This window comes from Acartia tonsa, chromosome 7, assembly GCF_053477335.1.
Source record: "Acartia tonsa isolate MP-2025a chromosome 7, ASM5347733v1, whole genome shotgun sequence".
NCBI classification, from domain to species: domain Eukaryota; kingdom Metazoa; phylum Arthropoda; class Copepoda; order Calanoida; family Acartiidae; genus Acartia; species Acartia tonsa.
Window position 1 is genome coordinate 25,333,612 of NC_137266.1, and position 576,716 is coordinate 25,910,327.

Here is a 576,716-nt window from a genome sequence, read left to right on the forward strand (position 1 = left end):
AATTTCGCGATAACACTTGGTCCAATCCAAAAAATCCAAAAAAAAACCAAAGAAAAGTCCAAAAAAGGACAAGAATACCCTAATAATAATCATATCGTGTACTTAAGTGAACAAGGTGTAATGGTTGGTTTCGATTCCTACGGAATCTGATTTTTATTTTTGAGAATGGATATAAAAAATCCTAAGAATAGGTCATATGCGATTCCTACGGAATCTGATTTTGGTATTTTGATAATGGGAGTGTGTCCCTAAATATGTATGGTTCGATTCCTCCGGAATCTGATTTTTGTGTTTTGAGAACTGGTCACAGCATGGCTGTGAATGGGGCAACAAAATGGGAGAGGAAGAGGGGGGGGGGGAGGGGGTTTTAAGGGAAGGCGAAAACGTATCATTAATCCATTGATTCCACCCCTTTTTGAAGGTAAAAGGGTGAAAGTGGGTCATGTTAAAAAAGACTGTGGCGTGCTATTGCGCGCGTAATTTGGTTATAGCTTTGCTTTAGTGAGGTTTAAATCTTACTATTGTTTAGACACGAAATGTTCGGAGAGGAAGAATACCAACAAATGTGGCAGCCGCTACGCAATAGATTGACAATAACATATGAACGACTTCTCAATATAGTTAATGGTGACAATGTCAGTGACGAAGTACGTCGTGAGGTAGCCCGTCTTCTATACCAACAGGGTTATTTAGAAACCGAGTTGGCCCTCACACTATACAACCCAAACAAGGACATGGAGTTTCATGAAGCTAAATTGGGTGAAGTTGCTGAGCGGATAACTGCTCAAGAGGGGGCCTGTCTCCAGCTATAGTTCCAGAAGTTGGCCATTTCCGGTTTGAACCAGTTACGGTCAAGTTCTCTACGACTTTATATACAAGATATCCGCAAAAATATCCGCAAAAACACCCGCGGAAATGTCCACATGATGTTCACAAAAATCAACAAAAATCAACAATGAATCAACAGAAAAAAACTGCAAAAAGTTACTGATATGGCTATTGAAATATAAAATTGTTTTTGAAGAATAATACAGTTTAGTTTTATCCAAAAAAGTAAAAGTATTAAAATATCATAAATTATCATAAATTCATTGATTTGTTTAATAAATCCTAGATATCTTGCTATGAACTTTTATTTTTTATGAAGGATGTATAGAGTAATAGGATGTCTGTTAATATTTCGCTATGGATTAATTTTCATTAGCATAAAAAAAAGTGAAGTGAGAAACTGGTTAAAATAAGGGAGATGGGTCAGGGAATTCAACAGGTTAGGGGGAGGAGGGGGGGAAAAAACTAGAAGGGGAGTGGTGGGTGGTTTGTGCGCGGCCGTGACTTCCAGCTAGACAGACGGAGCGGCGCCTATCGTTTGGTATATACTGGGGGGGAGAAAAATAGGGGAGGGGGGAAGAGTGGTTTTCCGGTAAAGCACGGCAGAATAAAGCAAAAGAATAAAGCAAAAGAGGGGGCGGGGGGGAGACAATTGGTTGTAAAGCATAGGGGGAATACGCGGGAAATCGGAAGTAGGGAAAGTTATTTATTAATTAATAAGTTAAATTAAGATTGAATAATGTATGGTATTAAGACACAAGGGGGGTATAAATATGGGGGTGGGTAGGGTCAAAGTTCAATTGTCTCAGAAATGTCAGATCAAGAAGAGGAAGTTGGACAAGGCCAAGGTGCTTTACCGGATGGGGCGCCGGAAGTTCCGGAGGAGGCTGGAGGAGAAGAAGATGTTCCCCTCCAAGACCAGGTGCAGGAGCTCATCGCCATGTTGAACTCAAGCGATGAAATCGATGATCCTGCACCCGTGCACGGCGTCCAGCAGCTGCTGAACCTCGCGGCAGTGCCTGATCTACTCCCATTTCCGGGGGTAGACAGGCGCTGTCTGGACCTCTGGTTTATGGTCAAGAGGAGGTTAATGGGCGTCGTGTACGAGGGCGACAGACTTATGTGGAGGAGATTCCGCCAAGATGCCATCGATGAGGAGATCCTCCGCATGATGTACTCCAACTATGGGTTAGTCGTGAGGCTAATTTCAGTAATGCCCACGTACGCCCGCTCCTTCCAGGCCAACATGGATTCCATCGCCACCATGGACCGCTTGGTCACCGTCCAGCAGGACCTTGTGGAGGAGCTCCTCCAACAGGAACCCGACGACGTCGATGACTCCAGCGACTACGACGAGTAGATGGCTATGCCCACTACATGAGCTTAACCAGTCCAGTCAGCGATAGTCATATATTAAACAAAATTTTCGATATCTAAATTTGAATAAATAAATATATTTTTGGTCAAAATTATGAAAAAACTTTGTTATTTTTTTATTAGATAAAATAGAGGTAGAGGTTGCGCGATTCGTTAGTTGCTTGATAAAAAATATATAATATAATAGAAGAAGTCAAAGTCAAAATATAAAATGTAAAATGAATAAAGTGGATAAGAAACAAACTATGCTAAACTATGCTAAAGCTACTCTATACATAGGTATGTATGTCGGTTCCTACGGAACCTACTCGTTGAGATTTGAGGTTAAAGAATATATTAGGCATTGGATAGATATGATTATATGTTAAAGAATTTTTAACATTGACCAGACCAAACTTTTTTTATTTGACAATATCAAAAAAAGTTAAAGAGATTTGCCACATAAATTACATGAGAATGGTCTATTTTTTTACAAATATGTATAGCCAAAACACCAATTTTAGATAATCTTTTTCCACATATTTCACAAGAGTTATAAAAAAATTGAACAGGGGTTCCCCTTGGGACGAGTTACTTAAAAAACATAAAATATAACGTCCGGTTCACTATAGGACAGGTTTTCTATAGATTCTTTTTAAAAAAATAAAGAAAACCGTCCGGTTTACTTACAATATACACATTATCTCACGCGGAAATACCAACTAACCATACAACATATATATATATATATAAAAAGACCATTCTCATGTAATTTATGTTGCAAATCACTAACTCTTTTAGATATTGTCAAATAAAAAAAGTTTGGTCAGGTCAATGATAAAATTCTTTATCACAATCATATCTATCAAATGCCTAATATATTCTACTAAGACATATAAAAAGATCACTACTCTAAGTACCATACTGAATATTTTATTAGTCATTCTTTGTTCTTATGTGTATTTTGTTGTATAAAAAGTTTAAAGTTCTATTAACTAGTAAATGCTATCTAAAGTTGTATTTATGACAAAAAAGTTTTTGCCATATATAACACGCAACGAAGTTGAAAATAAAAATGAAAAACTCATTTTTTAAGAAAAATCCCTGGTAAAATCTCTTAATTTTAATCAATAACTTTATATTATGCACTACTACGTTATTTAAAATAGAAAAAACTTACAATTCACTATTTTTTTTTTTAAATGCACTTCGTGAAACTATCCCTTTGCTTTAAAATGTTATTAGATCCTAGTCTTTGAGTAAATAGAGGTTTAATTTGTAAATTTTAACGTGAAATTTCAATGTTTTTTCAAAAACCCAAAAAACCTTGGGTTTTTTTTCAATGGGTTTTTTAAAAAACCCTGGGTGGGTTTTTTTGGGTGGGTTTTTTGTATGCCCACCCTGCTTGTCATTGATGATAGTTTGGAGGCATGTTAAGTAAAAGCAATGGGTAAATTGTATAGAAGCTTAGAGCTACAGAGAAGAACATTAAACATGTCTGAAGTATCCTGAAGAGTCAACAATTGCATTGCAAATTTATTTGCATTAATGTCTAATTTTTCATGCTTAGAAAATTGTTTAATGGACCCCTCATGACAACTTTAGCGACTGTCTTATTGCAATTTTAAATTTAGGGCTCGACAGCCGCGCCTTATCCGCGCATAAGCCTAAAATTTAAATATGCTTGTGTGAATAATAAAAAAATCCGAAAAATGGATTGTCTGTTTGGGATTAGGTTTAGACATTTAGCTATCGCATTTTAAAGTCATAACATGGTGATTTCACTTAGGCTTACACGTGGTTGAAGCGCGGCTGCCGATAAAATTTTCCAATGCAACTACAGTCGTCCTTAATTTTTTCTGTAACTGAAAGTAGGGAAGGCGGTGTCAAATTGCAATGAAAGGTTTTGTCTTAGAAGAGGTTTCAAGTTTAACTGAATATCTTAATTAAAAATGCCCCTCATTTACATAATGAGTAATCAAAAATACTAAAGTACAAAAAGGGGCTCTGATATAGTACCTTGTATTTTTTACAGCTGATTTTTACATTGCTTCTTTGTTTTATAATGAATTTTCTATCATGTTGAAATAAACTTATGTCAAGAAAGAAAATTGGTAATACATACAGGGTGGGTGGGGAAATTAGGCTGTTTATTATTCAAGTCCCCAAAGTTAAATAATTACGTTTTCTTTAGGGACATTTATTGAATTTTGATTGGTTGGTTCATTAAGTTAAGTGTCCAAACTTTTCAACTACTAATTTTCATCTACAAAAGGAGAAATGTTTTGTATCATCTTCAAGGATGTACATTAATTAATACAACTCTCCTGTAAATAGTGGAGTCCAGCCGTCTAAGAGATGTTAAAAGACATTCATATATATCATTGCTGCTTGTGAATTCGAATTGTATAACAAAACAAAAACTGCTTGTACATTAGGGATTCAAATATCATTAAGTACCTTGCAAATGAATATTAGACCTGTTCAATGTCCTAACTTTTCGTGTGTATAATTATATGTCCTACGGGCTCAAAAGTAGGATTGTAAAAAAAGTACTGGCCTATAATTTTCTTTAATTCAGACATAAAACTTATTAAACATAAGGGGGGGGGGGGGGGGGTAATGCAACCATCTCGTAATTAATGTATAAATGGCACTTAGAATTCGAATTTCGATCTGAAATTTTGCATGAGTAAGTCTTGGTGGGTCTATTTTCCCTAAATCGAACAAAAAGTTGGAAAAGTAACGGCTAATGGCTGGCGGCTTAGCCGTTTAGGAATTTTTTGGCTATTTTCAATGCAAATCCATCACGAAACCTATCTCCACATAATACTCTTTTTTGCTCCAAAACGTTTTCAAACGATTCTAGCCGGTAGTTGCTGGTACTAGAAATCTAAAATAAATGTTTTTTTTATTACATCACATGATTTAAAGCAAAAATATGTTTTAAAAAGTTGATTTCTATGTAATTTATGACAGATTTGCCCTAAAAATAGCCCCCCAAAAAAACGTCTAAACGCCTGAGCCGTTAGCCGTTACTTTTTCAACTTTTTGTTTGATTTAGGGAAAATAGAACTACCAAGGATTACTCATGCAAAATTTCAGATCGAAATTCAAATTCTAAGTGCCATTTATACATTGATTACGAGATGGTTGTATTACCCCCCCCCCCCTTAGTTAAAAAGCATCAAATATCCAACTTTGGTACATTTTTCTAAACTCTTTTAGTAACTATTCTGCCTGTTTGACATAAAAATCAAAAGTCAAAATAATGAACAGATCTAAAGCCAAAATTATGTTTTAAATGCACACTTAAAAAAACTCTTCAGTTATTTCTTGGGTGTAATTCCTAATAGATCTAAAAACTAAAATATTTCAAGTAGAAAATATTCAAAATCTTATGAAATAACTATCTACTCCTCTTTGATAAAGTGACAACAACAGTATACAATTTTATATTTTTACTTAAAACAATTTTTATGAAAATTAAGATAAAGGATGAAAATTATTATGTAAAACTACCTAAATTACGTTTTCTTATCATGTATATGTAAACATTGACTTCTTAGTTGCTTATTTAATTTAAGATTATAAGCATATTGTTTGTACATTTTTTTTATAAATTGCAAAATTTTCAAAGTTGAAGTGATTATTTCAGAATGGAACCTTATATTGGCAAGTCAATGATTATTCTTTTTGCAAAATGTGTTTTAGAAAGCTTTGATTCCCTCTCGATCCTTAGATCTACCTATTATTATATAGCATTGAGTGTTGTTTAAGATCCGTCTAATGTTAAGGGCAGTTTTGTGTGTTTATCTAAATATTAAGTTAAAATAAATATGATAGTCATGGTCCAACAAAACTGGAGCATTTTTTTAGTTGCTTTTATCCTGCTTAAGTGTGTTATGGCCGTTTTAAACTTAATCTTAAAATTTGATAGAACTTTTTTATCCCAAATTATGATAAAATTTGGCACCATTAGTTTCTACCAACCAATTAAGATTTAATAAAAAGTATACCCAACATTTTAAAAAGCGAAGATTTTCTATAATTAGGGTCGGTCCGTCCGTACGTCCGAGACGGATAGCTTTTTTTGTTAATTTAGGCATGTTAGAATTGTCCTATCGATTTCAAACTTTGCCTGGTGATTCAAGTAGTAGTTAAGTACTATTTATTGTATTGCTCTGATTTTTTGTATACTGATTCTTGGGACAATAAAGTACATTATTATAAGCAATGCAAATCTATAATCAAGTCCTAAAAACGAAAGTATGTCCATAAACATTATCCTTTATCAAGAAGTTTTTCAACAAATTTACTCACAATTTTGCTTTGTCTCTCATTCATTTATAATCTTATTATTCAGTTCTGACACTATACAAGTGTTAATGTCCGTTTGTCCTATCGTTTCAGAGCTTCGCTTTTATGGATGTTGTAATCCTTGTTAAGCTAAAAACATAGGGAAAGTGTAGTTAAAAATTGGCCAACATTTGAACATTTTGAAGCCATAAAATAGGTAATGATAGTTTAATATGCATTTTTCAGGAACTTGGAGCTTTGTTGAAAGTGACAATTTTGATGCTTATTTAAAAGGTAAGATAGTAATCATTTAAATATTTATTATATTTTAATTTTAAGTTTTTCTGTCTTTGTTAAAGTCATAAGCCTAATTGTTCTACATATAAGATTTCATAAGTGTTAGAAAAGTTGTATTTTCCATTTTATTTATTTGTATTTCATAGATATACAAGATTAAAATTACATTCCATTGCAAAAAACGCGATATCGGTCCATCATTTATTCCCTCGGGTAAGAAATATTCATTCCTAAACAAAAAACTGGACAGGAATACCCCATTTAATTAGTTTTTTTTCAAGAATTTCATGCGTGTGAAAATTTTTCAAACGTGTGAACCATTTATTTTGATTTAAATGGTACATATGATTTTCATTTAATTTCATTTTTTGGACCCGTGGGAACTTTTTTTTTTAACGTGAGAACCATTTAATTTCATTTTTTTTACTGTTGGAAAAAAATGAGAAAAAATATGTTTTAGCATAAAGAAATGTTCTATCAGTTTCAAACCTTTCCATTCAATAGATCACACCGACTTTGGAAAAACTGTCAGACCAATTTTTGAAATTCAATCTGTGAAAAAAGATATATATCGCTCGATCATTTATTACCTTGGGATTTAAATATTCATTTATGCTAAATTTTGTTTGATTAAATAACTCATTTTTTTCATCTTTTTGTATGTATGATATTGTAGTTTTATAAAACATTATTTAATTTCAGCAATGGCAATCCCTTTACCTCTGAGAAAGCTAGGCAATATTCTTTTTTAGATTTAGTTTTTTTCCCAGATTTTTAAAAACGAGATTTCGAGTTCATATTGAGTTTACTAGGTTTCTAATAATTGAAAATTGGAACGACAACATTTATTAGTAGCGAAGCTCTTGAATTGGGTGTTTGCAATATCAACATAAAAAATAGAAACTACAAAGCGAATTAAAAAGAAATGAAATGCAGGGAATCAATGTCCACCAGAGCATTACAGACAGACGGCCGGACCAAGTAAGCTGCAGATGCTTATCGATCAGAAAAATCTTTACCTGAAAAATCAGCCATGTATCTATAATAACAGCCGAGTAAATAAAAATTTTCAAATGATCGCCAGAGCATAACCTATAAACTGACGGTCCTAGTAAATTGAAAATTTGATGCTCATTGGTATAAGAAATATTCACAAAAATTTCAGCTTTCTATCTTAAATAGGAGCTTAGAAATTTACGTTTCCCTCATACCGATTCTAACAGACGGATAGAGTAGCTCGATTGTAAAAAAAAAATATTGGTTAATTAGCAAATCTAACATCTCCTACTGTCACCATTACTAAAGAAGACTCAGGTAAATATATTTAATTCATAGTTTTTAGACAACTTTCCGCTGATACAAAAAAAATTATCCTCGAGGGCAAAGCCCTTTGAGGTAAAGTGGGGATTACCCCAATATTTTGTTTCGAAGGAGAAGACCTTCTCTTGGAAGGAACCCTTCCCCTAAATAGTTATACACATTTCTTGGGCCTATAAGATCTTTACTGTTAATCTGAGACACTGTGGGCTAGAAATGAATCAAGACAAAAGTAAGTGCCGAGCCCTGGGACCTATGTATGGTGAAAATAGACATAAAACCATGATGATTCCAGGTAAAACCAAAATATTTCAGCGGGGTCTTTTTGTTTTATTTCAATTTTAAGTTCTGAAAAAAAAATTGAAAAAAATATGAAAATCTTTAATAAAAAACAAACAAAAACTGTTTTTTAAAATTTTTTTTCACTAAAAGATACAAACAACTTATATACATACTATAAGCTTTAAAAAAATCAAAATTTTCAAATTTAGGACTGCCTTTCCAAGGTTAGAAGAAAAATCCTAACAACGAATTCTAACATATTTCTGATCAACATAGCAATAAAACGTCTTTTGCTAAATCTTTAACATCAAAATTAAATAGCACTTACTAAAGACTTTTTTTCATTTAAATTTATACTTTTTACATTATTTAACTTTTAAAATTGTGTTTTTTTTAAAGAAAGGTTGCGTGATTTTTTTCTTATAATTAATTTATCTTAATATGCTGCATTATAAGTGACTGACATTGTATGCTGTGATGGCTTAGAAAACTCAATACCAGTTTTGTTAGCCCAGGCCATCGGCCCCTCGGGGCCTACAAAACTAGTTTTAATCTTTTTATTTTTATTTTACTATCTGCTAAAAGCTGTCTATAATCCCATACAATAAATAACTATTAAACATACCAATTAAAGTGAAACAGGGATCTTAAGGGATAAGACAAAGGATGATAAATTGATTACTCCTTCTGTAGATTAATATTATTGGTTAAAAAGTTTGGACTTTGCATGTTTGAACCATCAAATCATTAATCAATACCAAGACTAATAGTATAAACCAAACAATCAAGATGAAAAATAAAGTTCCCAAAGTTTTTGAACCAATGAATGAGAAAATATTTATAAAGAACTTTGGGTACCAGCAAATTTTACATTCCAATGTCCCCTTGATCCATATTAAATATACCATTTCATAAATTGAAGGATTTATTTATCAGTATAATGTAATTGTAAACAACAAAACAACAGGGAAGAAGGGGACATAAGAACTGTAAAGATTCTTAGAAATAGGAAAAGTTTTGAACCATCCAATTAAGATTTGATAAAAGACCAGTTAACTAATTAGATAACGTGTCTATAAAAACTTTTGGTACCAGTATAATTTATAGTCACATGCCATACTCGGCGAGGGTGAGGTAATAAATAGTAGCTCACTTGTGATAGCGGGTCAAGGTATAATATACTTGAGCGTGGAGCTTAATAGCCCTAGTGGCTAAACAAAAGTGTTTCATCCTTCTTCATTACTACTTAGGTCCAAACACTAAGAAACAATGGCTACACAAACAAATAAACAGTCACATTTTTCCTCCCTTCTTGCCGATTTGCATGTATTTATCATGTATAAAATCAATTATTTATCTTACATTGGGAGGTAGGGGGCTTTGGACTGTTTATAACACTAGTCTAAAAAGTTCTATAATAATAATTTATTATTCGTTGGCTTATATTTTAGTAAAAATATTTTGTTTTGTTTATTCTAGGTTTTTTTTAAATGAAACTTATATGGAATGTGTCCCAGAAATAGAGAGGACAATTGACTGTTTAATACACTAGTCTCCAAACTTTATAAAGACATTTCTTATTCTTTGACTTAACAACTATGGGTACTTTTGAATAGTTTTGTTTTTGTCTGTTTTCAGGGGAAATTTAATTTGTATAGCAGCTATTCAAGACAGACGGCTGCATTTTTTGTGAAGATTCCCTAAACAATTTACTTTGTATATCAGTCAAGGTCTATAAATATTAAAATTATAAAATACGCAAGAAAGGTTTCAGGATTTAAAATTTTTTTTTTTAAAACTGCTTGTCCATATTCCCACCTCATCCATGTTATTGATGTTGTCATCCTTGGTTCTTTCTTTCAGGGATCTTAAGGGATAAGACAAAGGACAATAAAGTGATACATGTAGATTTCCACAAATTATGACAAGGAAACTAACCATTTCTTATGTAAAATTATTGTTTGATTATATGTTTGTAAAATATTAGTTTGAAACCATTCCATTAATTTTAGTAAAAGTACACAATTTTTTTGAGCTGACGTGGGTACTGGTGTGATTTACATCCCAATGTCCCCTCCCTCTTATAATTAGCAAAATAAATTTTAAAACGGCATTCTGCTTTTCAAAACAGGATATTTAAATAATTTGTATGATAGAACAAAATATCCTAAAACTCTAGACAAAAAGTAACAGGATGTCTTTCTGTCTATATATAAGTGTATATATGTTTAACGAAGGAGGGAGGGAGTGAACTGGACATAGAATTGTAAATCATATCCAAAGTTTTATAAACACATTTTCTTATCCTTTTGATAATTTATGAATTGATTAATGATTTGATGGTTCAAACATGCAAAGTCCAAACTTTTTAACCAATAATATTAATCTACAGAAGGAGTAATCAATTTATCATCCTTTGTCTTATCCCTTAAGATCCCTGTTTCACTTTAACTGGTATGTTTAATAGTTATTTATTGTATGGGATTATAGACAGCTTTTAGCAGATAGTAAAATAAAAATAAAAAGATTAAAACTAGTTTTGTAGGCCCCGAGGGGCCGATGGCCTGGGCTAACAAAACTGGTATTGAGTTTTCTAAGCCATCACAGCATACAATGTCAGTCACTTATAATGCAGCATATTAAGATAAATTAATTATAAGAAAAAAATCACGCAACCTTTCTTTAAAAAAAACACAATCTTAAAAGTTAAATAATGTAAAAAGTATAAATTTAAATGAAAAAAAGTCTTTAGTAAGTGCTATTTAATTTTGATGTTAAAGATTTAGCAAAAGACGTTTTATTGCTATGTTGATCAGAAATATGTTAGAATTCGTTGTTAGGATTTTTCTTCTAACCTTGGAAAGGCAGTCCTAAATTTGAAAATTTTGATTTTTTTAAAGCTTATAGTATGTATACAAGTTGTTTGTATCTTTTAGTGAAAAAAAATTTTTAAAAACAGTTTTTGTTTGTTTTTTATTAAAGATTTTCATATTTTTTTCTATTTTTTTTCAGAACTTAAAATTGAAATAAAACAAAAAGACCCCGCTGAAATATTTTGGTTTTACCTGGAATCATCATGGTTTTATGTCTATTTTCACCATACATAGGTCCCAGGGCTCGGCACTTACTTTTGTCTTGATTCAATTCTAGCCCACAGTGGAGAACCTTATAGAACCAGCGGTTAGCAAGATCTTAAGCTACACAGACTGCAAGGCATTCTGGTACTTCAATACATAGATGTATGGACAAACGTTTTTAAATGCCTAACCTTTGCTGGGGGCTTATCTGTTCATTTATATCTTAACCTAACCTAATCTGTATAGAAATACTTAATAAAATTTACATTTTAACACTCCTGCGTTTGTCCACTCCGACGTTTGGGACTCCTGCGTTTGTCCTGGAACCCTTTATCTTAATTTTAGGAAAATTCAGTTTAAGAACAGATGCTGTTGTACGATCAGTAACTGTTGTATTTAAACTTGGAGAACAAATTGATGATGAAACTACTGTAGGTTAGATGATTTACAAGTAAACTCTAAAAACAATTTTGGTTGCTTTACCTCAAAGTGCATTTCCTTGATTATTCTTCTTTTTGACTGTCATGATATTTAAGAAACCCATTGGTGATTTATTTAATTGTTTTCTTTTCAGCCTTTTTTAGCAGTAAAGATCCTTTATAATTCGAAATGTCCGTCAGTCTGCCTGTAATAAATGAATTGGGAGAAACGTGCATTTCTCAGCTGCCACAGTTATGGAATCTCGACCACAAAGAAATTTTTATCCAATCTTGACAAGTGAGGTATTTTTGGAAAGAGGAATATACATAGAAAACGCCTGTGTAAATTAGAAAATCTGCAGAAATCATATTTGCAAGTTATTTGCAAAAATCTGCATTGTTAATTTGCAAAATTAATTTCATGCCCTAAATGACTGATTTAGAAAAAATCTTTTTATGAAATGTGTTTATCTATAAGTTTAGAACATACTTAAGGCAAAAAAAAAATCTTTAGTGTTACTTTTTTCACCTTATATATGAAAAAAGTAGTTTCTCACATTTTATGATAAAAAAAGGTATAGGAACAAAAAATATGTTTTTTCTTGATGTAAACACAATAATTAGCATAAAATATATCATCCTAAATGTAAAAATCAGATATAGAATCCTTTTTAGAGTCAATATAGTGCAAAAAGTAACCAAGACATTTTTGCAAAGTATGAAAATCTAAAGAAAATAGTTCTTTTTGCTTTTGAAATACATATCAGATAAATGTATATAAAATTAGTGATCAAAAACTATAAAACATGTTATCAGTTTTTTCAACTCTGTCATTGATTAAATTGCACTTTTAGGTTTAAGAATTACTGAAGCAGTGCATAAAAACTCTTTTTATGAAGTAATTAAACAAAATAAATGCCAAAAAAACAACTACAAAATTGTCTACTGCATTATAAAAAACGCCTAATTGTTGATTTGAATTTATTTTGTTTAATAACTTAATAAAAAGAGTTTTTATGTGCAACTTTGGTAATGAGTAAACCTAAAAGTGCATTTTAATCAATGATAGGGTTGAAAAAAGTTATTACTTGTTTTATAGTTTTTGATCACTAATTTTATATACATTTATCTGATATGTATATCAAAATCAAAAAGAACTATTTTCTTTAGATTTTCATACTTTGCAAAAATGTCTTGATTACTTTTTGCACTATATTTGCTCTAAAAAGGAGTCTATATCTGATTTTTACATTTAGGATGATAGATTTTATGCCAATTATTGTGTTTACATCAAGAAAAAAAATACCTTTTGTTCCTTTACCTTTTTTTATCATAAATTGTGAGAAAATGCTTTTTTCATATATAAGGTGAAAAAAGTAACACTAAAGAAATTTTTTTTGCCTTAAGTATGTTCTAAACTTATAGATAAACACATTTCATAAAAAGATTTTTTTCTAAATCAGTCATTTAGGGCATGAAATTAATTTTGCAAATTAACATTGCAGATTTTTGCAAATAACTTGCAAATATGATTTCTGCGGATTTTCTAATTTACATAGGCGTTTTCTATGTATATTCCTCTTTCCAAAAATACCTCACTTGTCAAGATTGGATAAAAAAATCTTTGTGGTCGAGATTCCTTATCTGTGCTGCTTTAAAAAACAGACAGCTAGTTACAGAACATCTACTCTATAATCCACTTTGTAAGTTTAGGCGATCCATGATTTCTTTTTCTTCGTTTCTTATTGATATTGTCATCCTTGTTTCTCCTACTCTTATATTATTTTTTAAGTGAACACCTCATTAGATATTGATAATTCATTCCATTTTTCAGATTTTAGAAAAGTAAAGAGCACATTCACAATCGACAAAGAAGGACAATTAGTTTGGACATCCTTAGATATAAAGTAAGAAAATTCAAAAGCATTTTACTTTTATTACTAATACTAATTTGTAGGATTAAAGTCTGTCACCTAAGGCGATATGCTGTAAATTTAAAATGATAATTATGCCAAAGTGAACATTTATCAGAGTAAACAATCTTAAAATCAAAATAAAACAAATTGCCCTATTGTGGAATCAAACTGTATATTGTATTGGGGTCATAGAGATATGTTCGAAACCCCACATTTTGAACATCAATAAAAATATAGGTACTTTCCCTGAAAGTGCGTAGGGATCACAGAACTCCCTTGCCATATTTTTATTGTATTCTCCATTGTGCCCAACACCTGTGCAGGGGTCCCTAAACCTACAGGGCATATATAGGCAGTTTCAAAAACCTACGGGGCTACGTATATCGCCTAACTTGGCCAGACTTGAAGAAGCATAAACGCTCATAAAACAAATCTCCTCCTCTTTAATTTGAATTTATTATAAAATAATGGTGAGCGTGTTCTTCTGTACTAGGCCAAAATCTGCCTGAGATCATGAAGTAAAAATTTATTGGCCATGCTCTGTAATACAAAACCTTTTATATATTGAGAAAAAACTTTGTGTTCTTTTTATAATGCACATAAATTTCTCTTATCAAGAAATTTTTTATAAAACGGAAAATTAAATAACCTAAAAAATTATAAAAACAAGAACGTTAATAGGTATCAACAAATTCGCAAAGCTTTGAAAAAAATGTTTTTTTTTGTAAGATGAAGTATAAAATGTGATCATGAAAAATTTGAGCAATAAAGAAAGACATACTGAATATCCACCCCACTTGTAGAGTAGCTTTGATTGTATGATATTAACTTTATATTTAGATCTGGTATAACGACAGTTGTGAAAAGAAGAGTAGACCCGGATGGAATCATGTATGTTACTATGGAGGTTAATATTTTGCTAGTAGCGTAGCTACTCTGTACTTTACTTTGTCTGTCAGTCATTCCGTAACATTATAAGTGTTATTTCTCTGCTTGCCATGAACTTTGAGGGAATGCACCGTACTTTGATAGTACCTTGTCTTACTTTATGCTAAACTAGCAGCTATGCCTCTCTAGAGTCCTCTAGGGGCACTTGCAGTCGCAGATGTCGGAGAGTGTTCATTTTCAATTTTTGTTTGGGTCATTTTTTATAGGAGTGATTACTATAAGGTTATAAACCTTCTCTAGACGTAGATGAGAAGCTACATTGTGTAGGAAAACCATGTGTAGGTTCAACGATTTGCTTTTATATGAGGGTTTATTTTATATGATTTATTTCAGGCAAAAGGAGTCGTAGCTACTGCCAAATTTAAAAGATTATGATCATATATGTATAAACAATTCACAGACTGTTTTTTTTCCAACAATCCTTATTTAAAGATATTAAGTAACATTTTATTATATTTAATCATATGGTTCATTTAATAAAACAATACAATTTTGACAAGTTTAAACTTAGACAGTAAATTTTATATTTAATTAAAATTTTTTTTACATGTTTCAAAATATATTACAAAACAAAATATTATTTTAAAATGACTTTTTTATACATAAACAAAAACATATTTGAAATAAATTTGATAACAACAACTTAAAATCGTTGTTTTTGATCTAGAGAGTATACAATTATTTAGTAAATATTTTAAGTAGCGCAGCTACTCTATAAATACTTTGTATCAAAACGCCTAAGGAAGTATTGTATTTGATTTAATTTTCTTTTTTTATTGGCGGATTAAAAAGTTACCTAACGATCAAATAATATGTATCTGTTAAATTTTTTTCAGCTATCGTAATACTGTTAAACTGTTTTATCATAGTTTTTTGAATGATGTTATTGCTGAGCTACCTAAGTACAAAAATGTCCTTTTAAAGTTTTAATATTTGGAACAGATGAAAACTGCTGTAAAAAATTAAAATATCGGAGAAATCTTGTTTTAAATCAAGTGAACCACTTATAACCTTCTCCCTTCTAACAAAATTTGAATTTCGAAAAGAAATATTTTTGTAATTTTTTTTTATATTTTGGTTTAAGATAAAAAAGGTCTGGAAAAGCTTAGCTAGGTAAAGCTTCCTGTAAAGGCCAGAATTGGTAAGAGAATGTATCAATGGTGTTCCACTGATTATAAAATTAATTCACCCAAACATTTGAATGCATTTTTTCTGAGGTTAGGAGTGTTGTACATGTAAGGTGTTGGTCACCAAACAAAAAAGAATACATAAGGTTAGTTCCATTAGGTATTCAATTAAAAGTTTTGTTCTATAACAGCAAGAAAATTACAAAAAAAACAATTTTTGTTTTTTTGTAAGTTACTGTTACATAAACAATAATATTTTGAAAGTACTGAGTAGAAAATTATGATTATTTAGGATGAATAACATCAGTACAACACTAGTCTTGTTATTAAAAAGCAATTTAATTAAAACCCATGGAACTACCACGTTAAAGATTTAATACCTACATTAATAAAATTAGAAATAATTAAAGCAATTACAAAAAATCGAAGACATACGTAAAGAATTTTAGAGCATTATGTAATATCAATCTATGACACAAAAATAAAGTTTAAATAAAACAAGGATGACAATATTTAAGTAACATTGCATATACTAATTATTGTTAAAAAAATAATATAGGTTAACTTTGATTTCTCTAATAAAAATTTTACACAAATTGTATTTAATCCTTAAAAGTGTAAACTTAACCCTAATTGCCCAAATGTTAATTTAAAAAATTAAGATATTGCACTTTCTTTACTTAAAATGCATTATATAAAATGGTGAAAATTCTACAAAGAATGACAATAATTATAAAGCAGTTGAATGCACGAATGGATTGCTTTGTTTTAGGAGCACTAATGCCTTTTTATCTTTTATAAATCTTAATCTTGTTTAATTATTGTTTTGACTTTAGTAAAGTTTAAATGGAATTTAAATCAACACATCTTTGTAATGTGGAGGCTAAAACCATCTACCACTAGTACTGCTAGCAAGCAAATACCACACACCAACTGAAGTACCTTATCTGTTAAAACCAGGATTCTTAAGGGATAAGACAATGGACGATCATTTACATAAATCCCCAATGATAATTAACAAAATAATCCATCTGTAGATTACAATTATTAGTTATAAAGTTTGGACAAAATATTTAGAATTAACAGCCTTGCTTAAACTAAGATCTATGAAAGATAATAGTTCACTAACTGTCCTAATACACAGCAATCTATTTATTTTCATAACTGTAAAGTGTATAATGTATGAATAATCATGTATATATGATGAGTTCTAATCATTCTCCCTATCAGGAACACCTCCAACACTATTCAACTCTTCCTCGACAGATCTAGAAAAAAAACATTATTAATAACTTACAATATAGACAAAAGGTTAAAAAGAATAAGGCAATAAAAGGGGCAAAAAGTAAAAAATAGTTCTTGCAAAGTGAAGGTTTAAAAAGCGATTTTACTCTCCTTATTTTCAAGTCTTTTTGAAATGTGTTGTAGAGGGGCTCATTGTTTGATGGGCCCTTTGAGGAAAGCACCAAATATAAAATCTAGATAGATAAAAAGAGAAGTGTATTTATGGTCAGATAGGTGATTAGAAAATAGAGAAGAATTTGAGAATAGTTAGGATGGGCATAATAGACCAACTACCAAAGGTAACTTTAAAAAAATTATTCTTGATTTACCAATTCAAAAAATAGAAAAACATATTTACCGTTGTAAATTGAAGGCAGCAGAAAATTTGATGATCTCCTGTTCTATAAGTGCTTTGTCCTAAATACATTTTATTTAATTTTCAACTCATGTTCAAGTTAATACAAAGTTTTAACAATAACGGATATAATTAGTTTTATACAAGTTATTTATCTCATTGTATTCTAGACAGCTTTCTGCGGGTATTAAAATTAAAAATAAAGATTAAAACTAGTTTTTTTTTAGTTTTATATTCTTGGAAAATTTTGTGTATTACGATGCTTCATATGATTTTTCTGTATGATTGAGAACCAGGGATAAGGGATGGGAAACGTAGGAAAATATTATTTCAGGCCTATTTCAAGCCTAGGCCTATTTCTAGCCTAATAAACCAGTTTTGGGATAGCGCAGTGGTTCGTATAAAATGCTAATGAAAAAGCTGTGTGTGTGTGTGTAGATAAAGTATAGAATCAAATTCAGGTAGCTAGTTTAAAGTAAAAAACATAACTTTTTATAAACCTATATATTAATGGCTTTTGTTAAAATGAAGTTTTTTCTCTCCCAAAATTTTTTATCTTTTACTTTGGTAATTTGAACTGTCAGAAAGCTATCGTTGGGTTTCCCTCAGACAGATTTTAGTTTGTATTATTTGCATTTTTATTAATGAGTAAAAATTTTATTTGAAAATTTCATTGCTAATTAAAATTCAAAATAAATAAATAAATATGCACTTGGCACTGCATGATAGACTCGAAATAAAGTATTACCAAACTTTACCAATAAACTGTAAACAAATATGATAAATATACAAGCAAAATAACAAGTTAATGTTGAGATTCAATTCCTTCTCGTTCCTTCTTAAGCATAAAATGAATTTGAAAATTTTTAACATAAACTTTAATATCCTTATCAGGATGTTGATTTTATATGTCGTCTTTATGACAGGTGAAGATGTTATGAATATATTTCTTAAATTATGTATATAAAAAAATATTGTACGGTAATATCAAATTAAATTAAAAATAATTTATTTTTTTTTGTTTTTTTTTGTACCAGAATCATCCCTGCAATGAAAGAAGAAAAAAATTTGTTTTGTTTTACATAGCAGACTAAATGTATTATGATAACATACAACGTCTCTTTGTGAGTTCATATTTATAATATTGATTTTTATAAATGAATTAATGAAAAAATATTTGTTTGAAATTTGACTAAATGTCATATTGTATAATTTACTTAACCCTTAACAGTCGGGCCCCTTGCCGCATCTTTATCGGTCGGGGGTGAGGGGGTGGTGTTCAACGCCCCCTCCCCTATTATCTGAGCCACTATCAGAGCTAGAGGTCTTAAAATTTCTGTGTATGTCCCCTGTTTGATAATAAATTTCCGACTATAAGTGAGTCAAAGTAAATTTTCGCTTTCTTCATCCTTTTATTTAACAACCTTTGTTTTTAGGTCCTTTTTTACTTAAATATTACTAACGGCTGCCTTTATTTTAATTACAATCTTCTTTAAAAGGACTGTTAATGTTTATAATAATTCATATTAGATTTCAGCAATGTGAAGCTGCTTTGTTTAGGAGTGAGTGGGTGTTTGAGCTAATACTATTCAGAATCAAATCTTTAGTGGTGAAGCTACTCTATAATTCACTTTTTCTGTGTGTTAGTTAGTCCGTAACACTAAGGGGAAAATGTAATTTTCTTAGGTCTTATTGGAGACAGCTGAAATATTCAGTGAAGATTCTTTTGACATTTATTTTTCACAATGCCTTTTTGTCTGTCTGTTGGTCATGCTTCAAAAGACATATTACATATTCTCTCCTCTCATTTGTATTTGTTAAGAAAACTTAACATCTGCTCTCACTTTGTGCATTTGACCATTACAAGATTTTTTGTGCTTTGCTACTAATGGTTGTTGTCATAAATGTTTTATTTTGACAATGATCAAAGTATAACCCAATAAATTTTAGCATGTTAGTTTGTTCTGAAATTTTTGCAAGGGGGTACTTTCATGAATAAAAATATATCACAAATTCAGATTGTCAAAAATATTAATAAGAAGAATGTTCATAAAAAAATAATACTAAAATTTTTGTTCTGATCCCACAATATAAGTTTCAAGTTAGTGTGAAACTGCATTTTGATACTCCGTGCATCATTTTACCCACAAACCTGTCGCATAACTCTTTTTTTAATTTGAATCCCAAAAAAGCTTGGGCGTCTTTGATTTTTATCCTTATATAACAGTAACATGATGTCTATTTATCTATTTGTCTCAAAGGATCTCGCTAACTGCTAGACAGATATGGTTTTTCTTTACATTAAAGCTTTATATATGTCCTGGCCATGTTTATAACTATTTCGGGAAAGGATACCTCCACAATATAAAAATTGCTCCTAACAAAAAATAACCCTCTAAAATTTTTGAAAAACTATGATCTTAAGTGTAGTTGCGACTCTCCACCCCCCCCCCCCCCCTCCCTCCCCTTCCTATCGCCAAGTGTCCCTAGAGGATTTAAGGGTACGTAGCCGCTAGTCCTTATATGGAAATAATGGGATGTATGTATATCTGTCTCTAGCAAAGGAACTCGTTATCCGCTGAACAGATGTGGTACTTGTTTTTTTTTGTAAAACTTAAATTAAAAAATAGAGGGGATTAAATTCTAGTGCCCATAATGATTGCTGGGGGCGTAGCGATTTTAGCATGGCAAGCATCGTTTTAGAATTAAAAATAAAATAAATGTTTCAGTTAATAACAACCCAACAAATGATGTCTATAGCAATTTGATCAGCTGATTGGTTTTAATACTAGATGTTTTTTTGAGTAGCGCAGCTACTCTAAATCTAGGAAATAAATCTAATTTTGCTTAGAATTTACTTTTAGGTGTTTTAAACGTTGTAAATTGAAGATTTTATTTTGATAATTAACATTTTACAACAATACCCTCTGTAAACTGTGAGGAAGTTTGATAAAATTATGTTTATTTTGCAAGCTTTTTTAAAAATACTTCATTATTTTTATAATTCTGACAAAATAGAATTTCTGTTTAAGTAAATAACATGGCCACAAAAAGGTTTAAGCAGTTATTGAAATATTTTATTACCATTCTTGCTAATTAAATAGTCGTTAACTATGTTTAATTTGCATTTTTTTAAAAGACAAGAAAAATATCCTACTTAAATGCTACTTTTATGAAGTTATCTTAAACCTTTTCCAAAAGTTTGTTTTATAAAAATATTTTATTTTCCATTGATTTTATTGATTATATAGGTTAAAAATATCAAAAGTATTTTTTAAAGGCTATAGATTAATTTTGATTAATTCCGATTTTTAATTTTTTAAATTTTTTTCAAATTTTTATATAATCTCTTTAAAGAATAGATTATATAAAAAAACTAAATTAAACATATTCAGGCTATCAAAAAGTTAAAAATATTTTTTTTTACTATTAAATCGCTAATTTTTAAAATCATTAGATTTTAAGCTTATTTTGCATGGAAACACACTTTTTCAGTCATTTCTTCTCAACAATGGATCTTAAATGATTATTACTGAAAACTTTTATGAAAATGTTATTAACCAAAACTCCAAATAAAGGAAATAATTGCCGTTTGCGAAAATGTGTGCAAAAAGTTGCCAATATCTCGTTAGAAGGGACTTAATAGATTTTAATTTTTACTGCTTACGACTTAGTGGACTATAAACTATTAGAAAAGTATCACTTCAAGGTGGAATTTTAAGGGTCAACTTTTTTTCTTTTAAAATTCGCAGTGTTGGGTAACATTCTATCAAGTTCTTTGGATACTATACTGGATATAATGTAATGATATATCTGTACTGTGTTGTATTGTACAAAAATTAGGGTGAAGGTGTTGTATCATTTCCGTACTAAATTTTTAAAATTCAAAATACAACATCTAATTTATAAACTACCAAATGAAAATTCGTAGCTACCTTCTTTCCAAAAAAATAATCCCGTTATTTTTGTTTTTTCTATGTGGCCCTTTTTTAATGTTTAACTCTAAGCAGATTTAATAATTAAACTAATGTGATCTAACACCATTTATATTTATTTTTTCGTAGCAGACGAAATCATTATTTTTTCTATAATTGTCTGCTTCTAAAATTTCCGCCATCTGTGATTTGGGCTTGTTTTGTATCAACCAATCACCAATTGGCTCCGCCAATTGGTGATTGGTTGATACAAAACAAGCCCAAATCACGGAACACTATTGGTTTAGAGCGGTAGCCAATATGAGCCGTCCGCCAGTAAGGTCATTAAATTAGGCAAATGGTAAAAGTTGCATGATCCCTTTCAAAACCAGGCCGAGACCTAATTTATGGCCAGGTTTCCTATCCCTTATCCCTGTTGAGAACCGAGTCTAATCCAGCGGATTTTAATCTGTTTCCAATCCATTATGAAAAAAGTTTACGTTTGCCTAAGATGTACGGCTAAAGGATCTAAATTGTAGTTTGTAAGACTGTGATCGTTTAAGTAAATGCATTTTTTTTTTTAGAAGATATACTTGCCTTTTTCCTAATCTTTGTATTTGCTAGTATGCCACGGCTCAAGAATGCTCCTTCTTGTGAATCTCTAAAGTTATTTGAAAAATTAAAAATTAATTAGTAAATTAGAAAAAAAAGCTTTAGTTATTTAGATTTGAAGTCTCCCATAATTCTTGCCGATTAACACGTAGCGAAAAATCATGTTTTTACAAGAGAAAAGGAAGATTTTTCATGATTCTTGATAACCAAGAAAATTAAGCTATAAATATTTACTGCTGGACAAACGGACTCTAAAGAGTAAAGTAAGAATTGAAAATATTTTTAAAAATGAATTAATAATTATTTTACTTTTTGTAAGCATCCATAGGTTTACCCTCCATCTCCGGGAGACCTGTGAATTCTGCTATACGTCTCCAAGATTCCTAAAAACAAGTTTTATTAAAGGAGTTAAAAAAATAGAATTATTACATAGAATTGTTAATCGCGAGGCTTTTCTATATTTATGGTTGGTTCGTGGCTGATTTAGGTAATTAAGGCATGTTAGAAATGTCCTATCAATGTTAAACTTGCCAAGGTAAATCTTTTCTCAAAATCTTTGTACCTGTGGAGAGTTGACCAAAACTTTGTAATCCATATGTAACACATCCAAGCCCTGGTAACAAATTAATAATAATTCAAAAATTTTAAATCAAAGGTTTTAACATATTTTCAAGTATTAAGTACATTCATTTCATAAATCTAAACGGTAGTCGAAATGTAGGTAGGGTTGAAATGACAATCATAGTTAAAAGCAAAAATCAATTGCAATTTATCCCTCTTTGTTCCTTTACTTAACAACAACCATTTCTTAAAATACATTTGTTTAAGTTCAAGAACCTTATCTGCATTTAATTGCACTTTATAATAAACTAGCGACTACCTCCTAAAGGCCTCTAGTGGCACTTTAAATGTTTTGGTTTATATACCTATATATTGCGTTCAAGTCTCTATGATACCTATCTATGTTGCGTTGAAGTTTCTGTGCGTAAAAAAATACGATTTTTTTGTGATTTCTCTTGAGAGGGTGTTGGTATCCTCCCCAAAAATATAATAAAATAATATAAATATAAAAAGCTTTAAGTAGTAAGTCTGGCTTATTATTAAATAAATGAAAAACTAATGTAAAGAAATAAAAATAAAAATGCAACTCACATCGACAATATAAGTTTTGACACACGCCACTGTACTACACCAGTTCAATACTATGGCACCTGGCAGGCTTAGCTCATTCTAGGATAGATAGATGATTAGATATTAAGGTAGATAATTGGATATCGGAAGAGATATCTGGATATCAAGATAGATTATTAGATTTTGAGAGAGATAATAGTTATTTCTCGTATCGTATTATAAACGGCTTTCCGCGGTTATAGAATGTACAATTTTAGCCCCCGAGGTGCCGAAGGCACCGGCTAGAAAAACTGGTTTTAATCTTATGATTGTACATTCTATATCCGCGGAAAGCCGTTTATAATACGATGATGAGAACCGGTTCCTATCCACCGGATTTGAATGAATACGAGAATAGTTATTTCTCGTATCGTATTATAAACGGCTTTCCGCGGATATGGAATGTACAATTATAAGATTAAAACCAGTATTTTAGCACCCGAGGTGCCGAAGGCACTGGCTTAAAAAAAACTGGTTTTAATCTTATGATTGTACATTTTTATATTCGTAGAAAGCTGGATATAATACGATGCTAGACATAGTTTTTTTCGTATGGATGAGAACCGGATTCGAATGAATACGAGAAAAAGATATCAATATACATAGATGGATCAAGATATTTAGACACAAAGAGAAATTGGGGGAATAAAATAAATTTAAATTGATTAAAAAATAACAGCCTAGTAAAAAGAGTATACGTATTTGTGTTTATCTGAACTATGCAAAGCAGTTGACAGAATAATTTGTTTTGAAATTTAATTAGTTTAGGGATAAGACAATGAACGATAAATTGATGTACATCCACATTGATGACTAGAGTTGGCTCGATATAATTATCTCCCTATTGGCTAGTTTTCTATATGCATATCTATTTCTCAATAAATCTATTTTCCTCACCCGGCATTACTATCTAAAAGAAAGTAAATATTTAATAATTTAAATGATTTTAAAAAGATTTTTTAAATTATATTTTTTTCTTTACATTACCATCACCAAAGGGTTAATAATGATGATTACAATTTTAGTTTAATATTTGAACACACAAAATGTCGCCACAATCGAATTCTTTTAAAACAGAGTTTTCTTAAATTTATTATATTATAAATTAAAATTTTCTTTTTTATTATTAGAAATTAAATACATTAATATAAGGTAAATAGCAACATGAAATTAAAAAAAGGAATTTATTTTTAATAAAGTAAAATAATGGGTCTTATCGTTCTGGGCAATGAGAGTTTATTATGGATTATTGGAGCACTATGAGTTTTAAACAAATATTCCTTGGAAAACTTGAGCTCGTTTATAGACATTTAGTTCCTATATAGATCTAACATGGATCTTGAAGCAATTAAGCAGGCCGTTTTGTACATGTTAAAAATTGGAAGATTTCATTAAATAAAAGTTATCGCAAATATACTTAGTAAATAAACAAAATTCTATTATTGGTTGAAACTAACCAATCACAAATGAACAAAAATAGCCAAAGTTTTTGAGTCAAAACGGTTAGGTATAAAACTTTGGGTACAAGTGTAATTTACAGTGCAATGTCCCCTCCCTCCCTGAACAATATGAAATACAATTGCCTCATATGTTGAGAACCTACCAGTAGAGAAGGATTGAGTACCCATCTGTATTTCCCCGGAGGGTTGGGAAGGGGCAGGTCTTGGGTCCAGTACTCCAACATCTCAGATTCACCTATAAAATGTATATTACAGTTTAGGGTAAATTCCTTCAAAAGTGTGGATCACAAAGTATTTTTTATCATTGCTTATTTTAGGTTAGGTTAAATAAGGATTATAAGAGCTCAATCGGGAAAGAGCTCCCCGCAAGGAATTGAAACACATTTGTATAATAACTTGAATATTAGGTAGTCCGTTTGAGGGAAAATACCCTCATAATAATATAAATAATCTAGATTAGCCAAGATCCAACAATGCACGGGGAAAGCTTGACTGATGTAAACACTCGAAAAATAAGTCATTTTGCGCATTTATGTGCAGTGCGATATACTGTGCATTAATGAGAAATGTCAAAGCCATTCCCGATTATTTGTAGGTCTTTTTCTGTTGGTTGACTATTTGTGCGAACATAACATATACATTAAGCCGTTAGGCCGCTAGCAGCCTTTAAAATTCATAGATTTTTGAAATAATCGATCTTTGGAACATTTTACCGTAAGCTCAGGGATAAGGGATGGGAAACGTAGGAAAATATTATTTCAGGCCTATTTCAAGCCTAGGCCTATTTCTAGCCTAATAAACCAGTTTTGGGATAGCGCAGTGGTTCGTATAAAATGCTAATGAAAAAGCTGTGTGTGTGTGTAGATAAAGTATAGAATCAAATTCAGGTAGCTAGTTTAAAGTAAAAAACATAACTTTTTATAAACCTATATATTAATGGCTTTTGTTAAAAAGAAGTTTTTTCTCTCCCAAAATTTTTTATCTTTTACTTTGGTAATTTGAACTGTCAGAAAGCTATCATTGGGTTTCCCTCAGACAGATTTTAGTTTGTATTATTTGCATTTTTATTAATGAGTAAAAATTTTATTTGAAAATATCATTGCTAATTAAAATTCAAAATAAATAAATAAATATGCACTTGGGTTCATTCTATCAAGTTCTTTGGATACTATACTGGATATAATGTAATGATATATCTGTACTGTGTTGTATTGTACAAAAATTAGGGTGAAGGTGTTGTATCAACTCCGTACTAAATTTTTAAAATTCAAAATACAACATCTAATTTATAAACTACCAAATGAAAATTCGTAGCTACCTTCTTTCCAAAAAAATAATCCCGTTATTTTTGTTTTTTCTATGTGGCCCTTTTTTAATGTTTAACTCTAAGCAGATTTAATAATTAAACTAATGTGATCTAACACCATTTATATTTATTTTTTCGTAGCAGACGAAATCATTATTTTTTCCAGAATTGTCTGCTTCTAAAATTTCCGCCATCTGTGATTTGGGCTTGTTTTGTATCAACCAATCACCAATTGGCTCCGCCAATTGGTGATGGTTGATACAAAATAAGCCCAAATCACAGAACACTATTGGTTTAGAGCGGTAGCCAATATGAGCCGTCCGCCAGTAAGGTCATTAAATTAGGCAAATGGTAAAAGTTGCATGATCCCTTTCAAAACTAGGCCGAGACCTAATTTATGGCCAGGTTTCCTATCCCTAATCCCTGCGTAAGCTGCACCTGATTAAAAAACTAAATATTCCGAAGCTGGTAGAAGCCGGTGGATGAATTTACCTGTAAATAGGAAAGACTGCCCCATGAAACTAATCATAACCCGCATAAAAGAATCAACATTTTCCTAAAAATAAAAAAAGGTTTATCAGAGTTTATATATTATTTGACGCTTTAAACTAAATTTCATCTCAGTAAAGCAATTTCATTTTTATCTATTCTTTAAGTCATAAAAATTTTATGTCTTTTTTTATAAAAAAAACTTTTGTAATATTGGAATTAGTCTTTATGGATAACGGAAAAAATGGAGGCCAAATTGTTATTCTTACCTTTATATTTCTATAAAGAAAGATTGTTCTACTTCCAGGGAATCTAAAAAGCATTATTTAGATGATTTTCATTCATGACAACACAATTATGCATAAACAAGGATGATTATATCTTTAAGTATCGCAGCAACAACAAGTTAATATTAATCCATAGGTAACAGGGGTAGAATAACTGTGGGTTAGTCTATATTTTACCTAACCTAAAATAAAGCAAAAAACAAACAAACGTTAGACCCATCTACCTTTTCAATTTATTCGAAAATCAAAGGGGAGGGGAGGGGGTCAGTGTTCGACAAGGCACCTTGAGGGAAATATCCAAAAACCGCACCGATTAGGGTTTTCTTATCAGTGAAGATTCTTATTTGCATAGGAATTGTTTTTATAATTATAGACTTTGTTGTTTAAATGACAATAGTTCAAGAAGTTGAGGCAATGGTAGCGCATTTATTTTGTGTTGTATGGATGCTGTGAGTATTGGTGCAAAAAATATGACGTAACAAAAAAAAATAGCCAATGAGAGGCCACTATAAATTTTACCATTGGTCAATAACGGCCTCTCATTGGCTAATTTTTTTTGTTACGTCATATTTTTTGCACCAATACTCACAGCATCTGTTGTATGTTATAAAGTCTGTGTGAGAAGAGACACATCATAGACTATGAGATTGTATTTATTGATGTACCGTCATTTTGACAGACGTACAGAAGTAATACTTATATAAGTAGCTACGTTACTTGAAATTGCATGTCTGTAACAGCTTTATTTCTTGCTCATTCTGGACATTTTTTTACGGACAAGTGCGTTTTTGCTTTTCATGAATTAAAAATTTGACATGAAATTTAAATCTTACAAAGCTAAATAAGTGCTATTTGAAATTAAAATTTGCCATTTGTTGAGTGTTTTAGTCATACAAAAGAGGTTAAAAATAAGACAGTAAAATAGAAACTATGTACTTATCATTTTAATTTAATGATAGTAGTTTGGATTGTTAGAATAAAGGTCGTGCAATCAAACGAATACTTACTCTTTGTTAAGGAAGTCTATCTGAGGAGTACATTTGAATACAGGCTTGATAACTATGGAATGAACATCAATAGCATCCTGAATAACACATTAATTAAAAAGCCTTTTATGATCAGAATAATTATATTAGTTACAGAAAGCAGCTATAATTATATCTTCCTTTTTTTCGGGAAGCCAAAATTTGTTTTTAGTAATGTTGAATGCCATTCTGTGGTGGGTTTCAAACCCATGAAAAATTAGAACTCTAAAAAGTTAAGGTAGGGGAAATGCCTTGGCCCATTTACAGGCGCAACCCATTACCAGTTTAGACTTCTTAGACAATCAAAGGATTGGTTGTCTGTTGGATGTTACGTAATCAAATATCCTTGGGTGTTCGAGTATTGCATTCCATTACAAACGAATGATGCTCTGGATTCTCTGGATGATCAATTAAAAATTAAAGGAGAATCCCGCCCTTACGAGGTAATTATAACCTGTTTATCAATTCTTAACATAGGATCCCTTTATTTATGGTAAGTCAGATTTACCAATCTATGGAAAGGCATACCCTAAGGTTGCATACCTGGAAAGTTACTAAAATCTTGACAGATGCTTTGAGTAGGGCTTCATACCTTGCTGTAGTTATTGTGCCTCTGAAACAAAGAACATAATTTGATAATCATTTAAAGTTTTCTTGTAAAATTATTCGGAGCGAAGCTAGCCTTCATTTTAGGTCTGTCCTCTACGTTATCACTATTAACTAACCCTTTACTGTTACATATAAACATCTATAAGAAAAGAGAAAACTGATATAATTCTAGCATTCACCAATGACGCAATTATTAATATTTCGTAATTTTTCAAATAATGCAATTTTTAATGTTCGAAATTTCATCATATTTTATAGTATGTCCTCAGGTTTGGACTTAAATAGAAGGAAAAACTCTAAAGACCATGGGACCATTTCTCACTTTTCGCATTATTCTCTAACTCTTTCAATGTCATGCCGTGTATTTTGCATAATGAGCCGAAATAGCTTTGCTTCTAATGGATCTGATTGTTCTTGTTTTCAATTATTTGATATTGTTTGAATATCTTTAAATTATTTTGATTGTTTATTGTTTAAAGTTATATAATCGCTGCTAAATGTTTTCTAGTCTTTTTTTGCAACAATGAGTTGAAGATTTTGTTATTTGCTAAACTATTGAAAGAAAATTTAAATTTGCATTTACCTGTTATACATATTTAGTAGATTTAGAATACTATGCGGCTCTGATAACACTTTCAACCCTGGATTATATAAAACATTTAGATATTTATACAGATTTTTTGTAATCAATATTACATAAAAGTATTTATTTTAGCCCAGACCTTTCATAACTAAATAAAATTGTCCGTCTAAAGGTCTGACTTTAAGTCTGGAGCATTATAAAATGTGTAGTTTTTTCATTTTATTTAAAAAAGATAACAAATAAAGTAATCCTAAAAGCTTTAAAATTATGACTAAAAATTATGTACTAAAAATACATTTACTAATTTTAAAAATTAATTATTATTTCATATTTGTTTCTTATTGCTTCACTACTTATGAACATAATTTCCATATTAAATTTTGTATTTATTCCAGGGCTCGGCAGTCACGCGTCAGCCGCGAAGAAGCCTCAATGTTAAACCTGTTTGGATGCTTTTTAATAAAGTGAGATTGCCATATTTTAGTCCGATTTAGACTTATAGCTGATTTTTAAAAGTGTAAAAGGTATTTTCCCTGAGGCTTACAAGAGGCTGACGCGCGGCTGCTGAGCCCTGATTTAATTATTACCAGAAAGGTTTTCAAACATTTGTGCCAGTAAGGTTGAACCACATCGTCCTAGAAAAAAAAAGTAGTAAAAATATTTCCAGGGATGGAGAGAACCTTGGATTGCAAATTATACTGGTACCCAAATCCAATCTTTCGTTGGCTTTAAAACGTTGGGTTGATCATTGTCAAACAAAAAAAAAATAACTTAATAATTAGTTGGTCTGCAAGACTTTTACAATAGATATCATTCTTTATAATAGGATTTTAGACCCTTCATTATTTTTTTATTTCTCTTTTGCTGTACTAAGGTTTTTTTTCAAATAAAAGACTTATAAAGCATCTTTTTCTACTGTGAAATATAAAATTATATATAAAATATTTTGTCAACTCTACTCTTTGACTAATGTTAACCCAAATGTATTTTTCCTCTATTGATTAACAACAAACATTACTATCAACGTATGTAACACTGTTTATTTTGCAGGGATCGGAAGCCTCACGTAAGCCGCGCATAAGCCTCAGTTTTAAACCTGCTTGTGAGCAGAAAAAAAAATTTAAGAAAGAAGGATTGTCTGCTAAAGAGCCGTTTTATACATACAGCTGAATTTTATAGTGATAAAATCACGATTTCACTGAGGCTTACACGCGGCTTACGTGAGGCTTCCGATCCCTGTTATTTTGACTTAACTTTTTATTTGCTTTTGGTTCCTCTTGTTTTTTTTTATATTACTATGACAAAAAGAAAATTGTGTCATGGCAAATTTTGGTGATATATCCTGTTTCTATGAAATTCACTTAAATGTGTTTATTTAAAAAAAATCTTAGGTAAAAGAATAACAATTTTTGTTGTTTTTTTTGTCTCGCTGTAATGCAGTTGCATGAAATCTTTAAACTACACTCAAAAGTCATAGTTGGAGTAAAAAGCCAGTAAAACAAGATAAAAGGCAATTAAAATCTTTGTGACATTAAGAATTGAAGTTTTGACCATTATAGTCGTTGGTAAATAAGAAAAAAGATAAAAAAGTTGTCAATATTTTACCTGTGTTTGCAACAAATATAATTCTAGCGTCAGGACAGGGGAGACTTTCTGCAAACTAAAAATAAATCTATTAATCTTAGATTGTTAAGAAAAAATTACAGGTTAGGAGGGGACATTGCTCTTGTACTCAAAGTTTTATTATTCGTTGGCTTAAATTTCGTGTACTTTTGATTAAATCTTGATTAGTTTGTTCAAATCACAATTTTAATCTATAGAAGGGGTAAAATTGTTTTTATTATTTGGGATGTACTTCAATTTATCGTGAAATGTTTAGTATCCTTTGATATTCCTATTCTAAGACTTTAACTATAAAAGAGATTTTTGACTAGGCTTGATCCTAGAAGCTTCCTGTGACATTTAATGTATGTATAGATGTATTATTCAGACAACTACCTAGCCTAAGTGGCAGAGACCCGTTTCGTCTAATAGTAAATGCTTTCTGTTCTCGGCTGTGTTAATATTTTCGACACTATTGGCTGATTTAAAAAGAATACAATCGGGACAGGGTCTCCGCCCCATGGACTGATATACATATAGCTCCTGTCCCCTCTATTATTTTAGTTTAATTTCCTGACAACAACATAGAATGCCTACCTTAAGAAAAGCGTCTGTTCTAAGGGTAATGATATGAGTTGCCAGATTATATTGTGATATGTACAGGAAAGGTCCGTGCTTTGAAGAGTATACGTCCTCGTTTTCATCAACCTAAAAGCATAAATAATTAGTAGCTGCGCTCCTGTATAAAAAGTATATTCACTACCACACTTCTTCGTATCTAAGTATATTTGTGGGTTTTCAAAATAAAAAAATCAACCCAAATTATGTAGTGGTTAATTCAAAATAACATAAATTTCTCAATAAGCCCTTTAGATTTTAAAAACATCTAACTGGACAATTTACCCATACTATCCATTGTACTTTTCCCTTTTATTTTTTTAAATTAATTACTTATTGAATAAAAACTACAATTTTTCAATGTCCCTTTGACTTTAACAAAGTATTTAATTTTCAGAGTTTGTTGTCCATAATTGCATATTGACACTTTTTCTATCTCTCTCATTGGAGTTGCGACCTTTGTCTTTAACCCTAACTGTAAATGGAAATAGGCTTATTAAAAGGGAATATCCTCCCTCCCATCCCCTTTATTCCTACTTGTTAAAATTGTCACGCGCCTAACTTAAACAGCAGCTGTGTTCTAAGTAAATATACCTGTACAAAGCTGACTTCATCCCCATTCTTTGAGAATCCAAACAGAGAAACATTGTCCTGTAAAACATATAATCATTAGAAGCGAGGCTTTTCTTCATTTTGTACTTCTGTACTTCTCACTATAGCGCTACTGTAGGACTCTTTCTATTTATTTAAAACTTTGTATGCGGATTCTTTTAACAATTGGGTATTAATTCATTTTTAAAATAAATATTCTATCTATTTTGAAATTGAATTTTGATGTACAATGTTCAAACCATTTTTGAAATGGCGAATTTTAGGACAATAAGACATGATGTAGCATTTTGCTTTATTTATAGATATCAATGTTTTTGCATGAGGCACTAATCTAATATTAAATTTGATTAATACCTTAACATTTTGTGTCAAATATAAGGAAAATGTTATTGTCATTTTAAATGCCAAAATGCCAAATATATAAAATTAGATACCGCGCTAGGGTTATAAAAATTAGGATTGTAAAAAAATATTCTATTTTTAAGATTATAAAAGTAAAAAACACTATTATTTACTTTAAAAAACACTTTAAATTTGTTGTCAAATGTTTATTGATATTTCTGCTTATTTTTTTTTTGCATATTTTAAAATTGACTCTTAGGAGAAATAAACAAAATTTTAAAGGAAAAAAACCGAAAAAGTTTTGGAGATATATAGTTTAATTTATGGCCTAATGTCCCACCCTCCCTGAACTGAGGCACACAGAATTTGGGGGGAAGAATCATTTTTGTTACCTTGAGTAAATAGTCAAGATTCTGATAACTTTCCAGCTTCAACACAAAATTTTTATCCACCTCGGCATCTGAAAAATATATATCTTAATTTTTTATAGTTATGTATCGCATCGTAAAATAGACAGCTTTTCAAGGATAGTAATATGAAAGGCCAACAAAATTGGTATTTTTTATGGTTTTTATTTCATTACGCGTAAAATCGTCCATAAAACGATGCAATTTTTCAGTATGACTCGGTTAATCCAACAAATGTTGATCGGTTTCTATGTCATTCTAGAAATAGTTTTTCTACATAAGAATAACTCCTGGCGTAAATTAAAACTTTTGAAACTTCTTTTGTTGGTCTAGCTGGTGAGCGTGGCAACTTTTTGGTAGTTGTTATGATGTCAGCACGTCCATTTCAAATTTTGTAATAATATGGACATTTAATGATATCATTTGAAGTTGATTTATAAGAATTCTTTTTAAAAGCAATGTGCTGGCAGTTTCTCTCAAAGTGCCCGTGTGGCACTTACCCCCCCCCCCCCCTTAATTTCGAAATAAATTAAAATAACGGAGAATGATCGTTTTGTCTGTTTGTTTTTTTTACTTAAGAGCAATTTAGATTAGATTATATCGGGAACTGGGTTAGGACGCTGCAGGTACAGGCCCCTTCTATATTTTCAATTCATATAAAAAAAATGGGGGTGGGTGTTGTTCCGTGCTCAACAGGCACTTTTATGAAACATACTGTTATATTGCTTTTTTTTAAATTGTTAATGTGAATTGTTCCCTTTAATTAAATTGCTGAGCTTTATTATTAGATAAATGTTTTTAAAATAAAACCTTGAATAAACAAGAGATAACACATTAATTGATTTGACAAAACACGGAAAATTTCTTAATTTAATGGTTAAAAGAGAGCCTACGCCTTCAGTTGCATAAGACAAAGGTTGAGTAACCAAAGTGTTGGTTAACTTCTTCTTGAAGAATTGAATATATCCTATATACTAAGTATGTTAATTTATCTACCAAAAGAGCTCGCTAACCGCTGGTCCTATATGGCTTTCCTTAACAGGGAATGTGTATTTCGACCTTAGATAAAACTATCCTAACACCAAAACTTTTTACCATGGGCCAACCTCCCCCTCTCCTTAAACCGGTTTACTGGTTTCCTAAAGGCCGGTGAGGAAGCAGTCGTTATAATTTCTATTATATCTGCACACATACCTAATGCTTCATGTAGTTTGGCGCGCCATAGGATTCTATCCACTTTTACTTTGTCTGCTGGTAAGGATTTGTCCCTGAAAATAATAGAACAATTGAAATGCGTTCATAATTAAGATGTATCAAAATTGGTCAATACATATCTCTCTGGTTATCTTATAGATTCTTAATAATGTTAGATGATAAAAGTATATATAATTTGTACGGGTTAATCTGGAAACTTTACCAAACTTAACCTAATTTAAAAATGCATCTTGAATTCTTTGAAAAAAAATTAATTCAACAACTAAAAGAGAAGAAGGTTGAAACCTAACATTCGTACACTGTAAGCTGCTTCAAATTTTCGTTGTTGGAAAGTTTGGACAACGTTACTCTTTAACACACTAGCTTCTTCGCCCCTAGCATCTAGGGGCTTTGCCCCAAGAGGTTTGATCAAACCGATTTTCGTATTTTAGATTTAAAAGAAAAATTAAAAAATTTAAAAAAAAATTTTGAGGGGGAATTTTTTTTTGGGGGGGGAGGGGGGGGGGTAATCGACCCCACTATTTTAATTTTAGTTTTAAAAAGAATTTTTTTTTTTGGGGGGGGGGGCGGGGTTGTCCCACCCCCCAAGAAAATAGTTATAACCTTCCCGGGACCTATGAGAAACTACCCTGTAAAGGAGAACCCGATCGGTTCAGCGGTTAGCGAGATCCTTCGCTACAAACATACAGACAGACAAACAAACAGACACACAGACAGGGTTCTACTTTGTATTATAGATAATTAGGATAAGATTCAAGTTTTTAGGACAACGAAAGACAAAGTTAGTTTAAAACCTTGGTGGAGGAGGCGGGGAGGTCTCCCCTTCCTCCCTGAAAAAAAAACAGTTACTTGCCTGCAATGTGAAACTTTCCGGCTGTTTTCAACAGCCCTCAAAATATAATATTCTAACACTTCTACAATTTGTTTACTGAAAAGCATTAGATTGACATTCATTGACAGATCAGACAAAAGGTGTTTAAGAATAGATATGTAATAAGAGAACTAAATAGTCCCAAAAGCATTGACCCTTTTTAAAGCAGACGAGAAAAATAATTAAGAAACAAGAAAAAAATCAGAAAATTATACTCTGTATTATATGTGCAGCGACAATGGAAGATAAATAAATCGTTCCTCCAATTTTGATAAACAAAATTACGATTAAAATTATTCCGGAACAAATATGAAATTTCGATTTTTGGCCTCTACCACCTTCTCTAAAAAATGTTCAACTTTTATATATGTCAAAAAAAAAATTATAAACTATGTTTTTGTGTCATTTGCAGTCAACTGTTCCTTCTTTTATAATTTATAATAAAACTGATTAATTTGTTTGAATTAAATCTAGATTTAACTTGCTTTAATACCAGAATATTACAAAGTTTACAAACTATTTTGTATTTTTTAAACAAACTGTTTTGTGTTATTGCGGTGGTTAAGCATTGATAATTTCACAAAATTGAAAATTCTAAAATGTTGTATGGAGGTATGGATGTATAGAAAAAAAGCTATGAAAAGCAATATTAAGGTTTTAAAATTCATAATCCTTAATTAATAATCCATAATTAACAGAATCTCTGTGTGTCTATTTGTGCGTCCGTCTGTGTTGAAGGATCTCGCTCAACGCTTATCCGATACCGTTCTCCTTTACAATTAGCCTGTCATATGGGAAGGCTTTTAACTATTTAGGAGAAGGGTGCTTCAACTTTCCCGAGAGAAATCATCCAAGAATCCAAATGATCCCCCAAATTTAAAAAAGATTCTATAAACAACGATAAAGGTAATTTTCTGACTATAATTGTACTTAGAAAAATATAAAAATAACCATAATTGATTCTGTATTGATTTTTGTATGAATGTCAATTCCTAAATGCCATTATGAACTGAACTTTATTTTCTTTCTGTTGGCTTTATTTCTGCTTAATATACTCACTTCTTTCCAATATTGTCACAACAATCAAGATTATTAGTCACATTTATATCCATTTTTAGTCATAACAAATCACTTTTTTTGGACATTTTTCACATAACGTAATCCTTTGGCTTATTAACTGTAACTGTCGACACTAGTTAGATCATTGATAAAGAAAACTCTGAAAATAGAAATTGTAATCATTTTAGTTCAGGTGCTATAGAATAATAAACATAATATAAAATAATAGCAAAAAATATTATGTTGAAAAGTTTTATAAGAGTAACGTACCTATGTGAAGCTTGTCTAAATAGAGAACCCAATCTGTTTAGCAGTTATTGAAATCTTAAGCTTTAGACAAAAAACTTTAATACTTTATAGAAAAAGGATTGAATGTATATTTTATATTATAATGATTGTGAATTTCCGAATACTCGACAATAGAGAAAAGAGACAAAAAAATGTTTATTTTGTAACACTCCATGCTATCGTAATTTTAGAGATAAGGTATTTACATACTTTTGTTTGACCTAACCACGTATCTATATATCTTTTATAAGGGCATAGGATGCGTTCTTTTTATGGGGGTTAAAGTCCATATACAAAACTTTACAGGGTGTCGTGGCAACTTTCAACATAAGATAGTTTGAAAACATAACCATGAAAATGGTTCTTTTTCCTTTTGTCAATTTTTGGGCATACCACCATATATCTTTAAAACGACTTTAAAAAGCGTATAGAGTTAATAAAAAAAAGACTATTGGAATATCACCCTTTAAAAAATCTACATTAAAATGAAATAACCATTATAACCCTAACTTACCTAATCTATGCTTACTATTTCATAATTTAATAACCTATTTCATAAAAATGTAAGATTAATCATGAATGACGTTTTAAGGTGAACTTTTTAAAACTACTTTTTTTCACTATCACCTTTCTAATCCGTTAATATTTACACAACACATTTGTAAGTCAAATACATTGATATATTCAATGGAAAATACTATATATGCACCACAGGATTGGACCTTGTTCGAGTTTAGGATCCTGACCTGAAGGTATCCCCCAATGAGATCATTATAGAAACATTATTTACTAAGTATATTTGCGATAACTTTTATTTAATAGATTCTTCCAATTTTTAACATTTACAAAACAGCCTGCTTTATTGCTTCAAGATCCATGACAGATCTATATAGGAAATAAATGTCTATAAATGAGCTCAAGTTTTCTAAGGAACAAATGTTTAAAACTCATAGTGCTCCAATAATCCATAATAATCTCTCATTGGCCAGAACGATGAGACCCATTATTTTACTTTATTAAAAATAAATTCATTTTTTCCGTTTCATGTTGCTATTTACATTAAATTGAAGTATTTAATTTCTAATCATAAAAAAGAAAATTTAAATTTTTAATATAGAAAATTTAAGAAAACTCTGTTTTAAAATAATTCGATTTTGGCGACACTTCCTTTTGTGTGTTCAAATATTTAAACTAAAGTTTTAATCATATTTACCCTTTGGTGATGGTAATGTAAAAAAATATAATTGAAAAAAATCTTTTTGAAATTATTTAAATTATTAAATATTTACTTCTTTCTTTTAGATAGTAATGGCGGGGGAGGAATATTTATTTATTAAGAAATAGATAAATAGATATGTACTCATAGAAAACTAGCCAATAGTGAGATAGTTATATTGAGCCAAATCTAGTCATAAAATATTAAGGACATGTAAATCTAAATCTGCATAATATCTTGAAAATTCAACCAAAAAATGGAAACTTCAAGAGCTTTGGCGGAGGCAGGGTATTGATCTTAAACTTGAAAGAAAAATAAATTCAAAAGTGTCAGGTTTGAAACAAATTAGAAGTATCTGAAAATGCTAGTTCTAAATTCATAACAATTTGGTAATTAGATCTAGACAAAATTTGGCTTTAGGTCAAAACTAAAGCCTTACAAAAATTATATTCTAATTTTTTTCTTCATTTAAAAGGGCATTGCAGAAAGCGCATAATTAGAGTTTGGAAGGATTCATATTGAAAGGTCAGGTTTCTATACTTGTACATGTTCAAATTCCTGGGAACTATAATATAAACACAAATATATTCAATATAATGTACATGTGTATTTCTTTTATATATGATAACCAAATTAGTCATATAGTACTTGTTTTTAGTTGCACAGCTATTATATACATACACATTAACGATTTGTCCGTCTAACGGTCAGTAACAACCTCTTTAGCAGTCTAGACACTATGCGCAGTTTCTGTTCTCCTAACATTACTGTTCTTTTTCTAAATGGGATGCTTTACTCTAACGCTTGCTGGTGGATGGTGAATGGTGGTTAAGTAACATCCAACAGACAACGAACCCTTTAATTTCACGACATCTGTCTGATAAGTCCTTACTTTGCTTGGTAATAAGTTGCGCCTTTTCATGGGCCAAGGCATTCCTCCTAATCTAACTATATACGTCGCGCAAATGACCTAGCAAATGACCTAGTAGGAAAAATTGTCTTTAGTTATGACGCGGTGATGGGCCGAGATACAAACCTATCACCTCCCCGACGACGAGCGGATGGACTACGTGTTAAGCTACGGTTACGGGTTTGCTCTGCTACTTATGGATCAAATAATACTTGTTGTTATTATGATGTACAAGTGTTATTTATAGAAACTATTTATTTGCTTAAATTAAATAATTGATAACAGTTAAATGGCCAATTCAAATATAAAATTATCTCCTTTAACAATGTAAAATAGATAAACGTAATTTTATTTCAGACTATAAAGAATAAAGATTCTTTGAAAAAAGATTAAATGAAATATTTCTAAAAAATTATTTTTAGGTATTGCTGCGAATTTGATTAATTTCTCCTGGATTGAAACTGGTTCTGTACCATATTGAAAGTATTATAGAAATTTTCCGGGTCCAGCAAAACTGGAATTAATCCTATAATTTTTTAAACTTTTAGTCTTACTGATTTTTTAGGTACAAATTGATCATACTCTCTGTCCTTTATTTTTGATTTAGCAATATATTTTTAAAAACGAAGCTTTTCTATAGTTAGGGTCAGTCAGTCCGTCCGTAACGGACAGCTTTTTTCGTTAATTTAGGCATGTTAGAATTGTTCTATCGATTTCAAACTTTGCATAATGATTTCTGTAGTAGTTAGGTACGATTTAGAAAGCGTAGCAACTCTATAATCGTTACTAGAATGTCCGTACGTCCATTTTAAACATGTTCCTTTTTATACTTTTTTAACAACAATTTTTTATGTGATAAAATCATCCGATTGATCTGATTTTTGGATGTCAGTATGTCCTTAAAAAGAATTCTGTATTTAAGAAGTTTTGTAACAAATTTACGTATAATTTTGTCAAAACTTATATAATCAAATTTTGTATATTCAGTTCTGACACTCTACAAGAGTCAATATCCGTCTATCACACCGTTTCAGAGCTTCGCTTTTATGGATGTTGTCATCCTTGTTTTCTTATAAAGATAATAATGTTTATCTATGAAGTTATTAAAAGTGTTCATTATGTTTTCTAGAAATATTTTTTTATGATTAAGTGTCAACTAACAAACTTGTTTTGATTTGCTAACTTTTTAAGTGTAGTATCTCTATAAATATTTCCAGAAAGTCATGAGGTTTTTTTTACCACAATTGCTTATGCAATAAAATGATTTTATTCATCAGATTTATGGATTAATGACTTTTAGAAAGGTTAAGTACTATATTTTGAACGAATCACCTTTATGATCAAGTCTTAAACTGTAAATATGTCCGTAATTATTTTAAATTGCCTCCAAAAAGACGTGTGCCTCTAAGGACCAGCAGGTGAATACACGATTTCTGTCTTTCTAAAATTTAAGGTCTCGGTAATCGTTAAAACGATTGGGTTCTACTTTTCTACTGGCCCTGTGACGAGTTTAAGCATTTTTTGTTGTTGAAAATATAATTTTCGGGGTACTTCCATGACCCCTTGGGGGAAAGCAACTAGAGGCTAGGGGCGAACCCAAGGTAATGCATAATTTCTAAACAAGTCTGATTATCTATATTTTTATTTTTTTTACTTATTAGCATATCTTTGCGTTACTTATGGACATAATTGTACATGAGTTAAATCCTAAAATAGGTAAAATAAAATATATGAGTAATCCTGTACAAAATTCTTTTTAGTAGCAAAGCTACTCTATAATTCACTTTGTCCGTCCGTCCGTCAGCCCGTCAGTCCGTCCGTAACGCTATGGGGGAAACGTGATTTTCTCGGCTCCTATTCAAGAAAGACAGCTGAAATTTTTAGTGAAGATTCCTATGACATATGCCTATCTAATCTATACATTGTTTTGTCCGTCTGTCTGTTAATTGGGGTGCTAGATCGATTCCTAGATTTTTACGTTTTTGTAATTTTCTCGATTCCATTTCAAGATAAATGGCTGGAATTTTCAGGGATTGAATAAATTTAGATTTTACATATTTCGATTAAGTTTTATTTAGATGCCTTTATTGGTTGGGGTTCTAGATCGATTCCTAGATTTTTAAGTTTTTATGATTTTTTCAATCTCTATACAAGATAGGCAGTTGAAATTTTCAGGGATCGAACAGTTGGATTTTTTAGTGATTAATTAAGTCAGCATTCTTAATATTTTGACCAAGTTTTTTAAAGACTTACTATTTTTTGGGGTGCTAAATCGAATTTTGGATTTTAACGTTTTTCTTATTAGCTTAATGCTTCAAAAGATCATTTCCAGTTGTCTATTTATTATTTTTGAGCTTCGCTACTTATGGATGTTGTCATCCTTGTTAAAATCTTACGCCATGAATGACGATGAATTTAAATGGATAAATCTGTCCATAATTAGCGGAGCAACTACAAAAAAAATAAAATTATAGAAAATAATAAATGAACTTTAAGCAGTTGAGAATCTTAAGGTATTTTAAGTAAATGTAATATGTTTTAAGTGTAAATGGGAAAATCGCAAAAATAATTTATTGTATCAGTTAAAAATGATCTATGCTGCAAGCGTTTTTGTGGATAAAGAAATAAGTTATTTTGTGTACAAAAATAGAATCAATGTAGATGCTTTATTCTTAAATACTGGCGGACAGACGGACGGACATACAATAGTCATAGAGAAGCTGCGCAACTACAAAAGATTAGGTCATATTAGATCTAATGTACATTCAACAAAAGTAGGTTTAGGATATTTTAAAATTACAACATCCTTTGTGATAAGATTATCAAGATTAGAGCAATCTCTAATTGATAAGATTCATATATAGATTAAAATACAAGATTGTTTGGGTTTATAACTCAAGGGGACAGTGATAGGCACTTAAATTAATTCTTTTTTACTTCGATTAAAAACATTTATTTCCTTAAAAATGGTCTCATTTTTTCGAACTTTGTTCTTGAAAAAAAAACTCCGTTCGTCATAAAAATGATTTTTGACTGGCTAAAAAGGTTTTAGCATAGTAGCTTTTTCTACAGGTTTGGAACCTAGTAAAAGTGTCTGACACTAATTATGACGTAAAAAAAAATAGCCAATGAGAGGCCAGTATACAGTGTAATTGACCAATGGTAAAATCTATAGTGGCTTCTCATTGGCTAATTTTTTTTACTTCATAATCAATTACTTCAGTCGCTGTCTTATTCAGCAGCTATCCAGCTGCCAAGGCCGTAATAGCCTCCATATTTGGTGTGTTGGGTGGGGGGGGGGGGGATGGTGGGAATTTTGGTTAATAAAAAGTTCAAATTTCACCTGATTATAAACAATTATAAGATACTAAAAGTTATTGTTTCTTGTTTTAATCAGAATTAAAATGAATTTTATTTTATTGTCAAATCACTATCTTTTGATTAAATACATAACTTCAAAGTTGTAAATAATAATGTTCTATAATTTTCTTCGGTTGAAAGATGAAATCCAACTAAAATTCAAGAATATTTCACTCAAGTTTGCAATAGAAATATCAGATTATGTACTATGGTATAATTTCAAGGACGACTAAGCAAAAACTAAAAAGCATATGTTTGAGAAAAAAGGGTTTATTAACCCCTAAAAACTCAAGTAGGAGAAAATATTTGGTTTGGAATATTTTTTTTGTGGGGTTGTTTTTGGTTAGTAACGCATCTACTATACAATTAGGCTTTATCTAAATGACTGAAATATGTAAAATTTCATGTTATATTAACCAAAACCTTGTTGCCGAAATTGAAAATATAAATTGCTTTAAATAAAACTAAATGGTTTCGTACCTAGCATCTCAGGAATCTGAAAGATGGAAGGGTGTAGAAGGATATAGCCAAAAACCATCCAAAGATGTCAGAGGGAAATTATAAATTAAACATGTAGAACTCAATCGGACAGACAGAAAACAAAATTACTGTTTTAACTGTTTTATTTCCCCTGCATAACTTATAAGTTGTTCTCCTGTGCTTCTCATACACATAAATGTCCTTGTTATAATTTATTCTTTAAAAAAAGAAAAATTTGAAGAAAAAAATATTATAAATTTATTATAAATTGTTTAATTGTGAATTATTATTAAGAAAAATAAATTTTTTGAGTATTTAAGAATGATTTGAAATACAATATGATTGTTGATCTATTACGCAATACTTGGTGAACCAAGACACATAAAAATTTTCCATCAATTTTCACGTAAAATACCATTTTACTTAGAAACATGTTGGTTATGGGCTTGGTGACCAGTGTTATATAAATGTATATTTTTACAAATAAAAAGCTCGCAATTATTAAATGAAATATCCCTATTATGCAAAAGCATGAATTATGCAAAGATTCAAACTAATTTGCAGCAAAATACGAAAAATGCTACCGCAAAATTCTAAGGCAGCTGTTATTTTTTTTTTGATTTTCAGCAGCAATTCAAAATTTCTAGCCGTCATTTAGCCAACAATAAACTGCAAAGCTATGTTTTGCTCCAATCCGCAGTTGCTGTTTTATCAAAAGGAAATTTAAATTGGCCAATGTATGAATACTATTTGAGTTACTTATCTATCGTATTCTGTGCTTTACTTGGATAATAATATGAAAATTTATGAGATCATTTTCAGTTTTGTTGGCCCTGAGAGGCTGCAGTCCCGGGCCAACAAAATTAATATTAATTTTATAATTTTTATCTTAGTATTAGTAAAATAATTCTGTAATACGATGCTATACATCATTTTTATGTATTTCTAAGAATTTGTTCTAATCCATCGGATGTCACAGAGACATACTGGAAATTATTTAAAATTGTTACTCAGTATTGACTTATTAAAATGACTATTTCTTGTTAACTTAAAAACGTATTGACGTAAATCCAAAATGAATCACTATTAAAAGTTATACTAAACAATTGTACACTTTTATTGATAATTTGCTTGAGTTTTTGCCTTGTTATTTGACATGGAATGGCCTTAGGGCATTTATTCATTTGCCCAATCAAACTGTTGTGCTATTGTTACATCGATATAGACTACGCCAAAGCGAAAATTGTCTTGTTGTGACGTCATAAATTTCGGGAAAGGAGAATGGAAGGGGGGGGGGGGGAGAAAATCTCTTACAAGGAGATGGGAGAAATGGAGTTTTCCTATTCCTTTCCCTTTCCCTTTCCCGAAATTTCTGAAGTCAAAACAGGACAATATGTCTAGACTACACACATAAATGATTTATCATTAATTGGATCTATCTCCAGGTTATCATGTACTCGAATAAAGAGAAACTTGTAGCAGGCTAAAATTATGATCCCGCCTTTACCCCATCCCCTCCCCTCTTACTAAATAAACAAACTGACCAATAAATGACAGGGAAATAGCAACCTAATTTGACGACAATTATTCCCCTGTCATAATATCCACGTATATTCTACATCCATTGCATGTTATAGCTTTGCTTTTGGTCATGATGTTGACATGATCTTCAAGTAAAATTAGCAGCATGTTGATAATATGTCAGTTATGATCACTTTATTGTGGAATACATAATTGTCGATATAAATCTTGCAACACAACGATTCTAGGTTTAGTTGAGTAGTTATGGGCATATTAACCAGTTTTGCAGCGTAGTTTCACAACAGAAGTCGATGCCAATAAGAAATTTTTCAAATACTTAGAGGCTATAGCTTTCACATAGTATTTTATACATGAAATAGACCATTTAGTACAATTTAATAACTTTTTATGTTTTAAACTTAAACTTAAATAGGTTTCTATAACATTTTAGTCACTATAAAGCTTTACTTTGCTTATTATCAAGATTTGATCAAAGAATAAATTCTTTAACTTTTGCGTTGAACACTAAGCCACTAAGTTGATACTACTGCACCAACCAAAGTTTATAGTATAGTCGTGGTGGGATGCGTATATGAAATAGCCTAAAGCGATTATATAACAGACATATACATACATACATATATATACCATAGTACAATGTGGTACTACACACCCCGTGTATATTAACCATTTCAAATTAACTCTTTAATTAAGGATGCAACTGGCTTTTCAACCGTGATAAAATCAATTTTATATTTTGAATTTAAAGTAAAACCAGCTGAAATTTATTTTCTTTGCAAATATGAATTTGGTAAAATTTTAGAATTACATTGAAAATAAATCAAAAAGTGTCTTGTTTCTGCCAAAAAGTATAATCAATTATAAGCGACTTTTTGTGCTTTAGAATTTTCATTCTTTTATTTTAAGTTTTGTGATATTTTTAATTATATGAAATAAATGTAAAATAAAGAGAAAATTAGTAGAAAAAATTAAAGAAAAAGAATAAAATGAAATAAATGGGAAGAAAGAGAAAAAGTTTCAAAAAATAAGTATTCATAAATTTATTTAATTAATTATATGGATAGCTCTATGACAGGAAAATTAAACTACAAATACCCCAATCGTCCCCTAATGGCTAGATGCAAAGCCAATAGTACTTTTTCTAAAACATGTCTCCCGTCAGCTGTAATATAAAGTAGTAATGTTTTCTTGTCTATTTGTTACTAAATCGACTAAGTTCTCCATTACAGGGTAGTTCTTATAGGTCCCGGGATGGTTTTAGGCTATTTTACTGCCCTTCCTCTCTCCTAGATACTAGGTGCGCAGCCACTAGAATTGTGAAAAAGAAAGCGCGCGCGCGAAAGAGAGATTATAAGAGCGAGAAGTATTTGGTTTGCGTCTAGGCTGCAGTCACACACCACGTTGGAGTATTCCACCCCCCAAATTGTTCCTTCCCCTCACAAATAAAACCATTTAAAATTACTACAAAAAAAACAATATATATCCTTTTTTAAAAAAATCATATAAAATAAGCTAATAATTTCTTATTGTACGGTAATGATATCAAATTTGTCAAAAATTCAATATTTGTTATGTTGGTCTAATGTGCATAAGTCTAAAATATGAATCAAGATTGGACCAGTAAAATTTGCTTTTGCGGCGTTAGAAGCGTAGCAACGTACAATATGTATACAATAAACCATACAATTATCTAAGTACAATTTTGCTATTATTTAGAATATTTCTAAAGGTAAAAATAAACTTTAGACCATTGGATTTAAATTAGATCGCAAACAACTTTGCATTTATATAGAAATAATAGGATGTCTGTCTTTCTGTCTGGTTTGCCAAAAGATTTCACTAACTGCACTGTATCGATTAGGCTTCAAAACTCAAAAGCTACCTATATTTATTAATTATCAAAAGTGAAGCTTTTCTTATGATTAGGGTCGGTTCGTCCGTACATAAGTTCGTCCAGAACTTAACTATTTTATTTAATTTAGACATGTTATAATTGTCCTATCGATATCAAATTTTGCATGATGATTCCTTTAACAGTTAGGTACGCTTTAGGAAGCGTAGCAACTTTATAATTGTTACCCGAAAGTCCGCGCGCCCCTTTAAAACATGTTGCTATTTTACTTTTTGGACAACAATTTTTTATGATATATAACTATCCTATTATATGATTTTTGGAATACCGATTCCTAGGGCAACAAAGTACAATTCTAAAAGCGAAGCATCTCTTCAACCAAGACCTAAAAATGTAAGTGTGTCCTTAAAGAGTGTTCTGTACTTAAGGAAGATGATTAAAGTCCCTCCACAGATTATGACGTCATACGATAGAATAGCCAATGAGAGGCCAGTATACACTGTAATTGACATATGGTAAAATTTATGCTGGCCTCTCATTGGTTATTATATCGTATGACGTCATAATCTGAGGAGGGACTTTAATCATCTTCGTACTTAAACAGTTTTGCAACAAATTTACTTACAAATTTATATGCTGCTTCTTCAGTACTGACACTCTACACGTGTTAATGTTCATTTTTCGTACCTTTTCAGAGCTTCGCTTCCATGGACGTGTTTAATTATTTGCTGCTATAACTTCACTTATGATTCACTTGATTGTTGATAGTTTATTTTCCTGTTTTAATTTAAGTAGTTTTATCGCTTTTCATGGATAAATTGTGCTTGTTGTAGTTTTTAAACATTGGCTTAGTACGTGGGTATACCAAGCGGAACACGACAACAAATAATACTACTTTCAAAGTTATTTTGTCTCTATAATCACAACCAATTTACAGTGTATTCAAATGGGATTTTGTAATGTTATATGGTGAAACTATTACCACCTTAGACCTTCATCTAAAAGTGCATCCTATACATACTCTGGTATAAGCGTACTTTATACCTTTTTCAAATAAGTATTTCTTAAATACTGAAATTTTTATTTCTTTAGGCCAGGCCTTGTAGCTTTATCTACAACTAGAGTATGTCCATTAGTCACTCCGTCGAAAATATGAGTATTTTAGTATTTTACAGTTTTTATAATTCCTATTATTTAATGGTTACACATGTCCTTGATATCGATTTAATTTGCATATACATGTTAAATATGAGTCATGATTTTCCTTTTGCTTGAAAAGGGAAATTAATTGATAAATTTGAAGAAAAATGTTTTGGAACATGGACAAGCTTATCATATGCAAATTTTAACAAGTTAATTTACAATTGAAAATACTAATAAATAAAATTAAAAAAAGCTGTACTATTGGATTTTTTTGCATAATATTTGTTATTGAATGTTACAGTTTACTTTTAAAACCAGCTTTTTTGTTTCCAAACGTTATTTATGTTACTTTGCTACCAGGGGCGTCCAAGCTTTTTATTTTGGGGGGGGGGGGGTAAAATGGCGCGCGAAGCGCGCCGAAATTTTTTTTACCCCCCCCCCCAAATTTTTACCCCCGGGGTAAAATTTTTTGGGGGGGTAAATACCCCCTCCTAAATGGTTGGGGGTGCCTACGGCACCCCCAGGGTAGGGGTAAATTTTGAATGGGGGGGGGGGGATAAAATTTTAGGGGGGGGAATCGCCCCAAAATAAGAATTGACATACATTTTAGTAATGAGTAAAGGAAAGCCTTAGTTTCAAAATTACCCTGAATGTACTTTCAATAAGATAATCAGAACATATGTTATTTGTTTTGTAATGTGTTAAATAGTAGATTTCTATTTTAAGTCACCTGTCATACAATTATTTTGCAAAAAATACACTCGGCAGATGCAACTAAAACAACGTTAAGCTACAGACGTTCATGTCACAGCCGTAGTTTGATTTTAGACAGCAAGCAATTTCGCACCCATAGCCGAGCATTAAACAATCTGCAGTCGAAGCTTAATAAAAAATACTTTTGGTTGCTGCTCAATTAATATCCCTTTTTTACTGAAAATGAACGGCTGACGAGCCATGAGAAAAAAACTGGGAAAATTTATCTTTATTGCAAATCAATAATTAAAAATAGGTGTGGTAGATAGAAAGCCTTTAGATTGACATAAAAAGAAATTAGAGGTATACTTTAATTTATTTTACAATATAACTTCCTGTTATATGTAAATTCGTTAAACAGCTGCTCTATAATCATAGCATTTCCGTCTATCTGTCCATCCGCGAACATGACATGTAATTTTATATAATATTCTCAGGGGGGAAAATTTTAATTGATTCTATAAACACTTCAACTCATTCGTTAGTTACTTTAATTATATTTGGATTGGTTAGTATTAACTAGCTGTGTCCGTCCAAACTTCTTTTTTTACTGATAGTTTCAATAATTCAATCTACATAAGTATTAATTTAGTTTATCATAATTGAGTGTAAATCAACTTATCATCCATTGTCTTATCTCTTAAGTTAATATACTGTGTAAAATATTACTGTTCTTTTTCTGGTAAAATAAAGGTATGTTACTTTTGCTACGCTTTTTATAGACACAATCGTCCTTGTTTAAAAGTACTACAAATATCAAGGCAAATTGTAAATGTAATTAAAGTTTGTAATAATAATATTCTGACATAAATGAGCACAATATAGCTTGTTGCTTTAAAAAGAGTTATGTAAATAATAAAAAAAAATTCAAGCAAAAGTTTTTTTTGCTTATTTAGTCATCTATGATTCTTATGAAATCATGACAAATTTTGTAAGATAACTAGCAAAATAGGACTAGGATTTTTCTTTCTTTTTCAGTATAAAATGTATTATTCTTATATACATACATTTATACATAATACATATATTGTAAAATCTTGCGGCTACCCTCTAGAGGAATCTAGGGGCACTCAATGAAATTGGAGGGGGGAGGGGAGTTAAAAAAATTCTAGTTCTTTTTTAGTAATAATCTCATCACTTTCATCTATAGCTAAATTGCTTAACTTTCTTGAGAACTTGGGACATACGGCCATACCATAGATATGTATAAAAAAGCTGTGCTACTACGGAAAGAACCTCCATTGTTTAACTGGTAAAGATATCTACTAAATGAAAGTTATATTCATATTTCGTGTTTTCATCACTACCCTGCTAGATTGCAAGTTACCAGAGTGTCAGACGGACATAATATAAATATAGAGAAGCTGCGCTTCTAAAGGACAACCTCCATTGTTTAACTTTAACTGGTAAAGCTATCTACTAAATGGTAGTTATATTCATATTTCATGTATTCATCACTGCCATAGTAAATTCTAATTCTTAACATGACTAGGTACTCGAATAACTGACTGAAAGACATTAGTAATTAGTTATAGGGTAGCTGCGCTACTACGGAAAGAACCTCCAATGTTTAAATGGCAAAGATACCTACTAAATGGTAGTTATATTCATATTTCGTGTTTTCATCACTGCCTTAGTAAATGACATTTACACACTAACAACTGTGCACAATGGTACCATAATAGGATAATTGTGTGAAAGTCGTCCGATCTTTTAAGGAGAGGAAATTCAGGGTTATTTCCCATAAAAATTGCCTGGCGAGCACAGAAATTCCTCCCTCTTTGAAATAATTGAGGGATGAAGGGAGGGGGAGGGGGAAGGAGTAGTGTGTTTTACTTATATTGGAAAAGGGTATACCAGCAGAGGTTAGGCATATGAAAAAATTCTCCATTTAATTTTTTGTTAATTAAGAGGGGGGAGGGGGTATTGTGCTCACTTAGCACTTTGAGGGAAAGAACAAAAATGCCTAATTTGCCTGATTTATTTTTTACAAAAATTTATGCTGCCAACTAATTGAAATTTTTTTTTTCAAATTGGTAAGCTGTTTTAATATTGAACCATTATTGGCCTATTGTGCTTATAAAAATAAAATGCATTAATATTTAAGGATGGTAGGAAGATCGAGTTAGATGAAACAGCTGGATATATTTAGGATAGAAAGGATAGACAGAAATATAGATATTCAGATAGAAAATAAGAGAGAGACAGGGTGAATAGAGATAGAGGGATAGAGAGAGAGAGAGAGAGAGAGAGAGAGAGAGAGAGAGAGAGAGAGAGAGAGAGAGAGAGAGAGAGAGAGAGAGAGAGAGAGAGAGAGAGAGAGAGAGAGAGAGAGAGAGAGAGAGAGAGAGAGAGAGAGAGAGAGAGAGAGAGAGAGAGAGACAGAGAGAGACAGAGAGAGAACAAGGGATTAGCTTAGATTCGATTAGTTGCTCCGAGAGAAAAGCGTCGCAGCCGCCAGAATTAAATATGGGAAAATCAAAAGAAAAGGGCAGAACAAGAAAGATAGATAAATAGAGAAGTTTAAGATTAGAAAAAAGGAATATGGATGGCCCTATGCGTGATTTTAAAAAGAGAAATATTTATGTTTTAAACAATGTAAAAGAAATGGATATAGAATGACATTCTATATCTATAATTTAGTAGTATATTTTAAAATGGTAAGGTTTTTTTTGTCTGTTTTTCTTCGATAAATTTAACTACACACTTTTTCCCCAACAATGGGTATAATTTACATTTAATGATTAAGAAATACTTATTGTCCATTTATGTCCTTTCCCTGTATCCCTGAGGTCATATAAAGTTTGGACTGGGAAATACCTTGGATAAACCAGATTTAACTTGAAATTTATCATTACATATCTTTTTATCTACCATACAACATTGTATGTAAAATCAGGGAGTAAGGGGATACTGTCTGTTTATTACACAAGTCCTCAAAGTTTCATAATTGCGTGTTCCCATTCGTTAGCTACTTTCAATAAATTTTGATTGTTTGGTTCATTAAGTTGAGTGTTCAAACGTTTTAACCTCTAATCTACAGAAGGTGTAATTGAGTGTTTCATCATATCAATGGAGATGTATGTACATCAATTTATCGGCCATTGTCTTATCTTTTTAGATCCCTGATGCATAAAGTACATTTAAATTACTAATCAATATATAAAGCCTAGATATTCAACCTTAATTAAACCAATAGGAACAATTTGGATGAAAACCCGACTACATTATTGGTTAGAAAATGTACACATTTTATGTTGAAAGTGCAGGTATTCTTTTTATTTTTTTCCTATAAGAAATCAACTATAAATAGCTTAAGTTGTAAAGATGAAGACATTTGTTGGGGAAATTATATACATAGTTCAAAGATTGTGTCTAAAAATAACAAAAAATATGCCTGCTAGAAATTCCTTTTTAGGTTTAACGGATTATTGTTTCTGATTGGTCATTCTAGGTAATTGAATTACAGTGATAGACTCCTACCCCATTAGACTTGTACTGACTTGAAATTCCATTTTTTTATATCTATAATACAAGTAGAATGAAGCCTGTCCGTCTCTCTGACCGTCTGTCTGAAATTGCAAATTTTAAATGTATAAAAATATCACATTTACTACAGCAACAAGATATTTTAGATATAAGACGACATTATAACATTTGAATTAGAAAAAACCAGCTTTATAAAATATTATGTACTACTTGCTTTGTTCCTAGCCTCTAGTGATTGACAGGTGAAGTCAGGATGACAGTGAAACTATTCCTGGATATTTAACAAGCGTCCTTGAAAAGCACAACTAATTTGCAACGCCAGTTTTAAAGATCTTTAGTTTCATACAAAAAGGTGCAATACTCAATAATCAAATCTAATAAATGTAAGTATGTCCCCAAACAGTAACCTGTATTTAACTATGCATCACATTTATATACTAGCAGTGTCTAAACTTTTTAACCAATAACTTAATTTTACAACTTTATAATTTTGTTTCATTATGAATGTACATAATTGTTTTCGTCCATTGCTCTGAAATTGTCTGCAATATTTATTGTATATAAAATCTTTATTTATTTTAAAAGTAGCAGCTGTAAATTTAAAAGTACGCTACAGAACTATCATTTTGTAACTTCATGTTATTCCATTAAAAACGTCTTATTTCGTTTCCTTATGCTACAATTAATATTTTTTATCGATCGATATTCCATAAATCACTAAAGAATCCGTCGAAAATAAGCTAAAAGAGTTTAAATATTGGGAAAATTCGAAGAATTCGATAAGTATTTAGGAACCAATCGAAATGAAAACGAAGAAATTCGCGAGAATAATCGGATAAATAAAACCAGTTCGAAATCGAAAAAAATTTTATGGTAGGTAGTTATTAAAAAATTCTTTTTTCTTAAAAAAGAAACATTGTAAGTAATCTGAAAAAATACTGAGAAAAGAACTAATATGCAATTTAAAAAATTTCTGTTTTATTTAAGCATTTTAAAATGAAAAGCATAAATAAAAATAATACAAAGTGTATAATAACTTAGTTCGGCAGAGTTACTATGAAGGAAGACTCGATGGCTAGGAGTTCCTCGCCGTTGGCTCTAACCTCCGGAACGTCTTGAGGGAGGGGATAACCTTCGTTGTTGAGAGGGCATCCTTGGGGGTCTAGATAGCCCGAAGCTAACAAAATCTGGAAGATAAGAGCGCGGTTCAGAGGCGCTGAATGGGCTGAGGACCAAGAGGGAGTCGTCCGTGAAGCGATGGAATTGGAGGCTTGGTCTGTAAGGGCTGCTAAAGACCTGGGGACTGCTGTGCTCGAGGATTTTAGCATAATCTTGGAAAAAATTTCAATGAGCGTTGTATCATCAATAGCTCGATAATGTTGAGCTGTAGCTATGGAGCGCCATCTGCCTAAGACTCGGATATGATCATCGCTCATACCTAATCTAAAGGCAGATGACACTCCTAAGCTTTTAGCAGATTTAGATGTAATTTTATGCTTAAGTCCTAAGTTACTATAAATTAAGTTTACATCCTTCATTAAGGTGGAAGCTGAAATGGCGTAACGTCCATCTGCGACTAGGATTCTAAAAAATATAATTACCAATAAAATTTGTGAAAACTTAAAAAAGGAATAAGAAATGTATGAATGTATTATGCTTAAAAACTCGCCTAGAAGATTTCGAAGTGGTACCATTCCCTGTACGGGGCAGCAAATAGCTCGTATCCAAACAGGAAGTATCTGATGAATATAACCGGAGCCTATTGTAATACAGGACCAGCAATGAATAAAGACAATACTCTGATCCATTGAAGATCACGTAACTGGTGGAGCCCTCGAATCTAGAAAAATAATGTTTATGTTTTTGTGTAAAAAACAATGATATTCTAAATGAAATACAGAGTTGAAGAATGTATAAAAAATTTGGAATTTTGAAAAAAAAAAAAAAAAAAAAGGTTTTTCTGGAATTTTCTTTAACAATTTTACGGTAGAGGAAAATAGGTAATAGTTAAGAAATCGTTTGTAATTATAAACATTTCAAACTAAGACATTAAAAAACTTTGAAAAGAATTTGTTTTAAGATAATTAGAAATTATTTTGCAATTATACTGTAATTTCCAATTTAATAGAAAGTAAAAAATAGGTAGAAAAGAATGTTGTATGATATTTGAAAAATTCTGGAAAAAATTTTGGGGAAAAAGAAGAATTTAAGGAAGATTTTCTTGTTAAAATAAATACCTAGGGTCAGTCTTAGAAGATCTGAAGGTTATGCTCATTGCTGGCGTGTCTCCTAGTGTGGTAACCGCTAGATCACAAGCTCTCAATCTCAACAGGTCAGATATGCGCGCGCACAAGCTGTACTGAAGGTGCTGAGCCACGATTGCTCGGAGGGTCACAATTGGAATCTTAAGAAAACAAGGTTTCTATTAGAAAACAATATTAATGGAAAATACAAAAGTGTAGAAAACTCCATATCTTAAAATAGTTGGTCCGAAAAACTAAATTTGAATTTTTAAGAAATAAGATTTCTATTAGAGATCAATATGAATGCTAGACAAAAGAAAGAAAATGTAAAAACTCCGTATATTAAATGTAGTTTGGTCCGAAAACTTAAACATAGCTAAGTAATAAGTATTAATCAAAATTTATTCGAAAAAAGATTTATGATTCATATGAAAACAGATTACCTGATCTGGATTCTTTAGAAAAGGTGTCACGTGCTTATCGATGGCCAAGGTCAGGTATTTTATGGGCAGTTTAGGCGCTTTCTTGGTCAAAGGCTGTTCTGCAGAGGCTCTTCTCGTGATACCCTGATACATTCTTTCTATTTGGGGGGTCCAGGGGGATTTCATATCTAATGCACTGGCGAGAAAATCTATCGCGCCTGCCAAACCGACTACGGCGGATTTTTTAGCTGCGGAGTCCTCTAAGTATTCTATGTAGGCGGCTAAATCCTTTTTTGAAAAATTTAACAGAGTTTTATTTCTGTTTTCGCAAAAAATTTCAAAACGGCGTAAAGTACGGTTGTGGAGTAGTTGCGTGGACTTAGTTCTTGAAGACGCTGTCAATTTTATATGACGTTTCCTTTTTTCTGTAAGGTTGTATTTCTCTAAAACTGACGGAAAATAAAGAGGGCCTCTCTTTTCTAGAGGTCTATTGTCTTTAAAAGTTTGTAACTGAGCATTAAACTTATGATAATTTACAGTTGAATGTTTGAAAGACGTTCTCATTGTAAGGATGCTGAAAAAATTTTGTACAATTCATTAAAAAACATATTGATTAAAATTGTGGTAAAGGAATTGCATAGTCTTTACCGGTATGAATCAATAAGGCGAGAGTTTTAAACGTCTTATGACCGTTGAAAAAATTATTTGGTGTAGAAGCAATGTAGTAAGGATCCCAGAGCAGAAAATTTTTTACAAAAGAATTAAAATAAGATCCTTTAACAATACAATTCCAGAAAGGGTATGTCGGCCATAAGGGCAAAACTACCACTGCTGTTATATCCTCATATAATTTTAATTTATTAAAAACACGAGAAAGGAGAGAAATTGGGGGGTGGATGTAGTAACATTCTGAACTGGTCAGGGAAACTGTGAAAAAATCAATATCGAAACAATTTAGTTGGGGAAAAGGGGAAATGAATTTCTCTACTTTACAATTTTTAGATGTTGCGAAACAGTCAATTGAAAATTTGATAGAAAAATAACTTTGAAGAAATTGAAAATCGTTAGAACTAATCCCAAATTCATTAGAGGATTTAAAAAGTTTAGAGCCTAAATCTGCTAAAGTGATGAGTGAGCTGTCTCGGGGCATCCATTTAGGTATAATACGGATTGCGTATTGGAACTCTAGAATTTTTAATTGAATTAATAATTTTTGAATAACTAAATTACGGCTTCCAATACGCAAAAAAGAGTAAAGGCACATACTATCCGTTATCCAAATAACCAACTGTCCTTTAAGGGTGGCGAAATAATTGCTATAATGTTCAAAAGCTTTAACAATACTTAAAAGTTCTCTATGGCCTGAAGATAATTCAGCCTCTTGTGGAGTAAATAAATAATCAGAAATAATCTTACAGTCTCCAGCTTTGAATGAAAAGGCTGAGTGGTCAGAGGCGTCTGACACAAAAATATTACAATGTTTGTTAAAATCATTAGGATCAATGTTGTCAATTAAAAAAGATGTTTGATGGGGGGAAAAAACTTCTATTGTTTTAGATTCAGTACGAATGGGTTGTCCGTTTAAAGAAACAAAATGTTCTTTACAGAGGGACAACTCTTGAAACATATCTGCATTGACAAACAAAGCTCCTTTCCAGCCATACTGTGAGGTGTAAACACCGAGAGCATGATTAGAGTTTCTAGCCACAACACGAATAAAATCTCCATGACTAAAATATGCATGACATAGTTTGCCTAAAAAGGAGGCTAACATAGTAACATCTACAGGATCATTAGAATCAAAAGCAACTAAAATTTTGTCAAGAAGAAATAAAACTTTCTGAATTTTAACGATGGGCAGGGAAATTATCATTTTACTACTATCAAGAATAAAACCTAAATATTGTATACGACGAACAGGTTCTAGTTGACATTTAGAAAGTTGAAAATGCCAACCTGCACATAGTAAAACTGATAGGACAAAGTGAGTACTAAGAAGACATTTAAAATAATTTAATTCGACAGTCAGGCCGTCATCAATATAGACACCCACGTCTATATTGTGACGGTGACAAAAATGTTTAACTGGGCGTATCAAGGCATCAACTAAAAATACGGCTGAGGCAACCCCGAAGGGAAGCCTTAAATATTTGTAAAAAGAGTAGGAATTATCAGCATTTTTATAACAAAAACCAAAAAGTTCAGTAACGGCAGGATGTAGATGTACTTGATGGTACATGCCCCGCAAATCCCAGGATGTAAAAAATACATCCTGAGAAATGCAAGGCAGCACTGTCTTAATGTCATTTAAAGAGACGTTCTCAGGCTGGAGAAGTAGATTAATGTGGCGGGATAAGTCGATGCACAATCTAAAAGCAGGAAATATTTCGAAAAAATTTAAAAGGGGGGGTAAATATGAAAATTTTTTTTTGAAAAAATGAATTCAAACAAAAATATTTGAGAGGTAGTGAAAAGAATTGAAAAAGAAAAAAAAATATTATATAAAAAGGATAGAAAAAAGAGGGGAATCAAAAAAGAATTGAAGGAAGAATTTGGAATAATATTTATGTGTCGAAAAATTTCCTGAGTTTAGTTGTGTTAGTTAAACTACATGTTCTACTAGCTACCGTAAGAGGTGAACAACAATAAGGCTGATGATCGATTTGAGCAATAATACCTTTGTCTAGCAAAGATTGAATTTCTTGACGAACAAATTCTGGATTGCGGACAGCGCTATTGTTGTTCTTCTCGAAATACGGTAACACTGGAGATGTAAAAACTTAAAAAAGATAGATTATGGAGAATAATTGTAAAAAGAAAAAAGTTTTGTGGAACAAAAATAATATAATAAATAAAATGTGGAAAGAATTATTCTCAATAATCTACCTGGTTGATATCCAAAAGTAAGGGTTTGCAAAACAAAAGATGGTGCATTAAGAATATTTTTATAAAAATTAATTGCTGTAAGTGAATGAATAGAATAAGCTGGAGAATAACTAGATAAAAAATCCGATTGGATGTCATATAAACGTTTATAATGTTCATAATCTTCTGTGAAACAAAAATTTTTTAGAGAAGCGATATGAAAATTTGGAATATCTGAGGTAGGTATCGGTAGGTTTAAATCTTGAATAGCGTAAAGCGGGGTAGAATTATTATTTAGGGTTGGCGGAAGGACAGTCGTCGACTTTATGTCCTTCGCCGTTACATCCGTGACAGCGAAGAGATCCTCGACCTCGTCCTCGGGATCCTCTGCCCCTAGGGTTTGAGCCTCCATTTGAGTTAAACCGGCCGTTAGAGAAGCCGCCACGTGCTCCTCTGCTATAGTCCCCTCGAAAGTCAGGCAGGGAATCCGAGATACGCTGCTGCTGGGTGGTGAGGTAGCGCCTGTTACCTGCTAGAGCCACCCGGTTGGCGTGGCCGATGTTTTTCGAAAAAGCCAGTTCGATGTACCCGATGGAGCTTTCAGCTATCTAGATAAAATGAAAATCTTGATAATTTTGAATAAAATATGTTGATGTCTAGCTCTATGAAAAGAAAGGTGTCGTAGGAATTATCTTTCCTTTACATGACAAAATAATGAAACTTAAATGAAATGAAAAATAATGTAAATGTCACAGAATATATTATAAAAATCTTTTCTGTGGTGCGGAAGCTAATAAAACTGGTGTTAATCAAATATTTGCACGTCTTCTTTTTTTAAAAACAAATTTGAAAAACTAAATAGATTTCATAGACAAGAAACGGTTTCTATTGATCGAATTTGCACTAAAAATAAGAAAACTAAAAAATGGCATAGGTTTAATCATTATAAAACGAAAAAGAAAAAAAAAAAAAAAATTTATGAATTTCTTGCCTTTATTGCTTGATAGCAGGCTTGCAACGACTGCTGTAGGTCATATAACAAGTTCTTGGGGGCCTTCAACGCCACAAGACGCTTCGCAGCATCCTCAACATAATTCTTCGAACGGCAGGTGTCTCTTAAGACGCATTTTAAAAATGTGAGAGAGACGTCATTCTTTTCATCCAAAGACTTAATAGAAAAAACTATTGTGAGATTTCCAAGAAAAGAATTTCAAATTGGAAAAAAGATAAACATGGATAAAGAAATTAACAAAAAAAATTAATATTTGAATAACAAAAAATATTCAGAATGTTGAAAAGAGAAAAAATTTATAAGGAATTTAGAAAAAGAAAATGCCCTTGACCCAAAATAACTGCCCTTTTTTTGTTTAAATAGACTAAATAACCCCTACATATATTAAAAAATATATGTTTGATCAAAAATTTTTGTTAAAATGTTTTTCTTACGTTTAGATGTTCGAAGAGGCGTTCCCGTTCGGCATGTATGTCTGCTGACGTCATACCTATCCAAGCAGGTGGGTCTGACAGTATTTCAGCTGCTCGCCGGAGGCGACGTCTAGCTTTTCGGCCGCCTACTAGTTGGCTGCTACTGTCAGAATCGGAAGAGTGCTTCTTGCTCTTCTTCTTTTTCTTCTTCTTTCCTAAAGAAAGAATGTATGAAGGCATGATAATCCGAAGAATAACGTCAAATATTCAGTCGGTGTTCATAGAAACAAGAAATTTATATTTCAATTAATTGAACCAAAAATAAATTTCTGTAATAAATATCATAAAAAATTTTTAAAAAGTTCATAAATGGGAGAAAGAAAGGATTTTGTCTAAGTATTTAAAAAAGTACCTTTTCTTTTCCTTTTAGGTTCATCTGATTCCGTAGAACTCGACGATGAAGAGAAAGAACTGGAAGAAGAGGAACTACTAGAGTAGCGTTTCTTCTTTTTTGACTTCTTGCGTTTAGGGGAAAAATCGTCTAAAAAAAATAAAAAAGATTTAAAAGAAATTAAAGCGGAAAAAGGTTTATAGCTGTAAAAAAGGAAAGAATAAAAAAGGGGGGGAAAAAAAATTTAAAGTTGAGAAAGGAAAAAATTTTGTAAGGGTAAAAAACTGCCAAGAAGACAAATTTCATATGAACTTCAATTTCTAAATCATTGAATCAAAATCATGAGTACTAAGTATGAATTTTACCTGAAGACACTGAAGCATGTCTGACAGGCATCTTAACTTTCTCAGATTCAATGTGGGGAGCTGCTGACACTGATGGTCGCGCTGGAGCTGCAGACTCTTGAAGTCGCGCTGTCATTTTCGGCGGCTGATTAATTTGTGGCACAAAACCTATCCCCGGCAAATATGAGCCGGCTGGGGGAAGGTTATTTAACCCCAATGGATCTTTAGGATCCTGGGGAATAATCGTTTGTGCGACCGATGACGGACCTGGAGCTACAACCGACGAGGGAGCTGAGGTATTGACTGGAGCCGAATAGGATCTAGACAAATTTGTGGTAGGAACCACTGTGGAAGATGCGGGGGGGGGGGGAATTATCCTCATCTGAGGAGTTGTGCGAATGTCCTGTAGGAACAGGCATTTTTAGGTCTGAAGAGGAAATTTAAATTTAAAAGAAAAATTTAACAAACAAATGTAAAAATTAAAAAACATTCATGAAAAAATTATGCAAAAATATTAACAAATAAGACATGCTGTAATTTAACAATCAGTATTTTTTTTAAGAAAAGAAAATCTAAAGAGGAAGAAATTGAAATTAATTCAAGAAAATTAGTGTCTGAACATTAAATGAAGAAAAATAAGAATTTTTTGGATAAGAAAGAAAAAGAAAAAATTTAGTAAGTTAAATCAATCAAGAAGTGACAAGGTGTTGCGACATTCTGCTTCAAAATCTTTGAAAGACTGGCCAAAATTATCATAAACAGATTTGGCGGATAAAAAACTATCATCTAAAGTATGATTAATTTGTTCTAATTGATCTTTAAAACGAGATGCACGATTAATCAGTTCTCTGACTACTAAATGTTTATCAGTTTTACTTTGATAAACGACAAAATAATGCAGGTTTAAACCTAAAATCTGCTTATAGGCAACTATATTGTGAGCATGGAATGACTTAACATTCCTGAGTTTATAGTATTCGAATGGTGTCATGATCACAAAGGATTTAAAAAACGTTGATCTGAAAAAAATGTGGAGACATGAATAGTTAAATATGTCAAATTAGAAAGAACAATATCAATATAAAAATACAGGAATTAGAAAAGTAAAAAAGTAGAAAATTTCTAATAATAAAATAAAGGGTTAGGGAGGGTGGGTGAAAACGTATTAAAAAGCGATGTAAGAGAGAGTACTAGCTCTATCGGTGGAATGAAAACGAATGAGAATATAAAAAACGTTTTGATTTAAAGTAAGTTTTAGGAGATTTCAACTCGTGTGCCGGCAGGCTATAAAAACGTGTGACGCGCAATTTTCAAGAATGCTCCGTGATGTATTTCAGCAATCGATCAATAAAATAATATCAATATTCCTCTTAATTCAACAAAAAATGGCCATTTTGTAACTTCATGTTATTCCATTAAAAACGTCTTATTTCGTTTCCTTATGCTACAATTAATATTTTTTATCGATCGATATTCCATAAATCACTAAAGAATCCGTCGAAAATAAGCTAAAAGAGTTTAAATATTGGGAAAATTCGAAGAATTCGATAAGTATTTAGGAACCAATCTCCATTTACTATTGAAATTCTCCTGAATAATCCCAAATGCAAATAAAATCCCCAACTGAAAATAGTAAATGAAATAATACGTTGAAAAAACATATATAATACACTAAAAAACTAAAACTTACTGTTGAAAACGTATTAAAAAGCGATGTAAGAGAGAGTACTAGCTCTATCGGTGGAATGAAAACGAATGAGAATATAAAAAACGTTTTGATTTAAAGTAAGTTTTAGGAGATTTCAACTCGTGTGCCGGCAGGCTATAAAAACGTGTGACGCGCAATTTTCAAGAATGCTCCGTGATGTATTTCAGCAATCGATCAATAAAATAATATCAATATTCCTCTTAATTCAACAAAAAATGGCCAATTCAAATAATAACCAACTAAGAAACATTGGCAACAGTTTAAATTTTTTTTTGATTATCAATTTTTAAAAAAATATTTAAAACACAAAAAATAACATTTATATTTTAGACTTTAAATTTGCCTCTTTCATTTAAAAAAATTAAAATTTTAAAATAGATAATGTTTTCTTTAATAGTTCTTAGTACGGAATAACAGCTTAATTCTATCTCTTATTATCTTGTATTTGTTAAGTAATTATTAGCAATTACATGTTTTTAGAAATTATATTTATTTTATGTATGAACTGTATATATTTTATATACCGGAAGCGTGTAGAAGGGGGTTATGTATCCCCTCCTTCACAGGTAAAATTAAGAGGGTTTAGACACACCCTTAGGGGTCTAGCCTCCTAAATTAAAATTAAGGGGGTGTAAAAAATTTTTTCAATCCATTATGTTTATTTTACATTTATTTCATTTTTTTACATCTTTTTTTATGTCTGACCTCTAACACTTACACCCCTTGACAATTATAAAACACCCCTCGTTTTGTCTGTAATACACCCCCTCCCCCCCTACATTTCTCTCGATCTTGGTTTAGGGGAGTGTCAAAAATCGTATGATATGTTTCTCGTATTTATTCGAATCCGGTGGATAGGAACCGGTCCTCATCCATACGAAAAAACTATTTCTAGCATCGTATTATATCCAGCTTTCTACGAATATAAAAATATACAATCATAAGATTAAAACCAGTTTTTTTAGCCGGCGCCTTCGGCACCTCGGGGCTAAAAAACTAGTTTTAATCTCATAATTGTACATTCTATATCCGCGGAAAGCCTTTTATAATACGATGCGAGAAATAATTATTCACAAAATTCTACTGCGCTACATGCAACCTCCTAGCAAACCTCTGTGGCCGCCACTTATTATGTACAGTAATTATGTACATTATGTATATTCAGTAAGATTTTCCTATAAAAAGAGATGACTGAGATGAAAGGGTATAGTCTTATTTTACTATCCTTATCAGCATGTTGAAGCTTGGGCTTTCTGTTCTTCTTTTAGCAGTTGCCGTTCAGGTGATCTTTTTGTGCATTAAAATTCTTTAGGTTTAATGATCTAATTGTTTTAGTAATGATTATTCTGTTTTATAAATTCTATATAAATTTTTAGAAGCGAAGCTACTCAATAATTCAAATTGTCTGCATTTCTGCCTGTGCTGTCTATTTGAAACAATATGAGGAAAACTAATTTTCTGTTTATTTTTTTTAAATATTCCCTATGCATCTAGAGCATCTAGTATATAATTTTCATGACCCGTCAGTATATCAGAAATGCTCTGCGGTTTATTTTATTACTACTAAAAAAAACTTTGATCTACTCTGCTGCTGTTTTGAATAGGCTGTTGTTTTTTTCGGCAAAATATTTTCCTAATTGTTAAAGGGAGTGTGAACGTAAATATTTCTCATCTGATTATCAAATCTTAACATTTTCTAAGCACATTTCACTACACTGATCAACCAAAAGCGTCCTATTAACAAAAATATCCAGAAATAAAGCCTTGATTTTATGGTATTTTGGAAGGGAAAAAGGAAAAAACAGGGAAAATCTGAACGTTTTTGTTTCTTATAATGTTTGTAGGAATATTTAACTTGTCATATATAGTTGAAACAATTTACTTACTGTTAAGGATTTATTTTATGATATAAAATTGCCAATTAGATTTTTTATAACGTAGTAATTAGGTAATAAAGACTTATTTTAAATTTGTATTATTGACAAAAAAATACCTCACTGTCTACAAAGGGTTGAATCTCATAGGTTATTTAAAATAAGAATATCCCTTTTTATTGTGTTGGACAATAAATAACCCACTTTCGAGAATTAGTTTACACTTTTATAAAGAAATATTGCGTCTTTATTATTTACAAAGAAGTTGTATCAACTTTTTTTTTTATAGCTAGCCGGTTCTTTTAGTAAGTAGTAGATGTAAAATTTTTCATAGAATTCAGATATGCAATCGTTTATTTTTGTAGACCTCTTATTTTTTAAGTAATTTAAGTTTTTTTAAAAAATAATTAAGTCGGTTTTAAGGTACTAAAACGCAATAAAATAAAAGAAGAAAATGGCCAGTAAGAACAAAAATAGTAAGATCTTTAATTTGACACCTTACTTTTAAAATTCTGTTGAGTAATTATTGAAAAAATCTATTTTTTTAACCTCAGTATAATAAAAACTTTAGACCTAAATATTTTCTCAAACAGACATAAAAAACATGGGTTCATATATACCTTTAGAATCAGAAAAATATTACGAATCCATTGTAAGCAAAATTGAAAAAAATAAAAAAAATAAAAAAATGGCCAATTATATTTTTTGTTCAGGCAACACTATTGTCTTCCCTTTTTTACCCCCTCTTTACCCACTCTTTACCCCCTTCCCATTTTTATACTCAATTCAATAATCAAGACGTTGCCTGTACAATATAATATGATATTTTCATATAATTCCTTTAAATGTAGTTTATATACTATATTGTAAACTTTTTTTTCAATTTTGCTTACAATGGATTTGTAATAATTTTCTGATTCTGAAGGTATATATGAACCCATATTTTTTTATTTGTGAAATAATAAAATTAAGTTCAAAGTTTTTATTCTCGTGGGTTTAAAAAAATCGATTTTTTCAATAATTACCTGACAGAATTGAAAAAGTAAGGTGTCAAATTAAAGATCTTACTATTTTTGTTCATAATGACCATTTTCTTTCTTTTTTTTTGTTGCATTTTAGTACCTTAAAATCGACTTAATTTTTTTTTTTAAACTTAAATTACTTAAAAAATAAGAGGTCTACAAAAAAACTGATTGCATATCTGAATTCTATGAAAAATTTTACATCTACTACTTACTAAAAGAACCGGCTAGCTATAAAAAAATAGTTGATACACCTTCTTTGTAATTAAAGGTGGGCGAGAGATGGGCCATCTAAAGTTAATTGGATACTAATAAAATAACCTGTTTCTAGCTTTGTTATTGTATTTGGTTTTCAATAAAAAATATTGCTTATTTTATCAATTTCTAAGTAACTATACATTGGTTTAAAGCAAGGATTATGTTAAAAGTCAGCTTAACCGTTAGGAAAAATCCAGAACTATGTGAAAAAGTTTAATTTTAGCTATAATGGGAGAAAAAAGCAATTTAATGCACATTTTATATAATACGGAAAATTTCTTCCTTTCCCTTTACCTTATAAAAATCGTCGGAAAAAGCCGTTTTTTAAGCAAACAAAAGCGCGTTTTGCTCTATCTGTGAGATATTATGAATGTGATAGTGTTAATATTTGATATTAAGATGAGAAAAATTTACGTTCACAGTCCCTTTAAGCAGCTACTCTTACTGTATGTATGTCGTTAATTCACTAACTGTTTTTAGTAGCGAAGCTACTCTATTATTCGAAATGTCCGTCCGTCCGACCGTCTGAGACAGAAAGGGGGAAACGTGATTATCTCGGCTCCTATAAAAGATAGAGAGCTGAAATTTTTAGGGATTAAATATGCTAACAGTCTTCATATTTTCACCAAGTTTCATAAAGATTTGTTAGTTGGTTAGGGTGCTAGATCGATTCCTACATTTTTAAGTTTTCATGGTTTTCTCAACTTCTATTCAACATAGACGGCTAAAATTTTCAGGGATTGAATACTTTTAGATTCTGCATACCTTTATTAAGTTTTATCGAGATTTGCTTATTGGTTGGGGTGCTAGTTCGATTCCTAGATTTTTAGGTTTTCATGATTTTCTTTACTCCTATCTGAGATAGACGGCTGATATTATAAGGGATTAAATAAATTCACAATTTACTTATCCCCACAAAGTTTCATTAAGATTTGCTAATTTGCTGAGGTGCCAGATCGATTCCTAGATTTTCACGTTATAAATCATACATGGTTTCGTGATTTTTTAGTTTAATGTTTTGTTTATGAAACTGCAATAAAGTTTATTTTTTCCAGATTTCAGCCCATAATTTTTGAGCTTCGCTACTTTTGGATGTTGTCATCCTTGTTTTCATTTATATTTGAAAAATTTGGTTTACTCTACTGCTATTCTACATATATAGACGGCTTATTTTTTAAGGTAAAGATCTCTCTGATCGATGAGGATCTATTCTACATTGAAATTGGTCCTCCAGTCTGTCTAATGACCTCTATCTATAGGAAATTGCTTTTCTCTTTACTATTTCATATATAAGGCTTATTTTTGATGGTAATTTTGCTGACCAATGCTCATCTACTTTATAAATCATATTGTTCTTTATTCTAGTTTTACTTTATTAACATTTATATCAAAAATTGGTGCAATCAAATTGTGTCATAGTCACCATTTTGTAAAGATGTTTGATACATTAACTGTGTTTATCTTTTAAGGCAAATTACTATAGCTATGGTGGTTATGGAGATGGATATGGCGGTGGTTATAGCAGCTATTCCCCTAGCTATGGCGGTTATGGTGGATATGGCGGTTATGGAGGCTATGGCGGCTATGGAGGTAACGGAGGCTATGGCATCCCTTTGAGCACTTCCTCTAATGGAGACTATGGTAATGGATATAGCAGCTATGGCGGCTATGGTAACAGCTATGGAAACAGCTATAGCGGCTATGGACATGGGGATGGTTATGGAAAGGGATACAGCAGTAGGTAATATTTTATTTATTAATTATATATAAGACTTCCCAATCAGATCCTTTTTGAGGTTCCTATTTGTACATTGTGTTTCTCGAAGCATTATTAAATCTTTTTTCTTGGTTTAAAAAATCTTTTAGAGCTAGCTCCCATGTAGCAAATCTAATTTACTTTGGCTTTTCTCTTATGTAATTATCTATCTTACCTTTTTGAGAGTAATATTTGTTGGTTTTTTATGGGATTGGACAATAAATCATTGTATCTAGATTTATATTAATGTATGAGTATAAATTGGCAGAATGAACTCTAAATCTTTAGTGTCTATAAAATTCCAGTAGATTTTTCCCTTCTTCCCTGGGTGATATTTTTAATTTTATGATATTACTAGACGTTACAGACGTAGTACTGATGATTACTCTGCTCCTACTCCTACCCCCGTGTACAGCCATGCTGCCCCCGCCTACCAAGCTGGCACCGCCTACATTACAACTCCCGCCTACACTGCTGCCCCCGCATACATTGATGCACCCCCCTACACTGCTGCCCCCAACTACACTGCTGCCCCTGCATACACTGCTGCCCCCGCCTACACTGCTACCCCCGCCTACACAGCTGCCCCAACCTACACTGCTGCCCCAACCTACACTGCTGCCCCCGCCTACACTAATGGCCAAACCTACACTGCTGCCCCTGCCTACACAGCTGCCCCAACCTACACTGCGGCCCCCACCTACACAGCTGCCCCAACCTACACTGCTGCCTCTGCCCCTGTCTACTCTTATGCTCACAACCCTCTGATCACCTCCTCCTATGGAACATCTGTATACGGATCTCCTGTTGATGGAGGCTATGGTGGTGTCTATGGAGGATATGGATACTCTGCTCCTGCCTCTTATGGAGGCTATGATTATACTGCACCTGCCCATGGAGGATATACTGCTCCTGCTTCTTATGGAGGTAATGAATACACTGCTCCAGCCTATGGAGGTTACAGCTCCTCTGTGTATGGAGGTTATGGAGGACAATGGAATGCTCCTAATTCTCCCTATGGAGGATATCTGATGAGTGGAAATTATTATCCTAGTTATGTCTACCAGAATATTGGTTATGGACCAGCTTTACATGGATCTAGCCCCAGCCCTATCCGCAAGGGATATTAAACCTAACTTCTAGTTTTATGGGTAGTAATTATTATACTATTTTATTTTATCAAAAATTTTATAGAATTTTAACAATAAATTTTAAAAATAGTATTTGTATTTGTTTATTGTTGAAATTAGGTTTTATAACTGTCTAGTATACAATACACTATTTTTCAGTATGGCTCAGAACTGGTTCTAATTCATGGGATATTGATCGACTTTGAAGCCAATAGAAATTGTACATAATTGTATTAGGTTAGATAAGTTTAAATTCCTTTATTCATTAGTAAATCTTTTCCGGTTTGTCTTCAAAACCGATTAATATCCGCTGGATTAGAACTGGTCATTTGCCAATCTGAAATATGATGTACTAGTGAAAAATTATATTATATTGTCTTATACCTGAATATTAATCTTTTTTTCTTTCATTGTCTTTTCCCTGAATATAACCTTTTTCTTCCTATGTCATATCCCTGAATATTAATCTTTCTTCCATTGTCTTATCTCTCTCTCTCTCTCTCTCTCTCTCCTTCTCTCTCTTTCTCTCTCTTTCTCTCTCTAAATATTAAGATACTACACATAAAGATTACTATGACTTTAGTTTCGTTTTTTCATCATTTTTTAAAGATTAAATGTCCCACTCTCTCACTTTATTCTGCCTTTTTTTTATTTCATCATTTTATTCAAGACCATATTTAAAATTTTGCCTATCTTTAAAAAAAATATTTTGGGATCCTAATATTTTTTATTTCAAATTATTGCCCTGAAAGGGTTAAAATGTTTAGTTATATCTTAAATTTTAGTTTAATATCTGAACACATTACATACGCATCGCTAGTATCAAATTATGTTCAAAGTAAGTTTTCTTTGATTTACTATTTTGTAAATTCAATTTTTTATTTTATAAATAGAAATTTAATACTTTAATATAATTCAAATTGCAACATGAAATAAAAAAATTAATTTGTTCTTCATAGAGTAAAATAATGGGTTATATCATTCTGGTCAATGAGAGTTTATTATGGATTATTGGAGCACTATGAGTATTAAATACTTTACTACTGGAAGACTCGAGCTAATATATAGACGTTTATTTCCTATGTAGATCTGTCATGGATCTTGATGCAATAAAGCAGGCTGTTTTGTAAATGTTAAAAATTAGAAGATTTCAATTAATAAAAATTATTGCAAATATATGTACTTAGTAAATAAAATTGTTTGGACTTAAAAATAATAATTTACTTATTTAGTTAGAAGTTTTTATGTTTGTTTGTCATACCATCTTATTTAAGAGCTTCACTTTTATAGATGTTGTCATCTTTAATACAAAGATATTTTAAGTGCAATTCTATTATTTTAGAGTATGGGACTTATTAAATCTAAATGTAAAGGACGAGAAAAAATGTCAGAAATTTAAATGGGATTTCAAGGCAATCATGCAATGCTTAGAAGAACAAGACCGAGAACGGTCATAGATTATAAGATGCTTTAATGTATACTAGCGGCTACGCCCCTAGAGGCCTCTAGGGACATGTAAAATTGTTACTTTTTAATCTATTTTAAAATCCGCTATTAAAATCCGTGTGTGTGTTTGTGTGTCTGTACCGAAGGATCTCGCTAACCGCTGAACCGATCGGGTTCTCCTTAACAGAGTACCTTCTCATAGGTCCCGGGAAGTTTATAACTATTTTGGGGGAGGGTACCACCACCCTCCTAAGAGAAATCACAATAAATCGAAATTTTTTTTCTCTCTAATGAGACTCCTTCGAAATATTGCAAGGTATAGTATTTTTTTTTTAAACCAAACATTTAAGGTGCCACTAGAGGCCTCTAGGGGCGTATCCGCTAGTTAATAAATAAAGAAGGAACAATTTATATATAGAATGATATGAAGATTTCAGATTTCAAAGTACGGACGTTCAAATCGAAGGAGGAGGGGTGTTACTGAGGGTATTACCCATGCATATAAAATTTACTCTAAAAATAGTAGGGGGTGGTCCAAAGTATATCACTCTGGAAAAAATCTCAAAAACCAACCACAATAGTTTTAATTGTAAATCTAGAGAACTTTAAAATTTTTCATTTTTTGGTGTTTTATAAATCAAAGGGGAAACAAGGACGACAACATCCACTAAAGCGAAGCACTAAAATCAAAAGGAAGAACAAACGAAAATAATGCTTGTAGAGTGTCAGAACTTAATAAGCAGAAAATTAATTTCTAAGTCTAAACGAATTTTCACTTAAAGTTGTTGCAAATCGCCTAAATATAGGATACAGTAAAAGGACATACTTTCATGTTTAGGATTTGAATATAGAGTTGGCTCGCTTATAACACTTTACCTTGTTGTCCTAAGAATCATTATCCAAAAAAAAAACAGATGAATATGATAATCATACAATAAAAATGTTGTAAAAATTAGTATATTTTAAATGGAATTACGGACTTTCTCGAGAGACAGAGGAACAGACAAGATAGCATCAATGCTTTAGAACTGCTACGCTAAAAAAGCGTCATTTAAGTTGACGAAAATAAATATTATATAATCAATTATCTGATTTAATAAAGCGAGTCAGACGGAAAGTAATTATTATTTATTCTTTCCAAATTTATCTCGAGACTCGCCCATGCTTGAAAAGTTATTGACGTTTCTTTCAACCAGCATATAAATGATTCTATTTATTTTATCGATTTGAAAAAATAATTTTAAAGTGAAGTTTATTAAGGAATGCATTCCATATTTATGTATAAAATTCTCAAGCAAAATTCGAATAGACATTTAGAATACAATAATTTGATAGATTCTTTTTATGTTAGGTTAAATAAGGTTTTTAGAGCCTCGCATCATAGACGCCCGATTGAGAAGTTGACATTTAAAAAAAATAATCAGAGTTTTACCCCGCATGACATGTTCTCTTTAGTGATAGGGCCCTAAAGGTATTTTCATAAACTCTAGCAAGTATTTTAATAAAAGTTGAATAAAGGAGAGAAGTGGGGGGGATTCTTTGTTTCACTTGATGGTAAGGTAGATTATAATTCAAAGAGGGCGACAAATTTATCTCTTTTTTCTTTTCATACTATAATTTTGACGAAATAAAGAAACGCCACTTTTTTTTTTATAGTTTTGAAAGATGGAAACATTGAAGTAGAAATTAACGTCAAAAATCAGAGTACATCCAAAGGGGTGAAACTTTTACTCCATGAAAGAGAGAAAGAAATTAGAAAGAATGAGTGGGGAAGGCATGACATGACAATTTTTAGTTGATAAATCAAATTAATTTTAGGCATTGCTTTAGTTGGTTTCCTGCTTTCTTTTAGCTTAGTTGTTTTATTACAAGAAATTTTAGATTTATCAATAAACGAAGAGCATTAGTCTTTCTCTGAATAGATTATAAATGGCATGTTATTTGGCTAATGATACATGGTCTTTAAACTCAGGCAATTCAATAAAAATATATAAAAATGTTACTTTTAAAAAAAAGTTGTGTTTGGTAAGGAGGTGTCAACACGCCTCTTTAATTTGTTATTTTGAAGGCCCGACTTCTCCTTCGTTTAACCGCACACACCCCTTTGAATACCCCTTGTGCATTGCTGTGTACGCCACAGCTTTTAAATTTTTATTTGGAAATAAACAAAAAATTTAAGTTTCTTTTGCTTATTCTCATTCTTGAAATTTCTTTGCATTACATATTCTGTTGTTAGGTTTCGAAACTTTATATAATCATTTTAATAAACCCAGAGAATATACCTAACTCATAGTAAAGTTTTTTAAAAGCGAAGCTTTTCTATAATTAGGGTCGGTCCGTCCGTCCGTCCGTAACGGATAGCTTTTTTCGTTAATTTAGGCATGTTAGAATTGTCCTATCGATTTCAAATTTTGCATGGTGATTCCTTTAGTAGTTAGGTACTATTTATAAAGCGTAGCAACTCTATAATCATTACCAAAATGTCCGTACGTCCATTTTAAACATGTGGATTTTTTTTACTTTTTTAACAACAAATTTTTATGTGATCTAATCATCCGATTGATCTGATTTTTGGTATATTGATTCCTGGGACAACAAAGTATAATGTTAGAAGCGAAGTAACTCTATAATCAAGTCCTAAATATGTAAGTATGTCCATTAACATTATCCTGTATAAAGCAATTTTTCAACTAATTTACTTACAATTTTGCTTCAACTCTTATACATTTATATTCTGATTATTCAGTTCTGACACTATATAAGTGTTAATGTCCGTTTGTCCTACTGTTTCAGTGCTTCGTTTTTATGGAAGTTGTCATCCTTGTTTTATACAATATTTAGATGAAAATGAAGATTAATAAACTTACAATGTTTGGTGTGTTGTTGTTCATTATCAGCCCAGCCAGTGGCCTTGTTGACTCATCCTGCAATATTCCTGAAAATCCAAGTAAGTTTGTTTTGTTGAAATTTCAAACAAAACTTTGATAAAAATAATAACTTTTTCCCGTTGGTCTGTCGGTACATTAGATTTTAAATTGGTTACTTCAGATTGATGGCTTACCAATGAGCTTTTAGTCTATGATTATGTAAGTCCGCCAGTTCGCAGGGATCTTAAGGGATAAGACAATTGGACTATAAATTGATATACATACTACATACATCCCCAATGATGATAAACAAAATTACCCTTAAAGGTTTGAAATCGTAAAGTTTGGATGTATAGTTAAAATTATCAAAACAATGGGATTGAGAGGTTTCGTGATTTTATCAACATTATTATTTGTTTGTTTTAGGTGGAGAGGATTTATACATGGCCAGTAAATCTGGCAACACTTGTCAGGTATTAATCAAATAAGTACTATTATGTATAAGGAGCACATCAATAACAGACAAACAAGAGTAATGTGTAATAAGTAATTAAATCAGAAATGGATGATTTCTATTGAGAGATAAGATTGTTTTTGGAATAGAATATCTCTTAACAATGTGAGATAGAGTGCAATTCAGTTGTAATTAATCAACAACTCTTTACTCCTCCTATTTTAATCAAAGAAAGAAGGTTAAATCTTTTTTGAATAGCCCTTGTCCCAAAATTTTTTAACCTCTTGGTCTTATTTCTTAGATTAAGAACTTTGGGCACTTTTATGAAACAGTGTTTGGTTGCTTCAATCCTTAAGTGTCCAAAATTTTTAACCAATAATTTTAATATAAAAAGGTGCAATTTTTTAAAAAGTACATTGTCTTATCCCTGCATTACTGTAATAATAATTTCTGTTTCCAGGTGAAGGGAATGCTTCTTGCTGGTGTAGATACCAGCAACATACAAGAATGTGAACCTTGTACATCAATATATCTCACATTGTCCTATCCCTGCATTACTGTAATAATAATTTCTATTCCTAGGTGAAGGGAATGCTTCTTGCTGGTGTAGATACCAGCTTCATACAAGAATGTGAACCTTGTACATCAATATATCATACATTGTCCTATCCCTGCATTATTGTAATAATAATTTCTATTCCTAGGTGAAGGGAATGCTTCTTGCTGGTGTAGATACTAGCTACATACAAGAATGTGAACCTTGTACATCAATATATCATACATTGTCCTATCCCTGCATTATTGTAATAATAATTTCTATTCCTAGGTGAAGGGAATGCTTCTTGCTGGTGTAGATACTAGCTACATACAAGAATGTGAACCTGTCTACTCTTTCTTCAAAGGAAAATTATGCTAAGCATTGTTTTTAGAGCAGATACTATATAAATTGGGTATGTTCTGCCAAATGAAACAAAATCACATCATCTTCTAAGTTTATGACTGACTTTAAAAATTCAAAACCACACTAGCATTAAACAATGATGTCTAAACATTTTAAAACAATTTTATTTACTGTTGTAATAGACATTTTCCAGTTTTGGGTCATTATATTATTACTTATTTTATCATTTGACTTAAGCATGATTAGCTTCTAAACAGATTTGGATCTCCAAGAGTGTAACTTTACAGCTCTCCATGTAGCAGGTAAGTAATGAACCATCTTTGATTTAAATTTTTGTTAAATCCATAAACAGATCTATATAATAGATGTATATACAGACAACTACCTCCCTTCATTTTTAAAAGACCTCTTTTGTCTGCTTCTAAATGATTTTCTGCTACTTAGCTGTGTTAATAAATATAAGCGACACCATTGGTTGATTTTCAATGACCCAAAAGGAAGGTTGCACAAGACAGTTGCGATGGTGAGATACAATTATTTAACCCTTTCTCACTACAGTGTTTCAATCTAATAATCCATTAAAGCAAATAAATTAAGATATTAGACATTATTATATTAGGTCAATTATTGCAAAAATGTAATGCAAGGTTAAAGTGTTAATGAACGAAAAATTTATTGTGATCAGATCAAATTTTCTCAAAGCTAAAAATGCATCTAACTAATTATATTTCTTTAGGAAACAGTGAAATTGTGACCCTTCTGTTGGAGAATGATCCCAGTTTGAGTTCTATTGTTAGTGGTTTTGAATTTACACCTCTCCACACAGGTTCCTTTAATTACAATTATTGGGTTGGTTTACCTATCAAAGCACATTAAATTAAGAGTAAGAATTTGGGTAGTTTTTTGTGTGTTATTGTTTTACATTAAGTTGGAATTATTATAATGAGTAAAGTGTAGCCCCACTGTGCTGTGTTATGGTACCACAGGTTAAAAAGGAGTGGGGACAAAACACCTAATTTAAAAATACCTAATTTAAAAATGCCTAATTTTATAAATGTCTAATGTGACAAAACACCTAATTTAAAAATACCTAATTTAAAAATGTCTAATTTAAAAATACCTAATTTTAAAAATGCCTAATGTGACAAAACACCTAATTTTAAAAATGCCTAATTTTATAAACACCTAACTATAAATACCTAAGTTTAAAAATACCTAATTTTAAAATACCTAATTTAAAAAAACCTAATTTTAAGCATATCTTAAATACATTAAACCAGATACGCTCCCTAGAGCAGGGGCGTCCAAGCTTTTTTTTTGAGGGGGGGGTAAAATTTTTTAAAGGGGGGGGATAATTCATTTTTAGGAGGGGTTAATTTTTATCCCCCCCAAAAATTTTTACCCCAGGGGTAAAATTTGCTTGGGGGGGTAATTACCCCCTTGAAATCTGTTGGCAGGGGTAAATTTTGTTTACCCCCCCCAAAATTTACCCCCGAGGTAAAATTTTTTGGGGGGGTAATTTAAATTATTAAATATTTAGTGTTATAAATGCGCGCAAAGCGAAGAAAAAAAATTTTTGTTAGAGATTTTTATTTTTTTTTGGGGGGGCGGGTATTTACCCCACCAAAATTGTTTAGGGAGGGGGTAAATACCCCCTCCTAAATGGTTTGGGGTTTTAGACCCCCCCCCCTCCAGAATTTCAAAGGTTGAAGGACAAGGAAACAAATGAATTTCAATTTTTATTATTTTCTTCCCTAAGTAGCCATAGCGTCGCTTTTTTTTTCTTGGGGGGTGGTAGTTGATCATCCCCCATTTTCGTTCTAGTTTTATAAAGAAAGATTGAAGAAATATTAAAAAACGGAGGGGGGGATTTTTTAAAGGGCGATTTCTCATTGGAAGGTGTTGGTAACCTTCCAAGACCTTCCCAACCTTATATAAACCATCCCATGACATACTGGAAGCTTCATTGTAAAGATGAACCAAAATTGGTTCATCGACTAGCAAGATCCTTCAGCAAGAACAATCAGCCATTGGATTAATGTTTTCAAAATTTTAAGTATTTTGATATTTTAGAATTAGGCATTTCTAAATTAGGCGTTTAGATAGTTTAGAATTAGGTATTTTTAAATTAGGCATTTTTAAAATTAGACATTTTTAAAATTAGGTTTTTTTTAGTTAGGCATTTTTAGTTAGGCATTTTTAAATTAGGCATTTATAAATTAGGTGTTTTTAAATTAGGTGTTTTTAACGTAGGTGTTTTTAACATTAGGTATTTTTAAACTTAGGTGTTTTTAGTTAGGCATTTTTAGTTAGGCATTTTTAAATTAGGTGTTTTGTCCCCACTCCGGTTAAAAATACTGACTACCATCCCTCTTTATTTAAAAAATATGCTTTAAGTGAAACCCACTTATTAAAGGAAGCCTGCAAGAAATACCACGCTTTAACTGCTGAAAGACTGCCACAAGTAGACCAAATACCCCAAATTTGAAGCCTTCAGCTTCTATAACAAAAAAGTTCTAGGCATTTTAAAATGACATTTTATGTACAATGAAAATTTTGAAAGAATTGCAATGCTCATGTTGAAAACTTTGAAATTAAACTACGTGGCCTAGAAACAAAATTATAAGCTTATTTTTGTCAAAAATTTAGGTTTCCAGTAACTAATTATATTTTTACAATAAAAATACCCATTTTTATAGCCAAATCATTAAAAAAAATTAAGTTTTACTTGCGTTGTACCGAATGTACTGTAGCCAATCAGGAGGCTGAATCAGCTTAACAACCAATCACAGCTAAGCTTGTATTAGTTTACCCCTTTGTTTCCGCTATGATTTTCGTTTAAAAATGCAATTTAAATCGAATTTTTTTCATAGATTTTGACTATGAAATGTGGTGTTTTTATTGTAAAGATATAATTAGTTACATGCAATCTAAGTTTCTGACAAAGATAAGGTTATAATTTTGTGTCTAGGCGACGTAATTTAATATTGTTTTTTTCTTTTATGAGCATTGGAAATCTTTCAACAATTCCATTGTACATAAAATGCTATTTTGAAATGCCTAGAACTTTTTTGTTATTGAAGCTGAAGGCTTTAAATTTGGGGTATTGGGTCTTCTTGTGGCAGTCTTTCAGCAGTTAAAGCGTGTTATTTCTTGCAGGCGTCCTTTAATAAAAAAATAATAACTCAAAGATATGATATCAACAGTGACCTTTATTTACGAATAGCAAAGAATTCATCATTGAAATGTAAAAAAATTTCTATCTTTATTTTATAGTAAATTAAATACATGAAAACTTAAATTGATACAAAAATTTGGGAAAAACTAATATAAAATTTTGTTGGTCTTTTATTTAGCAAGAACAGTGGAAGTTGCTAAAGCCCTCCTTGATCGTGATCCTGAACTTATCAACCAAACTAGTACAAGGTAAAAATTTACATACTTGATAAGAGTAAGTAGGATATAACTTTATCAACCTGATATTTAAATGAATGGATTTATTTTCACTTGGATCTTACACCAGATTATCATGTACTCTAATAAAGTAAAATACAATGCCCCTCATCAACCTGTTTTACTCCAATCAATCCCAGCTCCTACTGTATGAACGAACGGACCAATAAGTGATGCCCACATTAGCAACCTAAATTGATGACATTTTTCCCTTGTAATAATATCCACATATAATCTATATCTATTGTTGTAGGTTTTCTATACATTTTAAGATCAGCCTATATATAATGTTCGGTAGTATGGGCACAGCCCTGAATACAGCTAAATCAGCTGATATTTATTTTTTTATAGTATGGACACAGCCCTGTATACCACCAGATCAGCTGATATTTAATATTTTGTAGTATGGACACAGCCCTGCATACACCCAGATCAGCTGATTTCTAATATTTTATATTATGGACACAGCCATGCATACAGCTAAATCAGCTGATGTATGATTTTTTATAGTATGGACACAGCCCTGTATACCACCAGATCAGCTGATATATAATATTTTGTAGTATGGAAACAGCCCTGCATACAGCCAGATCAGCTGATATATAATATTTTGTAGTATGGACACAGCCCTGCATACACCCAGATCAGCTGATTTCTAATATTTTATATTATGGACACAGCCATGCATACAGCTAAATCAGCTGATGTATGGTTTTTTATAGTATGGACACAGCCCTGTATACCACCAGATCAGCTGATATATAATATTTTGTAGTATGGAAACAGCCCTGCATACAGCCAGATCAGCTGATATATAATATTTTGTAGTATGGACACAGCACTGCATACAGCCAAATCAGCTGATTTATATTTTTTTTCAGTATGGACACAGCTCTGCATACAGCCAGATCAGCTGACATTGCTGAACTCTTATTGGCTACAGAACCAAATCTTATAAACATGAAGAATGATTACATGGGTACTGCTCTACATACAGCCAAGGATGTTGATATTGCCAGAGTTTTGATCAAGCAGGATCCTGATCTTGTCAATATGGTTGATGCTACAGGTTAATATAAAACCACTTATACTTCTATTTATTTATTTATTCTAAAATATTTTAATCTTTATATAATATTTCTTTTTATTTTAGGCTATGTTACCTACTATAATATTTAAAACAAATGATAATTGATTTATGGATTCTAAATTTATTATTTCCTTTTCTAATTTTTAAAAGACCGATTTAATTTGTGACCATAAATACTTCCTATTTTTTATTATTTTAAATAAAAAAGTCAAAATTATATTTTTATGTTTCCTAACCTTTAACCTCTCCTAATATTTCTACTAAACTTGTAGGTTGGTAGGTATTAAACTAAATTTAAATCCTAACCCAAATCCTTTCCTGCAGATTTCAGCAATAATATGTTGTGTAAGTGTAAGAATGTAGGTAAAATAATCCTATAAGGTAACAATTTTTATTTCCTTTTCTACTTTTCCTAATACTATTCCTAATTCCTAGTATCTCCTAATTTCCAAAACTGTATTATCTAATTCAACAACTCATGTCATAAAAAAATACCAAAAATAATTATTTCATGAACTTTAATCTTTATGAAATGCTTAGGAGTCCAAAATTGTAAAAACAAAAATAGATATAACTGTTTTTTCTCTAGGTACTAAGAACTTTTACTAGTATATCAACTTATTATTGATCTTTAAATGCTATTTTAACATTGTTTTGACTAACTTCTTAAAGCATTTGTCAAAGTTTCAACTTCTGATTATCATCCATTGAAGTTCATGACTATGAAAATCATTTTATTCACTACTATTACTTTAAACTTATTATTCAGTCATTAATCTAATATCTTCATAATTTAATTATTTATCTTCAAACTTTGCCATATCAATAAATAACACCCTTGGACTATTATTAGGATTTACCCCTGTCCATACAGCAAGATCAGCTGAGATTGTAGAATTACTCCTCATGAAGAATCCTAACCTGGTATATGCTGTTACAAATGACGGTAAAAATCTGTGTGCCTTTTTCTTATAAATAATTATATTTCTTTAAGTTTTTTTATCGAAGATACTCTATAAGTGTTAAGCTCCAACTGTATTCCGAAATGCTAATACAAACAGTCCATTAAGATATACATACAAAAAATTTACTATCTCTTTTTTCTCTGTCTGTAGCTTTTATTTCTTTCTTCTTTTCCTTTCTCTTCAACTCCTACAATAAACATTTTATAATTTAGGAGATTCAGCACTCAACTATGCAAGAAGCTTACAGATTGCCCAGCTTCTGATGAAATATAACAGGAATAAATTTATTTCTACTTTTTTTTGAAACACTTTTACATTTCTATAGAAAGATTGGGTATAGTCCTTTCCATGACATCGCTCCATATGGGGCGATGATTTTCTATAGCTCCTTCAAGGAGCTATAGCATAGCCTCTTATCATATGGAGCGATGTGATAGCCCCTTTTAAGGAGCGTTCATATCGCCTCTTATGATAAGAGGCTATGCTATAGCTCCTTCATGGCCTCTTAATAGCTCCTTTGAAGGGGCGTTAATATCGCCTCTTATGATAAGAGGCTATACTATAGCCCCATGATGGCTCCTTCATAGCCTCTCCATCGCCCCTCCATAGTCCTTTACCTCCAGTGCCCCTTCATCGCTCCTTCATCGCCCCTACATCGCTCCTTCATCTCTCCTTCTTGAAATTTATATTAAATTGTACTTTGATGGCCCCTACATCGCCCCTACATCGCCCCTACATCGCTCCTTCATCTCTAATTCTTGAATTTTATATTACATTGTACTTTGATGGCCCCTACATCGCTCCTCCATCGCCCCTACATCGCTCATACATCGCCCCTACATCGCTCCTTCATCTCTCCTTCTTGAAATTTATATTACATTGTACTTTGATGGCCCCTACATCGCTCCTCCATCGCCCCTTCATCGCTCCTCCATCGCCCCTACATCGCTCCTTCATCTCTCCTTCTTGAAATTTATATTACATTGTACTTTGATGGCCCCTACATCGCTCCTCCATGGCCCCTTCATCGCTCCTACATCGCCCCTACATCGCTCCTTCATCTCTCCTTCTTGAAATTTATATTACATTGTACTTTGATGGCCCCTACATCGCTCCTCCATCGCCCCTTCATCGCTCCTACATCGCCCCTACATCGCTCCTTCATCTCTCCTTCTTGATATTTATATTACATTGTACTTTGATGGCCCCTACATCGCTCCTCCATCGCCCCTACATCGCTCCTCCATGGCCCCTACATCGCTCCTTCATCTCTCCTTCTTGAAATTTATATTACATTGTACTTACTTTGATGGCCCTTACATCGCTCCTCCATCGCCCCTGCATCGCTCCTCCATCGCCCCTACATCGCTCCTCCATCGCCCCTACATCGCTCCTCCATGGCCCCTACATCGCTCCTCCATCCCCTTACATCGCTCCTTCATCTCTCCTTCTTGATATTTATATTACATTGTACTTTGATGGCTCCTACATCGCCCCTCCATCGCTCCTACATCGCCCCTCCATCGCTCCTACATTGCTCCTTCATCGCTCCTTCTCCAAATTTATATTAAATTGTACTGTGATGGCCCCTACATCGCTCCTACATCGCTCCTACATCGCTCCTACATCGCTCCTTCATCGCTCCTACATCGCCCCTTCATCGCTCCTTCTCTAAATTTATATTACATTGTACTTTGATGGCCCCTACATCGCCCCTCCATCGCTCCTACATCGCCCCTCCATCGCTCCTACAACGCTCCTTCATCGCTCCTTCTCCAAATTTATATTAAATTGTACTGTGATGGCCCCTACATTGCTCCTACATTGCTCCTTCATCGCTCCTACATCGCCCCTTCATCGCTCCTTCTCCAAATTTATATTACATTGCAACTTGATGGCCCCTACATCGCTCCTCCATCGCTCCTTCATCGCTCCTATATCGCCCCTTCATTGCTCCTTCTCCAAATTTATATTACATTGCAACTTGATGGCCCCTACATCGCCCCTTAATAGCCCCTTACCTTAATTTATATAACAAAGCTCCTATATGGCCTCTCTATCGCCCCTTAATAGCCACTTAATTTAATTATATAACATTGCCCCTACATAGCCTCTCCATCGCCCCTTAATAGCCCCTTACCTAAATTTATATAACAAAGCTCCTATATAGCCTCTCCATCGCCCCTTAATAGCCCCTTACCTTAATTATGTAACATAGCCCCTACATAGCCTCTCAATCGCCCCTTAATAGCCTCTTACCTTAATTTATATAACATAGCCCCTATATAGCCTCTCCATCGCCCCTTAATAGCCCCTTACCCTAATCTATATAACATAGCCCCTACAAAGCCTCTCCATCGCCCCTTAATAGCCCCTTACCTTAATCTATATAACAAAGCTCCTACATAGCCTCTCCATCGCCCCATAATAGCCTCTTACCTTAATTATGTAACATAGCCTCTACATAGCCTCTCCATCGCCCCTTAATATCCCCTTACCTTAATTATATAACATAGCTCCTACATAGCCTCCCCATCGCCCCTTAATAGCCCCTTACCCGAATTTATATAACATAGCCCCTAAATAGCCTCTCCATCGCCCCTTAATAGCCCCTTACCTTAATTTATATAACATAGCCCCTACATAGCCTCTCCATCGCCCCTTAATAGTCCTTTACCTTAATTTATATAAAATAGCCCCTAAATAGCCTCTCCATCGCCCCTTAATAGCCCCTTACCTTAATTTATATAACATAGCCCCTACATAGCCTCTCCATCGCCCCTTAATAGTCCTTTACCTTAATTTATATAAAATAGCCGCTACATAGCCTCTCCATCGCCCCTTAATAGCTCCTTACCTTAATTTATATAACATAGCCTCTCCATCGCCCCTTAATAGCCCTCCATCGCCACTTAAAAGCCCCTTACCTTAATTTATATAACATAGCCTCTACATACATACAGACAAAGATCCTGTTACTTTATTATAAGGATTAAAATAAAATAGTTATTAACCTCCCCAGGACCTATGAGAAGCTACCCTATTAAAGAGAACGATCTCAGGACCTATAGGAATCTTCACTGTAAAGGAGAACCATATTGGTTCAGCGGTTAGCAAGATCCTTCGGTACAGACAGACATTCATACATACAGACAAAGATTCTGTTAATTTATTTTAAGAAATACAGATAAAATTGTTATAAACCTTTCCAGGCCTAAAACCATCTCAGGACCTAATTTCTGCCGTTGACAACTCGAGTTAAGTTACTATATTATTTTTACAATGTTTAACTTATCTGTTATTATTGGCTGACGAAAAGTTTGGGCAAAAAAAAAGATTTATCCTTCAATGAAATATCTCTCCAGTATAATTTTGGCAAGTGCTAATTTATTAAGTATAAAGTTTGCCACAAATTTACCAAAAAATCTCATTGTCATTTCGCCAGGGAGGATTAGGATAGTTCCCAAAGTGTTATAAGTTGGCTTATCCAAGAGTGCTGTCTAGTCTCCAAAGTTTTATAATACCGTTTTCTTATTCGTTAGATTAACAACCTTGGGGACTTTTTATTGTTTTGTGATTGTTTAGTTCATTAAGTTGAGTGTCTAAATGTTTTAACCACTAATTCTAAACTAAAGAAGGGGTAATTTTGTGAATCATCAATGGGAATAATTAATATATAAACATACATATATATACAGTGTTTTTTTTTATGAGAGCATTTGTGAAAGCAATTTTACCCTACTTATAGTTATCAGAATTTAATGAGTAATGGCTTATTCTCTTCGTTTTTTATAACCATTAACAGAAAAGCAAAAAAATATTTCAGTTTTTATTTAAAAAGTACAGTAAATTCAAAATTTCAAAACATGGGTGTCAACATCTAAAATAGTTATTTCTCGCATAGTATTATAAACGGCTTTCCGCGGATATAAAAAGTACAATTATGAGATTAAAACTAGTTTTTTTAGGCCCGAGGTGCCGAAGGCACCGGCTAAAAAAACTGGGTTTAATCTTATGATTGTACATCTCTATATTCGTAGAAAGCTGGATATAATACGATGCTAGACATAGTTTTTTCGTATGGATGAGAACCGGTTCCTATCCACCGGATTCAAATGAATACGAGAAATGGTTTTAGCGCATTTTTCTTATGCTCAAATCTTCTACCCTTTCCAAGAATAGAGGGAGTACATTGGGGGGCCAGTATTCCCTCCCTGGTTGAGATATGGCCTTCAAATTTCAAAATGTTCTAGTACATGTCACAAATAGTATCTATTTAAATTTTTAGCTCTATATCTCAACTTTGAAGCGTTTTGCAGCCATTCTTGCAAAGGTAGATTATAAGAAAAATGCACTAAAACCATTTTTAGATGTTGACACCTAAGTTTTAAATTTTTTAATTTACTGTACTTTTTGAATAAAAACTGAAATATTTTTTGCTTTTCTATTAAAGGTTATAAAAAAGAAGAGAATAAGCCATTAATCATTAAATTCTGATAACTATAAGTAAGGTAAAATTGCTTTCAAAAAAGTTCTCATAAAAAACACACTGTATATATGTATATATATCATTTTATCGACAATCGTCTTATCCCTGTAGATCTCTGATTATCAGAGCATTTTTGAAATATTTGCTGCTTATTTTTTGGCTGCCTTTGGCAAAATAATTTTTTTTCATAAAAAATGTATACAAAATTATCGTATTAATTTGGTAAATATATCATTGCACTTGAATTATTTTTAAGTCACTAACGGCTAATCCCATAGATGACCCTAGGAGTACTTTAATGAATAGATGTGGTGGAGAGGGGGGGGAGGGGGAAGGTTAAGAATTTAAGGGAAGTGATACCTTCCGGGGGCTGAAAGTGTTGGTCCCCTCCCCAAAATGAAAACTTTTCCTGCGAGTAAAATAAGCTTCAATGTAAAGGAGAAGCATATCGGTTCAGTTGATACTGATAAACATCCTGTTACGTTAATGTAAATATTAGTTTAAGGATAGTCTGTATAATCTCAGGGAGAAAGGAAACATTAGGCAATTTTTACAATAGTCTCCAAAGTTTTATAATGAAGTTTTCTTATTCGTTGGCTCAAAACTTTGGGGACTTTTGTCATATTTTGGTTGTAGTGTTGCAATTTTGTGTATCGTTATTAGGGATGGATAAAAATTTATCGGCCATTGTCTTATTCCTTTAGATCCTTGGTATAATCAACTGAATAACAGTTCCAACAACAAAAATTAAGATATTGCTTCGCTTTTTATGGACAAATATCCTGTTATTTTATTATAAGGAAAAAAAATAAACTATCTTAAAATCATCTCAGGACTCAGCGGTTAGCAAGATCCTACGGTATAGACAGACAGACATACATCATATCGGTTTAGCAGCAAACGAGATCCTTTGCTACAGACAAAAAAAAACTTTGTATATCGACTAGCGGCTACGCCCCCAGCATCTATTGGCTCTGTATTCAAAGGGGAATGAATTAAAGCCTAAAACCTTCCCAGGACTTAAAATAGAATAGCCTAAAACCATCCCTCGACTTAAAATAAAATAGCCTAAAGCCATTACAAGACAAATATTAAGCTTACCTGAAATAGAAAGCCCAATCTGTTTAGTAGTTATTGAGATCTTAAGTTTCAGAACAGAAAGCCTTATTAACGTGGACAAACGCAGGATGTTTCGGACAAATGTCGGAGTGGACATTATATAAGTAAAACGCAGAAGTGTCTATAATATCTTAAAAATTAGGTTTCAACAACATTTGTTTAGTTATTTCTACACAGGTTAGGTTAGGTTAAGATATAAATATACAAATAAGCCCCCTGCAGGGGTTAGGCATATAAAAAAACATATTTGACAGTTGTAAACAATGTGAGAAAAAAATATGTTTTAGTTTAATGAAATGTTCTATCTGTTTCAAACCTTTGCCTTTCGATAGAACTTACCTACTTTGGAAAACTGTTAGACTGATTTTAAAATTTCAGTCTGTGAGAAAAGATATTCAAGATTTTTTTTTGTTTTGAAAGATTTTTATCTTATAAATAAAATAAAAGGCACTCCTGCGTTTTACATAAGCAATGTCCACTCAGATGATTGTCCCATTCCTAGGTTTGTCCACTCCAACGTTTGTTTATGTTTTACTACTTTATATAATAGGATAATATGTATTCTTCTTTTATATTTCTCTTTTCTTATTCACTTGCAGCTGCGCTCTTTTTAATGTAAGGAGGCAGAAAAATAGCCTAAACCAATTAGGGGCTTAAATCTGAAAATGAAAAAGCAAAAAACCATCCCATGACCTATGTGAAGCTTCCCTTAAATGGAGAATTTAGTCAGTTTATGAAATTTTTAAGCTTCAGACCAAAAAAAATACTTTTTTTTGTTAAAAGACAGACTTTTCTACAATTAGGGTTAGTCCTTTCGTCATTGCTCTTCTCATTAAGTTAAGCATGTGGTTTTCTCTGCTATTGTTAAAGATAGACTGTTGAGATTTTTAGTGAATATTCCCATGACATATGTATATCCAGTCTATAAATTATTTTGTCTGTCTCTCAATTATGCTTCAAAAGACTTAGGTTTCGTGATAATCTTTGAGTAATAGCATATTCTCTTAAAGTCTGCTCTATAACTTACTTTGTCTGTTTGTCCATTATATGATCCTTATTCAATATTCTATTTAACTAAAAAATTTCATTCTCTTAGTTTATTCTTTTTTCTTTATTTCATTATGTTATTATATTATTTATATTTATTTTATTAATTCATTATATTTTCATTATAATTTTCCTTTTTAAATGCGAAACTTTTCTATAGTAAGGATTGGTTTGTCCGTACGTCCAAACGGTTTGACGCCATTTTCTTTAATTTAGACATGTTATAAATATCCTATCGATTTCAAACTTTGCAGAATGATTTCTATAACAGTTGGGTACAATACTATATTCATTACTAGAAAGTATGTACGTCCATTTTTTTGTATAATATCATTGTCCCATTCATCTGGGTTTTGGAGTAATGTTTCTTAGGACAACAAGGTTTAGTATTATAATCAAATACTAAAAATAAAATTATGCCCTTTTACTATATTCTATACTAGCAGATTCGCCCCTAGCCTCTAGGGGCTTTGCCCCAAGAGGTGATAAAAATTTTTTTTGGCGAAATTCGTAATAGGACCAAGAAAATCTTCAGCAAAAAAAAAATGGGGGGGGGATTTTTTTGTTTTTGGGGGGTTGGGGGTATCCCACCCCCAAAGAAAATAGCCTAAAACCACCACAGGACCAGTAGGTATATTCCCTGAATAGTAGAATATAATCGGTCCAGTGGTTACTGAGATCTTAAGGACTGACAGACGGACAGACAGAGGGACAGACAGACAGATTGATGGACAGACATCATTCTACTTTGTATTATAGATTTACGCTAATTTTAACAAAATTTATGTTTGACCTCCTGATTTTAGAGCTTTGCTTTTGTGAATGTTGTTATCCTTGTTATCTTGCTTTTTTTTCCTTTTTCATAACCTATTATATAAAGTAGTAATCTTTTTTTTGTCTGTAGAAAAGCTAACCGCTGAACCTATATGGTTCTCCTTTACAGTGAAGCTTCTTTTAAGTTCATAGAGGGTTTATAATTATTTCGAGGGAGGGTATCTCCACCCTCCCAGAAAATTCAACCCAAGAAAATTATTACCCAATCCCCTCAAAAAATCTTTTTAACTTTTTAAAAGCAAAGCTTTTCTATATTAAGGATCAGTCCGTACGTCTGTAACGGTTAGCTATTTTCGTTAATTTAGGCATGTGATTCCTGTAGTAGAAAGGTACGATTTAGAAAGTCTATAATCATTATCAGAATATCCGTACGTCCATTTTAAGCATACTAATTATTAAATTTTTATGTATCAAAATTATCCGATTAATCTGATTTCTGGGATACTGATTCCTAGGACAACAAAATAGAATGTTATAAGCGAATCATATCTATAATCAAGTCCAAAAAATGTGAGTACGTCCTTAAGCATTTTCCTGCATGTAAGCAATTTCTCAATAAATTTACTTACAATTTTGTTTCGAATTTTAAATTTATGTTCTGACTATTCAGTTCTGACACTCTACATTATTAATGTTCATTAAACTTTTTTCTACCGTTTCAGAGCTTTGCTTTTATAAATGTTGTCATCCTTTTAAAACTTAAATTTAAAACTGTAGAGGGTCACATTCCTTCCTTACCTTAATGCCCTACCTTCTATAATGAAGGGGCAATACAATTACAGAGGCTGTACAGGAGCCATAAAGGGCCTATGTTATATAAATTAAGGTAAGGGGCGATGAAGAGGCTATGAAGGGGCTATGTTATATAAATTAAGGTAAGAGGCTATTAAGGGGCGATGGAGAGGCTATGTAGGGGCTATGTTATATAATTAAGGTAAGGGGCTATTAAGGGGCGATGGAGATGCTTTGTAGGGCCTATGTTATATAAATTAAGGTAAGAGGCTATTAAGGGGCGATGGAGAGGCTATGTAGGGGCTATGTTATATAAATTAGGGTAAGGGGCTATTTAGGGGCGATGGAGAGGCTATGTAGGGGCTATGTTATATATATTAAGGTAAGGATTATATAAATTAAGGTAAGAGGCTATTAAGGGGCGATGGAGAGGCTATGTAGGGGCTATGCTATATAAATTAAGGTAAGGAGCTATTAAGGGGCGATGGAGAGGCTATGTAGGGCTATGTTATGTAAATTAAGGTAAGGGGCTATTAAGGGGCGATGGAGAGGCTATGTAGAGGCTATGTTATATAAATTAAGGTAAGGGGCTATTAAGGGGCGATGGAGAGGCTATGTAGGGGCTGTGTTATATAAATTAAGGTAAGGAGCTATTAAGGGGCGATGGAGAGGCTATGTAGGGGCTATGTTATATAAATTAGGGTAAGGGGCTATTTAGGGGCGATGGAGAGGCTATGTAGGGACTATGTTATATATATTAAGGTAAGGATTATATAAATTAAGGTAAGAGGCTATTAAGGGGCGATGGAGAGGCTATGTAGGGGCTATGCTATATAAATTAAGGTAAGGGGCTATTAAGGGGCGATGGAGAGGCTATGTAGGGCTATGTTATATAAATTAAGGTAAGGGGCTATTAAGGGGCGATGGAGAGGCTATGTAGAGGCTATGTTATATAAATTAAGGTAAGGGGCTATTAAGGGGCGATGGAGAGGCTATGTAGGGGCTATGTTATATAAATTAGGGTAAGGGGCTATTTAGGGGCGATGGAGAGGCTATGTAGGGGCTATGTTATATATATTAAGGTAAGGATTATATAAATTAAGGTAAGAGGCTATTAAGGGGCGATGGAGAGGCTATGTAGGGGCTATGCTATATAAATTAAGGTAAGGGGCTATTAAGGGGCGATGGAGAGGCTATGTAGGGCTATGTTATATAAATTAAGGTAAGGGGCTATTAAGGGGCGATGGAGAGGCTATGTAGGGGCTATGCTATATAAATTAAGGTAAGGGGCTATTAAGGGGCGATGGAGAGGCTATGTAGGGGCTATGTTATATAAATTAGGGTAAGGGGCTATTTAGGGGCGATGGAGAGGCTATGTAGGGACTATGTTATATATATTAAGGTAAGGATTATATAAATTAAGGTAAGAGGCTATTAAGGGGCGATGGAGAGGCTATGTAGGGGCTATGCTATATAAATTAAGGTAAGGGGCTATTAAGGGGCGATGGAGAGGCTATGTAGGGCTATGTTATATAAATTAAGGTAAGGGGCTATTAAGGGGCGATGGAGAGGCTATGTAGAGGCTATGTTATATAAATTAAGGTAAGGGGCTATTAAGGGGCGATGGAGAGGCTATGTAGGGGCTATGTTATATAAATTAGGGTAAGGGGCTATTTAGGGGCGATGGAGAGGCTATGTAGGGGCTATGTTATATATATTAAGGTAAGGATTATATAAATTAAGGTAAGAGGCTATTAAGGGGCGATGGAGAGGCTATGTAGGGGCTATGCTATATAAATTAAGGTAAGGGGCTATTAAGGGGCGATGGAGAGGCTATGTAGGGCTATGTTATATAAATTAAGGTAAGGGGCTATTAAGGGGCGATGGAGAGGCTATGTAGGGGCTATGCTATATAAATTAAGGTAAGGGGCTATTAAGGGGCGATGGAGAGGCTATGTAGGGGCTATGTTATATAAATTAAGGTAAGGGGCGATGGAGAGGCTATGTAGGGGCTATGTTATATAAATTAAGGTAAGGGGCGATGGAGAGGCTATGTAGGGGCTATGTTATATAAATTAGGGTAAGGGGCTATTTAGGGGCGATGGAGAGGCTATGTAGGGGCTATGTTATATATATTAAGGTAAGGATTATATAAATTAAGGTAAGAGGCTATTAAGGGGCGATGGAGAGGCTATGTAGGGGCTATGCTATATAAATTAAGGTAAGGGGCTATTAAGGGGCGATGGAGAGGCTATGTAGGGCTATGTTATATAAATTAAGGTAAGGGGCTAATAAGGGGCGATGGAGAGGCTATGTAGAGGCTATGTTATATAAATTAAGGTAAGGGGCTATTAAGGGGCGATGGAGAGGCTATGTAGGGGCTATGTTATATAAATTAAGGTAAGGAGCTATTAAGGGGCGATGGAGAGGCTATGTAGGGGCTATGTTATATAAATTAAGGTAAGGGGCGATGGAGAGGCTATGTAGGGGCTATGTTATATAAATTAAGGTAATGGGCTTTTAAGGGGCGATTGAGAGGCTATGTAAGAGCTATGTTATATAAATTAAGGTAAGGGACTATTAAGGGGCGATGGAGAGGCTATGTAGGAGCTTTGTTATATAAATAAAGGTAAGGGGCTATTAGGGGCGATTGAGAGGCTATGTAGGGGCTTTGTTATATAAATTAAGATAAGGGGCTATTAAGGGGCGATGGAGAGGCTATGTAGGGGCTATGTTATATAAATTAAGGTAAGGAGCTATTAAGGGGCGATGGAGAGGCTATGTAGGGGCTTTTTTTATATAAATTAAGGTAAGGGGCTATTAAGGGGCGATGGAGGAGCGATGGAGGAGAGATGTAGGGGCCATCAAAGTACAATGTAATATAAATTTGTGGAAGGAGCGATGAAGGGGCGATGTAGGAGCGATGGAGGAGCGATGTAGCAGCGATGTAGGGGCCATCAAGTTGCAATGTTATATAAATTTGGAGAAGGAGCGATGAAGGGGCGATGGAGGAGCGATGTAGGAGCGATGTATGGGCCATCAAGTTGCAATGTAATATAAATTTGGAGAAGGAGCGATGAAGGGGCGATGGAGGAGCGATGTAGGAGCGATGTAGGAGCGATGTAGGGGCCATCAAGTTGCAATGTAATATAAATTTGTAGAAGGAGCGATGAAGGGGCGATGTAGGAGCGATGTAGGGGCCATCACAGTACAATTTAATATAAATTTGGAGAAGGAGCGATGAAGGAGCGATGTAGGAGCGATGAAGGAGCGATGTAGGGGCCATCAAGTTGCAATGTAATATAAATTTGGAGAAGAAGCGATGAAGGGGCGATGTAGGAGAGATGAAGGAGCGATGTAGGAGCGATGTAGGGGCCATCACAGTACAATGTAATATAAATTTGAAGAAGGAGCGATGAAGGGGCGATGTAGGAGCGATGGAGGGGCGATGTAGGAGCGATGGAGGGGCGATGTAGGAGCGATGGAGGGGCGATGTAGGGGCCATCAAAGTACAATGTAATATAAATTTGAAGAAGGAGCGATGAAGGGGCGATGTAGGAGCGATGGAGGGGCGATGTAGGGGCCATCAAAGTACAATGTAATATAAATTTGGAGAAGGAGCGATGGAGGAGCGATGAAGGGGCGATGTAGGAGCGATGTAGGGGCCATCAAGGGACTGAGATATATATAATAGTGAAGGGGCCATGAAGAGGCGATATTTAATTAAATAGCCCCTTGGGATAAGAGGACATATCATCTCCTCTTTAGAAGGGGCGATAAAGGAGCGATAAAGGATCATTTAATCGCCTCTTAGGGCAAGGGGCTATTAAATCGCTCCTTTCAAGGAGTCATAACATCGCCTCTTGTTATAAGGGGCTATTAAATCGCTCCTTTCAAGGAGCCATCACATCGCCCCATGTCATAAGAGGCGATCAATTAAAATCATCGCCCCATATGGAGCGATGTCATGGAAAGGACTATACCCGAAAGATTTTTGTACATTCTTAGAATACTGAATTTCTAAAAAGCATATGCTGAAATTTAGATTGTTATTTCTTGACAATATATGCCAAAATTTTATAATTGTTCAATTATAATTCATTTTGTGGTTTCTTTTTAAAATACTAGTTGTTTCATCTCAAGCCTCTCGGCAAATATGGTGGAGGTGAGAAAAATAGCCATAAACCATCCCAAGACATTTATATAGGTTCCTAAATTTATATATTTTCTGAGATCTTAAGCTTCAGACAAAAACCTTACTACTTTGTACTAAAGGATGTACAATATTATTAATTTATTATTGCAAATTAGTAGAAATAATGTTAATAGAAACCTTGTTGATGTAATCAACGAATATGGTGAAACTGTTCTCCATCACGTGAGAGATGCTGAAGTAGCAAGACTGATTCTTACAGCTAATCCAGATCTAGTCAATATCAAGTCAATGGAAGGTATTAATTACAAGTAACTTAAGTTGTTGACCAATAAGATCTAAAACAAGGATGACAACATCCATAATGAGCAAAGCAAAAAAAACAACCGATAAACGAACAGACAAGTTATGGAACAAATGATTATTTGTTTAAAAAAGAAAACGGTCTCATGAATCTTTACTGAAAATTTTAGCTATCTATCCTAAAAAGCATCCGAGAAAATCACATTTCTCCCATAGGGTTTCGGACTGATTGACAGACCGACACACAGACAAACAAAACATCTTGATTGTTTGGTGGTCTTCAACGTAATTTAATTTTTGTATTAGGAGGGGAGAAATTATTGTAAAATGGTTAAAAATTCAGTTCTTATTTCTCAATATTACTAAAATTTCAGGTGAAACAGCTTTGTATGCTCTGCTGTACAGCTATGAAGAATCCAAGTATGATGATGTCAATGATTTTAACAAGATTATTGCTGTTCTACTTGAGTTTGGAGCTGATCCTGCTGAAACAGGAACACAATTAAATCCCCAATTATGATATAAAAAATTACCCTTTTCCAAATGAAGAATATTTGCTGGAACGTCTGGACTCTCAACATTAGGAGCCTACTAATCAAATTTAATAAAAATTACCAAATATCTCAGCCAATAATTTAGAAAACATTATCATAAAACTTTGGGTTCAAGTGTTATTAACAGTCCAAAGTTCCCTCAATTCCTGATTCTAAACTTTATCCAAATTTTCTTTCCAATATTAAATTGTTGTGTTGAAATCAGATGAATATTATGGAAGAAATTCTCTGCATATTGCCAAGACACCTGAAGTGGTGAACATGATAGTTGAAAAGAACCCAAGTCTTATTAACAGCCAAGATCTAGAAGGTAAGTAAAAGATATTTTCAAAAGTATTTAAGCAGAATTGGTGTCTTTCTGTCTGTCTCAAAAAAAAGATCTTGAAAAGAAAACAAAATAGTCTTTTTTTCTTCTAAAATTCTTTTTATAGATAAATTGATGCTTTCAAATTGCCTGTCGAGCTCTGAAACCTCAATGTTTAAAAACAATTAGAAATAAAGGGGGGGGGGTGGGGTGGGATATTTCTTTTATTCCTAACTTCTGCGGGTGCCCTAATCCTGTGTAGCTACCCAGTACCATATATAACCAAATCTAAATAAAATAAAACCAAAAATCTATTCCACGCCTCATTTTCATTTTTGTTTCAACATTAGGAGAAGGGTTGTTTATATGCCCAATTAATTACCAAGGATTTTAAATTAAGTTTAAATTCATTAAATGTTTGATATGATTTTTTAAAACTTAAATTGCTGTGTTTGAATTTTTCCATTTGTGCTATTTGAAACCTAAAAATGTCTTTTAACACAAAAAAATGATTTTAAAAACTAGACATAGCAAAAATTGTGTTAATAATAACTCAGAACTAACCTACTAATTAAAATCCAGGTTACACAGCTCTTGGCCTAGCTTGTGTTGATAGTGACTCTGTCTCTCTTGTTTCCTCTCTTGTTGGTGCTGGTGCTGATATCAATATTGTCAACAGTGATGCCAGATCTCCCAGTCAGATGTGCTGCGACACGGAGGAGTTCTATTTTACTCAAGAGAAATGTGATTTGATGCTTTAACACAAAATGTGATAATAGTTATTTATCGCATCGTATTATAAACAGCTTTCCGCGGATATAGAATGTACAATTATAAGATTAAATCTCATGATTGAGCATTTTTATATTCGTAAAAAGCTGGATATAATACGATGCTAGACATAGTTTTTTCGTATGGATGAGAACCGGTTCCTATCCACCGGATTCGAATGAATACGAGAAAATGCTTTAATATTATTAAATTCATACAGCTTAATGTTAGACCAAAAACCATGAATATCCAAGCATGAAACATTATTAAAATTAACAGGGATCTTAAAGGATAAGACAATTGAAGATTAATTCTAATGATGATGAACAAAATTACCCCTTCTGTAGATTAAATTTATAGGTTAAATTCATGTTTTCATCATTTCATCAAGAAAAAATCATTTTACCACTTATTATACGCCTTAAAAGAATATTTCTAGAATTTGTATACAAACAAGGATGATAAATAAGTGAAGACGAAGAAAGTCCCTCAATAACGTCATAAAATGAGGGATGAGGAGAGGAGGAGTGGGAAAGAAAACCCCTAAAAAAGATAATCCCTCGTTTTTATGACGTAACATGCTGATTTTTTGAGGGATTTTCTTCGTCTTCTAAATAAGTTCACATTTTGTTTGTGAGTTAAAATCTTTTGCCTTAAATTTTGTATGTATATAAAATATTGCAATCTTATAAGTGATATTGTAGCATTTCTTAACTTAGTAATAATATATTGTAAGAATATAATTTGTAGTTGTTGCTTCTAAAGAAAAAAAATATATTAAAATTTAAACTCGTAAGACGACATTCCAAACCAATGGTTTTAACAAGTAATTTAAGAAAACAAATATTTGCCCCAATGGCATATGATCATATAGTGGGAAAAAAACATTTATGATTCTTTATGTCAATCTATCACCAATCTATCTATTATTTTCTCGGTTGCTTTTAAAGATATTTGGTTGAAAATTGGATGTCACTTTTTTGTCATGAAATGCTTTGATTTTTATGAGAGAAAAAATATTTTAAATTGATTTTTAAAGTGATTAAAAAAAGAGAGTAAAGTGCACTAAGCAATTTATGAGAAAAGGTTATGTTGTCAGTAGAAGTACTCATGGTTACAGGGATAGAACAATGTACCATAAATTAATTGTTCATCTAAGTCTATCTTATGCAATTGTGTTAAGGATATCTTGTAATTAAGGGGTTGAGATATGTGTCAGGATATGCGTCTTAGTGTCGGTCTGTCTGTACCAAAGGACCTTGCTTACCGCTTAACCGATATGGCTCTCCTTTATAGTGTAGCTTTTCATAGGTCCTGGGAGCTACACTCCCAAGATAAATATCCCAATGAAAACAATTAACCCCTACAATTTTTTATTTAAAAAATTATACAATTGAAATATCTCCCCCCCCCCCTAAAAAAAACAACATTGAGTGCTTCTAGAGACTTCTAGGGTCTTAGCCTCATGTTCTTAATTAAAGCACCGCTGTTCTTCTCCTCCTTGGTAAGGATGCTTGATTAATATTCTAATTTTATACAATTTCTAACAAAACTTTTCATGCCTGCCCTGCTAATCTTCTGTGATAGCATTAAACTAACATTGATCATTATTAGAATAGGGTTTTTCGGATAATTGTTGATATAAGATTCTTTTCTTAATTCTTAGCGGAAAATCTGATCTTGAATCATCTATACTTTTTAATTGTCGACATAAGCTATTTAATAAGAATGTCAACCAAAATTCGTTTGGTTTAATAGGATAGAAAAGCAACCATGCACTAGATTACATTTTCTCTAGGTGTAAGTTTGTGCGTGAATGTGTGTGTGTGTAAGCATGTATGTGTGTGTGTGTGTGTGTGTGTGTGTGTGTGTGTTGTGTGTATATGTGTATTAGCCCATGGAAAAGTTTCCCTATATGGAGCACTTTTATGATTGGAAGCCAAATAGGACGAGATACAACCCTGTTAAAAAAAAATGCCTTTTGTTGACATATTTTATAGTTTATGTCGACTATAAAGGACTATACATATCATCGACATGACGCTATTCTTATGACATTATGATTATAGTCTTTTGTCGATATAATAACAGCCAAAAAAAGACATGACAGGGGAGGCTTTGTCTAGATTAGACTGATGAGGGAAATATGATTTGACATCTCTGAACTTTACCAAATAATTCCTCTGATTGATCAGGTCTTATTGGCCCAGCTACTCTAGAATTTGTTCTTGCCTTGTTGTTTGGTTGTATGCTGTCAAGGTTTTATAATTTGCATGGAGAGAAGGGATATTGAACTGTAAAATACACTGATATCCACTTATTCGTTGGGTACTTTAATTGACTTTCATTGGTTGGCTTCAAAAAAATAATATCCTCAATTTTTAATCTACAGATTTTTTTATTGGGAATGTAAATCAATTCATCGTCCATTGTCTTATCTCTTATGATTTATAACGAGAATAATTAGTTCCACAAGTGGCGCAGCAAGAGAAAGCTATTTTTTTGTTAATTAGGTTAAGTAATTAGTTACAATTTGCCATGATATATTATCACTTAGATCTTACACCAGATTTTCATGTTTTCTAACAAAGTAAAACACAGTGGGCAAAAATAACAATTCCTCCTTCCATCCCCTTTACTCCATTCCCTCCCCTGTTACTGTATGAACGAACTTCTTGAATGGGTTCTATTGTATCAAGATCAATTGACGACAATTCTCCCCTGGCATAATATCCAGGTATATTTTACATCCATTTAACCATTTGATGTGCTATATTTTTTTTTGTGTGCTGCATTTTTTGTGTGCTGTCGTCCTTGTTTTCCTTAAAATATCCGTGTAGTTTGTCGTGTTTTACGTGTTTCCATTCGTTTGAGATAAAAATTATTTATCAAAATAGATCAAAATAACATACATTTATTTCTAATCAATATGTTTTAGAAAAAAAGTAATTAGTTGAAACTTATTAGGTAGTATAGAACTTTTTCCTTTTTTTAAAATTAAATTGAAAATAATTGGGAGGGTAGTCTTTTGTTCTTTTGTTTGTTTATTACTTTAGTTCCGATTAGGTTAGGGTATATTGGGAACTGGTTACCCCGCAAGGTTATGGCTCCGTAGGTTTAGTCAGTGTTAGGGCCAATGGCTAGGGTTATACGTAAGAAATACCTACCTTCTTCCCTTATATTTAATTAATTAAAAACATGGAAGTTGGGTTTGACATGAATTTAAAGGAAAGCACTAAACAAACTTTTGAAAAATACATATAAAAACCCGTTACTATACCGGTTGGGATACATTCCAAAATGGAGAACCACAATCGGTTCTGCGGTTTATGATATCTTAATGGACAAACAATATTACTTATTATTACTATGTTATACGAGGATGATGCAATTTTTTGCTTAACTGTTCCTAATTTTTGGTCATGTCAATTGACTTTTAACCTCAGCAATCTGCTCAATCTGTTTTAGTTTTTAAAAATCATTCAAACTGACCCTCATTTTTTAAAGCTTTTGTTTTGTGTTAAATATATATATTTAAAGCCATAAATAAATGAAGATTTAAGTTTGAAATTAGCTGAAAAACTAACTTATGAAAAAGTACAACAAATATTTGACAGACAACTTAAATTATAAAGTGGCTTTGATACTGAAAAAATTGCCTTGATTATTAAGAAATATATACCTGGTTTTGCTTTTCAGCTGCGTATAGCCTACAATTACAGCGGCTCAGTGGCTGCTACATCTGACCATTACCAAACCGCAGCCTTGCTTTGGTTATAGAGTTGCTGGTCTGTAATAATTCTGTTCTTAAATCATCCCTTTATCCCTTTCTGTACACATATACACTATGTATATAATGTGTATCTGTGTTTCACCAGTTTGATTAACATTACACAAAGAGTATTGTTTAAATTGACTCTGGGAGCTAGAAACAAGGAGTCACGGAGGTATAAAGACACCAGGGTTTCCAGCCATTTAATCTTCAAATAATCACAATAGATTTACAAAGCAAGACCTGACAAAGCTGGTGATACGAACATTAACAATTTAAGCTTTTAATCAGAAAATCATTTTAAAGTTTTCATAAAAACTAATTGATCAACTGTTTCAATAATGATAAAATATAATGTAAGATTCCTAATGAAAACATGATTTCCTGTTCGAATCTACCTAATTCTTATAGGAATCACAATTTGAAATATCTTTTTACTGGAGTGATTATATCTGGCTAAATATCGATTTTTTAATAGCCTAAAAATGGTTGTAAATGAAAATGTTTTAGATATTAATATATAGTTTATTATTCAAAAAGAAACATATGTATGGGTTTACCCAAATTAGAAATAAGCCTTGCTTTCCATATGGACGAAACTCCAGCTGTAAATGTTGAAAATAAATAACCCTAGAAACCGCCTAAAGTTTGAAAGCTAAAATGAGTGAGGGTACGTTTAAGACACACATTCCTATATTAAATTCGGAGATGGTAGCGCTTAGAATTCATGATAAGTAGAATAAAGAGTGCCTTTGCTAAACAACCAAAATTTAATATTTCTATTTTATAAAATGGCAAGTTTTTTTTGTCTGCATCTTGAGATCTTGGGAAAGGTTGGTCATTGGAAACTTGTTTGAAATATAACAAGGATGACAACATCCATAAAAGCGAAGCACTGAAACGGTAGGACAAACGGACATTAACACTTGTATAGTATCTGAACTGAATAATCAGAATTTAAAAGTGTAAGAGCCGAAGCAAAATTGTAAGTAAATTTGTTGAAAAACTGCTTGAAGCAGGATAATGTTTATGGACATACTTACATTTTTGGACTTGATTATAGAGTTGCTTCGCTTATAATATTGTTCTTTGTTGTCCCAGGAATCAATATACCAAAAATCAGATCAAACGGATAATTAGAACACTTGAAAATTTGTTGTTAAAAAGTAGAAAAATCAACATGTTTAAAATGGACGTACGGACATTCTGGTAATGATTATAGAGTTGCTACGCTTTCTAAATCGTACCCAACTACTACAGGAATCATCATGCAAAGTTTGAAATCGATAGGACAATTCTAACATGCCTAAATTAACGAATAAAAGCTATCTATCTCGGACGGACGTACGGACGGACCGACCCTAATTATAGAAAAGCTTCGCTTTTAACAATATTAAAAACTAGAATATGGTACAAACAAAGATACTTTTATGAAATATAGAACAAATAAAACGCATAAAAGCAATACGCAAAAATAATATAAAAAATGCATTATAAACTGAGTTAAAAATAGAAAAAAGGAACCTAGTAATAGTGTCTAACTTTTTATCTTTGTGACGTAACAAAAATCCATCTCTTTTTTTAGGGGTTTCCTTTCCCACCTCATCCTTCGATTTTTGTTACGTCACAAAGATAAAAAGTTAGACACTATTACTATGTTCGAAAAAAGGTTGCTATGATTACAAATTTCAGAATTATTTGATTAGTCGTAGATACATGATTTTTCAGTATGGCTCAGATTCATTTATATCAGTTTCTATATAAAAGGTGAAAAGTCACAGGAGTTTATTACTTCATTAGTCTAAGTTACTTAATTGTATTAACACCGAATAGATAAGGGATGGGCTTTGAGAGTTTATGGTTTAACACACTATGAATTCAGCCCACATGGGATTCAACCCACGGAATTCAGCCCAGCGGGATTCAACCCAACGGTATTCAGCCCACACGGGATTCAACCCACGGTATTCAGTCCACACAGGATTCAACCCACAGTATTCAGTACATATGGGATTCAACCCACGGAATTCAGCCCATACGGGACTCAACCCACGGAATTCAGTCCATACGGGACTCAACCCACGGAATTCAGTCCACACGGGATTCAACCCATTATATATGTAAAATTACCAGTTTGAAAAAAAATATTTTTTTTTAAATTTGAGAACAAAATTTTTAATTTTTTTTTTAATCTTATGTAAATTTTTTTATTGTAGAAATTATTTTATAAAATATGCTTTATAAAAAAAATTGAGAAATAAGAATTATTTTCTAAAAATTTGTTTCTCAAATTTGAAAAAAAATTATTTGTTTTTAAAACTGAGAATTTTATATATATATTGGGTTGAATTCCGTGTGGACTGAAACAAAAATATTTTTTTCAAATTTGAGAAACAAATTTTTAGAAAATAATTCTTTTTTTCTCAAATTTTTTTATAAAGCATATTCTATAAAATAATTTCTACAGTAAAAAAATTTATATAAATTTTTTCAAAACTTTTTAAAAAAATTTTCTGAAACTTTAGTTCTCAAATTTAAAAAAAATATTTTTGAAAACTGGTAATTTTATATATATAATGGGTTGAATCCCGTGTGGACTGAATTCCATGGGTTGAGTCCCGTATGGACTGAATTCCGTGGGTTGAGTCCCGTATGGACTGAATTCCGTGGGTTGAGTCCCGTATGGACTGAATTCCGTGGGTTGAGTCCTATGTGGGCTGAATTCCGTGTGGGCTGAATCCCGTTGGTTGAATCCCGTGTGGGCTGAATACCGTTGGGTTAAATCCCGCTGGGCTGAATTCCGTGGGTTGAATCCCGTGTGGACTGAATTCCAATGGAACCGTAGAGAAAGCGAGAAAGAATAGAGATAAAACAAAAGAGAGAGAGAGAGAGAGAGAGAGAGAGAGAGAGAGAGAGAGAGAGAGATAGAGAGAGAGAGAGAGAGAGAGAGAGAGGGAGAAGGAGAGAGGGCCAGTAAGTTTGGGACTAAATTCTGAATTAATAATTTGGTGTAATATGGAAATAGGAATTTATACTTTGCACTCATCATCTATCAACTATCTTTCTATCTGAGCACCATTTATATTTATAAGCGCGTTGCACAAAATTCTGATTCTCCAAAAATACTTTTCTGGTTATATTTTTTTTGTTTTATTCCTCTTAAATTGTGCTTTATACTAGGTGATGGTTATTTGACGGTTGTAATATCTCAAAAACTATTGTTTGTTTTGTTGATTTTTAGGGAATATTTTAATAATCAAAGCAAAGTATAGTGTGGGACATTTTTAGGGATAGTTCACTTAGAAAAGAGAAAAAGAAAAATATACAATCTCCATTAAGTGTGTTATTGAAAGCACTTTTACACTTATATATAAAACTAAAGTTTAGGTTCAAAATGCGTTCTAAAACATTTACATACTAAATAAGGACATTTCATAATAATTTGGCTTCAAAGAGGGCAAACAATGCGATTCTGACATCAAAGTATATATTTGTATATGTTAAATGCAATTTAAATACACTAGAAACTCAAAATTAATTTAGAGTAACTTGTTTTTAAAACTATTTAAACAGAATAGCTTGCATAAGTTAATTAACATATTGATATTTTAATTGAAAGCATTTGAATTATGAAATTAAACAAAGAAAACGAACACCATTAGCATAGCCCAATTACAAATAAAGTAAATTAAAAGTATCTACCCCCTTAGGATAATAGAATTGTCTTGTTTTGTGAAGGAAGGTTACATAATACTGTACGTTACATTGTGGCTATAGGTTTGTGGCAGTAATGCTGAACTTTAAACTTACATGTCAATATAAATATACGGCATATCAGCTTTTAAAGAGAATTGTAGATTTTTTTTTCAGAAATGGCCACATTTTTAGGGTAGGAAAAAAAATAAAAAATGTATTTCAGGGAGGCGGGGGGGGGGGGGTATACCCCCCCCCCTTCAACAGAATATAGAATGAGTAGCTGTAAGACAATCAATTACCTTTATATCTGTAATTATATCAAAATAAACATAAACATTTTATTTATATGGTAAACAATTAAAATATAGATCATCAATATTTCCTTTTTTGGTATTTATAACATAACAAGGACAACAGTGTCTATATGTAGCGTAGATACTTTAATATTGAAACATATATTCACACAAAAAATACACTAGTGAAAGAAAATTTTCAAAAGGAAAACGGACTAAATAGGTAATCAAGAAGTAGTCTGACAGCAATTGGTAAATAATGCATAAATATAAGGAGGAAAATTTTAGCCTTCTATCTTTCACAGCAGCAAAGTAAATCTTAGGTTGGCTAGAGCATGATGGAGTGAAAACTTAAAAAGAGATAGAAGAGCAGAGTACCACAATTATAGAATAGCAGCACCATTTAAACAGCCTTAATGTATAAATGTTCAAAATTAGGCCAAAATCTGCTAGTGTACTCTAAACGTACCCAAGACAAAATTTCTAAAATCATCCACAAATCATCAATATATCTTCTGTTAGTAGAAGCAAAGCTACTCAATAATTGATTGGCCACTAAAAGAGATAAGCAACCAACATTTATTGGGAAAATTCCCGTAATTAACAAGCAAGAACTTTGAATCTAATTTACCCGTCCGTTTTTTTAATCTTACTCATTTTTTTTAAGCTGATTGTTTATTCACTTTTTTATTTTCAACTCAAAATCAAATATATTTTAAAACAATGTCCCCTAAATACGCCCCTGCCACATGTATATGTACTATGTATCGTAGTAGTGCATATATGAAGGAAATCAGGGATGAGACAATAGACGATAAATTTTCATCCTCCCCCCTAAATCTTTATTTGCTTTCAGTATGTTATAAATATTAGATGAAGAAGTGGTTGTTGATTATTTTACTATTGTCCTCTTCCTCTCTGGCATATATGGGGAAGATGAAAAAGTTTGCATTGGCTATATTTTGTTGAATGCCAACACAAGCAGTTAGATACAGAAATAGATTACTGTGTTTTGTGATAGTTATATTCTATAATACTAAATTTTGTTGAATACCAACACACTCAGTTAGATACAGGAATAGATCACTGTGTTTTGTGATAGTTTATGCCTCTTTTACTACAATTTTTTGGATGCCAACACAGTCAGTTAGAAACAGGAATCGATTACTGTGTTTTGTGATAGTTTATGTTCTATTTTACAATATTTTTTGAAAACCAACACAAGCAGTTAGATACATAAATAGATTACTGTGCATTGAGATAGTTAATGTTCAATTTTACTTTATTTTGTTAAATACCAAATAAGCAGTTAGATATAGGAATAGGTTACTGTGTATTGTTATGTTTTAAAATATTTGATTTAAATCCAACACAAAAAGTAAAGTACAGGAATAGATTACTGTGATTTGGAGAAACCAGTAAACATTTTATTAAATATAATTACAACCTATAAGATACACTAATAGAATACTTGATTTAAAGCAAACTAGCTTTACAATAAACGGTAATCCATTGAAGAACCTAACTAGCATGGAGCATGTGGACAGGGGAAGCTGCATTAAAATGGAGGGTTTAGGAGGGACAAAAAAGGGGATGGTCCACAACTGTTTAACTAATTTCTCAAGTCCCTTGGGAGGGGTAGAAATACACAGGACACACTAGAAAGATGCATATATACACCAACCAGGGAGAGGAAAACATTTTAGAAAAATGTACAAGGACAATTACTTACATTAGTAGCAAAGCTTCTGGTGGAATCTTTAAACTATTACAAATTTGAATGCAAACAAAGCTGCAAATAATTTACTAGTAAGCCATTATTCTAATGATCGAATTTGTTGACTTGTAGTAGAGTAGATCCGCTACTAATACAGGTAAAAAATAGGTGAAAAATCATAGACACAATAATGTGCAATAGGTAAATCTTTCATTTATTTCTTTCAAGATATACAGTGTGTTTTTTATGAAAACTTTTTTGAAAGCAATTTTACCCCACTTATAGTTATCAGAATTTAATGATTAATGGCTTATTTTCTTTGTTTTTTAAGGCAATTAATAGAACAACAAAAATATATTTTAGTTTTTATTTAAAAAGTACAGTAAAATCTAAATTTCAAAACTTAGGTGTCATCATATAAAAATGGTTTTAGCGCATTTTTCTTTAAAAAATGGATTTTCTGTAGTCGACTTTGGGGGGCCAGTACTCTCTCCCTGGTTGAGATATGACCTTCAAACTTTGATATGTTCTAGTACATGTTCCTAATAGTATCTGTATACATTTTTAGCTCTATATCTTAACTTTGAAGTGTTTAGCAGCCATTCTTGCAAAAGGTTGATTATTTGAGCATAAGAAAAATGCGCTAAAACTATTTTTAGATGTTGACACCTAAGTTTTGAATTTTAGATTTTACTGTACTTTTTAAATAAAAACTGAAATATTTTTGTTGTTGTTCTATTAATTGCCTTAAAAAACGAAGAAAATAAGCCATTAATCATTAAATTCTGATAACTATAAGTGGGGTAAAATTGCTTTCAAAAAAGTTCTCATAAAAAAAACACACTGTATATTCGGCTGCAGTCGAAGCCACCTGAAATTTAAAATTTAGCAACCAATAATGGTGCTTTCCCTGAAAGCGGGGCTTCACAGTACCCACTATAACCTAACCTAGCCTGACCTGATATAATATAAACTAGAGTTGGGCTCGATATAATTATCTCGCTATTGGCTAGGTTTATTCAATGTTTTATTTACTTTCTTTTGGTTATCTGAATTCTAAATATTAACCCTATTCTTCCATTTTATCTTCTCCCTGACGATTTCTTTCTTTAAACTATTTTAGGGTCTTAATATTTTTTTTCTTCAAATTATCGTCCTGATTATTGGAGCACTATGAGTTTTAAACATTTATCGCTTGGAAAACTTAAGCTCATATATAGACATTTATTTCCTATATAGATCTGTCATGGATCTTGATGCAATAAAGTAGGCTGTTTTGTAAATGTTAAAAATTGGAAGATTTCATTAAACAAAAGTTCCCGCAAATATAAGTATTAAATAATAACATACCAACCTTATTTATCATTTATTTCCAAATATGCGAGAGGGGGGGGGGGGGGACGGGGGGCAGGGGAGTTTTTCTGTTCTCGACCAAAAACCTTGGGCGAAACGTTCCCTTAAATGTTTTTCTTTTCTTGCTGAACATTTCCTACATAACATTACCTATAGATAGAATCCAAAATGTTTGAATGTAAAGAAGTTGACATAATAAAAGTAAAGGAAACTGTATATAAGCAGATTCTGATGTATTTCGCAGTATAAGCATTTTAACAATCCATAAACATGTAAAGCAAAATTATATTATTACAACAGAACAGTAAAACAATATTTCTATATACATAAGTACATATATTTTAAAAGGATGAATTTGTAGGTTAAATGGAACATGAGCGATTTCACAATGAAAAAAATAATATTATAAGCTTTTTTTAATGCAAATTTTAAATAAATTAAATTATGCTATTTTTAAAATAATTGATAACATCCCTTAATTGTCTTTGGACCTAATGTAGACCAAAGTTTCTACCTGAATTTTACAGGGTGGGAGCGGACATTGGACGTTAAATTATGCTGGCACCCAAAATTTTAATGGTAAGCTCTCTCATTTAGTAGCTTACAAATTTTGGGTACCTATATTCAATCTTAATTGGCTGCTTCGTACTATTTGTGTCTACAGCAGGGGTAATTTTGTTTACAATTATTTGGGGTGTTTATTAAATTATCATCCATTGTCTTATCCCTCAAGATCCCTGAAATTTTAGGACTTTACTTGATTAACAACTAAGACAGAATCACAAAAAGTTTCATATTTGATTTTTAACATTTATTTACATTTATCTACATAAGTGCGTTATGATTAAGCTAATTATTTATTACTAACGGCTACGCCTCCTAGAGGCCTCTATGGGCACTTGAGGAGGTGAGAGTCGAATTTGATAACCCAATTTATTATTTTAGATTGGAAAAGAAAAAGTAAAAAAAAATCTTTTGGGAAGGGGTAAATTTTTTTTTTTTTTTTGGGGGGGGGGGGGAGTTGCCCCCCTTTTTTTTGGGTGGGGGGTATTTTTTTCTAGGGGCAATTTTTTTTGGGAGGGTGGTGGTACCCTCCTCCAAAATAGTTATAAACCTTTCCGGGACCTATGAGAAGCTACCCTGTTAAGGAGAACCCGATCGGTTCAGCGGTTAGCGAGATCCTTCGGTACAAATACACAAACACACAGACAATCAGACAAACAGACATCCTGTTACTTTAGTGTAAGGATATTGAATTTAAGTACTTTAAGATTAAGTAGAATAATGTAAATTTTATAGTTTAGGATAGTAACTTTGATTTTGATTGGTTATTGAAAAAATTATTGTTTTTCAAGGGAATAGACACCAAAAGGTTATTGCTAACGTCGACATATCCTGCATAAGTAGGCTTAAAATGATCTAAAATAGCCAAATGATTTACTAGGAGTCCTTAAAGTAAAGACGCGTAAAATATGTCTTTTTGCGCATTACAGGCTACTAAAATAGATCTATGATTTTTTGGTGTACATTCCCTTTAAAGCTATTCTGAATGGACTAAAAACAATTTAATGTATATAATTGTACAATGTACAATGTACATATAAATAATCTGAAGGTACTATAACTTTTAATTAAGACACCGGTACCTAAATTATCACTGGAGTTTTTAAAAAGTTTTTTTTTTCATTAAAATCAAAGTTGACTAAATCTTTGATTTTTAGAGTTTTTTCTTCGATATTCAATTGTTCATAAACAAATCATTGAAACAATCGTCTGATTTAACTTGTGGATGTATTCCTCCTACCACCACTGTCTGCCAGCATAGTAGCTATTCTGACTGTAATACCAGTGTGCGTGTGTGTGCGGGTGGGTGTGGGCGGCGGTAGCTGCAGTTGTGGCCGCGTGATGATGGTCGTAGGCGTGCGGCCAGTAGTTTGGCTGGTAGGTGGGCGAGTAGACGGCCTGCTGGCGGTCATACTCTGCCAGGTAGTTGTTATTCACTGTCTGGATGGATTTGTGCTGGGTGTGCGTGTTCTCTATGTGCTTTCTAAGCAGCAAAACAAAATGAGAAACAGTCCTTATTTTGAATCACTGGAACGTGTCATGTGTGACGTCATGAAAATACGTCTATAAAGAAAGGATGAGAGGAGAAGTGGGAAAGAAAACCCCTAAAAAGAGATCGATTTAGACCTATTTTTCTGACGTCCCACATGACACTTTCCTTATATCCAATTTATTAGACTTACATCATAGAATATTTAAGTAATTTAAACATATAAAATGCTATGTAGAAGTAAAAATATCATTGATATTCAACAATAATTTTCAACCCTGTCCCTCACCCAACTTCCTTGACTTTTCAGGGTTAACAAATAAATTGATTCTCATTTTTATTTTCCTGAGGTTAGAGTTATGGTAGAACGTCATGCCACATTTTTCACACATTACATTCTTAGTCTTGAGATGAACCTTGTGAATATGTTGGCTTAGGTTCGAGTATTTACCCTTACAGTGTGGACATTCAGCCTATAATAGAAGATATCATTAAAAACAGTAATAAACCTTCCCCAGGACCTATATGAGAAGCTATCATGTAAAGGATAACCATATCGGTTTAGCGAATAACAAGATCCTTCAATTTAAACCAAAATTCACCTTGTTATTTAATTAATTTAATAAAAATATATAAATAACGATTAATAGATCAATCGAAAGATTTATTGATATATGGGTTAAAGGATGGATTGATAGATAGATTGACTCAATGGATTAGCTGATTGATCAATAGATGGATAGATTAGTTATAAGATTGATTGATTAAAAGATTGATTAATTAATAGTTCAATTGATAAATAAAGATAATTTTTTGGATATATTGATTAATAAATAATTAGACTTCAAAACAAAAAAGTAGAATTATAGATAAAAAGAATAAGTTATTGATTGATTGATGAACAAATTGAATTACTTTAGCTCCTTCATGAACTATTCTAACATGTTGTCTGAGATCACTGTATTTCTTGCCGCATATAAGACATGGAGATCTATGCTTGTCATGCACATTGCTGATGTGTCTTTCTAGATCAGTCTTCAGATAACAGCTGTACCCACAGTCTCCACACTTGAAGTTCTTCACCTGGACAAAAAACCGGTTTTTATCAATCCTAGTATCCAAAGAGACAGTTATTTTTTTTGATTCACAGCAAATGGTATGGATATACGACTTAAGTCTAAAGATGCCGCAAAAAGGTTTAAATTCCAAGACCACTTTTAACCATCCCTCCGAATTTTTATTACTAAAAACTATTTATCAGTTTTATAAAGCTTGCTTTTAATTTTTATTGCTCTGGTGGCTATGTCCCAAGTATCTAATAGGAAATATTCTGAAGATTTAGCAAATAAGTCAATATGGCTTTAAGCTCTGACCCTATAATGCTTCCCATAGAATAGAATAGAAAGACAGTTTATAATAAGGGTTTTAGTAATTGGGAAGTACATTTTTTTCTTCTCAAAACTCATATGTGTTACGTTCTGTCATTGGTAGTTTGAATTTTTTGAGGGGAAGAAAGTTTGTTGATTAATATTGACGTTGCTGTACCCTGCCCTCCCTGAATTATAGTTGTATACAGGGGGCAGTAAAAAGAATATGCACAATTAAATGCAGTTTATACAATTGTTACATTTTATGTAAACAGTTCATTCAGTTTTTTTTAGTTTGCGCCGCTATTCTTTAAGTAGGTATGTTCGTCCCTCGATAAGTAGCATTCTATAATTTTTTTATAATACTTTAAAGCTTGAAAGTATTTAGCACTAAGAAAAATTTTGATTGGGAAATTTGTTTTTTAAAAATTGACGGTTTCCGTCAAAGTGCCTAATCAAGAACATAAACCCCTTCCCCCTTATTTTAAAATAAATCATAAATTAAGGAGGGGGGTGGGGGTGTAGATTTTTTCGAGTGTTTTACTATGGTTTGGTTCAGAAAATAAAACTAACGCCAAACATAAGTGGGGTAAGAGGTTCTTTGCTCCATACGAGCTTTAGGGGAAAGCACCAAAAAACCGGAAATTACATAGTTTTTCTCACCTGCATATGCTGTTGGTTAATATGATGTCGCAGATTTGTGAATTCCCTGAAAAAAGTTAATACATGTTAATTTTTGAAATAAGAAAACTTATTGAGATTAGAGACAACTGTACTAAAATAACAAACTTTGTTAATTTTTAGCAATTCATATTGTCTTTTATAAATTCACCAATAAATAAAGAAGATAGTAGGATAGAACATAGACAAGACAATATATGTAAATAAGTATAGATGTATAACCCAGACAACTACCTAGCCCCTGTCTTGAGGACCTTTTTTGTCTGCTAGCTAGTTACTATCTGATCTTTTGCAGCAACTTTTGTGTGTTAATCTTTTTGATGCTATTGGCTCATATTCAGAGAACCAATTGAAAGTCCACAGGGTCTACGATGTGGGGACATACATTTATTTAACCCCTTCCCCCTCTTTTTTTACTCTAATGACAAAACAAACATGTTTACCTGTGACAATGTGGGCACTTGCTGGCTTGTGATTTATTCTGAACACTGGGCAGGTCCCCACTCATATCACTGCCCATCTCTGGCGACAGAGTCGGCGGAAACTGGTTCTCTGCATTCTCACCTGGAAAATAGAGTATTTAAATAGAGGGTCAAAGAGTTATATATGTCTCATATCGCAATAAACTTATCCTTCGAATTCAATCTAATTTTTTTTCATTGCTTTCGATGGTAAAAATAGTCAAAGAATAATATTCTGTTGTCAATCATTTTAAGTTAGAAAGACTTTATTATGTGCATGTTTTTCTTTTACAATAAAAGTTATCTTATTTCAATACTACAACTACCTTAGATTTCCCCCTCCCCCGACTTTGCCCCTTGTCAAGTTTCATGGTATAAAACCATCTAAAAACATGCACAAAGCTTCCGTGCATATATATCCTTATACTAAAGTAACAGGATGTTTGTGTGTCTGTGTGTTTGTTTGTACCGAAGGATCTCGCTAACCGCTGAACCGATCGGGTTCTCCGTAACAGTTTAGCTTCTCATAGGTCCCGGGAAGGTTTATAACTATTTTGGGGGAGGGTACCACCACCCTCCCAAGAGAAATAATAATAAATCGAAATTTTTATTTTTAGTATAGAGACTCCTAAGTAACATTGCAAGGTATCGTATAAAGAGACTCTTACGCAACATATCGTAGAAACTTGAACGCAACAAAAAACCAAACATTTAAAGTGCCACTAGAGGCTTCTAAGGCCGTAACCGCTAGTATATATATATTGGAATGATCTATTCTTATACATTATATCTATTACCTGGAAGAATATACTGATCATCCATAGGGTCACTGCTACAGCTGTCCAGGTTTAAAAAGGTATCGTCTCGGGAATCGTCCATTCTAAAAAAATTAAAGTTAGGGTTGTGTTAGTGATGGGGTTAAAAGTGCATTCAGGTTTAGTCTTTCAGCAGAGAATTTTCTGATTATTCAGGGATAAAAAGGGATAAATTTATTTGCATACCCAATGATGCTATATAAAATTACCCCTTCTTTAGATTAGAATTAGGGATTGTTTAGACACTCCACTTAATGAAGCTACCAATCAAAATTCAATGATAGTCCCTAAAGTTGTTTAGCCAACAAATAAGAAAACGTTATTATGGGAATAGTGTAATGAACTGCCCAATGTACCCTTCGTCCATTTGATTAATAAATCTTAATTTATTATCTTTAAAGAAGTAACTCCTATTGAGACTATCTATTGGTTTAAAGCAGCTTATTCCAAAAACAAAATTAATCACGAAATCTATATATGGTTTTCAGTTGTCGTTGGGGGGCTACATATTGTAAAATTGACGTCCTCTCCATTTGTCCCATTTTTTCTATCTCATTTTCTGTGTGTGGAAGATAAAGAGCCCAAACTGAGTGAATTTTTAAGTTTGGGTATGACACATAACTGAGAGTTGGAATTTTTTGAATATCTCCATCCTGGCGGGCACAGGATGCCAGCAAACCTGGCAGGGTCATCCAGGTAAAGAGCAAAAATATTTTTTTTGACTTAAACACAGCATTTTATCTTACCAAAATACTAAAATATCCTCTAGTAGTACATACTCATATGAAATATATGAGTTCAAGTCAATTTCAGGTTCCAGGTATGATCCTGCAGGTCCTGATCCTCCAGGTCGCCCCCCCCAAACTGATTAAGGTGCGGCAAAGGGCCCGACTGTTAAGGGTTAAGATTTATTTCACTTGTTGGTTATACCCTATGCCTAGGTTTAAAGTTTTTTTCCCCTGTCACCCTTAAACTACTTTAGTGATTTCTTGAAGCGTAAACAAAAAAGCGCCTTGCTTAGCGTTGATAGGTTGAAATTAATGAATTTATTCCCATATATTTTAAAATAAATTTTTTTTGTATAATTTTGTGAGTTGAGAGAAGCTAATTCGTGTCATATTAGAATGCAAAACTAAATAAGAAAACAAGATGTTGATGCAAAAAAAGACCTGGGCTCGGCAGCCGCCCACAAGCCAATGATTTTCTTATACAGTTGCCTTGATTGTCATTAATATAAAACATTGTTAGGTTGAGTTAAAAAACATTTGTGTCTGGAATGAAACAAAACCCCCTTTATATAAAAAAATTAATGAAGGGAGGGAAGTTTTTTGTTGATGCTTAACACCTGTGGTGCCATAATCCTATCCAAATATAACCTAACCTAACCTGAACTAAAGATACTTAGAGGGAAAATGAAACCTTTGTATCGGTTAAGGCTTCTTGGTGTTTAGGTATCGGCTGCCGAGCCCAACCAAAAAAATTTTTCCGTCCATCTATGTATCTATCTATTAATCGTATGCAAGAAATAGACAGGGACATACATTATACATAACTATTTTATTTATTTTTCCTTTGTAAATCAGAATCATCATTTATAATCGTGTATAAGTATCTACTCAACATGTTTAAAACTAATACAGTGTCTACACAGTCTACTATCTCCTACACACAAAAAAACTGCCATTATTAAGGTAGATTTTTAAATCATATTTTTTTGTGGTAATTTAACATTGAAATCATTCTTCTTTTATTCCGAATTACTATTCCACTTTTCAAGATATTTATTCTTAGGAATACTAAGTCCAAATTTCTTATTATATGTTATGCATAAATTATATTTGTAAATAAAACTCCTTTTATTCATCAGATTTGTTGACAAACTTATGCCCCGCTCAGAATATATATAGCCAACATTACATGGAGGGAGGGGCTGTTTTTCCCCTAGTCCTCAAAATTTTGTAATAACGTTTTATTGTTTGTTGCTTCAACAACCTAGGAAACTTTTATTTAATTTTGATTTGTTGGTTTATAAAGTTGAGTGTCTCAATATTTCAATCACTAATGGTTATCTACATAAAGGGTATTTTTTTGTATCATCATTGGGTAAATATATAAATTTATTGGCCATTGTCTTATCCCCTTTGATCCCTGACAACATTAACAACTTACAGCTAGCTAATACTATGTTTTTGAGAGAAACCCGTTTCCATATTTTCGACTCTTTAGTCCGTAGGGAGCATGTATGGTTCCTTTTAATATTTCTTTTGTTATTTTTAAAACGATAATGATATTTTATCCTATACAATTAAATAGTAAGGTATTTTTGTCTGTAGTAAATAGAGAAACTCACTCAAAAAAAAGAAATGTGACGTCATAAAAATGAAAAATTATCCATCTCTTTTTTAGGGGGTTTCTTTCCCACTTATCTTCTCATCTCCCTCATTTTTATGACGTCACATTGAACGATTTTCTCCATATACTTGTCTGTAGCTTAAGCTTTCAATAACTACTGAACATTGAGTTTTCCATTTTATAGAAGCTTTACATAGGTCCTGCGAAGCTTTTAGGCTATTCTTGTTTTAGATTTAAGTCTTCGGATGGTTTTATGCTATTTTTCTGCTTGCCATACCCATTTCAACAGAACTCCTAGATGCCAGGAGCGAAGCCGCTAATTTAATATATATATTTTGACAATATTTTTTACATCAGAAAATGATCCTTAAAATCTGATTCAGGGAAGGGTGATTCCATAAATGATAAGGCATGATATTTAATCATTTACCTAAAGCAAGGAGTTATCAAAGAATATCCAAAATTTAATAAGTGCGCAGCTACTATATAATTGTTGTCACAAAGAGCTGTACAGTTACATATAAGTCTTATTAGTTGAGCTACATGAATGTTGTCATCCTTGTTAATTTTCTGTGCATAGCTGCCCTCCATATGGAATGGGCTTAAACTATTTTCAATAGAAGTCAATATAAAGAGAATGCAGTGGTCCTATTTATAGGAATATTTTATTGGAGACTAAATTAGAAATCTATAGCTTTGTTTTGAAATTAGGTTTTCAATTAAGAAAGGAAATAAAATCTAGATATTTTAGCTGTACATGTCATGGCAAGTGCTTGTCAAAATAGTTTTCTGTTGACATAATAACGACATAATTTTTTTACGAAGTGCTGATGAATTGCTTTTCCTACTGGGCTGTTTTTAATGTTATACTAAAAAAGCTATTTAAAATTATTCTGAAATATTCTAATCTAATAATTTAAATTTTTTTAATTAAATTATCAACCTATGGAATAGAATAGATTTGAAGTATAAATGTTCTAAGATCTTAGTCCAACAATTCGATGCATGGTGTCACTAATTGACCATTAAGGGTAATAAGTCTATTTAATATGTAAGTATACTGTATCAGAGAGAGTGAGGCTATTGGGCTACATATTACACTAGTCCTCAAAGTTTAATATTGTCGTTTTCTTATTCGTTGGCTTAACAACTTTGTGGATTATAGTGAATTTTGATTGGTTGGTTAATTTAATTGAGTGTCCAAACGTTTCGACCACCAATTGTAATCTACCGAAGGGAGAATTTTGTGTATCATCATTTGCGATGTATATCAATTCATCGGCCATTGTCTTATCCCTGTAGATCCACGATACTGTATAGTACTTATATCTTATGTGTTTAGAGTTATAATAATCAACTCTTTATTCTAAGTTAGTAGGGAAAGCTTGATTTCTATTTTAACCTAATTATGATCTGTCAGAAAGTTTGTTTATACCATCTCGCCCAGTTCCATGCATATTTATATGTGCCTAACTATGCTTTATGCATAACTATCTTCATATTTTAGTTGCGAAGCTACTCTATAATTCACCCCGTCTGTCAGTACATCTGTAACGATATTGAAGAAATGTGAAGATTCTCTGTACCAATTAGCACCCACTATATAATTCACTTTGTCCGTCGGTCTGTCTGTCATCCTTTTTTTTATAGGTTTCGTGGTTTTTATATAATTCATCGCATATTATCTCTCTTTGACAACTAAACATCTGCTCTACATATAATTCACTTTTTCTTTACATTAATTTTATTAAGTTTGCTTTTATTTCAAGTGATTTGCTTCTTTTTTTTTTACTTACTATGGATATTTTTAAGTTCTGACTTATTTGTAATACGATAAATTACTATTATTACCTAAGGCTTAATGATATATATTTTTTTATTTTCCTAATTGTTTAATGTTAAAATGTTGAAGCAAATTTAAACCTTATTTAATTCCAGTCTATGGTGTAAATAAAGTAGTAAGTTCTATTTTTAATATCTTATAAATGGCTGGTCAGAAAAGTCTCATATAATGATATTTTTGGTTGTTTAGGATATAATTCATAGGCTAGGGGCGCAGCCACTAAGTATAAAATCAATGTTACAAGTTATCTGGACTTCTGCTAAAACATTATTAAATTTAAACTCTTTGAAAATCAAAGAGAAAAGCAACTGCGTGATACAAACATTGTTCTAGAATATATTTAATTTTTGTTTACCTTTTAATTAAAGCTCTGGACGAAATGTACAAAAGCTATCCAAGTCTTTGTGAAATAGTTTTAAGTGTATCCATCTACTTTGGAATGGATGGTAATAAAAGGAATATTTTAAAACAAAATAACTTTTTACTAATTTGCGCTTTTAAAACAATTATTTCATCTATAGTACAGATGTATATACAGACAACTACGTCCCTTCCTTTTTCAAAGACCTCTTTCGTCAGCTTCTAAATTATTTTTAGCAACTTGGCTGTTTTAATTTAAGATTTATTGATTGATTGATTAGCCTCGTCAGAGCTTCGTCAAGTCAGTTTGTTGAATTATCTGTTCATGTTATGCCCTCGTCAAGTTGTAGAAAATCTGCTGCCATTTTAGGTTGGGTCCATAGGGATAAAACATCTAGGTTAGTAGGGCTATTCGGGCATTCAAACAGATGTAAGGTTGTATGTGGTGATTGGTTGCATAAATTGCAACTGTCGTCAGGTTTTTCTCCTATTCTGTGTAGATAGGAGTTAAGGATTCTGCTGTATCCAGATCGTAGTTGTGATAATCTGGATCTTGTTATTCTTGGTAGGTTCAATTCCTCCTTATTTACCTCTGGTGGGTTTCGTTGCAGGATTTTATTTGGAGGGTATTGTGCCAGGGCCTTTTGCACTTCAGTAGTGTAGATGATTTTTATCTTGGCCTTTAAATCATCCTTGTCCACAGGGAGGAGATGAGCAATATCTTCTCTACTGTGTTGTATAGTTGGTTTTAAGCTGCAGGAGGGGAGCGGCTCTGTGGTCAATTTAAAACCTGGGTGGTCAGGCAAATGGTTGGTCAACAAGAATTGGTTAGTAATCATCCTGCAGTGATCAGCAGGGATGTCGAGGAAAAGCCTGTACGAGGTGCATCTACCTGAGCACAACAACACCAGAGCCCCAGCAAAGTCTTCTACCCTACTCCTCCCAGAGAATTTATCAAGTTAGTTAATATAAGCGACACCATTGGTTTATTTTCAATGACCCAATAGAATGGTTGCACAAGGCGGCTGCCTCTAGTGTTTTACTTAATATTTATTTCTATCTTGAGGATAATATTTGACATCTAAGTTAAGATTAAATGCCCAAATATTTTTTTATATGGTATGTCTTAGACTTAAAAATCTACTTTAAGTATTCAATTTTTAGTTGCATATAAAATACCACAATATTCTATTGTAAAACCAAAAAGCTGTTATTAAATTCTATAAAAAATATGGTGTATCCTTTCCGTACCCAGTTCTCAAGGAATTAAACTGGGTATAGATAGATAGATGGATGGATGGATGGATATTTGAGTATAGATAGGGTCGATCTTTGGTCTGAATAAGGTCACAATCTGTCAGTAGATACGGTTAGTGGGATGTATGTCCATACATTTTAACAAAAAATGTTAAAAATAAATTAGACAATAAAATGAGGCCTTTAGACAACTTTTTAAAACATATTTTTTAATCTTGGTATATTTATTACCTTCAAAACAATTTTATTCAGAGTCAAATCATTGTTAGCTGAAAACTTATTTATTAGAAAAAATCCATTATTTTTATACTATTTTGATTGAACGCCATAATAGGAAGATGCGTTAGGGGCATTCCCTATGATTTTAGGCAGCTAGTAATGGAAGGCTATTTTAACATTGGGGATTGATTTGCTGTTTATTTAAAATTACACACAAAAATGATTTAAAATGTTTTATTGACTTTAAATGATTACTAATATAAGAATAAACGGTTTCATTAAAGATGATTATTCTAAACTAAAAACTGTTTATGTGGTTGTGCCCTTAGCATTTATGAGATCTGTATTTCAAGGCGTAAATAATAATAAATAGCATTAAACCATCTCAAGACCTGATTTTAAAAATAATAATAGTCTAAATCCATCCTAGGACCTATATGAGTCTTACGTAAAAAAGAATCTACCGGATCAGTTGTTAGCGAGATCTTAAAGGGCAGACAAGAAAAACTTACTACTTGATATAATGAGATTAAGTAAAAAATAAGAACTAATTTTCAAAATCATGATTAGAATTAGTTTATTCTTGATTAATGACTATACAAATTTAGGACACGATATCGAGGAAAATTATCATATAGAATTTTGCTGTTTTTCGTGAACTCTGATATGGCTTTCAATACGATTTTTTGAGCCCACTTTCCCTCTTATACATAATTCTAAACCATCCCACAAAAATTCTTCAAATATTTGGATTTTTAAAATTTTTTTTGTCCTAGTCTTTGGCTCAGATGGCCTTAAATTTCTTTCTTTTGTTTTATTTAAAAAATGCGGTTTAAGAGTATAAAATTATCATTTTTAAAAGATTTTTTTCATTTTTTAAGAAGATTTTTAAAAAACAGAAAAATCTCAAAACTTTGAAACCTAATAGAATCGCTTAAATTTCTAGTTTGTGTAAAAATGTTAATATTTCCACTATTATCAAAAAAAAAAACATTACCACAATTAATATTTAAGAACATAATTTGTATGCAGAAAAAAAATCCGCAATTTTCGAGATATTACTTTAAGATAAAGTAAGTATAAAAAGTAATATATAATTGAAAATGATTTACTTTTTACATGTCTTAAAGTATCAAAATGTTAAATCTAAATTGAAAACGACGGATTTTTTTCCTCCTCAAAGTATCGATAAACGACCACACATAATGAAAAAGATTATCGGCTATAATCTTTGAATGTTAGCAGATTATCGTCAAGATAAATTTTATAAGTTTGTACAGCTCATATAGTAGTCAATCTATTTTATAAATACGATATAATCATTTTGTATTATAATTGACTGTTGTTTTTCTCTATTTTTTTTATTTTTACCATGGACGAATTGGTGTTCAAATAATTAGTATACAAACATCCTTTTAAAATCCACGTCTGTCTTCATAGGCTTTCAAAACAGGGATCTAATGGGATAAGACAATGGCCGATACATTTGATGTACATACCTAATGATTATACACCCAATTTTATGAGCCAACAAATAAAATGTAATAAAAGTTGTTAAGTCAACGAATAAGAAACTACAAATATCAAACTTTGGGGACTTGTGTAATAAACAGTCCAATTGCCCCTCCCTCACTGCTTCCCAGCTTGAACTTCTTCTAAGACTATTAAATTTAAATCCTAAATTTGCCAAAAAAAAAACAAATATTGAATTCTGAACTACTTTGCAACACAAAAGATAACAATTATGACATATTTAAAGAAAAATTTTAGTAATTCCAAGAACCCGTATATTTAGCAGTTAAAGTATATAATCATATTTAGTAGCACATAAAACCAATTACAACCGTGTAAAATCCAGTTTCTTATGCCAAAAAAATGGTAAAAAACCAACCCCCTTTTCCACCCTGTTGAAGTCTTTGTTTGAGGCCCTATATTTGAACATTTAAACTCATTTAAAAACAATAAAAACTTCTCTTTGGTTTTGTCTGAAACTTGAAGTAAACTTTATTGCAAAATAGAAATTTGGTATAACTTTTAAAAAAAATACTACTTAAATTTTTATTTGAAAATAGACTTTTATAGACTAGCAGCTATGCTCCTAGGGGCTCTTGAGAACTGGAGGGGGGGGGGGGGAAGCGAAGGGGTATGGATCAACCCTCCACTTTCAATATTAGTTATGAAAATTAAAATGAAATTAAATTTTGTTATTTTATTCCAGAGAGGAATTTCTCTAGGGATATTAGAGGTACACTCCCCTAACAAAGTAATAAACCTTCCCTGGAAAGGAGATCCATATCGGTCCAGCGATTGGCAAGATCGTTTGCTACACAGACAGATAGATATCCTGTTACTTAAAGTAAGTAATTGTAATGTGTTATTTTTGCTCATTAAACTGAAATAAAAGAATCATAAACGCCTCTAGCTTAAACTTTTTATTCCTAAAGCAATCTCATTATTTAGATATTTAGCAAATATATGAGAAACCCATAAAAAGCTAAACAATAACCCTCAATAGAGGGTATTTAAATAATCTTTTAAACCCTAGACATTAAGATCCAAAAATAGCGTAGCATTCACAAATTCAAAAAAGGGTCTAAATTGTTTATTTTAAGCAGGTAATTAATCTGTAACTAAGTTTGTAAAATGATTTTGATAAATATGAATACAAAATCTTTAATTTAAACTGAAGATTACTTGGTATTTGCAGAAATCTCCAAAACAATTGGTTGGGTACAGATAAAGTACACTTCATTTCACACACAAGTTAATATCAAATAATATATGTAAAGAGATATTCATTAAAAGTATTTGATGTATCTTTTAAATGGTTTTAATTTTAATTTAGAATACCAAGATTATAAAAAAAAGAAATCATAAATTTCTATCTAAATTTTACATGTTACAAAAATAGTAAATTGTAAATGATTATGTTATATGTGGATAAACTTTAGGCTAAAACTTTAAAATAAATAAAACAAGAAACATTGTATCGGCTTAGACGTACAACGAACGGACGAATGTACTAACAGACCATAGCTTAAGAGTAGCTGCACTACTACAAAAAATAAAAATTGTTATTAATGATTTTTTTCATTAATGAAAATTAATTACAATAATGCATATGAAAATGGTTATGCCTCTGATTTACAATAAAATAAAATATTTCATTTTTCATTGTGTCTTTTCACATATGAGGAAACGTCAGGGATTTCAGGGACAATGTAAGATTAATTTGTATTATTCTTTAAAGCTGCTATCATAATTAAATTTCCATAGGTAGGATTTTGAGATGTGGATATTGATTCATCAGCCAATGTCCTACACCTGTTTCCCTGCCCGAGACAGAAGTTCAAATTTAAAAATAGTTGAAGAAAGGAAATAGAGAAGGGAATGAAAACAAGGGGAAGTGGGTAGAAAGAAAATGATGGGTTTAGTAAGAGTGGGAAGGAAAGAAAAGGAAATGTCAAAATAGTCTCACTAACATATATTTGGTTCATGAGAATTAGAGAAGGGCATAATGGGGGGTGGGGGGGGGGGACAAGACACATCCAATATTGCATTCTAGCTATCAATTTTTAATTTATTTATTGACTGCACTACTTCAACATGATGGGGGTGGGGGAGGGGATTTTTCCCTCCCACCCTAGACTCTTTTTATTTGTATCAAATGTACAGAAAAAAAGACTTTTATAAAGCTTTTATTAAACACTGAAAAAATGAAGAAATATTAAAATATTCCTTACTTTCACACACCCACACAAAAATATATATTGAAAACATTAATTTTCTTCACTTAAAATTTTCTAAGTTTTCTTATATTTTACTGTTCAACAATTTATTGTTCTTATTCTATATAGAACGTCTTATTTTATATGAAACATACAAAGGTCAATTTAGGTCGCCACATATTGATTTTTTTTGTTCATAGGACATTTCTAAAAAATAATAAATAATATTTGATTTTTTCCTAGGGGCAATTGTACTGAAAAAAATTTAGTCTGCGGTTGTTGACGTTTTAAAGGAAAAAATATAAATTTTTGATTGTGTGCCAGAAATCAATCTATTTATATTTAAAACACACATACAAACCCACACACAAGTAATACATACACAGACACACACACACAAACAAGCATTTACACAGACATAAAAAAAACCTTCAGGGGTTTTTCAAATTTTCAAGCTTGGTTGAAATTAATATCTGACAGCCATTCTAAATTTTCCATGGACCCTTGTCAACATAAAATTTCTCCAGGATAAAGTTACAAAAATATCAAAGCATTTTTCTACTAGCGGCTGCCCTCCAGCTTAAAAGAGTTCTTTAAACTTTATGGTAGGTAGGGGAAATAAAAGGCATAAAAACATGCAAAACATTAATCTGAGAATAAAATAACTTAAAACCTTCTAAAGCATAAAAATAATAAAAAGCCTAAAACAATCCAACATTTATGTGAAGTTTCTTAAAAATGCAGAGCTAAATCGGTTCAGTGGTAATTGAGATCTTAAGTCTTAACGGACAAAAAAAAATAGAATATGTTGCATGCGTTTTGATAATGATAATTCTTTTTATCAACAATATATAAAAAGAAAAAGTCAATTAAAACTACTTCAAAATAATTCATTTAACTTAATTTTTGTACTATTTTTGTACCCTATGCATTTGAACTATAAACCTTTAAATCCCAAGAATAGAAAAGCTATATTGTTCATTAGAAAGATATAAGAATAAAGTAGGATAGAAAACAAAACAATATATAATTATATAAATAATATTCATATACATAAAAAAATAGATATAATATAATTTATTTTCAATCCAAAGTTGATTGGAAGCAGGATAGATAAAAAATCAATAAAATATTTATTGCTCCCCGCTTGTGTACCTTTATTGTACCCTAGACAAATTTCTTAATTATTTTACAATTCTCAGCACATGAAAGCTTTCTAAACATTCAATTCCTAATTGCAATATCATAGTATAAACTTCTTATTTGTAAATTTCTAGTTGCTGCGTCCTTAGCTTATAGGAGAAAACCCTAACAGTCTTTAAATAGCCTAAAACCTGCTCAATTAAAGATTCCTTGAAAATCGTGGACCAATTGGTCCAGTGATTACTGCGATTATAATCGATTGACAAACATTCAACTACTTTTAAAAACGTATCAAGCTTTAATATTCAGATTCATTTTTCATGCATTGAAAATATTTCTAAAGGCACAAGACATTTTTATTTATAAAGATATCAAAATTAATAACATGCCTTCAAAAAAGCATTTATAGTTTAGAATTTTTTAATATAATTGAAATTTTAGAAAATCAAAATTGTTGGAGTAAAATTATTGACATTGAAAGTTACTTTCATTTTATATATTGTCACACTTATTTAATGATTAATGAATTTAATATCTGATATAAAAACTGTTTAAAAAAGGTTGTAATCTAGAAAATTAGGCTCATGTAAATATATGTACCAGGATAATTTATCAAAACGCCTTGCCGCCGTTTTTACCATTTTGACCATAATTCTTCATTATTAAAATCCAACTTTTTGTTGCAAAGTGGTTTAGCTTCCAGTTTTGACGGAGAAATTTTTGTGTAGATTCTTGTTTTTTCATGATTAAAGGATGAATTGCCATTAATAATTGGCCTGTTGAACTTAGCAGTGTGTTAAAATAGTTTATGTCTACTAAATTATACTTAATAAAAGTGTTCATGGCTATCTTATTATTGTCTTGGTGCTATGAAATTAAAGATTCATATTGAACATATAAATAGAATCTTAATAGGCCATTTTTGCTAATGTGGTATTTTTTTATATAATGATAGCTCAACAGTTTAACATGGGATAATGTTCCAATGCATAATATGTATAATCTTTTATGCATTAACTTGACTTTATAATTGTTGTCTTTTTGTGACAGCTATAATTACAGATTACCGTTTATCATATTGTTAAAAACTTATTCAAGTATTTATGAAGAAAAAAAACCTTGATGTCAAATGTTTAATTTTGAAAGGTGTAATTATCACAATATATGTCTTTTTTTTTCAAAAAAAGGGGAAAAATTCATTATAAAATAATAATTATAAGGGTAGCTTAAGAAATGAAGAAATCCTTTTTTTCATTAAAATACTTCAACAAGGACAATTATATCCATAATAAGCGTAACAATAAGAAGTAGACAACAAATTTGTCATAAAAACAAATTATGCCCTATTAATTTTAACTTTTTATCATTAATTTAATGGCAAACAAGAAACATTAAATCAATTTTATCAACAACAATGACGAAAAAGCAAACTGTCCGAAGGACATTTGAAAAAAAGGGTATAGAGAAGCTTTATTATACTAAAAAAGTTATTTTAAGAACTATCTAATTTACATTTTGTGTTGTTTCGCTTTTGTTTCCCTACTGACAAATGAATTTTCTTGGATTTCTTTAAAAGAGATTAATGATAAACTTTATGTAATATCATGTATTGTAATATTTTAACAAGGAGAATTATGTACATGAGCTGAAGCATTGTATTAAGCTTCAAACATTTTGAACAGGAAATTTACTTCAAGTAACAGTCATTTTCGTCATTAAAGATAGACTTATTACAGAGTATCTTTCCTACAGAATAAGGAATTCAAACTAAATATTATTCATGAAATTAAATAGTTTAAAACTTATTTAGTCATTAAAACATTCACAGTTTGAAATTAATAAAACTATTCAACTATGAAAGATTCAAAATAATATTGAATTGGCAGCCATTTAAAAAAAATAGAAATAATTTAAGGTTTTGATAATATTATATTGATATAATGATGTAAATTAACCAAATACTAACAATTTAGCAAGGTCATTATCTTCCTTGTTTAGAATAACGGCTGCGTCACAAGCCTATCAAAAGCCTGCAGTTACTTATTTAGAATGGAACTGTTCAGTATGAATCTTCCCTAAATCATATGCTTCTATGTAAAGTAGTAAGATGTTTAAGATACCAAAAACTCCAATATTCAATTATGCTTTTAATAGTTTTGATATCGTCCAAGGGTATTGACTTTCCTTCTTATCATAAAGACCCTAAAGGCTAAGGACGCAGATGCCAATTAAACATAAAACAAATAGGTGCAGGAATAGGTAATTTAAGTAAGTTTAGGTTTTAATTACTCGAAAGAAAGGAACTCATTTCTAAATCCAATTTTATGAAAATTAAACATTTTCTGATATATTTGGAAACAATAGTTCTTGTTAAAAATGTTGTTAAATTCTAGTTCTATATATATCCTAATGTTAAGTTCAATAATTTGTAAAAGCTTAGATTAGAAATTAAACAGTAAACAATATCTTTAATTAGAAGACAGATGGGAGATAATAGAAGAAAAATTCCATCCATTGTTATTGAGTAGCGCAACAACAATATTTCTAATAACAAAAAATATTTGTCATTACATGATAATTAAAAGTGAGTTTAAGTTACAAGAGATGCTTTAAATAAGGTTGTTAAAAAAGTCTTAGTTTATTTTTAACTAGTGGATTCGCACCTTGCATCCAGGCGCCAAGTATTCGAAGGTGGAGGGTAAGTTAAATTAAGAATAAACTATAAACATCATAAAAACTATGTAAAGCTTCCCTACAGTACAGTTTTTTTTCTTTATACAATAAGTATAGAAAAAAGACATATATTAAACCTTCCTAAAAAAGGAGAACTCAATTGGTTCAGTGGTTAGTAAGATTTAAAAGGACAAAAAGATTAAACTTACTACTATATACAATAGCATATTGGGGAAGGTAAAAATGTCATGAAACAATCCCAAGACTAAACTTTAAAAGTAAAATAGATAAAACCATTCCAATACTTCAATTACAAATGAAATATATAATATTATATTGATTTCTTAAAGTCGAGAACTTAACAGATATAAAAGACAAACAATTTTAATAAAGCTTTGAACCCAAAGCCAGTGAACCAAATGCCATTTAAATATCAAGTCAAAATGCTTTTTTAAATACAAGAGCATGATTTTAATAACCCCTAGGCTTTAGTTCCCTGTCATCACATGTAAAACAGTCTGAGACCTTTAAATTAGTTTGTCTACTTTTAATAAGCTTATATCATGAATTAAAGTTCAGTTTTGACACATTTTTTTTACCAAAATACAATTTATATGGGTGATACCTGCCAATTAATTAGGTTAAGCTATAGTAAGTTTTAAGTTATATTAGGTTAAGTTATAGTAAGTTATAAGTTATAACTTATATTCAACGACACAGTAAATAAGGCACATTTCTTATCAATTATATGTTGTAATATATATAATTTTGTCACATTAATGAAAATTTTTCAACATAATAAATATTTTATAGATTTACCTGATTATTTTATTGTTGTGTGTTCTTGATTTGTTTAACTGAAATTACTCTTATCAGGAATAAATTGTAACATTATTCTGGTAATTATTATATGCTCTACCAGTCATACCTGTAAATCATAGTTGAGGATTTTTATATATTTGTAATATTAACTTTAAAAAAACTATTTTGCGCCAAAAATATGAAGACAAACCTAATCGTTTATTATAGTTTTTGTTAACGAAAATTTACACCAATTAAGCCTAACATTGAAGAGATAAAGAAAACAAAAGGTTTTGTCATACTAAGGATTCTATTGGCTGGAGGAATAGTTAGATGCAAAATTGTTTTTCTTCAAATAAAAAATATCCCCAAAGTAGTCATACAAGTCATTATATATGCAGGCAGGAAGGGAGAATACAATGGCAGTTAAATATTTCACAGATAAAAATGAAAAATGTGTGAAAACATGGAGAATATCAATTTATTGTCATTACCATGATCCTGCATCCCATTTATCAGGTGTATAACAAAACATGCAACGACTTTGGCATTTGCCAAGAAAAACAATTAAAAACCCATAAACAGGTGTTTAACAATATTAAATAATCCACAAACTTTCCTTAATTTTTTGTCAGGTATCATAACATTTTTAATAGCTGATAACAATTGAATGCTTTCATGAAATTAATTGTCATGAATAATGTTTAGATAAGTGAACATAAGATATAGCTTTGGTTGGTTATTGTTCTTGTCATTAATAAGCTGGATCTGATGTTATCTGAATGTTTACACAAACTGTGGTGGTGATAGTCGGATGGATGGCGGGAGTTATTCTGCTCCACCCCCTCGGGTTTTTAATACACACATACACATACTCAAACACATTCAAAATTCTATGCACATGCTTGTGAAAAAATGTCATTTTTACTTCAAAAGATAATGAGCAGTTGTTAAAGATAACTTTTTAATTAAAGTTTTTTTTTAAATATAGTTTTTTTTTATTAGAATAATTTCTTTTTTTATGTATTTTTTAATGTTTTCCGTGTTACTAAAATTACCGCACAACGTAAATTTCCTGCGTTGGCGGTTTCTGGAAATTGGGAGGATTTTGGGAATTTTGTCGTAAGGGGGGGGGGGGGGGGAATTCCTTAGAATGTAATTTTGTTGGGGGGCGAAGAATGTGTGGGGGTATAGTTCAGAATCATCCGACGTATGTGCGTGTATCTACGGGGGACTTTTAATTTGAACGTTCAGAAGCCGCCCTTGTCCCTCCAAAAAAATAAATACCCCCCCTCACCCCCACCCCCACACACTCGGTGCAGAGAAAAGCTGTCAATCTGTCAAAAAATCTGAGTTTAGTTTTAAATGGTTTTCAAAGATTTGGAAACATGCCTAGGGGTGGGGCAGAGCGGAGGGGGGGGGGGCATGGAGCAGAGCTTTCTGAAATGATTCCATGGGGGGTGGATTATGAAAAGGGAAGTTTTAAGCGGGGAGAAATGCACACTGAGGCTGTAAAAAGAGGGGGAGAGCGGAGAAGTATGTTTTAGCTGCATGCGAGTGTCAATTTTGAACCAATATACACAACTTTTATAAACATAGAAGGGAGGGTACGAATAGGGTACACTAACAAATTTAATATAATAATAATGTATATTTAGATGTAAGAATTATAAAAACACCATTTTCTTTTTGAAAGCGAAGCTTTCTTGCATTTTGCGTGTGCCTATATGCCCTTTCATTAATTAAAATAGCTTTCATGATAGATTTATCCATTTTATTTTAAATCTATAGTTAATAATATATTCAAAATATTTATTTTAAAAGTGTAGAATCTCTAAAACCCCTAGTTTCTGCTTAAAAAGTCTATATGTCCCTTTTATACCATTTCTAAAATTTTGTTTAATTGTGCTTTGATGTTTTATTTTTGGATTTTTAAAATTTCTTAATTTTTGCATCAAATTGAAAATCGTAAAGATTTAAAATCTTTATCAATCAACTCTAATTATCTTTCTATTTCAAACCACATAAAGTAGTTTTTTTTTATATCAAAAGTTTTTCTATTAACAAAAATATAATAAAATACGTCATGCATACAGAAAATTATTAAATTGTTTGAATTCAAAATATCAAAAAATGGATTTATAACAGCTGATCATTAATAATAATAATTACACATAATATTAAAAAGATTATTTATCAGAGAAAATCTATGAAAAAAAGTACTAAAGCCAATCTAAAATAATTATTTATTTCACATGTCAACTGATGCCATATGCTGATGTTTTCAATAACAAGGATGACAACGTCAATAAAAGCGAAGCTTAACAAATGAAACAAAATAGGATCTAAATGCACATCCAAATATAAAAGTAGTGTGTCTGTCTGTACCAAGGATATCGCTGAACCGACATGGCCCTACTATACATTGGAGCTTCAAATAGGTATTTCTAATCGCCCCAAGAATTACCATTGCTATACTGAATTAAAAAGGAAAGTTATATTACATACAAACTATTTGGTATAAAAATCTAAAAATAATTCTATAATGTAAAGTTGTACGTTTTTTTCTAAAGCATCTATAATACAAAGTAGAACGATGTCTGTCTGTTTGTGTGTTTGTTTGTAGCGAAGGATCTCGCTAACCACTGAACTGATCAGGTTCTCCTTTACAGGGTAGCTTCTCATAGTTCCCGGGAAGGTTTATAACTATTTTCTTGGAGGGGTGGGACACCCCTAACCCCCCCCCCCAAAAATGAAAAATACCCCCCCCAAAAAAATTTTTTTTTTCTTTTTAAAACTAAAATTTAAATAGTGGGGTCGACTATCCCCCCCCCCCAAAAAAAAATTTCTTTTCTTTTAAATTTTAAATCTAAAATACGAAAAATTGGTTTGATCAAACCTCTAGGGGCGAATCCGCTAGTAATAAATAAAGCATTGTGGTTATAAGATACTTTCATGACCTTTCCTAGAGGCTAGTAAGTTTATATGGACAAACTTACGGACTAAAAAACATTATATTTAAGGCAACGCTCCGTTGTTAACTTAATATGTGGTGGAACTATCCATAGGCGTCCAAGGGGGGGGGTAATGGGCCATTTGGCACCCCCAAACGATTTTGGGGGTGCCGTAGGCACTTCCAAAATTTTGTGAACAATACCCCCCCCAAAAAAAGATTACCCCTACCTTGGGGGTGCCGTAGGCACCCCCAACGATTTTGGGGGGGGTATTTACCCCCCCATACCGTTTTGGGGGGGGTAATTACCCCCCCCAAAATAAATGTTCTTTAAAAAAATTTTTTTGGGGGGGGTATTTACCCCCCCCCCCAAATTGAATGTTTTAAAAAAAAAATTTTACTGAAAATTTTTTTTGGGGGGGGAGGGAGTAATCCCCGCCTTCCCCCCCCCTAAAAAAAGTCATAGTGTGACTCGAGCCTTGAGGTGTTAATGAAAAGTATATCCTAAATGGCTTTTGATAGTTTATTTTAGGATAGGTTATATTGGTTTAGGTGATTGCCCCACATGGTTAAGCAATTGGCCCCCCGCAGAATGAGATACTACTATATATTTGAATAGTAGTGGCGTCCTTAGCATCTAAGAACTCGTGTTTTCTAAAGGGTAAAAAGGGAGGAGAAAAATAGCCTAAAACCACTCAAAGGATTGACCTATAATAGTGTGGAACCATCATGGGATCTATGTGAAGCTTTCCTAAAAAGGAGAACTCAGTATTAAAAGTAATGAAATCTGAAGCTATAGTCAAATAAACCTTACTTACTACTTTATGTTATAGGATAGTACTTATTAACTTAATAGATTAGGTAGGTGCTTTTTTTACATAATTAAATTACCCCCCCCAAAAATTTTACCCCCGGGGTAAATTAGTTTGGGGGGGGTAATTACCCCCCCCAACAGATTTGGGGGGAGTATTTACCCCCCCCAACAGACTTTAGGGGGTGTAATTACCCCCCCCAATCAAATTTTACCCCCGGGGTAAAAATTTTGGGGGGGGTAAAAAAAAATTTCGGCGCGCTTCGCGCGCCATTTTACCCCCCCCAAACACGAATTACCCCCCCCCTAAAATTTTTTACCCCCCCCCAAAAAAAAAGCTTGGACGCCCCTGGAACTATCATTCATTTAGTAAAGAAGATTTACATTTATTTTCTCATAAACATGGAAATCTATTTATAGTAGCGCAGATATTCTATTTTAGGCCATGCCCGTCTGTACGTTTGCCAGTTGTATAAAACAGGTGATTCTGACAAGCACACAAAACTAAAATTTACTTTATATGACGCAATAATGTGTTTAACATATAAGTTTAAATAGTTGTCTATCGCATCGTATTATGGTCAGCTTTCCGCGGATATTAGAATGAAAACTTAAAAAAATTATTATAAGTTTTGTTACTACCGAGGGACAGACGGCTTGGGCTAACAATACTGGTATGAATTTTATTATTTCTATTTTAATATTTGTGGAAAATTGTATGTAATTCGATTCTATATATGATTTTTTAATATGGCTGAGAACCGGTTCTAGTCCATCGGATATTAATCGGCTTCGAAGCCATACTGGAAATATGATTATATTATTACATTGATCGAGTTGCAATCCTGATAATGATGCGCTACTTATAGAAACCATTGACCTTGTTTAACTTTTCTTATTACATAACAAAATTATTTTTAAGTCCAAAATGTTTGGATACACAAAAAGTATAAAACAATCATCAATAACAAACAGTAGACTTGAATTGCATGACAGAAAAAGTAATAAAAAAATAAAACAACTTTTGTAAGTAAAGTTTGTTTTAGACACATCTTTTTATAACAAATTCAAGAAATTATAAATTTATAATTATTTCTTTGTAGTGCAGTGGTATTAAAGAAAGGGCTCGCAGCCGTTCATTTTTAGGGCTGCTTGCTGATGGTATATATAGTCTAAGAAGAAGTGTTTGGCGAAAGTTGCATGTAGCTGACAAAATTGCGACAAGAAAGAGGTTGGCAGCTGCAGCGGATTAACTTTAAATAGTAAAGGCAGCTTGAATTTGTAGAACTTTAGGCAGCTTAGCTATGGTGTGTAAATATATTTCGAAAACATTTTCGGCTGCGGCTGCCGAGCCTTGTTAAAAAGAATTGAAGTAAATTGACATTCATGAAATATTCAAGAGTAATTATTGAAAGGTTAAACTCAGTAAAATTGGCAATTATAAACCTTTTCATATTTATCATGTATAAAAAAAAACTAATTAAATAATTATATTTCCAATATGGCTTCAAAACCCATAAATATCCGCTGGACTAAATCCGGTTCTCAGCCATGCTTAAAACAAATCTTGTATAACATCGTATTACAGACACCTAATATAGACGAATCTTAAAAAAAAATTATAAAATTAATACCAGTTTTTTTAGACCAGGCTTTTTCATGTTAAAATCCCTGGAAAGCTGTCTATAATACGATGCGATAAATGACTAATTTGTGTTAACAATAAAATCATAGGTTTGTATCCGGCCCTTGTTATGACAATATAATGGAAGGTGATGGGTTTGAATCTCGGCACAACAACGCGTCAAATCAATAAAAACTTTAGAATTGTTTTCAAAGCTGCTATTTGTGGTCCGCGTCAGATTAAGAGGAATGTCTTGGCACAAAACAGGACACGGTTAGAATCTTCAGAAGGGCCACCAGTTTTTGTCCGTTGGACGTCGGCCGCGTATGATTTTCAATAAGCAAGATTTTGTTCAGAGTTACATCAAGATAAGACCTATTGGTGTCAAGAATCTAAAGGGATAAGACAATGGCTCATAAACTTATGTACATGAAAGTTTAAACACTCAACTAAATGAACCAACAAATCAAAATTCAATAAAAGTACCCAAGGTTGTTATCTTTGGGACTAGTGTAATAAACAGCCCAATGTCCCCGTCCTCCCTGAGTCCCTATATTGGTGTACCTTTTCCTCTAGAGGTTATCCGAATGCTTATAAAGTTGGCTATATTTGCTACTTTGTCGAGTAGCTAAGATGATACTTTTAGAAAATCACTTTAAAAGATACTCTTTTTTAATACCAAATCATTTTTCCAGTATTGCTTCGAAATCTATTTATATTGGCTGGATTTAAACCATTCTGAAAAATCATGTATAACACCATATTACAGACAATTTTCCACGAATTTCAAAGTAAAAATCAGAGAATTAATACCTGTCTTGTTATCCCGGGCCCTCTGGTTTTAATTTTATATTTTTTTTGATATCCGCGGAAAGCTGTCTATAATACGATACAGACGTACCATAGTTTTAGAGTAGCTGCTCGAATAAAAATAAAAGCAGGGGCTATGATGAATTAGGTGTTTTCAAGCATTTGAAGAAACATTAATATCAGTGAGATCCATAATTAGTGGGATATTAACTAAAATTATGTTTCCGTAACAACTTAATGAATTAAAATTTAAAAGAGGTTCTATATATGTAATAGGGTTGTCATGAAATTTAATCATTTTTAAAGCTTTTCTATAATTAGGGTCGGTCAGTCCGTCCGTCTGTAACGGATAGTTTTTTTCGTTAATTTAGGCATGTTAAAATTGTCCTTTCAATTACAAACTTTGCATGGTGATTCCTGTAGTATTTAGGTACAATTTAGAAAGCGTAGCAACTCTATAATCGTTACCAGAATGTCCGTACGTCCATTTTAAACATGTTCATTTTTTAACTTTTTTATTACCAATTTTTCATGCAATAAATTCATCTAATTGATATGATTTTTTGATTACTGATTAATTCCGATTTCAATAAGATACAATATTTTGAGCGAAACATCTCTATAATAAGTCCTAAAAATGTCAGTATGTCCTTAAATATAATTCTGTATTTAAGAAGTTTTGCAACAAATTTACGTATTAATTTGTTAAAACTTCATATATATATTCATATTTGTATATTCAGTTCTGACACTATACAAGTGTTAATGTCCGTTTGTCCTACCGTTTCAGAGCTTCGCTTGTAAGTTACGCAGCTACTCTATAACTATTGAATTCCTCATGTCTGTCCGTAAGTAAGTAATGCGACTGTAAGAAATAAAAAATACAAATTTCTTAACAAAAATGTAAAATGCATTTTTAAAATATTTTATCGATGATTCCTACAGGTAATAAGCTTTTACTTTTGAAAACTTCTTTTTATTTTTACATGTTGATTTTTTTTCTTTGACAAACATTTTCTGAGATATTGATATGCTTCATTCGGACGTGATTGTATAATCTATTTTCAGGGAGAGTTGAAAACTTTCGGTCCTTTCTTGAATTTTGATTGGTTGGTTTCATGTTTATAGTTTTAAACTTTTCAACCAATAATTTTAATCTACAGAATGAGTAATTTAATTTATCATCATTGTAAATTTATCGTTCATTATCTTATCCCTTAAGTTTCTTGGTTATTTTTACTAGGGTTGGACCGGATTCTTGTTTGGCCGGATACCGGATATCCGGCTGATTTCTAATGCCGGATATCCATTATCTGGCGGTGTTCTGGCCAACCCTGGATATCCGGAAAATTACCGGATAACCAAATATCCTGCATTAGAAATCAGCCGGATATCCGGTATCCAGGTAGTTCCAATATCCGGTATTTGGCCAGATATCCGGCCCAACCCTACCCGTTTCTTAACTACTTGAAACCTAAAGCCATACCCTTTTTATAATAGTTAGGTATAGTGTAGTTGCGCCACATAAAAATGCACGAACCCTAGTGCACCTAATTAACAAATATTGTAGTTTTACAAATGAAAGTTAGGTAAAACTCTATCACACATATTGTAGCTAGGCTAGGATAGTCTTTAGTCTGCTTGTGGTTAATTTTATATTTACAACAATCCAATTATGAAAAATTTACTTTTGTTAAGGCTGTTTGAAAATATACATAAAAAAGTATCATTATTCAAAAAAGAAATAAAGAAGTAAGAAAATTATACGTGCCAAAAATGTCCCTAAAACCAATCTATCCTTACTAAAAGCGAAACTTTTCCATACATACGTTAATTTAGGCATGTTAGAATTGTTCTATATATTTCAAACTTCGATTGATGATTCATTTAACAGCTTTACGATTCAGAAATTTTTGTATTATATAATACTTTAATTCATCTAAAGTTTTGGAACAATGATTCCTAGAACAAGGTACAATATTATAAGCGAAACATCTCTATAAAATTAAGTCCTAAAATGTAAGTATGTCCTTAAACATCCTCCTATAATTCAGCTATTTTGCAACAAAATGGAGAGGCGGAAAGTGTCATGTGTGACCTTATAAAAAATCGTCTAAAAAGAAAATATGAGAGGAGAAGTGGGAAAGGAAATCCCTAAAAAAGAGATGAGTTTGGACGTATTTTTATGACGTCACACATGACATTTTCTAGTTCTCCCATTAAATATAAAATTTTACAGTCTGCATATTAAATTCTGACACTCTATAAGGGTTTTATGTTCGTTTGCCCTACCGTCTTAATTATTTCTTCTAAAATATAAACATTTACGCTGAAATCTTTACCTTAAAGTCTAGTATTATGCAGAAATAATTTAAAATAAGAATAGATGAACAAGGATGACATTATTCAGGAAAATTATAGAGGGACCATTATCCAAAAGGGCAATAAAATTGTCAGGGACTATAACCAACTAAACAATAGACGAACGGAAAATTAGATCGACATGTAAGTTCCCATATAATATTCTTAAAACTTCAGTAGCTTTTCTAATATTTCTTTCTTTTAGATTCCCCCCAACACCATTACAATTTATTTGATCAGTGTATCTCTTATAGCAACCGAGAAAAGTACATTAGGTGGATAGTGATTTATAGAGTCCCCTTGCTAGTAAAAATATTATAATGTATTCTACATTATTATATGATGTTAAAGAGATAAATTCTCCTCCATACACCTGTAAAATTATATGCAATACACAATGGTTTCGAAACATTTCTTTAAAATTATAATGAATCATTAAAATTATTGTTGTTTTCCAGAACATGGGGAGAAATATTTGAAATGAATGATCTGCAACTGCAATTTCAATGTATTGTGATTTCAGCTGTTGTATGGTTTGTTGCCATTAGCACGCTTAAAACCTCACAAATCCTCATTAAAAATTTGGGCGCTTTGCGTTTTATTTCAAAGCCCTTAGTTTCAAATCAGGTAAATTTTTCCCCAAATCTTGTCTCTGGTTCAAAATTCTAGGGACGTAAAAGAAAATTTTCATCACACTTTGCGCGAAATTCACCCTTGGCCCCAAAAAGTCGAATTGAGATTTTGTTCACAAGCCCAATTAAAAAGATTGAACATTTACATGTTTAGTTGCTGCAATTGCAGTTGGACCTAAAATATCGACTGCGGCTGTGGATTGCTAATTTAATGCTGCAAAGTTTCAGAAGTACTTAGCAGCAACAGCTGAATGTAAAACTGCGGTTTAATAACCAAACTTCACTAATTAATTATGATTTTGTTTTGTCCAAAATCTATTCAACATACCCATAGTGTAATATTTTGTTTTGTTGCAATGTAAAGACTTTTGTGTAATAAATTTAGTTATTACAAAATCTTAGGTAAAATGCATTCATAACCTATTAAATATTTAAGTTTTGGTGTAAATAAAATCATGCTTCAGCCTGTAAAATAATATTTTAGGACATAAAATGATTTTATGCTTGAGTAAAAGAAAGTTTATGTTTTATATGTAGAGTTAATAGAAAGCAAGGCAAATTATGTTCTCTTATTCGTTGGCTTAAAAACTTTGGGTACTTTTACAGAATATATAAATATTGCTTGATTATTTAAAGTTGAAAAACATAAGAATTATTTAACACAAACAATTCTGTAAATTGTAATGAAAAATATAGCAGAAAAAAATAAAATAAAATCTTAACACGCATGAAGTGAAATATTATTCTGCATATTATCATATTTATTGGGGGCAATTTAATTCAATTCAACTTTTTGTCTCGCACAGGATTTTAATCATAATTGTTCATTAAGATTTCAACACGTTATCATAATAAATATAAAGGGAAGCAAGCATAGCGTGTCAAAGGTTTTGTATTTTATTAGAGTCAAGGATATATCAATAAGAGAGTAGAAAACTATTCTTCAACTTTTGTGCTATAATTTTTTTTTTACATTATGCTAATATATATTTAGTTTTATTTAATTGTCTTACATTTTCAGGAAAATTAATTTCTTTGGTAGTCATAATTCTCCTAGATCTCATGATAGTCTTATGATCATATGTATTCTAAGTGAAATAACCTGACAATGATGGATATATTAGGGTTTAGATCCATCACCAGATTTTATCTTCTCTAATAATCTGAAACTTGCAGTGGGCTAAAATAACGATACACCTTAGCAACCCCCATCCCTCCTACTGGATGAAAGAACTGACCAATAAGCCAGTTCCAAGTTAGCAACCTAAATTACGCCATAATATCCACGTATATTCTATATCCATTCTTACATTACATACAAGAAAAAGAAGCTCTGACCCTATATTTTATCTATGATATTACAACAATACTACTACCTATTCTTTGGAATAAAATTGTTGGTGGAAAAGTTTGGACACTACTAGTACAACCCAATCATGATTAAATAAGGGTTTAAATCTTTTGGTATAAATTCAGAAAATTAGGACTACCAGTATAACATAGAGCCCAATGGCCTTTCCCTCCCTAAAAAAAGCTATAGGTACTATTTAGAAAGCGTAGCAACTCTATAATCGTAGTATAATGTCATCCTTGTTGTACAGAGGATGTTAGATAAATTTCAGGAACAAATCAAATGCAATTTTAGTGGTTTAGGCATCATAATTTTATCAAGCGTTTCTAGACATTAAATATAATATGAAGTATCCGTTAGTTAATAAAAGGAAGAGGTTAAATTTGAATAATCTATGGAAGGAGGAAAATAAGTAAAATAGTATTATCTAGTTTATTCCTTAAACAACTTTTTTCCCAATATGTGTCAAAAAAATCCATTAAATATTTTCATCTTGCTTGTATTTGACATTTTTAATAGTGATTTTCTGCATTAATAATGATGTTCATGTACTCATAAATGCTTGTTTACAATTAATGTTTAGATTTTATACAATTTTCAGCTTCCTCTTCTTAAGAAAAGTGCCATTGCCTTAATCGTGAATCAATTTTTGGTTGCTTGCAGTCATTATTCTTTGATCACTAAAAGGTAAAAGCAAAATTAAGAGACAGGTAAACTTTTTTTTCCCAGGCAATATGCTTCCATAGTGGTCCAAATGGCGGATGGTATAGCAATTTAACATTTATATCTTTGATTTCAATTTAAGTCGTTCTTCAAAGAATCCAGACATTAGGCGCGTTTATACAATCCACATCTGCCTCATAACCACTCTAAAACTGCCTGAACCTGCTAAAGTATAAAAGATACAAATTTAAGTTCGTGATAGCTAGAAATAGGCCCTTTTCTCTTCCTTTGATTGAAGGCAAAGAAAATGTTTGATTGACAATCTATACATAGCCAATATCTACACACACATATTAGAGGTCAAATTTTAAACCTACTATTTTCAAAATATTTAAGATAGGGAGAACAATTAAGTAAAAATATGCAGCCCTCATTAGTTTAGAATACTTACAGCTGCTGTTAGTAATAAGGCACATAATGTAAATCAGGCCAAGAAAAAACACAGAAAAATTAAAAGCATTACTAATTATAAAACCTAATTAAACATATAAGGAAAATTTGAAAATATGTTTTTACATCTAAATCAACAATAAATATCTATTAGGGCTCAGCAGCCGAGCGTCAGCCGAATATAAAAAAAAACTAGAGGAAATAAACCTTTTTTAAAATCAGATGGAAGTCTAAACCTGACCCAAATAGGACAATCCCCATTTTAAAAAAATAAATCTAAGCAACCAAACGGGTTTTAATTTAAGGCTTTGGCGCGACTAACGCGAGGCTGCCGATCCCTTCAATTTGTTTCTAGATTTTTTGTCTCTATATATGAACAATTTTGGATTGGAGGAAGGGAAAGTGAATTGATAATTACAATAGAACCCACACTTTATTTCTCCCAAGAAATTTGAAAAATGTACAGTTTTGTCTTCAAAATGTTTAATATGCCTTGGTTTTTTTCTCTCTCAATGAGATACATATATTTTTGCTTTATAATTCAATGAAATAATTATAACTTCAAAAGTAGCTGTTATTGTACGGACAGGTATTAAAAAATTTACGGAATAAAAGGTGCTTTAGAGATTTTAAACATTATATCTTGTAAATACCTTGTTGTCATAGAAGTTATCTACTACAAATCAATTTAAAAGCTTTATAGTGATTTAATCATGTAAAAATATAAGCGGAATTTCAAGTTGTTTAAATATAAACGTAGACAACTTCTGTGATAATGTTCATAGAGATGTATGTCCTTGCAAGGTTTAAAATTAAAAGGAAGATTCTTACATAATTAATTCAACTTTTCAGGCAAACGTACAGAGTAAACCAAAAAGTGAATCCTGTCTTTGGATGTTATTATGCTTTTCCGTATACTGAAGGCCTTGGTTTTGAAAAGGGATACAAAAAAGACACAAATCTATTTAGAAAATTCAAATTACCGTGGATACAATATTTTTAAGCATTGTGTCTGAGTTTTGATTGAAAAGGAAGATGAATTAATGATAGGCTAGACAAGAATAAAGACAGGAAATCTCTGCTTAAAAAATGAGGAAAATGCCAGAAAAATCAGGCAATATTCTATGATATTAATATAACCTATACAAGGGCGATTATTTCTAAAACTAGCGAACAGTCAAGCAACGTCCAATGGGGGGGCCCGGGGGGGGGGGGGTAATGGATGTATACTCCCTATTGGGATTTTGTCCTTTGTCGTCTATGTACTAAGCTAGCTGCACAATATTCAACTAATCTACAGACTAGGTGGATTAGAGAAAAAGGATAATTTTTAACAGTTATTGTCAATAAAACATTAATTTTTGTCTATAACTTTTGTTAGGTAGATAATCTAACCTTGAAAAGTCTGCTTAAAAGTTTTAAAATACACAAGCTTCAGTCATGTACAAAGATTTTACTAGGACATATTTTTGACATTTTAGAGAAAAAAAAGAGTTATAGAGTAGCCACGCTACATAAATTATTCTCACAAACTGTACAGTTCACATGTGATTATACATCCATAGAAATATTTCAAATTAGGTTGACAATAGCCATATAAGGCTAAATATTTATTTCAAATAATTTCCTTGCCAATAAATATATAATGTTTTCTAAATATATTTTTAATTAAGTGTTTAAAAGTATATGTAGTAAGTCAAAGAAAGGCTATACTTGTATCAAGGCTAGTTTTAACCCAGGAATAGTTTTAACCATAAGTAGCGCAACAATAACAGGCCAAAACTATTTTAAGATAAAATATCAAATTATACTGCAAGAACAATCCTTTCAGAATAGAATTTTATTTGTTTTAATCAATAAACAGAACAATAGGTTGTATCGACTGCTCTTGTTAATGTAGCTGGTCAAACGGAAGAACTATTATAGTTATAGAGTAGCTTCGTTACTCAACAGAATATGGATAACGTCTATGTTGTAAATCGGCATCTATGAATAGCAAGGTTACAGGCATAGGACAATTAAGATAAATCAATCTCCCCATTTTTAATGTGTTAAATTATTTTAATATTTCAGGAAGGACGGGGATAACTGTCTCAACCATGACACTTTGGTTGAGCTTGACTTCCGAATTAGCGGGAAGTTCACGAGATCAGTTGGCGAACATACAAACCCCCAATACCAGGAACCATCAAGTTTCAACAGCAGGTTTGAATATAGATTTATTGATGAAATTATTTCAAAGACCTGAAATTACAAGATCAATTAATATACAGAATAAAATATTATTCGTTATCTTAAAACTTTGAGCACTAAAAAAAATCTTTTTCTTTTCTTATGGTTAAAGAATCTTTGGAAACTTTGGCTTTAAAGGAAAATTATTTGGTTTAATAAATCATTGTTAAATGCAACAATAAGGCACATAAAAATTACTAAAACATATATTAATCATAATTAAATTTCATGCTTAGCTGGCTAAAGCCTTTTTAAAACTACATATAATCGTCCTATACACCATACTTCTTAGTCAAATTAACAAATTCTACCTGAAGCTCTTATGGTTTCAAATCCCTGATATACTAGGGTCGTTCGCACTCAATGAGACCAATGATAGGCCCAATTTTGTTCTCCGCAATCTTCACACTCTCATATCTCATTCAAAAGTAAAGAACGTGCGCATCCAAAATAAACAAACACTCTATGCCGCGCCACATTATGAAAGGAAAGCCCTAAAAGACGACATTTGCGCTTTGGTTTTGGTTTAATGATAAGGAATTTAATTTCGAACTTGATAAACACAAAGCTTCCTCGAAAAGAGGTTAAGACACACCCCCCGTTTGAAAGTCAAATTAACTTCCTTAACGAGATTCAAGGTTTTTTTTTCGCGCTGAGCACTAGCAACATTTCTCACTAAACTCAACTCACCATAATCACATGAGAATGGCCACATCCCGAAAACGTGACAATTTTGCTCCTAACTAAATGAAACCCCGTGAAATGCATACACAATATTATACTCCTCACTAGGACTCATAATACCTCACATTTTAGGATAGAAGGATGGGGATTGGTTTGTACCATACAACATTCCATGCACATGACAATCACAAGATCACATACACAATCCTAAAATGGATAATCCTATTAATCATGATGTTGTAATATAACAACTATACTAAATAATAATCATTTCATAATCAATAGGTAATAAATCATTATTAATAAATCAATAAGTACCTACGAAATCAGGTTGAAATGTAAATGTAAACAATAATGGTAAAAATAAAACGAAATAAATCTTAGACAAGAAAATTAAGATTTATAGGTACTTAAAACTAAATTTGTTAAGCATCAAAAAGAGTAGTAAGAAAAAATTTTTCAAAATCCTTGGGCAGAAAGTTTTTCAAACCTAATGAATAAGAACTGTAATATCTTAATCAACAATAAAACTTTTTAATACTTAAAGAATAGCAAAATAATATCTTCGTTAGAATTTTCATTGAAATTATGAAAAAATACCAATTTTTCTTTGTAAAAAAATATGAGACTTTAAATATGAATTTTCAATCATTCCTTGATCTAATAAAAATGTTTTACTTGATTGAAATTCATATATAATTTTAAAAAATCTGCTAAAAAAATACTTGATTTTTTTTCTTAGAATAAATATCGAATCACGCAACCTCGACACATTTATTCCTTTTTGTTAAACTTTTCAGGTAAGTTTTAAAATGAATTGTACTTTTGAAAAGAAATTAAACTCAATAAAATTAAATTTGAGCATATGAAATAGAAGAATATTTAATCGCATTTCATTTGATTCTTATTTTAGGCATAAAAATAGGCATATGAAAAATGTGGCTTTTTACTAAAAAAAATCTCAATTTCCATAAAATAAGAATCAATTATTAATCATAATTTTTAACAACTGCCTGACTGATACAGCATGTTCTTCTAGGGGAGATTTATCTGTCAGTCTGAACAAGACTCTTGCAGTCTTTCTCCCATCCTCAATTCTCGTCACTCGGCCCATCCTCAAACATCTCATCAGGGGATTGGTACTCGTAACCAGAACTATATCTCCGTCAGCTAGTGGCTCTGCCATCTCATCCTTCCACTTGGACATCCGTAATATCTTCGGTAGGATCTCCTGGCGGTAGGCAGTCCAAAACTGGGCAGACAAGTCTTCCAATAACTTCAACCTGGAGGAAATTTGGTCCTCCGGTTTCATCGCCACATTGCACAACGGCTGGCGGTCAACATTTCCCAGCAGCTGGCCAGGGGTGATCAGCCGCCAATTCTCCACGTCGTTTGCAGCTTCAATCGTCAGTGGTCTGCTATTCATAATTTTGCTGACCTCCGCCAACAGCACCAGGAGCTCGTTGAAATTAACAGAACTATTCACCAACTTCTTGGACAGCAATCTCTTGGTTAATCCCACCATTTTCTCAGCCTGCCCAATATAATGGTGGGCTCGGGCCGGGATCTGAGACCAAGAAAACTCTACCTGGCTGCCCAACTTCTGCTCTAAAACCTTGCGAGCACCGGATAATTGTGTGCCCATGTCGCTTACTATGATCTTCGGCAGACAATGAACAGCTTCCAACTTGCGCAGGGACAACAGGATACTGCTGGTATCATACTTTTCCAAGGCATCTAACCACAACGCCCCTGAGAATCTGCAGACCACCACGAACACCCACACCTTCTTCGTTGCTGTCTGACTCCTCGTTTTGGCGGCAGCTCTCCTCGTAACCAGCGGACCCATCAGGTCGACTTGCACAGCTTCAAAAGGCCTGCTCGGGACCAACTTGTCAGGTAACACCTCCTTCATGGTAGCACGACATTCCTTAGCCCTCTCAACACTGCAGGGCCAACATTTCTTCACTTCCATGATGGCCAACCTCCTTGCCTTCACAATCCAGCACCAACGGCGGCTCTCAGCTAAAGTTCCACGGACACCAGAGTGAAGCTCAACATGCGCTTCTCTCATAAAAACAGCAGCTAACCAATTACCAGGCTCCAAAATTATTAAACCTGGTATGTCTTCAAATATCATTTTACGGCCGCCAGTAATGGCGTCAATGACTGGCTGTCCTCGACCAACCATTTTAAGAATCCTCATCTCCCTGGTCACATAATTTCCACCGGGACCAACGACAGGCCAGGTCAATGATACTTCATGCACTAATGGATTTAATGACGCATAATTGCCTTTAGCATCATTTATCCACTCATCCTCTTGGCTTCGTGACACAATGAAAAGTTCCGCCGCCGCCATAAAATTGTACAAAGACGGCTTGTACACAGAATCTGCGGCTGCTACATGACTACCAGCGGCTGTAGCCTTACCTTCTTGTCTGCTCTTTAGCTTCTTCAACCAGGTGTTCGCAACTTGCAGGACAGCTGCCATAATACGTTCGGCCTGTCCAAATGATCTCCTGTGCTTAAACCTAAAGACATCTTCAGCGGCTTCTCCGGCAACTTTCATTGAACATAACTTAACCATTTTGGTATTCAACTCCTCTGGGGGTAAAACCTGCTTGACTTCTTCGGCAGTTTTCACCGGCCACGCACTTTCATCCTGGCGCAACCATTCTGGGCCCAATCTGTACCTGGAACCTGGTCCCAAATCTGATACTTTGCAGGTGCTTCTGGTGCCCAAATCTGCAACGTTTTGCGTCCCCGGGACCCACCTCCAGTCATCCTTGTTGGTCGCAGATTGAATTTCTCCAATACGATGAGAATTAAATGTGTTCAACATAGCACTGTTGGAAACTATTTGTGATAAAACACACGATGAATCAGTAAAATACATCACTCTGATAATATCAAAGGGCAGGGCATCTCTGACGGACTTTGCCAACCTTGTGGACATCTGGCACCCCATCAACTCAAGGCGTGGAATTGATTCACACTTGACCGGCGCAACTCTTGACTTGGTGGCTAGCAGAAACGTTTCAAAACCTTGTCTAGTTGGCCACCTCAAATATGCATTAGATGCATAAGCCTCTGATGACCCATCCGAAAACATCATCAAGGATGGAAGGCCAGTTGGTTCATCCGGGACCACACAACGGTCAAACTCCAATTTAGCGACCTCAGCTCTGTCCTCCAGCGACTGAACAAGTTCATCCCGTAGACTTTTTGGAATGAAATCTTGCCAGCCCAAATTCAGCAAACATGTTTTCCGCAGGACAAGTTTAATTCTCAACAGAATAGGGCTGCAAAGCCCGATCGGGTCGAAGGTTTGGGCGGCGAACCTGTGGACCATCTTCTTCGTCAGATTCTCGTCCAAGGCGTCCTGGAGGTTGTACAAATCAGCATCCTCTTTCACCTTCCTTCCCTTGACCTTACCATCTTGGTTGACTCTTGTGGCGATGGACAACACATCGGTGGCTGGCTTCCATATCAGCCCGAGAACCTTGGTAGGCTGGCAATCATCTCCAGAATAAATGACTTGTTTGAAAGAAAAACTACCTTTGCCGATAATTCTGTCGGCCTCTTTCATCATCTCCTTGGCTTCTGGCTTCGATCCTGCTCCCGAAATAACGTCATCTATAAAGCTGTGCTTCTCAAGCTTGACTGCAACTGGAATCTGAGGTAACTTAAATTCCTCATCAGGGTAGGTAGGTATTTGTGGCTCCTTCCATAATTCAGGTTTGGCAACAATTTCACTACCGTTTATTTGTCCCTCTCCATACATCTCCTTGACCTCTGCTTCACTCTTTCCGCCGAACAGGCGGGACGTCAACTTCAGGGCTGTAACTGCCAAATTTCCCGCAGCTAACTCGCCGAAATTTACAACTTTGGTCAGGTAAATTTCAAGTGGACCATCTGGCGTCGGGGAAAATAAAACTCTCTTCATCTGGCTGTCGAACTCTGTGGCCAGGATGGAGTTATAAAACTTGGAGATATCCGCGGTTATACCAACCTTGTAACCGCGGAAAAGCATCAAATGACAAAATATCTTCTGCATTGGCGGCGGGCCTCCCAGCATTATGTTATTAAAACTGGTACCCTTGAACGTCAGAGAACTATTTGCACACAATCGCATGGGTGTGGAACTTGAATCCTCCTTGAAAGCAACCACTATTGATGAACAAGACTTAGGTCCTTCATACTGCAATTCTTCAGGCGTGGCTTTTTGAAAAACGCCTCTTCTTATGGCGTCGTTGAATACCTCCACATACATTCCATAGGTACCTTCCTTGACCATTCTGGCACAATCCTTTTCAGCAATTTTGCGGGCTAAACTCTCATTGTAGGGTAAAGTGTGAGGATCTTCAATATAAGCATATTGACCTGTCCACTTGTTGGACTGCAAGTCTAGTGTTAAACCTGCCTCAATTATCCTCTGCCTCTCACGCTGGTCCCAGGTAGTGCCGTCGGCCATAGCCTTGCACTCTTGACAAGCAGTACATCCTGGACAAAGTGCCTGCGGCTGTACGCCAAACGATTCAGACGTCAAAAAGTCTGGCAAAGTGCCTCCACTGACACTGACAGCCTTATAAGCCGACTTTTGATCTCCAGCTCCACCATCAGCACTCGTACAGATAAAACCACTACCAAAAATGGTTCGCCACAACATAGACTGGCCCACTTTCTGGTAGGTTGAAGGAAACACGTCAGGATGTGTATTTCCAATGATGATATCTAAGCCTCCACTAATATATGTAAACCTTTCTGGCGGCATTTTAAATATCTCGGCTGCAGTTTCGGGGTGGACCGAGCGCATCTCGTTGGCCCCGCCGAGGGTAGGCATGACAGCTGCCTCAAACTCCCTCAGATTGCCGTCCCTATCCTTCAGATAAAACACAACATTGCGGCAGGAAGACTCACTGCCATCAGCTACAGAAATAGTTGTATATCTGCCAGTAGATTTCAGCTTCAACTTGTTGGATAACTTCTCAGACACAAGTGGCAAATTTGCCCCGGAGTCAAACATTACCGTGGCGTGGCAGGTGCCGCCGCCAGGTGCTACAACAGGAACTAACTGAAGTAAGAAGGTACAGGGGCTGGGTGCAGAACTTGACTTGTAGACTGTATTCACACCAGCACTAGCCTCATGGAGTAACCTGGAATGGTATCTGTCGCAATTATTGGTACCACAAACACCAAGCTTATCAGATTTATTACACTTGTCAGCAGTATGGCCGTCGCACAAGCAGAGTTCACATAGCTTCTTCTGCTGGACAACTTTCTTTCGGTCAACCACATCATCTTCTTAAACGTGAGGCAACGGAAAATCGGGTGCTTCTCCTTGCAGCTCTCCACAGGACATGCACTGTTCCACTTGGAAGCCTTGTCCTTCCCAGCCTTTCCATTCTTATTGTCGCTGCGGCCAGATACTTGCGCGGCGGCAGCTCTGTCACGATTTCTCTTGCCGGCGCCACTGTCATAGGACATATCACCGGCCAACATGGCACCCCTGGTCCTCTCCAGCAGTTCAACAATCTTCGGGATGTTAGGTTGGTTCATGCTACCTAGCTCCATCATAATTTTGTCTCTCAAATTTTCAGGGCACTTGTCTTTAAAAATATGAATGAGAGTTAGGTGGTTGTAATCCTTAGCTGCAGAACCAACGATGGCTTCTACCTCCTGCATCATGCTCTTGAAGGTAGCAATTGCGCTAACCACGTCCACAGGTTTATCCACAGGTTTCATCTTGTTCAACTTAGTTAAAATCCTCATGAACCGGCGAGTGTTTGATAAAAACATCTGGTCAAGAAACGCCCATTGTTCATTGTGATCTCTAATCGCTGACACTTGCTTGCGTAGTTCCGGGTTGGTTATCACCTTCTCCATACACAACATCAGACTTAACCTCTGGTCAGCAAATCCATAACCAGAGCATAGATCCTTAAAGACCTGTTTAAAGTTTGGGTAATCCGTGTCAGTACCGTCGAACGACGGCAACAAACTGTTGTCCCAGCGCCCATACTGCGGGTTGGAACTCCGAATATCCACAGCAGACATACTTCTGGAGAGCATGGCAGGTGTCCCACTCTCATCCAGATTAGATGAACGACGTTCCATCTCTCTAAGCCTTCGGTACATATCACGTACTTCTTGGCGCAACTCCACGGAAATTTTAAGCACTCCCATGTCCATCTTCACCTTCTCAATGACGTCAAGGTTCCTGGCGACAGTGCTTGACCTCGCGTCATCTGAATCATTGTCAAGCCAGTACAGAATTTTTGTACACTGCTCCAACGACGCATAAACTTTATCTGCAACAGTTTTCTGCTCACTAGCTTCATCCAAATCACGCTTGAACTCGCGCAGCTCACTAGTCTCCACGGCAGGTTTTAGACTTTTTATTAGGTCAGATTGGTCCTTGACCTCACTAAAAATGTCACGAATTGATTTTACAGTCACATTTTCACATGAACTAAAACTTTGGCAGGCTTTTAGATTGTCATAAAACACTTTTAACTGTTCATCAAAAACTTCTAGCCTTTCACTGCCAATAGCGATAGCTCGCTCAATTTTCTGCTTTTTGGTTAGTGGCATATTGATTCACTAGGTACTTATTTCACAGAAAATTTGTCACAGTTTATTGCATCAATAATTCACTGGATGCTATTGATCTCTTGATGAATGCTAACGCCTATTCATCAGATACTTTGAAATTGTCTCAACCATGACACTTTGGTTGAGCTTGACTTCCGAATTAGCGGGAAGTTCACGAGATCAGTTGGCGAACATACAAACCCCCAATACCAGGAACCATCAAGTTTCAACAGCAGGTTTGAATATAGATTTATTGATGAAATTATTTCAAAGACCTGAAATTACAAGATCAATTAATATACAGAATAAAATATTATTCGTTATCTTAAAACTTTGAGCACTAAAAAAAATCTTTTTCTTTTCTTATGGTTAAAGAATCTTTGGAAACTTTGGCTTTAAAGGAAAATTATTTGGTTTAATAAATCATTGTTAAATGCAACAATAAGGCACATAAAAATTACTAAAACATATATTAATCATAATTAAATTTCATGCTTAGCTGGCTAAAGCCTTTTTAAAACTACATATAATCGTCCTATACACCATACTTCTTAGTCAAATTAACAAATTCTACCTGAAGCTCTTATGGTTTCAAATCCCTGATATACTAGGGTCGTTCGCACTCAATGAGACCAATGATAGGCCCAATTTTGTTCTCCGCAATCTTCACACTCTCATATCTCATTCAAAAGTAAAGAACGTGCGCATCCAAAATAAACAAACACTCTATGCCGCGCCACATTATGAAAGGAAAGCCCTAAAAGACGACATTTGCGCTTTGGTTTTGGTTTAATGATAAGGAATTTAATTTCGAACTTGATAAACACAAAGCTTCCTCGAAAAGAGGTTAAGACACATTAATCTTTGCACTCTCTCTCTCTCTCTCTCTCTCTAGCTTTCTCTATCACTCTTTCCCTTCCTCCCTGGCGAATATAAAGGTATAAGGCAATGCTTTAGGCAACTCTCCCATACCAAAATTGGGTATTGTGAATTTTTGTCACAATTTTTTTTTTTTTTTAGAGAAAAAAACCCAAAAATCTTACAATAAGTTAAGAACAGTTATTTCACTGAATTTTCCTTTTAAAATTATATTATTGGTTATGAGAGTCTGAAAGATTCTTGTACAAAAATTTATCTTTAATTTAAGTTGCTGTTCATTGGTTGAGATTTTATAAATTAAACAAGAATACCAGCCTCAAATATTCAAATTCAAATTCAAATATTTCATGTTATTTAAATTACTCCATTTAAAATACAAAAAAAACATCTGATTTAAAATTTATCAATTATCCAAAAATAATTTTACGCTTTCAAATCGATAATGGTCGCTATTGGTCCCAGGGTAGGGGATAGATAAATGGCTAAACAATTCTATATTTATTGCAATGGACAAATCTATTCTGTTGATTCTTTAATGACCTTTTTTTAATTTTTTGAAAAATCTACAAAATTGTGTCTTATGAAGTTTTAAGGCCAATAATTACACTTTTGTTTAGTTGTAGCCTAAATGTTCTAATGGATATTTAATAGTTGCATTTTGTGACTAGGGAATTTTGGTTGCAAGTATAGTTCACTTCACAGATATTGGTCAAGGGGGCTTGGATGGCCATGGGGTAGAGTCATAAGGCAAGGGATTGAGAGTAACGTTATATTAGCCAGCTGGGGCAAACATTTTATCAGGGTATGCGAGAATCAAATTCAAGTATCAACGTATTCTTTATAATTATCCATTAATGCTCTTGATTCATCCATTTTCATTAATTGCTGAAGAGTCCTATCTAATATTAATTTTTTCTATTAATCTATCCCTGCCTGGGGTAGGGCTTGGTCCATGAAACTGTTTGGAAATAAAATTTGCCCTGGGCCAAAATATTGATAAGAATCTTGTTCCAACATTTGGTGACACGAGTTACAAGATAAACAATTAAAACACATTTAGTGGAAAAGAAGTAAATAAAAAATGTTGAAAAAATATGTTTTAAAAGATGCTTTTGTTGTCATTAAAGTTCAAAGAATCCTTTTATTCCGAGTAAATCAATAGAATAACTCTACTTTCTTTTCAAAAGTAGGTTTAGTGGATATATTAATAAAACATTATTAGTAAATTTATTTTCTTGCAGTATATGATCTTTAAGACTATGGACTCAGCCGCTCGCATACTAAAAATAATAACGAAGGAGGTTTAGTGATTAATTAATATCTTGAAGCCATCAGTAATATACTTTTATTGTGTAGGTTTTTTGCACATAAAAAGAAAAGCCACATAAAACAATTTTATCTTCTAATTGGAAGATGTCCCTTTACAGTGTAGGGGAGCGGCGAAGCCATTGAATCAACTCAAATTGTGGAATGATTTAAATTCTATTTCAGATTTGGAATGTTTTAAAATTTAGTTAGGTTTTGAGAAGGTAAGAAATTTATTTTTATTAAAGAAAATTTCATAAAAGCTACCAGAGGCATTATCTCTTTTGACATTGACAACTTAATTTCTTTAATTTATTTAAAAATGTTCAATGATTTACTCCCAAAATTGTTAGTGTACCTAAAACGTATCCACCCGGTGTATTTGTGTGTGTGTGTGTGTGTGTGAGTGTGTGTGTATGTATGTGTGTGTAGTTTTATTATAGTTTCCCTCTCTCACTCCCATCTGCATTTTTTCGGATCTCTCTCTCTCTCTTACTCTTTCTCTCTGTTTCTCTCTCCCTCAATACTACAAACATTTTTCTCTTCCTCTCTCTCTTTCCCCCCTATGTATATCTTTCTCTCTTTTAGAGTCTTTTTAGAAACAAGAGTTTGTACATTACACATAAACTTTTTTGAGAATAAATACTGTTATTTGCCTTACAAATTGGTCAACAAATTTAAGATCATAAAAATCAGAATATAATAAATTTATTTTGATACAAATTATCCTAATGATTTTTAGCAGCAGGTTTTAAGCTTCTTTGTAAACTCTGTTCAAGACTATTTTTCAGTTTTTGTTCTTTCTTTTCAAACAAGTAGATGTTGATGGTATAAGTATAAAAGTAATGCGCACCATAATGGAAAATATGTAAAAAATTCATATTTTAATATAAAATTTTTTTCTCAAATCAAATATGCAATGCAAAAGTTTAGCTTAAATCTCAAAACACCCACACCCCCTACTTTTCTCTCCCTTTCATATATTGTAAAAATGCGTCTTCCCCAGAGAAAAGCATTTTTAGCAGACCAAAACATACATCTCCCTTCCCTTTTAACAATCAATATTCATTTCTCTTTGTCTCCCCTCTTCAAAAATCCCCTCACTCTTTTTCCCTTTATATGCTTTTCTACTAAGCAGATTTTCTTTTTAGAGTGTTCGTGCTTTATTTGTACCCTATTTTTAACTACATTTTTGGCAGGTTTTTGGCTATTTCAGTGATGTAATTTTTTTTTAAAAAGTGATGATAAACATATGGGGAGTAGATTTGTAGTGTTTTCAAAAATGAAAAAGTGTTGTTTTGTCTCCTAACAGTAGAAAAGATAGTCTATAGGCATTTTTAAAAGATTTTCCTTTAAAATTATGTTATTTTTAGCTTTTTATTTATATTTTTAGAAACCTTTTCTAAATGTAAGTTTTGAGCAATTCATAAATAATGTTTAATGGTACAAAACATTTGTTTACTGTATAAAATGACCAAAAACATGATATCTTTTAACATAAACACAAACAGCTGATTTTAAGGAGAAAATAACCTTCTCTTTCTTTTCTTTTTAAGGCTTTGTTATTAGAAACATAATACAATGGTTTACAAAAATATAAAATATTGTTTTTAGTTTGTTTGAATATTTTGGAATTTTAAATTTAAAGTAACCTTTTAAAAAAAGATTATTTTTGAATATCATGTATTTTTTTCAAATGTCACTTTATTTTATTCAGAATTAAAAATGATTTTTAGTGATTTATTATTGATTAACCTCCATACAAAAAATATTTGAGGTTTGAAAAAACAATAATGCCGATTTACAATAATATGTTATTGACTTATGTAAAACATTATGATTATGCCTAAAAGGTAAGCTTAGATTTAATTAATTTTTAAGGCATTTTCCTTAATCTTATGGTGTTTTTTCTTACAGAAACCCACCCTTTTTAAAAATAATTAAAATTTTTTTTTTTTCTTTATATACATTACCCCTGTGGGGTCTATCTTTACCTTAGTTGTTTTAACCCTTTTTGAACTTAACACCTTCGATGGCTGTTTTAGGGGGTGTAGGCCCATAGGGTGTTTTATCTACCCCTCCTAATTTTACCCGAGAGGTTTGTTACATTCCTCTTCTGCATGCTTCTGATTCTAAGTCTCTGAATACTGTATGGTATCTTTTTGTATACTTTTCACTGGCTTTCTCCCTAAACATCTTTTGGGTATAGTCCTTTCCACGACATCCCTCCATAAGGGGCGATTCGTCGTATTTTTAAAATGGCTTTTTATAGGTTATTTTAGGTTAGGTTAGGTTATATTGTGTTAGGTGATTGCCCCACAGGGTTAGGTAATTGGCCCCGCAGGGTTAGAGCCCCCCGCAGGGGCTAGAAATAGGAGCAGAGCTACTGTGAAAAATACGAAGAATCGCCCCTTATGGAGGGATGTCGTGGAAAGGACTATACCCCATCTTTTTAAGTCATTCTGTCTTTTTATCTGTAATTGTTTCTTACTTATGTTTAAAAAAAAAATTCTTCTATATTAATATGTCAGTCTTTCTATCTTTCCAGCTGCAAAGTAAGATCTAATATAGTTTATTTTTTATCTAGTAAGAAGTCCCAAAGATGTCCCCATTGTGAGAGAGATTTTACAAACCTCAAACATCACATAAACCAACAACACTCAGGGGTAAACCTTTTATAAAGCGAGGACAATTTTGTCCATAAATAGTGCAGCAACAATAAGATATTTTTTTTACACATTATATACACAATAAGCGCAGCAATAACCAAGATAGCACCATCGTGTCAGGGATTTTCTAGTATGGCTCCGAAACCGATTAGTATCCACTGGATTAGAACTGGTTCTCACCCATACTGAAAAATCATGTATAGCATTGTATTACAGACAATATTAAAATACAAATCATACAATTAGTCCCAGTTTTGTTAGGCTGGGCCTTCGGCCCTTCGGAGAAAACAAACTTTAAAATCTCATAATTTCTCATTTTAATATCCGCGGAAAGCTGTCTATAGACAAGTTCTCAGAGTGGTCAACGGTAAGACGGACTTATTGATATATCGAGGTTCTACAAATGTAATTAATAAAAATTATTAGCTGGTAGAAACTAATAAAACATAACCTAAACTAAGACGTGTCTTTATATGTTAGTTTGGAAGTTCTGGTACAGGGTTATTCCTGAAACAATGCCATAGAGTAACTATAGTAACTAACAAGATTATTTATTTCAGTTGAAAAATTATGCTTGCGGTGATTGTGGTTATTCTTGTTACCTGAAAACAGACCTGGAACGCCATGTTATGACTGTACATGATAAGGTAATAGTTATTTCTCGCATCGTATTATAAACAGCTTTCCGCAGATATAAAATGTACACTTATAGGATAAAACCAGTTTTTTAGCCACGAGATGCCAAAGATACGGTAAAAAAAACTGGTTTTGATCTTATTGTAATGTAATTAAAATTAATAGTTATTTCTCGTATCGTATTATAAACGGCTTTCCTTGGATATAGAATGTACAATTATAAGATTAAAACTAGTTTTTTTAGCCCCGTGGTGCCGGAGGCACCGGCTAAAAAACTGGTTTTAATCTTATGATTGTACATTTCTATATTCGTAGAAAACTGGATATAATACGATGCTACACATATTTTTTTCGTATGGATGAGAACCGGTTCCTATCCACCGGATTCGAATGAATACGAGAATAGTTATTTCTCGCATCGTATTATAAACGGCTTTCCCCGAGGTGCCGGAGACACTGGCTAAAAAAACTGGTTTAAATCTTATGACTTTACATTTTTATATTCGTAGAAAGCTGGATATAATACGGTGCTAGACATAGTTTTTTCGTATGGATGAGAACCGGTTCCTATCCACCGGATTCGAATGAATACGAGAAAAGATATTCTATGTACTGGTTTCTCTGAAAGTGTTTATTGAGCAAGGAACTCCCTTTCTTAACTATGAAATAAATTGAAAATACAGGAGGGTAAAAGTGTCTGACTGATTATGGATTAAGAAAAAAAAATTAGCCAATAAGAGGCCAGCATACACTGTAATTGACCAATGGTAAAATTTATAGTGGCCTCTCATTGGCTAATTTTTTTTCTTACGTCATAATCAGTCAGGCACTTTTACTGGGTTCAGGAGGGTAGTTTTATTATGTGTTTGTGTTTCATCTTATAACAGGTATGATTCCAATGTTTTGAGTGGCCCGCAAGTTTAAGCACTGCTAAGGTTAGGCAAAAATAAGAGAATTCCCCACCTTAAATTGAATTTATTCCAAAATGAAGAGCGTGGAGTTTCTGAGCTTGCTAGGCACTTTGAAGACAAACACATGGTTATTGTATTTCGTAAATAGGTAAACCTATTCCACACATCGGTACATCTATCTATCATAGAGAAAATACTATCTTGTTAACTAGCCATTTCTAAACTATTTATAATTTAATGCATTAGAGTAAAACACTAGAGGGAGAAATGGTTAAATTGCTGTATCTCCCCATCGCAGCAATCTTGTGCAACCTTTCTATTGGGTCATTCAAAATAAACCAACGGTGTCGCTTATATTAACACAGCCAAGTAGCAGAAAATAATTTAGAGCAGACGAAAAAGGTCATTGAAAAAGAAAGGGAGGTAGTTGTCTATATATACATTTATAATACAGATCTGTTTTTAATCCTGTGAGATTGTTATTAATTATATTATTATTACAGCACCGAACTCCGTGCCAGATATGTGGTAAACAGTACAGTGATCTCAGACAACATGTTAGGCTTGTTCATGAAGCTAGAAAGGTATGTTAAAAAGTATACAAACATACATAGATGGCTACGTTTTTAAAAGCATGAATCTTAAATATTTTTACGATAAATAACATTCGCCCAAGGGCGTTCAAGCTTTTTCATTTTTGGGGGGGGGGGACAAAATTATGGGGGAGTCATTCATTTGGGGGGTGGAGGGGGGGGGAGGGTAACCTTTATATCATTGGGACGGTAAAATTATGTCCAAGCTTTTTTTATTTGGGGGGGGGGGGGGTTATTCAACCATTTACCCCCCCCCCCATTGGCCGTCCCTGCATTCGCCTGTTTAATTGTGGCATGCTCTAGAGAAATTGTATATAATTTACTTCTATCTTTACTGATTTATTGGCAACCCTCTTACCAATCTGAATGTTTTAGTTGATCTGTCCAGAATGTAACAAGGGCTACACAAATCTTAGCCAGCATATTGCTAAGGTAATGTTTTGATAAGATTTGAATATTTAAATTAAAACAAGGAGAACAAATCCATAAGTACTGTAGGAAAGCACAAAAAATAGACTGATAAACGAGTAAAATGAATTAAAAATGTACAGTGGTCACAAAAGAAAGAATAATAATAGAAGATTTAAGAATGATTGAAAATGGCAAAACCTTAGTTTATAAGTCACAAGTAGACAAGGAAATTACATTTACTTATAATGTTGCAGACTAACAGACAGATGGATGGACAAAGTTACAAAGTTAATCGTAGAGTGGCTTTGCTGATAAAAATACAAATTATCATTTTTTTAATATCAATGAATGTAACAATTAAAGCCCATTCACTAACTAAAAGTAACAATGAAAGTCGTCTTTTAGTTCAGAAAAATCATTAGAAAAGCTCATATATCTCATTGAATGTGTAAAATATTTTTCAAGGTATATCTGTTATAGTTAGTAAGAGAAATTTTATCTATTATTTATAAAATTTCGATTTAGAAGTAAACAATCAAAAAAATTGTTAAGGTGCACCGAAAAACGCTGTCAGAAATGTGCGAACAATGTGGGCAGACTTTTCAATCCCCGGCAAAACTGAGGAAACATGAGAAAAAGGAACACGAACCTCAAAATCAAGATGACAATTCTTGATATTCTTAAAGACTGTTGGGGACTTTCATTGAATTTTGATTGGTTTATTCATTAAGTTGAGTTTTCAAATGTTTCAACCATTAATTTCCATTTACACAAGGGGTAATTTTGTGGATCATCATTTGGGATGTACATTAATTTATAGGCCATTGTCTTATCCCTTTAGACCATGAGGTAATATCGTAAATGAGAAAATACTTTGCCTTTAATTGTATTGTATTGCCAGAAAAAATATTATTTTATAAAATGTGTTTTTCCAGTAATTGTTATAAACAAAAGATAAATTCCATTTCAAGTTATTTAAAAAGTTTTTCTTTTACTGAAATAGTTCGCATTACTTAAAAGATTCTTTATTCAAAGATTTGATTGTGATTTCTAATCAAAGCAAATAGCAATACCTTTACAATGAATCAAATCACTTTGTCTCTCCTTTAAAAGTGAAGCTCTTTATTGTGCCTTTAATATAAGGGTATTAATTTTAAAAGTTTTGACCAAAGTAGTTATTCGGGATTTTCAGGTAAAAGTATTAAATTTTATCCCCTTCTTTTATAGGCACTATAAGAGCTTCTTTCAAAGTTTCAATGTCTATTTTTGAATAACATTCCATTTTAAATTTAGGCAGCTTGTCAATTTAATCAAGTTTTTGTTTGGCTTTTATTGTCCTGTGCCATCTACATAATCAACTTAAATTTAATGATTATATAATGTATTATAATTTTAACTTTTTAGTTTTACTATTAAAAATGGATTAGATATGTTTTTCTTGATCAACCTACTGTAAATTATTTTCTGCTTTTTGTATTGTTTTAAATCAATTTTATTCTATGAATTCTTTTCATTGAAAGATTATTTTATTGAAATGTCAGTATTTACAACTTTCTGATTATTTAACATATATTATACCAGTGATTTTGTGATAGAAATTATACTGTTGTACGCTTCTTTACTTCAATATAAATTAAATAATAAAAACTATTTTTGTTTATTAAAATGTCTCGACAACGGCTATTATGGTGGTTAAAACAGTATTGACAGCGGTCTGATTCGCCAGGTATTAAAATAAAAAACAACTGCGGCTATAGGTGATTTAAGATCTATATAGAAATCCAAGAGGCTTCTATAAAAAAAAACTATAGCTTTATCTTCAATGTGTGTGTGTTTATCTTCAATGTGTGTGTGATATAGTTTCTTGGTGTTTGGACCTTTGTTGTATTCCAGCCACCAAGCCCAGCTCAAGCTCCACGCTCAAGTACAAGTACTTGACCCACTGTCTCATGCATGCCATTTGCAATGTGATCATGTATTTATTTATTTACATCAAATGCTAACCAAAAACGGTGTGGCAGTTTGCAGATTATTTATTGTTTAGCGGAAAATGAATATATAAAGACTATTTGCTGCATGTAAATTTAAAGATTGGTTATGACTGTAAAGCTCTTAGTTATAGCATTAATACAAGAAAAAACAAACATTCAAAGGTTTATTGGTTTATTAAAACATTAGTTATTAACATGCAAATTTTATGACAAATTTATTTATAAGGAAACATTCATATATATCAAAAAGCTAAATATCATAATACTTTTTTATGACTGTAATGACACTTTCATTTTTTTTATTTAGAAATTAAGCATTCATTTATTCATCTAAAATATATAGTTACCTTTTTTACATGAACGTTTTTTTCAAGTTTAAATTCACTGGGTAAAAAATTCCATAATGATACTAATTAATACCACCAAGCACCGTAATAATTATTCTGACTATAATACCAGTGATGGTGTGTGTGTGTATGGTTGTATTGTTCATAATGATTCCAATAGTTTGGCTGGTATCCCTGGCAGTACGGATCCTGCCGGTCAAATTCACCTGAAATAGTTTGCAATTTGTCAGTATAAAATCACGCAACATTACCGCCATATGGAAGTTCTGTAATACTTAGTATTGGTCAATTCAATATGGAGCATCTGCCATTGTTTTCATTGGCCAAAGGATATAGTATATACGTGGATATATTGTTCGGAAAATTTGTCGTCAATTCAAATTTCAGATCATGGAAAGAAAACATAGTCGTTCCTAATTAGGACAGAAGTCACTGGAAATTGGTCTAATGAAGGATACTTATGTCCTTCATCTAACAAAATCTAACTTAAGGGAGGTGACTTATGTCCTTTGTCTGACAAATTCTTACATTAGGAAGGCTGCTTATGTCCTTCATCTTGCAAAACTTAGCTTTTCTGTCCTTCACATAGCAAAACCTCACAAAACATAGCATTTCTGTCCTTCACATAGCAAATTCTTGCAAAACATAGCAAATTCTATGTTTTGCAAGAATTTGCTATGTTTTGCAAGAATTTGCTATGTTTTGCAAGAATTTGCTATGTTTTGCAAGAATTTGCTATGTTTTGCAAGAATTTGCTATGTTTTGCAAGAATTTGCTATGTTTTGCAAGAATTTGCTATGTTTTGCAAGAATTTGCTATGTTTTGCAAGAATTTGCTATGCTTTGCAAGAATTTGCTATGTGAAGGACAGAAATGCTTTTTTTGCAAGAATTTGCTATGTGAACGACAGAAATGCTATGTTTTGCAAGAATTTGCTATGTTTTGCAAGAGTTTGCTATGTGAAGGACCAAAAAGCTAGGTTTTGTGTGGTGAAGGGAGGCTACTTATGTCCTCCATCTTGCAAAATCTTTGTTAAGGGAGACAAGTTATGCCCTTCATCTAACAAATTCTCACATAAGGGAAGCTATTTATGTCCTTCCTAGAAAGGTGACTTCTATCCTAATTAAGGAATGACTTTGTTTTCTTTCCAAGATCCCAAATTTCTAATAAAGACCTCATTTATTGGTCAGTACGAGGAGAAGGGATGGAATAAAGAGGGGGCATTGGATGTATCGTTACTTAAATCAGCTGCAAGTACTACTTTATTGGAGTACATGAAAGTCTGATCCGGCATCCAAGAAATAATATATCGATTCTTACATCCAATCTTTAGAAACCCAGTTAGATAATTATGATAATAAAAATTTACCTATATAATTCTTATTTATTGGTTCATTTGAAATGTAACTAGAATATTACTGAACTGAAGACAGGGGCGTCCAAGCTTTTTATTTTGGGGGGGGGGGGGTAAACATTTTTTAGGGGGGGGGGGGGGTAATTCGTTTTTGGGGGGGTAAAATTTTTTTTATTAGAGATTTTTTATTTTGGGGGGGGTATTTACCCCCCCAAAATTATTTTGGGGGGTATTTACCCCAGGGTAGGGGTAAATTTTAAATGGGGGAGGGGGGTAAAATGAAAAAAATTTTGGGGGTGCCTACGGCACCCCTCAAAATCGTTTGGCGGGGGTAATCGCCCCATTACCCCCCCCCCTTGGACGCCTATGCTTGGAGAAAAAGAATAACCAAAGGATTCTCACATCCAATCTCAATGACCATGTGAAATCTTTGACTACAAAATTTACCTATATAATTGTTGTTTATGGTTTGTATAGCTTTGTGCTGGGTGTGTGTGGTTTCTATGTGTTTCCTACATTTAAAAAAAATGATATTTCATTAATGTTTTTTTTGTTTTTTACCAGGACGACAACATCCATAAAAGTGTTACACGATTTAAGGACATATTAGTCCTTTTAATGGCGAAGCTTTTCAATAATTTTGGTCGGTCCGTCCGTCGTCTGGGACAGTTAATATAGACATATTAGAATTGTCTTATCGATTTCAAACTTTGCATGTTAATTCTTATAACAGTTATTATAACAGTAGAGTAGCAACTCTATAATAATTACCAAAAAGTTCGTACGTCCATTAAAAAATGTTACTTTCAAACCCTTTTAATAATAATTTTTAAATTATTGATATAATTATCCTATTCATAGATTTTTGGAATACTGGTTCCCAATTCAACAAGGTACAACATTATAAGCGAAGCACCTCTATAAGAAAAATGTAAGTATGTCCGAAATCAGTAACCTGCATTTAAGCAGTTTTATAACAAATTTTTTACTCGGCTTTTTCAGTTCTGATAATCTACAAGTGTTAATGTTCGTTTGTCCTACCATTTAGGAGATTCGCGTTTTTGGATGTTTTCATCTTCATTACGAATGTTAATTGATGAAATATTATGCCTAAGATTAGAATTATGATAAAAAGTTTGACCACACTTTTCACACATCACATTTCTTGTCTTCAAATGAACTATATAGGGTTAACAATATCAAAACAACCATAAAAAATTTTAATTTAACTTTTAGAAATATATTTTAGAAAGAACTTGGCAGCCGCATTGCAATGCCTTATGTTATCATAAGTCACTGATTTTTATGAATAGGAGTGTCCTCGCCCCTGAGAGTAGGAGGTTCTCCCCCCCCTCACAATGCAAAGTTTTTTGTTTTGTCCCTCCCCTTTAAAGACAGTCTAAAACCTTCAGTGGACCAATGTAAAACTTCTTTAAAAAATTGTAAACTAGATTTTGATATATATACAGACAGACAAAAAGCTATCCTTAAGTTATTTTTTATCTATTCTTATTTGGCAATTTTAGTCTATAACAAATTGAAATAAATCATTTTATAACACTGAAGCCTAGTATATTCAGCAAAAAAAAACAATCTATCAAACGCTTTGTAAAACTCAAATAATTTTGTAAATTCTTTTAGGAAGATGGTCAATTTTGCACCAGAAAGTTTAATTGTTTTTTTTTTATTTTTAGGTCAACCTTATTAACTGAAATTAAACAGAATTTTCTTACTTATATTATGTTTTGATATTATGCCTTTGTGTATATGTTGGCTGAGATTTGAGTATTTTCCCTGACAATGTGGACATTCTGCCTAAAACAAATAATTTTTTCGTTAATTTAGGCATGTTAGAATTGTCCTACCGTTTTCAAACTTTGCATTGTGATTCATGTAGTAGTTGGGTACGATTAAGAAAGCGTAGCAACTCTATAATCGTTACCAGAATGTCCGTATGTTCATTTTAAACATGTTGATTTTTAACTTTTTTAACAAATTTGTATGTGATAAACAAAGAAGATAAAGTATAGAAAAGAATCCAGGTAGAAGATTCTGCCTGGCTAGTCTGAATTAAAATTGGAACATTTGAAAGACTAAAATGGCTATAAGGCTGTTAGTAAATCACACGATTTAAGTAATTATTCTGAAAAAATATTCAAAATAAATTCCTTTTGCAATAATTTACTAAAAGCCATGTAGCCGAGTGTCCAGCTTTCTTTACCCTATTCACAATGGATTAAAATCGAATTTTATGTGCAAACCCTAAAAAATGTTAATTAAGTAAGCAACCTACTTTTTAAAAATGTACCAAAATTATTGTACAAATCACACTGACTAGTTGGACAAGTTGGCATTTATATGATAGGTTTCGCTCCTATGCTGTTTTCAAACAGCTGACTATACATACTAGCAACTACTTCCATACATGAACTTGAGGTAGGGAAGGGGTGGGAGAGGTTGTACCCATTTGGCTGACCCTTAAAAATTATAAACGTGGTCAATCATACTTATCAAAACAAAGTGTACATTAAAAGTAACTTTTCTTTTTTGTCTAAAACGACCAAGCATCTAATGCTGGAATCACCACCACATGAGGTGTGTTATAGTGGTGGATTTCTTAGTATGACACCAATATTTTAAATGGTTGAAGAGTACCCACTATCCTCTGTATATGAGAGCAATTTATTGAAAGACAAATCTTGCAAAACACAGTATAAAACTAAATTTAAAGGCTTAAAACAAATATTTAACAGTATCTATTAGATTTTGAACAAATTAAACGTTTTTTAATTTTGTCCAACTAGTCAGTGTGATTTGTACTTTACCATTATTGTCTTTATTGTGCAAGTCAAAGATTCTTTCAAATTTCCCAGAAATATTTGGAGTTTTAACTTCTATTCCTCCTTATTCTATGGTGATAAAATTATCCGATTGTTTTGATTTTTGGAATATTGATTCCTAGGACAACAAAGTGCAATGTTATAAGCATCCTTATAATCTTCTGTCTCCCTTCCTTTTCCTCCTTGCCATTGACTGGATCATGAAGAACTGTGAAAGTAATGATGGCATTCGCTGGGAGCTATTTGGCAATCCCAAATATTTAGGAGATCTGGACTTTGCTGATGATATCGCTTTGTTAACAAGCAATAGAAGTCAAATGCAAAGAAGAACTAACAGGATAGCTGAAACCTCCAAGAAAATTGGACTAAAAATAAATGTTCCTAAAACCAAAATACTCAGATTAAATGCAAATTCCCAAGAACCAATTACTATTGGAGACCAAATTCTTGAGGATGTAGATTGCTTTGAGTATCTTGGAAGTAAAATTGATGAAGCTGGAGGCACTTTAACAGATGTTAAAGCTAGAATTAACAAATCTAGGACAGCCTTTGCCAGCCTGAACAAAATTTGGAATTCCAACAACATCTCCATAAAGACCAAGTTAAGACTGTTCAAGTCAAATGTTCTCTCTGTTTTGCTGTATGGGGCTGAAACTTGGTTCCTAAACACAGCAGTGCACTGCATGATAGACTCGAAATAAAGTATTACCAAACTTTACCAATAAACTGTAAACAAATATGATAAATATACAAGCAAAATAACAAGTTAATGTTGAATTTCAATTCCTTCTCGTCCCTTCTTAAGCATAAAATGAATTTGAAAATTTTGAAAATAGATTTTAATTTCCTTATAAGGATGTTGTTTTTATATGTCGTCTTTATGACAGGTAAATATTTTATAAATATATTTCTTTAATTATATATAAAAGAAAATATTATACAATAATATCAAATTAAATTAAAAGTATTTCAACTTGTTTTATTTTTTTTGGTACTAAACTCATCCCTGACTTGAATGAGAGAAAAAATTTGTTTTGAATCAGATTGCAGAAAGAACATGATAATAAAATACACAATAGTCTCTTTGTGAGTTTAAATTTATAACATTATTTTTTGTTAATGAATTAATGAAAATTATTTTGTTTAAAATTTGACTAAATGACATCTCGTATAATATACTTTACATTCCATCTTAAAAATAAATCTGTAAGGTGTATATATATGTTTAGATATCTGTAAACCACCAATTTAAGACTATTGATTTTTGATCAGCTGTAGGTTTCAATACTAGATGTTTTTTTAAGTAGCGCAGCTACTCTAAATCTAGAGAATAAATCTAATTTTGCTTAGAATTTACTTTTAGGTGTTTTAAACATTGTAAATTAAAGATTTTATTTTAATAATTAATATTTTACAACAATATCTTCTAAAAACTGTGAGGAAGTTTGATAAAATTACGTTTATTTTGCAAGCTTGTTTGAAAATATTTCATTATTTTTATAATTCTGACAAAATAGATTTTCTGTTTAAATAAATAACATAGCCACAAAAAGGTTTAAGTAGTTATTGAAATATTCTATTACTATTCTTGCTAATTAAATATTCGTTAACTATGTTTAATTTGCATTTTTAAAATAGACAAGAAAAATATCCTACTTAAATGCTAATTTTATGAAGTTATCTTAAACCTTTTCCAAAAGTTTGTTTTATAAAACTTTTTTATTTTTTATTGATTTTATTGATTATATAGGTTAAAAATATCAAAAGTATTTTTCAAAGGCTATAGATAAATTTTGATTAATTTCGATTTTTGATTTTTAAAATTTTTTTTAAAATCTGCAAGAATATGCATGTCTATTCAAAGAATAGATTATATAAAAAACAAAATTAAACATATTCAGGCTATCAAAAAGAAAAAAATATTCTTTTTTACCATTAAATCGCAAATATTTAAAATCATTAGATTTTAAGCTTATTTTGCATGGAAACACATTTTTTCAGTTATTTTTTCTCAACAATGGATCTTAAATGATTATTACTGAAAACTTTTATGAAAATGTTATTATCTAAAACTTCAAATAAAGGAAATAATTGCCGTTTGCAAAAATGTGTGCAAAAAGTTGCCAATATCTCGTTAGAAGGGACTTAATGGATTTGAATTCTTACTGCTTATGAGTTAGTGGACTATAAACTATTAGAAAAGTGTCACTTTAAGGTGAAATTTTGAGGGTCAACTTTTTTTCTTTTAAAATTCGCAGTGAGTGGTCTCCAAGCTACAGACATATGTCAATAAATGTCTAAGGAGAATCCACAAGATCTTTTGGCCAAATAAGATCACAAATGCTGAGCTTCTAGAGCGCAGTGATATGTCAGACATTAAACTGACAATAAAACAGAGAAAATGGAGATGGCTGGGGCACACTCTAAGGAAAGGGCATGATGATATAACCAATCAAGCCTTGACTTGGAACCCCCATGTAGGAAAGAGGAAACCAGGTAGACCTAAAACAACCTGGAAGAGGGAACTCTTAAGTGAACTGAAAGAAAAGAAAATTCCATCTTTCAGCAATGCCTCAAAACGTGCCCAAAATAAGGAAGATTGGAGAACCATTGTGCATGGCCTACGTTCTGCCGAGAACTAAAAGGCAATGATGATGATGATCCTTATAATCAAGTCCTAAAAACGTAAGTATGCCCTTGAACATTATCCTGTATTTAAGCAGTTTTTCAACAAATTTAATTAAAATTTTAATTCGACATTTATAAATTTATGTTCTTATTTTTCAGTTCTGACACACTACAAGTATAAATGTTTGTTATTCCTACCGTTTCAGCGCTTCGCTTGTTCAGGTAAAAAATAGTTAGAAAGCTAAAATGTAGCTATTTTTACGTAGCCAGACAAAACGACAGACGAATAATCATTATAGGACAAACTGGATTTTTAATGGGTCTTTCTTGTGGTGCAGGTGCTTGCATCTCTGAATAACCTAACTGCGTATTGTAATAAGTTGCGCCTGCTGTTTTGTCATGGTATTACATATACTTTTACCGTTTATGTCGCGTAAGGACAAAGCCCAATTTGTAATATTGATTCCTGTGGCGTCATAAAAATGAGGGAGATGAGAGGAGAAGTGGGAAAGAAAATCCCTAAAAATAAGATGGAGAATCCCTCATTTTTATGGCGTCACAGGAACCAAAAGTAGTACAGATTGGGCTTCGTCATGATTTAGCAGCAGTAGGAACCATTTTTACCTTTCGTGATTTTTTGTAGAATTGATTGTTAAAATAGCTACCCCTGATAGGAAATGAAAAAATGAACAAATCGAATCACCTTAGCTCCTTCATGAACTATCCTAACATGTTGTCTGAGATCACTGTAAACAAATAAAATACCTTAGCTCCTTCATGAACTATCCTAACATGTTGTCTGAGATCACTGTAAACAAATAAAATACCTTAGCTCCTTCATGAACTATCCTAACATGTTGTCTGAGATCACTGTATTTCTTGCCGCATATAAGACATGGAGATCTATGCTTGTCATGCACATTGCTGACATGTCGTTCCAAATCTAAAAAAAATCAAAATTGAAAAAGAAATCATATATTTATTTGTATATATGTTATCCCACAAAGTTTAACTTTCTTGTGCCTTAAATACTTTAGTTGAGCTTTGAAAGCTAATAATGCTGGTTGAAAAATTGTAATACGTTGGAAAAAATAAGTTCTTCCACTGTTTCTCAATTGGCTGATTTAGAAAGTAGATGTACATACCCAGTGATTATACACAAAAATCTATCTTCTGTAGATTGGAATTAGTAGTTGAAACGTTTGATCACTCAACGCAAAGTCCCCAAAGTTATTGTGCCAACAAATAAGAAAACGTTATAATAAATCTTTGGGGACTAGTGTAATAAACATCCTATTTTTTAAAAGCGAAGCTTTTTTATAATTAGGGTCGGTCCGTCCGTCCGACCGTCCGTACTTCTGGAACGGATTGCTTTTTTCGTTAATTTATGTATTTTAGAATTGTCCTATCATCAATTGCAAACTTTGCATGGTGATTCCTGTAGTAGTTAGGTACGATTTAGAAAGCGTAGCAATTCTATAATCGTCACCAGAATATCCGTACGTTCATTTTAAACATGTTAATTTTTAACAGCAAATTTATCAGATAAAATTATCTGATTGATCTAATTTTTTTTAATGCTGATTCCTAATATAACAAGGTAAAGTGTTATAAGCGAAGCATCTCTATAATCAAGTCCTAAAAACGTCAGTATGTCCTTAAACAGAAACATGTATTTAATCAGTTTTGCAACAAATTTGCTTACAATTTCGTATAGACAGTTCTGACACTCTTCAAGTGGTAATGTTCGTTTGTCCTCCCATTTCAGAGCTTTGCTTTTATGTATGTCGTTTTCTCTGAAAGTTACCTGTTTTTAAGTAGCAGCTGTAGCCACAATCGTCACATTTGAAATTTTTAACCTGGAAAATATAAATTCTAATTCTAATGTTTTTTGGTATTTAGTAAATTTTGTATTGTATGGAAAAGTACATAGACATAAAACATTAAATTCTACCCTGAAATGCCTGGAATGTTCCCTGCCTTTTTGACATCAATGGTCTGAAATAACAAGTTGTTTTGAACTCATTTTCTTATTCTTGTACTTGCCCAGGATTGATTTTACAAATCTTATGTGTATAAGCTTTCCACTATTAATCTACAGAAGGGATGATTTTGTGTTACACTATTACAGGTGTACATCGATTTATGTTTCATTGTCTTATCCCTTAAGATCCCTGAATATTTCATGAATACAAACTTATTGTATCTATCCCTTGCTGGTGGCTCTCTAAACCTTACCTAACGCAACTTAACCTAACTCAAAATAGCATAAAACATGATATTTAAAAAAGACATTCTCTTGGGATGTTGGAGGTATCCTCCTCAAAAAGTCTAGCACCTTCCTCAGACCTAAAAAGCTTTACTTCAAAAGACAGCCAAGGCGGTTCAGCTTTTAGCGAGATCTTTTAGTACAAACACAAAAACAGTCTCTTATGCAAACAGACACACTTCCTGTTACTTTCAAAAACTTAGTTTTATTGACAATACCTGCATGTGTTGTTGATTAATATGGTGTCTAAGATTTGTAAATTGTCTGTAACAATGGGGACATCGTGATAACTGCACATTTTGGTTAATTTTCAAAAAAAAGTGTCATACAAACAAGGCTAATCTATGAGAAGTGCAGCAATTGTACAAAACATTTTTTATGTGTAATAATAAACAGCTCACTGTTGTATCTTTTGGCAAATTCATGATTTGAAGCATATATTAACATTTTTCATGTAGCATTTGTTTTATACCATATAAATTACACAGCGGTTTCCCTCAGAATGCCTTTAAAATAAATTGAAAATAAAAAAAAGAGGAGGGTTAGTTTTTTGGTTTTTTTTTACTGTAGAAAGTGTTTAGTTAGGTTTAAAACACTGCAGTTATAGGACCCGCAAGTTAGGTATAGAACAAATACTCTGCAAGGTAAAGCACGACATTATCCAATAAAACTGACTTTTAATACTGTCCTTTTTTATGTTTTCTATGCTTTTATGATCTTTGAAATTAACCTTCCTTACTGTTTGGACTTTTGGAGATTCCCCCTCCTTTGATACTCACAGCCATTTTGAACTTATTTTAGGCATAGCACTCTAAATTTTAATTTCGAAGATTTTCTGATTCACCAAAGATTTTTTCGTTCTGCTAATCAAAGGTGTCTTCTTTTTGTATTCTGAAATTAATTGTAGACAGTTTTCTTCAAACAATTTTCACAAGAATGGCAACAATGACTACAGTGAAGCTTAACAAATCAGTCAGTCGAACATACAAAGTCTGAAAGTATGGACTATCTGACAATAAGGTTGCTATAATTTCTACATTTTAAACACGAATATTATAAAAGGTTTGAAAGCGTTAGGATAATACTAACTTGACTAAAGTAATTACAGACAGACCAATCTTAAAAGTAGAAAAGCTTTGGTTTTCAGAAGTTATTTCAATACTAAAAGCCTATTTATTTATTTCTTCTGTGAAAAGGATAATTAACATAAAAGATTGCATTGAAAAACAAGCGTTAGATGTAACTAATTACAGTCAGTCAGACAGTGTTATCCTAATCCGTACAGAAAACAAAAAAGTCATATCAAGTGATTTATTGATAAGACCTTCACCAAATTACTTAAATCAATTTTATTAATACTATATTTGTTTTACTTCAATAAATTGACCTTTTTTATTACATTTAATGGTTCTATTAATAATAGTCAAAATAGAACATTTTATATTAACATTTAACATCTGTGACCAAAAAGTGTCTTCTCTAAAAAGAACTGTGGCAGATGTTATAGGTCGGAGTGAATCTAGATAACTGGCAGAAGAGCAGGGAGGGGGAAAAGTTAGTTTTACTTCAGGTTGAATAATGGTTGGCGAGTACGGAGAGCAGTTACCAGTATAAACACCCTCAAGGAGCACCCCATACAAAAATAATCAAAATTATTTTCTACTATAGCTTCAAAACCGATTGATATCCGCTGGATTGGAACCAGTTCTGAGCAATATTAAAAAATTATCTGCATCGTATTACAGACAATTTTCCACGAATATAAAAAAAATAACAAAATGATACCAGTTTTGTTAACCAGGTCTTTCGGCCCCTCGGGGTAAATTAAACTGGTTTCAATCTTATACTTTTTCATTTCAATATCCGCGGAAAGCTGTCTATAATACGATGCGATAAAAAGCTATTCTTAATATGTAACACAGAAAAATAATTCTCCATTATTCATCTTAATATGATTATAGTGTCATTAGATTTATCAAAAAACATTAGTGTTGATATTTACATAATAATTTAATGTTTTTAATATATTTTATTTGCAGATAAGTTTATATTCTTGTAAATTAAAGTTGGGGTACATTTAAAGTACATAAATTCATATCAACATTTTAAACAGTTTTAACTTTGCTAGTAAACAAATTTTCTTCCTTCTCTCTCTCTCTCTCTCTCTCTCTCTCTCTCTCTCTCTCTCTCTCTCTCTCTCTCTCTCTCTCTCTCTCTCTCTCTCTCTCTCTCTCTCTCTCTCTTTCTTTTTCTTTTTCATTCTTTCCCTTTCTCTTTTCCCCCTCTCTTTCTTGCCCTAGGCCGTGGGGGCAAAAATGTTTTTTAGTGTTGGTTGTAATTTTCAATTTCTAGGAATTAGGCGGATTTCTGCATTTACGTTGGGAAAAAAAGAAGAAAAAGAGGGAAGGGTTGGAAAGTATTATGACAAGGACAATTTAGTCCTAAATCGCCGCAGCAATTACTGATATAACGTGATGATTTGCAACCCAATATATATTTTGATATTGGTGGATGTGGGGAGGGGGAGGGATGGAAAGTTAATTAACTTTCAAGGTCCCAACAATAGAAAATAGCCAAATTGTAAGATTTGGTTCAATATGATTCCAGTAAAGTTTAAATATAATGTTTACTAAGATAATTATAGAGTAGCCCCACTGATAATAAACCTTCTAAGGGGTTGGGAAAAAATGTATGTCAAAAATGTTCATAAACTTTAAACGGTCCTGCACAGGTTAAGCAAGGGCTGTAACTATCATATCCAAATGGAAAAAGTGCATTATGTCTATATTTTTAACCATTTTGCAGAGAATCACTTCATATTAACCATGTTGCAGTAATTTATGCTCTGTGCATCAGACATATCTTTTTTATAGGCGTATAAAGAGATGGCAAAATACGAAAGTTTTTTATCGTATCGCTTCGAAACCGATTCATATCCAATGGATAAGAACCTGTCCTCATCCATACCGAAAAATTATGTCTAACTTCATATTATATCCAGTTTTATACGATTATAAAAATATACAATCAAACCAGGTTTTATTAGCCCCGAAATGCCGAAGGTACATAATTGTACATTTTTATATCCGCGGAAAGCAGTTTTAGAAATAACTATTATAAGATTTTTATTCAATCGGATATTGCTATATTTTAGTTTTATATCAAACAGCCTTAACTATAAGCAATTTTTAGACACCTTTACATCATTTTTTCAGACTTTTAAATAACTTTTTTTACCATTTTACTTTTTGTGGATGTTGTCATCCTTGTTTACATTTTGTTAAACAATAATCAGCAAAAAAAGTAAAAAGACAGATTTCATTACAATATTATGGAACTTTTTATATCTTGGAAAAGTTGTACCTTTGCTTGTTTGTACATACCAATCAAGTATTAAAGAAATGTAATTTCTAACGAAAAGAAAGATGAAAGATCTAATATATAAGACCATAATAATTTACAGTTCAATTTCCCCTCCCTCCCTATTTTTAATTAAACATGCCCTCACTAAAAGTCTAAACCATTTGGCTAGATCCTTTATAATATAGGTCTTATTATAATTATATATTTTACAGGCTTTTTAAGGTTATAATACCCCGACTTTCTGTACGTTAATGCATTCTGCCTTTGCCTGTGAATGTATCCTACTAAACCTAGGAGTAATAAATTGACTTGTAAGTTTAGTTTCAGTCGATTTCTCCATTTTAAATAGTCTACTTAAGCAATTAGTATCGTATGAATCTCAATATGATACAATTTTAAAAGATACTTATAGCTGAAACATTATTAAAAGAACACTGACATTTGTGACCAATATAAAGCTATACTCATAATGCCTGCCTTTATAACTAGTCTTATGTCGATTCAAGAGCAACACTAAAGTCTGATAGGGCCTGTTTGCTGTTGTATATAAGGCATAACTGCTTTAAATGATAATTTTACTATTTCCAGGAAATTCGTAGTTTTTACAGTAAGACCTAAAGTCGTTATAATAATATAATAACAACAGTTTTAAAGATCATTGACTGTTAGTTTCTACTGTAATATTCTAAGAGCTATAGAACAAGCTTCTGTGTAAATTTTTGATAGTTTATGCATTTACATTGTTTGTGTACCCTTTTCGTACCCTACTTTAACTCGCAGACAGCCGCCCAAAGCATGCAATCCGCTGCTTTTGCCGCCGCTGGAATGTCAATAATTCGCAGCTAGGCAGCCACGTCACCTTATATTTAATTATATCCAGCTGCAGCCGTCAAATATATAATCTTCACCCCATCAATAGTTACAAGATTTTTCCTACTGCTTCTGTGTCTGGTGGGCATTATAAATATTAAAATTAGAGGGAATGCCTTAATCCATAACAGGACTTCCAAACAATCAAAGTGTTAAAAATACATAATGACAAAAGAAAATTTATTATTCAAAATATCCTTTGCCTATAATGAAAATGATTGTCCTTGTTTTATGCTTTGCCTAGAAGAATGAATAGGAAGTCAGAGAGGGAAAATGGAATAATTTAGCGGGTCATGGAGATATTACACCCGCCTGGAGAAGGGGGGGGGGGGGGGTTGAGGGGTTAAAGTAATAAAAAAGGCACTAAATCAATTCACAATTATCGATAGATTAAGTTAATAAAACTTAGTTTTACTTGGAATGACGAAGTAGGTTTGGTAAGGGTGTAACATGTAATAAAATAGGGAGAGGGGGGTAAGGAGATAAATTGAATTGAATAAATCAGATCAACAAATATGTAATAAGTGTAAGTGTAAGTGTAGAATTGGTAAATTTCAAAAGTAATGAAAACAAACTGGTATATGAGAACATTTGTGTAAACTACAGCACTAATTATGAATCAGTTTATACTTGAATGACATACATATGTACGTATACGGTATATACTAGAAATATAGTAGCATCGCAACTTATAGAATATTAAAACTACAGACTTCGCCCTTAGCATTTAGGGGCTCTGTAATGTAAGGGAGTGGGCGGTGGTAGAAAAATAGCATAATGCCATTTCAGGAACTATGTGAAGCTCCAAACATAGCCTTGAAGGTCAGACACCAAAACTTACTACTGTATATTAAAGGATATATGTTTTTATTATAGTTATTTCTTCCATTATTTTTTCCTTACCCACCATCTTGAAGTTTGATTATTTTAAATAAAGTTTAAGGGTGAAAGATTTCTTACACGCTTTTTAATTCCACCATATGTAAATTCACTTTCTTTTTTGACACACAAATTTTAGGATAAAATTTGAATTGATTGAAAAAATAGCTTAGAACTGTCGTGAGAATAGAAATAGGAAAGTTTTATGATGCACTTCAAGGTTTTTAATTGGGTGGAAAAAATAAACAATAGGAATGTAAATTATACTTGTCCCCAAAGTTTGATAGATATATTCTTTCATTATTTTGCTTAAAACTTTGGGTACTTTCCGAAACAGCATAAAGTGCCGCCAAAAAATACGTCATACAATATAAGTAACCAATTAGAGGCCAGTATAGATTTCACCATTGGTCAATTACAATTTATACTGGCCTATCATTGGTACTTGGTAGGTATTGTATTATGTAATTCTTTTGGAGGCAGTTTACGCTGTTTCGTAATTTCCTTAAATCTTAACTGGATAGGAAAATATTCCTTTCAATATTTTTTAATCAATAGTTTTGTTTATCAGTATTTGAGATGTTCTGTATATGAACTTATTATCATTCATTGTCTTATCCCTTAACATCCCCAAAATTTTGTACACAATTTATCCAATGCAAAAGGTAAAACGTTTGACCGCCACTCACCCCTTTTACCTTCCTATTTTGTATAACTAACAATTTGTTTTTCAGAAACTCCTCAATTTTAAATAAATTTGTGATCAACATTATATTGTGAGAATTTATTTTATTATTAATGTGTATTGTTATGTAATTAAGGGTTCCATTGGAATTCAGCCCACACAGGATTCAACCCACGGAATTCAGCCCAGCGGGATTCAACCCAACGGTATTCAGCCCACACGGGATTCAACCCACGGTATTCAGTCCACATGGGATTCAACCCACGGTATTCAGTCCATACGGGACTCAACCCACGGAATTCAGTCTATAAGGGACTCAACCCACGGAATTCAGTCCATACGGGACTCAACCCACGGAATTCAGTCCACACGGGATTCAACCCATTATATATGTAAAATTACCAGTTTGAAAAAAAATATTTTTTTTTTAATTTGAGAAATAAATTTTTAAAAAATTTTTTAAAAAAAAGTTTTGAAAAAAAAATTTTATTGTGGAAAGTATTTTATAAAATATGCTTTATAAAAGAAATTGAGAAAAAATAATTATTTTCTAAAAATTTGTTTCTCAATTTGAAAAAAAAATATTTGTTTTTTAAACTGAGAATTTTATATATATATTGGGTTGAATCCCGTGTGGACTGAATTCTCAGTTTTAAAAACTAATAATTTTTTTCTAATTTTAGAAACAAATTTTTGGAAAATAATTCTTTTTTCTAAAATTTTGTTATAAAGCATATTTTATAAAATAACTTCTACAATAAAAAAAATTTACATAAACTTTTTTCAGAACTTTATTTTTTCTCAAATTTAAAAAAAAATATTTTTAAAAACTGGTAATTTTACATAAATAATGGGTTGAATCCCGTGTGGACTGAATTCCATGGGTTGAGTCCCGTTTGGACTGAATTCCGTGGGTTGAGTCCCGTATGGACTGAATTCCGTGGATTGAGTCCCGTATGGACTGAATTCCGTGGGTTGAGTCCCGTATGGACTGAATTCCATGGGTTGAGTCCCGTGTGGGCTGAATTCCGTGTGGGCTGAATACCGTGGGTTGAATCCCGTGTGGGCTGAATACCATTGGGTTGAATCCCGCTGGGCTGAATTCCGTGGGTTGAATCCCGTGTGGACTGAATTCCAATGGAACCGTAATTAAGCTACTTTTTAATTTGAAGTGTCTGTTTTCAAAGATGATTTTATTTTCTAACTTTTGTAAATGTCTTAAACATATTTTCATTTTTGGTTTGCATATAGCTCAATATTTTCTTGTGATTATAGATAGATATTTTTTGAATACTAAAAATGTAAAAGATTCCTTGCCTTTAGAGTTGATATCATAAGTGAGATTTTTAAATGTTGTTTATTTAAAAGCTTAAATACATAGATACTTATCATTGGAAGATTTGGGTGTGTTAATCTATCTTTCATTGCCCTCACTTTCCCTTAGTAAAACTGTACTTATGAAAAGATTTAAAATTATTTAAGTTGATCTGTCATTGCCTCACTACCAAGCTGGAAAGCTGTGTTTAAGAAAATATTAAAAATAATTTAGATACCTTAAATTTATATGCTTGAGGCATACCATTGCATTGGATACAATAAGGGTACACACTACACACACACTTTCATGTCAGATCAATTTCAATCCCCCTCCCCCCCCCTCACCAACAATAAATTCAGGGGGGATCTTTCACCCTCGAGTGTAATTAGGAAAAAAAATGCTGAGGGGGAAATTAAGCGGGGCATGGGGGGAATATTTTACAAGAAAGTGTGAAATCATTGAGTGGGAGGGAGGGTGAGGTGGGGGCAATTTGATTAAAAAACAATCAAGTGATTAACAAAGAGGCCCTAAACTTGAAATACTACCATTCAGGTGTATAATTAGAATGTTTTCATTTATGCAATAAATATTATTTATTAAAAAAGACTTACATGTCAATTTGTACGATAAATAATTCTTTTGTCAAATCTGTATAAATTCTGTATTTTGTAGATCAATTATGGTTTCAAAAAATAAAATCTACACCTTAATTCTTCTCAATTCTGTATTGTTTTTTTTTTAAATCAGCTCATAGCGTCGGAAATATAAACACAGCCGATTCCCTACAAAAAAAAAGAAAGAAATTTGCTAGAGAACGAAAAGGATCTCGACCATTTGGGCCAGGTAGTTGTCATGATTATACATACTTCAACATTTATTTTTTGAACAAACCTTACTACCCCCCAAAGTTTTTATGCTAAGGAATAGCGAATTAGTTATTAAACTTTGGGAGGGAGCATCATTTTCAGTCTACAATCCATTAATCTCTTACAATTGGAAATTGATCTTATAACATACTTGAATTGTATATATTTGAATAAAACAAATAGAATGAAAACTATTTACAGGAAGAGGGATGGATTAGGGACAATCAAGAGGGGGGGGGAGGAGATTGATCTATCTATAGAGTAGCATTGCAATAGGGACAGACCAATGGACAAAAAAAATCTTTGTCCAAATAATAAATGTATAAGTAGAAATAAAGGCCGTCCAAGCTTTTTTTTTTTGGGGGGGGGAGGCTAAAAATAAAAAAAATGTGGGTCCCTACCAGAGATATATATTCCAGATAACTACCTGTCCCAAGTGGTGGAGACCCTTTTTGTCTGCTAGCAAATTGTTCTTTTGTAAGGACAGATTTACATATAGCTTAAGCCCCCTCTATTTTATTACTTTAATATCCAAATTAAAAAAAAGATGAAACTTATTTCTCATTAATAAATTGATTGAACTTCAAAGAAGAAAAGACAAAAGCTATTAATTGTGATAAAAGTGGTGGTGGGGTGGGGGGGGGGGATAGATAGGGAAAATAATACTTTTAAAGAATATTTCATCCTGAAATTACCTATACCTGTATCCCTGCATTACAGCAAGGACATTTGCTAATTTCTTATTCAATTTCAGTCTAATTTCTAAATAACCTTTGCTACTTTTTGTACATCTGGCTATAAACAAAACTTTTTTTTTGACAATACAAATAAGATACACTTAAATTATTACATTGATAATTTTTACAATGTTAGTTTCATTGGGGATGTACATCAATTTATCGTCCATTGTCTTATCTCTCAAGATCCCTGGTTTTAATATTCTTATCATAATACCCATTTTAAAGGTTTGCAACTTGTCATAAAAAATGTAATCCTTGTATATTTTATTATACTTTCATTTATTATAAGTTAAAAGATTTTAATTTGAAAAGAAAAACTACCTGTCAATTTGATTGTCATAATTGTAAAGAATAGCAAGGATGACAACATCCATAAAAGAGATCAATAATTAAAGTACTCATTTTACTATCAATTCAAGTCTTTTAAGTTTTTAATATATATATTGCTTTACAAATAATCAAATAAATACTACACAAACAAAAGACCAAATATGCTGTCCAATTCGGAGTGAATTGCTAACTTTAGAAAAGTTTTGCTCTTAGGATGTTGTCATTCTTTACAAAATTGTATAATATGACGCCTCTATCCTCTTATCTATTTCAAAGTATAAAATTAAACATACATAATATTTTAATGATAAGATAAAGATGTTGATATCCAAAACAGCGAAGCTCAACAGAGAAAATAAAGGTAGGAAACAAAAAAAATATAGAGAATTGATTCTATTAATTTCTTTAACCCTTACAGATCAGAAGTTTTTTCAATCTCATTTTTTTTGTAGGTAAGATGGAGAGCTGTGATTTCATGACTTTTTTAGTTTAGTAATTACACGTCGGCAAGAGTTGATTTTATTAGGATATCTGGTCTGTGTCGGTCGTGGTGTCCGGTCAAAGTCCTAAAACTTTTTTGGTGAATACTTAGATATCAATGACCTTCTGAGAAAAGTGGTGTTATGACCGTTTGACCGCTCCCTGACCGACTTTATGACCGATTTTTTGTCCGGCTTTTACTATAGACATATATCATGAATATCGTGGCTTCTATTACAGCTAGAGACCTATATTTATTTGGTAAATCCTTGAGCAACAATAAACAGATAAAAATATTAATTGGCGCCGCCAACCGCGGTTTTACCGCCGTAACCGCCAAAAATTATTTGCCGTTTTTCGGCGATGATCAGAAAAAGTATTTTTTTGTTATGAAAAATAAAAGTTCGTCCTAAAAATTGGCTATCCTAGCTGCAAAATTGGCCGCTCTACAGCTGTTTTAAAAAGGAGCGGTCTGACCGATATGACTAGAAAAGGTAATTTTCTCTAAAAATACACATGAACCACCAGAAAAAAATTACGTCTTTATCTGTAACAGGAGCCGAAATAAAGGGGGGAGCCCCCCCCCCCCCTCCCCGATCTGATTAGGTGGGAATCGGGGCCCGATCTGTAAGGGTTAAAATAATATTTTCTATAAGTCTCTAACACAAAAAAAATTTCACCCCCTTAAATTTGACCCCTTGTCTGTTAAACCATGGGGTATAGATTATTGTCAAAGGGGGTGTATCCACCCCCCTTACTTTTGCCATTCGGTTAGAAATACCAAGCTTCTTTTTGTTTTTGGATTTAGAAAAAAATTTGAATATCAAACATAAAATTGATGGACTGTACTGAAAATGATTATAAAGTTGCGACGCTACTTATATTGTCCCTATATTTTACAGTAAGTCTATTTTCCATCAGAGCTATACGTTTCAAATAGATAGGCATGCGGACTGACTGTAAATGTAGAAAATCTTGCCATTTGGTAAAGATAGTGAATTTAGATTATAATGTTCATATTTGCAATCATTTAGTTACATTTAAATGATAAGGAAGAAAAAAAAACCTTGTAATAAATTAACAGGATCTGTATGTCCCAAAGGATCTCTCTTACCACTGAACCTATGGTTCGCCTTTGCAGTGTAGTTGATGCTAATTCAACAAAAGTGACAAAAATGTTATTTCAAATATATATAGTATTTTTTTTAAAGTGAAGCTTTTCTATCATTAGGGTCGGTCCGTCCGTCTGTAACGGATAGTTCTTTTTGTTAATTTAGGCATGTTAGAATTGTCCTATCGATTTCAAACTTTGCATGATGATTCCTATAGGAGTTAGGTACGAGTTAGAAAGCGATGCAACTCTATAATCGTTGCCAAAAAGTCCGTACGTCCACTTTAAACATGTTGCATTTTTAACTTTTTTAACAATAATTTTTTAGGTGATAAAATTATCCGATTGTCTAATTTTTGGAATACTGATTCGTAGGACAACAAAGAACATAGTTATAAGCGAAGCATCTCTATAATCAATTCTTAAAAATGTAAGTATGTCCTTAAACATATCCTGTATTTAAGCAGTTTTTCAACATATCTACTAACAATTTTGTTTCGCACGACTTTAATACATTTATATTTTGATTATTGAGTTCTGACACTCTACTCAAGTGTTAATGTTAATTTGTCCTACCTCTTCAGAGCTTTGCTTTTATGGATGTTGTCATCCTTGTTCCTGTTTAAAAGAGGTCATTTCTTAAAGTCATGCTTTCCCCACTTATGTTAGTCTAAAGGCTGTATGTACAGATTAGTTTTAATTGTTATTTTTTAATACTTACTGCTACTCAGTAAGTGTTCGTATCTGTCTGCCATTTTTTTGTCTGTAATGTTAGGATTGAATGATTTTCATTAATAACACTTTAACATATAAACTTTGAGAAAAGGAGAATGTTTTGGTTAAAATATTCTCTCAATTTTTCTTTCTGTTTTTTTCTCTTATTTTTCAATTTCTTCTAATTATATTATTAACTCAATTGTTGATTTAAGATTTTTATTTAACTTAGCGGTCTTATTTTTTATATATGAAAATACATCTCATGACCTATTAAGAATCAACAATGTTAAAATGGAAAAAAGGACCGGATAATAAGGAGGAGAGGAAAATTATGGATTCTAAGGTAAATGCTAGTTATGTTTGTAGCTACTCTACAGGTTTATTGTATATGTTACATGGTAAAGAGATTACAACTTAGATACAAATTGAATATAAACCATGCTATATTGGATAAATACAACAAAATCATTATTTTATTTAAAGTCTACATTTTAAAGTCAATCAACATAACTTTTACTATTTTTTTGTCATCCGACATATGAATCACACTACCCTCTTGTTCTTTAACCTAACTTGGTTAAAGCCACTGTGGGAAGCTCTGACCAAGTCGACCTAGGTAAAGCATCATAAATTGTTTAAACTTTGCGGATTTCTCCCCAATCATCATTTTTGACCTATTTATAGATTCACTCCTTCTAGGGGCTGAAAGCGTGAGAGTAGGGCACCAAATAGCCTAAACCCATCCCTAGGCCTATATCTTAGATTGCCGTAAACCTTCCCGGTACCTATGTGAAGCATCCATGAAATAGAGAACTGAATTAACTCAGTAGTTACTGAAATCTTGAGCTACACATAAAAGGATAATTTTTTTCTCTTCAGGAAGATGAATATTGGATGAGATTAGAAACTTTTGAGCAGAGAAAATCAAGGAACAGATCTTTGTACATTGTTCATGTGGCTATGTTTGTTTTCTCTTTGGGCTTCTCTATAGTTCTAACAGGTGAGCTCTTTGTATGTTGTTTATGTGGCCATGTTTATTTTCTCTTTGGGCTTTTCTATAGTTATAACAGGTGAGCTCTTAGTATATTGTTTATGTGTCCATGTTTCTTTTCTCTTTGGGATTCTCTATATTTCTAACAGGTGAGCTTTTTGTATATTATTCATGTGGCCATGTTTGTTTTCTATTTTGGTTTCTCTTTAGTTTTTACAGGTGAGCTCTTTGTATATTGTAAATGCAGCCATGTTTTTTTTTTCTCTTTAGGCTTCTCTATTATTCTAATAGGAGAGCTCTTTGTATATTATTTATGTGGCCATGTTTTTTTTTCTTGGGTTTATCTATAGTTCTAGCCGGTCAGATCTTTGTATGTTTTTAATGTGGGTATTTTTGTTTTCTCTTAAGGCTTCTCTATAGTTCTTACAGGTGAGCTCTTTTTATGTTTTTAATGTGGCCATGTTTGTTTTTTCTTTGGGTTTCTCTAGGGTTCAAACAGGTGAGCTCTTTGTATGTTGTTCATGTTGCCATGTTTGTATTCTATTTGGGCTACTCTATTGTTCTAACAGGTCAGCTCTTTGTATTTTGTTCTTGTAGTCATGTTTGTTTATCTTTGGGTTTCTCTATAGTTCCAACAGGTGAGCTCTTTGTATGTTGTTCAGGAGGCCATGTTTGTATTCTATTTTGGCTTCTCTATTGTTCTAACAGGTGAGTTCTTTGTATATTGTTATGTAGTTGTTTGTTTCTCTTTGGGTTTCTCTGTAGTTCTAACAGGTGAGCTCTTTGTATGTTGTTCATTTGGCAATGCTTGTTTTCTATTTTGATTTCTCTTTAGTTCTTACAGGTGAGCTATTTGTATGTTGTTCATGTGGCCATGTCTGTTTTCTTTTAAGGTTTTTCTTTAGTTCTCACAGGTTGTTCATTGTTGTTCATTTGTCCTTGTTTGTTTTCTCTTTGATTTCTCTGAAGTTCTTACAGGTGAGCTCTTTGTATGTTGTTCATGAGGACATGTTTGTTTTCTCTTTAGGCTTCTTTATTGTTCTAACAGGTGAGCTCTTTGTATGTTCTTCATGTCGCCATGTTTGTTTTCTCTTTGATTTCTCTATAGTTCTTACAGGTGAGCTCTTTGTATGTTGTTCATGAGGACATGTTTGTTTTCTCTTTAAGCTTCTCTATATTTCTAAGAGGTGAACTCTTTGTATGTTGTTCATGTCGCCATGTTTGTTTCTTTTTTGTGATAGTCTGAATAGAATCTTTGAATCTTTACAGTTTAATAGGTAAACTTTTTGTATTTTTTTAAATTTATCATTCTTATTTTCTTTTTAATTTTCACTCTACTTGTAAAATATCAAATCTTTCATATCTTCCTTTAAATTTTATTTTATTTTGGTAAAAGTAATTATACTTTTTGACATTTAGATATTTTTTTTGCATAAGAATTACAAAATATCTTATCTTATCTTTTAATTTTTGTGCATAATGATTTATAGATTGCAATAATTTTTACTTTCATATCAAATAAAGTAATTTATTAAAGAGTATGAAGAAATGTTTTTATAGAATACATAGAAATATTCACTCATAAAACTCTCATCAAATTATCTTTGATGAAAAAAAAATATGTTTGGGGAAGCTAAGTTTTAAAGAATTTTCTTGTTTAGGAATATTGCCCTATTTGAGAAGATTGACAGCCCTACCAGATGATAAATTATTAAATCTAATGGGATGGATGGTTGCTATCAACCCAATAGGTCAGGTAAAATAATATCTAAACTATTTTTCATAGATTTTTTATTCTATTATCTTGCCTGGTCCTATATCATTGTCAAAACTAAAAAATCTTTTCTTACCGATGCTTTAAGAGCTGTAATCGCATGTATAGGCATTGGTGTACACAGGATTTTGTCAAAGAAGTGTGACACCACTCTAGAATATGAATTGTTATTTAGGATGCTGTGAGTATTGGTTTAAAAAATATGACGCAACAAAAAAAATTAGCCAATGAGAGGCCGTTATTGACCAATGGCGGCATGCGTAGTGGACTCTCATTGGCTAATTTTTTTTGTTACGTCATATTTTTTAAACCAATACTCACAGCATCGTTATTTAGACAACAAGAAGGGTGTTATTTTATTGTCAGGGGTTAGATACACCACCCTAGATGACCGTATCCTACATAATTTACATTTTCCAAATAAAAAAAGAGGACCTTTTCTGTTAAATTTACCCATAAGGCACGACTTTTTTTTTGCCGCCCATTAAATTTAAGAAGGGTATTGATCTTAGTCCTTTGAATAGGTAAACCTATATCAACATGCCTTTCTACTGATTAGGCTTGCCTACTTATATCAATCTATCTTCAAAATATTTTATTTTACATTATTTTCAGTTTGTGTTTGCTCCATTACTTGGCTGGTTGGGTAATAAGTAAGTAGACATTTTTAAGGATGTACTTAGGTAGCTAAACTATAAAGAATGAAAGAGTAATATTACTAGAAAAATTTCTTTAGACTATTTCAAAAAGCAGCCGAGTAAATTACATTTCTCCTGTAGAATTAAAATTTGATGGTTTTTATTGATTTTTCTTGAATTGTTTTTTTTAACTTCTTTTGAAATCCAGATTGATTAATCTTTGACAAGAATTATTTTATGAGTAATAAAGAATCTGTAGAAATATTTTATTAATAAACAATAAATTTTGTTTTAGATTACAATCAATAAGATTGATATGCATTGTTACATGTGTTCTTTATATTGGAGGTAAGGCCTTTCTTTTAATTATTAATTTTCCTCTTCGCAGACAACTGTCTCTAAAACAATAAGTATACAAATCACTGGGATTAAAAGGTTTCAGATTATGGACCACAAATTGACCACATCTCCAATGATAAACAAAATAAAAGTTTTTTACTATTATTTGGTAACCAACCAAGCATAATTCAATAAAATTACTCAATGTTTCTGAGACAATGAACTTTGTGTTCCAGTGTAATTTGCAGTCCAATGCCAACTCCCTCCATGCAATATATTGGCGTTAACTGTGAATAAACCATAGACGACATTGTGTATTTATTTTGCTTTTAGGAGGTTTTAATTTTATTTTAGGAAATGTTTTGTACTCCTCTTTATCCTTATTCTCCAACGACCCCACAGAGGAAGAATCAAAAAGAGGAGTACTGAGGTATTCTATGATGTTGCTTGCTAGACTTCTTGTTGGAATTAGGTAACCTTTTATTCATTTTTGTCCACAGCTATGAATAATTTTTTTTGTCAGATTAGACTGACGGACATGTTCTCTAGTAAATAGAAAATACATTTTTTAGGTTTTTTATTATGGGGGTTGGGTGGATGAGAGGAAGTCGACCTATTTACATTTTGAATTCTAGTTCTCAAAAAATATTAAGGCGTAATTTTTTTCAAGGGTGATAATACCCTTTCCAGAATAGTTATGAGCCTATGATAAACTACATTGTAAGGGAAAACCATATCAGCAAGAACCTATGGTACACACAGATAGACAAAAAGACATTCTATTACTTTTATGTATGGATTAACTGTTTAGTTCAGCGAATATATCCGTGATAAGATCCTATATAGCTGGGGCAACTTGGAAACATGAAAGAAATAAACACATCTCAATACTCAGTCTCTTCCAAGCTCTTGGCTTCATTGTAGGTTAGAAACTTTATTGTATTTAAAGACTTCTATAAGTCATATAATTTTTTATACATTTATTCAGCTTACTTTAATGACAAAACTGAAATTTAAATTAGTTATAAACTTATAAATTATGGTTAAACCTTTGAATTGTGAATTTTTGTAGGTTTATCTATCATCAATATAGGTTTAATAATTTACAAGTACTAATTAGTTGTGTACTAATCTGATATATTTGTTTGCAATGTATGTGGACCAATTAATAAGACGTAGGGAGACAAAGTGACTCAAAAATCAGCCATGTTACGTCATAAATATAAGGAATTATTCATCCCTCATTTTTATGACAAGACGTGGCTGATTTTTTGGACATTTTGTCCCCCTATCATAAGACAGTTTTAAGAATAAGATTTTCATATTATTCTTAATTTAACTTTCAAGTTTGGTCACTACTGGAAATAATTGACCTTGTGTATATTTAGGTCCTGCCATACAATCAGCTCTGACCCCAGTGGGGTGTGCCCAGGATTATCCGAATGGAGAACTCAAATTTGACATGTACACAATTGCTGGCTGGCTTAGCGCTGCTGTTGGATTTGTCAGGTTTATTTAATTTAAGTAAAAACAAGCTTCAGTGTCTGTCCTTATACGAAACAGGAAGACTGTGTGTTTATACCCCATTACATCAGTCCTTTTTTGTGTTTAATTTATGGAAAATAACTCTACTCTTCACAGACAAATACGCCCTAGAGAAATGACCCCACTGAAAAAAAGTAGGTGACAGACTAACTGACTTATGCTATTATCAAGTAACTTTGCCTATAAGGGGAGCTTTGCTCAAAGAAAAGTACAAAAAGTCTTTAAATTTAAAAGTAACAAATTAATAATTTTTTTCAATATATTTTTCAGTCTGATCCTATTTCTCCCCTGTTTCTTTACTGAGCACAATGTTGCAAAGCTGGAGGCTGAGAGACTGCATGGACACGGAGAAGGAAACACTGTGGAACTGGGAAGGTACACAATTTTTAACATGCAACATGCAAGTGTTTTCTTGGAAGGTTTCCTGACTTCAATTTTAACCTCGTGTTGGTGAACTATTTACCCTGCAAAAATTTTTGGGTCAGCATCTATATAAGTTAGCCCCCTATATAAGACTCAGAGTGGTAGGTAAAGTATATAAACAACTTACAATTGATTTCAAATAATGGGTTACGTCTGTATTAGGGCCAGTAAATCCCCTAAACTCGTTTATGTAACAATGGGACAAATCATATAAAATAGGGTTTCCTTCAGGACTATATAAGGTTTAGTAAGCTCTAACTCCTAGTATAGCTGAATGATATATCTCTACATACAGCCCTATGTAAATCTCCATGACAGCATTTTTTTTTATGTTTTACTTCACAATTTCTTTAATTTCAGACCCAACTTGTTGGCTGTAGTATCATGCACAGTATCATTCTTTTTCTTCCTGTTCAACTTTATTCTTCTGGAGACTATTGGTACTCCACTCTGCATGGAACAGTTAGGTTGGGATGAACAGAAGAGGTAATTAACAAGGATGACTACATCCATTAAAGCAAAGCTCTGAAACGGTAGGACAAACGGACATCAACACTTGTATAATGTCAGAACTGAATAATCAGAATGTAAATGTCTAAGAGTCGAAGCAAAATTGAAAGTAAATTTGTTGAAAAACTGCTTGATACAGGATAATGTTTATGGACATGCTTACATATTTAGGACTTAAGTCCATAAGGAAGTCAACTCCATAGAGCAATACTTTAAAGTTTCATATTTGAAAAAAATATACATCTGTCCTAAACTAAACAAATCCCCTGATAATTATAATAACTAATCCGCTTTTATAATAATAATATTATCATAAAAATATTGAAACAATATTTTTTTATTTAGTATTCAAAATCTTGGAATATTGATGTCCATAGGAGCTGTGGTTTCAATGGTTGCTTATGCTTCTGTTGCACCTTTGACTAAAAGAATTGATGAGAGAAAGGTACAAACAATTATTATCTGATTAACGATTTAACCCACAATTTATTAGATTCTATTATACCCTCTAGCAGCTTCGTCCCTAGTCTCTAGGAGCTTTGCCCCAAGAGGTTTAATCAACCTATTTTTGTATTATTTAGATTTAAAAGAATTTTTTGGGGGGGAGGTATTTTACTTAATTTGGGGGGGTTTGGGGTGTCCCACCCCCCCAAGAAAATAGCTTAAAACCATCCCAGGATCAGTAGGTATATTCCCAGAAGAGTAGAGCCCAATCGGTTCAGTGGTTACTGAGATCTTAAGCTTCAGACAGACAGACAGACGGACAGACAGACAGATAGACATCGTACTACTTTGTATTATAGATATAGAAATAACTTTGTATATCTGTATGTGTAGCAAAGGTTCGCAAACCGCCGAACCAACATGGTTCTCATTTACAATGAAGCTTCTTTTTGGGAGTACCTCCTTCCTCCAAAGAGTAATTGAAAAAATATCTTAAAGTACTATTAGAGGCATCTAGGGGCAAAGCAAAATACTTTATGTAATGTGTGTAATGTTAGTTACATCTTGACAAATATTCAATTTTTAGGTGTTTATGATATTTGGTCTAATTCCCATGGTTATTGGTAGAATTGTTATGATACCAATGTGGTGGTATGACCAATATCCAAAACAGAAGACATCCACTTCAGAGGTAAATATTTTTTTTCTTTTCTGTTTTTGTTTTGTTTTTGTCCACTGGTTAAATGGATATAGAATATAAGTGGATAGTATGAAAGGGGAAAAATTGTCAAGGTTGCTGACTTGGGCATCACTTATTGGTAAGTGAGTTCATCCAGTAGAAGGGGAGGGGAAGGGGGTGGACAGATGAGGGGATCGTTATTTTACCCAGCTACAAGTTTCACATTATTTGAGTACATGATAATCTGGTGTAAGATCAAAATAATAATAAATCCATTATTGGTAAATAATCATCATGTAATAATTTCTACTTCTTTAATCTTTAAGGCTATTTTTATAATAGTTTGTATCAATGTTACTACATCTTGGATTAAGTGGATTTAAAGAGACAGATGGCAACTCTTGTTCTCAAGAAGGTGGTGAAGGTGGCTGTGATTATGGTAGGATTTTATCAAATCACCAAAAGTTACATCCGATTCCTCATCCTTATATGTATAAAAGTAAAAGGTTGTCTGTCTGCACCAAAGGATGTTGCTAACCGCTAAACTGATATCTTCTCCTTTACAATGTAACTTCTCATAGGTTCCTGGAAGTTTTTATAACTTTTTTTAAGGGAGGGTTCCACCACCCTCCCATGAGAAATCGCCATTAGAAAAAATGATACCCCAAATAGATTTTTTACTTTTTCTTTTTAAAACTAAAATTGAAAAGTGTGGAGGGTTATTTTCACCTCCATCCCCACATTAAGGACCCCTGGAGGCCTAAAGGGGTGTAGCTGCTAGTATATCTAAAAGAGGCTAGATGTTAATTTGACTATATCTGTGTGTGTTTCACACAAAATATCTCACAAACCGCTGGACCAAAATCACTCTCCTTCACAGCAAAACTCCTTGAATGGTCTAAATAGGTTTTTATTTATTTTGTGTGAGTGAACATTTATCTTTCTAAGAGAGATTGCTCTTTGTCAAATTAAACCTCAACATTAAGTTGTTCTAGAGGCTTAGCAGCTATTATCGTATAAAATTCTCCGATATCAGGATTTCTATCTGTCTGTATGTCCAGTAAAATCCTTTAAATATATTGACCTAAATTTCCAAACTTTACAGGTTTTCCCCATATATATATTACTACAAAGAAAAGAATTGGTCGTCTGCTAAATGTTAATTTATCTTATCTTTAGTCATCTTTATTGCCATTATTTAATTTTCAGATGAGCTTCCTTGGTGTGGAGAAATTCCAGTAATAACCGAGGCACAATTCTACCTGGGTTATGCAATATCTGCTGTCAGTTTTCCATATTGTACAGCCATCTGTCAAGCTGTATTCAGTAAGGTAAATCTGTTTTCTTTATGTATAGTCACACTGTAGGGTAAGTCCGAACATTAGAAGTTTATTTGAAAATGTTTATTGAAATTGATTGTTTAGAAATAAAAAATAAGAATTGTTAAAATGAAATAATTATAAAACAATTAGGATGTAATTGTAGGGATCTAAAGGGATAAGAAATTGGTCGAAAAATTGAAGTTCACTCCCAATGATGATACATAAACTACCTCTTCTGAAGATTGAAATTATTAGTTGAAACTTTTGGACTCTCAACTTAATTAACCAACCAATCAAAATTCAATAAAAGTCCCCAATGTTGTTAAGCCAACAAATAAGAAAGCGTTATTATATCACTTTGGGGATTAGTGTTATATACAGCCGAATGTTCTATCCCACCTTGCATAAATTGATAATACCTTTAAAATTTCAATAACAGAAGAATAATTCATTTCACCAACATGCATGAAATCACAAAATGATAATACATAATTTCTATTTTTCTAATGTTAACTAAAATTGATGTTTAGGTTATTGGTCCAAGACCCCAAGGTCTGTGGATGGCTCTAATCACTTCTGTTGGAAGTTTAGGTAAAAAACTAATATACAAATCTAGAATACCATTGTTCAAAAACAAAATCTTGCAGGCAATTCTTTTAAAAATGAACTAAATTATCTGCTCTTAGTCTATAACCATTAATACAAGTATATATTTGAATTGTCCTTCAAATTAAACTTTTTTGTAAGGAAATTTCTTTTTAGATTACAATATTCTTGTCTGAAAAAAACATACATACATACATCTACTTTAGGATTACCACAAGCATAAAAATTTTTACAGATAACAATTAATTATTTATTTTCCAGCTAGAATATGTGGACCTATATTTGTATCTTTGGTTTATGTAAATCTTGGAACTTATTGGACTTTTGGTATTTGTGCTGCTTCTTTAGGTTTGAAAATTCTACAATTTTAACAGGATAAAAAAGCTTAAACTACAGTTGCCAATTAATAGGCATCTAATAGGCCATAATTAATATTCAACAAAACCAATATTCGCCCTATAGGCATGATATAATAAGGTTAGCATTATAAAGTGTAAATATTTTAAAATAGATTTTATTCCTTTTATAATTTTTACATAATGTAATTAATTAAGCAACAATGAATTTATTGACAATATTCAAATTTCCAATTAATTAGTTTTAATTTTAGTTGCATCATTGGTGATCACGCTGATTTCTTACAAGACCCTGGTACCAATAGAGGATCTAAACCAAGCACCCAACCAAGAAAACAAAGATCCTGATACTCAAACTATTGTTGAATATCAAGTGTCAGAAAATGAAATCTATGTTGAAAAATTGTAATCAAAATATAATATATTATTTCTAATTTGCATTGATTAGTCAAATACATCAACAGACATGTCATAGTTATCTGCATCTTTGTCAATACCTTCACTGGAGGAGTTGGTAAAGTGGAGTTCTGGTAAATATATAGAATTTACATTTCTGCAGTAATGCTTAAATGAAAAGGTAAATAAATAACACAGCATTGACATAGTGTAAGAAATATAATCACACTATGCTTATGAACAGTAAATTGTTATTACTAGATATATATTAAGACAGTTTTTTTTCTATAAAATAATTAGATAATAATCTTTAAAATTATAGGAAATGTTAGTAACATTTCATTAATTTATGGAAAATGTTCTAATCTTAAAATGAATCAATAAGCAAGAGGTGATAAAAGTATGATGAATAATTTTGGCACAGTTACAAAAGGAATTCATTATTAGGATTCAGTAAATTCATGATTTCCTTTGTCCTTATGAACTAAATCATCTCCATTATCAAATGTTGGTGTCCCAATCTATAATAACATACACAAATTTGCTATGACTAAGGAAATTAATATATTAAGTTTAAGTGTATAACTTACATCTCTTCTGTTTCTGTTTGAATAATCTTCTTCATTCCTTTTAGTTTTAGATTGTATAAAGTTAACATTGACACTTAAGTGTGAATTCTTATGTGGATCAATTTTGTCTTTCTTATTTAGTGGTTGTTGTTCATAAGTAATTTCATTTAGAACTGGATATTCATCAAATTGTTCATCATGATTTGGAATGGCCTTATCATAATTCTCTATCTCATTGTCTAGGAATCCTTGTTTGTTTCTGTTTGAGGTTAAACTTGATTTTTCTTTCTTTGATTCTTTCTTATTGTACTTAGTATATTTGGTTTTAGAACTTGATTTACTTGATAAATAGCTGACTTTTTCATCATTTAAGTCATTATTACTTTGATTGTTTGAATCTAAATTTCTGTTAGCATTTTCATATTCTCCTTTCTTGTCAGTTTTGTCATATTTCTCTCTGACAGTTTTACTTTGTTTAACAGAGTCATTATCAGCATATATTTTAGGATTAGTTTTATCATAAGTATCAGAATCATATTTACCAAATCTGTCAGCAATGAGCTTTGTATTTGCTTTATCAAGATCATCATTTTTGTAACCATTTTTAACAGCAACTGTCTTGTAAGATTTCTTTTTAGGAATTGTTTCATCTTCATGATATAATTCAATGGAGGGGATTTCTTTCAGCTCCAAAGCGTGTCTGTTTGTGATGTCATTGAACTTATTTATGTTGGGATTCCTGACTATTTGATGGACAACTGAGTCATCTTCATAATTATTTTCATTCTTTGCATTCTTCTTCTTGTCTATCTTATATTTCAATGCATTAATAACTAACTTCTTCAATCTCTCTTTTTCTAGAATCTTGTCACTTTTAACTTTGTTAAAACTGTTTGAATTCATTCTATTTGACATTACTAAGTTATTTTCATAATTTTCATTGCTCATTTTGTTTTTATATTTATTATATTTAATGCTTTGTTCACCCTTCTTTTTCTTGTATTTTTCTACTATGGCTTCAGCTACTTTTTTCACCCAAGCTTCAGATCTATTATTTGTAAAATCTAAATAATAATTATTTATTTTTTTAATATAACATTTGTTGTTTTAAGAAATTAATGCAGAAGCATTTGCTTGCCAATTATCTTGATAAGATCTCCCTGAGTAGACTGATTTGGTCCTTTTTCACATGGGACGTTTGAAATGGTTCTTGTTCCTACACTATACCATTTGGGAATAGGTGTAGTTTTAGAAAAAGGTACAAATACAACAATGGATCTATTATTACTTGGATCTTATGTGGTAAGCCGAAGCGTTTCAGCTCACCGGTTGCGAGTTCGAATCCAACGAGCCCCTAGCCTTGAAGTATTCTACCAAAACAAACTAGCAGGATTTACTCATACAGAAATTATATTTAACTGAATACATTTACAATGGGTGGTTACTATATATATACAAAATAGATTATAACAATAGGTTAGGTTTGAAGGGGGTGTGGGAGACAAGGGCGTAGCCGCGGCGGTAGACATCTGTGGGGTAAGCTGTAGTAAAAGGGAAGGCACCATCTCCCGGTTGTATAGTTGCCTGAGGGGCGCGGGGTTGCTAAGTGTCCGTGCCCCTCCCCTATTTAGCCAGTCCAATCTGACCGCTGCGCGACGGGGTCATCTGCGGTCATGAGGTGAATGGTGATATAATAGGATTAGTGCAGAAGGCTTGACTTGATAAGCCACTGCGTAGCAACTCTGTAAACTACCCGTCCGTCTGCTGCCGTATTACCACAACCTCCCCTTCAAGGGCTGCGGGGCTCCCGAGCCACCAGGCCTTGAACCTGGGGATACGGCAGCCTCTGTCTGCAAACGACAACATCTTCCTGGGGCACAGCTCGGTGCAGGACAGCCCTGGCTATACAGGCTCCGCAGGACACTCGCTGCTCGGTCTGACTGTGGTTGGATATCAGCATTGTCAACTCCCGGTTGGCTTCCAGCTGCGGGTTGGCGACAGCCAGGCCCCGTCGTTGGAAGTTTGGCCTTGTTTGCAGGACTAGCTCTATCTTGGCTGGTAACTGAACACGGAGGCCTAGGCTCACTCTAGAGGCTCCCAAGGGGGGAACAACGATGGAAGAAGGCGCGTAGAATTCCATGGGGGCGCCTGCCTTGTCCAGGTTGCTCGGCCTCTTAGCTCCCACTCGGATGGGGACGGCTGTCATCTGTAGGGGACACATCGCTTCAGCTTCACCCTCTGGGGCCACCACTTCCATCTTAGTGGCCGCTTCTTCTCCTGTAGGCTCGCTGCTGGCAGGCAGGGGCTCCATGTCAGCATCAGGGTTCCAGACTGCATCCCTAGGCGGTTCTGGGGCTGGCGGCGGCAGCGGTGGTTCGTTGGGTTGGTGCTGCAGGTTCTCTTCTACCGGGTCACGATCCTGGCCGCTAGGCTGTGGGGCGGCGGCTGCCGGCTGGTACACTGGAAACTGTCCTGGTTCACTAGCTGGCAACGCCGCAGCTCCGGCTGGCAGCTCAGTGGCGTCCTCGTTGCCGTCCAGGTCGCCTTGGATGTCTGTTGGAATCTGCTGGGCAGTGACATCTCCTGTGTATTTGCGCAGTCGGCCGACATGCGCGGTGATTTCCGAGATCTTGGCTGTTGGAGAGGCAGGTTTGATGACGTAATGGACGTCCGTGGCTCGTCTCACTACCTTCCAAGGGCCAGTCCACCTCTTGGTAATCTTGGCTGACTTCCCTGGCACCAGGCGGGGGGCCAGATACCAGACCAGGTCTCCAACTTCGTACTTGGCCGTGCCTTCGTAAGCGGCCGCGCTCCTTCGGATGGTTCCCTCCTCTTGCTGCTGGATTGCGTCGTACACGGCGTGGTATCGTTGCAGGAGGGCTTGGACGTTGGCTGGGACTGAGGCATATTCCGTGTCTGGCAGCCGGAGTACCAAGTCCACCGGAAGCTTGGCCTCTCTCCCAAAGTAGGCCAGGAAAGGGGTCACGCCCGTGGATCTGCAGGCCTTGGTATTGTAGGCGAAGGCAATGGCAGGCAAGTGTGGCTCCCAGTTGTTGTCATCTCTATCCAGGAACAGCCGCATGCCTGTGTTGAGCGTCCGATGGAACCTCTCCACCCCGTTGGACTGCGGGTTGTAGGGCGGTGGATGTGTCAGGCCAATCTCAAGCTTGGAGGCCAGTTCCTTGAATACCTGGCCAGTGAACTCCATCCCATTGTCGGAGTGGATCTTCAGGGTACATCCGAACGTGGCCAGGTGGCAGTGCAGTAGGGTTTCAGCCACCGTGAGAGTGTGCTTGTTGGGGATGGCATAGAGGCTGACAAACCGGCTGAACCCATCCTGACAGGTGAGGATGTAGCGGTTCCCGGCTGGGGTCTCTGGTAGGGGCCCCACCAGGTCAATGAACAGGACTTGCTGTGGATACCCCTGTCGGGAGGGCACGTGTATTCCTAACTTCAGCCTCTCCTTGGTGACCTTCTGTACACACTCAGGGCAAGTCTGAACCATCAGGCGGACGTCACGGGACAGGTTGGGCCACCAGAAATGCATGGCGACGCGGGCAATAGTGGCGTCCATCCCAAAGTGCCCAGCCATGGGGGCTCCATGGGCCAGGAAAAACGCGTCCTGCTGGAGGGCTGAAGGCAGCAGGTATCTTGTCCTCTCCCCTGTCAGGGTCTGGTCGGTGGTGGTGAGGCAGCCATGCTCGTCGAGTCCCAGGGCTGCGAAGCGGCTGGCATACTGCTGCTCGTTCCGGTCCTTGCCTCGTAGCTCAGCCTTAGTTGGGGCCTTTCCGTCGGCCACCCACTGGCGGACACGGAGCAGGAGGGGATCCTGGGTCTGTGCTTCTAAGACTCGGGCCGGATCCAGCCGTGCTGCGGAGGGTCTGCCAGCTGCGGGCTCCCCTAGCTGGCAAAGGGTGTGGAGGTATTCAGCCTGTTCTGCTAATTCTTCGGCGGTGGCTGTCGGCATATTATCATCCTCCCGGCGGCTGAGGGCGTCAGCATTGGTGTTCTGGGTGCCAGGACGATGGCAGACAGTGAAATCTAGGGCCGCTAGCTCCTCCTGCCAGCGGGCCACCATCCCTGTGGATGTGTTCAGTGACTTCATCTGTAGCAAGGCTGAGGAATCAGTGTTGATCTGGAAACTACGGTAGGACAAGATGCCGTGAAATTTCCAAATTCCATACATGATGGCGGTCATCTCTCCCTTCCAGGACGGGTAGCGAGTCTTGGGGTCGGTTGTCTTGCGCCCCACGGCGGCAATGAGCCTCTCCTTGCCGTCCTGGCATTGGCTGAGTATGGCAGAGATGGCACGGCTGCTGAAGTCTGTGGTGAGCTGGAACACGGCTGGTAAGTCAAACCTGGGTGGCGCTCGGATGGGGGCTTGGCGAAACTTGTCCTTGAGCTGTACCAGCTGGGCTTCCATCTCGGCTGTCCAGGTCAGTGTCTTGGCCGTTTTCTGCCGATTCATCTCGTAGGTGAGGTTGGCATACTCGGGGATGAACAAGCGGTAGTAGCCAAAGAACCCCAGGAGCGCCAGCAGGTCCTTGGGGGTGATGGGGGCCGGCCAGTCAAGGATGCGGTCAATATAATCCTCTTGCATGGCTATCCCCTCACGGCTGAGGGTGTGGCCCAGATAGTCTACTTTGGCTCGGAACAGCTTGGTCTTGGCTGGCTTGAGGCGGATTCCTCCCCTGCGGTGGGCTTCCAAGACTTCCCGGAGCCTAGCCAGGTGGGCCCAGGTGTCTTGGTGAAAGGTCAGGACGTCATCAAGATATGACTGGAGGTTGGCCGTGCCCAATGGGTTCAGGACCCCTGCAATAAATCTGGAGTAGACAGATGGTGCGGTAGCTAGGCCAAAGGGCATCCTTTTCCATTGGTACAAGCCTCTGGGGGTGGGGAGGCCGGCGTTCAACAGGAGAGGCATCTCCCCCTCATTTACCACCAGCACTCGGAACACGCTGGCGGAGCCAGGCCTGTGCGCATACAGGCCTTCTGGGATGACCAGATACTCCCCAAACTTCTGTTCTGGGGCAGAGAGCTGGATGGCATCCTTGGTGCGGTGTCCCACTAGCTCAACAGGGACAGCCATGACACCACGGCCAGGCAAGACCACCCTCTTGGCTGTCCGGAGTTGGGGTGGTTGGCCATCGGTTGGAGTGACAGCACTTAGCCTGTAAGTGGCTGGCACGGGGTCAGCTTCGGCTCCGGGAGCCACCAGCCGCGATTTGACGGGCTCGGCACCAGGAGGGGCTGAGGTGTCGGAGCCATGCGTGGCTCCGAGGGCGCTCGGCCACGATTTGACGGGCTCGGCGCAAGGAGAGGCTGGGTTGCCGGGGCTAGCGTTGGCTCCGTGGGCGTTTGGCCGCGACTTGACGGGCTCGGCGCCGGGAGAGGCTGAGGCATGGGAGCCATGCGTGGCTCCGAGGGCGTCCGGCCACGACTTGACGGGCACGGCGCCGGGAGAGGCTGATTCCTGGGGGCTGGGCGTGGCTCCGAGTGCATCAGACCGCGACTTGACGGGCCTGGGCTCGGACTTGGCCGGTTGGATTGCTGGGGGCCCCAGGTAGAGGGGGCCAGGTGGACACGGCTGGCCGTTGATAAAGGTGTCGGCGGAGAAGATAGGCTCTGGAGGGCTGGAAATCTCGGGAAACGTCGTTGGCAGGCTCTCCGGAGGCACCTTTGGTACTGGGGGCAATCCCATGGCTAGCAGGTTGGTCCCCCTGTGGGCGTTCAGCGCAGCATCCACCCAGTGCGTGCCTTTCTCGACTACACGCGGCTGCTCTGGCAGTGGGCCTGGCAGAGGCCCTTCGTAACTCAACTCTCTCTCGGCTGTCTCCCGGTCTATGGGGACGCCACGGAGTGGGATAAACTCCCCACGCACCCACAAGCAGGGGGGTTGCATGTCGAAACAGAGCCTAGTTCCGAACTCCTTGAGAAAGTACCCTCCTAGGTTCAGAGGGTGTGAGAGATTCCGTACCACAGTCACGTGGTACAGATGGAGTATAAGAGTGTGTGAGACTGCCATATATAATTCATATAATTTTCCAATTACCTGAAGGGGTTGCCCTTCCTCATTAGCAGTCAGGATTTGGGTTTTGTCTGGAACCAACATCCGCTGCATGCCCATTGCGTGCATGAGGTGTTCAGAAATGACAGCAGACCCTGGTACACGGTTGCCAGAATCTACCATGGCATCAACCTGTACGTGCTGGGCAGGGTCAGGAGTAGGGAACCTCACCCTGATGTGGCAGGGGAAGTGGAGGTCCTGCCCTTGAGACAAGGGGGCCTCCCGCTTGGCTGGGGTCGGCATAAACTTCGGCGGTGGCCGAACCGCAGCTATGGTAGTATCGCTTACCATGGTGTGTGTAGACCGCTGGTGGTTGCTTATACTGTAGCTTCGAATCACTAGAGCTTATCAATTATCTCTGGGTCAACAATTTTATATTTCTTTTTATCACTTGGTTGACATTTATAAACACTTATGTGTAGTTATCACTAGGAGCTCTAGGTGTGATTCTGGAAGCAATGGCAGCAGGGAATGTCCGTCCTGCAAGGGTCAATGGATGGCGGCGGCAGGGAATGTCCCGTCCTGCAGCGCCGCTGGTTCGAATCCCGAAAGATGGCGGCAGGGAATGGCCCTTCCTGCAGCGCCTTGGGTTCGAATCCTGGGAGGTAATGGCAGGGAATGTCCCGTCCTGCCGTGCCTTTGGCTCAAATTCTGCTATCCGTCGCAGTGGTAGGCCTTACTTGTGTGCTGAAGCTTCGTAGCCACACATTGCCTTCTCAGGGAGACCAGCACTTAGCTGTCCGTCTCGTAGGTTTGGCCTGGGTGTCCTGGGGCTTGTCCCAGCTACACTTGCCACTTTAGACTCAGTTCTGTAGCCGTCTGAGCTAAATTATCCGATTACCGTGGCTGCGCACCTAGCGCTACTCCTACACGGTACGGAAAAACGCCGTAAACTGGCGCTTTTAGCAGGCTAGATCTGCTTGCCGTAGGCCAGAGGCCTACATAATGCGTTCAAAATGATGGAAAATCGACCTAAAAAGGCCGTCTCGCGGGTCAGTTGGCTTTTCAGTTGGCAGCTGACTGTCCCCTTACTTGCAAAAGGGTCCAATCAGAGGTAGAATTGGCTAGTTTCTGCAGGGTTCGAATCCAACGAGCCCCTAGCCTTGAAGTATTCTACCAAAACAAACAAGCAGGATTTACTCATACAGAAATTATATTTAACTGAATACATTTACAATGGGTGGTTACTATATATATACAAAATAGATTATAACAATAGGTTAGGTTTGAAGGGGGTGTGGGAGACAAGGGCGTAGCCCGCGGCGGTAGACATCTGTGGGGTAAGCTGTAGTAAAAGGGAAGGCACCATCTCCCGGTTGTATAGTTGCCTGAGGGGCGCGGGGTTGCTAAGTGTCCGTGCCCCTCCCCTATTTAGCCAGTCCAATCTGACCGCTGCGCGACGGGGTCATCTGCGGTCATGAGGTGAATGGTGATATAATAGGATTAGTGCAGAAGGCTTGACTTGATAAGCCACTGCGTAGCAACTCTGTAAACTACCCGTCCGTCTGCTGCCGTATTACCACACTTACACCAGATTATTGTGTACTCTAATAAAGTGAAACTAGAAGCTGACTAAAATAACAATCCCCCAATCCACCCCCTCTACCCCATCCCCTCTTATCCTACTAGATGAACGCACTTCCCAATAATTAATATCCATGTTGGCATCCTAAATTGACGACAATTTTTCCCACAGCACAATATTCAAGTATATTCTACATCCATTATTACAATTATCTTCAATTTTTTAATACAAATCTCAATCCAAAATTTTTTTTACAGGATTGGGTTGAAGTAAATTGTAAGCTCATTAACTTGGATAGATAAACTATTACCAGAGTCATCAGGTTGCTGCATGACAACAACATAACCAGATTCATTCCTTAATCCTGATGCTAGCTTCCCAATTATATCAAAAGCTTTCCTAAACAAGTGTTGTCTGTTAGTCTGATTAAAATTATAAGGACTCTGGAGTAAACCAATAGGGAATGGAAGGGGTTAGATACTGTATGTCCCCAAACCTGAGGACCCTGAGGACCCGACTTTCAATTGGGTTATTGAAAAGCAACCAACAGCATTAGGAATATAAACTTAACATAGTGAAGGCGCTACAAAAGAGCAGAAAGCAATTTGCTAACAGACAAAAAAGGTCCCCAACATAAGGATCAAGGTAGTTTTCGGTTATACACCTATATTTAAAGATTTATTATAATGACTATATGTGTACTACTTTTCCGGAGAGACTCATTTTATGGTTTTTGTCTGTTTTCAAGGAGATTAGAAAAGTCAGGGGGTGCTGCATTTTTATTGATGATGAAATACACTATCCTTATATGGGATAATTCTTTTGTTTTGATCATATAGATTGTATTAAACTATTTTTACCTAATGGATTTTTCAACATCATCTGCTGCAAGTGACTCAGTTATCCTCAATTTCTTTACAAAAATGGAATATTTTAAATAAAACCTTGAAAAAAAGTATCAGCTTGGTGTAGAAAATACAAAACTGGTCTTTTAAATATTTATTTATTAAAAGATTATAATAATATTTTACCTCCATAACTGCTTTAATAGTTCTGTTTACAACTACAGAAAAGAAATACATCAAAAAATAATTTAATTTAAAGTTATAAAAAAATATCTTATGTTATCTAAATGTCTATTAAATCAGAGAGAGAGAGAGAGAGAGGGGACAAAGGGCTTGTATTACTCAAGTCCCCAAAGTTTCATTAAAATGTTTTCTTATTCGTTGGTTAACATCTTCGGGGACTTTTAAATGGTTGATTTATTAAGTTGAGTGTTAAATGTTTCAACCAATACTATAGAAGGGGTAATTTTGTGTACTATCATTGGTGATGTACATCAATTTATTGATCCATGTCTTATTCCTTTAGATCCCTGCTATTCAGCTGCTAAAATTTAGTTTTGAACCATTTTTTTTTTTTTTGGTATACTACACCTGGAGATGAATTCATGATATAAGTGCTGTTAATATACCATGGTGAGGGCTTTTCAATGGCTGTTTTCTAAATAGACAAAGCCTTCATATAAAAAAATGTATACTTTGTAGGATTTTATTTTGTATAAACTTAAATACATCACCATCGTATTGCAAAATAAGTGTAAGTAATGATCTTACATTATCTTATTAGAGCTTCAAAATTTTCTCCTTTTCCGTAATAATATTTACATGTTGCAGTGAAGGGTTAGTGGAGGGAGCGAGAAACATAAGGGGTGGAAAGTAAAGGGGGGTGAAAGAGATCGAAAAGAGACAGCTTTCCAGGGATATTGAAATGTAAAATTATAAAATTATTTCCAGTTTTGTTAGCCCCGAGGATGTTAATATTTTTATTTCTATTTTATGTTATTTTATAATGACATTAAAATTCATGATTTTTCAGAATAGCTCACAGAATCAGTTCTAATCCAATGGATAATAATCGTAATAATAGAACCAATGTAAAAAATACTTGCCAAGCTCAATACAGATCTATTTCCTGGCATCAAAATCATGACAGTATTGTTCAAATAAACACCTATAAAATATTCATTCCATAATTTACGTCATTATTTTTAGGATGTGTGAATGTTCTTACGTCATAGGTATGGACCAGAAAGGCGCCAATAATAAAACATAAAAAACGTAGCTAGTCTAAAAGTATTTTTTGTTGGCAAGTTTTTAAAGCCTAGTTCACAAAAGACATAGGTCGACCTCTGTAAATAATAGGTTGACCTACAGAATAAATCTAAAATTTGTTTGTGAAGGGGATGTACGATTAATTAAACACTTTTTTTTACACCAATGAGTGGGGATACTGCTGAACTTATGAGGTATAAAGGCGAATCTTTATGGAGCTAATGTTACTTAAATATGCTTCCTTCCGCTAAACCTGCCACAAATTTATAATTAAATTGAAGAAAACACAGGTTTGCTTTTCTTTACTGAGAGAAAACATGATTGTTCTTGTTTTTATCAAGTAACTGAATTGTAAAAAAAATGTGTCAATTTTGAGGAAATGAGTAAATGTAATAAAATTACACACAAATACGATTTTTTAAAAAAAGTCTAATCTAAAACTAAAGACCTTGTAACATTTAACTAATTAAAAATAAGAAAAAAAATATATAAAAGTTAAGTAATAGGTTCCATGAAAATTATTGGTTGGTTTTAAAAGCTTAACTAAGATCAGATCAATGTTTGTTTTTTAAACTTAAACCCCAAAAACAATCAAAACAAAAGTTTAACAGCAGCCCAAATAACTGGCCTCTGGCGGCTTTGGACTGACTGAAATTGACTAATCGTCTGCGGCTTGCAAATTAACTCACTAAAATTGAGTATTTCATAATAATAATAACTTACTTTCATTATTTTCTTCAATCTCATGAATTGAATAACAAAATCTTAAGAATAGAAATATAACACATAAATATCTGGTCTGAAATATTATCATTATTTTATTAGATATCATAGCAGATATATTTTATTACTGTCCCAGTGTCCATTGTCTTTTTGTTTTAGTATTTATATTTTTACTATTTCATTGTGTTTGTGCTTGTGCTACATTTTCATGGATATTTTGTTCTATAAAGCTGTATAAACTCGCTTTTGATACTATTTTACTTGAAACAAAACAAATCAACATTTCGATTGAATGTTGGTCTAAAGTCAAACAATCTAATGGTTTTATTCCAAATTTAATTTTATAATAAGGCCGAAATGAAAAGTAATGATTTAAAAAAATTTTCATTGCATTATGTTAATCTAAATTAAAGAAATATTTAAGAATATAGGGAGGGGGGTTCAAACACCCAACACTCCGTTTTTATCTGTCTTATTTCTATGTGTTAATGATATGAGGCAATAGTTAATTATTGATATTTTAGATGTAATCATAAGACAGAATTGGGAATCAGGAATAGAGCAAAACTATTTTTTATGACTTTTTTTTACATTAACGTTGACAAAATATTAAAATTTTACAATCCACTGTATAAAGACTTTATAGAAATATAAATAAGCTAACTTTATATTTCATGTATAATTCAGCCCCCACCCCCTCCCTCTTGTTTTATTAAGGTCTCTTGAGGAGATTTTCTTTTAGGGTTAATTGAAAGCCGTACCTATTAGAAACTATATAAGTGTCTGTTTGTTTGTTTTTTCTGTCTTTTATGTAAAGCACTAAAAAATCTGAATACTGAACATCTTTTTATAATTTAAACTAATGAAATGTAAAAAAATAAATCCAATTACATTTTCAGTAAGACAAAATTTAAATAATTCATATGAATCACAAATAAATATGTTGTTAAGTACAAGAATAAATATATTCATTTAGCATAGCTAGAAATCAACTTGAACAGATAATCAAATAAATATACAAATAGAATGCATCAAATAGAACTAAATAAGAAATAAATGAAATAAGTGACTAAATTGTAGAAATGCTACTGACTTTAAATCATAACATGACTAATTTTTTCTCCGTATTAAAACTATTCACGTTTGATATTAGCGCTATGTATACAAACAAGGATGATAATATTCATAACAGCATAACAAAACATATTAAAAAGCTTTGATTGTAGATGTACATGTTATAGTTCAATACGATGAAAAATTTACTTATGTCAATTTTATAGTAGCTGCGCTAATAAAGAATGTTATTCAAAATTGACGAGCAGACCAACGTGATTTAAATTTAGAGAAGTTTTGCAATAGACAATAAAGTTGTGTCGGATTATCGGGTATAGTCCCTTACATGACAACGCCTCTTAAGGGGCATTTCGTCGAATTTTCACAGTAGCTTTTTAACGGCCTTGCACGGTTAGAAACCCTGCAGGGGCTAGAAAAAGGAAAAAAGCTACTGTGAAAATACGACGAAATGCCCATTAAGTGGCGTGGCGTTGCCACGAAAGGGACTATACCCGGATTATCTATTCATACGTCAAATTTTTTTTAACTATCTTTTACATACTAAAGTTGAGAAACTAATTTTAGAAATGTTTTGCTTCCAATAAATACATAAATGAATAATGTTATATTTTTGTTTATTCGTAAAAAGGTGTCAAAAATCACAAAGTATTAAACTAAAAGTATAACAAATACCTTAAATTTTAAATATAAAAATAAGATGAAAAAATACTAAAAAAACAGCCTTCCAAAATAAATTTCAGAAGCATTGAATAGTAAAAGAATGTAACTTTTTGATCAAAGAACAATAATTATAATACAGAAAACTTTAACACTTATCCTTAGGTTTTAATATTTTTCCTTAAATTTTAACTACATGTCAGTAAATAAGGAATACATATAGAAGGACGACACTGTCTAGTTATAAAGATGTTGCTTAAAATCCTAACAAATTTATAGTGGGTCACATAAAACGAAAAAATTTACAGTCCCTTTATAACATAGACCTATGCCTAAGTAAATAAAATTTACTTTTATTTTTCAGGAAATCGATAAGAGAAAAGGAACCAAATAACTTTCAATTGAAATCAGTTATAGTTTTTTACACAAGGGTAACGGACGAAAAAAGTTTCTTTTTATTTGATTTGATTTATTTCTGGGATTTTCATACATAAGTCAGGAAAAAAGATAATGCCCTGGATGTTTTTTTGCCAAAAAAAAAAACAATGCTCAGAGTTTAAAATTTTTTATTTGAGGTTAGGTTAGGTTAAGAAAAGAAAAGAGCCGGGGATCCCTCAAATTGCTAGTGTCTACAGGAGCTATAAATACTCATTTTTAGACATTAATAGAGGAAGGGAGTTAGATTGTCACCAATTCCATTGTCAAGGATTGAGTGGTGTACTTTGTAAAAAACTCATTCTAAAACAAAAACAACTAAGTTCTATATTGCTTAGATTTCCAAAGAATGATGAAAAAGATTTTTGGCAAGAAGAAGCGAGATTCTTCAACTGATTCTAGGATCGTTTTTTTTCAGCTAAAAACTTTATATAAAAGTAACAAGAGATCTGTCTGACTGTTTGTCTATTTGTATGTCTGTCTGTAGCTAAAGATGTTGCTAACTACATAACCAATATGGTTCACTTTTACAGTGAAGCTTCTTATAGGTTCAGGAAGGACAAAAACTATTTTGTGAAGGGTACCTTAGGGTCTTTTAATCCAATTCAAGTAGATTATATGACTAAACATCCTTTTGATTGCCCTTCTTAAAATATTCATATAAAATGTTGAAAGAACTTTTGTTTAAAAAAAAAGCTTTAGCATAAACAAGAACGATAAATATTAGTAGTAGCAGCAGCAGTTCATCTTCTTCCAGCTCTGATGATGAACATGTTAAAGTTAAACCAGTAAGTTCTTCAAATGAGTTTGAAATTTGATGAAAAATAAATTGTGATACATTTAAAAAAAACTTGATTGTAGATACTATTTATATGGTCATAGTATAAATTAAAAAAAAATATACACTTTCTCAATTATTATTTTACCTATAGAAACTTTAATGGTAAATGATTTTTCATAAAATTATTTTTTTCATAAACTGGTGTGATATAATATCTTTTTAGTCAAAGTTTACAAACAAGTTTGATTATTCACACAAAAAATAATCATTTCTTAAGATAACAAACTTCTAAGGTCTGTGATATGTCATGATAATATCTGTAACCCTCTGTTTTTGATTGTCTTTACTATCCTGAACAAGTTTAGGCTTATTTTATTGTTTAAATTACCCACATAAATTTATTTTAGAACAAGGAGAAGAAGAGTTCCTTGGCAGCTCTGAAGCATAAGCTGGGTGGTTCTCCAAAACAAGTAAACTATTTATTTACCCGCAATCGTGGCTCAACGCGTAGAGCATCCAGGAAGGTGTTAGGTTCGAATCCGGGGCCGACACCACGTCATAACTAAAGACGTTAAAAATGGTTCTTACTGCTGCTATGTCAGGTGCGCGACTTAAACAGTAAGAGTAGGGGGAATGCCTTGACCCATAAACAGGCGCAACTAACTACCATGCACGGTTAGGACTTCTCAGACAAAGGTTGGTTGTCAGATGGATATTACTTTACATAATTTCCTTGGGTGTTAGAATATAGCATCCCATTACACGTGGATGATGCTCTGGATTCTTTAGATGTACACTTAAACGAAGGAGAATCCCTACCTTACGGGGTAATGGTATAACTATTTTTTTATTCTGTTTAAACCTATCTGATATTTCAATATATCCAAAATAATTGTATTAACAAAATTTGATGCAGCTACAAACCTTTGCTGTAATTCCAAGTAAAATAAATTGAAGGTTAAAGATTCCTGATTTGAAAATAGAAAATTGAATTTTCACAAAATTGTTTGAAAATTATCTGTTGATTTCCCTCAAAGTGCCTATCAAGCAGTGAAACTCCGCCTCCTAGTTTTTTCCTTTGCAAAATAAACCAAACTTACCTGACCTAAAGTAAAAAACAAACAAACAACAAAAAATACTCATCCAAAACATTATGCCTAGGAAATTGAGATAAAGTCAGTGAAAGAAAGAAGGGGAAGTAGCAGTGATGATGAGAAGAGAAGTGGAAGGTAAACATTATATTTCTCGTATTCATTTGAATCTGGTGGATAGGAACCGGTTCTCATCCATACAAAAAAAAAAACTATGTCTAGCATCGTATAATATCCAGGTTTCTACAAATATAAAAATGTACAATCATAAGATTAAAATCAGTTTTTTTCCCGTGCCTTCGGCACCTCGGGGCTAAAAACTGGTTTTAATCTTATAATTGTACATTCTATATCCGCGGAAAACTGTTTATAATACGATTGAGAAATAACTATTACAAAACAAAAATAAATTTTCTGTTTATTCATCATGATTACTTTGTAGGACCAATTTCAAGGGAATAAAATTGTTTCTCGTATTAATTCGAACCCGGTGGATAGGAACCGGTTTTCATCCATACAAAAAAACTATGTCTAGCACATAAGGAAAAGGTCTAGCATCGTATTATATCCAGCTTTCTACGAATATAAAAACTGGTTTTAATCTTATAATTGAACATTCTATATCCGCGGAAAGCTGTTTATAATACAATGCGAGAAATAACTATTACTCTTTTATTAGTATTTAATTAGTAAGAATGTTTTAATAATCAGATAAGGTTCAGGCATTACAGTAGGGCCTGTCGGGTTGAATATTGTCAATTTTTATTAGTTTTCTTCAATGAAATATAATATATTGATTATCAAATATTTTGTTTATAGGAAATCTGGCTCATCTGTCAGGAAAAACAGTCCAGCCTAACTTTTACCTAAATTATTATTTTCATATTTCATTTTAGTACTTACCTTAGAACTAGATGCAGCAATATAAAATACTTTAGAAAAAAATCGAGATTAAAGTTGTATTATATTTATACCTATTTGTTATAACAAGTTAGAACTAATTTATGAAATTACTATACAATAATCAAGATACTAACACAAAATTTACAAAACTAACCAAATCAATTTGCGCAGACTGAAGTAACTTTAGTTGGCATTCTTCTGTTGAAGCCGACCTTCGCATTCATGGATACAGGTCGTGCCTATAGAAATAGTCTCCAATCATTATAAAAACCTTTTAATATGATTTTTAAAAATCGTAAAAAGTTGATTTTCTATAAGATTTGATAGTGTAAGTAATTAGCCAAAAAAAAGACCCTGTTAAACATAAAACAATTTATTGATTTTCAAGTTGAATGTTTGTGTCTATCAACTTCTATATTGAAAAAATGGTTTGGCAAACTATGCAAAGATTGGAGCTTGTCTATCAGACATTAAATACTCCACAATCATGACTAACTTTAAATATCATAAATAGAATCCTATAATTACCAATTATTCTGTTATAAAATTGACAGTTTAAATAATATTTAGATACAGTAATTTCAAAATAAGAGCTAACAAATACTAACAAGATAACCTTTTTAAAGATAATTTACTTAGCATATTCTAAAAAGGGTCTTAAACTATAAAATGCATGACCTTTTAACTTGAAACAAAACCCCCCTAAAGATTTGTCATGTCTGGGAGCGGGGATGGAACTGTTTGGATTTGCAACAGTCTGGACAGCAAGAAGGATGCCTCCATTGGTAACATCAACAGGATCATATCTGGGTCCCATGAGTCTCTCCATGACAGAGCTTCCTATGGGTCACACAAGTCTGCTAGTGACAGGTATTTATAATCTTAAAAACAACCCTTAGTCTTTAATGATATCATTATAGATAATTTATATAAGGGCAAAGGAGAAAGGACCAGCAAAACTTTCCATGCTCTTATGTTAGAGAACATCATATTTGTCCATTAAGGTCTGAGACCCTTCCCGAAAGAGGATCTCATGGCTCCAGAAAGTCCCTTGAGGAGAGATTGGAGACCTATCATGATAGGCCTCCAATTAACGGATCCAGAAAATCAAGCGAGGAAAGGCAGATTGTTGGTGAGTAATGTTTATAAATTTTCCGAAAAATGTAAATATCTAAGTTAAGCCCCTAAATGAATTTAGTCTAAGCTACTTCTAAATTATTAAGTGACTGTGACAGATTTTGATGCTGTTGATATACCAGGGATTGATTTACTTTTCATTATAAATATGCTTTAGTTTATATATTCTTGATCAATAATTCTTCTACATTTGTGTGTAATTTGATCTTGCAAGTAAATCTTTCACAGTTGAAATTGTGCCAGTGAAGACATCATCAAGAAAATCTTCCAAAGATTCTAAGAAGTCAAAAGATTCCAAGAAGTCTAAATCTTCGTCTAGTTCATCAAGCTCATCAAGTTCAAGCTCTTCTAGCTCTTCCAGTTCAAGCTCTTCTAGCTCCAGCTCTTCTGATGAAGAGGAGTAAGTGATTTATTAAAATACAAACTTTAGAATAAAAAGTTGTCAGTTAATATCTTCTTTCATATATAATTTATGAAAAGTCTTTTTTTATTCCTCATGGAATTCCTTATGAATAATTAAAAATATAATTTTAACTTACTCAGGAAGGGAGATGATATTGCAACATTGAACAAGAGATTTGTCAGCTACATTGACAAGGTGAAGCTTTTTAAAACATGTTAAAACAGGTTTAGATAAATATTTCAAAAGACTACTAAAATTACTAATATTAATCATGTCTAGACATAACTAATCCGACTAGTTTTGACTAACTTAACTAAAACTTTACTCTGAATACCAACACCTCAATTAATTCAGGTAAGGCTCCTTCAACAAGCCAATGATGTCTGGAGTGGAGTTCCTGAATTTGATACAGACAGGTAAACATCATTTTCATAGATTTTTATTTTCAAAGTTTGCAAATAATTTGCAGATTGTACTTGCTGACAGGAGTGATGAGATTGAAGCTATCAAGAGAGAGTATGAGAAAGAGATCAAAAGCTGGAAAGAGCTGGCTGAACTTAAGGTATGGAATTTCATAGGTTTTTACATACTTTATCAAACAGCCCCAACCTTTACCTTTACCTAAATAGGTTAAATTTCTATAGAAGATTAAAAGTTTATCTTTTCAGACATAATTTTTAATTCTATTGCTAATAAAGAACAATACAATGATAGTAAGAGTTGGGAAAATACATCATAAATTTCTTTGACATCTAAATAAAACTCATTCAAGCAAAGGGTTGGTTGTCTGTAGTGTATGAATAAACAAAATTGATTGCTTGTACAAGCTGAAATAAATAGACAAAAATCACAATCTATTTATCATAGATTATTATTTAGTAAAGAAATTCCCAACATAATCTATTCAAATTTTTAGGATAAAGACACTCAACAATTCAGAGTTCAGGCAGAAAAGATGCACAGAGAAAATACTGATATTAGGTCATTATGTTCGAAATATTATTTTTATAGAATATTGTTGAAATATTTATATTTCAAATTTGTGTTTGTTTTGTTATGTTATGAAGTGTCAAAACAAACAATAACATTTTTAACAACCTAATGTCACAATAGAGAATTCACACACTTTATGAGTAATTTTTAATTTCTAAAATTGCGACTGGGCCTCTAGAACAACTTATAAAGACGGTTTGCAGGAATTTACTGAACACCTTATCTAAATAACTGTATAAATATATTATTTAGGGAAGAGTTAGACAAGGTTGATGCTAAGCTCAAGAATAAAGAGCATGATCTACGTGACTTAGAGGAGAAGGTTGAAGAACTTCTGCAGAAGAACAGAAATCTTTTCAATGACTATGAAAAGTCCAAGAATAGAGATGAGGTATTATTCTATTTAATCTTAAAACAAAAAAGCTTTCAATTGTTTTGAGTTAAGCCTAAGATTTCTTCTTTTATTTTGCAAATTATCTTCTCAACAGGAAAGTAAGTAAAGATATCTGGTTTTTATCTTGTTTCTGTATTATAGTTTTCTGTTCTTTAAAACATAATCTATTATTTATTGTAGCTGTGCCGTGTCCTAGTTTTCTTACTTTATACTTATAATTTGATATTAAGGAACTTCTACAAGAGATCAAGCGGCTCAAAGAAAACCTTGAAGACATCAAAGAAGATTTGGACAAAGAAAAGGTATATCTTTTCATTATTATACCTTATACAAAATAAATTTTTCATATATTCAATATTTTCCAATAATTTTAATTTTATTTTAGCTGAACAATGGAAATCTTAAATCCAAGTTGGAACATGACAGAAAAGAACTGGAAAATAAGGTAAGAATGTATTTTTGTGAAAATTATTTTGTGTTATATTATCAGATGTGTTATCAGTCTCAGTTCATTTTATGAGATGAACTAAAAACGTTATAAGAACTTTCTGAAAATAGTCTTACAATTAAAGTGTTGATTGTCAATAGGAATCAGGGCTTAACAGGTTGTTCTATATACTATCTACTATTGTATAGGCAGCTACGCCTCAAGAAGCCTCTAGAACACTTGATTTTTTTAAGGGGCGGGGGTAATTATTATACCCACCCCAAAAACGACCTATAAGAACTTACATTCATGTTCAGCGGTTAGCGAGATCCTATAGAACATACACAAAGACATCCTGTTAGTTTTCATGCAGATTAATCTATAATATTTTGTTCACAGATTCGAGTGCTTGAGCATCAGCTGGATGGTGAGAGAAGAAGAAATAAGTTGGACTTCTCAAATATGGATGATAAGATTAGATCAGAATATGCTAAGAGGTTAGCAAATTTAATTAATCCAGGGTATTTTTTTTACAAAAGCAAATTCTTAAAAGGACTCTCCACAGAAAAATCAACTTTGGATTTTTGAAAATCTAACCTGAAATTATTATCCTCTGTTCAATTTTAAGCATTTTTTGTTTTTGTGGCATCGCGATCGAAGCCCTTTGAAATTTTTGACCTCCTTTAAGTGAATCCTCCCGCCATTCAATTTGTGCTGCTTTAGTGATTTTTAGCTTCTATGTTGCCGCATTCATCGCCCTTCTCCGCCGCTACTCCGCTATTCATTGCTGTATGTCGCGGTTCAATACATGCTCCCCTCTCCCTTGTTCAGAAATTAAATGGAGGCTGGGGGTGTTGTGTATAGCGACGTACGCAATGTATAGCGGAGTAGCGGCAGAGAAGGGCGATGAATGCGGCAACTGCGGCAAAAGATTGTTATATTTGGCGGAGGCGAACACAAAATGGAGGCGGCAGGATTGTCCAGTCAAGGAAGAGGATAAATCGTAGAGCGGCTGGTTGCAATGGAGCAAATGTTCTTTAGCGGCAAACATATATTGAGTGGAGGAAAGTGTAGTATATATTATTATAGCGGCAGTACAAATAGGCGGCGGACAAAATTTTCAAAGGGCTTGGATCGCGATGCCACAAAAACAAAAAATGCCTAAAATTGAACAGAGAATAATAGTTTCAGGTTAGATTTTCAAAAATCCAAAGTTGATTTTTCTGTGGAGAGTCCTTTTAAAGGTAATTTATTGATTAAAAGGATTTATACATCCCAAAATAAAGAGTAGCACTGCCAAGTAAAACTTTAGAAAAAAAACTTTGATTATTATTTCTTACTTCTTTATGTGGTAGAACTTTTTATTTGACATTATCATATGATTTGTAGTTTCAAAATACAAGGGCACCTAAGCTCTATAGAACACAAATTGATACATTTTTTTATTCAGATTGAATGCAGAGTTGAAGAGATTGAAGAAAATCTATCTTCAACAATCAGAGAAAGCAAGGAAGGAGATAACTAATGGTTATGCTAAAAAGGTAAGCTTGATACAGGATTCATTTTAGAAAAATTTAGAACCTGGGTTTTGGTCCTTATTTATCTTTATTGTTTATTTGAATAGTCAGCAAAGTTGAATGTAAGGCTACAGCTGACAATCATGAAATTTACGTATCAAGAGTCAAGTTGTTGTATTGCAGACAAAATTTTTATAAACTATCATATTTAGCTGTTAATAAAGAAACAGCTATAATAGTAGGCATTCCAACAATTCACAGGTAGTTACAGTTCTTTCCTAATAAGGCAACAGCGGACATTTTTTTTAAAATTTAAAATTGTAATATTTTTTCTTGTAGATTGATGAGCTAGAGTATAAGCTTAGAGAAGAAAAGAGAGAAAAGCACGAGCTACTCTCGGAGAAACCTAAACTTAATGAATATAAGGTAATTCAATTATTTGTTTGTTTTTTTCTTAAAAAGTCACCAAAACTTTGTAAACTACTTTTGCATTACCAAGTTATGGGCTTTAAATTCTGAATGGCTTTGTTTGCTACAATATTCTTAAACGTTTTTTTTTACTATATTTATGGAGTATGAGTAATTTCTTAATATAACATATTACTTTACATATATATGCCTCTTTTTATTTCTTATCTTTAAGTAATTTTATTTATTTATGTTTTCATTGAATAAACAAGTAAACTTAAGTTTTTAAAATTTTTCTTAATTTTTTTTTTAATTATTATGAATTTAATTATACAATTGAAGGAGAGGATAGAGCAACTGTCCGACACAAATCATAATCTGAGTAAGAGGCTTGATCAACTCAGAGAGGATTGGGATACAATGGATGCCAGGTTATCAACTTATTTTGCCAGCTCACTTCAAGGACGTCCAAACTTTTTTGAGGGGGTAAATTGAAGTGTTTTCAAGGTTTATAGTGGGTTATCTAATTTATTTTTTTAAAGTTTAAGGGGGACAGGGAACACTCCCCCCCTCCCGGATATCCTTGGATGACTAACCATAACAATTCCCTATACTACACTTTCTTCTAGCGATTGAAGATAGATACTATCTTACGTGTTACAATCTTACAATTTGTTATACCTAAAAGTTTTATTTCTGTCTTTGATTCAATTCATTAGTTTTTGAACCATAGAATAAAAATATGTCAAGAAAAATAAAATAGCAAGGGCTTGCACAGTTATTCATCAAGGGGGTGTTAATCATTAAATGGATAGGGTAGATATTTACAATATTGAAACCCAACTACACCTCCCTTCGGCATACCACAGCCTAAGATCAACATTCAATATGTCAAAATATAATTTTATGTCTACAAAGATCAAAATTATGCATCCAAATAATGTTTTCATGACTATAATTAGTCTTTTGTTGACATAATAATCCTGTATTTATTGATTATGAGAGTATAGATTCGTTAAACAATATAGACAATGACATATGTAGACATATGTATTTATATTTTACAGGTATAAAGGAGAGATTGATATTAGAGAGGAAGAAATCAAGGAGTTAAAGGTATTTTATGAATTAAAAAGGATGATCAACATCCATAAAAGCGTAGCTCTGAAATGGTAGGACAAACGAACATTTATACTTGCAGTGTGTCAGAACTAAAAAATCAGAACATAATTGTATAAATGTCGAATCAAAATTTTAATTGGATTTGTTGAAAAACTGCAGAAATATAGGATAATGTTTAAGAACATACTTACGTTTTTAGGACTTAATTATAGAGATGCTTTGCTTATAACATTGTACATTGTTGTCCTAGGAATCAGTATTCCAAAATCACAACAATCGGATGATTTTATCATTTACAAATTTGTTGTTAAAAAAGTTAAAAATCAATATGTTTAAAATGGACATACAGACATTCTGGTAACGAATATAGAGTTGCTACGCTTTCTAAATCGCACCTAACTACTACAGAAATCACCATGCAAAGTTTGAAATCGATAAGACAATTCTAACATGCACAAATTAACGAAAAAAGCTATCCGCTAAAGACGTGCGGACAGACGGACGTACGGACCAACCTAATTATAGAAAAGCTTAGCTTTTAAAAATGATTTGAAATATATCATTTGAAAGATACACATAGGTCGATCGATGGTTTTAGGCTATTCATTGTTGTATTTCAGTCTTGGAATAATTTTAAACTATTTTCTGGCCCACCCTGCCCCTTCGAATACAGAGCCCCTAGATGCTAGGGGCGCAACTGCTAGTATTATATAAAGTCGTTAGTTTTTTGTTTGTTCTGAATCTGGTTTTAAATCAAAATCAAAGATATGTTTTGCTTTTCTAAAATGCTAATTGTTTCTGGTATTATCAGGTTAGAGCACATGGAGTACAGGAGGACTATGATATGATAATGAAAGAGAAACAGGACTTGAACATGGAGATTGTGGTCTACAAGGGTCTTCTGGAGGCGGAGGAGAGACGTCTTGCTAGGTAGGTTTCTTGCAGAAATAAGGTGTAGCCAACAAAGTGGGGTGAAGATAAAAAAGTCGTCATCCCTACTATGTTTTGCCTCCAACGATAGCTGAAAATCACGTAAATGTTTCATTATTTTTTTCAGAATTATTTTATTTTCATTGTTGGTTTATGCTGGGTTTCTTGACCTTAATACACAAAAAGGAGAAGGATAATTTTTCTAAATATATAACATATTTTTCGATAAGCAGTGCATTAACAACAAGCTTTTGGAACATATTTAAGGAACTACATGTATGCTAATGACTATAAAAAAAGACTTAAATGTAGTAAAGGACAAACAAGCTATACATTCCTAAATACTTTAAAAAACTTAAAACACATTTGAATTGAAAAAAGTATGATTTAAAAACTATATGGTAAAAATTAGGATAACTACTTTTTTCGGATCATGGAAAGAAAACGATGTAGCGGGTTTCGTCGTATTTTCACAATAGCTTTTAATATGTTAATTTAGGTTAGGTTTGGTAAATGTTAACAAGTGTCCCGCAGAGTAAGGAAAAGGGTTCCATGGGAGGTTAGAAATATCAGTAAAGCTGCTGTGAAAATAAAACGAAACCGTTTCTTTCCATGATCCCTTTTTTTCTTTTATGTAGACAAAGTAAGAAGAATGGTATAACCAATGGCAGTAAGCATAGCAGCAAGAAGGGAAGCGACAGCGAGAAAGAAGAGTCAGGATTCTTTGACAAGATCAAAGAAAAGGTAGCTGATGCCATGGACTTTGATTAAAATGTCGTCTTTGCTGTTGAAATATTTTTGTATTTTTCTTTGCCTATTTAGTTTTCACTAATTGAGGTAGAAGTCAACATATAATATTGTATTAATAACAAGATACTATTCTATTTTATAAATAACAAATCACATTTATACATTATTTAATCTATTTAATGTTTAATAGGTATTTATCGCATTGTATTATAAACAGCTTTCTGCGGATATAAAAAGTACACTTGTTAGATTAAAACCAGTTTTGCAAGCCAAGATATGCCAAATATCGTGATTATACATTTTTATATTAGTTGAAAACTGGATATCATACAATGCGATAAATCATTTTTCATCGCCGGTTCTAATCCAGCGGATTTTAATCGGTTTGGAAGCCATACTGGATAATGAATACTGTAACAAATATTGTACTAAAGTCAAGATGTAAAACAATGAGCTCTGTAAATCTAATATATGAAATGAATTGTCTATTATATAAAACTGTTGATTTTATTTTGTAGATTGTCTAATAGAATAATGTAATAAATTAAGTATTGTATTTCTATATTTTCTTCAGTTACAAAAAGGATGAAATTTGTGTTACTAAATTTTCAGGAATTTGTTATTTTTACTCGCAAAAAGTGTTAATTAAATATTAGATTCCTAATTATGGTTTTGTTCTTCTTGAAGTATCAATGCGGACCTTTGTTACCAAAGACGAGATAACATATAATGTGAGGTTCATTTATTTCCTCTCTCATGTAAATAACAAAGGTTAAATATACTTTTAATGATCGGTGTATCTATAACTTTCGTGTTATTTCTTTAAATAACTTAACCCTTTGGGCCCTAAATAGTTATCTAATAACAATAGGTTCCAGCGGCTGAAGACTCTGTCAAAACTGTTCTATTAACATTCAATTTTAATGATTTATACTTTATAACAATAATAAATTAGTCACAGCTGACTTATATTTTGTCGACATATATCGATAGTCTAATGACATTATGACCACAACCTTCTGGTGACATATGAACTGCAAAGTTTTTTTTTGACAGGGAACTACACAAACAAACAGACAGACATTTAGTTTATTCTACAAAAGTAAAACAACAAGAAATGTAACAATTTTGAATGCTTAATAAAAATAACAAATTACTAGACAACCTTGATAATTATTTTTCTGGTGAAATACTTAATCGGATCAACAGTATTTGTTAAAGGTATGTATTCTATTTTACTGTATATAGAAGACGAAACCCAAACTGTACCACTTTTGATTCCTGTAACGTCATATTCTCAATCTCCTTTTTAGGGGTTTTCTTAACCACTTCTCCTCTCATCTCCCTTATTTTATTACGTCACAGGAATTAAAAGTGGTGCAAAAGCGGTACAGTTTGTGCTTCGTCGATAGAATACACGAAAATTATGACAAGGGGAATTTTGTCGTCAGTTTACGTTACTGCAATTGTCCTCATTTAAAGGTCAGATCGTCCCTCTTTTAAAACAGGATATGATTAGGTAAAGAAGATGGATGGAGGTTATCGTAATTTTAGCCAGCTGGAAGTAGCATATTATTATAGTGTGTGAGAAGCTCTCCCACTAAGCGTATTCTATATCCATTGCTATTTTACTACTTGTTTTATTTTTTTGAAAGCTTTGGGGTATATTACATACAGTCATACATACATGAATAAGGGGGAAGCTATGCTGTCAAAGAATGCAAATTAATTGCAGAAAAAAATATAAAGAAATTTTGGTTATATTTTACTGTTAAAGCTTATTAATAAGTATTTGCAAATTTATGTTGCAAAGTCACCAAGGCTCGGCAATTGCATTGTATTGGTTGTCACAGTTTGTTATTGTTGGATTATTTGCGGCATTTATAAAAAATGGTACTTGCTGTTGTTATGTCATGAGCGTTATGTCAATCTGAAGAATGTCTTGGCCCACAAACAGACGCATCTCATTACCGAGAAAGACTAAACGACATAACTTTTGTGTCACTTTTGAGGAAAATGATTCCTGTGACGTCATATACATTTCGGAAAAGAAAAAGGGAAGGGGGGAAGAAAATCTCTTCAAAAGAGATGGGAGAAAAAGGAATCGTCTTCCTCAAAAGTGACACAAAAGTTATGTAGTTTAGTCTTTCTCCTCATTAACGTGCTTCTCAACATAATTCCCATGATATTTGGGCTAAAAAGGATTCATTGTTCCCCCCTAATTATCTTTGGTTGTTGGACCATGATAGTGTCATGGGCAGCAGCCTAGCTAATACAGGGTATAATAGAATGGCTGACAGATACTTAAACTGGATTGTTCACGGTATCGAATGTACCACGACTGATAAGCACTAAAAATGTCTAATATATATGTAATTTGTTGTTGTTTTACTGGTCCTACCCCAAACGTAAGAGTCCCAAACGTCAGAGTGGACAAACGCAAGAGTCCCAAACGCAAGAGTCCCAAACGTCAGAGTGGACAAACGTCAGAGTGGGACAAACGTCGGAGTGGACAAACGTCAGAGTGGACATTGCTTAAGTAAAACATCAGAGTCTATGCTATTTTAATTATATGACAAAAAATCTTCTAATTTTTTGCAAAAAATCTTTCAAATATTTTATAAAAATCTTCCAATTTTGAATGACATCTTATTCGTGTTTTGTCTTTGGTAACAATCAGACGTGAGAGATTTTGTTGTGAGCCAATAGCCATGCAGCCGCCGTACCCTGCCAGGTACTCCCAGGCAAAGCAGGGAGGAAAACACCTCCATGATGCGGATAACTTTCAATACAGGAAACGTGGTGCTACGAAAAACCGAACATTCTACAAATGTGTACTGCATAAAACACATAACTGCAACGCAGCTGCTTCTGTTGATATTAAAACAGATAAGCTTGTGCAACTCAATGGATACCACTCTCATGACAGCGACCTTGCTAAAAAAGAAGTTGACAAAATCGTAAAAGAAGCCATCCAAACTGCGGCAACAACATTGGAAACTCCTAAAAATGTTTTAGGTAGGCAAATTACTTTGTAAATATCAAATTGTTTTGAAGGAAATTCTTATAATTAATAGTTAAATGATCATAATCGTACATATAATATTTTTAAAAGCTTTTCTATAAATAGGGTCTGTCTGTCCACCAGTCCGTCAATCTGTCTGTTAATGTTTGTACTAACGTTTCATGACTTTGGCGTTATAAATAATATCATCCTTGTTCATTTTTTTTAAAGCTATATATATTTTTTTCAGGAAACTTGACCATGAACATTCTTAATAATTTTGGTATGGATGGAATTATGATGATGAAAAAAAGTGCCAACATTAAGAAGAATATAATTCGAGCGAGACATGATAATCTTGCAATACCAAAGGTAATCATAGTTTAACTGTAAACAAAGCAAAATATATCCCCAAGTACATAGCACTGTGTCCTATAAAATTCAATTGTGTGCACTCAAGCGTGAAAGGAGAATTACACAATTTAGGATTTCTTTATTGAATTTTACTTAATAGTCCTAACCATAGTATAAGTATTGACATCAAACCTGTTATGAGCGTGCTCAAATGTGTTTATATCTAACCTAATATACATTAGAAATATGGTTTAAAAGCCTAGATTATTTGTGTATCCTTTTCTTGGCCTAACCTAACTTCTAAAAATAATATTCTATAAAAAGCTTGATTAATATTTTTGTTTTCTAGGAAGCTAAAGATTGGTCTACAATGACTGTACCTGAGATTCAAAAGGAGACAGTGGCTGGAGATAAATTTCTTCAATTAGAAGAGTCTATTGTTGACAAGTATGGAACTGAGAAAAAGATTTTAATCTTTTGTAGCCCAAACCAACTGGAGATGTTAAACAGGGCAGAGTCTTGGATTGGCGATGGAACTTTTGAGGTTGTACGGAAATCTCTTTTCTATCAACTTTTTATTATAACAGCAAAAATGCCAAGTGGGGTGTATTTACCAGCTCTGTTTGCTTTCCTTCCAAACAAGGAGCTGGCAAGTTATGCCAGAGTCTTTTCCTTCCTGATGTCTAAGGGAGTAGCAGCTCCATCCAGCGGATTCCATTGCGATTTTGAGATAAATATCAGAAAAGCCATTAAGATCAGTTACCCAGGAGTTCCAGTGTATGGATGTGACACTCATTTCAAACGTGCACTTAGGGCTCACTGTGTCAATGAGCTTGGTCTTGGCTCTCTGTATCAAAATTGTAAGGAGTTTCAGATACTAATCCGGTACAAATGGGCTCTTTCTCTGGTGCCAATAGATGATATTCATAAGGTAAAGTTATACAGTATTGAATTTATAAACAAAGTACTTTAGGTGTAAACAATTAATTTCAATATATTGACCTCAATTTATTTGAACAAAAGAAAAAAAACAAAAATTTTAATACCACCCTACCCCTCCCCCCCCCCCCAACCTCCTGACAAAACTATGACTCTGGCTGCAGCACTCTAGCCGCAGCGCTCGGCCCCCTAGCCTGCCTAGCCGCGGGCGCTCGGCCCCCTAGCCTATAACCTAACCTAACCTAATCATAAAGAAAATGACTCTGGCTGCAGCACTCAGCACCCTGGCCTACCTAGCCGCAGCGCTCGGCCCCCTAGCCTGCCTAGCCGCGGGCGCTCAGCCCCCTAGCCTATAACCTAACCTAACCTAATCATAAAGAAAATGACTCTGGCTGCAGCACTCAGCACCCTGGCCTACCTAGCCGCAGCGCTCGGCCCCCTAGCCTGCCTAGCCGCGGGCGCTCGGCCCCCTAGCCTATAACCTAACCTAACCTAATTATAAAGAAAATATTGTGCTTGTCCAGAGTCATTGTTATGTTTGGGGGGGGGGGGGGGGCGCAAAACAATGTTAGGCATAACCAATAAGATAGTTTTAAATTTACATTTAATTTTTTTTCTCAAATTTATATTTATTTAGATTCGTGATACTGTTGTAGAGAAGAAGATTAAAGAACTTGAACCAGCTTGGCCAGAAGAAAAAGACGAAGTTGATGAATTTATTGAGTACTTTGACAAGAATTTCGTTGGAGCCATAAATGGGAGGACCGGAATAAGAAACCAACCAAGATTCCCACATACTTTATGGAACAAGCATGATGCTGTCATCAATGATGAGTTTCTTACTACAAATTCTGCTGAAGGATATAACTATGGTTTATCATCAGCATTGCCTGCAAATTCAGGTACTTGGACTGTAGTAGCTCGTTTGCAAGCAGAAGAAGCAACAGCCAATTTAAAGCTCAGGGACGCGCTACTAGGACCTCAAAATAACGAGACAACCAAAAGCAGTGCAAGAAACACCTACACAAATATGCGAAGGAAGGAGCTGGCAAGCATAGTAGAGAAATATGACGAGGATGTCAGCCCTGTCATATTTATGCAAACAATTGTGGGATACTACAACCATGACGTTATTAATGAGTAATATTCCACTGCACAAAAATTATGTTTGTTAAAAATTTGGGTATGCCAATATTTAAACTTTATAATATATATGTGATATATTTGAAAGGGTGTAAAATTTTCGTTCTAACACAGTTGTTAAATAAATATGAAAAAAAGTAAAAATATAAATGTTTTTTTTTATATGGTAATGATTATAAAATCGAGACTCATACGTTTTACTTATAAAATGTCCACTCTGACGTTTGTCCCAAAAATCCTGCGTTTGTCCACTCTGACGTTTGTCCCACTCTGACGTTTGGGACTCTTGCGTTTGTCCATTCTGATGTTTTTCCACTCTGACGTTTGGGACTCTTACGTTTGTCGTGGAACCGTTTTACTTCTATAATTAGAAACAATTTGCAATAAAATATGGTAAAGATAGATGCAGTGAAATTCATTTGCAATAACAAAAGCGTAGATTTTTTATTAATTTTATTCAATTTGTGCTTTGCAAAAACTTATTTGCCTTGATTGCAATTCTGTCTTATAGTAAAATTTTGTTTGTAATTGTACCCATTTACCGGCCAGGACATTTCCCTCTACGCTTACTAGCAATGTCGCTTGTTTGACATAGCAGCATTAGATATTTTCATAACGTCTATTATAGTTTATGTAGTTTAAAATCTAACCTTACAGCTACCTGCTCCAAAAAGTTTTAAAAGCTTACAAGGATCTATAAAATTTAATAATTTATCATATATCATTAGAGCTACAAAAAGAAGAAAAATCTGATGTGAATACTAAAGATCATGGTTCTAAACCTGCAAATGATGTTAACAAAGTAGTTGTGATACCTTTACCTGAACCTGGAGCTTTCTTGAATATGGTAAGCTGCCAATCATGTCATGTAGGTTACGTGGTCCGACACCATGTCAAATGAATGCGCATATAATGTCTATGCAAAATAACTTATTGACATGAAACAGCCTAAACTAAATTTTATCCTACCAAAAACGAAAAAAGGGTGTTTGTCTGTTTATTAAAAAAAATCCTATAACATAAATATATATTGAATTGAAACAAGAAAGTTAAACCTCCAAAAACAGCCACTTTTCATTTGATTGTTTTTAACAGTATAGGCTAGGTGTGAAACCCTTCATTTGACAAAAAAAGAAACTGCAAACAATAGCACAACTTTTGGTGAAAGTTCAAGTTACACTGTTACCATTCATAATAAGAAATAAGTAAATATTAACAGACAGGATTAATTTATAGAACAGCTGCACTGAAATACAATCTTTAATACAGTATATATACCACTTTTTGTTCAGAAATTTGTGTTTATTATTTTTCAGAATATATCTGTGCACCATGAGAAAGGACATGGAGATACCTCCGTTTCTAAAATATTAAATACTCCTCAAGGAACAATCATAAACAAATAAACAATCATAACAAGGATGACAATATCCATGAACTAAACAGATTATTTTTTTTTTAAATCAAACTAACAGACACAGATAAGACAATTCTATAATAATTGTGTGATCTACCTTAGGAATCTATCTTTGATATCAGATGAGAAAATCATACTTCTTAGCTAACTGATCGTAGTGATGTCGGATGAACATTTTGAACTTTTATAAATATCATAAAAAACATTGAGAGGTTTCTTTTGATATTGGTGCTACTCTATTGATTATGTTTGTTCGTCCATGCATAGACGTCCAAGGGGGGGGGGGGTAATGGGGCGATTACCCCCCCCCCCCAAACGAATTAAGGGGGAGTTATTTACCTTGGGGGGGTAAATACCCCTCCAAAATAGAAAATTTCTAACAAAAAAAATTTTTGCGCGCATTTTTAATACTCAATTTTTGATAAAATTTAAATTACCCCCCCTAAAAATTTTACCCCAGGAGTAAATTTTGAGGGGGTAAACAAATTTTACCCCTGCCAACAGATTTCAGGGGGGGTAATTACCCCCCCAAGCAAATTTTACCCCCGGGGTAAAAATTTTGGGGGAGGTAAAAAAAATTTGCGGCGCGCTTCGCGCGCCATTTCCCCCCCCCAAAAATAAAAAGCTTGGACGCCCCTGCGTCCATGCATAATGAATCTTGCTTACAAATATGCTTCTGTAGATCAAAGAACTCATATTAAACACTCACACGATTATTTTTATGTTTAAGTTTATTTTCCAGTATGACTTCTAAACTGATTAATATTTGCTGGATAAGAACTGGTTTCCAGCAAAACTGATCGTGTAAAGCATCGTATTACAGACAATTTTCTACAAATATTAAATAAGAATCTAAAGATTAATACCAGTTTTCTTAGCGCGGGCCTACGGCTCAATAGGTCTAACAAAAATGGTTTAAAATATTACATTTTTTGTTATAATGTTCACGGAAAGCTATAATACGATGCGATAAATCTATATTCTAATTTTCTTATAAATATTAAATCTATTTGACAGGCAATTAATTTTTTTTTCATTAATGCATTACTGTTGATACTTGACGGCTTTAGTTCGGAGAAAAATCATTTCTTTATCCTTTTTCATTAATGTGTAAAATTTCATTATCTGTAACTAATTGCAATGACTTTTTACTTTTCCTTGTGTTAAAAAACCAGCCAATTTTACATGACTTTAGAGTTTTAAAGAACATTGTCAATACAGGTTGCCTAATTACTGTTTGTTGATTTTGCAAAAATATGTGCAAAATTGTAAAGCGTTGTTGATTTGAATTAAAGGTTCAGAAAAATGCTCTCAAACTAGCGACTAATTTACACACCATACTAAGATTGTAAGATATTTGTCTTAAGGTTTTTAGTTGTGCCTAGTAATAATTTTTAAAATCTTATTTTCATTTTCATACAACACTGTAGGACCTATTTCATCGTCATATTTATGACTTCAGCTTATAAACTTTTAGAAAGGCACTAGGGCAATTTAGGTTTTTTATCTAACAATATTATTTTTTTGATAATGTTTTCCCCTAAATAAAATAAATTGAAGATATAGGGAGATGTGTTTTTTCTTTGTACATGAATCCTGCGGGGGACCCAAACCCTGTACCCAAAATAACCTAAAATAAATCTTAAATCGTTATATATGCATCTTATATTCACATACAAATCTATTACAATCTTTTAAATCCTAACCTGTGGTTTCCCTCAAATTACACATAGACCATAATTGAACTTGAGGGAAAACAGAATTTTGATGTTTTGCTGCTTATTTTATGTTAGGTTAGAATAGAATAGAATAGACTACGTTAGGGCATCGGAAAATGGGATACCAAAGCAGAGATAAGATTTAGGTATCTTTAAAAACTAATAATATGGGGAGGGATATATTTGGTCAAGAAGTATGTTTGAAGCACCATCTAACCTAGAGACAAGGACATCCAATAAATTTTGAAAATTGAATTTTTACCTCCCCCCCCCCAAAAAAAAATAAAAAAGTTTGAAAAGCCTAGAGATTTGAAAAGAAGTAATTAATTTTGATGATTTTCTTTATTTGAATTTATCAACCTGTATTTACACCCTTAGCGTTATTAACTTATTATACAGTGTGTTTTTTTATGAGAACTTTTTTGAAAGCAATTTTACCCCACTTATAGTTATCAGAATTTAATGATTAATGGCTTATTTTCTTCGTTTTTTAAGGGAAATTATGAAACAGCCAAAGAAATTACAGTTTTTGTTGAAAAAGTACAGTAAAGTTGTAATTAAAAACTTAGGTGACAACATCTAAAAATGGTTTTAGCGCATTTTTCTTATGCTCAAATCTTCTACCCTTTGCAAGAAAAAAATTGGATTTTCAGTAGTCGACTTTGGGGGGCCAGTACTTTCTCCCTGATTGGGATATGGCCTTCAAACTTTGACCTATTCTAGTACATGTCCCCAATAGTATCTGTATAAATTTATAGCTCTATATCTCAACTTTGAAGCGTTTTGCAGCCATTCTTGCAAAAGGTAGAACATTTGAACATAAGAAAAATGCGCTAAAACCATTTTTAGATGTTGACACCTAAGTTTTTAATTTTCAACTTTACTGTACTTTTTCAACAAAAACTGTAATTTTTTTTGGTTGTTTCATAATTTCCCTTAAAAAACGAAGAAAATAAGCCATTAATCATTAAATTCTGATAACTATAAGTGGGGTAAAATTGCTTTAAAAAAAGTTCTCATAAAAAAAACACACTGTAGAAAAATGTCAAGTATTATAGACTCTTTTAAAGCCAATAAAACCAAGCTATAAATCAAGAAAATATAACATAATCACTTTACTAGTGCAATAATGATCCAATTAGTTTTCAAGTATGGCTCAGAATCCAATATATTTCCGCTGGACTATATTGATAGCCATACTGAAAAATCATGTATGGTATTATTTTATAAAGATTTTTTTACGATAGTAAAATAAAAACAAAAATATATTTCTGGACCTGCTAACCCTCGAGGCCAGCAAAGCTGTAATGAATCCTATATCTTTTTAGTTTAATATCCAAAAAAGTATCTGTAATACGTAATTTTGAAAGTTTGAACGCTTTAGTTATAGGAAAGCTATGCATCCAGATATCTATTAAAAAAATAACAAAGTTTACAATAAAATGTCATTAATAATTTCATTCTTTATGATTTAACTCTTTTTAACAGTTGTAGATCAGCTAATATCATCTGTTGGAAAGGTGAGCTCATTTAATATCGTAAATAAATGTAATTAGTAGAATAGTGCCGACAAAATTATTAAAATTTTGTTTGCAGTGATGCTTTCCCTTAAATAAAACTAACAGGGTGTCATTCGGTGTGTCTGTCTGTGCGTTTGTTTCAAAGTATCACGCTAACCACTGGACCGATATGGCTATATATTTTAATGAATCTTCTTATAAGCCCAGCAAAGGTTTGCAACTAGTTTAGGTGTGAGTATCTCCACTCGCAGTCGAGAACAGACCACCTCGATTTGTTGTTATTTTAAAGTAATCTGAATGTAAATAGGGGGTGGGGCGAGTGTTAGGTTCAGTACAAAGTTAGACATTGGAAAAAAACCGCAGATTGATTTTAATTTGTTTTTTAAAAAGGTGGGGGGGCGGGGAGCTACTTTGCTTAGGGAAATATTTTGAAATTATTTGAATATATTAGGCGTTGAGTATTGAAAATGCAGAAGAAGCTATTGCCGTTGAAACTGCTATTAGGTATAAATTCTTATTTATTCATGATCAAATTCTGTAAAAGCAAGCAAACATATATCTTACTATCATTTTGTATATCACAAACAAGAACATGGTATTTATTGACTCTAGTTTAATTGAATTTATGCTAGCCTAAAAGTTATGGTTTTCCAATTACATATTCCTTTATCAATATGTAAACCTAGCCTAGAAATTTTTATATGATTTGGCTTATTAAAAGCAATGAAAATTACGTAGTGCATTTAATTTTGTGTTTTATGTTCAGATCTGGTTTCTCAGAAATAACAATGAAAAACAAAGAAAACAATGAAAAGAAATTAAATGATTAGACCCAAATATAATCAAAAGAATACTACTAAAATAGGATTTTTACCAAATATTTTTTTATATTTATCTAAAATCACGCAACCTTTACATTCAAATAAATAAATTAATGGTTACAGCTGAGTTCTGACACTCTACAAGTAATTCAAGTTCGTTTGTCCTACTTTTGCTTATGGATTTTCGTTCTTATGTATACTGTCATCCTTGTTTTAATAAGATTAACATAATAGCATAATAAACAATGTTATCAAATTAGTTGAGAAATGATTCATGAATGAAATAATCTCAGGGCTCGGCAGCCGCGCGTTAGCCGCGTATAAACCTCAGTGAAATCGTCGGGAATAGTCCCTTTCGTGGCAACCCCCCTTAAGGAGCGATTCGTCGTATTTCTAAAATGGCTTTTTATAGGTTATTTTAGGTTATGTTGGGTTAGGCAATTGGCCCCGCAGGGGCTATAAATAGGTTAAAATCAACTGTGAAAAATACGAAGAAACGCCCCTAAAGGCCACGAAAAGGACTATACCCAAATCGTCATTTTATAACTATAAAAGTCAGCTGAATGTTTAAAACTATTCTAAAACAGACAATCCTTCTTTTCGGAATTTCTTTCTTTGGTCACAAGTGGATTTAAACTCGAGGCTTATGCGCGGCTAAGGCGCGGCTACCGAGCCCTAAATAACATTTTTTGCGAGAGAAAGGTGTGAATCCATGATCTTTTTGATCTCTACCAAGACCTTCTATAGTCGAGCAGATGAATTAAGATAATAATTAATAATTTCATAATTAAATGACAATCATCTTTATAATCTTTATATAAAAGAAACAGCTTATGTGTCTGTCAGTCTGTTTTTAACAAGTTATCTTGCTACCCGCTGGATCGATATGGTTTTCTTTTACTATGAAGCTTCTTGGGCATTGGGAAGGTTTAAAACTATTTTAAAGAAAGTTGTCTCCACTCACCCAAGAGAAATTACCCTTGAAACCTCCATTTTTACTTTTGTATCTGTTTGTATCTCTGTTTATGTGTTCGTGCTGAAAGACTGATGGTCTAATATTTATCTCCTTTACATAGAATCCTCTTATATATCCCGGGAAATTATTTTAAATCTTTTATGGGAAAGGATACTTTTAGACTTCCTCAATAAACTGCACCTAGTACTTACTAAAGTAGCTTTTTCTAACAATAGATGGATTGAAAGTTTAAAAATTTTCCCTAATCATTTTTCCTGTTCAGACTTCAGGTTCTACATATTCTTGAAAATGAGAATAGGGTAACCAATCAAATTCAACCACTAGCATAACATCTGCACAACTTATTTTAGTCAAAATGTTTAACTTTAATCAAAACAAACGACTTTTTTGATTGAATAATTGCTTTATTGTGTACAAGAAATTTACACCAAAACACAAGAATAACACAGTTGCAAAACTGAGGCACTTTTTTTTTACAAAATTTATTAAATTAATGGCTGTAAGCGTTTTTTGATACTGACATTATATTTCAGTCGTTACAACAGTTTGTCAAATTTGATGCTTTTGAAAAAAAAAATGGCGGCACCACTAGTTTTACATCTTGAGAGCTATGTATTGAAAGGGTAGATAAGGGGCATATAAATAGCCTAAAACAATCCTAAGACCTACGTGAAGGATACTTATAAAGGAAAACTCGATCAGAGTAGCAGTTTTTAAAGTCATAAGCTTCATACACTTAATATAATAGGATATTTAAAAAAACTAAAAAAAATTTGAAAATGATATAATAATGCTATATAATAAACTTCAAAATATGAAATATTGTAAAAAAATGTATTTGACAACTTTTGCATATTCAATTCTCGCACAGAAAGAAAGTTACATCTTTATTGTCCATTGTCAAAATTCAGGTGCCAACACTTTAAGCCACATACGTTTTTGCATTACGAAAAAGGAAAACTGTGTCTCAAAAGACTCCAATTTGTAAACAATAAAAGCCACCAGTTAGTCAACCCTCCCTTAAGCAAATGAGCCCAAGAACGTTCAATTTGGGGGGTGGGGTGGGGGGGGGGGGTAGTAAATGGTTGTTTGAAACCCACCTCCCACAAACAAACAAAAAGTTTGGACGTCTGTTTTGAAGCAGTTACCATCTCATTATATTAAGTAATAGCGGATTCGCCCCTAGCCTAGAGGTTTTTTTTTTGCCCCAAGAGGTAGTTTGAATTTTTTTTTAAAATTAGGTATTTCTGGTGCTGCCATTTTTTGTGAAGTAGTTTCCCCAGAAAACATTTTTTTGGGGGTGTTGGATCCGTCCCACCCCCCAAGAAAATAACTTAAAACCACCACAGGACCAATATGTAAATACCCTGAAGAAAAGAATCCGAGATCTTAAGGGACGGACAGACAGACAGACGGACAGATATCAAGCTACTTTGTGTAATAGATTAAAGATTTTTTAGTCAGTAGCTTAATATTTCGATACTACTGATCCAAATAAGTCTTCAACTTAAGGGAAGCTTCACATGGGTCCTGGGTTAGTTTTAAGCTTTTTTCTAACCCTCTCAGTCCCTTTAAACAAAAGACCTTAGATCCTACAGCCGCAATCGTTTTTTTTTTAAGTACCAGCTCGACTAATATTAATAAATAAACAAATAATATAACTGGCATTTTTGTATGTAATCTAATCATAAATTTTTAATTCAAATCAAATTATCTTTTAATAAATAAATAAAACACTTTTTAACACTATTCTATTTGTATATCACAAAGAAAGATGTAAGTAAATTGAAAAAGAAATCAAACAATTTGACATTTAAGCTTTTCCTTTTATAAACATTTAACAGTATACTGAAAAATTACAAAAAGAATGTGCTTTTATATTAAATAGATACTTATAAATTTTAGAACTTGGCTCTAAATTTGACGCGCTTAAAATATTGTATCCTATTGTCCTGGGAATCACTGTTCCAAAATAAAAAAAAAGGATGAAAATGCCACACATTAATGATGTCAAAAAGTGAAAATGTTTTAAATAAAAGTAACTTACTAATCCGTTTGTTTATGTGTTTGTACCTTGTAGTACTAGGAATCATTGCTCTAAAAATATAATTACTTTTTTTCTGTTATTTACTTATCCGTTTGTCTGTGTATCTGTGTTGTAGACTGTAGTACAGAACACATATGGAATACTTCCTACATATTATCGACACACTGACAACATCACACACATTCAAAATACCATCAGTTGTATTACATACCAGGAGAAGGTCAGTCCATGCAGATATTCAACTGTAATAGCATTGAAATATTTGTTTATAGAAACCACTGTAACTGTAAAAATCTGGCACTATACCATTAATTTCATACTCTTTACAAAGACACTTTATATAATGTTTTTTTTTAAAGCGAGATTTTCATTAATTCGGACATGTCCTTATCACATAAACCTATTTCCATAATTTGTATTAGTGGTACAACAATTTTAGAAGAAAAGCTATTTTACAGTTATAACTCAAATTGTCCTTTCTGAACCTAAAGTTTTTAAACTATAATGACTTAATGAACATTTAGATTGTGAAAAATCAATTCTAGAACTTTAAGATTAACAAACAGTTGATTTTTTGTGAGCTTTTCTATAATGCATATTTTTGTCTTTGTACCGGCTTTACTATACGACTGTCTTAACCTCTTTTCGAGGAAGCTTTGTGTTTATCAAGTTCGAAATTAATTCCTTATCATTATCCTAAAACTAAGCGCAAATGTCGTCTTTTATGGCTTTCCTTTCATAATGTGGCGTGGCATGGATTGTTTGTTTATTTTGATGCGCACGTTCTTTACTTTTGAATGAGATATGAGAGTGTGAAGATTTCGGAGAACAAAATTGGGCCTATCATTGGTCTCATAGTGTGTGAACGACCCTAGTATATCAGGGATTTGAAACCATAAGAGCTTCAGGTAGAATTTGTTAATTTGATTAAGAAGAATGGTGTATAGGACGATTATATGTAGTTTTAAAAAGGCTTTAGCCAGCTAAGCATGAAACTTAATTATGATTAATATATGTTTTAGTAATTTTTATGTGCATTATTGTTGCATTTAACAATGATTTATTAAACCAAATAATTTTCCTTTAAAGCCAAAGTTTCCAAAGATTTTTTACCGTAGAGAAAAATGATTTTTAAAAAGCAAATAAGATTACGTGGTTATAAATAACTGGAATTATGAACTAATTGATATTGTAATTTCAGGTCTTTGAAATAATTTCATCAATAAATCTATATTCAAACCTGCTGTTGAAACTTGATGGTTCCTGGTATTGGGGGTTTGTATGTTCGCCAACTGATCTCGTGAACTTCCCGCTAATTCGGAAGTCAAGCTCAACCAAAGTGTCATGGTTGAGACAATTTCAAAGTATCTGATGAATAGGCGTTAGCATTCATCAAGAGATCAATAGCATCCAGTGAATTATTGATGCAATAAACTGTGACAATTTTTCTGTGAAATAAGTACCTAGTGAATCAATATGCCACTAACCAAAAAGCAGAAAATTGAGCGAGCTATCGCTATTGGCAGTGAAAGGCTAGAAGTTTTTGATGAACAGTTAAAAGTGTTTTATGACAATCTAAAAGCCTGCCAAAGTTTTAGTTCATGTGAAAATGTGAATGTAAAATCAATTCGTGACATTTTTAGTGAGGTCAAGGACCAATCTGACCTAATAAAAAGTCTAAAACCTGCCGTGGAGACTAGTGAGCTGCGTGAGTTCAAGCGTGATTTGGATGAAGCTAGTGAGCAGAAAACTGTTGCAGATAAAGTCTATGCGTCGTTGGAGCAGTGTACAAAAATTCTGTACTGGCTTGACAATGATTCAGACGACGCGAGGTCAAGCACTGTCGCCAGGAACCTCGACGTCATTGAGAAGGTGAAGATGGACATGGGAGTGCTTAAAATTTCCGTGGAGTTGCGCCAAGAAGTACGTGATATGTACCGAAGGCTTAGAGAGATGGAACGTCGTTCATCTAACCTGGATGAGAGTGGGACACCTGCCATGCTCTCCAGAAGTATGTCTGCCGTGGATATTCGGAGTTCCAACCCGCAGTATGGGCGCTGGGACAACAGTTTGTTGCCTCCGTTCGACGGTACTGACACGGATTACCCAAACTTTAAACAGGTCTTTAAGGATCTATGCTCTGGTTATGGATTTGCTGACCAGAGGTTAAGTCTGATGTTGTGTATGGAGAAGGTGATAACCAACCCGGAACTACGCAAGCAAGTGTCAGCGATTAGAGATCATAATGAACAATGGGCGTTTCTTGATCAGATGTTTTTATCAAACACTCGCCGGTTCATGAGGATTTTAACTAAGTTGAACAAGATGAAACCTGTGGATAAACCTGTGGACGTGGTTAGCGCAATTGCTACCTTCAAGAGCATGATGCAGGAGGTAGAAGCCATCGTTGGTTCTGCAGCTAAGGATTACAATCACCTAACTCTTATTCATATTTTTAAAGACAAGTGCCCTGAAAATTTGAGAGACAAAATTATGATGGAGCTAGGTAGCATGAACCAACCAGACATCCCGAAGATTGTAGAACTGCTGGAGAGGACCAGGGGTGCCATGTTGGCCGGCGATATGTCCTATGACACTGGCGCCGGCAAGAGAAATCGTGACAGAGCTGCCGCCGCGCAAGTATCTGGCCGCAGCGACAATAAGAATGGAAAGGCTGGAAAGGACAAGACTTCCAAGTGGAACAGTACATGTCCTGTGGAGAGCTGCAAGGAGAAACACCCGATTTTCCGTTGCCTCACGTTTAAGAAGATGGATGTGGTTGACCGAAAGAAAGTTGTCCAGCAGAAGAAATTATGTGAACTTTGCCTATGTGACGGCCATACTGCTGACAAGTGTAATAAATCGGATAAGCTTGGTGTTTGTGGTACCAATAATTGTGACAGATACCATTCAAGGTTACTCCATGAGGCTAGTGCTGGTGTGAATACAGTCTACAAGTCAAGTTCTGCACCCAGCCCCTGTACCTTCTTACTTCAGTTAGTTCCTGTTGTAGCACCTGGCGGCGGCACCTGCCACGCCACGGTAATGTTTGACTCCGGGGCAAATTTGCCACTTGTGTCTGAGAAGTTATCCAACAAGTTGAAGCTGAAATCTACCGGCAGATATACAACTATTTCTGTAGCTGATGGCAGTGAGTCTTCCTGCCGCAATGTTGTGTTTTATCTGAAGGATAGGGACGGCAATTTAAGGGAGTTTGAGGCAGCTGTCATGCCTACCCTCGGCGGGGCCAACGAGATGCGCTCAGTCCACCCCGAAACTGCCGCCGAGATATTTAAAATGCCGCCAGAAAGGTTTACATATATTAGTGGAGGCTTAGATATCATCATTGGAAATACACATCCTGACGTGTTTCCTTCAACCTACCAGAAAGTGGGCCAGTCTATGTTGTGGCGAACCATTTTTGGTAGTGGTTTTATCTGTACGAGTGCTGATGGTGGAGCTGGAGATCAAAAGTCGGCTTATAAGGCTGTCAGTGTCAGTGGAGGCACTTTGCCAGACTTTCTGACGTCTGAATCGTTTGGCGTACAGCCGCAGGCACTTTGTCCAGGATGTACTGCTTGTCAAGAGTGCAAGGCTATGGCCGACGGCACTACCTGGGACCAGCGTGAGAGGCAGAGGATAATTGAGGCAGGTTTAACACTAGACTTGCAGTCCAACAAGTGGACAGGTCAATATGCTTATATTGAAGAACTTCACACTTTACCCTACAATGAGAGTTTAGCCCGCAAAATTGCTGAAAAGGATCGTGCCAGGATGGTCAAGGAAGGTACCTATGGAATGTATGTGGAGGTATTCAACGACGCCATAAGAAGAGGCGTTTTTCAAAAAGCCACGCCTGAAGAATTGCAGTATGAAGGACCTAAGTCTTGTTCATCAATAGTGGTTGCCTTCAAGGAGGATTCAAGTTCCACACCCATGCGATTGTGTGCAAATAGTTCTCTGACGTTCAAGGGTACCAGTTTTAATAACATAATGCTGGGAGGCCCGCCGCCAATGCAGAAGATTTTTTATCATTTGATGCTTTTCCGCGGTTACAAGGTTGGTATAACTGCGGATATCTCCAAGTTTTATAACTCCATCCTGGCCACAGAGTTCGACAGCCAGATGAAGAGAGTTTTATTTTCCCCGACGCCTGATGGTCCACTTGAAATTTACCTGACCAAAGTTGTGAATTTCGGCGAGTTGGCTGCGGGAAACTTGGCAGTTACAGCCCTGAAGTTGACGTCCCGCCTGTTCGGCGGAAAGAGTGAAGCAGAGGTCAAGGAGATGTATGGAGAGGGGCAGATAAACGGTAGTGAAATTGTTGCTAAACCTGAGTTATGGAAGGAGCCACCAATACCTACCTACCCTGATGAGGAATTCAAGTTACCTCAGATTCCAGTTGCAGTCAAGCTTGAGAAGCACAGCTTCATAGATGACGTTATTTCGGGAGCAGGATCGAAGCCAGAAGCCAAGGAGATGATGAAAGAGGCCGACAGAATTATCGGCAAAGGTAGTTTTTCCTTCAAACAAGTCATTTATTCTGGAGATGATTGCCAGCCTACCAAGGTTCTCGGGCTGATATGGAAGCCAGCCACCGATGTGTTGTCCATCGCCACAAGAGTCAACCAAGATGGTAAGGTCAAGGGAAGGAAGGTGAAAGAGGATGCTGATTTGTACAACCTCCAGGAAGCCTTGGACGAGAATCTGACAAAGAAGATGGTCCACAGGTTCGCCGCCCAAACCTTCGACCCGATCGGGCTTTGCAGCCCTATTCTGTTAAGAATTAAACTTGTCCTGCGGAAAACATGTTTGCTGAATTTGGGTTGGCAAGATTTCATTCCAAAAAGTCTACGGGATGAACTTGTTAAGTCGCTGGAGGATAGAGCTGAGGTCGCTAAACTGGAGTTTGACCGTTGTGTGGTCCCGGATGAACCAACTGGCCTTCCATCCTTGATGATGTTTTCGGATGGGTCATCAGAGGCTTATGCAAGTAATGCATATTTGAGGTGGCCAACTAGACAAGGATTTGAAACGTTTCTGCTAGCCACCAAATCAAGAGTTGCGCCGGTCAAGTGTGAGTCAATTCCACGCCTTGAGTTGATGGGGTGCCAGATGTCCACAAGGTTGGCAAAGTCCGTCAGAGATGCTCTGCCCTTTGATATTATCAGAGTGATGTACTTTACTGATTCATCGTGTGTTTTATCACAAATAGTTTCCAACAGTGCTATGTTGAACACATTTAATTCTCATCGCATTGGAGAAATTCAATCTGCAACCAACAAGGATGACTGGAGGTGGGTCCCGGGGACACACAACGTTGCAGATTTGGGCACCAGAAGCACCTGCAAGGTATCAGATTTGGGACCAGGTTCCAGGTACAGATTGGGCCCAGAATGGCTGCGCCAGGATGAAAGCGCGTGGCCGGTGAAAACTGCCGAAGAAGTCAAGCAGGTTTTACCCCCAGAGGAGTTGAATACCAAAATGGTTAAGTTATGTTCAATGAAAGTTGCCGGAGAAGCCGCTGAAGATGTCTTTAGGTTTAAGCACAGGAGATCATTTGGACAGGCCAAACGTATTATGGCAGCTGTCCTGCAAGTTGTGAACACCTGGTTGAAGAAGCTAAAGAGCAGACAAGAAGGTAAGACTACAGCCGCTGGTAGTCATGTAGCAGCCGCAGATACTGTGTACAAGCCGTCTTTGTACAATTTTATGGCGGCGGCGGAACTTTTCATTGTGTCACGAAGCCAAGAGGATGAGTGGATAAATGACGCTAAAGGCAATTATGCGTCATTAAATCCATTAGTGCATGAAGTATCATTGACCTGGCCTGTCGTTGGTCCCGGAGGAAATTATGTGACCAGGGAGATGAGGATTCTTAAAATGGTTGGTCGTGGACAGCCAGTCATTGACGCCATTACTGGTGGCCGTAAAATGATATTTGAAGACATGCCAGGTTTAATAATTTTGGAGCCTGGTAATTGGTTAGCTGCTGTTTTTATGAGAGAAGCGCATGTTGAGCTTCACTCTGGTGTCCGTGGAACTTTAGCTGAGAGCCGCCGTTGGTGCTGGATTGTGAAGGCAAGGAGGTTGTCCATCATGGAAGTGAAGAAGTGTTGGCCCTGCAGTGTTGAGAGGGCTAAGGAATGTCGTACTACCATGAAGGATGTGTTACCTGACAAGTTGGTCCCGAGCAGGCCTTTTGAAGCTGTGCAAGTCGACCTGATGGGTCCGCTGGTTACGAGGAGAGCTGCCGCCAAAACGAGGAGTCAGACAGCAACGAAGAAGGTGTGGGTGTTCGTGGTGGTCTGCAGATTCTCAGGGGCGTTGTGGTTAGATGCCTTGGAAAAGTATGATACCAGCAGTATCCTGTTGTCCCTGCGCAAGTTGGAAGCTGTTCATTGTCTGCTGAAGATCATAGTAAGCGACATGGGCACACAATTATCCGGTGCTCGCAAGGTTTTAGAGCAGAAGTTGGGCAGCCAGGTAGAGTTTTCTTGGTCTCAGATCCCGGCCCGAGCCCACCATTACATTGGGCAAGCTGAGAAAATGGTGGGATTAACCAAGAGATTGCTGTCCAAGAAGTTGGTGAATAGTTCTGTTAATTTCAACGAGCTCCTGGTGCTGTTGGCGGAGGTTAGCAAGTTGATGAATAGCAGACCATTGACGATTGAAGCTGCGAAGGACGTGGAGAATTGGCGGCTGATTACCCCTGGCCAGCTGCTGGGAAATGTTGACCGCCAGCCGTTGTGCAATGTGGCGATGAAACCGGAGGACCAAATTTCCTCCAGGTTGAAGTTGTTGGAAGATTTGTCTGCCCAGTTTTGGACTGCCTACCGCCAGGAGATCCTACCGAAGATATTACGGATGTCCAAGTGGAAGGATGAGATGGCGGAGCCACTAGCTGACGGAGATATAGTTCTGGTTACGAGTACCAATCCGCTGATGAGATGTTTGAGGATGGGCCGAGTGACGAGAATTGAGGATGGAAGAAAGACTGCAAGAGTCTTGTTCAGACTGACAGATAAATCTCCCCTAGAAGAACATGCTGTATCAGTCAGGCAGTTGTTAAAAATTATGATTAATAATTGATTCTTATTTTATGGAAATTGAGTTTTTTTTTAGTAAAAAGCCACATTTTTCATATGCCTATTTTATGCCTAAAATAAGAATCAAATGAAATGCGATTAAATATTCTTCTATTTCATATGCTCAAATTTAATTTTATTGAGTTTAATTTCTTTTCAAAAGTACAATTCATTTTAAAACTTACCTGAAAAGTTTAACAAAAAGGAATAAATGTGTCGAGGTTGCGTGATTCGATATTTATTCTAAGAAAAAATCAAGTATTTTTTTAGCAGATTTTTTTAAAATTATATATGAATTTCAATCAAGTAAAACATTTTTATTCAGATCAAGGAATGATTGAAAATTCATATTTAAAGTCTCATATTTTTTACAAAGAAAAATTGGTTTTTTTTATAATTCCGATGAAAATTCTAACGAAGATATTATTATTTTGCTATTCTTTAAGTATTAAAAAGTTTTATTGTTGATTAAGATATTACAGTTCTTATTCATTAGGTTTGAAAAACTTTCTGCCCAAGGATTTTGAAAAATTTTTTCTTACTACTCTTTTTGATGCTTAACAAATTTAGTTTTAAGTACCTATAAATCTTAATTTTCTTGTCTAAGATTTATTTCGTTTTATTTTTACCATTATTTGTTTACATTTACATTCAACCTGATTTCGTAGGTACTTATTGATTTATTAATAATGATTTATTACCTATTGATTATGAAATGATTATTATTTAGTATAGTTGTTATATTACAACATCATGATTAATAGGATTATCTATTTTAGGATTTGTGTATGTGATCTTGTGATTGTCATGTGCATGGAATGTTGTATGGTACAAACCAATCCCCATCCTTCTATCCTAAAATGTGAGGTATTATGAGTCCTAGTGAGGAGTATAATATTGTGTATGCATTTCACGGGGTTTCATTTAAGTTAGGAGCAAAAATTGTCACGTTTTCGGGATGTGGCCATTCTCATGTGATTATGGTGAGTTGAGTTTAGTGAGAAATGTTGCTAGTGCTCAGCGCAAAAAAAAAAACCTTGAATCTCGTTAAGGAAGTTAATTTGACTTTCAAACGGGGGGTGTGTCTTAACCTCTTTTCGAGGAAGCTTTGTGTTTATCAAGTTCGAAATTAATTCCTTATCATTATCCTAAAACTAAGCGCAAATGTCGTCTTTTATGGCTTTCCTTTCATAATGTGGCGCGGCATGGATTGTTTGTTTATTTTGATGCGCACGTTCTTTACTTTTGAATGAGATATGAGAGTGTGAAGATTTCGGAGAACAAAATTGGGCCTATCATTGGTCTCATAGTGTGTGAACGACCCTAGTATATCAGGGATTTGAAACCATAAGAGCTTCAGGTAGAATTTGTTAATTTGATTAAGAAGAATGGTGTATAGGACGATTATATGTAGTTTTAAAAAGGCTTTAGCCAGCTAAGCATGAAACTTAATTATGATTAATATATGTTTTAGTAATTTTTATGTGCATTATTGTTGCATTTAACAATGATTTATTAAACCAAATAATTTTCCTTTAAAGCCAAAGTTTCCAAAGATTTTTTACCGTAGAGAAAAATGATTTTTAAAAAGCAAATAAGATTACGTGGTTATAAATAACTGGAATTATGAACTAATTGATATTGTAATTTCAGGTCTTTGAAATAATTTCATCAATAAATCTATATTCAAACCTGCTGTTGAAACTTGATGGTTCCTGGTATTGGGGGTTTGTATGTTCGCCAACTGATCTCGTGAACTTCCCGCTAATTCGGAAGTCAAGCTCAACCAAAGTGTCATGGTTGAGACAACGACAAGCCATATTGATGCTTTGGTAGAAAAAAAACACAGTTTAATTATTTTGTTTAACTATTTATATGATTTATTGGCTTTCAGCTTTTTATTGGACATTGAAGGTTTTTAAAAGCGAAGCTTTTCTATAATTAGGGTCGGTCCGTACGTCTGTCCGTCCGAGATAGACACCTTTTATTCGTAATGTTAGAATTGTCCTATCGATTTCAAACTTTGCATGATGATTTCTGTAGTAGTTAGGTACGATTTAGAAAGCGTAGCAACTCTATAATCATTACCAGAATGTCCGTACGTCCATTTTAAACATGTTGATTTTTCTACTTTTTCAACAACAAACTTTTATGTGATCTAAATATCCGTTTGATCTGATTTTTGGTATATTGATTCCTGGGACAACAAAGAACAATATTATAAGCGAAGCAATTCTATAATCAAGTCCTAAAAATGTAAGTATATCCATGAACATTATCCTGTATCAAGCAGTTTTTAAACAAATTTACTTACAATTTTGCTTCGACTCTTATACTTTTATATTCTGATTATTCAGTTCAGACACTGTGCAAGTGTTAATGTCCGTTTGTCCTACCGTTTCAGTGCTTCGCTTTTATGGATGTTGTCATCCTTGTTTTATATAAAATTCTCATAAATTTCATAAAAAGACTAAAATTTGTGACATATTCATTATAAAAGGACAACTATGGCAATAATTAAATCCTTAAGGATGTCTGTTTGTTTGTCTGTGTACCGAAGGATCTCGCTAACCACTGAACCGGTCGGGTTCTCCTTAACAGTGTAGTTTTTCATAGGTCCGGGAAAGGTTTTTAACTATATTGGGTACCACCCCCCTCCCAAGAGAAATCACAAAAAATCAAATTTTTTACCTAAAGAGACTTGAACGCAACATAGCAGAGTATCGTCGAGACTTGAAAGCAACATAAAAAGGTATTGTATTATTTAAAAACAAAAAACATTTAAAGTTCCACTAAAGGCCTCTAGGGGCGTAGCCGCTAGTTGATAATAAAATATTACCCAAATCTGTAATTAGTTCGTTCATCCAGTAGCAGGGAAGGTGAAGCAGTGGTCGGGGAAATCGTAATTCTAGCCAGCTAGCTGCTAGCATCACTTCATCAGAGTACATGAAAATCTGGTGCAACATCCAAGTAATAATATCTCGATAAAAACAAATAACAATTGCAATCAAGATAAATGTCTTTAACGTTTATAGCCAACAAACTAGAGAACCAGTATAATTTAGGGTCAAAATTACCCCTATTTCCTGGCTATTATAAAATGTTATTTTTTCTTGTGAATATTTGACTAATATACAATTTTACAGCCACTTGAGACCCATAACTTATTATTTTCTTGTAATTTAATTTTATGATGGTTTATTTGTGGTTATTTTTAAACCCAACGTTACCACTGCCCTCCAGCTAAATTCTGCTTTTTTACACACATAGTAATATCTTAAGGTGTCTTTAAAAAACGGTGGAATATTTTTAAAATTTACAGTATAGTTTGAAAACTTTTTAAAATAATTAAAAATATTGATGTTTAAAGTTTTCTTTTCATAAGAAGCAATTTTTTAGACGCTTTTTTTCATTCTGACACAAGACCAAAGTTTTTTTTTGTTTGACACATTTTATTGATAGTTTATTTTTAACTACTGCTTTTTATTCATTTTGCACATTTAATTAGATTTAAAAAAAATATTTATCTTAATTAAATATAATTTTTATGTAAATAAACAATAAAAGAATTAAATTTGATTTGATTAAATCTTTAAACTGGCTAATATGTAACTTTTGCTACATATTATGAATTTAATATATAGTATATTGATCTGTACGTACTGCCCCTTACAAACACACGCACACACACACACACACACACGCACACGCACACACATACTCAAAATTCAGGGTCAATGGTAAGCTTCGCTGCGGGTGTGAGGAAGAAAAAAAGAAAAAGATCGAACCAGAGAGAAAGAGAGAGAGCGAGAGGGGGGGAGGGAGAGAGAGAGAGAGAGAGAGAGAGAGAGATAGAGAGAGAGAGAGAGAGAGAGAAAGAGATGAATATATGGCGATGATTTTGAATGGGGAAATATATCGGCACAAAAAAGGCCAAAAAACAATAATACAGTTAGTCAAACATCTCACATTTTAAATACCCTTTACATTTCACAACATCTGAGCCATATTATTTCCGTAATGTCTAAAAGGATTAAATTTCGCAAGAAAGGAATCACTACAATTTTTTGTATGGGGTTTCATGATATTTTTCCTAAAGCATTAAAAGCTGCTATAGGCTAGACGCTTGAAACTGGTTATCAATGTTTCAAATTTAGAAAATAGATTATCCTATACTCTTTTTATGTTTTTTGATAATGATTTATTTTAGTTTCTTGAAACGTTAATAATATAGAAAAAGGTAATAAATTTTCTTATATAATTTTTTACCTTACAAAAATATATGTAGTAAGTTTTTGTTTGTAGCTCAAAATTTCGATATCTACTAAACCGATTGAATTTTTCATTCTATGTAAACTTCACATAAGTCCCAGTTTGATTTTAGTCTATATATTTTTAGATTTAAGTCATGGGATGGTTTTAGGCTGTTTTTCTATTTTTCCTATTCTTTCGTAAACAAAGTTTCAAACTTAGGAATGCAGCCACTTCTAACTATGAAACAAGGACGATTTTGTACATAAAACTCGAGTTCAACATTATATGAGCAACTTCATGGAGTATAATACTCTAGTTGAATAGTAAGACAGACAAACGTTAAAAATACTCTTTTTCTATAGTAGCTCCGCTGCTAAACACCCTAGAAACATAATCTAATACATATGATTGGAAAAGTACGAATTTGAGTTGTGTAAAACGGAAGAGAATTAAAATGAATTAGGATAGAGATCATTTACGCTCCAAATGGCATAAGGTTTAAATTAAGATGTTTGTTTTTGTTGTGTTTAAAATATACTTATACTAAAGTAACAGGATGTCTGTGTGTTTGTGTGTCTATACCGAAGGATCTCGCTAACCGCTGAACCGATTGAGTTCTCCTTAACAGGATAGATTCTCATGGGTTCTGGGAAGGTTTACAACTATTTTGGGGGAGGGTACAACCACCCTCCCAAGAGAAATGACAAAAAAATCGAATATATGGGAGACTTCATCATAACATAAAGAGGTATCGTAACATAAAGAAGTAACGTAGAGACTTTAACAATCAAAAACATTTAAAGTGCCACTAGAGGCCTCTAGGAGCGTAGCTGCTAGTTATTATGTAGAGTAATAAGATGTTAAGTTTGTCTGTAAAATCTTGATAACAATTATCTTCAATAAAGGTAAGCTTCATATGGGTCTTATTATTGAAGTAAGGTCTTTTATTGGTTTTAAGCTATTTTACTCCGCAATAGCTAGGGGTGCAGCTCCAAGTATTTCTCTAGTATTTGAATATTTAGATACATGTTAGACAAAATTTTATATTGTATTACTAGAAGCTACTTCATAATTAACTTTGTCTGTCCTTCGCTCCAACAGTCTTTACTTGGTCCTGCAGTCTGGCGGTAATGCTTCAAAAGGCAAAGATTCCTAATTTCTTATTTGATTTCTTTCTTTAATATTTATGGCAACTGAACTTTTGCTCTATGAATTACTTTGTCCGTTTCTTAATTTATTATTTTTATGTGATTTGCTAATTATGGATGTTATCATCCTTGATAGTTAGGTAACAAGTAAGGTAGACTTGATAGCGAGGGGTTTGAATCTCAGACAACCCAATAACAACTAAAGACGTTAAATTTAGACCCAATAGTTATTTGTAACATGCGGGACAAACGTGACATCTCATATTCATACACCTTCTGGGACTTCCAGCCGAAGGTCATGCAGTCAAAAGTTTATTTTTATCTGAAATAGTTGGTTTGTTAATGCCTTAGAACCTATCAACAAGTTCCTGATCTACGTTACCATCCCCAAATGTATCAATCACTGGTAGATACCTAGTTTAGGTTAAAAAGAGTAGAAGAAAGACCCGCAAGGTTGAAAACCTTACTGCTTATTCCTGTACTTACTATTATTTATTGTGGTATGCTTTCAAAGTGACTAATTTTACTCTTATCGATGTCACTTTCGTTCTTCTGGTGGAAGCTGGGTAAGAGATAGACCCTTAATCCTCTGTAGTTTTCTCTTTTTTATGTCAACAGCTTTTTTATAGTGACCCACTGTAGTGTAAACCTTTGCTAATTTGTTCGCACTTGTCATGAAATTTTGTTGGCACACACACAAGTTTGACAAAATAAGCATGTTGTACTACTCAGCTGTAGCCACTAAATTTGGCGCCAAAATTTTCCCTCTACGTTTTGCATGCAAAGATGGCCGCCATGGTTTTTCTATGACGCAGTGTCACAACTCGTTGTGTGTCTTCTAAAGTCAACTTTTGTGGTGTGATTAAAAATGAGAATAAGCTTTTTGAACCCGTTGGCATTAAATTATGCACAGTATGAGTGTGTGTACGTCTATTTTACAAATACGTCACGTATACTTAACCTTATAAAGGGTCAATCCCGAAAACAGTGTGAAAATAAGATATTCTGTTTTGGCAAAAAATTACAAAAAATATCTGTTTTCAAAATATTAAGGTAATATAAAATTAATAAAACGCAACAATATTTTGTCTTGTTTATAATAACTAACATATGACAAACAAAATAACAGCAAAGAATAGTGCAGTAAGAATAGAGAAAAAGACGCAATATATTAATAAAATCAATGCATATCAAAAAAATGTCCATTTTTAGAATTTTCCTTTTATACAAGAATCCTCTAGTCATTTACTTTTCTTTTCTACAGTTATGGAGTAATAAGGCAACTCAAACTATGAAAAAGTATGATTAAGAATTATATACAATGGTGCATTATTTGCCAAATGTACCACTTTTCTGCACTACCTCTCCAATTTTGTTAATACTCTATATTTTGGTCCGTTGGGTCATTCAAGGATGCTGGATGGCCAAAAAAAAGTTTCAGAGTCCCTGGATGTCTAGATATCTAGCTATCTATGAAGGTAGGTAACAAAAATGTAAAAAACACCCATTTTTTCACAATTTTAAAAATTAATTTTTTCATCAATCTTACATCCAATCTATACATTTTATACACCAAAATGATCGTTTATTCATGTTAAAAGCGCACATAATGCTATTTTGGCCAAAACTCTAATTTTACAGGGTGTCCAACAAAAAGTGTATTTTGGATATCTAGCGTAATACCCAAAATACCTGTCCGAAAAAAATCATTTTTTTTGGCTTAAATCCTGTGTTTTATCTGTGTGCATATGTGGTATATAACGGTTCGGACCACCCGGGACTATAAGGTTGTCAAATTTCACTTTGGGACACCCTGTAAATGTGATTTTTGCGTCTGTAGAGCTAAAACTTGGTCCAAATTGGCTATTTTTTTCAAATTACTCTAATATGAGTCTTAGTATGTTTGGCCATAGTGTTTTCTGACCAGATCAATATTTTCATATTTTTTGGACACCCTGTATTTTCAAAAAAAGAGAAAAAATTTTTTTGTTTTTTTTTAAATTTTTTTTCTATTTTTAAGTTACTTAAAACTGTCATATAGATACAGATTTTGACTAATAACAATAATATTTGCCTATTTTACAATTTTTTACACTTTTGGGACACCCTGTGCATGTTTTTGAAAAATGATGGTTTTTGCCCATTTTTGGGGGGAAGGAGTCGTTTTAGGGCCATAGACTATTTCTTCATTTTTGTAGAACTTTTCAAGACACATCATTTGTTATTTATGCAAAAACCGCAAAAACCGAACCGTTTTGCCGTTATTCACCGCTAAAGGCGGAATTTTTTTACGTTTTTGCCGTTCCGGAGGTTGTAATGGGCATTTGTGGTAAGAAAACGTTGATTTATCAAAATCCCTTTTAAATACTTTTATTTAGGTAATTTAATTTACAAAATTTCATATTAAGTAAAATTTTTTGTGCAGCTAACCGTTTTTCGTCAAGATGGATTTCAATTGTTAAAACAAGAAAATTAAGTGAATATAACATAAATAATTGCTATAACATAAGTGATTAAAGAAACATAAATCATGTGCATTTGAAATTCCTTTTGACAAAAATCGGTTGGATATACAAAAAAATTTACTTCACATGAAATTTAGTAAATTAAAATGCCTAAATAAAAGTATTTCACAGTTATCTTGATAAATCAACGTCTTCTTACCACAAATGCCCATTACAACCTCGGGAACGGCAAAAAACGTAAAAAATTCTGCCTTTGGCGGTGAATAACGGCAAAACGGTTCGGTTTTTGCGGTTTTTGCATAAATAACAAATGATGTGTCTTGAAAAGTTCTACAAAAATGAAGAAATAGTCTATGGCCCTAAAACGACTCCTTCCCCCCAAAAATGGGCAAAAACCATCATTTTTCAAAAACATGCACAGGGTGTCCCAAAAGTGTAAAAAATTGTAAAATAGGCAAATATTATTGTTATTAGTCAAAATCTGTATCTATATGACAGTTTTAAGTAACTTAAAAATAGAAAAAAAATTTAAAAAAAAACAAAAAAATTTTTTCTCTTTTTTTGAAAATACAGGGTGTCCAAAAAATATGAAAATATTGATCTGGTCAGAAAACACTATGGCCAAACATACTAAGACTCATATTAGAGTAATTTGAAAAAAATAGCCAATTTGGACCAAGTTTTAGCTCTACAGACGCAAAAATCACATTTACAGGGTGTCCCAAAGTGAAATTTGACAACCTTATAGTCCCGGGTGGTCCGAACCGTTATATACCACATATGCACACAGATAAAACACAGGATTTAAGCCAAAAAAAATGATTTTTTTCGGACAGGTATTTTGGGTATTACGCTAGATATCCAAAATACACTTTTTGTTGGACACCCTGTAAAATTAGAGTTTTGGCCAAAATAGCATTATGTGCGCTTTTAACATGAATAAACGATCATTTTGGTGTATAAAATGTATAGATTGGATGTAAGATTGATGAAAAAATTAATTTTTAAAATTGTGAAAAAATGGGTGTTTTTTACATTTTTGTTACCTACCTTCATAGATAGCTAGATATCTAGACATCCAGGGACTCTGAAACTTTTTTTTGGCCATCCAGCATCCTTGAATGACCCAACGGACCAAAATATAGAGTATTAACAAAATCGGAGAGGTAGTGCAGAAAAGTGGTACATTTGGCAAATAATGCACCACATATAAAAATACATCTATGAGTTTCCTTTTATAATGGACAAAAATGTATCCCATAAATACCTGCATAACATTTTTATGAGGGTGGATATTAAAATGCTAATTAAATTACTGGTACAACCGTTGTTAACTAGTTAATTATGATAAAATCATGATCAATTAAGCAAAGATTAATTCATTGTCTATCCCTATCTCCCTGCATTTTATTGCATTATTTCTAAAAAGTATAAAGAATGAATTATACGGCTGTTTTCCTAAAAGTGTCGAGCACAGAAAATGAAATGAGTTGATTTTTGTTTGATTGTTTATTACTTAAGCTCGGGTTAAATTAGAAGATATAAAGTACTTGGTAGGTCCGCAGGGTTAGAGCCTCCCGAAGGATTAGACATAGGAAACTGACCCACCCTCTTGTTTTCAATATAAAAAAAATATTGGGGGGGGGGGGGGCTTTGCTTCTTGAGCACTTTAAGAAAAAACACTAATTTTACATTTATATTAGCACATGTCATACATATATCATATGATATGGCATTTAATACTTATTATTATTTTAGGTTTACTTAGATGAAAAAAATAAACTTTACAAAATAATATTTTATTTAAAATAAATGCATTGGCAAGGTATTGAAGTAAAGAAGTGAGAAAGAGCAATCAGTAAGATAAAGTATACAGAAATAACGTCAGAAATTAGGTAAAAACTAAATCCAATTTTACTATATTTTTTGTTATCCTTAATTTTTATTTTTTAAAATTATTCTACTACTAATGGTTTACAAAAAGAAATTGCCAAATCACCAATCCCTACACCCCTACATTTAAGGAACGGTCAAAACTTATGTTTGCGATGGCATAAAAAGGTTTATACTTTATTTGAATGAAAGATTCAGGGAGAGGCATCGCCATTACTAAGGATTTACTCAATCAAGGACTGACCTTCTTGCTTTTTATAATAGCGAAGCTATTATTTAATTTATTATAGTATGTTTGTAAGTTCATTTGTCCATTCAGAAGGGTTTATTATGCTTGCATTTGATTTATTTTGCTATAATTAGGAGTGTTTTATTGACAACATCTGCCAAAGATTATAGTATTATGATCTTTTAAACAGCTTTCAACAGCTGGGCTATTTTTAAAGCCGTTATCAAGGTCTTCAGTAACAGTTTCATTTAGACAAATCGACGGACAGACAGACTTTGTTCTAAGTTGTATATATTTATATAAAAGTAACAGGATATCTGTCTGTAGCTTCAGATCTAAATTATTGCTTTGTTAAGTACTATAAATCTATTATAGCAAAGAAAATAACTACTGCATAGTTTTATAGTATTTTTTAAAACCCTCTTTCTCTTTGAATCACAAAAAAATTACTGATCCATGCCAAGCAGAAAATTAGCATTTAACCAACTTGTATGATTCAAAATTGCGTGCACATGGTTATAAGTATAAAACACTAGTTATAAAGGTTAGCATGTACACAAGTGTAATATGCTTATAAGCCTAGTCAATATAGACAGTTAAACCCATTTGACCTCTTCCTCGTAACAAATTAACTGCGTTGCATCTAATTTGATTTGTTTTCGCTGCATTTTTCCTCTTATTTGAATTTCTTTGATAAGTTGATATAATCAACAACTGTACTTAAATAGGGTACAGGTGAAGTCCTTTTCTTAATTGAATTTCAGCCCATCACACCAAGTCAGCTGCCAAAAAAATATCATAGAAATTACTGTAGAATTTATAGCTCTAGCCGTCAAAAATACCGAGGTTCTTGGCTGAAAAAGAAACTTAAATTCATCTACAACTTTAACTACCGATACGCCTTATTTAGCCCAAAAAGTTGGGCATTTATCGAAAATTAAATTTTGTTAATTTTGCTAGACAAATTTTGACATTCTTTTCTCATTTACATTCTTTTGTTGTCTAGGGTTCAATTTGTACAGAATTTTCTTTTACACATAAGCAGTATCTCTTTTTCTCTATCTCTTTTTCTTTATCTCTCTGTTGTCCAACTCTTTGAGTCTTTAGCTCTCTCTCTATCTCTCCCTCTCTCTCTCTCTCTCTCTCTCTCTCTCTCTCTCTCTCTCTCTCTCTCTCTCTCTCTCTCTCTCTCTCTATCTCTCTCTCTCTCTCTCTCTCTCTTTATCTCTCTCTCTCTCTCTCTCTCTCTCTCTCTCTCTCTCTCTCTATCTATCTCTCTCTCTTGCCCTTCTTTTTAATGTTTACTTTTTTCTTTCTTTCTTCTTTATCTCTATCTATCGATCATATTGTCTCCTTCCTCTTTTCTTATAAATATTTCATTTTTTCTGTTCTTCCATTCTTTTACTCCTTAATCTCTCATTGATACTATCCATCTATCCTTATATCTCCTTACCACAACTAACTATCTATCTATCCTTGTTGTTTTTTCCCCTCCCCCTTTCCAAAGTGTTGTATATAATATTGGGTGCCAACACCAACAGTTTTGGTGTTGTTGTGCTGTTGCCCTTCCCTGCACTGTCCACTACTCCGCCACAGGCGGTGGCGGTGGGTCAGAGGAGGGGGGTGGGGGTATGGTTGTGAGGGTAACGGGGGAATCCTGCTCGCATGCTAGGTCAGAGGAGGGGGAAGGGGGGATGGTTGTGAGGGTAACGGGGCACTCTTGCTCGCATGCTAGGTCGCTTCTAGAGTCGACCTTTTATTTCAACCCAAGAAGGCATGTTTAGGGTGTTTTACCCAACTTTTCAAGACATTTTTAATATTTTTTTATAATGAAAAAATTATTCTTCTCAATCGACATTAAGAAATACAAACATTATTAGATTTGAAATTAAAATTTCCTAAAAGTCAAATTAATAATAATATTTAAAAACATCCTGCGAAAAAAAAGATTCGCCATCGACTCTCCAAAAAAGCTGTAAGCCCCCACCCATTAGTGAGCTTTAGTTTAGTAGCTGGACATCGTACATTTAACCAACCACATCAACATCCAATATAGTGATTTAGTGAACATATATATGTACATTATTTTGTATGATAATAAAGTGGTTTTTTAATAAGTGTTAAAAATATGTTAAAAACATGAAGTTAAATAGTGAAAATGCTGAGAAAAGTGTTAGTATTATCTACAAAAGGTTATTTTATTTTTTTAGTCTTTAAATAGTGAATAAAACTGTATATTTGTATCTAAAAAATCCACTAAATCTATGCGCATATTATCACATACATGAATGGCTTACTGAGTATGAGAATATGATTGCTTATAGATATTAAAAATTAAATGGTATTTTGTAGTTTGGAAATATTGATTCATAAAAAAGAGATTTGTGTTTATAAAGAGGCATTTTTTTAAATCAATATTTTTTCGTTATTTCTTACAAGTGTCTTCACCCCTAGCCTCTTTGGTTTATGCTTGATACAAATATATTTACGATTTTTTTTTGTCTAAACAGAATAAAACCTGTTTTACTTCTTATATCCTTGCATAATAATTGATATGGCAGTCATTAAATTAAATTCGTGGATAAAGGACCATTTCAATTTAAACTTGTCTTTAAAGCATGAAACATGATATTATACTTTGGTAGCCTGAAATTTTGAAGATATAAAGGATGAGAATTAATTTTAAAAGCCATTGTCCTGTCCTTCCCCGCAATAACACATAGACTATGGCTGTCTTAATTAAAATCTAACCGTCGTTGTGAATTATAATTTCATTCATTCTAATATAAAGGAGCTATGTAATCGAAGGAGAAAGGAAAGCAGGAAAATAGCCTAAAACCAAACTTAGATATAAGAATTAAATAGCCTTTAACCATCCAGGGACTAATTAGAAGTTTCCATAAAATGGAGAACTCAATCGGTTGTCAAAATATTAAGCCAAAAAAACCTTACTACCGTATATGATAGGATAAAGCAGATGTGAAGTAAACTCTTACGGGGCTATCTATAATACAATGTAGTTTAATGTCTATCCGCCCGTCCGTCTGTCTGTCTGTCCGTCCCTTAAAATCTCGGTAACCACTGAATCGATTGGATTCTACTCTTCACTTAATATACCTACTGATCCTGTGGTGGTTTTAGGCTATTTTCATGGGGGGTGGTACAACTAGAACCCCCCCAAAAAACAAAAAAATCCCCCCCCCCATTTTTTAGGCAGTTGATTTAAAATAAGTGGTTGCAGCACCAGAAGTACTTAATTCTTTTTTAAGATTACCTCTTGGGGCGAATCCGCTAGTTAAGAGAAATAGCTGTTAAAAAAATCGTTCTTTTAGTTTTCTTAAAGATAGGTGTGAGCTAACTTATAAAGTACATTAGTCTGACCATAAAAAGAAAACAGTTTTAAAAAGGGGACTGGGGAATTACACCATGAATTGAAGTAACCTTTTCAAACCTTGGGCCTCTTCAAATATATATAAAGTTTAACTCTTATAAAATTATCATTTCAGTTGTCTCAGGTTTTATCACTTGTTAATTTTAAATGTAACAGTTTTTCTAGATTATTTGAAATAATTCAAGTCTTTTAAATGTCATAAATTAACTTATGTTGATACATTTTAAAAGCGCAGCTACTCTAAAAATATATGTCTCGTCAAATTTACTTCCGTCACTAGAGGTTGGTTAATAATACATTCTCAAAGTATCCAATACAATGTTTAAGCAGTTTCACTCCGTACATGTAAAACATAGTTATTTTGAATTCAATGGGCAAAAATTATTAATTTATCCACCACATAATTTTTTTATAATAGTGTCAATTTTTGTAAATATTTAATTCGAATTTATTGATGTACTGGCAACCGCTAAGAGTGGCTGCAGCTGCAGAATTCCTATCCTTTGGTCTTGCTGACAGCGGCTGTTTCAGCGGCATTTTCAAAGTAGAACGGCTGCATCTAACAAGTATCTGTTAGGCCCTGAAAATATATATTTGGAAACCACTAAAAAAAGTATGATTGTTTTTTTCATTATTATCTTACTTTTAGCTATGTTTTTCAGAAACCAATTGTGCAATCTAATTAATAATAGTTGACATTTAAACAAAAAAGCTATTCTCTAAAATATTTACCGTATGGTATTGTAGACAGCTACCGCAGATATGAAAATTATAGAATACATAGCCCAAATTTCAGAACTGTCTGATTGAAATGAATCTAATTCAAGATATTTTTTTGTATTATTTTCTTTTGTGATAACTATAACAATTAACTGGTTTTCCCTAACATTTTTACTGGCAGAAATGTTGGAGAAAATATACCTAGTTTTAGATTTTGTATCCTCATATATTTAAATGTAAAGGCGTCATTTGTGGTAATCAATTATAAAATTACAAATCATAAGGTTTAGAATAGCTGCCATATTAAAAAGTATCAAATAAAGTATTGCTGCACTACTTTTAAAAATAGCATTCTAGTTTTTCTTCAAAACCAGAATACGTGAAAAATTATGGCAGCAATTAATTTCAATTAATCCTTATTGCTACCTTACATCTCTCTAAGAGCATTACAATTATTGTAAACCTTTAGAAAAGCCTGTAAATATTGAGTTGAAAAGCTTGTCAGTAATTTAATACCATGATCATCGATTTTACTACAATGGACAAACAGACAAAAAGCAAATATTAGATCGAAATAATGAGAAAGCGAGTAAGAAAATTTTAGTGTAACAATTAAATATTTGAGATTGCCAAAAAAAATTAAATTGAAGTAATTTGAAGTAGTTTTTTAAATGAATGATTTTTAAATGAACTGTTCTGTACAAAAGAGAAATTTAACACTTTTTATAAAAAAAAAGAAAAAAATTATTAAATAAATAAGCTTGAAATAACCATGACAATTGAGAAGAAATTACAGAGAAGTAAAAACTTAAAAAGATGAAAAGATATAGGAGGAGGGGGAAAAAGATATAAAAATGATTGGGCAGCTGAAAACTTTTCTTCTGAAGTAAACTTTTTTTATCTTGTTTGCAAAGCGGTGGCATGCACACGGTTTTCCAGGGGAGTGCACAAAGCGCATCCGAAAATTTTGAATCCACTTACGATTTTTGACACCCCATTCAAACTAAAAATATTGGGGTATTACTCAGACAACAATTGGATAGGGGTGTAATTTTTTTAAGGGGGGTGGATACACCTAACTAGTATTCTCAAAAGTCCTAAAAGCGTCTTCAGACAGGTAAATGGACGCGCGAAGCGTGCTAATTTTTGTGTGTGACATTATTACATTACAATTCCCTTGGCTGTTTAAGGGGGTGTAGACCCTTGTCAAGTGGGGTGTAGGGTATTTTGTCCTTATTAAAACATTCATCATACATTAGTTAAAAGGATTTTTAAGAAAAACATGAAAAGAGATTTTCCTATCAACCCAACTAAAGAGAATTAGATGACTTGATACTTTTTAAGTATCAGACAAAAACATTTGATTTCTTGTCTAATTTTGGACTTTTTATAGGTTTTAGAAAGGATTATATTTTTGCATTCCTGCGATGTTTTTCAATGTAAATAAATAGCACATTTTTAAAAACGTTATCAAACTATAAATATTTCTTAGATTTTTTATGGTTATAGCTGGCATTTTTCTTTAATTATACTAAAATTATACTATTTGTTGATTCAATTAACAGGCAACATTTGAAGAAACAGCCATTTAGTTGAGCTTAATTTATGGATACAGGAAACAGTAATTGTTTTAAATTCAATTTCTTAGGATTCCATTTTTTTTAAAATCATTGATTGAAATTAAAATAGTTCAGTAATGTTTTTTTTCTTTGTGATATTAAAGTAAAACACTAGAGGGGGAAGGGTTTGAATAACAACTGTATATTCCCACCCCGTGGACCTTGTGCAGACTTTCAATGGGGTCTTTGAATATCAGCCAATAGCATCGTAAATATTAACAAAGCTAAGTTGCTACAAATTGCAGAAATCAATTTGCTAGCAGACGAAAAACCCCAGGTAGTTGTCTGGGCTATACAATATCTATGCTTGATACATTTATTTTTGTGATTAGTATCATTAATTTTTTTGGGGTTGGAGATAAGTTCTCCATCCCTTTAGCTTACAACCATGATGGGAGCTAGAGAGAGATTCTTTGAACAGCAAAAACCTGAAGACAAAAGGTTTCTACGTTATTTGGTTTTAAACAAACTGACTGATATACATCAATTTACTTTTTATTATATTTATGTAACGTCATGCCTAACTTTTATGAATTGAGCCTGAAGATTATAAAATTTACTTTCATTTAAATTTTACAAAAACAAAGTTTGAGAGAGATTTTCTCAATTATTTTTCTTCTTATATTCTTTTTCATTCACACCTGATTTCAATCTATCATGACGTGCACTAAATTTCTATAAAAAAATATATAAAAATTTGTCATGGATGTGATCAATAAAAAAGCCATTGAAATGATAAAAATCCTTGAAATCTAGATGTAACTTGATATAAAAGTGCTGAAGCCTATGATGAGGGCAAATATAACTTATCTATACCAATACTTATCATTTGAATCATTAGAATAGAGAATATAAAACAAAGGCAATTCATCAACAAATAAAGAGATAAATAAAACTCTAGGAAACTTAAAAATCTTCTATGTTTTATGTCTAAAATGTCATTTTTATTTGCTTATTACATTGGTAGAATCCGCAACAAAATCATCTAATATACTTATTTGTATTTGATATATTATCAAAGCACCTTATTACCTAAATTGTCTAAAATCAGATTTTATTGCTGTGTTTTAAATGCACATGAATATTCTTGTTAAATCTTAGATTAAAAAAAGCATCTATAAATCAATAACAAATAATTATTTTAACAAACAAAGAAAAATTTTAAAGTCATTTGTGTATCTCTTGATCTTTAAAATAACAAAACCCCAATCCAACAACATCCTTCCAATATTGTTCTTCGAATTTTAGCTAAAAAATCCTCCAAATATTTAAAATTTTGTGGTGTACTTTTAAGTTGTTTTTCTGTTGCTATAGAAAGTAATTTGTCGGCTATAAAAACATCTTAAATTTTATTTTAATCAAAGATGACAACAATCATGAAGCATAGCTTAAAATTAATTGGAATCTTATCAATTGAAGGAGGATATTGCTTAGCCTATTAGTAGCATGTATGAGTTTCTTAACCTTTTAGTAACATTCCCAAACTTCTTTTTCAAAATTATAAAAAGTATAGAAATATAGTATTTTTAGTATATTTTGGTCAATACCCTTGTTAATAATTTGTTGATTCTGGCCTTTTTTATGACAATCATTCTCATAAAATAGCTTTTTCTCCCGATTTTTTTTCAGTTGTCATCCCATTAGGCCTACTAATACGGAAATGTATTCCAAGAATAAACTTTAAACAAGACAGACAAAATGTTCATGGTATGATATTGTTTCATTTTGTAAAACTAGCGACTGCGCACTTAGCATCTAGGACTAGGCCTGTATTCAAAGGGGTCTGGGAAAATTAGATAAATAGCCTAAAACATTCATAAGACTTAAAGTAAAATATCATGCTAGCTTTCCCAAAATTGGTTCAGCAGTAATTGAAATCTTAATCTACAAACAAAATGTCTTTTATTTAACTTTTAGTTTATTTATTTTTATATAGAAAAACTTTACCAAATCTTTGAAAAAAATATTTTATCTTTCCCCCTACTTAATCTTTTTTGTCCCTCTCTCTCTCTATTAAAATTCTTTTTCCCCTTTTCTTTCTGTCTTTTTTTCTATATTTCATCTTCAATAAAAATAAGATCACGTTTTCTACATTTAGCTTTTTTTAAAACCAAATAATGGTCAAATTGTTATGGTTCATAACAATGGAATGACTTTTTAAAAACATTAAAGAAATATAAATAATTTAAGTACAATTATTTTTTTTAAATTATTGTTTTAAAATGATATATTTAAAAAAATCGCAAAGATATATGAAAACACAATCACATTAGTTTAGAGTTAGATAAATCTCCTACCAGCTTTTTTTCCCACTCCCAATTTTCTCTCCTGTATTTCCCCTGTTAGCTTTTCCCTCCCTTTACTATAGAAAATTCAACATGTGAAATAAGTACTCTAAATGTCCAATGCTAACAACAGAGACAAACCATTTATAACTCTTATTCTCCATCCATCCCTCCCCCCCCCCTTTTTTAACAACAGTAGTAGTTTTATGATACAATTTTTCCGCCTCTTTTCTCCCCCATACCCACTGGACTTGTTCTATGATGCTGTGCCTCCCTTTTTTAGCAGCATCTCTTTTTGGTCACGTCTCTCTCTCAGAGATTCATCAGAGTAACATAATGTTACAAAATTAAATAAATTTAGTTGTTGTTTATATATCGTTGAGTGCATTATAACCTGCTATAATATTAATTAGTGACAGCTTGTGTGATATTTTTGTTGTGTGTTTGTCTATTTGTGATAATTATGAATAGGTGAGTGATATGATTTTTACATTCAAGGCTTTTCTACTTTCAGGCGTCCAGATGAATATCAAAATTCTTCAATCCTTTTTTTGCCTTAGTAGGATGATTACTTGAACAGTTAGGTACAATTCAATAAAACGTACCTTTTAAATCATGATAATATTTTGACAACTATTAATATATGACATAGTTATCATTTTCATTTGCTATTTGCTCTATAATTTTTAATGTTCGTTTGTCAGACCGTCTTCGCTTTGTTGAATGTTATCATCCTTGTAATATTTTTAGAAGTTCGTCACATTGAATCTATTATCGAAAATAATATTAAAAAAAATTGATGTTGTCATAAACAAAATTACACTTCATATTTTTTATGTGCTTATAATTTGATTTACAAATGAACTGGCAATATTTTTATGTGAATCATTACATATTTAGGGAATAGTCTGTTTCGTTGCAACGCCTCTTGGGGGGCGATTCGTCATATCTTTATAATGGCTTTTTATAGGTTATTTTAGGCTAGGTTAGGTTATATTGGGTTAGTTGATTGCCCCACAGGGTTAGGCAACTGACCACGCAGGGTTAGAGCCCGCCGCAGGGGCTAGAAATAGGAGAGAGCTACTGTAAAAAATACGAAGAATCGCCCCTTAAGGTGTGTTGCCACGAAAGGGACTATACCCCATATTTATTACTAAGATTTTAAATAATTTTTTAAAACATTGATCATAGATTTTTATATATGTAAGTTAGTTCAGAAGTTCTTTAATATTCTTTGCTTTTTTATATTATGGCATCCTTGTATATTTTTAAAATTCAACTCTTTGTGATCAGTACAATTTAGCAAAGTTCCAAGAAATGTATTTGAAGTTTGGATTATTACAGATCTGTAATTTTTTCCACCATAATTACTTTTTCAAGGAAGTTTAAAAAGTTCTTTTGAAATTTGCCAATATTTTTCAGAAGTACTCAAAATTAAACAAGGACAATTATGAATTTAAATAGCGCAGCAATAACAAGTTATTAAAATGAGATCAATAACTCTCTATGTAAGTATTTTTCACTTTGAAAATTTTGTCCTTGATTTTAAAAAATCACATTTTTGATAAGATTGAACAATTATGGATTATATATAAAAATTGCATTGCACTTGAAATATTTATAATTATAGGCACATCTTTTATATAACAAGTGTATGTTCGTAAGTCTGACTGATCAAAGTCATTGTTAATATCTTATTGTTAAAATTTTCTACTTTAAATCACATTATAATTATTTATAACAATAGTGAAAGTGTGTTGCTTCCATGGATATATGTATATCAGATTGTTATTGCTATGACGATCATGGATATAATGTCCTTGTTAAAAATAATTTTGTGGTTATAAAGCAATAAGTTGTATTTAGACAAGCTAATAACTTTTGCAACAAAATATATATGTAATTTATATAAAACTGAAAAAATAATGTTTGATTTTGTTTTTGTTTTTATTTTTGATAGTAGTGTGGTATTCACCATCCAAGTTTATGTATCCCCATCCCTGTTCACATTCCTATACTTCTCTGGCTGAGTCAGACCTCCACTTGTAACCGCCACTATACTCCATCCTGCTGTGTTGAGGGCTAGTTGATTGTTGCAGGCCAAAGAGTGAATACGCTTCCTCCCGTCTGCATTCGGTTAGATACAAGCCTATATGTCTAGGCTGGCGGTATCTATATTTCCCACGTGTTCAAGTACGTCGTTTCTTACCTAACTAAGAAACAGGACGTCCAAGCCTTTAATTGATATCATATTAAATATATCCTATAATAATAATCCCATTAATCTGCCTATTTCTAACCAGTTTTAATTGTTTAATAAATGTGTATTTTTTTAGAAATACCTTGTTAGATTATTGATATTTAATTGTATCGAAGCTACTCTATACTCGTATTCCAGTCTGTCTGTACATCCCCTCATACGTCATTTTGGCGCAGTCTTGTCTACCACTCAATTTTTGAGGGGGGAAGGTATAGATAATTAGCGTACAGACAAAATTAAATTGTAAAGTAGCTTCGATTGCAAAGTGAAATTAATATTTTCCTGATAACTAAGTTTATTCACGGAAACAGTTTACAGTAACAATTTGTTACAGAATATTTCTAATAATTATTTCGTGGCAAACTGCCAAATAAAGATAAAAAGGAACCCGCCTTTTATTTTCACACTAGTATTTAATTTCACACATTTTCATATTTTCTCCTTAAAACAGGAAGAAAGGGATATTCCCAAGTTCTTAAATAAAAGTTTCGTGGTAGACAAATCAGTGTTAACGAACACTACACTCCAGCACCATGACCGATAAGAAAGGGGATAATGATAAAACCAAACCGCCGCCTCCGCCGGCTCCGGCCGTCCCTGGTACCTCGCAGCAGCAGCAGCAGGCTGACCCGCTTTCCCCTGAAAAAATCAAAGAACTCATATCGGAAGCGTTAAATGTTAAGTTAAACGAATACTCGTCACATTATAGAGATTTAATAAAACAAGAATCCGAGATTATGCAGCTCGAAATAGAAACAAAATGGGCAGGGTTTAAGGACACGGAATCACATCGCAGATTATTAGCCGACACCGACATCTTAGATCTAAAACGCAGAGTATCAAAACTCCCAGCGGACGGAAATCTTGGCCCATTGTTTGCAGAAAAAACGTTAAACGAAAGTCTTAACATGACTCATTTTAACACCATAGGTGATGATTCAATTAATGCCACTTTTTATGACCGGATATCGGTCCAGCAAAAGATAAACGTGGTTGAATGGGTCGCCAAGGATAGGATGACAGCCCCAGGTTGTATGGCCTATTCCATTGTAGGCTTTATAGGTCCGGCGGATAATGACAATTGGATGAATGTAAGAGAAACTTCTCTAACGGAATATGAAAAAACCTTATTAGAAAGGATTCCCTTTATCCCTGATAGGATTAAGTCGTTAGAACCCCTCCGTAGACCTACAAGGTCTGCACCCAATGTAGCAACAAGACCCTCTACAAGAAATACGCCAAACACAGGCACAGCCGCAACGGCAACAACTAGCGTCGCCGACGATGACTTTATTAAAGAATGCTTTATTAAGGGACAAAAATGGGATTCCGATTTTGCGAGGGATGCCCCTAGGTGGGACGGTAGGGCCGACTTTGATAATTTCTTTTCTAATATGTGGAGGGTTGCAAAGACATACAGAATCTGTGACCCAATTCTTTTTAAGGATATTTTATACCAGCGAATTTATGACTCTAGAGGGGAACGATTAGGAGACTTAATTACGCCTGAAAGAAATCAGGCCTTATCTGCTTTAAGTTATTACCTGATGATTAGGAGGCTGGTCACTCCTTTCTCGGATCCAGAAGTAGCCTCTCAGTACTTCTACAACCTAAAACAGGAGACTAATCAACCCCTTGACACCTATTTTGAAAACAAACTTAGGGTGTTCAAACTCATGAATCCTGGCCTCATACCTAAAAAGAAGTGGAAAGAATTCTATCTTAACGTTAGCAAAAATCTGCTGTATACCAACCTTGCCATGGACATGGCCAATTACGTTGAGAGTATGCAATTTTTGGACGATTACAACGCTTACTTAAATAAACTTATTAATCTCGGACAAAGATACGTTAACTGGGATGGGTCTGGCCATATTAGCAAGGAAAACCTTTCGGCTTGCTATTCTCAAGCCATGGAAATGTTCCTACCTAAAAATTCTGCGGAAACGAAAAAACAACCCATAATCAGCATTATCGAAGATAATATCCCCACTAACACGGCAATGTATAAGGAAAACTTAACCGAAGAACCTGACGAGGTTCCCTCTTGGGTAGATCATGAGGATGATCCTATTGCTTGGGATCAAATCGAGGGCGTTATAGGAGCCTTTAATGGGAGGAGTAAAAATATTAAATGCTGGCATTGTAATATCCCTGGCCATGTAGTGCAGAAATGCAACAAAAAGAAAGCTGGGGAGCCCCCAAATCCTGAGTCCCGCTTTGGTAAAACACGGAGTAAATTCACGCCTAGAAAAGCTCCAAGTAATAGTAATAAAATACCTGAGCAGTATGCGCGTAAAACTATCAACCAAATGGATCAGGAAGCCAGCGAAGAATCTGAAATAGATAAATATGTACAAGCGATTGTTAAAAATCACGTCCACTAGATGTAAAAGTGGATTTATGCGATATTAATTGTCCCTATCCCAGAAAATAAAAATTTGCTGAATGAGTTTCATATTTTGATATGAAAGATAAACAAAATATCCCATGCCAAGCTAAGCTTGCAAATTCCTTAAATATCAAATATCCCTTGCCAAGCAATGCTTTGGCGCGAAAAAATAAAACAAATTATTGTTATTAAGTCTGACTAAGCAACACAAAATAAACTCCTCCCCCTCCTTTCCCTATCCAAATGTAGCTGATACAGGAAATTGGGGGAAATAGGGAAGTAACCTGAGGAGCATTTCACATGCACTTAATATTTCCATTTTTTAAAATCTAATAGTCTTTATCAAGAAGCTAACAAGTGAATACCTATTTTCTATTTAGTAGTATTTATTTTTAATATCGCATGACCTATCTAAAATGTAAATATCGTATATTTTGAATGTATATATATTAGAATCTAAAACATTCTAGTTCAATTTTTAACCGCTAGGGGAACTTAAGCGAATTATCTGTATATAAACAATGATTCTTGAGTTGAACCCTCAGTATCAATTTTATCTGAGAGTTGCTCACTCTTAGCCTCTGATTTTTGTAGCTGAAATATCTCAGCAATTATGTATAATAACTTATCCATATGGATAAATATTATTGCATTTTGTACAGTGACAATAATAGAACTATATTTAATTTATTATGTATCCGAAAGATGTCGCCTAGAATGCTACCGCGGTCCGTATAAGTAAATGATAAGATTAAGAAGGGGGGGGGGGGTCTACTGGAAAATCTGTATAAATACAAGCAAATTTCCAAATCTAATTCAGTTGTCCTTCAGTTCTTTGTTGTTATCATTTACTCATTTTTTGAGCTGCAATCAAGCAGCATTTAAAAATTAAAATCTTTAATCACTTAAGATGTGATTAATAAAATCTTAAAACATTTTGATTAAATTATTTTCCGCTAGGATTACTAGCAGAATGAAATAAAGTTAGTTCTATTAGCTTCCGCTAGGATTACCAGTGGAATAAAAAGTCTATATAAAAGTGAATGCACATTATTAATCGAGGCTAGTTACTATCAAAGCAGTTACTACAAACCACATCCTATTTTTTTTAAGCTGATTTCAGCATTAATTATACTCTGGTAAATATATAAGCTTGTTCTACCCCATAGGTGGAAAAATTAAGTATAAATACTAACAATATCAGAATAATAAACCAGTCATCATTGACCCTCTTTATTATATTAGCCATATCTAATAATTTTTGAGCTATAATTTAGCGCTAACCTTATATTATTTGCATCGTGAATCAGATACTAACTAATGACACTATATTTTGTATAAATACAGATATAAGACAAAAAATAAGTCAGTCTGTTTTTAATGTCTTGTTAGTTGCAAGCTGAACACTTATTTTTAAGCTACTTTGTAGCCCTTCAATCTTTCGAAAACTTTTTAGTTCAGTTTTATTCCGATAGGTTTCTATCATATATCCAAGTATATAAATAAGGACCCGTATTAAAGTTAAGTAGTTTCTTTAGAACTATCAACATTCTCATGCTTATTGAGAAATTTCTGAAGCTGAAAAGCGCTTGATAAAAAAAAAAAAAAACTTAATGAAACCCAGAAAGCTATATAAAATTATTTTAACAATTAACCATATTGTTAAAACATTTCATTATTTAAAAAATTTCGACAGACAACTATACCTGGAACACAGGAAGTCTCTGTGTGAGGATTACCATCGTCTAACCGCTGAGGTGGGGATCTTGGAAAATATGCATCTTAGGCTTCGACTAAAAATATAATTTATTGTATAATGCCTATCTGTGCAAAACTAAAAGTTCTTAATCCCGTGGGGGGGGAATTCCTGCAACACGCTTTAGTGGATACAGGAAACAACTTTAGGTCCCTTATTTCTAAAGAAATCTTAGATGATAACAAAATCACATTCACCCCCGCCACTCTTAGCGCTCTGTCTGTAGATTTAAAACCAGTAAATATCATAGGACACGTGAGTTTAAAATTCAGCTTTGATGGGTCAGATAAAATATTCGAAGAAACGTTTTACATCCCTGAAACAACGTCTAAAATTATAAATCTAGGATATGAATTTCTCAAAGTTAATCGAATTAATTTGTTACTAGATAAGTTCTCCTTTGAGCTCCCCACTGGCGAGCAAATCCCCATAGAAAATTCAACAATTAATATAGTTGAAGAAAGTAAAAACATTCCCTTAATTCCTACAAATAATGTTCATACGGAACAAAACTCCCTTATCCCGGGAATAAATTGGAGTAACCAGGGGGGGACTGGGACATTAAAACAAAATAAAACATGCGTAAAATTAGCAAAGAAAACAACATTCTTGCCGGGGGGGAATACAACGGTGATAACAATTCCTATTCATCAGAAAAATAGGAAGCTGTATATATCCCCAAATAATTCTAAAATGACAAGCCATAATGGCTTAATGCTTATGGAGGGTATTTATAATGTAAATGAGAAGGGAGAATGTTGGGTAAATTTTGTCAATTTAGCAGGAAAAAATATTACCTTATTGGATAACGTTAAAGTTGGATATTGCTTTGAATTCGAATCAGATTCCCCAAATTCCTGCAATAAAAGTATTAATCAAATAAATGAATTGTCAGGAACTACACTTCTTAAACGAATTAAATTCATTAAAGAAAAATTAGACTTAGAAAATAGTGATCTTATCAAAAATAACCCAGGGATGAAGGAAAAGGTAGTAAAATTATGCCTTGATCATTTCGATATATTTTCGGTTGACGATGCCGATATCGGTAACTGCGATCTCTTACAGTATAAAATAGACTTGATCCCCGGGGCTAAACCTATTAAGGCTAGAAACATTCAGTTAAACCCACTATACGAAGCCAAATTAAAAGAACAAATTGAAAATTGGCTAAGGGGGGGCGTCATTGAGGAGGGCTACAGCGAGTGGTCCTCCCCAATCTTTGCGGTAAAGAAAAAACCAACGGCTGGGGGGGAAGGCAAGCTTAGGTTCGTTATCGATTTTCGTGCGCTTAATAGTGTAACACGAAAAATTAATTGGCCCCTTCCCCTGATTTCTAGTAATTTAGAAAAATTAGGCACTGGTAATGTATTTACCACCCTCGACTTGACTAGCGCATTCCATGCGCTAGCCATTTCGAAGGAAAGTAAACACTTGACAGCGTTCACAGCCCTTAACAGGCAGTATCTTTTCAAGAAACTGCCGTTCGGACTGTGTAACGCGCCAAGTGTTTTCTGCCATTTGATGGACAGAGTCCTAACCCTTATCCCTGGCTTATACGAATTTATAATTTCTTACCTTGATGATCTTATTATATTCTCAAAGAATGTTGAGGAACATCTGAAACATCTCAGAAAACTCTTCGGAGTCCTAAAAATAGCAAAACTTAAGTTAAATCTAGCCAAATGTAAATTCTTCACATCCGAATGTACATATTTAGGTCATATAGTCAGTTCCCAAGGACTTAAAATGAACCCCGAATATTTAGAACAAATTAAAAATTGGAGCAGGCCCAGGACAGGCAAGGAACTCCAGCGTTTCCTGGGCTTCTCCAATTATTATAGGGCCTATTTCCCATCCTATGCGAAAAATTCTTGTACCCTAGACGAACACAGAAACGATAAAGTTATCGAATGGACCAATTCCCTATCAAAAGATTGGGAAAATTTCATAAATATGTTCTCAAATTCTATAAGTAAAGGCTACCCCCAGTGGGATAATCCTAACCCCTTTATAGTAGACGTAGATTTTTCTACGAGTTATTTCGCTGGAATTCTCAGCCAAAACCAGGGGGGGGAAGAAAGAATTATTGGAATATGTTCCAAAAAATGTAACGGGGCAGAGAAAAATTATCCAAGTTATAAAGGCGAATTAGCTTGTCTAGTATTTGTTCTTAAAACCTTTCTTCATTATTTAAGATTCAGAAACTTTATTGTGCGTACAGATTCGATTTCCTTAGTTCATTACAAAAAATGGCAAAAAGGAACAATAAATGGTGTAACTCTGAGATGGATTTTCTTTATCCAAAGTTTTGACTTTACAGTAATTCATCGAAAGGGTAGGGACCATTGCAATGCCGACAATCTATCTAGAGGGCAATTTTTATGCAAAGAACATAAGGAAACCGATTGTGAAAAATGTACTAGCTCATTTACCTTGGATCCTTATGAACAGGATTGCCCATACCAAGACCAGATTTTTGAGTTACATTCGGCTTCGGAAGTCGGTGTGAACAATGTTTGGCAATCTGAAACACAAAAAGATCAAGTATTATCTGAAATTCGTAGGTGGATATTCGAAAAAAAGAAGTTGTCGAGTTTTGAAAAAGCTGAACTAACCGGCCGGAAAGAGGTCCTTTTTAAATTAATAGAACATTTATACGTTATGGAAGGACTTCTAATATTTAGACAACCTCTTAGCAATGGAACATTCATTGAAAGACCCGTCATACCCATTGGATTATATAATAAAGTTTTTGAATTGGCACATAATAATAGTATAGGTCACAAGGGGGTTAACGAAACAACACGCAAGATAAATGAAAGATTCTTCCTTATAGGAATTAATAAGTTTGTCGAATCACGCATCAAAAATTGTATTACCTGCCTAAGAAAAATAGGGCAGGTACCTAAACACAAACAACCTATCACCCATTCAGCCATTAGTCACGAGATTTTTGGCCAGGTATCAGTAGACCTTATCGGTCCTTTAACCCCTAACTATTTTCAAGGACAACATGTCCGTTACATATTTATCCTAGTTGACCTATTCTCTAGGTACATTATCGCTCACCCCATCAAGGACGCCACCGTGGAAAGCACGGTGAAGGTCATCCTTGAACAGGTGGTACCCACCTACGGCTTATTTCGGTCATTGAGGAGTGACAGGGGAACAAATTTTACTGGGGAAGTTTTCAAAAAAGTTATGGATGAACTAGGTATCGAAACTAAACTTATTCCCCCAAGAAACCCTAATAGTAACCCATGTGAAAGGCATAATCAAAGCATTTATGCAGGTCTAAGATCCGATGACCGATTCGAAAGTAAAGACTGGGCAAGAAAATTAGCTTTGACCACTTTTGTAATTAACTCTAGTACGTCTAGAAGAACGGGGTATACGCCATATTACCTTATGTTCGGCAGGCAACCAACTCTCAATCTCGATTTCTTTTCTCCAATCTTGCAGAAAAGGCAGGACATTGACTGCAGGTCTTACTTAAACTACCTAAAAAATTTGGAAGAAATTATTGCACAGGTTTCCAAAAAATCTAAGATCTATTTAGAGTTTCAAAATAAATCTAGGAAGGCTTCATCTACCCTTTTCGTTAACGACGTGGTCTTTGCATTTTTTAACCTAGTCAAGATAGGGGTCAGTAAAAAATTGCAATCTTTTTATGGGGGTCCTTTTATTGTAACAAAAAAATTCTCAGAGGCCCTTTTTGAACTCAGTCCCTTTGGATCAAATCCAATAAAAACTAACCAAGTTGTTAGTAGAGATAAAATACGGAAAATAGATTCTAAAATAGAATTATTGGGGGAAACACTTTCCTTTAACGTCTTTCCTATTGAGGAAATCGTCCCGTCTGAGGAAATAACCTTGACAATAGATAATACCGGGCAAACCGAAATAAACGATAATAAAGGTATGGAAAATGACGATTTTACCTACCTAGATAACGATGGTGACGATTTTATAGAAAGAAACCCTGAAACTAGTCAGGACTTACCCCAGGGGGAGGTGGATTGTGATAGGGGAGGGGATATAATGGAAAAAAACTCACCATTTGAGTCACAGCCCAAAGACCAGGAACCCCCTGGCGCAGATCGGTCAGCCGGTCCTCACATCCACGTCGAAAATAGTTTCTTGGAAGAAACCGTCCCGTCCGAGGCTTCTTTCTTCGCACAAAGACCCAAACAATCCAGCCCTGAAAAGGTTATTAATGTTAACAAACAAAGCATAGTACCCAAGTATATATTAGAAGAAGAAAGAAAAACTAGGTCACAAGGGGGGGATAACCGCATACATGTCCAAATCGGACTGCATAACCCAATTAAAAGGAAGAAATAAAATGTATATAAAATGTATAATTATATAAAACCAAGGTGGCAAATGTATATAGCTTAATCTACGTCTGTATAATAACGAAAATAAACAAAAAAAATATATGTTAAAACTAACTAATTAACATATTTCAGAGAAAAACGAGAAGCATAAAAATAAAATGCAGCATCATTTGGCAAAGGCACCAGGAGCTCGAGGTAAATTTATTTTGGGATTCTTGGGGCTTTTTATTATTTTGGCAAAATCAAATGCGTCCGAAATAATACAAATAGATGCAACTCAATGTGTAGCAAACGAAAATCCGCGTTTGAAAATCTCTGAATGCGCTGCGTTTCTTAATATTACCAATATTGAACAAAAACAATTTCACCTGCTGCAAAAGGTTGAAAGAAAAATTATACCTGGAATTCGTTGCCACCTCCGAACCAGTACTCATTACTGGTATTGTGGCAGATATAGCCACATACACCTCGCTGCTCCAGCACTCGTGGAGATACCGAACCTCGTAACTTATGAAGACTGTTACACCATGTCCAAAACTAAAATATTTAACTTTGAAGGGAAATCAGTCTCAGTGTATGAACACCAGATGTCATACACGCGTTTCCTGGTAAACGGGACACTTACTTACCCCAACGACCTCCTTAACGGCATCGACCCCGCCTGCGAGGGAAACGGCGTAAACATTAACGGCATTTTTATCCCTGGGACATTTGAGGAAAAACAAATAGGGGTCCAGGCTGAGCCTGTTGAATTATTACAAACAAAAGCGGGCTGTTACCTGGGCAGTCACTGGGTGGGAAACAATTGTTTAGATCACAATCTGAGAATAGGCTACGACAGAATTATCTCAGATGATAAAACTGATAGCGCACAAAAATTCACTTCTCCTTGGCGAACGGTAGACATCTTTAATATTTCATTGTTTACATTTGAAGGAGAATAGGGTGCCCAAAAATATCTAGTGATCGATCCCCAAATTACTCTAGCGCTAGAACTTAAAGACAAAAAACATTTTGAAATTCTAATTCCCGAGTTATTTTATTACAAAACTAATATTGATAACTTAATGGTATGGTTCACAAATTCTATAAAACCATATTTCCCACTCTTAAACGCTAAAGAAAAAGATGACATGTTACCACTAGAGATTTTCTATTCCTACCAACAATATAATAAATTAATTGTCCCCGAAACTCGCTGTTTACAGAACCATTTTCTGTCTAAAAGCAGTATTCAGACTCATCGTAAAAAACTAGTTAGGGCGCTCGGTGAGCTGGATTTAGTAATACAGTGCGATAGTCTTAAAATCAATGTTTCTTTGGGAGAAAATTTACCCTGTTTTGTGGACCATTTCTCGGTTTCAATCAATAATAAGACTATGGGAATATCACCATTTTCACGCAGATTGGTTAACACCACCCATTTAACCCCGACTAAATGTTCCGAAAATCCAATTTTCTTACATTTGTACCAAGGAAAATTCCTTGGTAATCAAGGGCAGGGTATGCAAATACTAAATGTAAACCAATATCTTATGGATAAACCGATTAGCCTATTTCTATATCATTCTTGGCAAAGCCTAGAAAAAACTAATTTCTCAGAAAGTGCCGAGGAATTATACCTCAGCCAACTTGCCGCAGACTCCAATAATTTTGAAGTAAAAATAACTGACTCCTGGTTTATTCAAACGTATCATAAGGTGGTTGATTTCCTATCCAGTACTTGGTATCATATAGTGCTTGTAGTAGCAGCCATCCTTACAGGAATAGGGTCGTTATTATGCGTCGCTTTTATCATTTACATATTAGCCTGCACCAAAATTCACGCGTACAAAGAAGGAGGTACGAGTGAAACACACGAATTGCGGGATTTTACAAATAATGGGGAAAACTAATCCCCAAAAACGGACGACCTGTATCAAACATATATACCTATAAGATTGTCGTCCCTAAAGGTCGTCTTTGTAAAAATATTTCCTTATTCGGTATAAGGAATTAATGACCCTTAATTTTAAGTTTATTATTTTTGTTTTAGGATATCCCAGGCGGAATTTTTCAAGGGGTTTTCACCACTCCCATGGGGCCGGTCACTCTTCATACCGTCGAGAATATGAAGAGGCACCCTTTTACAATGAAGAGGACTATTATTATGACAGCAATCATGGCTATCCCCAGGGCGGCCCTGAGGAAGCCTACTATGAACCTGATGAAAACAGGTATCAGCCGCGTGTAAAACCGCCGCGCAACCCTGAAAACCTCAGTGAACTGCAATGTGTCTCAAGATCGATCCACGTTTACCGCACCGCGAGAAAAGATGTTCCAAAGGAACTCCTTGACTTGCAAGAAAAATTGCGGCAGGCTAAAAACTTAGAGGCCAACGAATATTCCGATAAAGCCAGGCCTAGGACCAGGCCTCTAATGGAACAAAATAGGGGAGGGGAACCGCAAAAAAATCGGGTGGAATCGCCACCAAAACGTAGTGCCTCACCTGAATTGGAGGTAGTCGCCGTAAAATCTGCCCCAAAAGCGGTAGAAAAACGTCCGCCAACACCAACAGGCAGCGGCGGCCCAGTAGCCAAAAAGGCTAAGGTGGAAATTCAACCGCCTCCATTACCCCCTAAAAGGAAAGAGACATTAGCAGAAAGCAAAAGTGAGCCTAAGGCTTTTTGGGTGACTGCTGAGGAATGGAAAAAAGTCCTATCCTCCACTGTAAAAGAAGCAATGGAGGAAGCTCTTCTCCCCTTCCAGAGAAGTCTGGAATCTAAAATTGCTAGCAATGCTTCATTTGTTGAGAAAGCATATATACAACATGGCAAGCGCCTTATTGAAATTTCCGCAGAATTACTGCGGAACCGCAAAACTTTGCGCGAAAAAATTCGCACTGTCTCTGAGGACTCGACCGTTGAGTTAAAATCACGAATGACCACGGTTATTGAGGCCACTAGTCGACTGTTGGACCAAAATTCTGACAGGGTAATTAAATATATTAATACTCGTTGTAATGTAATGAATGTACCTGGGCAGAATGTGGCGACCATAGAGGCATCTCTTCCCGCTGGGGACGTACCCCGGCCAGATGATGATGGAGTTGAGCTGATCTCTCATTATGGCGGTTCTGAGTGCTCTGATGAGTACAGGCCCACCGATAGAGAAGGCAATCCAGAGGTCCTGGATCCTGCAGAGGAAAACAGTGACACAGAGCTCGATGCTCAAATCAGTGAGCTCTTTCCATCTGGAATTGATCTACCTGTTAATCCGCAGGCTGGCGCTGCCTCCGAAGATCCAGTAGCCATGGCTCCCTGTGAGGGCATGTTGGCCCTTCAGAATGCTGTTGCTCCAGAGCCTCCAGCAGCTCCAGAAAATCCTACTCCCTCAGAACCCAATCCTGTTGATATCGTAGAGAGGGCTATGGCCGCAATCGAAGAACCTGCGAGTACAACATCAACCCGCAGAAGCAGGCGTGCAGGTCAACTGTGAGGGAATATTTCATATTTTTTCCATTGATTTCAAAATGAAAGGATGGGGTTTCTGTGATTGACCAGAAACTTTGAGGGAAACCACAATTTTTGAAATCTAAATGAGAATAATATAGTGATTTATACTTGTAAATAAAGAAACAAAATTCGTCGTGAAATTTATACCTTATTAATTAAAGATAAACCTAAAATTTCCTTTTTTTGCCGTGCTTCTTTGTTACATTGCTGTCCTTGTTTTATTATGTAAATCGATAAGCATTTTACCGTAGTGCAATGTGCTACTCTTCATAACTTGATCTATTCGTTAAAAACTTGTTTTGAATGCAGTTTTAAATGAGAATGCATCAATCTATTTCGCACTAGTTCTTCAATATTTAACAAAATAGTAGATGCAGTAATGGCTAATGAAAGTGCAGCTTGAAACAACTTAAAAAACGGACATGACAGACATACGGACAGTAAATTTTAGAGTAGATCTTCAATATAGTTTTGGTAATGTATCTTTAATAGAAGCCAAGAAAAATGTTTTCATTTTAGATTTAATGAAACCCACATGGACGGATCGCCAAAGTTAGTTGCTAAATGCCATAAGTGTTTTTTTATAAAAGTCAATAAAATCATATTTTAAATAGTTGGGCATACTGACATCCGGTCATGTTTAATAATAAAGAAGCTACGCTATTATGAATATTTATATTTGTTCTAACTCCTATTTTCTCTCTGCGCTATGTTGTCTATTATGCGCGCGAATAATTTGCATATTGCTTTGCTAATTTACCAATCATTGAAATGCAATTTAGAGAGCATTAATAAACTCTGTTTCATGGTGTGTGTGTGTGTATGTATGTGGGTGTTCGTGTGTGTGTGTGATTTGGTCAGTCAGTCGTGAACTCTTTTGTTTGATGCAATTATTTTGTGTATTGATGGTGTTATCTTGCGTTTATAATGCAATCTGCAAGTTAAAACAGTTGTTTAAAGCAAAGCTTCTCAAATAAGCATGCTCTGTTTTTCATTTAATTTTACTCTTTAGAAAGTCCGTTTTTGTTTTTGTTTTAGCTTTTTTAAAAATGTATAGTTTAAGCTTTTTTTGATAATATAAAACTTTATCAAAAAGAAGGACATATTATTTAATTTAAAAAATCATAGTTTTCCTATTTTGACCAATGAATTTGAGGAGTTTTTTTAAAATTGATATTGACAAGAATTAATTGACGAGCATTAGCTTATGATGAATGTAGCCCACGTCTTTGAGTATGTTGTTTATCACAATGTTGAAATGCAAGTTATAAACAGTTACAATTAATTACTAGCGGCTTCGACCCTAGCCTCTAAGTGCTTTGCCCCAAGAAGTGTAATTACATCTTCTTTTACCTACCCAGCGGAAAAAAATGCGGATAAATCGCAAAAAAATGGCAAATTCGTAAAAAAAAAGGGGGGGGGGTTGTTTTTGGGTGGGTTGGAGGTGTCTCACCCCCCTAGTAATTAGCCTAAAACCACCACAGGACCAGTAGGTATATGCTCTGAAGAGTAGAATCCGATCGGTTCAGTAGTTACCAAGATCTTAAGGGACGGACGGACAGACATCATGCTACTTTGTATTATAGATAAAGTTACTACACATACAATAAATACAGTATGCATTAAAATTGGGCACCCCTTTATTGATTAAAGTTCATAGTAAAGATATAGAACTCTATATTTTGGAACATATTAATAGTAATTTGTAGTTTTTAAGAGCATCATAGATAGACAGCCGGAACAGAGTAATTTATGGAGTAGTTGCTTAGTGGTAAGCAAAATGGATAATCTTAAAAAAAATTCTACCGCCTAAAGTTTTATAAAACAAATTAAATTCTAATATAAACCTTTAAAACAACCCTTTTAACATAAAAACTGACTTGGTAGAATTCTATCTCTGATAAAAGTCAAATAAATCTTATATCATCTGTAGAAATCAAATATCTCACTAAGCATGACCGGCGAACCAATGTAACAAGTAAGTTTAGGTTGTATACTTTCGTGGGTTCTTAAAAAACAAGGATGACAACATCCATAAAAGCGAAGCTGTGAAACGATATGACAGACGAACATTAACTTTTGTTGAGTGTCAGAACTGAAATACAAAATATGAAAATATAAGGTTTGACAAATTTAAACGTAAATTTGTTGCAAAACTTCTTAAATACAGAATTCTGTTTAAGGACATACTGACTTTTTTAATACTTGATTATAGAGATGCTTCGCTCATAATATTTACCTTATTGTAATATGAATCAGTAATCAAAAATCAGATCAATCGGATGTTTTTTTCACATAAAAAAATTGTTATTAAAAAAGTATTCTAACATGCCTAAATTAACGAATAAAGGCTAACTCTCGGACGGACGGACGGACGGACGTAAGGACGGACCGACTCTAATTAAAGATTGAGATTTTGAAGGATTTTTACAAAAACAATTTTGGTGATCTTACTACCAAAGCCGGAAACCACCTCTGTTTGTTTATTGGTGAGGGTTATCTTTATAGCAAAGAATATCACATAATCCCCATTAAGTATTAGGAACGAACTTGCAAAGTGAACTATTAAGTACTTTTATTTAATCTTCATATGGACTTAGTGCCATTGTAAATTGTACAGTAGCTTCGCTTCTAAAATTGTCACCATATATGTTTACAAAAAATGTTGCATTGTTAGTTCTATTTTTGGTGCTTGAACATGCTCACAACTTTTTGGATTTCAAGTAAGGAAATTGTCACCCTCTAATTTTCATTGATTCCTACCTTTTTTCAACACTTGCTTCCGTATCAGGGAGGAGGAGGACAATGGTAATAATATCAATTGACACTTCTATATTTTTTTTTCTTATTAAAAGACAAAATAAACATAAAATAATTGATTGATTAATTTTTTTTTTTATTTTCCTATCCCTTGATTCCTTATTTCCTGAACTCATGTTTTGTCTTACATGTTCCATTTGCCTTAATTCAGGGATTTTGGGATATAATATGCTTTAGGATTTCATAAATTCCATTTTAGTTCAAAAAGTAATTCTGTTAAGCGAAAATAATTTTTGAGCAAAAGTGCTTTTAATTTTTATGGGAAATTATTTGTATATATCTTTCTCGTATTTATTCGAATCCGGTGGATAGGAACCGGTTCTCATCCATACGAAAAAACTATGTCTAGCATCGTATTATATCCAGCTTTCTACGAATATAAAAATGTACAATCATAAGATAAAAACTAGTTTTTTTTATATCCGCGGAAAGCCGTTTATAATACGATGAAATAAATAACTATTTTTGATATCATTATGATTAGATTGATGAGTTTCAAAATATTTTTTTCTTTTCTACTCCCCATATTTCTGAAGTTATGCTATAGCAACATTGAAATTTGCATTTCCTGAATTTTTTTGTGTGTTACCCCCACTAACACCACCGCCGCCGACGTCAGAAATTTCCGTTCATGTTTCTATCAACATTTTTGAAAGCAAAGCTTTTCTTTAATTAGGGTAATTCTCTACTTTCGTCTCAAATAACTTTAATTTTAGATTATTTACAAAGAGTAGCAAATCTATAATCTTTAAGTGATAGTCAGTAGGTTTATTTAAAACATGATTAAATTAAATAAGATCTAAAAATGTAACTAAGTCCTAAAACAGTATCCTGTATTTCTACAATTATGTTTTTAGAGTTGCCTTCATTGATGTTGTCATCCTTGTTTAAATTGTGGTTCGTATATGGGTTGCCACTTGGTGGTAGATAGCAGCGCATCTACTATATAATTTGACTTTATTGGTTGGCACTCAAACCTTAAAATTTTAGTCATTGGGGGGGGGGGGATCTTGATCTCAGCTTCTGATAGAGCTAGATGCCTGAAATATTGCTAGTTTGCTATTACTCTGAAACTTCTGTATTATAATAGCCTTGTGCATTTAAGCAGAATGGAATTGGATTGTCAATTTGTAAGAAATAATAAAAAGGGTAATACCTGACATAAATAAATACATTTTTGACAATCTCTTACTTTATGAACGGCAAAATGACAATGCTCATAAATTTATCATGAAAAATTACATTGACCATCTATTTCTACAAAAGAAATAGATAAAAAAAACCTTCGATCTAGATATGTAGACAGTTATAGACAACATTCTGGAAAAAATCAAAACTTCTCTTTAGCTTTTTGATTTTACTCAAAACAGGAACAATAATTTCCCAAATAACAATAAGAAGAAGATAACGAGCAATATACAATGAAAAGTTACAGTCCATTTAACTTTACTGTATACACGAACATACTCTCTAGCAGGAATAGTACAATGGACAATATAGATTTTAACTATTGATTAATATATTTAGTTACCATTATTGTTTGGAACCAACCAATCAAAATTCGATAAAAAAACACAAAGTTTTGAGCCAACGAATAAGATAAAGGGTTTATTAACTTTAGGAACTAGTTTATTTTACAGAACAATGTCATCTCTCAGTCCCTAAGCTTTAGTCACTTAAATCTATGAAATTTGAAGTATAAGTTGATGTTGTTTTTAAGTAAAAATTAACAAATCTTTGGAAGCTGAAGCTTGCATGAGCTTTGATGCTCTCTTCCCCTTCCGTTGCATTCCCAGCTGCGGCAGAATCCCTTTAATGAACTAGTGCACAAGACATCCGCCCCCATCACCAAACCTCATTAAAAAGGAAAAATATTACATACTGGGATCTAAAGGGATAAGACAATGGCCGATAAATAAATGTTGATCCCCAATGATTATACACAAAATTACCCCTTTTGTAAATTAAAATTAGTGGTTGAAACGTTGGAATACTCAACTTAATTAGCCAACCAATCAGAATTTACTGTCAGTCCCTAACGTTGTTAAGCCAACAAATAAGAAAATATTTTTATAAAACTTTTGGGATAGTGTATTAAACAGCCCATTGTCCCCTCTATTCTTAAAACCAATTTTAAGGCGTGGGGGGGGGTCTTAATGTTATCTAGTGGATATAAAATGGATATTTCCTAAGTTTGATAGTGTCACCAAAAAAATCTGTTAAAATTTTGCACTAAAAATCAGGGAAGTGCTTTTTTCTTTCTTTTACCTTTAACTAAACTCTCTTCATTTTCTTATTTTTTTGTTATTTCTTCGTTTTTTTATGTTTTTTTCTATTTTACGAAGCCTTTCTCTTAGTTCGTTAAAGTTAAAATTTATTTTTAAGCAATAATAAACAAATTTTCCTGTTAGTTTAGTAATGTAACCGAAAAAACACGTGTAATTCAAATGTACTTTTTTGTTATGTACATTAAAATCTTTAATTTGATGCATTAAACCAAAATATGTATAAAACAAAATGTATAAAAATTGCAATAAAATCAGCAAAAAATACGATAGTTCATAGTAAAATGATAATTATTAAACTATGGCCCTTTTTATTTACACTTTTGAAATTGTTTATAAATATGCGTAATTAATCTACTTTTAATATACCCTTTTTTTCTTTTAAAATATTTTTTCCATTTAACAAACATTGTTTCATCAATTTGCTAATTTTGTGGTATTTGCATAATTGTAATTTCTCCATGCAAAAAGAAGTTGTAATCATGGATTAATTGTTGCTAATCTCACCTTTATAACCCCTCTATCATTACCCTGGGAAAATAAAGGCTGTGCAATCGTCTCCACAAAAGACATTTTTTATTATTCTCAAGTACTAAATTGTTACTACAACAGCAAAACTCTTTTTAAGTTAACATCCACTCCTAATATAATATGGGTGGTATCCCTCATTTTGTCCAGTCGAGCACAGAAATCTCCCCTCCCTTACTTTAAATAGATTGAAAATAAAGGATGGTAGGGGGAGGGGGGGCGGGCGGTAGTAGTTTTGGTATGTTTGTTGGTACTTTATCTTAGGTTAGGTTAGGCTCTATTGGGTAAATGGTAGCCTTGTCGGTATGTGCTTCACAGATTTTAGGGCTTGCTAGGCATTTTTAGAGAAAGCATTATTATTTGTGCTTTTGGTGGAAATAATTATACACCCAATTATGTTGGCAAGTGCCCCGCTCTAGGCTTACATACTTATTCATGCTTACAGACATAGGCCAATATTCGCAAACTTTAATCATGCAATGTTTGTGCCAAACTACTTAAAATTTCATCTAGTCACTGCGTCACTAGCTTCTAGTGTATTTTCTTTAAGGGGTAGTAATTCCCTTTTTTATTAAAGGACGGCCTAAAAACTTTCCTAGACCAAAGAAACTCTTACCTGAAAATTTTAACAATCGGTTTTACCTTTTTAAAGATATTAGCAGACATATAAGAGTGACACTCTTAGAATAACAGCTTCTATGCAGTTTCTTTATACAAATTGTAATACATTATATTATAATTTGTATTACAAAAAATAAAGCATTCCATTGCAACACAATAATGTATTGATAATCCATGTAATTTATTCCATCGCGTTACCTTTAAATTCAGGTTTCTTAGGGGATGAGAAAATCGACGATAAGTTTTAGGTGTTTCTCAACTCAAGCTGTACATATGGACATACTAGAGTTAGCTCGATATAACTATCTCGCTATTGGCTAGTTACCTATTATGATCTTATAGAACAATTTTGTTGTCACCCTATAGGTTAGAAAATATAGAAAAAAATCTTAAGATAAGATAATTTTGTTGGAAAATACTTGCCCAAATTGGTTTTACATTTCTTAGAATCTTTATAATGAATTGGCATGATTTAATAACCAATTTAAAATTTAATTTACTAACCTTTATAAACTGAAATTTTAATTCATACACTTTATTTCACTCTCTCTTTAGATTTCAAAAAAAAGACAACATCAAATATGTTTTTGAAAACATGTTGTGTTCATCACAACATGTTGTAACATAAACAGAGGTAGGTTCTTATAAAAAGAATGCTGTGTTAATGCAGAGAAGGAAAAGAAAGGTGAAGGCAAGGGGAAATATGTTATTTCAATCTTGTATACTTTGGCATTTAAACTAAGACTGTAAAACATATATATATGTCTTATGATTATATGGCTCTTTTGGTTAAGACATTAGGTTTCAGATATCAAGTTTCAACTGGTGTGGTTCAAGACCTACCACTGAAACAATATTTTGTTCAATTTTATATACTTTGACATTTAAAATAAGACTGTTGAACAAATACATATTTCTCATAGTGAAATAGCTCTTTTGGTTAAGGCGTCAGGTTTCAGATGTCTAGGATGGTGGTTCAAGACCCACCATTGAAACAATATTATTTTCAATCTTATATACATTGGCATTTAAGAGAAGACTGTAAAACATATATATATGTTTCATGCTGATATAGCTCTTTTGGTTAAGATATCAGATTTCAGATGTCAAGGAGGGTGGTTCGAGACCCACCGCTGAAACAATTTTTTTTTCAAGGTTATATACTTTGGCATTTAAATTGAGACTATAAAACATATATTTATGTCTTATACTTTGACATTTAAAATAATACTGTTGAAAACATACATATTCCTCATGATGAAATAGATCTTTTGTTTAAGGCTTCAGGTTTCAGATGTCAAGGAGAGTGGTTCAAGGCCCACCATTGAAACAATATTTTTTTCAATCTTTTATACATTGGCATTTAAAAGAAGACTGTAAAACATACATTAATGTTTCATGCTCTTTTGCTTAAGGCGTCATATTTCAGATGTCAAGGATGGTGGTTCAAGACACACCACTGAAACAATATTTTATCAGTATTATATACTTTGGCATTTAAAATAAGACTGTTGAACACTACATATGTCTCATGCTAAATTAGCTCTTTGGGTTAAGGCGTCAGATTTCAGATGTCAAGGAGGGTGGTTCAAGACCCACCATTGAAACAATATTTTTTTCAATCTTATATGCATTGAAATTTAAAATAAGACTGCAAAACATATAATAATGATTCATGCTGAGATAGCTCTTTTGCTTGAGGCATCAGATTTCAGATGTCAAGGAGGGTGGTTCAAGACACACCTCGGAAACATTTTTTTTTCTCAATATTATATACTTTGGCATTTAAAATAAGACTGTTGAAAATAAACATATGTCTCATGCTGAATTAGCTTTTTTGGTTAAGGCAACAGGTTTCAGATGTCAAGGATGGTGGTTCAAGACACACCACTGAAACAATATTATTTTCAATATTATATACTTTGGCATTGAAAATAAGACTTTTAAACACTCACATATGTCTCATGCTAAATTAGCTCTTTTGGTTAAGGCAACAGGTTTCAGATGTCCAGGATGTTGGTTCAAGACACACCACTGAAACATTATTATTTTCAATATTATATACTTTGGCATTTAAAATAAGACTGTTGAACACTTACTTATGTCTCATGCTAAATTAGCTCTTTTGGTTAAGGCAACAGGTTTCAGATGTCAAGGATGGTGGTTCAAGACACACCACTGAAACAATATTATTTTCAATATTATATACTTTAGCATTTAAAATAAGACTGTTGAACACTCACATATGTCATATAAAATATACATTGGAATGTAAAAGAAGACTGTAAAACATATATTAATGTTTCATGCTGAGATAGCTCTTTTGCTTAAGGCATCAGATTTCAGATGTCAAGGATGGTGGTTCAAGACGCACCACTGATACAAAATTTTTTTCAATATTATATACTTTGGCATTTAAAAGAAGACTGTAAAACATTCACATATGTCTCATGCTAAATTAGCTCTTTTGGTTAAGGCAACAGGTTTCAGATGTCAAGGATGGTGGTTCAAGACACACCACTGAAACTATTATTTTCAATATTATATACTTTGACATTTAAAATAAGACTGTTGAACACTCACATATGTCTCATGCTAAATTAGCTCTTTTGATTAAGGCATCAGATTTCAGATGTCAAGGATGGTGGTTCAAGACACACCACTGAAACAATATTATTTTCAATATTATATACTTTGGCATTTGAAATAAGACTGTTGAACACTCACATATGTCTCATGCTAAATTAGCTCTTTTGATTAAGGCATCAGATTTCAGATGTCAAGGATGGTGGTTCAAGACACACCACTGAAACAATATTTTTTTCAATCTTATATATTTTGGCATTTACAGTAAGACTAAAACAATAAATCTACAAAACATGCCTACCCCAGTAGAGATTTGGAGGTTTGGTGAGAAAATAATTAGTTTTACCACTGATATTTGGTTTAATGGATGCAAGATCGAGTCTTACCAAAAACAAATCAAAAAAATATTTTAATATTTTAAGTGACTGTATAATGCATAATGCAAATGATTAAAAATATTTTAAAATTTTCTATTACTTATTATCTCAGACAGTGAAAATTAAATTTGATGTTTGGGTAGTTTTGAACTGAAAACTCTCTGAATGGAACCTCATCTCTACCCCTGAGCTATGATGACAGACATGGAAGAATGTGAAATTTTAAAGTATACTATAAGAAATAAGTTTTTGTATACATTGTCTATTTTCACAACTGATAATTGGTCTCCAATATAGCTCATTTATAGAATGTTGGTTTCCTTATCCGTTTGTTGCGGGTTCGAGGCTCTCCGAGAGGGGCAGGGATTTTGTTGTTGTTAAAAATTGGGAGTTTCTGTGTAGTAAAAGTTGTTGCAAATATAGGTATTAAATGACAGGAAAGTTTGTACTTACAAAATGAGATTTGACAAAAATTCTCCGAAAACTTTAAGCCAAATGATGGGAGAATATTTTTTATAAACTTTAAGGATAAGAAAAATTCACAGGCCAATGTCTTCTCCCTCCTTGCTTTTAATCATATTCACATATTTTAATAGTAATTACACATTTATTTCTTCGAATATCTGTCCTTGCCAAAGTTGAAACTAAAAACAAGTTAGAAAAACAGAAATAAAAACGGAGAAAATTATACACTTTAAATTTAATTGAATTTAATCTTTCTAGCAATTAGGAAATTGATAATGGTTTCACAAAATTAAATTTAAATCAAAATCAAAACACGAAAATCTATGCAAAGACCAAAGACCAAATTGCTGCAAAATTGTGTCAAAAATTACCCATGTGACGTCATAAAAATGAGATATGAAAGGAGAAGTGGGAAAGAAAACCCATGAAAAGAGATGAATAATTCCTCATTTTTATGACGTCACATGGATGATTTTTGACACAATTTTGCAGCTTTTTGTTTTTTTTCAACTCTGGTTATTACACTGCCCTCAAAAATTTTAACTAGTTCTGATTACAACCTTTGGGGGTGATATTAAATCTTAATTGGGTGGTAAAACGTTTCCACCAATAACATTAATGTAAATAATGGTTAATTCAGTTTATCTTAATTGGGAGAGGGGTGAGGATAGATCTTGACAATAATTTTCATAATTCAAATTTAGCCTTAAGTACTATAATTAATACTTAGGGTTTCTTATCAAATTAACAGCCATTGTCCTGTCACTTCCTATAGATACTATCCAAACATTGATAAATTTGTCAAAACTAAAAAAAAATTTCTGTTTCAGACATAAATGCTTGAGGATGATTCAGAATCTGAGGATTATTTTATTCTGCACAGTTTTATGGTTACCTAGGTAAGATAAAATGCTAGCTTATAAGGACTGTCAGACGGAATAACGGACAGTTAGTTAATTAAAAAAAGAAGGACAGACAGACAAAGTAAAATGTGTAGAGCTCAAATGTTAACCATAAAAGAAATTTTTTATGTAGAGTTTTTAAGTTTCCACGGACGGGTTTAAAAAAAAGGATATATATGAAGTTTCACAAGTTTATTACAAAAATGAATGACCTTTTGCTGCACATTTTTATGGTTAAATAGTAAAGCTAATTAATAAGTGACTCAGACAGACACACGAACGGACGGACCGACATACAGGGAGATAGACGCACGGACGGACGGACGTGTGTTTTTTGGTTTGTAGTTTGTGAAGAAATATATAAATAACGTGACAAGTGCTGTCACTGATATTAAATCCAGTTGAAGGGAAGCATAGATAAAAAATTGTTTTCTAAATTTCTTTCTCGTATTCATTCGAATCCGGTGGATAAGAATCGGTTCTCATCCATACGAAAAAACTATGTCTAGCATCGTATTATATCCAGCTTTCTACGAATATAAAAATGTACACTCATAAGATTAAAACCAATTTTTTTAGTCCGTGCCTTCGGCACCTCGGGGCTAAAAAAACTGGATTTAATCTTATAATTGTACATTCTATATCCGCGGAAAGCGGTTTATAATACGATGAAAGAAATAACTATTACGATTTTGATAAGTAATCTTTTTTCAGCATAGCGAAAGGTGCAAATATATTGATCCTCCATCCTATCTACTCAGGCAGTCATGATCTTGTTTTGAGGTAAGCTTTTTATTTGTCTCTGTATCTATCTATCTTATGCTTTCTCTCAAAGTACCTATCGAGCAAAAAATGTGATTTAAATTAAAAATAAGAAAGATGGGTAGTTTTTCTTCTTTGTACATAATCCCTGTAGGGCTCTAACCCTTCGGGGCTACACTGTTCACAATATAATAACCTAACCTGAGGTAAACACTAAATGGGAAATTTGAAGGAAACAACCATCTAGCTTAATATTTATAAAGTGATTTCGTATACTATTTAATCTAGAGTATCTCTATAATATTTCAATAAAATTATATTTATACTTCTATCTTTTTATATTTCTGCTTTTAAGTCTCTTTTCTGTCTATGTTTATTGTTTGTTTGTCTCTCTGTCTGTCTATACTGTCGCCATGCATCTTTTCGTCTGTCATTGCTGTCATCAAATATCTCTCATTCTGGTTAAGAAATTTTTTGCAATTGCAATCAGATAGGAGGAGAAATTGCATTGTTTAAATTCAATCAGATTTTTGATTGCTAAAATAGAATATGCTAAAAATATACTTTGAATTATTATCTCATTTGACACTTATTGCTTTTTCAAACAAGTTTCTTAAATTTTTATTACAAAGTAATCTTATGGTTGGATTGAAAACTTTGGGTACTTGGATTTTGATTGGTTGGTTTCAAACCAAAGAAATGCGGTGTCTCGTTTTTTTTCCATTGAAGATAATATTTACTAAATATATCATTAAGTTTTATACTTCATTTATATTAAAATTAAATGAACTTCATATTTTTATCAATATTTATGTTGTATTCGCGCTACTTTTATGAAATTTTTCCTTATATTTAAACTTATATGCGTGTCCTTTAATAGTCTAATAGATACTGGTCTGATAAGCATAAAATGTTAATATAATATAAAGGATAATTTATTTCTCTACATCTTTTTACAGCGTGGTTAACGGTAGATATCATATACTACCTCAGTCCTCTAGACATGGGGCTCTAACAACAAGGATGACAATACACATAAAAGCTTTAAGATCATAGCATTATTGAGCCAATCAAATATTAATATATATGACAACTTGAAGTCAGAACAAAAAGTACTTTAATCTGTTTTAAGATAAAAGATACTTCTTTTATTGGAGATATCTGTGTGCCATATCGTCCATAGAATCAAATTTTCTATGCAAAAAGTTTAAAATGAACACGCTAAAACATTTTAAATATTCAAGTTTTAAATTCATAGAACAATTCTAATATGATGTATGACCAGACGAACCTAACTAAATGTAGACAAGACTCGTTTTTGAAAAAGACTCGTAAAAATCTATCAAAGATTAAAATCAAGGAAAAACAAGTATTTTTTGGTTGACAATAAATTCCTAAATATTGACATTTTGATTCTTTAGGAACTAGTATGTACAGTAATATTGTTTTTAGGAATCGAATTGTCCAGACACAGGTCTCCTTAACAAAACCTTAGATTAAAAAAAATCTCCAAAGAAACGGACAATGGGGCCTTCAAATAGGGCACAGTGGTGGTTAGAATCCGTTGGAGATTAAATCTTAGCTGCTCCTTCTTGCCAGATATTGCAATTTGAAGTTTTGTGGTAAAAATGCCTAAAATTGCAAGGATTCCAAGGATATATGCATACATAAACACCTTAATTCATCAAATAAAAAGGGTAATTTTAACATTTGAAGAGTTAAGATATCTCTTCATATGTAAACCACACACTACATCCCTATTCAAAACAATTTCTACTACTTTAAATGATGTTTTTAACTTTAATAAGAGTAATAAATAAGGTACTATAAGCTTAAAGAGGTTTGTCCAATTTACAACTTTATCCTAAAGGCTGTTACCCTGGAACCAGAAGAAAAACCTTCAGTTTAAGTTTACATATGGCCCAAGTTACTTTTAGTAATATTGCTCCCCCCCCCCCCCATACTCTCACAACCTACAAACTTTAGGGTGGAGGGAGGGGGGAAGCATAGTAATGCTATTATGTTTCTCAAAAACTAATTGAAGTATAGTGAAAAATTTTCATGTAAGGTTTTTAGGCCAAAAGTTTGTAGAAATTATGTTGACCACCTTTTCCCCCCCTCCCCTTTGTCCTAACATAATGGAGGGGGTGGGGGGGGGGGTGGCAAAAGATCATTCTAATATGTTTTAAAAAACTATTAGATATATATATAAGCTTTTGGATTTGTATTGTTGTAGGACCCAAAGCACTTTTACATATATTGCTGACCTCTTCCCCTCCCCTCATAAATCAAAAACATAACATTTTGCAAAGAGAGAAAGGGGGGAGGGTTGCAGCTGAAAGAGTACTACTCTGTTGTGTTACTAAGAAACCGCTAGAGCAAAGCAAACCTTTGAGATATGCTTTGGTAGGTCAAAAGCAACTTTTACAAAATTTGCTGAAACCCCCCCTCCAAGCCACCTTCCCTCCGTATTGCTTTACAATCTCCCTCCCCCCCCCCCCTCCAATTAAGTAATAGAAGCAAGTATAGCAATACCCTTTTGGATTTAAACTTTAGTAGGTCCATAAATACTTCATACTTGAACAAATATTGCTGACCTTTCCCCAACTTCAACCAACCCCATCCAGAAAAATTATATTGCTGCACAATTTCCTCCATCCCCATAAAAATAATATTAAATTATTGCTTGCCCTCCCCCTCACTCTTAAGCTACCCTCCATAAAATCTCACCCCCTGTGATTTACTCAGGAACCGCTAAAGCATTAAGGAGCAAACTTTGGAATAAAGCTTTTAGATTTCCAAATTGCTCTATATGTATTACCTATTCAATGTTTGGGGAAGGAGCAATGGGTTGACAATATTTCTTTTATTAGTCCAATAGGTTGGAGGAGATTATGCAGCAAAATAATTGTATTTGGAATAGATATTAGGGTTGTAGTTGGAATAGATATTTAAAAAGTAAATATGGGCCTATATAAGTTAAAATAATAACCCTGAATATCTCTAGAGGTTTCTAAATGGTGCACAATATTATTTACCTATGCCACTAGCCACTATTTCTAACAGATAGAAGGGGTTGGTTGCAGCAATATTTGTAAGAGATTTTGATGCCTACTAAAGTTTAAGTACTAAAGCTTATATATTTCTTTAGTGATATCTAAAGAACTCTGCCCCTTCCCCCCCTTCCTATTAGATTTCATAGGGAGGGGGGGGGGATGGTTGGTAGTCAACAATATTTCCAGAAACTTGGGGCCTAAGAATCTTACATATAAATTTTTCTCACAATACTTCAAGTAGCTTTGAGTAAAACATAATACTATTACTTTGCCCCCCCACCCTCTTCCCCCTTAAATGTATGGGCTGTAAGGGGTGGGGTTAAAGGGGAGGAGGGGGTTGTGAGTATTTTAAAAACTAACTTTAGCTATATGTAAACTTGAACTGAGGTTTTTTCTACTGGTTCCAGGGTAACAGCTTCTAGCTTAAAGTTATAAACTAGACATTGTACCTTTTTCATTACTTTTGTTGAAATGATTTTTTTAAAGTTTAAAAATTTTCTAAATGGGGAGGGACTTTGTAGTTTACATATGCAGAGAACTCACCTTTTTATTTGATGAATTAAGGTGTTCATGTATGCATATATCCTTGGAATTCTTGTAATTTTAGGCATTTTTACCGCAAAACTTCAAATTGCAATATCTGGCAAGAAGGAGCAGCTAAGATTTAATCTCCAACAGATTCTAACCACCACTGTGCCCTATTTGAAGGCCCCATTGTCCGTTTCTTTGGAGATTTTTTTTAATCTAAGGTTTTGTTAAGGAGACCTGTGCAGAATTAACGCAGCAACGACAAGCTAAAAATACCTAAATTTGAAGAAAGTCTAATGAAATAATTAGTAAATGTTTCAAAACACCAAGACCAAAGCTTTTAAAAGATATAATTGCTATATGGGTTGTTTATGTGTGTGAGTTAAATTGTTAAAATATTCGGAACAAAATTTGGGTATAGTCTTATTCATGGCACCGCCTCTTAAGGAGCGATTCGTCGTATTTTCAAAGTAGCTTTTCTCCTATTTCTAGCCCTTGCGGGGAGCTCTAAACCTGCAGGGCCAATTGCCTAACCCTGCGGGGCAATCACCTAACCCAATATAACCTAACCTAAAATAACCTATCAAAAGCCATTTTGAAAATACGACGAATCGCTCCTTAAGGGACTAAACCCCAAAATTGGATTGACGGACTTTTTTCTACTGGATTCAATACCCTTATGATAAAGTAACTGTGTTAAATAGAAATATATATTGAAACATAATTCAATAATTATACCAACTATGATTTTGATGCAACAAAATATAAAAGTAATTTGTAACAACTGTATAATTATCAGGAAGACAGGGAACAATTCTAACTAAATTAATCTATAAATACAATGCTTATGCCTTCAATATTCATGAACTAAATGTAAATGTGTAATGGGAAGGGGGGGGGGGGGATTATTTTCTAGTCAATTATCCCATCCCTGTGTCACTAATAATTATAATTTATGAAGCATGTCCAATATTTTGTAAATCCTTACTTATTGAATCAGGGACAGAGCTATCGCACCGACGGAAAAACTGTCTTGCATGCTTTCCGCTAGCCAAAGTATTAGAATTGATATAATATAACATCAGTCTAATACAAAAAAAACAAGTAATTTGTCTCATTCTTGTTTTTAAGTTTTTCACGAAAAGTATCTTTTAAATTAAATGCATCTCTACCTCTAAAATTGAGGCTTTGAATGCTAATTTTTATGTCGCCTAGGAAATAAAAATCTGTCAAAAATTCAAAATGCATTATTTAAGAGAGATAGAGAGAGACTGTATTTCATATTAATTTAATAGTTTCTGTAAACTTTCTTTAAAAAACCGAATATGCATAAAATATTTAGCAAGTGGGTATATCGTGCATTAGTATGTACCAAACGATCTCTGTAATAGCCAGACCCATAGAGGTTTGCTGTTCAAGAATATCTTTAATTTGGTACTGGGTACTTTTTAATCTGATAGAAATACCAAATAAAACCTAACTTTAGTTAAATTGTTTGTCACTTATGTATATTAGGTGTGTTTTGGGTTATCTTCTCTATTTCTCCCCAAGAAACACTTTTTTTGCTATAACTTTTTTTATCACTATTATTTGCTCAAAAAGTAAACATAATTTACAACAAACAGCTAATTTAACCCCTTTTTTCTGCCTTTCTTTTGCAAAAAAGTAGTCATTCTTCTGCTGCTAAAAGGCATGAAAAATAAAAAATTGCACAAATGACTAGTTTGCACTCCTTTCTTTACAGATTAACAAATGGTTCCCCAGAAGAAAACAGTGGACCATCCACAACACACCCCTAATTTTTTTCATTTTTAAAATTGTATCTGAAATACCTATTTTATATTATGTAAGGATTAAGAGAGCCACAAATCGTAATTTTAAAGCTATTATCCGCGGCTAAAATCTTAAAAAGCACAAATTAAATGGTGAGGATGGTGTTTTTATGGTCCACAAATCACAAAAAGGATGCTACCCAAAATTGCCGCTTCTTTGTGGCAAACCTTTGACCTAAGAAAATGCAAAAATCTGTGCTTTATTGTCAGAGGTACAATGAAATATAAAAAAGAAAAAAAAAACACTTTTAAAATACACATATATCTTTAGCTTTATAGCTTTGGATTTAGAAAATTTTTGAATAAAAAACAACAACAGATTTACAAAATGTTAAATATTGTAGTCATTTTAAACCAAACTAATATATTATTGAATACAAAATTTTTATATTTTTTTACCAGAATTTTCTATTCCCTTTATTTTGCTCTCACATTAGAATGTATGAATAGGCACAGACATCTTAATTTTGTGGTTTTAGGGTTTAATATATGTGTTAGTCATGGTTGTATTCATTCATTTCATTTAGATTACTAGCGGCTACGGCCCTAGAGGCCTCTAGTGGCACTTTAAATGTTTTTTTTTATTTCAAATATCTGATTTGATAAATGATTGTCTATGTTTCGTTCAAATCTCTACGGAAAATAAAAATCCGATTTTTTGTGATTTCTCTTGAGAGGGTGGCGGTACCCTCCCCTTAAATAGTTATAAACCTATGAGAAGCTACCCTGTTAAGGAGAACCCAATCGATTCAGCGGTTAGCGATATTCTTTGGTACAAACATACAAACACACAAACATCCTGCATACTTTATTATAAGGATTTTTCTTCATTCAAAGATTTTTGTAGTTTTTAAATCAACATCAAAAATAGGAATATAACCATAATATCATTATGATATTGGAATTTCAATAATTTTGTCATCCATGACCCCTATTGTAAATGTTTAAAAGGCAATATAACTTTAGCTAAGACCACCATTGTTAAATGCCATCTAATCTTTACATACAGTTGATAGTGCATGTCGAAGGAATATCTTAACTTATGACAGGGGCTTTCTATCTAAAATCTTTAAAACGGCTTAACTTCACATCGTTTTTAAAGATTCTTTATTTCATAATGCGCATTAGACCCTGGAATTAGTAATCTTAAATTTACCAAGATGTTTTATGATATAATAAAAAATTTAAACAATTTCTAAAACATCTTTCTTTGATGCTCTAATCGTAATAATTACAACGAATTTTTAAAAACAAGGATAAAACATCTTTAAAGAGAATCCCACAAATGATCAAATTTAAGGCACAATTTAAAAGTAACAGTATTAAAAAAATTCAAATCTTTTACTGCATTAGATTAATTGTTCCTTTAATCTATCTTCCTTTTTCTCTTAAAAAAAGCTAGAAGCTGTTAAACCCCATTTAGGTTCTTTAGTTCTTTAACAATCAAATAAATTGTCAAATGCTTTCATTGCAATAACATCTAAAAAATCTGATGTTTCTTCAATTCTACCAAATAGTAGCTTTACAAGAACTGTTTAATATTCTAAAATTAAGTACTTTTTACATGAAGTAAAAAAGAAAACCATATACTGGTCAATAGGCAAAGTATGGCCAGTGCAAGTTATACCTGGCAATGGAATTAGAATTTAAACAGCCTATATTTATTATTATTATTTATGGAAGTTTCAACTTTTGAACCCTATGTTACGGAAATGTTATACCGCTTTTTTTTTCATTTATTGTTGTTTTTTTTGGTATTTAATTTTCAAATTTTTGGTTAAAATGCAGGAATACCTTTCAAAAAAATTATCCGCAGAAAAATTTAAGGCATGACTTGCATCTTTTTCCCTCGACTAGATCTCACAAAACGAAGAAAAGTGAACATTTTCAGAGGAGTAATAAAGTGAAGTATTTTATAGATTTTATTATCTCTTCTTAATTGATAAATTTTTAAATATTTACTTTTTTGCCTTTTTACAGAAAAAACAAAAACCATAGTCAACCTTGTATCGACGATTAGAAGATTCCCTAAAAAAAATCCCTTTTCATTGGGGCCAGCAGTTGACAAGATCTTGGGTTTAAAACAAACAAAACTTTGTTCCCTCATACTCAAGACTAGCGGTTGCACTCCTAGCATCTAGTTGCACTTTATTCAAAGGAGGTAAGAATGTGTTGAAAAATAGTCTAAACTATACCAGGTCTTAAATCTGAAAAATGATAGCATAATGATCTACCTAATTTTTCGCATTTTAGATTTAAAAGAAAAATCAAAAAAATAAATTTGGGGGGGGGAAAGCGATTTTTATTTTTTGGGGGGGTCGGGGGGTTTAGTCTACCCCACTATTTTAATTTAATTTTTTGCGGGTGGTATTTTTAATTTTTTTGGGGGGTCGGGGGTGTCCCACCCCCCAAGAAAACAATTATAAACCTTTCCGGGACCCATGAGAAGCTACCCTGTTAAGGAGAACCCAATCGGTTCAGCGGTTAGCGAGATCCTTCGCTACAAACAAACAGACAGACATCGTTTTACTTTGTATTATAGATATGTATTTTTTTCATCAAAAATCCAATTTAAAAAAGCTTTTCTAAATTGAATTACTCTTTGCAATCAATAAATCCTTATCACCTTTTGTGATCGAAAGAAAAAAAATACCAAATTAGCAGCTGGGCCTTGGTGCGTAGTGCCTTAATTAAAACGTCAAGTTTTTTTTTCATGGCTTAGATTTATAATTACAGCACTTTAGACTGTACACTTACATTGAATATTTATACTACATGTATATTGTTAAGTATAAAATTAAATGTCAAAGTTTGTATTTTATTAAATGCTGCCTTGATATAGCTGTTCTTTTTACAATACAAGTGACTTTGCCCCTAAACTTTAGATAAATCTTTTTTTTTTTTTTTTTTGGGGGGGGGAGGGGGCATTTTTCTAAGACAAACAAACCCAAACCTGCACTGGACAATTAATATAAGATCTTAGCGGATACATTCATAAATATTATTTTATAGTATAGGATTGCATAAACGTCCAAGGGGGGGGTAATGGGGCGATTACCCCCCCCCCCAAAACGAATTTGGGGGGGGTAAACAAATTTTACCCCTGCCAACAGATTTCAGGGGAGTAATTACCCCCCCCAAGCAAATTTTACCCCCGGGGTAAAAATTTGGGGGGGGGGGGGGTAAAAAAAATAAAAAGCTTGGAGGCCCCTGTAGGATTGTAATTGTTGCTTTACTTATGCCAACAATTTAAAATTATAAACAGAAATAATAAGTTTTAATTTGCAAGTCATTGCCATTTGAATTTTTCCAGTTATCTTAAATACGTTACTGCATCTGTAATAATAATTATTTTTATTTAAACGTAGATTAAAAACAAGTTAGTTGTATAACAAGGATATTTATGTCCATTAAAGTTGTAAACCTATGTTTGATGTATTTTTTCTAATTTTTGCCAAAAATATCAAAATTCCTTTATGTTTTTTGTCCTTTCAGGGGATACTAACTCAACTGGCTATCCTAACCCTAAGCTAAATTGTACCGATACAATAACTGATAAATTAATGTACATCCCCAATGATGATACACAAAATAACCCCTTCTGCAGATTGAAAATAGTGGTTGAAACATTTGAACACTCAACATATAATGCAACGACCAATCAAAATTTACCCAAGTCCACAAAGTTGGTAAGCCAACCAATAAGAAAACTTTATTTAAAAACTTTGGAGACTAGTGTAAAAAACAGCTCATTGACCCCTCTCACTCTTTGTTAGGGATGGCTACAATAAGTGTCCAACATATAGATTTACACAAAAGTTTAAAGAGTAGCTGTGCTACTAAAAAGGTTAGCTAATATATGATAATCAGAATTACATATACTAGTTTAAATGTAGTTGCATATTCTGATAATACTTATATTTTCATGCATTTTAAACAAATAATAAAAATTCAGAAAAAATACAAAAATGCACTCTTTCTACCCTTTTCATTATAAATAGCCTAAACTCCACCTTTTTAGAATGTTTCGGGGAAAATGTTTTTTAAATCATCAAGTTATAAGTGACTTACTTACAAATTATAGAGTCTCTACGCTCTTTAAATTGTACCTTATTGTTATAGAAACCATCAAGTCAAGTTTAAAATCGATACGACCATTCTAACATGTCTAAACTAGCAGAACTATTGGCCCTAAATATTGATAAGCATTGTTTTAAGAGTAAGATATTACATTTGAAAGAATGATTATGTTTATGATGAACTTGTTCAACCAACCCTAGAAATAAAAATTATATAAAACTTTGGTATTTTACATAATATCGCTTCACTGCATTTTACTAGAAGATGAAAGCATTCTGAATATTATGGAACCCATGGATTTTTCCATGGTACTGTACAAAAACCGTATCATATTATTGTGTTATGATTGATCTTTAAAGGTCACGAAGAAAGCTCTGCATTAAATAATATGTCTACCTCAAAGCCCTTGAAATTGGTATACCATTTAATTTTTGGTTCAATGTAAATTTTAAAATGTGATTTGATGTAAGATTATTTTTTAATATCTCCCTACGTATATGGTCTCGTTTCTTTAGTCAAAACTGGCAAAATACTTGGGTCTATGGAATATATTAAAGAACCGTTAATCATCTACACTCTACAGTACACTTTTTGATAGATTTTAAATGGACAGTTTTGTACTGCGACGTAAAACCCTACCCTTACCTCTTTTGGCATATTATATGATACTAATGTATTTGACTTAGTAACAGGCACTAAAAAGTCCTTGGTTGATTAATTATATTTTCTTTTGAACGAACGCAACTAAAGGAATAGATTTATTACTTTGATCTTGCACAAGATTTTCATGTTCTCTATTAAAGCGAAACTTGAAGCGGTCTAAAATAACTATCCAAACTCCACTCTCGTTACCTCATACCCTGCTTTTTAACTGTATAAACGAACTGGCAATAAGTGAAAGGGAAATAAGGCAACCCAAATTGATGACAATGTTACCCCTGTTATAATGTCCACGTATTTTCTACATCCACGACTAAAAGACTTTTCCGTCCGCAATAATCTAAATATAAGAGCTAAAGTTTTGATAAAAATGACAATTTGCATTCTTTTATTATTGCTTAGTATATTAGAGTAATTACTATTAGAGTGCACATAGAGTTAAAGCTGTTGAAGTTTATTTGTATATATGTTATATTTTATATTCTTATCCCTCTTTCTGATGGTGAAACAATAAGTTTACTATTTTATAATTGTAAACTATGATTTGTTGGCACACTTTTATATTTTAAAAATATTCTCGGCCGGAGGGAGAGGACAACACAAGTGAAATTCAATATAACTTCTTTCTTTCTCAGTATATTCATTTTATGTTAAAACATATAAATTACATTGACATCTACGCATCTATGACCCTTTTTGGTCTTGTTTAAACTGATACATGTCTGTCCATAATGTATGTAGATGAATTCGATAGCAATTACTTTTTTACCAAACTATTTAATACGTCAAGTACAGTTAATTTAATTACTGTTCTATATTTTATCACATTTGGTATTTAAAAACCAAAGGCTTGTTAGGAGCAAAGCTACTCTCTAGTTAGGTTAAGAACGAACGTCCAAAACGATATAAAAAGGAACTTGCGCTGTATAGACTCAACAGTTTCTTAGCAGTTTACCCTTTGCAATAATTACATAGGCCTATTTAGGTTGTAAAATACTATCATATAAAGTAACATGATGTTTGTCTGTCTATTTTCCGTCTGTAAAAAGGATCTTGCTATCTTCTGAACTGATATGTCATGGGAAGGAAGTCGCTAGTCCTCCTATTATATAAAGTAGTAAGGGTTTTTGCTTGTAGCCTATAATTTCGATAACTACTGAAATTTTGGAGTTCTCCATTTTAGTGAAGCTTCACAGAGGTTCCGGAATGGTATTAAGCTATTACATTTTTACTTTAAAGTCTTTGGATGTTTTTAAACTATTTTTCTGCTCTGACATACCTTTTCGAATACAGAGCCCCAAGAAGCTAGAGATGCAACCGTTTGTTATGTATAAAGTAGTAAGTAATTCTACTTGTATTTAACCCTTAACAGTCGGGGCCCTTACCGAAACTTTATCGATCTGGGGAGGGGGGGGGTCAACTGCCCCCCCCCCCCTTTTTATCTCAGTTCCTTTTAGAGCTAGAGGGTTAAGTTGAGTTGCGGGTTTAAAAAGAAAATATAAACCCTTTATTATACAATTTGTACAATTAAAATTATGAAAGAAAATACAGGGGTAATTACTCATGTTAGAAGTAATTGCAAATTTTAATTAAAACTCCTATTGTAAAAGGAGTTTTCTAATAGTAGTTGGTGTTGTTGGAAAATTGCCAAATAATATAGCATATAGAATAAGTATGCTTTTAAAATAACTATTATAGTTATCTATTCTGTAACAATACTTGAAAAAAAGACCCTAAATAATAAATCAACATGATTTATTTGCAGTTGATTTTGCTAACTGGACAAAGTGTCTCAAAAATCAGCCATGTGACGTCGTAAAAATGAGGGATTATCCATCTCTTTTTTATGGGTTTTCATTCCCATATTTCCTCTCATATCCCTCATTTTTATGACGTCACTTGGTTGATTTTTCAGACACTTTGTCCAGTTACCTGATTATGAGAAAAAAAAATAATTTTTATTACCATTTGTCAATCTTATATCCTTTTGAAATGGTGTTGGCTTAAGTGGCAAGCACGTGGGGGTAGTAGATTTTTTACTTGACACCCCCTTTAGCTGCATTAGGGGAGTGTATCATGAGGTTGTAAACCCCTTTCAGGGGGCTAGTAGGGGGGAGTATCTAACCCATCTTCTGCACATCTCTGGTTAGCTTTGATTCTTATGAGCATTATTGTTCTTGTTAAAAACAAAGCATATGGCTAATATATTTTTAGAAAATCTTTGCTAACATGGATGAACATAACCAAAGCATCATAGCGAGCACAGCGTTAAGCAACAGAAGAGCACCAAAACACATTAATCATCATTTTTCATTTAGACTGTTTTGTCTAAGCTGTTTTCATCCAATAGAAAATTTTAAGTGGCGTAGCCCTAACATGTGTAGTTTCTCTATGTGAATTTTTATTTTCTAATGCTGAAAAGTGTTGTTATTTTTGTTGATGATTAAATAATCGATTCCAGAAATATATTACCTGACCCAATAATTTCATCTTTCATTTTTATCTCCCTGCATCCATAATACAGTTTCAAGAGGAACCTAGTAAAAGTGTCTGACTCTGATTATGACGTCGAATAAAATTAGCCAATGAGAGGCCAGTATACACTGTAATTGACCAATGGTAAAATTTACAGTGGCCTCTCATTGGTCAATTTTTTTACTTTCTTTGAAGAGAGAACAGGAAAAGAACTAATGACTATTGATTGAAGTCTCCAATATTTGTCATTTTCTACACTTTGCTTTCGTTCATATTTTGCTAATTAAACAATTCAAGTTTTAGCTTAAAAAAAACTGCTTAATATTAATGAATGTAAGCCAATTAATCAAAACTTAAACCTGTTATCATTTTTTCTCATAATTATAATAAGCCTTTGTATTTTACTAAACATGTTTTTAGCCGTTGTTCTATTACACGTTAAAGTCTCTAGATCTAATTTTTTTTTCATAAATCAATTCAGATGGAAATGAATTTTTATCTATCAATGTTTTAGAACAAAAAGAACAGTAAAATGCACAACAGTAATTGTATATGCAGTAATCCTATGACAGAAAGAAAAATAGTATTAATACTTCTTTAACTTATGTTGTTCAATGACCCGCTAAACCATCGAAAGGGCGATATCTATAATACAAAGTCGAATGATGTCTGTCCGTCCGTCTGTCTGTCTGTCCGTCCCTTAAGATCTCGGTAACCACTAAACCGATTGGATTCTACTCTTCAGGGAATATACCTACTGGTCCTGTGGTGGTTTTAGGCTATTTTCAAAAACAAAAAATCCCCCCCTCCATTTTTTATATTTTTTGCTGAAGATTTCCTTGTTCCTTTTACGAATTTCGCCAAACAAAATTTTTATCACCTCTTGGTTCAAAGCCCCTAGAGGCTAGGGGCGAAGCCGCTAGTATATATATATCAATAATAATTGTTTCAGCTTCTTTCAAATAAGTTTAAAATATGTTAAAATAAGTATATATAACTGTTATAAACGTAAAAAGAAGTTTTACATTTATATTCAGCTACTTTTTACAATTATTGTTACAACCTTGCCAAAATTTACAAATAGTTTTGCAAAACTAATAAATAGATAATTTATGGCCTTAAATTTATATTTTTTGTTTTATGTTATTTTTAGACATATTAAAAAAGCATTTTAGCTTCATTGGTACATAATTAATGCATAAATTTAAGGTCAATTATTCGTTTGAAAAGCATTGATTTTACTCCAATCTCTCTAATATGACATTGACCGAATATGAAACTATATTGCATTAATTCAGACTATTGTTATGATTCTTTAAAAATATTATAGGTTGCGCTTTTTAATAACAAAATCATTTTATTTAGTAAACATATATTTTTTAAGCAAGGAAAGGTATACAGTACTTTAGGTTATACTAGTTATTTAATTCGTTGGCTTTAATACTTCTGGGACTTTCCAACAATAATTAAAATCTAAAGATGGGTAATTTTTTTATCATAATTTGGGGGTGTGCAATTCATTAATTTTATGTCCATTGCCATATCCCTTTAGATCCCTGAATTTTCCCCAGATATATATTTTCTAAATTACTGGAAATCCCAGAAATGTATATCCTCCATGACGATATTAAATTAGAAATATTTTCTTTATTTTTTTTAAAAAGCCTAATTGCAACCCACCCATGCGTAAATACGTAGTTGATTTATAGTTTTAAAAAACAAGGATGAAAATTTCTATAAAAGCGAAGGTTGCAAGTACACCATTACATTGTAAGACCTATAGATTTATATAATTGCTTCGCTATATAAGATTTTGACTCACCATCCATGGTAAACATGTACAGAATGATTATAGAATATAAAATAGGACAGCAAAAAAGCCAAACAATTAACTTTTTTTTTGTAATTGATATAATTTTACTTCACATTTTTAATTCACAGGTATTAAAAGTTTGAAATCGCTCGGACATTACTCACATTTCCTAAATTAACGATAAAAGCTTTATTTATGTTACTGTCTTACGGACAGGTCGACCCCAATAATAGAAAAGCTTATAGAGTTGCTATGGAAGTTTTTTTGTGTAACACTAAAGATCTCGGCAATTTTAAGTCTAATTTTGTGGGTTTTTTTATGGAAGCTTAAGAAATTTTCTTGTGTGGTTTTAAGCTATTAAAAAGATACTCTTCACCTTCCCCTAAAGGCTAGACGTAGAGCAGCTAAATTGTGAACAGAGTATATAGGTGTTAACAAATTCAATGAACGGGATAATGCATTTTATTTTAAGGATAGTCTGCCAGCTCAGGACATGCTTAGTTTGTTTTCATCACTTTGTTTGAGATTATTTCCTTGCAATAGCTGACAGAATTTTATACTGCATGTTATAGTATGACATTTCTTTATCTCCACAAGGTTTTAGTTATTTTTGCCAAAGTTTATAATATAAAGGGGCGCAACCGCTAGTATTCTTTTTAAAAAAACACAAGGTTCTTTATATTCTCTTTTAATGAAAGATTCAAATTTAAATCACAAACTAGCGAATCCATTTCAAAGGGAAGTAATATGCGATTGTAATTTTAGAATGACTTGTACCTTGTTAGGCTTCTTTTTGCATGATTTAACATGTTATGAGAAGTGTATATTTATCCATAAGGGATCAGTAGCCGTTCATGTTCAGGTTTGCTGCTAGAAAAGCTATACTAGTTCGCAGCTGCAAAAAAATACAAATTAAAAAAAAAATACTTTGATTTTTTTCAACTGAAGTAAAGTAAATGCAGCTGGTTTATAAAAAAGTACTGCAGCAATTAAATTTCAGTTATAGTTTATGAATATATTTGCGGATTCCAAGCCCTGGTATCCATAGACAATCAATCAATAAACCCAAACAAAACTGCCGGCTCATTCTTTGGATAAAAGCTGTTTGTGACTTTTTATTAATTAAATATTCAAACAAGGATGACAACAGCCATGAAAGCGAAGCAAGACAGTCAGAGAAATAAAAATCAAGAGAGTATTGCTTAAAAAGCTAAATTGCTATATTGAACCTATCTGTAACCGGAATCGCCATGCTAATCTTGAAATTGATAATTTGATTCTACTATTCCTAAATCAATGTTCAGAGCTATTCGTTACATACATTCATACCGACCTTTAATTATACAAAAGCTTTGCTTTAAATAATAAGGAAGCTACAACCCTGTCAAAACTAAATGCTGTTGATATTGTCAAAAATGACGTCATACAATACTTTAGACCAATGATAGGCCAGTTTACATTTTGCCTTTGGTCAATTAATTTGTATTATTAATCATTTGTATTGTATGACGTCATTTTTCACTAGGCACTATAAGCTGCTTCTTGCATAGGATTAGTTGTAATTATTAGTAATTGTACATGTAAGTATATCAACAACAACAAAATTAGTTTAACAGAGAATATAAACAAATTTAGAATTTAATTAAAATAACAATGAAATTAAAGATAAAAAATAAATACTTTAAAATATATAAAGCTTGCAATAATAAACTAATTTAATTAATTTGACACTTTAAGTGGTTAATGATAAAAACAATACAGCTATCCCATGTATTAAGAGAAGGAGATTATTATTCGATAAAACAATATCTATAAAACTTCTCTTACATATTACTTACATGGTACTAGCGGTTTGGCCCCCAATATATTGGGACCGTTGGGGGTGATCCCCTCACAATTATTCCACACTAAAATACATACTCAAAGTTCACAATGAAAAAAAATGTTAACTAAATATCCTCAATTTTTCTTTAGATAGGTATCCCAACACAAACAAGATAATAGCTCTAAACCATCACAGGACCAATGAGTTAATCCCTAACATCCTGAGATCTTAACCTTCAGACAGACTGACACACATCGTACTACTTTGTATAATAGATTTGTCCCTGCCACCGACCAATGGTTAATTACCTATATCCGGGAATTACATGTACAGAGAGTGCTCTTTTTTTTCTGTCAGGCTTCGTTTCATTTCTGTACACTAATAATGGATATACAATATACGTGGATATATGGACAGGGTAAAACATGGACATTATTTATTGTTCAGTTCGTTCATTCAGTAGTTATGGAGGAAATGGGGTAAAGGGATAGATGGGGGGCGCGCAATTTTAGCCGGCTACAAGTTTCATTTTATTAGAGTAAATGATAATCTGGTGTGAGCTCCAAGTAATAATAGATCCATTACACTAATATTGTTAAAAGCGGAGCTTTGTCTACATTTAGGGTCGGTCCGTCCGTAACGGATAGATCTAATTGTTAACATAGGCATGTCAGAATTGTCCTAGATTTGTCCTACATGTAGACATCCATAGACACACCAAACTTTCTTAATGTGCAATTGCATGTCTAACAGTCTGATTTGTTAAAATTCGCCTTGTTAATGGATGTTACCGTACTTGTTTTTAATAGCAATGCTACTCTGGTAATTTGTTTGATAATTCTCACATCTGACAATAAAAGGCCAAAGAGCTTATGGCAGATTTTAATATTTTCTTTCTGTATTTAAAACTACCCTTGTTTTGGGTTTAATAATTGATAAAATCAATTTACTTTTTTTTATTGACATCTTATCCACATCAAATAAACTAGTTAGGACTAAGTTCATTTCAGTATTTTGTCTCTTTTTCTTTTTCTATCGTCCATTCATCCATCTATTTTTCTCTCATTTTTATAAATATTCAAAATCATAAATTATAACTAGCACTAAATGATTTTCATCTCATCCTTAAATGTTAAATATTATTATTTAATTTATAAAAGTTCAATGAATCTAAATGTTCATATTTTAAATGGTTGCATTAAACCACCACAACCGTAAAACCAAATACCAATGCATTTCAAATTTAAAACACACATGAACAAATTTTTTAATGTCTTTTTTTTGTACATTTTGTTTCCTAATATTTTAGTCTTGTAATAACTATTTTACTAATGCATTCTTAAGTGGTTTTAAACTATTAAGTAGTCAATCAGTAGTCAAAACTATGTAAAAAAAATTTTCAACAACATGTTATTATATATGTTTATATACACAATAACATAACAAATCATTAAAGTAAAAGGATCAAAATCTAAAACGACAAGGACAATTATATCAACAAAAAGCACAGCAATGTACATTATTAAACAAACAATAACAGTGTCTTCATGCATTGTAAAACCAGGGTAAAATTAATGATTTTTTTGTGGAAAAATTAGTTTGATAACAATACAGGCGATCTAAGTTTTGGGTGGTTGTTGTCAATATAATACACACAACTTTGTGAGTCTTTTTATTTTGTCACGGGATTCAACATCTGCTTTTCAGATAGACTCCTTTCAAGTCCTTTGATTGTTATGATATTATGTTTTAAGTAACACAGAATCTCTGATGTCTTTAAATTAAAGTAAAATTATTTGTGGGGGCACCATCAATATGTAACTTTTTAATTTGGTTCTTTGAATATCAGTCTATAGCGTCGGAATTATGAACACAGCTAAGTCATTACAAAAGCAATTTGATAGCAGATTAAATAGGTCCCTTCCACTTGGGCCAAGTAGATGTCTGTGTTATACATCTATAATTAAACATTAACTGTCCTAAACTACAATATAATCAAATAACTTTGAGGAATAGTGCTAATAAATTTCATTTTTCAGGACAATTGGGGAAGCTCTGATATCCCGAGGTCACAACATAACCCAGATAAGGTTCCCACAGAGAAACTCCAGGAAAACCACAGCTGCTGATCTTAACACCAGGTCGGTCAACCTACAATGCGCCAGTTTTACATTATTTTGTATTTTGGAAGAAAAAACGGGAATAGTCCCTTTCGTAACATCACCCCATAAGGGGCGATTCGTCGTATTTTTAAAATGGCTTTTTATAGGTTATTTTAGGTTAGGTTTGGTTATATTTGGCCAGGTGATTGCCCCACAGGGTTAGGTAATTAGCCCTGCAGGGGCTAGAAATAGAAGAAAAGCTACTGTGAAAAATACAAAGAATCGCCCCATAAGGTGCGATGTTACGAAAGGGACTATACCCGAAAAAACATATTATTTTACTTTTTCCACCTATTCAAATTTGTTCTGATACTTTTTCGTCATTTGTATAAAATACTAACTTTTCAAAGGCTAAACAGCTTTCCGCGGATATAGAATGTACAATTATAAGATTAAAACCAGTTTTTTAGCCCCGAGGTGCTGAAAGCTGGATATAATACGATGCTAGACATAGTTTTTTCGTATGGATGAGAACCGGTTCCTATCCACCGGATTCGAATGAATACGAGAAAATAATCTACAGACGTTCTCTGCAACAATTGGTGGATGTCTGCTAAAGTAGATGAATGTATGTGTGTCTGTTTACATTAAATTATAGGTATCTTGACCATTTCTATTAGTTTTTTTTGCTTAGAGTGTCCGACGTACTTTTAGACGTTTTATTTGGGTTTGTATGTATGTCCGTACACGAAAGGCATTTGTTTCCATGAAAACCAATCTTGTTTGTATTTGTTTTTATGTTATTATATCATATTTAATTTATGATACCAATAAAAAGTTAAACTGGTCGAATATACATATTTATAAAATTTATATAGAAAATGTTAGATACTAAAAGAAACCATTTGATTTATTTGTTTTTTTTTGTGCTTATTTTGCCATAGGCATTTTATAGAATTAATTATGTATATTAACCCAAGCTATTTTGTGGTCATAAATTTACTTTAATCTTACTTAAATATTCAAAACATCTTTTTTATTTTATTCACTATTTTGTTTAGTTTATTCCAGTGGCATGTGGTAGGGGAGTTTGAAAATTGGGGTATAGTCCCTTTTGTGGCAACGCCCCTTAAGGGCGATTTGTCGTATTTTTAAAATGCCTTTTGATAATTAGGTTATTTTAGGTTATATTGGGTTGGGTGATTGTCCCGCAGGTTAGGCAATTGGCCCCGAAGGGTTTGAGCCCCCCGCAGGTGCAGGAAATAGGAGAAAAGCTACTGTGAAAATACAAAGAAACGTTGCCACGAAAGGGACTATACCCGAAAATTGTATTCTGTGTAACTTTTTTTACTACCATTTGTGTTTTTGTACTTATACAAAAAATCCTATTAAAATTCTAAGAGAAATCTTTTATTTCAATAACTAGTATGCAAATTTTTAATCATAAATAGTGACTAGTAGCTATTATATTGCTTCTACAAAGTCATTCTTAATAAAAGGTTTAAAAACAAACAAAAAGGTATAAAACAAGGACAACTACATGCATATGTCAGGATAAAAAGTACAACAAAAAAATAAATTTGTAAAGAAATGTTTGCAAAATTTAAAAAAAAATGTTCTTTTTCAAAGGATGAAAATTTTAAACATAAATTTTTTTGTAAGTTTAACTAAAGCTTAATAATTTAGCATAGTACTATCAAAGATATATTCTAGTTATGGAGTAGCTGCCTTAGTATGGTAAGATGCAATCTAAAACAGCGGCACCCTAATTTTTATGCAATTTATGCCGCCAAAATATTAACAGAGAGAAAGCTTACATCAGCGGCAATTATTTATGTGATACATGCAAATAAATTAGGTTTCAGTTTTGCTAAATTATTGCATCATAAAAAAGCCAATGAAATCTTAAATTTGGCTAATAATAGCTTGCTCTAATCACGCAAAAATTAGCTATATATATCTACTTAGATAATATATATTTTTTATGTTTGTTAGATATACCTATTTGAGAGAGAGGTATGTCTATGTAAAGATGGGTATACATTTCACGTGATGACAAATTTAGAAAATAAAGTTGAATTTATTATTGGCAGTTTTAGTCGAACATAAACAAAATATTAACCCTGATTTTTAAACAACTGTAGGGAGTTTTATCCCTGCAGAGTCTTTTCTAAATAATAACTAACCTAATCTGACCAAATTGAACTATTTAAAAACAAGAATGACAACATCCATAAAAGCGAAGCTCGGAAACGGTAGGACAAACAAACATTAACACTTGAGTATAGTGTCAGGACTGATGAATAATCAGAATATTAATGTATCAAAGTCAAACGAAACTAAATATAAAGTAGATCTGTTGAAAAAGTGCTTAAATACAGGATATTGTTTAAGGACATTCTTACATTTTTAAGACTTTATTATAGAGATGTTTCGCTTATAACAATGTACTTTGTTGACATAGGAATCAGTATTCCAACTCTCAGACCAATCGGATAATTTTATCACATAAACAATTATTTGTTAAAAAGTTAAAAAGCAACATGTTTAAAATGGACATACGGACTTTTTGGTAACGATTATAGAGCTGCTTCACTTTCTAACTCGTACCTAACTTCTACAGGAACCATCATGCAGTTTGAAATCAATAGGACAATTCTAACATGCCAAAATTAACGAAAAGAGCTATCCGTTACGGACGGACGGACGGACTGACCCTAATTATAGAATAGCTTAGCTTTTAAAAAGAATTATTTATAAAATTCATAATGTTATAAGGTTTGAGAGATGCAGTTAATAATGGGTATTAGAGCAAATTAAATTGTAGATTATTTAATATAAACATTTTTGCATATTTTTATCCTTGTTTATTTTGTTTAGGGTGAATGTGATAACTCTGCCCATCATCGATGAAGACAATACCTGCTCTAGGAATATAAACATTTCTTAATTACTACATGGTGTAATAAAATAAGCATTTATACTACCACTGCGATACCCAAGTATAGGGGAATAGGTGCAAAAATAGCTTTAAACCATACTAATAAGTTACCCTATAAAACAGACAATTAAATCGATACTGTGGTTTCTAGACCTTAACAAAAAACCAAAGAAATCTTACTACATATTTTATATTAATAAGATGATCTTTCTGTTTTATTGATATGAAATAAAAGTGTACAAGTAAGTTTCAAAGACCAGTTTATACAAATTGATCCAACTTAATTAAATTTCTATTACATTTAGTAAAGTAAAGTTCTTTGAATTTGGTTAATTAAGATATATCGGTTTATTATTTGTCATTTGTTTTATATGACGTCATTTTTATAGAAACTATAAAGAGATTCTTTGTTTTTAAAATTAGCATAAAATAATATCTCATGAGGTATCTCGTTCAAATCTTAAATATTCAATACATAACGCTAGCAATTTCGTAATCTATTTTATGATAATAAATTGATTTTTATAAAAGATGTAGGTATATAGATTCAAGTCTAAAATTTAAAAAAGCAAATTCTTTAATGGTAGTTACAATTCATTATCAATAGACTAACCGACAGACATTACAAAAGCTAAAAAAGTAAATAGGAGTTGCGTTCAATGCAATTATTTTCTTTGATTTTAGCACAAAAAGAATTTTAAATAATTAAAATGTGCTCTTTATATCTCGATATAAAACATTATCATTTATATTTTTTAATGCCTTATCCCTCAGATTTGTTAGTTTAATACCTCATAAATAAGTCATTTCTTAGAATCCTGTTTTTTTTCTTTATGTGTAATAAACAAATATTGAAAAAGATGGTGCTGCCTCATACTTTTCTAAAGAATAAATCATGGAGTAAGAAATAAAGAAAATCTCAAATAGTCAAGTTAATGCGAGAAGTGGCAGCTGAATATTTTGAATGGTGCATGAGCTATAAGTCACACTGCCAACAGTTTGTGGACCCTGTCCTGATTCAGTATTGGGTCTTTCAATCTGCTAATAGCGTCTCAATTGCAAACACAGTCCCTACAAAAGAAAAGAAATTAAATAGCTTACAGACGAAAATGATTTCCGCCACTTAAGGCAGGTAGTTGTGTGAATTGTATATCTATATTTATACATTTATTGTCATTGGAGTTATTAAGCTGCAGCCCGTGGCTGCGAATTATTCAAAAGCGTTGGCCTATTCATTTATTAAAATCAGCATTTATTTTTGTCTGTTTAAAATTCAAGAAATTTTTATCTCGACAATGAATAAATTATTTGAACACCTTTATTGATTAATTGATGAAATAGATTTATTGATTAATTAATGCACATCTTATGACAAGAGGCCAATAGTTCTATGTAGGTATTATTACATTATAAATATAGGTATACATATTTTGATTTTTTTATCATTTCAAATATTTTTATGTTTTATACATTGTTGTCATGTTTTGCGTTTGGCTCTATGTAAATTTTAAAAGTTGTTGATGTTTATCAATGTGCCGTCAGTCAACGACGGCTTACAAGCCGTTGCAATGATTTTAATGATGTATTGTAAGCAGTCGGATTCAACCGCCTAAAACTATACATCTATTGATTCAATGAAAAAAAATTGCTCCTAAGAAAAGCTCGACAGTAATTTGAATTAAAATCGTTGAATCTCTATTTATGTCCATGTAAATAAATCTAAACCCATTAATAAAAAATAATGATAAAAGTACGTTCATAGCTTTAAATGTAGATACATTTATTGATTTTTAATTTCTTTTATGATTTATGAGTCTAAAAGAGTCTTACGTCATTTTTTAAAAATTCAAATCCTGTTAAAAGAAGTAGTAAGGATTTTTATGTAGCTTAAAATTTCGTTAACTATGAAACCGATTGAGTTCTGAACTTTATTGAAGTTTCACATTGGTCCTTGGATGGCTTTGGGCTAGTTTATTTTTATATTTAATATTTTGGATTATTAAAGGTTTTCTGGGTATAGTTCTTTCCACGACATCCCTCCATAAGGAGCGATTAGTCGTATTTTTTAAATGGCTTTTTATAGGTTATTTTAGGTTAGGTTAGGTTATATTGTGTTAGGTGATTGCCCCACAGGGTTAGGTAATTGGCACCGCAGGGTTAGAGCCCCCCGCAGTGGCTAGAAATAGGAGAAAAGCTACTGTGAAAAATACGAAGAATCGCTCCTTATGGAGGGATGTCGTGGAAAGGACTATACCCGGTTTTCTGCTTTCCCTAGACCTTTGAGTACAGAGCTCCTAGATGCTAGAGGGGCAGCCGCTAGTAAAATATAAAGTAGAAAGTCCGTCTGTTTCTGTTTCTTGTTCATCTGCTGTAAAAATTTGTAGTGAATATACCTACCAGTCCTGCTATGGATTCTTGCTATATTTGTTGGGTTAGAACGCAATCCCTTATAAAATAAATAATTTTATATTTTTTATATTCACCCTCCTGATGCGATGTTATAAGAGGCGCTAAAGGTGAATCCTTAATTCAATATTTGGTAAAATAGAGAATTTTTATCACAAATAATTCTAATTTCAGTAGTTATTTGATAGAAAACTTTCCTACACTCTTTTAAACCCGCAACTTTTCTTTAATTAGGGTCCATTCATTTATCTTTAAGATATTTTACATGGGTGACTTTAAACACTTTAATTTTAAGGTTGATCAATGAAGTTCCTGCAAATTATAAATGTGTTCTAGTCAAACTTTTATCATTGATTAATGTCATTTATAGACCAATTGGTTATTAAACATTGTCAGAGCCGCTTTTCTATAGATTTAACACTAATTTAAGTAATCCACAAAGCTTTTATGGATGTCCTTGTTCTTGGTTGGTTAGAATCAAAATAACTATGCGCTATACATGTGAAGAAAATGTATTGTCTAACCTAGGTCGGCCCTTCAGGGATACAGGGATTGAACAATGGAAAATAAAATAATCTCCCCCCCCAAAAAAATGCCTTTTTTAAAAAGAAAATATTTAGAGGTGGTGGGGGTGATGATATTCCCTTGCCTGAGAACGGGCAGATGTATTTTGTATAATTCATTTTTTTATTATTTGCCCTAGAGGAAATTCTTGCCTTTTATTGAGTTAAAATGGGCAGATAACAAAAATGATTTTGTATGGTAGTAGCAAAGGTTTAAAATCGTTATTTATCGCATGGATTAAAGACAGTTTTTCGCGGATATAAAGACAAAATTTAAGATTATAACTACTTTTTTTAGCTCCGACCGGCAATGGACCCGGCTAACAAAACTGTTTTTTTTTTACTTTCTATTGACTTTCTATTTAAATATTCGTGTAAAATTGTTTTTGATATGATGATGCTATACATGATTTTTCGGTTTAAATGAAAAACAATTCTAATCCAGTGGATATTAATTAGTTTAATCTTTTTGCAGGTTAAAATAAAACTCTTTTTGCTAAATAAAAGAAAAACCCATGTCCATTTTAATAAGGTTTGTTTTTGGTTCCCCATTTTATATCTGATAGAATTATGGTCATATTGACCAATTGTATAGAGTAGCTACGATATCGAAATTTTGTAGAATGATTTATTTAAGGCATTTATTCGCAATAAACTTCGTTTTAAATAAAAAACCTCTTAATGATAACTGTAAAAAAATTTTTTTTCCTTTTTTAGATTTTAGTTTAATTATTCTTTATCATTCCGAATAAAAATGCACTAATTATTCATTAGAAAAATACTCCAAATCAAGAATAGATATTTCGCACATCGTATTATAGACAAGCTGATATGAAATGTACAATTATATGGCAAAGCAAGGGCAAAAAAGACTGGTTTTGATATTATGATTGGACATGTTTATACTCGTAAATATATTAGGGTGCTAAACATAATTTTTCAGTGTGGCTGAGAACCGGTCCTAATCCATTTTAGTGTTGTTTTCTTGTTGGATTGTCCCAATTCGTCTAAGGAATCTTAAAATCAACATGTTTTGAAAAACTCTCATTCATTTTTTTTGGGAGTTGTTTCACAAAAATATTCAGGTAAGGTTTGAAAAAAGATAAACAAAATTCTGCCTTCCAAAATCTATTTTCAAAACTACCAATTAAACCAATCAATTTGAAAATCTTCGATTTTAAGGAATTAATTAAGCCTGTCAAATTTTAAATTCTAACTATTTTAATACCAATTTAAAACAATGTATTGCACAATCAGATACAAACTAATAGTTATTTCTCGCATCGTATTATAAACGGCTTTCCGCGGAAGGCACGGGCTAAAAAAACTGGTTTTAATCTTATTATTGTACATTTTTATATTCGTAGAAAGCAGGATATAATACGATGCTAGACATAGTTTTTTTTCGTATGGATGAGAACCGGTTCCTATCCACCGGATTCGAATGAATACAAGACAAGATTTTATTACAAATTTATTTCAGAACTTGCCCATTAAAAAATTTAACAATCCAAAAATTCGCATTCTTTTCTATTTGTGTACTTTTAATTGGATGCGAAGCAACTCTAGAATAAGATTTGTACAACTACAAAGGATTCATTCTTCTTCATGAACTACTAGCGGCTTCGCCCCTAGCCTCTAGGGGCTTTGCCCCAGGAGGTTTGATCAAACCAATTTTTCGTATTTTAGATTTAAAAGAAAATTTTATTTTGGGGGGAGTATTTTTCATTTTTTTGGGGGGTTGTGGGTGTCCCACCCCCCAAGAAAATAGTTATAAACCTTCCCGGGACCTATGAGAAGCTAACCTGTAAAGAAGAACCCGATCGGTTCAGCGGTTAGCGAGATCCTTCGCTACAAACAAACAAACAGACAAACAAACAAAAGACATCGTTCTACTTTGTATTATAGACATGTCTGAATGTTGTGTAATTGAACTTTAACATTTTAGTTTAACATTATCAAAATACAGTGTTCTACTTCTATACTATTATTATCATCAATCTAAAGGGATGAAACAGTGGCCGATAATTTGATGTACATCCCTAATGATGATAGACACAAATACACCTTTTGTATATTAAGATTAGAGATGAAACGTTAAGACACTCACTTAACGAACCAATCAATCAAAATTCAATAAAAGGCCCTTAAAGTCAATTGATATTAAAATAGTATTATAGAACTTTGGGGACTAGTTTAATAAACAGCACAATGTACCCTCCCTTCCTGTATTATTGTACAAGAAGTATAATCTTATTGCTGCTCTACTATTGTTTGTTGTTACGTGAAATAGATTTTTAACATTATTGACTGACGCGTAGTCTAGTAATTCTTTATTAAACATGATGAAGCTCCCAGCATGAGATGGACATTTAACATTGCAAATACATTTAACCCTAATAAAGTCGGGGAAGGGTGCTTTTTTTTAATGACTAAAGCTCCGGATTGTAGAAAAAATGTGGATGATAGACTTTTTGGCAGTTTTTGGGCCGTAATCGGAGGTTAGAAGTTTTTAAAATGGCGGCTGCCCTTGTTGAATTTTGGGTTCCCATTCGGCCACCAGCTGCCAAAGCGGAGTTGTTGCTACATTGAACATAAAAAAACACATCTGACTTCGGCGATGGACTGTCAACAGAAATGAGGAGTGCTTTTTTGTTGTAAAGTGTTGTAGAATCTATAGATGTAACCCCCCCCCCCCCCCGACTGAAAGGGTTAACCTTTACAAGATGGAACTAATTGCTTTTTGTTTCTGTGATGCATATTTAGGTAACTTTTATGCAAGTGCTAAATCAAATCAACAGAGTAAAGGCAAATAATATTTTTAAAGCTACAACGAGATCTTTTACTAGACAAAGAAAACTTTAAGCATTCTATTGAATAAATAAAATAGAGATACTAAAGATTTTAAAGAAAGAAAAGTTAGCTTTTAATGTGTTTTTTTTCATTATGGTTTTGATTAGAACTGGTCCTTAGCCTTATTGAAAAATAATGTAAATCATAATATTTCAGACAATTTTTCTCGAATATTAAAACAAAAATCATAAATCATAAGTATACCTGGCCTTCGACAAAACTGGTATAAATTTTATAATTTTTTATATTTATATCCGCGGAAAGCTGTCTATATTACGATGCGATAAAACACTATTACTAATTTTACTGGCATAAATTGGAGAGGAAGAGGACAGTGATAGATACATTTATCTTAACCTGTTTCTTCATATACATAATAGAACATTGATGACAGCAATGGCAGCCAAACGGCTAAAAACTAATTTTAATTATATGGACAAAGTAATTGATGAAATAAATGTGACTTTGTCAGGGGAATCATCACAGTTAATCACATTTTCCCTCCCAAATAGACAATATTAGTGAGTGCATTTTGAAATGTTTGTTTGAAATCAGATACATCAACGATGATGGAGAATTTGATATACACAGCTTGGTAAGTATTATATACCTTAATTGTAGCAGCTCTGATATTTTTTGTTTCCCTCACTTACTGCTTCCGATAGAAAAATTGTATACAGCTACTATAGAATATGCAATTAGAGTGTTTTTACAGTATATGCTAATAGAGTATTTTAGTGAATTACTAGTAGAGTCGTCCCGTCTATTATAATGGCTTTGTCCTAGGATAAGAGTTTTTAGGGAGGTTAAGAGTTGTTGTTAGCCCACCCCACCCCCCCCCCCAAAAAAAAAAAAGATATTTACTGGAGGGGGGAAGTTAATTCAAAATTCAATGTCTTTTACAAAATTGTGACAAACATTCACATTCGGAACTTTTAACCAATTGCTCATATAGCCTCTACCACACTACAAGAAATCAAATGCACTATTTTCCACTGACATATTTTCCTTTGTTTAGGGATCAGTTATCTGGAATAAACTTGATGCCCCATTTAAACTTCCAACAGATATTTACTGTTCTACACATATTCATTGTAAAATGATACTACAGGTATAAATAATATTTGGTTTTAGAGTTATTTAATTGCCTTCTATGAAAAATGCTGCAATAATGACAAACAAAACTAACCCTTTTTTATGGAGATTAAAATATTTGGTTTAAAATTGTGTACATATATAGACAAATCAACCTTAACTCCACAGTTTATTTGCCAACGAATTGGCGTACGTGTTAATAAACTTTAAAGTCAGTATAATGAACAGTCCAATGCCTCCTTTATCTTATAGAATTTACTGAAATTAAACTAAATGTCTGTACTTTATTGGATGGAATCATTCTTGTTTGTTTTAGGATAAGCGATTATACAAAGCCCTGCAAGCCAGTAAGTTTGACTTGGCCATTGTAGATCTCATAGGTAAACATTTTCAAACTTAATTCGTTAAGGATAAATAAATGGATTGACTGTCTCTTATTGTTGGGTGGTTTGAAATTACAACTTGTTAGAAATTAAACAAATCATAATTACAGAATCGCATTTCCAGTAGGGCAACGAAACAGATTAATATCCGCTAGATTAAAACTGGTTCTTACTGAAAATAATGCATCGTGTTGCATCAAAAAACAATTTTCTACAAATAATAAAATAAAATTCACAAAATTGGAGTATTGTTAATTAAATATTTGGTAAAGATTATAGAGTTGCTACAATTGTTAAATCGTATCTAACTATTACAGAACAATTATAGAATAATTCTAACATGCCTAAGTTACGAACCAACCCTAACTTTAGAAAAGCTTTGCTTTTGAAAATACAATAAACATCAGTAAAACCACAAATTTTATGTTATAAAATTAAACAATTTTATGATTTCAGCGAACGAATGTGGTTTAGCCCTGGCACGTGCCCTTGGTCTGCCTGTTGTCAGCTTCTGGGGCTTCGGCTATCAGGGAGGAGAGGTAATCATCCTTAGTCCTAGTTAAAAACCTAGCCTATTAATAACATAATCAGACAAGGATCATGTTGATAATTCTCAAACATTTGTGGATATTTTGGACAATAATTTTTAGGATTTCTAACACACATGTACCATCTTGATTACTGATAATCCCATAAAAAAATGAAAAAGAAGGGGGGAGGGGGGAATTTTTTTTTTTTTTTTTTTTTTTTTTTTGTTTTTTACTTTAGGTCAGGTTAGGTTAGCTTATATCAGTTAATGGGTAGGGTTATGGGCACTCAGGTAGATGACTTAAAGAGATAGGGGATAGGCATAGAAAAAACAGTGACCTCTCCTTATTTTCAATGTTTCCAAATTTAATTGTATGCTACTGGTTTTTGTGTAACGTCCATTTTTATAAGCAAGTTTTGAAAAATAAAAAAAAGAATAGTAGTTCTTTTAGTGACAATTATCATCAGTTAGATTTTGACCTAAGGTAGCTGGTAAATACTTTAGAAGAAGAAAAGTTTGAAGATTGATTCAGCTATATTTTTGTTGTAGGTGATGTACACTAGTACCTGGAACCCTGCGTCCATAGTGCCAGCTTTCATGACAGGCATGGACAGAAATATGAACTTTCTGCAGAGAAGCGTGTAAGTACTGAGTGATAGATAGATTTGTAATCTATAATACAAAGTAGAATGATGTCTGTCCGTCTGTCCGTCCCTTAAGATCTCGGTAACCACTGAACCGATTGGATTCTACTCTTTAGGGTATATACCTATTGGTCCTGTGGTGGTGTTAAGCTATTTTCTTGGGTGGTGGGACACCCCCAACCACCCAAAAAATGAAAATCCCCCCCCCCCAAAAAAAAACAATTTTTTTAAAAATTACCTCATGGGGCAAGCCCCTAGAGACTAGGGGCGAAGCCGCTAGTTTTTGAATAAACTAGTGGCTGCGCCCCTGGCATATAGGGATACTGTCTATAGGAAAATAGACTAAAACTATGCCGAGACCTTTGTGAAGCTTCTCCAAAAGAGGTGAAGCTCTTTATAGTGCCTATAAAAAAAGTAGATAAATTTTTAAACTGTCCTTAAAACATCATTCGGGATACTTCGACCAAAAGTCATTTAATCCATCCCCATTTTTACAGGCACTATAAAGAGCTTTAAAAGAGAAAACCCAATCAGTTCTCTAACTATCGAAATCTTAAGATTCAGAAAAAAAACTTTATCACTTTAAGCAATTAGAGAAAAATTCTTCCACTTTGAGTATGGTTTAAAATACAAATTTCTAGAAAAATTTTGAGATTGACAAACAGATTGACATACAGTTAGAAAAAGTAGACAAAAATACAAATTTAGATAATCTTATGAAATTTCTAAAGCTTCTTTTATTTTTCTTTGTCCAATCTTCAACTGGGAGTGTTTTTTACTAGTTTCATTTATACATTTTTATAACCAAAAAAGATACTCAAAAATACATATTTTCTTTTGTCTATAATTACGCATTTCGATGTTCTGATTTTTTGATCGATTTTTAATCATGAAATTCACCAAATTTAAAAGCTTTCTAAATTATCAATAAATCTTACAACTTTTTATAAGTAGCAAAGATACTCTACGTTTCTAATATATGTTTTTTTCCTGTTTATTTTTTGCTTGAATGGAAAAATTAATGTATAACATCGAATTACAAACAATTTTCCACGAATATTTAAATAAAAAAGTATGAATTAGTACCAGTTTTGTATGTCCAGGTCTTCTACCTCTCAGGGCTAACAAAACTGCTTTTAACCTTACAATTTTTCATTTTAATGTCCATTGAGAGCTGTCTATAATGCGATGGGATAAATAACTAAATATTAGCTTGTCTTCGAATGATTTGAAAACTTCACCTCAACTAAATTTTGTGATTTTTAGGAACTTGTTGTTTTATTTCACACATGCCGTCCTGGAATATTGGCAAGCTTCCATATCAGATATTTATATAAAGGTAAGTATTATTCTGTGTATCTATTTTTCTATGCTGCATATAACCCGTGACTGTGACTTGACACGTGATAGCACCGCGTCATAATTAAAGACGTCAAAAGTGGTTCCTGCTGCCGCTATGTCAGGTGCACGATATTAATAGTTATAGTAGTAGGAGGTATGCCTTGGCCCAAAACAGTTCCATAAGCGGCACCTCGCCCCTGTGAGGTAATTGTAGATATTTCTTCATCTACTACTATTTACTATTTATACTTATTGTAAAATACCTCGCCCTGATTTCAAAGATTCTGTTTAATTTTCGACCTTTTCGTACTGCTTTTATATAGCTCTTATGCATTAAACACTTAATTTTGTGTGAAGTAAAATCATAATTTAAATTCTTATATTCAGGAGAGCTATCCAGAATTAGGAAGCTCCGCGCAGCTAATACATGGCATTGATCTGGCGCTAGGAAAATAATATGATCACATCAAAATCAGTTTTAGAATTACAATATTTGGTAATATCCTCATAGAATTTATTTTTCAATATTGAAAGTTGAGTAGATGGTAGATGTGAATACTATTTATTGTGCAGTGAATTTGAATTTTTTCGTTGATTATCCACGTTTGTCTGCCCCCAACACAAAATATGTTGGACCCATGCATCTCAAAGAGGCTCAACTTCTACCTCCTAAGTAAGTTGTTTTTCAATGCTAATATTTGGTAATAGTCCCTTTCGTGGCAACGCCCCTTAAGGGGCGATTCGTCGTATTTTTAAAATGGCTTTTTATAGGTTATTTTAGGTTAGGTTAGGTTATATTGGGTTAGGCGATTGCCCCACAGGGTTAGGCAATTGGCCCCGGAGGTTAGAGCCCCTGCAGGGGCTAGAAATAGGAGAAAAGCTACTGTGAAAAAGGCGCGTTGCCACGAAAGGGACTATACCCAAATACTTTTATAGTTATGGCCAGTCTGTCCGTTCTTCCGTAACATATAGAATAAAATATAGGGGACATGGGTTCAATAACTGTATGTTCACGGAGTGGGTACCCTGTGCCGACTTGCTATTGGGTCTTTGAATATTTAAAACAACCAAGTCGCTACAAAAGATTCCTAGGATCATAAAGAAGCTCTATAATCAAGTCTTAAAATAAGGACGTCAATACTAAGCATCCTGATAAATTTTTGTTCAAAAACTTAAAAATAATATTCCTCTATTATTGCTAATGCTTGTTTGTCTATATTCGACTATTGTCATCCTTGTCATGTTGATATTTGGGTAAGCTATGCGAAAGGTATATTTTTACAATTTAGTGCACCGTAAGAAATTTTTAAACCATCTTATGGTTGGAGGGTTGAAAGTATTTCATCCTCTTAAATGATATGCAAAGGTAGATTGCATGGGAAACATAGACGTCCTGGGTTGAGGGGAATCCCCAACAAACATTGAAATCACTCCCTTTAAATAAAAACCTTGGATGTCCCTGATGGGTTTTTCGCTTTCTTTCGTTTTATAGTTTTTAAACCTTACTTGATACCCAATCATATTTAATAAATAAACCCAAGAATTTAGTTGTTTTGTTGCAAAGGTTCAGGCTAACATAACTGGTATTAATACGATACTAAACGTGATTTTTCAGAGTGGCTAATAACCGGTTCTAATTCAGCAGATCTTAAGCAGTTGCCAAGCCATAGTGGAAACAATTTTATATACCATGCTATTTTATGGCAATCTAAATTGGTGTTCTTGTTGTCTCCTCACACAAAAGCATTCCTAAAATTATATTACATTGTATACAAATATTTAAACCAAGTGCACATTTCTTTCGGCTATTTTTAGCATTGCCAAGACATGTCTTTATTTTTTTTTATTTTACATGAACAAATTAAACACAATCAACAAGATATCAAAATAACAATGGATAACAAACAAAAGCAACTAAAAATATTCTAAAGATTAAAAAAAAATTTTGACTCAAAAATATGCCAGCCTTAATGAATTAACAAAAAAAATATTTTAAGATTCAAGTTTTCCAACATGGCTTAGAACTGATTTGAGCTATGCTAAAAATCATATATCAAGGCCAGTTAGTCGCAAATATCTTTATTTTATTTTACTTTTTACAGACTTTAATACGTTGCGATAAATAACTATTATTATTTTTTTTTAGATTCCAGAACTTTGTTGATGGAGCAGAACATGGGGTTATTCTTTTCAGTCTTGGTTTCACAGGTAGAGAGATAGATTGATGGATTGATGGATAGATGGATAGATGGATAGATGGATAGATGGATAGATGGATAGATGGATAGATGGATAGATGGATAGATGGATAGATGGATAGATGGATAGATGGATAGATGGATAGATGGATAGATGGATAGATGGATAGATGGATAGATGGATAGATGGATAGATGGATAGATGGATAGATGGATAGATAGATGGATAGATAGATTGATGGATGGATGGGCAGATAGATTGATTGATAACTGATGGATGGATAGTTGGTTTTAAAAAAGCGAAGCTCTTGAATAAGAAGCAAGGACAAATGAACAATAACCTTGTAGAGTGTTGGAACTAAAAAAGTAGAAGATTAATTTGTAAGTCTAAAGGATTGTTGAATAATTGCATAAATACAGGATACTCTAATTGGACAATCGTACCTAATTGTTATAGAAATTATCATGCAAAGTTTAGAATCTATAGGGAATTTCTAATAGGTCCTAATTAATGGAAAGATCTATCCGTTACGGACGGTCTGACACTAATTATGTAAAAGCTACGCTTTTAATCATTCATGCTCTGCTTATTTTAATAAAGTATACTGTTTCGCAATGAAATTAATAAATATTAAATATCTCGCAGAATTAAACTTGCTAGACTACGTACTATTTAACCTAAGCAGAGAAATTTTAAGATATATCTTTGTAAATTACGTTTTCAAAGATCTAGAAATTTACAAAATCTATCTACATGTCTAATCTAAAGTATTTTCAGTTAGTTTTTGGGAAATCACAAACAAAATAAATATACCTTTTTTAAATAGAATATTAAGGATGATTAAAACTATGCTTTTTTGTATAAAAAATTTTAATGATAATTCTAGTTATTTCTTGTTTACTTGAGTTTCCAAAACCTACACAAAATTTATCAACTTTTGCAATCACAATTATTAGCTAATTGTCATTTTCGTCCGGTTTTATTATAAATGAGGACATTAAATTTAAAATTATTAAATCAAGAAAATCTTTTAATGTGCAAGCAGAATCAGCTTTAAAAACACTCAATACCCAACGACTTACGGACTCAATAATGATATTCAATACACCATAAGGAAAGATAGGCTGATAAACTCAAGCATAATATATAATAGTTATTCATCGCATCGTATTATAGACATTTTTCCTATTGAAATTAAAAATAAAATTTATAAATTTAGAACTAGTTTTGCTAGACTCGAGGGGCCGAAGCCATGGACTAACAAAATTATTTTTAAATCTATGATTTTTATTTTATTCTACGTGGAAAATTGCTGTAATTTTAGAATTGCTGAAGTCCGATACTGATTCAGCGGACATTAATCTGTTTCAAACATAGAATAAGGAGGAATAGAAGTGAAAACCCAAAATATTTCTGGGAAATTTGAAGGAATCTTTGACATGCGCAGTAGAGACAAGAATGCCAAAGTACAAATCACAATGACTAGTTTGACAAAATTAAAAAAGTTTAATTTGTATTAAAATCTAATAGATACTGCTAAAATTTTTTTTAAAGCCTTTAAATTTAGTTTAATATTGTATTTTGTAAGATTTGTCCCTGAATAAATTGTTAATATTTACTGTGGATAGTGGGTACGCTTTAACCCTTTAAATATTAGTGTCATGCTAAGAAAACCAACACTAAATCATACCTCATGTAGAGGTGATTCCAGCATTAGATGCTTGGTTGATTTAGACAAAGATGAAAAGTTACTTTATCCCTTAATGGCAACGACCCCCCATCCGGTTTTTTCTATCTCATTTTCTGTGTGTGAAAGATAAAGAGCCCAAACTGCTTGACTTTTTAAGTGTGGGTATGAGACATAACAGAGAGTTGAAATTTTTTGAATATCTCCATCCTGGCGGGCACAGGATGCCAGCAAACCTGGCAGGGTCATCCAGGTAAAGAGCAAAAATATTTTTTTGACTAAAACAAAGCATTTTATCTTACCAAAATACTAAATTATATCTTCTAGTAGTACATTCTCATATAAAATACAGGTGTTCAAGTTAATTTTAGGTTCCAGGTATGATCCTGCAGGTCCTGATCCTCCAGCTCTCCAGAAATTTTTGACTTAGAGACTTCAAATTTCAAACTTAAGCTTTTCTTATATGTCTACATAACTTAGTAAAATTTCATAAAGATCCGCCGCCGTTTTCCTGCCGACTGCCGACTGCGGCAACTGGCAGCTGCCAAGTACAGCTGTGGCCGCTGAAATTTATATTTTGATATTTCAAATATAAAATTTACATAAAGATAAACATTTTCTGCAAAAAAATTTTATTCTAGCTTCAAAAATAAAAAAATTACAGCCGTTTGAAATTTTTAAGTAAAAAAGGACCTAAAAACAAAGGTTGTTAAATAAAAGGGTGAAGGAAGTGAAAATTGACCTTGACTTACTTTAGGTCGGAAATTTATCATAACACAGGGGACTTGCACAAAAAATATTAGCCCTCTAGCTCTAGTAGGAACTGAGATAATAGGGGGGGGGGCGTTGAACGCCCCCCCCCCCCCAACTGATTAAGGTGTGGCAAGGGGCCCGACTGTAAGGGGTTAAATGTACACCTTGTTTTGATAAGTATAATTGACCACGTTATTAATTTTTAAGGGTCAGCTAAATGGGTACAACCCCTCCCCCCCCCTCCCCTACCTCAAGTTCATGTATGGATGTAGTTGCTAGAATGTATAATCAGCTGTTTGAAAACAGCATAGGAGCGAAACCTATCATAAAAATGCTGAGACCAATAATGTTGGTACATTTTTGAAAAGTAAGTTGCTTACTTAATTAAAATTCTTAAGGCTTTGCACATAAAATTCGATTTTAATCCATTGTGAATAGGGAAGGGAAAGCTGGATTCTTGGCTACATGGCTGTTAGTAAATTATTGCAAAAGGAATTTATTTTGAATATTTTTTCTGAATAATTACTGAAATCATGTTATTTACCACCAGCCTTATAGCCATTTTGGTCTTTCAAAAGTTCCAATTTTACTTCAGGCTAGCCAGGCAGAATCTTCTACCTGGATTCTATTCTATACTTTATCTTCTTTGGTTTCAAAGCCATACTGGAAAAGCCTTTCTTGCCAGCAAGATTTTTTTATTCCAATATTTATTTTATGAAAATTTGTCCATTTTTTATTGTTTGTTTCCTGATAAAACAAACAACTTTTGGCAACATACACTCCTTGCTTTCTTAGAATTCTCGAATTTACTATTAAATATTTTTACATTGTTTATTTATGTAATATTTATTTTTGGAAAGTTATGTCATGGCCAATTTTTAGGATTTCCATCCAGATAAAAAAAAAACATCTTTTGGCTACATCCATTCTTTGCTAAAAATTCTCTAATTCAATATGTTTACATTGTTTATTTATGTAATATTTATTTTTATATTTTAAAGTTAGTATGTTTTTCAACCTATTTTTAAAAAAATTACACTATTCTAAGACATGAAGATATATTTCGATTTTAGCAATCATTTTCAATTCATTTTGTCTAAAAAATATAGGCATGAGACATTAGATAACAGCAAATATGATCAAAGATATTAAACATACATTTATATAGAACAATGTCACAAATTATTTTGAATCTTAGGTATCACCATAAAATACAGATGACTACTGATAAAGTTTGAAATAAAAGATTAAAACATTAGTTTTTTAAAAAGGAGGAGTGGGGAATAATTCTTGGCCTTGTTTGAGTTATGGGGCGGGGCATAGTTTTTATTAGAGGAATTTTTTTGATGGTTAGGAAATAGGCGGAGTTTTGGATGGTGAGTTTGGTTGAAGGCGGAGACAGAAAAAACCTGGGAGGAGACAAAAAGTGGGAGGAGTGGGGGGGTTATGAAAAGGTTGTGGATTTATCTTTGTCCTTGGTTGTCTATGGGTGGAGATTTGGATTTTGAAATCTGTTAAAAAAATGGGTGGAGTTATTCCTGAGATGGGAAAAATTTTAATCTTTATGATATCCTGCTTTGTTTAGGTTTTAGGATGAAGGAAGAATTGGTGTTCTTTTGAATTAACCAAAAAAGTGAAAAAATGTGTACATTTTTTTGATAAAACATGAAATGAAAACTACATGGTATAAAATGTTGACTTATTTGAGAATTTTGGAAGTATAATTTGATGATGCAAACAATTGATTTGAGTTAAAAGATAACCTGAATATCAAAGAAGCTTAATCCTTTGAAATGTTAACTGTGTTTTAAAAGTTTTTTTTATAAAAATTTTCAAATGCACACAGTTAATTTGAGTTTAAAGAAATGTTCAGAAATAGAATATTTTTTACAAACTAAATGATGAGGGTTTTTTAGTAGATCTCTGAAACTGCAAACAAATGTTATGTGTTGAAAAAGAAATTTGTTGGAAAGATGGGTCTTGTTTGAAAACAGGATTTTTTTGTTTGATTGATGATTAAATGTTTGTTGGGTGAAGCAAATTACACAATTTTATTGAGAGCAGAATCAAAAGACCTAATCAAAAGTTTTTCCCTAGCTAGGCGTATCCAGGGGTCTGTGCTTCTTATTTTCTCTATTGGGACAATTTCCAAGTCTTGTAGATTGTGTCCTTGGGCCTTGAAATTTATTTTTGGAAAGTTATGTCATGGCCAATTTTTAGGATTTCCATCCAGATAAAAAAAAAACATCTTTTGGCTACATCTTCTCTTTGCTTTCTTAAAATTCTGTAATTCATCATTTAATATTTAATATTTACATTGTTCGTTTATGTAACACTCAGTTTCTGAAAGGTATGTCTTTGTCAATTTTTAGGATTTCTTTCGAGATAAATCCAACAACTTTTGGCAACAGCATTCTTTTGCTTTCTTAAAATTCTGTAATTCACCATATTCCATATCGGATTGATGAGAAAATACTTTTGCCCAGTTAACAGTGGGCCTGTAATACTCATCCAAATTTTTTTTAAAGCGAAGCTATTCCATTATATTAGTCTTTGAGTGATTTTATTTATAACTATTGGAGATGTATATTATCGTTCATTGACTTATCCCTTTAGATCCCTGATCCTAAAAAAAGGAGAGTTGGATCTTAAACATTTATGGCACTGTTCCATTGCATAACCAATCAGTAGGGGGTAAAATTTTATTTTTTGCTGTAATTCACATCTAACTATTTTTCTTAACCACTCCCTTTAAAATGGTATCAAATTTTCTAATCATAATAAATTATGTTGCTCATTCAAAATCTAGTTTCTTTCTCTTATCTTGGTACCTTTGTTGCAAAATGTAATCAAATTCCTTTAGAAGATTCATCATGTTGTATGATCTTTAAAACTCAAAAAAAAAATCAGCTTTGCAATTATTTTTTGTTTAATGATTTAACTTTTCAATCTTTGTTAATCCTTTTTAATACATCTTAATTTCTTTATAAATTAAGTAAAAACTTCGTAATCTGATTTTTTCGTTTGCTTTAATTAAACATTTTTTCTGTTTAAATTAAAGTTTTTTTCAATAATCTTAGAGTGTTAAAAAATCATGAGCCAAAAATGATTAGAATTAGAAAAAGATTAGATTAAAAATTTGATGAAAGACTCTAAACTGATCATCCTATTTAAAATTAGTACGGATTTTTTTGTTTGTAGATTAAGATTTCGATAACTGCTCAACAGATTGAGTTTTTTTTTATTTTATTGAAGGTTTGGTCACAAGATAGCTTTAGGCTATTTTCTGCTCTTCTTACCCTTTTAATGCTAGGGAAGCAGTTGCTAGTATTTCATGAGGAGGTTTTAGGTTCGATAAACTTTTTTTATAATTTATCCAAAAGTGTTGATTGTATTAAGGTATGGTGTGTGATATAATATATGCAGACTATATGTATGTTATGACACAACTATGTGGCGCGCCCTTTTAAACAAATTTACCTCATCATTTTACCCTTTTTAGGATTTCTGCCCCACGATATTCCCAGACAAACAATGGATGGCTTTCTAGAAGCCTTTTCAAGAATCAAACAAAGGGTCATCATGAAGTAAGTGAACCCTTTTTTTTACAAGCATTGAGAGTTCTCGAAAGCTTAGTAACACTTAAATAAATGCATTTATTTAATTACTTAAAATATGTTTTTTGACTATAAAAATTTTGGGAAATTCCTGATTGGGTAGTACAAACTAGCAGTGTTTTGTATTTTTCACCTAGAATTTTAATCTACACGAGAGGTGATTTTTTTATCACAATTGTGGTCTATATCAATATATCGTCAATTGTGTTATCCTATTATATAATGAAGTTTTGTCTGTAGGTTAAGACTTCGATAACTTATAATTCGATTGATTTCATCCTTTTAGGGAAGCTTCATATAGTTTTCGTGATGGTTTTAGGCTATTTTTCACAAGTTTCCTAACTGTAACCTAAGTCCCTAAACGATAAGCATGTCCTTATCGCAATGACCTTGTCCCGACTCTCAATTGGGTCTTTGAAAATCAACCAATGGTAACGGGAATATTAACACAGCTTAGTAGCAGGAAATAATTTGTTAGCAGACAAAAAAAAAGGGGGGGGGAAGTTATCTGTATATACATCTATACTATAGATCTGTTTCTTTTTAACTAATGATTGATTTTATTTTTTTTTATCTTCACGCTTGGTTTTTTATTAAATGATTAAGTTAGGGTACAATGTTTGGCACTTTCGATATAAGTAAATGATAATAAAAAACCCATAGAATGCGATAATAACTTCAGAAAAATCGAAGAAAATAGTTTTAATACTTAATTAACGTTTTTAAGTTTTTCTTCAAAAAGTTTAGATAAGATGCCTTTAAAAGTCGTCTATGATTTTGTCAGGGATAAAAATGTAACTTTAAAATAAGAATTACAACATATTTTTTTTAATTAGTACAAAGTAAAATTTTGAACATTTTATTGATCAGTATATTTTTTAAAATGTGAAGTAGAAACCTGAATATTTTATCATGAAAATTGTGTTATGATTTGATTGTCTGCTAGATTACAAGAAAAAAGATACTGACAGTACTTGTTGGTTCTTTAAAAATAATTAGGTAGATTACTTTCAGAACCCCTCTTTTTGCAATGTTATTTCAATAGAACAGAGTACTCAATATCTAGACAGCCAACCATTGTTTTAGAATTGTTCAATTTTTTTAACTTCTGATAAAAACAGAATTAATGGTATTTTTGTAAATATTATACCTCCAAGAAATGGCTATACTTCCCAATCATATGTTGTGTGATATTTAAGAGGAATTATTTTGATATAATGTCATTAAAATATTCGTTGAAAAAAGTGCTATTCTAGCTTATACTTTACATTTTAATGTGTATGATAATTCAAATAAAAGATAATGAAGATTTATATTATATTTAATTGTTATAATTATAAAGAAAAACCTGGAAACAGTAAAAAACTGACTTTATTTTATTGACGTAGGGAAAATTTTGTCAAATATTTGAATAAAAAAACAATACAAAACAAAATAAATTATTTTTAATATAGTCACAAAAAGGCTTAATGAGTTTAGGAAATATTTCATTCAATAATCATGTCATTTAAACTCTATCACACAGAATACAGTGTAAAAAGATGTTCTCGTTTTAATTTTAAGTAATTTCAAATGCATTTTAATACCTTTTAATGATTTATTTTTTGAAACATCTTTTTATAAAATGTTATTGATTTTTGAAGTTATATGTTAAAATGTTTTTAAATTTTGTTAACATTTTGTTTTAAATGTAGAAAATTGGTAATTCTAAACATTCAAAAAATGATTTTATTAAATTTTCATCACTTAAATTGCATGTTTGATGAAATTTTCAACTGATAATTCAAGAAAAATCGTTTAAGTTTTATTATATTTTACTTTGAAATGTTAAAAAAATATAATTATTGTCAAAAATGTGGAAGTTATACTTTCCTCAAAAAAAGACCTAAAACATGCAAATTAACACGTGTAATGAGATTTTTTTCTTTCAGGTTTAATTTTAAGTAATTATTGATATTTTTTGTAAAAAGGATTTTATATAAAAAGTTTTAAAACTCGAGTTATGTAGTGGTTCTAAAAAAGGTTGCGAATTTATGCAATTTTCTTGCAAAAAAAATTTTCTAGGATTTTAAAAATAGCAAAGGGTGTTATTAGACGTACTTACAGATACAATTGCAAAGTCATTTTGGCCAAACACTAAAATAAAGTTTTGACATCTGAGGGTCCAACCGTGTCTTGGAATACGACATACTTGTTATTTTATGCAGCGTAGTAAATAAAGTTTATTTAAGAACAACGCAATTGAAGGAATGTTTTCTCAACATTCATTTTTAATACCTAAGGGCGTTATAAAAGGTAATAAAAATAAACTGGTTTCATCTTTTCTTATAGGTCTTCTATACTTCCATTCCTTTATCTATTTTGAAAATTGGATAGAGGATAGGGGGGGGGGGGGAGATTTTCTTTTGGTTTGATTGGCACCATTCTTTGTAAAATAGCCCAAAAAACATTAAATACCATAATAAAACAACCCCTGCCTCTTTAAATTTTTAAAGACATTAAAATTTGTGTTTAAGAATTGGCTCTAAAGCTAATAATTCCATAATTATTAAATAGTCTTTTAAGGTTTGGAGTTTCATTTTTGTGATAATATTTACTTATTTTTAGGTTTGACCCCAAAGTATTATCGTATATACCAAAGAATGTTATGGTTGTGGACTGGTTTCCACAAATTGACCTACTAGGTAAGTCATTTTGTATCTTACATTAATATAAACTCTTCTCCTTTTTCTACCCATTAGATAAATTTGTTCATAGGAAAAACGATAAAAGGGCAATTAAGTCCAAAAGAATCGCAGAAAAAAATAGACTTAATCCAAGAAATCGTTATACAGTAATAATGTAAAAATGATAAGACATATTCTTCAGTAAACATAATCTATTTATAAATGTCAAGTCATTTACCCTACTTGCTCTGACGTTCTGATGGATGAACAGACGAACAGACATGCATTAGTTATAGAGTAGTTGAACTAATATAATTGAATATATATCGCTTTAGTATCATATGTAAAAGTAATAGGATGACTTGTTGTGTGTAGCAAAGGATCTTGCTAACCAATGAACCCTTATGGTTCTCTTATACAATAAAGCTTCTTATTGGTCCAGGGAAGGTTTACATTTGTTTCCATAGAGGGTACCTCCACACTCCTAAGATAAATTACCACAAGAAAAAAATTATCTTTAAAACTGATAATCAAAAGTGTATCGCGAGTCGACTCTCCCCCACTCTCTTCTTTCATGTGCCCCTAGAGGCCTTTTGGGGGGCTGAGCCGCCTGGTAAATATATATAATTTGTTTAGGTCACAATAACACATATTGTTTATATGATATGATTGTGATATGAATGGTGTCTCAGAATGATATTGTTAACCACTGAACCCATATGATTTCCCTAATAATATTTTGTTTAGGTCACAAAAACACATTATTGTTTATATCTCACTGTGGTATGAATGTAGTCTCAGAAGGATCTTGTTAACCACTGAACCCATATGGTTTCCCTAATAATATTTTGTTTAGGTCACAATAACACATTATTGTTTATATCTCACTGTGGTATGAATTTAGTCTCAGAAGGATCTTGTTAACCACTGAACCCATATGGTTTCCCTAATAATATTTTGTTTAGGTCACAATAACACATTATTGTTTATATCTCACTGTGGTATGAATGGAGTCTCAGAAGCTATCTATCACAGGTAAGCTATGGCAGTTTTTCGATCAGTCAAACACCTCTTGACGGCATCAGGTGCTATGATTCAGCCAATTAATTCAATTTGAAATTGCCGAAAATTAAATATTTTGTTAGCGTAGAGTTGGCGTAAAACTTGTTTTTTTATTTAATTAAAGGGAAGTGGGTAAAAGGGGGGAGAAATAAATGAAGAGGAAATTTTGACCTGGAATTGTTTTTCAGATGAGCATTACCTAGTCCCTGGGCTAAATAAAAATTACTTTTGGTTGATAAACCTGGATAACCTATGAGGAAAGGAATACACCATTAGGGTTATTAATAATCCGAAATATCTTGATTTAATTTACATAGACACAGACAACTCTTTGATTGTATGACTTTTTTTCTGTAACCCTTTTAAGAAGTGTACGTACATGTGAGTAACTTGAATAATCAATATCAACAATAAACAGCAATATTTTGTTTCAGAGTACCAATTTTGGGGATGCCAATATTTGCAGATCAAGCAGACAATGCTATCAAACTCAAAGACAGAGGCATCGGTGAGTAAATGTTTATTACTTCATAACAATTTACTGTTCTTTTTCTCTATAAAAAATGTTGCTGTACTATTATTTTATTTATATTTTGTTTAATTAAACTCCTGTTTTAGCTTTGTTCTGTTGCATTTAAAAAAAGACAAATGGCTTGTTACTTCAAATTTTATAATATTAGAGCATTACACCCATTTTTAGGAGCTTAGTTACTCTATAACTATAACTTAATGTCCGCCCGGCCGAATATAAATTCTATAATCAATATCAAAATGGACTTACATTATCCTATAGTGACGCAACATTTTTTCAAGATATAATTATCCCATTAATTTCATTTTGAAAATGTGATTTCTAATACGATGGGACACTGTTTTAAATCTAGCCCCTTAAAAGGACTCTCCACAGAAAAATCAACTTTGGATTTTTGAAAATCTAACCTGAAATTATTATTCTCTGTTCAATTTTAGGCATTTTTTGTTTTTGTGGCATCGCGATCGAAGCCCTTTGAAAATTTTGTCCGCCGCCTATTTGTACTGCCGCTATAATAATATATACTTCACTTTCCTCCACTCAATATATGTTCGCCGCTAAAGAATATTTGCTCCATTGCAACCGGCCGCTCTACGATTTATTCTCTTCCTTGACTGGACAATCCTGCCGCCTCCATTTTGTGTTCGCCTCCGCCAAATATAACCATCTTTTGCCGCAGTTGCCGCATTCATCGCCCTTCTCCGCCGCTACTCCGCTATACATTGCGTACGTAGCTATACACAACACCCCCAGCCTCCATTTAATTTCTGAACAAGGAAGAGTGGAGCATGTATTAAAAAGCGACGTACAGCGGAGTAGCGGCGGAGAAGGGCGATGAATGCGGCAACGGCGGCAAAAATAGAAGCTAAAAATCACTAAAGCAGCACAAATTAAATGGCGGGAGGATTCACTTAAAGGAGGTAAAAAATTTCAAAGGGCTTTGATCGCGATGCCACAAAAACAAAAAATGCCTAAAATTGAACAGAGAATAATAATTTCAGGTTAGATTTTCAAAAATCCAAAGTTGATTTTTCTGTGGAGAGTCCTTTTAATATGTTAAGTTCTTCTTTTAAAATTTTTCCATTCTTGCTATAAGAATTTCCATTCTTTGTCCAAGCCGATGTAAAATTATATAGCCTAAGGTATTATTATCAAAATTGAGGCCTCTTTCTTTGGTAGTGGGCCTAGATAGGCAGGCTTGCGTAATTTTATCAGTTAGGAGATTGAAGTCAAGCTATCTTTCATTATAAAATATTTGTAAAGATTCCTTGTCTTATGAAAATACATTCGTAAATTGGTAGGTATTGTCAATAAAAACTAAATAAAGAGATAAAGATACCTTTATATACTTTTTATATAGGCATCATTTAGAGAACCCAAGAGTATCACCCGCTTGTAACAACCAGACAACCAGCTCTTTGATCACACGACCATTGTTTAGAAGTTCTAAATGTGCATAGTAATTAGTTTCGCATGTTTACCGGCCAAGGCAATCCCCTGACAAAGCCCAAATTTTGTCAAAATAGTGTCAAAAATCTTCCATGAGACGTCATAAAAATGAGGGATTATCCATCTCTTTTTTAGGGGTTTTCTTTCCAACTTCTTCTCTCATCTCCCTCTTTTTTATGACGTTACATGGATCATTTTTGACACAATTTGGGCTTTTTCCAGTCCCTTGTTTTTACTGAACCGCCCAACTATAATAGCTTTCACAAGATTATAATTATATGATAAACAAAAGGATGGAGGAGAATAAAGGTTTAATAATTAGAAAGTTTATTGCTTGTCATTATTCATTTTTTTTAGTAGTGCACCTACTCCAAAATTAGATTTTGTACATTGAGCAAATATTGTGTTTTTAAGTGTTAATAATTGTCTATGTTGCATTCAAGTCTCTGCGCCAAAAAAGAATTTCGACTTTTTTGTACTTTTTCTTGGGATGTTGGCGCACCCTCCCCCTTAATAGTTATAAACCTTCCCGGGACCTAAAAGAAGTAACCCTGGTAACCGATCGGTTCAGTGGTTAGCTAGGTCCTTTGGTACAAACATACAAACACACAAACACATCCTGGTACTTTATCGTAGGGATAAAAGCATCTCTCCTACAATCATAGCTCGAATTATTTAATATACACATGTTAAAAATTAAAAAAACATCAAATGAGCTTGGCTATTAGGAATGTTTTGATCCTTGTTGTAAAAGCAATTTGTAAATATTGTACAGTGACCAGTAGCAAAAATGCAAATTTCATTTCAGTCATTTTGCTTCTGGGTATTAATAGGTATTCCCTTTTAATCATTCTAGTGGCTTTGAAAAGGCCTCTAAGAGTTTTTAAAAGTAATTTTAAGATTTAGTTATCTGAAGATAATCATGAAACTCCTCATAACCAAGTCGAAGCTTGATATAAAATTAATAAGTAACACGTTTTAAATAAATACTCATTTGAAAAGTAAATCAGAAGATAGATAGATTGATATATGATCAATATTTTAAAAGTTACCTGATGAATTTTACTAATTCTTTTATGTTTTTTTTTCTTCTTGTTATTTTGTTATTTAATCAATCATACTTTAAAATAAAGTAATTAGCAATTACTCAAAAAGTAATATTTCAAATGTCTAATAATCTAAGTGTAATTTCTTCAATAATATTGGTGCCTTATCTATGTTTTTAATTAATTATTTTAGATCATAGTTATGTTAACTAAACGCTTATTAGCCATTTACTTTGATATATACAACTTGAATATTTTTGTTACAATTCCCCTGATATTGTAATTCCATTTTTTCTCCCACTAAAGATTCAAAAACTGCTGGATAAAAACCTGAGCACGCCACTGTATATGTTTGTAATTACTATAAATCGCAATTAGTGCAGATTGATAATATGCAAATAAATTAAAATATCCGGGAAAAGAGTGGATATGGGACTGCAAATTACACTGGTACCCACAGTTTCTTAGCCCATTATTTTTTTAGCTTAAAAACTTTAAGTACTTTTATTGAATTTTTATATGTTTATTACACACTTGTAAAATTCAAATTTTTCATCTAATATTCTATAGAATTGGCAATTTTGTTTATAATTATGGGAAATGTATAAAGATTCATCATCCACTTTAATATCTCTGAAAATATCAGATATATTGTGGTATTCGGCAGCTCTGGACCATGCAGAAACCCAGACATTATAGTGATGCTACGCACCTAGTTAAATCCTGTTATCCTACAATTATGAAGCCACCTGAAAAGATGTCAGATAACGGTACTGATTTTATCCCTCAGTTGTCCTGCAAATGGAGGGAGGGGTGTTAACCCTCCCTCTCCCATCTTAAGCACCGGAACCTTCCCCTTCAACCACCAAGTTATCAGCACCACCTCAACCCTGAGGATAAAGGATCTAAACCTGCCCCCACACAGACTGTTGTTGTCACAAGTAATCATCAAACCTACCCTCTTTAGTACCCAGACCTACCACTCAACCCCTCTATGCTTATCTACCTATTGTGCTGCTCCATGGGCTATCCTGCCTGCCCCAGACAGGGATAGCCATCTACCTAACCATTGCAATTATCTATGTTTTACTGTATGATTTATCTTTAACCATCTTTATTCCTAATCCATATGTATTTATATTATGGTTAACTGTATTCTTAATCCCCCCCACCCTTTCCAGGGATGGGGAATCATGATTGCCCAAACTGACTATTGTATATGTATTATAATGCTTGTATGTTATGATCATTTATTCCTATCCATGTAGTTATTGTTTGTTGTATATAACTTTAGTATCTTACAACCCTTCAATAAAGTGACAACTGAAATAGATGTTGATCATTATCTAGTGAAAGCTAGAGAAGCGTAGCTTCTCTATAGTAAGGTGTCCACGTCTGTCACACTGCCGTAGTCTTTATTCGAACTCTGGTGTCTGCCATTTACCCTAGGCGGATACCACAATTTTGGTGACAGCTGTGTGAGATTACGGCGAACCACAAGTGTAGAGCAGACGCGCATCTGAGGCGAAGGTACTCCCAGCAGTGAATCTGGCAAAACTGACGCAAGCAACCTGAATTACCCACCCTGGATAGCAAAGTTTAACTCTGCATCCGGCAGTTGTGGAAGCAAGACAGCGAAATTTGATGAATAACCGCGAGCAGCGCTGATATCTAACGGAGAATTGAGCGCCAAAAGGGCTGAAACAGGCCTGCGGACCGGCTGAAACAAGCCAAAGAAGTGTAAACGGCTGAAAATAGGCCAATTTTACTGCAAGAAATAGCAGGATCCGAACCAGTGGCGCTAGTAGGACGGGACATTCCCTGCCGCCATCAGCTGGATTTGGATAAGCGGCGCTAGCAGGACGGGACATTCCCTGCGGCCGATAGGCTGAAACATGCCACATAGCTGCAAGCTGCGAGCCAACATACGAGTGTAGTGCACCAGAACAGAGAAAAACTACGTCAACTCTAAGTGTCCTGAGAGGCTACAACGCAGCCACCCATCTAGAAAAACAGATATTATATTACAGTGCAAGGATTACCACCCTGGTGTTATGGCCAAACAATAGATTTATGAGCAAAGCTTGGCAAACAAATTGTTGTGTTGTGATAAATCTAAGAATAGAACAAGCTTGGATTATTGGGTATTGTGATAACAACTAAAAATAGGACAGAGTTGGTAAACAAATTTGTTATGCAATTGTGATAAGGACAATAATAAAAGCTAGATGCAATATAAACAAGGACCCTGATACACAATCAAAATATCTCAAGCCCACAGCACAATAACAATACACCCCTTATTCCAAGGGAAGGGGAGAAGCCCCTCTCCATTGAAGGCAAATACAATCAGGGTGATATAATAGATAAACCTAGGATTAAGAAGAAAAGGCAATATTACACCAGCCCACAGTTACCCCCCTCTCTCACAGGGGGAACGGACGGAGTTACCCCCGTCCCCTTACGCGCTTCCCCCCTTCCTACCCACACTAGATTAAGTCCGTCTGTAGTGTGGGGCTAGCGATCGGACACACAGAGCGCCATTCACGGGTAGCGCAACAGAGTGCGGAAAATATCATAAATCCAACGGACGAAGCTGACCAATGAGAGAGCGAGTTGAGGGGTGAGAGCGCGTTTTCCCCGTGTGCGCGGATTTGACAGGAGATTTCACGCACACACACACACACACACACCCACACAGGAGAGGGGCCATTCTATAGCATACATCAGAGATATTTTTTTAGGAGAAAAACTTGCAAGCTCCTCCCTCCCTGTCTACAGTGTGATAAGGAAAACTAAACCAGTTCCTTAAACCCGCTCAGACCCTCAACATCTTCCTAGCCTGCCAACCCTACTTCAAAGCTGAATGGTTAGTGAAACAAATATATGTATATATAAATACCCAAGTGATAAATGAGGTTGTTTTTTTTGTTGTATCATGGGTACAAGTAAGTGAATACTAACCTCACCAAACAACACTGGAAACTGATATGGTAACTGAACGAAAGTACGCCCACCCTGTGGACATAGCCTGACTTGCTGCCCCACACTGGGCAGTGGTGGTGTGTACCTGGACCATCGACCTTCATAGTTGTGAACTATATACAGAGGAAGCGTGATTTTTTTGAAGCAAGGAGGAAAAGCTAGCTAGCTCTGGGGATATTCCTATACACGTGTATATATATATATGGGCGTGTAGCCATGTATATATATAGGTAACCTACCTATCCATATATCCACTAGCGGATACGCTCCTAGAGACATCTGTGATACCTAACATATTCCCTGTTACCTTTAAGCTAAGATCCGCTGGTTACCACAGAAATCAAGAGCTATACTGGAAAGGAGAACAACTCAGGCTCAACAGTTAAACAAGACGCTGGCTCCAACAAACCAACCCCCTACTACTTATCATGGGGGCGCGCCAGCCACAGAAACTCTTGAGCCAGGAGGACCGAGCCTACGGCTACATGGACTACCACCCTAATTACACAGCTATAGTATTTATACTAGGGGTGAGCCGGCTCTAACCTCCTTGCGGTGCGGCTACTCTACTCTGCTCCTATATCTACAAGATACTGCTTCTGTTATTACTTTGGCCTACTGTGTTGAGTACAGTGAACATCAAACACATGCCAGGTCACAGACCCCTGGTCCCTGAGATGCCCTTGTCTGGAAGGGTGACTGAATGTCCGCTGCACAGCTCCTGTTCAGTTGGTGCTCAACGTACGAGAAATAGCAATACTGGACTGGGGGTTGCTGAACCTGTAGGTGTCCTCCTGGGGGTGTTGAACAATGCAACTGAGCCTAATGAGAAGGTGACAAGCTTCAGAGACTTAGTGGCCAGCCCCAAGATGGACACTACTACCAGAACTGAGATTTCAAAGGGGCCCAGCCCTAGGGCCAGTACCACCTGTTTCTGGGGTGGAAAGGTCCTCCCTGGCACTGGCCTCACCAATCTGGAGGATGAGGAGCTGTCCCAGGGGAATAGGCTCTTCACCCAGATGCCCGACGCGTACCTGGGGGTGGGGGAGCCGCCACCCAAGCCTCCCTGGGAGCCCCCAGGCATGGAACGACTGGGGACCGGCCTAAGGATGGGGACTGGTGACCTGCTGCAGTGGAAGACTTTACCCAGCACGGAGGGAGCAGGGTTGACCAGCAGCAGTGAGGCTGTTCCCCCACACTCCAAGACCAGATGCCGCTACTCTGTTGAACCACTGCACATGTCCCAGCCAAGTTCCCCCATGCTGCTGAAGATGGAGGCCCACCAGGATGCAGAGCTCCAACTAGGAAAGTCAATAAGAAGGCCACCCCTTGCCAAGACCAGAACCACCGCAGGGGCTCCCCACCAGCAGCTTACGGAGCCTGGCAGGGACGCAATACTAGCTGGCAACTCTGGCCCAACTCAGGTGGCTACCAACAGTCTGCTGACAGTCCGGAATACAGTTCAGGCTACCATCAGTATGGCATCTTCTGGGCCTTACTGGTCCACCTGTGGGTACCTGTCCACACACTGGCCACAGGCACCCCCCAGAGATCATAGCCCCCTTTCCGACTGGCACCATCAACAGCCTTTGCTACCAACCACCTGGCATGCCCAGAGGCAGGATCCCTCATGTGGAGAAGCACCTGCAGAAGCTAAGGCCGAGGCTGGCCTCGCCACCCAGGGGAGGAGAGCCGCTGTTGGATGGAAGGAACCTGTGTGTATGGGGAGGAGGCTGAATGTAACCAAGGAGCCACCACAAGCAGCCCAGCACCGCCTGTCCCCTAGTAGGGGAGACCCTGTTTGTCAGCTGGTGCCCCAACTGGAGGAGGAGAGACCTGGCAGGTTGATACACCCTGGGGAAGCCGGCCTGATGGGACCCAGCTGGACGAAGGGGCGCTGCCGCTTCAACGGCCACACAGCCGCCAAGTGTAGAACCGGTTGGGACCGGGCAATGAAGAAACACCAGGCCGCCCAACAACCTGCAGGCAACCAGTCTGCCACCCAGGTCCACCTGGAGGGAGATGCCCAGCCGTCACCCCAACTAGCTGCCGCCGCTGGGGCCGCGGCTACCCAGGAGTCTGTGTCTCAGATTGGGACCATGGTGGCCAGGATCAACGTGCTGGGAGGAGCGGCTGAACCCAACCGGGTTGGCCTGGACCTCAGCCGCAACCACAGGGGACCGGTGTCCGTAACCCCTGTCACCCCCAGCAAGAACCGAGGGGCGCTACCCAGCGCCACCGGGACGGTGTACGGGGAGGCCCTGGCGGCCGCCGAGTGGGAGAGGCAAGAGGCGCTAGCCAGCGAGTCTGAGTCGATGTATGGGACGCCAACCGGCGTCGCCACCTGGAAGGAACGAGAGGTGCTTCCCTGCACCACCAAGCTGATGTCTGGGGCGACAACCGTCGCCGCCACCTGTGAAGACTGGGGGGTGCTATCCAGCGCCCCACGCTGGTGCCTGGGGCGACAACCGTCGCCGCCACCGAGAGACCTGGACCCCTGTGAAGACTGGGGGGTGCTATCCAGCGCCCCCACACTGGTGCCTGGGGCGACAACCGTCGCCGCCACCGAGATACCTGGACCCCGGAATGAACCCGCAGCCCCAGAGGAAGGGGTGACACCCGTCACCCCCAGCCAGCCAGAGCCCCCAGCCAGCAGGGAGAGTCCAGCTGTCCCTCACCCTCAACTGCATCCAGCTGTCTACCTCCCTCAACCAAGCCAGGGTAATTGTATTGCACTGGTGTACCAGGACGTTTGGGCTGGGCCAAACTTGCCTGCGCCCCCTGCATCTGCCCCAGGAGCCAGGGTATCAGCCATTACCAGCCAAACTGAAGAAGCTTTGACCGCTGCCTGGGGAGTAACACAACTAGATGCGCCACGTGCCGAGCCTAACCATAGAAGTAGAGGATCCCCAACAATTATGTCTACCCAAGGTGGAGACAATGTGCCTGGACCCCTTCAGGCTAGGGGAGGAAACCCGGAGCCTTGTGCCTCCAGTCCACTAGCAGTAGTGTCCGTGGATGGGCCTGTCTCCCAGCCAACTAGAGCGGAGCCACCCTTGCAGATCCAAGACAGCCTCCGGCATCAAGGGTGGACTGTTACCTTTCCCTACCCCGCAGGTCGGATTGCCATGCACCACCCTGCCAATGTCCAGAATGAGCCTGAAGGAGGCACCGCTCCTACAGTATGGCAACCACCACCTGCCCGCATTGACAGAGACCCTGGAAGCCAAATGAACCTGACCAGCCCCGAGGGCGAAGAAACTGCGCCTGCATCCAGTAGCCAGCCTGCCAGCAGCAAGGTGACCAACACGATGGAGACCACCAGCCCAGTGGAGAAACCTGCAGAGGTGCCTACCAGGCGGCTGTTGGTCCAAGCCCCCTCAGGTGCTGTGCCACCCCTGGAGGTTGCCAGGGTGGCCTCAGAGGTACACATCCAACGGCCAGAAGATCCAACAGGACCAGCTACTCCAGCAGATATAGCCGATTCCGTTAGACCTGGGGAGGGCTGGAGTCCACCACCGTCCAGCAACTGGTATCCTGGCGGACCCATTCCACAAGGACAACAAACTGAAGGCCGCAACCACTGTCGGAAGTCTGGCGGTGCAGACAACCCCTCCAGCCTTCCGAGGGGAGAGTTGTGGTATTCGGCAGCTCTGGACCATGCAGAAACCCAGACATTATAGTGATGCTACGCACCTAGTTAAATCCTGTTATCCTACAATTATGAAGCCACCTGAAAAGATGTCAGATAACGGTACTGATTTTATCCCTCAGTTGTCCTGCAAATGGAGGGAGGGGTGTTAACCCTCCCTCTCCCATCTTAAGCACCGGAACCTTCCCCTTCAACCACCAAGTTATCAGCACCACCTCAACCCTGAGGATAAAGGATCTAAACCTGCCCCCACACAGACTGTTGTTGTCACAAGTAATCATCAAACCTACCCTCTTTAGTACCCAGACCTACCACTCAACCCCTCTATGCTTATCTACCTATTGTGCTGCTCCATGGGCTATCCTGCCTGCCCCAGACAGGGATAGCCATCTACCTAACCATTGCAATTATCTATGTTTTACTGTATGATTTATCTTTAACCATCTTTATTCCTAATCCATATGTATTTATATTATGGTTAACTGTATTCTTAATCCCCCCCACCCTTTCCAGGGATGGGGAATCATGATTGCCCAAACTGACTATTGTATATGTATTATAATGCTTGTATGTTATGATCATTTATTCCTATCCATGTAGTTATTGTTTGTTGTATATAACTTTAGTATCTTACAACCCTTCAATAAAGTGACAACTGAAATAGATGTTGATCATTATCTAGTGAAAGCTAGAGAAGCGTAGCTTCTCTATAGTAAGGTGTCCACGTCTGTCACACTGCCGTAGTCTTTATTCGAACTCTGGTGTCTGCCATTTACCCTAGGCGGATACCACAATATCATGAAATTTAAAAAAAAAATAATTTATACTGTATAGCTTTTTTCCTTAATAGTTTCTTTGTTACTAGCGGCTACGCCCCTAGAGGCCTCTAGGGGGCACTTGAGGAGGGGGGAGTCGAATTTAATAACCCAATTTCTTATTTTAGATTTGTTTCTTTTTTTTTTTGGGGGGGGGGGTATTTTTCATTTTTTGGGCGGGTTGGGGGTGTCCCACCCCCCAAGAAAAAAGTTATAAACCTTCCCGAGACCTATCAGAAGCTACCCAGTTAAGGAGAACCCGATCGGTTCAGCGGTTAGCGAGATCTTTGGGTACAAACAAACACACAGACAAACAAACATCCTGTTACTTTAGTATAAGGATAAGATTTACATCATCTAATATTTGGAATAAATGCTGTAATTTTGTATAGTTATTTTTTAGAATCCTCTACAATATGTTCCTTAAAACTTTTTGTATTTTTTTACTACATAAGAGACAGCATATATGTATGTATATGCTATCTGAAAGCACACATAGACACAAACAAACACACATCCAATAATTTTTACACTTAAAATTATGGAATTTGAACATATGGTCTATAATTTGGCACCCAAAAATCAGTTTGTTGTGGCAGGAATCTTAAGGGATGAGACTATTAGTTGGAACCAACTAATTACTATTCAAACTTTTTAAGGAACAAATAAGAAAACGTAGTTATAAAACTTCGGGTACCAGTGTTATTTACAGTCCAATATTCCCCGTCCTCCCTGCCGTTTGGGTATAAGCTTTCGGTATTAATGGCTTCGGGCGCTTCTTCAAGTTCATCTTAGGTCATACTTGGGTTGCGTGACGCGTGAGAGACACACAGTAATTCGTTATCAGGTTTTTTACGCTGCTTTTTAGGCCCTTAACACACCAACTTACACACACGCACAAACAGACTAACCATCCCTATTATTTTCCATACCCCAATCTCTTCCCCATCTCTTCCCTCTTCAAAGACAAAACTACTGATGCGTTGGGTTGTGACCCAACCAAGGTCAAACCACTTAACAAATGATTTTACAATAATATCTTTTTGTTTTTTTTTGCGATATAATTGCTACCCTATAACATATTTTGACCATTTTTTTTATTTATTGATATCTTTGGTCAAAATATTTTATATTTTTTAAGGAAAAGTATGAAAGTATATGCCTTTGGTACCTACACAAGATGCTAAAAATATAATTTTATTTTTGAACAAAAAAGTTTTAAATCATTAATTATAATTAATTAAAATTGATGACAAGAGTTAATTATTATATATTTCTTTTTTGCAGACACTTAATTAACAATTATCATTAAAATCAATGCACTTTTAAAAATACAAATAAAACATTTTTCAATAGACATACTATATAAGTTTCTCTTATTCATTAAAAACCGATTAATATCCTTTGAAATAGAACCGGTTGTCATCCATACGAAAAAAAATTATGTCTAGCATCGTATTATATCCAATTTTCTACGAATATAAAAATGTACAATCATTAAATTAAAACCATTTTTTAGCCCCGAGATGCTGTAGGCATTTTATAACCGCGGAAAATTATGTCTGCACCGTATTATATCCAATTTTCTACGAATATAAAAATATACAATCATAAGATTAAAATCAGTTTTTTTAGTCCCGAGATGCCGAAGGCATTTTATACCCAAGGGAAGCTGTTTATAGTACGATGCGAGAAATTTTATATATTCTAAGTAGAGTAATGTCTGTCTGTTTGTTCGGTTGTCCGGCTGTTGGAAGATCTCTACAGCCTCTGGACTGTTTGGGTTCTGTTTTGTGGAAAATATTTCTGCTTATTCAATCATGGTTGTAATTTAGTTTCATAAAATTAATAGTTTTTATCACATCGGATTATTAACAGTTTCTTGCGGGTAGAATGAAAAATAATGGCGCCAAAAAAAACTTGATTTTTTTATTTCATTATTCGTAGAAAATTGTCTATAATGCGATCCGGTTCTAATTCATCAGATAATGATCGGTTATGTAAACATACTGGAAATATTTTTTAAAAGGTAAATATTAAAGATATTTCTCGTATTCATTCGAATCCAGTGGATATGAAAAAACTATGTCTAGCATCGTATTTTATCCAGCTTTCTACGAATATAAAAATGTAAAATGCGAGAAATAACTATTATTTCATTTCAGGTTTGGTATTGGATCGTCACAATATTGAAGCAGATGATGTTATTTACAAAATTGATCAGCTTATTAATAATCCAAAGTAAGTGCGAACAATACAAATAACCTACAAATGGGAGAACGTGTTTGTGTACTCCCTAATGTCCCCTCCCTTCCACCCTCGCAAGACGGATGGGATGGTCAAATTAAAAGAAAATCTTTCTCCTAATACATATTTGTTACCACCCAAGTAAAAAAATCTCTGAATTCCGTTGCATTTTTTTGTTACATAAAATGAAACGTAGAATCTGATTTGAGCAAGGGTATAGGGATAGGACATTGGGAGATAAATTTATCTTCCCACAATTTTTTTATGCTATTGGCTTAATTATATTGGGCAGGAAAAGGGGTAAAGATTTTTTGTGCCATTGTCCTCTACTCTTCTGGATATTGGCGGCAGGGGTCCAAGGGGAGAAGGCAATGGTCGAAAAATTGATGCACATCTTCAATGATGATACACAAAATTACCTTTTGTAGATTATGGTTAGTTGTTAAACGTTTAGACACTCAACTTAATGTAACAATCAAAATTCAATAAAAATCCTCAAAGTTGTTAAGCCAACGAAATTAAAACATTGGGGTCTAGTGTATTAAACAAGCCTAATGTCCCCACCTTCCCTGATAAGAGGAGTGTTACTATTAGAGACAGATAAGTAAGAATTGTAAAAAAGTATAAATGATTCCTATTCTTATTGTTTGCTATCTTTAAAATTGATAGCTATTAAAAGAAACTTTTTGATTAATGCTCAACAATTAAAGGGAAATAAGTATAAGTGAATGGAAGATTATTTGCTCTTAAATCTAACTCTAAAAGTATAAAATGTTGCGTGATATACTTAAATATGATATACTTATAGGCATAAGCTTGCAGAAGTGGGTCGTTTTTGGGTGTTTACAGAAAGATATTATAAATAATTACATTCCTCTTTGTTAATGCCATAAAGATTTTATACCCCACCCCCCGGATTAAACCCTGTGCATGCCATTACTTATAGGTGTCAACAACTCCCAAAAAAAGTGTTTTAATTTAAAGGTTCCAAAAATTATATATTTTGTTGGTTTGTTCCCACTACTTCTGAATCCAATCAACAGGCGCGCGAATGAATGAAACTAAAAACTGGTTGCCACGAGAGATAACAGATCAATCAATATTCTAAATATTTTTCGTCTATGCAGGGTGTCTCACAGAAAGTTATCGAATGTTTTATGGTTTCATTGCAGATTAAATATTTTTTTTGCAAAGAAAAAAACAATTTTAAGATCAAAATACATAACTTGCTATAAGAATCTGTAATAGGCGTTTTGTAAAATATTGTATTTAATAATATATACATTATTTTCAATGATATAAAATCAAAAGGTCCTGCCATTAACAGATTTTAATATTCAAATAAATAGTAAATAGTATTTTCCTTGAAGTAGAGGTTTAGTGATTTTTAAAAAGAAAAATATAAATATAGTGGACAAATAAAATATAACTGTGCAACCAGTTTCTAGACAAATATATATACATATCACATAGTATGTGTTTTTTTACAGCTTTTTTGTTGTTGTCCAGGATATTAAGATTGGTAAATAATACATATATCTTATAAAGACCTGTTGAGCATAAATTTTATGACTTAAAATTTCAATTGTTTATATCGACAGTGAATAATGTTATTTTTATATGACCTAGTTATAGTAACATCACCAAAGATTTACAGACTACGTAATTTGATGTAAAACTTAAAAAAAAAATATATATTCCTTAAAGCTTAAGGGGTAACAAAGCTGCTTTTAATCTTTTTATTTTTTATCTATAATACGATGCAATTAAAAACTATTAATGTGTTCTAAGCTTTAAGCCATAAGTATATTGTCACAACGTTAATGAGTTATTATTATGTTGATAAATTGTCGATCATGTAATAAATTGAATAAACTCAACTTAAAGGAAAGCCAAAGGTTTTAAATAATTATATGTTCATATTATGTCAGCGCTCTAGTTGCAATAGATCATTAAAATTGATAATCAATTTCAGTTTCTATTAATTTTTTTTTTTTAAATATAAGATTAAAAGTAGTTTTATAAGCCCCTTAGGGCCTTAAACTTGGGATAACAAAACTTTAATCTTATGATGTTTATTTTATTGAGAAGTTGTCTACAATACGATGCAATACATGATATTTCTATATGACTTGGAACCGGCTCTAATCCAGCGGATGTCAATCTGTTTCGAAGACGTGCTGAAATCGTATTTCTTTTGCAGGTACAAGACCCAGGTGGACAGATTTGCTGATATGTGGAGGGATGAAAGATTTACACCAATTGAGGAGGCCACTTACTGGATTGAACTTTTACATAAGGTAACCCATAATGCTATGAAAAGTTTAAAAACGATAGTCAAAGTAAGTAATAGTTTAAAATTATCAATTGATAGCTGTATTAAATTGATTATTTAAAAAAAAATTCTATGTGTCCTTAAATTTGGTAGATTCATTTAAGACTACAAATATTTTCCTTTGGTTTATCAGGGCTCAGCAGCCGCCCTCAGTCAACCAGCCAATTCGATTTTTTTTCGAAAAGATGATTTTATGTTTAAGAACAGGTTTGACAGCCAGTTATATTTTAAAGCTATCATATGACTTTTATTGTTGCTTACACGTGGCTGCCGAGCCCTGTTTATTAGTTTGCAATCAGAGAGGGAAAGGAATTGGCACTTAAATTAAATACACCTAAAAAAATTCACATTCTTTTCAGTACGGCAATCTTGATCATCTGAGAATCAACGATGGAAACCTGAACTTGATCCAGTACCTGTGCCTGGATGTGGTCATATTCTGGTCAGCACTCTGCCTCTTCCTTATTTATGTCACATTCACAACATGCAGGTCAGTCTGGTGTTTCCTTGTGTAAAGTTTGTTCCTTAAGATCTCACTTCTGCGTTTTATGAGAGCTTGACATAGGACCCGGAATGGTTTCCGGCTATTTTTAAAAAGTTTTGGGGTACTTGTGGGCTGGTTTTATTAACCTTTGTCGCGTACATTTTAAAAGCGCTACCGCTGTTTTTTTTTTATAAATAACTGTTTGTCCGTCAAGACCGTAATAACACTATGATTTCCTTCTGAAATTTATTTTTAGAACTTAAATAATGAGCAGCTACTCTATATCTTAATTCAGATCTAATTGTCCGAGGAAGTTAAAATAGTGAAATTTCTCGTATTCATTCGAATCCGGTGGAAAGGAACCGGTTCTCATCCATACGAAAAAACTATGTCTAGCATCGTATTATATCCAGCTTTCTACGAATATAAAAATGTACAATCATAAGATTAAAACTAGTTTTAATCTCATAATTGTACATTCTATATCCGCGGAAAGCCGTTTATAATACGATGAAAGAAATAACTATTATTGTAAAAATTTTATTAAAAGTATAACCTACTTTGTTTTCCAATACTTAATAACTTACTATTCAATTTTCAGACGGTATTGGTTGCGAAGTTTAGCGGAGCTTCCCCTTGATCCTGATTTTGTGAACAATAACAAGAAAAAACAATAAAATTGTTCAACATAAACAAAAAAAACTCTATCAGAACAATGCAAAGAATGTAATATTGTGAATTTAAAAAAAATCCTCCAAACAAAACGAGAAAAAATACACAAATAATAAAGTGAAGTGTAAAAATAAACCAGTGAGAAAATATTGTAAAACAATGAAAATCAATTCTAAAGTCTTCCTCAAATTAAAGAGCAAAAGCAGATCATATGTGATTATATTTAGATATTGAAATTAAGAGTGAATAATAATAAATATGTTAAAGCGGGGTGTTACTGGTGTATATATCTCTGATATCAAGTTTTTAAGACACACAAAATTCATATTTTACATTTATACAAAATTGAATGTAAAAGAAGACTTTTCCGAATTGAAGACATTTACATTAAAGTTATAATGTTGCTTTAAAGTTACGTTGAAACATATTACGAGATATTTACATAAGTTGAGTGCCCCCTGACATTTCTCTTCTTCCCTTATAATTAGTTAAATCCAATTACTACATTAGTAAAATATTTTTTTATCCCAGAAAAAATACTACAGCATTTTCTAGGGACATGAAACAAAAAGTCCTGATGATTCATTTTTCTTACAGTAGCTTAGAATTTTTAAATTTGCTATTGTTAAAAATCCTCTAAAATCGAAACACTTTTTATTCTGTATCCTCTTCGAACTAAAAAATTAATTGCTAAATTGTAAATCCCTACCATAACCCTGCCTCAACCATTATCACAAGAATCTGCTTTTCCAAGACTGGCTATGTGCAATCAATAATAGTTTTGAATTAAACTAATTCTTGGTAATATTCAAAACAAGGTTTGGCAGCCGCCACTCAGCCAACTAAAACCCTTCATATCAATAGAACAGCAGAAAATTTACTGCTCACTGGTGGCTGCCGAACCCTTGCTTAAAAAATCTTCAATAAGGGCATATTATTCCATTTTACAATGTTTATATTTTTTTGTCTAACCATCTTTTTTTTCTCAAAAAAAACATTGTTAAGATGAAATCATATGCCTAAAAATTTTAAAAATAGTTTAAATCAAACAAAAGTTTCACAAACCTCATTAAAAAAAATAGCATTAAAAATTAAATATAAATTATCATGTAGAAATCATCATATCGGTCATTATAGATATATATTTTAAAAAGGTATATTTTAAAACTATAGATATTGTAGTATTATTTTGGTAATGGTATATGTATGATATGAAAGAAAATTGCTTTTCAGTAAAGCTTCATATTCTTTTCTTAAAATATTTGTATTAAAATTCTGCCAAATGATTTTGACTAGGGCATTTTAACAATGCAATGTATGAATTGACGGGGTTAAAAAAGTCTTTTTTTTTCAATAATTCTTTTTTTGAAACAGCTAATATTGCGTAACAAAATGACGTTTTACCATTCAAATGACCAATGATAGGCCAGAATACATTGTAATTTTATTGGTAAATTGTTTACTGGCCTATCATTGGTAATTTGTATTGTATGACGTCACTTTTTATAAGCTGCTTCTTTATTTTGGATAATTTACTGGTGAAAATATAAAATACCTGGGCATTTAAAACGGAAATGTTTATTTTAATAACAAAGGACAAATATGTGCATAAATAGCGAGCAATAATAACAAGCTTACTTACAACATTCTGGACAAAAATATATCCTTATACTAAAGTAACAGAATGTCTGTTTGTTTGTACCGAAGGATCTTGCTAATCGCTGAACCGATCGGGTTCTCCTTAACAGGGTAGCTTCTCATAGGTCCCGGGGAGGTTTATAACTATTATTTCTTGGGGGGGGGGGGCACCCCCCCCCCATGAATGAAAAATAACCCCCCCCAAAAAAAATTCGACTCCCACCTCCTCAAGTGCCTCTAGAGGCCTCAAGGGGGCGTAGCCGCTTGTCCTATCCTATAAAGGAACTCGCTAACCAATGAACCGATATGGTTCTCCTTTACAGTGAAGTCCAGAAATGGTTTTAGGCTATTTATTTTTATAAATAAGTCTTGATATGGTTTTAGGCTATATTTCTCCCCTTCTGTATTTCTTTGAATATAGATCCCCTAGATGCTAGTGGCGCAACCGCTAGTTGAAAATAAAGAACTAAATAATAAATTTTTATCGATAAATATAGTTTGAACACTTATAAACAACAAAGGGTGTGATTTGCATCTTACGGACGAACGTTTGAACAAGTATTTGTTAAAGAGTAGCTACAATACTAGAAAGAATAATATGTATTAATATGTGCAATCGTTTTATGTTGATATGTAATAAATATGAAAATGAATTATTGTAATATTATTAAAGTGTAAATATAATTGTATTTGTATGTATGTAAAAAGTATTTTTTTATGTATATATATTTTGTTTGAATAATAAGTTTACAAGTAAAAAGAGTTTTTGAATATTTTTAAACGCGAAACCTATATCTTTTTTTTTAAATTGTAAACAATGATGACTACTTCCATAACAGCAAACCTCAAAAAATCAGACTGAAAAACAATGTAACAAGGCATTTGATATTGATATAAAAGTCTAAAAGGATAATCCGGATAATCATGACTATTGTTATTCATTGTTTTCTTGAGAAACCGGTAATTCTAATTGTTAGTGTTCTGTGGCCTGTTGAAAAGAGAAATAAAAATATTTGAAAATGTGGCATGAAAAAAAGAATTTAAACGGCTGAATTAAATTTACATAAGAAAGTAAATAGATAAATATGTTTACATGGAAAGTAGTGCTAGGTTTTAAAAAAATAGGAACTTACCCTCAAATCAAATCTTGACCACTAACACCCCCCCCCCCCCCCTCCTAGATTTTGAAAACTTGATAAATAGTTTGGATAAGGATTAACCCCATTTATTCATTTTTCTAAAAGTAAGGGGAGATGGGTTAAGTGCATTTGAGCAAAATCGCCCAGAAATTTTTATTAAGGGATAATTTTATATATGATGGTAAGTAATTACATTTCTCGTATTCATTCGAATCCGGTAGATAGGAACCGGTTCTCATCCATACGAAAAAACTATGTCTAGCATCGTATTATATCCAGCTTTTACGAATATAAAAATGTACAATCATAAGATTAAAACCAGTTTTCTTAGCCGGTGCCTTCGGCACCTCGGGGCTAAAAAAACTAGTTTTAATTTCATAATTGGACATTCTATATCCGCGGAAAGCCGTTTATAATACGATGCGAGAAATAACTATTAAAATATTTTTTTTACGTCAACCTGTATGTATATCATAGATTTTATACAACTACGAAACCAATATCAGATCTATTTATTTGTGTTACAAATGACAATTCTTAAGCTAATTTGATTTAATAAAATCCTTTTAAAATTCCTACTAATATGATAGAGTAAAAAAATTGTACACTAAGTTGCTCATAATAGTTAAATTTTCTTGTTTTTCCATAATGATCCTTTTTACTTTATTTGTACATTGCATAACATTGAATGTTGCTTCTACTACATAGATATTTCACTTCTAGTGTATGAGTATTTGACATGGGTAGAGAGATAGGTTAGTGGGTTTAAATATAAAGACAATCATTTGTCTTTTATGTCCTATACTTAGATCTAACCGACTTTATTTATATACTTTCTTTTGTACATTGCATAATGTTGCTTCTACTGCATGGATATTTCACTTCTAGTGTATGAGTATTTGACATGGGTAGAGAGACAGGTAATTAGGTTTAAACAAAATTATTTGTCTTTTTTCAGGGGTTACATGAAAGTATATCTATTGTTGCTTAATTCGGGTAAGGTTTGGCTCTTTTACACTGTAAAGAGTATGTCAGGCTAAGATGCAAAATAATAAACAAAATTATGAACTTAATTTTACTTCAGAGCTGTTATTTTATTAACTTTAGAAAACCAATAAAAGAAAATAAATAGTAGCGAAGCTATTTGAAATGAGTAGGCAAAATAAACGTAATATGGAAAGTTAAGAAATAAAGATGTTTGTACATATTCAGCAATAAGTCAAAAATGACCTAACTTTGCTTCATCTCTAAAATTGTTGTTGAGTTATACTTTAAACGATTATATCTAAATCTGCAAATATCTAAAATTATGAAAGTTCATATTTTCTATAATATTTGAATATCCTCCTATCCAAGAAACTGAGTAAGTCAAGGTGTGGTAGTAAATTCTAGAAATATTCGCCTTTCTACTTCAAATTATTGTTCTAGGAAATAGGTTTTATAATATCATTGTGTTATTTATTATCTAAAATTTCGAATATAATACAGCATGACCCTCGAAAAAGTATTTTTAAGCATCTGCAGCCTATATTTCTCAATAAAATATTAAAAGATTCATATGTACTTGTTCTCTATAATTTTCTACATCAAAGGATATCAAAATATTTTTTTTACATCAATTAACAGCCGAGATTTTTAAAGCCAAAGTTTGGAAAAAGTGCTTGAGAAACTGGATATTGCTAAATATTTCTTAGTTTTTTATTAGTATATTACTTTTTATCAACCAGTTAAAAAACAAATAAGAAAGAAGAGCAAGTTTACAATTGATACATTTTTTATTGCATTAAAAAACGTTACTTTTACATATAAAAATTACTTTTCAAATTTTACTGAATACATTTTTCTTATAACCATTTTCCCTCAAATCTTATAATATCTCCCACTTATTAATATGACCTTAAATAAACCCCTCCCCAATTAATGCTTACGACCGGAAAGATTAGTGCTTAAATTCCCGCCCACTCATACAAATTACTAAAACACACATAAAAATCATTTAAATTGTTAAATGTTTAATAAAAGTTTGTAGCTGTAACTTTTATTTTTTTTTAACTTATTTTAATAAAATAAAAAGTGTTTGATTTCTGTTTATGTAAACTTTCAATTTGCTACTATTTTTTATAGGATTTCTTTCTGTAAGGGTGTTTTTGCAATTTACACTAATCTAAAAATGCCTTTTAGAGCAAGTGAAAAAAGTGCTTTCAGCATGAAATAAATTTCTTGGAAACGTCTTTATATAAGTTTTATAAAAAGTATTGAAATTATGAGGAAAACACGTCATTTCACGTTAAAAAAACATTTTTCTTGAAAAGTTACTTTTTCCTCAGCCACTTTTTCAAAACTTTGGCTCTAAAAATCTCAGCTGTTAATTGATGAAAAAAAAATATTTTTATATCTACTTATGTGAAAATCTACAGAGAACAAGGACATATACATTTTTTGATAATTCATTGAGAAATATGGGCTGCAGATGCTTAAAAATACTTTTTCGAGGGTCATGCTGTATATTTCTTAATTTCTATATAATATCTAAAATAAATAATGTTTAAAATTCGGTTTATAAAGAAAAAAAGCAAAAAAATTCAAATTCTAAGAAGTTCAGTAAAACATTTTACAAAAAGAAATTATAGTCTAATTTATTTTAAGTAATATGATAATGATTACTGAATAAGCATTCATTTTGCAAATTTTGAATTATTAAAAAAACAGTAATTCAACTTTGACGGACATACACGTTAATTTTGTGAGGCTACGCTCCTCAAAAGTATATATTTCTAGAGAAAGGATGCGCAGGGGAAAATATGTAGACAACAACAGGTATACAGGGATAGACCAATGGTAATTATGCTAATCGTTTCTCCAATACTTATGTGTAAACTTTTCCTTGATAATCTTTTTACAATGAGGGAGAGAGAAAGGGGCGAAGATTACTAGTTATAACAATGTTCCCTTCCTCCCTGAAACAATATTAAATTGTACTATTCTATTATTATGTTTAGCTAGTATTAGCTTAGGGGTCAACACAAACAGACACTCAAAAACACATTATTTACAATGGTACGTGACTTTTATAAGTTATATATACAAGGAACGGTGTATAATGCAAAATGTATATAATTTCTTAATAGCAGTATTTGATAATTATTTTGAATAATACAAAAAAAACAATATAATGGTTGTTATCATTACTGAAACGGACCAAATAACTTACAACTTATTTAAACTTAGGATTAATCTCAGATACTCTATAATTAGACTATATATGCACGTCCGACCGATGATCCGTAATTCAAAGATTATTTTAAAAATTGCTGTATCTTATTTAAATGTATTTTTTCTACAGAAAATTAGAAAACTTTAATATACAGTTATTTTTATTGACATATTAATATTAGCTATACTGTTTAAGTAAATTTTCTATATTTTCTTAAAACTAAAAGTGCAATTCTAAAATATTGACTATCTAGGAGGTTGAGAGGAAAGAAATCAACGTCGATGCTTTGAAATCCGCCAATCTGCCCATCATTTGGATTCTGGGTAACATTTTAAATAAAATGTTCTCTTTTTTCTACATTTCGGGAAAATTGATTTTAACCATCACAGGACCTGTGAGTTTATATTCGAAAAAACACAACTAAATCGGTTCATATGTTGCCGATGTTTTTTTAAGAACTATCCATAATATTTTCAATTATGAATTACCAAAGCTAATTTACGTGGTAGTTTATAGTTGTTGTAAATTTTAATCAAATGCTAGTTTTAAGTCAACGTATCAATAATAATTTTTCTTCGTTTACTCTCTTAACCAGAAACATGGACAATATAAAAACATTGCAGTAAATCAAAATCTACAATATAATTTCTTTTTCAATAAACAGCATTTCTTATCACATTGTACAACCCCTTACCAAAATGCATTATTAAGAGTAATTATAGCACAAACATTAAATGATTCATTCAAATAATTTTCTCTGTTCCCGCAATTGAAGTTCTCAAATGAAATTTTCTTGACAATTTGAAATTTCTAGAGAAAAAAAACTTTGGACTTTTTATGCAATGTTTGAATTTGCAACAATTAGCTTTCAAGTGTTGCAATTTTTAAATACTTTTTTAGTATTGTTTTAAAAGTCAAAACAAGCTGACAAACATTGAGGAAAAATGACTAATATTTTTAGTCGCGTAGATTCTAAACCAATGTTTTGATTAGAATATCATGTAAAAATGAATTTGAGACATCGGGATTTTCCTTTAAGTGCCTGTTCAGCACTGAAATCCACTTCCTTATTTTGAAACTAGCGACTTCGCCCCTAGCCTCTAGGGGCTTTGCCCCAAGAGGTGAACAAATTTTTTTTTTGGCGAAATTCGTAAAAGGACCAAGAAAATCTTCAGAAAAAAAAAATGGGGGGGGATTTTTTTGTTTTTTTTTGGGGGGGGGGGGTGTCCCACCCCCTAAAAAATATAGCCTAAAACCACCACAAGACCAGGAGGTATATTCCCTGAAGAGTAGAATCCGATCGGTTCAGTGGTTACCGAGATCTTAAGGGACGGACAGACAGACGGACAGACGGACAGACGGACAGACGGACAGACAGACGGACAGACGGACAGACAGACGGACAGACAGACGGACAGACAGACGGACAGACAGACGGACGGACAGACGGACGGACAGACAGACGGACAGACAGACAGACGGACAGACATCATTCTACTTTGTATTATAGATAAACTGAAAATATGAAATACATATTGTAAGGGTAATAACCTATCCTATGCCTAACCTCTTTAGGGGGCCCTAACCCTGCGGGGATAATCATTACCAAATATAACCTTACCCTTAACTGAACTAAAGTCATAAATAGACAAACGAGAAACTAACCCATTCTTAAATTCATTTTATTTTGAAAAATAAGGATGAAGGGGTTGGGTTCAGTGCTCAACATGTACTTACAGGAGTACTTTTGGATTATCTAATCGTGGAACATTCTAATCTTGAATAAAGTATTTATTTTTCAGGTGGTCCCGGTAGTGGTAAGGGAACACAGTGTGATAACATCAGAGTTAAAACTGGGTATTTATACTTCAATATTATTACTAGCAAAGATGTTCTGAAGTTTAAACAAATGGTTAAAACTATGACTATAGATTTAGATTCTTTCAATCAAATTTTAATTAAATAAAATATTTCTATATAGATTTTAGATGTGTTTCCCCTTAAGGTTTCACAACCCTCTTGTAAATTTCTGTGCACGCCACTGAATACATATGCATGATTGCAGCTTTTCTTTTTTCATTTAATTCAAATAATATATATCTCCAGTATTATAAATATTGTTAAAATGATACAGTTTAATTCTTTTCCCCTATAAAATCATTTCTGAACTTACTTTTGCGCTTCGAATGGACATAATTGACCTTGTTTATTAAAATGGAAAGGCGTACATATTAGGGCGGGTTTATATGGGTGTCTCAACCATGACACTTTGGTTGAGTGTGACTTCCGAATTAGCGGGAAGTTCTAGAGATCTTGTTTGACGTACACACAAACCCCCAATACCAGGAACCATCAAGTTTCAACAGCAGGTTTGATTATAGATTTATTGAGGCAAACTATTTCAAAGTCCTGAAATTACAAAATCAATTAATACAAAATTCCAGTTTTTATAACCACGTAATCTTATTTGCTTTTTAAAATCTTTTTTTTCTACGGTTAAGAATCTTTGGAAACTTTGGCTTTAAAGGAAAATTATTTGGTTTAATAAATCATTGTTAAATGCAAAAATAAAGCACATAAAAAATTACTAAAACATAATAATTAAATCATAATAAAGTTTCATGTTTAGCTGGCTAAAGCCTTTTAAACTAAATAAAATCGTCCTATACGCCATTCAATTTAAATAAAATTAACAAATTCTACCTGAAGTTCTTATGGTTTAAAGCCCCTGGTATACTAGGGTCGTTCACGCACTATGAGACCAATGATAGGCCCAACTTTGTTCTCCGAAATCTTCACACACTCACATATCATTCAAAAGTAAAGAACGTGGACGCATCAAAACATAAACAATCCATGCCGCGTCTCTTTAGAAAAGGAAAGTCAAACAAAGACGACATTTGCGCCTAATTTGGGATAATGAATAAGGAATTAATTTCGATCTTGATAAACACAAAGCTTCCTCGAAAAGAGGTTAAGACAATGGGAATTATACAAAGAGGGGATATGCAACAGATAAAATTAACTTTTAAAAAAAATTCTGACGGAAAAATAATTTTGAAAAATTAAGATTTAGAACGACCACTTTAAAATGTATTTCATTACTTAATAATATGCAAAGACAACATTTCAAAAAAATTTTGAATCAAAACTATAGCTTCATGGTGCTCCCAGAAAAGGAGAAGAATCAGGAACTTTTGTCAGTTTCAAAATATCTCGTTCCTAGCCTTAGAAATTAAAAAAACACCATTTTTCCAGGTTTATTAAGAATTGTCCAATTTGTAGAGGTTTTTTGAGATTTCCTCAGGCTAGGAACGAGATTTTTTGAAACGGTCGAAAGTTCCTGATTCTACTACTCAATGCCTTTCCTGAGAGCCATAGTTCTGATTCAATAATTTTTTTACTCCAATTTACAAATAGCTATACAATTGTATATCTGGTCGTCAGCGGTTTTAAGACTTAAGATAAATTTTAAATCGTCCAGAGGTGTATTATAATCATAAGAATCGTTTGCAGATCCCCGCTTAGGTCTCAGAAAAAAAATGTCAAAAATCGACCCAACCTAGTACATATAGATTAAAAAAGCAAAGTTGCTGTTAAAAATATGCAGGGATCGATATGCCGATAAATTGAAGATTACAATTAGTTGTTGAAACGTTTGGGCACTCATTTTAATAATCCAACTAATCAAAATCTATGTAAGTCCCCAAAGCTGTTAAGCAATCGAATAAGAAAACCTCATCATAAAACTTTGGGGACTAGTGTAATAAACAGTCCGATGTCCCCTCCCTCCCTGTAAAATATGTCTAATTTAAAAAGATAATTTACTGCGTTGTTTACGGTAGATTAGGACTTTTGATAAGCAAGGATAAAAAAACACAAGAACACTTTAACTGAAAGTAACGCAGCTAATGAAGCATAAAAAACACGAATCTCTAGTTACTAGTACATAAGATTTACATACGGAAGTTTATGAGGGGAAAGGGTGTATGGGCGGGATTGTCAAAGTTTTACCTGATTTATAAAATCAAAGGGTTTAAATCATGGTGGGACAATGCTTTAGGGTGTAAACGTGTTCAAAACGTATCTAAGTAACAAAAACAATCGAAGGAATACTTTTAGAGCTGCTTCGCTTCTCAAAGCAAATAAAAATATATTAACTATTTCAATAACTAGCTTTCACCAGACATTTTCAGTTAAAAAGCTGTAAAATTATATGTATTTTATTTTCGTTTTTGTTGACAAATTCAAACTTAATTTTTTTGTAAAGCTTTTTGAACAACTGTGTAAGAAATAATTATTTTTTAAAACAAAATAAATATATTTACTTAATTAAATGTTTAAACGACAGCATATTGTGGCAAATAATAGCAGTGCCTATTCGTAGAACCTGTAAAACAAACAGACGAAGCTTTTTATAGTGCCTATAAATAATTAACTGGCCTACCATTGGTAAATTAAAATGTATACTGGCCTGCCCATTGGAAATTTAGTCTGTTTCTTGGCCTCTCATTGGTAATTTTTTATAGGCACTATAAAGAGCTTCCGAACAGACGTACAGACATTCCCTAAAAAGGTGGACATAACCATAGGACAGGTGCGCTTGTATCAACTATTGCTTCAGGTTCTGTCACCTCTCCTCTGGAGATCTGCTCCGTAATGAAGTTGTCTCCGGCTCCAAGAGAGGCCTGCAGCTCTACAAGCTTATGGAGATGGGAGAATTGGTCCCTACAGTAAGTAATCCTTATATAAAAGTTCTTCTTAAAGTGATGCTTCTTCTAGGTGCAGGGGAGCTTTACATTCTTCCTCCCAAGAGCTTCCTTATCAGAAATACCCCCCCCCCCCCTAAAGTTTTTAGTCTACACTAATACATAAAGAAGCATTTTTTTTTCTCTCAGAAAATGCTGACCCGAATGGGTTGTGCAAGAATCTTGGAATTGGTTTTAGGCTATCTTCCTTATTTTCAGCTTAGTTAAGCTTTTTAACTTTAATAAATCTGCTAATGATAAAACAAAGTTTAAAAAGATTTTTAAAATTTTCAAGGAAAATCTTTATATATTAGCCTTTTATTAATAGCTACCTAAGTACAATTTAAAATTTACAGTGGCGGAAGTTGAATCCTTTTTTTATTTACCCTGTATAAAATATTGCATAAAAATGAATTCCTGAAAACCTCAAGATTTCTAGATATCGATTACATTTTGTTTTAGCAAGTTGTTTTGGATCTGATTGCTGAAGCCATGGTGCAAGAAGTTTATGGAGGTATCATTCCATATTATTACTTATTTTTTTGTCAGCAGGGTGAAGAGTTCGATTCTAGGCAAAAGTCAAAGTTTATGTTAATTACAAAATCTCAATGAATAATCTTAAAGCAATTCAAAAAACCAACACGGCCAAATTTCAGATCACATCTGCTAAACACTAGCTGACTCCTATACTTGAAAATCTAAAACTACAAAAGTTTTTGAAAAATTGAATTACATAAAAAATATGTTGTTAAATAATTGTAGGCAAGGCAAAAGGATTTTTGTTGGATGCTTTTCCCTGGAACCTTGACCAGGTAAAACTTATTATTGCATACTAAAAATTATGTATATCATCATATTACAGACAAATTAAATCTTTACAAATAAAATCTCATATGTATTCTAATGGGTTCCAAAGTATACTGAAAATAAAATTATCAATATCGTATATAAGCTTACATATTTCATTTTTCAAGATAGGTACAAATTAGTAAAGGTTTTATATTTTATCTTGATTTAAAGTTATTTTTAGATATTAATCGTAACTTTGCTCTTTGTAGAAAGCTCTATTATTAATTACCTAGCTCCTTGTAGTGTGACAAAAAAATTAAACGGACATGACAATTCAAACACAAATGAAGAATTACAAATATTCTACAACAATGTAAAACATACTACATTTTTTTCTTAAATTAAAATGTAAATTAAATGAAAATCTGTACAAGCGATATTAATTTTTAAAATCCTTTCCACCTCAGGGATAAGACAATGGCTGATAAATTTATGTACATCTCCAATGAAGATTCACAAAATTACCCCCATATAGATTACAAAAGTTCTTGAAACGTTTGGACACTCAACTAATTGAACAAACCGATCAAAATTCAATGAATGACTTTAAGGCCAACGAATAAGAAAACGTTATTATAAGACTGTGGGGACTAAACACTCAATGTCCCCTCCCTCCCTGTATTAAACTTTATTAAACTTTATACATTTTAATATATATATAACCAAGAAGTGATTGTACCCTTTCTATAAAATAGCTGTTAGATAGATAGGTTGGGTAAATAAAAGATCTATAGTACGGATGTATATACAGACAACTACCTCCTTTCCTTTTTCAAATACTTCTTTTGCCTGCTTCTATATTATTTTCTGCTTCTTGGCTGTGTTAATACAAGCGACACCATTGCATTACAATAACCCAATAGAAAGTTTGCACAACTTGTTTGTTATGGGGAGATACAGTTATTTAACCCTTTCTCCCTCTAGTATTTTACTCTAATGGGTACCTTATGTTAGTTACCCAACCAAAAAGAATAACCAACCGATAAAAAAAAAATTGATTTTTTGTAGGCTGATGCTTTTGTTGCCAGAATTGGACAGCCAAAGAAGATTATCTACCTTTCCCTGGAACAGGTTAGTAAGAAGCTTTTTATCAAAAAAATGTAAAGTCATACAGGCCTACCTTTGGTCAATTAAAATGTATATGGCCTGTCATTGGTAATTTGGTCTGTAGATTGGCCTATCATTGGTCATTTGTGTTATATAACGTCATTTTTTAAAAGCACTATAAAGAGATTTGTTAGGTCAGATTGGGATGGAACATTGGACTTTACATTATACTTGTGCCCAAACACATTCTCTTAACCCTTAACGGTCGGGGAGGGGGGCCTTGAACGCCCCCCCCATCCGGTTTTTTCTATCTCATTTTCTGTGTGTGAAAAATAAAGAGCCCAAACTGCTTGACTTTTTAAGTATGGGTATGACACATAACTGAGAGTTGGAATTTTTTGAATATCTCCATCCTGGCGGGCACAGGATGCCAGCAAACCTGGCAGGGTCATCCAGGTAAAGAACAAAAATTTGTTTTTGATTTAAACAAAGCATTTTATCTTACCAAAATACTAAAATATCCTCTAGTAGTACATCCTCATATTAAATACAGGTGTTCAAGTCAATTTCAGGTTCCAGGTATGATCCTGCAGGTCCTGATCCTCCAGGTCTCCAGAAATCTTTAAAATGCTCCTGTGGCCGCAATTTTTGACTTAGAGACTTCAAATTTTAAACTTAAGCTTTTCTTACATGTCTACATAATGTATTAAAATTTCATAAAGATCCGCCGCCGTTTTCCCGCCGACCGCCGACTGCTGCGGCCGCTAAAACTTATGTTTTGATATTTCAAATATAAAATTTAAATAAAATAAACATTTTCTGCAAAAAAAAATTTTCTTCTAGCTTTAAAAATAAAAAAAATTACAGCCGTTTGAAATTTTCAAGTAAAAAAGGACCTAAAAACAAAGGTTGTTAAATAAAAGGGTGAAGGAAGCGGAAATTCACCTTGACTTACTTAAGGTCGGAAATTCACCATAACACAGGGGACTTGCCCAAAATTTTTTAGCCCTCTAGCTCTAATAGGAACTGAGAAAATGAGGGGGGGGGCGTTAAACGCCCCCCCCCCCCGACTGATTAAGGTGCGGCAAGGGGCCCGACTGTTAAGGGTTAATAGTTGCAAAATGTTTGATACTTTTATTAAATTTTGGATGTAGTTTATTGTGACTATATAAAAAAGATAATGTCATCCAATGAAAGACCAGTATTCATTTTACCATTGTATACTGGCCTATCATTGGTCATTTGTATTGTATGACGTAGTAATTCTTTTATTGACACTTTAAGCTGCTTCTGAATTTTGATTCAGTAGTGGTGCAAACTCGCAGTGTCCAAACTTTTCAACCTAAAATTTATAGACGAGTTTTCTCTAATTTTGTTCTAATACTTTTAAGAAAGCTTTATTTATGTCATTAAAATGGTTATATTCCGCAACAAAACCACTTACTGTATACAAGTACATGCTGCAATTGTAATTGATCTAGTAAATAATAATCTAAATTTTAGATTTAATACTTGTAAAAATATGTTAAATACTTTTTTCCTAGCTTAAAAGAAAAGGATATTTGGCTATCTAAAGTTAAATGTAGCAATTCAAAAAGCTAGTAAGATCTTATCTAAAACATTTGTTATAGAGTTTAATGCGACTCTAAAAATAATGTTTTGACCGCTTTAATGTTTAATGTTTTAAGGGGGAGAAATATTTACTGTAGAAATAGTTGAATGAATTAAATATTGTTAGTACTACGTATCGTATTATAAACAGATTTCCGCTGATATCAAAATGAAAAGTTAAAACCAGATTTTTAGCCCAAAGGGTCCAAAGTCCCGTACTAACAAAACTGTTGTTTATGTTATGCTTTCTATTTTAATAATCGTGGAAAATTGTCTTTAATACGATGTATACATGATCTTTTAGTATGACTAAAAACTGGTTCTAATCCAGCGGAAATTAAGAAACCATACTAGAAAAATGATTACAAAATTATTTTATTTTATCTGATTGTGTTCTTCACAAAGTAAAAGGACAACATTCTTAGTACTTGATTAATTAGATGCTTCGCTTATAACATATTACTTCGTTGTCATAGGAATCAGTATTTTGAAAAATCAGATGAATAGGATAATTATATCACATAAAATTATTGACAAAAAAGCTAAAAACATGTTTGAAATGGGGCACGGACAAATCGTACCTAACTATTACACGAATCACCATGCCAAGTTTGAAAACGAAGGACAATTCTAAAATCAGATCTATGGACTATCCGGACGATCGGCCTTCCCTAATTATAGAAAACATTCGCATATAAAATTTCATATATATTTTTTAAGTCAAACAATATCATTTACGCCTGACTTTGCTTTTTTTTGGCTGTATTTCTTTTCACACTTTTTTGCTTTCCTTTTTCAGAAAAAATATTTTAAAATGCATTTGTCAAAACATTTTATTTTAACTTGTACGCAAAAGTATATTTTAGCTTCTTGTTTATTATTCCTTAACAAGTTTTCTAAAACTATAATTTTTGAGAGGTATTATCAATAAATCTTCAATTTTAGGATGTTATGATTGACAGACTTTTGGCCAGAGGAAACTTTGATGACAATAGAGAAACTATTGAAAAGCGTTGCGCTAACTTCCAGGTATGATAGCAATACAATTTCAACAAGGAGGCCTCATACATGAGTAGCGAAGCACAAAAAATAGGATAGAGTTTACATTATTCTAGTTTTTAAAAAGATTATTAATACAATTAAAGAAATATGATTTCCAACAGTCCAATACTTAGACATTTGATTTTTTTCTCTGAGTTCCTAGTCAAGCACAGAAAGCCCCACCTTTTCCTTACTTTGAAATAAAATGAAAATAAGGCAAGAAGTATTTTTTTCGGTGATTTTTGATGTCCTAGGTTAGGTTAAGTTTGATAAAATTGGGTACAGGGTAGCCCTTCCATTATGTTCAATTTATTTCAAACATATAAGTTTGATTTCTGTGCTCGCTGGGGGGAACTTTGAGGTATAACACTAAAGTTTTTACTTGTTTGGTGAAATTGATAAATACTTTTTATCAATCATTTTTGTTGTTGAAAAAAGTGTCTATGTACTTTGCAATTAGAAACAATTAATTTTATACTCTTAATTTACTTTTATTGCAACAGAAAACTAAAAAAGTTTAAATGCTTTAGTATTTTTTAGTCTTGGATTTAAAAGAAGAAAAGTACACACTTTTGTATTAAAAATGCCGGAATCTGTTAACATAAAATTTCTTTTTCACACCAATAAATTAGCATAAAAAAGGTTTAAGCATTAAGACGTTTATTTGGATAAGAAGAGATTAAATGAAAAGAAATTGTAGAATATTTTTTTGCGCCTTTTATTAAAATAATATTAGATTAAATATCATCGTTATTTGGTATAGTTGGTTTAAAAACCAATATAACTTGATTTGAAAGGGTCTTATAAGTCTTAAGAGTATTTCTTACCCCAGCAAAATAGCCTAAAACCTGCACTTGTACAGCACAAAGCTTTTTTAATAATTAACCTACTGGTCTTACTTCCTACTTTTTCCATATAATGAAATATATGTTTATAAACTATAATTATTCGCTACAACTCTAATTTTTTTTGCAAAATAAAATGCAATATCTTAAATTCCAAACTGACTGTTAAGAAAATAAGTCTTTGTAGGGACGGAGGAGAGGTACAAATTAAAAGAGAAAGGGTAATTGCTTAAAGTCATTTAGGGTACGAAGGCGAGGGTAATAATATAAGAAAGGAAATAAAAAGTTGGCGGAAAATAGGTAGGGTAATAGGGAATGTCAAATCGGGTTGACCGGAAGAGTAAACGGAACTTTGTCTTGTTGCAGTTAGATGCACTAATTGATCACTATGTAATTGAGGTTTTATATACTATTTATATTATCATCTTATAATTCTTAAATGATAAAAGTGGCAGAATAAAAATTATTATACTGTATAATAATAACTAGGTGTTTAGCCCCTAGAGGCCTTTAGGAGCTCTTGAGGGAAGTGGATGGGTAGAGAGGGGTACTTTTTTTTAGGATTCTCCCTTCCCTGTACCTTTGAGAAGCTTTGCAAAAAGATTCAAAGACTTTTATATTATGATTAACATTTCGTATATTTGAAAAGGATTTTTATTAGTAAATTTAATGAAATGAAGTTCCCTTGTTCACAGTAATCCGTTCTTGTATGTAACTATAATGCGCCAGGCAGGGCTTGTTGCATTTGTCTTGTGACTTACATACAGGGCTCGGCAGCCTGCGCAACAGCCGCGTATAAGCCTCAAATTTGAATTCACTTGTGTTCAAAAATTTTTCAAAAAATTCTGTAAAGATGGCTTGTCTGTTTAGAAACAGGTTTGGACTTTTTATTTTAAGTTATAACATGTTGATTTCACTGGTGCTTACACGCGGCTGCCGAGCCCTGCTTACAAACATTAAGGATTAATGGATATTTCATTTATCTCAACACGGAATTTGTTAGATATTTTTAACAAAATAGAAATTAACTAATTATAATAGGAAAGGTAATTTAAACTTTTTATTTTTAATAGTACTGGATTCTTCGACCCTAGCCTCTAAGGAGGGGAGGTCAAGAAAGTAGCCTATACCCCCATTAGATATTTATAAAGCTTCCCTGAAAAATAAAATCGATATCCTTTAGCTTCAGAAGAAGAAAATCTACTTCTTTATTTTATAGATTATTAAGCAGACAAATTTATGCAAAAAATGTTTTTTAAAAGTAGGTATATTTTTGTCCAAATTAGTAATTGCGTTTCGAGCACACAGGTTATGGAATTTTTATTAAAGATTGACTAGCTTTATTCAATTCCTTGTAACTCAACAACAAAATGGGAAAATAACCAAAAATATGTAACTTATTTTGCCATTTAGAATCTGGTAAAAAAAATTCTAGATTAATTAAACAATTCAATAAAATTTAAATGAATCTAAAAAAATAATTTCAAATCATGAGATATTAAAAATTACTCTATTGTGTACAAAATGATTCGAAAATTATGTTCAAAATGGGCAATTGTGAATATGTTGCATTCTTAAAATTCCCGGTCTATTATTAACCCTAATTTTACTCAGAGAAGTCATGTAAAGGAAAGAGTACAGATTCTGGGGAAATTTCAATCATTGCATTTAGAAATAAGTAATTTTGTTTTGTTTGTGAATTAGGTAATTTAGAAATCTAAGCTTTTTTTGAAAAAAAAGAGCCCTTGAAGAATCTAAATTTTAGTCTAAAAGTATAAACAAAATAGAATCGAAACTGGCTTAAATAACGGATTCTGTTTAAGGAAGTACTTACATTTTTTGGACGGTTCAAAATCGATAGGACAGTTTTTACATACCTTAATTAACAAAGAGATCTAACCGCTCTTTAAAAAATACTAGCGGCTTCGCCCTTAGCCTCTAGGGGCTTTGCCCCAATAGGTTTGTATCTAAACAATTTGTATACATTACTGCGTAGACACTGTGCAGAAATTATGCGTATACTTAACATTAATTTATCGCCATAGTTTATGTGTAGTGATAATAAAATTGAATTTAAGAATGTAATCTTTAGTGGGACAAAATGTCTCAAAAATCAGCCATGTGACGTCATAAAAATGAGGGAAATGAGAAGAGAAGTGGGAAAGAAAACCTCTAAAACCGAGATGGGTAATCACTCATTGTTATAACGTCACATGGCTGATTTTGAGACAATTTGCTACATGTAATCTTTATACTTTGAAATATCCTACCAAAAATGTCTTCTTGACTTTCATATAACATTTGATGTATTTTTAGAATCAGACAAGACCCGTTCTTGAGAAGTTCAAGGATTTAGTTACCAGGGTAAGTTTGAAATTTTCTACTCTTCACAGACGATTACATCCAACAGTTGCCTTTTTTCCATATCTCAATCTTAAAAACTTAATAAAAGACTTTGAAAATCAAATATTTGGAACTATGCAATCATAATGTATAGTAGTAAGGTTTTATTTGTTCGAAGCTGAAGATCTCGAAAAATATTGGTCCTAATTTGGTTGTACTTAATGAAGCTTTAAAATGTCTTTGGTTGGTTTTAGGCCATTTTCTTCCCTCCCATGCCCTACCAATGAAATATCTAAAATATATAAACAGACAAAGCAATGACTTGTAAAGTTGTGATTTAAAAATAAAAGTTGATATAAACATTATTAATCTATGTAAAGACAACAGCATAAAGCCTATCTCTTTTTTCTTAATAAGTTTTTATATTTTGAAATGGACTTTTCAAATGAAATTCTTATTTTTTAGCTTGATGCTAACCGTCCCGCTGAAGAAGTTACAGCCGACATTCTCCCAGCTTTGGCTTAAATCATTCTTGTTCATAAAAACTGTATAAAATATGATATTTTTTGGAATTGTCATATCTATTACAGTGATTTAAGTCTTAATATGTATGTTTTTTGATTAACTTTGTTATACATATGAAATCGCATAAAAAAAGTATTTTTAACCATCTAAAAAAAGTGTGCTTAATTAATAGAAAGGTATAATTATCTTTAAAAATAAGTTTACCTAACTTTTATGTAAGTTTACTTATAAAAGAAAATTTTACTTTTAGCATAACTCTAAATATATAAGGGGGGGGGGCGTAATGACATTTATTCGTAATCCGTGAGCAAAATGGTCTAAAAATTTAGCTAGACCCTTCAAACTTGGTATATAAGCCTAGTCCTATAGGTATTACATCTAAATGGAAAAAAAATCCAAAATTTTTTATTTTAAGGTTAGGTTAGGTAAGAAAAACCCTGCGGAAATGGGGTTTTTAGGCTTTTTTTGGTCTATTTTGATTTGGAAACTTACCTTAAATTGTTTTTTCTTAGGGTTTTAACTTAAATACACTGTATCTATTCATATGGACATTATTTAAGATGATTCAGCAAGTCGGGGACCGACCCCAGAGGGCTAGGTGGGTGGCCCGCAGGGGTTAAGTGCATTTTTCCCAATACATATGTTGTGATACATCTAATTATAGGTTTTTTAGGTCAAGGAACTCAAATTTAGAGCTAAAATAAGCATTAGACTAATCTGAAGCTAGCCCCAGCGGGCTAGGTTGGTGGCCCGCAGGGGTTAAGTTCATTTTTTCTAATATATATCTTGTTATATATCAAAATATAGGTTTTTTAGGTCAAGAAACTCAATTCTGAGCGAAAATTAGCATTAGACTAACCTGAAGCTAACCCCCCCGGGCTAGGTTGGTTTTCTGCAGGACTTAAGAGCATTTACCTAACCTAACCTAGAAACTTACTTATAATTTTACTTGGATTTTTTTAATAAACTTTGTCTATTAATGAGGACTTTATTTAAGATAATCCAACAAGTCGGGAACCGACCCCAGCGGGCTAGGTTGGTGGCCCGCAGGGGTTAAGTGCATTTTTTCCAATATATATCTTGTAATATATCAAAATATAGGTTTTTTAGGTCAAGAAACTCAAATTCTGAGCGAAAATTAGCATTAGACTAACCTGAAGCTAACCCCCCCCCGGGCTAGGTTGGTTTTCTGCAGGGCTTAAAGGCATTTACCTAACCTAACCTAGAAACTCCTTAAATTTTTACAGGTTTTTTTCTTGTATAAACTGGGTCTATTAATGAGGACTTTATTTAAAATGATCCAGAAAGTTGAGTACCGACTTATCTGAAGCTAGCCCCAGCGGGCTAGGTGGCTGGCCTGCAGGGGTTAAGTGCATTATTTTCCAAAATATTTCTTGTGATATATCAAAATATAGGTTTTTAAGGTCAAGAACTCAAATTCAGAGCTAAAATAAGCATTAGAATAATCTTAAGCAAACCCCAGTGGGCTAGTTGGGTTGCCCACAGGGCTTAAGTGCATTTTACCTAACCTAACCTAGAAACTTACATTTAATATTATTTTTTTTAGGTTTTGTTTCTCAAATAAACTGTCCATTCATGAGGATCTTATTTCAGATGATCCAGCAAGTCGAAGACCGACCCCAGCGGGCTAGTTGGGTAGCCCACAGGGGTTAAATGCATTTTTCAGAAAAAGTATGTGTTATCATACATCAAATTATAGGTTTTTTAGGTCAAGAAACTCAAATTTACAGCTAATAAAAGTATCAGACTAATCTGAAGCTAGCCCCAGCGGGCTAGGTGGGATGCCTGCAAGTCTTAAGTGCATTTTACCTAACCTAACCTGGAATAAACTGTGTCTATTTATTATTTAAGATGATCAAGCAAGTCAGCGACCGACCCTAGCAGGCTAGGTGGGTGGCCTGCCAGGGTTAAGTGCATTTTCAAAAAGTATGTGCTGTCATACATAAAATTAAAGGTTTTTTAGGTCCAGAAATTAAAATTTAGAGCTAATAATAGAATCAGACTAATTTGAAGCTAGCCCCTGCGGGCTAGGTGGGTTGCCTGCAAGGCTTAAATGCATTTTACCAAACCTAACCTAGAATCTTACTTTTTTGAAGGTTATTTAATTGAATAAACTGTTCATGAGAACATTATTTAAGAGGATCCAGCAAGTCAGGGACTGACCCAGGCGGGCTAGGTTTTACATAGATACACAGTGTTTAGTCCTAAAGCCATCATTTAAAAAATTCTTCATACAGGAGGCTGACTCAAGGAGGTCCCCAACTTGCTGGATCATCTAAAATAATGTCCTCATTCATAGACACAGTTCATTCAAGGAAAAAACCAAAAAATAAGTAAGTTTCTAGGTTAGGTTAGGTAATATGCACTTAAGCCCTGCAGAAGATCTACCTAGCCCACAGGGGTTAGCTTCAGGTAAGTCTTATGCTAATTTTAGCTCTGAATTTGAGTTTCTTAACCTTAAAAACCTATATTTTGATATATAACAAGATGTATATTGGAAAATAATGCACTTAACCCCTACGGGCCACCGCCCTAGCCCGCTGGGGCTAGCTTCAGATTAGTCTTATGCTAATTCTAGCTCTGAATTTAAGTTAACTGACCTAAAAAACTTATAATTAGATGTATCACAGCATATATATTGGGAAAAATACACTTAACCCCTGCGGGCCACCAACCTAGCCCGCCAAGGTCGGTCCCCGACTTGCTGGATTATCTTAAATAAATTCCTCAATAATAGACAAAGTTTATTCAAGAAAAAATATGTAAAAATATAAGTAAGTTTCTAGGTTAGGTTAGGTAAATGCTCTTAAGCCCTGCAGAAAACCAACCTAGCCCGGGGGGGTTAGCTTCAGGTTAGTCTAATGCTAATTTTCGTTCAGAATTTGAGTTTCTTGACCTAAAAAACCTATATTTTGATATATTACAAGATATATATTGGAAAAAATGCACTTAACCCCTGCGGGCCACCAACCTAGCCCGCTGGGGTCGGTTCCCGACTTGTTGGATTATCTTAAATAAAGTCCTCATTAATAGACAAAGTTTATTAAAAAAAACCAAGTAAAATTATAAGGAAGTTTCTAGGTTAGGTTAGGTAAATGCTCTTAAGTCCTGCAGAAAACCAACCTAGCCCGGGGGGGTTAGCTTCAGGTTAGTCTAATGCTAATTTTCGCTCAGAATTTGAGTTTCTTGACCTAAAAAACCTATATTTTGATATATAACAAGATATATATTAGAAAAAATGAACTTAACCCCTGCGGGCCACCAACCTAGCCCGCTGGGGCTAGCTTCAGATTAGTCTAATGCTTATTTTAGCTCTAAATTTGAGTTCCTTGACCTAAAAAACTTATAATTAGATGTATCACAACATATGTATTGGGAAAAATGCACTTAACCCCTGCGGGCCACCCACCTAGCCCTCTGGGGTCGGTCCCCGACTTGCTGAATCATCTTAAATAATGTCCATATGAATAGATACAGTGTATTTAAGTTAAAACCCTAAGAAAAAAACAATTTAAGGTAAGTTTCCACATCAAAATAGATCAAAAAAGCCTAAAAACCCCATTTCCGCAGGGTTTTTCTTACCTAACCTAACCTTAAAGTAAAAAATTTTGGATTTTTTTGCCATTTAGATGTAATACCTATAGGACTAGGCTTATATACCAAGTTTGAAGGGTCTAGCTAAATATTTAGACCATTTTGCTCACGGATTACGAATAAATGTCATTACGCCCCCCCCCCTTTATAACAAAAAATAAATCCATCAAAAGCTTAAAAACAGCTTTATTAACCATCCGTACGACATTCCCTTCTAACCTCTTATTAAGTTTTTCTATATTTATTTTTGCTTTTATCAAGTATTCGCTCAAGATAATAAATAATTGTTCAACTTGTAATATTTTATCAACATTTTTTTGAGAATATGTATATCCATTCTTACTGTATTATAATTGATTAAATATATTATTCTTAAAAAGTCTCTTTATTGAACTAGGGATTGGAGTATTGGATTTGGACTTTTTTTCTTCAACTGCCACTAGTTTTTCACCAGAGGTGGATTCTTTAAAAAATTGCTCCACTAATTGTTTAGTGGGGCAAATTGTTTTCGTGAAAAATCCTCCAAAATCACATAAAAAATCTACAAAAATTAAATAAAATCTTATGTTAATAACCCTTCTATGATTTTGTTTAACTTTTGTAGATTTTTAATGTGATTTTGGTGTATTTTTCACGAACACAATTTTGCCCAACTAAGCGATTAGTGGGGCAAATTCTTTTTAAGAATCCACCTCAGGACTCGGCAGCCGTATCAGCCACACGGCGTTCAACAATCCTCAGCCACCAGACACCAAATTAATTTTTTGTTATTGCTATATCTTGATAGAAATTATACTTTAAACATTCAATAAGTTAAAATTGCTATAAGCGTGATTTTTAAACCCACATATTTGAAGACATAAGCAAAACAAACAAAAAGTACAAAATAATAATTTCTCGTAAAAGAAAAGTACTATTAAAATCAGAAATCAAATTTCTTCCAAGAAGATTTTCTTGACAGTGCAGGCAGGCAGGATTTAAAGTAAAAGGAAAACAAAAATGTTAATTTTAAATAGGTATGAGATAGAAAGTATTGTGTTAGATAAGGAAATAAAATATTACAATAGCTATTACAGAAACATTACAGATTTCATAACTAAAGATTTAACAAAATTATACTTTGTTAATTATCTATTTCAAGTAGAATTAACAATTACATATACACATTAAATAGTCATCATGATTTGATAAGATTATTATGTTTTTCTTTGAGCAAAATTTGAAGAGTTCTTTTAGAGATTTCTCTGACAGAATGGTTCGGAACTGCGGGTAGAAACATACCAAAGAATTGATAAGGTCCTGAAAAATTCAAATCACGTGGATTATTGAAAGTTAAACAAAATTGCCAAAATTAAACATCCTTTTTCTTATTTCTTTTTTGATGAAAATTCATAATGGTCTTTGTCGGAGTTTTTAGCCATTTCCCCCTACACTTCTAATGGTCCAAGTCAGGATTTAGGACATTTCCCCACCCGTTCATTCAGACAAAAATATTAGGAAGATTTACTCTCATTTTATAAACGAGTTGAAAAGCTTTGATTGAAATATTTGATTTCTTGTACCTGTTTTTAAAGCATAGCATTTGTGTAACTCCGAGCTGATGAAAGTCTGAAAAAATATCCCATTAAAAGTTATTTACCTTTATATTGCCATTTTCGGACTACAAACAAACTTTAAACTGTATTTTTTATTTTTATTTATGATTAAATTTTGTTTATAGCCCAGAAGATACCCGCAGGGGTAATTCCAAGTTCAAGTGAAAACAGCAAATAAAATTAGATTTGTTTTTAATTGCTAAATATTAAATTTAAAGAAGGTGAATCATTTATCCATTGTCATATCGTCACTGTAATCCCTGTTATTACCTCTGATGCCTGGTGTATCAGGGATGCATGGGATGGGTGATCAGGAACCAAGGAACCAGCAATTTCTGTACAAAAATATAAATATCAAAACCAAACGAACTGTTTGATAGTTATGTTTAATGGAAAATGTTAAATTATTTTTAGTATCTGTAAGAGAAACAAGGCTTATTAATTCCTACAATTCAATGTAAGATTAAAACTTGTAGTGAAATGATCATCTAAAATATAAAATTTTTGTTTATAAATAACTGTATCAATCAAAGGGTTATAAACCAAAAACACAAAAAGTAAAAATTACTTTGATGGACAAACAAACTCGAATTATATGAAACCTGCACTGTTAAAATTGAGTTTACTCCCCTCAAAACTTTTAAAACCCCTCATTTCATCCACCACAAAAAATCTTGGACGTGCTTAGACATGGTCATATTTTTTTGCTAACCTGCTGTATGTGGATTAGGTTCACTGGATGCAGGGAGAATTGAACCAACAACACTGCGGTAGAAACTTCTTAGTACCTCAATCCTCCGCGAGATGGGGACACCACGAGATTCTCTAAAACAAATGAAATAGATTTTTAAGTATCCCAGAAATAATGCAACAAGTTTTAAAGATTAGGTAATTCTTTTGAATCTTTTTATTTCCACTATGGCAAATACATTTATGATGTTTAACATGCTTTGGGGTGCTGCCACTTTTACCACTAGCAAAAGTACAGCCACTGTGTTTTTGACAAATATTGGGTGTGTTTTTGTCAATTTCGTTTTTAGCTGTATTTTTGGCAATATTTTATTATCCACTGTCAAAATTACACCTTTCCGCTGTCATAAACACAGTTTTACTGTCAAGTTCACACCCATGAAATTCAAGTATGCTGTCAAATTCACAGTTTTGATGACAAAAATACACATACTTTTAAATTAACTTTAATTATAAATATTTTGACCAAGTTGTTAAAACTTATAACTATTAATAATAGTTAAATCAATTTACTAATTGTTTAGAACAAAGCCATGTTTAAATGAAAGATTAAATAGGTGAACAACAGGATCTATAATACTTGGCATAGTTTCTTTTAAAAGTTTAGTAGAAATATTGTCAGGTCCACAACTTAGTTTAGGTTCTAGCTTTTTGAGAGTAGAAAAAATTATTTGAGGGGTGATTTTTTGAAAAACTAAATTTTCATTGAATGAAACCCCAAGGTAGTCATTAAAATCATTTTCGCAAAATGGAATTTCATCTGCTAGACTGGGACCAACATTAATAAAAAAATTGTTAAAACCTTCACAAATATCTTGAAAGTTTTCATAAGATCTGTTATCATCAGTAAAAAGATTTGGGATAGAATGCATTTGTTAATTCTTGTTAATAAGTTGATTAATTGTAGACCAAGTTATTTTTTCATGTTAGACGAAAATTCATTGAATTAAAAAAATAGTACTCTTTTTTGGCTTTCCTAGCTGCAGATTTATAAATATTATTTACAATGACAAATTTTCTATTGCTATCAACGGTTTTATCCTTAAATTTTTGTCTTAATAGCATTTCTTTTTTTCTTTCTTAGGTTTAGTAAAGCTGGTGACATCCAGGGATTTTGGGGGATAACACTTTTGTTGGGTTTTAAAGTTTTAAAAGGGATATTTTTTTTTAAAGTTTTCATTGATAACATTAGAAAAGTTTTCAAACGCACTTTCTGGATTAGTTGTAATTAATTCTATATCATCATCAAAGCCCTATAATAACAGATAAGTTTAAATTTTACTGTTAAAAAGTGCCAATTTGGAAAATTAATTTTTTAAGTTATACTATTTAACCCCAAAATAGTAATAGTTATTTCTCGCATCGTATTATAAACAGGTTTCGGCAAATATAGAATGTACAATTATAAGATTAAAACCAGATTTTTCAGTCCCGAGGTGCCGAAGGCACGGGCTAAAAAAACTGGTTTTAATCTTATGATTGTACATTTTATATTCGTAGAAAGCTGGATATAATATGATGCTAGACATAGTTTTTTCGTATGGATAAGAACCGGTTCTTATCCACCGGATTCAAATGAATACAAGAAACTTGTTTAGCATATAGTAAAAGATTATTGACATACAATAGAGATAAAGTGTAGAGTGGTGACGTTAGTTTAAACATATATTAGATTTGATATCAGAGAATGATCTTTAAATTTAAATTCTATTTAATTCTTTTTCACATATTTTGGCTTTGAATCAGATTTAACACCAACATGTTTAGGCAGTTAGCTGTCGATATCACTTATGGTATAAGTAAACGAATTTTCACTTTTAGGATAATAAGTTAACCACACAGGTTTTTCACCTTCCTTGATGGTCATGTTAATGTCACCATTTTTCTATATGTAATAGATGTATTAAATATTATGGATAAATAAGTAGGTATAAATTTAATAGATGTATATTTGTCAATATGTAGGTGTATAATTGACAAATTATAAATTTAATAGATGTATTTTTGTCAATATGTAGGTGTATAATTGACAGCAAAACTGTGAATATGCCAGTGCAATAACTGTATTTTTGTCATACCCCCTAAAAACGCAGGTGTGAATTTGACAGTAAAACTGTGTTTATGACAGCAAATCACTGTGTTTATGACAGTAATATCACTGTATTTTTGCTAGTGGTAAATCTGCCATGTACCCCATGCTTTGCTTCACTGTATATAACAACATTGAGTGTTATTTTATTTAGATTAACTACGCCATAATTACAAGGTTATACATCCAACAAATTTATAATATTATTAAGTCTATGGAAGTGGCGTGCACACCAATTCAAAAGGGAGGTTTGATACAATTAGGGGATGAGAAAGAGAAAACAGACCTTCCAAATTTAGGGGGGTTTGTCACTCCAAAACAGTGCGCTGCTGGTCTACGGTATGTTTTATAACTATCATGAAAATATATTTTATTGCAGACACATTAAGTTCTGCAAGGTGAAAAATCTCAAACTTCAGTGATGCCTCAAGTCTCCAAAGACAATTGGAGAACCATTGTGCGTGGCCTACACTCTACAAAGAAGAGATAATTACCTTTGTAGATCAGATATCTGTGGGCACATACAAGCAAGCACACGCTTCTTCTGACAATTTACAAGCACAAAACCTAAGGTGTATAAAATTATCAATTAAAAGGTTCGAAAAATATCATTTTGTACATAGAGAATGAAACTGATTTTAAGAACTTAAAAAAAACATGGATCCTAAGCATTAAGACAATGAACGATAAATTTCTGTACAAACCTAACGATGATAAACAAAATTACCCTTTAGATAAAATTATTGATTTTAAAAGTTTGGACACTTCTAGTTAATGAACCAACCAATCAGAATTTAACAAAAGTACCTCAAAAGTTTGTAAGCAAACGAAAAAGAAAGGTGATTATACAACTTTGGGTATCAATGTCCCTCCTCACTTGGAAAATAAGTATATTAAAATTATCTAGGTACAGTCAAATATCAAGCCAAACTTTAGAAAAATCTACCAGCAGTTTTAGAGGTCTTAAATCTAAGTATGTAGAGTTAAATTACCTAAAATGCTTGTATCAATGTGTAAACTCGGTGGTATACATCTTGGAATCAAAGCCTATAAATAAGGTTAAATTTATTTCCGTAAATATCGTTTAAAATTATTAACAAATTAGCTCATTTCGTCAATTTATACATTTTGGAATTGTTCTATTGTTTCAAACTTTGCATGGTGATTCCTATAACAGTTAGATACGATTTAGGAAGCGTAGCAACTCTATAATCGTTTCCAGAAAGTCCGCACGTCCATTGAAAACTTGCTGCTTCTTCACTATTGGACAATTTTAATTTTTAAAGATATAATTATCCTATTTATATGATTTTGGAATAATGATTCCTAGAACAACAAGGTACAATATTATAAGCGAGACTTCTCTATCCCTTCATGTTAGATTTGTTTTGCAAATAAAAAAATTTAAGCTTCTTTGTTAATTTTAATACCTGTGAGGTTTGGAGAATGTTTGAAATAGATGACCAATGTGTTCCTATGACAAGTAGACATTTAAAACTTTTCAAATGTATAAAGTATGATTAAATAGGAAGAGTTCCTATTATAGACAACTTTTTGTGGATAGTAAACTCTAAAACAAAGATTAATTACAGTTTTACTGGCCCCAAGGGGATGAAGTCCCAGGCTAACAAAAGTAGTATTAATATCATGATGTTTATTTTTTTTTATTGTAGAAAATTGTCTATAATACGAAACGATACATGATTTTTCATTAAAATTGAATCATGATATTACATAGGTATTAAGTAAGATTACCTATTGAAGTTTGTATTTCTGGTAAAGATGGAAGCGGTCCACATAACACAGCAACCTAAATAATTATTCAGTAATGAGAATTAATTGTTTTTGTTTTTATATAGTAAGAATAAGCATACAATATATTTCTCGGAGCCGGCTCCGAGAGCCAGTCGGCTCCGAAAATTGAAATTCATAATGTATTATAAGTAAACTTATTGACAAAGGCAAAATAATAAAGTTTGAATTAATTCAAAATACTATGGTAATGTGGTATCCGCCGAGGATCAATGGCAGACACCGGAGTTCAATTAGATTACGGCAGTGTGACAGACGTGGACACCTTACTATAGAGAAGCTACGCTTCTCTAGCTTTCACGAGATAATGATCAACATCTACTTTCAGTTGTCACTTTATTGAAGGGTTAAGAGATACTGCAGTTATATACAACAAACAATAATTACATGGATAGGAATAAATAATCATAACATAAAAGCATAAATAATACATATACAATGGTCAGTTTGGGCAATAATGATTCCCCCATCCCTGGAAAGGGTGGGGGAGAATTAAGAATACAGTTAACCATAATAAACATGACAGATTCAAATCATTAATTCTAAGCATAGGGAGGGGGTCACTAGACCCCTTCCCCAGGACTCGGGGGAGGGCCATTGACCCTCCACCGAACCCCAGATCAGGGGTGCCATAGACATGGCTCACGGTTGCCGAATACCACAACTCTCCCCTCGGAAGGCTGGGAGATGGTTTCCCTACCAGACTTCCGACAGTGGTTGAGGCCTTCGGCCCGCTCCTTAGGGCTAAAAATATATACAAACGATAATGATTCAATGGAATCCTAGTGGTGAGTATCTTCTTAGGGTTGATGGGCTCCCAATGTGGGGTAGAAGGCAGAGGCTGCCTTGGGTTGGATACGTTGGTCAGCGCCGGCAGGTATCAGGTTTGGTGGTGGCACATTTGTTGCTGGGACGGTCAGCAGTGGGACCTGCGGGTTGTTGTTGGCAGCGGCTGGGGCACTGGCTGCCAGGTTGAGTGTTTGAGCAGCGGCCTGTCCTCCTGAGGGGCCGCGGGGCCTGCCAGAAGGCGGTCCTGGTCTACCTGGGCGGTCATGCCCGCTGTCCGTTGATTTCATAGACACCATTTCCTCGGCTGCTTCCCTGCCGATGGGAATGGCATCCCAGTCCACTGAAAAGTCCCGGGACTTGGCATGGTTGAGCCTGGCTCTAGCCATCGCCTTCTTATACAAGGCTGGGTGGTACAGGAACACTTGTGATATCGCATTCAGGGCTGCCCGGACTCCTCCTTGTGCTGCTGCCAGAGAAATGATGGTGAGGTCCCCCAGCAGTTTGAGGATCAGCAGCAGCAAGCACAAGATGGCGGCGCCATCTCCCCACTCGTGGATGGCTTGTCTAAATCCTGCCCAGACATCCAGGGCTGCCTCTCCTTCCTCCGCCAGTCGGTCAATGTTGTAGGACACTATCCCATGGTCTCCTGTGGCCGAACAGCTGCCTTGCTGAACGCAGGAGCCATAGGATAGGCCGGTCAGCATGGCACTCTTGTATGCTGGGAACGCCAGCAGTTGTTGCCAGTCGTTCAACTCAGCCTGTGAATACAAACCACCTGAACTGAAGTCATCTAAGGGGTCTGTCAACAACTGCTTAGGCGTATCCAGCGGGGGTGGCCTTTTCTTGGGAGCAGGGGTTAACTCTATCCAGCCTTCCTCTGCGTGCACAGTCAGGGGGTAGGTGGAGGAACAGGGAATCTTGGTGGCGTGCTCACTGTATACCCGCGTCACGGCGTCTACAAAACCTGTAGGCTCCACTGGCACTTTGTCCCAACACTCCTTGTGTTCGCAGACAACATACTTGTGCCTTTGGCAGGTCAGCTGCAGCAGGATGTCTCCCCTCAGTACCGAGAACGTGCTCCCCTGGACACGCACCGGGTGGGCCGGATCTAGTTGCTGGAGCTTCCAGCAGTTGGCCGCTACTTCTTCTGCTGCAGTGCTCCTCATGCGGGTTTCCAGGGTGAATCCAATATAACCTGCATGGATCTGTGCTTGGAGGGGAACGTCAACATCCCTGGCCGACACTCGGGGCAGCGCAGCCGCGGCTGGGTCAGCTGCCACAAACAGCGCTGGATGGTTGGTGGCATGGGCCTCGAAGTCGCAGTTCACAATTGAGGTGGGGCTGGTCATGTTGATGAAAAACTGGGCCTGATGGTCAACCAGATATGCATCCCTCACCAGGCTGGGCTGGAGGCTGCGGATCAGCCTCAAGGGGCAATCTCTTCCCAGGTGGTCCCACACGTAGGTTGCTTCCCCAGTGATACAGGACAGCTCTGAATGGGGACAATCGAGGGTCAGGTGGTCAGACTGGGACTCCACCCGTCCATCCTCCACCACATAGGTCTCCTCCTTGACCAGCAGCCGCCGCTCCTGGAGCACTAATTCATTGCGGTAGAGCTGGCCCTCAAAGTGGACGTCCTCCCCCTCGCAACCCACCCCCTCGGGGCTGTTGACGAGGGCGCCCACTACATCAACGGTGAAGAACAGGGGGTGGTTCAGCTGGAACGTCAGTGGCTGGGTCTTGCCTGGCAACGTGTATACTCGGTTCCTGGCCAGGTCTCGGCACGCTTCTGGGTCTATCTTGGTTGGCCTCATGAGGGTGGGGACCGAGGTCACCTTGAGGTGACCCCATACCCCACACCTGAATGTCCACTGGGACACGGTGAGCTGACAGCTGAACCCAGTGGTTTCCCTCACCTTGACTTGCTGCAGGACGTGGATGTCGTGGCCCAGGGGCACCTCCTGGTGTAGGGGCTCCGTGTCACACATCTTTTCTTTGTTGTAAGACGTGACATGGGTGGGGTTGGCACAGTCCCACCCCACCAGGACGTAGCTGGTTGTAGGCCACACGGCTGCCAGCAGGAGGCCCCACAGGACCATCCACCAATGGGAGAGGCTTCCAGGTAACCATCTTCCTCGTGCACGCGGCTGGGGATCTCCGGCTCTGGTCACGGCTGCTTCTTGGGGCTGGACACGGCTGGGCTGCTCCTGGCTAGACACAAATTTCCATTGAGCGTTATCTGTATGCGGCCGAGGCACCCCGATACCCTCCCCAATGACAGACTGGCAAGCGACTGGCACTTGCCTGGGTGTCGGCTCCCCTAGCCCTAAATGCTCCCTTCCCTGGTCCAAGGCATGCCCAGTGGCATGGGGCTGAAGTGCATGTGGCACAGGCTCGCCCTTACTCAATGCCCTCCCCTGCCCTAGGAACTCAGGTGCATGTGGCACAGGCAAGCCCTTATTTTCCCAATTTTCAATCTCCCCAGCCTCAAGTGCAGGGGGCACAGGCAAGGCTGGGTGTTTACAAGGTTTTGGATTCAATACATTTAACAAATTCAACTTATCCTGATGGTGAGCCGCCGGGTTCCCTTGGCTGGTAGAGAGCTCTGGATGGCATGTAGCTGGACTCTCCCTGCAGGCTGGTGGCGCTGGCTGGCTTGTAGCTGGGCTCTCCCTGCAGGCTGGTGGCGCTGGCTGGCTGGGGGTGACGGGTGTCACCCCTTCCTCTGGGACCGCTGGCTCGTTCCAGGACTCAGGTCTCTCGGTGGCGGCGACGGTTGTCGCCCCAGACATCAGGTTGGAGGCTGGCTCGTTCCAGGATCCAGGTATCTCGGTGGCGGCGACGGTTGTCGCCCCAGGCACACGGTGGGAGGCGCTGGATAGCACCCCCCCATCATCCCAGGTGGCGACGCCGGGTGGCGTCCCATACATCGATGCAGAGGTGCTGGCTAGCACCTCCTGCCTCTCTCGTTCAGCGGCTGCCAGGGCCTCCCCATACACCGTCTCAGGGACGCTGGGCAGCGCCCCTCCACTCTTGCTGGGTAGGCTCAGTCGGGCAGGTTCCATCATGTTGAGGCTGAAAGGCTGGGGCCTCAGCACCTCTGGCTCGGCTATGTTGTTGGGCTGTATCAGCTCTGGCCCCAGATGGTTAAGACTGAAGCCTAGGCCAACCCGGTTGGGTTCAGCCGCGCCGCCCAGTACGTTGATCCTAGCTGGGACAGTTCCGAACTGCGGCATCCCATCGGCTCGGTCCGCAGCTCTGGAGGCGGCTGCTTGCGGTGGTGGTGCTGGGGGCGCGCTCCCTTCCATATGGGCCACTCTGCTGGGCTTCCCTGGAGGGGCACCTTTGTCGGCGGTGCGCCTGCGGCTGGCTACCTGGGCCCAGTCAGCTCTACACTCGGCCGCCGTGTGGCCGTCATAGTGGCAACGCTCACACTTGGCAGAACGGTCACGGCGTGGCTGGGTGCGCCTCTCCTCTAGGCTAACTTCCACAGGCGTTGGACAGTCTCGAGCTCGGTGGCCTCTCCCCTGGCAGCGGTAGCAGCGGCCTGGAACCTTGTCATCTGGAGCGACCTTCCCCATCTGGTGGAGACCCGGAGCCAAGGAGCCAATCTCCATTGGCTCCGACTCATCATATTGGGGCAACTGGATGCAGGCAGATCCAGTCAGCCCGTCGGTCGAGTCCACTAAGCACACACCTTCCTTCAGTTGCTTAGTAACCATGGTCACGGTGAACATGGCCTTGCGAGTGTACTCAGGTACACTCGCAATTTCATGGTTCATCATGAGGCGTTTTACATTGGCGTTACGAATTCCACGGTTTAATTCGTCCACCAACAATTCAAGATCCTCATGATTGTAGGCGTCCCTATACAAGGCGCACTTTGTTGATATGTACGCCTGTATAGGTTCTGTCGAGTGTTGCTTGTAGTCCCTAAACGCTTGTTTAAGCGTTTGGGACTCAAAAGCAGGGCGAAATAACAATTCACACTCGGTCTTGACCTGCTCGTAGGTCAAGGCTTGGCCTGCCTCGCCAAACAGATGGGACGCCATTTCCGCCGCTTGCCCTACCAATGACAGTAGTAGGGCGTTGCGGCGGTTGAGGGAATCATGAGGTGGCACGCGGTAAGCCGCCCATGACATCTCCAGTCGGCGGATATGTGCCGACCAGGACTGCTTGGGCGGCCCTCTATACTCCGGCAGATTGCTCAGCATCAGCTTGCGGTACTCGGCTGGGGCCGGCTGAGGGTCATCCTGGAGCCATCCTGGGGCTTGGTCACCTCCTGGGGCTTGATGCTGGTCCATTAGGTCAACGGTGAAACGGCGGGCACAAAGTTATACAGGACTACAATGAATGGGTTGTCACTTGAGGCTTCCTAGCCTAACAGCCAACACTGTTTGTATCACTAGGTTGGGAGTTTTAGTTGCAAAGGTATAACTTAGCTGTACTTATCAATAGTTAGGTGTTGAGGTAGATAGATGTTGAGGGTCTGAACTGCTGTCAGGAACTGATTGGGTTTTCCCTTATCACACTAGAGCTAGGAGGAAAGAAACTTGCAATTCTTTATTTGCTAAAAATACCCCTGTTAGATGCTATGGAGTAGCTCTGCTCTGGTGTGAAAGTGTGTGTGTGTGTGTGTGTGTGTGTGTGTGTGCGTGGAATCTTCTGTCCTTGTAACGCGCGTTCGCGCCGTCAAATCCGCGCACACGGGGAAAACGCGCTCTCACCCCTCAGCTCGCTCCCTCATTGGTCCGCTTCGTCCGTTGGATTTATGATGTTTTCCGCACTTTGTTGCGCTACCCGTGAATGGCGCTCTGTATATCCGATCGCTAGCTCCACACTACAGACGGACTTAGCCTAGTGTGGGTAGGAAGGGGGAAGCGCGTGAGGGGACGGGGGTAACTCCGTCCGTTCCCACTGTGAGGGAGGGGGTAACTGTGTGCTGGTGTAATGGGGCCTCTGCTTCTTAATCTTAGGCTTATCTGTTATATAACCCTGATTGTATTTGTCTTCAAATGGAGAGGGGCCCCCTCCCCTTCCCTTGGAATAAGGGGTGTATTTGTTATTGTGCTGTGGGCTTGAGATTGTTTTGATTATATTACATCTAACTTTTATTGCTGTCCTTATCACAATTGCATAACAGATTTGTTGACCAACTCTGTTCTATTTTTAGCTGTTATCACAATAAACAGTAATCCAAGCCTGTTCTATTCTTAGATTTATCACAACACAACAATTTGTTTGCCAAGCTTTGCTCATAAATCTATTGTTTGGTCATCACATTAGGGTGGTAATCCCTGCAAATGTGATATAATATCTGTCTTCTAGATGGGTGGCTGCGTTGTAGCTTCTCAGGATACTCGGGGTTGACGTAGTTTTTCTCTGTTCTGGTGCACTACACCCGTATGTTAGCTCGCAGCTTGCAGCTATGTGGCATGTATCAGCCTATCGGCGGCAGGGAATGTCCCGTCCTGCTAGCGCCACTGGTTCGGATCCTGCTATTTCTTGCAGTAAAGTTGGCCTATTTTCAGCCGTCTACACGTATTTGGCTTGTTTCAGCCGGTCCGCAGGCCTGTTTCAGCCCTTTTGGCGCTCAATTCTCCGTTAGATATCAGCGCTGCTCGCGGTTATTCGTCAGATTTCGCTGTTTTGCTTCCACAACTGCCGGATGCAGAGTTAAACTTTGCTGTCCAGGGTGGGTAATTCAGGTTGCTTGCGTCAGTTTTGCCAGATTCACTGCTGGGAGTACCTTAGCCTCAGATGCGCGTCTGCTCTACACTTGTGGTTCGCCGTAATCTCACACAGCTGTCACCAAAGTTGTGGTATCCGCCGAGGATCAATGGCAGACACCGGAGTTCAATTAGATTACGGCAGTGTGACAGACGTGGACACCTTACTATAGAGAAGCTACGCTTCTCTAGCTTTCACGAGATAATGATCAACATCTACTTTCAGTTGTCACTTTATTGAAGGGTTAAGAGATACTGCAGTTATATACAACAAACAATAATTACATGGATAGGAATAAATAATCATAACATAAAAGCATAAATAATACATATACAATGGTCAGTTTGGGCAATAATGATTCCCCCATCCCTGGAAAGGGTGGGGGAGAATTAAGAATACAGTTAACCATAATAAACATGACAGATTCAAATCATTAATTCTAAGCATAGGGAGGGGGTCACTAGACCCCTTCCCCAGGACTCGGGGGAGGGCCATTGACCCTCCACCGAACCCCAGATCAGGGGTGCCATAGACATGGCTCACGGTTGCCGAATACCACAGTAATTCAGAATTCTATACCTGTACAATTGAAGTAAGACGACATATAACAAGTCGAAATGGAACTGTTGGGCTCTAAAAAAGTATTTCAATAATTCAACAATAAGCCAAATGAAGAATACACATTAATTAACATATCACAAGTTCCACTATTCATTTTTACGACCAACAAATAGTTTAATTTTTACCTTTATTGGTAGGAAGACAGGTGTATCTGACATTGTAACACTTGGTTCTGTATACACATACACAGAAAGTATGGATAGCTCGTCACTGTGTAAACTCCACCAGTTATTGGTAGCACAAACTAAAAAAAAAAGATTAGTGTTCATGATAACTGATGCTTTTCTGAAATGAAAAAAAAATTACTGTCCATTCATAAATAGACATTTTCTGAAAATTGCGATCTAAAAATTTAAGAATCCAATGAAAAAAGAAAAAGAATGAAAATTTCACTTATACAGACACACATACAGCTTGCTTCTTTTGCAAATATACTAAAAATTACTGCATAGAATGATTAAAATTTATCCTAAGAAAATTGCCATTTTACAAAAAATACAGGAAAACTTTTGTTCTAGTAACTTGCTAAACAGACATCCAATTACTGTATAGAACGACAGCAAATTAATTGGGAGAAATAAGGACCAAATTGTCCACATGCACAGGTGAATCTTTAAATATAAGAGGCACAGTGAAAGCTTTAAATGTTTAATAATACTTGAAGACAGACATACAATTGCTATTAACATGGACAATCAATTTTAATAAATAACATGCATATTATTTACCTATTCGTCCAGCAACAAAAACTGCTCCATATGTACTGTCAACTGCCTGTAAAATTGGAGAATTAACTTGTGAAAGGAAAATATTGTAAATTGCATAAAAATTATATAAATCTATCTTTCTTTTAAAGTCTATTTAAATGCTTAATAAACTTTAGATAGTTAAACAAAGACCAATAATAAAAATGTTAAAAAATGATAAGTAAACAAATAAAAAACAAGTAAAACCAAAGTCAAATTCAAATAGCTTTTATTTTTTTGTACATTCTTAAAGAATAAAGAAATGTAAGTACCTCTGTAAAATTTTCTAAATGGTTGGAGACTTGTGATTGGTCAGGATATATAGCAATATCTGCTCCACCAATTACATCACAGAACAGCGCAGTATCCTCACTAAAAATAAATAATCTATAAATGGTTGGAGACTTGTGATTGGTCAGGATATATTACATTATCTGCTCCACCAATCACATAACTGAACAGTGCAGTATCCTCACTAAAAACAAATAATCTATACCTAAATGGTTGGAGACTTGTGATTGGTCAAGATATATACCAATATCTACTCCACCAATCACAGAACAGCTATCATATCGACTGCTAAAGTTTAAAAACATTTCAAAATTAACTGCTGAACCAATTTCTAGGTGAATGCTTAAGGTTTGCATTCACTAAAAAGTAGTGAAAAACAGGAAAGCTTTCGAGTGCATAAAAATAAGTATTTAAATGCTGAAAAAAATTGGGAAATAAAGCAGTTAATGTTGAACATTGGCGATTACCTTGGTTGAAGTCCTGATAGAAGAAAGTCGATCATAGGAAAAACTGCCCTCATATCTTTCTTAATTCGATCTAAAATACATCATCATATTAACCAGTTTAAGGTAACGTTTAGAAATTTTAAGCTAGTGCTCATTGAACCTTGTCTACCTATTCAATGAACAAATTATATTTTTACTTAGAATTAAAATTACCTATATGTCTTAATGATACAAGATCATCTATTCCAGAAAGCAGAATCATGCTCTGAAAAACAAACAACAAAATTGGATTTGGGTGAAAGAATTTTGCCGCATTTTTTATTTATTTTTAAAGCTACTATTTCAGAAAAAACGGGCGTTAATTAGGGTCTTGAAATATATAAAAATTAAGTGGTTGGGCTGACTACCCTTTACCAACATACGATAAACTATCCTCCTGTATTTTTAATTTATTTACTTTACTCAACTATGCCCTTTGAAAGAAAAATCTTCAATTTTTAGAGGCGGCTTCCTGGCCTAGTGACATTTAAATTACCTGAAAAATGTTATCAAGCAGTGTGTGGATGTAAAATTCGGATACTGATTCATTTGATAAACAAATTATCAACCTGAATAAATTCACCATTTATCAAGTTCTTATCTCTTCCTTTACCTTTTATTTCCAAGCTACAAAAGGCAGATTTAATCACACTTGTACCAAAAGTTAACCACTTTATCGTTTGCTAAAAAAAACTTCGGGTACTTTTACTGAATTTTTTTATTAAGGTTCTAAACAAGTTGTGTCCAAACATTTCACTACAGAAGGGTGATTTTTTCATTAAATTATCGTTCATTGTCTTATTCCTTTAGATTCCTAGGTAAATTGATACGATTTTTTGTTTAACAACAATGTTTTTTTACCTGATACTGTTATGATAATCTCTCCAATGTATCCGACAATCGCTAAAAAAAATGCATCAATGACATTAAATTTTTAGTAGCAAAATTTGTTATCATGTTTTTGGCCATAAATCTTTCTAAAATCCTTAAAAAAACAGACCTTTTTCGACCTAAGATAATAAAACAGTTTCTGCACAAGCCCAAGTATTTTTATTTTTCTATTTTATGGTTAAATAAACAGATCTATAGTAAAGATGTATATACAGACAACTGCCTTCCTTTCTTTTTCAAAGACCTCTTTCGTCTGCTTCTAAATTATTTTCTGTTACTTGGCTGTGTTAATTTAAGCGACACCATTGCAGTTGATTTTTAATGACCCAATATAGAAAGGTTGCATGCACAAGGCGGTTACGATGAGGAGAAACAGTTATTTGACCCTTTATCCCTCTAGTGTATTACTTTAATATCAAATAGATAATTGAACACATAAAAACTATTTATGAATGAATTTGAATACATTTTCCACTATGGTTTCCAAACCGACTAATATCTGTTGGATTAGAACCGGTTCTCACCCATAAAGAAAAATCACGTATTGCATCGAATTGCAGACAATTAAAATAAATTTCTCAAAATTAATAGGCATCTTTTCCATTATTATAATTTTTCATTTTAATATCCACGGAACAATGTGATTTATAAATAACTTATCTTATTTAATCTTTTCTTGCAGTAAGTGTGGTATCCGCCGAGGATCAATGGCAGACACCGGAGTTCAATTAGATTACGGCAGTGTGACAGACGTGGACACCTTACTATAGAGAAGCTACGCTTCTCTAGCTTTCACGAGATAATGATCAACATCTACTTTCAGTTGTCACTTTATTGAAGGGTTAAGAGATACTGCAGTTATATACAACAAACAATAATTACATGGATAGGAATAAATAATCATAACATAAAAGCATAAATAATACATATACAATGGTCAGTTTGGGCAATAATGATTCCCCCATCCCTGGAAAGGGTGGGGGAGAATTAAGAATACAGTTAACCATAATAAACATGACAGATTCAAATCATTAATTCTAAGCGTAGGGAGGGGGTCACTAGACCCCTTCCCCAGGACTCGGGGGAGGGCCATTGACCCTCCACCGAACCCCAGATCAGGGGTGCCATAGACATGGCTCACGGTTGCCGAATACCACAACTCTCCCCTCGGAAGGCTGGGAGATGGTTTCCCTACCAGACTTCCGACAGTGGTTGAGGCCTTCGGCCCGCTCCTTAGGGCTAAAAATATATACAAACGATAATGATTCAATGGAATCCTAGTGGTGAGTATCTTCTTAGGGTTGATGGGCTCCCAATGTGGGATAGAAGGCAGATGCTGCCTTGGGTTGGATACGTTGGTCAGCGCCGGCAGGTATCAGGTTTGGTGGTGGCACATTTGTTGCTGGGACGGTCAGCAGTGGGACCTGCGGGTTGTTGTTGGCAGCGGCTGGGGCACTGGCTGCCAGGTTGAGTGTCTGAGCAGCGGCCTGTCCTCCTGAGGGGCCGCGGGGCCTGCCAGAAGGCGGTCCTGGTCTACCTGGGCGGTCATGCCCGCTGTCCGTTGATTTCATAGACACCATTTCCTCGGCTGCTTCCCTGCCGATGGGAATGGCATCCCAGTCCACTGAAAAGTCCCGGGACTTGGCATGGTTGAGCCTGGCTCTAGCCATCGCCTTCTTATACAAGGCTGGGTGGTACAGGAACACTTGTGATATCGCATTCAGGGCTGCCCGGACTCCTCCTTGTGCTGCTGCCAGAGAAATGATGGTGAGGTCCCCCAGCAGTTTGAGGATCAGCAGCAGCAAGCACAAGATGGCGGCGCCATCTCCCCACTCGTGGATGGCTTGTCTAAATCCTGCCCAGACATCCAGGGCTGCCTCTCCTTCCTCCGCCAGTCGGTCAATGTTGTAGGACACTATCCCATGGTCTCCTGTGGCTGAACAGCTGCCTTGCTGAACGCAGGAGCCATAGGATAGGCCGGTCAGCATGGCACTCTTGTATGCTGGGAACGCCAGCAGTTGTTGCCAGTCGTTCAACTCAGCCTGTGAATACAAACCACCTGAACTGAAGTCATCTAAGGGGTCTGTCAACAACTGCTTAGGCGTATCCAGCGGGGGTGGCCTTTTCTTGGGAGCAGGGGTTAACTCTATCCAGCCTTCCTCTGCGTGCACAGTCAGGGGGTAGGTGGAGGAACAGGGAATCTTGGTGGCGTGCTCACTGTATACCCGTGTCACGGCGTCTACAAAACCTGTGGGCTCCACTGGCACTTTGTCCCAACACTCCTTGTGTTCGCGGACAACATACTTGTGCCTTTGGCAGGTCAGCTGCAGCAGGATGTCTCCCCTCAGTACCGAGAACGTGCTCCCCTGGACACGCACCGGGTGGGCCGGATCTAGTTGCTGGAGCTTCCAGCAGTTGGCCGCTACTTCTTCTGCTGCAGTGCTCCTCATGCGGGTTTCCAGGGTGAATCCAATATAACCTGCATGGATCTGTGCTTGGAGGGGAACGTCAACATCCCTGGCCGACACTCGGGGCAGCGCAGCTGCGGCTGGGTCAGCTGCCACAAACAGCGCTGGATGGTTGGTGGCATGGGCCTCGAAGTCGCAGTTCACAATTGAGGTGGGGCTGGTCATGTTGATGAAAAACTGGGCCTGATGGTCAACCAGATATGCATCCCTCACCAGGCTGGGCTGGAGGCTGCGGATCAGCCTCAAGGGGCAATCTCTTCCCAGGTGGTCCCACACGTAGGTTGCTTCCCCAGTGATACAGGACAGCTCTGAATGGGGACAATCGAGGGTCAGGTGGTCAGACTGGGACTCCACCCGTCCATCCTCCACCACATAGGTCTCCTCCTTGACCAGCAGCCGCCGCTCCTGGAGCACTAATTCATTGCGGTAGAGCTGGCCCTCAAAGTGGACGTCCTCCCCCTCGCAACCCACCCCCTCGGGGCTGTTGACGAGGGCGCCCACTACATCAACGGTGAAGAACAGGGGGTGGTTCAGCTGGAACGTCAGTGGCTGGGTCTTGCCTGGCAACGTGTATACTCGGTTCCTGGCCAGGTCTCGGCACGCTTCTGGGTCTATCTTGGTTGGCCTCATGAGGGTGGGGACCTAGGTCACCTTGAGGTGACCCCATACCCCACACCTAAATGTCCACTGGGACACGGTGAGCTGACAGCTGAACCCAGTGGTTTCCCTCACCTTGACTTGCTGCAGGACGTGGATGTCGTGGCCCAGGGGCACCTCCTGGTGTAGGGGCTCCGTGTCACACATCTTTTCTTTGTTGTAAGACGTGACATGGGTGGGGTTGGCACAGTCCCACCCCACCAGGACGTAGCTGGTTGTAGGCCACACGGCTGCCAGCAGGAGGCCCCACAGGACCATCCACCAATGGGAGAGGCTTCCAGGTAACCATCTTCCTCGTGCACGCGGCTGGGGATCTCCGGCTCTGGTCACGGCTGCTTCTTGGGGCTGGACACGGCTGGGCTGCTCCTGGCTAGACGCAAATTTCCATTGAGCGTTATCTGTATGCGGCCGAGGCACCCCGATACCCTCCCCAATGACAGACTGGCAAGCGACTGGCACTTGCCTGGGTGTCAGCTCCCCTAGCCCTAAATGCTCCCTTCCCTGGTCCAAGGCATGCCCAGTGGCATGGGGCTGAAGTGCATGTGGCACAGGCTCGCCCTTACTCAATGCCCTCCCCTGCCCTAGGAACTCAGGTGCATGTGGCACAGGCAAGCCCTTATTTTCCCAATTTTCAATCTCCCCAGCCTCAAGTGCAGGGGGCACAGGCAAGGCTGGGTGTTTACAAGGTTTTGGATTCAATACATTTAACAAATTCAACTTATCCTGATGGTGAGCCGCTGGGTTCCCTTGGCTGGTAGAGAGCTCTGGATGGCATGTAGCTGGACTCTCCCTGCAGGCTGGTGGCGCTGGCTGGCTTGTAGCTGGGCTCTCCCTGCAGGCTGGTGGCGCTGGCTGGCTGGGGGTGACGGGTGTCACCCCTTCCTCTGGGACCGCTGGCTCGTTCCAGGACTCAGGTCTCTCGGTGGCGGCGACGGTTGTCGCCCCAGACATCAGGTTGGAGGCTGGCTCGTTCCAGGATCCAGGTATCTCGGTGGCGGCGACGGTTGTCGCCCCAGGCACACGGTGGGAGGCGCTGGATAGCACCCCCCCATCATCCCAGGTGGCGACGCCGGGTGGCGTCCCATACATCGATGCAGAGGTGCTGGCTAGCACCTCCTGCCTCTCTCGTTCAGCGGCTGCCAGGGCCTCCCCATACACCGTCTCAGGGACGCTGGGCAGCGCCCCTCCACTCTTGCTGGGTAGGCTCAGTCGGGCAGGTTCCATCATGTTGAGGCTGAAAGGCTGGGGCCTCAGCACCTCTGGCTCGGCTATGTTGTTGGGCTGTATCAGCTCTGGCCCCAGATGGTTAAGACTGAAGCCTAGGCCAACCCGGTTGGGTTCAGCCGCGCCGCCCAGTACGTTGATCCTAGCTGGGACAGTCCCGAACTGCGGCATCCCATCGGCTCGGTCCGCAGCTCTGGAGGCGGCTGCTTGCGGTGGTGGTGCTGGGGGCGCGCTCCCTTCCATATGGGCCACTCTGCTGGGCTTCCCTGGAGGGGCACCTTTGTCGGCGGTGCGCCTGCGGCTGGCTACCTGGGCCCAGTCAGCTCTACACTCGGCCGCCGTGTGGCCGTCATAGTGGCAACGCTCACACTTGGCAGAACGGTCACGGCGTGGCTGGGTGCGCCTCTCCTCTAGGCTAACTTCCACAGGCGTTGGACAGTCTCGAGCTCGGTGGCCTCTCCCCTGGCAGCGGTAGCAGCGGCCTGGAACCTTGTCATCTGGAGCGACCTTCCCCATCTGGTGGAGACCCGGAGCCAAGGAGCCAATCTCCATTGGCTCCGACTCGTCATATTGGGGCAACTGGATGCAGGCAGATCCAGTCAGCCCGTCGGTCGAGTCCACTAAGCACACACCTTCCTTCAGCTGCTTAGTAACCATGGTCACGGTGAACATGGCCTTGCGAGTGTACTCAGGTACACTCGCAATTTCATGGTTCATCATGAGGCGTTTTACATTGGCGTTACGAATTCCACGGTTTAATTCGTCCACCAACAATTCAAGATCCTCATGATTGTAGGCGTCCCTATACAAGGCGCACTTTGTTGATATGTACGCCTGTATAGGTTCTGTCGAGTGTTGCTTGTAGTCCCTAAACGCTTGTTTAAGCGTTTGGGACTCAAAAGCAGGGCGAAATAACAATTCACACTCGGTCTTGACCTGCTCGTAGGTCAAGGCTTGGCCTGCCTCGCCAAACAGATGGGACGCCATTTCCGCCGCTTGCCCTACCAATGACAGTAGTAGGGCGTTGCGGCGGTTGAGGGAATCATGAGGTGGCACGCGGTAAGCCGCCCATGACATCTCCAGTCGGCGGATATGTGCCGACCAGGACTGCTTGGGCGGCCCTCTATACTCCGGCAGATTGCTCAGCATCAGCTTGCGGTACTCGGCTGGGGCCGGCTGAGGGTCATCCTGGAGCCATCCTGGGGCTTGGTCACCTCCTGGGACTTGATGCTGGTCCATTAGGTCAACGGTGAAACGGCGGGCACAAAGTTATACAGGACTACAATGAATGGGTTGTCACTTGAGGCTTCCTAGCCTAACAGCCAACACTGTTTGTATCACTAGGTTGGGAGTTTTAGTTGCAAAGGTATAACTTAGCTGTACTTATCAATAGTTAGGTGTTGAGGTAGATAGATGTTGAGGGTCTGAATTGCTGTCAGGAACTGATTGGGTTTTCCCTTATCACACTAGAGCTAGGAGGAAAGAAACTTGCAATTCTTTATTTGCTAAAAATACCCCTGTTAGATGCTATGGAGTAGCTCTGCTCTGGTGTGAAAGTGTGTGTGTGTGTGTGTGTGTGTGTGTGCGTGGAATCTTCTGTCCTTGTAACGCGCGTTCGCGCCGTCAAATCCGCGCACACGGGGAAAACGCGCTCTCACCCCTCAGCTCGCTCCCTCATTGGTCCGCTTCGTCCGTTGGATTTATGATGTTTTCCGCACTTTGTTGCGCTACCCGTGAATGGCGCTCTGTATATCCGATCGCTAGCTCCACACTACAGACGGACTTAGCCTAGTGTGGGTAGGAAGGGGGGAGCGCGTGAGGGGACGGGGGTAACTCCGTCCGTTCCCACTGTGAGGGAGGGGGTAACTGTGTGCTGGTGTAATGGGGCCTCTGCTTCTTAATCTTAGGCTTATCTGTTATATAACCCTGATTGTATTTGTCTTCAAATGGAGAGGGGCCCCCTCCCCTTCCCTTGGAATAAGGGGTGTATTTGTTATTGTGCTGTGGGCTTGAGATTGTTTTGATTATATTACATCTAACTTTTATTGCTGTCCTTATCACAATTGCATAACAGATTTGTTGACCAACTCTGTTCTATTTTTAGCTGTTATCACAATAAACAGTAATCCAAGCCTGTTCTATTCTTAGATTTATCACAACACAACAATTTGTTTGCCAAGCTTTGCTCATAAATCTATTGTTTGGTCATCACATTAGGGTGGTAATCCCTGCAAATGTGATATAATATCTGTCTTCTAGATGGGTGGCTGCGTTGTAGCTTCTCAGGATACTCGGGGTTGACGTAGTTTTTCTCTGTTCTGGTGCACTACATCCGTATGTTAGCTCGCAGCTTGCAGCTATGTGGCATGTTTCAGCCTATCGGCGGCAGGGAATGTCCCGTCCTGCTAGCGCCACTGGTTCGGATCCTGCTATTTCTTGCAGTAAAGTTGGCCTATTTTCAGCCGTCTACACGTATTTGGCTTGTTTCAGCCGGTCCGCAGGCCTGTTTCAGCCCTTTTGGCGCTCAATTCTCCGTTAGATATCAGCGCTGCTCGCGGTTATTCGTCAGATTTCGCTGTTTTGCTTCCACAACTGCCGGATGCAGAGTTAAACTTTGCTGTCCAGGGTGGGTAATTCAGGTTGCTTGCGTCAGTTTTGCCAGATTCACTGCTGGGAGTACCTTAGCCTCAGATGCGCGTCTGCTCTACACTTGTGGTTCGCCGTAATCTCACACAGCTGTCACCAAAGTTGTGGTATCCGCCGAGGATCAATGGCAGACACCGGAGTTCAATTAGATTACGGCAGTGTGACAGACGTGGACACCTTACTATAGAGAAGCTACGCTTCTCTAGCTTTCACGAGATAATGATCAACATCTACTTTCAGTTGTCACTTTATTGAAGGGTTAAGAGATACTGCAGTTATATACAACAAACAATAATTACATGGATAGGAATAAATAATCATAACATAAAAGCATAAATAATACATATACAATGGTCAGTTTGGGCAATAATGATTCCCCCATCCCTGGAAAGGGTGGGGGAGAATTAAGAATACAGTTAACCATAATAAACATGACAGATTCAAATCATTAATTCTAAGCGTAGGGAGGGGGTCACTAGACCCCTTCCCCAGGACTCGGGGGAGGGCCATTGACCCTCCACCGAACCCCAGATCAGGGGTGCCATAGACATGGCTCACGGTTGCCGAATACCACATAAGCAATACGGTTACTCATCAAGAATATTCTGCAATACTCCTTTTACTATGCATACCTTGTAATAGTGTTGAGAAGAGTGACATCATGACTGTCTCCAAACATAGAAACTCCATTCAACGAGGCCAGTAAAGCAAATGGAACTAGAAAAAAAACATAATATTAGTTTAGTAGGTAGGTTGAGTAGATTGTATGTATGAATGAATGAGTGTAAAATAAGAACTAGGAAACTGCTAGAAGGTATTTTTCCACTATTAGGGCAGGTTTAAGGCTATTAGATAACTGATATACAGCCTCGAGAAAAATAATACCTGATTTTAGTTCACCATATTTTCTTGTAAACAGTGGTAAACCACCATTTATTGAAAGACAAACTATGTAAGCCGACATTTTAAATCATTATATCTTATAAAATTATTTCTGATTAAATTGTAAAAACTAGAAAAATGAAATATAATTCAGTAATTGCTCAGTAATACTGTTAATTCAAATAAATACATTTCATATATAAATCCATATACAATACTTTTTTAAAAATTTTGGAGTTAAGTTAACATACGTGAATTTATGTGATTTCAGCTATTTTCTTTTGAAAAATGTTTAAGTGTTTTAGCAAAAAATACTTTAAAATTGTTTTTAAAAATCCACCTAGAAGAATATTCTACAGAGTAGCTAATTTTTTATATAAGTTATAATGTTGCTAAACTATTATTTTTTTCTATTTTATGATTTCTACAAAATATTTATGTATATTAACTTGTCTGCTTGAAAAAACCAAAACAACTGATACGGCAACCGCAATTTTTTTTACAATATTATTAACGTCAGCTTTTCAATAGCTTTAAGAATAACAACTTAATAGATTTAAAAATCTTTGAAAATGAAAATTAACAATAATTTTTTTTTTAGGAGAAAGCTGAATTTCAAAACTCGAAAGAAAAAAAGCCCGTCAACTAAAACCACCTGTAACCATATCAGAATGGAAAAGGGGGAATGGTTTTATTGTTGTTTGGGGGAGGGACTTAACTTTATTACAAAGACGACATTTTAACTTGTTGCAATCTTAAAGAAATTGGTGTATTTATTTCCATAAAAAAAATCACTAAACTTATTTAACAAAGTAAAAATTTGATCGGGAGGGAAAAAAGGCTACCTTAATATAGTTAAAAAGCCACTTAATAATGATCTAACATCCCTGAGATCAAGCTGTACATTAACCTTTAATAATGTGGATATTATGACAGGAGAAAAATTGTCGTCAATTTAGGTTGCTAACATGGACATAACTTATTGGTCCAGTCATCCAGAAGGAAAGGAAGAGATGGGGTATAGGTTGTTGATCCCCCCGATCTTTATTTTAGCCAGCTACAAGTTTCACTTTATTAGAGCACATGATGATCTGGTATAAGATTCAAGTAATAATACATCTTTTACAGTTAATGATGGAAAGACAGACAAACGAGCATCTAAAATCATACAGAAACTTTGCTGTAACTTAAAAGGAAATGTAAATAAAAATAATTTATTACTACAACCCTTTCTAATTAGTATACAAAAAAACAGTTGAAAATTCGTTACAATTTCTTTACAAATTATATCTCACCTAATGATATCATAAGTAAAGTAATTTATATAATAGAGTTTTAATAGAGTAGTATCACTTATTTTTCTTCGCCCAAGTCCAAACAAAATATTTCCTAATAAGAGCTTAGATCCGATAATCTGGATTTTTGTACAGCATTCAAAACGGTAACCATCGTACTTTTCATGAAATATGTCTATAGCCAAAATCCGGCCGCTTTGAATAAAATCTGTATAGAAATACTACTAAAGGATCTCAACGGATAATAAGACAATAGACAAAAAAATCTACGTAAACCCAAAGTATGGTGAAGTATTACACTTCTAAAGAACAATTGATTGAAAAGTTTAAACACTACTTGTTTGTACAATTCAATCAATAATTGATGAATATTTTAAAATATTTTTTTGAAAGTATCAAACAAAGCCCAACGTCACAAATAAAATTATATAAAATAATGTTTTTCTTGCCAAAAATGATTATAACTCTTTACTCTAATACTAATTAAGTAGTAGTTAAGGGTGTATATCATAAGTTGGTTACTAAGTAATTAAGCGACTGCCTCTTTTTAACGAAAATTTTATTTTATTGCAGATATTTTACTTAATAAACCTTAATTTTCTAATTCTAAGACAAATAAAAATACGACATCGTTACCATATTATTGAACTGCAAATGTTTTGTTAACAATCTTAATTGTTCTCTTTTATTGTATTGTAATAATACATTATGTATTTTAACCTCTTAAGTAAATACGAGTTCCCTAAAATGCCAACCTATACAGTAAGGTTAAGTTTATGCTAATCAATCAAAATTCAACGGCACGGTGCTTCTATTTTGCAATTACCCCGCCTCCTATCATCAGGCAATTCTTTTTTTTAAGGGGAAGAAGGAAAGAGTTTTATATTATTGGATGAAGGGATAGGTCAACGAAGAAAACATTTGTATAGGAGCTTCACAGAAAGATCAAATGTAAGCGGCCAGAAACTTTCTGTATTAAACAATACTGACGTTTTTTTTAACAAAATTATATCAAAACTTGCATTAATTTTTATCGATATTAAAAATGTATTAGCAGCCGTCGTCTTCACTTTTCAGCCAATTCAGGTTTTAGTAGCAGCCGCCTTAACCAATCTTTCAGCCGTCATATTATAACTATAGATGCTGAAATCTACCTACTTTTTTAAAAATCGCCTCTACTCTAAAAATAGTTGAATGTTTATTATCGCAAATGGGAGTGTTAAATCTAAGGGTTCCCGGTTCAAGCCCCGCCACGTGCAAAATTAACTCTGATGAATTGAGCCATACGATGAGCCCTAAAAGGGCGAAACACTGTGTCTATGGATATTATATAAAGCAGTAAGATTTTTTTGTCTGAAGCTTTTGATTCATTAACTACTGAACCTATTGAGCTCCATGTTTAAAGGAAGCTTAACATAGATTCTGGGATGTTTTTAGGCTATTTTATTATCTAGATTTTTGTTATTTTTCTTTCAATCGTGTTCCCTTTGAATAAAAAAAGACCCTAGATGGTAGTGGCGCAACTGTTAGTATTTTATATTGCTTAAAGTGCTGGTAGACATATATATATTGTTAGAAAACCTTTATTAAACTATCCCTGTTTCCCTGCTTACATTACAAAATCCATATATTATTTATTGCAATTTTACATATTGCATAACAAAGAAGATAAATTATATTTTCAATTTAATCATTTATTATTTTCTTTTTCTATAATTTTATTTGTGACCTTTTAAAAAGTACGCAAAGACGAACAAAGACAATTATATCCAAAGGCATTAAGTATTTATTGGATTTTTTAAAGGTTTTACAGATATAGCGGACAAAACTAAAACACAGGATCATGTAAAATAGTAACCAGTAACTTATATACAAAGATAGCACAACTAAAAAAGGATAAAACAAACAAGGAATTACAATTGAGAAATTTGAAGGCGGTTGATTTATAAATAAAACCTACTTGTTATAAGTAGCCCACATATTATCAGTGGAGTTTTAAAACCCGTCAATAAGCAAGGAACTTGGCGTCAGATTTTTGGTCGTAATACATACGGATGTACGAACATGATTAATTCTGGATACAATAGTCCTTGTTTCTATAAGCTGTACTAAGATAGTCATAATGATAGGTTAGACTTGGTTTCAAATCAGCACCTGCCCTGTCTGTCTAGTGAAGTGTGCTATCAATTCAGCAACTTCTCATATTCGCATAATGTTTTATTTTCGCTAGAAGACGCAATATAAAAAAAACAAATAAAAGAAGCTGTATGACGGGTTTATCAATAGCAGAGTCTTAAAATAACACTATTAATTTATATGTGTTTTGGTGAAAATAAGATGCAACAATTTTTTTCCTGTTTTGATGAAGTAATAAATAAGCTATTAAGAGGGTTAATTTTCGATTTTTTTAGTACAAATTTACATTATGATATTTTTAAACACTCAACTTAATGAAACAATCAAAATATTCTAAAGTCCCCAAAGTATTTAAGCTAACAAATAAGAAAATGTTATTATAAAACTTTGAGGCCATTGCCCCCCCCCCCCTCTCTCTCTCTCTCTCTGGCTAGTATGTTTGTTGTAATAATGTGCGATACTGATAATATGATAAAAGAGCGAAATTGAAAACACACCGTCTCTCACAGAGGGATATCCGGTCTTGTAAACACAAGGGCAACAAATATAGTCAAATTTTAATAAAAATGGTTGCATGAACATAATTGGTAAATAAGATTAAAAAATTGGCTTTTGAAATCCATTCCCAGCTGTTTTAAACCCATTGTTTCTTAATTGTGACCTGAATTTTTTTAACAATTTAAATTTTATATAAGACAAATAAAGTTATGATGATAGTTTTATTTTTATAACATAGCATCATCCATTGCATTGGTAATTTCCGTCTAAAATCCATGTTTGCAATCAAATTTAATAAGCTTATTTAAAATTTGTGTGATATTTCTATAACTTATGTTATAGTTAAGTATTATCATAGTACCGTAGCATATGAACACAGTAAAAGTGTCTGACTGATTATGACGTAACAAAAAAAATAGCCAATGAGAGGCCATTATTGACCAATGGTAAAATTTTTAGTGGCCTCTCATTGGCTATTTTTTTCTGTTACGTCATAATCAGTCAGACACTTTTACTGTGTTCGTAGCATATCTTTAATTATGGTAAATCCCTATTCCAAGTACAAATGTGTCCACAAGCATCATTTGAAGCTAGCAATGAAAGGATATCGCTAAATTAAGAAAAAATATTTAGCAGTATTAAATCAACTCAAACATTGTTAGCTAGAGTAATTTTATTTTATGAAACAAGAAGCGAATTTAATAAGATACGTACGTATCAACATTCCCTAGTTACAGCTACGCTACTAAAATATATTTACTGTAATGGGTTTAGATAATTGTTAGAAATTAAATTTGTAACCTAACGAGACTGTCAAAATTAATAATTTATTAACTATGCATACAAACCCTTTTATTTATGTAATATAGGCATGATTTATATATTATTTTTTACGGATGGACGGACGAACCAAAATTATAGAAAAGCATCGCTATTTAAAATACAGCTAAAAACAGGACACTATACAACAATGGTATCCTATAGATATGATATCTTAATTACAGGAAAGGTTCAATAAAATAATAACATCAACAAGTAAAGATTTCTCTTCTCTATAATAAATCTTATTTATTATAGATTTAACAAAGAAAAATAAGCTTAGAAGATTTTTTTTGACAACAAACTTAATTAATTTTTAATTTCTATAAGATGTTGACATTTTTTATACTTTGCCAAAAATGACGAAATTGTTGAAAATGTCAGATTTAGTGATTTAATGATAGTACCTGTCAAAATGTATACATTTACTAAAAAATAATTAAATATTTGTTTTTATCGAAAATATTGTTTTTAGTCTGATTATGGTATTTCTTTTATTTCTTAGCAGGTATCTAACAAACTTAACTAAACAATTTGAAATCTTCTAGATTTCTAATGGATAATCAAATTATACAGTTTATCTCTGTACACAGCTGTACTGTACTTTCTTAACTATTTTTATTTTTCTATGGGTGGACCTTATTAATTAAAAAAAAACATCTAACTATCTCTAACAAGGATGACAACATCCATAAAAAAATCTGAATGTTTAAAAGGACCCCCCGACTAATTATAGAGCTTTTACGCTTTCTAAATCAAAAGGAATCACCATCCAATGTTTTGAATTAACGGAAAGAGCTAACCGTTACGTACGGACGGACATACAAAAATGAATTCAATAAAAGCTTCGCTTATAAAAAGCGACATACGGTATCTTTTATACAAAATTACTTTATAACACCTAAAACTAGACATATTAGGACAGGTCCTATTTGTTTTATGAGCTTTAATTTGGGCACCTAAAGTCATTAAATGGAAAACAAAAGACATATGTCCCTATTTAGAAGAGCAGCTATTCTTTGAATATGGTTTGTAGGTTTGTCTGTAAAAAGGCACTCTCAGAGCAAGTTTTCCATTTTTATTTTTAAAAGCGAAGCATTTCTATAATTAGGGTCGGTCCGTACGTCCGTCACAGACGGATAGCTTTTTCGTTAATTTAGGCATGTTAGAATTGTCATATCGATTTCAAACTTTGCATGGGGATTCCTTTAGTAGTTAGGTACGACTAAGAAAGCAAAGCAACTCTTTATTCAAATCCTAAAAATGTATGTTTGTCCATAAACATTATCCTGTATCTAGCAGTTTTCAACAAATTTACTTACTATTTTGCTTCGACTCTTATTCATTTATATTCTGATTATTCAGTTCTGACACTATACAAGTGTTAATGTCCGTTTGTCCTACCGTTACAGTGCTTCCCTTTTATGGATGTTGTCATCCTTGTTTCAAAAGAGAATCTATTCTTAGAATATGGTATGTATGTTTGTCTTTAAAAAGGCACTTTCAGAGCAAGTTTCCGACTTTTCCAAATTATTTTGACAGAAAATAATATCTAATAGTAATATTTGTATAAATTTAAAGTCAATAATTACCATAATTTCTTTCCTATACAATAATGACAATCATGTTCACTGTGAGCTAGAATTGAATCAAGACAAAAGTAAGTGCCGAGCCCTGGGACCTATGTATGGTGAAAATAGACATAAAACTATGATGATTCCAGGTAAAACCAAAATATTTCAGCGGGGGCTTTTTGAGAAAATTAGATTTGAAAATTTCAAGTTCAATTTTCACCCCCTAGGAGATGCCGCATAATCATGACAAGAAAAGCAAATATTATTTATTTTAAATTTTGAACAACTTTGCTTTTATAAAGTTCTTCATAAAACCACTCCTGAAGGGAGTTAATAAATGGCCATTTTTATCACTTGCTATGCAAAGGTCACGAAAATTCAGCCTAAAATAAATCATACATAGAGAGGTTTTAAGAAGGACTTCATAAAAGCAAAGTTGTTCAAAATTTAAAATAAATAATATTTGCTTTTTTTGTCATGATTGAACTTGAAATTTTCAAATCTAATTTTCTCAACAATCCCCCGCTGAAATATTTTGGTTTTACCTGGAATCATCATGGTTTTATGTCTTTTTTCACCATACATAGGTCCCAGGGCTCGGCACTTACTTTTGTCTTGATTCAATTCTAGCCCACAGTGTGTTGGCTTTTTACTGCTGCGTTACCTTTGGACATAACTGTCCCTGGTGTCTCATGCTTTACTTTATATGCTAATCTTTATAGCCATTTTAGAAGTGAAACTTTTTCTATATACATAAGTATATGTAATGAAGAATTAATTAAAAGTTTATGATAAAAAAATTGTTGTCTGTTGCTCATAATCTTATTTCTCGTATTCATTCGAATCCGGTGGATAGGAACCGGTTCTCATCCATACGAAAAAACTATGTCTAGCATCGTTTTATATCCAGTTTTCTACGAATATAGAAATGTACAATCATAAGATTAAAACCAGTTTTTTTAGCCGGTGCCTCCGGCACTTCGGGGCTAAAAAAACTAGTTTTAATCTTATAATTGTACATTCTATATCCGCGGAAAGCCGTTTATAATACGATACGAGAAATAACTATTCTCGTATTCATTCGAATCCGGTGGCTAGGAACCGGTTCTCATCCATACGAAAAAACTATGTCTAGCATCGTATTATATTCAGTTTTCTACGAATATAGAAATGTACAATCATAAGATTAAAACTAGTTTTTTTAGCCCGTGCCTTCGGCATCTCGGGGTTAAAAAAACTAGTTTTAATCTTATAATTATACATATCCGCGGAAAGCCGTTTATAATACGATGAAAGAAATAACTATTATTATGATTTACCCAATCAAGATTGACTAATAAATCAAGGTTGAATAATAAACCCCCAAAGATTATAAGCCAACGAAAATCAGAACGAGTTTAAGGCCTAGAATTATTTTCTTTGCAAAATTTCTAGCCTCTAAAGAAGTTCAATGTGACACAAACTGTTTGAGGCTCTAAAAATTGATTTAACTTAACCTAACCTAGACAAAATATGTATTTTTGAATAATACGAGGTGAGGGGTTAGTGTGACACGCTTATAAGAATTAAATATCTAATAATTTGTGTTTCTTACATGACTTACTAAATTTTTACATAATTGGCCATATTAATTATCAAATTTATAATTGGATCCTAAAAATTTCTAATTCATAACATATTATTAATAAAACAAGTACAATGTTTTTATGTGCAGCGTTGAAATAGCAAACAAAGTACAAATTCTTATGAAAAACAATGAGGTTTAAAATATTTTTTTTAGATAAAAATTAATCACAAACATATATATGTATGTGTCTGTCTGTTTGTTGCGATGGATCTCGCCTACAGCAATACCGATATGTTTATAACTATTTGAAAAGGGCACATCCACCATTTTAAGACAATCTTCTCTAGAAAAATTACATATCTTTTATTTTTATAACTAAGATTATAGTCCCTTCTATCAAGTGCTCCTAGAGGCCTCAGGGAGACAGCTTAAAGATGCAACAAAAAATGACGTCATACGATAAAATAACCAATGAGAGGCTAGTATTAATTTTACCATTGGTCAAATAAAGTGTATACTGGCCTCTCATTGGTCACTTTTAATGTATGTCGTCATTTTTGGTGTCACTTCACGCTGTCTCGCCTCAAGGGTATTATAATAAATTACTTAATCCATATGTGTACAATTTTCGTTTTTAAATTAAGTTTTTAAATTAACTCCCTGACAGACCCTAATCATAGAATAGCTAGCTGCGCTACATATAAAATTGCTTTTTAGTGATATGTAAGAGAGGGGAAAACTTTCATGATGACCACATTTTAATTTTCACATAATCTCCTTGTCAAAATATTTCTAAAAGCACTGCTATTCCATAACTAGGATTTGCCTCTTTGGGCTTCTTTAAATTGATCATAACGAGTGATAAATTATCATTTCTTTTGATTACATGCAGGGGCTGCTATTCAGCCATTAGAGTAAAGCACTAGAGGAAGAAAGGTTTAAATAACTGTATCTCACCATCGCAACTGTCTTCTGCAACCTTTCTATTAGGTTATTGAAAATCAACCAATTGTATCGCTTGTATTACATTGCCAAGTAGGCGAAAATAGAAGCAGACGAAAGAGGTCTTTGAAAAATGAAGGGAGTTAGGTGTCTGTATATACATCTATACTATAGATCTGATATTCAGCCAATTAATTCCAATTGAAGATGCCGCAAAATTTAATATTCTGTTGGAGTAAAGTTGGAGTAAAACTGTTTTTTACACTTACTGAAGGGGTGTGGGTAAGAAGGGGGAAAAAGAGAAGGAGGTTGTGGGAAAATTTTCCTTTAGAAATGTTTATCAGAATCACATTCCCTTTTCCATTATTGCATGAAGATTCCTGTTTTGATCAAGTATAATCTTGGAAGCATATTCCTGAATTGATTTTAGAATATCATGGCATCTTTCTTAATTGCTCATCTATTAAATTGAAACTTGTAAAATTTACAAAATTGTCTTTGACTTTGCAATTATGTAAGTTGCCATTCTTGTTGTCATATTTAGTCCCCCTTGTTGAATTTTAAATCATTAGTAATCACAAATTATTTTCATTATTTTTCAAATATTAATGAAGCATATCGATAAAGAATTTTTAAAGTAATCTTTATTTTTGGCAACAAGTTTGGATAAGAAATTTAGGCGTAGCTTTGATACTACATATAAAATTTCAGGAATATAAATTTTGGGATTAGAGGACATTGGGCTTCAAAATTTCATTGGTACCCAAATTTGGCCTAAAAACATTGGGTACTTAAAGTCAATTGATTGGTTTGACAAAGACTAAAGTGTGTTGAAATTCACCGATGTGACGTCATAAAAATGGGGGATTACCATCTATTTTTTAGGGGTTTTCTTTCCCACTTTTCTTCTTATCTCCCTCATTTTTATGACGTCACATGGCTGATTTTTAACACACTTTGGTCTTTGTCATTGGTTTAAACTAGCAGCGACAAAACTTTTCAACAAGCGATTTTAAACTAGAGAAGAGTTAATTTTCTGTATCAACATTGACATTGTTCATAAATCTAAAAGACGAAGAAAGCCGCTAAAAAAATTCTGACGTCATAAAAATGAGGGATGAGGAGAGGAGGAGTGGGAAAGAAAAACCCTAAAAATATGACGAATAATCCCTTATTTTTATGACGTCACATTGAACGACTTTCTTTGCCTTCATCAATTTATCGTCCATTGCCATAGCTCTTACAAGATCCCTAAAATTTTATGTTTGCTAAAATAAAATTTGTCACTAATACTGTAATCTATACTTTGACAAAAATTTATGTTTTATCCCATATTAATATTTAGACAAGAACAATTTTGTACAATAAAGTGTTTCATATTTCACAGAAAACTTTAGCACGGTAAAAATAATTTAAATAATTTAAATACATTCAAGATTTAGAGTAGCTTTTAATATGAAGAATCCTCTTTAAGTTTAAAAATTTTTTTTACAGAATAGTTGTGTAATAAATAACGCATACTTAAAAAGTAACTGCATAGTTATTGTATTTAACGATCGTAGTTTGACAGAAGAGATTTGTGAAGTTTAAGAGTGGTTGTGCTCCCAAAAATTATGTCTTTTAACGTGGGTAAAATAGGTCAAAATGTTACATAATGAACAAAAAATTCCCACCCATATATATTTTAGAACATTTCAGAGTATTATATCCCCCTCCCCTCACAAGCAGGTGCAGATAATGGTTAACCAATTTAAATATAAATTGCCCTAAAATACAATGAACAAGAATGAAAATTTCGATTCAAACATTTCCATACAGGAAACCAGCCATTTGATTGCACGGCATTTGTTTAAAAGGCAGTTTTTGCGCTGAGGCATTAACCATAACTATTCTATTATAGAAAGTTTTTTGTCTGCAGCTTAAGATTTAGTTTTTTTTGTTATAGAGAAGCTTCACATACATCCAAGGGTGGTCTTAGGCTCTTATATTTTTAAGTTTAGGGCTTGGGATGATTTTAGACGATTATTCTGCCCTTCGAATACAGAGCATCTAAAAGCTAGAGGCGAACCCGCTAATTTATATAACAGCTTTGAAGTATTAATATTAATGAATAGAATTTTAATCTCTTTTCTATGACGTTTAGGCCACAATTCGAACCCACCACCTAAACTAAATGGAGTCCTAAATATTTTTTTTTTACTTAAATAAACATTGAAAAGTCTACATATAGTACTTATCTACTCATCACCCTAGATAATTTTATTCAATAATAGTATGTGTCAGAAATAAAGATATAATTTCCAAAATAAAATAAAAATTTAATTTAAAAAGTTGTGGATGAAAAATTAAAAGGGCTCGGCACCTGCTGATGTTTAAGGTTACTGCCTGCAGCAGCAGATTGCCAAAAAGGGTGGCTAGTCTAGAGCTGCAAATTGTTCAATTGCTTGTGATGGAAAATTTAAAAAACTGCTGCTGCTTTAGCAGAATAATAAATTAAAGACGACTGATTATTAATAAATCGCCAATATTTGCAAAATTGTCAGCTGCAGATGTATGGTTGTTTAAAAGCATTATAGCTGCAGTTTTCAAATATTTTGTGTTTAACAATTTATTAAATTGAATCCCTTTTTATCCTGTAGAATGTATGTATTTATATAATTATACACTGCTATTTTTTCCCATGGGGGAATACCTTGTAATTTCATTGTTCATAAAAAAAGAGGGTGGGATGCTTTTCAATTAAGCAAAGATACTCTAAAATTTACTTTAAATTTTCTACAAAAACGAGGGAAATTTAAATAGGAACTTTGTATGTATACATTTTTTTGTAGCGCAACTAATCTATAATGATGGTAATGTTTGTAGCCTTTATAAATGTCAGTCAAAGAATAATGTTGGAAAGAACGCAATTAGTTTTCTAAATAAGAGTGATTTTGTAAAATAAATTTCAACTTTTCTGAAATTGTTTCTGTATTTAAGGCGAATAGCCATAATCTTATGTTATGAAAAGTGCAACTATAACATAAAGGTAAAAGGGTTATTTACTTTGAAGATCTCATAGAGTATAAAGTAAAATTATTTGTAAGCTTTGTAGATTTATTATCAATCAAAAAGCTCTCTATTTACAATTCTTATTTTATTATATTATTAGTTTCTCCCTTGTTAATTTTAATTAATGTAACAGATGGACATTGTTTTTATAGAGCAGCTACGGTACAGTTGAAACAGGACTTTCTTTTTTATTTGACTTTTTTCAGCTCTGCTTCACTATAACTAGGATGCCTGATCGTATGTCCAACAAAAATAAATAAGAAAATGCTATGCATGCCTTTTTTGCTAAAAGATTTATTTTAAAAATAATAAAAGTAATTAAATGAGCAATCCTAAAAAAATGTCCTATTAAGTGATTTATTAACAAAAAATGCCAACATATTTTAGCTGTAATTCTTATGTAAATAATAGTCCTTCATTTTGTTGTAAATAGATAGATATATTTATTTGTTTGTATACAGATTTTTAGAAATGATTTCCTTTTCATTATTCTCAATATTTTACCTTTTGAAAGCTGAATGAGTCATAAAGATAAGTTATCATTTTTTACAGCCGTCACCCCTCTTCCCCCTTCCTTTAGATATATCTGTTTTTAGACCAATGGACAAACTGTAACAAATTTCCCAGCCCCTATGCTAACAAGGATGGTAATATAACCGAGCAAGTAAATCTTGTAAATTGCTGAATGTAATATAGCTTGAACCGAACTATTTAAAGACAAACCTTTAATTTATTTGTGTACAATTAATATTCCTTCCAATAATTATTGCCCGAAATACTTACATTATCCTTTTTATCAACAATGTCGAATACACCTTCCAGCAACTAGGGACCTTGTATTCAAAAGGCTAAGAAAAAATAGACAAATACCATCCCAAGGATTAAATATGAAAATAAAATATCCTAAAACCATCCGGAGTTCTTAGCTTACCTAAACAGAAGATTAAAGTCATTCCAGTATTCAAAATCTTACTTCTTTAATAATAGGATTGAAAATATCATAAACAAACTTATTTATTATAATGTAGTTCCAACACAATGAATATTATATAAAGAAGCTTCACTGCAAAAAAATATACTTTCAGTTTCCCTTACTTCCTTCGTCCGGTATAGACAAAACTTCAACCGTTTTTTTTCACCCTCACCCCACCCATGCTCCGTTTGTTGCTTGCCTCCTGGTCTTTTCTTGGCCAAGTTATTGCTGCGCCTTCTTTGCTGCACGCGTTGGAATCTATTATGTTTTCAAAATAATAGGACCTTAAAATATCCCCTTTCTTAAAAACCCTATATGTTTCAGGTCTTAACAGGGAGGGAGATAACAATTGCATTTAAGTTAATCTACATTACATAGATTTAAACCTAAGACACATTTATATGGTCATGAATTGAAGCCAGCAGGGCAATACAAATTTATCGAACATTGTCCTATCCTTTAATCCCTGCTTATTTCTAATCTCTTTTTTTCAACATTTTACCCCTTAAACTTATCCACATATATATATATATATATATATTTTATAGTAAAACAACGTTTTTTACTTCAATTTTAAATATATATATATATATACAGGTTAGAATTCCTATTTTTTAAGTCCTTTCTTAATTCCATTTACCCCCTTTCTACCCCCAAATCCTCAGGTGGTTTATGTATGATATGGTTTTTGGGAAGGAGATACAAAGGGGAAAACTAAATATGGGGTAAATCAACTTTCCATTAAATAAGGGGAAGGAAAAAGGTAAGCATTAAGAAAGAAAGAGAGTGAGTGAATAAAAGGGGGGAGGTGAAAAAGGAACGGGGGTGAGAGATACGCAAGCGCAGTGCACCAAAATTTTCTCAGCGCTTTTGAATTTTCGAGGCGGTTTTCAGTTTAAACAAAGTTTTGCCAAGGTGTGTATATGTATAAAGTTTTTGTAATAAAATTTTAAATGAAAATAAAGTAAGTGTGATACAATTAAAAATAAAAACAAAACACAATAAATCATGTAAAATATGTACATATAAAGTTATAAACAGTGACAAAAATCATAACAAATGATTAAAAATTAAGTGACAATTTTAACAACAAAAAATCGTAAGAAAATGTCTGATTTGATTCGTATGAGTGGTTGGGTGAGAAAGTTGACGGACAATGGTACAGTTTATTATGTCCATAGAAGTTCTGGAGAATCCAGGTATGTACCCTCGTGTACTTCTTTTGTATTTCTAGTACATTATATTTATTATCAATAACTTTTTTGTAGATGTCAATTTGATTTTATAACGATGTAAAATACCTTTAAGATACAAAGTAATTATTTTCAAGTCCGCAGAAACGCGATGGATAATAGAAAAATAAGTAGTCCTGTTGGTTTGAATTATGATTCTTCTCTGAAACCATATGCAAAACATGATTTTCCTTTACGGTTAATAACTTGTTTCAATGGCATAAAATTAAAATTGTATCAAACATTAAACTTTAACTATCATAAAATATGAAAATATAACAATATGAATTCGGCAGCCGGCTTCAAATCAGCTATTTTTTAGCAGTCGGCTGCTAAAAAACGAAATCTTAAAGTAATCTGTTTTTACGGTGTAGATTTTACATTAAGAATTCGTGTTTTTATAATGCAGCCAGCTTCCAGCCACTTGCTTCAAAAGAAGCCAAATTATTATGAATTCCAACAAAATTCTACTTTAAGAATTCAATAATGCAATTGTTTATGCATTTTAAGGTATTTATGAGAGACATTGTCTAAATTCCTTTTGCATTTTAAGTATTTGTGAGATTTATACATGCTAAAAAATCACCCAACTACTCCAATCTATAATACAAAGTAGAACGATGTCTGTCTGTTTGTCTGTTTGTTTGTCTGTCAGTTTGTCTGTCTCTTTGTTTGTAACAAGGATCTCGCTAACCGCTGAACCAATCGGGTTCTCCTTTACAGGGTAGCTTCTCATAGGTCCCGGAAAGGTTTATAACTATTTTCTTGGGGGTTGGGTCACCCCTACCCCCCCCCCAAAAAAAATACCCCTCCAATTCTTTTTATATTTTCTTTAAAATCTAAAACACGAAAAGTTAGTTGAATCAAACCTCTTGGGGCACAGCCCCTAGAGGCTAGGGGTGAAGCCGCTAGTATAACATAACAAAGTCTGCATATCATCTAAGATCTCTTAAACCGCCGCGCTGAAAAAAACTAATTATACAATTTTCAGGAAAACTTTGATTTAGTCCAGGGTAGTTTTTAGGCTATTTTTATATTTTGCGATATATATATGAAATATTATATAACAAAGTCAGAATGTCAGCTAAGATCTCTTAGACTCCGTCCTTATATTCGCTATCTTTAGGGGAAACATGATTTTCTATTATTAGTAGCTCAGCTACTCTATAATTACAAATATCCGTCTTTAAAGAAACTTTTATTAAATGTCTTCAATGCTTGTTTAGCCTTGCTTTTTCAATTGTTGCCATCCTTGTTTCTTCATTTCCAAAAAATGTTAATATTAGTAGCGAAGCTAGTCTGTGATACCAATTGTCCGTCTGTCCGTATTTTCATATGCCCGTCAGCTACATTCAGGGGAAAACGTGATTTTCTGGGCCATTAGTTAAGATAGAAGCACAAGAATATAGAAACATTTATTTTCAGCTAATTTCTTTTTCATTCGATTTAATAGGTCAATGATTGTTAGCATGAAGATTTCTGTGATATTTAAGTACAATTTACAGAGCTTAGCAACTCTATAATTGTTAGAGAAAATAGGTTGACCTATAATTTGAAAAATATTGATTTTTAAATTTAAATTAAGTTTAGGCATGTTAGAATTGTTATATCGATCTCAAACTTTAAATGATGATTCCTGTAACAGTTTATAACAGTTGAATAAAATTTGTTTTTATAGAGAAGCAACTCCATAATTGTTATCAGAAATTAAATGTTATTTCAGATGGATAGATAGATAGATATATTGTATATTGAATGTCATATATATTGATAGGTATATGATTAGCGCACCTCCCTGGCAAAACCCTGTTCATGCCACTGATTAATGAATTCTACAGAGAGAGAGAAGACAATGGGCTGTTTATTACACAAGTACCCAAAGTTTTATGATAACGTTTTCTTATTTATTGGCTTCGCAACTTTGAGGACTTTTGATAAATTTTGATTGGTTGGTTTATCAAATTAAGTGTAAGTAAGCCTAGAGTAACCATTGCCAAGCGGGAGAAGGTTAGACTACTCTACCCTACCGTCACCCGCTTATAGGCATCCTTTCTCTACTTAAACGTACTTAGACTACTGTAACCCAGCCTAAAGACACTCTTACTTAAGCCAGGAAACCAATACCCAGGTTAGCTGGTACCCAGGTGGGCCAGGGTACCCCTAACATAGCCTTCTCGAAGCTAGAACCAAAGATATTTAACTTTTGTTATAACCATAAGTTAAAAGTTATAACCAACCGTTGTATACTTATAAGCTTCCTTTACTACGCTAAGAGGGCTCTATCTACCCTCTAAAGAGCAGTTGACTAGCTTAATAGACACTTTTGAGTTGTGATATTACACTAAAACCTCTACTGAGTTCATAAAGGGTCCCCGTGGACTTTCGGAGATATATCATAGTTCCCCAAGAAAATACACAAGATTTCAAAATTGCACTTATAAATGTTTAAAAACATTAAATACCAAATTGACAAAATCCATGTTTCTTCGATAACTAGCGAACGGATTGAGCTAGAATCGATGTTAAGGTGTCTAAATGACCGTCTCGACCCCAGGGACTCACACAAAAAATTTGGTGGACTTAGGACAATTTTTAGGGGGGTAGACCAAACGATGTTTGATTTTCTGATGCAAGTTTTGGCGATTTTTTTTATAAATTTTTCTTTATAAATCAGTTTTTCCTAGGAAAACTTTTTTGTTTCTTAACCGATTTTGGACTTCAAGGTGGCAAAATGTTCGTCTCGATGAGATACACACGTGTACAAAATTTGGGGTCAAGATTTCAACTCCTTCCCTGTCGGACCAAACGATGTTTGCTGAAAAAGATACGCCAAAACTTGTATCGATGGACTTACATCTTGTGGTCCAGCCCTCTAAACATTGAGCTATCAACCCCAAATTTTGTGTGTAAATTCTACGCACTGAGACGGTCATTTTGCCGTGTTTAAATCTTCTGTAGCTCTATCCTAGCCCAAATGAGAAAGAAAATTAGATTATTCAGTGTTTGATTTTCTGATGCAAGTTTTGGCGATTTTTTTTTATCAATTTTTCTTTAAAAATCAGTTTTTCCTAGGAAAACTTTTTTGTTTCTCAACCGATTTTGGACTTCAAGGTGGCAAAATGTTCGTCTCGATGAGATACACACGTGTACAAAATTTGGGGTCAAGATTCCAACTCCTTCCCTGTCGGACCAAACGATGTTTGCTGAAAAAGATACGCAAAAACTTGTATCGATGGACTTACATCTTGTGGTCCAGCCCCCTAAACGTTGAGCTATCAACCCCAAATTTTTTGTGTGAATTCTACGCACTGAGACGGTCATTTTGCCGTGTTTAAATCTTCTGTAGCTCTATCCTAGCCTAAATAAGAAAAAAAATGAGATTTTTCAGCGGCACCCTTCTGGGTTCACGCCAAAACTTGTATCGATGGATAAATGACAAATTTTGCCTCACAGCCTCAACAAACTAAAACAAAATCAAAATTAATTTGCTTTGAAATTTAAATTTTTTAGACCGTAATTATACTACGAAAGTACCTAATAGTAAACCATTAGGTACCCAAACAATAATACAGGGTAATTTAGTTATCTTTAAACGAAAAAATCAAAGATAAACTAAGTTAAAAACTACAACTTAAAAACTGCTGGAAAGAAAAAAATGTTTCAAATTAGATAAAATACGATGATAGACATAGTTTTTTCGTATGGATGAGAACCGGTTCCTATCCACCGGATTCGAATGAATACGAGAAAATATCTTAATCATATCAATAAAGAATAATATTTATGTCATTCAATAAGAGCCTCCAAAGTTGTTAAGCCAACGAATACGAAAACGTTAATTTGAGATTTTGGGGACTACCTTAATAAACAACCCAATGTCCCCTCCCTCCCTGACTTGTTTTAAAGGTGGTTGACAGTAGACATAATATACATGGAGAGAGGCTGTTTATTATACTAGTCCCCAAAGTTATATAATGATGTTTTCATATTCGTTGGCTCAACAACTTTGGGAACTACATTAAAGTTTTATTAGTTGGATCATTCATTTGAGTGTTTATACGTTTTAACCACTAATTTTACGCTACAGAAGGGGTAATTTTGTGTAACGTCATTGGGAAATCAATTTATTGTTCATTGTACTATCCCTTTAGATCCCTGCATAATATATCTATGGTTACCAACACCCATCATACAGACTACTAACCCTTTGATTGCATGACCTTTGTCTAAAGAGTTCTAACTGTGCAGGGTAATTAGTGGCGCCTATTTATGTTGCACACCTGACATAGAAGCAGTAGGAACCATTTTTAACGTCTTTAGTTTTAAAGTTATAAGTTTTAGAAACATAACTTTATAAGAAATTCAACTTATAACTGTCATAGGCTTCACTTTATACGAGACAATTCACCCAAGAAAAGCTTTATCCTAAGATATGCGTTAATCTACACAGAGAGAGAGAGGGGACAATGGGCTGTTTATTACACTAGTTCCCAAAGTTTATAATAACGTTTCCTTATTGGTTTGCTCAACAACTTTGTGGATTAAAGTGAATTTTGATTGGTTGGCTTATTAAGTTTTGTGTCCAAACGTTTCAACCACTAATTGTAATCTACAGAAGCTTATAACGTTATACTTTGTTGTCACAGATTATCAGTTCCTTAGATAGATAGATAGACAAAAAGATGGATAGATAGATAGAGATAGATAAAGAGACAGATAGATAAATAGATAGATAAAGGGTGAGCAAAAAAAATGCGTACTTTTTTAAAATTAAAATTGCGCGGTTTGTGTTAATAGTAGAAAAATGTTATAAATATTGTTAGAACTGGTATGAACTCTATTTTTTGGAAATATAAGAACGGATCCTGTGCTACGTATAGTTAGGGAGCTACGTATTAAAATGTCCCAACTGGCTTAAAACTTAACTTGCGAGTAAATTTTGGGACATTTTTCCATCTGGCTCCTAGATTATATGTAGCACAGAAACCGTTCTTACATTTTCAAAAAATACAGTTCATAGTGGTTCTAACGGTATGCGTAACATTTTTCTACTATTAACACAAGCCGCGCAATTTGAAATTAAAAAATGTAGGCATCTCTTTTTGCAAAATATCTTCTCTAATTTCTCTAAGTTATATTTTAAAATTTACTCGTAAGTCAAGTTTTACATCAGTTGGGACATTTTAACACGTAGCTCCGTAACTGTACGTAGCAGAGGAATCGTTCTTATATTTCCAAAAAATAGACTTCTTAGCGGTTCTAACGATATGCATAACATTATACTATTAACACAAGCCGCGCAATTTCAATTTTTAAAAAGTACGCATTTTTTTTGCTAACCCTTTAGATGGATGGATAGATGGATAGATTGAAAGATGGATATATGGATAGATAGACAGATAGATAGATTTAGATAGATTGATAGATAGATAGATAGACAGATAGATAGATAGATAGATAGATAGATAGATAGATAGATAGATAGATAGATAGATAGATAGATAGATAGATAGATAGATAGATAGATAGATAGATAGATAGATAGATAGATAGATAGATAGATAGATAGATAGATAGATAGATAGATAGATAGATAGATAGATAGATAGATAGATAGATAGATAGATAGATAGATAGATAGATAGATAGATAGATAGATAGATAGATAGATAGATAGATAGATAGATAGATAGATAGATAGATAGATAGATAGATAGATAGATAGATAGATAGATAGATAGATAGATAGATAGATAGATAGATAGATAGATAGATAGATAGATAGATAGATAGATAGATAGATAGATAGATAGATAGATAGATAGATAGATAGATAGATAGATAGATAGATAGATAGATAGATAGATAGATAGATAGATAGATAGATAGATAGATAGATAGATAGATAGATAGATAGATAGATAGAAAAATAGATAGATAGAAATAGCCTAAAACCTGTCCATATATCAATACTAAGCTTCCCTGACAATTTAACAATGAATAGTTAAGAAAGCGTCATCTATTAAACCGGTTTTAAACTGATTTTTTAAAATCAAAACATAAAAGCAAAGTTGTTAAGCATGAAAGAAACTCTAGCATATTAAAAAATTAGCCAGATAGCTTTATTTTGCTTGTTTTATGATAAAATTGATTTTTTTCTGTCTAGAGTTAAAAATCATGAAAATTGGTAAACTCAATTAGTTGATCTTTTAAGGGCAGCTTTATACATATCTTACTTGGTGGATTTAAGCTATTTTCATTACATCCCTCGCACAAATATATTATAATCTTATATAGGAAATAACTGCAGAGTGAGAGAGGACAATAGTCCCCAAAGTTTTTTATTCGTTGATTTAATAATTTTATGGCCTATAGGGAATTTTGATTGCTTGGTTTATTGAGTTGTGTGTTCAAACGTCTCACTCACTAATCTTCAGATAAGGTAATTTGTGTATAATTTGGGATGTTTATCAATTTATCGGACATCGTCTAATCCCTTTAGATCTCTGGTTAAATTATAACAATTTGTTATTAAAAAATCCTTAAATGTCATTTTATGTTATATTCTTTTTAGTAGCAAAGGTACTATATAAATAACTTTGTGTGTCTGTCCGTCCATCCATCTGTACGGCTAAGGGGAAATATAAATTTTGTAGAAAGCTGAAATTTTTAGTGTTAACCTAAGAGAGAAAGGGGACAATGGATTGCTTATTACACTAGTCCCCAAATTTTAAAATAAAGTTTACTAATTGTTGGCTTAACAACTTTGGGGATTTTTCTTGACTTTTGATTAGTTGGTCGATAAAGTTGAGTGACTAAATGTTTGAACCACTAATTGTAATCAACAGAAGAGGTTATTTTGTGTATCATCTTTGGGGTTGTACATCAATATATCGGCCTATGTCTTATCCCTTTAGATCCCTGGTTATATTATAACAATATCTTATTTATCTTTATCTTTAAATTGCCATAAAAATTATCCAGTATCAATCAGTTTTTCATCAAAGTTACTTACAATTTTGCTTCGACTCTTATACTTTTATATTCTGATTATTCAGTTCTGACACTATACAAGTATTAATGTCCGTTTGTCCAACCGTTTCAGTGCTTCGCTTTTATGGATGTTGTCATCCTTGTTTTTTATATTTAATGCAAGTATACTTAGAGATGGATTTTATGAAATAATATTAAATAAAGTATAATAGAATAATTTTGTAAAAAATAATACAAATTTGAATATGTTTTGAAAAATATTTGACTGAAAATTTGAAATTGACAAAATCTATGAGATTAAAATCTAGGCTTTAAAAATATTATATCCGTTGGCTTTGAAACATTTTGTTTGATTAAATGTTATTAGCAATACTTATCTAAATTTGAGTGTCTATGTTTTTCTACCAAATAGGTTTACAAATCTATCCCATAGTTTAACTTTTTAGATACATCTATTTTTCTTAATGAAATTTCATTTTTTAAAAGGAGTCTCTATTTAAAAGTATAGATTGACATATCTTAATCGATTCAAATGATCTTTGGCCACAATGATTCTATAGATGCAGAAAGAATAGAAATTGTTTTATTTTTTTCTGATGATGGTGAAATGTGACAGCACCGTTTAAGTAAAATGACACCGGGGGTATAATGGAAGCGAACCGGACACAAACTATCTAACTTGAGGCCCTTTAATTTCAAATAAGATGGGAACAAAACAAGGACGTCAAAGCATTTTTATTTGGGGGGATACAAAATTTAAAAATATATTTTTTTTAGGGGGGGGGGGGAGGGGGCGGGTAATCATTATATCACAGAAACAAGGACGTCCATGTATTTTTTATTTGGAGGGGGGGGGGGGGGTAATCAACCCTTTACACCTTCCCCTTGAACATCCCTGGAACAAAAATAAAACAAAATATTTCCTCAAATACTCTTCAGTGAGGGTTAACTTAACAGGACAGGTTTTAGGCTATATTAGAGGTCCGTGGGAAATATTATACCTTACTTATACAGGAATCTTCAAGTAATGCTACTAGGTTTTAAGATTAAAGGACGATTTTACTATGTCTAACATTTCATTATAAATATGCTGTCAAAAAGAAGGTGAAGGGCTAGAGAGATGGAGTTTTGCTTACTTTCGGAAATAGCCTAAAACCTTTCCAATATATCCCTGTGTCTGTCTGTCTGTACCAAAAAATGCCACCCTCCCTCCTCCCAATTATTTTTCTAAAACTAAAATAAAAATGGGGGTCGAATTTGACATCTTCCCCCTACCTCAAGTTTCCTTAGAAGCCTCTAGGGGCGTAGACGCTTGTATTAAGATAAACAGCTGAGAAAATTCGTTATTAAGCTTAAATATTTTATAGCAGAGCAGCTTTTTAGCTTATTATCATTCTAAATATAATTCTGGTAAATCTATATGTCTATATACATATCTGTGTTTATGTGGAACAAGATCCCTGAAACAGCTTTGTTTGGAAATTTTTTTTCCTAAAATATCTTTAAAAATATTCACTATCTATCTATATACATATATATCAATCAAGCATTCTATCTATCTAACTAACTATTAATCTTATAGCACTTGCTACTCTGTAATTTCTAGTCCTTGTTATGCCTGTTGACTGTTGAAAGTAATATTTATGGCCCATATCCTATTATGTCTCAGCTATAAACTCTCTTCATTGTGCAATTTGTGTTCTATAGATAATTGCTTTTAGTTTAATATTGCTTTCACACAAAGTATCCTGTTGAGCACTGGTACATCCACAAACCCAACAAGTTTTTGAACTAATTTGAAAGTAAAGATTATATGGTGTGGGGAAGTTTTTTGTTTATTGATTCAGGTTAGGTTATACTGGGTAGACCCGCAGGGTTATGGCACTTATACCGCGGGGGTGGGGGGTATTATAGTTCTAAAATGACACTTTGTGTGAAACCTTGAATAAGCTATGTGCATCAATCTAATTTTATTTTCTTTAGTTATGCTATAAATATGTGTTTCCTTGTAAAAATCAAAGTTTACACATCAGAGGGGGTATTTTTGTTTAACGGACATTTTTTAAATTCCGAAATTTGTAGATATTAGTATTACACAATTTCTATTTTTTGTTTTTTTCTCTTTCCAATAGCTAAAATATGAGAAGGATAAACAAACAGCTTGATAGATATTTAGATGATATGATTAAAAGGTAGATAATACATTTTAAAATGCTTAGATTAACAATTAAACAGAAAAAAACTCCCCCCCCCCTACAAAAAAAAATGTTTTTTTTACCTTTGAGACTGGGAGGTCGACTTACCCTCACCTTAAGTGCCTCTAGAGCCCTCTAAGGGCGAAGCCGCTATTATTACAAATGTTTTTTTTTCAAATTAGATATTTAATTGTGCTGGTCTATGGGTTGTACTTTCCAGGTAAGTTAGATAGATAGATAGTAAGTTAGATAGATAGATAGATAGTAAGTTAGTTACATAGATCGATAGATATGTATATAAATAGATAGTTAAATAGGTAGATAGATCATAGATGTCTATTATTAAAATACTTTAGGACCAGCAATTTTTAATAAAAAGATGTTTCAGGGATCTTGTATTACTATAAATTGATAAGTATACTGGCTTCTTAAATTTTAAAATGATCTAACTTTTTAACCAATAATTTTAATCTAAAGAATGAATAAATTTGATAATCATCATTGAAGACGCATAATGACAAAGAAAAACATATACAAAAACGCATACCCTTGATTTATTATATACTAGCGGCTACGACCCTAGAAGCCTCTAGGGGCATTTAAGGTAGGAGGAGGAAAAGTCGACCTAATCCTATTTTAAATTTGAGTAAAAAAAATATTTTTTGGGGGGGAGGGGGGTGAATACAACCTCCCCAAAGATAGTTTAAAACCTTCCCAGGACCTATAAGAAGCTTCATTGTAAAGGAGAACAATATCGGTTCAGCGGTTAGCGAGATCCTTCGGGACAGACAAAAAACGCTTACTACTTTATATAATAGGATATAATTGATTAAATATAAAAGAGAGGCACAATTCAGAAAGCGTAGCAACTCTATAACCCTTACCAGAAAGTCCGTATATATTGTTGAAATATGCAAATTTTTCACAAATTTTTTATGTATGACATGATTATTATAATAGACATGTTACAATTATCCTATCTATTTTATGCTTCGCATGATATCTCTCTCTCTCTCAATCCCTGTCTCATTCTCATATTTTTTCATTTTTACGCTTAGCTCTTTTCGTTAATTTAGGCATGTTATAATTGTAGTAGCGATTTCAAACTGTGCATGACAATTTAGAAAGCGTAGCAACTCTATAATCATTACCAGAAAGTCAATATATACGTTTAAGACATGCTGATTTTTTTTTTACTTTTTAATTAAACAACATTTATTTGTGATAAAATTATAAAAAAAGATATGTTACACTTATTTCATCGATTTAAAACTTTACATGAGGATTCCTATGACAGTTAGGTACAATTCAGAAAGCGTAGCAACTCTATAATCGCTACCAGAAAGTCAATACATACGTTTAAGACATGCTGATTTTTTTTACTTTTTAAACAACATTTTATTCGTGATAAAATTACAAAAAAAAGACATGTTACACTTATTCCATCGATTTAAAACTTTATATGATGATTCCTATGACAGTTAGGTACAATTTAGAAAGCGTTGCAACACTATAATCGTTACCAGAAATTCCGTATATCCATTTAAAACTTGCTGATTTTCTTGACACTTTGACAAAACAATTTTTATATGACATAATTATCTTATTCATCTGATTTTTTAAATAATGATTCTTAGGACAACAAGGTAAAGTATTATAAGCAAGGCAACTCTATAATCAAATCCTAAAATTGAAAGTATATATTAGAGAGAGGGAAGAATGGGCTATTTATATCATATGTCCCCAAAGTTTAAAAAAGCATTTTCTTATTTGTTGGCTTAACAACTTTGAGGACTTTTCCTGAATTTTAGTTGGTTGGTTTAGTAAGTTGAGTGTTCAAACGTTTCAACCACTAATATTAATCTAGAGAATGGATAATTTTGTGTGTCATCATTTGGGATGTACATGAATTTAACAGCCATTGTCTTATCCCTTTAGATCCCTGCCTAACCTAAAAGTATAAAAGTCTGGGGCTATGAATTAATAACTGAAATTTCTTTAAAAGGATGTTTCTAATTTCATACCTATGGATGGGATACAATTTAGCACGGATCAAGTGATCGCCTAAATTACGTGCTCTTTTGTACCCAACCGTAGGCATTTTCGGAAAAGATGTTTTAAAACTGGGATCCTTATTTGCAAATTTTTATGTGATGTAATCATCCGATTGATCTGATTTTTGGAATACTGATTCCTAGGACATCAAAACTACATTGTTATAAGCGAATCATCTCTATAATCAAGACCTAAAAATGTAAGTATGCCCTTAAACATTATCCTGTATGTTAGCAGTTTTTCAACAAATTTACTTAATTTTATTTCGACTTTTATACACATATGTTCTGATTATTCAGTTCTGACACTCTACAAGTGTTATTGTTCGTTTGTCCATCCATTTCAGGGCTTTGCTTTTATGGATGTTGTCATCCTTATTGAATTTAATATCCATGAAAAACTGTTTATACTACTATACGATAAATACCTGCTTTCCCAAATTACCTTAATTTATTAACTGTATAAGGAATTACAGAGAAATTTCGTGATTTTTTAAGCACATAAATATTCAGAACAAAATTTTGAATTCGTAATGTAAATCTGCAGCCACTTGTGCAGCCATTACTTTATGAATCCTGCAGCCATTACTTTATGAATCCAAGATTCTTATCATTCCATCTTTACATTCCAGGTGTCATATTTCATTTACTTTAAGAATTCAATCATTTACTTTAAGAATTCGAAAAAATCGGCTGCAAAATTGCATTTAGAAGCCGGCTGCGGAATTCTTAAAATATACATTATAATATAAATGGGTTATATATTAAACATAGAATATATCCTATTTAAAATTTACAGCATAATAATTTATCCATGTTAAAGATGTAAAAATAGATAAAATAGTGATAGATATATCCGATTATTATTAAACTCTTAGGATCTCATACCATGCACAGTTGGACTACTCATGCAAACTTCAGATATACAATCTTTTAATTATATAAATATCATACTTTTATAAATGATGGGTTTAGATTTACAAAGCTTATTCATAGTAAAATATCAGGCTAAAATAATTTAAAGGGTAAACGATTAGAAATTGTAATAATGTTGGTATAAAAAAAAACGATTAAGAAAATAATCTAAAGGAAAATGTCATATAGTCTCTTATAAATTCAATAATAACAAAACAACAAAAAGTTATAGATTAGCACCAGTTTGAAAAAATATTAGTTGTATTGATTAAGACATGGGCCTTGATTTTAACAAAAAACTAACAATATGATGAAAATATAATTGAATAATTTAACAAAAGAAGATAAGTAAACAAACCTATTGACAGGTGAATTATAAAGCAAATATAATGTACATATGTACTATATGGACAATATGTATTTACTTCACAATTCATGCAATAAAAGATTCATTTTCTTTAGAATTTACTTTGCATTGTATATAACAGATCTATAGTATAGATGTATAAACAGATGACTATCTGTCCCCCTTTTCCAAGGACCTTTTCGTCTGCTAGCAAATTGTTTCTACTACTTGGCTGTGTTAATATTCCTTATAATCAGGAATAGGACTTCTAATAATCTGGAATAGGACAGTGATAAGACATGGACAATGGACGATAAATTGATGTATATACCCAATGATGATAGACAAATAGTCTATTCTGTTTATTACATCAAATAAAAATTTTTAATAGGAGATCTAAAGTTGCTAAGCCAATGAATACGAGAACTTGCCTATAAAACTTTAGGTACAAGTTTGATTTAAAATCCAGCATCCCCACCCTCCATATAATAGAACACATTGTATATATTGACATAGTGAGGGCACGAAAGTTTAACAGATATTTGTTTGTTACTTGTATGTACTAATTGAATTTAAATTTGTTGATGGTTTGAAATATAGACCATACACTCCAGACCTTTATGATGTGATTTCAAAACCTTTTATTGCGCAATATCTCTCAATTGGTCACTGTATACCCCCCCCCCCCACTCCTTTTTCTAAATCAAATTTGTGTTTCCTGTTGATAGTTAAGATCCATTGAAATTTTAAACCTGCGGGACCCCTGAACATAATTTATCCCAAAAACAGACCTAACAAAACGTTATCATATAAAAAATTTAATGGTTTGAAGTTTTCGTCTAGTAGCGATTTGTGGGATATCGTCATTTATTGCTCCAATTAGTACTTCACTAAAGGTTTCAGGATTAAAGGACAAGTCAATCAAGATTTAGCTAGCTTTAGTTTGTTTCTTAGGAACGTTATTTTCTCTAAGGGCTCGACAGCTGCGGTCATGTAAATCTTCTTTTTTCTTTGCAAGCTGCAATTTCATTTTCTTATTAACCCTTTACAGTCGGGCCCCTTGCCGCACCTTAATCGGTCGGGGGGGGGGGGCGTTGAACGCCCCCCCTAATTATCTCAGTTCCTATTAGAGCTAGAGGGCTAATTTTTTTTGTGCAAGTCCCCTGTTTGATAATGAATTTCCGACCTTTTATAAGTCTAAGTCAATTTTCGCCTTCTTCACCCTTTTATTTAACAACCTTTGTGTTTAGGTCTTTTTTTATTTAAAAATTTCAAACGGCTGTAATTTTCTTATTTTTGAAGCTAGAAGAAAAATTTATCCCAGAAAATGTTTATTTTTATGTAAATTTTACATTAGAAATATCAAAATATAAATTTCAGCGGCCGCAGCTGTACTTGGCAGCTGCCAGCCGCCGCAGTCGGCGGTCGGCGGGAAAACGGAGGCGGATCTTCATGAAATTTTGATACGTTATGTAGACATGTAAGAAAAGCTTAAGTTTAAAATTTGAAGTCTCTAAGTCAAAAATTGCGGCCACATGAGCCTTTTAAAGATTTCTGGAGACCTGGAGGATCAGGACCTGCAGGATCATACCTGAAACCTGAAAGTGACTTGAACACCTGTATTTCATATAAGGATGTACTACTAGAGGATTTTTTAGTATTTTGGTATGATAAAATGCTTTGTTTTAGTCAAAAAAATATTTTTGCTCTTTACCTGGATGACCCTGCCAGGTTTGCTGGCATCCTGTGTCCGCCAGGATGGAGATATTCAAAAAATTCCAACTCTCAGTTATGTGTCATACCCATACTTAAAAAGTCAAGCAGTTTGGGCTCTTTATCTTTCACACACAGAAAATGAGATAGAAAAAACCGGATGGGGGGGCGTTCAACGCCCCCCCCCCCGACCGTTAAGGGTTAAGTCACAAATATAGCTGCTAAAGAAGACTATTTAATTAAAGTTATCCATAACCGCAATTTTTATGAACAACTAAATGTTAGCCGCCCAAAAAATAGACACTGCCGAGCCCCGCTGTCTACATATCTACTTAAATGTGACAGAACCGCCCATTTATTAAACATAGTACCATTAAATAACTCAACAACTAGATTTTTATGAAATAAACGTATCAATCTCCGCCCACTTTTGATTCCTAATTATGAACCAACCCTTAAACTTAGGAGGGAGAGGACAATGAAAACAATAATTCAACACACTTAACTTCTAAAATGGATATATTATTAATTGGATGTTGCACCAGATTTTCATGTTCTGATGCTTGCAGTTGGCTAAAAAAAAAAAACACCAAATCCGCTCTCTTTACTCCATCTCCTATCCTTTTTTTTTCATTTTTTTTAGTTCAATCGACAAAAATGTGAGATGATTAAATTATCTTTAATTATTTTGTCCCTACGTCACTGTCTTAACTAGTAAACAACCCTTTTCTTTCTTTAACTCAATTTACGTGAATTAGTTGATATCTGTCCTATATTAAGTTGTTTTTTTAAACCAAGCTAAAGATTTGTTTTAAGCCATTTACAAAAATTTCTTTAGATTTTCTATATTTATTCTATAATGTTGTAAGCTGCAACTTTTTAGTCTTAAATACTATTACCTTGTTATTGCTGCGCTGCCTTATTGGTGTAATCTTATTTATATTGGCTATTTAAATAATATCTTTATTCGATTTTATATAAACGTATTGGTATAGGTAGTAAATAAGGTAAACCATAAGAATTCGGTGTGTATTCGTTTCCGCAAATGAATCAATATTATTTAATTGTCATAATCGCATATTATTACAACAGCAAAAACTTTCCTTTTGATTTACACTCATGATTAACACAATTTATTTATTGGCTATTTGCAGAGAGGGAGGGGACAATGGGCTGTTTATTACATTATTCGCCAGAGTTTCATAATAACCGTTTCTTATTCGTTGGCCTGACAACTTTGGGAACTTCAGTGAATTTTGATTGGTGTGTTTATTAAGTTGAGTGTTCAGACGTTTCAACCACTAATTCTAATCTACATAAGGGGTAATTGCGTGTATCATCAATTTATCGGCCATTGTCTTATCCCTTTAGCTTCCTGGTTTTTTTTGCGAAAATGAAACACTATGCAGATGTATTATAATATACGGAAGTGAATGTACATAAAATGGTTTTTATTGGGAGGGGAAGAGGAACCTTTATGAGTGGTTTTTAATGGTAATTAATGCTATCTTCCATTTTTATCAACCCTGTAAAACTATAACCCTGTTATTATAGAAACAAGGTGATATCGTAACGTCTAAGGTTTGATATAGGCTTTTTTTTAAAGTACTTGCTGCTACGCCGCTATAGAGGCCTTGAATTCGACCCCCCTCCTCCATTCTTTAATTTAGATTCAAAAGGAAAAAATAAAAAGAAATTTTAGGTGGAGGGGGTTGTTTTTTTTTGTGGTGGTTGTACTCTCTCCAAAATAGCTATATACCTTCTGGGGACATAGGAGAAGTAACACTGCAAATTAAAACTGCATTCGTTCAGTGGTTAGCGAGATCCTTTGCTACAAAAAACTATCTAATATTTTACATTATAATATAATTAACAATAATTTTGACTTGTATAACACTTTATATTCCACATAAACCACTACCAATGCATGACAACTATAGGTCTCACGTTCAACAGGGTATTAATTGATTTGTTTGATACAAATCTTAACCACTTCAAAATAGATTAATTATAATTTTAGTTTCTCTATCTCTGATTTTATTTCAAAAATATCATATTTTGATAAATTTTGCATTAATTGTTTTTTTCTGGAAATAATCAATATATATTTTTTTTTAATGATTTAGAGCATGAAATAATCTCATTTTCATTTCAAACTTATTTGTAATATTTAAAGTAAACAAAACGCTTTTAAACTAGGATGGAAACATCTATAAAGGGAAATTAAAATACTATAAATTTCTAGGTTTATTTTTTTAGGGCTATTTAGATTATACCTTATAGTTAGGTTACATAAATCTTTAAACAAAGTTTGTTAATCGTTATATGTCATAATTTTCGAGCATACGATCAAACCATAAACTTAAGAAAGCCCTAGCCTAGCTGTTAAAAAAAACCATTACAAAAAATCATCTAAAATTCGTGATGAAAATCAACCAAAAACTGTTGAAAGTAAACAAAAAAATAATTGGAATCTTAAAAATAAATACACATAGATACATCCATGATAGACAAATATAAATAACCGTCTACCAATCCAAAAATATGAAATGCTTTTAGAATGGTTACTTCTCATAAATGCAAAGCTTTTCTATACAAATTCAGAATGTAAGTTTAAAGAGGCATCGGACTTCTTACTTATTAATCTTTATCAGGGATCTAAAGGGATAAGACAATAGCCGATAAATTTATGAACATTCTCAAATACAATTTCTGTAGATTAAAATTAGTGGTTGAAATGTTTGGATTCTCGACTTATTGAACCAACCAATCAAAATTCAATTAAAGTTCACAAAAGTTGCTAATAAGAATTGTTATTTAAAAACTTTGAGGACTTATTCGTCTCTTAACTATTTTGAATTTATATTATTTTTAAAATAATTTTGTTATATCGTTATTGCTGCGCTACTTATGGTCACAATTGTTTTTGTTTTGTTTGAAAAGTGGGAGGGAGGTGACAGGAAAAGAAATCTAAACTGAAAGTCACCCAACTGATAAAAACGTAAACGTATATGACACCTTTTTAGATTAAGCAGACCAAAAAAAGACTTTAAAACATTATTTAAAGTATTTACTTTTCCAGTAGGAATTCTATCTTATAAAGGAGTAAGATTTTTTTTGTCTGTAGCTTAAGATTTCTTAACTACTGGTTGGTTTTAGGCTATTTATTAGAGTCTTGGTATGATTTTAGGCTATTTTTCTGCCTTTCATATTCTTTCGAATACAGGGCTTCTAGGTGTTAGGAGCGCAGCAGCTAGTCTTATTATAAAAGTTTATAATTTCTAGTAAAATTTTTAAAAAGAAAATACTTTTTAAGCAGTAGTTAAAATTTTGTTCATACTCATAATAAATGTAAGCTTTTAAAAGAAGAAAAGTAATAGCTATTTTTCGCATTGTATTAATGTATTATATACAGCTTTCCAGCCAAGAACCGGTTCTTATCTAGCGGATATTTAACGGGTTTGAAGTCATATTAGAAAATATATTATGTATTTCCATATTGTATTAGCCCCGCTTCAAAAATATTATTTAACATATTCTATAACTGTCAAATGCATGTCAGTACAAAATTGAAATTATTTATTTATTTATCCAAATATGACCTTTTTTATGTTGAAATATGTTTGTGTCAACAGTTTTTCATTGTATCATGATGATGGAACCAATTATCCCCTTTCCTTTTCCAATTTCACCTTTAATTTTGTAAGCGAAACAACTCTATAACGAGTTCTTATTGTTCTACGTATTAATGTGTACCCTAAAATATTGATTTTACTTTTTAAAGGAAACCAATATAAGTTATTTTTTTCTTACTTATACGCCAATCAAAACTAATTATGAGTAAGATTAAATACAATTTTGCTAATCAAAGGCATGATTTAATTTTGAAGTAATAAGTAGATAACACATAATTAAATAATTTTTGTGTTTTTTCTAACCTTCTATTCATTTTATTTTCCTTGTATGTAATACTTTTAACAACCCAAATAATATGAAGGTAGTTTTATTAGCGCAGCTTCTCAATAGCTATTGTATTTCCTTTTATCGCCAATTATTATGGTAAGTTATTTAAAAATTAATATACTAAGAATTACATAAACTTTTTACAAGAAAATTATATTTTAGTGAATTGTTTAAAATTCTGACAAAACATGATTTTACTGTTTTTTTAAATGTTCGATACCTCACTAATTTTCGAATGCAATGTCCTTGTTATAGTCCTATTTATTGAGCTTATTTTATGTGCGTGTCCTTGAATGTCTAGCGACAACCAAAAAAAGGGTCCCCATACTTTGGTCGACACTAGTTTGTTTTTGGTTTCATACATTTTGATCGACTACCCTTTGAAGATTTTGAATGGGATGTAAAAGACTGATGTTGGTGCTGATTTTTTAAATGTTTGGGCTTGGGACCCCCACCCTAGATATACCACACTTTTCTGGGATATTGCTGAGTCAAGTATCAACTGTTGGGAATATCAAAGGATGACTCCATGCAAAATTTGAGCCGGATCCGGCCAAAACCGGCCGTGAATTTTATGAAAAACCGGTTTTTTCCGGTTTTTAGGGGGTATCTGTAAATCGATTCAGCTGGAGCAAAACCGGTTAAAGGTACAAAAAATTTTACTTCACATGAAATTTAGCCAATGCAATTGCCTACAAAAATGTACTTCATCATCAACTTGATTGGACAACTCTTTCCCCTCCTAAATGTCCATTAAAACCTCGGAAACGGCAAAAATCGCCAAAAATCACGCCTTCGGCGGGCAAATAACGGCTAAACGGTCAGCCGGAGGCGAATGAAACATAAATAAAGAAATGTCTGCCTCAAAAAGTTGTTCAACATCAAAGAGATGCTTGAAGTCTCTAAAACGACTCCTTCCCCTCCTTTAAGGGGAAAAACTGAAAAAACGTGATTTTCAAAAGTATGCCCACTTCGTGGGTGTGGGGGGCACTGAACCCGTCACCCCAGGGTCACCAAATATAAAGTCTAGGCGGCCCACAATGCTGAATTTTCACCAAGTGAAAGTCTTGTGTCATTATCTCTTATGAGAAAAAAGTTATTAATTAATTAAAATTTCAAATTGTGATTTTTTGATGAATTTCTTTGATGAAATGACAGGCTGGTCAATTTTTAGGCCATTTTTTGCTGTTTTCGGCCCGCCACGCCCAAACGGTTTGAGATAATCTCACGGGACCTTTTGCCCGACCTAAGCCTGGTTATTTGTAAGGTCTAAGAAAAAAAAATCCTGGATTGGATGAAGCTGCGTGCCGTAAAAAATCGCTGGTCGGCTCATTTTGCCCCCTCAAACCCTCACCTCGTGCCATTTTTCTGTGTAAAGATTATAATTATAATCTTTTGCGTAAGTCTGTTTTTTTTCCTAGACCTCACAAATAACCAGACTTAGGTTGGGCAAAAGGTCCCGTGAGATTATCTCAAACCGTTTGGGCGTGACGGCCCAAAAACCGCAAAAAATGGCCTAAAAATTGACCGGCCTGTCATTTCATCAAAGAAATCCATCAAAAAATCACAATTTGAAATTTTAATTAATTAATAACTTTTTTTTCATAAGAGATAATGACACAAGACTTTCACTTGGTGAAAATTCAGCATTGTGGGCCGCCTAGACTTCATATTTGGTGACCCTGGGGTGACAGGTTCAGTGCCCCCCACACCCACGAAGTGGGCATTTTTTTGAAAATCACGTTTTTTCAGTTTTTCCCCTTAAAGGAGGGGAAGGAGTCGTTTTAGAGACTTCAAGCATCTCTTTGATGTTGAACAACTTTTTGAGGCAGACATTTCTTTATTTATGTTTCATTCGCCTCCGGCTGACCGTTTAGCCGTTATTTGCCCGCCGAAGGCGTGATTTTTGGCGATTTTTGCCGTTTCCGAGGTTTTAATGGACATTTAGGAGGGGAAAGAGTTGTCCAATCAAGTTGATGATGAAGTACATTTTTGTAGGCAATTGCATTGGCTAAATTTCATGTGAAGTAAAATTTTTTGTACCTCTAACCGGTTTTGCTCCAGCTGAATCGATTTACAGATACCCCCTAAAAACCGGAAAAAACCGGTTTTTCATAAAATTCACGGCCGGTTTTGGCCGGATCCGGCTCAAATTTTGCATGGAGTCATCCTTTGATATTCCCAACAGTTGATACTTGACTCAGCAAGATCCCAGAAAAGTGTGGTATATCTACCCCACCCCCCACACTCCATCCTAGAAAAGCATAAGCTTTAGTATTACTAATACAAAGCTTCCCCTCAAATTGAGTACCTTTAGGTTCGATGTAAATAATAATTCATAAAAAGTACTGTATTCAAAGTGTACAAACCTTAAATACAATTGACGTTGATCGTTCTTACATCATAATAAATCATCAAAATGAAACCTAAAACACCCTTTTTCTGCTACGTATAACATTTTAATATAACCTAAAAATAAGTAATATTTCTATACCTAAATTCTTTCATAGATTTTATTTAAACACAAAATACAATTACAGATATTTAGCAGTTCTAGCATCTATGAGATCTGTATTTAAATGGTAAGAAAAGCAGAAATAGTCTAAAGCTACCCCAAGACTTCAATCTTAAAATCAAATAGCCTAAAACCATCACGCGACCTCTACAAAATGGAAAACTCAATCAGTTAAGTACTGCTTTATATAATAGGATATATAATGATTCAAAAGTTTAATACTACAATATACTTTTATTAGTGTATAAAATTTAAATGATATTTGTTATTTTTTTATGTGTATGATAATACATAAATTATACAAAATCTGCTTCTTTTGTTATTCTACACTGTCATCATCATTAGATAAAACAAGAATGACAACAACCATAACAAAACAAACCAAAAAAACACCCACAACTATAACTTGTTCCACATTTTCGTTAATCTTAATTGTTTAAAAATGGATTAAATTAAAGATACATTTTACCTATATACCTTTCACTTAATTTTCCTAGAATTTATCATTTTATTATGTATAACTTCGACGTCAATAAATTTTATTAAAATTAATATTTCAAAAATACTATTATAGCTTTCATTACTTACCTACCGTTATTTGTTAAAAGCTTCGCTCTTAAAACATAATTTTTCAACCAATTTTCCACGACAATTTTGTGCTTTTAGTTATTTTCTCAAATTTCATCACAAAGACTTAATAAATGCGAAGCTTTTCTTTATTAAGGATGCATGTACAAACATTTTTACAGCGTAACTTACATATCTGAATAATTTCAAAAATGATTTCCATCAATTTCAAACACTCTACAAATATTTCAGCGCCAAAATTGAGTATTTATGATTGTCTACAAAAAAAATTAGAAATGACAGTATTTTATAATAGAACCATAAATAGTTTAAATGCTACTTGTAATAATGTCGGTTTGTTTGAGTTGTATTGTTTTGCTTGTTATGAATGTTATTATCCCTTTTCTTGTTTTAACAAGGATGACAACATCCATAAAAGCAAAGCTCTAAAATGGAAGGACAAACGAACATTAACATTTGTATAGTGTCAGAACTGAATAATCAGAATATAAGTGTCAAAAAGAGTTGAAGCAAAATTGTAAGTGTAAATTTGTTGAAAAACTGCTTGATACAGGATAATGTTTATGGACATACTTACATTTTTAGGACTTGATTATAGAGTTGCTTTGCTTGAAACATTATACTTTGTTGTCCCAGGAATAAACATACCAAAAATCAGATCAATCGGAAGATTACATCACAAAAAAAATGTTAAAAAAGTAAAAAAATCAACATGTTTAAAATGGACGTTTGAAATCGATAGGACAATTCTAACATGCCTAAATTAACCAAAAAAGCTATCCGTTTGTGACGGACGTACGGACCGACCCTAATTATAGAAAAGCTTCGCTTTAAAAAAAAGTAGTTTAATGTTTATGTATAGAGATAAAGGAGAGGAAATGCTATAATGAGCTTAGAAATTAGCCTCTTTTTGTGTGTCTATTTCATTGAAATGGACATTTTTACTCAACAATATGACAAATAAAAACTTTGAAAGAAAACTTTTAAAAACTTACTTCTAAAACAAGGGCGACACTAGAAAAGTGTCAAACTTGCAGTGGGTTACTGACACGTTATGTTGCACTGATCTAATTATAGAGGAGCTTCGACTTAAAAAATGTATTTTCTTAAATAAGCTAAGGTTTAAAATTATCTTTATTAATTTTTGCAGATTCCTAATACCGTTCCTTATGGTCTTGGTTTAAGGTTGCTTGATTTTGAATACGCGTCGCGTTGAATTACTTGATTAAAGAATCTTCTTTACACTTTTCAGATGACACTAGATTTTTAAAAGCGAAGCTTTTCTTTTATTGTGTGCGTGTCTGTAAAGAACAATTAAGTCTTTTAAAGGAAAAATAGATTCATTTTAAATCTCAACCTTGTACTTTTTAATTTGCTTCAATTATAACTTGTATTAAAAGTCTGTTAAAAAAGACAATTTACCTTTTTTATATTCTAATTCAATATTGTTTTTGTAACCTAATAAAATTTGATTAAATTTAACTGTACAAAAATTAAATTTATTGGGTGTGATTTTTATAGCACAACAAGTACAATATTGTCCATAAGAAACGCAGCAATGACAAAAGTTAAATAAAGGAATAACACATAAATCAATAGTTTTAAGTAATGATGTAGAAAATATAAAATAAGGCTAAAGCTATTTACTAAATATTGCTTATACATCGCTAAATTGTTTTCTTGTAATTTAAGTTTTTTTTATATTTTAAATCCATGAATATAGTAATTTTACTTGAATTCATTCTTAAAGATAGACGGACATACCTTAATTGTAGAGTAGCTGCGCTGTACAAATTTAGAATTAACACCTTTAATTACTGGTTAGTATTGACTATGGTGCTATGGCGAGGATTTTATGACTTACTTCACGCAATTTTAGAATACACAGACATACAAATTATTTAACAAAGCATAAAGCATAATCAGGGAGGGAAAGGACACTGGTAGCTGAATGATGAATTTACCCCATTTCAAAGCTTAGTTATACTTATAATTCAGATGGACATTGATTTTTCTTTGACAAAATTGCTGAAATTGGAAATATGGAATAATCTGGAAATGTGTTTTTTTTTTGCAGAATATTGACAAAATGAAAAAAAGCTACATAGGATTAGCAGACTGCTTAGATACTGTTGAGTTTTGAATAAAACTAAAGTACATTTCTCGTATTTATTCGAATCCGGTGGATAGGAACCGGTTCTCATCCATACGAAAAAACTATGTCTAGCATCGTATTATATCCAGTACTAGTTTTAATCTTATGATTGTACATTTCTATATCCGCGGAAAGCCGTTTATAATACGATACGAGAAATAACTATTAATCAACCTTCAAGTTATTGACATTTAGACCTAAAGGGGGGTAAAGGGGATTTACCCCCCCCCCCTCAAGCTCCTCTTTTTATACCCCTCAAATTTTATAAAAATTACATTAGATTACCCCCCCCCCCTCAAACCTCTAAAACCCCGTATTATAACCCTCTCAAAATGAAAAGCTCGGGTGTTCCTGATTTAGGAAGATGATTAAAGTCCCTCCACAGATTATGACGTCATATGATAGAATAGCCAATGAAAGGCCAGTATACACTGTAATTGACCAATGGTAAAATTTATGCTGGCCTTTCATTGGTTATTCTATCGCATGACGTCATAATCGGTGGAGGGACTTTAATCATCTTCCTGATTTAGACCTACGAAAAATTTAAGTAGCTTTGCTACTAAAAATGTACCTAATAACATGATCTCTATTGCTTTCTAATAATTATTTTGTACACTATATAAAATACAAATGACATAACAACTTCATGCTGATTTTCTTTTGTCTTCATTTCCCGCAATAATTTCTTGCAAAAAAATAATCGCAAACATTTTTTTAGTAGCACAGCTACTCTATAACTGGACGTGCGACCATTGGACTGTTTTGCCGAGTAACTTAAACCAATTCTTACAAAATAACTACATCTGCCTTTTTTTCAAAGAGTACACCTTTCTCTTAAAGCATTCTTAATTACACATACAGTCTTGTAATCAGTCAAACTCGCACAAATACGTATACGCTTCCAGCAGCTGTCCTATTACTTAAATGAATAAAAGTACAACAATAAAGGCATAATCCAGACAACTACTTGGTAGTGGAGACCCTTTTCGTCTGCTTGCAAATTGCTTTCTGTTATTTAGTAGAGACTAGGCTATATTCATATTTCAAAGACCCAAAGATTATCTACTTTTTATTATTTAATCTTTATTATAGTTAATTGTTCCTTTTTCTTAAAATATTCATGATATTGTTAATGCGCTGCTTCTGGATATAATTACCCTTGTTTTCTCTTAAAGTTCGTTAACATGCACACCTCCATTAATTTTTTTCTCTGATTTTTTCGCATTAAAACAATATTTTGCGAAATATGAGAAATTTGCAAAATTGATAAATGTGTCTTAACTCAGTTCTGGGATCGGGTACATTTTATGTCGTGAATATTAATATTTGAAAAACTTTTAAAATTCAATAGAACAGACGCCCTTCCATCCGAAAACGCTGAGATCTAAAGGGATGAGAGAACGGCTGATAAATTGATGTACTTCTCCAATGATGATACACATAATTACCACTTCTGAAGATATAAATTAGTAAACAATCAACTTAATGAACGGAATTTTAAAAAAAGTCTCCAAAGTTGTTACGCCAACAAATAAGACAATGTTATTATAAATCTTTAGGGCTAGTGCAAAAGACTTACATCTTTCTTTTTCGTTTCATATCTTTCTCTTTCTTACTAAACAGAGATTCTGTTAGCATTTCAAATGTTTAATTTTTCAAGCATGCTTTAAGTTTCTATGAATATTACTGAATAACAGTTTACTTATGATTTTGTTTTCAATTGTTATTAGCTTGTTATTGCAGCAATGTTTTTGGACCTGATCCACCAGAACTGTCTGGCTGTTTAAGACTGGTTAAAAATCACGGCGCGAGAAATCTTTATATTTTTCACAAACAAGCTGGGGATATATTCTTAAATATTTTTAATACATAATATGTTTGAGAATCTGTTCCAACAGGAAAAAATTATTAAAGAAACTCATCGATATTTTTATCACAAACCACTTCCCCCCTATCTTTGAAATTGAAAATTAAGAGGTCATCAGGTCAGGTTATGTTAGATACTGGATAGCCCCGCAGGCTTAGGTTCCCCTGAAGGAGTTAGTCACGAGGAAAAATTATACGAACCTCCTTGTTTTTGCGCCTTTAAAACCTTTTCATAATTTAAAAAAATATATTAAATTTCTTGGACTTCTCTTCTTTATTTTGATTTTCCTCTGAGACGGAACAAAGAATTTTTAAAGCAAAGCTTTTAATAATTTAGTTCTGTACTTAAGATAATTGTATTTAGATTTTTTTTTGTAATTTGGAGTATTTCTCCTTTTTTAACATTTTAATGATTTACATTATAATTAGTTAAAGATATCTTGTTATAAATTTATGTAAATTTAAGCTTTGCTTTTCATGAATGTTGTCATCCTTGTGTTTTTAACAAATTATCAGAATTACAAAAGATAATATTTCTTTTAACGTGTCAGATTTTATTGCCTTTGTAGTCTTATAGCTATAGAATAAAGGAATGCAATATAGAGTAGTTATAGGTTTTTAGGAGTTAGATTTAAATATTCTATGTGTCTATTAGTCTTTTATTATTGCCTTTGCAATTATGAAAGTAAAAAATCTTAACTATAGGATATTGAATCATGCTGGTCAAAGTGTCGCTGTAGATATCAGGCATATATCTACCTTAACTGAAAATATCAACCAAATAATGAACGTATTAATAATAGATGTCTGTTCCAGACAATTACCTGAATTCAGTGATGGGGACATTTTTTGTCTGCTAACAAAATGATTTCTGGTCTATTGTAGTGACTTGGCTGTTTAATTAATTGCGACCCTATTGATTGATATTCAAAGACCCAATTAAAAGTCGGCATGTAGGGTAAGGACATACAGTTATTTAACCTCGTCTTCTTTTATTGTTTTACTCTAATGTCTAAAAAAGTTAATTAATGCTTCATAATAATCACCTTTAAGAATTCTTTTATCCCTGATTCTACGAGATAATTAAGCAACACTTGGTCTAATCATTTTGTTTGTTTATTTTTGCACAATTTTTGTTTTATATAACAATTTTTGATTTAAGTATGATTTATTGCAAATTATTTTTCTGTTGTGCAATTTTTAAATGCTTTACTATAAATGTTTTGCAGTACAAATTAAAAGACAATGCTTCGAATAATTTTTAGGTTAGTTGTATGTATTTAATGTTTTATATATCTTGATGATTACACATGACAACAGCTTTAAAGGGGGGGGGGGGGGAGTTTTGACACATTTGCGTAAACCTGGCACCTAGGCTTTATCTTTGGACTGAGAGGATAGGTTATTAGTGATAAAATCATTTTTATATGATGAATTTCACGAAGTTTTAAGATTTTTTGGACAGGCCTCCAGGTTCCGGAGCTCCAGGCCTCCAGGTGGTCTCTGTACAGGTAAAAATGAAAAAAAAATTTTTTTTTTAAAGTTACAGGTCAACTTACAAAACAAAATATGCATCTTTTTTAATATTATTTACATATTTGAAGAAAAAAGATGCATATTTTGTTTTATAAGTTGATTTGTAACTTTAAAATTTTTTTTCATTTTTACCTGTACAGAGACCACCTGGAGGCCTGGAGCCTTGGAACCTGGAGGCCTATCCAAAAAATCTTAAAACTTCGTGAAATTCATCATATAGGAATGATTTTATCATTAATAACCTATCCTCTCAGTCCAAAGATAAAGCCTAGGTGCCAGGTTTACGCAAATGTGTCAAAACTCCCCCCCCCCTTAATACAAGAATAGGATGTTTGTGTGTGTGTGTGTGTAGCCTTAGTTTCCTAATCCTTAGACCAAAATAGTCATGGAGTAGGATGATAAACTTTTGTATCGTCACTAATGTCAGCTCAAAAATAGGGTTAACTAATAAATGTATAAATATAGATGTATGGCCCCGAGAGCTATCTAGCCTAAGTGGTGGGGACCTTTTTCGTCTGCTAGCAAAATGCTTTTTGCTCTATTATAGCAACTAAGCTGAGTTTATATTTCCAATGCTATTGGCTGCTATTTAAAGACCCAATTGAAAGTCGGTACAATATTTACCACTATAATGCTAATAAATGTATTATATTACTACAACTATATTAAATTTTTCAGGTATGTTTTTACTTTTCACCTTTCATCATGCTGAGTCTCACCTCAAAATATCTCATAGGATATTCTGTTTAACATTTTACTCATTATCTATGTTATCAATTTATGGCTTTTGTTGTTGCGCTACTTATGTTTAAATTTATCCTTGTTTCTATAGAAAAGAAAATTACCCTTTTCCCCATTTCTTTATCTAAATACAGTATATCCGAAGTCCAAAAAAGAATTTGAATACCATTGAATGCAATATTTGGTAATTTAATTTATCAAATTCATTGTAATTCTACAATTTTAACTTTTCTTTCACTTTGACATGCAGTATTTGAAAACATTTAAATAAACAAGAACATTTTAATATATAAGAAGCGCAGTAATGACAAGTTGACAATAATTAAAATAAAAAAGTTATTAGTTACTAAAAAGGCAATGTTTATGGCTCATCTAATTCTATATTATTAATTTTATCTTTCCATCCTATAATATAAAGTAGTAAGGTGTTTTTGTCTGTAGTTAAGGATCTCGCTTACTGCTGAACCGATACAGTTCCTGTAAACAATATGAGACTAAATAATAAGGAAAGATTGATTATATAAAGATTACTTTGATATGAAAAGGGCAATTTATTCATTTTAAATTCTATCAAACAGTGGCCAAACAGATTTCATTGAAATAATATGATTCATATTTCTAATGAATTATGTACAGATGTGACAATTTTTAGCACGATGTTTTGTTGTGTGGGGGTTTCTTTCTTTGTTCTACAATTCTTTCTTGTTTTTTTCTTAGCAGCGCAGCTATATTAGTTCAAGATAGTTCAAATGTATGTCCTTTTGCTAAATTAATAGAAATCACAAAAATGTCAAAAAATTGAAAAAAAAGCTGCATGCTTGTTAATTTTAAAGCTGCCTTATGAATAAAGTTGTCCTTGTGTTGCATTCATTGCAAATAACTTAGTATTGCACCTAAAATATTAGGGTCTTGTAATATAAAGCAAGATAGTACGACAACTATGTCCATTAAAGCAAACATTTCAAATTAAGCTAATCTTTGTCTTGTATTGAAAAGATCTTGTTGGGTTTAAAATGGCATTGTATTATTAATAAGTCCTTTAATATCTTTTAATACATAGAGTAGATTTTGAATCGGTAAGCCTATTCGATTTAAAAATATTTTATTAATCAGATGAAAATGATTTCATGGATTTTTTAGTCATTTGCTTTGCGCATTTTCTTAGTAGCACCAAAAAAAGTTCACCCAAAATGCATAACCATTTCCTTTGCATTTCTTTTAGGGATAGGCCTAACCCCTGCCTTATATGTAACACTGTGTGGGAGTGAAATGCAATTTTTCCTCCCTCTCTTTATTTTCCCTCTATTTAAGGATAAAAAAGAAATAATTCTACCCATATACTTGAATCTAAACTAGCTGCTTCGCCCCTAACTGCTACGGACGGTGAGGGAGACCAAGAACATAAACTAAAACCACACCAAGAGACAGTTAGAGCCATTTTGGGGATCTTTAGTTTCAGACAAAAAAACTTACTTCTTTTATATAAAGTTATAAAAAGAGATAATTTTTAACCTGTTAATTTGTTAAAACTATACTTTTATGAAAAATATAATCAGTCTTACAAAGAAATATGACAGTATAACAATGCTTGAAAAAAATACAATAAAACATTTCAATTTTGGGTATACTACAATTTCAATTGTTATTTTTACCCTTTCTCCCCCCTTTTCAACTTTTTCCTATTCAAATTTGAATTTTGAAGGCCCCTTCAAATATCAATCAAATAAATAATACAATAAAGATAGCCAAAAGAATAATAGTCCTCCAGTTGATTTCATGCCATTATTTCAATAACAAAAAAACTGTTTAATGCCTATTTCAGATTAAATCTAAATTGTATTTAACTATTTGATTCTAACTCACAAAATAAGTAGAAGTTTTGTTTTCAAGAAATTGTTTACTAGGTATAAGAATTGATAATTAGATTCCACCCAAATGTTTTTTTTAAATTCATGATGGTTATTTTTACATTCAATTATTATATTTTTCTTCAGTCCAAACTTGAAAATATATTTTGCTATATAAATACCCTAATTACATAGCTACTTCTTTAAGCAAATCTATTTTAAAACTATAAATTTGTAAGTCTTATTGATGACTAGAATTTAGAATTGTGAAATGAGGTAACTTTTAAGATTGATTGTTGAGAATACACTCAAACATTGTCGTTCTTAAAGTCATTAAATATATTATTGCTGCACTTCTAATGAACATAATTATTCTTGTTTTAAAATTAAACACATGTATAGTTATACAGTATGACTTCACAGAAATGGTAAAAAGTTGTTTTTGAATCTGAATTTGAATAGGAAGATGATTACAATATTATAAGCTCATTCCTACGTTTCTGGCATCATACACATACTAGGATAAATATATAATTAAGAAGCGCAGCAACAATAGACTTAAATAATAGTTTTAATGTTGCTATCGTTAATGTCTAATTAATATTGACTATTGTCATTTTTCATTGGTTATGGCCTTTTTATGGTTTTAGCTTCCTTTATTGATTTTAGAATGTATAAAACTTCCTAGGGAGGTAAAGGGTAAACGTAAAAAGTTATCCTAGTTATAGAGTAGCTTTATAAAAAAAATCTGAAAATGAATTATTTTAATACCTAATAAGGCTTCAAATATAGAAATTCCACCCATATATATTCTAGTAGCGTAGTTACACTATAAAAATGCCTATATGTAAGTTTGTCTGTTTGTTTGTAACTCGGAATATCAAAGTGAATATAGGCCATTTAAAAGATAAACGGCTTTAAATAAGAGATTTGGTGACAATACTTAACAAAAATAGACGTTTTTTTTCTCAAAATTAATCACTTAATTCTAACAGCCACTACATTTATATATTGGCCTTGTTTTAAAAATGTTAAAAGCTTGTTATTCAACTTATGAATATAAGTTTTCTTGTTAAATTATAAAAAAATATGTTATAGAGATAAACTTTAAATATAAGCAATTCTATGTAATAATAAAACCAATTTTAATATATATTTAAAAGACAGATATAATTTATTGAAGTTATTAAGTAATAATTTATAATGTGGCAATACAAACCAAACTAGATTTATTATTCTTCCTGGTGAAAGAACATAAATATACCGGCAACAATTTTGTATTAATTTCAGAGTAAAAGGATAAAAAAATGGTTTTATAATGAGTATATAACATATGCTAAAAAAATAGATAAATGCTAATAATAAAAATCCTTTTTTGTTCCTGTCAAGCACTTAACTCCTCCTATTTTAAATAGTTTGGATAAAAGGGAGTAGGGAGGTTTTTTTCCCCCCATACCTTAACCCTGCGGTGCCATAACTCTAAAGGGCTGCCCAGAACCAAATATAACCTTACCTTACCGTACCTAATGCAATAAACACACAAACTCCTTCTCACCTTTCCTTAATCATAAAATAAGTGGAGTAGGGGTTGCTTTTTTGCCCAACAAGGAACTTTTGTGGGAAACGGCCAAAAAGTGCACAGATTCTAATTTTATCCACCAATCAACTGTCCCTCTTGTCTTTAATCTAATTTTCTTTGGTTTGAATATTCTTGTTCTTGTTCAAATTATTCAAAGACCGAAAAACTTAAAAATCAGTTGAAATATTATTTTTCAGTCCAGGTTCTGATCTCTCCAACACCTGATTCAAATGACATGTTATCAATATTTCTGGGCGGTATTTTTAAGCCTTAAATTTTGCACAATAGTGAGCTCTTTTTCAAGCGAAGCTTTTATATATTTTGGGTCTATTAGTCAGTTTGTACTTCCGTAACAGATAGATATTATCGTTAATTTAAAGTTGTCTTAATCAGCCTATCGTTTTCATGCTGTTTTCATGATGATTCCTGTAATATTTAGGTACAATGTTGAAAGCGTAGCGATTCTATGATTATAATTACAACATAAGATTCCGTTTGTTCGTATTTTAGATATATATTGACTTGTGTTTTTTTAAGAAAAATAATTTAACACTAAGAGATATAAACGTCGAATGTAGAGACAGCTTTTTATGCTACCAATATTCCCCAACTACATAATAAAATATTTAAAAAAAAACATTTTAAAAATTATGTTTTCAAAACAAACATCTCAACCCCAAAAAGCATTAATACCAATACAGCAACATTAAAGCAAACACGCAGACACACATTTTCCACAACAAACGTTGAAAAAAATGGGGAGTAGGCCAAATACCATGAAATTTTTCAAGGACAAGAGAATTTTTGGCTTCAATATCTGACAAAATAATTTGCTATTTTGTTTATTTTCATCAATTTATAATCATTATTAAAAAAATTAAAAAATAATTATATATTTTTTATAAAGATTAGAGGTTGTTGACATTCTATGGTTACCCTTTTCATATTGCCAACGTTAATTCAATAAAAATCTAAACCGTTACAATGAATGATTAAGAAGTTTTAAACACATAACCATTTCTTATACACATAAAAACACTGCTTCGCTTAATTAGCCGCAAAAACACATGTTTTTCTGATAATAATGTGCTTTTATAGCAATGTATGTAAAATAGTGATTGTCGTTTTTTTAAAAATGGTAAGAAAAAGGGTGGGGGTTGGTATAGTTGAGTTCAATGCCACTTTTTGCCCTATTGTCTTACTTATTTACATACACAAATTGAACAATTATGTATAGGTGTCTTTTTACTGTATTTGTTTAAATGTGTTTATTTACTAATTAGGATTTTATTTAACTTCAAGACATGATAAATCCTATAAAATACAAAAAGTTTAATTCTAAGGACATAATAATGTTTTAATTTTAAATTTTATTTATTTAAACTAAAAGTAAAACAACTAAACAAACATAAACAAAAATTAGTATGACAATTTTAGTTTTTTGTTTGTTTGTCATAATAACCTACATTTAAATCCTTTGTTTTAAATAAAGAGTTAAAACAAGGAAATTGTCATCTATATCTAAATATTTTACCGTATACTTGTAAAGTGGTTTATATCGTCTAAAGAGAATTATGAAGATGTTCCTGATTAGCATAAATCATTTTCAAATGTTCTGACGTTGACTAATTTTTCATTATATTGGTATATTAAAAGCAATAATGTAAAATATTTGGTTGAGTGTGTTACGCGTTTTGTACATAGGCCCAAAACACCCTTAGACAACGTACACTTTCATTAAAAAACCTTGATATTGAAGTTAGAAATAGAGTAGCTTCGCTACTAAAAAAGGGTTTATATTCTAGTATGTATATCAAAAAGCGGAAGATATAAGCATGACAAAGCCATTAATTACAACTCTTATTTGATGAACAATATCTCATTAAATCTTTATCTCTTTCTCTACAACCCGGTAATTAATATTAAACTATGCTGAAATGTGGGGCCTTTAGTAGCGCAGCTACTCCAATTGTCTTGATGGCGTTATATAAATGCTTTGAAATAAATTTAACCCCAATAGTTTATTGGTTATATTTTCAAAATAAGTTTGTATTGTCTTTTGTTAAATAGCAGTCTTAAAATTATAAAAATTTTAAATCAATATGTCAATTATAATATGCCAAAATTAACAATTAAAGCCGTCATTAATGACAAACGTACGTTACGTACCAACCCAAATTATAGGAAAGCTTCGCTTTTAAAAATTCATCATTAATTTTATAAGGAAGGTTCTCTTTGATTTGGATTTTACAATCTATAAAATCCGTCAATAAACATTGTTGATAAAAAATCTTAAATCAATTATTTTACATTTTGTATTTTATTTGTATTTCTTTCACTGCATGTTTGTAAAATTAGTTAGCCATGATGGAAAATAAGCTTTGTAATTGCCCTACTTTCAAATCTTAAAGATGCAAAACAAAAGTCAGTCGTCTAAACTATTCTCAAAATGATTGGGAATAACACAGCAAATTCAAAATAGCAAAAATATTGTATTGCTATAATTAGCTTATCTATAATTAAAATATGCCCATTTTTCAATCAAAGATCACAATGTACAATTTACTCAACACACACAAATATCATTTAACTAGCCTTTAAACACAAAAACACGCTTGCAGCAGAGATATTGATTATATTATATTCAAAAAAGTCATTTACTTTACTCATTTGAGTATTTACTGAATATTTTATCATGGGATATAAAATATATGTGGATATAATGACAGGAGAAAAGTTGTAGTCAATTTAAATTGCTAATATATACATAATTTATGATCAGTTAGTTCATCCAGTAGGAATGGAAGGAAGGGACATTAAGGGGAGAGGGTCATTATTTTAGCCAGCTGCCAGTTTCACTTTATTAGAGTAAATAATAATCTGTTATTAGATCCAAGTAATAATAAATATATTATCTAAAGTTCATTTTAAAGTTTATCATTCTTGTTACACAAAATGAAACAGCTTTATAATTGCTGCGCTTTTTACAGGCTTGCTGTCGCATTCCAACTTCTTTAAGAGTAAAAAGTGGTAAAAGTAGTGTAATGTAATTCTTTTTAATTAGACAATTTTGTGTTGTGTTAGTTTTTCCTTGAATTTGGAAGCTAATTTACTACTGAATTTTTTTTACTAATTATCTTAATTTATTATTTGACTAGCTTCTACGCTTTTAAAGGCCTCCCCAAATTTGCTTAAAACACCCCTGGATCTATTTATATGAAGCTTCTCTGTAAAGGATAATCATCTCGGTCCATTGACTTGCGCTATCTTAAATACAGACAGACAAATTAACTATTAACTCATAAAATTATCTTACTCACCTACCTATAGTTTTTTTTCAAATTTTCTTCAATTTTCCAAGATCACGCATTTACCGTAAATATCGTATTCTATTAACTTTAGTTTAGACATAGTAATGACTAAGACACATAAGCTAACTAAGTAGAGATTAATGGTCGACAAGGATAATTATTTGCATAAATAGCGCGGCAAAGTATTATACAGTGATAAAATGCAACTTTTTGCGGATATTCCCAAATTTGTCCTTACTCCTTAGTATTGCATGTTGATAAGCACGGTTTTTTTGTAATCTTAATTCATTTTGTTTCAAATTATCAAAATTTGTCACATCAATCCTATAATATAAAGAAGGAACGCTATTTTCGTAATGGGGTGGACAAAGCAACTAATAATTAAGAAAATTACCCAACTTAATTGGCCGCGGGACGGACGAGCGGGCGGACTCTAGGCATAGAGTAGCTTCGCTACTGAAAACGGACAAACAAGAAAAACCGCAGCTTCACTTTACTTGGTTCATTACACTATTTACTGTGTTTAATATAGGGATAATTTTAGAGAAAAAATATTGTAAAACCGATGAAATTACGAATTTAAATGCAGTAAATTAAAAGTCTTTTAATCGTATAGGTCAAATATCTTAGGTAAAAAGATATTATTTATTAAGGCGTCATCCAAGCAGATAGAAGTTAAACGTGATTTTAACAAATGAACATTTACATACAATATGAGTTGTAGAGTAGATGCTTAAGATTTATATAAATCTTCACACAAAATTAAAAAGTTCTATGTTTAATAAAACTAATTTTTCTTGCAAATCAATATCCCTTCTCCTGAGATTATTCTGCGCCAATTAGACTTTGTGGATAACATTTAATTTAAAATCCAGGCTTCTAATTCATAAAGCATTTTAAAATTTGTGATTTTCGAAGGCAGGTTGAGTCAGGATCTAGAAATCTCCGCAGGGTTAAAATTTTAAACAAGATAAAGCTCTTCATTGAAAAAAATATATTGTTAAAATAATATTTTTTGTAAGCCTATGCAAGTTATAGATTTCCTCTACTGTTCAAATGTATTCTGGCATAAATGAAATAAAATGAAAAATAAGAAACTCATACAAATTTATATCATACTATTTGTTTAACTGCTAATTAAATGCCTGAAATTTGATAAAAGAATGTGTTTACTACTGTAATATGATACTACAAAAATGTTAATAGACAAAATATTACATTTATATAATATAGATTTCAGACAATTATGTCCATACGTTTTGGAGCAGTAACAATCTTTTTCATTATAAAAAAATCATTGTAGGGATTTGTTTTGCAGTATAATAGACGAATGTTAGTTATAGAGTAGCTTTGATATAAAATTACATTACTTAAGTAAACTTTGTATCCAGAAAATAATGTACAAACGTTATATGTTACAAAACTTTATTTTTATTAAACCAAAACTTAATGATTTTTTCTATTTTAGGTAAGTCAGAATAATCATAATGATTTTTAACCGACAAAAATAATATAATATGATATTACCCGAAGGTAGCATAGTAAGAAAACAAATAAATTTCCTTGAGGCCTCTAGGGACACATGAGGAAAAAGGATGGAAGTAAACACTCCATATTTAATTTGAGATTCAAACGGAACAAGTAAAGAGGGGGGAGGGGGTCACAGCAAAGAAGAAACTTATCAGCTCAAGCGATTACTAAGGTCCTTTGCTACAAACACACATCATGTTACTTTTATTTGAGGATAAAAAGAAACCAGTTAAATATAATGAATTACTATTTTGTTAAGCTTGTTCCAAATTAAATAAATAATATTTCCCAGCGATAAAAAAAACCTTTACAACAAATAATTGTGCTTATTTTTTTATTATTGTGGTTGTTTTGCTAAATATGGTGTACAGTCGGAAGTAACCTAACTAAAGAATATCTGTGCTGCAAAATAAAATGCGGCAGATTTCCTGTAAAAATCAATGAAACATATTAAATGAATGTATTTCATGAAATTATGGTAATTACTAACGGTCACAAGATTGGTATAAAAACATAACACCCTTGAATAATTTCCAATTATAGAGCCTTACCACCTTATTACATGCACCCTCTTTCTTGGCAATACAAGTCCAAAATAGAAAATATTGCCATTATTCATTATTTGTTTTACCCCTATACATATTTACCCCCTAAATTAGGGTTTATATTTTAGTACGACAAGTTGCTTTGTCTCGAGTCCCTAGGGAAACCTTCTCAAGACATTTACAAACATACCCTGAAAAGTACAACCCATTCGAAACCTAATTTACGAGGTATTAAGCCTTAAAAAAACTTACTTTTACATATTATAGGATATCAATTTTTTGGGTCCAAACCTTTAAAAATATTTGCAAAATTTGTACTTTGGCCTATACATAAGTAACCTTTTTATGTTTTTCCAATTTGTTTTTCGGAAACACAAAATTGCAAAAGGGGTGGGGTTCGGAAATTTTAGGTGTAGTAAAGTAATAGAAGTAGCATTTTGAAGATTTTTAAAAACATATATTTTCGTAGTGTGACATTGTAAATCGGGTAATTCCTAAGCTGATTATATGCTGTGGTGTTTGTTTTGATAGGTCTTAAAAACCAACTTTAGTAAGGATCACAGGAAATAGAAACGGTTTCCTTTACTCCCCACCCACCTATTTCCCATATAATAATAATCTTCTCCTAAGTACCCCCTTCCTTCCCCCCCCCCCTACACTTTAATTAAAACACCCCTCCTTCCCTTTCTTTTTCCCATACAGCCTTACCTTTTCAAGTGAATATCAGCCATTGATGAATAGGCAATTGATTCTATTAAATTTTCTTAAGCAATCCAAAACTTTGATATATTTTGTCAATCTATAAAAGTAAGATTTTTCTTTATTTTTATAACAAGATAGAATATGATTATTTGTCTTTTTTTATGATTCCCATTATTTTTCCACTTTTCTGATAACTCTGAAAATAATCGTTCTTTTTAAGTTCCTATTTAAACAGAGAAAATTGAATTGTTCATTAATTTTGTATCATTAGCGGCTGCGCCTCTAGCATCTAGTGGTTCTGTACTGAAAGGAAAATTAAGTGGTTAGAAAAATTGCCTTAAACCGCTTGAAAGCTTAAATCTAAAAATAAAATAGCTAAATACATCCGGGACCTATATGAATCTTCCTTAAAAAGAGAACTCGTGGTTAAGTAGTTATCAAAATATTAAGCTACAAAAGAAACTACTTTATTATAAGAGGATAATATTATTCCCCTATCCCTGAAAAATATAAATATAGCCAGTGGTCGCATAATTTTTCATGTTTCACTGATTCTTCTACTTTATTATTATGCCTGTATGTAGACTGGGCCGGGGGACAGAAATAAACAATTTCAACCATTTAAATCATAAAGAAACAAAAAATCAACAAAAAAACAACCATTGAGAAAGGTAATTTAGAACCCTAATTTTACAATCCTTCTATTGCACAACCTTTATCTAGATGTTGTAAGTGTACAAAGTTATCTTTTAATTAATCCTGTTTATGGAGTGAGGCTTTCCCAAGACTGTATTTGAGATTGAGAAGTTGTAGGATCTTTTTATACGTCTTCAGTTATACCATGTATATTATACAAATCCGAGATTCGATCATAGCATCTCTCGGAAACAAAGTAACCTGTTAAATTTCACAATGTAGTCGTGATCCTGGATTTATGAGAATTTAAATTAAAACATTTAAATATGCGAAAAGGTGTCCCCATTCTAGGATATATTTAGTAGGCGCCTTATGAAGATATTTTTAGATCTTCTCTAAGAGAAAAGGAAATGGAAATACAGTTTAGTAAGAGTAATTATGAATTAGCTAATGAGTTGCTTAAACTCGTGGATTTTTTTTTATAAACCTTGGGTAAATTAGCATTTTGTGTTTATTTTGGAACATTAAAAATAGTTATATTTTAAAAGAAAAATATATTGATTAGATAAAAGCTTAATGTTTACTTAACCTTGAAAAGCTCTAATCTGTTTTTTTTTTTAACCAAATGGATCAATTTTATTGATTATAAAATTACAGGATGTGTTGTTAAACAAATTTAATTCCTAATCCTATTTTATCCCCCTTGTTCAATCTTTCACATACAAAACTTTAAGGAAAATCAAAGAATTAAAATGTTGATTTTCATATAATTGAAAATAAGAAACCAATAGCCATTTTTTACATGGCTTTCTTGCCATATTTTTCAAAGATAAAATAATGCATAAATATAAATACGTACATGTATGAGATAAAATAATCAAGTGCATACAAAAATCCTTGCGAAATGGAGCTATCTTTGACTACACCCAAAACAGATTTGAAATTTATCATACCCCGTCTTGTGTAATAAACTTTTCCGTTAAAATGATAGAAAAGGAGTCAAATTGTTATTTCTGTAATATAAAACGTTTTTGTGAAAAGTCAGAATAAATTAATTAATCCGCGAAGCTTTCTGACTGTAGTATGTTATTATTTTCTGTACTTGAGTGCTTAATCCGATTAAAAACGGATTTCCTGTCTGCTCATAAGTATGTGTGTGTGTGCGTTGTTGGGTTTAGTAGCGCAGCTACTATATAGATTGTCTGTCCGTCGCTAGTTGTAATAGTTTTTCTTGTACTTTTATTGACAAAGCTGTTATCCTTCTTGTAAAAGATAGAGAAAACCATAAACAATGTTCTTGGTTTAGTGCCGTTTTAGGTTCTGGCGATTCCCTCAAAGTTCCTTGTTGATCAGATATCCCCCCCCCCCCCCCAACTACCATTTCCTTTTATCATTGAAAAGAAAGGGGAAGGGTGTTTGTTTATAGCATTAGGTCAGAGTATGTTAGGTTACATTGGTTATTGGGTAGCCCCGCAGGTGTTATAACCAAAGATATAAGCCTTGATGGGTTTAGCCCCCTCCCCCTCCTATGAACTGATGAATGAATATGTTATACAATTTTCTCTATTTTAAACTATGCTAAATCAATCTAAATATTGTTAGCTTGTTGTTGCTTCGCTTCTTTGGACAAATGTATTGTATTTATTTGATAAGTTGTCGGATTAAGTAACAAAATAGTTTGTTCAATAAACAAGAATCTTGATACATTTATTATTTACATTCATTATTTAAAAAATTTATAACAAGGACTATTGTTTCCATTAGGGGACAGTATATTACACTAGTTCTAAAAGTTTTATTAAAACGTTCTCATATTCGTTGGCTTAAAATCTGTGGAGACAAAATAAAATCGAGATTGTGCGCACAAACTAACAGTATCAAAACTTTTTCTCAAATAGTCTACAGATGGATGGGGTAATTGTGTAAATCGTGTTTGGGGATGTGCCTAAATTTATCGTCCATAGTCTTTTTGTTAAACTAAATTATTTGTTTATGACAATTACGCAAATTTCAAATTACAATATCGGGAAATAACTTTATCTTTTTACATATTTCAATAGTATTTTTATCAACAGTGTTAAAAACCAAATCTAATTAATTTTTTCATCGACCATCTTCCTTTAAAGTCGTAATAAATCTTTAAATAAATGGAAGCTATTTAATTTTCTATGAGAAATAAAGTTTTTTTTGTGGTTTGTTCAAAATTAATTCTAGTTATCAGCTTTAAGATTTATTTATAGTTATTATATTTTTGTTTAAGCCTTTTTATGGATCAAATTATCTACCTATTAAGCATTATCTTAATTATTGTGTTAACAAAGATTTTTTTGTTCTTAATGATTTTATGTAATAAATCTATCTAATAATTAATAGTATATCTAGCTATTGTTTAAATGATTTATTTTGGCATTAATGGAAATTATGTAATAAAATTGTTATCGATATACTATACTATAACCTAACATAAAATTGGATGCGTGTCTAGTTTCTAGTAGGCCTTAGTAAAAAAAGTAGCCTAAAACCACCTAGGGGCAAATGTGAAGCTTTCCTATAAAGAAGAACTCAATGATTTTTGTAGTTATTGCAATTTTAATCTTCTATTTCATAAGATAGCAAGCTTTTTTCCCAAAAAATACTTATGAGTACACTATGTCTGATAGACCGAAGTCAAACGTGCTAAATCTAAAGGGTAGTTGCGCTTCAAAAAGTTTGCTCAGATGATTATTTAGAACCTAATTACTTTTATTCTTTTACTTGTTGCCGATATCATATATTTCTAGGCAATTATTTTTATGTTTAGTAACCGAGTTGTTTTTATTAATTTATACTTTTTATAGTATACATAATAAACAACAGAAAAGATTTTTCCAAAAAAAGCGCAGTAATTTAGTTTAAATGATTAAAAAACACAATTAATTTAAAACAACAGTAGTACTAAATATGTCACTTTAAAAAATGCGCCAAGACTATTTCTTGGAAATTTTTAAGTTTTATTCTTCAATTGTAGACTGCATAAATACTGTATACGGTTACGTTACTTGAATCTTAAATACTAAACGATCAATGAGTGTCAGTCACACGTACGGACGCTCATGCCCTTTTTATATATATGTTTCGCAACTAATAAATATAAACTAATAAACAATTTAAACCGTTACACTTTTCCCCCTCTAGGTTTCCTTATTGTACTTCCTTCTTACAACCCTTTAAGTTTGTTATACATTTAGATTTATATGAAATGCCTTCGAAAGTTTGCTAAATCGTCACTAAAATCATCATTTCATGGATACTTCCATGAAGAACTTTGCAAACAATGAACATTATAGTTATGAGATAATGGAGAATTTGAATTTTATTTTCTGAACTTATTTATTTTAAAACATTATTAGAATGGGAGCATCTTAACAAATCATTTGTAAGCATCATTTATACCTTAGCTAAACTCAAGGATACAGGGACAGGGCAACGACCAAAAAATAATCTCCTCCCGAATTTATATATTTTGGTTCAAAACTAATTTTTCTACCATTGCCTTTTCCCTCCATGCTGAAACCGAAATGATTTTCTCAAACTGTAGCAAATTTATCTGTATAAATGCGATTTGTATTTAAATTTGTTGTTTAAGCGTAGCATATCTATAACTCTGTTCAGAATGCCTTCAAATTTATAATTATTTTTGTAAGAATATAGGAATAATTATAAAGAATTTGTGAAAAGACCCATCAAGAGTTGTCAGCATCCCAAAAATTAACCTTAAGAAATAATATTTATAATAACAAACAAATAAAAAAAATACTGAAATTTAAAAAAATAACGAAGAATTACAAGCTTTAATGAACAGTTTAAAAATCAAATTATCAAGCTAATCACCAGAAAAGAATCCAAACAAGAGAAATTTTTGCCAGTCTTAAACCAACCACGATCGAGTGAAGGTGAGATAGTGATTTTTATAATCAGTTTAAATATTACTATATGCATGAATTTTGGCAAATTACATATATGTTTTTAGAGAATTTGTTGTAAAACTCTAAATTAAATCATTTTTTCTCTAAAGTCAAGCTTGGTTAAATTAGGCACAAATCTACAGATTTTTTTCTCCCAGCCGTTAATATAAAGAAACAGGACCATTGAAATTAAGTGCAGTATGCTTAAAAATCCATGTATTGTGATTTATTGACAATTCTGTCTAATTAGTGAATTTAATTTAGTTTGGACTCGCTGTAAGAGACCTAAGAATATTGAAACAAGAGGTAAAAATCTTATTTATATCTATTTACACTTATAAAGTAGCTGCGCTCCTTAATTCACTCATAGAGTAGCTACCCCTTAATTCACTAATACAGTACCTACGTTCTTAATTCACTTATAGAGTAGCTACGGTATTAAACAAGCTGTAGAGTAGCTGTGCTATAAACCCCTTATAGAGTTACTACGCTCCTTAAACGTCTAACAATAGGCTGCGCCCCTAAGGAAGCCTTGAAATAACCATATATTAATTTTTTTCTAATCTAGATTTGTTTGTAGAAGGCCGTTCCTTATTTAAACTATTTATGGAGTGGCTGCGCCCCCAAAGAAGGCCTAAAATAACTGAATATTAATGTATTCTAATCTAGATTTATTTGTAGAAAGCCGTTCCTTATTTAAACTATTTACAGAGTGGCTGCGCCCCCAAAGAAGGCCTAAAATAACTGAATATTAATCTATTCTAATCTAGTTTTGTTTGTAGAAGGCCGGGCTTCATTTGAACTATTTATAGAGTGGCTGCGCCCCCCACAGAAGGCTTAAAATAACTGTATATTAATCTATTCTAACCTAGATTTCTTTGTAGAAGGCCGGGCATCATTTAAACTATTTATAGAGTGGCTGCGCCCCCAAAGAAGACTTAAAATAACTGTATTATTTATTTATATATCTAGAATTGTCTATGGAGAGCCGGACCTTGTTTTATTGAGTAGCTGCGCTCTAAGGAAGGACTTAAGAGGCCAAGCATTAATCTTCTTTTTTTATTAAGATATATCTATATGAGAGGCGGACTAAATATCTAAATATCTGTTGAGTAGCTGCGCTCTCAAATACAGGCCTATAAAGAAAAGTATCTAATGAAATTAATAGTTTTTTATGTATCTAGAAATTCGTTGATGATGCACTGTTGTATGGCTTAGGCGGACCTGTTCATCAGACTTCTGGGACAAGACAAGAAGCCTCATATTGGTCCACCCCAACAGAGCTGTCCCTGCAGTGTGCACTGTTTTACTCTACTTATTCTTAGGTAAGAAAAGGTAGCTATAGATACTGATAGAGTAAAGGGGAGCTTCCATGAATAGGGTTTCATCAGTTTAGGTATCTAAATAAACCCGAAGCTATACCTATACCTAAGACAGCCAGTACCTAATTACCCATACAGGGATGTAATGAATAGATAACCCTAACCCAAATAAGAGGTTCCTAGATGGGTTTGTGTTAAAAAAAATCGTCCTAACTTACCTATACATTAAACTCTATAATTCGTTGATAACAACTACAGCTTATGTTACATTAGAGTAATCATCTAAAAGAGTAAACCTTACCCTAAAGGGTCAAGCCAATGAAAGGTATTTAAAGGATTAAACCAGCTTATTTAGTTGTACCAATAAGCCTTCCAGATTTGTCCGGCTATTGGTTTCTCTGACTTATAATAGTTTATTGTTTCAGTATTCAACACAGTTGATGCAACCGTAGAGAGACACTGCTTACATGTAAATTAATTCATAACCAGAGTCCTACAAACAATTATTACCTACAATTTTAACCACCGTTTTATCTACATGTCTAATTTATATGTTACCTATATAATTATGTGCTATTATAAATAAATTGTCGTTTTTAATTCATTGTTAATTACTGGTGGAGAATCTAATATCCATACGTAGCTATGTAGCAGAATTATCAAAACATAAAATGATAAAACTCTGTTATCACTTGGTAATCTTATTATTTCAAAATATAGTTTTCATTAAAAAGTATTTACTAGACTAGTTGTCCATGTAATTTCAATTTTGCTTTTATGAAATTAACACAGACAAGGCATTGCTACGCTGGCTGATAATGAACAAAATTGTCCTAGTTTCTATGAATATTGTTGTCTAAATAATTGTCAGAACGATGTGCAATCCTTACTGCAAAGCTTTTATATATTTTTAAAAGTTTATAGATATAGAATTTTATTACACCGATAACTGTAATTTAAACTTCAAACACCACTTTTTTATTTGCCCTATTGCACTCTTTGCACAAACGTATCACTTTGCTATTATTACATTTTCTGCAGACATGGAAGACCACCATTAGAACCCGCATAGTTATATGCAGCCACTGTTACACCTAGTAAGTTAGACTATCAGAGATCATTTATATAATAAGATTGGAAACTATAAATCAACCTAATATAAAAAATAATCTAAGTTTCTTATAACCTATTACTTTGATTTCATGCTTTTCTGAATTTTTATCTATAATTATTTCTTCATAATACTACAATAATGCTTTGGTTTTTTATTACATATAATACATGGAATCATACAGAAAAGTTTAGGAGTATACACTAAACCTCGTGTTATAAATATCTTTTGTATCATTGGTAAAAAAATAATTAAGGTTTTTAATCTTTGGCTTATACGAAAACTATTTCCTATCAATAAGATTATAAATCTATGTTGCATCGGGGTGGTTGCCTTTCTGATACCATTATGGTTTACAAAACCTCAATGGAGATGCATACTTCATTATGTGTGTGTTAGGGGTCCCATCGATTTTGACATTTTTAAGTTTAATAAAATCTGAAGTTAATTGAAATTACATAAATAGATTTATAGAAAAAGATGTTAAAATACGTAATATTTCTTCTTGGTCTTGGTTCCTCTCAAGATTGATGTAACTTAAAAGGGGGGAAGTAGAAAGTAACCCTTCATCCCCTTTCTAAAATTTTCATGTTCTTCAGTTTTTCAAGTGGTTGGTTTCTATGTTCCAACGTGGCAAAATCTAATGGTCCCCTCCTGTGCGTTTCTGTGTGATCTTTTTTGATTATTTGAAAATAAACAATAGCTTAGAATAAATTTCTCATCATTTGTTTAAACAAATCTGTGTTTAGCCCTTTTTTTGTTTAACTATCCTATATTATAAAGTAATAAGCTTTTTTTGTCTATAGAGAAGAATCTCGCTAACCGCTGAACCGATATGGTTCTTCTTTACAGTGAAGTCCATTATGGGCTCTGAGATGGTTTTAGACTATTTATTTTTTTAAAATAAGCCTGGCTATGGTTTTAGGCTTTTTTTCTGCCCTTCGAATACAGAGCCCCTAGATGCTAGGAGGGCAGCCGCTAGTAGTATATATGACTTTAGTTATTATTTATTCTTAGAATAGCGTCAAATTAAAGATATAGGTTTCTTGTATTTAGATTTAATATTTAGCTAAATATTGTTGAACCAATCAGACATATTAGCAACATTTTCTATTTAGATACTTAAAATAATAGAAGATGTATTCTACATAAACCTTTTTTATTGTTATATTAATACAATTATACCTTTAAAATTATAAATTTAAAACCCATAAAAAATCTTTACTGCGCATTAAACTTAAAGAAGCTTTAGATGTATCTTGTAAAAACTTTGGAAGCTAAATAGTACTTAATGATAACTTATCCAAATGCTTATGGATGTTGTTATCCTTGTTATATAAGATATCTAAAGAAGAATAAGTCACAGTTGAAAGAAGCGTAAAGTATTGATCCTAAGATTATATAAATACTATTACAACTTAGATGAAAGGATATAGAAATTAACCAAAAAAGTAAAAGTCTGATTATTCAACCATCTCTTCAAGTTATATAAAAGTATCAGAGACGTCCAAGCTTTTATTTTGAAGTGGGTAAAATGAGAGGTTTCAAGGGGTTTAGGATGTTATCTAATGTGTTCTTTAAAATTCTTACGGGGGTAAAATAAGGGGTTTTTAAGCTTAAGGGGGATAAAAACTCTATAATACTCTAATCTTAATACTAACAAAAATATAATATCAATAAATGTAATATATCCTTCATATACTTATCCCTAAATCGCAGATTTTTCTCAATTTGAAATAAGATATTCAGATTTATTATAATGCGTCACCTGACTTCTCTAAGAATCCAGGAATTAAAACCTTATATAAACAGTTTAAAAGTATGATTGGATAACCGATTTTAAGGGCTTAGGTTATAGAGATTTTATTCTACAAGTTTCTTGAACTTTATTGCCAGATAAATTGCTACATGTCAAGGGTAGATATATTAATAAGAAGCGCAATAGAAGTAATCCTTTCCTATGAAAATAAGGCAGCTTTTTTTGTTGTACTGGTTTGACAATAAATTATTTTACTTGCAATTTTAGTAAGGTAAACTATAAATACTTGATTTGACGAATTGTCTAGTTAAAGAGTATCTTCAAATCTTAAATGTCACATAAAGTAAGTAGCCTATTATGTAATTATTTTTTTATATTTTTATACATTATATTTTGCAATGCAGTTTTTACTTCCTGCTTTTTCTTAAACTACATACATACTTTTAAACCTTCATAGAAGATTTGTTCTTCTGCAATATTCTATTAATGAAACCTGTATTTAAAACCTTGCATAGACCGGTATAAAAAGCTTTGAGTGATGCTGTAGGCTCGTGTGACTAAACATGCTCACTTTATCTTAATACAACACATACAGACACTTACAGGGTGTAAAGTAGGTTTGCTTTAGTTAAAGTTAATTGCGATTTTTTTTATGAATATTGCTTTTGACTTTATTGCTTTGAAAATTAAATTTAAACTTGCTATTTTTACCCTTAAGAAAGGCAAACATGGGATGTCTCACTAAGGCTTTTTAGGCCAAAATGAATAAGTCCAGCATGAAAATAAATGCCCAGCTTATAATAGATATCTTAGTAAGGGGGATAGAAACTACATTTATAGAAGTAGTTTCTAAGGTTTCATAACAGAAGCAAAAACTCTTTTCCCTGTTTTCCCTTTGTCTTTTTAAATAAACAAGGATGACAACATCCATTAAAGCGAAGCACTGAAACGGTATGACAAACGGAGAACTAACACTTGTAGTGTCAGAACTGAATAATCAGAATATAAATGTATAAATGTTGAAGCAAAATTGTAAGTAAAATTGTTGAAAAACTGCTTGATACAGAATAATGTTTACGGACATACTTACATTTTTAAGACTTGATTGTAGAGTTGCTTCGCTTATGATATTGTACTTTGTTGTCCCAGGAATCAGTATACCAAAAATCAGATCAATTGGATTATTAGATCACATAACAATTTTTTGTTAAAAAAGAAAAAAAATCAACATGTTTAAAATGGACGTACGGACATTCTGGTAATGATTATAGAGTTGCTACGCTTTCTAAATCGTACCTAACTACTACAGGAATCACCATGCAAAGTTTGAAATCAATAGAACAATTCTAACATGCCTAAATTAGCGAAAAAAGCTATCTGTTACGGACGGACGGACGGACGGACGGACGTACAGACGGACCGACCCTAATTATAGAAAAGCTTCACTTTTAAAAAGTTATAAAAATCATAACAGACAAAATATTTTTTGAGTACCCTGTATAATACATACATACAATGCATATAGTTAAGTATTGGGTGTTAAAAATTCAATCATATTTGAAGTTTGAATATTTCTTGAAAAATATTAAATAAATCAAAACTAGGGTGATTTCGTAGTGAAATATTACTGTTTATCAATATTTTGTAAATATTATTTTCCCGTAAATATATTAAAATTTCTTAATATCCCATGTACCCCGGAAGTCCAAACTTCACACCTTTCTGCATATATCCTAACACATAGAAGGGGAATATCTAAATTGAAAATCTGAATATACTAATATATATTAACAGAGGGTAATATCTTGTTACCTTCTCAGATGGTCAACAAATATTAAAAAATATGTTTTAATATTTCAATACCCGCTAAATTAGAATAAGGTTTGGTGAATATATTTTTGATGTATATTCACTAAATCTCGTAAGTACTGAAATAAATATAATCTATTTTTCCTTATTCCGTTCAATTTTGCTTCGACTCTTATACATTTATATTCTGATTATTCAGTTCTGACACTATACAAGTGTTAATGTCTTTTTGTCCTACCGTTTCAGTGCTTTTATGGATGTTGTCATCCTTGTTAATTATGTTTTCGTTGGCTTTAGATCTTAGGGACTTTTATTGAATTTTGATTGGTTTGTTCATTTTGTTCAGTGTCTAAACTTTTCAACCTCTAATTTTATCTTCAGATGGGGCAAGACTGTGTCTCATCATTTATCGGCCATTGTATGTTGTCATGTAAGTGTAACTTTTTTCTTTAATTAAGTGTATTTTTTTTGAATGTTTCTTCCAATGATTTTAAAAGTTAGTCATGACTTGACTTGTTGTTTGCCTTTTATTCAATATGAAAAGCCACAGAGACTATGGCTGCCGAACCCTGAATGAAAGAAAAGCTTTTCTAGTATGGCTTTGAAATCAATTAATATCCGCTGCATTTTCCATAATTTTCCACGGATATTAAAATAAAAAAGTTTGCATCCTTTAATACACCAATTTATCAGCCATTGTCTTATCAAAATTAAACTAGGAAACTCAAACGGCTATACTTTATTTATTCCACTCCTTGGGGGGGGGGGGGGGGGCTATAAACATAGATATCATACGTGTCCTGTGACTTTACAAAGCCGGTCCAGGATATCATATTCTTAATGAATTCCGGCGAGGGGGGGGGGGTTGTTTTACAATGATGCATAAATGATGAATTGAAAATATCCTAAATGCCTACACCAATTTATCAGCCATTGTCTTATCAAAATTAAAATAGGAAATTTATTTTCATAATTCTCCTCCTATTCTATCTATTCTTAATGAATTCCCGCGGCTTGGGGGGGGGGGAGGGTTTACAATGATGCACCAATAATGAAAATTAGCTCTTTATATAATATACCAAATACTCAAGTTTTTAAAATTTTGTCTTATTTTTCTACATAAATAAAAGTAAATCATTGTGTTTTTTGTTATATTTAAACATTGCTATTCAATATGTTTCTTTTTATTTAAACATTTTTGTACGAACACCGTGGCTGACCCAAAGATCAAATAACAATAAATCATATTATATTTAAATACTTGCACGCACACAAGGGAGTCTTTACTCTTTCTTTAGTAATATAAATGAATAAAGACATCCTACTTTTCTTTTCTTGTGACGTCAATGACTGATTCCTATTACAATCTATATTTTGTATATTCAGTTCAGACACTCTACAAGAGTTAATATTCGTCTGTCCTACCGTTTCAGATCTTTATTTTTATGGATGTTGTCATCCTTGTTAGGTCTTGATATTAATTCAAACTTTCATTTTTAGACTTTATCATTCGCTTATAACATTGTGTTTTGTTGTCCTAAGAATCATTATTTCAAAAACATTATTTCAAATGACTTTCTGGTTTGCTTCCATTGGGCTGTTTATTCTACTAGTTTTATAATAAGGTTTTCTTATTCATTGCTTCAACAACTTTTGCAGAATTGTTGAATTTGATTGGTTGGTTCATTAGGTTGAGTGTCCAAACGTTTCAACCACTTATGGTTAACTACAGACTGTAATTTATGTATCAAAAAAAGGTCATTATGTATTAATTAGTAGTGATCTAAAGGGATAAGACAATGGCCAATAAATTAATGTACATCCTCAATGATGATACACAAAATTATCCCTATTGTAGATTACAATTAGTGGTTAAAACGTTTAGACACTTAACTTAAAGAACTAACCAATCAGAATTAACTTAAAATCCCTAAAGTTGTTGGTTTTTTTTTTTTGGGGGGGGGGAGGTCGCCACTCTACCCCCCTTTGAATTAAATTGGTTAAATTAAAGGTTAAAAAAATTCATATTTCAAATTCCAAGATTCAAATAGATTGAATTAAGAAGGTTTCGTGATTCGCAAAATTCACATTTCATTGATCGATTGATTTGCCAAGGTAAACCCATACCAAGGTAATACCATTTAGAGCGCTCACACTAGTGAGATTTATGTGCTAGTTATATGAATAAAATAAGCTTAAATTGTCTTATATAGCTCTTCGAGCTGGAAAATTACTTGAAAAATGCATATTAGTAAAGCATTAATTGTTTTTTGATAAATAATTCCCAAAAATATTATACTTTTGCCCGTTTTTTTACTTGTTTTTTCACATAACGCAAGCGCGTCGTTAGAACCCCTATATAACAACAAAATTTATGGAAAGAGAGGAATTCGTCGGACGAGGGAGAGCCCGTACCGAGTGAAAGACGACGGAGAAACGAGTGCGGGGAAAGCTATAACCATCGCAACCGCGAGTTGACGCGCCATCGCGGTCACGCTTATCACTATATAAGAAAGAATTTTTATTATGGATAAATAAATAAGAAATTAGCTGTACTAAATAAGTTTATTTCATAATATTCATACACAATTGAAAATAGAAATGCATTGCCATTATGATTCTTTAATTATACGTTTATTTTCAATTTTATTTCTTCATAATTTATTGATAATATTATTAAAGTTAAACAATATAGATGTATTAAAAATAAAATATGTACAAGAAGAATGATTGATCTCAAAGCAAACGGCTCATGGCTTAGCAGCTTACAAAAAATCTTTGACGTTTGATTTGGGAACAAGGTTATTGTATCCGAGGAACATCAGTTCCTTAACCATTTGGGCCTTGAGGTTATACCTCCTTTTGCTGAAAAGCAATTTGAGATGGGAAAATATTCTTAAAAACGCTTTGCCGTAAAAATTTTTAGTTTTTTGCAATATATTATTTACTTTCTGACAAATGTATACGCTACTTATGGATTCCTATAACAATTAGGTACGACTTAGGAAAGCGCAGCATCTCTATAATCGTTACCAGAAAGTCCGTACGTCCATGTTGCTTTTTTAAAAGTTATACTTTAGTATAAGGATATATTAATATAACGTATATTTTTAAAAACGCTTTGCCGTAAAAATTAACAAACACACATCCTGTTACTTTAGTATAAAGAAATATTAATATTACGTACGGACCTACCTAGTTTTAAAAACGCTTTGCCGTAAAAATAAATTAAAAATAATTATATTCTAGCACACTATATTAATTTTAAAACAATTAAAGACTTAGACTAGTTACAAATACATGATCAAAATACAACATAAAAATTGAAAATAAATACATTAAACATATCAAAATACATACTATTACTATTAAAATCAATCAAATTAAGGATAATTAACATTAAAGGTAACATTGACATCAGACAACACGACAATTGAATTCGAGCCGACATTAAAATTTACGATCGGCCTTTCGTTCGCTTGTCTACGTTGTTGTTGTGGCTGTGGTGGCGGTGGAGGCGGGTTTTGAGGCGGGTCTTGGGGCGGTGGAGGTGGTGGAGGAGGCGTGCCTGGACGTGGTGGAGGCGGGTTTGGTGGCGGGACTTGGGGAGGTTGAGGTGGCGGAGGTAAAACTGGACGAGGCGGCAGGGGCGGAACGCCATTAATGTTGTTGTTGGAACCAACAATCAACACTAATTGTCCATTATGGTTCTGCTGCAGTAGGTCAGCCAGGTTTCGTTGGTGGTTTCGTTGCACACCTTAATTTTAATAAATTAAATTAATAATTAATATATACGAAAACGAAACGAACGGACTTTATTTAAACTTTACTACAGTAATATTAATTAAAGTAACTATATGTATATACTTAACAAAAGGTAAATTAAAATAGTTATAAACCTTCCAGGGACAAATAAAAAATCTACCCTGTTAAGGAGAACCCAATCAGTTTATCGGTTAGCGAGATCAGACACACACACACACACACAGACAGACATCCTGTTACTTTTAGTATAACTAAAGAATATATTTTATACCTCGTTGTTGTTCAAAAGCTCCAGCAGCAGGGCGGCGGTTGGCGGCGAGTCTCGGCGATCTTCTTGTTGGAGTATCAGACGTACTAGATTTATTATTTTTTTTTCTGGCCATATTAACAACTTGTTTACACAATGAGTTATAAATACCAATTAAATTAGAAAGTTGAAGTAACAATTAATAAATAATATTATTACGCATTATTAAAAACTAAAACTTAAAAGTATGTTACTAAGAGAAACGAAAGGGAAAACAAAAGAAAGGACTGAGAAAATTTAATTTAATCATTATTCATTTTGTCTTTTGATTTAAATTATTAATTATTATTAATTAAATTACCTTAAGTAACTTCTTAATCTTCAAGTTTGCTGGCGGCTGGGCAATCTCCCTACAATTTAAATTACAAATTTGTATTAAATGTAAAAATGGGTTATTAAAATGTAATTTTTACAGGATATAGAAAAGCTTCGCTTTTAATAAGAGACATTGAAATTTTAATTTGAAATATAGAAAAGCTTTGCTTTTAATAAGAGTGGGTTATTAAAATGAAAAAAATTTATATATCACACCCTTTAAAATAAGTGACCTTGAAGTTGAAACTTGAAAGGTTAATGACCTATATTATACCAATATCTATCCTTTTGCAAAAGCTTTTCTTTAATAACGTATCGTCCGTCTGTCACTAATTTTACTTTCATTTACTTACTTTAACTTACACTGCATTTTAAAAGCAAAGCTTTTCTATAATTTTCTATAATTAGGATCGGTTAATTACTGTAACTTACACTGCATTTTAAAAGCAAAGCTTTTCTATAATTTTCTATAATTAGGGTCGGTTAATTAGAGTCTTCCAAAAAAATTAACTTACAATTTTGCCCTGAATCTTTAAGTGTTAATATCCGCTTTTATGGAAGAAGAAGTTATAAAAAATCCTTGTTAGTTCCAAAATGAGGGTGGGGGAAGGGGAAGATAACATGACACCTAGGCTTTATAAGTTAACCCCCCCCCCAAAAAAAAAAAATAAAATCCCCTATATGACGATTGATATATATGATTTTGAGTTTTGACCCATCCCCCCCCCTTCCCTATTTAAGAAGGGTTGACCAAAATGAGGGTGGGGGAAGGGGAAGATAACATGACACCTAGGCTTTATAAGTTAACCCCCCCCCCCCCAAAAAAAAAAATAAATCCCCTATATGACGATTGATATATATGATTTTGAGTTTTGACCTCTCCCCCTCCCCCCCCCCCCAAGAAATAACAAAAACATATGGTAATAGATAAAAGTTCCCCTTCTAACTAAGCGAAGCTTTTCTATAATTTGTATAAAAGGGTAAACCGTAAATGGATTAATTAAAATAAAAGATATATGTTGGCGTCGGCTATGAAGGCTTTTGGCCCGTGTTTTACAGACGGACAGAATACTTACTTATAATTTTGATTTACTAAATATACTTATACGTTTATGTTAATGTTTTGCATTAATGGATATTGTCATCCTTGTTAAAAATTTTCCACTCCACACATCCCAAATAACAAGCCGGAAGGTGATAATAGAAAGTTATAGTTATTAAGGAAGATTAATAATTTTAGCAAAAAAATAACACAAGTTCCCAAAGTTTTATAATAGCGTTTTCTTATTCGTTGGCTTAACAACTTTAGTTAGATTAGTTGTTTCATTAAATTGAGTGTCCAAACGTTTCAACCGCTAAATCTAATCTACAGAAGGGGTAATTTTGTGTATCATCATTGGGGATAGACATCAATTTATCGCTCATTGTCTTATACCTTTAGCTCCTTGAACTATATCTGTTATCACCCTAGTAAAGCTATTAATCAAGATAATAAAACAAAATAATAATAGCAAATTTAGGATTATGTAATTGTAAATTCAATTGTTTAAGTTTTAACGTTTTTCTATTAGCTTAATGCTTCAAAAGACAACCATACATTGTGTTCCAAATGGTCTATTTATTATTCATAATTTTAGAGCTTCGCTACTTCGCCACGGATAAAAATCAAAATGTTTAAAATGGACTCACGGACATTCTGGTAATGGTTATAGAGTTGCTAAGCTTTCTGAATTGTACCTAACTACTACAGAAATCATAATGGAAAGTTTAAAATCGATAGGACAATTCTTCTTCATTAATATTCAGCTTATATCAACAAGGATGACAATTATTTCCTAATTTCCATATGTCTTGTCACCTTGTGTTGTTATTCTTGGGGGGGGGGGGGGTCATAAATCAAGTTCATATATCGGTGACCGGTCAACCTTTCTTAAATATAGAATTTCATATCGGTCAACCCTTCTTAAATAGGGGAGGGGGGGAGTATATTGTCCAAGCTAAAAGAATTTCCATTGTGTTCACTTCACTATTTTTCATTTAAAACTTCTTAAATCTTAATGAATATTACGTAAATTTACGAGATCTTACTGGACAGACATACTTACAAAGCTATGTTCATATATATTTAAGATTTTAGATTTGTTTCCCTTCGCCTTCAGTATTTTATTTTTTTTGGAGCGAAGCTATTTCATAATTAAGTTTTTTTTATAGACATTTTTCCGTGCATTTTAAATTTGTTTCAATTTTCCCATAATTACTAAAATAAAAGAATAATGTCAGTTGTCTATAATATGATAGGAATAGGATAAATATTTATTCCAATATGGCTTCTAAATTACATATACGGCACAATGCGATAAATATCTATTTCAAACCGTTGGGTCAGTAATTATATAAAAATAAAAACTTGACTTAAAAGTACTCGTTAATAAATAGGATAAATATTTATTCCAATATGGCTTCTAAATTACATATACGGCACAATGCGATAAATATCTATTTCAAACCGTTGGGTCAGTAATTATATAAAAATAAAAACTTGACTTAAAAGTACTCGTTAATAAATAGGATAAATATCTATTCCAATATGGCTTCTAAATTACATTTCATTTCGCTTTTATGGATGTTGTGATCCTTGTTGATATGGGTATGAATCATAGATTATTTGTGTGTGTGTCCATTCCATTTTAGAGGCGCTACTACAACGGAAATATTATTACTTGGATGCTGCATCATATTTTCATGTATTCTGATAAAGTGAAACTCATAGCTGGCTAAAATAACCATACCCCCCACCCCCCAATCTACCCACTCCCCTTCTACTAGATGAACTAATGAACAATAAACGAGTTCTGTGTTAGCAAGCTAAATTAACTACAAATTTTCTTTCTCAGTATATCCATGTATATATTTCATATTATTTCATTGTTTGTCCATTTTTAAAAACCCGGAAGGCAAGTAGGGATTGAATGGACTGTAAAGTGTAAATTATACTGGTACCCAACGTTTTATAATCACGTTTTCTCATTCGTTTGCTTGGACTTATAAATGTATTATTTTTGACAAAATCATACGTCATTTTTTTTGTAAAATTGTTAAATACAGAATACTGTTTAAAGGACATACCTAACCGTAATTGACGGACATACCGACTCTAATCATAGAAAAGCTCTGCTTTATTAAAAGTAAGGTTTCAAGTTCGACCCCTTGCTCAAATCAAAACCTCAACCTCAACCACGGATAAAAAACAAATATATAATATCGTAACCAACCTGGTAATGGTATGGTAATAATTGGGATGGGGGGGGGGGGGAGAAACAAGATTAAATTTGGATTTAATACGATGAAATTATAGTAAATAAATTAGCCGTTAGAGGGTAAATATTTCAAATTGTTCTTAAATTTATACTTTCATCATTCATTGGTAAAAAAAGTTAAAAATTATATTTCAAGTTTTAGAAACCTATTTTTAAGAAAAGTTACATTTGAGACGAATTGATTTCACAAAGTATTCGGTAATGTAGAAAACAAACAAAATTGCTTCAAAGTTACATATTGAAAGTTGGAATATATGAATCTTCAGTGATACTATATTCTCTTTATAACACTTTATGAAGGCTTTTTGGCCAATTATATTATAGATAATAAAACAAAATAATATCAATCATATTTATTTTATATAAAAAAGAAGTATTAAAACAATTTTTATCAGAAGCAGTTTTGGGAAATTCGCATATTTTGCAAATGGAGTATTAGTAGAAAATTAGGATCATGGAAAGAAAAACGAAGTTGCGGGCTTCATCGTACGTTCACAGTAGCTTATGAAGATTAGGTTAGGTTAGGTAAAGTAAATTTTAATGATTACCCGACAGGGTTAGAAAATATGCACCGCTTTTTGCTTCTTATAATTTCGGTATTTTTTAATTAACGTTAAGCTACAAAAAAAGCCAAGAAAGTTCTAGAAAATATGCCAAGGTTCCGTGATTCCTAATCATGCAAATCACATGATATTTAGCTAAAAAATATTTTATATTCTGTCCAGAAGGGTAGTGAGATATTACAGAATTTTAATATTTTATATCCCCTATATTTTGGACTATTTCACACCTCTCGGACAAGGGTCAGTATATACTCGTATATGGAAATATAATAATAAACCCCTTACACCCGATATTATCAGACTTTTTCCCACGGACCCCAAATAAAACGAAAATTAGCCGTTTATTGCCCTAACTTGAACATTTACAGAGTCAAAATAATATTTGAAACTTCACATATGACTAACTTAAAATCCTAGGAAATATGAGAATTTATTTTCACTTCAAATGTATGTGTGCGAGTGAGCCACATATGAATGGATTATTGTGATTTAGGATAGATTATGTTCTTCTCATTGTTTACGTGATTTCTATCCAGTGGAATTTAATGAGTCGTGATTGGAAAATGATCATATCTTCGTAGTTTTCAAACTAATTAATTTACATAACAATCTTAGGATATCTGTATCAAAACACAGTATCCCATACGTGCATCTAACTAAGCAATGCTTGTGCGTAACTAATGTATCGACCTTCCTTACGGCACGCTTATCCTTTCATAATCGATAATAACTCTGTTTATAGCAAAGGGCTTTCAAAATTTGACGTCAGGAACAATATTGAAAGCAAATTTAAATTAAGACAATGAGCTCCATAAGAACATTTGTTTGCATCAATTTTACAACTTACTTTGTCTGTCGGTCTTATTACAACAGACATAATATATCCTTTCATAAAAGTGTTGTATTTTTCTACTATAAACAGATCTATAGTATAGATGTATATACAGACAACTACCTCTCTTCCTTTTTCAAAGACCTGTTTCGTCTGCTTCTAAATTATTTTATACTACCTAGCTGTGTTAATATAAGCGACACCATTGGTTGATTTTCAATGACCCAATAGAAAGGTTGCACAAGGTGGGGAGATAAAGTTATTTAAACCTTTCTCCCTTTAGTGATTTACTATATGTCAAATTCTTCTAAATTTTTTTTCTCTCTCTTTCTCTTATGGCCACTGAACATATGCTCTATAACTCACTTTGTCCCTTTGTCCATCCATGATTTGTTATGCTTTGGACGTTCGAATATTTCCAGGGCTATTAAATCCTACATACCTTACTTATAGAGTAGCTGCAAGACTATGATAAAAGATTTAGATTAAACCTTAAAAATCTGAAAGAATTTTTATATGGGTTTATAACAATGAACAATAGAAAGAGGAATTTATTTAAAGCTCTTATTTTACCATTTTTAATGGTAAAATACTATAAAACTATACTTTATAACAAAATTTCAATAAAAACGCACATTTCTTTTTAATATTGGATATTGTTCTAAATGTTTTTTTATAGTTTTTTTTATCAGCTTGCAATCCATTGGATTATCTCTTACTTGTTCTAATAAAGAGAATAACACCTGGTTATAGGATTATGAAGATTTTAGATATATACCATAATACAATTAATATAAAACCATCTTGATACAATTTTAACGCAGCTACATTGTAATTAAGCATATCTGTCATTGATAAAATTTAAATTTTAACTGCATAATATTCAAATGTTCTTCTTTCCATTAAAACTATTATAGACAGCTCTCCCTTGGGTCTAACAAAACTGGTTTTAATTTTTCATATAATATCCACGGAAAATTGTCTGTAATTCGATGCTATAAGTGATTTTTCAGTATGGCTTGAACCGATTCTAATCCACTGGATATTGATTGGTTTTGAAGCCATACTTAAGAATATTTTTTTCTTTACTTACTTTGATGGTTATACACGCACATTTCATATTCAATGAATTGTTTTTGATAAAAAAATCGAAAGGGCCGTTAAAGAAATGTATCGAAGGTATATTCTAAATAAATCCCATAAAACTATTTAAATATTAGTAATTGTTTATTAACAAAGGTGTAAAAGGTGGAGATTTTATTGTTACGGGAGATACGGTTGCTTTTCAAATTAATGTTTATACGATACAGTCAAAATATTGCAAAAAGCTAATTTTATATATTGTAGTACAGCTATAACCTATTATTAAATCGCACATGTCCTTCCGTCTTACAAAAGAAGATTTTTATGATTTTCAAGCTTTCATTGATAAAAAAAAAATTTCTCATGTGATATTCATGGATAAATATATTAGAAATATTTTATTTTTGTGTTTTAAATTATTTCCTTCTATAATTTTAGGTAAGTTTAACAGCTGTGGGATGCAAATTGACATCCAATGAACAAAACAATTATCCTCTTAAAACATTGCTTATAAGTATTGGGATAAGAATGGGGTGTACGGATGTATTCCGAAAGTCCCGTTTCTCTTTGAATGATTGCCGTTTCTTTTTCTAAAATATTTGCTATTTTAAATGAACACTAAAATAATCAGTAAATCCGCGACCATTTTAAATAGAGCTTCCATATTTAAATTAAGGGACAATAGGATGACCATTTATATTATTATATGCCAGTTTGGTTCAAGGGAATTATATTTCGAGTCAGAAAATTATTAAGTTTAAAGAAAATGCCAATATACTAATAAAGAACATATGTCACTAAAGATCTCTATAACAGCCAGAAAGACAGATTTGTTTTGAAGTATAAGGCATGGAGAGGGGCGGCATTGGACTGTTTATGCACTAAACACTTTCTTATTTTTTTTTGACTAATCAACTTTGGGGACTTCTAATGAATTTTTATTTGTTTGTTCATTAAGCTGAGTGTCCAAACGCTTTAATCACTAATTTTAACCTACAGAAAGGCCAAGGGAAAATTTTGTGTATAATCATTGGGGATGTACATCAATTTACCGGCCTTTGTTTTATCCCATAATATCCTTGGGTATTACGTATTTTATTATAGTTTTATTTTTTGAGATTTTTCTTAAGAACATGAAAAAGTTTTATAAATTATGCAATATTATCATTACTCAGACTAAATAAATTAATGGCATCGGAATGGATTGTCCTTCATTTAACCTTTTCCCCACCCCCAAAAAATTTGTGCGCCCTGGGGTGAGAGTGAAAGCAAAATTATTTTATAGGAATTAGATTTGCATATTTAAAATAGAGGTTTTAGTTGTTCATAGAGAAATACTGTTAATTTTTTTTATTTTACATAGGAAATAAAAGGTGGATAATTTTGAAATTTGTCAATTTTGTTCAAAGGAAGCGAAAACTATTTTAAGATGATTAATATTTCTTATTACATGTTAGTTATAAAATCGGCCATTAACCAAGGAAGTCATAATCCTATTTGATAAACTGATATTCCTACAGGGTGTTTCAAGAGAAATGCGTTTTTGAAAAACTTAATTAGGCACAGAAAATAAAACAATTATATAAAATGCTTTATGTATCTGGAAAACCTATTCTTGGACATTTATGTTTCAAATATTTAAAAAATGATTTTTTCGATAAATTTTGCTTTAAAAACCGGTTTTTCCAAATGTCTTAATTTTGAAGATTTACGAATTTAAAGGTTGTGGAAAAAATGCGCCTATTTCTAAAATTCAAATGGTGCGGCTTGTATTAATAGTAGAAAAACTTTATGTATACCGTTACAATCATCATAAACTCTAGTTTATGGAAATATAAGTACCATTTTTGTGCTATTTGTAGTTTAGGAGCTACGTTGAAAAATGTGAGAAAGGTTGAAAAGTTTTAAGTAAGTTTGAACATTTTACAACGTAGCTTCTAAACTATACGTAGCACAGAAATGGTTCTTATATATCCAAAAACTAGAGTTAATGACAATTCTAACAATATGCATAACATTTTTCTACTATTAATACAAGCCGAGCAATTTGAATTTTAAAAATGCAAGCATTTTTTACACAACCTTTAATTCTGCAAATCTTCAAAAACAATGCCTTAGGAAAAAACCGGTTTTAAGGCATAATTTGTTGAAATAATAATTTTTAAATACTTGAAACATAAATGTCTCAGAAAAGTTTTTCCAAAGCTATAAAGCATTTTATATAATTGTTTTATTTTCTATGCATAATTAAGTTTTTAAAAAACGCATTTCTCTTGAAACACCCTGTAGGAATATAAGAGAGAATAATTTTATTAGGGATTTTTTCACTAGTGTTTCTCTAACGATATTTATAAAATCAATTATGTTAACTTAAAGTGTGATTATTTATGAAAACCGTTAAAATTTCATGTTTCTCTTTATATTTACTAAACACTTCGGCTTACTTACATATTTTTAGGGGTTTGGCGGAGTTTTGAAATTTTCTATAATTAATTCCTTATTTTGTGAAAAATAAAATAAAATGGATTTTGATGGTTTAAGATTTAATATTGACTAGCTTCCTAGTTTAAACTTTATATTGCATAGCTACTTATATACAAAATTGTCTTTTAAAATGTTTTGGATCATGGAATGAAAACGAAGTAGAGGGTTTCGTCTTTTTTTTTCACACTAGCTTTTCTCCTATTTCTACCACTGCGGGGATCTCCAACCCTGTAAGAGCAATCATTTACATTAATCTAACCTAAAATAACCCATTAAAAGCTACTGTGAAAATACGACGAAACCCGCTATTTCGTTTTCTTTCCATGACCCATTTTTTTTATTTTGTAGAATTGAAAAAATTATTTTTTTTATAAAATTGATCAAAATTCGCAAGCAGCCTAACTTTAATTTGATGCGCGTTAAATTGAGATTAGTAAATCAATATTATTTTGTCAAGTGTCTTATCGCTTCCTATAAAGTTACATTAAAAACATACAAATAATATTGGGGATTATGAATAGTAATCAAAGTAAAAAAATAATAATAAAGTTCTTTTGCAATGAAGTTTACTATTGCATATATGATAGCTTTAATGATCATAATATCTTTAGCGGTCTTGATTGTACACAATATATAAATTGTTTGTTTATCATTATGTCACAGATTATGGGAATTTAATATTAAAATCAAGAAATTGAAAATAAAAAACTAAATAAGTAAAGGATTAATTATGATTTTGTTAATATGTAACGTACATTTAAAAAATAGAGTAGTAAACTTTAATTTAGCTAAAAATCTAAAAAGTAAGAATAAAGTTGGCAGATTCATTCAAAGTCGTTTTATTATAGAGAAGTTTAAACAAATTTTTAGGGATAAATATAATAGAAGAAATAAAGAGAAAGTAGGCAAAACAGACATACCGATATAAAAAATATATAGAAATTTCGCTAATCAAAAAAAGCACAGCATAGATTTTTCAATGAAGAATATTGATTCAACTAAAAAATTATGAATGATGTAGAACCAAAATACAGATGTGAAATTTGAGATTTTTTTGTCTAATCGATATTAATAAACAATAAACAGGAGGCGTTTGTGTTTACCCTATCTTTTAAATGTTTGTGGTTTGTCTGTAGCGTAGCTATGCTATTCTATAATTTTTTTGCTGTATGTCTGTTTGTCATGCGTCAAAAAGAACCGAGCTGGATATTATATAGATCTGCACACCTTTCCTCCCACCAATATTCACTAAAATACGCAGAGATCTGAAAGGGATAAGACAATAGCCGATAAATTTATGTACATCCCCAATGATGATACACAAAATTACCCCTTCTGTATAATAAATTTAGTGGTTGAAACGTTTAAACTCTTAACTTAATTAAGAATAACAATCAAAATTCACTAAAGTCCCAAAAGTTGTAAAGCTAACGAAAAAGAAAACTTTGTTATAAAACTTTCTAGCTAGTTTAAAAAACAGCCCTTTGTCTCCTCTCTCTCTCTGAAAATACGTCACAATAAACAAAATGATATGAGTGAAAGATTAATTTATGTTCCATCAACTGACTATATCATCTATTAAAATAATACATTCTACGGTGGAAACTAAAATTGTCATCCTTGTTTGACCAACTAAAGTTTTGTGTTTATTTATGATAACCCCTTTATTTGTTCATTATAATCTAACATACGGCAGGATATTTGCTTTAGAACATAAACATTATTAAATGTTGTAAAATTAAGCAAACTTTTAGAAAATTTTAAAATACATGTTTTTCTGAAAAGAATTACATGAATAGTTCAACCAAATTGTATATCAAAAGCAACGAAAACCTTGGATGTAATGTACAGATAAATATACTTTTGAAGACCAACGTTTAAGGTCCTGGTTTTGGAGACCATCGTTTAAGAGGTCCTTGTTTGAATTGGTAGAAAAGGTAAAAACTGAAACCCTTTTTCTCCAAATGCTGAAATAAGGGCATATTTTCCTGGTTTTAAAGAAAGCAACGCTTGTAAACTTCGAGCATGAATAATGAATATCAAAACATAATTTGTTTATTGAGAAATAAAATCTAATGAATTTCTAATAAATTTTCTTCACCAAGGTTAATTATCTTTCTCTTAATCCTTTAATTGTTTATTTATCATAATTCACAAGGATGACATAGTCCATTAATAACGTAGCAAACCAACAAAGATCTTAAACGTGGCTCTTTTAATAGAACTAAAAGCTGCGCCCTTACATTTAGGGGCTCAGTATCTGAAGGAAGAGGGAGAGGAGCAAATTAGCCTAAAACCGTCATAAAAATCTAATTTAAATAAAATAGAGTCAAACCATCCAAGGGCCTAGGACACCTAAACGAAGAACTTAATCTGTTAGCGAGATCTTAACGGGCAAATAAAACACCTTACTACTTTATTTATAATTGTAATAGTTTAAATATGGGACAATCAATAATTAAACCAAAGTCCCACATTAAGGCTGTTTAAATAGTACAGTTGTGTTATATTCATAACTTTTTTTCATTTTTTAGTGTAATACTGTTTGTTTACTAATTTTAAAACAATTATTTTCTTTTCGTTACTTCCAATTGTATTTTATTACACCCAGTGGCGTGCAAAGAGTTTTGTAATGTAAATCTGGAGGGTTGAATTAAATTTAGTTGGGGGTGTTGTTGACACCCCTTAAAATTCACGCCCTTGGTTACACCTGTTTTATCATACAATTTGTCAATTGCAATTTTACAAACGGATGGTCACGATGATAGACATCCAATGATAATTACAGAGTAGGTGGACCGCTAATAGGGGAATCTGGACTGATTATTATTGCATTATAAATAATGTCATGCATGTATGCTTGCATAGGGTCACTTAGTAATTGGGATAAAGGTATTGGCAGAAGTATTTATGAACTGTAAAGAAATAAATAAGTCGACTCTCCAATTTCAGAGACGTTTTCATATGAAAATTATATTTAGAATGTTAGATAGGGGGGATATTTTTGCCTTCTCTTTCGCTATTAAAATCTCTGCTTTAAAAGGAAAAACATATCTTTCAAAACAGACAGACAAACACATCTTGTTACTTTTACATCAGGATATATTAGTTCTTAAGTAAAAAAAAGATTCTTTTCTTGAAATCTTATTAAACCTTTTTCTGTCCTAATTAAAATAAAATTTACTATAATTAACATACCTATTACTTTATTCATATTTGGTTAGAAATTTGATTAACCCTTTACACATTTATGATTTGGTGTGTCATCAATTATGCAAAAAAGGTATTTTTTATTCAATTAAACAAAAGAAAACAGAAATGCTAACTATTGCAAAACTTGTCATTTGAATTTACTTGGATAATTTTAAAAAATGTTATTTAAATTTAGCAAAAATGTAACACTTTTCTAAAGTTAAACTTTTGCAGAAGCGAGGGCACACCCATTGGTTTAATTGATTGGTTAATATAGGGTTAATCATATTTGCAATTTTAATACATAGATGATTTTATCATAGAATAGGACTTATTATATAGAATGCAAACGATAACAAAAAAAAGGATAATTTTGTCAATTATAACGAAGCAATAGTTAGACAACAATAATAAAGTATTTTCTTAAATAGAATTAAGAATATACTTTTTGAATGTACAAACGGACAGACATGATTTAACTATTTACATTAAAATGTGTTAGAGGAATTTTTAAAGAATTTTACAGTAACTGCTTAAGTATGATGTTGCTAAAATTAAAACAGAAAGGTTAACTATATTAATCTGTGATTGTCATTCTTATTGGACGCTGATTTTCAGAATGATTGGTTAATAATTAGCAATTTAGGGACAGTTAACTTAGAAAAAAGTGTTTGCTTATTGTGTTTTAGTGTATTATGAGCAAAAAAGAAACAAGTTCGATGTAGATAATTATTTTTTATTAGGTCAACATAACCAATTAAATTGTAGGGAACAGTTCCTTTCGTGGCAACGGCTAGGAGCGATTCTTCGTATTTTAAAAATGGCTCTTTATAGGTTAGGTTATATTGGGTTAGTGATTGCCCCACAGGGTTAGGTAATTGGCCCCGCAGGGTTAGAGCCCCCCGCAGGGGCTAGAAATAGGAGAAAACCATCTGTAAAAATACGAAGAATCGCCCCTTGCGTTGCCACGAAAGGGACTATACCAAAATTGTATTGAAGCAAAAATAATTCCAGATCATAAAAGATTTAGTAATCATGAAAAGAAAACGAAGTAGCGGGTTTTGTCGTATTTTCACAGTAAATTTGTTCCCATTTCTAGCCCCTGCGGGGAAATCATTAATATTTACCTAACCTAACCTAAAATAACCTATCAAAAGCTACTGTTAAAATACTACGAAACCCGCTACTTCGTTTTCTTTCTATGATCCAGATTTAGTTCAACAATTCAATCATAAAACACATTTTGTATTACATTTACTTATCCTAATACTAATGATACATACTAAATATGTCAAATGTCAATTAATTAATTTGATTTTATCAAAGCATACTTCCAATCCGACCGTGCCTTATGCTTTCCAGCGCTTCCGTCGGTAAAATGGAGAAATCAATTTTGATTTAGATAGTATTTAGAAATATTTTCCAGTATGGCTTCGAAACCGATTAATATCCGCTGGATATGAACCGGTTCACAGCCATACTGAAAAAAATATGTGTAGCGACGTATTTTATCCCATTTTTCGGCATTTCGAGACTAACAAAACTGGTTTTAATCTTAAAATTGTACATTTTTAGATTCGTAAAAAGATGTTTATAATGCGATACGATAGATAAATATTACAAACAAAACTTAGATCAAAAGAAACGCTATAAAAGAGACATGATGTCTGTTTATACACAAGTCTGTGTCTGTGTTGGATAAAAAGACAGACGTACAGACGACATATTAATGAATGGGTTTCATAATTATTAGGGAAGTTTCATAATAGTCAATACTCAATGGTATTGTAAAAAAGATTGGATTTGTTTTATCTTGAAGCAGTCCATATGATTATTATCATTCTTGTTTTTAAACCAATGCAAATTGACCCCAGCTTACATTTAACCGCTAAGCATTTTATTATCTAATCTTGGGCCGTAAACATAGTTTATTTTTCGGTTCTAAAATGGTCACTTAAAATTGCCATTGTTACCTAGGCTTTTTAAATAACCGTCAGATACTTGAGAAGATTAAATACAGAATTTATAAATAGAATGAATGAATTTCAGAATAAAGAATGTAATAAAATTTACAAAAATATGTACAGAAAAAAAGATTGAAATAACAGAGTAATACCTTTAGGGTAAGAAAGCAAATTAATTTTGACTAGGATTCTTAAAACAAAAAAATCTGAGTCTTTATGAATTAAATTGTTAATGTTCTTAATGGTAATTGTGTGAGGTAGACTCAAATAAAGAATTTAGGTATACATATATATTATATCAAATAACCTAATTACAATAAAGAAAGCAATTCCTTATTAGAGTATATATCCTTCTATTATCTGGAGTTAGGTCTTCGTTTATTTTTTTTTCGTGGTTTCATTATTTGTCTATAATTCTTTTTCTTTCCATTTTACTTTTCAATTTATCATTTTTAGTTTCTTCAGAAGATATATCTTTGTCTTAGAAAGGGTGTATTTCTATTTGCTGGAAGGCCTAATAATAACACTAATTTTAATGCAATTGATACGTATTAATTCTTTGTGTGTGTGTGTGTGTGTGTGTTTGTGTATGTTAATGTCGAAGCAACTCTATAATTTACTTTGCCTGTTCGTCTGTTTCACTATAGGGAAAATGCGATATTTTTGTGTGTTTGTCAATCCATTTTTTGTGCTTTGTTGCTTATGTATTGTTTCATCCTTGTGTTACATGTAATGAATCTTTTCTTCAATATCTAAGTTCTTCTTTTTGTTTTAGGTTATCTTAATTTCAAATTTTGGTAAGTCTTCGTGATGGTTTTATGCAATTTTTTGACCTTCTCTTACCTTCTGCCTTTTTAAATACAGAGTCCCTGGATTCTAGGGGCGTAGCCGCAAGTATCATAATAAAGATATGATTCAAATGAAAATGTTTCTTAATTTTAGACATAGAGCCGAGGAAAATATCAACCATATTAATGGGTGTCCCATAGAGTAGTGGTTAGCGCACTACGCTGTGGTTGGGAAAATCCGAGTTCAAGTCCCCTCATAGATATTGCACTTGGATGACAAATATTGTTGCAATTTGTCAGAATATAATCACGCAACCTTCCCTGAGATGCCCTTAGGTTGTAAGGAGGGAGGTTTGTAGGAAGTTAGGATCCTACCTATCAAGCACCTGTAATCGTGCTTTCCCTCGTTCATGCTCCGTATTCATATGAGAGTGCCATTAATTAGGTTGGCCTAATATGGAACACCTGCAAAAACTCTAGGCCAGGGTGATGTAATAGTTGAGTAGCTTCCACGAGAATTGCGGGTCAGCTTGTAATGTAACATAGAATACACTCAGCTGTGCGCGAAGCTTACCAACCTAGGATTGGCCAAAGGATTCTCATCTCAAATCTTCTCGTGCATCTGAATCCTAACTTCAGAGAATTAAGGCTACATACATACATACACCATATTACAACGTCATGTCGATGTTTCGTCAATTATACTAAATGTCATATCGTCGATGTAAGTTTAAATGGCTAGTAATACTATTGAACTTGATTGTCCTTGTTTGACTGCGTATGGATAATTATATCTAAATATTTGATTATTGCAAAACTTGCGAAATCAATCAACTTTAACATTATAAGTATAACAAGGACCATAATGTCTATAAGTAGCGCAGAAATAAGAAACTAAATCTATGATTAAAAAAGAACAATTGACTGCTATACAGTAAGGATACGTACGGTTTCTTAGTAAAATGTAAAATAGAAGAAAAATCATTGTTAATTTAACAAGCATTGTAAAAAATTATTTAAAAAATAATCAGAAAAACGGACGGCCGGACGGAAGAAGACTTCAGCTATAGAGAAGCTGTGCTACCAAAACAATATAAAGTGAAAATGTTCAATTAAATGATGATTAATTTATTATCCAGAATTGATTTTGAAGTAACCGTTACTGTGTGTAGTTTATACCCCCCTCTATATAGGAGTTACAGGAAAAAACTATTACTTATTTCAGCGAAGTTACTATACAACTTCTATTATAACCCGTTTGTTTGTCAGTTTTATTTATTAACAATGACTTTATTTTATTCTTGATTTTAGAAATACATAACTTAATAATAATATAAAAGAATATTGATCTTTACTATTAATTATTATTTTACTCTATGCTACTGTTATTAAAATAGATATAGCTTCTTATTACTAACTTACTTATAAATACGCTTGTTCTTGTTGTATCCTAATTGGAAATGAAAAACAGACGGAATTTATTTATTTATTACTTAACAAGTGCTGTCATTTCTTAATCTGTGTTGTAATAAAAAATATTAGTTTTTAAAACAAATTAAGTTTAATAATTCACTTCCTTACCGATTTAAACTATTACACATAATTTTGATTATTTAAAATCCACTAGCAATTGAGGAGGTTATAGTTAGTTTACCTACATATGACTCGGTTAGGTGGACAGGCACCATATAAAGTAGATTTTAAAAATTGACGTTATCTGCATTGACAAAATTTCTTACAAAAGGAATTTGTCGTTTTAGTGTGAAAAGGTCTTATTTGACCAAGCGCAGTAAATCTTAAATAAACCATTTAACTGCCTAACTAAGATAAGGTTGCCATTTTTAGCAGAGATACAAAGATAGGACAATGAAAACTTGTTTTTTTTTGCATTTTATGGCTTGAAGAAAAATGTATTTTTGATTCTTATTTAGCTATATATGGTTTAAGTAAAGGTTATAAGAACCCTGCAGGGGTTAGAGTAGTGTATTTTTAAATACAGAGCTGGATTTTTAATGGAGGGAGAGGGAAGTGGAGGGGGGGGGGGGGTCGGTTGTCCAAAAAAATGTTTGAGTGAGAGCTCCAAGAACTCAAATTATGTATTTTCTGTTAGTGAGACAAACGGAAACTGTAAAATAAAATTTTTTGTAGAAAATTTCATTTAGGATTTTCGCTTTAATTGAATTTGTTTTAATAATTATCTTTTTGTAATTAGCTTAATTTTATGGGATAAATGTTATTAACAAATCATAACTTCAACTGACTTAAAAGCACCTGCCAAAAAGTTGCTATTGCTATATAAAAAAAGTTAAGCTTCTCTATAAATTGCGTCTTGTCGGCGTAGCAACTACTATAATATGGCCGTTGATCAAAGGTTTATAAGAGCCAAATAGCATAAACAATTAAAGACATATCCATCTTATATACAAATAAAAGATGTTCTAAACCTTTTTTACTTAAATGTGTTTTGAAATCTTCACTACTATTTTACTTAATCATCCTGGTTTTATTTTACTTTTTTTCAACATAGTAAATCTGTACATATTATTAATGATTCTAACTTTTAGATACATTTTTAGTCCAGTCATTTAGTTTTAATTAACACCTAGAGCTGGGTATGTATGAAAAGGTGCTTAGACCATTAACTTTATAATTTGTAAAAGTGTATAATAGATACATTTTCATTAAACTCAGGGATCTTAAGGGATAAGACAATTGTCGAAAAATTTATATACATTTTCAATGATTACAATATAAATTCCTCCTTATACAAATTAAAATTATTGGTTTAAAAGTTTGGATACTGCTAGTTCTAAGTCAACCGATGCGAATTTAATAAAGTTTTTTTTTCAGCCAACGAACAAAATAACCTGGTTATAAAACTTTGGGTACCAGTGTCCCCTCCCTTTCGAAGATGATTAAAGTCCCTCAACAGATTATGACGTTACTCGATAAAATAACCAATGAGAGGCCAGCATCAATTTTACCATTGGTCAATTACAATGTATACTGGCCTCTCATTGGCTATTCTATTGTATGACGTCATAATCTGTTGAGGGACTTAAATAATCTTCCTCCCTTTCTGATTAAACTAGTGGCTATACTTCTCCCCAAAATGGGGAGGGAGTATTTAATCCAAAAATGTAATAGTTGATTTAAAAGATAATGCATGACAGATGGTTTTAGGCTATATTCTGACCCTCCCCCCCCCCCCCAATATTCCGATTTCGATTTAAGAACCCCTAGGTGATAGGGGCGAAGATACTAAAGACAATAAGTGACTATCATAGTTTATAAGTAGCTTTGCTTCAAAGATTTTAAAATAATTTTTAGGTCAATCATATTGTTTTTTTTTCTTCTAAAAAATGGAAACTATAGTTTTAGTTACATTCAAATCTTTCATTTTAACAGGGCTGACCTTTAAATCTAAAAATACAGTTGGTTTATCCCAAGAATGAAAACAGCAGGAGAAAATTGATTTTGAAAAAAAACATTATGACGACTGAATTTTTAATTGTCTGATATTTTGGGTGGTTTTGGCATACACAAATAATATTCAATATTGACGTATTAATACCCCCTTTTTGAAAAGAATCTTAGGATTTAATTAACTCTTTCCAAAAATGTAAGAACTTTTAAAAATAGATTGACTGTTAATGTGTCAAATACAAAATGCATAAAAAATCCTTTTATCTAAACTTGATAGTACACATGGAGGATAGGGACATTGAACTGTTAATTACACTGGTACCCAAAGTTTTAAATCCATGTTATATTGTTCTTTGATTCAAAACTTTCAACCACTAATTTAATCCATTTACGAGATAATTTTGTCTATCATCATTGGAGATTTAAATAAATTTATTGTCAATTGTCACACTATTATAGCATTTTTAGTATGGCTTCGAAACCGATTAAAATCCGCTGTATTAGAACTGGTTCTCAGTTATACTGAAAAATTCATTATTGGACCGTATTACAGACTATTATCCATGAATATTAAAATAAAATTTTCAAAATGATACCGTTTTGTTTGATAGCCCATGTCTTCCGTCCCTCGTGGCTAACAAAAATTTGTTTTAATCTTATAATTTTTCATTTTTAAATCCACGGAAAGCTGTCTATAATACGATGCGATAAATAACTATTATCATATCAATAAAACATTATTTTAATTTTCAGGTGGGACCATCCTGGCCTGTCAGCCGCCCTGGAATCTCTGTGTAAATTTGACAATATCAGATATGCGGCCTACAGACTATCATCAAAACTTATTTATCTAACTGAGGTAAGTTGTGAGATGTTGAGTGGGGGTAGCTTTTATTCCATTCTTAACCTCAGTATAACCAATATAACATAATTAAACCTTAAGTAATAAACAAATAAACGAAAAACCTCTTCCCCCTTAATTATATTTGTGTACATTTTCGAGGGAATTTTTGTTAAAATGGCTTGCAACTGTAATTTTCTCATTTTTTTCTGCAAATTACTATATTGCAGTTAAGCGTGGCTGTAGATTTTAAACAAATTATTATGTAATTATATTCTCCGTTTTTTATTATTTTGATCCATTTTCTAGTGCCTTGGATGTACAAATGTGCCTTTGGAGACCTTGCTAAGAGTAACAGTTCATCATGGCATTGTGGCTCCAAGTATTATTCTTGATAGCCAATATATAAGGTAAACATAATACCATGGTATTGTAGCTCCCAGTATTATTCTTGATAGCCAATATATAAGGTAAACATAATACCGTGGTATTGTAGCTCCCAGTATTATTCTTGATAGCCAATATATAAGGTAAACATAATACCATGGTATTGTAGCTCTCAGCATTATTCTTGATAGCCAATATATAAGGTAAACATAATACCGTGGTATTGTAGCTCCCAGTATTATTCTTGATAGCCAATATATAAGGTAAACATAATACCATGGTATTGTAGCTCCCAGTATTATTCTTGATAGTCAATATATAAGGTAAACATAATACCATGGTATTGTAGCTCCCAGTATTATTCTTGATAGTCAATATATAAGGTAAACATAATACCATGGTATTGTAGCTCCCAGTATTATTCTTGATAGCCAATATATAAGGTAAATATAATACCGTGGTATTGTAGCTCCCAGTATTATTCTTGATAGCCAATATATAAGGTAAATATATTGATGGATAGATAGATTATTTATACTATCTAATGATATGTGAAAAATGAATAAAAATAAAAAAAATAATGAGGAATGGTGTTTATATGTGTGTTCCTAAAGATCTAGTTAACTAACTAGCTGATTTTATTTTAATATTTTAAATAAATTTTTATAGATGTATACATATTTAGGAAGTTTAGGAAGCGTGGAAAAAAATTACCTAACACCCTACTACGAAAAGTAGAGGATGGCATTTTTAATACCTAGAAAATAAACCTCCAAAATTTAGGGCGAAACTTTTAGTATAATATCAAAAATAATTATCTGATAATTGAAATATTATTTCAGAGAAATTCTGCAGGATATATATAACTGGAGCAATCAGCAGCGTAGAAATTCTGGTGGCAGTATGTCCAGTCTACATGCTGGATCTACTGTTTTCTCAGAGGCCATGGCAAATTTTATTGAACAGGTATGTTTTTAAAATCTTGTTAAATGTGTTTTAATGCATTTTGTATTTAATAGTAGAAATACATCACTATTTCTTCTACTTCAAACTCAAAAGACAGTAATATATAATTAATGAACTTAATTTATGTCAGAAATTTTAAAATAGTTATAAAAAGATACTTTATCGTACATTTTCCTCAAAATATTTTTGTAAGATCTTTATTGCTGCCCTGCTCTTAGCCATTGTTGTCCTTTTTATGTGAATAAGCGAACAAAAAGTTAATGATACACAGAACTACAGAACAATTGAAATAGAGAAACAGTGAATTTAAGTATTTGAAAGGTTGCGTGATTAATTTGAATAAAAGGTTTCGTGATTTCTTTAAAAATATAAATATATTTTTTTTAGGTTCTGGACCCTGCACATCAAGGCAGTGTAACAAGTTTGGGTTTAAAAACAGTGATGACAGTTTTCAGCAGAGCAAGGCTCAGGGAAAAGCTTGTCTATCTTTTCAGAGAGCATTCACACAAGGTAATCATAATAAATGTAATTATAAAAAAAAATTAGGTTGTATTGGTTGTATTTATAACACAAACAACAATAAACGAAAGAAACGTATATTTTACGCCCGCTTTACTGATAAAAGTAACTGTAAACATTAAAAAATGCTAAATATGACAAGTTCAAGAAAAAATCATAAAGAAATATTCTGGGCTAGCATTACTTAGATACAAAGATGTATGTTAGACTTAAGAAACCCTAACGTCTAGACTATCCTAAGTAATTGGTCAAACATTTATTTTTTAGAATGTATGATATAAACCGATAAATAAGATAAAACATACAAATGACAATGAAATAATGTTTATTTATGCTTTTAGATTTAATTATTTGTTATTCAAGTTATCATTATTTTAGGGTTTATTGGGTCAGACCGAGTTGACCTTCTTGCTGTCCATAATATCCAGAATACCTGAGCTTCTAGGAGAGGGGATTATGTTTGGCAGTGGAGTTGTCACACAAGCTGTTCATACAGCTTTAAAGGTAAAATAATCAGAAGTTTTCTATGAGTAATATTATGGAAGCTCCTTATATGGCCTTTAAAACATGACGTCATTCAAAACAAATGATTAATGATAGGCCAATACACAGACTAAATTGCCGAAGGCATTCCAGTTTACATTTTAATTGACCAAAGGTAGTCCAGTATGACGTCATTTTTATAGGCACTATAAAAAGTTTCAATATTATGACATCCCTATCTTATGGAAAGGCAGCCATATCAAGATGAAAGTCTTATTGGATAAAAACAACAGTATTTGATACAGACATTTTAAGTAAATGTAATATGCTATCAAAAAATATAACATTAATATCAATTTACTTTGTATTTTGTACCGTTGGATATTAGACACACGGACATGCCCATAAACATAAACTTATTTGTGTTTCTTATTATTTCAAAATCTTTGAATAAAAATGATTAAACAATAACTATTTTAGATGGGAGGAGGGCGTGGTTTAACAGAGGAGGCGTGGCTGTACTGGGTGGGTCATGACCCCCCAGAACTGGTTTGGTTGACTACAAGCTACAGGCTGATGTCAGGAGCTGGTATCAAGCACAACCTGGCATGCAGTGTCTGTTCTCAGCCAATTATAGGACTCAGGTACATTGTTTACATATTTTGAATTAACAGGCACGCAGAGAGAGGCCGTTGGGCTGTATATTACACTAGTCCCCAAAACCATATAATAACGTTTTCTTATTCGTTGGCTTAACAACCTTTTGGACTTTTAATGAATTTTGATTGGTTGGTTCATTTAGTGTAGTGTCCAAACGTTTAAACCAATAATTGTAATATACAGAAGGAGTAATTTTGTGTATCATCATTGGGGATGTACATTAATATATTAGCCACTGTTTTATCTCTATAGATCCCTAATTAACAGAGCACTTCTAAAGCTTTTGTTGATTATAGTAGTAAAAGGCAATACATAAGAAAAGTAAATCAAAACAAAATAGTTTTTATTGGATTAAATCACAAATTAATATAGAACTACATGAAAAATATTTTTTTTGTGTATTTATTAGTATAACACAAAAGCTTTAAACTTTTGTACCTAGTTTGATTTCATTTAAATGTGAGAATATAAATGCAAATTTTTAGATATTTTAAAAACTATTTGGAATTAATAGCTATTATACCTCTAAAGTTGCCATACAAAAGTAGGTATTATCTTATTTAGATATCAATGTCTGCAGTGTTTGGGCTATGATTTGTGCCAGTCCTGTTTCTTCACAGGTGCAACCTCCAGGAGTCACAGGCCTAAACATCCTGTACAGGTACTTAATATGACCTTTCCTAGAACCGCAGCTACCCTATAACCCGATATGGCTATGTCAATAATTAGCTTTATGAAAATAAGATGTAATATGACACTAAACAGTTGGTATTATCAAAGTATGAAATTGAAATTAATAATAAATGTAATGAATAAAATTTAAATTTTGACATTCAATATTTTTGTTAGGAATATTGTTTTCCATCCACCAGAAGTGATCAGATGAAAGCCATGTTTGCCACCCTCATCAACAAATTTAAGCCAAGTTCCATCTTGAAACCGCGTAAAAAGGTGACCCGTCGGCTAACAGTTGACCGTTACGATGGTGTGCAATTGCGTAGCCAGTTTAGAAGTTCCCTACGGGAACAGCGCAATATGATTGGTAGCTGTCACCAACCCAAGTCAAATTCAACCAATAGTGTACCACTATTCAACCATTCATCCACCAATAGCGTTCCACTTCCACGAAGACGACTTACAAACGATCTTTTCCCGCCAAATCCAAGTGGAGCAGCTGCAAAACCGGTTATATCATCAGGCACAAGTACCCTGACCAGATCTGATCAAATGAGACGGCCTGTGCGAAAAACGTCCCGTAGCAGTAACTCACCTCGGGACGATGATCTGTACGAAGGTGTCCAGGTTGATGCTGGTCATATTGGTGTGTCCCCAGGTCCACATTTTGATGAGGCGCTGTATCACAGGATTTCACCTACCTCCTCTGGCTTTTGTTCAGGTATACTATGATTGAACTATACCATACTAAATATTTTGGTCTTTTTAATCCTATTTTGTATGTTTTTTTTTATTCCTTGGCCAATATCAAAGAATTAAAGCACAAGTAATAAGTCAATATAAAACGTGTTAGTAAATATGTTATAATTCTTTAGGCTCTGACAGTCAATCTTCCGATGTCCGCTCCAGTGACGAATTTAAAACCTCCACAAAACTGGAGAAACCTCCACGCAAGGGTCGTGACAAGCCTGACCGCAAAGCTAGCAGTACCAAACTAAAAAAGAAAATCTCAGAAAATCCGGTAAAATGTACGAAAGACGACCTTGCCCTAGTTGGGAAGAGTAGGGAGAGTATTGCAGCAGAGTTGGAGTGGGATGACAATGGCATTCAATTGGATACTGATGTGTTTGCTGATGAACTGTGGCTCAATCCAGGACAGGCATTCCAGAACAGTATTCTAAGGTTAGTAAGCATGGAAATTTGTTTAATAATACATTTTTTGCTTAACTTTGTGACAAGTAATGAAAAAAGTCCTAAATTCTCACTGAAAATTGTTTTAGGCAAGATTTAGACACAGGGGAAGTACATGTGTACAAAGAGGGGAAGAACACCACCCGAACATTTGACATACCAATGTCCAATGATACCTCCAAGAAAATGAGCCAACTACAGAAAAATTTATCAGCCAGCAGGGCGGAGATTTTCAGCATTATAGGTAATAAAATTAATCACAATTGTAAGGCAATTTATATTTAGAAGTTAAGTAAAATTACATATTTTATGTAATTCCAGGAAACATCTAAACTTTCCTATAAAATAGCCTAAAACATGCCAAAAGCTATTAATAGCTTTCCTAAAATCAAGATGCAAATTTCGCAAACTGTTTTAAGGATTAAAATACATTTACATTTGATAACTAAAACATAATTTATAGCTTACCAATGTGATAGGTAGAAAACGCAAAGGTTACATACTAATAGAATACATATTTGTAGGGCATTTAGAGAATGATGAAAAGAGACTGACCGCTAAGCTGCGCAGGTCTCCTGACCTGGAACAGCCAATCACAGAAGCCCAGGTATAACCAACTTAAAGATAAATTAAATTTTCGTATCATGGAAAGAAAACGAAGTAGCAGGCTTGGTCGTATTTTCACATTAGCTTTTCTCCTATTTATAACAACTGTTGGGGGCTCTTACCCTGCCGGGCAATCATTTACATATACCTAACCTAACCTAAACAAAAAAAGCTAATGTGAAAAATAATCCGCTACTTAGTTTTCTTTCCATGTTCCAAATTTTGTATTTTACAAACTGCCTCTATCATTTTATAAGCGTCAATTTGTCCTTTCAATGAAAATTTTATGGCAGTTATACTAAACTTAAGGAATAAGGATAAAATATGAAATGATAAAAAAATAAGACAGTAACAAACTTTCCTCAAAATTTTTGTTGTTGGGTAGAATTTTGTTTTAATCTCTTTTCTTGTCTTGATGTTAGCATTTTACTTAAATCTAAAGTATCAACCTTCTAATGTAACTTAAATTCTTAAATATTGAATAGTTCTTATCGCATAGTATTACACGCTTTTCCTCAACAGTTTAGCGGATTTAAAACCAACACGCATCAAGCGGTCAATGGATCCTATAAATATACACATTTGCTGAATCAAAACTGGTTTTACCTAAAATGTATCTGCTCCTTCTTCGTGTCTATAGTATTTCAAAGATTTTTAATAAAAATATGTGATTATTTGACTTTAAAATAACCTTTAATCAAAAATCATCTTATAGTTTAAATATTGTAAATATAATTTTGTCATATTTGTTGAGGCTTTAAAAAAATATTTTTATAGACAATTCAACACTGCATATTTAGGATGTATAACAGTGGTTATTTTATGCATTATTAGTGATATAAAAAGTCATGTAAAAAGCACTAATCCTAATTGATTAGATACTTAGCCGTTTATTACACAAAAGTCTATCTTTTCTGTTCTAAACCATTTTAAATTTTATATGGATAAAATTTTGATATAATGAAACAGTAAGTGGGATAATATATGACACGAAAGGTTCATTTAAAAACATTACTTTAAAAGATATACTTGAATACACTTCATTTACCATTTTATTACTTAATAGTTACTAGGTAAAGTAAATGTTTTTTAATTTTAATTGCATTAAAGTTGACAAAAATTTGATAATGATCATCTGATGTTTTGTATGTAAACAGTATGTATTTTATCTGTAGCTCAAGATTTCGATAGCTGATTTAGTTCTACACGCTAGGAAAGCTTCACGTACATAGGATCCAGGATGGGTTCAGGCTATTTGATTTTTAGATTTAAGTCTTAAGTCTGTTATGCCTTACGCCAGAAAACAGACCAACTAGATGCTAGGGGCACAATCGCTGATTTTTTATATAGAGATATATATAGTATATTTTAATTTAACATCAAATTAATGTCTGGTGTATTAAAGATTATTTAGCAATTGAAAACAATTTTTATTTAATTTTGTATCTTATTTAAGACATGGCAAAACCTTTTTTTAAATGTGATCATAATCTACATAGGTCAAAGATTTTGGTCGTTGTGAATCTATAATTGTAATTTAAAAAAACAAGACTTTTTCTGATGTTTGATTTTAATAGTAAAGCTTTTCTTTATTAAGGGTTGGTCTGTCTGTCCGCAACGGATAGCTCTTATCATTAATTTAGGCCTTTTATAATTATCCTATTGATTTCATACTTGGTTGGTTATTCCTTTAGTAGTAAGGTACGATTTAGAAAGCATAGCAATTCGACAAAATGTTTTAAACCTTTTTGTAATAAATACTACAACAAGGTACAACGTTATAAATGAGGCACATATATAATAAAGTCCTAAAAATGTAGGAATGTCCTTAAACAGTATGTTGTATTTTGCAACAAATTTACTTAATAGTAAAACTATTTAATGAATAATGAACTATTCAGTTTTTAACTAATTAGACTATACTTATTAATAACTTTCCTTTGATATAATCAATTAAATGCCTAATTTCTTCAACAATCTAATGTTTTAATGTGTTTGATAACTTATACTATTTTGTCTTTCATACAAAATTCGAGTGTTAAATTGCTTATTGTTTAAAAACTGTTTAAATACAAGTTAATGTTTAAGGACATAATTACATTTTTAGGACTTGATAAAGAGATGCATCGCTTATAACATTGTACTTTGTTGTCCTAGGAATCAGTATCCCAAAATTCAGTTCAATTGGATAATTTTATCACATAAAAATATGTTGTTTTAAAATTTTTAAAAATGAACAGTTTAAATTGGGCGTTCGGAAATTCTGGTAACGAGTAACAGGGGCGTCCAAGCTTTTTTTTTGGGGGGGGGGTAAAAAATTTTAGGGGGGGGGGTAATTCGTGTTTGGGGGGGGTAAAATGGCGCGCGAAGCGCGCCGAAATTTTTTTTTACCCCCCCCAAAATTTTTACCCCGGGGGTAAAATTTGATTGGGGGGGGTAATTACCCCCCCTAAAGTCTGTTGGGGGGGGTAAATACTCCCCCCAAATCTGTTGGGGGGGGGGTAATTACCCCCCCCAAACTAATTTACCCCGGGGGTAAAATTTTTGGGGGGGGTAATTTAATTATGTAAAAAAAGCACCAACCTAATCTATTAAGTTATGTGTGCTTCTCTGACCGCTGCACACATTATTTGTGTCAATATTATTTGTTATTTGTGTGATAACAAAATCTTCGTGGATTCCTGATAGGTACTTTGAAGATAGTGTTGGTAATCGGACACAGATGATTTCTGCCACCAAAAGAAGAAACAGTTTTCTGACTGCCTGCTTTTTTTCCTGCTACATCATCTCAAGCTTTTATTCAAATCTTTAGATTTCCTTTGTTTCCTTTCTTGGAAACATTGTTTGGTAACTTAACCCCATGACGCTTAACTTAGACGCCCGCCAGATGACCTACCTCCCCCCCCCCCCCTCCTCCTCACCAACAGTCTCACCACCTCTCTCCCCTCCAAACTTCTGTCAACAACCCCTCCTCATAACTTCAACTACACCTACGTGCCTACAACATCTATAAACCCGCTAGAAATCCTTTGTGTGCTTTTATTATCTATTTTAGTGTGTGTGAAAGGGAAAATATTTTTCCTTTATTCTTGTGCAGATTCCCCCATATTTTATGGGGTATTTTCACCCGCAAAAGCCTAGGGGCGGGTTCGCTTATTACAGTGATACTTTCAAATCCTGGCAAGAACTCTTGTAGTCTTTTTATTATAAGACTACCTTACAATTTTGACTTTTCCTCAATTTTGTAAGTCCCCAAAAGAGCCCAGTAAACTTAAACTGGGACCCTCCACCTCCATAATCTACTCCTGCCCAAAATGCTTGCTATAAATCAAACCAACCAACTCTAACAAACTAAACTCAAACACCAAACCAATTTAAACATTATCAATTTAATTGTGTATTTAGTTTATTATGCTAGTTATTAATATTTTATATGTATAACAGCTAACCCTTAACCTACTAACACATATCTAATTTATTAATTTTTTTAGTTCGTATTTTACTTATTTTATCATGTATGATTTTTTTCTGTAAGAATAAATCATTTCAACAACAATAAGTACTATCCTATAACATAAAGTAGTAAGTAAGGTTTATTTGACTATAGCTTCAGATTTCATTACTTTTAATACTGAGTTCTCCTTTTTAGGAAAGCTTCACATAGATCCCATGATGGTTCCACACTACTATAGGTCAATCCTTTGAGTGGTTTTAGGCTATTTTTCTCCTCCCTTTTTACCCTTTAGAAAACACGAGTTCTTAGATGCTAAGGGCGCCACTACTATTCAAATATATAGTAGTATCTCATTCTTTAGAACATAAAAATACAATAATTAACTCACTAACCAATGAACCAATATGATTATACTTTAAAGTGAAGCGTCTTATAGGTCCTGGTAAGTTTTATAACTAGTTTTGAGACACCCTGACATCCTCCCAAAAGAAATCGCCTATAGAAATTCTTTTTCATTATTTAATGAAATATTTAATTTAGTTAGGTATCTATTTTATGGAATCTTCAGTGCTTTACAATTACATCATAGATCCCCGGGATGGTTTTAGCCCTTATAAAGGCCCAAGCAAATAAAACATGATCAAACTATTAAATTTTTTGTTATCATGGATAAGAACTGTTTTAACTGGTTGGACTATATTAGGGTATAGTCCCTTTTGTGGCAACGCTCTTTAAGGGGCGTTTCTTCGTTTTTTTCACACAAGCTTCTCTCCTATTTCTAGCACCTGCGGGGGGCCAATTGCTTAACCATGTGGGGCAATCACCTAAACCAATATAACCTATCCTAAAATAAACTATCAAAAGCCATTTTAAAAATACGACGAATTGCCCCTTAAGGGGCGTTGCCACGATGCAAATTATGTAAAAGACAATAAAAAGAGAGAGAAACTAAAGAAAATTGGGATTTTAACAACAATTAACCAAAACAAAAATATATTCCAATAGAAAAATTTTAAGAGTTTCAGTTAGGGTACATCAATTTTTTTTAAGAACATTCAATTTGGGGGGGGGTAAATACCCCCCCCAAATTTTTTTTTTTAAATAACATTTATTTTGGGGGGGGTAATTACCCCCCCCAAAATCGTTTGGGGGGGGTAAATACCCCCCCCAAAATCGTTGGGGGTGCCTACGGCACCCCCAAGGTAGGGATAATTTTTTTTTGGGGGGGGTATTGTTCAAAAAATTTTGGGGGTGCCAAATGGCCCATTACCCCCCCCCTTGGACGCCTATGACGAGTAACTACACTTTCTAAGTCGTACCTAAATACTACAGGAATAACCTTGCAAAGTTTGAAATCGATAGGTAAATTCTAAATTAACGGAAAAAAGCTAACCGTTCCACTAAAAAAGCTAACATTTCCACCTTCAAATCTAACTTTTACTGACGGACAGACAGACGTACCGACCCTAATTATAGAAAAGCTTCGCTTTTAATAACAGTAAATATGTTGTAAATCAATACTGTCAGTATTTTTAAAAGCGAAGCTTTTCTATAATTAGGGTCGGTCCGTCCGTACGTCCTTCACAAACGGATAGCTTTTTTCGTTAATTTAGGCATGTTAGATATGTCATATCGATTTCAAACTTTGCATGGTGATTCCTTTAGTAATTAGGTACGATTTAGAAAGCATAGCAACTCTATAATTATTACAAGAATGTCCGTACATCCATTTTAAACATATTGATTTTTTTACTTTTTCAACAACAAAGTTTTATGTGATCTAATCATCCGATTGATCTGATTTTTGGTATGCTGATTCCTGGGACAACAAAGTATAATATTAAAAGCGAAGCAACTCTATGATAAAGTCCTAAAAATGTAAGCATGTCCATAAACATTATCCTGAATCAAGCAGTTTTCAACAAATTTACTTACAATTTTGCTTCGACTCTTATACATTTATATTCTGATTATTCAGTTCTGACACTATATAAGTGTTAATGTCCGTTTGTCCTACCGTTTCAGTGCTTCGCTTTTATGGATGTTGTCATAATTGTTTAGTTAAATAATATGTTGATTTTTCATTACTGTTTTTACTTTCTAAGTTTAAGATTTCAAGGTAAATTGAAGAAAAAAAGCATTAATTAAAACCAGAAGGTACCCCCGTTGACAATTTCATGAGTTATAATTAATCTACAAAAAAAAGTTTTAAAACAACTACTGCTTTCATGTGTTAGAGATAATATACATTTTACATCAAAGGCTATTTTAAAGTCAAATTAGCACACATTTTTAGTCTAATTCTTAAAAATTCTATAATCCGGAAGAAGGAGCAGATACAATTTAGCTAAAACCAGTTTTGATTTTGCAAATATGTCTATTTATAGGATCCATTGACCGCTTGTTGCGTGTTGGTCAAAAATCCGCTAAACTGTTGAGGAAAAGTGTGATTATGGGCAGCTTTCGGCTGATATTAAAATCTCATTACATTTTTACAAAAGTGTTATTAATTTTATGAGTTTTATTTTAATGTCCGTGAAAATTGACTATAATACGACGCTATACATTATTTGCAGTGTGGCTGAGAACTGGTTGTAATCCAGCGGGCATTAATCGGTTTCGATGCCATATTAAAAATCTTATTAAGTTTTAATTTCTTAACAGGAGCAGCTACAAAGATTAAAACAGATGATGTTCAATATATTTGGACCAAGACAGCCCATACCTGAAAATGCAGAGCTGGAAAGACAGCTTAATCTCTCAAACATTGGCCTATCACAGGTTGTTTATTGGTTTGGTAGTGTAGTTTGTCTATAACTAGTGGATGTCGTAATGTCTTTCCAATTAAGTTTGTAAAATAACCTGCACACATTTTGTGTTTTGGAGTATAATTAAAAAAAAAAAACTTTAAATAATGAATAGCTAAGCTATAGTTCACTTTGCCCGTCAGTCCGTAAAAGTATGTGGGAATTGTGGATGATATTTAAGACCGGTAGCTTAAATAGTTTTAGAAAATTCCATATAATATGAGCATTCAGTCTATAATTTACTTGGAATGTGTCGGTCAGTCAGTCGTGTTACAAAAATGTTGTTGTTTTGCGTATTTATTTACAATAACTGCAATGATTGACCTTACCAACTATCTAATATTTTTTTCTATTTAGGAAAGGCTTGAAATAACTGAAGAAGGCAATGGTAAACTCCCAACAGCCTCCTGTTATTCCCCAGTTGATGTCAGCTACCACATGTCCGGCACTGGCGGCCAGTTGGCCGCCCAACGGGCGCTGTCCATGAATTTTACCGGCAGCTCGAACCAGGTGGAGAGTACCCATCTGGAGGCTGGCGGATTTCTGGGCAGCTACCAGACACCAAAGACAATTAAGACGTCAGAATGCCTGTTCTCTCCCATTGTTTTTGATACTGATCCAGGTAAATTAAAAATTAATATGTATTTTTAACAGTAATGTTAATAAATCAAGGAAGACAATTTCTACTGAATAAAGAAAACATTTATTTTTTTTATCTGGTCGTTTCCACATATACAAATTGTAAAATATAAGACTAAAACCAGTTTTGTTAGCCAAACAAAATTTTAATATTTGTGGATAATTGTCAATAATACGATTCTATACATGATTTTTCAGCGTTGCTAAAGCCAGTTCTAATTGTTCAATATTAAAATATATTTTTTTAGCTTTTCATTTTAGTTAAATAAAATAACATAATTATTTTAATAAACAACCCAACATTTCTATTAATTTGTATCCATTAAAAATCCACCAAAATATTATTTTAAGATCAAGACGATAGTGGCGACATGACTGACTTTACCCTGACAAGATATCAGCTGAGTGATCTGACTACTAGGCTTGGTGGTACATATCTTTCTCAATCTAAGGTAATTTAGCTTTTCCAGAAGTTGGCAGAAAAAGTCTTTTTTAAAAAATATATAGTTTTTGTGGAGTGAGGGGACATGCTCTTTATTAAAATAGTCCCCAAAGTTTTATTATAAATTTTGTCTCGTTCGTTAGTTTAACAACTTTGGAGACTTTAATTGAAATTTTAATTGATTGGTTCATCAAGTTGAGTGTCAAAACGTTTCATCCACTAATTGTAATCTGCAAAAGGGGTCGTTTTTGTGTATTATCATTGGAGATGAACATCAATTTATTGGTCAATGTCTTATCACTTTAGATCCCTGATAGTTTTTACTTTTAATCATGTTTAATTCTTCTCAGTTATTTCTATGGCTCTTGGGACCTTTAAACTCATTAAAGTTATGGTTTTCATAGAAAGGGGTTTATCTCTAAAATATGTATTTTAATTTGGCAAAAATAAGAGTAAATACATGTATATTTTTATATAAAATTTAATAAATAATTCAATTAAGGACACTCTGCTTGAAATATCAGAGAAGCTAAAGGCCTCTGCCGTCAATGATGACTCTAAAAGCAGCGAGGAGCAGCTAAATTCTTCTGGCTTTAAAGAAGCAGTCGACGACCTGGAACATCTGATGAAAAGCCTCTCCAACCTGTTTGCAGATTTTAGCACCAGTCAAGATGGAGAGGAGGGGAGTAGTGGCTCCCAAGATAATAAAGAAAAAGGTACACAAGTTTCAATATCAAATGATTTTTACTAATTCATTCTGGATACTTTGTTACTATACAGTTCTAACGTTGTTTATGGATATAATTATTATTGTTTGTTTGTCTTTATTCAATTCAGTGTGATCATTTTCTTCATTTATAAAAGTCGTCATCTACATATTCTATTTTGTTGAATAACAAATCCGTACATCAAGATCTCACCAACCATGTACATATATATATTCTCCATTTTAGGGGATTTTCACATTGTTTAGACGAATTTATTAAAAGCGAAGCTTTTCTATAATTAGGGTAGATCCGTCCGTCCGTTCGTCTGTTACGGATAGCTTTTTTCGTTAATTTAGACATGTTAGAATTGTCCTATCGATTTCAAACTTTGTATGGTGATTCCTGTAATATTTAGGTACGATTTAGAAAGCGTAGCAACTCTATAATCACTACTAACATGTCCGTACGTCCATTTTAAAACATGTTGATTTTTTAATTTTTGAACAACAAATTTGTATGTGATCTAATTATCCGATTGGTCTGATTTTCGGTATACTGATTCCTGGGACAACAAAGTACTATAATATAAGCAAAGCAACTCTATAATCAAGTCATAAAAATGTAGGTATGTCCATAAACATTATCCTGTATCAAGCAGTTTTTAACAAATTTACTTACAATTTTGCTTCGACTATTATACATTTATATTCTGATTATTCAGTTCTGACACTATACAAGTGTTTATGTCCGTTTGTCCTACAGTTTCAGAGCTTCGCTTTTATGGATGTTGTCATCCTTGTTTTATTACAAAGATTGGGCAATAAAAATAACTTTCTTTCATTTTCATTTTATTAATAAGAGAGGTGGTGGGTATTTTGCTCGCTTGGCACTTTGAGGGTAAGCGCCAATTTTCAATAAGGTTTTGATTTTGCATATTTTTCAGTGTCTTTTGCGGAGAAATACAATGGAATTCGAGGGGAGCCTGGAAGAGTTCTAAAAATTGTGGCACAATTAAATCAGCTCATCACACATACTAAAGAATCTAACATTTAATTAAAACTTTTTATTATAAAAAAATTATCAAAGCAGCTTATAACAAAAACTATTTTTTCTTTAAAAAATAATTTAAAAAACATTATTTTTCTACTTTTCTATCATCTTTTAAAATGGCATTATTGCTTCATTGTAATTAATATAATTTTGAAATTACATAAAATTGATTATATATAGTTTTGCCTATGATTGAATGTTGAAACACATATTTCTATGTGATTCCAGCTATAAATCATTACATAAAGTTAAATTTTGTTGCATTTACTCATAATTCCCATTTAAATATGTATAGTTATATTTTATTAGTCATTTTTTTATATCATTTTGTTATATTGTATAAATTTTGGACTATATAATAATAAATTATTTGTATACAATACATTTTTATATTTACAATATATTGAATTGCAAGGAATAAAATATATATATCCTATTATTTAAAGTAGTGAGCGTTTTTTTTGTCAGTTCCGAAGGATCTTGCCAACCGCTCAACCGATATTGTTCTCCTATACAGTGAAGCTTCTTATAGGTCCTGGAAAGGTATTAAACTATTTTTCGAGAGGGTGTCTTCATCCTCCTCTCCCACAAAAAAATTATAACTCTTGAAACTTAAATTTAATATAGGATGAGGTCGACTTTTCCTCTCCTACCAGTGCAGTGCCCCTAGAGGCTTCTAGGGGGCGTAGCCTCTAGAATATAATAAAGCAATGAGTTGTTAAAAATAAAAATAGAAAACGAATTCAGTGAAGAAAATTAAATCCATCTATAATTTATAGTCATTTGATTTATGCTGACAATATTATGTCTTTTAATGCAACAATTCGTTAATGTTTTCAATGCGTTACTAAAAGTATAATAAATATTAAGAAAACTTTTTAATAGATTTTGTAAAGTTATGTTACTATGTATTATGGTTCCAGTAAATACTTAACAGAATAAAGATAATAAATTCAAAAGTTTTTATAAACAAGAAAATGTCTAAAATAATTCAGTATATTAAAGGCTGGTTTAATAGAAAATAGTATCAAGTACATATTTTTCTTCAAATCAACTCAATTTATCAACAAAAAAATAATTCTAAAGGTTTCGTGATTTTGGGGGACTATACAAGTAATTATAACATTTTTATTCACCCATACAAGTCCAAGGTTGAGGGTAAACCTGATTTTACCCCCTTAAAAAAGCTTTGATTTCCTTGTATCCGCCTCACGAATATTATTTTAGATTTTTTTGCATGTTGGCAAAACCGTATTTCTAGCTTATAGGAAAGAATGACAAATAAATACAATTTCGTGAATTCAGCTAAATTTTTGTTTTATGTTTTAGATATTTATTTATCGCATCGAATTATATTTACAGTTTTCCGCGGATATTAAAAAAAAAATTTTAAGGTAAAACCAGTTTTGTTACCCCCGAAGACCCGGGCTAACCAAAATGGTATTAATTTTATGATTTAATATTTGAAGAAAATTGTCTGTAGTACAAAATTATACTGGAAAAATGTATATTTTAAATTAAGTTTACAATCCTATTTCTGACTTATTTTGTCACCCTGATGGCATGAATCCTGCAAGCACCAATACAAAAAGGTGCAACTCAAAATTAATGGCCAAAGTTTGGTCAATTCGTTACCTTCAGAGAGATAAAAGTCAGGGAGTGAGAGGATACCTCAGCTATCATTAATTTTCCTCCCATATCCTATTATATAAAGTATTAAGCGTTTTTTGTTTGTCCCGAAGGATCTCGCTAATTGCTGAACCGATATTGTTCTCCTTTACAGTGAAGCTTCTTATAGATCCTGGGAAGGTTTTAAACTATTTTGGGGAGGGTGTATTTCACCCCCCTCCCCCCAAAAAAACTATTGTTTTTACTCTTTTGCAGCTCAAATTTAAAATAGGATTTGGTCGACTTTTCCCCATCCTACCTTTTTTGCCCCTAGAGGCGTCTAGGGGCGTATCCGCTAGTATTTTACATATTATTGTCAATGTTGTCTTTTGAAGAATTGACCTGTTGACATCATGTCAACCATCATAATGACGTGCAAGGGGGTAAGGTAAAAGGATTTTACCGATCCCAACAAAAATCTTAAAATACGTTTGATTTACCACTCCCCGCGCCTCCCCCCCCCCCAAAAAAAAAAAATAAGAAGCTTGAATGTCCTTGAACCATGACCACTTTTATTATATATAGCCTAAAACAATCCCAAGACTTGAATTTGAAAATAAAATAGTCTAAACCATCACAGGAATTATATGAAGATTCCTAAATTATAGAACCCAATCGCTACAGTAGATATTTATATCTTAAAAAATTTAGCCCTCTAGCTCTAATAGGAACTAAGATAATAGGGGGGGGGGGCATTGAACGCCCCCCCCCCCCCTCGACCGATTAAGGTGCGGCAAGGGGCCCGACTGTAAAGGGTTAAGCTCCAGACAAAGATCAATTTCTACTTAATAAATATAATAAAGTGAAAGTATCTTTTTTATATTTTCTACCTATCAAATACAGAATTTTATACATTAAACATCAATTAATCTTCTATTGTCCTATCCCTGTATCCCATGATAGAGATAGAAGCTGTGTTTACTACTTAGTTTTAACTAACTTCAAACCTTTTATAGACTTAGACTACATGTATCAAATTGATTAATTGCAAATCATGCAGAGTTTGATGGAGTAATTGGGTTAACCCTAATCTTCATAAATATATTGGAATTTAACCCCATGACAAATTTACTGCCTCTCTTTTTTTTTGTGGGAGGGATGAGGATATCATCATTTAAACACCTGAGGTGAATTCTTTTTAAAAATTGCCTCACTAAAATCAGTTTGCCCCACTAAAAACAGTGAGGCTCACTAAAAATTTAGAGGGGATAATTTTGCCTCACTAAAATTTTAGTGAGGCAAACTGATTTTAGTGAGGCAAAAGTTTTATTAACCCTTTACAGTCGGGCCCCTTGCCGCACCTTAATCGGTCGGGGGGGGGGGGGCGTTCAACGCCCCCCTTATTATCTTAGTTCCTATTAGAGCTAGAGGGCTAAATTACTTAAAAATTTCAAACGGCTGTAATTTTCTTATTTTTGAAGCTAGAAGAAAATTTTTTTTCCAGAAAATGTTTATCTTTATGTAAATTTTACATTAGAAATATCAAAATATAAATTTCAGCGGCCGCAGCTGTACTTGGCAGCTGCCAGCCGCCGCAGTCGGCGGTCGGCAGGAAAACGGCGGCGGATCTTCATGAAATTTTAATACATTATGTAGCCATGTAAGAAAAGCTTAAGTTTAAAATTTGAAGTCTCTAAGTCAAAAATTGCGGACACAGGAGCCTTTTAAAGATTTCTGGAGACTTGGAGGATCAGGACCTGCAGGACCATACCTGAAACCTGAAAGTGACTTGAACACCTGTATTTCATATAAGGATGTACTACTAGAGGATTTTTTAGTATTTTGGTATGATAAAATGCTTTGTTTTAGTCAAAAAAATATTTTTGCTCTTTACCTGGATGACCCTGCCAGGTTTGCTGGCATCCTGTGCCCGCCAGGGTGGAGATATTCAAAAAATTCCAACTCAGTTATGTGTCATACCCATACTTAAAAAGTCAAGCAGTTTGGACTCTTTATCTTTCACACACAGAAAATGAGATAGAAAAAACCGGTTCAACGCGCCCCCCCCCCCCCCCTCGACCGTTTAGGGTTAAGGATTCACCTCTGGAATATTACCTCTGCCTTCCCCATAAAATTTTCAGAAGGTTATTGTCCTTAAACCCCCCAAAGTGATTTAATAAAAGACTTTGTACCTACTATCCTATTTGAGATTCATCTTTTTATGAATTTATGTATTAGCATGTTATGATATTGGAAAGAATAAAAAGATGCAATATGCTTCAGTCAAGATTTTATCTAATATTATCCCTCCAATCTCAAAAAGGCCCAGAAAAACCCACACCTAAAAATTGAACACAGTAATAGTGTCTGACTGATTATGACGTAACAAAAAAAATTAGCCAATGAAAGGCCGTTTTTGACCAATGGTAAAATTTATAGTGGCCTCTCATTGGCTATTTTTTTTTGTTACGTCATAATCAGTCAGACACTATTACTGTGTTCCTAAAAAAATTTTTCAGATACAAAATTTGTGGATTGTATTACCCCCCCCCCCCCCCTTTATTTATTTTTTATGTGGAAAAAATAAACAATGGGAGTTTTTAATCACATCTTTAAATGGCTAAAACCTGCCCTGAACACCTGACAAAACATGACAATTTATAAGATCTTAGCAGATATACAGGTTATCAATGATTCTGTTCCATTACGATATAGAATTATTTTACCATCATCATATTATTATCAGTATATTTTTAGTGTTAATGCTATAAAATGGACACAAACTCTAACAATTTCTTTGGTCTTAAACAATAGTAAACTGTACTAGTAACTTATAAAGGGATTGGAAGGATGTTATGAATCTGCAATATCTCTAATATTGTATAGCAGTATCAAAGGGAACTTTTTTTACTGTCACAACAAACTAATATGTCAACATCCATAGCCTTCTAAATAATTTTCTATATGTTAGATTATGCTTTGATTCAATTAAAAATGTTTCATCTGTTGTAAAGAGAGGTTAAGAGGCCAATTACCATAAAAATTCATATGCTAGCCTGAGAGTTTCCAAAGTTTTACCTCCTTTGGCTAACTTAGGTACTTATATTGGATATGGCTCAATATCATTATGGCTGTTTAGGTAAAAAATAATATATAAAATTGCGATCCTCTAAGCCATTAATTTTTTTAGAATTAGAACCAAAACGTTCTTATTTCTTCTTGCCTAATCCTATATAACAAACCAGGGTTCTTAAGGAATAAGACAATAATAATAAAAAAATACCTCTGTTGTCGAGTACATGATAAAATTGAAAAGTTTATCACAGACCAATAATAGATAATTTCAGACTTCGAAAGTTATAAAACCAACGAATGGGACAACGTGCTTAGGGGTCAGTCAAAATTACAGCCCTTCCATCCCTGCATGGCAGCAGAAGCTTCTAGGAAAAACCTTGAAATCTGTTTAAACTTTATAGACAAACTTCTTCAGAAATTGTCAACTTTGTTAAAAATTAATGTATTTATCTCTTTAGAAATCTTAATCATCTAAAATTAAAGGATATTTACGTCCAAGCTTATTTTTATTTGGGATGAAAACCTTAATTTTGGGTATATAATTGCGCGAAAATTGGTTTAACCGGAGCACCATAAAGATATTAAATAAATACACTTTTTTTTGTATTTTGATTGTGATTGATATATCTCATATTGACTAATACCTTTAGCTGTGACACAAACAGTCAAATAATTTAGGTCCAGATTGGTTTGAAGTATTGTTTATCTTGCACAAATATTTCTAATATTAGAACCAGAATTCATCTTTATCCCTTTTATATTATAGAAATATCAAATGTAAATTACTAAAATAGTTCCAAGTTTATGAAATATTTGATAAAAATTCACGCAACCTGTCTGGTTCAATTGGGAGCAGTCAATGAATTTTAGGTGTTTTCCCACAAAGTACCATTTGAACATTGAAAACCCATCACCACTCATTTTGAAATCAATGAAAATAACCCTGTGGGCCTACCTAGTACTAAATGTAACCTAACCTACCCTGGCCTAATGTAACAACAAACAAGCAAAAAACTACCATCATCCCCTTCCCTTTATAAAAAAAATGCTAGTATGTCGGGTTCATTGCACAACAGGCATTTTGAAGGAAATTGTCGTGATCTTCATTTTTAGCCAATGATTAAAAATGAATGACTGCCGAACCCTCTGAAACATATTTTTTCCCTAGCAGAGACAAAGTTTAACACATCATGAAATTGAATTTAAATTGAGTTTAAGTTTTTTTCTTTTATATAACCTAAAATATATAGATTTTAGAAGCAAAAATTCTCGAAAATCTAGTAATCTGAAGAAAAAAGTTCACTCCGATTTATCCATTTAAGTTATCCATTTAAGAGAAGCTTTACATAAGTTTTAGGCTATTTTGGCATTGGATTTAAATCTTAGGATGATTTTTTTCTTTCCTTTTATACCCATTTGAATAAAAAGCACCTAGATGCTGAGGGTGCAACCGCTTGATTAAGATATAATTTACTCCGCTCCTCAAGGTATTTGAAAGACGTATAAGCTTATTATTATAATCTTTAAGTATTTATTTTAAATTTTATTTTGTCCGTCTGACTGTTGACTTTCCTTAGTGCTTACGCCCACCTCTACTACCTTGATTCCGCTCTGATTTGTGGTTTCCTTCTCATATAGATTTCGTACTATAGAACAGTCAAGCAATTTTTTGCCTTTATGTCCTCTCATATTAGTATCCTTCTTAGCTCCTTTTTAATCAAACACTTCAAGATGCATACAATAGCTCAATCCCTTGAGGTAACTGGGTGATGCCATTCTAATATGTAAAAAGACATCTTTTGGTATATAAATATGTTGAGTCTGTAATTTTAGAGTTGTGATATCTCTGCCTATAAGTGTTATTGAAAGCTTTTTTATAGTGTCTATAAAAAATTAGTGCCATTAGTAATTTAGTTTGTTGATTGGCCTATAAATTCTTTTTAAATATATGTAATGACGTCGTTTTTATAGACACTATAAAGAGCTTAAAATTTTATACTTTGATTGGGTGATTATTTATGAATGCGATAGGAAGAGAAAATTTACAGTTATTTTTACAATCGCAATAATTTACGAACAAAGAGCAAAAAACAAGAATTATGCGGTTGTGATATCTCACCAATTTTTGAAGTTGTGAGAGCCCTCTCAGAGAGAGGCCAGACAAATAAAGAATGCCTAAGGCGAACTCATCAAAATCTAGGTTGGTCCTTTAGTAAAATCGCTATTTCTTCAAAATTTGGCACATTTAGCCAAATGAAAAAACACTGAAATTAGATTAATAACCCTTATATGTCTGTTTAAACATCCAACGTTTTGATTTTCAGTTGCAAAAACAATAGGTAGCTCTTTATAGTGCCCATATAAAATAATGGATTATTCCAATATGACGTAATTCTTTATAGGCACTATACAGAGCTTCCCATAGTAGGAACGTCCAAGCAAGGGGGTTAAAGTTGTTATTACAGCCCCAAAGCCACAAATACACGATGCAAGAAAAAAACCTTTGATAAATGCTAGATGCAAAGATTCTAAAAGTCAAAAAGCACAAACAAATGAGAATATATTTTAAGAATCTGGTCTGTAGCTGCTTAGCTGTCAAACAAATAAACCTGTATCTCTGTCTTTTTCTCCCTTTCCTGCTTATTGAAACAGCGGATATCAGTAGAAATTTAGATTTACCTATATTTACCTAAAGGGAGAATATGACTTTATAGTTACAGCACCATATTTATTTAATGAGGAGGAAAATTGTGTTTTATGACTAATCGCTGGATCGATATATTTCTCCTTTGCAGGTATGCCTCTTATAGGTCTAGGAAAAGTTTTTAGCCATTTTGGAGAGGGTACTTTAACCCCCCAAGAGAAATTGCCCTTGGAAATAAATATTCCCACCCCTCAAAATATTTTTACTTTTAAAACTAAAATTAAAAGTATAGGGTCGACTTATTCTACCTGTTCCCTCAAGTGCCCCAAGAGGCCTCTGGGGATTTAGCCACAAGTATATTAAATATCAGTAAAAAATGTACAATATATACATATTGGATGAAGTTAGCAGCTTTAGTAAACTGGAGTGTAACCATAGCCCATACTGTGAAAATAGACCTAGAAACTTTTATCTCCAGACTACTTTGTTGACATATTTATCACTAGGAAATCATTATAAACAACTCTATAATCATTAAACTTTAGCAAATATCTACTAATAGTTATTTCTCGCATCGTATTATAAACAGCTTTCCGCGGATATAAAATGTACAATTATAAGATTAAAACTGGTTTTAATCCTATGATTGTACATTTTTATATTCGTAGAAAGCTGGATATAATACAATGCAAGACATAGTTTTTTTTGTATGGATGAGAACCGGTTCCTTTCCACCGGATTAGAATGAATACGAGAAAACTTATTGGTATTTTGAATTTATTTTTCAGCTGTTTATTAACTAAACCTATAACCTTACTGATACTTTAGATAAGCCGTAATGTTATTTGTAAAAGCTAATCCGTTAGCTCTTTTCGTTATTTAAGGCATGATAGAATTTTCCTATCGATTAAATGATGATTCCCGTAACGGTTAGGTTTGATTGAGTAAGCGTAGCAACTCTATAATCAGAAAGTCTTTAAGTCAATTTAAGTACGACGAATCCCAATCTGTCCTATTTTTGAGCAAGACGATTCCTATATGACGTCATATAAAGGGAAAAGAAAAATGAATGGGGGGGGGGGGAAATCCCTTCAAAAGAGATGGGAGAAAAGGGAATCGTCTTGCTCAAAAGTGATTTTTAATTTTGTCTTTTTGAATGATACAATTATTCTATTTATCTGATATTTGAAACATTGATTCGTAGGACAACAATATACAATATTTTATTAAACAGAGCAGCTTTATAATCAAGTGCTAAATGTATGTATGTCCTTTCGCAAATTGGCATCAGGTTTACATACATTTAGTTTATAACTTAAAATTCATATTTTGCTTATTAATTTTTGACACTCTACAAATGTTTATGTACCATTCTTTTTCCATTTGATTTCAAAGCTTCGCTTTTATAAACCCTCTCATTCATATTTTTTTTTATAAATATATACAAAACACATATTTTCTCGCTCGAAAGAAAGTTTTAAAACCGCAGACAAAGAGTTAGAGAAGAGACTTGATATAAGAAGAGAAAAGTCATATTTTGTGATTTATTTGAAAGATAGCCCACAACCTTCCGACCTTCCCCATTTAAAAACTTTCCCGACACTAACCTTGTAATTCGTAGTGGGGCAACCCATTTCCCACATCCAACTCAAGAAGAACTTGAATTTAAAATTTACATTTCATAGTACATGTAATCAATTTTTTAAGCTGGTGAAAGTATTTGATGATTTTAGTTTGCTTGGATTAGGTTAGGTAAAGTTTGGCTGAGGTTGTTTATTGGTCAGCTAAAAAAGAGTTATGCTTGATCTCCATAAAGAATCTAACCTAAATAAAATGTAATACTATTTGTTAGGGGGTTGACCTCCTTCCAAACCTTTGTTTAAACGTTTTTTCAGGTAAGGGCTAGTAAAGAAGGGAATATTATGAAACACACTGAAACTTTTAGGGGACTACATCACTTTCTTACCAACAAAAGTAATAGTACTTTCTCTCAAAATTTTATCTAAAAACTTTGTAGATTTTTTTTTCTGAGTTTTGATTTAGATTTGACACGAAAATGTAAATATGCATTTCTTGCTAGATTTTTAACATCAAAGAAAAATATTTTATTATATTTATTTAAAACTGTACATATATGAAAAGTCTAAGAATTTTAATGATGAAAATGTTTTTGATGGTTTCAAATAATTTACAACACTTTGAACTTAACAAAGCGTTTGAGCTCATAAAAATAAACAAAGATGCTTCTAGTGCCTAATTAAAAAGGCCGTCATTCAATACAAATGACCAATTATAGTCCAGTGATCATTTGAATTTACCAGTAGTAAAATGTACACTGTCCTATCATTGGTCATTTGTATTAAATGACGTAATTTTTATTAGGCAGTATAAGCTGCTTTAAGATAAACTTTTTAAAAAATTAGCTGTAATTGTTTGTGTGTGTGTGTGTGAGTGTGTGTGTGTCTCGATAGATCTGGTAATCCAAAGTATCTATTGCTCTTCAATTTTAAGGAAAGTTTGATGATGGTCCAGAGAAGATTTTAGTCTTTTTAGATAAATGTACGTTTGTCCCTTTGTTCTATACTAGCAGCTGTGACTTTCTATTCGAAGTGGAAGTGATGGAAATGAAAATAGCCTAAAACCATCTTAATACTTAAATCTAAATGATAAAATAGCCTAAAACCATCTCAGAACTTATGTAAAGCTTTCCTTTAATTAAGAACTAAATCTTATTAGTTATAATAACCTTAAGCTTCAGGCAAAGAAAACCTTACTACTTTGTATAATACTGGCGGCTACGCCCCTTGAGGCCTCTAACGACACGTAAAATTGTTTCTTTTCAATCTATATTAAAATCAGCTATTTAACAAAAATGTTTTTCGCCGATAGATGGTGTTAGTTATGTTTTTATTTTTGTTGATTTCTCTGGGGAGGATGGTGGACCGTGGTACCCTCCCCCAAAATAGTTATAAACCATCCCGGTACCTATAGGAAGCTACCCTGTTAAGGAGAACCCGATAGGCTGAGCGGTTAGCGAGATCCTTCAGTGCAAATAGTCAAACAGACATTGTAACTAGTGTGTGTCTGGTCGTTATTAAACTATCTTTAACTTCCTAGGGTGCTTAGTATGCACATAATCGTCCTAACTTTTTCTTATATAAATGCATGAAAAATTGTAAAGTTTAAGATTATAAAACAAATTTGCATGAATCAGCAGATATATTCTACAACGTCATGTTTTTCCACTAAAATATTCGGCGTTATCCTCTTAAAATTTTGTAACCCCCCGACAGAACAATATTGTTTTTACAATTAGGTTAGGTTAGGTTATAGTCTATGATGGCGAGCGTCCGCGGCTAGGCAGAAAAGCGGGCCTAGCGCTGCGGCTATGCAGGCAATGGTGTCTAGTGCCGCGGCCAGAGTTCATAGTTCTGTCGGGGGGTATACAAATTTTAAAAAAATTGAATAAATATATTTCTAAGAGGATAATACCAAATATTCTAAACTTTTGGATGGTAAACAATATAATAAATTTAAAAACATTACCATACAAGCAATATTATTTGGCATAAACATAAAGATTTTTTGGTAAAAAAAACAAGGAAGAAATTTAATCGCATATGTTATTTTTAAAATTAAAAACTCCGTCGTTTTTCAATTAAAAAATCTCAAATTAATAATTATTTATCGCATCGTATTATAGACAGCTTTCCTCGAAAATGAAAAAAAAGGATTACAAGATTTAAACAAGTTAGCCTCGTTTAAACTCATCTGAAATACTATGCTATACATGCTTTTTCAGTATGGAATGAGAACCAGTTCTAATACAGCGGATACAGCGGATATCAAATTCTATCCATATTGTCAAAATAGAATTACCTAAATTAATTTAAAAGAATTGTAAAAATGCTTATTTTGAACATTATCTAGATTCTTTTTTTTTGTCTGTTTTGACAAGGCTCTGTAGATAAATCAATCAAAATATGATATAAAATGTCAGATTTGGGAGAGAAAAAAGGAAAAAGCCAAACTTTATATTTCAACAGAATATAGATTTATGAGGGGAAAATAGAAACCATTAAAGCAAAGCTTTTGAATTCAAATATTTTTAATGAAAATTTTTACTAATATGTTAGAATTAAAAAGTAGACTTTTCTCATGAAAATTAAAAAAATTGTTTTGATAAAAAAAATTTCCTGCAACTTATTATATTTGTTTTTAGAGCTGAAATCTCCAACGATTATGAAGTTAAAAGCCTGACAAACAAAGATGCCAAAATTTGATCAAACTTTCTTGTTTTCTTTTCATTTTGGATTAACTGCGAGTTTGCATTCAGATAAACTTCACAAATAAGGAGATTGTCGCTTTGCTGCAAAGTAACAGGATGCATGAGTGTCTGTCTGTACCAAAGGATATATTGATATGGTTCTCCTTTACAATTAAGCTTCTCAAGGGTTCTATGAAGGTTTGTAACTATTTTCGAGAGGTTACCACCACCATACTAAGATGAATTCACCCTAGAAAATTATGACTCCCCCACCAATAAAATTTTTCTTTATATAAAATATTATGTTGTGGGAAGTCGACTCCCCCTTCTAGGGGCGTATATCCACAATAAAATGTTGACCTATAAAATTAATGTTAAAAAGGAAATAAAATTGGAATGAGCTAGACCCTTGATAGAGCCGACCAACTGAAACACACTCATTATAGATTTCCAATTTCCCCCCCTATACCTTGATTCCTGAATAAGCCCTAAACTAAACTGCACGTCCAAGTACACTTGGTGCATAGTAGTGTGGTTGTACTGCACAAACTCTTTATAATAAATATGGTACACTAGATACTCAATCAAATTTGTTTACCATAGATGGAGATACAGGACGCTTCTCGTCTGAAAGATATTGTGCTTCTTTCTTTTTATTTCTAAACGAAACCTAAACAAAAGTCTTTTGTAAAAGTTATAAAAATCTGCAGACGCAAGACGTTTCTGCAAATAAAAGTCTAAATAAAATCACAGCCGCAATTAATGTATGGCTTATCAGCCTAAAATGAAGCGACTATAAAAATAATACTCTTCAAAAGTGACTGACTCTCATTGTTTCTTCGCATTGACGTGAGGAGCAGAATGCCTATCTGTAGATTATTATATCTATTGCCTAAACTTTCTTCTATTTACAGATTTACTTACAAGGTTTGTTTAGAGAGAAAGAGAGAGAGAGAGAGAGAGAGAGAGAGAGCGAGTGATAGAGAGAGAGAGAGAGAGAGATAGAGAGAGAGAGAGAGAGAGAGAGAGAGAGAGAGAGAGAGAGAGAGAGAGAGAGAGAGAGGAGAGAGAGAGAGAGAGAGAGAGAGAGAGAGGGAGAGAGAGAGAGAGAGAAAGATAGAAAGAAGAAAGAGATGCATTGTTAATGAATTTTGAAAACAAAGCAATTCACCGTGTTTTGAATTTAGAAAAAAAATAAATGGTAGGAATTAAACAAATTTTTATTAGTAACAAAACGAAATGATCTACCTTAATCTTTACTGTGCTATACTATACTGTACACTCCCAAAAATAGTTTTTGTCTGGATCACCTTTAAGAAGCTTAACCCTTTACAGTCGGGCCCCTTGCCGCACCTTAATCGGTCGGGGGGAAGGGGGGGGTGGGGGCGTTCAACGCCCCCCCTAATTATTTCAGTTCCTATTAGAGCTAGAGGGCTAAATTTTGTGCAAGTCCCCTGTTTGATAATGAATTTCCGACCTTTTATAAGTCTAAGTCAATTTTCGCCTCCTTCACCCTTTTATTTAACAACCTTTGTTTTTGGGTCTTTTTTTACTTAAAAATTTCAAACGGCTGTAATTTTCTTATTTTTGAATCTAGAAGAAAATTTTTTTCCAGAAAATGTTTATCTTTATGTAAATTTTACATTAGAAATATCAAAATATCAATTTCAGCGGCCGCAGCTGTACTTGGCAGCTGCCAGCCGCCGCAGTCGGCGGTCGGCGGGAAAACGGCGGCGGATCTTCATGAAATTTTAATACTTTATGTAGACATGTAAGAAAAGCTTAAGTTTAAAATTTGAAGTCTTTAAGTCAAAAATTGCGGCCACAGGAGCCTTTTAAAGATTTCTGGAGACCTGGAGGATCAGGACCTGCAGGATCATACCTGGAACCTGAAAGTGACTTGAACACCTGTATTTCATACAAGGATGTACTACTAGAGGATTTTTTAGAATTTTGCTATGATAAAATGCTTTGTTTTAGTCAAAAAAATATTTTTGCTCTTTACCTGGATGACCCTGCCAGGTTTGCTGGCATCCTGTGCCCGCCAGGATGGAGATATTCAAAAATTTCAACTCTCAGTTATGTGTCATACCCATACTTAAAAAGTCAAGCAGTTTGGGCTCTTTATCTTTCACACACAGAAAATGAGATAGAAAAAACTGGATGGGGGGGCGTTCAACGCCCCCCCCCCCCGACCGTTAAGGGTTAATTAGAATATAGAAATCAGTTCAGCGGTTTGCGAGATTCTATGCTACACACAGACAGACATCCTGTTTCTTTTACATATATACAGTGTCAAAAAGTTAAAAACACTTAACAGAAAAAGATACAAAAATCAAAGCTGTGGAAGAATGGATTATTATATACTTAATGAGTTAAAGTAACATATTTCAAAAGTTTTGAATTCGTAATCCTATATCTATCTACTTATCCTATTCTATAAACTAGTAAGGTTTTTTTCTGAAGCTTAAGATTCCAAGGCTAGATTGATTTATCCTTCATTGGGAAGCTCCCTAAGGTCCCTGAATAAATTTAGGCTATTTCGATCATTTTCAGATTTGTATAAATGTCTACTCTTTCTCACCCCTTTGTATACTAAGCCTCTAGATATTAGAGGCGTTTCCGCGCTAGTAGTGAAACATAATATAAGATATCCTAGTACACATAAATCCAATCATGAATCTAACTCATGTCACAAACATAAAAAGTCCAGAAAAAAAGTTGAGAAACATTTCTGGAAACTGCAATTATTATTATAAGAAATTTTCTGCATCATTGCGAAGATCTGTTATCATTTATTCTCTTACAATTTTTTTTTTTTAAATATTTTTAATGCCATGTTAAATATATTTTATATCCTATTATATAAAGTTGTCTGAAGCTTAAAATTTAAATAACCACTGAGTTTTTCAATTTAGAGAACCTTTATATTGGTCCTCAGATTGTTTTATGCTATTTCATTTTTAAGATTTAAGTATTGGGAATGTTTTAGGCTTTTTAAAAAAATATTCGAATACAAAGCCTCTAGATGCTAGGGGTGCATCTATTATAAAAATAATAATATTTTAAATTGTATCTATATAAACTATTAGCATCCATTCAATTTGATAAGAAATACGTTGTTTCTAAAGACCAAACAGCATTGTAGACCCTACAAATAAGAAAAGCAATTCTGTGCACTATAAAAGTTTTGTGCATAATGCGTTGAACATAACAGCACTAGAATATGGTATTATAGTTTTGAGTAGCGAAGCATTTTTATAGTTTACATTAATAGTTTTAATATTAAGTCAGACACAAGCACAAACGTTCATAATGAGGGTATTTCCAAAATTATGGTTGGTAAAACATCGTTTTGAAAACATTTCCTTCAGACACTGACTTAAACAGCCTGGGGGGAGTGAATAGGTAAAAAATGATACTACCCTTAAAATTAGGTGGGAAGTAAAAATAGTTAAACAGCGCTTCTTAATCGTCAGGAATCAGGTATAACCAAAAAGCGAAATAAATATATAAATGGGGGCAAATGAATAGGTCGTATTTACTACTATATGTTGCCTCCCAAAATTCACGAAACCTTTATTAATATTCTTTTTGAATTATTTTTTTAGATGTTGGTTACAGCTGCGTCACAATCGTCCTTGTTTTTGTTGTCAATTTGGCATTGAAATAAATAGCATATTATGTGTGTTTGACAGTTTTGCCATATTTTCTATTTATTATTCATTCACAGTTCACTTGCATTGACATTACATTTTTGTTAGTAGTAAAGCTACTCTTTAACTCACTTTGTCGATCTGTCACCCAATCTATATTGTAAATGGGGGATTGTGTTGTTGGTTTTTGAGGTATACTGCTGTTTTTTGGCCACTAAATATAACTTACTTTGCCAAGTTGTCGATTCATAATTATATTGCTTCGCTTCTTATGTATGTTGCCATCATCTTCTTTATTTATCTAAAGCTTATACTAACAATGAAATTAATTCAGAAAAAAATCACGAAATCTATACGTGTTTTTCAGCTGTCGTTGGGGGGCAACACATCGTAAAATTGACGACCTCTCCATTTGCCCCCCGCCCCAATTATTATTTTAGATTTTTTCGCTAGTTGGTTATACCTTAATGATTTATCTAAATTATAAGCATGAAAATTTCCAAATAGTTAGTGTTCAAATAAAGTATTTTTTATTGTTATCATGTCTAAAATAATGAATGTCAATTACTTTGAATATAGGATTTTGTTTTAAATATGTTTATGTTCTTGATATGCAACAGCAAATAAAAAAGTAAAACAACTGTTCAGGTTAATCGATGTTTTTTGAAAGTCTTAGCCATACCAAAAAAATTTGCCTTAAAGAATAATAACGAAAAAGCTTTCTTTCCAACTTAAAATATTTAGATACAACATCTTTATGGGTGGCTCTAAAAAAGGGCCAGACTCTAATATACTTTATATTCTAAACAAGCACTAATAATAATTCTTCTCTTCCTGCTAGAATGGTTCAAACTTTCTCCTGAATTCGATTTTACTTTCTGCTGGATAAAAACCTGTCCTAAACTATGGATATAGGATATACTTGGACATATTGAAAAGGGAATTTGTCGTCAATTGAGCTCACTAATGTGGACCTCATTTATTGGTCAGTTTGTTCATCCAGTAGGAGGGGAAGGGATTGGGGTAAAGTTGGTAAATGGGGTGTGTCGTTTTTTAGTTAGCTGTGAGATTCACTGTATACATAAAAATCTAGTGCAACATACAAGTAATAAATAGTCTTAAATTTTCAATCTTACTACAATCTGAAATTTACAGAGTTGCTTCTCTTGTAGAAACTTATTATAATTTTATAACATTTCTTCTGTAAAAACTGTACCAGCCTACTCCCCATAGGTTAGCAAGCAATAATTTTGTATAAATTGCCTATTTTAATTTCCTATCCGGCGCCAGTATAATAAACTTTATATTAGAAATTTCTCCTTTTTCACCTTTAATGTAACAAAGATAGTAATGAAAAATCCTATTATATAAAGTAGTAAGATTTTTTTTGTCTGTAGCTTAAGATTTCTATAACTCCTCAACCGATTGAGTTCTCTATTTTACTAAAGCTTATTATAGGTCCTTGGATGGTTTTTAGCTATTTAATTTTTTATATCTAAGTTTGATTTTAGGCTATTTCCCACTTTCCTCACACCTTCGAATAAAAAGCTCCTAGATGCTAGGAGCACAGCCGCTAGTTTAATATATAGAAACAAATAAAAATAATTAATCTATATTACAAAGTAGAATGATGTCTGTCCGTCCGTCTGTCTGTCCGTCTGTCTGTCCGTCTGTCTGTCCGTCTGTCTGTCCGTCTGTCTGTCCGTCTGTCCCTTAAGATCTCGGTAATCACTGAACCGATCGGTTCTACTCTTCAGGGAATATACCTAGTGGTCCTGTGGAGGTTTTAGGATATTTTCTTGGGGGGTGGGACACCCCCAACTCCCCCAAAAATAAAAAAATTCCCCATCAATTTTTTTTAATGTTGCAAAAGATACCAACTATTTGTTGCTGTACCGCATGTACTAAATTTTTAAATTAACTCTTGGGGCAAAGCCCCTAGAGGCTAGGGGCGAAGCCGCTAGTGCTATTATAAAACAAAATGTAAAATAGTTGTGTTAAAGCAAATTATCCTCATTATTTACTAACTAATGATCAACTTATAGGTTCTTTCAGAAAAAATAAGAATACATTTAAAATATACTATTGTTAGTTTAGAATATTTTAGATTAATTAATTTTAATTTTAATTATCAAATTGTAAATTCTGTATGCTAATGAAATGTTTAATTAGAAATATTCTAAACTGGAACTAAAAGATAATTCTCTAAATTAATTAGATCTTCATTTATATCAGCGAACTGTTGTATACTAGAGGCTAAGCCCCTAGAGGCCTCTATTAACACTTGAAGTAAGATGGGAGGGAAATTGACCCCCGATTATTCTTTGGAGGGAAAGGTCCACAAAAATAGTTTTAGACCTTCCCTGGACCTTTGAAAAACTACATTGTAAAGTAAAACGACTCAGCGGTTAGAGAGATTCTTCGGTTTAGACAAACAAACAAACAGTTACTTTTATATAAGGATTGATTCATAGAAACAATAAAAAATAAGACTTATAGAGTAGCTTCAATATTAAAATCTAAAGAGGAGTGTAAAAACGAAAAGTATTACTTATTATGGGAAGAAAAGTAAATCTTTGTAAGATTAGAAAACTTTTTATAAAATGTCTTTTTATGTAGATGAGTTTAATTATACTTTGTTATCATTCTTCTCCCACACACAAAATTTTGTAATCCAGGGCTCGGCAGCCGTTTATTAAAAAAAACTTGGCTGCAGCTTTTTTCAGTTTTTTAATAAAGTATTTTGTTTAGAAAGCTTTTTTTTATATAAAAATTACGTCATACTGCCCTACCATTTGTCAATTAAAATGTATACTGGTATATTAGTCTTTGTATTAGCCTATCATTGGTAATTTGTTTTATATGACCTCATTTTTTATGGGCACTTTTAAGAGATTCCTTGTTGAGCAAAGAAAATTTAATTTATATCAGGTGAGTTAAGGTTATATTGGGTACTGGGTAGGATTAGGGCACCGCAGAAAAAGACCCTACAAGATTAGATAGCCCTGTATAGGTTGGCATTCCTTTTTCCAAATTTTTAAATTAGTGCCTATTAAAAAAAGCTCCATAAAAGCGCCATAATAGTCCATTATTCTAATATGACGTTATATGGGTTTTTTCGTCCAAAAGTTTTTTTTATAGTTTTACTCTTTTTTATAGGCACTAAATTTAAAAACTTTTGGCCAAAAACTTATTAGAATAATAAACTATTATATTCTGACGTAAATTATAGGCTCTATAACTAGATTCTTAATTGCTAGAAGATTAAAATCATGAGGATAATAACCAAATATTACAATTCCTGATTAGTTTAGAACCCAGAGGGACTAACCACCCCTCTGATGTGGGTATGTGGTTAGCTAAACCTAATTCATCAAATGCAAATCAGATTATTGAAAATTTAATCTCTAATGGGATCATTGAATCAAGAGAGAGAGTAATGGGGAATGTAAGGGGGAGGGGACGGAGATTTTATATCATGGATGAAAAGAAACTTTTATTTTAGGATCTTTTATCAAATATATTTTTGTAGTAAAAACAAGGATGACAACATCCATAAAAGCGAAGCTCTGAAACGGTAGGAGAAACGGAAATTAACACTTGTATAATGTCAGAACTGAATGCGAATGTATAAGAGTCAAAGCAAAATTGTAAGTAAATTTGTTAAAAAAACTGCTTGATACAGGATAATGATTATGGACATACTTACATTTTTAGGACTTGATTATAGAGTTGCTTCGCTTATAATATTGTACTTTGTTGTCCCAAAAATCAGTATACCAAAAATCAGACCAATCGGATAATTAGTTCACATACAAATTTGTTGTTGAAAATGTAAAAAAAATCAACATTTTAAAAATGGACGTACGGACATTCTGGTAATGATTATAGAGTTGCTACGCTTTCTAACTCGTACCTAACTATTACAGGAATCACCATGCAAAGTTTGAAATCGATAGGACAATTCTAACATGCCTAAATTAACGAAAAAGCTATTTAAAAAAGTAAAAAAATCAACATGTTTAAAATGGACGTACGGACATTTTGGTAATGATTATAGAGTTGCTACGCTTTCTAAATCGTACCTAACTACTAAAGGAATCACCATGCAAAATTTGAAATCGATAGGACAATTCTAACATGTCTAAATTAACGAAAAAAGCTATCCGTGACGAACGGACGGACGGACCGACCCTAATTATAGAAAAATTATATTAAAATCGGATCATGAATAGAAAACGAAGTAGCTCTTGATAGGTTATTTTAGGTTAGGTATTTTAAAATACGATGTTTTCTTTCCATGATCCCTAAAATCATAAATTTTGTTGCATATATCGCATTATATTTGTGAAAACATTAAAGATTGCCACCCTTTCAGCTATTGGAACAAGCGAAAATTATGTAAATTGTAGGAAAGCTAGCAATTTGACTTTGATAATTCACACAAACAAAAAAAAAGATTTTAAAAATTAGGTTCAGTAAGTTTTTGAGGATTCCTGTATGGTCAGTACCTTGTGAAAATACCCTTCACGCATTGTTAGAAATTTTACAAATCTTTTGAAGGGACACGTTTGTTGTGGTGTTGACTCGTTGGTTTCTTTGATTATACCGCAAAATTTACACCATATGATGATATTCTAATAATGACTTTATTTATAATTTCCAATTTTATATCCCTTTCTCCCTGTATGTGTGTAGCAGAATAGAAAAGTAAACATATCAGGAGAAGAAGATCAAATTTGTTTCTAAAGAAAATATTGAAAATAAACAAAGGAAATATTGAAGTAGGCAGACACATGAGTACAACTTTTGTCTTTTGCTGGGTGTCCCGCGAAATTCATATAAAGTAGTATAACTTTATTTGTTTACGAGCGGCTACGCCCCTAGAGGCTTCTAGGGGGACTTGAGGAGAGAGTCAAATTTAATAATATTTTTTTTTTTTTTGGGGGGGGGTGCCGGGTGCCCCCCCTCATTTTTATTTTAATTTAAAAAATTTAAAAAAAAAAATTGGGGGGGGGGGGGGGGGCGGGATTTTTCATTTTTTGGAGGGGGTTGGAGGTGTCACACCCCCCAAGAAAATAGTTATAAACCTTCCCGGGACCTATGAGAAGCTACCCTGTTAAGGGGAACCCGATCGGTTCAGCGGTTAGCGATATCCTTCGGTACAAACACACAGACACACAGACACACAAACACACAAACACGCAAACACACAGACATCCTGTTACTTTAGTATAAGGATAGCTTTAAGATTTGAACCGATTGAGTTATTCAATTTAGAGAAGCTTCCCACAGGTAATGTGATGGTTTTTGACTATTTTCTGCCCACTCATTCCCTTTTTAATACAGACCTCTAGAAGCAAGTATGTATAAAATAATATATTAAATACTTTGCTACAGTCAAACTGTCAAATATTTATGAATTATGATTTAGAGGATCTAGGGAGCTTCCATCGTGGCTAGCCGAACTGTAAATAGTTCTATTTTATACTACTATCGTCTGCGCCCCTAGAAATAAAGGATTGGGGGTACCAATAACCTAGGTTAAAAAAAACTTAATCGGTTCAATAGTAAGTTGTATCTTAACGAAAAAACAAACCATTTAACTTTATATAACAGTAAAGAAATAACTATATTTTAAACATTTTATCATATTAATGTTTCTAATTTTTTTAAGAATTGTATTGCTGCTCTATTTACGGCATAAATATCCTTTTCTAGTGTCTAGTTTTTTACTAAACTACTTTTATAAACATCCTTTACATTTATTTACTTTAGAAATAAAAAAGAATTTTAGGAGACGATTTAAAAATATCTATGTTTAAAATATATTTAACCCTTAACAGTCGGATCCTGTATCGTAATGGAGGGGGGAGGGGTGTAAACATTCCTCCATTTTATATAAGCTTTTGTTAGAGCTTAAGGATTTTAATAATGTTGAATAAAAGATATCGACTCTCAGTTTTGTTTAATCACTAAATTTAAAAAGTCAGTTACTTAGATCTCACTATCTTTATATTTTACACACAGCAAATGAAAAAAAACAGAGGGGGCGTTAAACAACCCCCTCAACATCACCGTAAATGGATAACTCATCCCATGCAACTGATTAAATGAATTCTATTGACAGTACAACTATAATTGCTGCAAATGTAATTATGCTTGGATAACTTTTAAATGAGAGAATGATGCTCATTATGGTTAACATAAATTACATTTATAAATCTCATTTTAATAGTTTGTTTTTGTTGCGGAGTAACTCTAGCATTCATGCTTGTCCGTTTAGTTTCGACAATGATTAAAGTATGTTAAAAATCACCCATGTGACGTCATAAAAATGAGGGAGATGAGAGGAGAAGTGGGAAAGAAAACCCCTAATAAAATGAATAATCACTCATTTTTATGACGTCACATGGGTGATTTTTATCACACTTAAGTATTTGTCTCATTTTTCTGTTTGTAGCAAAGGAATGCATATGGGCCCCTATTGATCTAATTCTTTAAATTTAGGTCTAGGGGAATTTTTACATATTTCAAGAAACCATTTGATATTTTTTTGCACCAATACTCACAGCATCTATTTTTTTATTTCTTAGCTTCTCCCCTCAAGGCATCTATGGGCTATGTATGAGGAAGGAAGGGGCAAAAAAACATCATTACACCATCCCGGAACCTATTTGAAGCTATGCTTAAATTGGTACCTCAATTGGCCCAGTGGGGGTTAGCGAAATTTTAACTGACGAAGCTCTTTATAGTACCTATAAAAATAAATAAATCCAAAACTTTTGGCCGAATTATCCCGAATAATGTCACATTATAATAATGGACTATCTATAATGACGTCATTCTAGATAATCTAAATTTATCCCCCATTTTATAGGCACTTTAAAGAGATTCTTCACGGATAATTAAAAATCTTACTACTTTATTCAAATGGGATTAATATTTAAAATTATATATTGCCTTCCTTTTTGTGAAGGAAATCCTAATAATATTTTTAATATTTGATAATAGTTTATGTGTTACTATATACTTTAACGAATCTAATTAATTTATAAATACAATTGAAATATGGTAAATATACGAAAATCACAATAAACTATCCCTAATTTTTTTTTAATTTGCTCATTTTCAATTATACCTTATAATATCTATTCAATATGGCCTAAACAGTAAACATTTCATTGATTTCCACCACGTATCGTCTGGTATTATATAAATTTTTTCACAAATTGATAAATTTACTATCCGCGGAAAACTGTCTTTAAATAAAATGACAATTCGGGTTCTATTGTTCAATGTTGAGTTCATTTGTATAAATCAGTAAAATGTTTCGGAGAGCACCATAATCAAATTAAAATGGCCCCTAAGCACCCCACATTAATTTAAATCCTTTGATCAGATATATCTAGTCTACAGGTATAGAACAACTTGCAGTAATATGATCTTATTGAAATTTCTTCTTCTTTGTCCTTTTTTAGCCTGTAAAAGTTTATGGGAAGACTACTAAATCTGCCATTGTCCCATCCCTTCCTGATGATAGGAAGACCTCATCTAATAGAAAATTATAATTTAATTATTAGATTATCCTTGTACTATGAATTGAACATAGAAATGATCATATTCAATATATATTCAAATAATTAAATTAATACAAATTACAACCTTTTTTTGTCTTTAAGTTTTACATCTAGGGACTAAGTGTTTGTTGAAGGGAAAGGCGGGAAAATAGCCTAAAACTATCCTAAGAATTAGAATTACATATTAGGATTGTGTAATTTTTTACATTAATGCATCGACACACAGACAGCAGACATAAGATAGCAAAATATAAAAAAAACTCTAGATTAGCATCCCTACTAAAAAATAGTTAGATTTGAATCATTTTGATGGTGATGTAAGTAAAAGAAAGGAATGATTCTTTAGTAGTTGTTTTCAAACCTTTTATGACTACTTATGACTTGCAAGAAAGTTATTGTAATATTTACATACTCTGTAAAAAATATTTCTAGATGTTTAATATTTTTCAAAAACTTAAATTTTCTAATATCAATGTCGGTTCTTACACATGTAACGGTTTGCTCTTATCCATTATTTTGGCATGTTAGAATCATCCTATTGATTTCAAACTTTAAATGATAATTCCTGTACCAGTTAGGTTGATTTGCAAAGCGTAGCAAATCTTTAATTGTTACTAGAGTTTTTTTTTATGATTTAATAAACCCATCTATTTTTTAACAATGCTTCCTAGGATAACATAGGACAACAAATTTAAGCAAAGCATCTCTATAATCAGGTTCTAGAAATGTATGTATGTCCTTTAACAATATCCTGTATTTAGGCAATATTGATACAAATTTATATACAGAGAGATGACGAGAGATAGCAAATTGTCTGACAGAAAAATAGCGAACTATTCAGAGATATTTTTTGCATAAACGAATGTCAGACAGGACGGTATTTTTAAGAGTATCTTTTATATCAATGAAAGTTTCAGTAATGGTAATAGTATTATTACAGTGTACAAAGAAGTTCTCAGATTGAAATCTAAAGAAAATACAAAGTTGTAAAAGAAAAATAACCCATGAAAGAGTTGGTATTTATCTTGGAAAATCAAAACTGTAAGTTACCGTCCATTCTATATGTCTTTAGACTTTATAAACATATTTATATTACAGCCTAGCTACTAACCAGACACATTATAGACGTACTTAGAAGAAATTGAGCTTAGAAGAAATGCAATTTTTTTGACAGAAAATTTTCTGGTTTTGAGTTGAGTGCTGAACAATAAATGTATTATCCAAAAAAACTATATGGTTCTAGTGGTAGGGACGTTTTTCGTCTTTTAGCAAATTGCTTTCTGCTTTTATGTAGCGTAGCGACTTGGCTATGTTAATTTTTCCGACTATATTTAAAGTTCTAATTGTAAGTCGGGGCTGGGTCCGCATCCCATTAACAGACAGTTATTTAACCACTGCCCACTCTATTTTTTTACTTTAATTGCTGCACAATTTTAAACTTTGGTAGCATATCTTTTCTTATAATATTTTATCCTTCGATGAAGTTGCAATTTCCTTATACGTACATTAAGAACAATGTTGAAAAGGAATGTGAAAAAGTTTATTGTAATCGGTCATCTATTTCATAAAAATAAATAAAAGTATGATACAAAACTATTAAACCCTATTAACCGGTGTAATAAGGTCTTTTTTGCCCATTAAGATCTCGCTAACCATCTGAACTGAGTAAGTTTTTATTCCTATTTTCATGCGAATGTTAAATAAATGTCATGTCAATGTTATTTCAGGTTGGTTTACATACTTCCTTGATGGATTAAGGCTATTTTATTTCAGAAAATTTGGTTTGGAATTTTTTTGGGTGGGCGCAGCTGCTGGTTTCTTAAAAAGTACATTGGACTATTCTTTTTAAAAAATAAATATATTTTCCCCATGTCCAAGAAATTGGACTGCAATGTAAATGATTCTGAAAGCTGTGTTCTAAAAGAAACACTGGTAATTTCCCTCATTTTTAAAGTGGAAAAAATTGGTATCTTTACTGATAAGATAATGGCCGTTAAATTCATGTACATTCTCAATGATGACACTCAAAATTACCCCTATTTACATTACAATTAGAGGTTGTAATATTTGGACATCAACTTAGGGAACCAACTAATCAAAATTAAATAAAAGTCCCCAAAGTTGTTAAGCCAACGTATAAAAATCGTTTTTATAAAACTTTCTATACTAGTGTAATAAACAGTTCAATGTTCCCTCCCTACCCGTTCAGACACGCCTTTAAAAAAGTTGAAAAAGGGATGGGAGGAAGGGAAGGGTTCTAACCGTTAGTACGAGGTATAATACCACCGAAATATATTTTCTGAATCAATTTATCAAATGTAGAGTAGAATATTTTGCGGCTATGCTGCATTTTAGACGGTAGATTTTTTCTTTTTACTTATGTAGTTTTTTTTTTCAAAATGTGATTGAAGTGCAGCTGTTGCATATTAAATGTACAGTATTACGTATATTATCGCATACGTTCACCCTCCTATGTTTGCTATCATTTCCCAATGTATGTATAATCAAATTTCAAAAATCATAAAGCTAAAGCTGAGTAACTATACATTTGACGAAAATGTTCCATTTATTTGTTAATACCTGCCAAAAATCAACAGATCTATAGTATAGATGTATATACAGACAACTACCCCCTTTCCTTTTTCAAAGACCCTTTCCGTCTGCTTCTAAATTTTTTATGCTACTTGGCTGTGTTAATATAGGCGACACCATTGGTTGATTTCCAATGACCTAATAGAAAGGTTGCACAAGGTGGTTGCGATGGGGAGATACAGTTATTTAACCCTTTCTCCCTCTAGTGTTTTACTCTAATCAAAAATCAACTTTCATTTTTTCTAAGGTTCATTATTATTGGTATAGCTCGATACTTATATACATATGATATAATATGATCTAAAAAATTATTTTATAGAATTGATTATTCTATACCGCATAAAACTAAAACATAATTTAGAACGTATGAAAGACATTTTTTTTGTAAATAAAAAGAATGTAAATCTAAAAGTTCATTAAGTTAGACTATACAGTAAGACCAACAAATACTGCTTAAAGAGTATACTAAATAAATACTAACTAAAAGTACGAGTACCATTTTAAACTTCAATTATCACAAATTAAAGTTTTTGAATAAGAATTTCAATCACCAAAATCCAATCAATTTTTGATTCAGTAGCAAATTTGCATTCCTCTATTGAGAATGTCAACCGCACATTGTTTTAGGCAGGCTACTGCAAATGAACCAGGGCTCAGCAGGCACGCATAGGTCTCAAATTTAAATCCGTTTGTGCAAAGGATTGATTGTCTATTTAGGAACAGTAGACGTCCATCTGAATTTTAACGTTATTATATGACGATTTTAACGCTAACGCGCGGCTGCCGAGCCCTGATATAAATTAACTGCGTCTGGTGTCCTTATGTGGCAGCTAGAATAGTAAATAAAAGACTACAGCTGAGGCTTAACGAAAATATTACACAATCAAAACGACTACAATCTCAGCCACAAATTAGCGGTTGCGGATTTTTATTATATTTTGAAGCTGATTAAAACAATAAGATTATCAGTTAAATGCGGTAGCATGTTTAGTTGCAGCTGCCGAGCCCTATGTTTCTACTTTATGATAAAACTTATTTTGTGAATGAATGGAAAGTATAAAAGTTTGAAGTCATTTATCACTGTTACAAGACAATTATCAATCATGATTGCGTGCAGAGAAAAGAAAATATAAAGTAAGATAAAGGATAAACCTCTTAAAATAAACGGACAAAATTATGTGTCTGGATAATTAAATGTGTAACCGTTGCCTTAGCCGTAGCCAGAGGTACAGCCACTAACCTGATAGCGATTTTTAAATCAAATCTTTATATGTTTTAAATGTTAAATATCTAAAAATTATAAAAAAAAAATAATTTTAATGAATAATTGTAATACTATAATCATTAATTAATTAATCTAATTTTTATTTAAAATATTTTAAATCAAAATCTTTTGAAATCCATGTTTTATTCGCAGCACTGGCAGTGGCGACGGCTACACATTTAAAGATCCAGCTCTGAGGTGTACAGAAAGGGGGGGGGGGTGTATTCATAATTCTAGGTGTCAACCTTCTACACTCTTCTTGACATGGTTCTGCATCTTATAAAACAGCCAAGAGGGGGTAAAGCTAAAAAAGTCACACCTCCCTTAAAAATGATGGAGATTTCTTAAAAATATTGCACGCTTATGTACGGGGTTGTATCCATCTACCTGACAAAAACCCCAATTGTTGTCTGTATAACAACCCTCTAAAGTTCATACCCCCTTTTTTTTGTTTAAGTTGGTTGATGCGTAAAACCACTGACAAAAAACCTTTGCATGCCACTGTACCTTTAACAATTTAATTATTCAAACAAACTCTATAAGATCCCAAATGCTAAGGAGAAACCTAATAGCAGGGCTTATCAGCCACTTATGGTTTGATAAGCTGGCTGTAGATTTCTTCATCAACATGTCTTATGTTTTCATAAAATTATGCCAGTTAATTTAATATAATTTATACTGAAGAGGGGGCCATGTTCACCAAGATATATTTCTAAATAAATTATGAAGAAAAGAACTTTTGTTTCTCTTTATACAGAGGTAAACTTGTTTCATACAGAAAATACAGAAAAATTAATGTTTCATGTAAAATTGCACATTTTATTTTATTTATACTATGTAGCGCAGCTACTTAATAATTAGCGCCTGTCCTACTAAACTAAAACTCCTTAAGCTTTAACTAAATTGACTCCATGGCAAAAACACACATTTACATGTTGAAAAATGTAAACCAATTGATAGTAAAATTTAGCATAAAATTTGTGAATTTTTGAACATTGTTTTCTTGTTTTTGCTGCAGTATTTATGGGCATAATTGTCCTTGTTGTGTAGCATATAAGAAACGCTGCATGAGTAGAATTAATATTCTTATGCACAACAATTTATTTATTTTCCACCTTTAGATACACATACCCATGGATGGGAGGTAGGTTGCTATTGGAAAAAAATAATTGAGCAGTTCTACAAATAATTATATGGAATGTTTTTCTCTATATAATTGTTATCATTATGAAGTAAAAAACTCTGCATTTACTGTAGCTGCAAAAGTTAAGAGTGCTATCCACTTGATTAAAATATTTAATCTACGAGCAGTATTTTTTTCATTTTATAACCCATACTCCATTACATTTTATTTCTCTATGTCACAGATGTTTAAATGGATTGGCTTTCTTGGGAAAAAAATTTATTTTTATTAATTTATCTAATTTTGCTTCAGATCTCAGAATAATTGGCATGAAATTCTTCAATTGGTATACCCTATATTTTCCTGTATAAAGTAAGTAAACATTTACTTTTTGTCAGCTTATTCAAAACAAAACAAACAGTTTTTGCATAACATTTTTTTTATTAAAATTATTCATATTTTTTACCAATAGTTTTTATGTGGCAAAAAAATATATTTAGGTAGTTTTCCTCTTATTTAACTTTAATCTATCTATCTATCTATAAAATACAAAGTTGAACGATGTCCGTCTGTCTATCAGTTTGAAGCTTGAGGTCTGAGAATCGATTGGGCTCTACTATAGAATATTGCTGATGGTCCTTTGATGGTTTTAAGCTATTTTTTAGATATGGGACACCCTCAACTCAACCCCCCTACAAATAAAATCCCTCAAACTTTTAATTTGTAGAAACATGCATAACCTAATTATTTAAAACAAGTTTTGAAGTGTATTGATCTCTCTCTTTATTTAAAACTAAAATATCCTACTTTGAAATATAATCTAGTTTACATAGGGGTAGGAAAAATTAAATAGATAAAAGGGACAAAAATTATCATTGTTTTAAATGTTACAGTTTTCATACTGAATTTATTATACTTAAAAACCAACACAAAGACCACAAATTTTATAAAATAAAACTTTTCTAAAGTTACTTTGAAATCAAACGTCATCTTAAAGTCAAACTTACTCTTTTTGATTTGTTTAATATGTGAAGTAAACTATAACGTTTAATACAATACTAAAAAGTGAAACGCAATTTCGGCTAAAATAAAACAGTAATTCATTTTAGGTCTAGCGTAGCACAAATTATAGACATTATCTTTCTCTCTATTCCTGAAAAGTTTGTATATGACTAGATTCTAGAGTTTGGAAACTAGTTATTCAATATTCTCATTTGAAAACCTCACTCACATACAATCACTATCACAGGGATTTTAAAGAATAAAACAATACATTGATTTATTTTGTACATCCTCAATTGTGATTTAGTTTGAACCAACAAAGTTATACATAAGTTATAATAAATACATCTAAAGTTTTTAAGCCATCTTGTAAGGGTATCAGTATTATTTACATTCCAATGTCCTCTCCCTCCCTGTAACCTCTTGAAACTTACAGCCTTCAATACATTTCAAAGTGTTTCAAATACGTAATTATTTTTTAAAATACTTAAAAGCAACGAATTGAAATATAATAAGCAACTTGTATCATTAGTAAAACATACTTATATGTATTATGTTGTGTGTCACATGCACCTAAAGATCTTCAAAGCAACTGATTTAAATTGGTTTTTCTTTAAGAAAAGGTGTTCTAAATATAGCAAAATATTTAGTTCATGGTAATGCATATCTCAAACATTAATCTTGCTTCAAAACAAATATCCAATCTATCCTAAGACCTATACGAAATTTTCGTTAAATGGATAACTGAATCAATTCAGTGGTTGGTTAGCGATGTCTTAATGGACAGTACAATAAAAAAATCCTACTACTTTATATAATACTAGCGGCGTCACCCCTGGCCTCTAGGGGCTCACCCAAAGTGGTAATTGAAAAAAAAGATATATGTACCTAACAAAAATAGGTATCCAACCAAAAAAAATTGGAGGGGATTTTTTTTAGGGTCAGGGAAGTGAGTCAGGAATGCTCCCCCTCCCTCCCCCAGAAAATAGTCTAAAACTACCACAGGACCAGTAGATAAATTCCCTGAAAAGTATAACCCAATCAGCTCAACGGTTACTGGCTTCAGACAGACGGACAGACAGACAGACATCGTTTTACTTTGTATTATGGATGATTAACAGACATATATTGACATAGAGAATCTTATCTACAAACAATAACATTTGAATTCAAGAAAGAGAAATCTTATCTGTATGTAAATTTGTTGTGCACAGCAGTCAAGAATTTTGAAAATAAGATTGATAATTTAATGGGTTCAGCAAGTATTCAGTAACAAATCTTTTCTATTAGATAAAATAGCTTGGTTTTTTTATCTAAAGCTTAAGATTTCAATAACTAAATTGATTGAGGATTCCTTTTTAAAACATATATGTCCTGGATTGGTTTTTAACTATTTTACTTTTAAATTTAAGACTTGGGATGATTTTAGGCTAATTACTGCTTTCTTCCTTTCCATGTCAATACATAGCATATGGATGTAAGAGGGACAGCCGATAATAATATTCATACAGCCATACATACAAAGTAGTTAGGTTTTTTATCTGAAGCTAAATTTCTCGGAAATTGCTGGTCCAAATGGATTGTACTTTTTAGGGAAGCTTTATAAATGTATTTATAAAGTGATTTAAGACTTTTAAGTTCTCTGCCGCCCTCATCTAGAAACTATTTGTAAAGTAACTAGTATCATTATTAAGAAATATTTGAACACCTATTATGTCAAAATTGTAAACCTTTTTCAAATATGCAAGTCCTATCTTCCAAATAGGTTTACAAAACTGAGTAATAGCATACGGATCTAAAGAGTCTGTTACCAAAGTCACAGTGGTTAAATATCGAAAAAAATCCCTAAACGTTTATATTCTTTTCAGCCACTGCAGCTGTTGGTAAAGCAACAAACCTGCCGCTGAGCCAACTTTGACCATGCAGTCCTTGAATGATGTATACAGGTGCTGAATGCAATTTTGTCAAATGGTGCACAAAATTTGTTCTTCATCAAATGAGAGAATTCTAGCAGGGTTACAGGGTTAGGGTAATAGAAGATTAATCTACTAAAAATCAAGTGTAGTGTTCGCATCAAAGTGTATGGGTAGCCCAAATCTATATGTGAAATTATAGTTTGTGTATACCTCTATCCTTGATTAAATAAGAGAAAAGCACACAGAAACTTCTCAAACTACAATATTCAACTAACACAATTATAAAATAGATCTATAATTAATCTTATAAACTCAGCCTAATTCCTAGCAGCCCTTGAAATACATATGATTATATTGAAATAACCGCAGCTACAAATGACTGCCCTTTAAATTGCAGCCACATTTTCTATGAGACAACATATTAACCTCTAAAAATAAAACTTCATTTATAAACCACTCTTTTTTTTAACAAGTGGCTGTGCTCCAACCCTTTAAAGGCCACACACATTAATTTTTATTTAAAAATAAGAAATTGTTGGTGGTGTTATCTTTTTATCGTAAAAAAACCTTGTCTGGACCAATGTAAAACTTTTACAAAATACATTCGATCTAGTTGTTTACAAAATTTGAGCGGACATACATACATACATGCATATGGATATAGGCTTCTTTTTAGTTTAGTGTATAGAATATTCTAAACTTAAGCCGCAGTCAGTCGCCGTTTTTTTTCTATCTGCATTCTGAAGATGTCCTAATCGACGGCTACTAAACTGTAATAAGTAATCTATTCTAGAACGTTTATTAGTAAACTCTAACTCTTTGAAAACTTCTTAGTTCTTCAAGATTGGTCTTTTTTACTATTTCACTTGCAACATATATTTTGTAAATTTGTAAATCATTCGACTTTAAACATTAAAGTAAAAGAATAGAAGGGTACCAATTGGGTAAGATCCTGTTCAATTGGGTCTTTGAATATCATCCATTAACGTCGGAAATATAAACAAGTTGCTACAATTATGACATAAAACAATTTGATAGCAGACGAAAAAGGTCACCACTACATGGGACAGGTAGTTACTTGGGTTATACATCTACACTTATACACTTTTTCTTTAAACTATCAAACTTGTGATAAAATAGCAGCACTAACAATAATCACTTGGATTTTTGAGTTTTAATACATGCTGATATCACAACAAAAATGAAAAAGTCACATATTCACAAATTTCACAAATGTAAGCTAAATTTAAAAATATTTAAATAAAATACAGACCTTGTTTTGATTAAATCATCCGAACTTTTAATTAATGCTTCTAAAACAGTTATCTGTATAAACTGGTAATTTACACCCAAAATCATTAGTGCAGAACTTCAATGATATTTCTTATTGCTTATTATGATTTCAGAAGAAACAAAAAATCGTAATATTTTTTATGGTATATTAGGATAATTCAAAATAAGTTGTTTTCTACTGTATCAATTGAACTGTTGGTCTCCTCTTATAAACCTACTAAACATTTCAAAAGTTTGTTTCAAACAAAGCTAAAATTTTCTCAAGAATTTTGATAGTATTATTTTTTAAACTAAGACTGTTGTAGCTGCGCTTTTTATGGCCATAATTGTACTCGATTGGAATATAACATGAACGATTACGTACATTATTATCACAAGAGTTTGAAACTATAAGTTGTGCATAGCGGAATACCTTTTAGAGAAAGAGAAGGAAAGAAAGGATATAAAAGAGAATGACTGAGAAAGAAAGAGAGAGGAACAGATAAAACAATTTGAATGTATGGAGAAGTACTGCGAAAAAACCTACCATCTTAGCATAACAGACACAGACAGAACAAAACCACATATGGAGTAGCTTCGCTACATATAATAGTGACCAGAGAATATGTAGATGAAATTTGCAATTCAAACTAGGAGGTGTCCTCAATTTAGTTTCTCAATAAACGATAATTGCAGAAAGGAGTGCATTATATGTAGCGCAGCTATTATAAATTTTCTAATTAATTAATTTCCTTTTTTACAACACATTTTCAAAGTGTAATTTTTGAGCAAATTGAGCAAGTTGTTTGGGGGGGGGGGTTAATACCCCCTCGGAAATGGTTTAGGGTGCAGGTACAGGTATTGGCCCGCAGGATGGGCCCTGCTTTTATTAGTAACTTTGGTACTACCAATGAATATTGTACTTGTGTAATATGAAATTAGATGTTTATATGCATACATAATTTTGAATACTTGATTTTCCTGTTAGTTAGTATCACACAGCTTTCAAATAATATTGTCTGTGCGTCTGTCATATAAAAATAAATGCTAATCTAAAAATTTTAACAGTTAGGTTTTCATTTTGCATAGAAATATTGCTAATTTTAAAAGAGTTAAAATTTGTTGTTCAAATTTATTTATATTGCTGAGTTTTCCCAATTTCTGGTGAAAAAGATTGAAATCAGCAAGTCATGAATTTATATACCTAAGCTAAGAAACATTATTGCAGAGCGACTACATATTTCAATGGTACCCAAAGTTTTATAAAAACTTTGGGTACTTATATTGAACTTTGATTTGTTGGTTTTAACTAGAAATGTTCAAACTTTGAAAGTAATAATTTTGATCTGAAAGGGTAATTTAGTTTGAAAATGATATCATTGGGGATGTATATCAATTTATCCATGGCATTATTGGTATTCTTTGCAAAAAAATCATCACATTTTAATTTTAATTATTTATCCACTTTGACAAATTAATAATTTAAAGATTTCTTGACCTAATAGAAATTTAGTCAACTGCACTATAAAACAGTATGTTATATTTTCTATACAACTAACATTTACCATTAAGTCTGAATGTGTCCACTTGAGAATGATTGCGACAACAAATTTGGAACAATTTTTCAATTTAGTTTACTCCTCACTCAATAGGTATAGCAACAATTTAAAGTGGTTTCCTTAACTATTAGTTGCCCCGTAACACAATTGAGTTTACGTTTGCAGACACCTGTAACATTGCTGTTATTTTTTAACTGTTATTGAAACAGCTGAAATTAAACTAGGAGTAGTTCAGGGAAACAGGTGTAAGATAATTGAAGGTATATTAATATTCAGCTTCATCCCAGCAATACACTTTTATTCATCTTCCATTTTATTATTAAAGATTAAATCTAAAATGTGTTTAAAATAAGCTGTCTTTTATTATGAGTTAGTTTAGTAAGCCAACAAAGTTGAATTAAAAGACAGGCTTAATTCTAGAAAAAAAAATGTGTCATACCCATCTTATAATAAAAAGTGGTATTTTTTTTGTCTGAGGCTAAAGATCTTAATAACTCATGGAAAGAATTTGTTGTACTTTTCTTGAAGCTTTATATATTTCTTAGGGTTTTGGCTATTTTCCTCACCTCTAGGCTATTATCCTGTCCTAGATGCTAGGGATAAAGCAATCATGAAGGAGTAACCATTAGAAAACTTTAAAAACTAAAATAAATGTTAAATATCTAAATCATATATTGAAGCAAAATTTCTTGAACATCAATCAGAAAAATATTCATATCATATCCTCTATATGACAATTCCTTTCAAATACATTTTCTACAGAGTTTATTTTAGTACACTTTATTCATTTTTTTCATCAATTTATACTTTTGAAAAATGTTTAATTTAATTTAATGTTTTAAAAAAACAATAATAGTATATGTCCTAAATTATATAAGTTGAGATAACAAATTAAAAAGAGAGATAGTTAGAGAGAGTGAAGGCAGCGGATCTTTTAAATGAGATCACTTAAGTTGTAGCTATGCCACCCTACTATAAACAATTTGTTACACAATAATATGTTGTATAAATGAAGCAACTATGTATATTGTTTTAAAAGACAAGTCATTGTACCTTTACAAAACTTTTATTAATACACGACTTTATTGAGAAGATTTTTTGAGATTTACCATAGATAAAAACCTTAATTTTACAATGAAAGTTGTTTGAATTTTTATACAATACAGCCTATTTATATAAGTTGTAAAACTACTCATGGCCTATATGCCTTACCAGATTGAAGAATGTGGTGTTCCAGTTTAATAAGATCTTGTATTGGAAATAGATAATTGTTCTCCAACCACCACAGAAACAGTTGGGCATAATGGTTCCCTTGGCCAAAACTTTTTTACACTTTATTCTTTTTGCAAAGATTTGCATTCTCAAATGATCTTTTATGAAATAATATTTAATATAACATTATTTTATTTAGGTCCAAAAAAGTATTTTATTATTATTTAAGTTTATTTTCTTAAGGTTTAAGCATATTTTATATTTTAATTAAATATTTTAGGTTAGTTTAGGTTCATGTGGGGTTAAAAGTAAGTTAAGAGAATTGTAGGGATAACTTGATAAAGGTTTTTCCCTCCCTTAATGACTAAAAAAATCAATTATGGTGGCGTTGGGGTGGAGGGGGGTGGTGAGGGGGTGAAATTTGACTTTAAAAGTCACTCAGTTATAGCCCTCTATAATTCGCACACAGAAAATGAGTTAGAAAAAAAAACTGGTGAGGGTTAAACTATTTTGTACCAACCTATTTTTTTACGCTTTTACATATCTTATAATCATTTCTAATCTTAAATTGTATAAAACACTCTGTTTAGCATCGTATTTATTAGCCTAAATAACTTTCTTCAGTTCATGAACCAGTAAATATGCTTAAAATTGTACATTTAGAAAAAATTATTTGCTTTAACCTTACTTGACCTTTTATTTGATTTGATATACACATTTTATGCACAACTTTACTTTTTGATTTTCTGTAGGTCTTTTAAATATTAACTCTAGGGGCGTGGTGACGCTTCGGGTACAAGTCCTCACCACGCCACCTTTGAACATACTATGAATTTTAAATTGTAATGTAACGCGCTTAACTAGTCCTAACTCTGCATGGTAATGAGTTGCGCCTTTTTTTGGGACAAGGCTTTCCTCCTATTCTAACTATTTATGACGTGCATCTGACATAGCAACAGTAGGAACCATTTGCAACGTCTTTAGTTATGACGCAGTGTCGGACCGAAATTCGAACCTATCACCTTCCCGACGACGAACTGATGGGCTACGTGTTGAGCCAAGGTCACGGGTTAAATAGGCATTCTATATGTCTTAAAAGTTCAAACTTATAAATATATTAGATTATAATACTTTATAATTAAAGCCTAATGTTTATGTACTGTCTATGATTATAATGTAACCAAATTCTAGTATCTAAAATTCAAATGCTATTATGTATCTATTTATTCCTGTTTGTGGGCAGCCAGGGAAAAAGCTTGAGAAGAATACTGATTAGCAAAATTTATTGCTAAACAAGGAAAAAAAGGAAGCTAATTAGAATGTAGTTCACACACAAATTAGGTGAGCTTCGTTGGCCAGTACAATTTGTTGTGTAAGACTATTAAAGAAAGGGAGTGTTGTTATTTCATTTTAATGATTTGATTTATGCTACAAAAAAGCTTTAGTTGAACATTTTAGTAAAGTTGTCATCAAGGTAGCTATTTAGAGTTTTTGAAAGACCTGAATTAGCAGGATCTGCAGAATCATACCTGGAACCTGGAATGAGCTTTATTTAAGCAAAAAATATATTCATGTTCTCTACCTGGATGACCTTTTATGCGAATCTGGTAAAAGTGCCTCAAAAAAAGGGGGAAAATTAAAAAAAACATTACGATTGCCGTCATATACCCTTTTAATATGACTTCATTTAGAATAGTTCTACCAAACATTCTACCCCTTTTTTTACAAGGCACTTTTACCAGCTTCCATTTACACACATACATTAGATAATTACATTGGGGTCATTAAACGTCCCCTTATCCATACTAAACATTATCTTAAATTTTTTTTGATTATTTTGAATAAAAAAAAACTGTGACAAATATTGATAATAGACCTTCTGTTATGAAATTACTTTTCAGAAAAAAGTAAAAAGTTTACGAAAATAAAAAAAGTTTAGTAAAAAGTAAAAATTGATTTATCACAAAATACTTTTATATTTTATCTAAACAACAAGGACAGTTATATCCAGCAGTACATTTGAGAATTTATAGTTAAGAATAGGTATATAATAATTATATTTTAAACATTAAAACTAGACCATATTTTAAGGTATACCACTAAAACAATTCAATGTAAGTCACTTAAGATTCAAATTTTTAAATCCCTAGTTATAACAAAAAAGTGTATATGTATTGATATATTATGCGTTTTGACAGAAAGACATAAGAACATACTAGTATTTCTGCAGTTTCGTTATAAAAGATTTTAAATTCATTTGATTTTTCAATATAAGTTCTATCTAAAACACTTTATATAGGATTTAAAGATATGATTTTACAACCGACATAAAAAGTAGGTGTTTAAACCTAAACAAATGTATTTATTGTAATAAAACTTATATGAATTGAATTAATATATACTGCATATTTAGAAATGTCAGATTGTCCTATCGATATATATTATGTTAGATGTCTAGAATAGTTTCTCTTTTATCACTCATCCAACGAAGGTATTTTTTCAATCATCGTATGCTAAATGTCATACACACAAAAAGACGTCTAAGCTTTTTTTTTTTTTTTTTTTTTTGGAGGGGGGGGGCAGTTACCAAATCTCTAATTTAAAAAAAGAGGGATTCAAATTTTATTCGAGGGTTAACATTCACAGGGATGGGTTTTTACGCCGCAACGCTAGGGTCTAGGGGGAGGGGTAAAGACTCATATTTTTTGTGAGAAATTTCAAAAAACAATAAAAATCAAAGGTATATTGACATCATGAGATATTTTTTGTAGCATTCTACGGCAACCTAATTTCTTTTAAGGAGGGGGAAATCCTCTTTACCCCTTTAACACACATATCTTCTTTTCCCATTTTACCCCCCCCCCCCCAAATAAAAAAGCTAGGACACCCCTGCTTCTTATACACGTAGTTTCTGCTGGTCAGAAAGTGGCAACACAAAGTGGACATAAATTTAATCCTGTGCAATATTGTTCAGACACAAGAGTGAAAAATGAGGAGAATATTTTATTCTAGGTGAGATTATTGCATACAATATTTGTTCCAAAGAGGTGCTCCGTGGTCAAACTTTTTCTTTCTGAAACGGAATTAAAATAAGCAATACCAAATCCATAAATGCAAAGTATCAACAAACAATTCTATAAGAATCTTTTTCAAATTTACTTTAACACAGGATATAAAATACTTCTATTTTAAGGCTTGATTATGAAGATGCTTTACTTATATAATTGTATTAAAACTGTCATCAAAGAGCTTAAAATTCTTATGTTATAAATGGAACACGGAATTTCTGTTAATACTTATGGAGCTTTCTAAAATGAGTAGGACAAATCTAACATGCTTAATTTAACAATAAGAGTTATCCGTTACCGAAGAACGGACCTTTTCTCAATGTAAAAAAGCTTATAAAATTATCTTGGCCACAGTGATGTTAAGAATTAAAAGGTCTAAGTGTCCTTTTGACCTAGTAGGATTCCTACCCTCTATATATGCGAATAAATTTTCTTTTCTAGCCCCTCTCTTCCTTTTTATAGAATTTAATTTATGTTAACAAGGTTTTAAAGATCATTTAGTATTTTCTTTGATCTATAATGTAGCAATTTGTATTATCTTTCAATAGTTACTTTGAAAATAATTTTTTGCAAAGATATATTAACATTAGAATTAGAGCTGGGCCGGATATCTGGTTTGGCCATTTTCAATATCCGGCCGAATACCGGATATTGAAACTATCCGGATACCGGATATCCGGCTGATTTATAATGCCGGATATCCGGTTATCGGTAATTTATCGGATATCGAACGTTGGCCAGATATCCGGCTTATACCGAATATCAGGCATTAGAAATCAGCCGGATATCCGGCCCAACCCTAATTAGAATATATATAATTTGTGGGAAAAGGGAACATAGACTGTAAATTGAATTTATTAAGTCTTTAAACAAGAGGTGGCAAAACCTTTTCATGAATATTTTTAATGTACACTAATTTACTGCTTATTGACTTATAACCTTAAGATTCATAATGTTTTCTCTGAATTAAATAAATTACCAAACACTATTGCAAAGTCTAACAGACTCTAATACTAAATTAAACATTAAACATTAAACATTTAAAAATAACCATAATCATGAAATAAAGCAATTCTCTTCAAAATGAAAATAAAGGTTATATATATTGTTTATAATTTAATTATGACATGTTAAATATGAATCATTTAGTTGTATACTTTAATACACAAATAACTATTTCAGTTTACATTTATTATTTTTTTTACTCGAACTTTTTATAAATACCAGTCGTGCATCATGTGATATTTTTATTGCAGACTTTAATCTAATTAAATGTAAAAACTATTGCTATACTGTCAAGTGGCTATTTTAACTTTAAAAAACAAGGATGACAACATCCATAAAAGCGAAGCACTGAAACGATAGGACAAACGGACATGAACACTTATATAGTGTCAGAACTGAATAATCAGAATATTAATGTATAAGAGTTGAAGCAAAATTGTAAGTAAATTTGTTGAAAAATTGCTTTATACAGGATAATGTTTATGGACATACTTACATATTTAGGACTTGATTATAGAGTTGCTTCGCTTATAACAATAAACTTTGTTGTCCCAGGAATTAATATACCAAAAATCAGATCAATCGGATGATTAGATCACATAAAAATTTGTTGTTAAAAAAGTAAAAAAATCGATGCTGTGCAAAATGGTACAAAAAAATGACGTCATACTATAAAGTTATCCAATGAGAGGCCAGTATACATTGTAATTGACCAATGGTAAAATATATACTCGCCTCTCATTGGTTATTATATCATTTGACGTCATTTTTTTTGTACCATTTTGCGCAGCATCAAAAAATCAACATGTTTAAAATGGACATACTGACATTCTTGTAATGATTATAGAGTTGCTACGCTTTCTAAATCGTACCTAACTACTACAGGAATCACCATGCAAAATTTGAAATCGATAGGACAATTTTAACATGCCTAAATTAACAAAAAAAAGCTATTCGTTACGGACGGACGAACTGTCGGACGTACGGACGAACGGACCGACCCTAATTATAGAAAAGCTTTGCTTTTAAAAAAAAACTGAAGACAGATATATATTGAGATGTGTGAAAAAAAGGAATTCAAAATCCTTAAGAAGTATCTGAGCAGCTCAGAATTTTAATTTCAAACTTTACAAATTGGTATTCCAAACTTAGGTAGAAATTTGAATACATCCCTCCCCCACTCCCCACTTTAATACAGAAAGTAGGTTTATTAAGTTAAGGGGGGGGGGACAAAGTTTATTTAGGAGGGGGGGGGGGATATCTGATTTCAAAGTAGATATAAATTTCTATCATATTTGAAGTATCTTTCAGTTTGAAAAGACCAAAACTTTATATGAACCATGATGTAGGGAATAAAAATTAGATATACATCATACATACTTGTATAGATGAAAAGCATATATATAATTTACTTTTTTGGGAAGCTATTATATAATTAGGTTCGGTCCGTCCGTCCATACCTCACAGTAAGCTCTTTCCGTCATGTTTGGCAGAATTGTCCTATTATTTCAAAACTTTGCCTTTCGATTCCTGTAACAGTTGAGTGCTATTAAAAAAGTTAAGCAAGAAAGTCCGTACTTCCAATTACTACATATGGATTAGAACTTTTTTGACAAACCTTTTTTGTACAATATAATTATCCTATTCATTAAATCAAATTACATTAAAAACAAGGATGACAACTTCCATAAAAAGCGAAGCACTGAAACGGTAGGACAAACGGACACTAACATTTGTATAGTGTCAGAACTGAATAATCAGAATATAAATGTATAAATGTCGAGCCAAATTGTAAGCAAAATTGTTGAAAAACTGCTTGATACAGAATAATGTTTATGGACATACTTACATTTTTAGGACTTTATTATAGAGTTGCTTCGCTTATAATATTGTACTTTGTTGTTCCAGGAATCAGTATACCAAAAATCAGATCAATCGAATTAATAGATCACATAAAAATTTGTTGTTAAAAAAGTAAAAAAATCAACATGTTTAAAATGGACGTACGGACATTCTGGTAATGATTATAGAGTTGCTACGCTTTCTAAATCGTACCTAACTACTAAAGGAATCACCATGCAAAGTTTGAAATCAATAGGACAATTCTAACATGCCTAAATTAGCGAAAAAAGCTATCCGTTTCGGACGGGCGGACCGACCCTAAATATAGAAAAGCTTCGCTTTTAAAAAGTTAAGCAAGAACGTCCGTACTTCCAATTACTACATTTGGATTAGAACTTTTTGACAAACCTTTTTTGTATAATATAATTATCCTATTCATTAAATCAAATTACATTAAAAATAAGATTTAAATTTACATCAATGTAAAGCTAGTTATTTGAAAAGTCATTCCAATACAATTATTTTCTGGCAGTAGGAACTACGGGAAACAAGGATTGATTGATAGTCGATCTCTTACTCCAATTAATATGTCTAAAATCTGTATATAGTATCCTAAAAAATGTATTAACTATTTGATCATTTATCCCCCCCCCCTTCCGTATTTTTAGATTAAATAAGAATGAGGAGAGGTAAATTTTTTTCGTGTATCAGTTTTTTACGTTAAATCAGGTTATATTGTGTACAGGTTAACTCCGCACGGTAAGCTATAATCACCCCTTAGCTCAAGACCCTAGCATTGGTTAAGCGTTCATAAAAAATTTCCTTCTTATCCCCCCCCCCCCCATCTCCTTTTTTTCAATGCACAATATTTTTTTGAGGGGTGGTTAAGCCTTTTGTGCTCGCTGGGCACTGTGATATAGACAGACTTACATAAGTTAATGATAGAGTAGACTTAATATTCAATTCAAAATGCAAACAGATTTTTAAGTATTTATTATATTGGATTAAATGCAGTTTTTGAGTAAATAAGATTATATATTGATACTATATTTAGAAATGATTAAATATGTTAATAAGTCAAAACTACTGATTATTCAAAGCTGGAAAGTTCTGAAGTAGCAGGATGTCTGTCTGTATATCAGGACACCAAGCAACGGGATGACTGTCTGTTTAATTAATACAATGTATTAATTAACTATGCACTTTGAAGGGGTAGAATATCTGCCTATGCAAACTATCTAAAGTAGTAGGATGTCTGTGAATAGCTGTATTGGTCTTAATAAAGACTCGAACCCAAACCAGATAATGTTCTGTGTTAGGACTCTCAATATCAACTGACTTAAATATATTTTCTCTTTATTCTTTCTGAGAGCAATTAAAGAGTAATTAAGAGTAACAACTAACATATGTCTGCAAACTTAAATATATGACATCACAACATAAATATATGACATTTACCCCCTTCTGAAACCATCCAGCTAAGCATGGTTTCACCATCCATCAGGCTGATCCAATAAACTGGGATCAATGTCTTCACTGGGCGAACCAACATCGAAATTAACCCCGGCCTCAAGTCCTTCCTCTCCTTCACCCACTGGAGGAGGAGTGTTCAGCGCCCCTCCACCAACCTCAGCAGAAACACCCACTGTTGCCGCCATGACAGCATTACTCGCTGCAGCAGTTACGGGCCCTCCTACAGCAACCATCACAGCATCATTTACCGCTGAGGCGGTATCATTCGCAACAGCCACCTCTGCAGCAACCGCTGGCCCATCTGCCGGCATTGCCACCTCCATCTCAACACCACCAGTGACCTGAACATCTCCCGAAACCATCATCACCCCGTTGTTAGCCTCAGCACCGCCAGAAGTCCCAGCCTGTTGCAACTGCCAATATGCCGCCGCCGGTAAGTCATTGTTTATTCTGCGCCGGATCTCGGACAGCTCGCTAAAAATATTAGACAGGTGCCTTTGCACTTCAGCCTCTTTTTGCGCCATCTCAGAAATAGCCTCTTGAACCTTAGTTCCCTGCCCTGCCAAAACACTTTCCACCTGTTGGCCCACCTGCTGTCCCAACTTGGTTGAACTACTTTCCCAATTATCAGTCATTGCTGTCTGTACACGCTGTACCAGATAAGAAGCCTTTTGCTGTGCAGTAGTAGCCACCATTTGCTGCACCTCCGTATCTACCTTCCTTATACAGTCCATTAGATCCTTCTTATGCGTGGCCAACATATCTTTAATCCGGTTATGACCGTCCGTCTGCCAAAGCTTCTGTGCAGTGTTCAAACTTTTGACTGATTCTTTTACAGCCTCACGAATTTTTTCCTCAACCATAGGCTTTAGAGTCACAGCAACAGAATTACTGATTCTACCTATATCTTCATCACTGAGCGGCACCAAACCACGTCTGTCATTCTTGCGCTCAGCCTTATTTCTCTCAACCTCAGCACGTAAATCTGGTAACTCCCTCTTCTATTTAGGCCCAAGAGAATCTGCCCCAGCAGGCCGCTTGACCACGCCCCTTCTGGAAGTACCTTCCCCAGCATCATCATAAGCCTTGCTGGCTCCCCTTCTGGAAGTACCTTCCCCAGCATCATCATAAGCCTTGCTGGCTCCCTTAGTCCTGACCGACCCAGCAGCCTGATTTGGCACAAACTTACCAAACCTGCGCCGTCCCCCACCAGAACTAGTATCTGCCACCTTTTCAGGCTTGTCCGTTGGAGGCTCAGTCCAACTGTCTAGCTCCGAACCACTTTGTTCACTAGGCAGACGATCCCTGGAATCAAGCTCAACCTCAAGGCTCACGTTGCCAACATCGTCTTCATCATCATACCTGGGCGATTCTACATCATACTGCCTCCTATCATCTCTTCTATACACAACATGCCGCCGATTAGCTCTACCAGCATCCAACATCTCAACAGACGGTTCACGCTCCTCCCGCCGACCAGACGCCCGCTGATACCGCCTTTCGTTTCCATCTCCATTTCCTGATAATAATCAATAATTAAATATTAACATTTTAATATTTTAATATTTTAACATTTTTCATATATAAGACGACATTCAAAACGAAATACTTTACACAAATTATATTTATCAGGGATGCCAAATTTTAATTACTGTTTTCCCGATAACGCGAAAATTTAACGCAGTTACACAGTCTGCCTAAACAACCAACACACAGCAATCCAACAACCACCCCCGCAGCACCCATCACAGCCATAACAAAATGCTGCCAACTATTAGTCAACCAATCAATCGAGGTATTATACAAATGTACAAACCAATCTTCTGTAACCTCTACAACAAAAGCATTTGAATTAGCAGCCAATTCCGAAAGTTTAGCCTCTTCCACAGACTCCAACACCTGTCCTTTCTCTCCCTTATCCAACAGATGCTCAAAATTCAACGGTACCTTCAACCAACTATCCTCCAGCCGTTTAGTCTGAACCAGCTGCATTCCTGCCCCCTTGTTGCCTAGATATAATCCAGGTTTAACTCTCACAAATACTGGATTTTTCCTACACTCGACAACCATCAACAAGGAAACATTTTTAACTAATCTTGTGAACGGTTCTACAGCAACAATTCTACCGTCCATGAACAAAGAAAAATGACCAAGATAACACGGCAAATTTGCTCCTAAAGTCACATTCAACCATCTTTTTTTACATACAGACACAAGTTCCATCTCCCCTAGATGTTGTACCAACAAATTTCCGACTTGTTTGATGTTGGAATGAAACAAATTATTCTCCCAACACCCCTGTTCTGCCTGCAAAATCCTTTCCACCTGATGGTATGAAGAAGTTAGCTGTAATAATAAAGCACCATCCTCCTCCTTTCTTCGCATCCAAGGAAAAAAATTCTTTTTAGCAGTTGTAATCCACAAAAATACATCCGGAACATTGGTAGGAAAATAATGCAAATCAGTCAGAAAGTCAGAAAACTCCACTTTTTTCCCCAATTTCAATCCCAACGAAAACTGTGGAGAAATCGCCAACCAACTTTGGCCACCCTGATTATTAGCATCATCCGCCATATTAGAAAATGTAAACAAAGTTAAATTTACAATTTCAACAGTCCGAAAATAACTAAAATGACGTCTATCTTCCTGTGATTTATTGTGAACTATCACTCGATCAAGCCCAAGCCGCAGATCAGACTCCAGACAATGTGCACCAATGAACTGATCCTCAAGAAAACAACTGTTATCAGGTAACATTGAAATTTGTATATTTTTCAAATAACTTGTAATCTGAACTTCTTGAAAAGTATTAGGCACAAAGGTATTATTTAAATAAATACCATCCCCTCTGCACTGAGGGTCAATCCCATAGGTCATCATATCCTCATACAGAATGGTACCATTTATGAAATAAGTCATTGACCGGTCATAAAACGCTACAGGCAACCGTCGTCCATCTATGTCTTACACCCTCTGTTCCTCCATCCTTTTACAATCTTCACTAGAAATTAACTCATCACTACTAACAACAGCTGGTGCCCCTAAATGTATGTGGCTATATTTGCCACAATACCAGGTGTGAACCGTTCTGTCGACGTGACATTGTACCGCGGGCAAAAATCTCACTTCTACTTTTTTTAACAGATGACCACTGATTGTTCCATTAAACTCATGCTGACCAAACACTGTACATTCTGAAGCCCTCAACTCAGGACCGTCGCCAACACACTCCTTTACTAGCACAGGTATCACATCAGCCCCACAGGGTATTAAACACAATCCCCAAATTAAAAAATAGTTACCTGATTTGAATTTATTATTATGACCAGACATTATTAGCTGATAACTGTTCACCAATTCACCCGCAAATATCAACTGATTTAGCCTTTCATTGCAGATCAACTTTCCACCTACTAGCTTTGTCAGCACATATTTGTTATTAAAATAATCAAATAACAATTCATGAACTCTTATTATAATATACTTTTATAATATTTATATATATTTATATAATATTTTTTTTCAAAAATAATTATTATCAGCTCTCCTTTCCCTACTTTCTCCGTCCTCGAGTTCCTATCTGAACATGTACCACAGGACCTCCTACCTGAGATCTTAACCTCCTCCCAGTGTCCCATAAATATTTCGCCACCCGTGATCCACTTTTCTTAATTGTAACTAATCTTTCAGGTCTTTCAGTCAAAAACGACTGTTCCGATGGAAGCTCAACCTCGTCAAAATTACCCTCAACTACAGGAGCAGGCACCACAGATTCATCTGTCACTCCCACCTCCTTCCCCTACAGGTATAATTTCTCTATTAACATTCCACTCATTTCCATCCCCTGAAACTCTGTCATTATCAACCTCAACCTCACTCTCCTTCTCCTGGATCTCGTCACTCTGTCTTTCCTCTGCCAATTCAAAACCATCATTTTCAGATGACAAATACACAACATCTTCACTCTCTCTCTCCTCTACAGTTTCCCTCTCTGCAGGCATATTGTCAACCTCCAAAAATATCTCATCGGACGGACAAATTTCAGGTAAAGGAAAAACGTTAAAATTAACCTCCTCCCCTAAAACTTCCGTTCGAGCATGAATTTTTCGAATTTTATCCCTAGCCACAACCTGATTTTTCTTGATGGGATTATTCCCAAAAGGTGCCAACTCATACAATGCATCCGAAAATTTCTTAACTACAATAAAAGGCCCTCCATAGAAAGACTGTAATTTCTTGGACACGTCTAAAATTCAAAATATTGAATGAATTGTCAACATTTGAAGAAGGCTTATTTGAGTCACTCACAATTCAACTTGAATATAACAAAGAAAAATTTGTTTTGAGTAATGTCTACCGGCCTAATACTTCTATAATGGGATTTACTGAATCTCAACAAATGGATTTTTTTATTGATAATTTTTCTAACCTACAAAGTAAATTAATGTCTTTTAAATGTGCCTCTTACATTTTCACAGATTCTAATTTTGACATCTTAAAGTATCACTGTCATGAAAAAACAAATGATTTCCTTGAAAATTGCATTGCAAATGGTTTTTTATCTTTGATAACAAGACCAACAAGAATTTCTAGGACATCAGCAACATGTATTGACCAAATTTTTACTAACGCAAAAGATAATAGTTTTCATTCAGGAATTTTATTAAATGATATATCTGATCATTTCCCAATTTTCACTATAACACCTTATTCATATAAAGCAAGTAAAGAATCTTGTTTTTTTACAAGAAATATTAATGAAGAAAAAATTACTGGGTTTATCAATCTATTAAGAAATGTTAATTGGGAAAATGTAACTAACAGTTTAGAACCCCAAAATTGTTTTAATAAATTTCATGAGCTTTTTAATGAATTTTATGAACTTTCTTTTCCTTTACAAAGGATTAGAATTAATAAGAACATACATAAAATTGAAAAATTTATGACTGATGGTTTAATGAGATGTAGAGATAAAAAATTTGAATTGTCCACGTTAAGTATTAATGAACCAACTGCTGATAATATTAGGATGTATAATAGATATAGAAATGTCTATAATCGTGCAATAAAAACAGCTAAAAAAATGTATTATTGCAATGAGCTAAAAAAATGTAAATCTGACTTGAGGAAAACTTGGGATATTATTAGAGATGCAATCCGAAAAACAAAAGATAAAGCAACATGTATCAATGAATTGAAGTTTAATGATGCTATATATTTAGATAATGCAGAAATTTCTGAGAAATTGAATGAACACTTCACTTCTGTAGCAAGCAAGATATCATCTAAAATAAATCCTTCTAACATTGATCCGTGTAGCTATATACCTAATTATAATTCCAGTTTTAAAATGCATACAATAAACCCAAATATAGTTATAGATATTGTTAAAAAAATGGGAAATAAACAAAGTATGGACATTTTTGGCCTGTCAAATTCTTTTTTGAAGAAAATAATTTCTGTTATTGCCCTTCCTCTCTCTCATGTCATTAACCAAACTATTTTAACTGGAAAAATACCTTCTGAATTTAAAATCGCAAAAGTTATACCTATTTTTAAGTTAAAAGGGAATAATTCTAATGAAAAAGCTGATCCATCAAACTATAGGCCGATAAGTTTATTAGCTATTTTCTCAAAAGTTTTAGAAAAAGTCATTTATCAACAACTGTCATGCTATTTGATTAGAAATAATATCATTTTTGAACATCAGTATGGATTTCAATCAAAAAAGTCTACAATACACCCCGTGATACACCTCTTAAATTATATAGCTGAAGCAAAAAATGATAATAAAACTGTAATTGGAGTCTTCTGTGATCTTGCAAAATGTTTTGATACAATTCCACACTCTATTTTAATTAAAAAGTTGTCAAAAATTGGCATTAATGGCGTTGAACTTGAATGGTTTAAAAATTATTTAAGTAATAGACAGCAATTTGTACATGTAAACAACACTGACTCAACAAAGCTGAACATAGATAGAGGTGTCCCACAGGGCTCTATTTTAGGACCAATTCTATTTTTAATCTACATAAATGATCTTAAAAACTGTACTGATTTATTTACGCTATTATTTGCTGATGACAGTAATTTTTTAATTTCTGGTAAAAACTTTACAGAGATAAAACTGAAATTAAACAATGAACTTAAAAAGATATCTGATTGGTTTAGGAGTAATCAAATGAGCTTAAATCCTGATAAAACTAAAATCATGATATTTAATAAAAATGAAAATACTATTGATTGGAATGCTCTTAATATTAAGCTAAACTTTAACAATGAAAATGAGTTTGATCCTGAGAAAATAAAAATCTTAAATTATGTCAATTCAAGTAGCAATATTCCTGCAATTAAATTCCTAGGTGTATTTATAGATCCTTCTTTAAATTTTAAATATCATGTAGAACATTTACGTAAAAAGATTTCTTGTTCCTTATTTCTTATAAATAGAGCTAAACATATACTGAATTTAGATAGCAAAAAAATGCTTTTTCACTCACTTATAAATAGTCATTTACTTTACTGTTTACCTGCCTGGAGTTGTGGTCTAAGATCTACTATGGACCCATTAATTAAATTGCAAAAAAAGGCAATAAGAATTGTTTTTAGTAAGAAACACATCTCACACACAATGCCTTTATTTAAAAAAATGAATGTCCTTCCTTTACATGAATCAGCTAATTATTTGAAATTATTATTTATGTATGATTTTATAAACAGTAAGCTACCAAGTTCCTTTCAAGGTACATGGCTTCGCCGTAATCAATTACATACCAGAAATCTTAGAAACTCTAATATGTTTGATGTTAAAAAACCGAAGTTTAAATCTATTGAAAGATTTCCTAAGTATCATTTCCAAGAATTATGGAATAACCATTGTAATAATGATTTATTAACCCACAATCAATCAAGAAAAAAATTTATGAAAAATCTAAAAGAATCTTTGTTATCAAGCTTAACTTTAGTGTGTAACAACCCATTATGTCAAGAATGTAGATAAAATTATATTTCTTTTCAATATTGTTTGAAATCTGATAAATCAATCAAAATCTATTTGTTAAAATTTTTTTAAATTTCTATTATTGCAATAATGGTGTGAGACTTGTATGTCCTAATCAATCCTTCCTATTATCATTCTTTCCTCTCCAATATGATTTTATTTATTGCTTATTATCTTTTTTTTCTATTTTTTTTTGTCTTATTTATATGGCCTGTATGAAAACAATGTGTGAATACACATTACTGCATACTTCCTAGTTTTTAGGAAACTGCCATTTGGGAAGAAAATTTTTTTATAAATTAATCATATCAATAAAATTTGACTGTATATATAAATGTATATAATATTCATTTAATTCATTTATTATTTTGTTGTTTTTTTTCTATGTATGTACACCCAAGAATAATAAATCTAATCTAATCTAATCTAATCAGTCTTCACAATATTAAAGAAAGCATAACAAACATCTGTCACTCTCAATGCTTCCTTCTGTACTCTGTGTTTATTTTGAACCTCTAAATATAACTTGGATTTTGTAGAAATTCTCTTAATTACATCCTCCATATTTTTCAGAAATTCCAAATACGACCGCGAGGATGAAGATTCAACAGACGGGACTGGTGATAGAAAATCGAGGGGAATACGTGGCTGCCGACCGAAAACTAGAAAAAATGGAGAATAGCCAGTTCTAGAACTCTTGGAGCAGTTAATCACTAACGTAGCCAAAGGTAATTTTTTATCCCAGTCCTTTGTTCCATGATTTTCATCTACTTTCAAAGCAGCATACAAACTCTGATTTTGCCTCTCTACAGGATTCGAATTTGGATTCCTGGGGGGAATTAGGACAGTATCCACCCCCAATCCTTTCATCACACCTTTAAACACACTGCTTGTAAAATTTGTACCTCTATCCGATCTCAAAGCCCTAAATAAACCATAGGTAGGTACAAAATTTTCCAATATAGCCTTTACAGTTGTTTCAGTTTTAGCATCAACCAACGGACATGTAAAGACATATCTAGAAAATAAACAAACCATGATTAAGACAAATTTAACCGTCTGTCCCTGATGATAACATGGAGTCCAAGGACCAACTAGATCCACTGACATATTAGCAAAAACTTCACTACTTTGAACAGAATGAGTTATAGGTGAAACATGTTTAGGATTACTTCCAGCCTTTTTCAAACATGTAATACAACTTCGTATTCTCGATTCCACAAACTTGTTCACGCCAGGCATAAAAAATCTCTCATTTATTTTACGTATTGTCTCCTGCACACCTCTATGTCCAGAACCATATCCACCATGAGCTGAATCAAATATATCATTGTATAAAGAAAGAGGCACTACAGGCCTCTCGACAAAACCCCCTTCGGCCAAAGGCTGTCTGAAAATTACAACCCCCTCTAGCACATACATATGGCCAATAAGATTGTACAATAGTTCTTTTCTGCCCGATAACTCCGCCCTCTCATAAGACGACAACTGTCTCCTTTCCAATATCCATAACCTTATTTCATTTAGGATCTCGTCCTGCTGAAGACTACTTTGCCAGACAAACTCAACATCCACCTCATCCTCTGCAGAATGTACCTGCATAATGGAATAGATTTGATCCAGAAATGGTGAATCATCCAGGTAAGGATCCAAAATTTTATTATCTGTCTCTCTACACTCCTGACAATCCTTCAGTCGATGTTCCTTACAATCTAACTCAGTTCTCGACAAATAATCTACATTCACATGCTTAGTCCCCTGTCGATGGATAACTGTAAAGTCAAAACTTTGCAAGAAAGTTATCCATCGATAGGTGACACCGTTTATTGATCCTTTAGCCCAACGTTTATAATGCACTAGTGAAATACTGTCTGTCCGAACCAAAAATTCACGAAACCTACAAAAGTGTAAAAAATTCTTTAATGCATATACTAATGCACCTAATTCTCCTTTATAGGAAGGATAATTTTGTTCTGCAGCATTACACTTTTTACTACAGACACCAAACACTCTCTCTACACCATCCTGTTCTTGCGAAATAATCCCTGCAAAATACTGAGAACTATAATCTACATCCACGATAAAAAGATTAGGATTATCCCATTGAGGATAGCCTTTACACATCTCAGTCTTGAACATTTCCATAAATTCAGTCCATACTCTGTTCAATTCTTCTGTCCACTTTATTATAGTGTCATTCCTGTGACTATCCAACATGCACGACCTCTTGGCATAATCAGCAAAATATCCTCTGTAGTAATTAGTAAATCCCAAAAACTTCTGCAACTCCTTCCCTGTTCTAGGCTTGCCCCAATCCTTAATCCGTTCCAAATATGCAGGATTCATTTTCAATCCATCGGCACTAATAATATGCCCCAAATAATGGCATTCTCTAGTCAATAAATCACACTTATCTAAATTCAATTTCAGGTTGACCTGCCTAAGAACTTGAAACAGTGCCTGCAGATGCTCTACATGTTCCTCTGGACTTGATGAAAACACGATCAGATCGTCCAAGTAACTGATACAGAATCCATACATACCTGGCAGGATAGACAGCACCTTATCCATCAGAGCACAGAACAGGCTGGATGCATTACACAACCCAAATGGCAACCTGTTAAACAAATACATCCTGTTTGCTGCACTAAAAGCTGTCAACGGTTTAGAGTCTTCATCCATAGTCATCGAATGGTAGGCAGCTGTCAAATCAAGAGTACTGAACACCTTGCCAAAACCCAACTTCGTCAGATTATCAGAAATCAGTGGCAGCGGCCACGCCACCCGCTTAGTCACGTTGTTCAAATTGCGAAAATCGATGACAAACCTCAACTTAGCCTCTGCTCCAGGTGCAGCCTTCTTTTTCACAGCAAAAATAGGACTAGACCAATCCGAGAAACCCTCTTCAATAATGCCGGCGTCCAGCCATTTGGTTAACTGTTCTTTCAACTTAGCATCGTACTCTGGATTCAATGGAATATTTCTGGCCTTCACAGGTTTAGCTCCAGGTAACAATTCTATATTATATGTCATTAATCGACAATCACCAATATCTGAATCATTCATTGAAAAGATATCAAAATTTTCCAAACAAATTTTAATAATCCTAGGTTTCAATTCTGGATTTTCCTTAATCATCTGGTTTTCATCTAACTTCAATTTTTGAATAATAAACTGTACCCGTTCATGCATTTTTTGCCCCGACAACTTTTCTGGCTTATCCAACTCATTAATTGTTTTATTACAGGTGACATCTTGATTATCCATGATGAAACAATGCCCCATCTTCACATTTTTCAGCAAGGTAATAGGTTTTATTGACGCATTAACTACATTAACCACGCAGGACCCATCTTTCCGTGGCTGATACACCCCCTCAATAATCATAATCCCATTGCCACTTGTCATCTTAGAAGAATTAGGGGACACGTACCAAAGCCCATCATTCTTTAATCCAGTCACATGCACCACAGCTGTAGATCCTCCAGGATAAAAAATAGTTTTATCCAGCAACTTCACATTATACTTCGTTGAATATAACTCTCCAAACCCACCCCCCTCCTTTATCCCTGGCAAGGTAGGTTTAGATGGAATTTCAGAATTCATTCGTCCGGACAAAATAGGAATTTTCTGTATCTCCGCCACCACCTGTTTCTGTAAACAGGAATTAATAGGAACAGATTCCCCACAAAATTCAAACTTATCCTCATCCAAACAAATATTAATTTTATTCTTTTTCAGGAAATCAGATCCAAGATTTACCAACCTACTCGTCACCTCAGGTACAAATACGCCGAATTCTACCGAATACGCTGATAATGTAGCAGGACAAAACTCAATTCCATGTCTATCAAGAATTTCTCTAGATATTAAAGAATTAAAATTATTTCCTGTATCAATAATTCCTAACTCCTTCACCGGAATATCAGCCCCTGGCACAAAAAATTCTAAATCCGCACAAATAGGCATTTTCGTTATCTTCAAAAACTTCACAATCTCTTGAAAACACTAGTCATTACAATTAATTAATATATTCATGTTAATTAATTTTAAATTTTAGATATACATCATTCCACTACACAGCAGTCAGCCCTCCATCCGTCACCAGCCGCCAACATACTGTTCGATTTATGAAATCCTGTACATCTTCCAGACTACCAGCATCACACAGCTACACACCAAGCCTTTTCTCATACAAGTAAGTACCTCTCAAAGTATTAACATTTACTTCAACTTTGCATAGGTACCTATCAAAATATAATATACTAGCGGCTACGCCCCTAGAAGCCTCTAGGGGCACTTAAGGTTGGAGGGAAAAAGTCGACATCATCCCATTTTAAATTTGAGTTTCATAAGAGAAAAAAATAATGTTTTGGGGGGAGGAGGGTGAAGACACCCTCCCAAAAAATAAATAAAAACCTTCTTAAGACCTATAGGAAGCTTCACTGTAAAGAAGAACAATATCGGTTCAGCGGTTAGCGAGATCCTTTGCGACAGACAAAAAACGCTTACTACTTTATATAATAGGATAGTAAATATATATATAAATATATATATATATATTGTTTTCATTAACACGATCACACCTTGACTGAAGAATAAGCAAGACAGTAATACTTTATAAAGTTGAGAGCAATAATGTGAATACAAAACAGCAAAATTAACTATTTACACATAGCAAACCCAGAAAAAAAAATCAACTACAGTACTATAGCCTATATAATGAATACGAATAAAAGAACGATCTATAAATTTCATCCCAAAATGAAATTTATATATCGATTCAATCATATCCATTACATAGGATATTGCTGAAAATTGTTCCTGGCTATGTCAGCAATCATAGCCTCATACTGTTTCTCATCTCTGCTCTTTTCAGAATCCACAACAGGCCCCACCTGATTGACTGTCTTCTTCAGAAACTGCTCAGGTATTACCCTATTATTAGGCACTCCAGGACCCTCTTTCTTTTCGCTACCTGCTGAGAAAAACCTAGCTTTGGTCTTTCCTGTGTGGGAATCAGGAGCTGGCGGCTTACCGTCTCTCTTCTGCCAGCAACTAGCCACTACATGACCTTTTTTCCCACAATACCAACAAATCATAGTTTTAGCCTTCGAATTCAGAGCCCCAATCACATTCTCAACCTGATCCCAAGGAATATCATCATCCCCTTCAATCCACGCATTATTATCGCCAATCTCAGTCCTGCCCTCCATATCAGATACATGCACTTCACTGATTACAGGCCTAGCTTTTACCTCCCTAGAATCCTCTAGCCTCAACCCTTCCATAGCCTGAGAATAACAGGACGTTACATTTTCAGGTGAAACGTGTCCAGAACGAGCCCAGCTTATATAATGCTGACCTCTGCGAATCAAATAAGTCAAGAAAGCACTGTAATCTTCCAGGTAATGCATAGATTCAATGAAATTAGCCATATCTCTAGCTAAATCAGAAAACAGCAAATTCTTAGCCACATTATTGTAAAAATCACGCCAAGATTGTCTAGAAATTTGACCAGGATGCATAAGCCTAAACAGCCGTAACTTAGCATTGAAAAACACATCCACATTCTGACCACTCTTTTGTTTCAGGGCGTAGAAGAATTCGGTAGCCGACTCTGTATCAGCAAAGGGTATCACCAACCTTCTTATCAACAGGTAATAACCTAAAGCGCTTAGGGAAGCATTAGCCTCCGGCGTAATAAGCCTCCCCATCTTCTTCCCTTTGCACTCAAAAATCCTATTGTACAGGACGTCCTTGAAAAGCATAGGATCCTCCAACTTTGCGAACCGAGCAACCCTCCATAAGGATAAGAAATAATCCTCAAAATCAATGTTTCCATCCCAAAATGGAGCATCCCGCACAAAATCACTATCCCACTTGACTCCTCTTACAAGACAAAACTCCTTAAACTGCTCCTCTACAGTCTGTTGGCTTACACTACCGCCGGCCACCTTTTTATAGGCCTTAAGCACTTCAGCCCTTTCCTCAATTAAAGGAAATATATCCAACAATTGATTCTCATATTCGGTCAGACAACTCTCACGAACATTCATCCAATTTCCATTCCCAACAGGACCCAAAAACTCAATCTGCAAAAACTTAAAATGTCCAGGAGCACTTTTCACCCTTTTAGCCTCAAAATTTGTAGAATCCAATTTAGCCTCCACACTCAAACGATTAATGAAAGATGTATTAAACCAATCATCTCCCGTCGCTTTGACTACAGATACACTAGCCCCCATACTTGTCTCATACAAAAAACCGCTAATATCCCCATCCGCTGGCAATTGCGCCACCTTTTTCTTAATAGTAGCCAAATCAACATCATAACCTAACTTCTTATGCTCATCAGAATTCTTAAACTCTTTCACCTTATTCTCCAGCCGTTTATTCGCCGCCGTTAACTTATCCACCTGACCTTTGACAGTCGTATGCTCCTTCAACATTGCCCTAACATATTTTTTTATGCTTTCAGGCACAACGTCATTCTCCACCTCGCCCAACGCCAACTCCACATTCGCATTGGCACCTGCACCAGCATCCTCAGCCGCAGCATCCTCCTCCTCCCAATTTTCGGGAGTTCCATCATCATCCTGACTGTCAGTCTCCCGAGGACGTTTAGGCGGCCGTCCACGCTTGCCTTCATTTTTACCCCGCTCTCCTTTTTCTCCATCAGCCATATCCGAGCACTAGAACTAGATCCGCCGTGAAATTTAGATCAGAAGAGTTAAAGAATGAAATTCCACAGAAACCTGAAATATAAATCAAGTTAAAAATATAAAAAAAAATAAAACAAAACTGTGAAAAATCTGAGATAAAAAAATATCCCAAAAAGTGATTGACTTCAAATTAAACACCACATCCCCCACCCTTAACTCAGCAATAGGTCTAAATAACACGTAGCACAATAAGACTGCGCCAAATGTGATATAGACAGACTTACATAAGTTAATGATAGAGTAGACTTAATATTCAATTCAAAATGCAAACAGATTTTTAAGTATTTATTATATTGGATTAAATGCAGTTTTTGAGTAAATAAGATTATATATTGATATTATATTTAGAAATGATTAAATATGTTAATAAGTCAAAACTACTGATTATTCAAAGCTGGAAAGTTCTGAAGTAGCAGGATGTCTGTCTGTATATCAGGACACCAAGCAACGGGATGATTGTCTGTTTAATTAATACAATGTATTAATTAACTATGCACTTTGAAGGGGTAGAATATCTGCCTATGCAAACTATCTAAAGTAGTAGGATGTCTGTGAATAGCTGTATTGGTCTTAATAAAGACTCGAACCCAAACCAGATAATGTTCTGTGTTAGGACTCTCAATATCAACTGACTTAAATATATTTTCTCTTTATTCTTTCTGAGAGCAATTAAAGAGTAATTAAGAGTAACAACTAACATATGTCTGCAAACTTAAATATATGACATCACAACATAAATATATGACAGCACACTGAGGATAAAAAACTAGAAAATCAGCACCATTACCCCTACTTCCCTGAAAGGCACTCTACTTACTGTTTCAATTCTTTAGAGACCAAACAACACATTCGTTTAGAAATTGCAAACCCAGAACATAGTGGATAAACTGTTTGATATTTTTGTTGCTTGTAATGAGAAGTGCATGTGTTCGAAGGTTTGTTACTTAAAGATTAATACAGTCTCTACAAAGATTCTATCTTTGAGCTCGAATGCATAAGTAAATAAAACTGTAAAATTTTATGTTTTTTTTTACAGTTACTGTTATGGTTAATTTTTATAACTATGCTAATATAAATGGACAATATTGATCATTTATCAGAATAGTTAAATAATTTTGTTATTTTTGCCTCAAAATAGTCATTTTTGTATCGTATTATAGACAGAGAAATGTCTGTAATATGATGCTATAGATGAATTTTAATGGCTGAGCGCTGGTTTTAATTCAGTGGATACTAATTAGCTTTGAAGCCTTACTGTGAACAATATTAAAAACTAAACTAACAATAAATATACTTGTTTCTTTCTCCCAGAGGTAGAATTAAATATAGTAAGCCAGTATTTTATTTTATCTATTTATCTCGACAAACATCTGCTTTCTAATAATACAATTACAAAATAAACTATTTTCATTTTCTAGATACTACTTTTTTATTTTCTTTTGTAATTACATTGTTTTATGTTTTGTTGTATACATAAATTTTCTCTTTAGAGCGCAGTCACTTTATGAATTTAAAGAAGGTATATAGGTTTCTTTTAATTAGAAAATATAAAGCTTCTATTGAAAAGTTATGCCCAACTCTCAAGAGCTTAACTTTAATCTTTAAAAAAATGTACAATTACTTTCTTCGAACACAGTAATAGTGTCTGACTGATTATGACGTAACAAAAAAAATTAGCCAATGAGAGGCCGCTATTGACCAATGGTATAATTTATAGTGGCCTCTCATTGGCTAATTTTTTTTGTTACGTCATAATCAGTCAGACACTATTGCTGTGTTCCTCTCTTCTTTTAATCATTTTTAAATTTACTTATGGTAAAATGTATACTGGTCTATCATTATTCATTTGGAATGTATGCCGTCATTTATATTAGGCACTATTTGCTGCTTCAATTACCACTGGCAGGCCAGTATACACTTTAATTGACCAATGTTATGCCAGTATGACGTCGTTTTTTTATAGGCAATATGAAAAGCTTCTGTAACGTGTGTAAATTCTTTAAGTGCAGCAACTAAACAACTTCATTGATAATACCCTTTTGCATATCTAAACTAGCTGACAAATAAAACTCTATTTTAGGATATAAAATTATTCAAGTAGTTTTCTCTCTCGCCTTCTTTCTCTCTCTCTCTCTATTTCTTCTCTTTAAGAAAACTAATTCAAGAAAGCAATTGAGATAATCCTATTGTGTATTACAGAGCTTTGTCAAAATAAGACACAATTTTAGGCTTTAGTAATAGCATACATTTCTTTTTACATTTTTAGTTCAATTCATTTATTTCATTTTTCTATAATCTTATCATAGAAAGTAACAAGATGTCTTTCTTTATGTATGTACTAGCGGCTACGCCCCTAGAGGCCTCTAGAGGCACTTTAAATATTTAGATTTAAAAAAAAAATAATACTATACCTTGCAATGTCTCGAAGTAGTCTCTATCAATATTCTACGATACTTTGCAATGTTACGTGGGAGTCTCTATTGGAGAGAGAAAAAATTCGATTTATTGTGATTTCTCTTGGGAGGGTGGTGGTACCCTCCCCCAAAATAGTTAAAAACCTTCCCGGGAACTTTGAGAAGGTACCCTATTAAGGAGAACCCGATCAGTTCAGCGGTTAATGAGATCCTAAGGTACAGACACACAAACACACAAACAGATATCCTGTTACTTTAGAATAGGGATGTCCGCTAATTCATCATAATATCCCTCCCTCCTTCCACAAATCTAAGGCTAAAATGACTACTTTTGTTAGCAATAAAGCATTTTAAGCCTCTAATCATCGCACACTTTATAGAAAAATATTGGATCTACTGCAGTTTACGGTAAAATATTGCTGGTAACGAATATTGCCAACTTAAAAGGCTGCTAGCTGCCAAACGGCTGAACGTACAGATCATGCCCGCACACTGTTTTAAGCGGCATAAGAAGGCCTACAAATAATTTTACGCGTTTTTTCTTCAGTGAAGCTTTCCCTGTGCATCATTGGATCTTGGATATTCCAGATTATTTGTAGGCCTTCATATACCGCTTAAAATGGTGTGCGTGTGTGATCTGTACGTTCAGCCGTTTGTCAGCTAGCAGCCTTTAAAACTCATAGATTTTTGGCAATATTCGTTACCAGCAATATTTTACCGTGAACTGCAGTAGATCCAAAATATTAAAGTAGTGAAGCTACTTTATAGTTCATGTTTTTGTCAGGCCGTCAGTTTTAAATGATTCGGGGGAAATGTTCTGTTATATAAGATAGACTGCTAATTTATTTTTTTAGTTTCAGTTTCTTTTAAGAATTTCAAATTCATTCTTTAAAATAAAAATTATATAAAATATATGTGCAGTTTTAAACTTACCACACTAACTAACAAACATACTTAAATAAAACTACTGATGTGTACGATCTTATAGCAATGAAATATTAAATAAAATAAGTAACATTAAGTATATATTTATTTCTAACATTTAAAAATATACATTAAATAAATTAATCAAAAACTTAATCAAGTAAAATATTACCTAAATTTACATGTTATCAAACGCTTTACCAATGTCAAAGTGTCCTTAATCTAAATATTATAGATTTTAGACCGGGAATAAAAGGGATAATTTTTTGTCGCATCTTACTATCGACAGTGTTCCGCGAATAGTAAAATGTAAAAGTTTAAGATTCCTTTTAGTGTCGTGAATTTTATCTTATAAATAGTGGAAAGGTTTCGATAATACAATTCGATATATGATTTGTCAGTATAACTCAGGACCGTTAATCAGCGGAAATCATTAAGTTTCAAAGCTCATTTGGAAAAAAAAATCATTAGATGAAGTCGTTTTTCTATGATAGGTATTAACATTTTGACAATTTTGTCTTTGGACACAAAAATAAAGGTACTAAGAAAGAGAGGGAATGTCTGATTGAGCCAATAGGAGAATCGCATCGGAATTTACATTGGATCTCATTGGTTGAAATTGTGTACACATTTTACTACGAAGGCATGTTTTTTTTCATTTCATACATACATAAAAGTCAGCTGTAAACAGTACATTTTCTTAGTAGAAAGCTTTGCGGAATCAGAATTAATTGCCCAAAAATTTCGTTTAAATTTGAAAGCTTAGCAACGAGGTGGATTCTTAAAAAAAAAGTTGGGCTGGCTACTCGCTGGTGAGACAAAATTATTTTTGTGAAAAATCCTCCAAAATCGAATAAAAAAATTTACAAAAATTAAATAAAATCTTAAAGGGTTATTAACATATGATTTTGTTTAATTTTTGTAGATTTTTAATGTGCTTTTGGATGATTTTTCACAAAAATAATTTTGCCTCACTATCGAGTAGAGAGTCTATAATTTCTTAAGAATCCACATCAGCTTGAGTCGAAAGTAAACAATACTTTTGTCTGCTAGAAATGTTCCTTCTTAGATTTGACGAAAAAAGGGTTCAGAATATGCTTCTATTCTTCTATTTCTATTGACACAAAATAATACGTTATAACATTTAAATAAATTACAAATAAAAATCATAAACGAAGCTTTTGCCTATAAAAATGACATACAAAACAAATAACCAATGATAGGCCAAAACAAAGACTAAATTACTAATGACAGGCCGGTATACATTTAAATTTACCAATGGTAGGCCAGTATGACTTCATTTTTGTTATAAACTAGAAAAAGCTTCAACATAAACAATAAAAACTATTTAACTAAATTTTGTTGAGACTGTAACCATTCCACAGTATATCATGAGGAGCTATGATGTTCTGAATCATCAACACTCTCTCTATCCCTGTGAACGCTCTCTCTATCCCGGTCAACACTCTCTCTATCCCTGTGAACGCTGTCTCTATCCCTGTGCAAGCTATCCCTATCTCTATGCAAGCTGTCTCTATCTCTATGCAAGCTGTCTCTATCTCTATGTAAGCTGTCTCTATGCAAGCTGTCTCTATGGATACTATTGTCCCTGCTATGAACCATTCTAAGCCTGGATCTTGACAAAGCCCGTAGGTACTCCTTCCTGACGGTTTAATCATGTTTTATGTCAACAAATATTTTGAACATATGTGAAACCTATTCCCCCCCTCTTCCTTTATCATTTGAAATTTTTGACTCCCATTCACGAATATATAATTGTAAGTGTGGTCGCTAGCGGTTTTTGGACTGAAGATGAATTTTAAAACATCCAAAGGTGTATTATACCTGTATAAATCAAGTGCAGGTTCCCGCTTAGGTCTCAGATAAAAATGTCCAAAATCGACCCATCCTAAATTGCTTGTGGGGATCGCCTAACTTTCACTTAACATAACCTAACCCAGGTATACATATGTTTCCCAAATTAAAGATGGAAAACTTTGGCAAATTTAAGAAATCTCGTTACAATTTCAAAGCTTCTTTTAAGATTTCTGTATGTCATAGGAAGCATAACAACTTTATAGGAAAGACAGTACGTTGTTTTTTGGACATGTCATTTTTACTGTTATTAGGCGGTTTCCCTAAACACCATATAGACCGCAATCAAATGTATTTTTGTTGCTTAGTATGGTTAGGAACGATTAATAAAAGGTTAAAAGTGCCATGCAGTGATATTACCCCATAGGTTAACAGGCCCCCACCCTATTATCTCAGTTCCTATTAGAGCTAGAAGGCTAAAAAATTTTGTGCAAGTCCCCTGTTTGATAATGAATTTCCGACCTTTTATAAGTCTAAGTCACTTTTCGCTTCCTTCACCCTTTTATTTAAACACCTTTGTTTTTAGGTCTTTTTTTACTTAAAAATTTCAAACAGCTGTAAGTAAATTTCTTTTTTTTTGAAGCTAGAAGAACAATTTTTTTCCAGAAAATGTTTATCTTTATGTAAATTTTACATTAAAAATATCAAATATAAATTTCAACGGCCGCAGCTTTACTTGGCAGCTGCCAGCCACCGCAGTCGGCTGTCGGCGGGAAAACGGCGGCGGAACTTTATGCAATTTTCATACGTTATGTAGACATGTAAAAAAAAGCTTAAGTTTAGAATTTGTCAAAAATTGCGGCCACAGGAGCCTTTTAAAGATTTCTGGAGACCTGGAGGATCAGGACCTGCAGGATCATACCTGGAACCTGGATATCTTTCACACACAGAAAATGAGATAGAAAACCGTTAAGAGTTAACGAATAGCTTCTAGGACAATAATAAACTATATATGTAACCCGTTTGAAATGTACAAAATGTCAAAGCAATTAGCCTGATGTGGTCTAGACACTGAAAATATAAAATTCTAGATAACACAATATGTTTTATGGAAATACAAAATTACTGGGATTTAGGATTAAAAGTATAGTATTTCATTTTACTTTGTAAACTTCATGAAATGTCCAATTGTAGTATTCGAATTATGAGTTAATAATAAGTTATGATAAAATTAAAGAGTTTACTAAAAGTAACAATGAAGAGTGTCAGAAAAAAATATATACTTGTTGCAACGTGCACTGTGATTCACAAGGGGGGTTCGCTATCATTAGGGGGTGAAAAAGGGGATAGGTAGGTATTCACAATTTTAATTTGAGGGGATTTGCTTGCTGTAATGTTGGACCATCATTGTTGTTTAATGTTGTAAGCCCCATTTAAACACATAATTTTTACAAGATGTATTTAGAGTAAAATTATTCAGTCAATTTATCCATTACTTTGTCCCCTAGAAAATTGGTAGGAAAAGGTAGAACAAACATTAGATACATTCTTTTTCAAAAGAAAAGAGAAATAAAAGAATTGGGGGACATCTCTAGTATATCCATTGGAATTACTACTCTCCCTTTCTTTTTAAAAATATATTAGCAGTTAACTTTTAACATCCAACTAAACTCAAGACTGATGAAGGTGCAATGTCCACCGAAATATATTTCAATAAATAGCTGGGAAGTATCAAAGACTTTTTCACTCAGTGAATTTATCATATTTTTGATGCTTAGGTTAAGGAGGTTCAGTTATTTAGGTTTAGGCTCACCCAAGGGTACTATCTAGCGGCACTTGTGAAGGGGGGAGTTGAATTCGTTAACCCAATTTTTTATTTTAGACATTAATAGAAAAAGTAAAAAAAAGAAAAATTTGGGAGGGTGGTGGTACCTTTTCCCAAAATAGTTATAAAATTTTCCCGGACCTATGAGAAGCTACCCTGTAAAGAGGAATCATAACGGTTGAGCGGTTAGCGAGATCATTAGGTAAAGACAAACATCCTGTTACTTTATTAGAAGGATGATACATTTTTGAATGAGAAAATTAAAATGAAGAATCAAAAGTCCTCTGGCAATTTAGAGGATTTTTACCAAGAATTGTCTTTTTTTTGTTGTGGTTTGTTTGTTCAATTCAATTTTCATTTTTTACATTTTTTGATTGAAATTTACGTTTCATTGTTACTTGATAAAATAAAATAACATTTTAAATTCTTTTTGACTAAAACTTCTACTTTAAATGTGTATGAAATTTGTAATAAATGGATTTGTAATGGATGCCTGTAATCAATAGGCACAGGTTTTCATAATAAAAAATGTTATTCCTATATAGCTTCAGAACCTATTAATATTATAAAATAATACCAGTTTGTTATAATGTTTCATTTTATTCTCCGCGGAAAGTTGTCTATGATACGATGCGAGAATAACTATTCTAATTTTCCTTTAGTTTTATATTTATGTACCTATAATTACACATACAAAAAAGTTCTACCATAAATCATTCAAGAAAGAATCTTTCCATTTGTTACTGGACCTCCAACACCAGCTTTTTCAAAATAAAAATTTGGAAGAAAAGTCAATAAGTCAAGGCTAAGGGGAAGTAAATACGCCACCATTTTTTCATATATATTAAATCCTATGTGGACTTTGGATGCTCCACTTCCGATTAGAGGGATATTGCCCCACGTTATTGACGTAAAACACTCCTGTCGATTCTTCTACATATTGAGAACCCCGTCAGCACTCCAACAACCTAAAAATAGTTTGCTTATAGTTTTCATTAAAAAGGGAGCAGCTTTTTAAAAATCTGCATCTCTAAACCAGTTACAAAAATATTTGCTATTATTCAATCTCTCAGGGTAGGACTGACGGACAGCAAGACATTTACAGAGTTTATTTCCAGCTATTATAATCTTCAAAAATATTCGAAACCTGTTATGATTCAGACCAGGATATGTAAGATTGCATAACTAGGTTAAAAAATATAATATGCAAATGGTTGCATAAACAATAGAAATACAGGGATAAGACAACAGTAGATAAATTATTTTTTTTGGTCATTGATTGAAAACGAAGTTGCAGGTTTCATTATATTTTCAACGTAGCTTTTGAAATTATATTAGGTTATGTTAGGTTAAACAAAAAAGGTTAATAATTGCTAGAAATAGGCGAAAAGCTTCAGTGAAAATACGACGAAACCCGCAACTTCGTTTTATTCCCATGATTTAGAGACAAAGGGAAAATAACTGTCCGAAATTTAAATGAAATTGACCTTTCCATTCCTGTAAAACACTGCATAAATAGTAAATGTTTGTAGAACAGATTAGAAAATATGAATGCAGTCTGTCTGTGCAGTGCATATAGTTTAACTAATAGTAGTTTCCTATTTACTTTGGATAAAAGTATATTCTAGTTTGAAAAAGAAAAAAAATTGTTTCGTAATAAACAGCCCAATGGCTCGTCCCTCTCAGGTAACCAGTATATAAAACTATTCATATTCAGCTGTTAAAAAACCTTGATTCATTCATTAGTAGTAATCAAACAATTTTACATAAGTGCACAAAAGTACTACGCTTTCAAACATATTGAAATAAAAGGGAAAATATATAAATCAAAAGCGTACTTGTCTGAATATCTATTGAATGAATGGATCTACATGAATAAATATGGTTTTCAAAAGAAATCGTACTAAAGAATAAACAAAAACTGTTTTGTCCATCAATAAAACAAAATTATATATAAAAATAGGACATTTAAGTGTTATACATTAAATAGAGGTGTAATATTTATGCATTTAAAAATGATATTAATTAATGCAACATATTATCAACAAATTACGAAATTTTACACGTCTCTAAGAAATCCTTTTACTCCCATCGCGTTATAAAAAAAATATTAGAATCCTTATATCTTACAGTCATTCTCAAGTAAAAAAGTAGCTGGGCTATCAAAACAATATATATATGACAGAAAACGTATTGTGATATTAATGATCTTACAAACTCTAGGAATCGCCTAAAATTGTTTGACCAACCAGGAGTGACCCACTTTTATTACATCAAACTTTTAACCAGATTTAAATTTTCTCAGGAAAAAAAGGAATATAAATAAGTAATATATATGCTTTGCTTTATAAGCAAATCAGAGTAATTATTTATTTCATAAATTCCTGAAAAATACAAGATCATATTTTCCGGTCATCAAGTCCCATCAAAATTAAGTAGGCTAGATAAAAGGTGGTAGGACCATTTTTTCACAGTGAAGGTGGCTGATGTCTTAAAACTATCTTTTTTTAACGAGGGTTGCTTATTTTGTACCCCCCCCCCTCTCATCCTCTCAAAAAAGTTATTTTACCTTTGTCAAACTTAAACAGGAAATGTTGAGAACTTTTGTATATATTTGTTATTTATATGTAAGCTTTGTATAGCCGTTCTTTTTAAGGACACATTTGTCAAAAAAAATAATCTTAACCCTTAATTTCTGATATTTGCATATTTGTGTGTATGTGACAGTTGGTTAAAGAATTTGTAGGGAATGTGTTTTTCAAACGCCAGGTAAATTAATTTTATTTCTGTTTTTAACTCTAACGGCTACATCCTCGTGACCTCTAGGGGCACTTGAGTGGGGAAAGGCGACTCTTCATTTTAATTTTAGTTTTGATAAGAAAAGTAAAAATGTTCGGGGGGAGGGATTTGGATGATGCCAATTACACTTGGGCAAGGTCGGAGTACCCTCCCTCAAAATTAGTTATAAACCATGAGAAGCCTGACTATAACCCATATCGGTTTAGCAGTTAGCACTGCAAACACAGACAAATAGACACCCAAAATAATGTTACTTTTTTACGAAAAGAAGATTATTATTTTAAGAAATAAAGTATCTCGTCAAAACTAGTGGTAATGTAATAATTGTTTAAATAGTATAATTTGCATTTAATAGCTGACACAAATATTTAGCTTATTTTTGCAGTGGCTACCTAGTTTAACAAGGATGACAACATCCATAAACACAAAAAATTTGTTGTTAAAAATGTAAAAAATCAACATGTTAAAATGGACGTAGGGACTTTCTGGTAATGAGTGTAGAGTAGCTACGCTTTCTAAATCGTTCTACTACAGGAATCACAATGCAAAATTTGAAATCGACAGGACAATTCTAACATGCCTAAATTAATGAAAAAAGCTATCCATCTCAGATGTACGGACGGACCGACCCTAATTATAGAAAAGCTTCGCTTTTAAAAATTAATTTTAGTACAGTAATAATAAACCATCTGTCACCAATATCGTTCCCTCTCTAAATATTTCATATTGTAATCTAAAATGAAGTCCTGAATATAAAAGATAGACTCTAGCAAAATTTTTCAGCAATCATTCAATATAATATTCTAAAAAATTTTGATTCAGGCTAAATCAACCCTTAACAAAAATATCCCATCATATAAAGTAGTAAGGTTTTTGTCTAAATCTAAAGATTGCTAGTTCTAATGGGTTATACTTTTCAGAAAAGCTTTATACATGTCTAAATGTGGTTTTAGGCTACTTTCCTAACCCACCCTCCTTTCCCTATAGGCAAGAAGCGAAGCAACTAGTTATTTATAAGTTAATAAGATTTCAGCAAAAAAAATGACTTATAAAAATAGCCCTAGGATAACCTTGGTATGTTTTGTTAGATATTACCATGTTATAGAGTAGCTGTACAACTTGAACCTTTGCTTCAAAATGATGATCTTGCGTAGAACAAGGAAACAAGGAAAGTTTGTAAAAGTCTGAATTGAAATTCTAAGCTTAATGTAACATTATTTGCATGTGATTTATATTCAAGTAGGTAATCTCAGGGATAAATGGAAAATTTAAATTGTTTATCCTTATATAAAAGTAACAGGAGTTATGTATGTCTGTATATTTATGTCCGTAGTAAAGGATTCCCTAACCACTGGAAGTTAGAAGTGAAGTTTGTCATTTATTTTAGGTAGGGTAACTTAACCCTCAAAGTATAAATCGTCCCTGAAAAAAATCCTTTAGCGAATTTTGCATTACCTTTAGAATTAAATTAAATCTACAATTAGAATAATTTCCCTACTATGACATCTAAAATCCTATCATCTTCTCATTATGAAGCAAAACATCAGACAAAAACCTCTATAATCTAAAATTGCATCAAAGACACTATATTCCTGTAAATGATGTTATAACCCAAGGCATAGTTGTGTTTGCTTAGCTAATCTGTAATTTGATTTTGAACAGCGGAATAATCAGGAATAAAGGACAAACAAGTAGTCATAAATTTGATGACCATTGTCCCACTACTCATGATATTGGATCAGTTTTTTAATTACTACATATCACTGGGTTAGATTTCTTGTAGGACAACAAAATTAACTCCCCTAATCTTAGTTTCATTGTCCTATTCCTCTATCTCTGATATCCAAGATTTGAAGATGGTATTGTAAGTTGAGAGATTAATCCTAACTCCCCTAATCTTAGATCCATTGTTCCTGATTTCCAAGATATGAATTTGGTATTGTGAGTTGAGAGATTAATCCGTAAACTCTCTTTATCTTCTTGGATTGATTGTCCTATCCCTATATTTCTGATTTAAAACATTCAAAGTTTGAAATAATTGTAAGTTGAGAGGATAATCTCACATCCCTTAATCTTAGATCCATTGTCCTATTCCTCTATCCCTGATATCCAAGATATGAAGCTGATATTGTAAGTTGAGAGAATAATCCCAACTCTCTTAAATTTATATCAATTGTTCTATCCTTATATATCTGATTTCAAAGAATTAATTGTAAGTTGAGAGAATAATTCTGACTCCCCTAATTTAAGATCCATTGTTCCTGATTTCCAAGATATGAAGTTGGTATTGTAAGTTGAGATAATAATCCTTAAAATCTCTTTATCTTCTTCTATCGATTGTCCTATCCCTATATTTCTGATTTCTAAGATATGAAGTTGGTATAGTAAGTTGAGAGAATAATCCTAACTCCCCTAATCACAACTCCACATTATAATCTTATTACAATTCAATTTCAAAATTAGTTTACCAAATCTAAAACCTATTTCAATTCTATATATTATTTAAGAGATTTTGATTTTTATAACAGTGATTTTACTTTAATATTCTAAACTTTTTATGTAAAAGAATTTTAAGAAGTAAATTTGTTTTGCTTATTTAAATAATTATATGTTGTTACAAGGTTTAAAATTTGAAATGAGTCGAAATCAAATTTGTCAGATAATTTAAACACTGAAGAAAAATGCTTTTTCTTGTACTTTTTGATTTCAAATAGTTATTTGAATTAATTTCCTTGTTGGCTAATGGCTGTTGAGCAGCTTGTACTTATTTTTTTTTATAGATATTAGCTTTGCTAATTATAATAGGTTATCTTTATATTTATAAATAACAATATAGTTTGATTGTAATAATGATTTGATAATAATTATTATAAAAAAACTACAATATGATATGAATGTATAAATAATCAGATATCATTTTTTTGCAAATAAAGATTATGCTATTAAGTATATTATTGGGCAAATGTATAGATTATAGATAATGTATTCCCTTTGTTTTATCCTTTATATACAATACAATAATAAAACTAAAAGAAAAAGATATTAAGTAAAACAAGAAAAATCACGTCCATTAAAATAGGAAAAACAACAAGTAATTACAACTATTTCCACATCATGTATTAAAAAAAATAATTTTCATATTGAGACATCATACTTGAAATAATTATCCTAAACTAAATATAAATTTAGCAATTTCTTAAATAATTTTTTGGTCAATCGGATAGACAATAGATATATAGTATAGATATATATACAGATAACTACCTGCCCCCCTTTTCCAAGGACCTTTTTGTCTGCTAGCAAATTGTTTTCTGTTATTATGACTGTGTTATTATTCTCGGCACTATTAGTTGATTTCAAAGACCCAATTGAGAGTAGGCACAAGGTACTTGGGATTGGGACATACTGTTATTTTATCCCTTCCCCCTCTACTGTTTTACTCTAATGAATAGCAATTCATAATTTTAGACTAATGTACATAATGCAATTACATGAAACCAACCAATTACAGAATTTATATAGAAGCTACGCCACTGAAAAGCTTAGAAAAGATTACATAAATCTAGATATGCTAAACCAAATATTGTAAAGAAAAGATTACTTGAATTCTAAAAGCAAATACCCATATAAAAATATACAGAATGAACCTTAAAAAAAAAGAATATTTGTAGTAAATAATCCTTAAGGAGCGAAGCACTAACATAACCACGGAAGGAAAACCAGACAAATTAAGTTATAAAGCAAATGTATAAAAGTCATAAAAAGATATAGAACGTGTTCTTTAATTGAAAATCCCAAAGTTTTATAAAACATTGTAGACCAAAGATCAAAGCAAGTTAAATGTGCATTTATTGAGTGCTCTTTGTAAAAAGAAAGATTTACAACAAATTTAATGATTGTGACTAGAAAAAATAAATTCTTCAATAATAGTTTTACAAACTAAGTATGAATAAAAAGTTTTGCTTGAATTATTTATTCAGAAGTTTTGAATAAATTATCAGATTGCGAAAATTCAGAAATTGAAAAATTAAAAAAAAATCTTCAGTTTGAAATAATAGAATCAAAATATCTTCTTTTTTTCCATATTCCCTCAAAGAAAATTTTTGTGAGTCATGCTGTATTTGTGAAATATTTGTTGAAATTCTATTCTTTTCTATTCAGAATTTGACCAAGAGTTGAAGAAAATTTGAACCACAAGATCAAATGCACATTTTCTAAGTTTTGTGTGAAAGTTGAGAATATTTTGGTTATTTCTCCTTCTTTCCAGGGTTTTCTTTTATTTACCTTTCTCTAATTTTTGCTTTTTTCTTTTTCTTTACATTATATCATATATTTAATCTCATTTAAAACTTTTTTTTTTAGTACACTATGAGTATGTAGTCAATCATTTTATTATTTTATTATCAAGAAAATAAGCTAAAAGAACCTCAAGATATGTATAAAGCTTTCCTAAGAATACAACAAATTGGGGCGAGTAATTTCCGAGATATTTTCCTTCATATAAATAAATCTTACTACTTTAATTTACCATGGATAGATTAAGAATGGTCCCTTTGCTATTTTATCAGGTTCAATTAAAGAGAGAAGAGATTTAGAAAAGATACAGTGACAAACAAACTGACTATTTATATGCAATTTATGAGTTCTAGATAAGGATTGTGAAATCACATGGTTGTTTGCTTGCATGACGTTTGGACAGTAGATCATGCTCATCAATAAACATCACAAATAGGGATAGGACAAGGAACGATAAATTGATCTTTCCCCCAATTGTATAAACTAAATACCTCCTTTTATAGGTTCAATAGAAGTTAGAAATCGAGACAAAATATATTTTGTCTTAAAGTCTCTCCTAGAATTTTCCTACTTTCGGCAGAAAATTTAATTTTACAAATTTAGGGGAAGATTCATTTATAGTCCATTGCCCTTACTCTCCCTGTCATAATACCTGTAGCGTAACAAAGACTAGGAAGACAGGAAGGAAACTGTAGATTATTGTCAGGGTGTGATCTAGTAAACTCCACAGACAACCCTAAATTACAAATTAAAAACATGGGAGAAGAACTATTGCATTAGGAAAAACGGGAGAACAAACTGCAAAAATACTGAAAAAAATGTTTGAAACAGGAGTCATACTAAAAAAAATCATTTATCGTAAAGAGTTTGTAGGGACCCAGCTGTGTAAATATTTTTCAAGCTATCGCTGATTTTAAAGACCTTTCACAAAATCGGGGCAGGGACCTTGCCCTGAGGAATGAGTTACATATAGCTCATGACCACTCTATTAATTTACTTTAATGTTTGAATAGCAATTGACGAATATGAAATAAATGTATGGAATAATTTACCTGTGAATATCTGGTGCTAGTTCTGTTACCATTCTGATTCTGACATGTAAATATATTTTCTGCCTGAGGGCTTGTCCAGGCATCCACTGACTAGAAAAATAATCAGGCATTTTATGAGTTAAGACATAAGACAACAAATTTATATACATCTCCAATTGTGTTAATTATCTTAATATTTAGCTACCTGACTTACCTGAGTAATCTATATTACTCTACCTGATGATTTATTAGCTGACAACGTTAATTATAATCTTGAAAAGTGACCCAGGTAGAACTATTATAAACATAATATTTAGCTACCTGACTTATAATCTAAATTACTCTACCTGATGATTTATTAGCTGACAACATGTTAGAGGATAATTATAATCTTGAAAAGTGACCCAGGTAGAACTATTAAAATTATAATATTTAGCTACCAGACTAATATTCTAAATTACTCTACCTGATGATTTATTAGCTGACAACATGTTAGAGGATAATTATAATCTTGAAAGGTGACCCAGGTAGAACTATTATAATCATAATATTTAGCTACCAGACTAATATTCTAAATTACTCTACCTGATGATTTATTAACTGACAACAAGTTAAAGAATGATTATAATCTTGAAAGGTGACCCAGGTAGAACTATTATAATCATAATATTTAGCTACCAGACTAATATTCTAAATTACTCTACCTGATGATTTATTAGCTGACAACATGTTAGAGGATAATTATAATCTTGAAAAGTGACCCAGGTAGAACTATTGTAATCATCAGGGCTTAATATACCACAGCAACTGAACTGCAAGAAAAAAACAAGGATGACAATTTCTAAAAAAAGTGAAGCTCAACAAAATAAATGGATAATAATATCTTACTTAAATTACTGATAACAGCTATCCGTTACTGGCAGACATACCTATCCTATCTGTATAAAAGCCTTGATTCAAATAACAATCATATGTAAATGCAATATGACAGTGAAAAGGAAAATTTAAACTAACAAAAAAGATGATAATTTTGTATTCATATGTATAAAAAATCTTAAAATTTTCAAAAGGAAGTGAATTAAAAACTTTTGTAAGATCTGAGAGGTTTAATGAATTATAAATGGGAAAACTTTGTGAAGTATTTGTGTCGTTAAGTACGTTGTGCATACTTGTTTTAATGGATATAAAATGCGTGGATATTGTGAGGCATTCTTGCATACCCTGATAAAATATTTCTCCCAGCTGGCTAATAAAAACAATACTTCCCATTATCCCCTTATGACTTTACACATCCCCTCCCCTCACCATGGAGAAACGTATTGACCAATTACAGAGGACTATATTAGTAACCTAAATTGACGACAAAAATTGTCATTTTTCAATATCCACGTATTCTATAAACATTTGCATTATTAGATTTTTACTACAGGTTTCAAAATTATGCAAGGCAAACAAATAACAAAGATATCTATTTCTATTAGTAGCACAGCAGATAAAAACAATAGACAGATTTCCGCAGATATTAAAACAAAAAATTATATGATTTAAACCAAAAATGGGCCGAAGAACCGGACTAACAAAAATGGAACTGATTTTATGATTTTTATTTTAGTATTCGTGAAAAATTGTCTGTAATATGATGCTATACATTGTTTTTCAGTATGTCTGAGTACCGAGATATTAATCAGTTTGGAAGCCAGTTTGGAAAAAATATTACCTTATACTGGAAGTAATTTATTGATGAAGAGAAATGTCTGTCCAGCCCATAATACTGGTGCAGATTATGTACCAAATATTTCTAAAATGGTTCAAATCAATTGTTAAATTTTAATTATTTTTTTGTAACTTTCAAGACAAGTGGCGGATGCTCCCCTAGCATCTTGTAGGGCTAGAAATGGGCAGAAATGTAGGTTAATACCATACCAAAACTTTAATATGAAATATTTTAAAACAAAGACCTATGTGAAGCATCCATAGACTGGAGAACTCAATCGGTTTAGTAGTTATTGTGATCTTAATCATCAGACAAAAACCTTACTACTTTATAGAATGGGTTAACCAATTTTTAAGTTCAGTTAAATTGACGGCTAAATCAAAAAAGAAGATCTTTGAAAAATCATAAATCCTACTAATTACTCAAAGATAATTTTTTTAGTATTGTTTTTTTCTTCAGATTATTAGTGTTGTTTAGGAAAGTTCCATAATGCTAGTGTCCCGCAGGGTTAGGGCTCCCTGCAAGAGCTATCTTATGAAAACAAGGATAGAAGGGACATTACACTGTAAATAATTCTGGTTGTCAAAGTTTTATACAGACGCTCTGTCATAATACATTACTTAGTTCCTGATAATTTGGTTTATAATTTAAATCAATAAAAGGGGTTATTTTGCTTGAAATAATTTCTTGTCCAATTTTTAACCCTTAAGATCTTCTTTAGCTGTACAAATAAAAATTTTATAACCTGTAGTGCTAGTGCAATATCAATCTGATAGAATAGGATGAAAATTGATGATAAACACTCAAATATCAGGAAAATTATCAACATCAGCATAAACTAAAATAAACAAAATTAATTAGTTTGAAACAATAGATTTTTTAAAAGAAAAATAGTCTTGTTCCAAAGTAGCTTTTTCAAAAACAACTTTTAGACGTCGTACCAATAAATACACATACAACAGTTTTAAAATAACAGTCTAATAAAAAATGTCTAATAACATCAGAGCTTTTTATCTGTCTATAAGTCTGTTTAACTTATTAAACTTTTTAAACAAATATAAAATATCAACTTCGCGAAAAAATGTAAAAATTTTATTTACTTTTTCACGAGAATAAATCATGTTACTTGCTTATAAAAATATTATTAAAAGGTGCAGCGACAGGGTGTCCAAAAAAAACCTGCAAACACTCCCGCAATTTATGTTCGCCAATTTATTGGCTTAAAAGCCTGTAAATTCCTATTCTTTGATTTGTAAGAAAAATGCTAAATGTTATATGAAATTATAAGCCAGGGCAGGTTGTAAAAAATTATAATTATAAAATATTGGACACCCTGTATGATATTGCTAGCCAGGGTAGGCTGATAAAAATATCATAATTATGAAATATTGGACACCCTGTATGATATCGTTAGCCAGGGTAGGTTGATAAAAATATTATAACTATGAAATATTGGACACCCTGTATGATATTTTTAGCCAGGGTAAGTTGATAAAAATATTTTAATTATGAAATCTTGGACACCCTGTATTTTATTGATAGCCAGGGTGGGTTGATATAAATATAATAATTATGAAATATTGAACACCCTGTATGACATTTTTAGCCAGGGTAGGTTGATAAAAATATTATAATTATGGAATATTGGACACCCTGTATGATATTTTAAGCCAGGGTAGGTTGATATAAATATTATAATTATGAAATATTGAACACCCTGTATGATATATTATTAGCCAGGGTAGGTTGATAAAAATATATAATTGTGAAATTTGGACACCCTGTATGATATTGCTAGCTAGGGTGGGTTGATATAAATATAATAATTATGAAATATTGAACACCCTGTATGATATTTTTAGCCAGGGAAGGTTGATAAAAATATATAATTATGAAATATTGGACACCCTGTATGATATTTTAAGCCAGGGTAGGTTGATAAAAATATTATAATTATGGAATATTGTACACCCTGTATGATATTTTTAGCCAGGGTAAGTTGATAAAAATATATAATTATGAAATATTGGACACCCTGTATGATATTTTAAGCCAGGGTAGGTTGATAAAAATATTATAATTATGGAATATTGTACACCCTGTATGATATATTATTAGCCAGGGTAGGTTGATAAAAATATATAATTATGAAATATTGGACACCCTGTATGATATTGCTAGCCAGGGTAGGTTGATAAAAATGCAATTCTACATAAATCTAGTCCAGAGCTATGAAGAACTTTTATAATTTATCATTTCCAGCAATATTTTATATTTATCTACCTTAACCTAGGAAAGATAGGGATGCAGTAATAAAATTTATTCATAATTTGCGACGCACAAAGAATCCTCGAATGGAAAAGACAAAGTAATAAAGGCAAATTTTCAGTTCTCATAACATAAAAAAAGGAGAAACAATATGCAAAAACTCAAAAAAAACTTATAAGATAAAATTTACATCTTTTGAAGTCGGCCTGACAGACAGATGGACATAACAATGTGTAGATTGGTGTGCATATGTGATAGTACTGAATGTTGGACGGACGAACAGACAAGGTGAATTATAGAGTAGCTTCACTGAAAGTAACTTTAAGATAAACATTCTAGTTTAAGTATATTTGAAACCCTTCTTGTTTTAATTATGAAGTTAATTCATTTATATTACAGAGAATATTAATTCATCATTTAATTCCTTTGTTTAGTTTAATTGAAAGAGTAATATGAGTTAACTTTGTACACAAAATTAAATTTATTTAAGCTACTGTACAAAATCTGGCGTTATCTTCTTAGAAATTTTTGTTTTCAATTTTGAATTTTTTAAAAAACCAACACCCCCCTCCCCTCCCACCCAAAAAAAAAAAGAATTATGACTGGCAGAGAACGCAATTTTTTTCAATTAGGTTAGTTTATAGGCTATAGGACCAAGCGCTTAAGGCTAAGCACTGTAAGTAAGCAGGTTAGGGAGCCGAGTGCTGCGGCTTGGCAGGCTAGGCGGACGAGCGCTGCGGATAGGCAGGCATGTGTCCTAAGAGGATAATACCCAATATCCTAATAAACATATGTGAATAAGATTTTAGTACAAAAATATCAACATACACTGGAATTTGTTATCTTTTTCAGCCAAATTTTACTGCAATCAAAATAAATTGAAATAAAGATAAACTTCAATTGCATCCATAAGAAAAATAAATGTATGATATGTCTTATTTAAAATTTACAGAGATTTCATAAACTTTACTCATAAATAAGCTACGTTTCTTATATAGAAAAAGGATTGATTTTGAAAGGAAATTGAATTTCAAAATAAACTTACACATGCTGTATATATTCTTTTTTCAGCTGTAACAGCCAGAGTTCCAAGTATACCTGCTAACACTAAAACAAAAATTTAATTTATTATATTTTCAACATATTTTTACTGAGAAAACAGACAAATAAGGTTGATTTCTTCAACTTTCACACTTTAGAAAAGACAGTCCAAATATTGAATTTAAGATTCATATTAAACAACAAGAACAAGGTCTCAACGAAATAGAGATAAATAAAGGTAGCTTGCAAAATAGATTCATCAAAAAAACTTTTTTTAAAACTTAGAATCTAATAACAAAATAAAGGTTTGCTTATATGTACTTTATGATGTAGATTTTGAAATTATTTTGAAGCAAATCATATAGATAAATTCAATAATTTTTTAGTTAAAATGATACCTTATTTTCTCAATTGTATTCTTATCATATAGTCAATAAAAAATGTAGAAAGAAACTTTAGTATGAAAGTTAAAACTCTTCTTAAATCACAAACAAACATATATACTTATTGTAGTTGTAGAATAGCTTTGTTAATAAAATCATAATTTAGCAACAAATAAGATATAACTTACATAGGTAAACTCCAATAATGATAGGTATAATAACAAGTATGGCCACAGGAAGAGGGATTAGAGAGGCATACAGGCGAGAATTTGTACCTGTCATAAACCAAAATCCTAAAAACAATGTAATAATTATTCTAAAGTTTCTGATTAATGTGTAAGTGAAAATGCATCTGTTATTTGTTTCCATTTACTTAGGGTTTGAAAAAAATTTGTTAACTATGACAAAGAAAGTTATTTGAAAATTTATAGGATCAAGGCTGGATGAATTACTACCTACTTAAAGCGTTTTTTCTTTTACTGTAGCTTAATGACCTAAAAATGTATTAGACATCATTTTAGATGCCAATTTATTAACAAATAATTTGATTCAAAATTGTAACTAGTTTCCAATGTGATTCTTGATCATAACTTTGAATATAAACAAATTAAGAAATTCTCCATTTCCTAATATGTAAATATTCGATTTTTATGACAAAACTCTTTAAACAGATGAAAGGTGTAACAGCATAGAATAATAGAGAGGTGTGTTGTAGAATAAAAGGAATATTAAAGATTTGCATACTGCAGCCAGGAACTGCAAAGCTCTCTGGGAAACAAGGAATATATATTATAGAGGGTCTTAATTTCAGTTTTTATCAAAATTTGAGTTTCTGAGACATTACATCAGGTTGAATTTGTTTTAAAATGGCACTTACAAAAAAATGAAATGGTAACATAATGAAAAGTCTCTTAAATCTTTTAAAACTTGTGTTAGTGTTTTAAAAACTTAATGAGTAAAAGTGTTAGAAAGCATATTTTATTCAAAACTTAATTAATTTTTTTACAAGGTTTCTGTACTATAATATTACGCAATCTTGAGGTTCTCTAATAAGAAACATGTACCATGATACCTGCTAATACAAAAGATGTGTTATCATATATATCATTTCTTGATACCCTCTAATATATAGCTGATGTGTGTGTATGAGTCTTTGTGTGTGTGTGTGTATTGGTTTATACCTATCACAAAAGAATGAAATGCAAAAGTACAAAATTGCATTAATTAAAATCTATGCATTTTTTATTAGTGTCACATCTACTCTTTAACTGGGGTTTAAGTCTTTCTGGCTTTCCGTCATTATGTCAATTAACAGTCTTTCAACAAATTAATATGATAAAGAAACAATCAACAAACTTAATAACTAACAGCATATGATTGCTCTTCTGATTAGATGTTTTAGAATTATATCTGCTGAACATATGGCTAAATGTTGTAAGACCTTATGGTTTATTTTTATTTCAAATTTAGTTTTATCTTGTTTTCGCATCGCTACTAATGGACAAAAATCTTCCTTGTTGAAATCAAATTAAATTTTGTAAAAAATGTTGAGATAGGATGAATATCTGTCACTGAAGGTTGGATGCAAAATTTGGCTTTGAAAAAATACATGAATCATTGTGAATCCATTATCGATTTTTAATAATCAATTTTAATTTCCATTTGTTTTTCTGTTAGAATTATTGAAATTTTAAAAAAGATATCATATCAAATTTTTAAGGTTAGCTAAAGTCAACTAAAAGTGTGAACTGAAACATCAACAACAATATTAAAACATTTTTTTTTTTTGGGGGGGGGGAGTTGAATTATATGTATTTATTGATTTATTATAACGCCAATAGAGACCTCAATGGGCTATTGAGCGGAAGAGGGAAGGTCAACCACCCACTTTCAAGTTAAATTTTAAAGTAAAAAGAAATCTAGGGGCTAATTTTCTTGGGAGGTTTGCGTTAACCTACCCCAAAATAGTTATGAACCTTCCTATAACCTATGAGAAGATTCACTGTAAAGAAGATTAAAAACGGTTTAGCACTTAGTAAGATCCTTTAGTTCAAACATACCGACAGAAATACTTTGTGTTACTTTTATGTAAGTATTATAGTCAAATAGACTTTATAATGGTGTTTGATATTAAGGAAATTGCTGTTTCTTAATAGCTGGTAGACAAACCTAGCTTTTGAAGAACTAAATTAAAGAAAAAAGGTTGCAACGCTTTCCTCTAACATTTAAATCCTTTGTTTTTTTTCACTCACTCTATTTTCTTTAAACTTAAAAGAAATCTTTGAGATGCAAAAATGAAATGATTTGCTGCATTTTTAAGGATTTATTTTGCATTCTTTTTGTATATATATTGCAATGTTTTTGACAAAGGTTAAAAGTTGTGTTTCTGCGCAAAAAAAGTTTACAACAACAAAATACTTAAAGATCTATATAATATATTGCTGTTTTCTTAATAGCTGGTAGATAAAATTAGATCATTTGATACAATTTCACAAAGGTTGATTTTATTAATAAGTCCGTCCAAAATTTGTAATTTGACAATTTATATGATTGAGGACTTATAAGAAATCGATAGTTTGAATTTTTCTTATAACTTTTTCATTAAATCTTAAATTATTATTAATGTAGGGATTTGAGTAGTATGTTTAGAACTGTTTAATATTTTTTTCACTATTTGTATTTTATCCCAAAAATATGACACTGTACTGTAGTAAACAACAATTTTTAATATTGCCACCTGTAATAAAAGTTGCCCTGGAACAATGTATAAAAAATGCACTTTGATGCTTATATTGTTGTATATGGTTGACTTAAACAAATCTTTGATGTTTATACATTACTACATGTATTTATACCTTATGCTCCTGTCTATGGTTGTCTTAGTAGCTCTTTTTATGTTTGTGCTTTACTACATGTATTTTGATGGTTGTAATGTTGTTAAACCATGTTTATACATTACCAAATAACTAATACAAGTGCTTGTGAGAGGTTAGAATAGAGATAAGGTAACAATTTGAACATTAACATCAAATATTAATTTCAGTCAACATACAGCATGACCCTCAAAAAAGTTTTTTTAAGCATCTGCAGCCTATATTTCTCAATAAAATATTAAAAGATTCATATGTACTTGTTCTCTATAATTTTCTACATCAAAGGATATCAAAATATTTTTTTTACATCAATTAACAGCCGAGATTTTTAAAGCCAAAGTTTGGAAAAAGTGCTTTAGAAACTGGATATTGCTAAATATTTCTTAGTTTTTTGTTAGTATATTACTTTTTATCAACCAGTTAAAAAACAAATAAGAAAAAAGAGCAAGTTTACAATTGATACCTTTTTTATTGCATTAAAAAATGTTAGTTATACATATAAAAACTTACTTTTCAAAATTTCATTAAATGCATTTTTTCTAATAACCATTTACCCATAAACCTTATAATATCCCCTTCTTAACATGACCTTAAATGAACCCCTCCCCAATTTATCCTTATGACCTTATGCCTTTTAGAGCAAGTGAAAATAGTGCTTTCAGCATGAAATAAATTTCTTGGAAACATCTTTATATAAGTTTTATAAAAAGTATTGAAATTATGAGGAAAACACGTCATTTCACTTTAAAAAAAACATTTTTCTTGAAAAGTTATTTTTTCCTTAGCCACTTTTTCAAAACTTTGGCTCTAAAAATCTCAGCTGTTAATTGATGTAAAAAAAATATTTTTATATCTACTTATGTGGAAATCTACAGAGAACAAGGACATATACATTTTTTGATAATTCATTGAGAAATATGGGCTGCAGATGCTTAAAAAAACTTTTTCGAGGGTCATGCTGTATAAAAAACTAGCGGCTTCGCCCCTAGCCTCTAGGGGCTTTGCCTCAAGAGATGGTAAAAAAAGTGTAAGGTGAAATTTGTAAAAAAAAATATTCCACAAAGGAAATCTTCCACAAAGGAATCTTCTACAAAGGACCAAGGATATTTCTTACAAAAAAAAAATAAATAAATGGGGGAGATTTTTTTTGTTTTTTTGGGGGGTTGGGAGTGTCCCACCCCCCAAGAAAATAGCTTAAAACCACCACAGGACCAATAGGTATATACCCTGAAGAGTAGAATCCAAATCTACTTATGTGGAAATCTACAGAGAACAAGGACATATACATTTTTATAATTAATTGAGAAATATGGGCTGCAGATGCTTAAAAAAACATTTTCGAGGGTCATGCTGTATAAAAAACTTGCGGCTTCGCCCCTAGCCTCTAGGGGCTTTGCCTCAAGAGATGGTAAAAAAAGTGTAAGGTGAAATTTGTAAAAAAAAATATTCCACAAAGGAAATCTTCCACAAAGGAATCTTCTACAAAGGGCCAAGGATATTTCTTACAAAAAAATAAATAAATAAATGGAGGGATTTTTTGTTTTTTTGGGGGGTTGGGGGTGTCCCACCCCCCAAGAAAATAGCTTAAAACCACCACAGGACCAATAGGTATATACCCTGAAGAGTAGAATCCAAATCTACTTATGTGGAAATCTACAGAGAACAAGGACATATACATTTTTTGATAATTCATTGAGAAATATGGGCTGCAGATGCTTAAAAAAACTTTTTCGAGGGTCATGCTGTATAAAAAACTAGCGGCTTCGCCCCTAGCCTCTAGGGGCTTTGCCTCAAGAGATGGTAAAAAAAGTGTAAGGTGAAATTTGTAAAAAAAAATATTCCACAAAGGAAATCTTCCACAAAGGAATCTTCTACAAAGGACCAAGGATATTTCTTACAAAAAAAAAATAAATAAATGGGGGAGATTTTTTTTGTTTTTTTGGGGGGTTGGGAGTGTCCCACCCCCCAAGAAAATAGCTTAAAACCACCACAGGACCAATAGGTATATACCCTGAAGAGTAGAATCCAAATCTACTTATGTGGAAATCTACAGAGAACAAGGACATATACATTTTTTATAATTCATTGAGAAATATGGGCTGCAGATGCTTAAAAAAACATTTTCGAGGGTCATGCTGTATAAAAAACTTGCGGCTTCGCCCCTAGCCTCTAGGGGCTTTGCCTCAAGAGATGGTAAAAAAAGTGTAAGGTGAAATTTGTAAAAAAAAATATTCCACAAAGGAAATCTTCCACAAAGGAATCTTCTACAAAGGGCCAAGGATATTTCTTACAAAAAAATAAATAAATAAATGGAGGGATTTTTTTGTTTTTTTGGGGGGTTGGGGGTGTCCCACCCCCCAAGAAAATAGCTTAAAACCACCACAGGACCAATAGGTATATACCCTGAAGAGTAGAATCCAAATCTACTTATGTGGAAATCTACAGAGAACAAGGACATATACATTTTTTGATAATTCATTGAGAAATATGGGCTGCAGATGCTTAAAAAAACTTTTTCGAGGGTCATGCTGTATAAAAAACTAGCGGCTTCGCCCCTAGCCTCTAGGGGCTTTGCCTCAAGAGATGGTAAAAAAAGTGTAAGGTGAAATTTGTAAAAAAAAATATTCCACATAGGAAATCTTCCACAAAGGAATCTTCTACAAAGGACCAAGGATATTTCTTACAAAAAAATAAATAAATAAATGGGGGGGATTTTTTTTGTTTTTTGGGGGGGTTGGGGGTGTCCCACCCCCCAAGAAAATAGCTTAAAACCACTACAGGACCAATAGGTATATACCCTGAAGAGTAGAATCCAATCGGTTCAGTGGTTACCGAGATCTTAAGGGACAGACAGACAGACGGACAGACGGACAGACATCAAGCTACTTAATTGTATTATAGATACATTGATAAGGACATGTCATGATAATTTATATTTACAGTGACAAGATATAGTTAGGCCTCCTTTTTAAATCTTAAAGCTTTCTTATCATTTTAAAACCATTCTATAATAAAAAGAAAGTGTTTTTATAGAAACACTGCAGCTAACATTCTAAGACTGAATAGACAGTGCATGAAATTAGGTAAACAGGGTAAATTGCAAGATACATTGACAATTGAAGCATTTATTTATTGCAGCTTAAACTTTAATTACAACAAAACTTTTAAAATTGAAATACAATCCTTTTTTAAAAGGGAAGATATTTAAGAAAGTATGTTTTTTCTACTTTTAACAATAGATATAAATCCATACATTTTGCAATATTAAATGCTTATTTTTGCAAATGACTTTGTCCATTAAATGGCAAAGGCTTTCCTTATGCATAGAAGCTTTAACAATCCATTTAAAATGAGACTACAAAGTGTCCGAAAAAAATGAGCCGTAGGACGTAAATAGATCCATCTCTTTTTAATGGGTTCCAACTTCTCCTCTCATCTCTCTCTTTTGTGACGTCACACGGCTCATTTTTTCGGACACTTTGATGAGTCTCTTTTGAAATCTTATTTTATTTTGATTAGAGTTACCCGTTACCCCTTTCTAGGACAGGATTCTGATTAGTCTTACCAACTCTTTTTAATAGGCTATAAACGGCATTATTTCAATATCTACCTGTCATCATAGATACTCCGCCACTTCCTTTTAAAACTATAAGAAACAGAATAAAGAAATTTAATCATTCAAAATAAAAATCAGTCTTTCAATGAGCTAGCTTTTTTATGTCACTAGATAAAATTACAAAAAAAATATTTTGGGAAAAGTTAGAGAGGAAATATTTTTTTTTATAAATTGCAAAATCATATTCTGTTTAATTGCCTAGAGCCACTGTGTATGAAATTGTTTTCACCGGATCCAGCCATGTTACCATTTTATACCTCTGAAAATTTTCTTAAAAAGTTTATATATTTTTAGTAATGAAGTTACTCTATTATCTATAATGTCTGTCAGTCGTTCTAGGGAAAATGTGGTTTTCTCATCTGCTATTTTTGGCATTGATAAGTAAGTATACATGTTGCCATCCTGTTACCTTAAAAAGTTAATTTTGGTAGCATAGGCACTTTAAACTAGAAGCTATCTAAACATACGTATGTCAGTGTGGACAAACAAAAAATTAATTTGCTCTGCTTATATTTAAGATAGAAATTTAAGTTTCTACAACCTAAGAGGAGGGTAGCCGTTTTTTTAATGCATATTTTTCATCTGATTGTTTCCAAGACAATGAAAATTCAAGTATCTTTCAATATCTCGAAAACGTTTAAGGCTTTTTCTTTCTACAATTGATAAACCAAATAGCAATAAATAACATTGACTTCTTGCCTTCCTGTGTGTCAGTGTCTATATATATACAGAGATAAAAGGGATAAGACAACGGCCAACATATTGATGTACGTTACCCTTTCTGTAGATTACAATTAATGGTTGGATCGTTTTGACACTGAATTTAGTAAAACCAATCAACCATTTAAAATTCAATTTAAGTCCTAAAAGTTGTTAAGCCAACGAATAACAAAACAAATTGTAAAACTTTGGGGACTAGTGTAATAAACAGCCCAATATCCCCTCGGCCCTCCCTCCCTGATATAAATGTCTATTTGTGTATCTTCTCAGGGAGGGTAAGGACAATGGCTGTTAAATTTATTTCCAAACCTCCACACAGTCTCTAAAAATTTACGAGCTAAAATGTAGAATAAGAATGCTAGGTAGAATAAATTCGTTTCCATTGCCCTATCCTCAAATTCCTGGTGTTTACTATCTTATTTGCTAAGTTGGGATAGGTGTCCACATACATTTATCAATTTATCCTTTTTTTCTGTCTAGTGTCGCTTAGGGAAACAGGAACTGGTGATATCGATATAATTTTCAAAAATTACATAGGCTTTGAAACAATCATATGTCTAGCAAAATTGTAATGTGAGTATAACCTGAACATTTTTTTTGTAATAAACATTATATTTTTATATTTTGCTAATTATTTATTTTTGTTTTTATAAAGCATGCATGTGATTTTAAAAATTATGTTTAAATTCGATTCCCGTTATACTAATTTTGACAAATTATTTTCTAGCTTTCTTTTTATTCAATATCTTTTTATCCCTGTAAAGTAAAAAGGAAAAACGAATAGATTTTGGTTAAGGGTAATCTCAGTATTAATATCAATGATGAAATAAGCGAAACTTTATACATTCTGTTAGGTTCATATCTTTTCCTTATTTTGGTAGTTATTATTTATAGATTTTTAAATAAATTTGTATTGTACATATTTTGTTTATTAATTAATTTGTTGTTCTATTACTCTGAATTGCTTTGTTTGCTCTTTTATTTAGCAACTTTTGTCTGCAGGTTTTTATATAAAAAAAATCCAAGCTATACCTAGATTACCCAGCAAGGTTTGCTGGCCTGTTAGACCGACCAGGATAAAAATCATTAAAGCTGTATTTATCTGTTTCAATTGACAATGTTTTTTAAGAATTAACTGTTGTTTGTCTTATTAAGGCTGCTCTACTAAAAAAAACGATTGTTGTCCTTGTCCAAAAAGGTCTTTTCAGACTAGTTCCCTTCAGTATAAAAGGTCCTTAAGTAGGACATACTATAAACTATATATTAAGAAAAGGTAATCACTAATGTAGATTACTGTAGCAGAACTTTGATAAGATGCATGTGATCACTAGTGTCAGATATGGTCTAGGTCTAACATACATACATAGATTGCTCGATTCTAAAGTCATTTTATAAGCTTTGAGCAGAAGAAATTTAAACATAAAAATTAAGAAAAGTGAACAGCATATATATAACATTTTACTTTAGATAATATTTTAGTAAAAGTAGTAGTAGTATCATTCGCTACAAACATCCTGTTACTTTTATATAAGTATAAATAAAGGTAAGGTAATTTGTTAAGTACTTACACTATTTATATCCAGTGTAATTATTTGTGTAAGAGTACTATGGAAACAGTCCAAGTTCTATGTAAGATTGTCTGGTGTATTCTTTATGTATTCTACAATAATCAGAAATCACAAATACAATAATATTATTTATTCCTCAGGGAATCTCTTGTAACACATATACAATTTTTCTTTTTCTTTAACTCTAAAATATAATTTTTATAGTCTCATTTTATGTTTGTAGAAACAGATCTATAGTATAGATATAGACAACTACCTCCCTTTCTTTTTCAATAACCGTTTTAGTCTGCTAGCAGATTTATTTCTGCTACTTGGCTTTGTTAATGAAATTTTTTAGTTTATTTAGTTTATTAGTCACTAGAGGCTAAGCCCTAGGCATCTAGAAAATAGAAAAAGTAAGAAAAATAGCCTAAAACATCCAAAGATTTTAGTATAAATAGCCTTAACCATTCCGAAATATATAAGAAGCGTCCCTTTACACTGAAAACTAAATGAGTTTATTGGTTATCGAAATCTTAAGTTACAAACAAACAAAAAACTGACTAATTTATATATTAGGATGTAAGGCCTTGTTACATATTTTCAATTCGTAAATGGTTTTTGTCATCCTTGTTATCATACGCATTTAAAATTCATAATTAATTTGTTAGTTTATGCAACAAGTTTAAGGTGAAAAGTTTATGTAGGTCAAATTAATAATAACACAATGCAATATTCAGTAGTTTACATGATACATATATAGGGATTGGACAATGTTCAATAGAATAAGCTTTCCTCTATTTTAATGAAAATATTTGTTCTTTAGTCAAGAGGCAACCCTTCTCCCTAGCCACCCCCCCCCCCCCTGTAATTTCACCCCAAGGGTAAACATTTTGGGGAGAATAAAAGACAATTCCACCGCTCTTCCCGCATAAATTTACCTCCCCCCCCCTCCAAAAAAAAAAAGGTGAATTACCCTCCGTATCCAGAGTTTTAACCCCTAAGAAATAAATAGCTTGGACTTCTTTGGTGAATAAACCCTACATGCCTGGTTTTATATGTACATATCTTTGTATATTTCAGTTTATTCGATGCACAAAACCAGAAGCAAGGATATATTTCCTAGAACATAAAATATTGGATCTTAAAATTATCAAAAAGGCCTTAACAAATTTAAGCAAACTAAATATAACACATCTAGCTAGGTAAGGTTTTTAGGTTAAATAAATGTTTTTAGGTCATGTAATTATTTGTTTAGTGACAAATAAATATTAAAACATACAAATACAAAATTTACATGAATAAAGAAATCTACAGAACAAATTTATCATTTTGCCTGATTTTGTTACATAATTCATTGTTGATATTAAACCAATCATAAATTCTCATGCTAAATTTTTATTTTTTTTATTTAAAAAAAAATCCAGATCATACTTGTCTATCCATGGAGCAAATATTGAGATTGTAAACACTGTTTTTATAAGCTATAATGTGCAACAAAAAAACCTTGGATGCTGCTTGTAAATTTTTGTAAAAATATACAAATAAATTTAACATAGCATAACTTTTTTTCATTCAATTTAAAAATTTGAACAGTCATGAGGTTAATTTTTATATTGTTTTTTGTCAATATTTATTTTATTTTCATTTTATTGCTGCGGCTCTGGCTTCTAGAAGCTATCTATTTGAAGAAGGGGAAAGGGGGTTGAAACAATCACAGGACCTTCTGCAAAAAATTATAAAACCTAAAGCCATCCTGTGACCTATATGAAGCTTCCATTAATGGAAAACTCTATACATACAAGATTATTGATGTAATATTATGAACATACTAGGTGTAAGACTAACAGGTAAACCCAATTTATACAGTACCTACGCTAACCAAAAAAAGCCAGTGGTCGTTGGTAGATACATTACCAAGTTGAGTAAGTGCAGGTAATGATACGAAACATGTCATGGTCTATCCAATATTTTACAACGCATCAGGATTAAAGAATAGTTATTTATTGCATCGTATTATAGACAGCTTACAGCAGATATTAAAATGAGAAATTATTAGATTTAAATCAATTTTTGAGAGGCCAATCGCCTTGGCTAATAAGACTAATATAGATTTTATGATTAATATTTGATTATTCGTAGATAATTGTCCGTATTATGATGCTATACATGATTTTTTAGTGTTGCTGAGAACCGGTTCTAATCCAGCAGATATTTATCGGTTTCTAAAATTATTGGAAAAATACATACACTAAAATGTTTGAATGTTATTTAAAACACACCAGTAGAATGATAGTTATTTAACCCACTCTATAAAGCAAAGGATTTAAAAGGCCACTGTAGCCTATATGTTGATCCTTTTTAAAAGCGAAGCTTTTCTATAACTAGGGTCGGTCCGTCCGTACGTCCGTAACGGATAGCTTTTTCCGTTAATTTAGGCATGTTATAATTGTCCTATCGATTTCAAATTTTGCATGGTGATTCCTTTAGTAGTTAGGTACGATTTAGAAAGCGTAGCAACTCTATAATCATTACAAAAATGTCCGTACGTCCATTTTAAACATGTTAATTTTTTTACTTTTTTAACAACAAATTTTTATGTGAACAAATCATCGGAATGATCTGATTTTTGGTATATTGATTCCTGGGACAACAAAGTATAATGTAATAAGTGAAGCAACTCTATAATCAAGTCCTAAAAATTTAAGTAAGTCCATCAAAATTATCATGTATCAAGCAGTTTTTCAATAAATTTACTTACAATTTTGCTTTGACTCTTATAAATTTATATTATGATAATTAAGTTCTAACACTATACAAGTGTTAATGTCCGTTTGTCCTACCGTTTCAGTGCTTCGCTTTTATGGATGTTGTCATCCTTGTTAATGAATATTTCATATTGGTGTTGGTTTTGATTAGGAGAAGAGTTAAAGCTACTATTTAATGATACTAAATGTTTTGTCAGACATATGATATTCAATGAAGGATAGGATAATTAAAAGTTTAGGCTAATTGATATATACCCTTTCAGTAAAATAAAAGATTAAAAAGATGATTAGAACTTTAGTCAGTTTTATGAAACATTTTGATAATTATTTACTATGTTTACAAAGATATCAGTATTGATCATTTTCCTTCTGTTTTTTATTCTTGGGATAAATACATAATACAATGAAGAAAAGGTTATCTGGTGGGTCTTAATGTATTGGACTATTCTTATCCAGGGAGGAAGAAGACATTGGACTGTTTATTACACTAGTCCCCAAAGTTTTATAATAACGTTTTATGTTTTGTTGGCTTAAAAACTTTAGGACCTTTATTGAATTTTGATTGGTTGCTTAATTAAGTTAAGTGTTCAAACGTTTAAACAACAATTGTAATCTAAAGTAGTGGTAATTTTGTGTATCATCATTAGGAATATACATCAATTTATCGGCCATTGTCTTATCCCTTTAGATCCCTGATTCTCATCCCATCAGTTATGTTCCTCATTATGAATGAACAGAGTATCACACATACCTTCAGATATGTTCAAGTTTTTTGAAAGCGAAGCTTTTCTATAATTAGGGTCGGTCCGTCCGTCCGTAACGGATAGCTTTTTTCGTTAATTTTGCATGGTGATTCCTTTAGTAGTTAGGTACGATTTAGAAAGCGCAGCAACTCTATAATCATTACCAAAATGTTCGTATGTCCATTTTAAAGATGTTTTTTTTACTTTTTTAACAACAAATTTTTATGTGATCTAATTATCGGATTGATCTGATTTTTGGTATATTGATTCCTGGGACAACAAAGTGTAATGTAAGAAAGGAAGCAACTCTATAATCAATCGTAAAAATGTAAGTATGTCCATAAACATTATCCTGTATCAAGCAGTTTTTAACATATTTAATTACAATTTTGCTTTGACTCTTATACATTTATATTAGGATTATACAGTTCTGACACTTTACAAGTGTTAATGTCCGTTTGTCCTACCATTTCAGTGCTTCGCTTTATGGATGTTGTGATCCTTGTTTGTACAAAAAACAAAGAAAAGAAATACAGATTTGGCTATTTTGATTTTATATGAATTCTTTGTAAGAATTTAGAGCTTTCTAATATTATTTGCATAGAAATTACATGGATTTCAAATATATACAAAATGAAACTTTAAAATATTTTAGGCAAATTCAATTCATTGTAATAAAATAACAAAGGGGGAGGTAGCTCCCACAGAATTCCGCAACTGCCATGCCAAATCTTAGAGTTTTACTCCTATTTTAAAGTCTTAAAACTCACACCTTTACTGAGCTCGATCTTTAAATCGTTTATAGGTGATTTAAACCGGGGCGATTCATTTGGCGCACCATCAAATTATTAATATCTATCTTTAAATCGAATTTGCATGGGCGATTTGAATCGGGCAGTGGCGCGGGCCCGGCGCGGCAACGCCACTCACCGAGTGGCATTGCCGGTTTAAATCGGGGTGATTTATTTAATAAATAAATATTTTTTTTAAATTACTTTAATATTTTATTGCAAAACTATTGTGAAAACATTTTTATAGTTATTTTTAAAATAAATTATATATTAATGTTTTATATAAAATACCATGCTGACACGGAATTTTACATAAAATGCCTTACTGACACGGCTTATGTAATAAAGTTGTACTGGCGCGGATCGATATTTTATTGAGTGTCGCAAGCGATTTCACAACACCGCGCCGAAAATCTTTTAAATATCAATGTTTTATAGGCGCGCTGTGGCTAACCACCAGCGCACCTACAAATCACCTCTGAATCGCCCCGATTCAGCGCACTATAAAAATGATTTAAAGATCAAGCTCTGATTTCTGCGAAAGCTTCCTCCCCCTTTGGCCGGTTCAAATTTAACAAATTGTAAATAAAGTTGAATTAGATATCATCGAAAGTTTAGTTTACCCCAACCTTATTCATGATATATGTGGTAACTAAGTATACTAATATGATCATTTATAGCATATTATTAGATTAGCAAACCCAGGTATAGTCATTAATCAACATAAAGGTTTGCAATGCATCTGGGGGAAATATTTTTTTTACTTCCTTCTCAAGTAAAACATTTAGAACCAGGTAAAAACTTATAGAGTAAGGAAAACTAAAAGTTTATGTAATTGAGCAACAATTGCAATAGGACTTTCCTTAAAAGTGCTTATCGATCACAGAAACCCCCTCACTGATTCTAAAAGTAAATGAAAAATAAATAAACAAAAATTAACATGCAAACAAAATACTACCCTTCCCCCCCACCTTGTTTTTAATTTAGTTCATTTAAGGGAGGCGAGGGTGATGGATGTGATTAACAAGGACTTAGATGGAAATCACCATTCATATTTTTCAATACCATTTTAATTCTCCTATTTCTTCTTATTCAAATTTTATATTAACTTGTTATTTAAGAGTATTTTCCATAAAAAGAAGCAACTTAACTTATAACATTTACGTTTTTTTCCCACATAAAAGTCAACCTAATCTAATAAATCTAATATTATAAAAATATTAATTTAAGTAACCACATTACTACATAAAAAATCCATTAAATAATTACTGTAATATTCATGCTAACCTAAGTGGCAGAGACACATATTACATGAATAATCTAATTATATATTTAATCAATGATATATCATGTCTATAAGACATTATTTGTCCGAGCAAGGCCATTAAATATAATTGTCTTTTCTTTCTTTTTTCTCCAACCATAACTTTTTTTCTATTTTTTCTCTCTCTAATTTGATTTTTATCTAATTTAGTATATATTTCTAATTTAATCAAAAAAAGTGTGATAATCATATTATATACAATAGTGAGGTTTTTGTTTTGACTGTTGAAATCTCTGCACTCCCCCCCCCCCCCCCCCATCATAATCAACTTTTTTTTTGGTGGGAACTGAATTGATTTATGGTAGGCTTATTCCTAAGGGGGTTAAATTAACATTCCCTTACCTCCGCAAAATAGACTACTTGTTTTCTAAATTTTGTTAAATATTTGCAACAAAAAAATGTTATATCACGTTTTCTTAAAATTGTTTATTTGTGTTATTATGTTTGTAAATTACTGATTTATATACACACAAACACATATATTTTGAAGCAAAGAGATGCATACCACTTGATTGGAAAAGGAAAGGAACAATTATTCTAAATATTACATTGTAGAAATTATTTTGTCAAATTTGATGCAAAATTTGAACACAAACTATCTTTCTTTAGTTCATAAAGAGGCACACCGTATTGTCTTACAAAATTAGGACTAGGTGGTTGGCTGTAGTCTGTACTTGTATCTTCATACAAGGTCTGGCTCTTGAATAATAATATAAACTATAACCTGGGGTATTTATCTTTTTTTTAAAGGATTATATTTTTGTTTCTTAATATGTCTAAACTTGTCCCAGATTTGTAAATGCAAGGTAGTTGGTACACACATTTATATACATCAACTTTCAATCTTATTTACACCCATAGACTAGAACTATATAGATACATATTTAGATAGGTAGGTGGTACACTCATTTATATACATTAACTTTCAATCTTATTTACCTCCATAGAATATAATTATATATATACATAGATAGGTAGGTGATACACACATTTATATACATCAACTTTTAATCTTATTTACCTTCATAGAATATAATTATATAGATAGGTAGGTGGTACACACATTTATATACATCAACTTTCAATCTTATTTACCTCCATAGAATATAATTGTATAGATACATTGATAGGTAGGTGGTACACACATTTTTATACATCAACTTTTAATCGTATTTACCTCCATAGAATATAATTGTATAGATACATAGATAGGTAGGTGGTACACACATTTATATGCACCAACTTTCAATATTATTTAACTCCATAGAATATAATTATATAGATACATAGATAGGTAAGTAATACACACATTTATATACATCAACTTTCAATCTTATTTACCTCCATAGAATATAATTATATAGATACAAAGATAGGTAGTACATTCATTTTAATATATCAACTTTAAATCTTGTTACCCTACAGAATTTAATTATAAAGATACACTTTAAGGTAAGAAAAATTTCGAATTATATGGTAAATGTGTCACAAACTAGTTTAAGATTTCTTCACTAACACTACAATTCACTTTCTATATAATTTTACAATGCTACTTTTCCAAACTTTAGATGTATGCCTTTCCTTTGCCATTATTTAGGAGAAATTGAACAAGATAGTTGAATATATTTCCTTAAGATAGTAAGGTATGAGAATATGGACTGTTTATTAGGAGATGTTATGTATTTTATTAAATTTATATAATCTGTGGTAATTTATTTATATAAAATGAGATTATGATGAAATTCCCGTTTCCAAGAAAGGAAAAATTCAATAAGTCTATAATTCTTAAAAATAAAAGATTTTGAAATATGTTATAAAGTCACCATTCATTTTTAAAACTAACCAATAAATGAGTTTTTATACTCGGAAAGGTTACTAGTTTTATTTTTATATTTATCATCTAAATAAAGAAGAAAAAGAAGGAATATTGAGAAAAAAAGCTTATGAAATTTTCCCTCTAATATGACACATAGAAAAGATATAATTGTTTCAAAAGTGATCTATTCCTAAACCTAACTGTAAAACTAGAATATATTGACATTCAGGTACCACAACTGTGCAAATAAACCATTTCCTCAAAAGATATTAACAGTGAAGCTTATCCATAATTCTAGTCTGAACCTAACTCTATCTGTAGGTTTAACCATTTAGAGATTTACATTTTTCAGATAAAATTTTAACAGTTTTAAAAACGTAGAATTGTTTAAATTTTGTTTCATAATATTTGATTTTCCTCTACTCTATACAGAGTACAATCATTTTATGGATGTTGACATCCTTGTTTATTCTAAAGGATCTTATTTACAAAGATTTATCTGGAGAGAGTGTGTTAGAGTGAATACTGAAAGTACACCAGGTTTATTGAAATAATGGATGTAGAATTCGTGGACAGAGGATTTTTTTGTCCTCAATTTAGGTTGCAAATATGGTCCATAGCTATTAGTCAATACGTTCCTCCATGGTCAGGGGATGGTATAGGGTATAGGGGTAATTTTTATATTAGCCAGCTGGGAGAAACATTTTATCAGAGTATGCGAGAATATCTTACAATAACCACGTATTCTATATCCATTATTGAAATTGAAAATTTTCAATAGATTGGGTAATTTTTTCATTAAAATTCCTTTGGATTTCTAGAAGCAAAGCAATTCTTTCAGTTAAAATGTTTTTGATTCCTGGTTGGGTATGTTAAGGAAAAGGTGAATAAATAGCATAAACCCTGTTTTTATTCTAATATGTGGTTGCAACAAGACTGAAGGAGATTAATGAGAATAATAAGTCTGTTAGCAGCGTGCACAGGGTGTTGCCAGGGGGGTGCACCATAAATTTTGTCTTCCCCCTAATACCAAAATCGAGGGAAGTGTAGGGGGGTGCAAAATATAGAAGGATGTAACTTTTTACCCTTGACACCCCCTTCATTGTTTTAAGGGGATATTTCAGAGGGGTGTAGAGGAGAATATGCAATTACTTTAATACACCCCCTTCACCCCCCCTTCTGCACGCCTCTGATTATAATGTCAAGTACAAGGTTAATTACAGTGTTAATCCACTAAGATTAATTATATATAATTACATGTAAGTATTATGTCTATATTGAAATATTGGATAGTTACTTTTTCTCCACATGTTCCTTAAAACTTAAAACAGTCTATAGTTAGTACATAATTGTTTATCTTTTCTTGAAAGCTCAAAAAATGAGACGACCAAACGAGTGATGGAGGTGACAATAAGCTGTTTATTTCAATAGTCCCCAAAGTTTTCTGATATTTTCTTTTTCATTGGCTCAACAACTTTGAAGATTGAAGACTTAAATTGATTTTCTATTGATTGGTTTATTAAGTTGAGTGTCCAACCGTTTCTACCACTATTTGTAATCTACATAAGGGGTTATTTTGAATATCATCATTGGGGATGTAGATCATTTTATCGGCCATTTATCCCTTTGACACATTACAAACTGTCCCAATTTTGTATAACTTTTGCGGAACATGTCCCAGTTACGTCATATTTTTCTTTCCCGAAAAAGGGAAAGGGGAAAGAAAAAAAGGGAAGGGGGGAAGAAAAAAGAGATGGAAGAAAAGGGGGTTTTCCCCATCTCTTTTGAAGAGATTTTCTTCCCCCCTTCTCTTTTTCGGGAAAGAAAAATATGACGTAACTAGGACATGTTCCGCAAAAGTTATACAAAATTGGGACAGTTTGTAATGTGTCAAAATATTTTTTAAAAATATTTCAACGTAAATTCTTAATTTAAAAGTAAAACAAACATGTTCATAAATCCACGATCAGCCTTGACTTAATTGAAGAAAAGATCCGCTTTTAGAATGATATAACCTAACTGACAAATAGACTGTTGAAAAACCTTTGAAGATAGATTAGGCATTTCTTTCGACCTCATTTTCTAATTTTAGATTAAAAATAGTTAAATTCTGATCCACTTCTTAACCAAGAATATGCAAAGACCTTAAGGGATAAGACAATGGACGATAAATAGATATTCTTCTATTTCCAATGATAATAAACAAAATCAACCCATTTATAGACTAAAATAAAAGGTAGTTTGAATCAACAAATAAAATTCCGACAAAAGTAACTCATATTTGAAGACTAAAAATAAAGAAAACATGTTTTTGAAACTTTTTTTAGTACCAATGAAATAATCAGTCTAATATCACCTCCCTACATGTGAATATCCGAACTGTCATGAATTTGAATCTAATTAGATTACCTCATACTATGCCTACAAGTAAAATAAAGATATATAAAAAAAATTACTTTTGAAAAAAAGGAAAAAAGAGTAATGTTTGTTTACAATGTAAATTCTTATCTTCTGTCTCATATTTACGTATAGTTGTGTAACGCTCAAAAAAAACTAAAATTTTAGAAAAAGATTTTTTTTTTATTTTAGTTGATTCATGATTTTGTAATTTCATTTCATTTTAATTTTTAAATATAAAAAAAATACAAGGTATGATAAAGCAAAATGAAAAATAGGTACAAATTAAGTTTCTAGGTGTTGGGTATCAAGTAATAGGAGTGGGGACAAAACACCTAATTTAAAAATGCCCAACTAAAAACACCTAAGTTTAAAAATACCTAATGTTAAAAACACCTACGTTAAAAACACCTAATTTATAAATGCCTCATTTATAAATGCCTAATTTATAAATGCCTAATTTAAAAACGCCTAACTAAAAATGCCTAACTAAAAATACCTAATTTTAAAAATACTCAATTCTAAACTATCTAAACGCCTAATTTAACAATGCCTAATTCTAAAATATCTATTTTTTTCACTGAAATACTTAAAATTTTGATAACATTAATCCAATTGGCTGATTGTTCTTGCTGAAGGATCTCGCTAGTCATTGAACCAATATGGTTCATCTTTACAAAAAAGCTTCCCGTAGGTCATGGGAAGGGTTATAACGCTTTTGGGGACGTTACCAACACCTTCCAATGAGAAATCGCCCTTTGAAAAAATCCCCCCCTCCCTCAGTTTTTTTTTATATTTCTTTAATCTTTCTTTATAAAACTAGAACTAAAATGGGGGATGGTCAGGTCAACTATCACCCCCCAAGAAAGCGACGCTACAGCTACTTAGGTAAGGGAAGAAACCAATAAAAATTAAAATTCATTTTCTTTGTCCTTAAACCTTTGATTTTACTAATTAATTTATTTCTCATGAGAGGTGCCACAAACTAATCATAAAATTTTATTTTTAAAAGCAAAGCTTTTCTATAATTAGGGTCGTTCTCTCCGAACGTCCGTCCAGTTTTCTATATCAAACTATATTTTGAAATTTTGGAGGGGGTCGTAACCCCCCCCCCCCCAGAATAATTGAATTCCCCTCCGCACTGCAATCTCCCCTAGAGGACTCTAGGGGGTGTAGCCACCGGTTTAATATATTCAACAACAGTTTTAAGATATGCTTAAAATTAGGTTTTTTTAAATTAGGTGTTTTAAAATTAGGTATTTTGTATTTATAGTTAGGTGTTTATAAAATTAGGCATTTTTAAAATTAGGTGTTTTGTCACATTAGTCATTTTTAAGATTAGGTATTTTCAAATTAGACATTTTTAAATTAGGTATTTATAATTTAGGTGTTTTGTCACATTAGACATTTATAAAATTAGGCATTTTTAAATTAAGTATTTTTAAATTAGGTGTTTTGTCCCCACTCCAAGTAATATGGGTTTTTATCAGTGGCTTAAGAATTTTGTCATATGCCCCGGGAGGGTTTTAGGCTACTGTACTTGTATATGAAAGGTTTTAAGCTCTTATTGGCCCATCCTTTCCACTTTGCAACCGGATCCCCAATAAATTAGGGGCGGAGCTACATCCATTTCTAGAGTAGCTATAAACACACTTAATCTTCTTATTTACTCAACTTTTAAAAGATATTTTTACAACTAGTTTCAAACATTACTTTTTTTATTTCGAAAATGCACTTTGAAATAGTTAATGCGAGAAGAGTCTATTTTTAATTTACACTGTGCAATATAGGCAGGAATACAAGGGTAGGTCAATGGGATAAATTAATGCATACCTTTAACATTATGATTAAAATTAATGGTAGCTATTTAGTAAGTACAAAAAAATGCCAAAAGATCAATATTCTTATTTTTTACAAATTAATTCTCATTTTGTAAGACCTCAGTTCCAAGTATTATAAAAGTTTTATGAGAAGAACATTTATCTTTAATTATTCTATTCCTGTATCCTAACATAATACTGTAGAAAAGTGGTGTGTTATCACTTCTGCATATTGTCAAAACTGTAAAGTGTTTTATATTAATATTAGTAATAAGATAATATAGAACATATTTTTTTTAGTGTTAAGTATAATTTTGGTTTAGTAATGATATTTTGATAATATTTTATTTAGTAGAATTATTTATGTTATCCTTCCTATGAACTCTTTAACTGAAGGGATATTAGGTTAAATAACATACTACCTTTTATTTCACGACCTGTCTGGAAGTCAAAACCGTACATGAGTTGCGCCAGATTATGGGCTTATGCATTGCTAATACTCTTACTATCATGGAGTAGACATAAAACTAGTAGATGCCATTTTATTGTCTTTAGTATTGCGCCTTTTGATGCAAACTCGAACACAAGGACGTCCAATCTTTTTTTATTTGGGGTGAGGGGGGGGGGTGTAAAAAATTGGAAATTTGATTTATTGGGGAGGGGGGTATCTTTTTTTTAATTTGGGGAGGGGCGTAGAAATTTGAAATTAAATATTTTGGGGGGTCGCACCCACTACCTCCCAAATGGAGAGCAAGCAAGCTAAAATTTAAACAAATGCCTCTGGCTTACAGAAATGATAAAACACCAATGAAAGTTGAGGGTTAATTTGGATTGCAATTATCTTAATTTTACTTTATCTCTCTCACTTATCTTCTTTCTCTCCATCAGTAAAAGGACACTCATTCATGCAGAACTAATAATAGAACAATAATAGCTATTTATTTGTATTATAGACAGCTTTCCGCGGATTATTATATGAAAACTTGGGAGAATAAAACCAGTTTGTTATCCACGAGGGTCTAACAAAATAATAAGTAAATAATCTTCATTTACTAAGTATATTTGCGATTACTTTTATTTAATGAAATCTTCCAATTTTTAACATGTACAAAACGGCCTGCTTAATTGCTTCAAGATCCATGTCAGATCTATATAGGAAATAAATGTCTATAATCGAGCTCAAGTTTTCCAAGGAATATATGATTAAAACTCATAGTGCTCCAATAATCCATAATAAACTCTCATTGCCCAGAACGATAAGACCCATTATTTTACTTTATTAAAAATAAATTCATTTTTTTCATTTCATGTTGCTATTTACCTTATATTGATGTATTTAATTTCTAATCATAAAAAAGAAAATTTAAATTTATAATATGATAAATTTAAGAAAACTATGTTTTAAAAGAATTCGATTGTGGCGACATTTTGTGTGATCAAATATTAAACTAAAATTGTAATCATCATCATTAACCCTTTGGTGATGGTAATGTAAAGAAAAAAATATAATTAAAAAAAATCTTTTAAAAATCATTTAAATTATTAAATATTTACTTTCTTTTAGATAGTAATGCCGGGTGAGGAAAATAGATTTATTGAGAAATAGATATGCATATAGAAAACTAGCCAATAGGGAGATAATTATATCGAGCCAACTCTAGTATTTTAATATCTCCAATTTAATAGTGAATACTTAAATATTCTTTCTTTTGGTATAAAATCAAACACTAATTTTAAAAGTATTTTACGTGATTTTATTAAATACTAGTATATTTTAATCTCAAAAAATGCGCGGCTAGAGCTAACTACACATGTAAGAAAACACTTCTTTGTAGAAAATATATTTCGCTTTATTCAAGCCTTCTCAATTCTAATTGTTTGAGAGTTTATGTACAAATAGTATATTTTAACTTATTCAAATCATAAAAAGTATTGGGAATAGTCCCTTTTGTAACATCGCCCCATATGGGGCGATCCGTCGTATTTTTAAAATGGCTTTTTATAGGTTATTTTAGGTTAGGTTAGGTTATATTGGGTTAGATGATATCCCCACAGGTTAAGTAATTGGCCCCGCAGTGTTAAAGCCCCCCTCAGGGGCTAGAAATAGGAGAAAAGCTACTGTGAAAAATACGAAGAATTTTAATTAAATGGAAGTTCATTTTAAAGTAACCTTATAAAATACAAAGTAAGTGGTAGACAGTACTTTTAATTCTACCTCCAAACTAGGGTGAAAACATCCATAGAATTATAATTTTAAGAGATTTTTAGATTCTAAAGTGGATTACACTGCCTATTGTTGGCTTTGTTCTTATTTTACAGAAATCGCCATTTTAAATATAAAAACCAACTGCATATATAAGTTTAACCAACATGTTTATGGAAAAACTTCGCTTCTAAAAACTAATTGGTGATGAGTGCATCCCAATTCTGTAAAAAAATTATATCCAATTTTGTTGCAAGTAAATAAAGTAAATTTGATTCGTGAAGTTTTGAAAACTTGAAAAGAAAGTTTTATTGCTTGATGAGAAATACTCGATGTAAATACAAACTTAAAACATTTTTTATCAGTTTTGAAAAAAGTTGAAAATTAAGAAAGTATTTAGGAAGCTAGTAAATGTGGCTGACTTAGATTATGACGTCAAAAAAATTTAACCAATGAGAGGCCACTATAAATTCTACCAATGGTCAATTACAGTGTATACTGGACTCTCATTGGTTAATTTTTTTGACGTCATATCTGAGTCAGCCACTTTTACTAGCTTCAGTATTTAGATATTTAAAGTGAAAAGTAATATTATCATTCATTCTGTTTGGA

The 576,716-nt window shown here is 32.9% G+C and overlaps 18 protein-coding genes and 3 long non-coding RNA genes across 25 annotated transcripts; 12 read left to right on the forward strand and 9 right to left on the reverse strand.

Annotated features, from left to right (window-relative positions):
- The first annotated feature begins 5,511 nt into the window (after window positions 1-5,511).
- Window positions 5,512-15,388, forward strand: LOC145325142 (myelin P2 protein-like). Its single transcript, XM_080167998.1, has 8 exons — window positions 5,512-5,859; window positions 6,730-6,777; window positions 7,483-7,515; window positions 8,050-8,094; window positions 11,802-11,891; window positions 13,710-13,782; window positions 14,632-14,698; window positions 15,073-15,388. The coding sequence occupies exons 1-8, from the start codon at window positions 5,844-5,846 to the stop codon at window positions 15,112-15,114; spliced, it is 414 nt and encodes a 137-aa protein (XP_080024124.1). The 5' UTR covers window positions 5,512-5,843; the 3' UTR covers window positions 15,115-15,388.
- A 1,296-nt stretch (window positions 15,389-16,684) lies between these two features.
- On the reverse strand, window positions 16,685-34,724 carry LOC145325141 (uncharacterized). The gene is made up of 19 exons (XM_080167997.1): window positions 34,610-34,724; window positions 33,736-33,809; window positions 32,527-32,594; window positions 31,775-31,831; window positions 31,160-31,270; window positions 30,566-30,620; window positions 29,548-29,595; window positions 28,961-29,018; window positions 28,312-28,381; window positions 27,751-27,827; window positions 26,726-26,768; window positions 26,460-26,523; window positions 24,805-24,896; window positions 23,184-23,261; window positions 22,594-22,644; window positions 22,341-22,414; window positions 22,017-22,080; window positions 17,509-17,567; window positions 16,685-17,134 (listed from the first exon to the last, which is right to left on the reverse strand). Exons 1-19 carry the CDS (start codon window positions 34,708-34,710, stop codon window positions 17,077-17,079), a joined length of 1,302 nt encoding a protein of 433 aa, XP_080024123.1. The 5' UTR covers window positions 34,711-34,724; the 3' UTR covers window positions 16,685-17,076.
- A 17,075-nt stretch (window positions 34,725-51,799) lies between these two features.
- Window positions 51,800-54,862, reverse strand: LOC145325143 (uncharacterized). Of its 2 annotated transcripts, none has more exons than XM_080168000.1 (4): window positions 53,406-54,862; window positions 52,957-53,123; window positions 52,389-52,559; window positions 51,800-52,022 (listed from the first exon to the last, which is right to left on the reverse strand). In XM_080168000.1, exons 1-4 carry the CDS (start codon window positions 53,946-53,948, stop codon window positions 51,818-51,820), a joined length of 1,086 nt encoding a protein of 361 aa, XP_080024126.1. In that variant the 5' UTR covers window positions 53,949-54,862; the 3' UTR covers window positions 51,800-51,817. The 2 variants fall into 2 exon arrangements, with proteins under 2 accessions (XP_080024126.1, XP_080024125.1); XM_080167999.1 differs by having other exon boundaries at window positions 51,800-52,025.
- A 25-nt stretch (window positions 54,863-54,887) lies between these two features.
- LOC145325144 (uncharacterized) lies at window positions 54,888-59,430 on the reverse strand. The gene is made up of 5 exons (XM_080168001.1): window positions 58,431-59,430; window positions 58,087-58,215; window positions 57,696-57,889; window positions 57,241-57,417; window positions 54,888-56,857 (listed from the first exon to the last, which is right to left on the reverse strand). Exons 1-5 carry the CDS (start codon window positions 58,789-58,791, stop codon window positions 56,540-56,542), a joined length of 1,179 nt encoding a protein of 392 aa, XP_080024127.1. The 5' UTR covers window positions 58,792-59,430; the 3' UTR covers window positions 54,888-56,539.
- A 1,728-nt stretch (window positions 59,431-61,158) lies between these two features.
- Window positions 61,159-66,250, forward strand: LOC145325136 (uncharacterized). Its single transcript, XM_080167992.1, has 3 exons — window positions 61,159-61,399; window positions 64,741-65,012; window positions 65,386-66,250. The coding sequence occupies exons 1-3, from the start codon at window positions 61,352-61,354 to the stop codon at window positions 66,155-66,157; spliced, it is 1,092 nt and encodes a 363-aa protein (XP_080024118.1). The 5' UTR covers window positions 61,159-61,351; the 3' UTR covers window positions 66,158-66,250.
- Window positions 66,251-70,401: 4,151 nt separating this feature from the next.
- LOC145324226 (uncharacterized) lies at window positions 70,402-91,951 on the forward strand. The gene is made up of 13 exons (XM_080166849.1): window positions 70,402-70,550; window positions 70,897-70,943; window positions 71,751-71,824; window positions 72,081-72,127; window positions 72,562-72,651; window positions 75,182-75,251; window positions 76,160-76,347; window positions 77,222-77,314; window positions 77,546-77,607; window positions 89,882-90,005; window positions 90,385-90,501; window positions 90,767-90,874; window positions 91,451-91,951. The coding sequence occupies exons 1-13, from the start codon at window positions 70,445-70,447 to the stop codon at window positions 91,627-91,629; spliced, it is 1,305 nt and encodes a 434-aa protein (XP_080022975.1). The 5' UTR covers window positions 70,402-70,444; the 3' UTR covers window positions 91,630-91,951.
- A 12,319-nt stretch (window positions 91,952-104,270) lies between these two features.
- Window positions 104,271-122,352, reverse strand: LOC145324472 (uncharacterized). Its single transcript, XM_080167058.1, has 7 exons — window positions 122,242-122,352; window positions 107,830-107,912; window positions 107,015-107,135; window positions 106,554-106,599; window positions 105,439-105,606; window positions 104,818-104,996; window positions 104,271-104,517 (listed from the first exon to the last, which is right to left on the reverse strand). The coding sequence occupies exons 2-7, from the start codon at window positions 107,909-107,911 to the stop codon at window positions 104,271-104,273; spliced, it is 843 nt and encodes a 280-aa protein (XP_080023184.1). The 5' UTR covers window position 107,912; window positions 122,242-122,352.
- Window positions 122,353-147,290: 24,938 nt separating this feature from the next.
- Window positions 147,291-151,907, forward strand: LOC145324227 (uncharacterized). Its single transcript, XM_080166850.1, has 6 exons — window positions 147,291-147,428; window positions 148,163-148,241; window positions 148,805-148,891; window positions 150,295-150,375; window positions 150,760-150,816; window positions 151,348-151,907. Exons 1-6 carry the CDS (start codon window positions 147,412-147,414, stop codon window positions 151,468-151,470), a joined length of 444 nt encoding a protein of 147 aa, XP_080022976.1. The 5' UTR covers window positions 147,291-147,411; the 3' UTR covers window positions 151,471-151,907.
- A 3,616-nt stretch (window positions 151,908-155,523) lies between these two features.
- LOC145324473 (uncharacterized) lies at window positions 155,524-162,517 on the reverse strand. The gene is made up of 5 exons (XM_080167059.1): window positions 162,442-162,517; window positions 161,762-161,813; window positions 160,782-160,897; window positions 156,244-156,301; window positions 155,524-155,666 (listed from the first exon to the last, which is right to left on the reverse strand). The coding sequence occupies exons 1-5, from the start codon at window positions 162,445-162,447 to the stop codon at window positions 155,524-155,526; spliced, it is 375 nt and encodes a 124-aa protein (XP_080023185.1). The 5' UTR covers window positions 162,448-162,517.
- An 11,329-nt stretch (window positions 162,518-173,846) lies between these two features.
- Window positions 173,847-183,681, forward strand: LOC145325148 (major facilitator superfamily domain-containing protein 8-like). Its single transcript, XM_080168005.1, has 17 exons — window positions 173,847-173,925; window positions 174,462-174,582; window positions 176,235-176,329; window positions 176,963-177,000; window positions 177,281-177,333; window positions 177,679-177,796; window positions 178,136-178,248; window positions 178,713-178,833; window positions 179,140-179,244; window positions 179,653-179,778; window positions 180,148-180,247; window positions 180,833-180,937; window positions 181,268-181,364; window positions 182,135-182,256; window positions 182,778-182,838; window positions 183,115-183,201; window positions 183,464-183,681. Exons 1-17 carry the CDS (start codon window positions 173,866-173,868, stop codon window positions 183,616-183,618), a joined length of 1,677 nt encoding a protein of 558 aa, XP_080024131.1. The 5' UTR covers window positions 173,847-173,865; the 3' UTR covers window positions 183,619-183,681.
- On the reverse strand, window positions 183,582-192,803 carry LOC145324474 (uncharacterized). The gene is made up of 5 exons (XM_080167061.1): window positions 192,798-192,803; window positions 192,627-192,679; window positions 192,077-192,165; window positions 184,196-185,238; window positions 183,582-184,126 (listed from the first exon to the last, which is right to left on the reverse strand). Exons 1-5 carry the CDS (start codon window positions 192,801-192,803, stop codon window positions 184,049-184,051), a joined length of 1,269 nt encoding a protein of 422 aa, XP_080023187.1. The 3' UTR covers window positions 183,582-184,048.
- Window positions 192,804-197,111: 4,308 nt separating this feature from the next.
- Window positions 197,112-208,181, forward strand: LOC145325147 (uncharacterized). 3 transcript variants are annotated; one of them, XM_080168002.1, is made up of 23 exons: window positions 197,112-197,168; window positions 197,494-197,557; window positions 197,958-198,020; window positions 198,712-198,779; window positions 199,461-199,479; window positions 199,730-199,776; window positions 200,301-200,414; window positions 200,549-200,676; window positions 200,910-201,081; window positions 201,225-201,279; window positions 201,439-201,500; window positions 201,571-201,646; window positions 202,001-202,065; window positions 202,330-202,468; window positions 202,702-202,773; window positions 202,857-202,916; window positions 203,298-203,395; window positions 204,349-204,439; window positions 204,755-204,841; window positions 205,166-205,254; window positions 205,891-205,939; window positions 206,757-206,875; window positions 207,514-208,181. In XM_080168002.1, exons 1-23 carry the CDS (start codon window positions 197,119-197,121, stop codon window positions 207,644-207,646), a joined length of 1,920 nt encoding a protein of 639 aa, XP_080024128.1. In that variant the 5' UTR covers window positions 197,112-197,118; the 3' UTR covers window positions 207,647-208,181. The 3 variants fall into 3 exon arrangements, with proteins under 3 accessions (XP_080024128.1, XP_080024129.1, XP_080024130.1); XM_080168003.1 differs by having other exon boundaries at window positions 205,169-205,254; XM_080168004.1 differs by lacking the exon at window positions 199,730-199,776 and having other exon boundaries at window positions 199,461-199,478; window positions 200,298-200,414.
- A 2,155-nt stretch (window positions 208,182-210,336) lies between these two features.
- On the forward strand, window positions 210,337-213,209 carry LOC145324475 (uncharacterized). Its single transcript, XM_080167062.1, has 4 exons — window positions 210,337-210,643; window positions 210,880-211,001; window positions 211,333-211,914; window positions 212,560-213,209. The coding sequence occupies exons 1-4, from the start codon at window positions 210,337-210,339 to the stop codon at window positions 213,064-213,066; spliced, it is 1,518 nt and encodes a 505-aa protein (XP_080023188.1). The 3' UTR covers window positions 213,067-213,209.
- A 588-nt stretch (window positions 213,210-213,797) lies between these two features.
- LOC145324228 (uncharacterized) lies at window positions 213,798-218,661 on the forward strand. The gene is made up of 5 exons (XR_013881213.1): window positions 213,798-213,912; window positions 214,382-214,449; window positions 217,687-217,720; window positions 218,172-218,224; window positions 218,487-218,661. It is a non-coding gene; the product is annotated as an uncharacterized LOC145324228 (long non-coding RNA).
- Window positions 218,662-240,756: 22,095 nt separating this feature from the next.
- Window positions 240,757-333,972, forward strand: LOC145325149 (UDP-glucosyltransferase 2-like). 2 transcript variants are annotated; one of them, XM_080168006.1, is made up of 22 exons: window positions 240,757-240,833; window positions 271,414-271,482; window positions 272,200-272,268; window positions 290,556-290,657; window positions 293,499-293,547; window positions 299,935-299,976; window positions 300,400-300,492; window positions 300,793-300,856; window positions 301,316-301,398; window positions 301,938-302,029; window positions 303,299-303,371; window positions 303,761-303,819; window positions 303,945-304,046; window positions 305,520-305,581; window positions 311,515-311,599; window positions 314,237-314,313; window positions 315,261-315,330; window positions 315,792-315,865; window positions 328,002-328,077; window positions 330,287-330,383; window positions 330,778-330,908; window positions 331,504-333,972. In XM_080168006.1, exons 1-22 carry the CDS (start codon window positions 240,781-240,783, stop codon window positions 331,577-331,579), a joined length of 1,698 nt encoding a protein of 565 aa, XP_080024132.1. In that variant the 5' UTR covers window positions 240,757-240,780; the 3' UTR covers window positions 331,580-333,972. The 2 variants fall into 2 exon arrangements, with proteins under 2 accessions (XP_080024132.1, XP_080024133.1); XM_080168007.1 differs by lacking the exon at window positions 240,757-240,833 and adding an exon at window positions 246,990-247,127.
- A 3,373-nt stretch (window positions 333,973-337,345) lies between these two features.
- LOC145325150 (adenylate kinase isoenzyme 1-like) lies at window positions 337,346-350,843 on the forward strand. The gene is made up of 10 exons (XM_080168008.1): window positions 337,346-337,408; window positions 337,819-337,888; window positions 339,368-339,422; window positions 342,190-342,298; window positions 342,776-342,827; window positions 343,076-343,125; window positions 344,171-344,233; window positions 346,766-346,849; window positions 350,023-350,070; window positions 350,515-350,843. The coding sequence occupies exons 1-10, from the start codon at window positions 337,406-337,408 to the stop codon at window positions 350,572-350,574; spliced, it is 594 nt and encodes a 197-aa protein (XP_080024134.1). The 5' UTR covers window positions 337,346-337,405; the 3' UTR covers window positions 350,575-350,843.
- A 4,466-nt stretch (window positions 350,844-355,309) lies between these two features.
- Window positions 355,310-377,968, reverse strand: fy (fuzzy planar cell polarity protein-like protein). Its single transcript, XM_080168009.1, has 18 exons — window positions 377,869-377,968; window positions 377,616-377,700; window positions 369,959-370,000; window positions 369,594-369,666; window positions 369,272-369,323; window positions 369,080-369,149; window positions 368,594-368,693; window positions 368,304-368,349; window positions 367,701-367,819; window positions 367,534-367,587; window positions 360,379-360,433; window positions 360,054-360,097; window positions 359,616-359,670; window positions 359,118-359,190; window positions 356,497-356,609; window positions 356,055-356,119; window positions 355,752-355,797; window positions 355,310-355,488 (listed from the first exon to the last, which is right to left on the reverse strand). The coding sequence occupies exons 1-18, from the start codon at window positions 377,945-377,947 to the stop codon at window positions 355,367-355,369; spliced, it is 1,293 nt and encodes a 430-aa protein (XP_080024135.1). The 5' UTR covers window positions 377,948-377,968; the 3' UTR covers window positions 355,310-355,366.
- A 13,603-nt stretch (window positions 377,969-391,571) lies between these two features.
- On the forward strand, window positions 391,572-477,473 carry LOC145325154 (uncharacterized). The gene is made up of 17 exons (XM_080168010.1): window positions 391,572-391,919; window positions 462,420-462,525; window positions 462,817-462,917; window positions 463,737-463,860; window positions 464,248-464,370; window positions 464,758-464,883; window positions 465,343-465,506; window positions 466,087-466,183; window positions 466,372-466,918; window positions 467,073-467,379; window positions 467,478-467,632; window positions 467,913-467,995; window positions 474,113-474,229; window positions 474,613-474,877; window positions 475,246-475,346; window positions 475,839-476,052; window positions 476,987-477,473. The coding sequence occupies exons 1-17, from the start codon at window positions 391,828-391,830 to the stop codon at window positions 477,094-477,096; spliced, it is 2,832 nt and encodes a 943-aa protein (XP_080024136.1). The 5' UTR covers window positions 391,572-391,827; the 3' UTR covers window positions 477,097-477,473.
- On the forward strand, window positions 433,393-435,551 carry LOC145325153 (uncharacterized). Its single transcript, XR_013881406.1, has 4 exons — window positions 433,393-433,617; window positions 433,894-433,935; window positions 434,814-434,954; window positions 435,377-435,551. It is a non-coding gene; the product is annotated as an uncharacterized LOC145325153 (long non-coding RNA).
- On the reverse strand, window positions 443,140-444,111 carry LOC145324229 (uncharacterized). Its single transcript, XR_013881214.1, has 3 exons — window positions 444,004-444,111; window positions 443,667-443,749; window positions 443,140-443,387 (listed from the first exon to the last, which is right to left on the reverse strand). It is a non-coding gene; the product is annotated as an uncharacterized LOC145324229 (long non-coding RNA).
- A 59,963-nt stretch (window positions 477,474-537,436) lies between the features above and the next one.
- Window positions 537,437-560,241, reverse strand: LOC145324230 (uncharacterized). Its single transcript, XM_080166851.1, has 11 exons — window positions 560,174-560,241; window positions 559,970-560,005; window positions 553,675-553,779; window positions 553,108-553,169; window positions 550,540-550,632; window positions 549,798-549,878; window positions 548,785-548,892; window positions 548,102-548,191; window positions 547,702-547,785; window positions 540,874-540,922; window positions 537,437-537,975 (listed from the first exon to the last, which is right to left on the reverse strand). The coding sequence occupies exons 1-11, from the start codon at window positions 560,223-560,225 to the stop codon at window positions 537,704-537,706; spliced, it is 1,032 nt and encodes a 343-aa protein (XP_080022977.1). The 5' UTR covers window positions 560,226-560,241; the 3' UTR covers window positions 537,437-537,703.
- Window positions 560,242-576,716: the final 16,475 nt, after the last annotated feature.

Excerpts from the sequence above, each read along its gene's own strand:
- LOC145324473 (XM_080167059.1), bottom strand. Across the intron at positions 160,898-161,761 it reads CAGCTGCTACTTAAAAACAG|ATTTGGAACGACATGTCAGC; the intron begins GTAACTTTCAGA and ends GATTTTTTTTAG. Across the intron at positions 156,302-160,781 it reads TAGTTCATGAAGGAGCTAAG|GCAGAATGTCCACATTGTCA; the intron begins GTATTTTATTTG and ends TATTTGTTTTAG.
- LOC145325148 (XM_080168005.1), top strand. The coding sequence starts at position 173,866 with ATGTTAAAATGGAAAAAAGGACCGGATAATAAGGAGGAGAGGAAAATT. Across the intron at positions 177,797-178,135 it reads AGACTTCTTGTTGGAATTAG|TTCAGCGAATATATCCGTGA; the intron begins GTAACCTTTTAT and ends TTAACTGTTTAG. Across the intron at positions 182,257-182,777 it reads GTCAAGCTGTATTCAGTAAG|GTTATTGGTCCAAGACCCCA; the intron begins GTAAATCTGTTT and ends ATTGATGTTTAG.
- LOC145325142 (XM_080167998.1), top strand. Across the intron at positions 7,516-8,049 it reads TTTACCTCTGAGAAAGCTAG|CAAATCTAACATCTCCTACT; the intron begins GCAATATTCTTT and ends TTGGTTAATTAG. Across the intron at positions 14,699-15,072 it reads TCATGTATGTTACTATGGAG|GCAAAAGGAGTCGTAGCTAC; the intron begins GTTAATATTTTG and ends GATTTATTTCAG.
- LOC145325136 (XM_080167992.1), top strand. The coding sequence starts at position 61,352 with ATGTTGAAGCTTGGGCTTTCTGTTCTTCTTTTAGCAGTTGCCGTTCAG. Across the intron at positions 61,400-64,740 it reads TTTTAGCAGTTGCCGTTCAG|GCAAATTACTATAGCTATGG; the intron begins GTGATCTTTTTG and ends TTATCTTTTAAG. Across the intron at positions 65,013-65,385 it reads GGAAAGGGATACAGCAGTAG|ACGTTACAGACGTAGTACTG; the intron begins GTAATATTTTAT and ends TGATATTACTAG.
- LOC145325141 (XM_080167997.1), bottom strand. The coding sequence starts at position 34,710 with ATGAATGTCAATCTAATGCTTTTCAGTAAACAAATTGTAGAAGTGTTA. Across the intron at positions 28,382-28,960 it reads CTACTAAATATGTATAACAG|AGGCACAATAACTACAGCAA; the intron begins GTAAATGCAAAT and ends TCTTTGTTTCAG. Across the intron at positions 22,081-22,340 it reads CCTATGGATGCTTACAAAAA|AGATTCACAAGAAGGAGCAT; the intron begins GTAAAATAATTA and ends AAATAACTTTAG.
- LOC145324227 (XM_080166850.1), top strand. Across the intron at positions 148,242-148,804 it reads TAAACCAACAACACTCAGGG|TTGAAAAATTATGCTTGCGG; the intron begins GTAAACCTTTTA and ends TATTTATTTCAG. Across the intron at positions 150,817-151,347 it reads TTAGCCAGCATATTGCTAAG|GTGCACCGAAAAACGCTGTC; the intron begins GTAATGTTTTGA and ends AAAATTGTTAAG.
- LOC145324226 (XM_080166849.1), top strand. The coding sequence starts at position 70,445 with ATGAAAATGAAGATTAATAAACTTACAATGTTTGGTGTGTTGTTGTTC. Across the intron at positions 72,652-75,181 it reads ATTTACACCTCTCCACACAG|CAAGAACAGTGGAAGTTGCT; the intron begins GTTCCTTTAATT and ends TCTTTTATTTAG. Across the intron at positions 77,315-77,545 it reads ATATGCTGTTACAAATGACG|GAGATTCAGCACTCAACTAT; the intron begins GTAAAAATCTGT and ends TTTATAATTTAG.
- LOC145325147 (XM_080168002.1), top strand. The coding sequence starts at position 197,119 with ATGATGAAAAAGATTTTTGGCAAGAAGAAGCGAGATTCTTCAACTGAT. Across the intron at positions 197,169-197,493 it reads CGAGATTCTTCAACTGATTC|TAGTAGTAGCAGCAGCAGTT; the intron begins TAGGATCGTTTT and ends AACGATAAATAT. Across the intron at positions 204,842-205,165 it reads CTAAACTTAATGAATATAAG|GAGAGGATAGAGCAACTGTC; the intron begins GTAATTCAATTA and ends ATACAATTGAAG.
- LOC145325149 (XM_080168006.1), top strand. The coding sequence starts at position 240,781 with ATGAAGTTAAATAGTGAAAATGCTGAGAAAAGTGTTAGTATTATCTAC. Across the intron at positions 299,977-300,399 it reads AATTTGATATACACAGCTTG|GGATCAGTTATCTGGAATAA; the intron begins GTAAGTATTATA and ends TCCTTTGTTTAG. Across the intron at positions 330,384-330,777 it reads GGATTGAACTTTTACATAAG|TACGGCAATCTTGATCATCT; the intron begins GTAACCCATAAT and ends CATTCTTTTCAG.
- LOC145324475 (XM_080167062.1), top strand. The coding sequence starts at position 210,337 with ATGCAGCCGCCGTACCCTGCCAGGTACTCCCAGGCAAAGCAGGGAGGA. Across the intron at positions 210,644-210,879 it reads AACTCCTAAAAATGTTTTAG|GAAACTTGACCATGAACATT; the intron begins GTAGGCAAATTA and ends TATTTTTTTCAG. Across the intron at positions 211,002-211,332 it reads ATAATCTTGCAATACCAAAG|GAAGCTAAAGATTGGTCTAC; the intron begins GTAATCATAGTT and ends TTTGTTTTCTAG.
- LOC145325144 (XM_080168001.1), bottom strand. The coding sequence starts at position 58,791 with ATGAGGATAATTCCCCCCCCCCCCGCATCTTCCACAGTGGTTCCTACC. Across the intron at positions 57,890-58,086 it reads ACCTAAAAGGAAAAGAAAAG|GAAAGAAGAAGAAAAAGAAG; the intron begins GTACTTTTTTAA and ends TTCTTTCTTTAG. Across the intron at positions 57,418-57,695 it reads GCCTCTTCGAACATCTAAAC|TCTTTGGATGAAAAGAATGA; the intron begins GTAAGAAAAACA and ends TTTTCTATTAAG.
- LOC145324472 (XM_080167058.1), bottom strand. The coding sequence starts at position 107,911 with ATGGACGATTCCCGAGACGATACCTTTTTAAACCTGGACAGCTGTAGC. Across the intron at positions 107,136-107,829 it reads TGATCAGTATATTCTTCCAG|GTGAGAATGCAGAGAACCAG; the intron begins GTAATAGATATA and ends TCTATTTTCCAG. Across the intron at positions 104,518-104,817 it reads AACCCTGAAAAGTCAAGGAA|AAAGCACATAGAGAACACGC; the intron begins GTTGGGTGAGGG and ends TTTGCTGCTTAG.
- LOC145325154 (XM_080168010.1), top strand. The coding sequence starts at position 391,828 with ATGTCTGATTTGATTCGTATGAGTGGTTGGGTGAGAAAGTTGACGGAC. Across the intron at positions 464,884-465,342 it reads CTGTTCATACAGCTTTAAAG|ATGGGAGGAGGGCGTGGTTT; the intron begins GTAAAATAATCA and ends TAACTATTTTAG. Across the intron at positions 474,878-475,245 it reads TGTTTTTGATACTGATCCAG|ATCAAGACGATAGTGGCGAC; the intron begins GTAAATTAAAAA and ends TATTATTTTAAG.
- LOC145324230 (XM_080166851.1), bottom strand. The coding sequence starts at position 560,225 with ATGGTAACATGGCTGGATCCGGTGAAAACAATTTCATACACAGTGGCT. Across the intron at positions 553,170-553,674 it reads CATTATTGGAGTTTACCTAT|TGTTAGCAGGTATACTTGGA; the intron begins GTAAGTTATATC and ends TTTTTGTTTTAG. Across the intron at positions 548,893-549,797 it reads TAAATTACTTCCAGTATAAG|TTCAGTTGCTGTGGTATATT; the intron begins GTAATATTTTTT and ends TTTTTCTTGCAG.
- LOC145324474 (XM_080167061.1), bottom strand. Across the intron at positions 192,166-192,626 it reads GATGTTGAAAAATCCATTAG|GAAAGCTTTTGATATAATTG; the intron begins GTAAAAATAGTT and ends ACACTTGTTTAG. Across the intron at positions 185,239-192,076 it reads GCAGCAACCTGATGACTCTG|ATTTTACAAATAATAGATCT; the intron begins GTAATAGTTTAT and ends ATTATTATTTAG.
- LOC145325150 (XM_080168008.1), top strand. Across the intron at positions 337,889-339,367 it reads GCCCATCATTTGGATTCTGG|GTGGTCCCGGTAGTGGTAAG; the intron begins GTAACATTTTAA and ends TTTATTTTTCAG. Across the intron at positions 342,828-343,075 it reads GGTGCAAGAAGTTTATGGAG|GCAAGGCAAAAGGATTTTTG; the intron begins GTATCATTCCAT and ends AAATAATTGTAG.
- fy (XM_080168009.1), bottom strand. The coding sequence starts at position 377,947 with ATGTCGGCTTACATAGTTTGTCTTTCAATAAATGGTGGTTTACCACTG. Across the intron at positions 368,350-368,593 it reads ATTTAGAAAATTTTACAGAG|GCAGTTGACAGTACATATGG; the intron begins GTACTTACATTT and ends CCAATTTTACAG. Across the intron at positions 359,671-360,053 it reads ACATTCTCCAAACCTCACAG|GCTTTGATTCCAAGATGTAT; the intron begins GTATTAAAATTA and ends CCTTATTTATAG.
- LOC145325143 (XM_080167999.1), bottom strand. The coding sequence starts at position 53,948 with ATGAGAACGTCTTTCAAACATTCAACTGTAAATTATCATAAGTTTAAT. Across the intron at positions 52,560-52,956 it reads TCTTCTAAGACTGACCCTAG|ATTCGAGGGCTCCACCAGTT; the intron begins GTATTTATTTTA and ends TTATTTTTCTAG. Across the intron at positions 52,026-52,388 it reads ACCACTTCGAAATCTTCTAG|CAGTCCCCAGGTCTTTAGCA; the intron begins GCGAGTTTTTAA and ends CCTCGAGCACAG.